This window comes from Falco punctatus (assembly GCF_963210335.1).
Source record: "Falco punctatus genome assembly, chromosome: 6".
In the NCBI taxonomy this organism is placed as follows: Eukaryota; Metazoa; Chordata; class Aves; order Falconiformes; family Falconidae; genus Falco; species Falco punctatus.
Genome location: NC_137585.1, coordinates 17,946,202 through 18,397,111, shown reverse-complemented (window position 1 = coordinate 18,397,111; position 450,910 = coordinate 17,946,202). Strand labels below are relative to the sequence as shown.

The 450,910-nt window shown below is 41.6% G+C and overlaps 5 protein-coding genes and 1 long non-coding RNA gene across 20 annotated transcripts; 4 read left to right on the top strand and 2 right to left on the bottom strand.

The window, feature by feature from the left end:
* The first annotated feature begins 18,308 nt into the window (after positions 1-18,308).
* On the top strand, positions 18,309-160,482 carry ST8SIA1 (ST8 alpha-N-acetyl-neuraminide alpha-2,8-sialyltransferase 1). Of its 2 annotated transcripts, none has more exons than XM_080392203.1 (5): positions 18,309-19,450; positions 54,201-54,345; positions 87,738-87,847; positions 93,922-94,014; positions 142,605-160,482. In XM_080392203.1, the coding sequence occupies exons 1-5, from the start codon at positions 19,212-19,214 to the stop codon at positions 143,089-143,091; spliced, it is 1,074 nt and encodes a 357-aa protein (XP_080248329.1). In that variant the 5' UTR covers positions 18,309-19,211; the 3' UTR covers positions 143,092-160,482. The 2 variants fall into 2 exon arrangements, with proteins under 2 accessions (XP_080248329.1, XP_080248330.1); XM_080392204.1 differs by lacking the exon at positions 18,309-19,450 and adding an exon at positions 46,085-53,798.
* LOC308065783 lies at positions 105,239-142,598 on the bottom strand. The gene is made up of 2 exons (XR_013928920.1): positions 136,909-142,598; positions 105,239-129,551 (listed from the first exon to the last, which is right to left on the bottom strand). It is a non-coding gene; the product is annotated as an uncharacterized lncRNA (long non-coding RNA).
* Positions 160,483-160,604: 122 nt separating the features above from the next.
* On the top strand, positions 160,605-278,191 carry LOC308065781 (sulfotransferase 6B1-like). 2 transcript variants are annotated; one of them, XM_080392206.1, is made up of 7 exons: positions 160,605-177,372; positions 262,130-262,295; positions 263,090-263,274; positions 264,246-264,372; positions 266,846-266,940; positions 267,958-268,144; positions 270,042-278,191. In XM_080392206.1, the coding sequence occupies exons 2-7, from the start codon at positions 262,151-262,153 to the stop codon at positions 270,158-270,160; spliced, it is 858 nt and encodes a 285-aa protein (XP_080248332.1). In that variant the 5' UTR covers positions 160,605-177,372; positions 262,130-262,150; the 3' UTR covers positions 270,161-278,191. The 2 variants fall into 2 exon arrangements, with proteins under 2 accessions (XP_080248332.1, XP_080248331.1); XM_080392205.1 differs by having other exon boundaries at positions 267,958-270,129.
* Positions 277,736-291,856, bottom strand: CMAS (cytidine monophosphate N-acetylneuraminic acid synthetase). Its single transcript, XM_080392196.1, has 8 exons — positions 291,658-291,856; positions 288,738-288,880; positions 288,340-288,495; positions 285,586-285,719; positions 284,195-284,289; positions 283,275-283,446; positions 281,339-281,489; positions 277,736-280,628 (listed from the first exon to the last, which is right to left on the bottom strand). The coding sequence occupies exons 1-8, from the start codon at positions 291,816-291,818 to the stop codon at positions 280,354-280,356; spliced, it is 1,287 nt and encodes a 428-aa protein (XP_080248322.1). The 5' UTR covers positions 291,819-291,856; the 3' UTR covers positions 277,736-280,353.
* A 17,928-nt stretch (positions 291,857-309,784) lies between these two features.
* Positions 309,785-385,007, top strand: ABCC9 (ATP binding cassette subfamily C member 9). 12 transcript variants are annotated; one of them, XM_080392153.1, is made up of 43 exons: positions 309,785-311,106; positions 312,444-312,524; positions 317,457-317,531; positions 319,078-319,243; positions 321,620-321,761; positions 322,130-322,251; positions 323,258-323,424; positions 324,120-324,362; positions 330,544-330,738; positions 333,489-333,653; positions 335,218-335,373; positions 338,134-338,268; positions 339,570-339,732; positions 340,372-340,412; positions 341,350-341,492; positions 344,062-344,170; positions 345,566-345,676; positions 346,477-346,549; positions 348,137-348,242; positions 349,781-349,819; positions 353,258-353,296; positions 354,830-354,931; positions 356,345-356,429; positions 356,931-357,011; positions 358,025-358,162; positions 358,663-358,788; positions 359,327-359,423; positions 361,495-361,742; positions 362,678-362,826; positions 363,612-363,681; positions 364,507-364,664; positions 367,504-367,596; positions 370,266-370,368; positions 372,754-372,855; positions 375,684-375,804; positions 376,796-376,926; positions 377,512-377,590; positions 380,549-380,657; positions 380,887-380,990; positions 381,700-381,833; positions 382,199-382,261; positions 383,446-383,625; positions 384,441-384,579. In XM_080392153.1, the coding sequence occupies exons 4-42, from the start codon at positions 319,099-319,101 to the stop codon at positions 383,581-383,583; spliced, it is 4,725 nt and encodes a 1,574-aa protein (XP_080248279.1). In that variant the 5' UTR covers positions 309,785-311,106; positions 312,444-312,524; positions 317,457-317,531; positions 319,078-319,098; the 3' UTR covers positions 383,584-383,625; positions 384,441-384,579. The 12 variants fall into 12 exon arrangements, with proteins under 12 accessions (XP_080248279.1, XP_080248275.1, XP_080248280.1 ...); XM_080392149.1 differs by lacking the exon at positions 383,446-383,625 and having other exon boundaries at positions 309,789-311,106; positions 319,081-319,243; positions 384,441-385,007; XM_080392154.1 differs by lacking the exon at positions 383,446-383,625 and having other exon boundaries at positions 309,789-311,106; positions 354,833-354,931; positions 384,441-385,007.
* Positions 385,008-397,231: 12,224 nt separating this feature from the next.
* On the top strand, positions 397,232-405,044 carry KCNJ8 (potassium inwardly rectifying channel subfamily J member 8). Of its 2 annotated transcripts, none has more exons than XM_080392198.1 (3): positions 397,232-397,369; positions 398,064-398,502; positions 402,185-405,044. In XM_080392198.1, the coding sequence occupies exons 2-3, from the start codon at positions 398,138-398,140 to the stop codon at positions 403,083-403,085; spliced, it is 1,266 nt and encodes a 421-aa protein (XP_080248324.1). In that variant the 5' UTR covers positions 397,232-397,369; positions 398,064-398,137; the 3' UTR covers positions 403,086-405,044. The 2 variants fall into 2 exon arrangements, with proteins under 2 accessions (XP_080248324.1, XP_080248323.1); XM_080392197.1 differs by lacking the exon at positions 397,232-397,369 and adding an exon at positions 397,499-397,808.
* Positions 405,045-450,910: the final 45,866 nt, after the last annotated feature.

The following is a 450,910-nucleotide window of genomic DNA, read 5'->3' as shown; positions in this document are numbered from 1 at the left end:
AGACTTTTTTTTTTTTTTTTAAACTGTTACTAATTGAGATTTAACTTTTCTTAATTGGTCCAGCTGGATACTTTTAACCTGTAAATGTTGTATACTTAATTGCTTTGATTGTTTTCTTTCCACTGTAAAAAGCATGTGCAGATCCCTTGTCATTTGGAACACTAGACCTCATATATTTCACAGATGCAAAAACTGGACCATATAAACATAAGATGAGCTTCAGTGAATTGTTGGAGTATGTAAGGAAAGGAAAACTGAAACATGAGTTAAAAATTTGAAGTCATTAGTGCACAAAACACCTTTGAGGAGCTGTGTGCTTACAACTTAAGATGATTTATATTCCTTGCTGAGTTCAGAATGGCTGAAAATCATACAAGGGTACTTAGTTAATGACTTTTAGCTGTTTAGTCATGACATAGTAACATACAGTTTTGATTGTGTGAGAATCGTCAAAGTTTCTGCTGAAATGGGCACAGTTAACGCTGGATACCCTGCTCATTACTCAAATGGGGGTTCCGAATATGGGGAGGCAGACGGTACCATCTGAGATACTTGTGGCTCAAACAAACATTGCTTTGTCAGGAATTTACTCTGAGAATAGCTGTTTGGGGCTAGGAGCTAACGCAATCTGCTTGTACTGGTTTCAGCTGGGATTGAGCTAATTTTCTTCACAGCAGCCGGTATGGTGCTGTGTTTTGGATTTGTGACCGTGCTGTGGTGGTTAACACTGGGAGGTTTTTGGCTAATACTGAGCGGTGCTTGTTCAGCGTCAAGGCTTTCTGTTGATTATGCTGCCCCCGCCCCAGTGAGTGCACTGAGGATGGACGAGAGGGTGGAAAAAGCAGCCAGGACAGCTGGCCTGGTCACCACAGGGGACACCATGCCATACAACACCGTGCTCAGCAGTAAACCCAGGGAATGGTTTGCTAGGGCTGCTGGGGGACTGACTGGCACTGGTCGGCTGGTGGTGAGCAATTGCTTTTTGCATCACTTGTTTAAGTTTTGCTTTGTCTGTCTTCTCTTACTGAGCTGTCTTACCTCAACCCCCTGAGCTTTCTCCCACCCTTCTGGTTCTCCTCCCCACCCTGCTGGGAGGGAAGGAACAAGCCAGCAGCGCGGTGGTGGGTGACTGCCTACCGGGGTTAACCCGCAGCATTGCTGTGTAGGGAAGCGGCAGTAGCCCTGCTCCTGCCGGCCGCCCTCAGAGGGGCCACTAAAGCTCGGGTTGAAAACCTTCACATCAATATTGTGAACAAACCAGGTTGGTACCGCCCTTCGTTAGAAAGGAGTGACAGCATGTGATGTAAAAGAGCACTTCTCCGGGCGCTGCTTTGCTTGTGGCAGTGAAGATAGGTCTGTGTCAGGCCTTCAGGTAACGGGGGCAGGGTTCAGAGCCCGGACGCTGCCCCTTCCTCTGGAGAACAGCTGCAGGCTAAGGAAGAGCATCTGCAGGGGAGCCGATTCTCTCCACAGCTTCTGTCACCATTGCTATTTTAAGAGATCCGTAGCGTTTGCAAAGCCAGCTCGGGCTTGAAGGTGGCCAAGAATTGAGAGAGGGATGTTGGCTTCATGTTAGAGTCCCATCCAGCTCAGTGTTCTAGGAATGGATCTTCTGGAATAACATCCCACTCTTACTCTTTTTTTTTTCTTTCTTTTATTCAACTTGGAGCATGTTTTCAGAGCTGGTTGAAAAGTCCTTAGCTTGCATTCTTTTTTCCTTGTTAACCTTCTAGTTTTGTGACCTCGCGTAGGCACATGTGAAAGGTGCTAAGTGAGAGTAGATACCCTCTAGTGAACGGTGTGAGGTTAACTGTGGCTTCCCTCTCCCCCACGTGGAACAAAATGTGTTTTTCTTGGTGTTTAGTTGAAATTAGAATTTCCTTGTGAATGACACCTGGGGTTCAGGTTGACTCTTGTCGGACGGAAAGGCAGCCCTGCACCTGTCTCACTAGAGCCTTCCTGAGAGGCAGGTGTGTGAAAATGGAAGCAAGGCAGTTGCAGGGAATTCCAGACAGTTGCAAAGAGCGAGATGTCAGTGAGTACGAAGTTTTTGGAGAACTCGCAGTTCCCTTTTAGTGGTCAGATGATGGACAGAAGCTTTGATGACTGATCTGAGTGAGTAACAGAGTTTTCTTGGCAAGCGTGTCACAAACGACTGTGCTGCCACAGCATCTGCGGGTTTTCTGTCGAGCCTCGGGCTGCGTGGCGAGAAAAGTTTTCTTGCTATGCACAATATATTTGTAGTTTTGGTAGGTAGGAGAAGGCTCAGCTTTCACTCTACAAAGCAGAAATGAAGCAAAACAGGGTGAAGTGACTCGCCCTGTCAGCAGAAGAGTACCAGGCCCTAGGAGCACCGACAGGTCTTAGAGTGCCGCCCCGGCCGGGGCTGTCCCAGGCGCCGAGGCCACTGCAGCAGGGCTGGTCTCCAGGTGCCCTCAGCCCTGCCCTGCCCGGCCGTGGGTGCCACTGAGCTGGGGCTGCCCCAGTGCCCCCAGCCGCCGGCTCCCTGCCCACCACCTCGGGGGCCACCAGCGCTCCGGGGGGCCTGGGCAGCAGCGTGACGTAGGGCCAAGAACGAACTGGGCTTCAAGATGTAGCCTGACACGGCAGCTTAATTATTGAAACAATATTAATTTTTAAACTTGCGTAACTTATTAGTTGTGACAAATCTGACACGCTGAAGGTTTCCAGTGGCGGGAAAGATTCCATGTTTCTAGGGCTCTTCCTTCCACATGCAGATGGCTTTCTTCCCTGGCTTTCAGCAACCTGGCTGTGTAAACCCCACCTGGAACGAGAGCAAGCCAGGCTGCTGCAGGTAGCACTCTTCGCTGATATTCCTGAGTGTTTCACCGAACCGGTCGGTGCCATTTCTCCAGTTCACGGCTGGGGTGACAAGGAGGTGTGAAGCAACGTGCCGAGGCTGTGCTGGGCGCTGGCGGCAGCAGCAGGCAGGTCTCGCTCCAGGCATCAAACCACCACGCTTGTGAGTGTGGTGTGACAAATGACAACTGGCCAAATGAGAAATACATTATGAGAAGCTTTGAGTGATTAATGGCTTCGGTGGGTTAACTGTAGATTTGTTTGACATCAAACAGCCACTCTGTGAAAAATACTAACAGTGTGCCATTAATTTGTCTGCAGCTCATTCTACTAAAAACTTGCATGGCCAACTGTCCTCAAATACCTGCTGTAGAGTGAGTCTAATGCAGAACGTGTGGGGTTTTTTTTAAGTGGTAACAATTAGTTGCTATCATGATCAGTTTGCTTCCTTTGAAGTCCTCAGGTGAGATTTTTTTTTGACAGCATTTAACAGCAAAGTTCAAGCCCAGTCAATGCAACATGAGTATAAAAGCTATAGCACAATATAGACCTTTTAAGGAAATATGGGAGACCTTCCTATGGTGGTGGAACAGAAGGACATAAGGTTTGTGCAAAATGGTTGTTGCAACTGAGCAAGCACAAAAGAAGCTGTACATACTATTTCTAGCATAGCCATGCAGAAGGAAGTGCCAGGTTCCTGCTTTCCTTGGTTCCAGTAGAAGGCTTCATGTTTTGCTGTAGCATTTCCTTAGCCCTGTGCCAGGTGGTGGGGCTTTGCTGCAGGTGTCTCTGCAGTGAAGAGTGGGGTACATGGGTTTGCCAGCTCGCTTTGCTTAGAAGTTTGTTCAAAATCAAAAGTGTCACATTTTTCTGTAGGAGCTTCAAGGAAATCAGAGTAAATAATTCATGAGAAATAACATATCAGGGAAGTTAAAAGATGGTATTTAAAATAGAGAACAGTTTGAGTGTTGTTCTTCCTTTGTGGAGTAATTGTCCATAGAATGTAATCACACAGGAGCAATTTTTGTACTGTCTTGTGATGCTGCTTGAGGAGGAAAAAAATACGTACACTCCAATGACAACCAAAGATATTTTTGGCTGGCTAGACACAGATTTAATTCATGTGATTTGCTTGAATGGTATAATTATGATATTAATTTTCATCATGTTGCCTAAATACAAATGCAAGTGCCAGAAACAGAAGACTGAATTGGCAACCAATGAAATACAAACATATTGTTGCTGTGGGAATTCTTACCTAAAGATGCAAACACATTCATCTGACTTTACGTGTTTTTAATTGTTAAGAAAATCTAACTAACATTTGAAGACTACACAGCAGTTGTGTCAAGGGGCACAAGTGGATGGCTTGCAGAGCCACCGAGACAAAGTATGAAAGCCAGATTACAAAATTTAAGGAAGACGTTGCAAATTAAACACCAGTCTGATATAGAGATAACACAGAAACCAATAAAATAGTGAGTCACTGATATCATGGTATTTACTTTATTTTTGAAATGTTTAAACTTATGCTTGGGTTAATTCCTATCATATTAGAAAATTAAATGAATAGGTTATTATACTTTTTTACTGTGCCTGAGTGCTCCTAAGTTAGCAGGCAGGAGAAATAAAACCTTAACAGACACATTGAAAATCAATTTAAACTCTATAAACTCCTAAATCCACACACCCCGCACGCGCGCGCACACACACACACACACTGCCCCCTAAGATAAGTTTCATTTCCTTACAAAATTAGGTAATGCAGAATTTAGTCTACAAGTTCCTTGTTTCATGAGAGGAGCTGATGGGTGGTCAGTTCAGAAATGTTTTGCTGAGTTTTCCTGGTTTAGTGTACTCTTTCTGTGGTTTTATGATGATATTTCAGAGCTAGTATGAATCATTTGAGTTGTGAGTAATTAATCCCTCTGGAAAACTGACTCCTAAGGATGTCTCGTGTTGAATAATCATAAAATGAATTACTGAAATTAGATGCATTGGGAATATTTTGAATCGATCATCCAAAAATGTGGAATCACTGTTTGAGCAGATAATGACTCAAAACCCAAGTGTATCTGCTCTTGTGATCTCTGTCATGGAGGAAAATAGACAATATTTGAATTAATCTAGATGGCACCTAAGGCAGGACAGCAAAGACTAGAGTTAAATCAGAGGACCAAAATTTTGCTCTTATCTGCGCTCCCAGCTTAGGAATCATAAAGCCTCTAACCCCAATGGATAGATGTGGTTGGTGGTGCACTCCTACTCCTTCTCTGGGCTGTTTTACGACCCCCGGAGCTGCTGACTAGCCCTCCACACCTTGAGTAATGGGTTGGGCTGCTAAGAACTCCTTGATCGTACCAGTAACTCTTACTCAGCTAAGGCAGAGAATGGCACTGTCTGTACTGGAACTCCCATTGACTGGCTGAAGCCAGGAACAAGAATGGAGACAATTCCGTGATAACTCTGGAACACTTCTGCCTGGATTGTAGCCTGAGTGGTAATCCGAGTAGAACAATGCCATTTATTTTTTTAAAATTTTTGGAAAATTGCCAACTCAGGTTGCAGCCAGGATGGAAATTTACTGATGACTAAAGCCAATCATCTCACAGCCTTATAAACAGCAGTCCTAAAGTGATACCCTCTTGAGCTCTCCTGGACCACAGCGGGCTGCAACCAGCATCTCCCTCTGAGCAGGATGTTGCTCAGAGCTTGTAAACCACCAAGTCTGCAATACTAGGGGGAGCACTGCAGAAAGCCTATGATGGGGCCTGGGCTGACACCTCTGCTCCTCCAGGCTCAACTCTGTGCTCACTGAGGAATGCAAAAGGCATGAGGCATGAGTATTTCATTGAACTTGAGGGGAACTGGCAAAAGGTATACCTTTGTTATAATATATATTGCAAGCTTGAAGTAGTTAGGTTATCTTTGTGATTTAAACAAATTTTATTGATTTGCTTTGCTGCTGGAATCCTATGGATAATCTTGAATTGTGAACAAATTCTCTGTCCTTCCCCTTTAGATACCAGCCATTCTCCAAGTCTGAGGCTAAGAGTGATCCTAACTGCACCTAAACTCTATGAAAGTTTAGAAGGCAAGGGGATCTCTCTTCTGAACCTCGTGACTTAACGGTAGAATTCCCCTCACTATTGTATTTCTCTGGATCTAATCCATTGTCCACGTCTAGACTACGACTAGATCCAGCTGCACCTAAGCTCTGTGTGAGTTTATAAAGCAAGGGTGTTGTCCTGGTTTTGGCTGGGATAGAGTTAATTTTCTTACTAGGAGCTGGCACAGTGCTGTGTTTTGGTTTTGGTGTGAGAACAATGTTGATATCACAGGATGTTTTTAGTTGTTGCTGGGGAATGTTTTTATTGAGTCAAGGACTTGTTAGTTTCTCATGCCTTGATGGCTGAAGGGCTGGAGGGGCACGAGAAACTGGGAGGGGACACAGCCAGGAGAGCTGACCCAAGTAGCCAAAGAGGTGTTCTCTACTATGGGATGTCATGCCCATGTATAAACTGGGGGGGGGGAGGTTGGATGGGGCTGCCAGTCACTGGTCTGGAACTGGCTGGGCATCGGTCGGTGAGTGCTGAGAAGTTGTGTTGTGCATCACTTGGTTTCTCTTCTCCCTTCCCTTTGGATTTCACTCCTCTTTCCCCTCCCTCCTTTTAATTATAACTGTTGTTATTGTTGTTATTATTATTATTTTATTATCATTATTATTGATCTTTCACTTTTATTTTATTTCAATTATTAAATTGTTCTTATCTCAATCCTTGAGTTTTACATTCCTTTCCAATTCTCCTCCCTATCCCTCTGGGTGAGGGAGGAGTGAGCAAACAGCTGTGTGGCACTTAATTACTGGCTGGGGTTAAACCATGACAGGGGTTTATTCCAAGCCTTGTGACTCAGTGGAATGGTCTCCCTTGTTCTTTACCCTACTTTCTACATCTGTCCCATTAGACATAAACTGTTGACCAAATCAGAGACTAAGATTGGATCTAGCCATACCCAAACTTGGTGAGTTTAGAAAGCAAGAGGGTCCACTCCAAGCCTCGTGAGCCAAGAGATCTCCTTTACCCTCTTACACCTTTGATCTTTATAAACTATTTCTGTCTTGATGCTGACTTGACTTCAGCTTTCATTTACTTGTGTGCATTTACTTCATGTAATAATTAATAGAGTGAACCTTGCTGTTGAATCTTGCGCAGTTGCATTTCCACAAATTCATATTAAACCTATTTCACTCAAACTGGTCATAATTCTTTAAGCAACTTGAACTAAACCACTCTTTCTGTGACACAGAGCATGCTTTGTTACATCAGTTCCCTGCTGATGAAAAGTGTTACCTTGCAGGTGTCCTTAGCTGTTATGCACTCATTTCCTCTGCAGCCTCCAACAACTAACTTATCTTTGTAAAACTACAAACAAAACTCCCAGCTTTCCCTCTGAGGAATTACCTGCTTATTCAGCGTTTATGGATTTTGAAAATCTGCAGAAGAAAAAAAATGCAAACTTTGCAAGATGTTTGACATTTATAATTATTGTAACTGCAAAACACAGCACATTATTTGTTCCAATAATAGGTCTCAGCAGCAATAAAGTGTATGCCTCTCCTCCACGTTTCAGTTGTGGGAAGTATTTTGACAGTTGGATCCACAGTGTGTAACTACATGTGGGCAGAGTTGTGTTTTCTTTTTGCTGCTGAAGAGAGGCTTTCAAGTTTCCCACAAATCTCGGGTGTATGAGCACATTTTTGTACTAGAAATCCTTTCTTACACTCTGTTGTGTTAAAGGGGATGGAGTAATGTAGCAGGAGATACACATACCTGCCCCCCCTCCCCCCCCCTCCAACTCTCCTCACCGAGGTGGGACATTAGGTGCAGCTAGGGTTAAATTCTAGGTGATGTCCAATATGTATATTAAGCTACCACGGGTCTGGATACACTGATAGCAGTCTGCGCTGCCAGTCCAGTCGTGCTCATGAACTAGCACAGCCCCACTCTAGGATATGGTCGCGGTCAATGAGAAACTGTGACAACCACTAGCTATTAATAAAATTGCAGTTTTATTAGCAACAGATATACAGGTTCTTGGATTGCCGGTGATAGTGACTGTCTGCAAAAAGGCACATGCAAATAAAATGTTATCAAGTATAGAAAGCGCAGAAGAGTTACAAACAATACAGCCTGGCTACAAATATTAAAAAGGAACTCTCTAGACAGATTTCTAAGTCTCTGGAAGCAGCACCTAGTTTCAGTCTCACCCAAGGCGTCCCAAGGTGGGGAGAAGCAAGGCTTAGCCTGTTGGCCAGTCCCAGGAGTCTGTCTCGTTGGCATCTTCCCTTCACTTGTTCTCGATGGTGTCTTCCCCACTTGTCCCCTCACTCATTCACTTTTTATACTTCTCTTTACTCTCAGGTGGAGCTTGAGTGACTCTAGCCATACATTCCATAATTATGATTGGTGCAAAGTTCTCTTGCTTTCATTTAAAGATACAGGTCATTGTAAATTTACTGCGCATGCTCCCAGAGCGGGGGATTCACTCTCTTCGAGGGGGGCATTTGAGTACAAGATCATGATCTCCCACTACCACAATTATTTTACCCTAGCATCCTTGAGTTTTATCTCTTCAGCAGTTTGTTTTCTTTTAGCAGTTAGCATGCCCCTGTTAGAAAGCTTATCTCTTCTTTCAAGTGCTGAGGGGGCCTAGTTCCCGACCTTCTCTCGCAGATAACAAGCCTCTTGCTTGGTCTTCACCATAGTTGTTGGCCCAGCAACAGACATTTTCTCATGTATTTGACAGCCGCTATGAGGCTTACCGGCTGTCTGGTACCACCACGCTCCCAGCCCTGCAGGGAGCACAGCACAGCCTGGCCACCGTGTCTCCACTCCGCTCCACCCTCCACTGCTCCTCTGGGATAGCAGGTGTGTGGCTTAGGGAACTGTGGTGGTATAGATTCTGTGTATGCCACCGTCCTGAAGGCAATAGCTGTATTTTACCCTAAAAAGCTTTCTGTAACACTATGCTTCTATTAGGACCCAATTTTTCTCTAATCCCCCCCCTCAGGGTGATTTTCCCACGCACTCTCCTTCCCTTCGGAGGGAAGGAGGTTGTTGATATCCAGATTTGTACTTAGTAATATCGTCCTCTGGAAATGCTTCCTCTGCTCTTAGTGGGACACTGCAATGTCAAATACAGCTTACTGTCACAAAGCTGCAGCAGCTGGGACTGTAAGATAAAATTCCCTTCTAAGCCTCAAGCCAGCATGCAGCTTGCATACCCCTTGAATCGCTCAGGCCCCTTTGGAGGCTCGCAGCTCAGCCACTGAGCTTGTCTCAGGCATTACCAAGGACAGGTTTCATCCATTTCTGGCATTAGCTGCTATAAATCATGACCACTGGAACAAGGAGAGCAACCTATCAACTGATAACGTTGCAATAAAACCTCTCTGACATACCTTCTTCTCTTTGGGAACAGAGAGTAGGTCATGATCTGCACTGACATCCAGCACAGGCACCATCAAAACCAACTCCAAACCACCATCGCAGGAGCTGTGACAGCTCCTGTTGGTGCTCATGACCTAGAAACAGAAGTCAAACCTAAACCCAGTTCAGACCTAGAAGAAGCTGAAGGCAAGTATCCAAAGAATTCAGCAGCAGCTTAGAGAAATCCACCCTCAAGAAATCTTGCAAACCGCAAAAGTTTCTTTGTTTTGACTCTCTGTTTACTTGGAATCACAGGGTCCTTCACTTTTATGCTCCTCAGAGTACAGGCAGCTACTGTTCAAGGATTCATAGATAATGTTATAATTTCCATTCCCTTCTCTGAAAAGGGGCGATTCTAGAAAAAGAGATCCACCTTCCCCCCCACCCCAGTTTGTGGTTAGAGTAACTATAAATAATAGCTTTCACTGCAGTTTAGAGATCCTCGTGTCCTAACATCAAGTAGCTTGGTGGTTTCATGTGGTTTGGTTAAGTGGCCTACATTTCAAAGCTTTTCCAAACACTGCTGTGTTGGGAAGATCATGAGCTTAGACTTCCCCATAGTGGTTGAGCAATTGTTTTCCCTGCTGCAACTGAAAAAGGAGGAGAAGAGGGAAAATGGAATTTCAGTTAACTTTGTTAGTCAACTTCATCTTTTTGTTTATTTTTCTAAGCTACTTACGGTAGTTATTAATATGCAGACCTTATGGGTACTCACTTCTGAGTACTCATATACTAACTCACAGACTGAATATAGCAGTCAAGGGAAAGAGTCACTCTTCATTTGTGGAATGAATTTTATGTGCCACTTCACAATATATATTTTTCCAAAATTTTTCAGGGATATCAGGTCTGTTTTAATCTTAATGTCTGCAAAAGACATCATATTATGCAGGTAAGGACTTCATTTATTTTAATAATTGATTTTTGAATGACACTCGGTAATGTGTTACCTGAATTGCTTGGTATTCAGGCTGTATTTTTTACATGCCAGCCTATGTTTTGGCCCTTCCAGTTCAGCAGAGATCATGTCAATGATGGTATAACTGCGCTTGTCAACTTGGTGTAAGGGAACACATTAACACATGGCTGCTTAATTGCATGGTAAAGATTTTGTTCTGTTCTTCATTTCTGGTATAGAAGCAATTTATTGTTATTCTTTCTGAGCCAAAATAAATATTCTTTTTGCAACAATGTTAAAATATAAGTTAAACTGTTTGATGTTGTATTTCCCACAAAGCAAACAGGTAGGTTGAAAAGTCTGTTGTGTCTGAAAAAGAAAAAAAAATATCTTTGTTGATATTTATGTTCCCAGCCAGCTTATGTTATCTATTAGACTCTACACCACCATCTGGTTGCATTAATGACTTGTGAAACGTGCCTTCTAGATGACAGACATCACAGTGTGACATTTTGTAAGACAAAGTTATCCATCTCCTGTGTTTCTTCTCGAGAAAGAAAACTGTTACTTCCTCGCCTTTCAAATGTTTCACAAAACTAACCTCGAACCAGAGTGAAAGTGTGGTCCCTCAACTGTTCTTAAAGGGAATCACATTTGAACAAGTAACTTGTGAAAAATAAGCACAACAAAGCTCCAGGACTAAAGAGACTTCTGTGTCCAGAGTCCATGTGACCTGGGTTAGCACTGGGGGGGTCATATTATTAAGTGGCAACTGTGAAAGAGCTGCTGTGGTCTGGGATGCAAAGCACAGCTGAAGTTCAGCAGAGGAGTGTGCAGGCTGCACTAGCCGCGGTTCCCAAGCCCTTGATGGCTCGCGCTTTTAACCATGTTGTTGACATCCTCTTTGGTTAATACTGCAGGCCTCCTTGTGATGCCACCTTCCCTCAGAAACCTTAAGTCACAGGATACTTGCTTCACTGGTGCTTTGTATTGTCGCCCGGCACACACAAAAAACCAACCCACTGTAGTTTTTTTCAAGTTTCATCTCTGTCCTTCAGCAGACAATCTCTGTGCCCAGCCTTGCTCTTATTTTCATCATACTTGTGAAGAAATAGAAGAAATTTTTGTTATTGTTTTCCCATTAACCAAAGTTTAAATTGCCTGCCTGGGTCCCGATGAAGTGACGCTGCACAACTTCAGAGGCCTTAAAGAAAAAAAAATCCATAATAAACTTGAAGCACTTTGCTCATATTAGCTGTCAGTGCATCAGTGCATCCAAGAATTTGAATTACAGCTGAATTTCTCTTTAATGTGTGTCCTACAGCACTGCACTAGGATTGAAGAAGCCTCTGTTACAAATCTAGCTCAGTCATCAGCCACATCTTTCCAGATTTCTGTTTCCCCTGCTAAATAGGGACAAAGGTAATGATAACTCTCAGAAAAAAACCAAACTTCTGGGACCTACTTAAAAACACCAGAGGGGTACTGGTTCTGGTTCCTGTGTATGTTACTATATGCATATTGCTACTGTATGCAAGTATGTTTTAATTAATATATTTGGAAAAACTCTTCTGAAGCCAGCATGAAAATATTGCCCTAAATAAATGGGCTAATGGAAGACCTGTAATGGAAACCTGACACACGACCTGAACTCTGTGCAGAACCCAGCAATTTCTGCACTGGTTCTGCACCTGAAAGCTCATCTAGCCAGGCTGTCTGATTTCCCATCACCGAAGCCTTGCCTTTTGCTCTGTTTTAAGTCAGGTTTCCATTTCTGCTGAGACCACTGCACCCTTCAGAGCAACGGGTCATCCTCAGGGTGCAAGTGCTTGCCAGCAGCAGCCAAGGAGAGCAAGAGTGTTTGTGAGGCTTCCCCGTAGGTTCTTACCTGTCAAGGCTTCAATAGTGGCAGCCGTCCTTGCTGAAACTTCCCTTTAAATACATGTCTGTTTTTGCTTCACCCATTTCTCCACCACTTTTTTCAGGGTGGACAACTGAATAAATCACATCATCTAGATCTACTATTAATTCTCATCTAGTCTCAGAAGCAGAATGGGACTTTTGATGCCTCATACAGATTCATGCTTCTCCCTAATAAGAGCTAAGGATCGCTTGTCGTGGGAAGAAAAGATGCATCATCATCAATTTTTTTCCCTCTCCTCTGCTTTCCTTCCATACACTTCATGCTAGTCTAGAGGGATTACTTCCTGCGGGACCAAATTTATTATATCCCCCTCTGTATCAGACATGACCTTCTCGTGACCAGGCATTCTTAAACAATGCTAAATTATGAACGACGGCTTCCTGACAGCAACAGCTCAGATCGAAATTTCAGCAAATGTCAGACATGAGGTCAGAATCTGTTTGAATCCCCAAGGAAAAGGAACTCACCTAACAAGGGAAGCGCCTGCTTGCTTAAGAGACGTTCTTGGAGTCTGTGTGTATGTACATGTTCCACTGTTAATTTAATACGCATTTTATTTCCTTTTAAAATGGTGCATAATAAAATAGGACCCCTCCAGCCACAATATTTTTGTCATGACAGTTCTAATACATAATTGATACTAATCCAGCAAGTCCCTTACTCTACTGGGAAGCCTTTCTCTTTCTGAGTAAACCCCTTAACTCCAGCACAGCTTGCTCCCATGAGGAAGGAAAACTCACAGAGCTGCACAGGGGTTTGGGTTCACTGCATCTTGTTCACAGGTGGTTTTCCCTATGGAAGCCTTCAGAGAGGCTGCTGAACCCATCTATCTCCATTAATGTATGTTCATATGTGCATTGTAAATTTTTTCTCTACAGCTTTACAGCTATTCTTCATAATTGATTTCTCAGTTTGGAAGAAGAATGCTTTATATTCAGAGCTTCTTTCTAGGCTCTGATGTTTTTCAGTAGTAACTGATGTAGTGGTCTGGGCTAGAAATGTTTTTTTTTTACCTTTGTTACAACAGGACCCAATTGTGCTGAACATCAAACCCTTTAAGAACTGTAATAAACTTACTGTGATTTATGGATACATCTACTTCTATTGGATAAAACTATGCCAATTGTCTGAGTATCTGTATCATGGACATGAGAGGAAGACTTGGATGCACACTGTGATAGATAGATGCTGATTTTGAAAGGGAGCTTCTTGTAGTGCACATGGCAGCAATGTCACCTGGAATTTCACTGTACTTCCTTTCTTCACCTTAGTGGTGCTCGTACACATCCATGCCTTGCACAGGCACTTTTACATATATTAAAACATGCTAAAGATGTATCCTGAAGCCAGTGCTGTAGAACAGAACTCTGGTCTTTATGGCTTTCCTAAAGATACTATAATGATGTACAGTAGTGATGGCAAAGTTGTCAAAAACTGCCTGTGCTCCTCCATTTTATGAGAAAAAACATTTTGGTTTTCTGTGCAAAACCAAAAAGCAAAGTGCCTATGGCTAATGCCTTGATACGTCTGTGTTACTCCTGCATGTTTTCGCTTATTCTTGTTCCACCTTGTTACCAGCTAATATCACGGGTTGCATAAAAAGACATTTTGAAAGTCCTTTCAACACTGCTCATAAAAGAGATTCTCTGTTTTAGAGAATGAAATCTGTCTTTCATCAGTAAGATCCTTTTTTCCTCTTTTATGCTTCTTCCTTGTGCACTCTGACTCCTCTCTGCAGCTGGAAGGATGACTGTAGATGCTGTCACAGTAATGATATTATTAGAGCATGACAGCTGAGGGGAAAAAAATGTGGCAAAATTTGTCATTTTTTTTCCGAAGGCTAACTGGTACAGCCAGGTGAAAACAGATTAGCTTTTGGACACCATGCCTTTACAGAAATGTTAATTTGATGTTGTAGTTATAATTCTCCCCCTCCAATAGGATTATATAAAACTGCCTGTCATATCAGGGGCTTAAAATGCTTTATCAGTGAGAATACACATTTGTTGGTTTTAGTGAAGCTGCAGAGTACATCCTGATAGGGAGAAGCATTATAGGAATTTGCCAACAGGTCTTTGTATGGGCAAGAGCGTGTCCGTTCACAGAGGTGTTCATGCTGTTTACGTTACTCTTACAGAGTGAGGTTCAGATGCTAGTTTTTCAAACTGTGTCAATAGGAGGAATGCAGAGAAATCAGCCTGTTCAAAGCTAACCACACAAAAGCTGGCCTACAATAATATCTCAGACAGGTGACGATTTCTGAATATTTTGCTGTTGTACATTTGGTCAAAACACATACCAAAGAAACACTGACTGTTCATAGCAGTGGCCAATAAGGACTGCCGTTCGACACGTAACAACAATTGGTTTGTTTTTTGATGCTTTTTCTTCAGTTCCCTTCCGCGTTAGAAAAAAATCCAACCTTCACGTAGACTCTACTAACGGAGCACAAAATAGTTGCAGAACTGAGGGCACAGCGTAAAACAAAGTATTTTAGTCAAGTGGTAACTGAGTGCATTTGGAAAGTAACAGATCTACCTTGTAGGTATATGGTGCAATAGTATTTTCATCAGCTGAAAGGACGCCATAGCCTGAAAGCTGATCCCAGTGCCACTCCTCTGCCACTTCTGCAGAGCGGCAAGCGAGTAGGATGCCGAAGTGGAGGGGAAAGCCCTGTTATTTTGGAAGTGAGAGGGCTGGAAAGGTAGCAAAGGCAAGGTATACAGGGGTGCGTGCAGGAGTATAAGATTCTCCAGATGAAAGCAGGCAAAACCTGGATTTTTTGAAGGATGCAGCTCTGATCTTTGTGCGTGTTTTGGGCTAGGGGTAAAGGAGAGAGGAAGTCCTGCTTTACCACGCTTGGAAAAGGCCTTTGCCCTGGGCTTTCTCAGGCACAGCAGCGGTGCAGGGCAGCCAGGCAGGGTCTTGGCTTCTCCCACATGGGAAACACGAGGCTGGCGGAGCAGGTGGGCAGCTGGCACACAGATGCACCCACTGTAAGGAAAACTCTTGGTGTGGCTGTGGTGAATAAACAGGCAATAGAAAGTCAAAAAAGAGTTCTGCCAGTGCACTTTAGAGTGAAACCGGGGAAACCACAATGCTGTTTTCTTTCTGATGGGTGGACAGTCACGCTATTTCTTCTCAGTGTTTAAAGTGTGTGTTTTTCTGTGTTCTCCCTCATGGCTGTTCTCTGTGCTGCTTTTTAAAGGCACCTCTCAATAACATTTTTTGGGTTTTTTGGTTTTTTTTTTTTTCCCTGTAGTAGGGCTGCATATGAACCATGCCCTGAATAAGTGGCCTTTCTAGCTGATGATCTTATGTGGGACTACAGTAACGGAGGTGAGGTTAAATCTCATCACTCAGAAGAATTGTGCCTGAATTTCAGTTTTCTGCTTTGATTTAAAGACATGGATTGTTGATCACTACATCTCTATATCTTCTCAATGATTGCAAATTGCCACTGAAGTACTTAACTGTTTGCTTGTAAGCAAGATTCATGTTTGGCTGTTTATTCTTGCCTTCCTGAAGCTGTTATCCTCAGCAGAAAGCATCGATGCCCTTCTCTTCAGGGCTCACTGACAGAGGTAAAGGGCAGAGGCTGATAAAGCTGCCCAGAAACAGATTTGACTGTAGAGTGAAAGACCAAGGGTTTAAGCTGTACCTGGTGTACCTGTAATTTCCACCTGTACAAGAGCAGAGCAAGCCAGGCATTTTCAATTCACCGAAACAAGTCAGCAGCAACATAACAAGCTCTGCCTCATCTCTGTCTTGATCCACCTGGCTCCTTGTGGATGGCAGGCAGGACACAGGGATGGATTTACCACCACGACACTAGACAGACCATGGGCTGTTACAAAGTCATTGAACATTGAACAGCCTTGGGGGCTTCATGCTGAAATATATTCAGGGGGAAAAAAAAAAAAAAAAAAAAAAAAAAAAGGAAAGGCTTCTGAACATCTCACAGGTTCACAAAAAAAAGATATCCCAAAAGTTTGTGTCTCATTGTACAAGAGCAAAGTCCCTTTATTGAAGGGATATTCCCTCTCTATTTTACTTTGGGAGGGATTACATTACTGATGAGATTAACAAATAATTGTATCTGGTTTATTTCAATTAACTGCAAGCAATTTAGACAGTGAAAGAATAACAGTCTCCTACTTTCTCTTGCTCTTCTCCACTTTCTGGTTTCCTCTCACAGCACTCTCCAAACTAGCCAGCTGCAATAAGGTCTTTTACCATCTCATACCAACACACTTTTCATGCCAGTCCTTCTGCTGCCTTCTTCTAGTCTCTCCTCATCCAGCACACACTTCTTCCTCCCCTCTCTTCCTCAGCTGCTCCCTCTTCATTGGCTGCCCAACCTCTTCATAGAACCAGCCACAGCTGCACCTTATCCACATCAGCCAACCCACCGCCCCTGAAGCCAGCCCACAGCTGTATGTTATCAATGCTAATTAACCCACCTTCATTACTCTATAGTTTCCCAAGCAGTACTGGACCTCTGGTTTGTCTCTTCTCAGCTAAAAGTGAGCAAAACGGCAGAAATTAACTTGGGATACAGTTTTGCCCATTTCAATAGGGTTTTTTTTGGTTTTGGTTTATTTTATTTTTTTTTTACTTTTTATGAGTCTAGCTCCTTATGTTTTGAATTAGTCTCAAGAGATTGAATGGTTCTGTTTGTTTTTAATAGCAGTGACTGAATAGATTTTGGTTTATTTTTGCTGTTTGTAAATAGCTTCCTCACCAAAGTGAAAATATTTATCCAGCTCAAAATACTTTTTTTTTTGGCCAGAGGTTGGCTAAAATGCCTTGCTCAGTTATATTCCCATTTTATTAGCAGAGAAGAGCTCTAATGCTCTACACTGCTTTAGTATATCAGATAAGAAATAAACCGTTTCTTAAGCAATTACAAGTTTCTGACAATTTATGTTCATTAGGCATCATCACGTTGATATTCCATTTGTCTGTACATTTCCACACAGCAACACATAATGAAAGAGAGAATGTTTTTCCTCCTCTAAAGTAGCGGAATTATGTGGAGATTTCCAAGTTTGTTCCTCACTGAGAACTAAGTAGTATCTGTTTGGGACCTCTAGCTGAAAATGCCGTATAAACAGCCAACTAGTATTCATGATTATTTTACTGCTACCTTATGGTCAGGACATATGAAACCAACCATGTCAAACTTTCTTCTTGCTTTTCTTCCTTCACTCAAAATTTTTTCAATGCTTCCTTTAATCATTAGTCCAGGGGAATTTCTGGACATTTCCCGAAAGTGCTGTGGAATCTGGGGTTGTCTGTTTTCAAACTCAGAAGTTGTTTGACTGAAAATCGAGCTGCTATGGTGAGGATCTGAACCCACAGATATTTTTCTGCTGCCCTTTGCTAGGTGACCAAGGGCAGCCTTCCATCACTGCGCTTCGGACAACTTCAGCAGATGAGCTCGGCGGTTCTTCCTTCCCCACCACCCGCCATGGTCAACCCCTCTCTCCAGGATGTGCTGTGCTGGCCCGCCTGGAGCCGGGCAGATGCTGTCCTGCACGGCTCTCAGCATCTCCTTGACACCTGGAGTCTCCCAAGCATTCAAAGCCCTCCCTTGGTTACCACACAACCCAGAGGGCCCCTGAGGTAGCCAAGTCTCTGTGTGCTCCTGAGAGTCTGGAAAGCAGATGGCTACTAACTCCTCTTAGGGCTGCCCGGGAGTCCGCAGCGTTCTGCCGTGGGTCTGGGAATGCTGGACACGAAGTGGTGGTGCCAGCCCAGGCTGAATTTGCCTTTTCTGCCACAGCCGGGGACCAGAGACCGGGCTCTGAGCGTGGGGACCCCCCCTGAGGTCCTCACCGGGAGATGAACAAGTCTTCCAGGTTTCAGCCCACCTGATTACGGCAGAGAGGAGTGAGTTTCTGCTGCGGGAGCCACTCTGCTGCCGCGACGGGGTCCCCTCTCTCCGCGGGTTCAGGCGGACTGAGGGCCGTCATGGCGCCCCCCCCGCGGGGGGCTCCCGCTGGGCAGCCCCACCAGGTGTGCACGGCTCACGCTGCTGCTCCGTGCCCTGGGGGCGGCGTCTCTGCCCCTTCCCCACGCACTGGGCACCGCGACCACAGCCCCAACCGGGCTGGGCCGCCCCCGCTCTGGCCGCCCCCCCCTCCCCCCGAGGTGCAGCCCCCGCGCATCTTCCTCCCGGACCCGGAGCCGCTGCTCGGCGGGCAGTGCTGCCGGCCGGGGCGCGCTCCTCTTCTGGGGTGTCCGTGCCCCGCCGCTGGCTGAATGATCCCAGACCTGCCTTTGCGGGGCGGCGGGCGCAGCGGCCCCGGCCCCCGGGCTCCTGGCTGGGCCGCGGGGCTGCCGCGGGGGGACCCGCCAGGCGCGGGGCGGCGGTTGGGGACGGTGCGGAGAGGGAGGGGGCCGGGCGGGGGCCGATGGCCGCCAGGGGGCGCTGGCGAGCGGCGCGGCCGCCGGCGGGGCTGGCGGCAGAAAGCGGGGCGCCGGCGGTGCTGCCCGCAGCGGCGAGCGCGGAGCAGGACCGACCGCCCCCGCTCCGTTCCGGCACGGCCGGTGCCCGCGGGTCGAGCGGGAGAGGCGGGGGGCGCGGGGCCGCAGCGGAGCCCCGCAGCAGCTTGCTGCTCCGGCCGCCCATCTCTCCCTCCCTGCCCCCCTCCTTCCCTCCCGCGGCGGCCGGGGGGTGGGCGGGCGGCCGGGGCACCCCGCATCAGGGGCGGGGTGGAAATTTACCGGGGCCGCCCGCAGCGCGGCGGCGAGCGGGGGAGAGCGCGCGGGCTCGGCGGGAGGCGGAGGGAGGGCGGGGAGCGGCGGAGCATCGTCTGGCGGGGAAAGCGAGGGACCAAATGACCGTGAGGAAGGGCGGCAGCCGCCACCGCCGAGAGAGGAGCCAGCCGCGGCGCAGCCCCAGCCCCGGCAGGAGACCCGACGCCCGCGGGGCCCGGCCCCCCCCCGGCCGGCGGGGCGGCGATGGCGGCGGGCGGCGGGCGGCGGGCGGGCCGCCGGGCTTAGGGCGCGGGCGGCGGCGGGGCTGAGGCGGGGCCCCCCCCGCCCGCGGGCGCCGCATGGCGCGGGCCTGATGCCGGAGAGCGGCCCGGCGCGGCGGCGGCGCTGCGGGAGGAGGATGGCGGGGCTGGCGTGGAAGTGGCCGCGCACCCGCCTGCCCGTGGGGGCCAGCGCCCTGGGCGTCTTCGTCCTCTGCTGGCTCTACGTCTTCCCCGTCTACCGGCTGCCCGACGAGAAGGAGATCGTGCAGGGGGTGCTGCTGCAGCAGGGCAAGGCATGGAGGAGGAACCAGACTGCGGTCGCCCTGTTCAGGTAGCGCCGTGCGCGGCTCAAGGGCAGCCGGGGGCGGGCGGCCGGGGGTGGCCAGCGGGCTCCGGGCGGCAGGAGCCCCGCCGGGCGCCCCCCACCCCGCCAAGCCCCAACTTCGTTTTCCCCGGCGCGACCCTTTGTGCTTTCGCAGCGAGCGAGGGGCAGGCAGGGCCCCTCTTGCCCAGCAAAACTTTTTTGGGTGGCTGTGCTGCGGGGGGGAGAAGGGCTGGCGCCGGGCATGGAGGCTGGTTTCTCCTCGCAGGGCTGCGAGCCCGTCTGGGACGCCTTGCCGGGGAGGCTGAGGTCCCCGAGGCTGGCAGCAGCCTGCACAATGGGATGCTTCTCGCTTGCCGGGTAGCGGCTGCAGCGGCGGCCCCTCCGGTCGCTAACAAAGCGAGGGGCTCGGTGCTCGGGGCCCGGTGGCCGGCATCGCCCGGTGCCGGTGGCAGCCTGCGTGCCAGCCACAGCCGAGCTGGCGGATCTCCCTGGGGTGCGTAGGGGAAGGTTTGCCTGGATGTTAATTCGTGTCAGCATCCCCGCTCTCAGGAGCACTTTGGGAGCTGCGTGCTGGTTCCCGACTCTCTGCAGTTTATCAGAGAAACCACGTGAAAAGGCACCTTTTTCTCTGCGTTTCTTTTGACGTGGCTGGGAAATGGCGATAATCCTTGGAGCCCTTGTCACCTTCCACAGCTGCACAGGAGGGGAGGGGTGTTGCAGTCAGGGTGCCACATCTGCTGCTGGTGGAGAGCCAGGTCCCTGCAGGGGCGGGGGGTGGTGGTGGTGTGAGGATTTTCTGAATGACCCCGGCTTAAAAGCCTGTGCAGGGGGGACTTGCATCCCCTCGAAAATTTCTCACGTGTCTGGGTAAAATACAGACAATGGGAAGAGAGGCCCGTTTCCCTTCCTTTCCTGGAGGGAAGTTGGGTTTTCTCTCTATCCTTTAAGTAGCAAACGAAAGATCAGAGTGAGTGGCAATCAAAGTGCCTACAAAGGGGCCCTCTTTCTTTAGCAAATGCTAGAATGAATTGGATCCAAATTCAAAGGGACTTCTTTTGCTTTTCTTTCTTTTTTTTTTTTTTCTTTTTAAAGCTTTATTTGATGTTATTCAATGTTTTTTGAATGCAGCTCAACTTGTGTTTGTCATGAACTGGAGCTGGCTTGTGTTGTTTAATATCTTGTCTGCTGGGATAACAGGAACTTTACAGTTCTTCAAAAGCGCGTTCTTCCCTTAGCCCCTGGAGCCTGCAGGAAATAGGAGCAGTGAGAGGTGATAAGCGGCGTGTGTTAATGTCATCTCATCGGGTAGGCCTGGAAGAAGTTCTCCCTTAAATACAGAGCTAGCGATAAGGTACAGGTGCAGGATCCTTTTCGAAAAACACTAACAAATACTAGAAACTAGGTTGATCTTCTCAGTTTCTAATTAATCTTAATCCTGTTATGCCACAGATCCTCATTTTTGGGGGTAGATGAATCCAGATTTTTAAAAAAAATTACCCTGATATGTGATGTCGGAAAGAGTTTGATGTATTATTGTTCATGTTTGTAAGCCAAATTTTGTTTGAAGATATTGCTGCTGCAGCTTTGGTTTAAAAAACAGTTTTTAGACCGTTTCCACCACATGGTTTAGTAACAAAAACTCTGCTGGCTCATTAACTATTCCACTTGCCCATATGTTTTTCCACTTCCTAAGCATAGCGATTATCTCAGAGATGCTATTGAAGAGAGTCTCTTGCAATGAAAGGAGCTATTATTTCTTGTCTGTGTCTCTCGATGAGTTGGTGCAGTGCTAAATACAATAAGCTTTAAATCAGTTTGCTTTAAAAAATAAAGTTTTGAAGAGGAAATGGACACTTGAGATACGTACTGAGTATACCATCATATTCAAATAATTGTGAAGCGGAACTCTATTTTTGTTGCTGCATAAATTTGCTTCTCTTAATACTGGTAGAAGGTTATGAAATTGAAGTCCATGTCAGGTAAGCTACTGTATGTTGTGAGGTGATTAACAGAAACAATGTCTTGCTCTTTGCTACAGTCCTGCTGTCTCTGTGCAAGAGCACTGTAAAAGCTCCGAGTTTCGGTTTCTACTGGAAGCTGCCTGTGAATGCGAGTCTCTGTTTTAATTGGGAAGGAGGTATAGAGCTTCACAGAAATCCTGCGTGCGGACTTGGAAGTAATATGGCTTTCCATAATAGCCTAATATTAAGTGGGTTTTAATATATTATTAAGAATGACATTAATTGCCGTTCCCTCTAGCCCCCCTGCCACATTCTGGTTACCAAACAATTTTGGTTTTACTCAGTTTTGGTGAATAAATTTGAATTTATGTATGCTAAAAATCTATATGAGAAAGTGCAAACTTTCATATTACTGCTTTGTATATACTGCAGTGGCATTTGTGGTACTGTACGGGTGTTTGAATAGCCAGGTTCTTGCCACACAGAGGAAACATCTGATGGTTTTGTATCTTTCTCCTCCTATAAACTTACTGGACTGCTATCATTGAAGTAAGATTATTGTCCCTGAGTAATTAACTTGATCAAAACATACTTTTAAGCCTCAGAAGTGCTATTCCCCCTTTGCCTTCTGTACCTGGATCAAAGACAACTTCACTAAGTAATTTGGCAAGGTCAACGAAAATGTCTGGGGTAATTTGGGTTGAACCCTGGCAGCCGAGTGCCACTAACTCCTTGATCTCCACTGCTCTTTCCTCCTCCTCTCTGTACAGCCAGAAACTTCATGTAGAGACCTGGCCGATGTAAACTCTTGCTTATTCAAGAACCAAGGCTGTCCTGGTATTTGTGGGATGGTTTACATGAGGGTTTTGTGTTTGAATATGGAGGTGTGGAATTTGTTTTCAAACTGTAAATAGCCACGGATTGCTGCTTTTGAGGTGTGTGTTGCCTTGCTGCAGCTGTAAGGATAGTTTATGGGAGTAACAAAATGAGCAGGATTAAGCCTTTGACTCCAGTGCAAGTCTGTGTTTAAAGCGTGCTCTCAGCCTTGACTCTGCGTACGTTGCTTCCGTGAGTAATTCAGGCATGATGAGCATTGAGTCCCGTGGCCAGCAGTGCAGTGGGTGTCTGTGCAAGAGCTGCCAGGGTTCTTAGGTGGAAGGACAGATCCTGAAATGCCTGAAGATACAACTGATGTGGTTAAAAGAGCTCTTGGTCCAAATCCTTTCCTCAGTTGAAACGTAGCTTCCTTTAAAGTCCTTGAATTCTGAGCACTGGGAGTTGAGCGTAGCCTACTAGCAGGCTATGGCTATTAGCATCCTTTACATTTCAGGACACTGGTGGCTGTGGGTAGTCAAACTCTCTGCTGTGGAAACATCTCCTCACTGATAAATACTGAATAATGGTCTGTCAGTCACATGGTAAACTGCTTGATCCTGAGCTACAAAGTGGTCAGAATAGGAACGAGATGGTCAGTAGTGTTACTAATGGCTAGTATGTCTAATTTACCTACGATGTAACGGCTTGTCATCCTCTGAGATGGTTAATGTTATTGTGCCCTAATTGTTTTTACCGATTACATAGTGGGTTTTTTTTTAAGGGCCTAGTGCTGCTTAAATTATTTTGCAAAAATGTTGTTAACTGTTGTTATTAGTGAAGTAAATGACATACAATAATACCTTTAGGGTGATTTTACTTAAAAAGATTGCAGTTGATTGAAGGCAGAGCTGGACCTTTTCGCCTGTTTTACAAGCTCCATACAATCGCAAATCCCAAGCAACTGTATGTTTATCTGACACTTGTCCTTCATTTGTTGCCCTGGGTGGACCTCCTCTGGGGAGTGAGTATGCTTGTGGGGGGCAGTGGGCTTTTGGCTCTCAGGACTCCCACCAAAAGGGTTTGATGGCAATTAGTGACTTAGGTTAGAGGTTCTTTGGGAAGAGATAGGACAGTCTCATCTGCAAGGCAACAAAAACACTGCCCTTGAGGTTCAGATTGTGTTTTTGCTTCTGCTGCAGCCCTTTTGTGTGATGGTGAAAAGTCACCCAGGGTTTATTCTGCGGATGGGTTGTTTGAGCTGGTGGCAGATGTCTCCTGTGAACTCACTGTTTGTGACCTGCCTCTAGTCCAAAGCATCTGCTACAACTTGGCTCTGCTCCCCGGTACTGTCCTCTCTGTCCCTAGAGCCAAACCCACCATGCCTATCTTGGCAGGTGGCTTCTCCACTCCTTTGTCGTCAGGTTTGACCTCTTGTCCATTTTCCAGGGACAGAGGGGAGAAGATACTGGCCTGAAGTCACATGACAGGGTCAGTGACTGAACTGGACGGAGTATCCAGATGTGGTGGACTCTGGTGCTTGCAGTGTGGGTGTGGACTGACTGTGTGCCTCTTCTACTGTGAGCCTTTACATGCCTTGCAAAAACAGTGCTGGAGGGGGTCTGCCCACTGTAACCTTCTCTGTCAGCTGTTAGTGCCTGTACCTAGAGTACAATCACAACATGCGCTGAAGAACATCCTCTTCTGCAAACAATTTTTAATTCTAGTTTGTATTAACAGAGAACTAGAATTTTAGGTCACTTCCCTGTCTGGGTAAGACAAATGCTGTTGCCAAGTTAGGGAGAGTCTTTAGTTCAGATGGCTTTTTCTCCTCTTTTGATGTGAGCATTGCAAATTATATGAGTGTTGCAATCCTTACTGCAATATTTCAAGGCAAATCTGAGAAGAAACTTCATATTGCTCTGGCTGACTAGATAAAAGTTTTGCCCTGCTTAAACAGCTTTATCAGATACTGAATTATTCCTGATTCTTTCACTGAGGTGTGAAAAGTGGAGTTAGAATTAGAGCTGGGAGATGCTGGGTTGGCTTAATTCTGTCTGTGTGGCCCATGAATCCCTGTCCTGAAGCCATCAGATATGCTCAAATGTTGTGCACTGGCAGCGGCCAAATCCAGCTCATTTTGCTCTCCTGAGCAGGTGTCACTGCTGCCTGACTGTGTTTGTAACTCAGTTGTTAACATTTTCAATGGCATTTTTCAGTTGTATTTGCTGCACTGGTGATAACTGCATATTTTTAATTTGTAGTACATTATCAGTGTCTCCAAGAGCAGGTTAAAGGTGAGAGGAAAGAAATGTTCTTACTCCATTTTATTATTTGGAGGCTGTAGCAAAGAAAGCAAGCTGTAGAGAGATCTGGCTCCATATCTTCAAGGTCTTTTGGTGTCTTTGGATACCTAAATTACATGAAACAATGAGAATTAGTTATCTGAGTTAATTCATGGCAACTTTGCAGATGAGGGCTGTGGTGGCACAATAGAAATTGACTTAAATTCCTGAGTTCCAGCTCATGGTATTCTCCTTCCTTGCCTCTATGTAAGATTTTCGTACAGACTTGGATTCCACCTTCCTCACGAAACAGACAGTCGAGATCCCTATTTCTAGTATCTGCTCTTGCAAAGTTTTGCATTGCTGCTTTACTTTGAATTTTTAAAATCTCTGGTGCAGCCAGCATTTATGGGAGGGTGTAGCCAACTCCCTGAGGCTCTTTTCCTGTTAGCTGGGAGCATCCAAAGGCCCAGAGCCAGGCAGTGGGGAACAGGAGGAACAGAGACTTTACTGGAATTTAGGTTACATGACTAGGGCCCTGAAATCTGGTATGTACATACAGAGACACTGCTGGATGTATGTATTTTCACATCTGTGCTTTCCCTTTTACTGCCTTATAGTGGATGGAATGGGCACTGAATCATGCAAACAATACAGTAACCCATGATTTATTCCTCTACTTGTAATTTTCATCCTCAGAGCAGCCAAGAATGTTGCTTCCATTTGATGTGTGGTCAGTGACATATATAAAAAGACCTGTTTTTGAGGCTAGTTGCTACTAGATATATGCATGGAAAATGAATTGTCGTTCTCCTTTTAGTATTTATCTTCCCACGGTGAGGAGGAACCTCACTGAACTAAGGCGGCTGTTTGGACTGCAGTCTTCTGCTGTTCGAGTTTTTTCAAGCACCAAAAAATACTTAGTTTTAAATCTTTGTATATATATATTAATCTTTTTCTATGTGCTGCATGTGGTTCCCAAAATGCAAGAAAATATCTCCTAATGTTAAATCATTTTAATATAGCTGCATGGAGTTAAATTCATACCGAAGCATGTTAATCTGTATTATGTAGCATTTGCAAACCTCAGTGGAGATTCAGGTTTTGTAGTGTCAAAATTTTTACATATAGAAGACCAGAGACAATTAGTCTCCTAAGTCTTGGAATCTAAACTGATTACATAAACAGAGGGTGGGGTGGGACATGTCACTGATAAGTCACTTAACCCTAGCAAAGTCTTTGTAAAGTAATTATTGTGGAAGCTCTGGGCTTCGTGAAGAAGCTGCGCGTGCTGCCTTGACCTTAGCGGTATTTTAAAATTTTAACAAGGTGAATTACGCTGTGGAGAACAATATCCTGGCTTTAACTAGGATTCTGGAGGTCAATTTCCCACTGCTCCCTTCAAGAAAAAGGTGAAGGCTGTGAAATTAGATTGTTATAAAACATTTATAAACATTATAAAACATTAGATGTTATAAAACGTTTTCTGGCCAGTAGAGTGGTGGTTGCTTTTTTTGTTTGTTTGTTTTATTAAATCAACGGATTGAATTATTTTAACTTCCCATATTCCTTCTGCATGCAAAATGCCTTCCTGAATTTCTTGGTTTAGAGATTCCTTTTCAAGTGGAGATGTGGCTACAATGAGGCTTTTAAAGCTTCTGGGAACAGCTGAAAAGAAATGGTTAACTTCTTTGTCGTGCATGTTTGCTGTGAGCTTAATTTAATTTCCTGAAAAAACATTTTGTTTATCTTTTTTTTTTTTTTTCCCCTTTTTTTTTCTCCCCTCCACTTCTTCTTCAGGCTCTTCCCATTCTTAAGCTGCTTGACATCCTTCTCAGCTTTCAAGGGAGCCCCAGACTCTTTGGACGGCTCCTTCTGTGGTTCTGTAACGAGCATTCATAGCAGTGATGTAAAGAACTTGTGTGAAATTATTTACTCCTTTATCTCCCTCCCCTACTGAGTTGCCAGTCACCTTCTTCAGAGTCATGCAGCTCCCGCTGAACCTCAGGGCATCTGTCATTTTCCCTCCTCGACATGCCAATTGTTGGCTATCAGCCTTTCCAGGTAAACTGCAGACTTTGCCTTAATGTAGCAGTGAGATAAAGTCTCTACTTATCAGGTTGCCTTTGCTCTGAGGATGCACAACCAACTTTAATTTAAAAGCTGCTGTATAGCTTGCCTATATTTTAAGGAGCGCTAGGAAAACAGATCAGTTACTTTGCTTGGTTTCTTGTGGGAAAAATTTGCTCTGCCTGTTCCTGGAATGACTGGACTGGCCATGGCTGTAATAGATGATTAATGGCTTTGTATTTCCTGTCAAAGATGAAAGACAAACAAACAGAACACTATTTATTTTTTTTTCCACTGTGAAAAGATTTTAATGTTTTCCTATGTGCTCTGTCTTGGCCAAATGTCAGCTCTGGTCATGCAATTTCATCTGCCTCCATGTCTGGAGTTTCTATCATGTATGATGTTCTACTTGTGCTGTTGGTCCATCAGTGCGGTATGTCTCAGCGCAGAGTGACAAAGTATCTGCTGCTGTAGGCACTACTCAGAAGTGCCACAAGACTTGAGAGAACCAGTCCATAAGGCATTCAAATGTGCAATGGGGGGGTGATGCTGAATCCAGAACTCTCTCAGTGGAAGTTGGTAAGGCTTAGGCTTAAGGGCAAATGGGATGAAGGCTCCCAAGTTACTCGGCTCTGTCTGAATCTTTCTACTTTTGACTGTCAGGGGAGAGGATTCTGGTTCCCCAGATACTTTTGTACATTGCAGGAAATGGCGTTATAAAGGGAGTTAAAGAAACTGTGTCTCCATGACATGGTTATCTCTTGTAACTGATCTTCAGGTCTAAGTCACTGCTGAAGTCAGTGGGGAATTCCGTGAATAATTACCACTCTGTACATAAATTATCATTTATATGGTGTCATAAGCTTGCAGAGAGATGTTTCATGCTCTGAAGGTTTTTCAGTCCACACATGTGTGTAGTGAGATTTATCCCAGCTGCGTAGATTAGGAATTTTGATTAATGGAGTGGGTTTTCCCTCTGTTAGTACAATTTTTAATGTGAAGAAATAACCAGGCTTTTTGCTAGTGACAGGCTGCCTGAATGTTCTGTGGAAGAATGATCCAAATACTTCTGCTGAGGGTTTGGTGGGTGCCGGTCCTTGCTACTGGTACCTGGAGGTACCAGCTTACTACTTGTAAAGTGTAAAATTTGTGTAAATTTTTGTCTTCTTTCCGTGGCTTCCACTGAAGCATTAATCTATTCAAAAGGGAGTGGAATAGCTCTTTATTCCACATGTAGTATTCACTTCAGAAATTAATCCCTGTTCCTGGATAGTAACTTACAGCTTTACTTTGTTTTCCCTAATGAGTTTCACTGTTAGCAATGCTTGTAGAGTCTTTTTTATTTCTAAATGATGATAAACTTTTAATTATTGATGGGTAAATATTTTCATTACATTTCACTCGCTTACATTTGTCACAAATTCTCCCCGGTATTTATATGATGGTATGTTACCATTTGTAATAGGTTGTATGCTCTGTCTGGCACAGTATTTAAAAGCATGTGTGTGGGATCAGGCACGTGCCTTTGTAAGGTACAACACAGGAAAGGATTCCAAGAAGGGCAATGGGATCCCCAGGTGCATTAGGAGGATCACGGCCAGCAGGTCGAGGGAGGAGATCCTCCCCCTCCACTCTGCCCTGGTGAGGCCACACCTGGAGAGCTGTGTCCAGTTCTGGGCTCCCCAGTTCAAGAGAGATGGGGAACAACTGGGCAGGGCCCAGCGGAGGGCTACCAGGATGATGAGGGGACTGGAGCAGCTCCCTGCTGAGGAACGGCTGAGAGAGCTGGGCCTGTGTAGCCAGGAGAAGGGAAGGCTGAGAGGGGACCTTACCCGTGCCTACAGATATCTCGAGGGCGAGTGTCCAGAGGATGGGGCCAGGCTCTTCTCAGGGGTGCCCAGGTGTGACAGGACAAGGGGCAATGGGCACAAACTGCCACATGGGAAGTTCTGTCTCAATATCGGGAAAAACTTCTTTACTCTGAGAGTGACAGAGCGCTGGGACAGGCTGCCCAGAGAGGCTGTGGAGGCTCCTTCTCTGGAGAAACTCAAAACCCACCAGGATGTGACTCTGTGCAGCCTGCTCTAGGAGAACCTGCTTTAGCAGGGGTGTCAAACTAGATGATCTCCAGAGGTCCCTTCCAACTCTGACCATTCTGTGATTAATCATAATCTAAGGTTAATAAAGAAGCCAAAGAATTAATCTTCAGAGACTGGTGAAATTCAGATTCTCTACTTTTGACCACACTTTTTATGCCTCAGGTTAAGCAACTGTTTCCTTAACCATTGTCCTTCTCCTTTAGCTGCTCTTCTTTGTTCCCTATTCTTTGCATTTGTCTTATCTTCTACCTAAGTCCTGTCTGGGGACACAAAGGATGGCTATCACACAGCCTGTGTGCTGTTTGCTGCCATCACCCTGCTCAGCTGCCTGGTACGTGCATTTTCCTCCCCCCTCCTCCCCCAGCCAGGTCTGTCGTGAGTGTTCATTCTCTGTCATTGAGTCTCAGCACCTACTGAACAATGCTGCCGGCCAGCAGTGTGCCCCTCAGCGTCGTGCCACCACAGCGCATTCGCTGGCAGCCCCCAAGCAGCAGCGTTCCCTAATGCTTCATGTGATTCCTCACGTGGCGTTGTGCGTTGGGCCCTACAGCATTGCCCTGTGTCTCAGACCCATGTGCCCCACAGCACAGGGATCTTCTGGTCCCCTACACACTGGCCCCATGGCAGCACCTCCAGGTCATCCTCAGGTGGTCCTCAAGACTTTTGCTGCAGTCATGGGAGCCAGGGGGTAAAAGGGTATTTGGTGAGTAGCCACTCAGAGCACAGTGAGAGCCGCTTGCGTGGAATGGGAGGAAATTAGGAGCTAAGGATTTGTTACTCTTTCTTCCTGAAGCATCTTTTCAGCTGGTCTTTATGTTCTCTCATGGTGAGCCTGACCCATGGGAGTCATTGACTTGGTGTGTTCAGTCTCTGGATCATGTGAAAGCTTGGTGGGAGCAAGACAGCTGGGAGCCCTAAGAAAGGTGGGAGCTGCAAGACCTGTCACACAAGGGCTCTGTCACTAGACTGCAGCAGTGAGTGCTGCAGTAGACATCCCTAGGTAATTAGAAGTGTGGTGTTTAGGCTGCAGTCTTTAGATTACCCGTGCTTGTTCATGGATGATTTACTGCCATCCACTCAGGCAACATGAGCTTATTTGTCTGAGCAAGGTTCACACTCCTTGCAGTCTCCCACATTGTGCCATTTACTACCTAATGACAATGTAAAAGGCATGAGAATAAACCCATATAGGGTATGGCCATAATATGGGATATAAAGAAAATGCAATATTCATGAGGCAATAGCGGAGGAGTGCTGTTGGATGAGATGAGAATGGGAATGATGGGGAGAAGTTGCTTGCTACAGCTTACTTGAAGTTCCATTGTAACCATGCACACACAACCACATGCAGGGCTCCATGCCTCTCCTGGCCTCTCTCAGATGGCAGCTCTGGGGGGGGCAAATAGTGACAGAGCAACTTGTGTAATTATTAACGCTGAAAACGAGCGAACGGGAAGCAGACACAAAGGGCTGTGAAGCGGGGAAGGTGTTAGCTTGTTTCTTCTCCCAGCCTTTACGCACAGGAATGGGCAAGAGCAGTGCTGTGAGGGCAGTGAGGTGGTGCCGTTCTGAAGCACAGAGGATGCTTCTGTGTTACGTTACGTAGGATTCTTTGTGATGAATGTGACAGCCTGACATGGGTTAAAACTTTGCAGTTTTTTTTCCCCAAACGTTTGCTGCAACTGGGGAGTCTAGGTTAGTGTGTGTGTGTGTGTGTGTGTGTGTGTGTTTTTGATGGGTATGATGAGGATAGCCATGTCTGGAGTATGTGAGTGAACTATCAAGATGCCTGTATTTCACGCTAATGCTTGAATAAGCCTGAGTGAGAAATACAGACTTGCATCAGTGGAGAGCTGTACGCTTCTGTGTGATCCAGATGTTTCTGTAGGGCAACAAGATTTCCAGAAAAGTCAGAAGAAAGAAAGTTTTTAAAAGTGAGGTGAGCTAATAGGGAGAATCTTCTATGAATTTCAGTTGTGTCTTGGGCAGGAAAAAGAGGAGAAAAATGTTTTTCTAGCAAGAAGGGGGAAAAATCCTCAAAAAAAAAAAAAAAGCTTCTGTGTGATGCATAGAAAGACCATGGGCCGTGCTGGATCAGTTGATTGCAACCCAGGCTGAGTGAAAAGTAACTTTGAAAGAAATACATGCTGGATTTAATTTTTGTTTGGTTTTTACTAGACCTGCGTAATTTTTGTGATATTAATCAAGAAATACCGGTGGGATGAGAAATTTCAGTCTGTCTGTATACATCTGTCCTGCATTTCTGAAGAGTTATCTGTAAACCAGATAGCTCACCTGTAAGTCATGACAAAGTTTATACTTCACCCACAGCTACTCCTTGGTTACGTGGAACTTAAAATTTATCACTGTGAGGGTCTAAATGGAGGAGTGTTAGGAGATCTTTGCCAAGAGCCATGATCCCAGGTGTTTTCAGGCTTTGGAGCTCTGAGGCTCAACAGTCCAAGGGTTGTCCACCTGTGAAATTTCACCTGGCTTGGTGGCGGTTACTCCTCTCCCAGAGCAAAGCAGGAACAAATGCTGAACTATGTATGTTTGAGGTTTGAACGATGTAGGGGCAGTTAGTATGACTTGGGGAATGCTACAAAGTCTGATATTGCCCATCCTTGTAATAGCTGTGCCAGCTCCTGCATTTAAGTGAATGTGTGACTGTCCTGATTTCATAGAATAAAAATGCAAAAGGAATTTTTTAGTCCTCATAGCTGAAGTGAAGGGCTTGAAAAGATGACTGGTGGCTTGTGCCCCAAAAGGCAAATAAAAATCCATTGTGGGTTGTTTTCCAGATGCCTAATTTCTGTGCCTTAATCATAATTTTGGGGGCCTGACTCATGATTTTTAAATGCTAGGCATTGCTATAATGAGAATTACGTGTCAGCCTATAATTAGATGGATTTTTTTAACTAAGGAAACTGCAACAGTGAGGGGAATAGGAGAAACAAAACCAATCTGGGCATTTCTTTATAGGTCATATTATTAATTGAACATTTTGTCTTGGCACCCAGCAAGCATCTAGTACAAACACACTTGCGGAGCCTTATGGACAAATGCTGAACATCTCCAGGGTTTAGCATGCCCAGTTGGATGAAGCAGTAAAAATGCACATGAGATATTTATTCTTTCTGTCCCACTCCAGTCATTGCCTTTAAACGCTTAAGCCTATCCAGAAGGGAATGGCAGTGTGTGGAACTTGAGCTGGCTGATCCGAAAATGGTAACAACAACAAAAAAGTAAACCTATCATTAGAGAAATCATGTGTTTTGATAGTTCTGTTTAGACAACAGAAGAAGTGAAAACACTTATCTAGTGTAGCTCAGTAAATACTAATGGGTCCAGCATGTGATAACATGTTTATTTTTGCCTTGGGTCTTTGATGAGTGAACATAGTGCTTCCTGTCATTTTGTTTTGTGCTTCACTTGTCAAACAGGCCATTGCTAGTGAAAGTCTTGTACTAAGAGGGTTGCGTTTGTTGTTCTTCCACACCTAATCTGTGGAAAAATGTGTTTGCTGGCCTTGGTAATTATACTGGCAGTCGGTTTTATAAGTTTAGTACAAATTCTGTTTTCTCTTCTGCTGTGGAACAGCACATCTACATCATAGAGAAGAGCAAAGTTACCTCTGCTGGCGTGGTGGCAGATGAGTTGGTAGGGGTTTCCAGTGGAGTGCATGCTTCCTTTGGAGCATAACCAGGAGCATGTGGGTAGTGTGCTTTCACTTGAAATCATGGGTCAGCTGAGATGAATATGAGCATGCTTAGGTGTGGCACTTAAGTTCTTTCCCAAATTTGACTTAATCATTTGGTTTCAGGTGGTGTCTTGGTGTCGTGTGTGGCTGTGCAGCCTGTCTTGTGTGACTCTTACTCCTTTTCATTTAAAATAGATGACTTATTTTGCCTTAGTGAAAAAGAAATTTTAAAAGTACTGAGAAGTTGTTTCCACTCCTGAAATGCCCCCAGTCTACACGTATTTTTTATACAGTTTGGTAACTGCTAAGAACAGATTAGCTTTCAACAAGTTTAATGATTAAATAGCTAGGCTTTGTCATTTCATTATCATCTTTTTGGGTCTAAACTAAATGGGTTGCATGTATCGATGTATCGGGGTGGGGGGAGAGTCTCCCAAAACACACTGGCTCTGGGCTAGGCATCCTAGCCACATGAATCCTAGAATCATTTAGGTTGGAAAAGACCTTTGAGATCCTCAAGTCTAACCATTAACCCGAGACTTCCAAGTCCATCACTAAACCATATCCCTAAGCACCACATCTATGCACTTTTTAAACACCTCCATGGATGGTGACTCCACCACCTCCCTAGGCAGCCTGTTCTAATGCTTGACCACCCTTTTAGTGAAGAAGTTTTTTCTAATATCCAATCTAAACCTCCCCTGGCACAACTTGAGGATGTTTCCTCTTGTCTTGTCACTAGCTGTCTGGGAGAAGAGACTGACCCCCACCTGCCTACAATGTCCTCTCAGGTAGTTGTAGAGAGCTATAAGGTCCCCCCTGAGCTTCCTCCTCTCCAGGTTAAACAATTCCAGTTCTCTCAGCCGCTCCTCATCAGACTTCTGCTCCAGACTCAAGTCTTGAGTCAGATGAGACACCAGCCTCATCACCTGTCTCTGGACACACTCCAGCACCTCTGCATCCCTCTTGTAGTGAGGGGCCCAAAATTGAACACAGTATTTGAGGTGCAGCCTCACCAGTGCCAAGTACAGGGGGACAATCACTCCCCTAGTCCTGCTGGCCACATGACTTCAGATAGAAGCCAGGATGCTGGTGGCCTTCTTGGCCACCTGGGCACACTGCTGGCTCATGTTCAGCTGGCTGTTGATCAACATCCCCAGGTCCTTTTCCAGCAGGAAGCTTCCCAGCCACTCTTCCCCAAGCCTGTAGCATTGTGTGGGGCTGTTGTGACCCAAGTGCAGGACCTGGCACTTCTCCTTGTTGAACCTCATACAATTGTCCTTGGCCCATCGGTCCAGCCTGTCCATATCCCTCTGCAGAGCCTTCCTACCCTCTCAGATCAACACTCCCCTCCAACTTGGTGTCATCTGCAAATGAAAAGTATTTTTAAACCAACTTTCAGGCAGTGTTCCTATCTTAAGATGCCTTGTTGAAGGACTAAGTAGGTTGAATGATTTATTTAATGAATTTTTACTTTTATCCTCATACTTAGCACATTCCTTGCATTAATTGGTTGGAGGTTTGTTAAGGATTTTTGCTTGCTCTTTTTAGCAGCATCTTTTAAATATTGATGCTGTAAAAGACCGTAAAACTTAAGAAAGTTGATTCACAATTAAATGTACTTTGGGTAGTCTGGGCTTGTCCTTCCCCTGAGGAAGCTGGTATGCCTCCTCTCAAAAGAGTACTAACATTTCTTTCCTTGTTTGTCAAAGTTTGTATGACGTTGAGTGTCTCAATAGCAGACCTGCACTGGTCCACTCATTCATTTATTTTAAACTGAAGCAGTTAATGAAGACTACTCAAAAGTTATTCTCTACAACCAGCATTGCTGTGATGCCCTTTCTACTTGCCAGAGCCTCCTCTGAATGCTGGTGTCTGCTGATGTTTTAGCAGGTCTTTGGTGGAGAGATCCAGCACTGTCTTATGCCATATCTGCACCCTCCCAGTATTAGAAAGGGAAAGAACTGTTGCAGGTGTGCTGGTGGGGAGGTGCCCTTAGGGTTCCTTACTTCCTTTCCCTTGTCATGCCCTCGTGTCCCTCCCTGCCTGGAGGCCAGGTAGGTACTGTGGGTACTGTCCCTTGAGAGCTTACTCGCAGGTGATATTGCAGGCGCGCCAGCTCAAGAGTAACTTGTGCCCTCGTGGTTTGGAAGCGGATTACCTTAATGCTTTGGATCAACTCCAAAACTATCTCAGCTGTCAGCAGCACCTCTTTCCACTTTAAAGAGTAAGTTCTCCTATAAATAGCAGTACTAATTAGGCTCTGTTTGTGTCCCACTTCCCTTGAGTCCTGTTGTCCCCTGTGCCATGACTGGGGCGAGAGGCAGCGGGTGCTGACTGAGCAGCTGGCTGTGCTTGGGCAGGGTGCACAGCTCTGCTGACGTGGGGCTCATAAAATTGGGTCTCCCTTCTACCCAAGTTTTCATACTTACAGGATCTTAATCGTATATGATATTTTCCCTCTTCCCTGTTCAAATGTTGGTGAAGTTAACCAACAAGTTCAGAAGTCCATGAGGTGGGCAGGATGGCTATGTCAGCCTGTGCCTTCACTTAAGTTTTGTTTGTTGTGCCTATTTAAAATACACCCTTTTCTCCCCAATGCCTTCAGAACTTGCTGGCTCTCAGGCTTCGTCAGCCTTTCTGGGCTGGGCCAGCTCAGCCCCTGCTCAGCAGGGAGCAGCATATCGTTTGTGACTAGGGGCAGGCAGCTTCCTGCAGCTGCCAGACCTCTGTCCTCCTCCCAGCTCCCTGCTGGGAGCCCAACTTGGACCAAACCATAAACCATTGTGAGCTGTCAAGTCAGGAGCAGACAAATTCATGTATTTTCAAGGACAAGAGTGTGCTCTTTCCTGTGCGTGACAAACTGCATACAATATTCCTTCTGCCCTCCCTGTGTTAGCCTTGTTCTGGTTGCTGGCTGTTTAAAGGGATGATGGGATGTCTTCATATATTCTTATTCTTTCTTAAAAAAGGAGTTTTCTATTCGGAATTGTGTCAGAACGCTCTTGTCAGATAAGAGAAAGGGGTTGTGGAGTGGGGTACTCTAGAAGGAAAGAAAATATATGTGCTTGGAGGGCAGGGTGGGAGGGAGTGATGGTAAGGTGGTGAGATAGTGGGGCCTTGAGGGCTGGAAGGGAGGTGGAAGACTGGTAGGGTTTAACACAATAGAGGCAAGTAGTTTGTAATAGCAGGAGTGCTGAAGGAGAAGAAACTCAATGTTTCTTCACTGTTCTGTTATGTGAAGCAGTATAGCAGAGAAGGAAAGACTGTAGTTAGGAAATCTGAGAACAAATACGTGGATAAATCAGAAGGGCAATCAATTAAGAACGTTCGATGAAGTGGACAATTTAAGAACAGCTCAGTTAAGCAAGATAACCCAAGGAGGTAACAATTAATTAAAACAACTTGGGTTAAATGATAATCTCAGTTTAAGAAGATCAGGTATCAGATGGAAGCAGATCACTTGAATAAATGAGGGTTCAGTTTCAATGGCCTATGTGAGGTATAAGAGAAGCTATGAAATTGTAATAGTAGACGACATTTTCATGCCATAAGATAGGAGGAATGGGAATCATTTTGCTCTAGAGATGACTGTTTAAGTGGTGAGATTTGGAAGTAGAGTGATGAAATGTGTGGAGTACAGCCCACTCACTGCAGCTATCTCTGGTACCTGTCCTACTTAAGAGCTGTGGTAGGGAAAATGTCCATATGGTTAGCAATAAGACAGGAAAACAACATTTGTTGCTCTGTTTCTTTTTCATTCTGTGATTGCATGTTGCCAACTAGACAATCCACAGACTTGGCATCTAGTGAACTTTGTTTGCTGCGGTTTTGACTGTCCCAGTGGCACATGCTTGGGAGTGATGAATTACAATGGGCAATTCTTTGACCTCCCATATCTAAAACTGGAGTCAGTTACTACAGTTTTGGGGTGACACTTTAAAACAAAGGCACTCTTTATTCTGACTGGATGCCACCCAAAGCATTTTGCTGAGATGACTTCTCACTTGGTGTTCTAGTAGGGTCAGACACGTGATGGTCATTAAATTAATGCATAGATAACATATATTTAGAAACAGGGACTCAAAACTGCACCGTGCTGAGGATATTCAGCTACTCCAGAATTCCTTGGCCACCCGCACTTGACTAGCTTTGATTCCAAACTGTGAAACAGCTCTGGGAAGGTGAGGGATTTGTGGGGGCAGGCATGGAGCTTCTATGCTTCTGGGTGGCAAATGCCAGCACCTTCTCCAGACTGATCTCACCAAGCAGGAGGCAGAGTGGAAAGCAGTGAAATTATGTGTCTCAGGTGTTCTCTCTCTCTCTGTTAGTTTTGCTACATTTTCATCATCCAGATTCTGCCTCAAATATATCTGCCTTCCAGTGGATGTGAAAATGCACCCTTTGGGGATCTGCAGGGCAGATTTGTGATAAGCGTGCAGCATAAATCGATTGATAACAGACTTTTATTACAGTGCATAAGAACACAGAAATATCTTTAGTGGGACAGACTGCTAGATCAGGTCCATTTAGTTCAGTATCCTATCTCTGTCAAGGGTTGGCACCAAACGTTGCAGGGGAAGTCATGCAATAGATAGGGATATGTAGTATAATCTCCCAAATAAATCAGTGTCTCAGATTCTTTGAGTTATGAGGCTTACCCTTCATTACCTTAGTTTTAATACCTCATGCAAAATTACTGTTGTTAATTATAACAACTTTCATATTCTTGGTGCATACATAAACAATCAATCCCTTCTTAACCTTCATTATGCTTAATTTAGGAAATGCAGGTGTTCTCAGAATAGGTAGTTCTTAAATATATATGTCTCAGTCTTAGATTGGTGGTTAATCACTTTAAAGAATGTATTTCCTCTTTGGCTGGTATATTCTTTTTGTACTATTTTGCTTTTTTATCTGATTTATTTTTAGATTGTAACATTGTACCAGAAAACAAAATGTTATCACACTGTTGAAAACTAAGTATCTCATCTTCAGCCCTATAGTAAACAGTTTAGTTACTGTGGAAACTGTATTACTGCTCTTTAAAATTGTTCAGTTACTGCTTCTGAAATACAATTCTTCATTCTAAATAATTAACTGCTTGAATTTCTTGAGATGAGTAGCATAGACCAATTGAAGGACATTTCCATGATTAAATATAGCTCTATAACTTGTCACACATTCTTGAGCTGCAAGGTGAATTTTCAAGATGAGTTTGAGACCTAGAAAGCTGGCAATTGGACTGCCCGGTTGCTGGATGCTCTCAAATGCCGTGTGACTTTTCACCAGCTAGTTTCAGGCCTGGGAGCCCTGAATGTAATGAAAGGCTCAGTCAAAAGCTTTCCTATAAGCAGATGTTGGGTTAACTTCTGTGCAGCGCGTTTCCTGTGGGTATGGATGTGAAAGTGTTCTCATGCTGGGCACAGAGGCTAACATTTATCTGCCTGACAGGACACGTTTCTCATGTTCACTCAGTAGCCGGAAGAAAAACCGCAAACCCAGCAACTGTGTTGGAATCTGTTGTTGGTTCGTCGTGACATCAGTCCTGTGCTACCCTGGCAAGCTGGAGAGGAAGGGGTCAGAAAGGGAGAGCATCCTGGGTGACTGTCTCTTTGGGCCAGGGGCTGCCTCTGCTCCATGTCTCTGCTGTGGCACCCTTGGGTTTGACACGTAGTTTCCACAATACTCATAAATGATTATGAGTTACTTCTAGTCCGACCTGATGCATTCAAGATCAATTGATAAATTATAGAATCTGCCGTTCCTCTTCCTCATTCCCCTCAGGATCTTCAGTGCCACTGTTTCATGGTCCGAGGTTTCCGTTGATTATCACATTCCCCACTAGTGATTCCATGTTAGTGAATAGTAGATCCAGCTGTAAGTTGACCCATCAATACCTGTATCAAAAATTATCCCTGACACACTTCAGAAATCTCCCAGGTTGCTTGCATCACTTTGTGTTGCCCTTCCTGTAGATGTTAGGGAGATGTAAGTCTCCTAGTGGACCAAGAGTCTGTGATCCAGAGACTTCCTTGAGTTGTTTAAAGGAGGTTTCAGTTACCAGCACTGTGCCTCACTCTTCTGGAACTGACAATGTGGATGCCTCTGTAGAAGTAAACTCAGGTTACTGATCTGGAGAGATGGGGAGTTGCTTAAGACCACCTGCAGCTGGAGTTGAAACAATAGAGTATGAGAGGCAGAAGGTGGATGGGAAATAAGAAGATGGTTCCTCCCTTGGGCAGAAGAGTGCTGCTGGCCAGTGGTTAAAGAGTGCCTCTGCTGTCTTGCAATAGTTTGTTCCCCATGGTGATGACCTGGTGTGAGATGAAGGTAGAAGGTCCGAGCAGATGCACTATACTTCAGCTTGCTGCCTGTTCACTATGGGAAGGGCCCTGGTTGTTGGAGCTCCAGCTGTGGAGAGTTTGCATAATTCTTTAGTAGTGGCACAGCTCCTCTTCCCCTTTCTTGTTCAGTGGGATCGCTTGGACATGCTACCCTGAGAGACTTTGCATGGCTGTGAGTTTTGTGTCTTGTTCGTGACTGCTGGCTTATAAATTCCCCTCTCAGCAATTTTCAGAACCTAGTTCCAGTATGTTTTATTATTTAGATTTCTTTGGGTTATGAGTAGTCTGTGAAAACTAGAGTGTGGCAGCTAATTAAATGCAGGATTTCAGCAGTCCTTCAAGCAACAATAGTTTCCTGTGATATGCGTGGCTGTATGTGTCAAGCGCTTCAGGTTTCGCTTTTATTTAGAATTTCATAATGCTGCACTATATACAATTCTTGCAGGCATTACAAGGTAGCGTGTTTTGCATTGCCATAGTATGCCAGGCAGCCATCTAAACAGCAACATTACTACCTGAACTTTAATGAATCATGTAGCTGGGGTTTTGGGAATAAAGAAATCTAAGAAAGATGGAAAACTCTCAACCAGTGGAGCAGAAAGAGGAGGAAAAGCAAAACCCCAGACTTGAATTCTGACAGGAGCGTTTCCCATAGCTGTAGGGAAGCTGTTTTGCAGCACTGGAACACTTGGGTTTCCCAAACCCGCCTGCTCAGCATGTGTGCCTGTGCAGAGGAGGTGCGATTGTGTGGCTGGAAGCAGGTGCTGCAGATGGCAGGAGAGGTAGATGGAAAATAAACATCTTGGCAGAGTTACGTAGGAGTCATAGCATGTAGTAATCTCTGTAGTTTTGCATTTGACAGACTTTTAGGAATTCTTCTCTCGCATTTAGTGTTCACTTGTTAAAGGCCACCAGCTTAGACAGAGGGGTAAAGTTGGATGTGTTGCTTTTTTTCCCCAGGACTTCAAACCTAAAAGAGCTCAGTACATGAATCACGTTTATCCCCAGGGAAGCTGTTTGTTTGCTCCAGGTAATGGGGTTTGTGCATTCCCAACTTATTCCCAGCAGCACAGAGCATAGCACAGCAAACTAGTTAGGATAGACTCAAACGCGGTTCCTGTCTCCTCGCCTCTTCTTTTCCCACTGCCAAGCAACTGCCTGGTTTCTGCTTCTGCTACTTCTTCTATGCCTGTTGAGGCGACCTCCCCACCCGCAAGCCCCCAAACCCAAACCATTAAATGTTGTGGTGTGTTGTGAAACTCTGTGTTTGCAGTGTGTGCTGCCAAGTATCTGTTATTTAATGGTAATGATAAAATAGCGTGCAATGAGTTAGAAGCTGGAGTTGTAAATATGTGGTGACCTTGATGGCTGAAGCTGTTTGGATTATTCTAAGGACTGTTTCAGAGCCCTGCCAAGATGTAGTGATGTGCCTGTGAAATTCTGGGAGCTTTGGAAATACGAGTTTTGGAAGCTCTTCTTGCAGTGCCGTGTGAATATTTGTCCTGAAAGGCCAGGTTTATGTTCCCTGATTACACTAGCAAATTCTTTCTAGCTGGTTGGAGGAAGTGTTCAGGGGAATCCTGCCAGCCTTTCTGACAGTTTGGAGTAGTTCAGATGATAAGCCTCTGTGTGTCCTTTGAAGGCAGCAGCTGATAGAGATGCAGAGTACATGTTTAGAGGAAACACGGAGTGCTTAGGTCCTGACTGCTTAGGTCTAACCCAGGAAATTTGCTGTGTTTTGTACACCCTGGGGTCAAAGTGTACAGTTCTGGTGGTGAACAGTGCATTGGTGCTGTGACTCTAGCCAAAGGGACTTGGCTCAGGGTAGGTTGCCACTGGAGGAGTGGTGTGACTCAGAAATTAGAAGATGGGAGTGGAAGGTGAGAAACTGTCAATTGGACTCTTCCTTACCTCCTGTTATGTACTAGTCAGGTTGCTTTGCCGTAGTGAGCATTGGTGAGAGTGGAGGTCTGAGCACATTTTAAGTAATCACGAGACATGTTACATAGAATTGTCAGTGAGTTGGCAGCATTGTTGAGAGCAAATGGCAGAACTTCTGCATCAGCACTTTATCCTTTCTAGTGAGGTGCTAGAGAGAGTAATGTATATGGCAGTTTTTGTTACTGAGATATGTTCAGAAAAAAACCCCCAACATTTTCTTGTGATTGTGTTCCTATTGTCTAGGCCAGGGGATAAGCAACAGATTTTAATGATGTATAGTCACCTATGGATATAGCAGGTAGAGGTTCATCACACTTATTTCAACTACCTAAAAGTTAGGTTTCTCTGTTAGTACTCCTACCGTAGTTTCCTCCTGCTATAAATAATGAACAGGCAGAGGTCCCTGTGGATACTGACAGCTCTCTTCTGCCTTGGATACATGTTGTAGGGTAGGGTAAGTGTTCTGTTTGTGGAAAATCTAGATGACCAACACAAAATAGATGCCTCACTGTGTTGTGGCTGGGCTTTGGTAGTATGAGCATTTTAAGAACTGAGACTTGAAGCACACCAGTAGACTGTTACAAGACTGTGAAATGGGGCTTCAACCACTAAGTGCTCCTGCATCATGAATCAATTAATACAACACACAACTGTCACTCAGCCACCAAGAATAGAAGTAGGAGAATTGCAAAAAGAAAAAAAGGCTTAGCGCTTGCTTCTGCTTTTACTTGACCAATGTCAAGTAAATGAACAGCATCCCAGTTCTGCAGTGTACCCTGATGATCATCAATAAACTTGATTTCTTTATTTTCTTTTTTTCCCCTGGGCCTACAGCAGAGCAAGCTGTGAAGACAGAGAGGGTACATTGCCTCTTGTTCCTAGGACAGGTGTTTGGAGATGACTAGTGAAAGCATCTCAGCTGACCTTCCCTGCAAGAACAGACTCATTCCAACTCAGGGCCCGTGAGATCTTTTCTGATTTCAGTAAGTCTGTAGAACAGGCAATATCCAGAATTCAGATATGATGGAGTTAAATGGCATTATCTTGCACTCATCTTTAACTTTTTTCTGCTGGTTCACCAGAGGAAAAGAGACTTAAAAAGATTTGGAATTAGAGCTTCTAATGAAAAGATGTTCCAAATTGGATGTGCCTTTCCTTTATTTTAATCCACTTACCGCATTTAGCAAAGTATTTGCATCAATGAACCTGATTTTACAGCACCTGGTACTCGGGCAAGATTTAAAACACATTAGCAAAACTGCTTCAGAGATGAAGCTTGTAACCGCAAACAGTGGAAATGCAAGTTCAGGTTATGTTTCAAGTTTTAATCTGTGATAATTTTACCGTTTGTTTTCATCTGTTAGAAGCCATCTGTCGGTACACAGAAGAATCACTGAACTCAGTTCAGAAATATCTCTGGATACTTGGCTAACTGAACATCAGCTGTTTTCAAAAGCGATGTTGATGGCTGCAGCAACTCGGGCTGTTAAGTGAAGTCCAGTGTCGGTGCTTGACAGTGCATTAAATCATGGCTTTCTTCCAAAATTGGACTATTACAGTTTAACTGGTATATAATTCTGGGTATACAGGGGCAACAAAGAACACAGTTTTGTCAATGTCCTTCTCTAGAAAGCTAAAGCATGGCATTATTTGGCGTTTAGTGGATTCCACTCCACCCACCCAGCCAGTAGGAAATGTGACCTCTGTGACTGCAATCCTAATCTTAATTCCCCCCGCTTTTGTCTCACTGGGTGATTTCATCTAAACTAGAGAAATAGAAGTCTTCAAGGTAGTGAGTTCCTACAGGTTTCATGAAAAACAGCAGCTGTGTAGAAGAGAGGGATCAAAACTGAGGTTTCCTCTTTTGTTTGTCCTCCTGTTTGGCTGATCAGCTTGCCCTGCTAGCTGGCAGGGCGTCAGATGGATGCTTCCCAACCGGGCAAAACTCACTCTGTCTTCTAAACAACCGATAGTTCTGAGATGTGGGAAGCAGTTTCTGAAAAGTGGAAGAAACAAGTTTCTCTTCAGAATAGGGCTTCCTTCAGTTGCAGATCTATTCATATGTTTTTGATGGGTTAAAGCTTCCCCCCAAATGTGCAGCTTTTATGCCTTTGAAAATATATTCCTCTTTCATGCCTGTTCATGCGATACTTTTTGCATATTCTTGTCTCCATTGCACATGTAGGCAATGGCTTCCTGGTCACCTACAGGTTTTTTTGCATCAAAAATTACTCTACTGACCAGTGGAGGATTATTCCTCCCCTCTTTATTTCTGTGGTCTCAGATCTTAGGCATTTCAAAATGTTTAAATCTGTGTAATGGGGGATTTTTTTTTTTTTTCTTTCTGGCCAGTTCACCTTCTGTGAAGGGGCATGACTTTAACTGATCAAATTAGTAAAAAGCTCCCTATGGACTTTCTTGGATTGGAGCGTGGGGGCACTGTTGTGAGGAGCGTTATATAATACTTTCTGGGCTTTTATCTGGGTTGCAGAAGCAGGTGGAGAAGTCACTGTAGTGTGATAATTGACTGCTTAGATCTAGGTGGTATCTATCATTGCTCTAGATATTACAAGCGCAAATGTAAGATTAGAGCTGCTCGATTTATTTTTAGTAAATCTCCTTCTCCTGGAAGAATACAGCTATCCTGTGCCCTTGTTGAAGCCAAATGTTTCTTTGTGCTTGTAGCAGTGCAAAGCAAGGAGCAATTTTGCTGAAAGGAGTAAGGGAAGTGGTAAGAACAACTCGTTTCCTCCCCACCCTGCAGCTGCAGTGTCGTGTACTGTAACTTTCTGTCTGGGTTGATAGTTCTGCTATTTTGCAAGGCAGCGATTCATTAATTTAACCTCATCTCTGTGAAAGCTGCTCTCCTTCTGCCAGGTTTATAAGATTAAAAAAAGAATAGTGCATAAAGCAATTAATCTGTTCCACCTGCCCCACTCCGCTTTGGCTCTGAGTACTCTCTGACAAAACTTCCAGTTCATGCAGTTCTGCCGTCTCGCCTTTCTGACAGCCCACTCTGAGGGCTCTATGAACAGAGCTGGAAGACCATCAGATGAGGCTGCTGGCAAATAGCATCCTTCTGTGACATGCTGTAGACAGACAGAAGACCTACAGTCCCTCCCTCCCAGCTCACGTTAGCTGGAGAAGCCTTGCTAGGCTTTCTAGGGTCTGGAGCAGCAGGTCTGGCTTCGTGGACTGGAGTTAAGCTACCAAACATAGATGTTGCCATCTGAGGTAGTTGGTCTCTTTATGACCTCTTTATGGAGAGGAAGTAGGTGTCTGTTTAGTTTGAGATGAACCACACCCTAAAAGAAGCTGTCTCTCATAAAGAAGCCTCGGAGTGACTTGGATAGAGGTGTTTACATTTCAAATACTGTAAATGAAGTGCGATGTACCCTGTGTCTTCCCCAAGATGGGCCCTCAAACACAGCTGTCATATTAAGGGGCTGGTGGTGGTGTCGTTAGCTAAGCGAAGGAGCAGTCTGGTGCAGTACCAGGGAATTCCAGCATTGTGTGAGATCATTTCTCTTGAGCCGCTGGCCAGAAAACATCAGCTCGTGCTCAGGTTCATCACTTCTCAAAGGAACGTGGCTGTTTGTTGCAGTTCCTAGGTGAGGTGACGAGTCACCGTTGTCTCTCCTGGATGTGGTTGGAGTTTCATTGGGAACAACACAGACAACCCAGAGGCATCCCGCTTTCCAGTAGATTTTAGTGCGAGTAACAGAGCAGCGCTATGGTGCTGGTTTTGCTATTACAGGTTACAACTTGTGGTTTCCTTTATATATAGCTCTTTATACATCTGATATGAGTCTCAGAACTTAGTCTGAACGCGTACTAAAACTCATACATTATAATTCATACATTATAATTTGTGTTTCAAAGCTTATAAGCAGGCTTTGTGCGTAGCAGTTTGAAGCAAGTTTGCATGAATCGAAATGTATTCTCTCTGAGAAGAGGCTGACAATTCTGTGTTTCAATAGGTTTCCAGATCAAATCTGCTCGGTTTGTAGGTAAAAGAATTGGCAGGAGGAAAGGTGAACTTAAGGCTTGTCAGATGTGCAGGCAGACTTCCATTCACTGAGAAATATGCTGATTTCTTCTAATTCATGAACATTGTTCAGTAACAAAGACAGTCCCTGGCAAATTTTGGGCTCATCCGTACTTCTACAATTTAAATGTTGCACGGTTCAGTCCTCCTTTGTACTTGCACTGCTAATGAAGATATGGAATAAATTGATGCGATGCTAGTAAAAGAATCATGTCTGTTTTCAGTGGTAGAAAAGTATATCCTTTCAATTACTTTTCTTAAAATGCAGGGTTTTGATCAAAGAGAGAAAGCATAATCGACTAAAGTAATTGTGTATCTTTATTACACTATCTGAGATTTGCTTTAAATTCAAAGGAGAAGCTGATAGAGATTAAATAATCTGAAATCATCTGAAGATTCAGAGGCTGATCTGAGCCACAGTTCAGTTTTGAGGGAACAGAATTTAGGTAAGTTTGGGGAATTCCACGGTGAATCATATAATACTGTTGCTACTGCTGTCTTCTGAAAATGGATAAAAGATTTAAGAACCTTGAAATTTTAAGTTTCACTATGTCTGTCTTTGTTTGGAAGGAGGGTAGAGGGGGGAAAAAACCCCATTTTCTGTGATACTATGAATGTTTCTGGAAAAAAGATATCACTTGTACGTTTCCCCCAAAAAACTCTCAAAACCAAAGGGGGGTGAGGAGGGGAAGAGTTGGACAAAATCAGTCACAGATTAGGGTGATATGCTGCCGTGGCTGACAGCTCAGATTTTACCTGCTGCAAGGCAGCAGGGTTTGTTTGTACCAGGCCAGGGTAGCAAGGAAAGGGAAGCCCAACACACAGGAGATAAAAACTGTTATATATTTCTTTTGCAGCCTGGAAAACTTAACTGCTAATTATACTGTGTAGACGGCACGAAATGTTTTGTTCGGTGATTTTTAAAATGAATAATGAAAACCAACAGGTACAATATTTTCAGGTTAAATGAAATACTTTGTTTCCCTTTTGGGTGCCTAAAAAAGACCTGAAAGAAAGTGCTGAAGGAAAAAATACTGATGATGCAGAAAAGATGGAAGTGCTTGATTTGTAATTCCCCTCCCACCCCCACCTATTAATTTGGCAATTTGTAGCAAATTATCCAACAGTTTATAGTTAAAATTTCTTACTCACTTTAAAAAGTCACATACAGCTCTACTGCTAAGCTCATGAAGGTGGCTTCCATGAATTATCTTTATTCCAAGAAGTGTCTATGGTCTCTGCAACCTTTTTCCTTTCATGCAGGTTGCAGCACCAGGCAGTTCAGTACATGATTTGCTTCTGCCTGTGACCTTTTTATTGTCCTGATATCTTTCCTCTCTTGAGGAAGATGGGGATATATTACATGATCCTTGTAAAATCCAGACACCAAAATTGCTGCAGGAGGCATTGAAATCGGCTGAAAGTTTATAACAAGAAACAATATAATAATAAATGTGAAGAGAAAAACTGTCATGACTTTAGTTTTAATAAAAATCATATTGCAGAAAGCTTGGCAGCAATCAGATAATCAGTAATCAGATAATCTCGCTGTTCTGCTCTGCCATGTCCACTCTGTTTATTTTTCACTGCATTTAAACTAATTCTTCAGGTTCAGGTAATTGGGGGATTTTCACAAATGAACTTGTGCAGAACAACGTATTCTTGATTTAGATGTTTTTGGCAAAGGTTTTAATTTTACTTAGATCTTAAACTAGTACTGCTTTCCCCAAAAAAGAGTTTGGTATGATTTTGTGAATATCAAGAGGATTTGCATTGGTGGTTCTCTTATTCTTCTGGTACTTGTCCATGATGTTCTTAGGAGGGCAATTTTAAGATCATATTCCCGAACAGTTGTGCTAAAGGTAGTTTTAAATTTCATCTCAGGTGCGGTGGAGTCTGCTGTAGAGAGGAGTGGTGCCAAAATACTTGACAAGGCTGAAGCCAGTTTTTTATTTTGATGTGCAGGAATAAGACCACGTGGCTTTGTGTTTTGTGACCAGGAGTTCATTCAGTGTGTCCCTTAGCTTCTGATGGTTGCAGAAAGGTGACAGCCTCTCCCCTCCATCTCCCAAGTAAATTCATAGCAGTTGCTCGTGTTCTACCCACAGCTTTGGTACAGGGGCAATTAAGTGTTTGAAGCAAGAGTTTGATGTGTGCGATATCTGCCCTGGTAAGAGAAGAACATTATATTCCACTTTTGGTTTCCATATTGCTGTCTTCTGCCCTGCTTAAGGTGTAGGCTATCATGCCTTGAACCACTTGAATACTAAGGTACTTTAAACACCATGAAAACCTCAAAGCCTCAGTGACTTCTTCAAGCTAACCCCCAGTTACAAGTAGTATATTGAGCTCTTTGGGAACGAGAAATTGTGACTGTGACCAAGCCCAACTAACCATGTTTTAACAGACTGTCGGAAGCCAAATGCCAACTGCAGCTACAAGCTCATGTGACCATGCTGACTTTAATTGAATCAGTGATTTTACTGTTACTGAACGGGTTCTGTAGCCTTCTGTAGAGCCATAAAATTCTCAGGCTGCCAGCTTGGAGAAAAAAATGGCCACAAGTATAGTGATTATGTGGCTATATGAGAGGGCTGCCTTACAGCTGCTAGCATTAGCTACTGCCTACTGTTGGAGATGGGATTAGCTTTTTTTACTGTTCTTGGATGGTGATGGTCATTGGATGGATGAATTCAGGATGTGTCCAGGTGTGAACTTGCTGATTAATTACTGATCCTCTGCGTTTCTTTTATCAGTGATTTGCAAGACGACATTACAATATTGTTGGTAAATTTTCCAGATGAGAAAAGGAACAGGGTGGCAACTGATGCAGGCGACAGGCCCAGGAGAGAGAGCAGCCTGGGTTTCCTGCTGCACTTCCTGATTCTCAATAGAGCCATATGTGAAATCTCACATTTAGCAAACCAGAGTGTAGGCTGCAGTTACAGATAGATGTCCCTATCCTGGGAAGCACTGGCAGTGAGAAGAGTGCTAAATATTTAATCAGTTAGATGTGCTTTGGCCTTGGATGTGGGATGCATGGGTAATACCAGAGAGGTCGTTTTGTCCCTGTAGCTGGCAGGGGTTGACTACTGTAGAAATGTTATTTCCAGGCTTGGAATATTTAGAGGGGAATTTTGAAAAAAAGACAATAGCCACAGGAATGATGGAAAGGGTAAATAACTTTGTTCAAAAGTGAGAAATTCGGGAAACTCCAGCTCTTCCACTCATCAGAGGGGAGGCTGAAATCTGAGAAGCCAGGGATCTCTGAACTGGGTGGGGGGTGGTGGGGTGGTGGTGAAGAGGGGAACAGATAATTTAAAAAAAATCAGTCAGAACCTGAAGGGACAAAAATTCAAGCTCTAAACTGAGTGCTGATCTTTTAAAGGCACAATTTTAACCATTAAGCAACAGTTGTGGTTTCTCCCCTGCCACCAAAACTTATTGCGAGAACATGTGGAAGTATTATTCTTGGGGAAACATTACACTTTGAAGACTAAATTTAGAGATTTTTCAGGAATAGATTTTAGACTCCTCATGATGGAAGTGGTCAGACCAGTTGCGTTTCAGAGCCACTGTTGATGTTAATCACTAAAGTATTTCTGACAGGCATGTTAGCCCGGGGTCTCTGAAGCGTGCATGTGCTGGGAAATCAACACCTATATAGTTGAGGAGTCCCAGAGGCTCTTGATGGGTCCCCCTGCCTCTGCTCAGGGATATGTAGATGGAAGCAATTAAGCAATTGCACCGACATGGAGCTGTGCAAATCTTCCTTAATGAACCCAAGCAACCACCCATCCTCTGGATTTCAGCAGTGCCACAAATCCCTGGTTGTGGGTGATGGCCTGATGATTTTGGCCTGACACCAGCTGAAACTCCAAGGACAGGTTCATTTTTTTCTCTGCGTGTTCAGATTCATGTGATCCCAAGGCAAAACATGGGCAGCTGAGGTGAACATGGACTGCAATGTAGAGAAAAGGAGGTTTGTGTTAGACCAAATGCCGAGTGTTGTGCTGTCAGCTCCTGGCTCTGATTCGTAGTCACCGGACAGAAGCTAGCATGATGACCAGCTAAATCCAGGCAGCTGAGCAGAGTCTGACGAAAACAATTAGTTTGACCGATTATTTTTATCTCAAACTGGAACCTGAACCTCAAGTCATAATTTTAATGCTGCCATTAAAGCCAAACTGTAATGGAACAGTAATAGTAAGTTTAGTGTTACGTTGAGCAGTGGTTGAATCAGTGCCTTTGTTCCATGTGGGGACTGCTGGTACTTACTGGGACCTGCAGAGCAGCATCAAGCTGTAGCCCCTCCTGTCTTCTCCCCCTCCTGTGTGTGCAGCATCATCCTTCACAGGGCACTGCCGTGCAGACCTCGATGGGGTCCTGCACAGTGCAAGGTTCATCAAGTGTGTGTGATGTGCTATAAAACTGCTGCCTCCTTGGGGCAGAAGAAGGGGTGTTGGTAGTGTTACCAGTGTCAGGGCACCAGTAGGTCTTAATAGCCCTGACCAGCCTCACCTTGGACCCTTACCCCTGTACTCCATATGCTGTGCCATGCCACACGCTCTCTGCCCGTCGGTCCATTTATGATCAGGCTTAAGCCTTCAGTCCTCCTTCATGAAGTTGCCCTCCTGTTGCTGCTGCCTGACAAGTGGTTCCACTTCAACCTGATCTTTTCCTTATCCCCCTGGTATGGGTTTAAAAGGAAAAATCTGAGAGGAAGGACTTTGCTCCCCCTCGCTTTCACAGTGCTGGCAGCACTGATGTGCTCCATGTTGACCAGCATCACAAGACGGGTGTGGCACAGAGAGCTGGAGAAGTGGTGGTGTGCTGGGGAGGCAGGACCTGTTCCACCTATGAAGAAGAGATATCTAAAGGGCTATAAACTCCTGACTGACAACCCATGCTGTGGAATTGCCCATTTCTGCTTTTAGATGTTATATTTGCCCATCTTAAGCCATATGGGATGTTTGAACTAGCTATTGAGTCATTATTGGCTGGGACTCAAGTCAAACCAGAGTGAGATTAAGTATTAACTGGCTGCAAACAGAAAAAAGTTCATTAAGGTGGAGAATAAGCAGTTTGGGATTTTTATGCAAGCTCTTTCACTGACTTTATGTATGAGTTTAGGTTTAGACTTCTCAAGGAGGTCTGGTTTCCTCTCTGCTTTTAGGTGGAGGAGGGTGCACCTATATGAGCTCTTTGATCAGAAGTGGGCTTTCGAGGCAAGTCTCCTGATTGTCACAAGTTACTGCACTTCAGTAATGCACTTTTTGCTACAGCCACTCACAGGCTTTTTGTGGAATCAGACCAGAGTTAGTCTGCAGTAAATACCGGGAAAAGAAGGTAATGTGGGTATAGGAACCTTGGCACCAACTATTCCACTCTGCTTCTTTCAATGTGCAATGTCTGTGGTATAACCTGAACGAAGTGTACTGTGGGGATACAGCTCATGCCCCCAGACTGCTGCTCAGCTCCCGCCTGGCGCTTGAGCTGATGAGCAGAGCCGCTTCAGTGCTAATGCTGCCCTGTGGTTAGTCACCTGCTTGGTGCCCAGTTCTGGCTGAATCTTAAAGGCCTGAAGTGAGAGTCTCAAAGTAACTTTTCTTCTGCTTCTGTCACAACTGGGGATTTGTCCCTTAAGTGCTATCAGGTCTGAGGGCCCCCAGTGCCTTTTCAATACCAATATTAAAGTTATTTAATTCCTCTCATACATAGGTCTCCCCTGAATTGGAGATAACTTCGAGTCAAAGGTATATTTTTTTACGGCCTGTGAGTGCAGGAATGCTTACAGTGAACTGAAATCCTTGGCTAAGAGCTGCTGCAGTTTTGCAAATTCATAACATTTTAGCTGTATGTTTTAATCTAGCTACTCCCTGATCCTGCAAAGTACCCTGCTTTAGATTCACCTTTGAATCCATTCTGATTTGTAATGCATGTTTTCATATGGAGCTTTTCTCACTTTGGAACTTTGGGATTTGGATCAGAAAGAGAGACTGAATGATGTGAGACTTTTAAAAATTATTCTTTTCTGACAGAAAGCACATGTGAGTGCATAAGGTTTTTGTGCTAATATACACAGATGCATACTTGAACTAGTGATCTGCTTATCTGTGGACATTCCAGGAGGTACTTGCTGCTTTTCATAATATGTTTATCAACAAAGGATTTAGTGGGAACTGGAAAAATGCATTTTTGGGGAGGGAAAAGAGTAGGTATATATATCTAGCCTGATAGATGGCAGGGAGGGTGGGAGGAATCATACAAAGAGATACAAAGAGCTGTTCCCTAGCTCTTCAGTTTACCATGGCTAAAGAAAGGGTCATTAATATGAAACATTCCCTAGATACTTTTCCACTGAGATGTCTGTTATTTTTTTGCTTTTTCCTCTGACCAAACTTCCAGAGAAGGTATGAGTTGCAAGATTTCACTTGGAAATTTTAGTTTTGTTATACAGTTGTATAAGAAACAACTATATGTAGAGTTGAGCTCCGGCTGGTCTTGGATTACATTATGTTTTCTTGAAAAAGTTGCCATGGGGATAGAAAATACAAAGAAAAGGAGAGGAAAGATAGGCAAAAATTATTTTCTTTCCACTTGACAGAGCGAGTGAAATAATTTTCCAAAGGCTGCATACTGGAGTTTGTGGACAGCCAGAAAAATCTCCACTCTCAAATCTTTCATTTGGAATAATATTTCATGACTGTCTGAAACTGCTTTGCAAAGGTTATTTGGTAAGAGGTTTCAAATTTTCTCTAGTCTGATTTTCACGGTTCTGTGATGAAGGCTTTATTTGGGCATCCGCGGGAGGATGATGTGAAGCCTTTCTGTGGTGGATATAGGTAGAGCCATTGGTGTTTCTAGGAATGGAAATTGCCACTCTGGCTGACACATTGCTCTGTTCTGCTCAAAGAGTGACAAACGAGCTCTACAACAGGCAGTCTAAAGGAAAACACAGTTCCAGAATCACAGAAACAGAAGTGTGAAGGTGCCTAGAATGATCACCTGGTCCAGCCTTTTGTGGGAAATGAAGTCTAGCACCTTGTCCAACTTCATCTTGAAAACCTCCAGCGATGGGGACTCCACCACATCCCTGGGGAAGTTGTTCCAAGGGAAGATTGTTCTCACTGTAAAAAATTTCTTTCTTATATCAGGATGAAATGTCTCCCAGTGCAGCTTGTACTCATTGCTCCTTGTCTTCTCTGTGTGGCTCCTTGTGAAGAGAGAGCCTCCATCCTCTTTATAACTGCCCTTCAAGTACTGGAAAACTGATGAAGTCCCCCTAAGTCTTATCTTCTCCAGGGAGAAAAGACTTAACTTTTTAAGTCTTTCCCCACAGGGCAGGTTTTCCAGCCCTTTGATTGTTGTTGTGGCCCTTCTGTGGACCCCCTCCAGTCTGTTTTTGAGTCGTGGGGTCTAGAACTGAACACAGTTTTGTCCTACACTTCATTAGTTTGGGATTGACTTGCACACCAAAGCATGGCGATTTACATCTTTTCTGAAATACTTCTCTATACGGACGGAGGAGCGCAGGTGTGTATGGAGAAAACACATGAGAACAAGTTATTGCTCGTAGCGCTTCAGCCTGAGCAGCAGCACGCTCTGCCCTTGTGAGCCCCTGTACCCTCACACTGGGGGGTCTGGGTATGTGGTGGAGCCTCATGCTCCGCAGTGCGGCACCATTGTCAAATGGACAAAATGCTGAAATTTTGAGCCATGTAGCACCCTGTCATAAGCTTCTGATTTGAGTCTTCATAAAAATCCGTCACCTCCTTGGCTGCCTGTGGGGACAGAGGGGCTGCTCAGCCTGTTACAAGGGGAGAGCTTATCTTGCGGCTCGTTGTAGAAGCTGACTCTTGATTTAGAACAAAATGTGATACCCAGTTTCCTTGTGTAATTTGCTTCTTTTTAACAATTTAATCTCCCTGTGTGTCACGGGCAAAGGATACACTCAGGATACACCTGCTTTAGGAGAACAGTGCACCTCCTGCCATCAATCCTTGCATCCTTGCTGTCCTTTGAGAGCCTTCCTCCACGTGAGGAATTGTCCCAGCAGCCTGGGGTGGTGGTGGTGGCAGCGCTGCCCTGGAGCTGAGCCAGAGCAAATAATTGAATTTCCCCAGTGGGGAAAGCTCACAAATAGCACTGGCACCGCCAGGTTTCCTCTTCTGCTAAGATTACAACAAGTCAGCTCTAGCGTTTTCATCAAGTTTTCAGTTGAAATACATATGGAAAATAGTGGCACAGTTGCAGAAAACTATGAACTGATGGCAAAATCAATTTTTGATAGGGGAAAACAATGATTTCTTTTTAAAAAAATCAATTTTTAGAGAAGAAAACTAGCTGTAAAGCTTTAAAAAATGCTAAAAAATTTTAAAATTTTCTGTGAATGACTTAATAGTTTTGCATAAAATCTCCTCTTTCATACAGGAGAACATTTTAGTAGCCACTAATAACTGATGTTTTTCTGCCTGCCGCTTGCAACTCTTATGCAGCCACTTGAAATGGCATCAGTCTCTTTAGGATTCCCTTTAAAATAAATGAGAAATTTATGTAATAATGTATCAATGTACTGTAATGGCATAACTCTACAATGTATTTTTATATACGTCTATTTCTTATAAAAACTAATATGAGCGTAACCCTTCGTATAGAGAGCTACTCCCTTGCAGCTTCAGAATGACAGGATATTCCTGCCCTGCAGATGCCTAGAGTTTTTCATCATTCTGTATTTTAGGGAATTAATTGCTGAGTTTGCTGTGATACAGAATTTTTGCTCAGTATAACCTTCAACCACCTCACCAGCTCTCAAATTTCTACTCGGGCTGAGTAATAAATGTTTTGGGGAAGTGAGCGTGTAAGAGGATATGCAGTTTCAATGAGGAAACAAGAAGCATAACATCCACACTATCTGTCTGTCTGTCTCATACTGAGATGACTCAAATTGAACTTCAATTAGAAGTCAAACTCTAATACTGCTGTGAATATAGCACAAGGGTGTTTAGTATCTGGAGAGAGATGCCGTATTTTTTCCGTACTAAGTTATGTAACTGGGGGGGGTTAGGAGGCCTGCCCTTCATGAATAAGGTGTGGGATTGAATTTTCATATACCTTGGATTTAATTTTCAAAGGAGCTTCTCTGATTTCTTTACGTGTTGAAGGCCAGTTTTTTGTTCATTTGAATGGGTTGTAAAGGATGGAGGGTTTTTTTCTGAATCTTGGTTCTACCTCTATGCCACTCAAAAGTGAATGGAGGTTTGACATTTTTACTGTCTGTTTCTAAGGTTTTCTGAAACAAAATCAGGTTTTCTGGCCTTTCTGTAAGTAAAAAAGGGTCACCCTATGTTCATCCACTGGCTGGGAAGATGAAGGGCTTGCTTTGGAGCATCTGAGAGTGGCAGATCTCAGGTGTGAAGGGTGGTTGTTGGAGAAGGCATGCCAAGGCTCCGATTAATTAGTGGCTCTTTATCTTTTGGTTGTCTTCACCAGGAAACTGCTGGAAGAATGCTGTGACCCCGGGCAGCTCTTTGCGATGACAAAGCTGAACTCCCCAATGGGAAAGAACCTCTGGTTTGATGGGGAATTTTTATATTCTGTCACTATTGACAATGCAACTTACTCTCTCTTCCCACAGGTTAGTAACCTTTTTCTTCTTTTCACTTTAAGTATTAGTATACCATATGGTAACGTGGTACAAATGAATATGAATAGGCTGAATGCTCATCAAGAAATTGTATCTTCATTTCTCAATACAAACCAGTCTCCTCTTTTTTTACTTCTGTGTCCTGAAGATTATAAAATGTTTGTATGCATGTTATTTCTGTGGCCGCTTTTCAGGTGTGTACATAAGGGATGAGACTGGGTGTTTCAAGTTCTGGCTGTTTTAAGAAGGCAATTTCTGCATTTCAGTCAGTGATCACACTCACTGGGAGCTTGAGCCCTCATCTGGGATTGCTTCGGTTCAGATCTACTTAGCTAAGATGTGACAATACTTTGTGTGAAGGTGTCCAAGTTACTTCCAAGTTAATTAAGTTTATTGATGGCAGGCAATGTGAGCGCAATAACAGAAGCAGACAACTTGACCTTGCCGATTCTTGCTGTGTTTTGAATATCAGAAGTGGTTTGTTGCTGTTCAGCAAAGGTGTTTTGTGTTAAGTGCAGGGTTTTTGAGTGCTGAGAATTTGTAATGCTGATCTAGGGTTCTTGTATTTTTAACTAATGTTTGAACTGATGTTAAATAATCAATTGATTATATTGAATGTTGTATGTGGAAGGAGAGTTGTTTTATGTGGCTATGCATTTAAAGAAAGCTAGACATCTGGATGTATTGATTTTTCTCAAATTAAAGGCATAGGTATTTATTAAGCCTCCCAGTCAGTGTTGAGTCATTCGCATGAGGCTTTTCATTTGTTGCTGTTCCCCTTAAACGTGTAGCAGAGTTCTTAGCTGTTGAACTCATCCTGCAAATAAAACATGAAAAAGGTTATTAGTAGTTTCCAGATCTCAACAACAGACTTATGGCTTTTAATGAGTTTCAGTGGAGAAAGAGTGAGGGGAAGCTGCAGCACAGGGCAGAGGAGATGGGAACAGCTGCTTCCTGTGTTAAGACATCATCTGGAGGAGCTGTGTTACAGCTGCGCCTGGCTTAGGCTGCCAGCCTGCTGCCGTGTCACTCGGCTGTGCCTGCTGCAATGAAGTGGTTAATGGACCTCTGCTTCCCTCAAGCTGCTCCCCAGCTGCTGTGTCCCTGCAAGTGAGTAGATGCTGAAAGGTGCGTGGGGAGTCTTTTCCTGCAGTACAGCTGGAACAGGGCTGCCCAGCTGGAGTGAATTTCTCTTCCTGCCTTTGAGACTGGTAGGAAGTTTATGATGTGTTGCAGAGCAGCAGCTGTAAATCTTTTTTATGATTATTAGTGTGATTCGTTGCTACAATATTGCACTGTTTATTGGAGAAAACTGAAATTCTTGGCAGAGCTGTGGACTTCAGACCACACAAAGATATTGGCAGCAACTGCTCAAAATATGTGTGTGCATCCTGTCCAGTGTTTCAGGAAAGCCCCACCTGAGCTGGCACAGGGAGGCCACTTATTTTGTGATGAACTTGGGATTTCAGATTTGATTATTTTGGGATTAAAAACTAGCACTCTGCTGGCCACAGTGGTGTCCTACCTCCTCTCACAGAAAAGAGACTCTGGGCACCTTCAGAGAGGTACATGCTGGGTAGAGAGGAATCACAGTGTTAGGAACTGCAGTGATTCCCAGGCTCCCAAGCCCTATCTTCAAAGTTTATCAGCTGGCCAGATTGAGAGTGAGGATCTAGGAAGCCCTGGAGAGATGAACTGCTGAGGGACAACATAAACTAAGGAGTTGGGACTTTTCAGGGTCCCTTATGCTTGCCGAGCAGGCTGTGAAGAGGATGGCTGGATGCTGTTGTAGGGGTGGTGGTGGAAGGGGTTAATTTTTATGATGATCCAACCCTAGAACAATGCTACAAAGCAGCTCTAGGACGGGTGCCGGAAATGCTGTTCCATTAATCAATTGATGGGCAGTTCATTTCTGACAAGTGCTACTCACTTCTGCTCCCTCTTTTCTTGCAAGTACCATTGCCTCTGACTTGATGTGTTACTCCTATGTATTTTGCCCAGAGGAATTTTGTAGACCTTTATCACATGAAATCCTGTTAGGCTTAAAAGCTTAGGAAGACTTATTTGCAGTAAATTCTTAAACAAAGTATTTTTCTACCTCTCTCTGTTTCAAAAAAAATACTCACCTAAATTTTTCAGGCTTCTACTTTGAAGAATGGTGTCTATTAGCATGCTAGCAACCAGCAAGCAATTTTTGTGAAGATGAATATTCCTTTCAAAAGTATCCAGAAGCTTAAAACCACTCCTAAAATATGGGTTATACTCCGAAATTCTCAGGGGTTGTAACAGGAATGTAAAGGGCCACAGCTATGTTGATATAATTGAAAAAATATTTCCTCCAGAATAAATAAAAAAGGCTCTATCCCCATCAATCTGCTGGGCTTAAGCCATTTTGTGTTTGCAGAACATTTCTCAGTCCTGAACCAGTTATTGACCTAAAGGATAATGTAAGTCAAAAGTAAATAGGAAACTTGCTGTATTTTATGGCATAGAATAAGCTGGCTATGCATCAATGGAAACATACAGAAACATTGTATGTCAGAACTTAATATGTAAAATGTCAGTTATTTTTGAATGTGAACAATACAAAATACAATATTTTTTCTTTTGAATAATCTGTAGATAAAGTTCTTAAAAGCTGGTTCAACATTTTCTGATGAGGTGCTTTTTAAAAATGCTATTTCATCAAAATATAAATTTAGTATCTGTTCATTGATTTTTCAATTTTTCTTTGAAGTTAAAAGGTTAAAAGGTTTTGGTGGTGTTATAAAATTTCATTTTACCATTTTTTGAATGTAATATTTCAGCTGTTTTTTTTAATCAGCTCCATTGCCAGTTTTTTTTTTTTCCTCAGACTTTGCTTGATTATATCCTCCTCCAAGTTTTTGATTGGTTGAGGAAGAAACCTACAAAAAAAAAAAAAAAAAAGCTTTTATGTGGCAATAGTAATTTAGTGTTTTGCTTCAGTCTATAAGAACAAAATTTGAAGTTGCAGTGTTTTGCATGAACCAGCAATTCCAGCTGCTAGAAGTTACTCCTCTTACTCTTCCCCTCCCATTTGCCCCCTGATTTCTAGAATTAAAATTTTTTGAAACAGAAATGAAATATTACACAGACTGCACCATCTTTCTCCTCCTGTAGAGAAACTGCTCGTGGCTCATTGTCAGTTTTTGCTAGTGGCTAATGGTCAGGAGAAGATGCAGGGCAGGATGTGGCTCATTACAGAAAGTGGCCTAACATGCAGTGAGGGTGGGCATCCCACCTGCATCTCATTTCCGAGCACGTACTATGGTGGCATTGCCTGGAGTTGTTGACTGATGAAGTGTCATTTCAATTAAAATCAGATGTTTCTTGACAGCAGCTTTATTCTGTAACTTGCTGTGATCTACAGCATTATTTCCCACTCTTGGGAGGCAAAACGTGTAGACTCTGCATGTAACTGTAGGTGTAGCTTAATACTAACAAGAGGTTATTCCTATGGCTTTTGTAAAGGTTTTTGTGTAGACTTTAAGTTCCAGTGTTAGCCCATAATTTTGATATGTGTCTGGTGGCCGTGAGAGTCCAGAGATGCCGGTGACCCTACTACAGCCGAGATCAGTGGCATGGTTGGGTAAAACTGCATAGCCGGGCTGCCATGTCTCAGGTTAACTTGTAAATAAATTTCCTCTCCGTTGTGGTCCAACTGTTACACAGAATGTGGAACTGTGTATTGGTGAGCATTCAGGAGTCCTGTCCCTGACAGGACAGACCTACACTCACCTTGCTCTTCAGTCTGGAAGTTTAGCCATGCACCTCTGGTCCTGCTGTGGTGGTGTACTGAGGCACAACAGAATGGCTAGCATTTTCCACCCCTTCCTGTCTGACTAGGATGGAAGAAAACAGGCTTCCATGTATCCCCGCAGTAATTTTAGATGCTGTGAGTAAATGTGATGTAACCACAGGAACAGCTGGGGTGTAAGTCAGAACCATGTTGTGAGAGAAATGTGAAATAACATTCATCTGCTTTTGAGTTAGAGAATAAAACAAGGCAGTTTTAAACTGTTTCTGAAGTAATTATTCACTCATTCCTGTCTTTTTCATCCTCAGAGTTTCAAAAGCAAATTTCAGACTATCTTTACCATTAGAGGACCACCAGTATTTAGCTATTTACGCATATAATTGATTTGTGTTGGGTTTTTTTTAGTAAAAGCTTATAGCAAGGAAGAACTGAGGTGAATTTCTGTGATGTCTTTTCCCCTTACCCCAGAAGGTTGAAGAAATAGTTAAATCAAATGAAACTTTTCACTTGGACATGTAAAATATAATTTTGGAGGATAGAGGAGTGTATACATTTAATAAGAAATTTCAAATGTTAAGCTTCAACTTTTTAATTTGACAAAATAGAAGAACTCATTGAAGAATTTTCTGATTTTGTTGTATTTCACCTGAAGCAGTTAGACACATTTGGTACAAGTAAATTATTTCAAATTACTAAAATACGATTCCCCAGCTGCTCAAATCCCTTCTAAAGTTTCACCTGCAAAGTGCTGTCAGCTAGAAGAATGGCCACTTGTAAGGAGCTGCTCATGAATAGTCATCACAAATGGTGTCTGAGAAATCCAAAGGAAACAGCTTTGAGCCACAAATAAATCTGGGAAAGCTGGCAGCTGTTTCTGGATACCTCATGATCAGAAGAAAGGCATTATTTTCAAAATTATTAATTAGCATTTAAATTCTTGTCCTTAATATTAAGGCAGGAAAAAAGTTAATGGCTCTACTTGTAGGTGTGAGGTGGAGATATTCTCTGACATGTTCTGTGTTGTTGCGGTGGGTGTTGTATTGGGTAGCAGTGAATGATTTTATGATCGTGCTGTGTGATTTGTGGTTTTTATTCAGGGTACCTGTTAGATTCTGGGAGTTTGTTTAATTTTTCTTGGTTGCTCACAACATTACTCAGTTGGACAGAGATTTTATTGTGTCCTCTGATGCTGGTACTCTTGCTGTGTCAAAGCAAATTCCCTGGTTTTACAGTTTCAGCCTGCAGCTAGTAGAATAATTTGTAATTATTTCAGGGAAATAATTCAGATTTGGAAAGGGAGCTTGGTGTAGAGTCTCCAGGCTTTTCTCCTTTTTGCGTGACAAAGATTATAGGAAAAACATACTCATTCTGAGGCAGAAAATGGCAGTTTGATTCAGGCAGGAGGCACTGGGAAGGGTTGGGTGGGAGTGCGGCTGCTGTGCCGATGCAGGCTGGAATGTGAAGGTACAGCTGTATGAGGAATGTGGACCCTGTTAAGAGGACAATATTAACTTGCTTAGAGCAAACGCTGTGTGTTGTTTGGACTGATTTTAGACCCTCATGGTCCAAAAAGTCTGTAAGAAATGGGAAGTGACCTGAAGTGAAGAGAGGCAGGGTTTGATGGACTGCAGTGTTGCCAGGAGGTATGAGTTATTGCCTTTGGTGTTGACTTTGGAAGCACACTGTTAATTTTTGCTTCCAATCTAACTTACTGAAGTAGTTTGTTCTCAGTAAAGCTATGTAATTAATAGCTGCTTGGAGAAATACATTGAAATATTTGCTGTCATACATGTCATGATTTTTTTTTTCTTGATGTCTTGGGTAGGAGCATGAAGTGCCTCCAGACCTAACATTTATTGAGCAACTCTTATATTTATTTCCACTAATTCTACTGTCTAAATAGTATCTCCCTGACTTCTTTTGAGTTGCATTTAATTAGGATTTGGGGAACTTTCTTGGTGCTATCCCTTTTCTTCATTTTTTTCTCTTCTCTTTTTTTTTTTTTTTTTTTTCTCTTCCTTCCCAAGCATACTGTAATGCAAACTATGTTCTTGATTGGGGCTACATATGTTTCTTCAAAATGAAAATGTAATAAACGTTAATTATTGCAAACATGGAAAACATTGTATACTAAAAGGTGAAGAGGTAGTTACATCTTGTGAAGTGACATCTGCATGTTAGGAATGCAATTTATAAGAGATCTTCTGAATTATTCAAGCAATGGTATCATATAGTGCCTTTCATAAACTGAGATATGAAATACTGTCTGTAGTGACCTGATAAATTGTGCTCTTTTGGAGCTTCCCTTCAGTCCTGGATAATATCTCAAGCCATTGGCATCAGGTGATTGAGATAACTAAATATTAAGCCAGATTTTTTTAAGTGAAACCCTACCCTCACTTTGATTCCATAATGAGTAAGAGCTGTGTAATTGGACCATTTTGTGCAGCCTGTTAGCAAAGCTGGAATAGGCATCATCTGTTCTATCTGGTCAGTTAAGCAAAAGCTATAGTCAGTCTGAAACTACTCCCTATAGACAAGATGCAAACATACCTGATGGTGAAAATCAAATTTATGCTAAAAAGACTGACACGCAATGTGTATAGTTTGAAGTAATTAGCTAGCAGATGGGAAACATGCTCTTGTTGAAGTGAGTTAAAACAGACCAAGGAGGGGGTTTCTGTCCCTATTGAACGTCAGATGTGTGCTTTGGTCTCTGGGCTTGCTGAAATGTCTTCAGCCAAGCTGCTCAGCCAGGCTGGCTTTGGTGAACCTGGTTTTCTCTAGTTTCTGTGATAACGCAAATGCCAAAGTGGCTTTATTGCAGTCAGTGCAAATACATAAATAGATGCTGACCTTTCCAAATGTAACAGAGAGGAAGGGAAGGACTAGATCTGGCTGCAAAGTGTCAGTTTGGCCCACAGGCAGAAAGAAAGTAATGGCTGCCCTAACTCAACCTTTCTATTTCAAATCTAAAGTGACTGAGTGTCAATCACTCTCTTTCCTAGGTAACACAAGAGCTGATCCAAGCACAAACCCGTGCCTTTGCTAGACAGACCCTTATGCCCCTGGGCATTCAAAAAAAACCCCACAGGTCAATGCCAACTCTGGGGTTTTGGGGCTAGGAGGATGCAGAAGAGCAAATGTGATCCAGGTTCTGCATTGTTATGGATACTGAGCAGTACTAAAAGAAGTATAAACCCCCGTGGGATTGTTGTGGAGCCACCTAAGACAGAAGGAGCATAGGGCATTTGCAAGAGAATAATTCAGCCGTGAGGCTATTGCAACTTGGAGTGATTTTATGTTTGGAAAACGCTTCAGAGAGCATATTTTATTCATTTCTATTGGTACCCAGAGCTGTACAGTTACTGACGGGTAACACGTAAGCCTGTGCATAGAGCAGCTGCTGTGTGAAGAGGCCACAGTGGGGCTAGAAAGACTGGCAAGGCTGAGCGATGTGGTGGTGGTGCTGTCCCAGGGAGGGAGGGGACCCTGTGGAAGAGCATCTGCTAGCAGAGGCAGGGAGGATCTGGTGGCACTGCTCGCTTGTGCATGTTTCTACTCATTAGCTGCACAACCAAAATTTTCTACCTCAAGCAATGTTTTTGAGAGTACCTAGAAGTCACAACTACAGATGTTGTGCTGTGGGACTGTAAACTACAGGGCACAATGGCTGGAGCAAAAGAGGAACTGGGCAACACAGGCAAAGCCTGCCAGAGAGGCTGGTCTACAGCCCTGGGAATTTTATGGGCTTTTTAGCCAGTCTTCAGCTCCTTTATGGGGACATGAACTTGCTGCTTTAGAAGCAAGAAATGTAAGCAGAAGAATAATTAAAGGAAGTGGTCACAGATGAGAAGCTGTAGGAACAGCAAACGCCTGATGACTACAAGTAACTACAGAGCACATGAGCTACTTGGCTGATGGTGTACAAATAGAAATCAGGGTGGGTTCTAATCTGCCCAAAGGCAATAGTTAGATTTGTTTTGCTGGTTTTATTGTAGCTTTATATAACTGATAAGATGCTAAAAGGAGGTTCTCTCTCCACGCAGGGTTTTACCTTCAGATGCAAGGAGACCTTTGCTTTGGAAGTCAGTGTCTAAATCTTGAGTAAACTTTATCCTTTATATCCTGGCCACCTGTTAACATTTCTTATTATTTATGAATATTGTTATTAAAAGTCATCTTGTTCAGTTTATGGACTTGTTACTGTATATGTGACTATATATTTAAGTTATTCAGTGATCAGATTGCATTACATAAATTTGCTGTATTTGGTTGTTAGCTTTTTTGTGAGTTACTTCTAAAACAGGTTTAATACCACTGCTGGCTTATTTGAGGCTTAGGTTTGGTTCTGTTTCATGCTTGGCAGTTACCACCTGGCAGAAGAATGAGTGGGAATTGATGAAATATTACATCTATTTTGCGTACAGTTTGGTTTCTTGATATGGGTCATGTAAATTTTACTGGAATGTGGCAGGATATCAGGTTAAGTTCAGAAAATACTTCATCTGGAGCAAAGATGTGGCCCTTTTCTCCCAGGTGGAAGTGGGAAGTGTGGCTTAGCAGAACCTCTGGGCTTGAAGAAAGTTGGGGAAGGTTACTACAGAAGCTATTAAGAAGGGGTAGCATGGTTACAAATCTTGTAGGACGATTATATAGTGACTTTCAAGAGATCCTTTATGTCTTTTTAGTTAGAGGGGAGTGTAAGCCCAGCTTCACGTTTAATGAGAAATCTGCTGCATTACAGTTCAGGAAAGGACTTATGGAGCCAGGCATGGTTGATTTAAAGTCCTTATAACCTGGTATGGTGTGGAGGGGAAGGACTGTGATTCTCTTCTGGAACAACTTTTATCATCTGAATGGCTCCCATGAAGCAGGCATTGGCTTCCAGATGACTTTTGGACATTGGGAAAATAACACAGTAGTGTTTTTCTTACATCAGGATGTACCGGATAAATCCTCTGATGCTGGACGTGCAGGTGAAGTACTGTTTAACTCGCTGTTGCTCAGATCAAGGATCCAGGCTGTTTTTTTTCCTTCTTGATCAACAGAGCTTATGCTTTTTCAGAGTCTTTAATGAGAAATTTGACAATTAGATCTGTGCTGCAGATTGTCTGCTGGCCAATAACTACCAATCTGAGGTGACTGTTTTGTGTGTGGTGGCTAGAGGGGTAGTCTGTAGCAGCAGGCAGGAGCAAGATAACTGAAAGCACTGGTGTTTTTCCAGCTGAAATGAGTCAGGACATGACATTTAACAGCCTTGTTAATTTGAACTTTTGTAGTATAACTGTGAATCCCAAATGCAGAAAGAAATAGTTCTTTCCAGTGTGGAGATGGTGTTTTTGTCATCTTTTTTAATACATTTTTTAAAGGCCGTCTTGGACACTTCCATGAACCATGAGTATTTGGGGCTGGTGACAGCTGGCAGTGCTAGTCTAGGTATGTTGCAGATATTAGCAGCTTACATATAAGCATACCTGGCTTTGCAGGTGCTTTGAAGAAGGAATACTTAATGGCTTAGGCTCACTGGCTTTAGTCCAGTCCATCAATCCCAGGAAAATTGCTACAGGTGTTTGCAGGATATTTTCATCTAGGGTTTATTATTGCCAGCACAATTCTGCATATTTTCCTAGGTGAGCCCATCATCTATAAGCTGAAAGTCAGTTGTAAAACCCTATGAGCAGGGTTAGGGTGGAGGTTTGAGGTTCCTGCATGCCAGCATGGTGGTTGCAGCAGAGCTACCCTAATATTACCTCCTGGAAGCTCAGTCTGTATTTTTCTCAGTGTGAAATATACTGGACTAATGGTCTCAATTTCAGAAAGTTCAGATGAAAGACACTGGGCTTCAGATGATCACTTGATCAGGAGGGATTTACCTGAATTATATCCCAAATATTGCCTCTGAGAGACCTGAAATATTAGGAACTCCCAAGTCATGCAGATGCATTTGGGTACCTTTATTCTCTGGCATGGGCATTGCTTGATAGGCGAAGAACAAAAATTACACATGATGGAGGGGGCCTGGCTTCTCCTTTTTCCCAGAGAATATGCCTTTATTGGAAAGGGGACAGAGAAGTTTTCTTTATGAGTAAATTGTCTGTCTTAGTGTGAAGGAGCGAAGACTGTGATCTGAATAGCCTGACGTGAAAGAGCTCTTGGAGGTCAACAGTCTTAGTAATAGTGTAGCACCCTTGTCCACCTACTGTTGCTACTAGTCTTCCTAGCACGAGAGCTGTATGGTCAAGTGCGAACGAATGAGGGGCATAATTCCTCACATCTTGTGCTTTTAAAAGTGTGAGCTTAGGGTTTTGTTTTAAGACAAGGTCTAGATTCATAGAACAATTTGAGCACAGGTATATTACACTGAAAAGCAAGTGCATTGCTGTCTCATGCTGATGGGGCTATATAGTGAGCCGTTCAGTCAGATAGGGATAAATGTACTCTGTAATGTCAATAGACCAATTTCTCATGTGTATAACATCTTCTTACTTATGGTTTTATGGCGTGTGACCAAAGTTTTGCAACCTATTCAAGTCCCATGGTAATGAAGCTTTCCTACATTGACCAAAGGAAAGAAGTCAGTGCGGTGAAGGTGATAGTGGTGATACTAATATTACTGCAGCCTTCGGTGGCATGCATGGGCAGGTGGCTCCCTCAGAGATCCCTCCTCGCTCACCTTTACTGTATCATCTCACTGATTATTTTTTTTATATCTAGTTAAGGACATATCATAGGTCCCCACATATGTCTGCCAGGAATGCCTAGCAGCCACACGTGGTGGTTGGGAGTATGCTTGTAGCACCGTCCTCCACCTGCTGTACGTGGGCCAGAAGCACCAGCTAGAAGAGAACAAGGGCTTCAGTTGCAGTCGCTCAATTGAATGACACAAAACCACAATCAACACCTGTTTTCACACAGTTCCCTTCACACTCAGAAGGCAGCACAAAGAAATGCATTCAATCACACCACATTATCTAAAGGGACAACACTATTTATGATTTCATTTTTACAAAGCTAGGCTTTAGGGCCTTGCACCTTCATGTGGCGAGTCACTAGACAGTGCTACACCAAAATACAGGGGCACCATCAGTTCTTTCTGATGGTTCATAGTGAAGCCTGTGCAAAGCCATGGTCTGGATGGGATGTTTAGAGGTCACTGCCCTGCTTTCCTCTGCCCCATGGCACACAGCTCTGTCTGGGCTGTACCTGACTATTTATCTAATAACCTTTTACAGCTTACAATAATGGAAATTCCATAGCCCACTAGGCAGTCCATTCTAGTACTTTGCTGTCCTTATGTGTAGGATGTATTTCCTGATGTTTAACTTAAAATTCCCCCTTGGCTATAATTTAATAATTTTTTTTTCTTATCTTTTCCACATATGACTGCTATCAAGTCTCCCCACAGTCTTTTTCTCTAGGCTAAACAACTGCAAATCTTTTCATCTGATCATTTTTTTCTAAACATTTGAACGTTTTTGTTTTTCTGGTGGTCTGTAAGGAAGATACATGACAATTAACCATGTGGTGCTCTCAGAAACGTATCCTCAGACTTTTGCTTTGGGGATGGTTCAAAATAACAACGCCATATCCTCTGAAAGGCTGAGCTCAATGGCACCTTTCTGCTTGAACAAGCTTGTATTTAGTGTTGCTGATTATTCCTGTAGCCAGGAGATCACTGGATGTTGCTACTAATGAGGCAAAGCTAGTGTCCCAACACACATGCTCATCTTTTCTCCCTGGTAATGTGCACTGAGGGCTGAACAGGGAATGGGGCTCTTCTCCTTTCCAGAGTAAGATCCCTGTGCTGTGATCACAGCTTTGACAGTCTGCTTCAGCTAATCTCACCCATCTCTCCACCTCAGTAAACTGAAAGTACTTTATGTAGCTGGAGACAGATAGATGGACAGTTGCCAGTGGTGAGCCCCCTCTCCAGGGAGCACGGTGAAGATTGCATGGGATTACTATTGTATGTCTTTATTTCTCAGTGTATAGAGCCAAGCTAAATTAGACCTGCCTCTAGGGCATGAAATAATACCAAACAACACTGTCTCTCCATTGGTTATATTTTAATGAGGTTGTGAATACGTCAGGAATGTAGAATGAGAATGTGTAGCATATTCTGGTTTTTAGGCTGGCTAGCCTATTTGTAGGCTAATTCATTAATAGACATTCCTCCATCCAGATGATCTCCAGCCTTTTCCTCAATCTAAAACCCACTGCTTGCCTCACTTCCCTTCCCTTGCAGCAGTGCTTGGCGTATGCACAGCGTAGCTTGTTACTCAGGAGCAATGCTGCAAATTTAAGTGATGGGACTAGGCTCAACAGGAGACAGTTTAGGTGAAAGGAGGCAATAAATGCAAAGGCTACACAGATCTATTCTGCGATCCGCTATTGTGCCAGAAGAAGAAATGAGAAAGCCAAAGATAAATAATCCTTGGTATGAGTATGCTGCTCTTTATAACAATTCCCTCAAGCACTTTACAGTCATTCAAATCCAATGTGTGGTGTTACTGCACAGCTAAATCTATGCCTAGACTGGAGACAATTAAAATGAGGGTTTCTGCGCACGGAATATGTGGGGAAGAAATACTGCAAACCCCTTTGCCTGTACGTTAAACAGATAGAGATGCTGAACCGCTATTCCTTTTGCTTCACAGACTAAACACTGAAAGAGACTTAGAGACCTTCTGTGATATTCTGGGCAGTATATGAGCACAGCAGACAGGAGCTCTTCTCCACCCAATGGCATTAAGCAAGGCCTTTGAAAAGTGAGACTAGCTCATTTAAGCTCACCAGCACTGCTTTCCTGACTCTGGTCTTGGCAGACTTTTTGCAGTTCCAGTTCCCCAGTTCAGGGTCTTTCCTTGAAGTGGTACCCAGTGCTGGCAACTCCTCATCCTAGCATGGCTGTGGCTGTGGCCAGCATGGTGGTTGCATTTGTCTTTTCAAGGCGGTCACTAATCAGGGAAATGCAGGTGCTGGATTATTAAGCACCAAAAGAACCATGATGGCGAAATGAGTAACAAGCATGCTGCAAAATAGGTCAAGTGAAGCCGCATTACACCAAAGTCAATAGCAATGTTCCAGTTGACTTCAGCATGGCCAGGATTTAGCCAACAGTACCTGCTTTCTGAGTACAGGTCTGCTAGCGACTCATGAATTTGTTTTTGTGGCTTCTTCCTGGGTAACAAGGAATGACTTTCTTTGTTTCTTTCATTTTTCAGCCTTTATTAACCTTTGTTTTCATGTAGTGAATGAGTTATTTATCTTTTTCATCTAGTCTGACTGCAGAATACTTGTTTATAACCTTTAAGAAACCCTGAGTGAAAAGGCAAGGCAAATTTGAAACAGCCACTCAGATGAGATAAAATGGAGTTTTTGTCACTGCTCTTTGTTGTCCTCATCCCAGCTGACAGCATCCTTTCTGTTGCTCATGGCAATAAGCAGGGAATCATCTCTCACTTGATGCTTCTTGGAGTCCTTGCAAGCAGGCTGTGTGTACGTCTTGCAGAATCCTTGCATGCTTTTCTACTTCTCTGTCTTCTTCAATGAACTGATCTTACTCTAAGACTGTTATTTTTGCAGGCAAAGTTAGACTTTTTTGTATGCTGGTCCAAGTATGTATGAGGATGGCATGCCACAATGGTCAACATCACCGTATTAAAGTGAGGTCATCCACAATTCCATTGATTTTTATTTTTCATTTAGTTTTTAAATGGTACAGAGATCCTTGGCGTGTGACCCAATGAAAGAAGTGAAATCCCTGGTGCCCTGGCTTCCTGATGCGGTAGTGAGAATGTTATTTTCTGCAGCTTTTTCTTGAGAGAGGATCAGATACTATCTTTTTCAGGTATGAATTTACCCCAGATTGCCATCAGGATGCCTGGATAGTCCCTGTGTTTTGGGATTTTCAAATTGGAAAAAAAACCCCAAACAACGTTATAGAGAAAACCGATGCAGTGGTAACTAGCAATGGTGGTTTCTCTTTAAAGTTTGATATCTGGTCCCTCTGTGCACTTACACATCCGAATACTTCTCTGAAGCCTGCTGCCACGTAAAGCCTACAAAATAACTTTTCCAATGAAGATCAGAAACTTGCTTTTTGTGATTTAAAGGGTCTTCTTTCCTCAGAGAAGAAAAACAAAGAGGCAAAGTTAGAAAGTGTTCAGGGTTCTATTCCAATGTAAAGTAGATACTTCCTACTAGCTTCGTTGATAGCATTTTTATCCTGCAAGGAGCATAACTGTAGAACTCCTCATTCTCAGTAACTATGTATGCATGAGATAATACCTGGTTTTATTCTTTTAAGTATAAGCTTGCAGCCCTTCTTTCCATTTTTCCAAGCACTCCGATTTTGATAATATAGAAAATGGACTAGTATGTACACTATACTATAGATGTGTTTGTGGTTAAACCTGTTACAGTAAGAGGGTGGGAGTAAATCAGTATTTTTCAAAACTCACTCGTTCCGGTGTACTTCTGTGTTGGCTCTTGCCAAAGAGAATCAGCATCCTTTTGGATCAATGTCCACTTCTCCGATAGAAAAGACCTTTGTTGTCTTTCCTGCTACACGGCACAAAGTTACTCCCAGACATGAGAAGGTGAGCCTTAGGTTTGACTCTGTTCAGAGGGAGCCTATTTGATAACTCCTTAATGTCTGAATAATTCAGCCTGTGTTTCTCCTGGGTTCCAGCCCAAGCACCCTGTGCTGAACCATTACTGAGAGCTCCCTGGTCTGCTGCAGGTTCTTTATCCTGCTTTCCTCACCATGTTTTCAGCTTTGGCTCTCAGTTCTCCCCTAGATAATCTCCAGCCCTCCCCACCTGCTGCTGCTATTCTTCAATCTTTAGTAGTGTCACTTTCTAGTTGGCCTTTTAATCACAGTTAGGGGGTCAGCTGACTCCCCTGTTAATGCTTTCTGGGCTGCTGTGTGGAGTTTCTGCAGCTTGTTGTAGACCTTTAGAGACAGAGTCATTGCAGCGATAAAGATGAGGAGCATGAATGTCATTGTGCACCTGTTTTGCAGCACTGTAATTCTTCTGGCTGCTCTACTTTATCCTGCTGTGGGGATTTGAATCCTGCATAAAGACGAGACAACTCTTTTCCATGTAAGTGCTACTCCAATAGTCCGATACTACGGTAATTTGCACACCTGGAGTGAAATTCAAAGTGTTCTAGAAATGAATTACAGGTTTTCATGGTCATTTTTTCAACTGTAAAATGATTGCTCGTGATTGGTGTCGGGTAGAAGTTGCAGTTGCTTTGCTGTTGCCTATTTCTTTGTTGTCTATATATCTTTCCCCCCCCCATAGTAATACTGTGTAATAATGTTCTCTTATTTTGATAGGTTTGTTACGGGTTTGAAGGTGTAAGAACACTGATACACAAACTCCTTAAGGAGGACTAGTATTTTTTCATTAAAGCAGGATAAGCTTAGTTTTTGTAGGGCACTCTTCCTCTGCAGTTCCCACAATACAGGTTTTGCTGTCGTTCTGTTTTAAGGATGGGGATACAAGCAGTTACCTGAGGTGATTAACAGAACCTAGAGCAGAACTCCAGTTTCATGAACATATGTGATATAGATTATTTGTTTGGTTGCAATGTCTGAAGGAAACGGTGCACAATTCTTAGAGGTTTTAAGTGCTTGCATGAGGTTTTGGTTCATTCTTTATTTGTCTGATCTGAGCCACAGAGCTTTCAGTCTTGTTCAGTGAAGCTCAGTGGTGAAAGAGGACTTCAGAAGGCTCCCTGGCCTGAAAAGGTCTTTTTGTTTCAGATTGGTGGGCTTTAAGTTCATATCCTATACTTGATGCACTAACTTCTGAAATTTAACTGTCTAGTTGCTAAATTTCATAAAGCAACGTGAAGTCAAAACAGGCAGGGTGCTTACTGATCACAGGCAATATAAGGTGAAACAACGTTTCTCACCTGCGGTCAGGAGTTTGGATTAGTTGGGGTTTACCTCACTGCAGCTGAGTGATGCTTTTCTTTTCTTTAATCCTCCATAGTTAGAATCCTGTTGCTCATACTTACTTTCTGAATTTTCCTGCAGCGGGAAGTTCTCCATTTCAGCATTACACTATTTTTGTCATGATGTTTTTCTTGCATGTCTTGCGTGTCTGAACATGCAGTATCCCCTCTGGTAAGCCCTCTCCCCAAACCATTAATTAAGAGTATAGGCACATTAGGAATTTATTTCTTTTGCTCTCTCCATTTGTTTCTATGTGTTTTTTTGATCCCTTTAGATCACAAAACCACACTGGTTCCATTCTCAATTAACATGTTATGACATTTGTCTATGACATTTTAAAGTGAGTTTGATGTTATTTTAATGCTCTACAGATCAGATATTTAGAAACCATATAAAATGATTTTGTTAAACATCTCACCAGTGGGCCAAGCATGGCTCATTTTTGAAATCCCCTTAAAACTGGAGTAAATACAGAAAATATGAAGACGTGCAGCATTCCTAACTTAACAGCAATCCAAATCAGTCACTTAACAGCCCTTTTACCTGGAAAAGCAGTTTCTTCCATCTTCTGGCAAAGAGGTCAACGTCCCATTTCCAGTTGTGCTTTCAAGGAAGCTAAATACAGTATAACTTGCAAAAATGTGGCATGTGTATGTGTGGATTTGAGTAGCCTTTCTGCCAGAATTCATGGAAGTTCTCTTTCAAAAAGCATTTTCTCTGAAATTATGCTTTCAGGGTCTTTTTCATTTCAATAACGTATACCTAACTACCGTTTACTGGCAGTGCACTCCAAGTTTCTGTCGGAAGGAATAAATTAAAAATGCAATTTTGCACTTTGTACAAAATTTGTCTTTTGGTTGCCTTATCTTTATGTTTTGCCTTCAACAGTTGTTTAGCTACTTATTCGAGGGAGAAAAAAAATTGTCTGCAAAAATTATTACCTAAGTAAAAATGATTTTTTTACTTTGGTGGTGTGTTAAGAGCAATTTACATTGTGCATTGATATTCTTCTCACTCCTTTGGGACTTGACGGGAGTCATTTGTGATAGTTTCATTTGAATGGGAAAGAGGGAAGGAACAGAAAATAAATCAGTTATGGTAGAGGCTGTATTGCCGCCTGTAGGTTGTCTGGGATTTGGAATCCCCATTACCTGTGCTTGGAGTGCCATGGAAGGGCTGCTTGCAGATCAGATCCCAAGCATATGTACGATCTGATGATTCTTATTCTATCGGCCACACTTACTTAACATCTTTCTTCATGTATTTTGACACTGCAGGTACAAAGTGCTGCGTGCTATTTTCTCCAGTGCGGTAGGCTTAAAGGCAGCAGGAACCCTTATGACCTGGCCTGACCTCCTAACTCAAACTGTAGGGTGGCATCTAGTGATTTCTCAGTCTAGTGCAGTAGCGGTGCTTCAGCTGCAGCATGTTAGTGCTACAAGGCTGCAGTTACCAGGCTGCAGTGCAGTTACTGCTTCTGGATACAAAGGACTCCTTATGGTGGAGAATTTACCATACCCCAGTAATGAGTTCCAGTAACTCATTGTTGCATCCAAAGTATATCTTGTTTCTACCATTCCCAGAAGTATAAATTTGTGTATAGAACTGCTGACTTTGCCCATCAAACTGTGTGCAATACCAAAATACATCACTACTTAAAAAGTCGATTTTCAGAAAATTTGCTGCCTAGGTCTACAATGCAGACAAGACATAAAAAGTATTACCCTACCAAATAATTGCAATGCATGAACAATCCAAACAGAAATTAAATACAACACACTTCCTGATTGCAGAAATGCTAGCTCTTTTCCTAAATTTAAAATTAACTGTAGAAATACAGATTTTTATGGAGAAAATATTTTAATTTCTGTCCCTATGGCTGCTTGGGCTGTTAATGATTGCGCTGTACTTCTGTGCTTTTGGTTCTTTAAAGCATCACTCCGGCTGTGGAAATGGATGTGAATTACATCAGTGTTTAGAGACAATGAAAGTCAGGATCTCTTGGGTGTCCAAACAGCTGTGTAGGGTATTACCTCATCTGCTGGGTCAACAATGAGAACTTGCTCTTCTCTAATGTTTATTGCAATATTTTTTTTCATTCATTTATGGAGCTTGTTTTAACTTGATTGTCATTTTCCCTATTTAATGCTTATTCCCAGCTGTTACAGTTTATTACAGCATTTTTGATGTTAAACTCTCACTTTATAGGTATATGTGTGTGTATATGAATATAAAATTACATCATTCAGCACGTTGGAAGTAACTGACAAGCTACAACTGAGTATCTACCAATGAAATCTCTGTTGAAAACCCTCCATGTTACAGCTTGATATTTCTCTGTAGGTACACATGCTTCTGGTTAGGCATTAGATATTTTTTTTTTATCTGACTGAAGTATGAGCTTTTGCATTAGAGGTCTGTCCTTAATATTAACCAGATCTACAGGGCTCAGACAAAATCCTTCTTTCTGTCTGCCTGTGTGTCTTCATTTTGGAATACTTTCTTGTGCATGGCAGCAGAGAGAAAGGGAGAAATGCTGAGTGCTGGCTGCCTGAAACCTTGTGTCTTGCTGTGTGGTGCTCCTGGAAAAGGTATCTCTTCACCTTTTACTGACCCAATATATGAATCTCCATGGAGCTATCCCCTGGGCCACCCAGTGGGAAGGTACAGAGAGGTGCTTGTGGGGAAGTTAGCTTACCATGAGATAGTGGATGTGACTGCATGCAATATTTGTGACAGGTTTCTGGGAGGCGAGGCTGCAGCCCTGGGTGGAATGGCATTTCATCGGTTTTCTCTGGGCATGAGACTGTAGTGGGAGTCACACTGTAGCTTCTTTCTCTCTCCAACAACCTGTGTGCTTATCAGGCAAGTGCACTTGGGACAAGAAGTCCTAAAGCAGTAGAGAATGACCAGCTTGTATATCGATGGTGCTGTAGTGGGGGAAGGTGATGCTGGGGATGAGTCTCATTCATAATATCTGAGGCTTGAGAGGTCTGAGGAAATGTTTCACCTCAGCCCCTCAATGACCTGGGAGAGTACGGCTCCTACCCTGGAGCAGGTGGCTTTTGTTCTTGTTCTGTTGTGGAATGAGATCTCTGGATGTGCAGCAAGCTTGTAGCTCTGTGTAGAGTCCTGTTACCCCTCAGTTACTGCAAGTTCAATGGAGCTGTATAATTTCTGTGATGTAGTGAATTTGGATGTCTGAATTTTAACTAAGAGTGGGAGAAGTGTTTTAAACAAAATACTGTAGCCTGTGACCCACTGCTTTGCCAAACTCAATGTGAAAGACTCGCCCATTTTGAATTCTAATGTAGAATCACTGCTAATTTATCTTTAGCGTGGTGGTGTAAAACAACCTCCTCTTCACTTCACTGCAATATTTGGAGTGCGGTATCTGTCAGTCAGTTGTATCTGCAAGTAGCCTCTTAACGCTTAATGAAATCTTGGTGAAAATTTTCACTGCTCAAATGGAAGTTTTGCAACTGGACTTTGTTGCGAACAAAAAATGTAGGCTGTTAATTCAATAATATCCATAAAATTTTCAGCTGAATCTTGATATAATTTATGAAAGATTATGAATTTCACAGGCTTCTGAGATTGCCATACAAAACCTCAATGAAGCTCAGTAGTTCTGATAAGTTTTCACTTTGGTATTTAACTCTGAAGTGAACCTGTGTGATCTTGAATGGAAATAAAAGAAGATAGTACATGTGTGAACTTCTGTACAGTAAGAGTGTTCCCTATTATCAGACTCTTCAGGCAGTTTCGTGTAGTGCTGTTACTCTGTTAGACATCCAAGGAGCTGAGGGAGTACCAGTGTCGTGCTGGACCCTTATCTTTATTTCTAGGTTGGGTTTTCTGTCATCAAAGCTTGCAGGTCTTTCACTCCAGCTCAAGAAGGACCGTCACCTTTCCTAGCTTTTTACCATCCTCCCCACAAGAGGCCTCTGATTTAATAAACTTTTTATGGGCATCCAGAATACCTCTAAGGTAGCCTTTAACAAAGATGACAGCCAAATTAGTCTTATTTCACACCAAACAAGTGGTGTTAATCTGGGGGACAAGCACAGTGGATAAAGGAGGTAAAAGTGTGGTGGTATCAGCAATGTTTTTGACAGGACATAGCGCAAGAGCCCTTCTTGTCACCTCCTCCTTTGCTTGCTCTTAGCCTCTTGCCCTCAAAACAAGTGCAATCTGTCTTTGGTAAAGCTGCTTCTCGGAAAGTACTTGTCTCACTGTGACAGCATGAGGTGGGTCAGAAATGTGACTTCCACCTCTGGTTTATGGTTATTCCATATGCGGTCGCAGGGTGCTAGTGCCATGGTGCATGCCATAGCCTCTAATGCCCAGGTGCTCTTCTGCGTTGGTCTGTTATGTTCTGGCATTTAGCTTCCTTACGCAGGTGAGCACGTAAAGGACTTGTGGTACAGTTAATCCAGCCATAGATTTCAACTGTACACCTAGCTGATGTACCAGACATGAAAAACCAGCTTTATTACAGTTGTTTTCCATATACTAGGCCAACTTGTCTGTGTTGGTGGTAGAAACAAGGAAGGTAAATACCCGAATGGGCCATGCCTTGCTAAAGCAAAGGAGAAGCTGAGTAAAAAAGATGAGAAAAAGAAGGCTATGGCAATCCAAGACACTTTTTTTTTTTTTTTTTCCTGGCAGAAAGAGCACGGATTGATGTTGAGTGGCATGAGAATGTAATTAGGAGTAGAAAAGGGATGCTATTAAAAAGAATCTATTTAATCTACTTGTTCTCTGCATATTCTGAAGTCATTACTTTCTTATTTACTGGAGAAAAGCACAGTATTGTTGTTAACTTGCTTGTTACACTGGAATGGTCTAATAGTCTTTTGTTTCCAGGTATCATGAACGGCAGTGTCAGGAGACCAGCACAAAATTGGAAGTTCTAAGTGGTCCACTTGTGCAGAATCTTTACTAGTGATGGTAAAAATAAAAAAAGGGAAAAGAATCTAATCTAACTCTCTAATCACAGATCATATTTTGAGAGATTATGTACCTAGGGGAAAAAGCATCATTTGAAAGTATGACATTTTTTAGCTAGATACAATTGAGAAGGAATATATTGTACAACATTCACGATGTCATTTTACAATTATTTTTTTCTAAGTCTGCCCTTTAAAGGCTATCCAGACATGAGTGGAGAGCAACACCACTTGAATATCTCTCTCTAATTGTCTGAAAGAGCACTAAAAATAAACTGTGGGAAGATGAAACTAGAGGACACAGTTACATGTACTGACAAAAGCCAACAACCAGCCTGTGCTGTCTTTTTCAATGAGATTCCTCATGTGAGTAGAGGAAGCTAAAGGAAAAAGTAGAAGATTATGTTTGGGAAGTATCAAAATCAGATGAGTGAGTTTTCAGAGTGGAAGATCCTGGCAGTTCTTGCATGACTTCTGTCTTTGTAAAAGGATGAAAACTAGAACAGTACAATGAGCGTAAGAAGCAGAGTGGGGTTGTTTTCTTAGCCAGAGAAACAAGTCTGGCAAGGATATGTGTTTAAAGATGCTATGTACAAGCTGTAGTCATCTGTCATGTTTGAATGTTGGTGTTACATGCTAGCAAGTACAGAAATTGGGTTCAGCACGGGTCTAAGTATTGACCTGCCATCCTACTGGGATCCCAGATGTTCTCCACTGACAAACTCAGAGTCATTTGCTCTTTTACTGCTGTCCTCTTCCAAGTCACAAGGCTCAAATGTTTACTGTTAAACTTCTCTTTCCAGCCTAGGGTTTGAAAAGGGCTGAAGCAGGCCCCAGAAACTTCTAGACCTCAGGTAGCTTGCTGGTCTGTAGTGTTTAGCATTCAGGGAGGACTCAATCCAGTGCATCCTTGTTAATAGCTTCCTGCTGAGTGAGTCATCTTGATGTTCATCAGTTTGCCCTGGATTAGCTTTTGGTTTGGAAATAGCTTTTAGTGAAAAATAAGGTTAGGTTTAGTTTAATAGCTGAAAATCTATGTCAGGCCTGGCTATATCTTAGAAAAGAAACAAAAAAACCCAAAAAGATGTCTTAGTGGCTTCTCTGATTTCCGTGATCTTTTCTTTGGCTCGCAAGAGCGTTGCAGTTTATTAAAAACTTTTGGCATTTATCCTCTCCAAATTGCAACCTCTAACAGAGGACAACACATCATTTTTTTTTTTTTAGCCTCTTGGCTCAGTGAATGTAATTATACCTCTAAGAGATTTTGTTATGGTTTTTGTTTCTGACCAAACAGAATGGAAAGTAGATCATCAATGCCATGAACAAGTTGTGCTGAAAAAGGGGCATCAGGAATACAGGGGTTGTGTTTGCTTAGACTAACAGGGTAATCGGGTATGAAAAAGTATTGTGTGCTGTCTCACGGAGGCGCACAGTTCGTTCTATAATTTTTCCAGTGAACACGGGACCCGAGGGCTGGCGCTTGCCGCGATGCGCAGGGGACGCGCTCGGGCAGTGAGGGCGGGGGCGGCGGGTTGCGGCGGGCGGGGGCGCTGACCGGGGCGCTGACCAGGGTGCTGACCGCGGCTGCGCGCCGGTGCGCTCCGGCACAGCTGCTGACCGGGGGGCCGCGCTGCGGGGCTTCGCCCTTAGGCCGGGTTTGGTCCTCGGGGCCTGGCGTCCCCCCTTTGCTGTGCTCTCAGCAGAGGAGCTAGCCCCACACCAGCTTTTGTGTGGGCTTGCACAAATAACACTTTCTGGTGGCTTTTGGGGGAACCTATATCCTATGCAATGACACTTTTCCACATTTTAATGTTACGTTACTGTTTTATAATTGATATAGAAACGATCATGGTTTGTTCAAATCAGTTTATGATGCGTTACTGAAATAAGTTTGTGAATTACTCTCGTGCCTCTATGTCAAGATTTTAAGGAGTTTTGTGTTCGTTACCGGAAAAAATAAATAGCTTACGGAAACTTCGTTGATTCTGTAATCATAACAGCTTTTCCCCTCTGCCTTCCTGGAATTCTAAACTTATAATTTCATAACCTTTAGATGTGTCATTACGTGGCATGACATTTTCCTCTTAATGGCTTCCTTGTTCTGTAAACATTCCTTTTAAAAAATTTGGTAGTCACTCGTTATGCTTACAGCCTATTATGCTGCTGACTACTTTTTGTATGTTTCAGCAAGGTCTTTTAAATGTGTCTCTACATTTCTGCAGAAATATGCCCTAAAGATAGTACTCTAAATGAAGACCTATACCCTTGCTTTACATGCAGTCCTTAAAATTCTTTGTGTTGCTTTCTTTGCATACTATGACTTACTTTTCAACCCTTATGGGTCAACTTTTCTTGTGTTCTTAGTTAGAGGAGCCAACCTGCACGCCATCTAGGTTTGCGGATGAAGGACAGGGCAAAGATGTAAGATACAGATTGATGCAGGATCCTGACCTGGCCCAGATATAATGGCTCTTTGAAGCTGGGTACATTTAATGATTCCTCAAATTGTTTCTTATTTCTTAGTGTATTTTATGTATTTGGTTTTAATGTGTGGTATGGGAGGGGGAAAAAATGTGATTGCTCACTTCTCTGGATTCATACCGTTGTTTCATCTAATTCAGTAATGCATTGAAATGAACCCACTCTATCTGCAAGATGACATTATATGTTGGATTTTTTTTTCAATGGTTCCGGGCAGCCCAATATCATAAGGTGTTTTCATCCAATCACTGCCCATAAATTATATTAAAAACCTTGAAACACCAGAGCCCATAAACGTTTCCAGGCTAACCTTTCTCTGTGGTGGTTCCCTTTGCTGTTTACTTACATTTACATAATTGGAATCAGAGAAAATGGTTTGATTTTTACCAAGAAAGATTGGCAAATAGATTTGCATCTATATTGTAAAATTTGTAATTTTCAAACTCTAAAATTTGTCATAAAATAAGTAGATATTTCCTCCTTATCTATAAGTGACGCTTTCTTAAGAGGCTTAATTTTTCTCATTAACAGAGAAGAAAAAAAATAATCTGTAAGTATTAAAGAAAGTAAACAGAGCTTCCATGCTGCCAGAAACCAATCTCAGTATTTAAATTCCACTCAAACTCTAATTGCAAGTTTCCCACAGACACCAGTCCTTGCTAGGTGCCTTTGATGTCTTTCTAACTAGTGAATCTCAATAGATGTCATTGGTTCATTTCAACTATTTAGGGGTAAAGCAAAGACAAACATTTTTTGCTTAGTGGATCTATTCTTTGTAGAAGCTCATTTTTTTTAAATACTAGCTAAATGGAAGTTTGTTGCTTTTAAGACAGACTAAAAAATAAAAGCCAAAGCTTTAAACTTCAGTATCTTTCACATGATAACTAAATTCATATTTTGGTGCCTGTATAAGCTGATTGATTTCCTTTGCTGCTGCTCCTTATTCATATCAGTGGGATCAGAGGGCCCTCAGGAATTCAGAGAGCCATTCCTTTTGTTTAATTGTTATTGCCCTTTATACAAGTAGAACTGCAAGCCCTTTATATTTTTATGAGCTGAAACAAACTTATTTATTGCTTATACTGTGTGCTACTAATAAGATTTTTGAGAACTTTGTGTTTGTATGGCTAAATAAGCTTTCTAGTAAATCAACCACATACACTCAGATGGGTCCCCTGACACCTTCAGAGTCCTCCTTCGTGCTGTCTTTCCTACCCCCACCCATGTTTGATGCCGACTGTTGTTGCTTTTCACATTTATTTGTATTCTGATCATGTGATTGCAAAAACGTTCATCCTGCATCAGTTCTGCAGGATTAAGATTTCTCTGAAAATGCTTAGGAGCTGCATGTTTGTGGACTGGTCCTGGCAATAACCTTGCACGTATGTGAAATTGCGTGGAGAAATCCTTTGTAAAGCTGGGAAAATAAGTTAGTAGTAGTCCTTACCAAACAATAGTTGGTCTTGCAAAATTTCCAAATATTTTCCTAGCTTTGCTGACTGTGTGTTGTCCAACGATCTCACAAGAGAGTAATTCAGCTTGAGAGTACGTTGTCTGCTTATTCCTACAGCAGGCATAAGTAAGTGGATACCTTGCAATTTTCGCTATTCTGTTTTGGTTTCAGTTTGGTACTGTTCTTCCATTCTGAAATTGCTGAGGGAGAAAGTACAGTCAGAGCTGGAGGACTTTTTCACTGGGCAATCATATTATTTATTTTCTACCTACATTTGTCTAACTGGAATATAAAAGTCATTTACTTTAACAAAAACTTGTGCATAAAAATTAAAATGTGTGCCTATATACAGTAACTTGCTCAGCTAGGAAATTGCACGCTGCAGTGTAGGTGATGAAGTAAAAAGTTCATACTGCATTTTCCCAGGCCTGAGAATAACCCATTAAACTTTCATAAAATAGTAACTGTTCTTGTTTAATAGACGCGGATGACTTTAGTTTTCCCCTCTGAAGTGATGATTTGTGCTTACCCTTGTTTCCATGAAGCATCCAGTCAAAACTCAAAAATGTTTCAATGTGCTTTTTTTGACTTAAGCTTAGAGCATTTTATCAATGCAGCCCTGTATATGGTTTCATATATTTAGCTTTTTCTTTCTGCTCAGACTTGAAGCAGATTAAGAAGGTAACGGTGAAGAAGTGGAGGATGGGCAAACCATTCAAAAGCAGCATCTGAAAGTTAGATCTCTAAGCCAAAAAGAGAAGGGGCTGCTGCTAAGCATTCAGCACAGTATTAAATAACCACTGTGATACTTGGTACATCTGCATGTCTCTCTGCCATTGCGTACCAGTTCACTGGGAGGTGAATTGCAAACTGGTGTGAAAATGCTGTACAATGCCAGGATTTAAGTCTGAGTTAGTTGAAATCTATGTGGGAGGGTGTTTTGTTCCTGCCTCCAAAGGTGCTGGCAAAGCAGAGCAGGGCTAAGAATCCCACGAAATGGAAGATGTTTTCTTTTAAGCTCATGGTGACAACTGGTGATATCAGGTAAAAGGACGGATTTGCTGAATGTTTCTGTGGTTGTTGGCAGAGTTCAGTGATTTGACCTATGAATCAGTTTATCCTTATTGGACAGGATTAAAAAAGAAAAAATGAAGTGAGTTATTCAAGTGTATGAGAAGGTGATTAGGGAAACCAGCAGAGGCAGTTATTTGCAAATTCTGATCAAGCTGTTTCTCAAGAGATTTGTACAATATTTTTCCATTTTGTACAGTTTACATGGGGCTGGGTTGCTCCATGAACATCTAAATGCAGCTATTTCGAAGGCAGCTCATGCCCTTCTTAAGGCCTCCAAATTGTGGAAATGTTGGAAGCTATAACACCTTCCAGAATAAGAGACACCCTCCCCACCCCCAGTATGCTCATTTCCTTTTTTTAATTAATGATGAAACAATATTTCCTTTTTATAATTTTTAATCCAAAGTTTGGGGTCCTAGTGCATTGCAGGCCATAAAGTTCGGATCCAGTAATCTTACAGAACTTTGGGATTTCCCACCCATTAGTCTCTCCCTTTCTTATAGGGGACAATTCCCTTCACATTCTCACAGTGTTTGTTGTTTAAAATAGTGTTATGATATACCATCAGTAATCTGTTTTCTAAAATAAATGGTTAAAACCTCCAAAGGTGATCTCCTGCTTCCTCCTGCACCACCCCCCGCCCACCGCCTAATCCCCACACTGTGCTATCGCTGTCCTGGCTGGATAAAGGCTGATTCCATTGAATGAAATGCCACAGGAGCAATCTGAAATGTTCTTTTCATTCACGGCAAGTACTCGCTTGCAGTGACTTCGTGCTGGGTGGAAACCTATTAGAAAGCACACCATTTTGAAGTTCCTGCTTAAAGTACAGCTTGAAATAAAAGTGACTGCCAGCTAGTTACTGGTACTCCGTGTTTTTTGTGAATATGCAGGTATGTTGCAGTGTTCTCTCTTTTGTGTGTGATTGCTCTGCAGTTAATATTCCATGTATCCTTTTGGATACAAGAGGGTTTCCTGCAGCATCAGGGCAATGTGTTTGCTCTCCTAAGTGGTCTTTTGCAGTTCTGTGTCCCTGTATAAATATTCCATGAGACATTAATCTCATGAAAAACAATAGTGTATGAATTACGTACTTGTGAAGAGCACAAAGCTGATGTGAGCTTGAATGTTTAATTCTACTTCAGTCCTTGATAAAGGCACTGCTGTTGTGGGTGAGACATGCTTGCATGGTGTTACAGAGAAGCTTGCCCCACCTAGACCGCTTCTCTTTCGTACGAGCAATGAGCTTCAGGTTTCAGAATGTGTTATTTGGCAATGCCTCTATGGAGCAAGGAAACTAGTAAAAACCCTAAACTAAAGAATGTAGCTGGATGTCCACTGTAGGATGTCTTTCTTGTTTCCTAGAGGGATTTCATGGTCACTATCACAGTTTCTCATTGCACTAATTGGTTTGTAATTGAATATCTGAGTGTGGTAGTATCTGAGTCCAGAATTGGAAAAAGCGTGCTAAGCTTATTTATTAACATTCGTAATTATAATACACAAAAAGGGCAGTGTGCTGCATACCTGGGATTAGTCTGGCAGGGGCTCCATTCTGATCCACAAAATGACTCTTAAGTATGCTTGTACCTGTCCCTCTGTTTCGTGACAGCATTGCCACAGAGGCCAGGTTTTTGGCTTGCTTCTTGCTTAATACATTATTTCACATATTAGTGAAATATAGAAAATTTTGTACGAGTTACACATTTAGCAAGTCTCAATGGAACATACGTTGTGATTCTGACTGATTTTGCATAGGTGAAATACAGCTTTCAACGGTTTCACTAATGAGCTTCTGTAATACAGCTTTGCATGAACACAAAACAATTTAGGAGTTATATGGCATTCAGTAGCTCTGTCAGTGAAGTATCAGTATGGTTTCTTGATACGTTAAAATGCATGCATCTTCCAGCCCACAACATTCTCTTAAGATCTGTGATATAGAAATGATTTTCTCCCTTTCCAGCTCTCAGACACTTCCATGCTAATCCATGTCTCCTCTGTTTCTCTATACAAAAGTGAAGTTCTAAATTATTGTTAAGATTTTAGATGCATTTCAGACTTTGTAGGGTTATTTCAATCAGAAACTTCAAACAGAAAGGCCAGGCTGAAAACAGGTTTAGGTTGTAAAATGTCTGAAATTATGAATTATTACATGCAGGACCTTTGAAATAACAGTGTGCTCGATTTTAAAGGAAGTTTTCCTCAAAAAGAAGTCTATCTTTTATTTTCCAAAATTTTCAGTTTTCACTTTAAAAACCCTCAAACACTAACCCTAAGAATTTTCTTGGTGAAATGTGGTATGTAGGAAATATAGTTAGTGTAGGAAGTCGGCTGAAAAGTCCTCTCTTTCTCGGGAGCAGCAGCTCCTGCTGCCCTCTGGGATGTTCGTTACATTGCTGTTACTCCCTGTAGTTACTCCCTGGGCCCCTGTACCCAGGTCAGGGCAGGACGGGAGCAGCTGCCCAGAGAGGTGAGTGAAAGGCAAGGAACCACAGCCACCCTCGGCATTCCTGTACAGAGAATACGCAGTCCCTGACATCAGTGTTTTTTGGAGCTGGTTGCCATCAAGCTGTCATGTCTTGACAGCTCTGTAGGAGGAACAAAAGGCCCATCAGACCAAAGATGATTTGTAAACAATGAAGAAGGAGCGTTTGCCACCCCGCCATGTCTGACAGTGTAAAAAAACCAAGGCTGTGTTACCTGTGGCTGGCACACAGAGAGCTATCCTTTAAAGTGTCAGCTGCATCCTTACACAAAGGTGCAAGAAAATGTTTTATTAAGAGCTGAATTTGCCTTCTCATTGACTCTCGGGGTTTTGCTGGCTCCTTAGGAAAATCAGTAGAACACCACCCCTCTCATCAGGGTGCTGCTTTCTCAAAAGGGACAGTAAAATCACAGCATGTCTTGCAAATTCAAAATTCTTTTTTTTTTTTTTTTAATTATCCTAACTTAATTTCTCAGTATTTTCAATGTTTTTGACATCTTCAGCTCTAAATCAGAGGCTGAATACTGTAATTTTTCCGGTTTTCCCAGTAAGAACGTGGTTGCTGATTAAAGTCTTTGGCAGGGAGTGGGCAGAAATTAGTGCATTAACAACCTAACAATGAAATCAAAGTGAATTAGAGCAGCATTAGCTAAAATAAATTATATTTTGTTAGTACTGTGTAATGTTCTTTTAACTGATGACAATGATTTATTTCTACTTAGATGAATGATGAAACTAATCAGTGAATTGCTGGGTAGATGCTTTGTTAAATTAGTCCTATATTCAACGGGGAGTCTTTAGTCTGTTGCTTTGTGTGCTTATTTGTCATTGAATTTGAGGGGGATGTGCAAGTTCTTCTTTCGTTTGCATGAATATCAACTAGAACTTCTTCATTGATTATTATTAGAGTGTCATTGTTTTAAACCAGGGAAAATGAGACAACAGGGTCTTTCTGTCTTTGGTTTTGTTTGGAGATGCCTTTTAAAAACCACCTCATGCAATCCTTTTTAAAATTATTTGAAATGTAACTTCTAAAGGGAATTCATCTTGCCTATTTCCAGCATGCAGAGTGGTTTTAGTTAACAGTATTTGCAAATTCTGTGGTAATGATTCCTTAAAAATGGGGATGAGTTGGTCACTTTTTCATTTTCTCTCGTACACTAGATGAACTGACACTGTGCTATTTTTTTCTAGTCCACCCACAAGACTCCAGCTGTTCGTTAAAATTTTATGAATGAAGAAAGCAAAAAATATGTTGACAATGAGAATAACAGAGTTTCAGCAAGCTAATATTAATGTAAATGCTTTTGTTACAACTTTAAAGTCCAAAGCCAGCATTTGTTAGGCCAGCTTACAATTTTAAAGAGAAAAACAACTGAGCTTTTTGTGAGCATTTAGTATAAATGACAGCTGGGTCCCCACCATGTGAGAACTTACATGTTGTTAACCATGAATCGAGAATTTGCCTAGCAAAGAATCATGCTGTGGGTGGTAAAGAAGAAAAGCATGAGAAGGTTTTTCTAAGTCCTATGAAACATATTTTGCTGGTAATAGAAATCTAGAAGCAAACTTGGCAATACTGTATAGTATTATCTCCAAATAGCACCATCACCTTAAAAATATAACACTCTTGATTGAAAATTGCCTCTTACTTGAAATTGCAAGTAATGTCTAAGGCTATTTTACAAAAAAGTAAAGCCAGTTTAATTCTGGGGCAAGCTGTAGCATTCTTCCAACCCTTCAACCCCAACAACATTCAAAAAATCTGAAGGCACATTACCCACACCATGAAAATACAACAAAATCACATGGCATGGAGAAACAAAACATTACTGGAGTCCCTTTTCAATGTTTTTTTACCCTTAGAGGAAAAGAACGTCAGGTTTTGATAACTAATTAAATATTAAATTCAACCTTAAATCCATGGTGCATACCCTGACAATCCATCAGTAGGAATAGCTAGAGGATGCAGGGAAACATCTTGAAGGTCCAGTAACGATTTGGAAAGCTAGTAACAAGCTGAGTAATTCTACTGCTGTTAGGGCTGCAACTACCTTTTGGTTAATTGTGTTGCAATTTTGCTTAAGCTGTTTGCACCTCTTGTTTTGGGCAGCCCAAAGGAAGCAATGAGCGGAGTGCTTACGGGTAGCCACAGACTGAAGCCCTCGGCATTTTAGCTTTGGAGAGCCTCTGAGCACCTGTATCTGTGCTGTCCTGTGAGCACCCTTTGGGTGTGGGAGGGAGGCAAGTGTGCCATCGCACTAGTGTCCTGCACTGGGTCGGGTATGCTGCTGCCAACTTACAGGGTGGTGATTTCCTAACAATTTCATAGCCCAGCAGCCTTTTCCTTTGAAAGAGGAAAAGGATAAATGCCTTTTGTAGAGAGAAAAAGGAGCCGTGCGTCATAGCTGCTTATGAGCAATGCTTGCGTTTAAGACTTGTGTGATTTGTGTATGGCTGGGCAGTTTGTTTGGACAAAGAGGCTCAAGGCAGAGTTCCTGAAATGCCGCTGTGGTCTCAGAAGTAATACAGATCTGTGATTTAAATGCCTGAAGTACATGTGTGAGATAACAAATGCAGGTTTCTCTCAGGTCTTTCTAAGCAATTGCTCTTCATTAAGCTCAAAGCAGCTGAAAACCTACCAAGCAGCAGGAACAATTAAACCGCAGGCCTTTATAACATCCCCCCCCCCTACACACACACACACACACACACACCCTGTTAGGGTACTGGAACCAGGTCTTTTGCATAATGTTTGTAGAGAGTTTGTAAGTATGATCCTCTGTGAAATGCATCTGTCGAACATTTTAAGCTGCGCTGTGGTGTGTAGACTGTCCATCGACTGTGCCACATGAATTTTCAGTACTTTGCTGGGTGAGGCAAGAGCTTCTGTGGGCTTTTGAGGGCATGGTGGCTTTTCACAGAGAACTCAGCTTGTTTTTCCTCTTACGTCCATAGAGTGAGTAGATTTCTTCGCAGGTTAGGCAAGGGGACAAACACCGTGGTGATCTTATCCGCCCCTTCTGCTTTTCTTTGGCTCCCTCAAATCACCCTGGCAACCCTGATCTTGTTTGTTTGTTTCTTGGACTCTCTGAAGGACAAGAGTTTCAAAGATTCCTGTGCTTTTGGAAACAAAAGTATACATGCAAGTGACAACTAATTTTATCATCTTTGAGCATAACAGGATATAAGCCTCCCTTGAAGGGCTGCAAGTGCTCTCCAGCAATAGGCTTGAAGGTCTCAAAAAAAAGGCTGTCTGTAACTCACAGAATTTCAAAGCATTTAGGAACTCCTAAATGTTTATTTTGGGGGTCTAAAGCAACTCGACATGCACTAAAGCCACAGAATTTATGTGACTGTCCACAGCTCTTAAACACTACAGTTAATGTTAATGGCTGCTGCCTTTGTCCATGATTTGTCACAACCTTGCCTTTATGTAACTAGCTGTCTTGGAAGGAGCTTTGATATATCTTGAATAAAAAAGGTACTCTTTATTTATAAAACACATCTCTCCTATGTTTCCTCTGATTTCTATCCCCCTCCCCGGGCTTTTAGTGGATATGTGAGCTCTCATTTGGTCAGGGTCACCTCAGAGATGAGATGTCCTTTAAATTTCAAGATATACTCCTAGTTTAATAACTGTGTAAATTAAAAAATGTTCTTGAGAAGGAAGACGCAGGACAAGAATGCAGCTGCATGCTTAGCTCTTCTGTGCTATCACTGAGTTCCTAATGGTGGCTGGGCCTCAGGAAGCTAAAATTTATTTTTCTGCATTAGCATATCTTAATCCAGAGTTAGGATAATCAAAATGCTGTAATGTTTTTCATTAGAAAGCAGGTTGTGGGTTCATACTAGCTGAATGGAATCTAGTTTGCTGAGAAAAGAAGATAAAGGAAATAAATCTAAGAAAGAAAAGAAATACAGGGTTTGTGCTGTAATGTTGGGTCTGTTTTCTGGACCGTGAACACACAATGCAATGTTAGACTTTGCTTTGTACATGTAAGTGAGGGTGAGTGCTGCTGCCATTCTACCTTGTCCTCCCGGAGAGGAGAACTGTTATGCAATGCTGCATCCTGTCGCCCTGGCATCTGTGTTCTCGGAGGCCTGTGCAGTAACTTCTGTCTCTACTGCAAAGTCAGGTTTTGACAAGTTTGATAAATGAAGAATCCCCACACATGTTTGTTTTTTTTTTTTTGCATAAGGAGAATATTAAGTCTTGTAATGTAGACAAATTCCATTTTGTAACTAAATCACACTGCTTTAAATTCACATGTCTTTTCACCACTTTTTTTTTTTTTTTTTTTTTTTTACTGTGCTGGGCTGCACTGATGCATTGTGTCCTGTTTAAATAATTGTCCCAGCCTCACTAAAGGTGAATGACTTGGGGATGACAGGAAGATGTCCCACCCATAGTTTTGAGATCCTCTTGCATGAAGATGACTATACAGATCTGATTTGTTACAGTGCTTGATGCATAGGATAGCATAACAATTTGACCTTGCACTTCTATAACCTGCTAAGCACTACAAGAGCTCCTTAGTTAAAATGGTTCCTTTCTAATTTTAATTTACGCTGTGTTTGGGCAGCTGAGTGTTTAAGCAGCTGCTGTCAAGCTCTACATACCTTTGCCTCAGGCGTCAGAGTGACCTGTCCCAGCAACAAAACCATGGAGGGAGCCAGGGTGACTCCTGATTCCCAGTGCCCTTCTGTCATCGCCTAGTTCATGTTCCTTCCTTCTGGTCTTCCCCAGAGCTGTCTTTTGTATATCAGTTAAGGAAGGTCAATTTCATGTTAGGTTTTTGGTTGGTTGTTTTTTGTTTTTTTTCTTTCTTTCCCCCCCTGGTTGTCTGTCTTCCCCTGTGTCCTTCCAGCTTGGCTAGAAGGTCACTGACTGCCTGGCTTGGTCAGTATCTGCATCAGGACTCGGTGATTTTGGTTTTGCAGAAATATCACTATCTTCTTTATCACATTTGTTGCATCCTGTTTTGGGGTGTAGAGATAAGACCTATCCCACATCTATTTACCAGCTAATTTCTGTACTTTTTTTTTTCCCCCTAGCTCCTAGTTCTCCCTTTTCTTTCATCACTTTGAGCCCTGCCAGCTCCCTGGGTTCTCAAGGATCGGCTGCTACAAAGATGTGTGTGTTCTCCTCTGTAAAACCGGTCCTTGTTTTGTGTTGCTAGGCTACTCCCTTCCAGCTGCCACTGAAGAAATGCTCCGTGGTGGGAAACGGTGGGATCCTGAAAAGGAGCGGCTGCGGCAAACAAATAGATCAAGCAGATTTTGTCATGCGGTAAGACAGAAACCTCAATGACACATTGTCTCCCCTTCCCCCTGCTAAGTTGTGGACTTTTCAAAGCTATTCAGTTGTGATTAATCAACTATAATTTGTTGTTCCCCTCCTGCCCTTTGCAGGGTGCTTTACACAAGCAATTTGGGTAAAAGTGTGAGGAGAGGCAAAAAAGAGAGTTCTGACTGGCTTCTGCAAATGGGTGTAGTGTGGGGACAACCTGCAGGTGGATGGGTTAAGGTTGTGACAGATTGTGCCGTGTCACAGAGAGGTACTGAAGAGCTGCTTTTCTCTTTAGTTATGCAGTGTTAGGCAGGGTCTCATCCTGCACTGGGTTCTGTCCTCTGGAACACTAAATGCTGTCATATGGAACCCACTGAATTCAAGACGAGTAGGTACTGATTTATGAGGCAAGGCTTAAGAAATAGGTTGGAACAAGCTAAAACGTTCCTGTGTTTGTCTTCCCTGAAGGTTGATTTCTGGTTGACTGTCTGAGGAAAGGCTGAACCTCTTTCCTTGATTTGGGGTTCCTCGCATTTCCTTTCCCTCCAGTCTTTCTGAAGTTATAAGAACCTGTCAAGAGGGATGTTGAACCAGCTACTGCTTTCGTGATTGAATTTGACACTTTCTAGGTCTGCATTCTTTAAGGAAGAAAGGCAGAAATTAGTTCCTCCCTGTTAAGCATGAAGAAGAAAAACATTCTGGGGGAGAAACTGAGGGAATGCTCCCAAGAGATGAGAAATTGAGTTTCTTTGGGTTTTGAGATGGATGCATAATGAACACCCACTTTAGCAAGAAGACTTTAGCAAGTCTCCTTATTAGATCCTGATGGCTTATTATGAAGCCATGCAAATTGCTGCAAACCAAACAATATTACTGTAATTTCTGGTTTGCACCTCGAAGACCAAAAATGCCTTCAACATTAAAGCAAAGAAATACAACGAACTAAAGGCAGAGGGAAACATATGCTCAGAGCATTCACAAAAGAGATGATGTAAGGCACAGGGGGAGAGAGGCAGCGTGCTGATTGCCATTACTGCAAAACTCTTTAGGTGTTCCACAGACTAAATATAAGAAACTGCCGGGTATATACCATGGTAATATTATCTAGATGCAATGGGAAATTGAAATGCTGCAGGAGCAATCAGTTACAAAAACAATACAAACTTTTTTTTAAAAAAAAGATGCAGCAGTTGTAGCTTGATCAGAAAAATCCTTTTCTCTCCAGGGAGGGTAACGCAACCATTATCTGTACAAACTTATTTTGAATTGGAAATAAGTGATAGGGAGAATCCTGTAAAAATCCCAGCAGCTGCCTGCAGGCTGCATTGTATTAGTGATGTGCAGTCATATTCATGGAAAATGTTTCAGTTCTTTTGGGTTAGAAACTAATACACCACTGGGAGAAAATATTTTTATAGCAGGCAGAAGACAGGATTTAGTTGATCTTTTCTAAATCTGATTTCTATAATCTGAGAGCTGAGAAAGAAAGAACACAATAGTGACTTGCATAACATCTTTCATTTTTTTAAAGTAATTTCTGTAATATCTTTCAAGTGTATCCACAGTGTGAAACTTCATCCCAGGTTTTGCCCTTGTTCTTTTCTTCCATTGACATTTTTTTAATTTAATTTACATGTATTTCCATGAGCTCTATCATATGATTGCAGTCATCTTCTCTGATATCTTGTAATCACTAAGGTTAATTAATGAGTTTAAACTCCTCTCATTGCTGAGCATCTTCTACAAACACAGTTATACCAACACAGAGATTAAAAGAGCAGCAGTTCTCAGCCCCTAAGGCAACTGCAATGAAAAAGGTGCGTGGCATATGGTCTACATATTTAGGTACTGCGGTTATAACGGGCTCTTCTGATACCTGGCTGGTTTTCAAAGTTGTAATCCTTATTTCTAAGAAAAAAAAAAAATTCCCCCCTCCCTTCCTGCTAACATTTATTTCAAGAGACAAGTGTTGGGCATTAAACCCTAAGCAATATTTTTGTCTGGATTTGACAGAAGAGACACATTTTCTTGGCATTAGTTTTTGAAGACATATTTCTACATCTCATGATTCTCCCATTCCTCCAACCGCTTTCCATGGCTTTGCTGTGGTTTGTGTGTCTCCCAGAGAGAGGGTTTCTCTCTGCAAAATAGCAGGGGATTGTGGGGACTTCTTTCAGCAGTTTGCTGGTGAATTTATTCCAAAACTAGAAGCAACTTGTCACTATTTCAAGTTGACTAGTAGCTGTCCTGGTTTAGGGAGGCCAAGTTGTTTTCCTTTAATCACACTGCTGTGCCATCTAGCCATACCAGCCCAGGTGGAGTTGAGGAGGTTAAATATGGTGGCACTTTGAGGTTTGTAGACAAGTCCAGAGAAACGTGGCTTTCAGCTGCATTATGCAATTACTGTCTTGACGTTGGCCAAGGTGCCACAAAGGAACAAAAATGAATGTTTGCATTTGCATGTTCAATTCGTATTACTCCCTAGGGTTTAGTATATGTGCTTATATAACATTCTAAAATAGGTAGATAGTCGTATAGCATCTACCAAGTGCATGTGTGTCAGGCAAGTTGCCTGGATTCTCTCCACCTGTGGGCCATGGACTGCTGTCTGAGCCAAACCCAGAAGAGCCATTTCTGCCCAGTGAGGCTTGAGGGATCCCTCTTGTTTTACCCTTGCAGCTCTTTCTACCTATTGAGTTGTAAGGTCCCAGATGTCGTAAAGGCGCACACAGACCACTGAGCTTGTTGATAATTTTTTTTTCCCCTAACTACAGGCTGGGTCTAAGTCATATTGATGTTCTATATATGAAGACTTTTCCAGTTAGGCTCATGTAAAGAATACTGGCCTGAAACACTGTCCTGGTACTTCCTTCTTTCCTGCACACTCGCATACTTACTCCTTAGTACCCGGAGCAAGAGTAAGATAACTAAAAAGATGTTTCTTAGGATGAGTCTTTTGCTTCTTGGTGTGTTCCTCACCTGCACAACACTCGCCACTCTGCTGACCTGTTCAAGAAAATGATCTGAAAGGCCAAGAAGTTTTTGTTGACCAACTGATTTCTTGCAGAGTTTCTTCTGGATGCTCAGACCATTTTTTTGTATTTCATGCAGAACAAGGTAGGAATGAGACTTACTGACGAAAAGAATTAGATGTGTTTAAACACTACATCTGGGACATGTGAAAGAAATTTCATTGTTGAGATGTAAGATGATAAAAACTAGGGAGACACCTTCGTCTTTCATAGTGCTTTTAAATAAACTTCATCCCACAATGGCATCTTAAAAACTTGCCCTGTGAGTTTGTGTTTATTCAAATCTGAGAGCATTTAACTGTAGTCTGCCAGGGGTCACCTAGGCCTGAGGCAAATCACCTATATGTCTTGCTTCACAAATATTTGTTTGACCTGCCATTGAAAACTGCTACTGAAAGCATTTCTACAACCTCTCCAAATAGTATTAGTCTCATTAATTTGCATTCTACCAAGTGCAGGTTCAGGAAGCAACCTATTGCTGTGTTTATTCATTTATCTGTCTATTTACTTATTTAATTTTGTTTCATGTAAACCTTTCTCAATTTTTTTTTAAGCGTTATCATTCTTCATGTCTGGGAATTAAACTTCCTCTATGCTTCCAGTTTTTGGCTTTGTTTTTCTTCTCAATGATTTGTGTTTTCTGAAACCTCTTATTTTGATTCCTCTTTTCTGGCTTCTTTTTAAGTTGTTTAGCTTCTCTTAAATTGTGGTAGACCAAGCTAAAAGCTGTTTCCTAACTGACATCTCAATACATTGTGTGCATCTTAACAAGTAGAGTCATGAAAGGGAGAAAATGTCCCTAGAAATTTTATTTTTCTCAGTGAATGTAATTGAATTCATCTGTGTTCCCTACAGGTGGGACTTCACTGTCTTTCTCCTTAGCATTTCCTGATGGCATGAGTTTAAGAAAATGGTTTTGAGAGCTGGTATTTGCATGCAAATGCATGCAGATATAACATTACTGTGTTTTTTTCCTAGGGAATGTGGGATGTTTTGCATTAAGAAAAATTGCAGAGAGTATACCATGTGCACACAAGTGCCCTCACTGGGCACTAACATTGCACAAAACTGTAACACATGGAGGTGCAGCCGGAAATTTGCACATCCTTGCTTGCTGCACTGCACTGACACAAGTGCCTGGATCCCTTCTCCAAACACTGCAGAGGTCAATGAAAATGCCAACAGAGGCAGTGACTGCTGTGGAATAAAGGACATCCCTTGTGACAAGGCTGGTTTTCCCAGCACGGCGGAAGCATATGGCAATGTGTAATGCAACAACAGCCTGACAGTTTCTGCAGTAGCCCCTGGAAACTGCAATAAAAACGGAACCATAGCTCGCTTCCCCAGCTCCTGCCTCTAACCAGTGCAGGAAATGGGCCTCTGAATTATTAAGATAAAAAAAGTCAGATAAGCAACTCGTTGTTGGCCTCAAGTGTTTCATGACTGATGTCAGCTGCCTGGAGGATGCCTGCAGAAGTGGAGTGCTACAGAGAGTTTAATACAGAAGACGGTGAGAAAAATGACATAGCCCTTCACAGGTGTGACGCACAGCAAAGGAAGCCATGTCTCCCTGGTAATGAGACGAGAAGTCATGAACATAAAAAACTCTCTGTGCCTCTGCCTGCCCTCTTCCAGTGCTGGGGCCTCGTCCTCTCTGGAGGTGGTTGTCTGCAGAGCTTAAAGCAACCAGGGGCTGCTGGACCCCTTCTTTAGGGTTGGTGTTTGCTCAGCACATGCTCTAGGTGGGAGCAGGAAGAGCAGGAGCTGTCACTCCAGCGTGCCCCTCGTCTTTCCTTACCTTGTGTGCTCTGTCTCCATGCCGTGCTTTTCCAGCGCGCTGCAGAAAACCACTGAAACCAGCATGTGCAAATGGGGATGTCTTCATTCCATGGTTGGATGGAATTGGAGGGCAATTAGGTTATGGTAGAGCCCAAACTTTTTTTTTTAACTTTCTTAGTTTTTAAAAAAAAAGCCCAACAAAACCCGCAAACCCCAAAACATAAAAAAAATAAAAGCCTTTTTCTGAAAAAAATCCAAATTCTACTTCTCTCTGAGAATCGTGGTATCATTTTTGCCTTTTAAGCATTAAAAATATTGTTCAAATCTTTGATTTTAAATGTTGGACAAATTTGAAATGAAAAATGTTTTGAAACCAGTTTTTGATGTAATCTCTATATATTTAGTAGATTTCTCCTGACTGCAATTTTTGGAGCAGTGCATAGGCTTGGATACTATTTGAATGTATTTAAATCTTTATCTACAGCACTTTCCTCCTTCTCCTAGGTGTTGACTATGGAGCGTTTAGGGCTGTTAGTTGTCTGGAAGTTTCTCTCTACTTCCATTTTCTGGAGTTTTGGCTTTCCAAAGTAAATTTTCTCAGTCACTTTCTCTTTATTACGTTATCACCTGGCCCACCAGAACAAGTCTGTGAGCAGAACTGAGATGCACATATTTAAATAGTCACTTAAAATTTTTCTCTGTGTTTTCTTGGTATGTTCTGTGTGCTGAAGATACCCTGCAATGTATTATTAAAAAAACCAGTTGCCCATTGTTTGCAAGATGTGGAATGCTTGTAATAGCAGAGTGGTAACGCTCTGGAGCCTGATGCTGGTAAACAAGACAGAACAGAGTGAAAAACAGAACTTCAAAAGAGTTTGGAAAAAGAAGTATTTGCTATAGATAAAAACAGCCTCTTCCACAGCCTCGCAGCCTGTTGGAATAGCTAGTCCTCTGTCTGTTTTTGCTTAGGAGTTAAAGTTATCCCTGCAAAAGGTTTTATTTCTACATTTCCCCACAATGTGGAACAAAAATGTCCTATTGCAATTATAGGTGCAGTACAGGGGAACTTCTGTAGCTTGGTCTAGTATTTATACAGCACTTTTACATTTTTGGACAGCTTGCTTTTTTTTTTTTTTTTTTTTTAAATCCAAACAACCAACCAAACAACAGCCCACCTGAAAACTTGCAAATTAGAAAAGACTGAGGTTGAAGCCTGTCAGTCCTGAATGTCATTTAAAATCTTGACTGTCTTCCTGTGCACAGGTGCAACCTTCCTCCTCTGTCCAGTGAATACAGCAAGGACGTTGGATTGAAAACCCAGCTGGTGACTGCCAATCCCAGTATCATTCAGAAAAGGTAGAGAGCACATTGTTCCTTCTCTGGTTGGGGGAAACAAAAAGAAAAATACTACTTCTGTGTTGTAAATGTTGGTGCATTGGTGTTACGTTCTTAACAGCTCTCTGATCCTGGAAAAGGATCTGGAAAAGATGATACAGGCAATGTTTTGGTGTTGGGTGAAATGATTCAAGACTAAACCCCTGGTGCTTTCACTGTAAGCAGGGAAACTAAGGGAGGCTGGCTATTATAGAGTTATTTTGTCTACCAGACTCTCCTCAGTGCTTCCAGCTCCCTCCCTTGACTGTGCGCTGGGCACAGGCCAGAGGTGCTTTGGCTGCTCCCAAGCCAGGCACGTACCGATGGGTGGCCCTGCTACTCTGCTGGTCAGGCCAGCTGGCTGCTGCATCCCACAGTTAATGAAGATGCTAATTTGAGTTTCTCTTTGCTTCACTACTGATAACCTCTGGGTCCTTACTGTCGTTGTATTAGTTGTTTGATATTGACTTACGGGTACGAATGTGGTCAGGATGGAACTGATTGGCAGGTTGTGGTCATACAAGCCTCGCTTTCTGAGGAAACTGGGACAACTTTTGGTTGTTTATTAGAGTTGGTTGAAATTTTACAAATGTCAGTAGCTGATGAGAGAGGGGAAGAGGGAGAAAAAAAAGAAAAGTCAAAGCCATCTCTCTGATTTTTGCCTTGCTGAATTTTAAGTGTTGTGTTATTTGTTTATCGCCTGGAATGAGGTAGGCTGTTCTCGGGCAGAACAAGGTCTGGTAGAAACCTGCCATGTTCACTGGAAAACACAGGAGAAAAGGCATAAACCAAGATGATGAACAGGAAATGATTAGGCATAAAGAAATGTATAATGTGGGTACTGGGAGGTGAAGGACTGCGAAAGGAAGCAAAACAAGGAAATAAAATGAATAATAGAAAGCCAGGTGTTTTAGGAAGAAGAAAGGCACAGACTTGGAAATGGGTGTTTGATGGTATTTAAATGTAATATTTTTCCTCTCTATCAGTAATTGAAGGGTTCTCTAGTTTTGTGTGTGGAAAAGATGACAGTCTTTGACAAAGTAGAAAAGAGAGGGCGAGCAAGAGGGAAATGGAGTAGTAATCAGCTTCAAGAGCTGATTCCAGGCAGAGTGTCTGAATAGTAGAAGGCACAGAAATGCTTGTGGGATCAGATCAAAGCAAACCAAGCAGAACTGGCAGAGGATGGCACCAGGTGCCTGGTGAGAAGAGGGGACTGCTCAGGGCAGCGGACCTGAATATGGGGATTCTGAAAATCTTGTGGGATGTAGATAGCTGATGAGATTGATCTAAGAAGTGGGATGAAATGGCCAGAGCATCCCATCAAGGAAAGATCAGTTTGGCCATGGCATTTTGGAAACAGGAAGCTTACAAAGGATTTTACAGTTATCAAGGGAGAGGATTATTAAACTGATGGATATTTATTTTGCACCCTGCCCTCCATTAAGGCCTAGAGTGGAAAGCTCACTGCACTTAGTGGTTTTGAACAGAAAAGGAAAAGGAAAAAGAGTTTTAGTGATGCTATAGGGAGACTGTGGAGCTACACTAGAGAGGCTGCGGAGTTATCCAGCAAGAGGGAAGGGAAGGAGCGAGCAGATGGTTGAAGAAGCAGATGGAGAGAGTGAGATGCTACTTTGTGAGAGCGGGATATCACAAGGAGGAGTGAAGGGAGAGGGATATGAAAAAAGAGAAAGGGAAGAAGGAATAGATGGGGAACAGGAAACAGGGTTGTGTTCAATGTCAGTTTTCAAAGTGAGTGGATAAAAAACTCGGATGCAAGACCTTTGATGAGAAAGTACTGTGGGATACATATGCATGTGTATTGATTAGGTGGAGATATACAACCAGTAACTGAGAATGACACAGAGAACAAATTCATGGCACTGAAAATTGGCAGAAACCTCTGAGGCTTGGAGGTTTTGAGAGGTCTGATGCATTGCTTCCTTTGCCTGGTCAGGAAGAGACTTTTTAAATTTTTTTCAAATAACATTTTACTGGTGTTTCCTGTATGCTGTCCAAACTCATAATTTTACCTCCTGTGTGTTGTTAGAGTTGGAAAAAAGGTTAAATCTTGAAAGTTAGAGTAGCAGTCTTTTTTTCTATTTTGTCAACATAGATATTGATTATATGGAAATAAGATTTTTAAGCAATTAAGGCTGCTTGTAAGTCCAGACTTTCATGAAATTCAAGGACATTCAGATTGGTGACTGATATGTATCTGTTTCTAAGATATAAGTTAACCAGCTTCACATAATGGTATTATTCATTATCATTCTTCTCCTGACCTCTTGTCCTTACTTTAAGTAGGTTGATATTGATGAGGCTTGACATCTCAATTATCTCTCAAGTATTTTATGGCAGATCTAGTGAATTGGTCCTGCAACACCATTCATGGCTTCTAAAAGATTTATCCTTATCAGATAATTTATGATAGGGCAAAGTTTTCATACCAGGGACATTGGAGGCAATTTTCTGTGTTATTGTAAAACCAGAATTATTGCTTTTAGAAAACTAAATTGTTGGCACTAATTATTGCAGAGTAATATCTGAGCTACCACTGACAAGCTGAGGGAGTTGGGGTTGTTCAGCCTGGAGACAAGAAGGCTCTGGGGAGACCTTATAGTGGCCTTCCAGTACCTAAAGGGGGCCTACAAGAAAGCTGGAGAAGGACTTTTTATGAAGACATGTCATGATAGGACATGGGGGAAGGGCTTTAAACTGAAAGAAGGTGGATTTAGATTAGGTATTGGGAAAAAAGTCTTTACTGTGGCGGTGGTGAGGCAATGGAACAGGTAGCCCAGAGAAGTTGTAGATGCTTCGTCCCTGGAAGTGTTCAAGGCCAGGTTGGATGGAGCTTTTGAGCAACCTGGTCTAGTGAAAGGTGTCCTGGCCATGGCAGAGGGGGGGTTGGAACTAGGTGATCTTTAAGGTCACTTCCAGCCCAAACCATTCTATGACTTACAGCCTTAGGATGGGAGAGTCCAGATTTTAATCTGGGAGTACGCTGACTTTAGAGATACCTTCTAAATGTTGCCTTTTGCAAAACTTATTGATCAAGTTCCTGCTCTGTTCTCAGCAGGAGATGTGACTGTGCAGGCAGCACAGTTTACACTTGTAAAATGTCATGCTCAGTTCTCATTTGGATTTGAAAAATGATGAGAAATTTCCTACCCGAACTTTGCTTCATATGGAACAGTAGTACTGACAATAGAAGTATTATGATAGACATTGCCCTGGCTGACTGAGGGGACACATGATGACCACCCCAGTTTTTTTTTTTTTGTGTGTGTGTGTCTGAAATACTTCATGGGCCTCCCCGTTCACTTAATATTGGAACTCATAGTCCTTTGAGTCTGTGTAAAACTCCTATTTCCACTTTGTATTCAAAACATACTTCTCTGTCAAACCCTGGTTTGAGGTTGCAATTGGGATTGAAATGTTGCTACTCCTGGGGCCACTGCGACCTCTCCCACCCTCTGCCCCCCAGTACTGTTGAGGATCTGCAAAAAGGTTGGTATCTTTGATATTTCCAGTTCATTCCCCTACCACCCTAGACAGCTTGGCCTTATCTATAGGGAACCACTTTGTAGGCAGAAGATTATTCTATATTTGTCCTGACTTTTACTTTCTTTCCATGAGTAGCTGCTGCAAGTCCCCGCTAGAAAAGCGGCAGTGCAGTAGTGAGACCTGCGATGTGCCCACAGCCATTATTAGACTGGGAAAAATCAAGGTTACGTAATTTACGCTGATTGTTTCTATATTCTGAACGCTTGTCTACAGCTGTGGAGAGGGACTAGCCGGTGGATCATGTGTGAACATAAAAATGCTTAAATAGGTAGTGATGACTTTCCAACAGTGGTGTAAGATTTTTGATGAAGAAAGGCAAAGAGTTACTAATTGGGATGTGGTTATCGTGTTTCTGAAGTCACTGGCTCTGGGCTGTTTAAGAGAAGCAAATTCTAGCAATTTCTTACCATCTTCAACAAATATTGCAAATGTTATATAATACTACTCTCTGCCTAAACTTTTAATTAATTCTGCATACAAATGCTGTTTACAGCAATCCTCCTTTCTAGGCGTCGTGTCTGCTTACTCTGTCTAACCCATGCACATATATATCACCATTAATGTGGATATAATAGTCGAAATAGGTGGTTTCCAGGGATTCAGTAAGTTTCAGATTGACTGATGTTTCTTGGCGAGTATATTATCCACAAGCTGTGTGAGTGTTTCTGACTTGTGTAGAAATCATCTCAGAATATGGCACGACAACTATGGTAGCATTCTTTATACGCCATAATTCAGCATTAGTATAACTGACAGAAGCTGTGGAGGTATACAACTTTCCAACACTGTCTTTGAGATGTAAGCCAATAACTGGTTGAATTGTGTGAAGCTTTCCCCCCTCCTCCTCGCAGGGTGCTCTATTTTCCCAGCACTGACGGTGCTGGAAGGAAGGCGTGATGCTCTCTGGGGAGAGCAGGCAGCTCTGCGGCTGCTCTCGGCTTGAGGAGCAGATAGCAAAGGGGGACTTGGGGTCACAACCCCTGCTGTATGATGAGTAATTAGATCTGCTCCTTGCCTTGGAGAAACCCCTCCCTGCCTCTGCCTCGCCTCTGAAGGGAGAGCTCAGACTCCTCTTCTACCTGAGCCCTCCATGCTGCAAAGCATGTCAGCCGGGGCAGAGCGGGGACTGATGCTGCTGGTCTAGCAGGAGAGGAGAGCCCTTCTGCTGAAGCAAAGAGCCAAGGTGCCCTTCCCCACCTCCGACTCTCTCCTCTGTGCCTGCTGCAGCACCATGCAAGTCCCTGAGCATGGGAGCTCTGTGCGTGCAGAGGCTGCCGAGCTGGCCTCCAGGGCAGAGCTGGGCTGCCCTGCTTGGTATCTTTCCCCCTCTCCACCGAAGTCCGCTTGGATGAGGACCGGGTCATTCCTGTATGTGTTTAGGGCTTTGGAGGTTACCATAATTTGATTTATTGTGAAATATCTGTGCTGTCAGAGGCAGGGTTAGAGGGTAGGTGATGTGTGTCCCTGCTACTGCAGGAACTACTCGAGCATGACGCGTTGCTTTGAACACAGCAGTAGGTGAAGGGTTAGTTGAGGTGGTATCAATCTTCATTCTTGGGAGTGTGGATTTTTAAAGCCTTTATAGTGGAGCGTCTCAACAGTTGTATAATAATGCCAATGGAAACAGTCTGACTGAAACTTGGATAACCCGATTTAGGATCAGCCATTGCACTTTGTGGCTCAGAATGAACTTCCATCACTGAATGTGAACAGGTTTTTTTTCAGTAAATTAATTCACTTACTTGATCTCTGTGATGTTTGACAAGATTTTGCTGCATCCAGTTTCCTGCACTTAAGCAAAATGAAGGAATGAGACTAAAGGCTAACAAACGCAATGATTCTGCCTCTGAGCTTTGAAATGTCAGTTAAATATCGCTGTTGTTTATTAGGTTCCCACAAAATTTGAGTGGGATTACATTTGCTTTCCAGTTCTCCCTGCATCTTAGAGCCAGCTAATAATCTTTCCTGGATTCAGTCCTGAAAACATCTTTGAATCCAATTGACTTAAGCCGTTAAGAATAAAAGCATGGAACTGAGGCAATTATTTAATTTGATAAAAGCTTCCTTGATCTTTGATTAAACAAATGTACAATATAAAGCCTGTTGCTGACACTCATGAAAATGGTACATGAGAATTCCTCTTGACGCTGTCTCCATGTAAAAACTGTATATTCTGTATTCTCTTCCTAGGTAGTTACATTTTAATTTGGTAATTGTAAAAGATCAGGGGAAAAAAAAAACCCCACCCAAAAACTCCTACACATAAAATAAGTTATTGAAGGAAAATCCCTCTTGTTGATCTTGTCCTTTCTTTAGGAGTCAGGTGATGGGAAGATCTTTCCCTGTAAAGTCTTTTAATCACTAGATTTTAAATATTTCACATTGAGGTTTTTCTGTCATTCCTGGTCTTGGAATATGTCTTAGATTATTAAATTGAGAAGTACTCCAAAGTTATAAGACTCATTGTTTTCATTCACACTGCAAAACTGCCCTTTTGTGTTCTTCTGCAAGAGTCTGTGAACATCTATGCGAACAGCAACGGGATAAATTTTCTGGGAAACGCTTCTTTAGAGGCAAGACTACAGTAAACATTTCTGTATATGGAGGTTGCTTGGGTGTCCCATTTGTTAATAATTTTTTTTCTCTCCTCTAAAACAAAGTTCCTTTAAAAGCTTTAAATTTGTTAACAACTGAAGCCTTAGTTTCTCTCTGTGAGGAACACCTATTTTTGCCCTCATTTGAACAGAAAAGGAAGCGAAAGTGCAGTGATGGAGAGGACTTCCCAGTGTTACCACCAGGCCAAAGACAGAGCCAGGAAAACAAATCCAGAATTTCTGATTGGCTTTTGTGATTTATTAGCTGATGAGCAGAAATATGTAGAGTTGTAACGAAGCCATGCTGTGATTAGGACAGCTTGATGGTATTATAGCCATGCTTTGACCCCTTTTAAATCAATGGTTTTTACTCTCCTACCTGCCTCCTCTCTCCTTAATTTCCAGTGTAGACAGGATAATAATCTATTTTAAAGTCAGAAAAGTATATAAAATATTAAACCATATTTAATATATTTTGTATTTTCCTTTCCTTTTTACAGATGAGATTTAGATTATTTTTCCCTTGAAAAGTTGCAGAGTCTGGCTGCAAAGACATACTTCTCAGTGATCTAGAATTCCTAACCTATGTAGGGAGACTTATGTGGAAGAGTCTTCTGCAGTCAAATCGAACGTTCCCAAATAATTTAATTCATTTCAATTAAATACCATATGTACAGCTCCAATTTTAAAGTCAGCTTTCGAAATCATAGCAGTAGATCAGTCACACTAAAAAGCATCTATCTTCCCACTACAGATGGAGAGCCAATACCAGCTAGAGTGGCACTGCAAGCACATTAGTGCTAGAATTCAAAGGTATGACGAAAATTTTAACTAAATGGAATGCTACCCAGAAAGAGCAAATGTAAAGTCCTCCATGTGGGGAGGAATATGAAAAAGAATGGGGGAGTTTATTGGCTCTTTGGTGGCATTTTTGCTGAAAAGAAGCATGTGGTGTTAGGTCAGTGACTGAGCACAAATAGGCAATGTCCTACTATTAAGATAACAGCAGATGCTGTGTTGGGTTATCTAAATAAGTGTAATGCATGAAGAGATATATTTAAGCTCGGCTATGGCCTCAGCTGGGGTATTCTACTCGGTTTTGCCACCATGTATTCAAAAAAGTCCCAAATTCCAAAAATGGAATGTTAACTGCAAAGTGCAGCAAAAAGCAGGAAGAAAGACATCTGTGAAGCTTAAGCCCCAAGGAAAGGACTGCTGGATCTAGAGGTGTCTCAAAATGTACCAGTGGCTTCAAAGAGAAATGTCAGTTGCTGCTGATGAGATGAGAAACAGTGGGCTGAAATTTCGGGTTAGGAAGATGAGAACTGAGAGAAGGGAGAAGGAAACACCAAGGAGAGCTGTAACAGTTTCCGGGGGGTACAGTTAACTATGGTGTGGAGTGAGTAAGATACCTCCTCAGCAGAAGTAATTGCTAGATATTAGGAAGGACTTTCCAGAGAACTTCTATAAAAGTCACCATGTTACAGCAATTTAAGAGGATGAAATGGGAACTTATAATTGAAATGCTGTGAAATCATAGTTTGATGCTTTCTCTTAAATAAAAATACATGTTTTATTAGTGTTTATCATAAAGCAGAGATAGAAGATACCAGGATTAAAATGATACATTTGGATTTCTGATTGATGTGTCCTCAAATTTCAATTCTAATTGTGTTTACTGTTGAATTGGAGAGGAAAAGGTTTCATTATCTTACATGCGCGTTCTTACATATCCTACCTTAAACGGGGATTTTGATGATAGTTGTAGTTATTTCTATTGTGAATGGCATTTTAATTGCAAATCTTTGCCTTACCAAAATCACCGGTGCTTGCCCATATGTGCTGATATTCATTAACACATTGTCTCACACATTTTCATTTTCTTGGCAAGCCACTGCAGAAAGATTGTTTGCTTTTTGGGTTCTTCCCCCCCGGTGTCTTCTTAAGAACACTGTATTGAAGAGTCTGCCAGCAGTACCAAGCAAAGACAACCAGCTGTCTGACTTTCCATTATTAGGTTTTTGAAATGGGAGAGCTATATATGTCCTTGAGGAAATAATGCTTTTAATTAGGGTGACTGTTTTTCATCCTTATAGTGATGCAGTAGGACTTGATATGAGAGCTTCTAAATCGTACTGCCAGTATATGGAATAGCATACCCACGTGCCTCATATGTTTAAGTATGTGAGCAGTATCTTCAAAGTCAATGGAATAACTTACACATGTTTTGCTAGATCAGGCAATTTAGTGTCTTGTATGGGTAACCCAAGTTTTTTCAAGGTAACATCCACAAAGTTTTTCAAATGCGTAATCCATGTTCAGGTAACTAACTGTTCTTTGCAGTCGTTGGTTTTAACCCAGATTTTTCTACCACTATCCCATCTCTTGGATTTTTTCAGATATTGATTGGAAAGTAAATATACATTTTATATATTTAATCTGAAAGGCTGCAAAAAATGAGAACACAGAAAATTCTCTGCAGTCTCTCAGATTGTGACATTCCCACTTTTTCTTTTGTTCCTGTCTCTTAAAAAATAACTTCCACTGTTAGCAGCATCTGCAGCCATGTGATTCCATAAACTTCAAAGGAAGCCTCCAAATTCAGGACATGGTCATAGGAGTGTGTAAGAATTATCCTTATGGGCTTAGCCACAGGCCAAAAGCTTCAGGTTAAGCATAGATGTCAAAAAGGCAGAGAGGTTAATTAGTATCTATTTTCTCATTAAACAGTGGAGGAGATTGCTGGGAATGAGATAATCTATCTGAGAAGACTGGTGGGTTTTATTCCTCTGCTAACCTCTGCTGATTTGTGTAGACTTGTGAGACCCCAATGCTGCCCATCTTGGGTGGTAGGTTATTCAACAATCTTCAGTCAGGTCAGGAAGGTAAGTTAGGAAACCAGTTGCTAGGTTGGTCAGCAAGAGCTTGTGCCTTTGAAGCCCCCTCCCTGTTTCTATTTTTGCACTCTCAACTGGGGAAGACAAGATCTGGCCAGTCACTCTCACACAGAATTTGTCATAATGAATGCTAAAGTATTTGGGATGTTTTTCTGCTGACATGGTTTTCATAGACATTATTTCCATTCATATGATGTCTGGAAGGATTTGCTTGTTGTTACCAAAAGCAATGTTTTTTCTCAATAAAAATTTTAGAACGTTTATTTCAATGTGAATTTCAGTGAAAAGACGAAATCAGTAGGACTTAGAATAGACATTGAAGGAAAGGTTGAATGGAGAGAGAATCACCAATGTGGAGTCCTATAGGAGAGCAGATTCTCTCCTAGTGTAAATCACTGAAGCTCTCACTGCAGCACTTTACATCCACCACAAACCTGACTTGTATTTCTTTTTATCATTGGGGAGTGTTGGCTCTTGTGCTCACATAGCCTTTGGCTGGGTTTGCTTTCCAAGACAAATCCCAGAGCGTGTGGATGAGACAACGTTGTCTTCCCAGTCTGCTCTGGAGTCCGGGCAGCCTTCTCTGCCAGCCCTCAGTGCTGGAAGTGTAGCTTGTAGGCAGGTTGATTTGTTGGAAAGCACCAATACTAAGAGGCTGCTCATAGAAGCAAGGCCAGATGCTGATGCTTCATAGCTAAGCCATTTGGTGTAGTTTTTAACTGGGGGTTTTCATCTCTAGGTAGGTACCAGTGCTAGTTCTGTTCTAGCCGGCTAGCTCCCTAGATGGTAGCCAGTGTCGAAATTAGAACACTTTTTTGACCCCAAATGGGTATTTCTCATAACTGGCGTAGTGCCAGCATGTGTAGGTATCTTGGCACCATCATCTTACTGACATGTGGTGGGTAAACTTAGCAAGTGGCCAAAGTGCACTTCACCAATCATGAAGGTAGTCTCACAGAAACCCCTACACTACTCCTAAACAGTCACACCTAAGGAAAATCCTGTTACTTCCCTGGGAAATATAAAGATTTTTGACATGTGCTGTTTTTCAAACTATTATGCTCCCGCTAAAGGTGGATGTGCAGTTTAAAAATCTAGGAGTGTAAGGTTGTGACTCATGAAATATTTTTTATAAGCAAAACCTAAGCTGATTAAAGGGACAGTTGGCTTGAGTTAGAACAACACCTGCAAGGCCATACTCTGATATCATTGAGCATACTAACGTCTGAGAGACTAATACGCTGAAAGAAAGAGGAGGATGTAGGCTAGAGCAAGCATTTATGTTAAGAAAGCGTTCAGAACAAGTGAGAATGGAGAATAAAGAAGTTAGGGACTTTTAGGCAAACCAGATGTTAGAAGGATCTGGAGAAATTTTTTTCAAGCATTTGTAAGTATATAGCCAGAGCAGTATCAGAACCACTACGGAAGGATGTTTGAGACTAATTTTCCACATGTGCTCAGCGAATGGTAAAAAAGGAAGAGTAGTACTTGTATTAAAAGAGTGGGGAAAAAATGAAGGACAGAAGGAATTAGTTATTCTGACATTTAGTACATGGAGAATGGAAATAGTTAAACACTGAAGGAAGTAATCTAGATGTTCAGAAGGCGTTTCAGAGGAGGTAGCAAAGAAGTTAAATGTCATCGTAACTGAGGAAAAAGTATCATCGGGAATTAAAACCTATTTTCAAAGTCAAGGTATGGAAGTCTTATTTTTCAAGTCTGCCTCAGAAAGTTATGAGCTGCTTCTGATACTAATTGATTTATGTTCTATAAGAAGTCTTGAAAGCTGTAAATAGCTTAATTCTGACAACTCTGGAATGTGTTTCTAAACTTGGAGACAGGGGGAGAGCGTGAAGAAAGCATCCAGCAGCTCTACCCACAGACTCATTACTGTTCATTAAGAGGTCTTTGGAAGAAATGTTCTGATTTTATTCTAGAGATGTCTGTGTTTCATTTGTATGCAGGCTGAAAGAATGAACAATTGGATAACTATGTATATGGAAAACGGGTAGAATATTTATGGAAGCCAGCATTTTAAAATGACATAGCAGGGATAAAAAGACAGATTTTTTATTTTTTTTTTTACCAGAATGGCCCTGCCTTTGTATTTCTCTTATGAGTTAGTTAAATTTGTGAATAAACATAAACTTAAAACCGACGGATTTAGATAATGTATGACCAAGCCATGGTCTATTCTGGGAAAGCCCTTTGGACACCTTCCAGGAGGAGCAATATGGACAACAAGGGTTATACAGCAGGTAGCTACCTCTTTATTCATCACGCCTAGAAAGAGTTTTACTTGCTTTGTTGGTCCAGGAGCATGTCCAGTATCTTCTAAAAAGCAACAGTAGTTTGTAGCTATATTAGTTTAGGGATACAAAATGTAAGGTCTGTAGGGAGAGAGAATATCTGATAACAATATAGCCAAGCATTTAAGCACGCAGAAGCCTTTCCACAAAGCATAAACAAGAAAAAGTACCAAATTGAACACCAACCATTCTGAGAATTATTTTTGGTTTTTTACAGTTAATCAGCTGATCTAAGACACTGTCTCTCCCATATAATCTTGCCTTGTTTATCTGCTGGGGAGGTAAAGGCATAGGGCTTCTTTCATTTCTGTGCTCCATCCGTACCCAGGCAGTGTAGCACCAGTGATCCTCTCAAGTGTTGACCCCAGAGCCAGCGCAGCCAATGAAGCCATGCCCACATTGCAGTGAAAGAGCTGCTTCCAAAGCAGATGGAAGTCGGGGTGTTGGCTCTGTTCTTCTGGTGGCCTAGGGCTTTTCCTTCATAAGTGCTTTTAGTAGTGCAAGCTTGATTTGGTCCAGAGGACACATTTCAGTGGCACCTGAAGTTGGACTCACAGATTTATACCACAGAAGAAAGGCAAGCCTAGTTTTGAAGATGGTCCTGGAGTAGCCAACAGGAGACAGTGACTCATGGTTGCAGAGTTCCTTGAAGGGTTTCCCTGGGCCTTGGGGGGGAGAGATTCTGTGGTGCAGAGGGACTCAAAGAAAGTATAATGTGTGGTCTACAGTGGCATCAGTTCATCTGCGTCTTCCACCAGAGAGCTTAGCAGCAGCAGCAAGTCCTCTGCAAGAGGGCAGAATACTTTGTAAACCTAGAAAACTGTTTTATCCATTTATGGATTCGTTTTTTGACTAAGCTAGAAATACCTTGCAAGGATAACATGTCTACTGCTTCTCTGCTTGGCCACAAGGTGAATGAGAGTTGCATTTATTCTGGACTGTTAGGAAAGATGGGGCTAGAGGAGAGCAAGAAGGTGATTAGGACCAAAGGCTGCAGTGTAAACTGAGAAATGCTCTGAACGTGGCACCAGCCATCTGACTGGGCAGGGATTCCCCTAAGGTACTTCATTTGCCTTCTTGTCCTTTCCCCATGTGGAAACTAGGGAATGTACCTGTGTGCTTGAACTAAACCACAAAGACTTCCTCTGATTTCCATCAGCTCGTAGGACACACCAAGGGATAGTGTGACAATTTGAGCTCTATCTCCTATCAGTTTTGCCATCCCTGTAAGACTGAAAGTTTTCAGTGCATTTACTTGCATGATTTGGAGATCCCTGCCCCACAGTGCTAAATGTTGTCTGAATAAAAGACAAAATATGGAGCAGGACAGCTCCAAAGAACTTGTGGTGGAAGTGAAGGACAAAGCATAACAATGCAGAGATACGGACACGTTCAACAAAGCCATATGGTTTGGCATGACTAGTAGCAGCCTCTGCATTGCCTGAATGCTCTTTTTTTCATTAAAGCCACGTGGCCATTGCATAAGCTGGATTCAGTTTCTTACCTTTCACTATGCTATTCTTACGAACAAAACCTGCTCCTCTTCGGACATAAGGCAAGAAATAAGAGGGGCCTCTTTGAATTTGATGCCATTTCTGAAGCAAAAACCCTTACATTAATGGAAGCCTTATCTTGAGTGCTTCAGAGCAACTTCCACCAAAGTCCATAGATACCATGGTTTCTTGCAGTCTGGCTGGTCTGAACACAACATTCACTTTTTCTTGTTTGAGATTGCATTTAAATAGTGATTTCGCTGTTACTCATGTACACTGAGAGATCTAAAGTCAAGTCTATGACATCATAGTAAAAAATAGGGCTTGAATACCTGGCAAATAATTATAAAGTAAGCTCAGGCCTGCATGAGCTTAAATTTGATCATTTAGAATAGAAAGCTAGATCAGAGTGTGTAGACAGCTTGTAATGTTGAACTGTACTGTTAACAGCTAATAAAAGATGGAGCTGTAAACTGCGGGTATAAAAGAACTCCAGTAGAGTAATTTTAACACTCTCCCTTGAGTATGTGAATATACAATTGTAAGATCTGGCATTGCTGATTTTGGCATGCTGTTTATGCGTTTGAATAACTTGTGTACTTCTCACTGAAGCAGGCAGGCTCCTAAAACCAGACCATTAAGGTTCTGACTCTGAGTCAAATTGCACACTAAAGTAAAGTGAAGTTTCACGTGAGTTTTGAAACAATACACAAGAGATTTCTCAAGTTCTTAGAATAAGAAATTTTAACCACTTTATGAACTTTTTCTACAAGAAATATTGTAATTCTTTTCAAATTCATTTGTCCCAGCCCTTCTAATTGGCTTATCTATAGCGGTGTGGATTCTTTGTGCTTGAAAAGGGAAAGGAAATGAATTTTTCAGGATAGAATGTTCCACTGTGACTTTCCTACTTTTTTTGCTTTATCTAGAAGGACAGCAAACAATATGCAAAGTACATTTATTATTGAATTTTGAATACATTTATTTCATTACATGCTGGGAGAATGTTGATTCTTGTATCATAATTATTACTTCTGCTATTGTTGGCGGGGTTTACCTGCAAATAAGACTGTTTCTGCCTGGGTTTATGCCTAGAGCAATGTTTCAAATCAATAGCAATAATGAATATAGACTGTTCTCAGAAATACTCTTGGCTTAATTTTTCAGTGTCATGCTTGTTTTATGCAGCAGATTGGCATTAGTGAGTAATGCTGGTATGAAGCACAATGTAGAAGAGAGAGCCGAGTCCATCACTGGTTTCTATGGCAAAAGTTTCTGCAGCCTAAAACATTTGTGACTTAAATCAAAATTCCCTTCCTGATTCTGGTCAAACTCTTATCAGTTTCAGTCTTTGCTGTCTTGCGCTGTCTCATAATGAAGTACTGTAGTACTGTAACACAGTAATGTAGACTTACACCAGATGGTTTTATTTACTATCCAGCTAAAAGAGACACCAATCTAATATTACCTTTTCCAACTCCATTTCAGGCAGAGATTTGGCTAAGTCCTGTGGGTAGTTTTTTTACATACTCACGTCTAAGCATGTAATTTGTAAAATTCTACTTACTCTCTAGAGAGACTGAATGGATGCAGGTTTTCGTAGCTAAGGTTACGTGCCCCAGTCTTTGCAATGCTGCAAATTTACAATCAAAAAACCCACCATCTTGGCAGAGTTGAGTTTAAATCTTTTTTTCATAGCTAAGCTTGATCAGGATTCACAGAATCACAGAATGATTGAGGTTGCAAGGGACCCTGGAGGTCAGACAGACAGTGTCCAGTTGGGTTTTGATTATCTCCAGGAATGGAGATACCACCACCTCTCCAGGCCACCTGTTCCAGTGTTTGACCACCCTGACAGAAAAAAAAGCTTTTCCCTGTGTTTAAACAGAATTTCCTGGTTTTGCATGCCAGATGCCTGTGTCACTTGAGTTGTCTGGATTGATAGGTCTGCTTAGATGTACATAGCTGAGAATGCTATCAGTAGTTGCTAGAGCCTGAGCTGAAGCTCTGTGGTATACCCACATCTTCTGTATAATGCCATTTTAATCTTTTTTCTCCTTTCTCTCTATTCCTAGCTAGTAGCTTGTTCTTTGTACTTGCTCTTCCACTTTGCATGCTAACATATATTAAGGTGGCATTTTCCTTGTCACTGATACCTTAGGTCATGTACTCTTTTAGAGATTCTTTTAAAAACTGAAATTAGTTTAATGCATGTAGAAATACTCATAGCGCTTCTTCCACTCACTCCCAATGTCAATATTAAAGACTGAGCTGAGCTAGCTGGCTTGTGAAGCAGCGAGTTGAGTGGCACTTCTCTGCTGTGTCCTAACTGGAGGTAAATCAAAACCAACTAGAAAGGAAAACGGCCAAAAGGAGTGAAAGAGAAAGCCTAATAAGCAGGATAAAAGGGTGAAACGTGTCTTAGTTATTTTTTTCTTTTTATAATGGTCAGTTCAGTAACTGGAGGATCTGCTTACACTATACAAGGTAAAAGGGGGTGTTTCTTAGATTCATTAGACTGATTAAACTATTTGACTTGATCTTGTTGTGGTTGCTTTCTAGATATTTCTATGAAAGGTTGCTTTTCAGATATTTCTGACCAATTTATGTCCTACTGTCCATTGTGTTTATCCCAGACTAATCTCTGGGGAAAACAATGCTCCAAGAAGTAGCCAGATTTGTGTCCTGGCAGCAGACTGCTTGAGCAGTAGTCAGGGCAAGAAAATGGTAAGAGTTAAGCCTCATTTTTTAGGAAAGTAAATGAGTTATAAAACAAAAGAAGAAACAGCACAATCAAACATACTGTTGGTTAATAGCAGCTGCAGTGTTCAGTTTTGTGAGACCTGGGCCTTAAAACAGAAGGTGCAGATTTAGTCAGGTGTAGATCAGAGGTTGCCAGTTACAATACAGTGAAGACCTTGCATCAGCACCAGGTTTGTGGTAGACTCCTGTTATTTGTGGAAGACAGGAAGGATGAATGGCCAGGGGAAAAGCCTTGTAAATCTGAATCAGGTTAGGGGCTAAGGCGGAGTAACACTGAGCTTGTTTACTGATCAGAAAATGATCATGCTGCATGGCCTTTTCATGGATATAAAGCAAAGCTGTGGGAGCCAAGAAAGCTCGTTACACTAAATGATTCATTACAGGAGATGGGCAGCTCATCATCTGCTCATGCTCTTCCCATCAGCCTTAAAAGGGTCAAGTAAGTTCATTTTACTCTGAGGTGACCCGGCTGGGGCTTCAGCAGGGATGTGCTGCATGGATGGGCATCCCAGGAGTCCTAGTCATGCTCTGTCCCCAGGTCACGCCCCATGCTCTGTCCAGCTGTATGTCATTTGCTCGTGCTGATTTTCACTGTGCTCTCATCTAGACCAGTAGAAGTTAATGTAAGTGCCGAACCGGTTTGGATCACTAAATGCAAGCTGCTTGGCATGAAGGTGTCTGGAATACCGCTAACAAGTAAAACGGGAGGCAGTTCAGAGCTGCAGTTCCTTCACGGGTTCTCTGTTGGCTGAAGTCCACTCGTGCCTTGTCCCAGTCTCCCAGTGAATGACGGCTGAAGCTGTTCTCATCCTTCTGTGTCGGGCAGGAAGGAACCTTCAGAAAAGCTGCTGGGTGTGGGTGGTACTAGAGCATGTGTGACAGCCAGCTGCAAGGTTTACAGTTGGCCTTCAGGAAGGGTTTCTGGCTGTTGATCGTGAACTGTAATGGAGAGAGAGAACCAAAAGGCTTCTCTGTGGGGTGTGATATGAAAGATTTGATCTCCATCCAACTTCAGAAGGTGGCTTTTTTGTAAACGGAATAAGTTTAAGTCAAGCTGCTGTTTACAGGCTGTTGTGAAGATGAAGCATTTTGCAAAGCAGAAGAAAAGTTGTTGTCCCTCATTTTTGGATAGGGTAACAGAAACACGAGGGAGCCATCACAGGCCACCACTGAATTGGCATGAGGTCCGGAGCAGCGTGCTCCTGGCTCTTTGCCAAGCCTCCAGTCCTAGGTATTTGCTGAGGTACCTGGGGTGAAAAGCAGACGTACGTTCTTGGCTGCTCACACCATCTCTTCCATGAGCATTAAATTTGCATAAAGAGATTAATGGGACCTGCCAGAGGACCTGTCTCTGCCTACAGAGTTCACACACTGTCAGAATATTGCGGGGTTTGGTTCTCATCTCTGATGCTTCTTCCTCGGGTACAGAGGTGTTCATCAAGTGGCAAACACTGTCAAAGGAATTCTCCTCTGACATGGACTGGCAGGACCCTGAGCATCCTACTTTCCTACAGAGCAGATGTTGTCCCGCCGTTGTTCAGGGATGTGTCCCTTTCCATTAGTTTTCCACAACCACTGAGCAGCTGCAGCACAGGAAAAGCCTTCAACACCCTCCTGTTATTTCTCTTAGTGCTCCTGGATGTTGCTGGGTCAGCTCTGTCCTGGAGTACTATTTATTATTCCTCTCATTTTGCCCTTTGCAACCTTTCCTGAAAATGTGTCTCCGTGAAATGAAGCCTTAAATAACCACCATTAACAACAGTCCTGGAAAACCAAGGAAAAAATACTAAATTCATCAGTGATGGTGGTGAATATTTTTTTTTTCCTTTGTGTGCTTACTAGTTGCAAAGGATAATTCTGTCCTATAGAGTGAACTGTCTTGTAAGGGACTGATTCCACCTTCACATGGAGAAAGGCATGCATGTGTGACAACCTTCAAATACCGTTTTGTTGTCTTCAGGTGTCTCTACTAAGGATCTGCTAGCTGTGTTAAGCCAATGGAGGCATGGCAGCTGAAGCCCTGACCCAGAGTTTTCGGTACGAATGTTGCTTGTTTTGCATTGTTCCGAAATGGTTCCCGTTCCCTGAAGGTGACCTACTGTTCGCAGTTGCAGGGACATGGTAGCAGTGAGGGCGGGAGAAGGGAAGCACCATTTCTGTTGTGTGCTAGCTTTCTAATGTCAGGAAAGATAACTTTAGCTTCATACTCATATATGAAAAATAGGCTATAATGATACTCTCTGGTGAAGAAAGGGTTGATTTTTAGAGTGGATGTTTGTGGAGATCCTGGTGACCTTGGTTACAACTCAGCATCCTCTGCTTAAAACTGGGGTGATGCTGCTTTTGCCTTTGTAGCAGGATGAAGTTCTTAAGTGAGTTGAACTGTGATATTAGGTAATTTCATTCCCATTTTCTATTTTGTACTTTATACTACTCTTTAATCTGGCTTTATATTTAAAGCAGTGTTGTCTAGCTGGGGGTATGCGTGGGGGTTGAATCTAGCCTTTGGAAAGCTTCTGTCCAGTCTATGTCCCTTTCTGTAGAGGCGTTGGGGAATGGCTGGTCAAGTAGAGAACAGTTCTTCAGGGCCTCCTCCCAGCCTGACGAAGTGAAAATCACTGCTGCCGCTGAAGCCAGGGAGGCATGGAGGGACTGACAGCTACTGCATGGTACAGACAAGGTGGAGGAAGAGAGTGCTGTGCGGGTGGTAGGTAGATACAGAGGTTTGAATCCTAGATCTGTTCCTCATCTTTCTTGTCTTAATGTTTTCTCCTTTCCTCGCTGAAGACGTAGCACAGTAAATGTGTAACGCCAGCTCTGTGTGGTTGGAAGCAAAGCTGTGGCAGTGTTGGCAATGCTAATCTATCTGATGGATGTAAGGGCAATGTGTGCCCCTAACAAGGAATGTGTTCCCTCTGTATTGCATCCTCACTAGTCATGGACTAGTCCTTCAGCCTGGCAAGGACTCCTCTGTGAATTGCTCAGAAGGTTCTTTGCGACTTCCTTTTGCACAGTTTGCCAGAAGTTTTGAGTTGTGCAAAGTGACTGAGCGGTTGCGTGCATAGACTGCAATCATGAAGTGCAAGCTGTTCAGGCAGCTCTGACAGCAGCCTGAAGAAAGAGGATGTCCTAGTACGTGATGAACTGTCTGCTTTCAGGATGGTGGCTCACTAATAGAGCTGGGCATATGTTGTCACCATTTTTCTGTGCATATCTTTTAACTTGCAGAGATTTTTTTTTCCCCGACCTAGGTTTTTCTTCCCTTTTTACATTTGCTCACATCAGATAAGTACATTTCTTCATAAAATGTTTGCCGAATCTGTAAATTTGCCCTGAATTCTGTGGGATATCAAGGGGAGAAAGAAAAAGGGTGGTTAAATAAAGAAATCTAAGAGCAAACTTTATAAGGTAGGAAACCTTTGGCTATGTCCCATCTTGCAGCAGCTTTGGACTTTATGCTGAGTGAGAACAACTTGAATGTGATGTGTTCAAGGCTCATAACAAACTGTTAGTGAATTGCACAACACAAGTCATTTCAACAAATAAATAATTTTCAGTAGCTTTATTGTGCGTGCACGGACCACTCTGGACTGTTTAGTAGCCCTCTCAGAAACTGTGGTGTTGGTTTATTTGCTCTGCCACATTCACTTAGCTCCGAGTCATCCTGAGTCGAGGCAGAGATTATCTACGAGTCTCTTCTTTGTATTTAAATTATATTAAGCAGTCTGCTTCATGCCATATAAGTCTCGACTCACAGATCTGGCTGGTTTAACAATGCAGGCACAGCTGGAGTTACAGATAATGGCTAACATCCTCAGCTGGGGTATTATATCCATATAATTCTAGCGAAGCCAACAGAGCTACACTAATTCTCACCATCTGAACAGTTACAGTTTTTGCAATTGCTCGCTCTTTCAGCTGCCAAAGCTTATGTTGGGCCTTTGTGCTTCTCCAACAGAACTTAATGATATCCCTTGTGTGTGAATAGGGCAGAGCACCCTATAAACAACAGGTTTTCTTGCAAATGACTGAGTGTTAATGCTGGGACGTGCTTTTGCCTTTCTTCAAAATTGAGGTGTATGCAACACTTCTGGACGGCCAGATCTAGGTTATTTGTGAGGTACTTGTGATTTTTACTATGCTTTGCATTTGTAATGAAGGTAGCACTGAACTGAGGCTCGTTATTTAAATTAGCAATTCATGTGACCATTTCATACTGTAAGCCTTAATCAGAGGCAGATTCCTCAGTTCCTTTACCATTTAAATTATTTACACTTTTGTATTTGCTTTCCAGAAGTTCACAATGAAACACGAACAAATAAAATTTACAGAATTCTGTAACAAACAAATCTATAGTTCTTAAAGACACAGGCCAATAATTTCTGAATATTTTTCAAATGGTGTTTTACCCTAGCCCTTGGGAAAATTTTCAGTACAGAAAATAACACTCCAGAATTATTTGTGGGTTTGACCAAATGTATTAAAAGGAGTAGGACTGGAGTAATGTGGACAAATGAAACACTGGTTTGGATGAAACTTAATAACTTTGCATTTCCATGTGACAAAATACAGAGCTTACTATTGTAAGTGCAGTTGTTACTTGAGACAGCTGTACAGCTTCAGATCCCACTGTGCTGCAAATCATCTCACCTAACTGTGGGTATCACAAAATCCAGGGTTTCCTCAGGCTCCTGCAGTTAACGGAGAGGGAGAGGAGGGCCTTGTGAAGATGAACTGCCCTCTGAAGGTGCTTACTGCTCTGAGCTGGCCATGGGGGTAGTTAAAAGGTCCTGCTTAGGTTGAAATGTGTCTTAGCCCTCCTTCAAAACCAATCCTCTCCAGTCTGTGGAGGAGAAGCTGCCTTACCTGGTGAGCAACGTTTGCAGCTGCTGGATTGCACTTTAAAACATCTCTGATAACTAGCAGCAGCTTTCAGTTTAGAAAGTTATTCCATATAACAAATTTTGATTTGTTACTGTTGTGCAGTAGACTTGATGTGGGTCTTATCTGTTTGCTAATGAACGTTACTGCAAAGCGACTGAAACAAGCTGCACGTACCATTTGAGGAAATGGTAAAATATACCCAACTGTCTTTCCCTCTCTTATATATGTACATAGACATGTGTGTATAAATATATATATACCCATATATATAAAAATCAAGAATTACTTCTGATAGTCTAATTTTAGAGCTGTGGAAATAGTTCATTATTTTGTTAGCTGGAAGGTTCAAAGAAAGTGAAATAATTATTTTGAGTTGTACAAAAAATTTTTGAGGGATCAGACTTCAGTATTTGATTTTGGTTTGAAGCACTAAAAGTATTTGAGAAAAATGAAATCTGAAATATAATTTGAAGGAAGACCTGACTATTTTGTTTAGAACATACGGAAATGTTTTGGTACTTTTCCCCTCCAGCTCTTATTGTGAGATGATTTGCATCTAAGCATTCTGGATAGAAAGCTCCATCAAAAACATTGCCTAATTCCCATCAGTTAAAGTCAGCAAGCAGAATAACTCTGAATCAGACTGTTAGTAGCCTTTTATTCTCATAGTAGCATTTTATGTCTCAAATCAGTTACTCTGAATATGCAATTACGTAATTAAAAGCAGAATTTGCATTTGTTTTGTAGGAAACTGAAAGTTATTAAGAACCAGAAGCTACTGATCATTAGCTGAAATTGTAATTTCACATTGGTTTTATTCAATGATGAACTACAAAATGACTGGAAGCACCCTTCTAGCCATGATTAATGTTAATAGCAGTCCTAGTGTTTTCAAAAGGCTATCACTCCCAATTCCTGTATATTTTCTGGTGCCTATGCCTTTAAATTCTTGTGATTCCTTTAGAAAGTGTAATTGGATATTTTTATTGTGTATAGCAAGGAAGGCTGTCTAATATTTTGAAACACGACATTTTGATGGCAACCCATAAAAGAGCAGTCTGCTTTTGGCCACCGAAACACTAACATTCATTTTTCTAGGAATCAGCCAGCCCATAATGCATATGGCAGAAGTAGTCTATTGTATACAAAAAATGGCTATATTATCCCATTTTTAATGTACTGTAATGCACGTGCAGACTCCCACAAAAGTTTTAAGCTGCAGTATACATTCTTCTAATAGCTTAATGCTGTGACTAAGGAGATAGACTCTAGGAAAGCAGTCTTTGTTTTTAGGTAGGACTTTGCAGTCTTGCAGAAGGAGGAGTGCCTCCTATTTTGGGCTAATATTTTTGATTGTTGTACATGTAGCAGTTACAGCATTGGACCCATAAAACCGAGAAGCAGCCCTGTGACTCTAGCGACAATATAAATGGTGTTGCCCGTTGCAGTTTCTGAATTTCTCCTGCAACTGAAGTTAATTGCTAATATATTTTTCACCTTCAGAGGCAGTCTCTGGTATAGATACAGGTATTGTCTATTCTGCACCTTGCTGCAGCTCAGCCCCGTGACCAGTTTCTCTGCATTTTTGCACAATGCTGCTGCTTGATTTCACTTTTGCCAGGGGACACTTTGAGCAGCTTGAACATGAGGCAAAGCTCTTTAACCTTACCTGTATTTAAATGGCCATGGTGGGTGCAGTTTCATAGCTGCAGTTTCGCAGCTTCAGTGGCAGTGAGAACAGTTTAACTGATTTTAAAGTGAGAGAAAAGATACAAATCTTTTAACCCAGCACTGAGAACTGAAAATGGCACCTGGCAGTTGTAGGCTCAGACTGAGCACACGTGTGAAGCCTGAGAGCTGGTGGCTGAGGTGACAGACAGCTCACATGTGGCAACAGTGTCTGCTACTTCACCCTGTTTTAGCAGAAGTGAAGCCTGAATTTATATCCTCCTTGTAGGAGATAAGGAGATCCTAATCTCCACCAGCTGGTTATTGAGTTCTGCCGTGAACTAAGAAAATCAGTTTTTCCCTGTTTACTTACCATTCTAATGAATTAAAATTAAGCTAATAATATTTGATGTTTCAAAAAAATGCTGATTAAGAGATAATCAACTAATTTATGAATGATGAATTATTCCCTCACATAAAAGGGTCTTTACATCACTTGGTGAAATCCCTCAGAGTGGATATTCTTCAGGTAAACTTTAAATTTCTGGCTCCTTTGCATAGACTCACAGGCTTAGACACAAGGGCTGCCTTATGCCTTAGGCGTGTATTTACATAGGCAATACCGGAGGTGGATTTGTTAAGATTTACCTGTGCCCCATCCCTAGCTGCTTGCTACTGGGTTTTGATTTGAGATGGAATTTGTGGAATTTGGTGCGTGTTTCCTGGCTGTAGCTCAATGCACCTCTGAGTGTGGTGTTAGCAAAGTTACTGAGCTTGGCATTGAAGCAGCCCTCACAAGTTTAATTTTACTGACTCTCCTTGGAGGTACTAACCCCTAGCAGGAGGCAGGAACAAACAGTTGGGAGAACAGGTCATTACATTTTAAATCATCACAATGAATGTGAGTCAAAGCCTGGAGCAATTCTGCAAATCCATCCAACTTGTTCTGTTTGGCTTTCTACTGTGTATTGTAACATGCCTTTTAAATAGGCATCCTTTTTTCTTGTCCTTGCTGTAAGACATCGGACCTAGGAGTGTTGCTCTTGTGTGGCTGACAGTCATTCACATCTGCCAGCATCAGTGTCTCTTAATGTCGTAACTAAGTTACCCACATAATTCAGAAAAAAAGTCACCCCTGAAGTGCATTAAAAAGTAAAAAATAAGAAGTGATTTGAGATGGGTATACACTCCTTAGAAAAAAACCAACACAGAGGTATGGGGGATTTATGGTTGTTCAGCATATGATAGGACAGTTGGAGTAAGCCATGCTGTGGTATCTGGAGGGAATATTATAGTCCACAATTTTGAATGCTCCACAGAGAGCATCTCTGTTTTTTGGTAAGTGGCATCAGCCTGTTTGTCTCAGCAGTGCAAAAGCTTAGATGCTCTTGCTCCCAGTTCTCTGATGTAGAATGTGGGGGAGAGCTTACAATAAAGCTTTTTTTAAACCAGCAAAAGTGGGAACTTGATCCCTGAATTACACAACAGCCGTGCTAGCTAAAAATGGATAGGAAGCAGCTGTTTTCAATATCAAGGGTTTTCTCCCCAGATAACCAAAAATGTTCTTTTCACAGAACTGAAAATATATTTATTTTTTTTTATTGTTGCAATGACAAGCTGAGACAAACACATGATTCACAGTGCTTCAGGACTGAAAGAGGACTAGAGGTCCTTGATAATTTCTTTCTCTGTTACAAACAGCCATTTCTTCCCCCAGCCCTAGGCCAGTGTAATAATGTCTGGCACATTTAGCAGAGTCACAGCCAAGGGGACGGTGTGTCTGACTTCCTTCTGACGGTAGATCTGCTCCCCGGAAAAGAAGTATTTTGAGCAGTGGTTCAATGATGAAAGTGAAAGGGGTAAAACTGCTTGGCCCTTTACGTGTTCTTCTGCACTCACTTTTCCTTTATCACAGTACAAATTAAATGAAAGAAGCTCTATAAATGCATGCTCAAGAGATCTGAGAGTGAAGGCTGTTGTTTGAAATCTCAAAGATGATCCTCACTGATCTTTGACTCAGTTACCACATTAGACTTTGGTTCCTGTTGGATATTGCCTCCTGGAAAGCAAAGGCAAAAATACCCTTGGGTCCACAGCTAATAAGGCAGGTTCCTTCTTGTTCTTGGAGGCCTGGTTTCAAGGCAGTCAGTGCAAGCAGTTGATGTGTACACTATGTTGTTGCTGTATGTTATTTTTCTAGGAAGAGCCACCTGTGTATTACTGTACTGCGGTGGATGTCAAAAGATAAATGAAGAAGGGGAAGAGGAGGCACTGGGAAACAGGCTCGTGGTGACGTCTGAGAGGTCACGAGATGGTGTTGGGAGGCAAAGAAGAAAGGCAGATATAGGAGAGAAAGAGGGAGAGAGGCAGCAAGAAATATTGTGCAGTGTAGGAACTTGCTACAAAATAATTCATCAGGAAACATGAGATTTTACTTTTTACTATAATTCAATTGGCAAGGGTCCTCTGGAGAGGTTTGTGGGCTAGGGAGCATGTTACTGAACTGTCTCAGTTTAATTATTATTTTACTAGTGCTCCCATAAGCAAAATAAATGCTTTTGTTGTCACAATTGCAACTCCCATTTCCAACTGAATAAGATGTGAGAAATAAGATAAGACTATTTATTTATGTGTTTATAAATCCAAGTCCTGCAGAATTAGGCATTTGAGGTAATCATTAGGTTTGCTTTTTCTTCCCCAGAGCTCTCCTCTGCAGCAGCCAAATGGTTATTCCAGAATCTTAAACCTCCAGGAGCCCATCACTTGTTTGAAAGTGGATGCAGCCGTGAGTTGCAGCACTACCTGTGGTATGAGCCCCCTCGTTAACCTGAAATGCTGAATGAAGTTGTTCGTACATTTGAAATGGGAAATGGGAGCAGCCCTAGCAGGTTCACTGCCGTTTGTTCATCAGGTCCTGAAACCTTTAACAAAACACCAAAAATCAGCCTGTCCTCGTCAGCCTAGCTACAAAATAATTTGCAAAGATGTATCCTTATCAGCCTAATGGTAGGGGACATCCTCAGCCTGCCTGACCTTTGATGAGGAAAACCCCTCACAATCAGTCATGAGGAAGGTATTGAAAGGTTTTTGTGATGTAGAGGAATAGTGGTTAGAGCAAAGAGGGGAATTAATTGTTACTTTGCAGTTAAAACTGTTCAGAAAAGCTCCATAGTGCTGATGAGGAGGCGAATTCTCTCTCTCTCTGGTCTTTGGTTTGCTTGGTTTCCGTCTGGCGTGAGAGGCAGGGCAGGCAGACCACTCCTGCACTTGCAGCTGTGGCTTCTCTCACAGACGTGGTGAAGGGACTTCCAGGATCGTCAGGAGCAGCTCCAATGGATTTTTTTTTCTCTTTTTTTTTTTTTTTTTTAATTTCTTGCTAAACTCTGCTGTTATCAGGAACCACCTGCTTCCACTGAACAGCAGCTCTCCTTGGGTGACAAAATGAATTAAAAATCGCAGGTGGGTCCTATTTGTTTCATATCAGAAGCAATTGGATGCAGTCAGATATTTTTTCTTTTCTTCCTTGTTCCTGCCCTTTAAATCAGTATTTAAAAACAATGCAATGAGCCCATCAGCAGCTCTGCTTCTCCTTTGGTTTGTCATTCCACTTGCCTTGTCCTTGGTGATGACCTGTCAATCACCTGTTACCTCCTTCTATTTTTAAGTAGCTTGCCAGAGGAGTTTGCCTGGTTATGCTTTTTCTTTTCCTTATATTGTGTTTAAAACACACCAACTACCCTTCCCTGAGAGGGTTTATTCCCTCTATGCATTTCTCTTGGCTTCTCTTCCTTGTGGCTGTATGGGCCCCTCCTCTGAGGAGCTGAGCACATCCTTTAACATGCCAGGTGCTTCCTTCCTCCTCATCTGTCTTTTCTCTTTCTCACCCCACCGAAAATTTCAAAGAGATTAATGGCAGTAGAGAATGTGTGACTACACAGTCTGGGCCAGGTCTTCACTTGTAATTCTTAAGCCACATTATCCTGGCACATATACAAACACATCCACACACAAAAGGCAGAGCTACAGTTGGGGTAAAATGGTCATGCTACACACTTGGGTTGCTGAAGAAGCTCTGATACGAAAAGCTCTTTGCAAAGTCTCCTAAAAGTCGTTGTTTTCACATGTCTCTCTAGTTGCAGTATTTTGGAGGGTTTAATTCCTTTGTGTAGTCACTGCTTTGGCTTTTGTTTTTGCTGGGTCAGTGAAAGAGTATAGAAATACCTGACGTGCCTCATATTCTGTGAGGCTTTAGTTATAGCTGTATGAGTGGTGTTTCTTCTGTATTATCTGGTATCTGGTCTATAAGATTGCTTTGTTTGCCTTCCTAAACTGTAACCTTTTCGTTGCAGAGGCATATTTTTTTTATTGCAGAGTTGGGGGCATACTATATGAACCATTTCGGGCACTGCTTATTGAGTGTGATGATAGTGATAAAACTAGGAAAAAAGGAGGGAAAAATTTGTAGTTAATCATGAACAGTGTTTATAGAATCATAGGCACCAGCACATCCTTTTCTTAATTAAGCTGTCAGCTGACTGACCCTGTAGTTCTGCTTAATGAAATAGGTGCCTGGATGATGGAGCTGGCTGTTCAGTGTTGGGTCAGCACGTGGTTTGTAGGGACAGTGGTGGCCTCCAGGGTCTAATGTTCATCGCTGCTAGGAGAGAGAGAGAGAGAGAGAGAGAGAAAAGATTTTGCTAACAGATGCTGGCAAAGCATAAAAAGGTTCAGAGAAACCCTGCCATGTTTGGTGCCTTTGGGCGCGAACCATTGCTTGGGAAAGGCAATGGCGAGATTTTTGAAAGGTGTTTATACTTACATGTAAACTGGAGTCATTTTAGGTCATCTTTGTCCTTCTCACCCTCTCATAAACAGAACTCAACCTGTGATTGTCTTGTGGTTTGCACATTGTTAGTTTTAAAAATTCAGTTCCACATCATCGCTTTTTGGTGTTTTATTGGGAATTCCCTCACTCTGCTTTTATGCTGCATGTCACAAAGCATCTTTTCTGTGGCTCTGACTCAGTCTGTTGCTAGGTGGTCTGTGTAACCTTTGCATCCTTTTTGTCTCTGCCTTTTGCTTGTCTCGTTTTATTACAGCTCCAGCTTTGCACCAAAGGCATGGTTAACCATTTAAATAGCCTGCATCTGCTAGCTGATGTCAGTCCATGCAGCTACCTCATTTCATAATATGCTCCAAGTGCTTCAAGGTAGAGAAGATTTTGCACAGTGCAATTTTTTTGCAGATTGAGGACAGTGTGTTAAACAGATTAAGTGATGTGTTAACAATGAAAAAGCAAGAGGATGGGCTGTCTGCTGGGCAACACATTGCCCTGGGGAGTTAAAAACTGGCATGATGCTATTATACCTGATCTTTGACCACCTGTGCTTGTGCTGTACAAGCAGCCTTTCAGGCTGTGCTGATGGGGCTTTGTTTTTATTCATGATCACAGCTGCAGTGTTTTCACTCCGCTGATGGTGAAATTGTTTGTTTTCATCATTCCTGTTGCTTTCTGCATGATAGACATCTCCGCATATGTCCTTTCAATATTTATTTATGTGTCAAAGTAGTTAAAGGCAAAGGAGGTTTTTTGAGTGGTCATCCTTCAGGGGTTCTGGCTCATTTCTTGCACAGGATCTAGTGAGACTGATGACCATTGTTGACTCCAACAGGCTTGGAGAAGTTCCCAGAGATTCCTCTTCTCTTCCTTTACTCCTTCCCCTGGCAAGCGTGCATGTTTCGAAATGCTGCTGCTGGACTAATTATGCCGTAATTGAGAAAAATCCTGGAGCAACTCCCCCGAAGTCAGACATGACATCAGCAGTGTTTCTGGGGCAGTGAGCGTTTGATCCATTGTTCCTGTCCCACAGCACACTCCCCTAGTGCCGAATCGGCACGGTGTACCTACATCAAACGCGTGACATTTTTCAATAGGAGGTGCAGCCTCAGCACTTCAGGCACAGCACAGGGATTTGGATGTGGTCAGTGTTTGCACTGGCCGATGTTTTGTCATTTTCAATAATTCTCTTGTCTAACCAGTGTGTTCAGTGTAAGATCGCAGAATTAGATAAGGCATTATTCTTTGCTGGCAAGCAGATTACTTGTTATAACATGTTCAGGGTACGCTGCTGGTGCATAATATATCAATCCATCACCCCCTAAATTTACAATGAGAAATGCAATCTCTCAAGCTAAGCTTGAGAGTATATATAAGCTAAGTATATTATCTCAAAAGTACATTCACCTGGGATATATATCAAGGTGATATTGAATTAATCTGTTAGGTTTAGATAACTTCATCCCAGTACATTTTTTGGTGTGACAATGATGCAGCTGGATAATGTCCACTTCTGTCAAGTGATGACAGCCTCACTTTCCAGACAATTCTCACCACACTTGATTTGTGCCATGTGTTCCTGTATGCTGAAGGCAATAGGAATTTCTTTTTGGGCTCTGGGAGTGGGATCAGACCCTTTAGTTTGAAAGAACTTGTCTCTCTTCCTCAATGGCATCTGTTTCTAGAGTGTGTTGGGGTTTTCTGTGTTTCACCATCTCTGAGCTGTTTGTTTCTACATGCATTTTAATGTCTGTTTCTGGCTGTTTTCCCTTGGTCTTGTTTTAGCTTTCTCTGTCTCCCATTGAGCTGATGAGGCATGGGTTTTATGTGTGCTTTTTCTCTCGGTCACATTGAAGATACAACATATTTTGGAGGGCTGCTTCTCACCATAGAGCCAGAATGGGTGAACTTGCACCTGGGATCAGCGGTTCGGGTTACAAGGACTGCTTGCTCATTAACATTCGATGTTTATACCCTGTTTATCACAATTGTACATATGATTTACACCAGCAACAATCTTAATGCAAAATCTGCTTTTGAAGGTGTTTCAAGTCTGCACGCAGTTTCTGCTTCTTGTTCACAGAAATTACAAGAGCCTGTGAGGAAGCCTGTTAGCTCTCGACTATCTCAGCATGTTTTGCTGGCCTTCCTCCTCATTACCCTTCTTCATCAACACCCACAGTGTGCATGCTGAGAGGCTTGACCTGGCTATCACAGCATCTGTTACTTAGGGCAGCAGTGTTTTGTTTCAGAGCATGCTTTCCTCCTGGTGTGTCTGTACATGGAGTAGGGCAGCTGTGTCCAGATCACTGGCCAGTCTTGGCTCCTTCTTGCTCTGATTTTCTTAGTCCAGCACTCTTCTGGGGCTGCCCATGCCCAGTATCCCTGGAGGTTAAGCCACATATGGTTTTTCTTAATGTTTTCTTTGAATATGTTTGTGGTTTGGAGAGGGTGGGTGGGCAAGGGCAAAAGATGGTTTGATTTTTGATCTGAGCTCTAAAGCTGTGTTCATTGTTGGTCAGGGAATCCGTGTCTTTCTGGTGCTTGTGGTTATAAAGCATTAATCATAATCATCATGACCAATATCCAAATGTAGGTATCTTGAAAAGATTTCCAGAACCTGGATTATTATTGCCCTTCACAGTATAGGAAGTAGCATTGCAATCCATACCTTTGTTTTTATTATTATTATAAACAGCTCCCATGCCTTGATGGTGGGGCTGCATTGTCTGGATAGCTCTGGGGTACGTTTTCCAGAGGAATAATATATTCATTGAAAAATACAATTTACTAAATTTTGGACATTCCAAAGCTGTTTACAGGTTTTTCTGAAGACAATAGTAGTTTATTCAATAAAAAAAAATAGTTCATTTTGACATTTTCCAAATGGTCTGCAATGAAGATAACCAAAAGTCCAGAAGCAGTCATAAAAAAAGAAAAAGTCCAAGCATAAACACAAAAAAGGGTGGCAGCCAGGAGATCTCAGGTCAGGAAATGATTCTGTATTGTGGAACACAAGATCCCTCTCTGGCATGTATTGGTGATGCACCTGTAGACAAGCATGACATGCAGGGTAACAAATGCAGACGAAGCCTGCATTATATTGGCTTAAGTAAAAAGAAGAGAATAAAATGAAACATTTCCTCCTTTTCTTTCCAAGGCAAGAAAAGTATTCTTCCTGTGTTAGGAGCGACCACCTCCCCCCACAGCTGTGGCCGGGACCCTCCTGCCATGGCTGTTGGGGCCCAGGGTCTCTGCCTGGGCTGCAGGGACGTGGCTGCTGCTGTCCTGTGTGCAGGCTCTCACGCTCCCTCGTACCCTCATCGGTTAGCTGACTGACCAGGTTTGGTTTTCCTTGCTGCCTCCTGCATTATCTGTTGGTCAAGTTTGTGTTCCTCTATGGTCTTGTGTATCAATTTATCCTTTTTTTACTATCCCTTTTTTTAGAATATTATTTTTTTTATTTATAAGAGATCCTTGGCCAGATACCCTTAAATAAGCAGATAGTCTCCTTCTACATACCCTTACATTTCCTATTTTTCTCCTAATTTGTCTAGGAACTAAAAAGCAATTTTAAAAATAAATAAAACCCTTTAGGGTATTTTCTTTATAGAAACTTTAAAGAAGAAAAAGCTTTTATAAAATTGGTTGTTGAAGTATTTAGTGAAGGAGTATAGAAGAACCAGATGGATGTATATTAAGGGAGAGAGGAGCACAGGCAAGGTAGAAAGATTTATGCAATTGTTCCAGCAACACCAGAAAAAAAGAGGTAGCAGCTGAACACATGAACACAACAGATTGGAGTAGAAAGAGGAAATAATATTTTATGCTGACTAAGATAATCAAAGGTCCTGGAAGAAACATCCTAAAGACTGACATGAGTGGAAAGAATGTTGGAGGAAGTATGTGCTGGAAATCAGTGCTATCTGCCAAGAAACATTTCTACTCACCTCAGAGGAACCTTTTTGTACCTCTAAACACAAAGCTCATGATGAATTGTTTCTTTTGTATTTGCTACTTAAGCTAGCCTCCAGGATACTCAGTTTGTTCTCTGCCTTGGTGAACTCATCCAGATTTAGTATCAAGTGCAGGTGGCATTCATGTGTGCCTAATCCTGTCTTTCAGATCATGTCTCCTGTCTTTGCCCATTAGATTCTTTCACTGCTTCATCACAGTAGGAAATTGAAAAATCCTTTGATGAAAGCATCCTGCTATCTCCAGCACATGGAGAGTGATTCAAAACTGTTGGCAATCTGGGTTTTATCCTCTTCTGGTATTCTGCAAAGAAGTATAATAGATTTCAGCTGAGCTCAGATGCATTGCCCAGAAACAGCCAAATGGGAGGTGGGTGCAGTCCTTACTAAGAAATCAAGCTGATGATGTGTAAGAAAAAGTCATAAGAAAAGTCAGCTTACTCCCTCTCTGTCTTGGCTTCTAAAAACTAACAGGAATAAAAAGCAGTAAAAAGTTACTTTTCCTTAACGAGAGTAGTTATATTTACAAAAATAATAAATTACAATTTCTGTACATGCTTTTGGGTAAAACTTTTATTTTTAAGCCAACAAATAGTCTCTGGATTTTTGTCTTTACATTTTATACCAGAAAACACACTTGTCTGTAAAAGGGAAGGAATAGTATAGCTTCCCACATGAATCTCTTCAGCTAAGTTAGACAAATGCACACTTAAAGATTGAGTTTCTATATCATGTGTGGCTTTGGGGAAAAAGTTGAACAACTGAAATTAGTTCTGACTGTTTTATTTGGATAACATAAATGCCACAGGCTGCTTTCATACTAAGTTCAGTCGCTCTCTTTTTGAGGAAGTTTGTTTTAATCAGCTTTTCATGGCAGTTTTCTGCCATTTCGTTTGGCATGTATTACAGGCAAGAACTTCTACAGAGTAAGTTAAGTGAGAGATGTGCCTCTCTCGTACCTAATTTGTACTCCTTGCCTCCTCTTGTTTTGTTTTCTCTAGCAGTCATGCTTTTTTAATTTGTGATTTGAAAGAGTAAATAGTGAAAGCACAGTGATTTTCAAGGTACAAGGGGTGCTTTGGTAGGTTAAAGCTGATACGCTGGTATTTTTCATCTCTGTTTCATTGCTTTTCCACAATAGCTGGTTTGTTGGAAAAGGAAACGGAAACCTGCCAAAAGCTGTCATTGTGCTGAGAGGGAACCAAGTGGTACTTCTGAAATATAAAGCAAGATGGAGAAAATCAAGCTGTCGGTACCTATAGTGCACTTCAACAGGGAAGAAAATAACTTGGTTCTCATGGAGGAAAACTTGCCCCAGAATGAATTCAAATCTACGTGTTTTATTTTAGTAGCAGTTAAAAAATAATACCAGTTTCAAGTGACTGAGAATAGAGGGAGGTGGAACAATAGATTGAACATTTTTTTATTTATCTCTATAGCAGATTCCTGGCGTGTGGGTTGCAGGGAGAATTTTCCTAGGATACTAGCTGAAAAACCCTTAGCAAAATTCTCTCTTCAGCTTTAATTGATTTCTTAGCTAATGTGAACTTCACTAACGCCAATCACTAATCTTCCATCAAACACACAAATACCAGTGCAGATGCCTAAAAGTTTTATGCCACTGAAATATGAGGATTTGTGGAAGGAAAATGAGAAAGTAACTTCTTCCGTTATGGATGTAATAAGCTATTCTTAGGTACTAGATTTCTTGGTGAGTTATGGTTTAGCTGTGAATGCGCAAGGCTGATGTTAGAGAAATATAAATATGTAGCCTTCTATTACAAATAAAAAAAAAAATAAGTTATTTGGTGGGAACTTTATTTAAAATGTTGTATTTTTAGAAGTATAAAACTGATAATGTAACTTTTTAAACAGTGAGTTTCTGAGTTTGAGTATTGTGATCCTAGAATTATATTCTTTATTGTCATTGGTTTTCAAACATGACATATTTTATTCTTTTTTAAATGACGTTTTTATGTGGACAGTATGGGCTGCTAATCTATCATTTATATCAGAAAATACATCATGCTGTGAAGTTTCAGAATGTTGCAGAAGAAGGCTGGGTTTTCTTCATGATTCAGGACAGCAAATCAGAAGGTAGCTATTTGAATCTTGCAGGAACTTTCCCAAAGGAAATGAAATTTGGGATGATGACAAGCAGGGGATTATAAGTGGGAGATTGTACGCATATGGAATTTGAAAGCATGTGAAAGCCTATAACACCATACTCAGCATAAACATAAAAATAAAGTAAAAAACTGTTGACAGAGCACAGATTGTGCTGTAAAGGGTATTATACAATGCTTTGTCCTCTCCCTTGAGAGTGGGGAATACATTGCCATGATCCTTCAAAGAGAGGCACTTACCTACTGTCCTTCCTCCCTGAGATAACAGCTTGGTACACACAGGCCAAGCGAGGCCAGTGCTTTGCCCCTGCCGCAGCCTTTGGTGGCCTTGCCATGGTTTTTGTCCTGCTGGTAGTATCTGGAGCATGAAGTTTACTCCCAGTTTTGGATGTGAACCTGGCAGGAAAGCAAAGCACTGCCCTTGGCGGGCTCAGCTCAGTAAGCCCACGTCTGTGCTGTAACTGTGCGTGATCATGAACCTTTTACCAGCGTGGGGATTCACAGCAGAAAAGTGTTCTGGGCTTTGCTTTTAATTCCCTCTAAGATCCCTGACTGGCTTGTATAGGCACTGCTCAGACCCCCATTGATTGCTCCTGGCTAGTGAAGCTGTGCAGCCTAAAGACAGGTCTGCTGGCTGCCTCCCTGTGCTGCTCTAGGCTCTCAGCTGTAGTCCCAGAGGTGGCCTGTGGCAGTGGCAACATGTGGCTTGTTCCACATCTCTCTTCATCACTGGTGCACGTCCCTTATCTGATGTATAGTGGAGACATAGCTACACCTGTAAATAGAGAGGCTAGGGACCAAGCCAGAGATTGGCTTATGAGGACATTGATTGAATCCCTGTAGCGTGTTTGTCTTAGAGAGAACTAGCTGGAGCACCAGGAATGGAGTCAAAGGGTGTGCTGTGGGCAATCAGGAACCTAGCACTTCTGCTGGCTTTGAGGTCCTTTTTAATTTAACAGGGACAATAAATTTCTCAGCACTATTACAGCACTGTGTCCCCAGCAGTTACAAGGTATGGTTGTACAAAATTGTCATCCTGAAAATGGATGCTTGCGCAAGTTCTTGCTGTTCTCTCTGGTAGGAGAATTTTTAGAACAAGGCTTAGAGGGTGTGGCTCTACTTAGTGGCCTGTACAATTGACTTTGTATGTCTCAATTTGTGCAGATCTGAACCATTCAGTGTTACAAACTGAGACCACTGAGTCTGGAACCATGCTGGGTGGGTTTTGAGAGCTGGAGACTGGGTGTGCTGAGCTGGAAAGGAGAAATAGTTTAAAGAAAGTGTTGGGAGAAAACTGATCTCTGCATCTGGGCTGAGCAAGAAGGTTTTTCTCCATGTCATTAGTGTGAACTGTGGGTCCGCTTACAGATTTTGCAGTGTGAGTCACAGATGGCTTTTTAAGATCATCTGTGAGCTTTTTTTTATAGCAAATATCATCATAGTTTAGAGGCAGGAGGACACTGGTGATGTCCCTGGTTTCTTCTGTCTCCCCCCACCCCCCACCGAGGTCTGACTGTTGTAGCATTTGATTCTTTATCACAGGTTTTATGTTAGTTACATGACATTATGAAATATTTCAGTGCTGCTGGAAGCTCCTAAAGAGCCTTCTGCAGTCAGCATCTCTTACACTGCTGACACTGCAGGATTTCCAGCAAGCTCTTTACTCTGTGTCTTCTCCATTCCTCCTTGGGTTTCCTTCTGGCATCACACCTCTGCCAGAACATCTGCAGCATCTGCAGAACATCTGACTCAGCCACAGCAGGAACTGTAAACCCAGGTGATCTCTCCGGCCCTTTGTTCCCCTGTCTGTCAGGGAAATTTGTACATGTTGCTACATGCAATTGAAGTTAGATTGTGCTGAAAAAATACTGCTGTGAGGCTGTCCCAGGAGGCCTGGTGGTTGGTATACTGTAGCTGAACTAGGTCATGCATCTGCCCTCTGTGTACCTCGTACTCCAGCACTTGGGACTGCAGAGAACGGTGTTAAGATAAGTAAACCAGAGAATGAGCTGGCATGTATTGGCTGAACTATTTTTGCCAACTGGCTTTCTTGAAAGGAAATTCATTAGGTACACTAGTATGCCCTCATGCAAATTGTTTATGCTTTTGACATGCTCCTAGGTCCATTAAGCTGGAAATGGAACTGGGAACAGCTGCTGAAATAGAATGCGCAGGACTTTTCTGCCAGAGCATCGGTGCAGTGTACTTGGGTGTTTTTTCTCACTTCATGCTCCAGCACAGTTGCTGCCATCCCTCATTTCTCCTGGTATATTAAATATCCAAAGTTCAGGAATGCAAATGCGTATGCTGAATGAACCACCTCCGTAGCCCTGTGCATCCGGATTATATAATTGTCTTCAGCTGTATGTTCACAGTGTGCTTCTTGAATAATGCGGTGTAGTGGTGGTTTCTGAAAAATTAAATACCTGGCATATAATACCATAAAGACTGACCTATACGCTCATTTGATCAAACATAAATCCATTGATATCAGGGGAAATGTGTCAATTTAAAGCATCAAGACAAGACCTTAATGATCATATTTCTACTCTATTTTAAGGTATATTCAGAATAAAGGAATCTTTTAAAATACAACATTTCTTAGGCTGCCGGTTTTAACATTAAAAATGTGGGGGGAGGTAGAAGAAATGGTCTAACTTTTATAACAAGTAGGACCAGTCTGAAAAAGACTTGGTATTACAAGCAAAGTGCTAGAATTGCTGGAGCACGTAAGGTTCCTAACTAGCTTGGTAAAGCAAAGCACCACTGTGGCTTACTAGAGCAGCAGATTAGGGAAGGGAAATTTTGGCCTTGAGACAAATTCAGACAAAAATGTGTTGCTTGTTTAAAGTGCATTTGTTTTCCAAATCATTATTTGGATAAAGCCTCTAGATAAAAACCTCAGCCGTAGCTCCCAAAGGTTGCACAAAACCATACAAGCTATTCTGGCCTCTGTCTGTAAAACAAGAGGTTGAATTTCACCACTTGTACTGTTTGACTAGCTGCTTTGGGAATATGTGTACTGAGCTCCTAGGGGTGTAAAGGTATACCAGCCAAAGCAAGTGATTAGTAAATGATCCTCCTGGCATTTCAAAACTTTCTGGGAGTGTAACTGCTTCCCCAGGGGGAAGTTTATGGCTGTGATTGTTGTTTGACCCATGTGATTCATAGCCAACTTCAGGTTCTTCAGAACTGCTGACAGCCTTGACATTTACAGCTACTTTCAAACCTATAATTTTGCCTTATCTGAAAAATACATTGGCCGTCCCAAATGGATGCCCTTTAGGTATTCTGCTTTCCTGTTTCTGAGCTGTGCTGTAGACCCCAGACCATACCTTCTGCCTCACTCCAAAATACCCTTTAGCCTGGTTGTTAGGTCACAGTCTAAAGTTTTTTTTCAAGTAATGTGTTACTGTTGCTTCAGGGAGACAAGCCACTGATGGTAGCTTTTCTCCTGTTTGATTATTCAGTAATACTACAAAATAATGGCTTAATCTGTGTGCACATCTTTGGTGTTTATTGTAATCGCATAAAGCATGTGGGAGTTATTTAGTGTTAATGTGATTGTCAGAAGTCCTTTGATAGAATTTCTACTGTAATTCAGTATTAATTACTCTGAGCATTAAAGAAAAAGAGCTTATTTTTTGTGCTGCCTGAACCTGAAAGAAACCTTGATTCTGTAGGCGATGGCAGCTTGCTGTCCTTAATCATTTGAATGTGACCATCTGTAAAGGCTGGTGTTCTTTGGGTTTTGGAGAGAAAAAGTAGCTCAAAGGAGTACAAACCCAGGAGTTTATAGTTTGCTCATAGTTTCACATACAGCACTTGTGCTAAGATGCTTACCTCTACCCCGCAACCCATGTGATATAAGCGAGTTACCTTAGTCTAAGTCCTATTGCAGTAGTGTTTTGCCATCGTCATGGAGGGAATTGGTGCAAAGACTTGAGTCAAACAAGAAGAAATGAAGCTAGGGCTGGATGCTTTTTTTTTTTTTTTTTTTTTTTTTTTCCTTTCTTCTTTTCCTGACTAAAACTTCCAGATAATATAGTATCAATTGTACCCAAGCAATTTACAAAACAGGCTGAGCAGTTTCCACTGAACAGCATAGAGCTCTGTTCAGAAAACTGGCCAAGATAGATACCATATTTTGAGAAGCAAGTAGTCACCTCTGTCAGTGAAGCTGTGGTAGGCCCAAGTTCAGTTACCTTTTCTGTGTGAGGGGACTTAAACTTCACTTTCATCTAGTAGGAGGCAGTCCTAACTACCAGCAAAGCGGCATGCTGGGCTGATACAGCCACTGTCACCTACGGTATTATTCCAGTTTGTGTGACTGAAGAGGGAAGGCCTGAAGGCTGGGTGACTGCACCATCAATTTAGATGGTAACCCTCTTCTTGTCTTCCTTTCTGATCTAATGAGTATTGTATGCCCAGTAAAATTAGGTTTAATAAGAGGGATTGACACTCTTTGCTGGTATCTGAGATTACATTGCCCAGGTGAGCATCTTGCCAATGTTGTCTTCTGGAATCAAGCTCCATCCAGTTCTGACAATTTATCATTATTGACTGTTCCCTAAGATAGGGAGCAAAAGAAAAAGGTTTTCTTGCCTGGTATTTCAGAATGTGAGAAGGTGGGACCACATCTGAGTTACAGTGTATTATATAAAACAAGTGGCATAGCACCTCTAGATGTGTGACATGGGAAGAAAACCAACTACAGTTACAAAGCTGCTCCTATATAACACAGTATCAATGCCACTGACCCTTCTCTGGCATTTGGAAACAAAGGAAAATAGGGAATTGAATGTTTTGCTCCACTTTCCTCAGCCAGTGTATAGAGGGCTGTGCTCAGTGACGTGCAATGCCTTTCAGAAGTATTACTTTGTCCTAGCAAACAGCATTTATTTCCTGCTACCTTAAAAGAAAGGTTTGGGTTTTACATTTTTTACACTGTCTCCATTGAATGAAATTAATGGGGGGGAAAAAAGGTGAAGGAACTTAAGCACTTTCACAGGTATCAAAACAGTTGAAGAGATTAGCAAAAGCTCCAGCATGTTTAGCTATCTGTACTTTATTATTGTTATTATTTTTGGTTGAGAGTGTTCTAGCTATAGTAATTTAAATTGAGTACAGGCTGTACTAACAGTTGAGGAGAAAGCTTGGCACTTTAATCATGTTGAAAAGAAGTTTAAGTGGCATTCTCATCCTTAAACACCATACATCTTGGAAAAGGTATCTGAATAATCTCAAAATAGTGGACTCTTCTAAGGGTACCGTACTGGAAGCACAGTGCTAGGAGCATCAATTAACCCTTAAGAAAATGCAAAAGGAAGTTGACAGCACTGAAGGGCAAAGAAAAGGGAGGTAAATGGAAACAGAAACATCCCACCAAAAGCTGAAGTTGTTTCCAAAGGGAATATTTTATCTATGCAGTGGGCAGAAAAAGTTTCCAAAAAGAACTAACTAGAGCAGTGGAAAGCTAATGTTCCTTTCAGCAACAGCACAAGCCAAAATAGAGCAAGAAACATCCCCCCTCCCCTATCACTTGCCACGTATGTATGGCCAGTTGATGACCAGGTATAAAAGAAGTGCTCAGAGAAGACACAGGGAGGCTGAATGAATTATTTGCGTCTGTGTTCCCTGTGGAAGAAACTGAGAACATTCCCTGTGCCCATGAGGAGACTCAGCAGACTGAAACTGAGGTAATTATTTGAGATTTTTTGGTATACGTACAGGATGGATGTGAATGTATTGGTAGGACTGGACTCACCCATGAGTGCTGAAGAACAGTAGTGTGTATTTCCTCACCTAAAACTGTTTTGGTACTTGAAGACTGGAAGGTACTAAAAATGGGATCAGTGTTTAAAAATAGCTCAAATTAAAACTAGTTTAAGTAGATCTGTGAGCTTGACACCTCTACCAGTTGAATTGGTAGAGACTACGTTATAAGCTAATATTGGTAAACATCTGGATAAACTTGGGTGCTCATGTGAAAAGTCAGCACTGTTGAGTCCAAGGGAAATTTTACCTTGTGAAGCTTCTGGAGTTCTTTGAAGAGATGCATGTGGATGAGAGTAATCTATATCCAGTAGATAAACCTGTTTGAATTTTTTAAAGGCTTTTGACAAAGGGATGAAGGTAATCATGACCTAAGAGGCAAGGTAAAATAATTGGTTAGAAGGATGCAGGGAATGAGATTAAGCAAATTAAGATTCACTGGGGTTACTGCATTGACAAACTACACCAGTAGTTAGTTAGCTTCTGCTAATCCAACTGCTCCAGAGCAATTTATCACCTCTTCTGCTTATTCTCAGGTGGCCACTAGTTCACTGCACAACTGCAGTGCTCATTGCCCTAGGGATGTAAACAGGTGAGGTTGCCCAGAGGGAGCAGCTAATAGAGCAAATACAGAGATCTTCTGCATATTTTAGAGTTGTGTGAAGTGATTTTATGCCATTTAAAATTGGTAGATTCACCACGTATCCCTATGGGCTCTGAACAAGTGGTTTTGTTATCAGGCTTTTGGTTGACAGCGTTGTTTAACAGGGATCTGAGCTCCAGCTGCAGGCCATGTGGCATGATCTAGGATGTCACCACTATACTATACTATCACATGTTCTATAGTTTAAGAAAGGTGCTCATATACGTAAATAAGAGCATATTCTAGTTACAGTTGTTGCCATAATGCCTGTTGAAGCATCTGCTGTTTTAAATAATCTCTTTTCAGTCTGCACTTTTTGTAGCACAGAGCATCTTTAAAAAGGAAACACATTCAATTCAAACATTGCTGTTTTCTCTCTTTGTCCAGTTCTCTTTGGAAAGAGAAAACTCAAAAGGCTTAGCAAAAGTATTCTCAGTTATGAATAGGTCCTTCATGGGTGTAATCATTTGGTATATTATATTTGAGTTACAAAGCACGTAAGGCCAGCATGAACAGACATGAAGGCATAATGTTATTAGCTTTGTGTTTGCTGCAGCTCTATCACAGGCAGTGATCTACGGAGACCTGTGTCTGGACAGTAGTTGGTTAAAAGACCTAGACGTGCAGGAGATACTGCATGGTTCGGTTCCTGTTTGGTTGCTGTGCCAAAGACACAAGAGACTGGCTTAGGGAACTTGTGTTAATCAAAAGTAAATCTCCAGAAGACTATATCTGGTCTTTGTTGCAGTTCTTCTTCCCGTTAAAATCTGAGAAGATGTGTGATCTGGTTATGTTTTTACTCACAGGCTCGCTCTGGCATGTAGCCTGGTGAAATTAAATGCTAAAGATATCAGACTTAGTTCTGTGTTTTTTGGGGGATTTTTTCCTAGCTGATTTCTTTGGTTCTCTATTTTCTCATCCTCCAGACTTACAGCTGTAAGAGCTGTGAAGTATTCAGAAGATTTAGAAATACTAGGCAGCAATTTCATTTTGACAATACAAGTAGTTTACAGCCATGCTGTTCTGCCTATCCTTTTATATTATTTCCACTTGTGTGTGACTTCAGCAGCCACAATCTTCAAAGAGTCAAACTAAGATGAACAGCTCATCTGAAAGCTAAGATTCAAGCTGTCAGATAACAGAGAGGATTGATGTTTAGCTCTGCTGGTTTTGGAAAGAGTAGCTATTAAAAGCACATTCTAATTTGAGTTGGCAGAATAAGGATCACACACAGTCCCAAAATACCAGTGAACACTGATTTTAATATTTCATTGCTTTGGTGTATAGGATATCTCTGTGTTACATTGAAAAACAGAGAGTCAGCTTTCCCCTGGCACTATATATAGTATTCCTAGGGTGACAGCATAAGAGCAGTAATGAGTGGCAGTTTAACCCCCACCTCCCCCTAATTAATTCTGAATTAAGTCATAAAAGGAACCTACCTCTTCATGGGGATCAGAGCCCACCTCTGCCATATCTAACTGAACTATCTGAGTGCATCACGTTATTCTGAAGGTCATGTGCTAAGGACAGTGTGCCACTAAGAAACAGGCAGAGAAAGATGTAGTCTGCAGTCACTGTGAAAGGAGCGTGTTTCCTTGCTTTTTGGCCTTTGGAGCTGATGGTGGGAGTAACCAGAATCCCTGACCTCGAAAATGCCATTGAAAAGGTGTACAAAAAGGACAATGTGGCCGATTTGTCTTTAATCTTTGGGACCAGAGATGAGAGGAAAGCACAGGCTCTTTGAGGTTGGAAGCCCCCATCCATACGAAGGAGGCGGCAGGGTGGGTCGCTGCAGGCTGCGCGTAAGGGATGAGCTGAAGTGAGTTTGGGAGTCAGCTGTACCCTGAGAGGAGCGAGTGTCTCTGCTGAGTCTGAACAAAAGATTTGCTGTCTTTGGGTCCATCAAGAGCAGTCAGGTGGGAAGAGAGGAGAGCAAAGGGAAAGGAAAAGATGGGAATAGCATCACCCCACCTGTGCCACAAGCTCTCAGCTGGGTGATCATGGTGCCTGTAGAGGGACTGTGGAGAACAGGGGAGAATCCCTCATGCTGAAGCTGGTTGAAATGAGATTAGACAGAGCCTTGGGGTTCTACCACAGGAATAAAAGCCTCCTGCATTGATGGAGAATGTTTGGCATCTGTAATTTTATTGGATTAATGCTCAGTCTTTATGATTGATCATGTTACTTCATACCTTTCCTAATCACTCTGAAGTTTATTGTTGGTCTGAATTTTTTTGCCTAAGGTTCTGAGCATGCTTACAGTGAGATCAGAGTTGGTTTTGCCATTGACTTCAGTGGGACTATAATTGAATCTTAAGTCAGGTAGCTATCCTTAGGCTAAGTAAACAGTGTCTTGTGTAGTTGGGGAAGCTGGCGTAGAACAGGAAAGGGGGTCAATTTATAGTACTTCAGGTGCTTGTTTCTGGCTGCCTGTGTTGACAAGTAGAATAGTCTGCCTTGCCCCTAATGCATGATAAAAGTGCCTATTTGGAGAGCAAGCACATGGAAACTAGTGTGCTGTTAATTGAGAAACAGTCTGTGTTTTAGTAAGCCCCAAAGGGGCAGACGTTCCAGAAGTGCGTGATATGAATGAGAGCATAGGGCATTAAGGAGGGCATTGAGGAGGGCACCACTATCTGAAAGCATAAAAGCACTCTGAGAAATGAGTGCAGTAAAACTCCTCTGTCACAGCAGTGGAGGTTCAGATGGGTGGTTGCAAGCTGACTTGTTGTGACCCCAGCTGTAAGCATATTCCAACAGCTGCAGCAAGCTGCTAAATCATTCTTGGCTAATGATGACATCACATTATCTAAATAATTTTTGTAAGGTTATCCTTTGCCATAGGGATAATGCATAAATCTCCTCCTCTATTCCTTTGAGCTCTATTTGTCTTTATTTTAAAATAGTACAGTTTTATATAATTTATATAAAATAATACATATATTTATATAAATTTTAATATATAAATATGTATTTTATATATATTTACATAAAATTGTACAAATAGTTCTTTGGCATCTGAGCTGTTCCCCTCATTGCTCGATTCCCCACCTCCCCCCATAAGTCAACTTGTAATTAATCCAGAATACTGAACTTGTGACTTTGCAGATGCCAACACAGTGACTGGGATATCTTCACAGGCATGAGATAGTCACTCGCTGGAGACTCAAGAAAATGCTGCCATTATTATCTGCAAGTGGGTTAGTTCAATGTCACTGCAGCAAATTCTTTGTGGTTACTCAAGTCATCTCTTGGTACCTTAGCAGATATTCAGGGACTGGACTTCTCTTAAGAACATCAATAAGAACATTAAAAACAGATTAAAAACAAACCCCAGGACACTTACTGTTCTTAAGTCTTTGGTTGTACTGTCATGACAGTGTACTGTCGCAGTTTTCTCTCAAATGCATTTTTTTTCTTTGGAAAAGTAGAGCAGAGCATTTGAGGCAACTCCACAGCTGGTATCAGGGAAATGATTTCTCTGATATCTGTGCAGCTGTACCTACACGTGCCTGCTGAAACTTGTGCTTTTTAAGTTGATCCATCATATGGACCTGACAGCAAAAATGTGTTGCTGATGATTTTATTTGCTCGCTGTCCATTAATGAGTGTAGTGGAAGTAAGGTGCCGGGGCTGAACGTGCTATGTATGATCTGCTTTCATCAACGTTCAAAGTCATTGGTGCCTCTCTGGGCTGCCGTCAAGCTGCCAGGACGCATTACTGCAAATTACTGAGCAACTTGTGTAGTCTTCAGGTGCTGCTCAGGGCTCGGGAGATTCCACATCCATTTTTATCTAAATGCTGGCAACCTGCCATGTGTTTGTGTGAGCTTGACTGCAGAAGGTCAGAGGATGACCCTGAAAGCCGTTCAGCTGTTTCTTGCTCAGAGCTGAGCTGGGGCGATAATGTTGCCTGAGATACCCTCTTGCACGAGGGGCTGGATCATTTGATGTGTTTATTCTGAAGCTCAGTGAGCGGGCAGTTGCTGCACAGCTTCTAGGCAGTGCCACTGAGAGTACTGAATGTTCAAAGCACGTCAGGTAGAGGTGAGTACTAACTAGGAACCAGCAGCTTTCACTCAAAGGAGGCTGGGTGAGGACCAGCATGAGGGAAGGCATTTGTGGCCATCTAGATGCGAGGACTGCACCAGGCTGGTGGCATCCATGCCAAGCAGGAAAAATCCACATCATCGTGCATGTGTGAGCACTACAGAGCTGGTCAGCTGCAGAGGAAAAGCCCTCCTGGTCTTTCTGTCAGACATGGAGTAGCCTCCTCTCTGTCTGCTGGGACAGATGTGGTGTGCTACCCTCAAAGCCAGTGCTGGAATTGGATTGACCACAGGAATCTCTGTCTGCATTGGGAATTAAAGGAAAATACGCTTGAGCTTCCAGTACCATTTCTAGAAACTTCCTGACCAACAGCACTTATCCCCAGATTTCTCAACCTCTAGCCAGCCTGTGGAATGTCAGAAAGCTGGACAGGGCTCCTATTTTTACAAACGAGGAACAGAAAATTTCATTTGCTTCTCATATCTCCTGTCACAAGGAGCGCAAGATGGGCAGCAGCTTTTTGGCTTCTATTCCATCAGACCAGCTGTAATTAGCATGTTTTATGTTTCTATATGGGCTCGTGGCCACCTGTATAAAGCCCAGTTGTTGAACTGGGCGTGATGTGATCCAGATCATTTGAATGAGGCACGGGTTTCCAGGAGGTGATCATGTTCCTGAAGGACAGTTTGCAATAGCATGACAAATTCTGCCTCTGCTGCGTGAAGTCCATTATCCATGACTGGTTTTCCAGGTGAGCAGTGATGAAGTACAAATGACAAGAAATCTGAGGGCAATCAAGAGAGACCTCAGGGCCGTGGCGTGACTGGTTGAGGGAAGCACAAGCAGTGTTTTCTATCCTGCCAGCTTCAGGGAATGACAGTGCGTGTAGTCAGAAGATCACACAGATCTATATGTGGCTCTGGGCCTGGTGTCACCAGCTAAATTTTTGGGGTTTTGATCATGGTTCAGTTTACACAGCACCAGGCCTGCTGGCCACAGATGGGATTCACCTGTCTCAAAGTGGGAAAAGGATCCTAGGTCAGGAGTTAGTAGGGCTTTTTGAGAGAGCTTTAATTACATTTGAAGGGAGAAGGTAATAAAGCCAGCCTCACTATAGAGATGACCCTGGGGCTGGCATGCAACGGTTGGAGGCGAGATTGACAGCACAGCTGAAGTGTGTCTGCGCCAGTGCCTGAAGCATGGGCAGCAAACAGGAGGAGCTTGGAAGCCACTGTGCAGCAGGAGGCTGCGATGTAGCTGCTGTCACGGAAACATGGTGGGGTAACTCACATGACTGGAGTGCTGCAAGGGGTGGCTACAAACTCTTCAGAAGGGATGGGCAAGGCAGGAGACGCGGTGGGGTAGCCCTGTGTGCTGGCAAGTGTTTGGACTGCCTAGAGCTTAACGATGGTAACAACACGGTCAAATATTTCTGGGTAAGATAAGGCAGATATCCTGATGGGAGTCTATTATAGACACCCAACCAGGATGAAGAAACAGATGAAACATTCTGCAAGCAACTGAGAGAGATCTCAAGATCACTAGCCCTTGTTCTCATGGGAGACTTCCTAGATGTCCACTGGAAATACAACACAGCGCAGAGGAAACAGTCTGGGATATTGTAGGCAGGTGGGGATAAATCTCTTCCCCCAGACAGCTAGTGACAGGACAAGAGGAAACATCCTCAAGTTGTGCCAGGGGAGGTTTAGATTGGATATTAGGAAAGATTTCTACACTGAAAGGGTGGTCAAGCACTGGAACAGGCTGCCTAGGGAGGTGGTGGAAACCATCGCTGGAGGTGTTTAAAAAGTGCGTAGATGTGGTGCTTAGGGACGTGGTTTAGTGATGGACTTGGCAGTGCTGGGTTAACAGTTGGACTTGATGATTTTAAAGGTCTTTTCCTACCTAAATGACTGTGTGATTCTATGCCCTTCCCATGCACTGCTGTCATGGCAGTGACGTTCGCTTCTCATTACTTCAAGGCATTTGGGGAGATTCACCTAGAAGAATTGTAAACACGTTGTGACATGATAACAAATGAATATTCAGAGACAGTCCCTGGCCCTCTGTGACTGTGTCTGAGTGATTTTCCTGTATTCATGTTAGAGCTGCACAGTGCTTTTCTGTGAATGGTAAATTTGCTGAAAAATGCAGTTTTAGAATAACCACATCTATTTGCCATCTGAAGTGAAATTCGCTAACTAGCTGTAAGTGGGGAAGGACGTGGTGCAACTGGCTGCCACAAGTGCCAGGGGACCTGTCTCTGCCTTCCCCTCAGCCAGGGTGCTAGGACCCTATCACGTCAGGCTGTGGGCTCCAGTTTGCTTTACTGTGAAAGGAAGATTGAACCTGCATCACCCACCTCCCAGTGGATATCCCAAATTACGGGGAGGGCGGGTGTCTGAAAGCCTGCTTCTGATCTTGTTCTGCTTTATTAGGGTTAATAGAACAGGATTTGGATACTGAGGCTCTGAGTGTCTAGGTGAATACTGAAAGTACTAAGCTAGGGTTTTTTTTATTTTTTTACCCTCAGTGACTGTTCCCTGATGAAAATGGAACAAGTTTGACAGGATGGACCCAGCTCCTGTACTTGATAATCTGACGGGTTTTTCTGCTACTCCTTTGGAAGAGAGGGTGTAAAGCCTGTTGTGGGGAACACTTACTTAAAGGTCTGATAGCAATGGGAGTGAGAGGACCCACATGAGAAGGCATAGCCAGACAATTTCTGCCAGGGCACCTTGGTCTTGGCTAGCCTGTATTCAGCTGTGTCTTGGCTATTTCTACAGAAAAGAATACCAAATGCAAAAAGTTAGGAAATAGTTTACATTGTTTTATTTTGTATGTTCATGTTGAATTGCTTGCTTGCTTGCTTGGAAGGCAGTGGCTTTGTCTACATTAGCAAATCACACCATACAGTAGAAGCAGATCTGCAGAGCAAAACAGTAATGAAGACCCGGGCAGATTCCAGGGGTGTTGTTCAGAATAAAGCTTTATTCTAATCCCACACAAAGGAAATTTTGAAAGAAACGTGTAGCAAATCAGGAGACCAAATATTGCGTGTTGAAATGTCAATAAAACCTTTTAATTTATTAGGAATATTTCAGGTTTTCTTAGAAAACAGAATTTTAACAACCTGGCATGTATTCATGAGACATTTTGAGGCTGTTGAAGCTGTATTTTTCTATTGGCAATTGTTTCAGCTGAAATTTTATTTGGTGCTTCTTGAGGTCATCTGTCATCCTACTTAAACCTGTGTATGTTGCTCTGTGTGTGCGATTCTTGTTACTGTTTCAGAGAGGTCTGTACATAAAATTGTCTTCATAACCATTTAAAAAAGGTATTCTTGTACCTATCTCTCTGCCTGCACCAGAGAAAGGAAAAAAGATCCAGTACTGTCTTAACTTTCTTGTTCTGACTCCTCTGCTGCGTCACTATGAACTCAGTCATGACACATTTACCTTAGCTGCAGAAAATTGAGAGAGAGGAGGCAGTAACAAGGGCAAGACAGACACTTGGGAGCCGAGAAGAACATTAGGGATCACATGTGGGAGAGCAGTCCAGCCGCAGTGAAAGGAGTGCATGTGAGGCTTGTGCAGAAGTGGCTTTTAATGCAGTAAACTTCACCTGCATGTGGAAGGTTATAGATATACTGTCATGTGGCAAAGGTGGGGAGGGCCTACTGGTGCTCTGAAGGTTGAGTGAACTCTGGAAAGAAAGTATATTATCAAGAGTAAATCAAAGTGACTTTCTCATGCAAAGGTACCCTCCCATGCACTCAGCACCCCAGGACAACAAGCACGCCCGTTACTTAACAACTTTGTGGTTTAGGTATTGTATTTTACCATGACTCTGGCTGGCCTCCATATCAGCTTATCCGGGATACTTAAATATTTTACTGAAACGTGATTTGTTTAGTGTCAGACATCAAGACAGGTCAAACACCAGTGCAGGTTATGGTGTCTGTGAGTGGCCTAGGATTTCCTGCCAGATGTCTCATTCATCTCGGCATATCCAGAAGCATATGGCAAGGAAAAGTTATAGTCTTGACAGGATACTGGATTTGGAGTAGTACATAAGCCTTAACATCAGGGATAAAACAGACATCAGCAAATAGCTATTGGCATTTTACCAAATTGTAACCCAATGTTTTCATATCAAGGGGTAAGAAAACTATCATATTAGGGAAATAATCTGTACATATGTGTTGCCCTCCTTGTAGTTACCAACTAGCCTCTCCTTTAACTTGCATGCTACAAGTACCAGCTGCCTTTAAACCTACTCAGTGTGTCAATCATGCCATCTTAAACACCAATTCTGAATATTGTTTGGTGCCTGTTGCTACGTTTTTGTGGTGCCACTTATCCTAAACAATCCATTGATTTGTTTTATTGTTTGTGACAAAGTACGTTCTTTGACATTTCTCTCAGTTCCAAAATGAGAATTAACTGCTATTGTAGAGCAACTTAAATCACTGTACAGGTGTAACAAAACCAACTCTTACAAGTTTTAGAAGTCCAAAGTTTCTATTTAAGTATTTTTTGGTTTTGCTTGGTCAACGTGTAACTTGGATTCTTTTTTAGTATGCTTTTAAGAAACAAGAATAACACGGATATTAAAATTTCTTTTAGAGATTTCTGTGCCTGAAAACATGAGTTGGTTTTTGGACAAATGAAAAATGTCACCACTAAAAAGGCTTTATTTTCAGGAGTACTGTCACTGTTCATTCAAGGTTTTTTTGTTAGATTAAATCAGAAATGTTTTGGGTTTTGGAGCTAGCAGGATACTAGATAGTTTTCAATGGTCTATTCAGGTTTATGTTTTCAGAAGAGGGGCAGTGTCAGACAGTCAGAAGTTTGTCTGAACTTTCTCTGAGCTCAGGAAAGGTGTCCAGTTAACTGTGAATATGGGTATGAAGAGCAGTTTTTAGCTATATTTTGAAGTAACTGGGAAAACCTAAGTGTGAGCAACTTGTTTTTCTCCATTGTTTTGCAGGTTTCAGAATCTGCTGTGGTCTCGAAAAGCATTTGTGGACAGTGTGAAGGTGTATAACCACAGCTACATCTACATGCCAGCCTTCTCCATGAAGACTGGGACAGGACCCTCCCTGCGTGTCTATTACACCTTGGAGGACTTCAGTGCCAAGCAAACAGTCCTTTTTGCCAACCCCAATTTCCTGCGTGACATTGGCAAATTCTGGAAAACCAAAGGTATCCATGCCAAACGGCTTTCCACAGGACTTTTCCTAGTCAGTGCCGCCCTTGGTCTGTGTGAAGAAGTAACGATTTATGGCTTCTGGCCGTTCTCAGTGGACCTGCACGGGAAGTTTATTAGCCATCATTACTATGACAATGTGTTGCCCGATTCTGGATTCCACGCCATGCCAGAGGAATTTCTACAGCTCTGGTTTCTTCATAAAAGTGGTGTACTGAGAATGCAGCTAGAACCATGTGAGGACCCTTTAATCCAGTCTTCTGCCTGAGGATCGTAGTAGTTGGTTTGGGAAATCCAACAGTTTTTAATTTCCATGCTCTCCAACAGAGAGTTCTGTTTTTCTGTTGATTCTTTTTAAAGGGAAAATAATCGTGGATCTGCATGGACCATAAAAATGCTACTTGAAGGCCAAATGGAATACGTCCTTAATGTATAGTGCTTTGTGGAACTGGGGTTGGGGGAAGCAAATCTCTACATCAAGTCCATTCAGCAGATTTGTGAAAATAATGTCAGAAGCAGCACAGCTGAACTTTCCAGGGAACGTTTTTAAATGACCGATGTAAAAAGGGCATTAAGGCTCAGAGAGACACAGGGCCACCCACAAGCTTTTGCTGACAGTGCCAAATATGACTGTCTGTTCAAAAATCCATTTCATTCCAGTTTGGCAGAGCTTTCCTTTTCCTTTTTTTTTTCTTTTTTTTTTCCCCCCCTCTGTTTGAGGGGGGATTTGTGTGTAGGCAAGCATGTGTGTGTTGTTGACTTTCTTTGTTTCTTTCCTTTTTCTTTCCCCACCCCCACTCCCCTTTTTTTTTTTTTTTTTCTTTTCCTTTTTTCCCAATGGAAGGAAAAGGAAAGACTTAAAAGCCCCAGGAGCTGAGTACCATCAGCTCTTCTGAAGACTCTTGGGAGAGTGAAGGGTGCTAAGAATCTGGTTAGAAGAATGTCCTAGGAATGCCCTCCTATTGAGTATGGATGGACTTACCTGTTGTAGGTTCTATCAGGATAGTTTAGGTCATTGCACTGATAGCTATGCTAATGCTGTACTGTGGGCAAGAGCTGGTTAAGGCAAATTGGTCTGAAAATAAAACGTGTGTTACAAAACCAGTAGGGAAGTGCAGCCTGGTTTCAGCTGACCTGCTGCAAAATTTCCACAGTGGCTTTTGTAGTAGGGATGGTTCCTGACCTGTTTTGCTGTCCAGCCTTAGGGATTAATTCTGTATTCATTTGGACTCCAGATGTTCATTGACTGTCAAGGGGATTTGAGGTGTTCAGTGGAATGCAGAATGAGGTTCTTCATTTGCTTATAGCAGATAAACTGCAGAAATGAATGTAAGTGCCGTTTTAAATGAGTTGAAGCTTAAAAAATCCTTTCTCTTTGTGTGACTAGCTCTTCTGCTTGGATTGTAACGTTAGCCTTAAAGACTTGTACTTTTCTCACAAGATTGTCACTGGTTAAAGATAGTCTGAAAAATAAAACAGCCTTTGGGAGCACTGAAAAGCTGCTTAGCCAGCAAGAAAAAAAAAAAAAAAGAAAAAAAGAAAGCGGCAGGCCCTTACGTAAGGCAGCCTCTCTCCTCACAGTGGGCGAATTATGTCAGTGTGTGCGTTGCACGCACGCTGCTCCGGCCAGCGCAGCGCCTGAAGGACTGTTTTATTTTGGGTTATTACTTGGGCAGCAGATGGTCCTATCACCATGTAAATGAGAAATCTTTTTGTTTGTTTGCTTTGGTTTAGCATTGTAGGACAAGAAGAGAATACCAGCTCAGTGCACAGTGCAATTTCAGCTGTAAGATGTTTTCACCATTAACTTTAAAAACGCATATCAGTGTTCTCTTTTGTATCCTTCCATCATTAGTAGCTGAAATTCTAGTCAAAGTGTTGAAAAAACAAAACTGTCATCAGTTTTCCACAACAACTTCCTGTGCTAACTGTTTTAGCTCCAAAGTGCTAGTATTTTAGGGGATGTGTCCTATCGTATGTTGACATCTCTCTTTGTGGACTACCAGCTGCAAGTTATATAGATATAATTAAAAAGGAAAAAAAAAAAAAAGCAAAATCCATGGCTTTTCTTTAAATATGAATAATTCAACTATTTGTGGAGGACATTGGCAAAAAAAGTTTGGCTTTTAAACCTATGTTTCATAATAAAATCTTCTACCTAAATATGGATATTCCAAGCATAAAGTGGGCACTGTTCCACAGGATTACAGGACAGTGCTGAACTGTAACATGGAGATTTGGATTAAATAACATTCTAGAGATTGTTCTGAAAAAAAACTGAATGTGCTTCTATAACCCATTGTACCTCTGTCCATGTTTTTGTTAAAAGTACAGTCAACACACTGATGGAACGTCACTTGATAATTCGTTCCCTTTCATTATATTTGTTTTATCTATGATGTGGGTACTCAATGAGGAAGGATCTGAACGTAAAATATTTTCTTTACTGCTTGTTATGGCAGAATTCTACTGAGCTGCCTTTCTTGGAGAAGAAGAGATGCCTGTACCATTTTTATTGTACACATCAAGCTTTGCACTTTTTAGTGCTTTAAAGATAATACTATCTGTGAGAACAGTAGCCGAAATATGATGTGCTAAAATTGGCACTTCAGCAATTCCTTGGGGGTGGAAGGGAATGAGGAGAGCAGGGGGGAATTGCCTCTTTGCTGGTCATTTTTTTTGTATTTTTACCAATACTTGGGAATTTAGTTCTGAACCTCTCTGACAGCTATCCAGCCCTTTGGTAATCCTTTTTTCCATGTCTTGGGAAAATAAATGGATTAGAAGAACAAGAGAAAAGCATGTATTTTTGTGGGAAAACTTTTTGCAATGTTTCACAATGTCTGGCTTTTTGATGTTCAACCAGTGCTCTGGGTATCTGAAGATGATGTATTTGATATGTTCCTCACCTCTGTAAGCCTGAGGCAGACCAAACTTGTAGCCTGTGGTCTTTGTGAGTCCCTTCTGATGTCTGCAGTCCTGATGTTTGCAAGGAGATAGCTTCCAAAAAATAATGGTGGTAGAAGAGACACAGGCTGTGTGTGATGTGTGCTTGAAGTTGGAGAAATTGGTAATTCTGGGTCTATTCACATTTATGTACAGTGAATATAACTTCATCTTACAAAGACACCCACATTTGATAGGGAAGTAAAGGCTTCAAGGATAAGTAATTTTCTATAACTTCCAGAAAACTGGCAGCTGAGGAAAGAAGAGAAATTAAAAGTAATGTCCCTTTTAAGAGCAAAATCTGTTTCAACTGGCTGACTTGTCAGTCCATGCAGACACTGACCAGCAATCAGCCTTTTTTTCCAGCAAGTAAAAAGAGACACAGGCAAGTACTGCAAGTGTTTAATGGAAAGAGCAGTCACACACACACAATAATAAGAAAAGCAGCTGGGAACGTGAGAGTGGCAGCTGCCTGACAGAAATGGAGTAAATATGCTCCATCCATGCTGCTGCTCAGCATAAGGTTTGCCTTGTCTAAATCTAGGAGGGGTGTCTGTCCATGTATAGGATCATTGATGTGAAATATGGCATTGCAAGCAAGGGAATGAAGTTGTATCCTCCTTTGGGTGAGAGGTCACACCATGGGATAGGACCATACTCCTGCTAAAAGGAAGGCACAGGGAAATCCAGGAGGTTAACTGTAAGCATTAACCGTGAGAAATCAGTGTCTTGCAGTGATGGCAAACTTTGTTTGATTATATCCATCCAGCATTTACCTGTTGATTAATTCCAGTCCATTGATGGCAGTGCCCTTAATCAGATCTCATTGCTTCCGTTCTTATATTAAAGTTAATTGAAATCTTAATGATGCTTATTTTGTTAGTGAGATTTCCTACTCTAGCTTCTCTATTTCTACTGCCAGACCCTGAATTTCTCTGTTAGAGTAGCTAAAGCTGCACAAGTCTTTGCCAGGTTGAAAGCTACTGCAATTCATCTTCAATAAAAACTAGTTCAGACTGGTTGAATGATTTGTTAATGTTCCTAGGTATTAATTTTATCATAGAGGTGACAAGGTACAGAAGTGCGGGAATCGCTGGTCTGCACAGGAAGTATTGCCCCGTGTTTGTAATGAGAATAAATTCCTTTACACGAGCTGTGCATGGAAGATATTCAGTACTAAAATCACTCTAAATGTGATCCTTTTGGGACTATATTTTTGAGTAAATCAAGACCAATTTTTGAACTTGTGCCAAAACTATGTAAAATTTCTCTTTCCTGTTGATTATGAAGCTTTTGGAGCTCCTTCTAAAACAGACAAGCTAAACAGAAGCCAGGAAACTAAAATCATAGGGAAGGTGTGCATGTGCTCATGAGAATAAAAACATTTATGATTTTGGCACAGACCTTGCTGTAATGCTGTAAGGACTCTTATTCATGAATGTTGTTTTTTTTATATTTTTGCTGAAATGAAGATTCCAAATTAGGGGAGAACCAGCCACAGAAGTCAGAGGTCCAAGCCTCTGTTACAGCTTAACTTTTGTAGAATATAGAAATATTGACCGTTTTTCAACTTTCACATTTTTGTTAGCTTCATCAAAATGGTGTCATAACATACACTGCTGAATTTGCACCTCTGTGGGACCTGAAGCTAAGCAAAGCATCTGATTTTTTTAAATTGAACATCTGAACTATGGTAGTTATGTAAAACCCTTCCTCTAGACATCTTCATGGAAACTGGTTTAGTGTCTGGCTCACCCTTGCCTGTAATTAACAAGAGCAGAAGTGTGAAAACTTTCAGCTAGAATTGAGGATAATGAAGGAGGTAAATGCTATCTCATAATTTGCTGCCTGCTTTGGTTCTTTTATTCAGCTCAATAGATTAGTAATTGTTGGAAGGAGTCCAGGTTATGTGAAGGACAGGCAGTTCTTGAAGGGTTGGGTGATCTGGAAAAAAGGAAGATCGAATCAGTGGTGTAACAAATTGGAGTGTAGCAATTCTTTGTAAAGATTCCCAGTTCAAAGTAAGTGCAGGACATTTTAATCTGGTAGTGACTGTGAAAAATGAACTACCTGTGACCTACTGATGGTTATCTGCAGGATGGCAGCAAAGCAAAATTTTATGTGGAGGAGAAACTGATTAAACAAAGGGAAGTACAATGGAACAAAGAATGATGATGAATCTGTCTGTCCCTTCTGTCCTGCCACTCCCCCCAAAACACATATATAAAATGGACTAACTAGCTATTATCCCAAGTCACTGTCTCCATCATGAAATGGTATGGTGGGATTTCAATTAGTTAACACGTCCTAGTAAATAACATTCATCAGACTTTGTCCAGAAATGCCTATTCCCTGGCTCAATGCCTGGGGAGTGCTCCGGGGGCTGTGACTGTCTTGGTGTGCTATGACCTCCCTAATGGGACCTGCTCCCAATGTCATGTGGTTCCGTCATATCTCCGTCTGGGATCCCTCTAGGATCATCATCTATCTGTGCCCCACAAAGTCATCCCAAAGGATCTCTCTGCTCTGTCCTTCCTGATGACCGTCTTCATTAGGTTAGAAGTGTGATTTAGAAAATCAGCCATATTGTAGCTAATATACTTTGTGATTTTGAACCTCTTTTCTTCTGAAATGTTGATAAAACTAACAAGAGTTAGCTGCAAATCAAAAATACGACTTCAGTTAGGTGTTGGTAATTCCATCACTGAGGAAGAGAGGATGGAATGAGGCTGCATTTTTCAAAGCAATTCTTGTAAAATAACTTCTGGTTCTTTGAATTCCCAGATTTTGTCACTTGGAATCTATCAGATATTTGACTTTTTGGTAGTTTTTGAACAGAACAATTAGTAAAAGGCTTATTGGCCTTTTTGTTAGATACTAGCAAACTCATTTTCCTAAGCGTAACACAAATACCCAACAAGAGGCTTAACCTATCCTTCCTAGCTGGTATTTCTTTGGCAGCAATGGGAACTGAAACAGCTATTTATTCCTCCCTGATTATTCATTTTCTTCAGGTTTTATTACAGTAGGTTGAGCCCTAGTGTATTCAGCCTCTTCAGCTTGATGTGTATCCTTAAAAATGACTCTCACTCTGTCTCTTCAGCTGTTAAAAAAAAAAAAAAAAAAAAAAAAAAAAAGCGGGCAGGGGGAAAGTGTTGTTAATTGAAAATGGTTGCATAGGTTCTCTACAATCAGGAGAGACAGACACCTCTGGATGGTGATCCATACTTTTCCTGAACTTGGGCTGCATTCAGAGGTCTCCACAGGGCTGTGAAAACACTCCAGCAGTCTGTAAGGCTGAGCTCTGCAGGACAGAGCAGAAACTTAAGCTTTTTCCTTAGTGGTACAGTTTATTTGTTAGCATGCTGCTGTGTTTTTTTCAGGCACACACCGATGCTGCCCTAACCAGTGCTCAGGCATGTATGGGGCAGGGGATGCAGCTCAGTGATGTGCTCCTGGGTTGCAGACCAGCTCCTAGGTGATTACCCATGGTAGAGTTATCCCTCTCCTGCTTCACAGTCAAAAGTGCTGGGCTTACTGGAAATGATGGCAGCTCATCTCTTTGGAGACCAGCCTGCTTCTTGTCCTGAAACACTTTTGATCCCTGGCAAGTCTCAGAAGGGCCCATTAAAACTGCATCTTAAAATAATGCACATGTACGTCTTGCTGCTATTGAATCGGTCAGCTTTCTGTTGAGCTGAGTATTTACCCTCTCGGGGTCTCTCTAAAGCAAGGGAACTTTAGCACTCAGACCACCTGGAATTTATTGTGTTACTTGTCTTCTCCTTCCAAGTTAAACTCTTTTTTTCTTTCAGAGTGGATTTAGTTATTGTGAGTGAATCCGAAGTGAGTGTAAGAAAGCAATGCCACAAGTAATTGTTGGCTGGGTTTATGAACAAGCTAGTGTTCAATAAAACACTTAAGTACCTTTTGAATAGTTTATGTTGATTTCTAATGGTATATTCAATGAATTGTTTTGCTCAGATGGGGCCCATAGCAAAGATGAGTTACATGATTTTCTGTTTATTGGAAGGGAGCAATTACAGATGCATAATATATTTTAAGCTAAATTATTACCAAGAAGCTAGGGAATCTACATATTCTGCAAGAAGCTTTGTTATTATGTGATTACCTTGGTAGTAAAGGAAACATTTTCACTGAAAATATATGCACAGAGAAAAAGAGATTTTGATTACAACAGCATAATCTGAGCACTGAGACCCAGATTTGAGTCCCTGCTTGGATGTCTTTGACCAGGATCTCAGTGTGCTGTGAAGTGCTATAATCACAACTTCTTTTTCTTCTCTGCATGTATTAATTTTTGTAGAAAATGCTTGAACACTTTTTTTATAATCCCTACGTGCACTGAAAATAAACACTTCTTTTTCCAAGACCACAAGTTTTCTTTTTGGATACCCGTAGCTTCTAGCATGCAAAGCAAAACTGACAGAAGATGTCCAGTTTTCAGGAGAATGCTGTTTTGGAGTAATCTGGCAGGTCTCCTACAAACACGCGAGTTGATTGCTGCCTCTTGAGCTGTAGAGTTTCAGCAGATGATACAGGCTGTGCTGCACTGAAAATAAAAAAGGTATTTTAGCTGCAGCTCTGCCTGCTTGATGTCTCCCATATGCTGAGTGTTATTCTTAGTTCTGCGAGGGCTCTTCAAGCATGGACTTTGATCCTGAAGGTCATAATGTTGACTAATTTTAAAGGACTGGACTTTGAATGTAGTGAAAACTGAAATGAGCATTGAAGCGACTGGAAATAAGTCCTTTAGTGTATCATTTTGTCACCCTGCATGGTTTGGCCTGTTACAAAACATATCTGAAAGCCATACTGAATATGAGACTTGTATATATGAGGAGGTCACCGGAAGGTGAATGCCTGATGCTGCATAGGGCAAGGACTTCAAAAAAACACTGTGTTTTTTATTTATATCAATAATGAAATCCCCATTGAGCCAATATTGGCTTAGGTCAGCATTCAGTGCTCTTGAAACTCCTACCTCATAAGCATTTCAAAGAATTGTTCCACGCACAGACAGAAACAGTGGCTTTTTCTTTTGTTCATGCTCTTCACCTTGCATTGAAAATGGAATGAAATATCAATCAGAACTCTTATTTACCCTTTTTAGAAGTCTCTGTAGGTTACCTAAATAATATATAGGCACACAATTATATAAATGTAAACAAAATATTTGATAGCCTGAAATTTATAGTCAAACATTGATTGGTATCTTGAAGAATTACTTTGCAATTATTTGGTGGGGAAGAAAAAAAAAAGGCACAAATTTTACATGTGAAAAAAGATCCCGTTTTTTCACCTCCTGAAATACATCAACAACTGAACAAGCCCTATGTGAGAGATATGTGAGGGTTTTGCCTGTATTTCAAGTTACTCTGCACTTTTACCTTTGTATTCAAGTCCATAGTTCTGCAAAGCTTCCCATTTTAGACTATTCCGTGTGGTGTCCTTAGATAAAAAATTAAGTATTATCCTCCAAATGTAGTCAAAAAAAGAAAGAAAAACAAATTCAGGACAGAGGTTTAGATCTTCTGAGGTTTCTTACTGTACATATGCTACCATTTAGTAGTTGTGTCTAAAGAACTAGACAAAGATCAGAAAGGAGATAAATCTGCAGAATGGCACAGTCTTGTAAAGATAAAGGGATGCAGCATGTGTTTGCATGCTTGGCTGAATTGGGACCTGAAGTTATTAGCAGATGTTAGGTCTCTATTCTTCCACTCTTTTGGTTCTTGTCGTACTGGGGTGAAACGTGCTGTGTTGTTTATAATTTCTGCACTTCAGTGAACTTTCCTCTGGTCTCTAAACCGAAAACCATAACAGAGACACCACTTCAGGTTTATTAATACTGAGTGCAAGCAAGCTTGGTTGCAGTATTTCACATCTTCCTACTACTAATTACTGTATTAACTCAGAATTAAAATGAAGGCTACCTTATTTCCAGTATGTCTTACCCCAGAATGTTGGAAATCTTTCATCCTGCAGTGATTTCTCTGTCAGGTGAATGGAGTTTATATTTAGCTTAGATGTTTTGAGAGTTGGTTAAGTCATGCCTGGGAAGTAAAGTGAAAAAAAACAGAAATTTTACAAAATACAAAGGTTTATATGTTTTGAACAGTGAAAACAAGAAAACGAACAAACATTTATCTGACTGAATTTATGCTGTTAAAATCCAGCCTCATTGTTAGTAAGTACAATAAGGACTTCAGATAATGCATAGATTGCAGGAAAGTGAAAAGCCATGAATTTTAATGGGAAAAGAAGGTTTTCTTCTGTCTGCCTGCCCTTAAATTTATAAGCCAAATTCTCTGCTGTCTTTTACTGTTCTGATTCTCATCAAATTAGTAGAATTGCCTAGATTTTTAACCAGCTGTCTGCTCTCAATCCTGAGGGAATTCATCCTATGAAAATTGTAGATTAAGGTATTTTCAAGCAAAGACAGATTATTCTACCTAGTTAAAGGTTCCTATTCTGTAAGCTACTGATCTTTTTCCGTAAGTATAGATCATGAGTAGTTTGTGCTATGCATTGGTTGTTTTTGTAAGGCAGATAACTGCATTTCAAACATCTGCTGTAGTAAGGCAACAGTCTGAAATCAAATCATAATCTAAGTCATGTCCTTGTTTCAGCAAGTTGCATAGAAGTGATCTATCTGTCAAGTACATTGTGTCAGCCAATTGAAAATGAAAAAAGGATTTTTCTACAGTGTGAAGCCTCACCACTGACTGACTGTATCTAGGAGTTAGATAACCTCAAGTAATTTACTGTCCATGATGGATCTGATGCCTGCTAATATTTCCACTCATTGTCAAATAATTTTGTTAGAATTTATTGATGTAATGATATGATCTTCCCCCCCTGCTATTTGACTGCAATTTTTCTTTTCTGATAGGTTTTGCAGGGAAGAAATCTTTCTTTGTTCTCTCTTTTTTTTTTTTTTTTTTTTTAATGACACTTTATATCTAAGGTTCAGTTCTAGTCTCAGATGCTGGCTGTCTTAAAAATGTTGGTCTTATGGTTCTTTGCTGTTTTGTGCACAGTTTCATAACACTACTTATGATGATCAACAATGAAGTCTTGACAAATTAAGGTCCTCTTAACAATTAAAAGTTTTGAGAACTGAAAATTCTTCTGGCTTTCATAAAACCCAGCCTGGCTGTGTCTTTGGGTTTTAACCTAAATAGCATGCAGTCAAGTTTTGGATCTTTGCAGTATCTTAGTGCACTCATAGTCAATCAGTCAATAAAATATAAATTAATTTCGCATGACCTGTAACTACCATGGTGATAAAAATATTTTTTATTTTCATTTTATGTCTCATGGAAGTTACAAGCTCAGACAAGAATAGAAACAACTTGAATCAGTATCTGTCACTGTCTTGTTTTTGGTACATGTATTCTTTCCATTGACCTCATTATTTTTCATTTTTTCTTTTGTTTGCATCTTGGTGGATATCTCTCAGGTTTTTTTCCAATGCATAAGTTATTGCTACATGCAACATGCAGAAATTGCATTTAGTAAAGTTTCTGTTCCTCTGGAGAATTTACTGGTAGCCTGCATTTTAAATGAAGGGGGATTTATGCTCTTCTTGAGGGAGAACTGTTTGGGTGAGAAAGCAAGGCATGAAAAACCACTGCCTGGGTTTGGACTGGCTTGCGCTGAGTACCTGTGCTGGGGGTGGAGGGCAACCCCTGGCTCCTGAACCTCTTGAGGCTTTGGGAGATTCTCAGGGCTGCTGCCAGGATGAAGCACGCAGTGTGGTCCCAGCCCTTGCTTGGTGGGGGCTGAGCAGGAGCCACTGCCATCTGCTGCATCCTCCCTCCCCAGGAGGTGGCATGGAGCCCCTGGTGCTCTGACATGGCCAGCCTTGCTGACCCTGCTGGGAAGGATAGTTTTGAATCTGAGAAGTAGTCTCTTAGCTGGAAACTCATGGAGCCATGGTTATGTCATCCTCTGCCCTGCCTTTCCCCCTCCTGAGCAGCTAGCTCATCGCTAGAGCTGGGTGCTGGAAGCTCCCCTTGGCCGAGTGGCTCCACGCTGCAGCCTCCCAGCACCACAGCAGAGCTGAGACATCTGCTGAGGCATGAGCCAGCAAGTGTCTGGGCCCCCGTGGAAGCAGAAGAAACTTCAAGTGCAACAGCTATAGCAGTCCAATAGCAACAAGGCTCTTTTTCTTTTGTTGTGGAAGGGAAGACAGTGCAAAGCATTTTCATGCCATGCTTTAGCCACTTACAGGTCAAGATCAAGCAGTCTCAATGTGCAAACAGTTTGCTGTAAATTCTGATTTTTCACTCTGAGCATATGGCAGAAATGTCTCCTATGTTTATTTAGAAACTTAGATATTTTTTAAAGGTGTATTTAAGAACAATTATGAGTATCTTAAGTTGGCAACTGAAATCTTGTAGAGTCATTTTCATCTCCAGCTCTGGCAGTTCAAGGTGACACAGCAATCCTGCCTTCCTGGTGGAAGTCCTTTAAGGATTCTAAACCTTTCTGTTTCTTATGCATATCAGACACCTTGCTTTAACCTGTGTCAGTGCTGGTTCCATCTGGCTATTTCTGAAAGCTCAAGAGAAAAGCAAACAAAGAAAGATATGAAGGAAATTAAAGGTGTGTTGCTGTGATATTTTTGTGGAGTGGTACGTTGTTTTGACAATGAACTGTGAAACAGCATGCAGATGACGATGAATGTAAAAGAGTGCATGTAAAAGAGTGCATGTGTTTTTATTTGAATATCATGTCCATGAGCTGGATTATTAGTATGAGCTCTGTAGTGTAAAAATACTGAAAAGAGACGTGAAATGGAAAGAAAGTGTTTCTGGCAGTTTTTGCAGTGACCCACATCCTCTTGTCTATCTCCCTTTTCACGACCAGACTCAGATTCTGGTAACATAAGCTTTACCATTAAGATGGTGATAAACAAACTGCTCTCTTCCTGAAGTTAAATATGCTTCCTTCCAGCATGGTAAGGGGAAATCTATTTGCATTTCCAGCAGATCAGACTTCCCAGGCATGGGCTTATAGGCCTGCACTGGCTGGGAGATCAGTTGGGCTTACTGGTGATGTCATACCATGTTTCCTGCCCATGGAATTCAATAGTCTGTTCCTGTGCCAGGAAATAAGCAACTGTGGTTTGGTGTGGTGCTGCTTGCTTATGGCTGGAAGCTGAAGTGCAAGCTAAAATGCTAGGAGGTCCCTTCCATTTCTTGTAGGCACAGACATGCACACAACTCAAGGAAGGAGTTTTGAGCTTGACTAGAACAGAAATGGACCAAGCAAAGTTTTTTCAAAATTAATAATTTTGCATTTACCTGACTGAGGTATTCATGAGAAATCAGTGATGTCAGGAAGGAGTGACACTTTTTCCCTTATCCCCAAGTTGCAGCAATCCTGAAATACCTGCCCAGCCACAGGGGACCAGGGAACCCACAGCTGGCTCATCACTGGAGTAATACCAACTGCCTGGTGTTTTGCTTTTGGAACAAAACAGGTGATTTGAAGGCAAGTAGCCCAGTAAGTATTGCTTGAAGGATCACGATTGGCTTCTGCTTGTCTCCACCTGTAGCTGCAAGGTCCCTGCTCTCTCACTTTCCCTGTTGTACCATCTGCCCATATCAGACCTCCTGCTTTGACCTGACCCTATCTGCAAGGCTGGCTATGAGAGAGGGCAAGACTTGCTCTTGGTGGAGTGCTCAAGCAAGTGATGCTTGCATCAGTGGTAAAACATACCATACCGTAAATGTATGTTTGGAAGGAGCTCAGTGTTTGGTTAAAACAAGCTGACTTGGGATCCGTCTGTAGTTTATAGTAATGCTGGTGTACAATTGTCCAGGCAGGATAGACGCAAGGTGTCTCCTATCTCTTTAGGGACTGGGCATAACTGCCTTTTTTGCTCTTTCACACAATATTTACAAAGGAGCAATGTGATGTGGGATGTCAGTGTTAGCTGGTGAATTTTGCCCTCGCGTAATTCTGGTACTTTTATTTGCGTTCCTTCTTATCTTGCCCAGTTTATTGAAAAATGTGATGGTATTGTGGTAGTTCAATGTCTTGAGATGGTTTTAAAGTAGATAAGCAAACCATTATGCCTCTGAGGTTCATAATTCCATGGATTTGTCTTACCTCCAGTGACTGGCATGTAATATTTATTGTATCATTTATGATGTATGTAAGCTTTACAGGCTGGATGTTGTGTCAAAATGATGTGAGCACTTGGGTAAACATCTCCTTGAATCGCCATCATTTTGGCACACTCAGGGGCGAAGGTGCTTTTGTGGACTGTGTTAAACATCACAAAGCGTGTTGTTGTTTAGAGTCTTGTGATTAGGGCTTCGATCTAAATCTCTCCAATGTAGCAAATGTTTGCTGTTGGCTAACACTGTTACAAGGACTAAGGATTTGTCTTTCTTTGCTGGGCAATAATGTATTTTCTAATATGTCAGTAGAATTTGTTCATTTTCAAGTAGTGTGCAGTGCTCCTTTGAAGAATGTCTCTTCTTCAGATGGTTTCATGGTGACTGTACCCCAAAATGTCTAAATGTTTCTCAATAGCAAAAATTGCTTTGTTATTGAATGTATTATTTATTAACAGTATCTTGTTGTCTTTTTCTAGTTGCATTTTACAAAATATGCCACAAGCATCTCATGTGATTTTTATAAGGAAAGTCTTATTTATAATATTCATGCAAGTGGACGGAAACAAATCTGAATTTTATAGTAGTCCATGCCTTTTTTCATAGCTGCAGAGTCTTAATGAGCATGATCAGAAGGGACAGGCTCATTGTTTTGATTAATTTTGATGGAATTTTTCAAAGGTAACTATTATGTTATTTATAATTTGGATTTAATTATCTTAACAAATAAATATCTCCATTTTAAGAAATGAAAATAGTATCTGTGGGGCTTCTTTTTCTTCTCTTTTCCCCATTCTCTAACAGTATCTCCAAACAATCAAGGTCATTTCCTCTTCCTCTTTATGTTGTCCTGTATGGTCTATTGTCATGTCAAGATTTACATCCATTGTCCTCATCTGGTATTTCTGGTTATTCTGCTTACTCATTTCCTTTTCTTTGTAGTTTAGTCAGTGAGACAAATTTATTTACAGTGTTAGTCTGAGAATTAACCTGGGGCTGAACCTGTACATTTTTGCCCTCCCAGAACAACCCAGAAACACAAGTTTGGGTGCACATAGGAATCCCAAGGAGACACCAGCATTTTGTCAGAGGTTCCCATGCTGCACTTGAATCAGCATAACTGAGTCCTGTTTGCTTGGAATGGATGTTCCAGCGCTCAGTCTAATACCCACATTAGAGGCCTTGAGTACATTTTCTAAAACAAATGATGACTCTAGTGTCTGAAGATCTGATTGACCTAGCTTATATGTCTTCAGATTTTCAAGTCAGACTTTCCAAGCGCAGATTTTTTTGTGTACAAGCCTCTTCAAGATAGCTGGAGTTTGACACTGAGTTCTTTTTGAGATTAAGAAAATGTCCTCTCTCCCTTAAGCTTCCCCATGCCACTTCCCTTTAAAAACAATGGAAGATATAGGATTAAATGGACCTGGCCATTCCAGGGACAGGAGGAGCAGGGTTCCCTGGCCTGGCAGATACAAAACAGCAAGCATCTCTTTCTGTCTTCATTGGAAGACTTATCCATAGCAAATATAGTTCTTTGCCAAGGGAAGAGGGGAAGACTGAAGCTCCCTTTCCTTTAGCCACGATTGTTGTTTTTCAGAAAACTGCTTATTGAAGATGAGTGAGATATCACTTAACTTCCAGTTTATTCATGTGTGGGCAGATGTGAATTGCTGAAGCCAGATGAGGACAAAGTCCTAGTGATTATGTTTATACTATAAATCCTCAGGTGATGCTTTAACTTTCCTTGGCTCTCTAACACTTTTATTTCCTTTCGCTAAATGCATTTTCCTACCCAGTAAGTAGATGAGAGTTCCTTGTTCTTCTCATTTAATGTTTCTTAATTTTCAGAATATACCATTTCCATCTAGGTCACTCACTAGATTTCTTCCTGTTGCAATGAGGAACAAATGTCAATGGAGGCTCACAAAATGAGAACTCCCTGCCTCCAAGGACTTCTGCCAAGTGAGTGGTCCATGGGTGGAAGCTTCTGCACAGGGCCTGTCTGTTGTGGTCTTGCTTGTATAGTGCACATTGGCAATGCTGCCTTGGATAGTGGGAAACCTAGGTCAAATCTCTGAGTCCTTGAAGCTAAACTTCACTTTTAGCTCATTAACTGCTACTTGAAAGCTATGTCTTGCAGATACTCTTAGATTTTTTTCCCACTGGAAAGGAATCGTACCTTGGCTATATCACTGACTCCCGGTTTGGGTGGGTTTTTTTTAGCCCTATGCCTCTTCTTCCTAGTCCTTTAACCTTGATAAGCTTTTATTGATTCCTTGTATGAAAATGTTCTGTGGAAAGGCAAAATGTCAGCAGTATCAGTGCCTCAGACTCCCTCCATCTGGCTTTGACAGGAGATGCTTGGCTGTCATAGGGAAGGTTGTTGCTGGGGAAGAGAAACCTACCCAATGCAGGAAATTCTCTTGGTATCTCACTTTAAATCCTCCTCTACCCAGATTTCCAGTCTTCTGCTACATACACAGCTTGGACAGCTTGGTGAGGGTGTTACTTAAGCACCTTGGCTTCTGCGTATCTGTTTCCTTTACACGCTTTCCCAGTTCTTATCTTCATGGCATTTTAGCAGAAGTGTTACACATCTTCTATTGCTTGATCTGGATGTCTGGCAGAAGATACACTCCTAAATGATAAAACAGCTATCAGTGAGAACTGCAGTGTAAGTATTGTGGCATTAATGAGTATAGTTTTAAGAGAGATGATCCTGTCTGGTACAATTGTGCCTAAATGTTCAGATTTATGAAGTTGTTGCATCAGGCTTTTGCACAGGGATCTACCAGTTGGCTGTGGCATATTTGCTTAAGCCTGTTCAGCAACAAAGAGATTTTAGCCTCCATCAGGTTGCAGGTGATGTACAGCATGTACTGTCTTCCTAATGTGACCACAAAAGTGGTTTATGTGTAACATGAGTAACAACTTCAAGTAGAGGTTTTCAGGAGAAGACACATAGGACTTAGGAGAAAAGGTTTACTTGAGATTTCTGCTACAGACTGCCTGCTTAACCCCCTCAAACTGATTAACCACTTTATGTCAAATTGCTGCTGTCTGTCAATAAGGACTAATTCTTCCCAGTCTCATAGGTGGTAAGGTAAATTTTTTTAATGCATTTTTAAAAATGCTAGCAGAGAGAATTGGAGTCTTGAAAGAAATGAGATACCCTGCCTACAGGTCATCCAGTTGAATGCTAGTTACAGGTCACCATGACATTTTGCTTTGCCATAACAGGTTAGAGAATACTTTAAGTGTACCACAACCATGAGAAGTTGCAGTATCTCCATCTTGATTAAACTGATACATCATAAAGCATCTTCCTGTATCACCTATTCAGTGTAGTAATTAACTTCCCATCAGTAGTGCAGCAATTTATCTATCTATCAAGCCAAAGGCCTTGAATCTTCTCTCCTCCAGACTAAGACTCCCTAGACTATTTAGTTGTTGTTTTTAATGAAAGCCATCCAGTAACTCATTATCCCTGTTGCTCTTCCCTGCAGTCTTCCTGGTCCTACTTCTTTCACGAGGTTTCTTCTCACTGTTTTCAGTGGTTGTCAAATCAGACGCTACTCATCTCCAGCTTTTAGCCTTTTCCCTGATAACCTCAAGATCTGCAAGTCTGGTGGGGTTAGCAACTGAAACTGAAATTTAGAATGAGAACATTTTTGCCCTTGTGTTTTCTTTAATGTAAATGTTCAATTTAATTTCTGTATGCATCCTGGATTTTGATGGCAAGGCTTAAGATACCTAAAATAGACTTTTGACTAAAGAGAGATTTAAAAGGAAACCCTATCCGTCTGGCTATTTTTTAGAAAGAATATTAAGACACAATTACTTTCTGTGAAAAGATCTGCATGGGCTTCTTTTCTAAAGAGGAAAAAGAATGAGTTTCGTTACCCTGAAAGATATTGTAAGATGGAATGAATCATTGGCTCTGGCCCACTCTGCTACAGACTCCTTTCATTTTGTAGGCATTTAACAGGAATAAGACTATGATGTGTTTTAGTCCCTCTTGACCCAATTTGATCCAGCTTTCAAAAAGACCACTGTAGTATTTTCAGTATCTTGATCTGTCAGTTCATCCAATTTGTAATTTTTCATTAATATGCACCCATAAATGAGCGAAAAACTAGGGTTTTCTTAATCAGTGCCAGCAATGTAGATAACCTGCAAAATGGTTAAAGAATATCAAGCACATGTATATACTGCCAAAGAAAATTTCAGTACTGCAAAAAAGATTCCAGATAATTTTCAGGCAAGATAAATGCATAGATTTCTTGGAACTTTGTATTCACTATTTAGAATTAAAACTGTGATACTTACAGATGTACCTGTTGAAATTAATCTATACCCATGGTTATTACACAAAAATATTTCATAAGACATAGAGTACTTTCTCAAAAAAGGGAACATTCTTTTGCTGTGTTATGCAGGCTTACTAGAAGAAAAACATTATAGATGATGAGGAATAACTATTCAGAATCCCTGTTTTAGAAATTATCTGTCATGATACTAAAAATAAAATACAGCTGTGTATGCCAAATCATCATCAGACTCTGTGTGTGGTGTTTAAATTTAAAAAATATTTTAAAATAAAACAAAGTACTTGAAGATCAAGTGAGTGTAACATTTTCTAATAAGGAGATGAGACTGAAAATATCCATGGGAGGGACAGCACAAAGTTCAAAATAGTTCTATCACAGAATGGTCATGGTTGGAAGGGACTTCTGGAGATCTGATAGACCAACCCCCTGCTAAAGCAGGTTCACCTACAGCAGGCTGCACAGAATCACATCCAGGCAGGTTGTGAATGTCTCCAGAGAAGGAGCCTCCACAGCCTCTCTGGGCAGCCTGTCCCAGCGCTCTGTCACCCTCAAAGTAAAGAAGTTTTTCCTCATATTCAGAGGGAACCTCCCATGTGGCAGTTTGTGCCCATTGCCCCTTGTCCTGTCACACCTGGGCACCTCTGAGAAGAGCCTGGCCCCATCCTCTGGACACTCGCCCTCGAGATATCTGTAGGCACGGGTAAGGTCCCCTCTCAGCCTTCCCTTCTCCTGGCTACACAGGCCCGGCTCTCTCAGCCGTTCCTCAGCAGGGAGCTGCTCCAGTCCCCTCATCATCCTGGTAGCCCTCCGCTGGGCCCTGCCCAGTCGTTCCCCGTCTCTCTTGAACTGGGAAGCCCAGAACTGGACACAGCACTCCAGATGTGGCCTCACCAGGGTAGAGTGGAGGGTGAGGATCTCCTCCCATGACCTGCTGGCCACGCTTCTCCTAATGCACCCCGGGATCCCACTGGCATTCGTGGCCACACGGGCACACAGCTGGCTCGAGGGGAACTTGCTGCCCACCGCAGCTGCCAGGGCCTTCTCTGCAGAGCTGCCTCCCAGCAGGGCAGCCCCCAGCATGTACGGGGGCCAGGGGCTGTTCCTCCCCAGGTGCAGGACCCTACACTTGCCATCACTGAACTTAATGAATTTCCTCTCTGCCAGACTCTCCAGCCTGTCCGGGTCTTGCTGAACAGCAGCACAGCCTTCTGGTGATTCAGCCACTCCTCCCAGTTTTGTATCATGAGCAATCACATTATCTTTTACAATCCTATGCCATAACTGAACATTTTTATCTGGAGTGAATGTGATTTTCAGACTCCCTTTTAGAATCTACAAATTAGAATCTCAAAAATTGTTTTATTCAAGTTATTGAAAACAAGATTTAATTTGAAAGCTTCAGCAGTTTGACCATGTATTGTTAGCAAAAGCAATTTAAAAAATCTGATAAGCCATCTGCAGTAGATCAGGCGCTTTGCCATTCAGTGTTAACCACCTCCTTTCCTTATATTCCCCATCTCCAAATCCACCATTCATTGCCACTGCAAACACTTACTGGCTACTGATAAATTCTTGATGAGAGAAACCACCTTTGGTGACATACCAGACATGTCCAGGGACAGGGAAAGAGTGATAAAAATATGACAACAGAAGGAAATAATGAGTGGCAGTGATATGGCCTTAGGTTCATTGAGTGACATGGCACTTTTGGCTTAGATTGCATGTGGCCTGTCACATGTGGTTTAACTTTTGGAATTATGAACTGTCTGGATGAATAATTGTTAAAGATATTAGCCAGCAGCAATGTTCATGGCTGATAGAAAAAGACAAATGCAAACTTTTTCATGTGGGACAGACTCCAGCAGGCCAGGGTGCAGTCTTTGTAGCAAGAGGGCCTGGGCTCCAGTGGACAGCAAGTTGAGCATTAAGTCAACAGCATGCACTTGCGATGATAACCACCAATGATATAGCGTAGCCAGGAGGTTGAGGTAGGGGATTTTTCCCATGTGAGATGATTGTGAGTCTGCATCTGGAAGTGCTACAGCTGATGCTGGCTACCCTGGTATGACAGAGATGCTGAAAAATTGGGGTGATTCCAGAGAAAGGTGGTATGGCCATGGGGAGGGAGCACAGGGCACCCAAAGAGAGCTGGGGCAGCTGCCTCTCTGTTCAGCTTGAACAGAAGTCCGCAGAGGCAGCTTATGGTGCTCTTCAGCTTCCTGCTGGGAGAGCGAGAGGCAGCAGATCTGTGCTCCTCTCAAAGGTAAACAGTGAAAGGATGAGAGGTAACAGCCACAGGTTGCAGAAAGAGAACATCCTCTTAAGTATAAGGGAAAAAAATTGCTGTGATGATTGTTGGAAACTAGACCAGGCACCCCGGCAGGCTGTGGGGTCTCTACCCTTGGACAAGGCCCAAGCAACCTGACCAAGCCCTCTGGATATCCCTTCCAAGATGAACTATGCTGTAGGTAGTAAGGATGTCAATAATACTGCTGTGTGACAATGTGGGTCCCAGAGGGCCAATTCTAAAACTTGTCTGGATGTAGGATGCTACTACAAGATGTGAAGCTCTGTTCCTTTACCCCTGTGACATGGGACTGCCAAGAGATGGGCTTGCATTTTTTTTTCCATGAACTGCAGGAGACTAGGGCAATTACATCATACAAGTATCATTAAAAGAGAGGGCAGGATGTCTTCCTGAATCTCTTTTCCATTCCAGATCTTATGTAAGAGCATTCTTGATACTGCTGGCCCTTCTACTTGGAAACAAATTAGCTGATGAGACTGCTGCTATTTCTTCAGTGGGGCGGTTCAACAGCTTGAGAGACATCAATGTTTCCTTTTGCAAGTCCAAATTTTCTTTTGCTCAAGCCTGACATGGAGGACAACCAGGTGGCATACAGGTGTGTATCTCCTCTGTGGGCAGCAGACAGTACAGGCTGGTGGGACAGTGCCAGGGTGGCTGGGACTGAGTGGGGGCAGAGCATCTCCCCTCAGGTTTCTATGGGGTCGGGGCGCTGGTGGGTGAGGGCTGGTTTTCCCTTTGCCTTCCAGATCCTTTCCCACTCCCATCTGCTCTGGCCAACCCTTCTCTGTCTGACCTTTCATCTTCCCCAATTTTTTGAGCACACCACATTGTGATGCCTTTTCCTGCATTTAATCTCCTGCCTCTTGCTCCCTCCCACTTCTTTCTGGTCTCCAACCTTCGATCTCCCTTCTGGGCCCTGCCATTTTTCTGCTCCCTGCCCGCTCCCCACACTGGTCACTGGCTTCACGTCCTCTCAGCTCCCCACTTGTTTCTACTTGGATCCCTACAGGCATTGCTAAAACTGCTGCTCTGCATTAAAGATATCTGACAGACCAAAGCAGATGCTGTAAGGAAAAATGCCACAAAAGTAGCCTGGAGGAAGCAAATACTTCTTCATCAGTGCATATTTTGATGGTATGAACTCTAGAAAGCTCAAGGCAACTGCACTGAATAAAAAAGAAGTATAAAGATCTATTTATTCAGTGTACAAAGAAGAGATTCCTGTTCAGAAAAAAAAAAAAAAAAAAGTTTGTAACAGTGCAGGTGCACAAGGGAAGTGGAAGAAGCTTGAAGCTGAATGTTGCACAGTCAAAATAATTGTATTTTCTAATTCTGAAGTGCTTGACCTCATAATTGGCTGCGCTTTGGAGGAAGTTCTTTCAGATATAATTTCATGTATAGTTCCTCAGACATTCATGTTAGCAATTTTGAATACTTGTTGGTGAGGGAGGAAGAATAACTAAAAAGCTGGAGTAAATGCATAACTTTAGCTTGATGTAATCCACTGACTGTATCTAGACAAACTTTCACAAGTACTTTTATTTCTTCATCTGTAAGAAAGTCCTGAATCTAGTCTGAGTGTTAGTATCAAAGCATTTTGCTCTGCTCTGACAGTTTGTCTTCAGATGGAAATAGAAAAGAGAGAGAGAGTCAGACAGAGCAAACTGGAGCAGGCAGCCACAAGCATATGAGGGTGCTAAGGAAGTGAGGGCAAATAAGACTAATTTTGGTCCTCACGCTGCACTATTGAGTTTGTCCAGATTTGGAGAAGCCTTTTCCGCTCAGTGGATCCTGCTGTGGCCCTTGAGATTGCCCAGCTGGAATCAGTGAGCAAAACTGAGCATCTCTTGGGTGCAGTGCATGTCTTAAGCTAGATCAGATGAGCTACACCCTTGAAATGCTTATTCCTTTCTTTATTACCAGGGCAAGTCTTTGGGCTTCAGAAGGTCTGTGTTAAATTCTTATCTCCAGAAGATCCATGTTGAATTCTTACCTCTGGTACTGAAAAGGTCACTTTGTGCCTCTGTTTCCTACCTGTAAAATTCTTCCCTTTTTTTAGATTTAGCCCGGTAGTCTTATATTTTCATCCAGAATCTTTAGGTAAAACCACAATACAAATAATATTGTGTGATAAAACAACATAATTGTAGTATAGCATAACATAATGGGGAATCTTGTCCCTTTGATTTTCTTCCTTTCATGCTTTTCCTGCTTCTGAAAGCAGTTTATCTGTTTAAGGTACAGAACTAATTTTCAAGATTGTAGAGTACAGTGCGTCAAAATCAACACTTAGAGTGCTCCCATTGCACACACACTAGTGCCTTATCTTCTAATACTTGATTCATATTCATACGATTGAAAATGAGCGCTTATCCAGTGAAAAACAGCAATGGAATCGCCAGAAATTGCAGAAATTGAATATGACATCTTGGGATGCAATCTGCTCCTTTCTTCTTCCAAATATTATAAAAACTAGCCACCCAAAGAAACCCAACCCACACGTTCTATGTTTCAGAATATATTGCTTTCAGTTCTATCCTATAATAATGGTTGGCACTATGTAGCCTGAGCTTAGAAACACCACTTAGTTCAACTTCTTCACAGGCACTTGACAGTTTAGTAACTGGGACCAAGAGCACTCCAGCTGATTTTTGCAGTCCTGCTGTCTCTCTCCCAGTCAATTGCTATCAGTAGAAATGAAGTATATTGAAGTATTAGTGGTCATGGTGTCACTGCTAGCTGCTGTGATGCCATCCCCAACGTAAAGTTAGCAAATAGCCAACACTGGGTTGAACTAACTTTAACTCAACACGTTCTGTTATTGATCACAGTCGTTATAGTAGACTACTTTGAAGCTATCAAGCTGTTGGATGGAAAGTTGCATGAGGGTGCTCTCTCCATTTGTCTTGTCAGCGTGCTGTACTTCCCAGAGGGTCTGGAGATTTCTGATGGAGCCCCCCAAAAGTCCATGGCTGTGGCTGGGAGAGCACAGGAGAGCATATGCATGTGGGCTCCTCTGGCAGATGCCCCTCATCATTTGTATTAAGGTCCATTTGGTTGAGGGTCACAGCTCAGATTCATCTTCTTGATTTGGATGTTGGTGTCTTTCTAAGATAGTATCTTTCCTAACATTGTTCGGCCGGTATTCTAGGGACTCCTCCACTGTTAATAACAAATTCTATTGCTTTTTCCAATACAAGTCATATATCACACTGTGAAATATTTTGGAGTAGGGAAGCTCCCCGATGACATGTTAGGATCTTTGTGGTAGAAGACAAATGGATGTCTAAACCCATCCTTTTTGCTCTTTGTCTATTCTTTTTATTAGTGATGCTTTTCTGGACACCCAAGGCCTAGCATATTGAGAACTATTGCTCCGAGCTTTTGATGGATGTGCTGGAAAGGCTTTTGTCCTTGTCTTTTGGAAACAGCCCTGTGACACTGGGTGTGTTTAGGGTGACACTGGGTCCTGTCATGTCAAAGGACTTGACAAGTCTATACTCTCCTGCCCCACAACAGCCAGTCCACACTTCATCTTTCCTGAGATAGGGCTTCCTTAGGAGTTGTCTCTCCATTTTCCTGCAAGCAGTAAACACAAAGAGGACAAAATCATGACAAAATGGACACACTGGTTTCTTAGTGTCATCTTCCTTATTTTAAAAGGATGCACCTGAATTTCTGCCTCTTTGAACACCGTGGAAACAGCCTCAGCTGACAGTTTCCTCCTCAGAAAGCTCCCCATGTGTGTTCCCCACGTCTTTGTATTTAAGCTGCTCTTTTCCTTCAATCCTTTCAACAGTGTGAGGATGGGGAGGGAAAGAAGCTGCTGCTGCTGCTGGAGATCTCGTGTTCTCAAACCCTGATGTCTGATTTCCATTCCTTGCCTTCTACACAAAGATTCAGGTGTCTTCTGTCTCATGCATGGGCAAACCAGACATTCAGACACAGAAGTACTGCTCCTCAATGGCTTTGTAGAGCTTTACTGCATTTGTGTGCTTCATTGCAAAATCTCCAAAATAATTCCAAATTAAGGTCTTCATATAAGGCATGCAAGAAACGGCCATAAAAGAGAAAAGCAATACAGTTTCTGATTTAACACTGCCATATGTCTATGCTACACCGTGCATTGCTCCACTTTATCCTAACCCTCTGTAACTCTGAATAACATCATCCCTGAACAAGTCAGGGATATAAGTCATGTACACCAGTGTACCATGCTACCATGCAGTGGGGAGAGAAAGGGAAGTACAGAAAATCAACACTATTAAAAGGATGCTTTTGCAGATGATGCCAGTGTCATACTTCTGGCAAATACTGGTATTCATCCATAATCCAGATGGGTATTATCTACTGCATAAGCCTGTTATGAAACTTAATATTTATAAAAGCGTGTGCAATTCTGAGTTCATAGATCCCCTGGGCTTAATTCTGCAATCCCTGCTGGCACCAGGCAGAGCTCAGAACAGATGTATTTAGAAAGTGGAAACAAATATTACGCAACATTTTCCACAAATGCCTGGCACAGGCTGGCCATCTCCAGTATTTACTCACAGCAACACAAACCCATTGAACAGGATGGGTTAGATGATCTAAAATACTCTGTGCAAAGTGGCAGAAGGAAGCTTTGTAAATAAAAAATGTTATTATTTGGTGTCACAAATTATGTCTGTGAACTGGTGTGCGTCCTCTGCTAGGACATCCCTAAAGCAGAGTATTTGATAGAGATGTCACAGGCACCCTCACTGGCACAGCTCCACTGCTCCCCAATGCCCAGCTGCCCTCGGAACCATGTCAACACCCAGGGGGTGGTTTACAGGTCCCATTGGTGTGCTCCTCTGTGCTACAAGGCACAGCAGTAATCTAATACAGAAAGGGTATTAAAATTCCCTCTCATGAGTAGAGAGTTTTTCTTCTCTGGGCATAACCAGGAAGAGAGAAGAGTGCCATAAACTGTACAGAGAAAAGTGAGGATCTATCCCAGCCCTGAGCTTTGCTCACCGTGCAGCTGTGCAAAGGTTTTGCCACAGCCCCAGGGAGGGATGGAAGGTGGAGCACATGGTGGGACCAGTGGGGTTATGCAGAGTGCGGTTGGACCAGGCTGTGCATAGTACAACATGGCACAAGGTTTGCAGTATGAAGCCTGGAAGTATCAATGCAGAACACTTTAATAGGAGGTGGTATGCACAGAAATTACAGTGCTGCCTTCACCAAGCCAGAGATCTTTCTTGGCTGTTTTCCCCATTTCAAGGCCAGTGCTCTTAGCACTTCAGGTAAATGCTATATACACAAGGATAGTTTGGGAAGCAACCTTGAGACCAAGCAGTCTCAATGTGTGGTTTTGAGTCTGCCCCTGTTGAACCAGTTATATTTTTATAACACTATTTGCCTTCAAAAGATTGATCCTGCTTTTGCATCTGCTATTGGAGGTTGTTTAGACTCACTGGCATTACTGCTACCACTCCAACAAAGAGACTGCAGGTCTGTAAGGTCTGGAAAGGGTCAAGAAAAAGGGGAAATCCATTGGGAGATGGGATTCCCTGTCCCATGGGAGATGGGATTCCCTGGCCACAGGACTGTCCTGTGTGCACACATAGGAATCATATGTGTCATAATACACTTGGAGAACTTCAGTGGGCAGGGATACAGGCTGGACACCTGAAAAGAAGTAAAGCAGATCTCTTCCTTTTCTCTTAAGTACCTCAAGAAAAGCCTCAAAATTCTGAGCAACATGCCGCTAAGTAAGCTGTGAAGCCCTCAGGTAAAAGGGCATTGTTCAATCATACTTTAGACTCCAAGAGGCAGAAGTCTCTGTAGCCAGCAGGGCAATGCCTGCAGGCTAGTGAAGATGAAATTCATGTAGGGTGTTAAAGAAACAGTCATATCCAGCATAAAATTGGTAGTGGAATAGATTTGATTAGCAGGCAATGTTTGGGAAGGTAGCTGCACTACAGAGTTGAGCCAGAGGGGATATAAATAAAAAGTTCTGCAAGTCCAGTAGCCACAGCTGGTTGACTTTTGTATCCATTTTTTTGCCTCAACTAGCTGATTTTCTAGCCTAAAATACTCTTTGCTTGATCCAAGTTCAAGCCAGATACTAAATTCTCTTTCAACTGTTGAAATGTTGAGAAACCAGCAACTGATGGCAATTGCTTGGGCAGTTTCCTGCTGCTGGCCCACTCCGTACAAGCAAGAGCCTCACGTTGACGCTGCACCAGCAATGCTCTGGCAGTATGGAAACAATTCAGGCAAGACCTTTAGATCTGTGTTTCTTCTCTTCTTTTTGTTTATCTTTTAATTTTATTTTAGTATTATTTAATTGCCCTGCTATTTATGTGTGGATGTGCACATTCATTTAGCAGAACCAACTACATTCTGCCTCAGCCTCACTTGAAAGGACTGGATTTTCAAAGCTCTCACCGGCCTCCTGTCCCCAGGCTGCCTTTTGTGTACATTCCCAGATGTGTCTCTGCCTTTAAAATGCTGAATTTGAGTCCATTTAAAGCCAAATGTTTCAGCAAACAAAGCTTCTGGAGGAAGAGGTGGACATGTTCCTCACATAAAGGAATAAGTGGACCTCTTTTTGCAGCTTGCTTATGTTGCCTAAACTCCCAAATTACCAATCTGACTTGGTGTTTAGCTGTATGTTAAACAAGTCTGTGCACAAAGCTTATGCCAAGCTGACTCTCTAAAGTTGTTAAAAGTAACGAATGACGGGACTTCTAATCAAGGAAGCCAGCCTTGGGAAGGACGGGAAACAAAGAATGGATGGTGAAAAGAACACCGTTATCCTAAATTACACAGAAAAGAAGCCTCCGAGTGAGGAAGTTCTGGCTGTTAAGAGGACACAAGTTGATGAAGTGTTGCAATTCCCATAAACTTGGTTGAAAGTAGAACAAAGGTAATTGTGGCAGTGGGAGATCGTGACTTCTGACTCAAATAGCCTCCCCAAAAGAGGGCAAACCCCCACTCGGGGAGCATGTGTAATGAGTAAAAAACCTCAGTAGTGCTATTTGAGGATGCATACTAGTCTGCGTTAGAAGTGGGAAACATAACCAATCCTATACATGGATGAAAATGAGTATATAATACACTATGAATGTGCAAGTACTCTGCTGTATGTGATGTGTACCCTCGAGTAACTTGGTGTGTACATTGGGTAGAGCGATCCTCTCTGCATCCAGCACTGTAAATAAAGAGAATACCTGCTTCTTAATGTTGCCTTGGTGTTAAAAGGATTACTCCCGATTTCGGTGACAGTTTTGGTGATGCAGATGGGACCCTGCTTTTGAATCTTGATTGATCTGTGGCATCGCAGGACCTCCAGCCAGCATTGAGGGATTCCTGGGGAGAACCTCTGATCCCTGAACTGAAGAGCTCTGAGCAAGAGTCCTGGGAAAGCAAAGGTATTCTTTTATTTAAAAGGGTGGCTACCTGCCTGTAAGGTGCAGTAAAAGCCTCACAGGGCTGGGTATTAAGGTACTTAAGGAAAGGATTTGATCCTATCTGGAAAAAGTCTGTAAGACATTTGGGTTCGGAATAAAGGGAAACCTTTGGCCAAAAGGGTGGGTTAGAGTCCCACTGAAGGTAATATAGGGGTTCGAGTTGCCTTTTGGGTAAAGTGTCTGACTGTTTTGTGTGAAGTTCTTGCTCCTGTGTTTTGTGTTTCTGTTGCAACTTTGGTTATTTTTCTTTGTGAAGTAATTGTTTTTGTGTTTTGTGTTGTTGCTGTACCTTTTATAATATAATGGGTAATAAACCCTCGGTGGAAGGGGGGATTCTGAAAAGATCTCCCCCAGGATGTATATTGAAACATTGAGGAAAACTGGGGGGGGACCTCCTCACCTGAAAACAGCTTATAGAGTATTGTAACAACTGGTGGCCAATGTATGCTAAGATCAGGAAAAATGGCCAAAGAATGGAACTCAAAGATATAATGTTATATTACAATTGATGTTATTTTGTAGACAGGAGGGTAAATGGGATGAAGTATCACTTAGAGAGCAGGACATTTACTATCTTGTAACTTGCCTGAGCAATGTATTCTCTCTGCTTCTTATTAAGAAACATGATTGTTGAAGCCTGTCTCAAGAGATAATGCAATTAGTAAGAATGTGTTCATATTTTAATCCATTTCCGATAGTTCACAAGCTTTTTGCCATCCAATTAATGAAACAGAATATGAACCAGAATTTCTGATTTCAGATTGATTGTGAACCATATAAATCTGATGTCTAAAGGGAACATTCTCTTCTGCGTTAAAGAAACTTGTGGACAGATGTTTGGATTTAAAGAGAAGCGTAGCAGGATTTCTGGAAAATTTACACAGGATTAATAAAAATGTAAACTGAGTTCAAGCTCAGTTCACCAAAAATCTGAAGACAAAAGAATTGGAAACTTTACTTCATTTTGATCTGAAAAGAGCAGAAATGAAACTGCCCAGAAATATATATTAAGAAATCTTGATAGTAATTTACATTTCTGTTAAAAGTGTTGGGAAGTATCAGCATCCCTGTAAGCCTTTAATATTGCTGTCAGGCTCAGAGTATTGTTTGTAAAAGGTCAGTATACATTTACCCATTCAAAGACAGATGTCCAGACTGTACTCAAGTGCTACCTGAGCAGCATTTGAGAAGCACGTATGAAATAAAAATCATTAGCAGAATTAGAGTTGAAAGTTATTGATACTCTCTTCACATGCTCTTTTTCAGATGTGAGAATCTGAATACTAAATACCTAATCTTAACTTTTTGTTACGTCAACAAAAGATTAAGGTCTGAATTTTCAAAAGGATGGTTTAGCTAAATTCTGGGCTGTTTCCAAATTCAGCCTGAGGCGTTTCTTGGACCTGGTGTCCAGCAGCTGCCTGCTTTACTCTTTCTAAGAACTGTGCTGCTCTGGGACAGGCTCTTCCACTTAAACTTGCAAAAATTGATCCTTCAAAAATCACTAAAAATACAACTGGCTGTGGGAGTGATTTTTTTATTTTGTTTTCCTGAAAGAAATAAATATCCCTTACAGAGCTTTCTTATCATTCTGCAAGAGCTAGGTATATTAGCAAACACAAGGGTCTAGGAAAGCAAATCCCATGGAACTGATTAATGTAACCATTATCCACAGCTATTGACACTGGCTGACATCTCAATACTGGGGCGGGGTTTGTATAACACTTAGAGGGCCATGCAAAAAGCTTTTTGTATAAACACATGTGAGGCTATTTGGTGGCTGAATAACGACGTGAATGTAGCAGTAAATGCCAGAGTAAGAACATTTATTTCAGCAGGGGGAGATGGATCTGAATGTAGTATAACAGAGTGGCTCCTGGTGTTTTGGGTTGTCCTCTGTGGACTCCCATGCTAGAGAAATGAAGATGAGTTATGATCTGCTGTTTGTCATTGCTGGAGACTTTATGGCTGCATCTCTGCTAGTAAACTCTGTGGTGCCTGGGCTGGCTCCCAGGCACAGGAACACATTTATACTAGTCAGCTGTCAGCACGATCCCATGCCTTTGCCAGCTGGGGGTCTCCCAAATGCTTGCCAGACACAGTTTAGGCATTAGGACAACCCAGGGACCATTCCCAAAAGCACGTTGTATGCCAGTCTCTTGTTTTAGACAGAGTTTATTAATTAAAGATGTGGGCAAGACTGGCACAGGGCCCAAGGAAATCACTGGGCATAATTTATTGGTATAGGTGTAGTGTCTAAGTCCATTTGTTGAAAGAACGTTTTGGAAATGGATAATGCCTTTAGTTGCTGTTTTGAAAATGTGAAGAAAATTGTTGCCAGTAGCTACTGTAGACAAAAGCAAGCCAAAAGCATCTGCGAAGTGCTCATATTCTTCTGGATCTGGATTTGGGAACTGGGTCATCTATAAAATGAGGTGAAGTAGTTTGGGGTCTGTGTAGGAGGAAAGAGTGGTAGATTGGTTGGGGTTTTCTTATGTTTAGCTTCCAAGCTGACTTTTGACATCCCCATGATATGATGTGGAGCACCTCAATATCAATCCCGAGGGCTGACTCAGTACCTGCACAGGCCTGAAGCCCAGGCTCCAAAGCATGGGCTTCCCACAGCTCGTGGGCTCTCTATTTGTGGACCTAAGACACAGTAAGGTAGTGCTGGGAGTCTGGGAGCAGATTGGGCTGTGCAGCCATACATACTGTGTCTGACTAGATGATAATACCTCAAATTCCTGCTACCTCAAATTAAAACCCAATTGCTACTATGGTCTATGGTATATATTGGCAGGTATCTCAACAGCGGTATCAGAGCTAACAAAATGCAGAAAGTGCCTTCTTAAGCCCTGGGTGCACTGCAGCAAGCATGGCCCTTTCGCCTGCCCATGCATGTCAGCCTGGTGGTAGCACTAGGGGGGTTAGAGACAAGGTGGTGAGACCCACCAGCATGGGGTAGAAGCGCTTCCTGCGCTTCTCCCTCTAACAGATGTGGGGACAACATGATGGGGCATGAAGCACCCTGTTTGTCTAGTTTGAACTGGGTCAGTGCAGAGCTTATTCATGTCCCCCTGCCTTACCTCTGTCAGTGAACAAGAGATTTTAGCAGCTTTTAAACGGCCTGCCAAGGGGGTTCCAGGGCAGAGCATAGGGCATAAAGCTATTTGCAAAACGCACATTAGTCACTGACTCCAATGTGTAAACAAGTGATTAAAAAAAGAACTGTCACAAGAGAGAAGCTCTTTCTGCAGCAATTAAGATGACCTCCTCAGAGCCATTAGATATCCAAGGAATGCATAGGCATTCATCTAACGTGTCCTGATAGATGAAGGTAATTTCTTGCAGTGTGTAGTTGTTACTAAAGCTGATAGTCTATTTTGGTGTAGTTGGGATATCGTGGGTTTCCTAGAGCAGTGGTGCTGTTCACACTCACAGCAGCAGCCAAGAAGCAGCTCCTACAGTCCATGTATTTGCAGACATGGAAATTACAGTTAGAGATGCTCTGAGAAGGGACATGGGTAAAAGTCTGAAAGAAAAGACACCACCCGTAAATCCTGTTCTATGTGGGGTAATGTGTACTAGACTAAGGGGAGGAAGAGCATTAGTGAAATTCATGGAGTAATTAATGGACACGTGTGCTATCTTGATTTGGAGTAAGGCATGTTTTGGCTAATTAGTGACATTATTTTTTTCTTGAAAAACAGATTGGAAATCTCAGGAGGGTAAGCCTTTGGGTAAAAGTTCAAAGGTATCTTAGCTGGAGCAAAGCAATAGTGTAAGGACCCATCCTTCGTGTTTTCTGACTTCCCCCTCTGTGGCTGGCTGGGATCTGAGATCAGACTGTGTTTCGGTCAGTATCTAAAGCTTGGGGCAAGCTCAAAGGGAGGGAGCCGATTGTGACGGAGATTGTTTCCTAGTGACTGGCTTGGAAATGTCAAACTGTTGAAAACAACACATAAATTTCAGTGCCTCAGAAATATTTTTTGCAAAACAAGGTAAAATGTGTAGCAGGATGTTTTTATTCTCATGAGGACCTCAGAGGAAAATTAGTGGAAGTGATTTTTTTTACTTGATTTTAACAAACTTTGGAGGTAGTGAAAGAGGAGCTGAAAACTCCTTGTACTCATTTGCTTTTTTAAAGTCATGCTGCTGTGGAACCAAGGTGGTCTATCTTGATCTATCTCTGATTTAGTCTAATTCTTTACAGTTTATTTTTTATGTAGATAGTGTCTCTTTAATTTTTGGTTTGCTATTTTCTTCCTTTTTTAAAAAAAAATAATTTTTTTAATCCACGTCAGGTGAGGCTTATATTTCAATAATTTTTTTCCCTCTTTTCTGTAAAAATGCCAGAACAGCAGCCATGGAGCACTGGTCTGAAGGCAGCAGAAAATCCTAGGCTGTACGCTGCTCTGACAACCTGATTGTCTTGGCAGGACCACAGCCAGTCCTTGCCTTTGCTGCCGAGAGCGCAAACTTGTGCTGTTGGCAGCTTCTCCCATGACATTTAACAGGGTGGACAGTTGCTTGCTGGAAACTGCTGGTGCCTCCAGTCCAGTTCAGAGCAGCTCTCTGGAAACCCCATCTGGTAGCAATTGCTTTTGGTCAGAACTGTCTCCCAGGCTGCTGCTGCAGTCAGGCTTGATGACTATGTGCAGCTGGCGCTGTGAAGGTCCACAGGTGCACAGTTGCACAGGAGGCCACCGATGCATCAGCACAATCTAGTTTTGCACTAGAAACAGTAGATTCTATGGTTTCTGACACTAATAGGTTGCCTTCTGCAGTATTTCCACCACACCTGGTTTGCAGATTCATGAGTATTTCTGATACTATACCTGTCCAAATGCATCTAGTGCAGTTGCTGCTCTCAGTCCACTTTTAGAATGCTTTCTTTTAACTATTGATGATTTTTGTTTCATTTTCCCATATTTAAGACTTTTCAATGTGATTTACTTTTCCAGTTTTATTCCACTTGCCTATGGATTTTTTGGGGGTCACTCATATTTATGTTTTACGTATCCCAATCCACATTAAGCCTATTCTGTTCATAACATCTATTTGCAACATGTCATGACTGTGGGTAGTACTAGAATGATTTATTTTGTGACCAGACTGCAATTTGCCTTCTTCCAGTTTCTAAATTAGCTGCCACCTTTAATAAAGTTAAATGTTTCTTAGCATAAAAATAAAATATCTCCATGTCTACTCACCTCTGGGTTATCTGCAGTTTCATTTCCCCACAGCCTCTCTCTTCACCACGATGCTCCCAAGGAAACACTGCCCTCCGACGTCGCAGATGGGATGAATTTTGCTGGTCTGAATCCAAACTCAGCAGTTGTGCTCAGCCAGGTCATTTTTTTTTCAGCTGTTTAGAGCACAGACGTTGACTTGGTGAAAACTGCCTGGACATTGTTCAAAGCTGGTGAGCCCTGTTGTGGCTCTTGTCATGTGCCAGCCGCTGGTACTCTCTCCAGAACCTGTTCCCATGCAAAGTGGCGGTAATCTTGCCAGCGAGAACATGGCTTTCTGGGGAGCATTTGCCAACACCAGCATCTTCTGCCAGCAACAAGCACCTTACGGGGGACTGTGGCAGGAGCAGAAAAAGGTGAATCAGAGCAACCTGCCTCTGCTCCAAAAGAGTCCTTAAATGCAGACATGTGAGTGAAAGGGTTTTGTGCTTTAAAAGGGCAATTAAGCCTTTGTGTTTTCTTCCTTTGTTATGCTGGGTTGGCAAAAGTGGAGAAAAAAATAGCAGAAGATTTATTTTGGTTTAACCTCAGTACAGCTTAGTGAAATCAAAGCTACCCCCATGTCCAAATTGCTTTTGGTTACTGTAGGCAAGGGTATTCTGCTGAGGCTGAAACCTTTTCTCTCTCATAGGAGCAGTGCAACAGAATCTACACAGCAATGACCTTACGCAGCATTTATTCTGCTCTCCCCTCTAAAAGGTGGTTCTGAATTCGTGAAAGCTGCTATAGAGCGGCCTCATGAAGAAAGTGGCAATTAGGGATCCCGGGGCTGTTCCGCTGGCTTTCTGTAAACATGAAGATGTTCAGTGCCATCCTCATGTTCCACATGTGTGGTAAGCATAACATCAGGCAAAGAGGAAATGTCCTTACTGAGGGTGGAGGCATAGGAGTGGTCAGGATCCTACACAAAACCCAGCACAGTTGTCCCTGTCCCCCCAACCTTCATCCCAATGCTGAGCCCTGGGGTATTCGTTTCAGTCAAGGCAAGGCGATGGTGCCAACCACCACATTGGCCATGACTTGCAGCAAGTTGGGCTGAATTAGGAAAAACTGAGCATCCACCCAGCTGTTGAGGGCAGCCTGAAACCACCACCAAACCTGCTGCTGCTTGCTTTCTGTCAGTGAAGGCATCTATCTGCCCCAAAACAAAGTGCTCCCCAAGCTCTTCTCTTGCAGGCACCCCCTGCTCAGAAAAACCATGCCTTTATACACAGTAGCACCTCTGTGGGAGAAGTGCTGCTTCCAGAAAGGCTGGTGGCCCCATGGGACCCCATCTGTGCTGTATTTTGGGAGCTGCAAAGTACTTTGAGGCTCTAGAAACAATTTAGAAAGGAAAGTCGTTATTGTTTTCATGGCATTGCTGGCAAGATGACAGAAGCGCCTAGTTCTTAGTTTCTAACAAACAGTGATATATATTGCAGGCTAGATGCTGTACCTTTACATGCTCTATTCTGTAGCCGAGAGACAACTTTCAACAGAATAAATTTCTACAGCTCCCTGGAGTCTTGCCTTACATGCTTTTTCTCCCTCCCCCTCCACCCCCATACCCCCCCCACCCGCCACCCCCCATTCCTCTCTCCTTTCTTAATGTCTCAAGACCTACCTAAGATGGAGAGGAGCTTTTATGGTTTCCTTTCCAGAATGATCTGACACATACATTTAATCTTGTATACCAAGACAATCTCCAACATAGGTGCTTGAATCTCTTCTGGTTCATTGTGCATTGTTTGGAAAGAGATCTGAGGTAAAATAAAATAGTCCCCTGACTCTCATCCTGAAATATGGGTGTCTGCATAGGGATTTTTGCCTGTAGACCTAGACCACATCTACTGGCAGTGTTTTGCTGGGATATATGGAGTCTGGATTCCCTTTTTGCTCCTTACAGCGATTCACAATGAAAGAGTTACCATAGCCATGCCAAGTGACATTTTCAAGCCTCAGAATTTGTTCTGCAGGGAGGTGAGATCTCCCCTTCTCCCACCACCAGTACCAAACCCCTTTGCTCTCAGTCTGCACTCTCCTGTGTGACTACACCAGCAGATCCCTTTGTGGGCAAGGAGGGCCAGCCCACCCCCGTCTTCCTGCCTGCTTCTGTAGTCCCTACACAGAGGTAATTTTTGATTTGGCAAAGTATTAAATTTTTCTGACTCAGAAATCTGCAGAGAAATTGGACTGTCAGCAGGTAATTTTATAGCTCTTGGGTTTCTTTGCTGTAGCTGTAAATAACAGAAGTAGATTTCTGTCCTCTCTGAGGATTTCTGAAAGCTCAAATGATAGAAGTTGAGGTTGTAAATCCTGCTTGTATGTATTATCATGTAATACTGAAAAATAGATTAAACTAATATATTACAATTAAATCAGAAATCTAATAAGCAGACCCTGTGTACAAAATATGGGGCTGTAGATTAACTGGGGAAGCTTGCAAAAATGCTTACTCTTTATAACTGTCATGGCAGGATGACTTGGGGATGGTGTTTACTTAAAAAGAAAATAAATCTTCTAGATGCTTGGTCTCCAGAACTATGAATCAACCAGCATATCAATCTAACCCATTTTTGAGAATCAACTGACAAGTTAAGAACTTGGGCACCTTAATCCCCCTATAACAAAGTAATATATATTTTAAGAAGTCTTGAAAAGGGCTGACTTATTTTAACGTGTTGAGCCAATTGCTTTTAAAGGCTGTGTCCTTCACATGTGAAAGCAATGGGACTCTGGCTCTGTGTTCATTCGGCACATCATCTGTATCTTTTTCCTTTTGTGCCTGCTAACAGAAAAGTTCCACAAGTGCTGACCTGAGACCTGACAATATCTGACATGATCAAAGAGCAAGAGCACAGCAGGTTGCACAGCCCTTTGGGGGAGGGGAGGCAGCTGCTGGAGGAAAAACGCATCAGGAGGCTCACAAGAACACCTCATGTACAAGGGGAATGTGGTGGCCACAGCAGTCTTTGGCATGATTCTCCTTGACCACTCACCTACGTTAGGAAGTCAAGAAAGTCATGATCCTTCCCTCTCCCACCCATGCACCCTAACCCACAGTCCCACCTGGGTATGGACGGTGTGTGCAGGCAGCCTGCAAAGGAAAGGCTGTGCTCAACTTCTGCTTGTCTTCATCCTCTGCACGCCATACCCTGGGCAAGGATGAGTGATCTCCTGGTGTCATACAGGTGATGGAAAAGGACCTTCATACAGGTGTTTGTATCTCCAGTCACAGCTGTTTCTTAATTAGGAAGCGTGCTCTTCTCTCCTGGGCAGCTCTAAACACAGCATGGGGAACTACACCACCACGTTAGCCATGCTACCTCACTCAGAGTTTTCCCAAAGAGAAGACTGAATTCTTTTGACTAAATCCCACAAACCTTATTAGGATGACTCTTACTAATGTGTTGCTGAAGAGACAATTACATACAGGGGGGAAAATTATGTGCTCAGTTTGACTGAGCCATTGTAAGAACCAAAGTCAATGCTGAGATAAAAATTCAGCATCAATTTACATGCACCTTCATCATTGTGAAACAGCCTGTGAAACCTCAGCAGCTGAAAGCAAGCTAATCACCTGGTTATGGAGTGTGCTATTCTGCTTTCCTGTGCAATTGCTACGCTCTAAAGTAGATGCAGGGAAGCCTCAGTGAGTAATTTCACTAAGTAATTACTCCAGGGTCACAGAAATGGTCTTCACACCTCATCTCGGGAAACTGTGATTATAAGAGGACAAATGTTTGTAGTGGTGTTACTAGGTGTACTAGTATAGACAAACATCATAGGTTGGAAAGCAGCATGTAAGCAATTTTATATTTTTTTAGTATGGGTGGGACATTCTGTTCAAGAATTTATATATTCACACACACAGTCATGGTATATTCATACAGAGTCAGCGATGAAGCAAAGCGAAATGACACATTCTGATTTGGCTTGTTTAAGTGTCCCCATGGTGGGCATTTGGCTACTACTTTTGGCTACCCAAGCTCTCTTGAATGCTCTCTCTTTTCCATGCAGTGTGAATCTTCATGTAAAACACATAATTTAGGGAGCAATTAGTCAGCTGTGCAAGACTGACTACTGGGATATTCAAAAATAGGAAACTTTTGCAACTGTCAAACAGTTGACAGCAATTGTCTAAATGGGTAAATTACAATTCTTTTGGCAATTTGTATTAGTTTGGCCTAGAGCAATGCAGATGTTTTGCTACTGTGAAAAGCAGACGCTTGGAGATGGGAACAACGAGCACAAATTAATTGTCATTTCCAGTGCAAAACATGCTTGGGAAAGATATCAAACATTCAACTAACACTACCCAACAAAGCATGAAATCCCTCATGCCCATGTTACTCCAGCTGTATGTGCCCTAGGTCTAATATAGTATTGTTACTATAGATTTTCTTCATCCTGTTGTTACCTTTCTGCCTTCTCCCATATAATAGCTTTTTCATTGTTTTATGTTCTGATTAGCTGGTCATTGGACAGACCTGCAGGAGAAGGCAAGCTAATCAGATGGTGAAACCCCCAGCTTCTTCCCTGAGCCGTGATAATGTGCTCAGATCTCCCCCAGAAGACAGCAGGCAGTAGGATGAGAAGGCTTCCAACTTCCTTTCCTTGTTAATCGCTGTGGAAGCATGGGATCTAATCTTTGCAGCAGTAATTCTAGTTGAAGTAGGAAAATTTCCAAATTAGAAACTTTTTTACGAAAGCTCTCCTTCAGTGAGAATATAACAACAATTCCATGACTTTACATGTCAGGGGAACGCATACAGCGCTGAAGAAAAACTGAGTTGTTGGTTCAGGTGATTATCGCTGTGTGGCAATTCTGGTGATTCAGGAGACAACGTCCAGCCAATCTGTCTTTCTTTTCATGAACAAGCTTGCATAAGGCTGTGAGGAATTAACCACTAGTGATTTCACAATTAAAAACAAAAACAAAAAAAGTCTGGTAGTCGGTGGGAAATTACAGCCGGCTCTCAGAAGTCTTCCTCAAATCTCTGGTAGCTGAATTTTTTGGGAGAATAAAATGTACATATGCTATAGTGCAGCAGGACAGGGGTATGCCAGAGTGGGCTGGCATGAATCGTAAGGATGCTTCCAGTGGCCATTGAAAGGGACCTGAGCCAGGGGACAGAAATATAGTCTGGTGACATTGTTCTCAGATTAAAAACACTTAGAAAAAAAAATCTACTTCTGACTAAATAACTCATTTTCCTGTAGTTTTAAAAGAGAATTACAGAAGGCGTGCTGCTTTCCACCACCTAGACATGTCCTGAAACTCAGTAGAAAACCTTAACCTGAAATGATCTGGACTGAGCACTGCTTATTTAACTTATTAATGATTTTTCAGGTATATTCTTTGAAGATGGCTGTGATAAGAAAGAGAAAAAGAAATATTCCTAGATCAGTAGAAAAATAGCATTTGAAAGGGATGATGTAGAGTCAAAGTATCATGATAGAGTGATTGTGCTGGGTTTTTTTCCTAAGTATTTTCTGATACCACTTCCCAATTTTTTTCTCTTTCTCTGCATGGTGAGATCTTGCACCATCTCCTTAGTGCTTTCCTATGGAAAAACCTTCTGAGAAGTTCCCTCCCACCTCCCACACCCCTTGATGTGCTTTGGTAGCACTTTTTCTTATTTTTTTGTGCTCCTAAAATACAATTATAGCACAATAGTACTACTCGCTATTAATGTTATTCAACAGGTGCCGAGATAATTTCTTCTTTCTGTTAGAAACTGGAAGGAATTTACTGTGATAGAAATATAAGAGATAAGAGTGCTAAGTTTGTTTTCCTGTCATTCTTCTATTCTTATTTGTATGGACTTCATTTAAAGTCTTCTTCACCAGCCTTTCTAGTGGAACTGCTCCATATTGCCACCATATTGTCACATTGCTTTCTTTTGGCAATGCCATTATGTACTTGTCCACAGCTGAAACTGAGATGTGGTACGACCCATGTGACAAATTCTTTTTTAACAGGAAAGCTTGTGCATTTTCAGTATTGCTTGGGCATCTTGCTTGCTCATGGTGCCCAAGGTGCAAAAGAGAGGCAATGGGCAAGATGAAGCATGATGAAGTCCTGATGAAATAACAGTAGGTGGGATATATGTGTTGCTGATGCATCCTTGGTGTAAAGCCAGAGCTGCACTGTGATGTTCAAATAGTGAGTAAAAATAAAACCTAGATACTGCACTGCCCTCGTGATTAGTGCGCCTCTTTGCAAGAACCAGCTTTTTCTAAAATAAAAGTAATGATATAATTATTCTAACACCAATATATGAGTTGCCTTCTAATCCAAATTAAAGCAAGGGAAGAGAGAGGTATCTAATTATTGCGCATACAAATCTTGCTTTCAACACTTCAGATTTGGAAGATCAATTTAAGTGCAAATGGCTGCAAGCTGTAGGTCTAATTTAGTGATAGTACAAACTACTTAAAAGGAAAAAATAGAGACCAGATGAATCATTGTCCTCAGTGTACGAAAGTACATTTAATGTTTCAGTGAAATTATTGCTTTATCATAACTTTAAATTATTTTGCTTTAACTAAAAAAATGTCTTCCATGCTGTTTTATACAAGTTATTAGGCAACAGTTATTGGAAACCACAGAAGGGCGAGAAATTTATTGTTAGTTTTAAAAACTTTCCTAAGACTTGTAACAGAGGTAATATTATGACTATGCCAGGTTATTTTAAAGTTTGATCATATTGTAAGAGATTTCATAGCTCAAAAGGTGAAAAGATTGTTTCCATAGGTCTCAAACATCTGAACCATTAGAGATGTGTGTGGTACATATGAAATTTGTTACGGGAGTAAGTTTTGTATGGATGTAACGGGGCATGAAGTCTTTCATATCTCTGGAGGACCAAAACGTTGCCTTTACTTTGTAATCAAAAGTACTTGATGTGTGATTCAAAAACATTGTGTTGCACAGAAGCAGAATATTTCAATTGTGATACAGACAGGAGGCTCTGATGTAGGAAAAGAAACTTCAGTCAGTGCAAATTAGCAGCCTTCACAATTTTAAAGATATGATAATAGAATGATTGTACCAATGCATGGCAAACACTAACCCTAAAACTCTGTTTCTGAAAGGGGAACAAAGAAGTCAACATATGTTTCAAGTGTGGGTTGCTGATATTTAGACAGGTGGGTCTCTTCTGTGCCTACACAGGTCCAAGATATTCATTGGTTAAAGCACATCCCATTGCTGTTTTAATTTATCAGTAGTTTATTATGCATGGCTACTTATATAACTCAATTTTCAAAGTTAAGACAATGAGAATGAAAGGAAAATAAGGAAATTCAGACCAAAATTCAGAAAATGTAATTTCAGTTTTCCCCTGCAGTAATCTTCACCCATTGATCCCCACTCCCACCCCCCAAACTAAGTGATTTTGATAAAAAACTTCACTTTTTCCAAAGAAGAAAAAAACCAAACCCACCAAACCCCAAACACATTTAAAAACAAGTTTCCCCTAGTTTAGAATTGTGTGCAGAAAAGGAAAGCGTTCAGTATTACCTTGTCTCTTACAGTGTAACAGCTCAGAGGACTAACCCTGTGGTACGAATTTTTGGTCCCATTAAATGAATGGTGAAATCAATAGTAAAATTGTATCCATTAAGAGTGATTAACAGAACACGAGCAGAGTGTATCAACGAGGATGTTCCTCTTCATGTCAAAATGTAGAAGGTTGAGAATCTTAATGCCCAGAGACAAGTAGTATAGAGTCCTTTCTAAACACATGGGAGAAGATCATCTTTCAGCTGTATAGCAAAGTGACCTGTAATTCTTACTGGTTCAACTATAGGAAGCTTTGGCTAATCTTATTACTTCTTGTTCATAAACTATTCATCTGAAATCTGTAGAGAATCATATTAAAATAGAAGTGCAGTTCCTATGAACACTGGCATTTCCTGGACAGCATGTTATATGGCATTTGAAGACCTCAGGAAAGAGAACATAATTGAATATCCAAGGGTCATGTTTTTTGACATGCTGCTGCTGGAACTGTCTCAACAGATGACAATTGTAACAATAAACAGAAGATGAATTTCATCTAGACATGACAGATATTGTCAGAACCAGAGCAAATCAAAGCTGGAGAAAGAATAAAGTCACAGGAATAAGCAGTAACAGCAAGTGCATGTGTAGGTATTTAAGAAGCAAGTTTCTTTTCAAACAAAGGGACAGATAACATAAACAGGAATTATATATGCCTGACATACCCACATCCCACCACACACTCCAATGCAGCCCCAAGATCGAGCTGCTGAATTTTCTTATTTCTTAAATAAAAACAAACAAACAAAAAAACCCCCACAAACCAAAAAAAACACCAACTCTTATGACCTGGAAATAGTAATAATAATATATTCTGGCTTTACAATGTTTTTCAACTAATCTGATGTCCTGAGTAACATGGGGCAAAATTTTGTCTAGTAGAGGTCTGACTCAAGCTAAATAACATGTTTAGCTAACTTTCACCATCCAGAGAGGCATTCAGGACTGTCAGGAAATTATTTATTTTAATGATTTTGCTGCTATCTCCAGTGTTTTCTTTCTAGTTGGTAGTTACCTTTATTGAAAATGTTTGTGAAGTTTTGTCCTCTTTCTAATTTGAAGTTTTCTGGTTTTTATTTCTAGCTATTGGTTCTTATTCTGCCTTTTCTAAACAGAATTACTGAGGCTAAAAATATGGTGATGTAAGATGAAAGCAGTATCTGGAAAACTCTCTCCTTTTCCAATGTTCAGTTCTAAACAAATCCACTGATTGCTTCGAGGTTCAATTCTGTTAAATATGGATGTAATACCAAAAATTAAAATCCTGTCAGTTTTATACTACTAAACAGCCTCTTACCAGAAATAAGATGCATAAAATATGTAGACAGTTCTGAAACTATATCTCAAGTTCTTTAATAAAAAAAAAAAAAAAAAAAAAGAAAGAAAAAAAGATAGAAATGTTGGGGAATTAGGAGTTTATCAATTAACTGACCTCTGAAAGAACAATGATTTTGCAGAAAAGGAGAGATGGAAGAATATGGTCCCCATTTCACACTATAAAATGGGTTTTATATGTATAAAACTGATGGAGAATCACAAATCAAAAGAAAATGAATGACGTGTTGGGGAAAAAAATCCTGTTTCTTCTATCTATACTATCCCTCTGATAAAAGTTCTGTTAACAGCTGAATGACAAATGAATCCTTTGAGATGAAGAAAATTGATTTGTCCTATACATATTTTGGGCTAGATCCAAAAAGAGATTTAATCACTGCACTGAACTTGTGCTGGCCCCATTTACCCTCAGACAATATACCTAGTGCTACTCACACATGCATATTAATCAGCTCTGAAGCACTTGGGTACCTTAGTTCACATTACTAAGCAGTAAAAGCATCTCTGTTTTTACTGTCATCGCAGACATGCATCACACAGCATTCTGCCTCTTTCCAAATCCCCAGGGAGCTCCAATATGCTCCTAGCCAAGGCAGAGCACTTCCCCAAGAGCGGGAACAGCCCCAGGGAAAGCACTACTACACACACTTGCAACAGAGATCTTGGCTCTGCTAAGTGCAGGCGAGAATAACTATCCCCAAGGACCATACCAGCAATAACTCTCTGCTTGGTGTTGCTTTCAAGGGTTACCTGCCCCCATTTCCACCATTTTTCCAGAAGGCAGTAGGATCCACAGATGCATCATCAATTAAAAAGGCAAAACTTCAAAACACCTTCCTCAGACTGCCTGCAGACCCACCTTGCTGACTTCCTATGTTCTACCTAGTAAAGTTTAGACCTAAATCCTAATAATGGGCTTTTACCCTGCTGGTATTTTAGTGTGCTTCCCTAATGCTGATTTACAAGGGTGTGTATGGAGCCTGCTGAGGGTCACAAGCAGTAACAGCTGGATGAGGGAAGGTGGCAATGCTAACAGCGGCAAGGAGGCAGAAGGACATGAGACAAAGGTCGTGATGACTAGGGACTGACAAAGCTAGGCAGGCATTGCCTCCGCCTCCCCTTGAAAAGTTGCAATAACTCTGTTATCACCTTGAAGAAGGTCTTATAACCTTGCTGGAGTAGCAGTCTCCGGGTAAGAGTGATGTGGCTAACAGGCTAGTCATTTAGCTAGAGTGGCACAGCTGTTTGGCATCTCTTTGCAGCATGCATCAAAGTAATGTGTTTTAATGACCCACCATCAGGAACTTCCCTAATGAAGACAAGCAAGGAAGGAGTGCAAGGTAGGAAACAAATCATCACAGATGCACTAATGTGGCTAAGAATGACAGTGGCATAAGTTCACTTATTATTGTTAGTTGCCTTGCCAATATGTGCTTGTCTGAACCTAGCACAAGAAGAACAGCTTGTGCAGGTGCGTCTTAATCCACAAGATAACCCGGGGAGCACTGATCAGTGTAAGCAGTAGGTTTCCTCCAAACATGCTACTGGCCAAGCTGGATTGCTGTGTTTGTGTGTGTTGCTGATACAGTGCCTTGTTTTGTTCATGGGTTGGTTTTTTGTTTGCTGGTTTCTTTGTGAGCGTGATGATGGATACAAAAGGGTCATAAATCATAAGCTTTGTGCTTGATAGCAAGAATTGCAGTCCAAAATCTTTTTTTTTTTAAAAAAAAAACAGAAGTGGGTAGTTTTAGGGAAGGAACCTGAAGAGCCTATCTAGTATTTTCTGCTATGCCAAGGTCTGATTAAGTCTGATCTGAACTATACTTAGGTACTTTTAGGTAACTTTAGAAAATCTGCTGAAGGAGGCAGTCTCCACAGTCACCTATGCTAATCTATTCTGGCGATTTACTATTTTCATGATTAGAAAGTTATTTTTAATAATGACTACCCCAAATCTCCCTTGTTGTAATGTAAACTCATTGCTTCTAAACCTTTATGAGCTCTGGACTTGGAGAACCAATCATCCTCTCATTTGCTGCAGTTGTATTTTGTGTATTTGAACATTGCCATTTCTCCCTTCTGTTGTTTCTTCTTTGACCAAAAAGCCCCAATTTCTGGCTGAAACGATGCTGCATTTTAAGGTATATTTGCTGGCAGGGATCAAAGCACAGGAGACTGTCATGACTGAGATGCACCTTCATTATTCTCAGTGATTTTCAATTATCAACTGTCCAGCTAGAAAAGGGCAAAAGTTATGCAAATGGTGGGCACATTTTTTTGTAGCATATAACTGTGTTCAACAAAAATTAGCCTAAAATCCTACAGAGCTGGAAAGAGAATTATCTCTTCGATCCCTGTTATGTTTCACCACCTGCAGAATTCTCTAGGAGAGGTTAAATCTTTCTGCATATGATAAGTCAAATTCTGTATTGACTCTCAGTGAGACTAAAGCTCTTGCTGTTAGCTAGGGTTTTGGAAATGTCATCCTTTGTCTTTATGTTTCTGATTCTTAGTTATGAAAGGTGCTAATGGTATTTCTGTTTCCTGGGGTTGTAGAGCAGTCAGACCGGACAGGCTACCAGGTGTTGCAGTGGGGAGGGATGCTAAAGACCTGGATCCCACATCACTAGCCTTGTCAAAAACAGAACGCCAGCAACATCATGTTCAAATTGTTTTGGACCTTGGCAACGCTGGGTTTAGTGTTCTCTCTTTTTACCAAATGACCCACTGTCTGCAAAGTCAAAACTATAAAAAAGGAATAAAGAAGTCAAGAATGGAGGGAAGAACTGTGAAAAATGGAACCAGATGCAATGGCATTCCCACAGGTACAAATGGTTCCTTTTTACATTATATTATTTTTGATGATTAACAAATACGCAAAGGTCTGTGGCCCTGAATTGTTAACCTCACTGGTTTGCAAAATTAAATGTGAAATCTTGTATGTCCTCTTAGATTTGGGATTTACCTATTTCTATATGTGTTGGAAGAGACTAGATGCTGTAGGAAAAGCCCCTTACGATCTTCAGGTTTAGGTGTAACTACCTCCAGCAACACTCCAAACTATAAAATGATGATACATGTGAAAGGCAGCAGGACCTCCTGCTCTCTGTGTTTTGGTGACAGGTCCCCTCACTCCTTGTTTCAAAGATGCATTCTCCTTTTCATGTGTGTGTTTGCACTCACTAACTCTTTCCAACCAGTTCCTGGTCAGCAGCAGCGGCAGGATGGGCACTGCTGACACCAGGCTGCAGGCTCTGCCCACCCTGGGAGGACAAGGGTGCTGGAGGCATCTGCAGGCAAACTAGATTTCTGGATCCTGAAATGGGTGTCCCTAGGAGGCCCCTCTCTCCAGGAGGTGCAACATGAAGCCAATGCCAGTAAAACCTCTGCTACTTCTGTGAAAACAGTCACAGGAATAACCACTATAACTAGAGTGCATGGATAGATATACTTTTTTATGTAAGAAGACTTCAGCTCATTTACAAATGAGGTCCAAGCTTAATTTGCCAGTGTATTGAGGGGCAGTAAAATCTGAGCAGAGTGGCAGTAAATTCTCCCAAATAGATGTGTATTTATTTAGCTTTAAGTACCTTCATGGTTCCTGGTTTCATAACCTCCCTTAGCTACTTATTCTAATGGCTATAAATTTTTTTATCTTGTTTAACCTAAATTTTCACAAGTGCAGTTTCAGCTCGTTACTGCTTGCTCTATCTTCAGTGCTAATGAGGGAATTTTTTATCCTGGTCGTCTTTAAAGCATCTTTTTGTCCATTAGTAAAATGTTAACGTCCCCTCTCAGTTTTCTTCTCCTCTGCTGAAAATCATCAATCCTTCACATTGCTGGGCCTTTTCCAGGTACTTTGTTTCTCTACTTGAAGTCTTTAATCTGTCTGTCTTCAAGCAAAGCACCTGGATTGTGAGTGCAGTGCTCCCTATGGAGAGCCAGTCAGTACCACAGAGAAGCATCTCCTCCCTTGGTTCGCAAGCACTGCTCCTCCAGGCAGCAGAGCAGGGCTCTTGTGTCTCATGTGACAGCGTTAACCTGCCTGTAGGTATCCACTGGGATAACAGGATCCTGCTGTGGGACAGTTTGCCATCTGCTGATCCAAAAGTGCTTAATAGATGACTGGTTTTGATCACAAGTATAGGTTGTTTTCTTGGGTCAAGTTAAGAAAGGGTGTTTCCTCAAATCCTTTATATTTGATCAGCCTGTCAGTTTCCCAAGAAAGATGAGACCCTTGTGTCCTACAAGCCTGTCTGCTACTTGCGTTTTGACAGCCCCCTGTATCAGAGGGTGGTTCGACTGATCTATTCAGGGACCCCCGCTGACAGCATCACTGAGTCAGATCCCTTAGAACAACTACTCAGATCTCTGGAGATTATACAAAATGAATTTCAGCTGAAGATTTATTATACGAACTGCAAGTTTGTGACAGAATAAAGTTTGAAGATTGTTGATCATAATACACTGACTGCAAAGCAAGCATGAAACAATACACTTAACAGCTAGCAGGAGTGAGTTATAAAGTTCTTACCCAACAGGCATCCCTATGGGGGAGCAGACAGGTTAAGCCTGTCGAATGATCCCAGAAGTTATGATGGAGTCTTCCCTCCCCTCGTTTGTTCACTTTTTATACTTCATAGTACATTGCATATTCGTTTATCATACACAAGATTGGTTTCAAATTTCTCCCTCCTAACATAAATTAGTACACACAGTCAGACAGCACTACTGAAGTTCTCTGCTAACTACACATGCTCCTCAAATGGGGGTTTGCCCTCTTTCAGGGGGGCTATTTGAGTCGGAGGTCACGATCTCCCACTACCATGGTTATCTTTGTCCTATTTTCAACTAATTTTTCTGTTGATGTCGGTGGACTGCAATACCTTATCAGCCTGTCTCCTCTTACAGCCAGAACTCTCCTCACTTGAAGGCTTCTTTCTGCATAACTTAGGTAATGGTGTTCTTTGCATTGTCTGTTCTTTATTTCACACCCTTCCCAAGGCTGACTCCCTTGATCAGAAGCTCTTCCATTCATAATGACTTTTAGAGAATGGGTCAGCTTAACCAAGCTTTATGCACAGATTTGTATATAGTTAAACACTGAATCAGAGTGTGGTAACTTGGGAATTTAGACAACAGTTCCTCCCCTTTTGGACTTACTTCAGTCTGGAACTAGTCCATTTTCTTTACACGTAGGTGGAGCTTGAGTGACTCTAGTGATACATACTGTTGTTACTGATCAGTATCACATGCCCAGTCAGGCGCAGCAGTACCCTGGAGGTGGGTAGCTTTGGGATGGAGGTGTGCATCGGTATTACAGTGAGATTATTTCATCTGAGGAAGGTAATTTCACCACAATAGTTGGCTCAGCAGCAGACATCTTCTCATACATTCTTCATGTGACAACTGCTATCCAGCTTACCAGCCATGTGGTACCATCAAGTTCCCATTCCTGCAAGGAGTACAACAGAGCCTGGCTGCCGGGTCTCCACTCCACTCTCCATTATGGCTATCGGCATGTGCTGAGCTGGCAGAGTGTGTTGCTTAGGGAGCCGTGGTAGATTCTGTGCATGCCAGCCATCCTGAAAGTGACAGCTGTATTTTACCCTAAAAGCTTTCCGTAATACTAAGTTTCTATTATGTTCCAGTTTTCTCTAATTCCCCCCGCCCCTCCCCGCCAAGTAATTTTCCCACATCTCATTTCACTGGTGTAAATTTCTGAGGTTGAAAGAATAGAGATTTTGCCGAGAGCTCAAAGATGTAAATCAGGCTATCTTTAATTCCTTGAATAAGGGTGAACTGGGCTCCAGAGTGGTGACATCCCTGGGGTTGAATACCTGACCTCTACGCTCCTGCATGGCACACAAAGGACATCATGGTGACCCACAGACTGGCCACAGGAGTTTCCTGGGGACATGGTGCAGGGCTCTTTGGGGAGCAGGCAGGAGGTGAACATCTAGGGCAGAGCCAAAAGGCAACTGAAGGAGCATAGCTGTGGCAGGTGGTACATTGCATATCATCAAAATGGATTGAAAAGCACCATTACCACACCTTTTAAGATTGGCAGAATGACATGAGAGACCATTATTAGAGCGGCCTGCAGCTGGGAGACCTTTGCTTTGAAGAGGAGTAAAGGTGGGATGAGAATACAGTGGCTTTGCAAATCCACACTGTGGGCCACATTTCCAGCTGGTACCACTCAGCTTTTATCTTCAGATATGTACATGAGCTGAAGATTTTGGACAATATATAAATCTGTTTGTGCATGTACATATATTCGGTTCATATTATATGCCTTAATCATGCTGCTTAAGATCTCTCTTTTATAATATCTTCATTTCACCAGAATTTTTCATCTCATCAGATTGCTGTCTTTACAGCAGTTGCTACTAAAAAGCAGCATTATGCTAAACTGTTAAAAGCTTCCACGGTGCTGTACCCTCTTTATAACCTGGTCCAGCCCTGGACTCTTGGCATATTATCTCTGCGTATAATTTTCAGCTCATCGTGCTTTGTCCTTTGGGAAAGGACTGCTATTAGAACCAGAAAAGTAGCAGTGCAAGTTATTTATTTTCCATTCCTGGTAATGACTCACTGTTAGTTAATGAATTGGAAAAAGTACGTGAAATTAATGGAGTAAAGTGTTGTCTAACTGTAAAGCAGGGGATGCTGTTCCCAGCTCTGTGACTCCTCCCCAGGTAAAGGTCAGGGACTTGCTGACTTTGGGCATGTTTTTCTTTGTACTCTGTTTCCTAGCTGAAAAATAGCACCCTTAATCCCATTGCTTGTGGGATCAGAAGAGATTTGCAAACGCAAAGAGAGCAATCAGGCATTTAGCATCTATTGCAAACTAACAGGTGCCTAATTCACACTTGTCCTTTAAAGAAACCCTCTCTTAATTACTATCACAGTGCTTGGTAATCCTGGGATAAAGCTTCTGTTTATTAAAGGATAAACCAGAATTATGAATCCTAGCTCTGTGAGCTGCTGGGCACCCAATTGTGTACAGTTTTTGACTAGGACACTTCAGATCTGCTTCTATTTGCAGCTCTGCTAATAACCTACTACAGGGCACTGAGCAAGCCACATTCCCTTCCTACTGCCATCTGGTAATGGGCTTCTGATGAAGTAACAGCTGATATCAATATTGTGATATTGACCTCTCCGGGTTCTATAGATAACAAATGCTATTTCAAATTTAGCAGGCATTATGATTATTTGTTTTCCTCAGCACAGTGGCATTACACTGTGTTTGCAGTTTATCAGCTTTTGGCTTTCTTAAAGCTTACTGTGTCCATTCAGATCTAAAAAATGAGATGCCTATGTATTACTTATTTTGACAACAGCTAAGTAGAGGTAGAAAAATTAATTACTTTACTAAGTATTAGCCCTTTTTACACAATTGCACCTACATGTTCTACTTAGAATATACGATTTTTTGGGGAATATTGTTGCAGCTGTGACATGTAGAGGTAAGTGAACTAAGGTTCATTGGGAAAGAGATTGCCTCTTGGCACGGACTGTACCATATGAATCTGGGAAGCAACGCTGCCAGCAGAATGGCTGACTGAGCAAGGAGCAGTGTGCTGAAGTCCAGGTTCCCTCATGTGACTAGTAATGTGCTGCTTCCCTAGCTGTATGGGTCTTCTCATAGATATTAGTGGGCAAGGATCAGTTTAATGAAAAAGTGAAAAAGAAAAGATGAAACTGTTCTGGAAGGCTTAGCTGAGAAATAAGATTCTTAGCAGACGTAGAGTGTCTTCTCCTGGAAACAATCCTGCAAAGCTGGTTTGAAGTACATAAACAAGGTTGCCTGTGGAAACTAATGGTATATCTGAAATCAGATAATAAAATGTGGTGGGTTGATTTTTTTTTTCTTCCCCACATTTTTTCCCTTATCGTTGCTGGATGAGCAGGAACAACAAAGGAGACCTTCTGAAGTGGTTGGGAAATATGGCTGTGTCCAGAACTTGGATACAAGTTGCAACAAAACCCCTTCCAGATTGCAAAAAGAAGGGATGGAGACCCAGCTAAAAATGTGAAGTCAGGAAATGTCTTTACTAGAACCTACTACCAGGTTTTGAAGCATCCTTTTGACCAGTAATACTGGCTTCATTTGTGTGCTCTACGTTACAGCCTCTCAAAAGGCCTTGGGGTCGTGCCCTGAAAGCAGAACTGCTCTGCCTTCTGTGCATGTTCTGATTTTTATTTATTTTTTAAAATTAAGTTTCCAGTTTTTATTCAATAAAGTTTGGCTTGAATTTCAAAGCCTTTTGACCTTTCTTGGACGGCTCATTCCAGTTAAGTTCAACCCACAGCTGATTCAGAGCATGTCACAGTCCCAAAGGGCACCTTCCCCCAGTCTGTCCTCATCTCCTTAAATTGTCATTGTCCTCCTGGATTTTGTCTAGGACACATGGCAGTGTCCTAGTCTGTGTTACCGTTTGTGGTATGCTGCTCTAACATGCCAGAAAACAGGGTTAGCAGAAACTGGAAACCCAGCTTCCCAAAGGAAGTTTCATTTAGACAGAATTATGAGAAAGAAAAGAGAAGAGAAAAATCTGTAATATCAGGCTACACACACACACATTCATCTTGTGCACATGCTGCCTCGCTGTTCCAAGTGACTATTTTCTAAGACATTTCAAAGCATCAGGCTAAAAGAACAGGATACATTTGATGTTGGATCATTTTGTACTAATGATGACATTACCTGATGAGAGAAAACACTGCTGAAACTCTATTCATTGACATTTAGCAATGTCTAATAAACAGGAGTTAAAAAGAAGGTGTGAAACACTACTTGTATTCAGCATGATAATTGCAAGTGGGAGTGTGATCTTTCTTCCCTTAAGTCAATAAGAAAGCTATGATTAACTTAGCTTATACCCAATACTATTTTTATTTACTTAATTGGCTTCTTCTAGATAGCTTTTCATGAAGCATGCCTGGGAAGTGCATTTAGAAAGCACTCCAGCTCTGCAGAAACTGCTTTTCTGTTCCCCAGTGGCACCAATTTTGACAGAAGACAGAAATAGATGTGGGAGCTGGCACTCAGAAGTTGTGGGAAAAGCTGAATAACATCCACCCAAGGGTGATAGATTTTGAGAAATTTTGCTTGAGGACACAGCTTATCTAGACCTAAAGGGTATCGGAATTTGAGGTCTGGACCAACTCCCGAGAATAACCACATTCTGTTCTCTGCACCGGAAAAAGCTTAGTCTGTGTTTATCAGCAAAATGGTTTTTGTATGTCAAGATTATTGTAGTGCATGAAAGAAAAGTGATCATGTCATATCTGCAGTCCCACCTGCCCTTTCCAAAGTACCTTATGGAAGTGTCGGGGTGGCAGACAACATCTCAACTCCATTGTATTTTCTGGGGTCATATGTCTTCTTAACAGACTAGCAAGGTATTTTATCACTGACTCTGCAATACTTTTGTTCAGACCTCACATGTGAAAAAGAAAGCATCCAGAGCATCCAGTGGTATCTGGAAATAAGTAAGCACTGACTGAAAATGGGAAAACCCAGCAATGGAAATCAATATTAATTGTCAGATTGATTAAATTATTAGGAAGGTATCGGACATGTTAGCAGTAAATGTCTACAGATGTGTGTTTCAGAGGATCAGTAATACAAAATATTTTGAAGTCTAGGTGGAAAATGCATCCCTTGTGAGTGTAGCAGAACTGTGATTTTCAAAACCATGTTAGTATTCACCTTCTAAGTTTAAAGCTGTGGAGTGACTTGAGGGCCATTTCAGGCAATGTTAGGATGATAGAGAAGCTTGCAACAAAAATGAGTATGAGGTGGGCAGTGATAGGTGTCTGCTGTATATTAGGATTACTGTAAGTCAGTATAGCAGTCAGCAGGATTTTCCAGTAGGATCTCATTATGTTTTGAAGAAGTACGCAATGCCCTTCCTTTCCACACACTTCCTTCCCACAGGTTTCTGGGTGGTTTTTTACCTACCAGAATTTAAAATATATGACACTTGCTGTTTCCATTTTTCTCTGACTCAGTTGACATTGACAACTGTGTCAACGAAATATTTCAGGAAGGAATGGGCCCCTTGATTTAAAAAGGTTCACAATGGTATAACCTGAGAGGGAAAAAATGGGATAAAAATTATGTATCAACAAAAGTAGGTCTGGAAGTATGGTTCAAAAATTATGGTGATTATGCAAGAAGAAAAGCCTGTTAAAGGGGTAAGAGATGTAAGCTATCAGAGCCCTAACAGCCAGTTGTGGGTCATCTTTTGTACATTGAGCTTCACTTGAAGGTTGAGGTTGGGAGTATTCAGATAGGAGAGGAAAGTGCAGGGGATTTCTTCTGATGAGCTGCAGCACATTTCTCGCTGGGAGAAGGTTGCAAAGGTCTCTGTCGTGTTTCTGGTGGGGAAGAGTGAGGTGGTGACCCCCATTTGAGGGTCCATAGCAGTTGGCCCTGGATCTGCTCCCCCCAAGACAGGCTCAGCCCAGCTCCTTCCCTCCTTTGCCATGTGGCAATATTATCTCTCGTGCAGGGCCCTGAGGGGCTGGGGAGGAGGGCTGGCACGTAGCCTCGGGTCTCACCACAGCATTGGGATGGCACCTGTGCAGCTCACAGGAGACCTGGGGCCTGGGAAGCCTGGGCAGAGATCCACACCCAGATGTGGAGCTGCAGTCTGGGCTTGAGAAGGTGGCTAGAAAAGGGGGCAGGAAGGCAACCACAAGCCTAAACTGTACCTTTGCCCTGGCTGAACGGAGTGTAGCAACTTGCTGGCTTTGTCTTTCCAGATTTGCTTTCAAAAAGCCCCAAACTGGGTCTACTGAATCATGCGTAGAACATCTGGTTTTTTAATATGTAACTTTCGGGAAGACTGTGTGCTACTCCTAGGTTTTTGTATTGTTTTGTTTTGTTTTGTGAAAATACCAAGATACTGGAAACAAAAAGTGGCTTGTTTGTCTACTACTGAGCTTTCTTAATTATTTAAGGTATGAAACACTCATTATCTAGATTCCAGCTAACTGGTTTTTTCCATCACACTGCACCACTGAAATGGTTACATAATATTAATAGATGCTTTACATAACATTTCTGAAATACTAAAAAATGAGCATATTTTATAGTTACCATCAGAGGTTTCGGTAGTTCTAATAAATAATGATAATGGTGACCTGGAAAAATTTACTCTTCACTGAAGTTTCGAATTCCTGGCTGGTTTAACAAACTGCAGTAGCATAGATTGTGTGATATAAACTTTGAGTAAATTATCACATGTAAAAAGCTGTCCATCACCTGTATTTCTAATGCTACCTATAGATTTTATTGCTTTCTGAGATGAATCATTTAAGTACTGACTTTATATTCAAAGATCGCTAACTGGAGTGTGTAATGAAGCCCAAGAATGTCTTTTTAGATGACAAATATACTGATATTTGTAACTGATGATGTGTGAATGTAAGCTTGTGAGTTGACACCAAGCTCATATCACTTGCAGTTAGTCTTTCCATTGTAGTCATTTACTCAGCCCAAGTGAAAAAGGTACTGCAAACATCAGTGAAAGCAGACTAAATAGAAAAATACGTGGATTGTTGGATGTGTAAAGTTGGAAATGTCAGATTCTTGATTATCATTTTGTCATCAGCTGTATATGAGAAGGATTTTCAAACCACCTGTTTCTGTAGATTTTCTTCACGATCTGAGTCACCAGTCAGCTACTCCTGCTTAGGATAAACTGGTGTCATTCTCATTTGTCTCCTTCTCTGGAGATGTTCAACCCCCACCCCCAGGATGTGATTCTGTGCAACCTGCTCTAGGTGAACCTGCTTTAGCAGGTGGTTGGACTAGATGATCTCCAGAGGTCCCTTCCAACCCTGACTATTCTGTAGTACTGTAATTATTTTGCTATATATTTATTTTCAGTAATTTGTGATTTGCATTTTTTCCTGATTTAGCTATTCACTTTGAGACCAATCAATATTCCTTAATAATTGTATAGACTCTTGTTGCAGCTCCTGCTGTTCAGGATACCTCGATCTTCCTACATAAGCAATGCAAACCATCTTGTTGATCACACCAGTATAGATCAATAGTTGCCAGAACTCTTTTCTCGGTGATACATTTATTACTATGAAATTCTATTGGCCACATAGCAGCTATTTGTACATATTGCCATTTTAGACATATAAGTAAACCAGCTTTATAAAAGCTGAAGGGCCCCCATTATATCAAGACTGAGATAATTTTCTATATTTTGGTCACAGTCTTGTACTTCTGAATGGATGGACTCTCCAGTGAGCTCTGGGCTCTGTGTCAGTGCAGAGATTTGCATGGGCAAGTTACACGTGTCTCTGCTGCTGGTGGACAGCTTGGCAGCAGCTAGCAGGCGTTTGTAGAATGTTGCACTATGTTTTCTTCTATTCCATTGGAAATGAATAATTTTCAGTGTTAGTAAACATGGCTACCTCAGCAGGGAACTTTCAATTTGTAATAATTTTCTCATAATACAACCAATATTATATAGCCTGTGAGAACAAGTTTGGATTTTCATTATCCATCCAGTCTGAGAATCCACGTGTCAGTTTCTATAGGCCAAAACCCCATGAAAGACACTCATACATTTAGGATGTATATTTACATGATACACATTTAAACATCAATAGAGCTTGAATACTCTTAGCTACTCTAGAATTGAAACTCCAATGAATTCTGATGATGAACTTAAGTGTGTCATCAATATGTTTTGCCAAAAAAGGATTTTCTTGAGATCTCAATGCTAGCCATTTTTGCATTGTAATGAAGAATTTTTGAAGAAGAAAGAAAGATTAATAAAAAAAAAAGAAAGATAAAAGGAAAAGAACGTAGGATATCATCACACTACAGGCTACAGGATAAGGGACTCCTAAAAAATTATTTAATCTGTGTTTCAGATTACTCAGACCGGAGGCTTGAACTTCAGACTCCCTTATTGCAGCAGTGATGTGCAGAAAGGGATAATCAGCTAGTGTCAGGATCCTGCATGCATGGGAGAGGAAAATAACTCTCTTGATACTCTAGACACTGGTTTTGTACCCTGTGTGAGCTGTCCTGGGCAGGGTAGCCTGGCTCTGCTCTTCACTAACCAGTCCCACCTCAACTTTTCTTCTACCTGACCCTTCTGTGGATCTGGGCCACTACTTTCTCTGCAGTTGCTCTACAAAGAGAGGATGCGCAAAGGTTGGGGGATCAGTCTTGCCACCTCTCCTCTTACTTTCTGCATGGGTGCTCTTCCTCCTCCAAGCAGGAGGAGAGCAGGGCTGCTATGTGGGGCCAAGGGGCTCAGACAGTGCTATGCTGGTGGAGGGGCACCAAGGCCCACCTGGACATGGAATGGGGTCTGCAGGGTGACTCCGTTCCAGAGAGGTCATATCTGGCAGGCATGAGGATAGCAGGGCAATGGGGATAAAAACATGCTACCCATTGCCGCTGTCCCCTGGAATGGCAATAGGCGGTTGTCTAGAGGTTTAATAGCACTATACCTAGCAATGTGATGTTTCTTGGTATTAGTCTCTTGAAAAAATACACCTATCATGACAATCCCTTGAAAATGGCCTAGTGCTGATACTACTGGTGCTAGCAAAGTGGCTGAGGACCTGAATGTTTGCCCATCTTTCATATTTTTATGAGAAATTTTATTCTGTTCTTATTTTGTTGGCAAGCTTCTGACTAATTTTGTTCAGCACATAACCAATGTTCAGGCTGTGGATCCACACATAAGAGAGAAGATTGGCATCTTGTTTTTTTCCATCCATTCAGAAAACACTTGTTTTTATATAAAGGTCTTAGGCTTCTTTTTTCCCTGGTTTGGAAAATGCTGAGTCCCTTGATCTTTGGGTCTGGTTGCTGTGGGCTTTAGTGCCAGCAGCAGTTTGCTGGATTAGGTTTTTCTTGTCTGCCTGGAAACCAGAATCCACTGTGGGGATATTGCAAGCTGCTCTTTCACATGTTAAATACTCCATCCCAGACAGCAGAACCGGTGCTTGCTAGATACTGCTAATAACTTAGTTTGGCAATTAGCTGGATGGCGTCAACATAGTTTGGTCAAGGAGCATCAGTGGAAAGGTGCAGTGCACCTTTTCACCTGTGCATGGAAAGCATCCATTTCTCTCGTGGAAAGGCAGCTGGTTTTCATTCCTTCTGTGCAGGAGGCACCTCCTCTCAGGCACAATGCTGCTTCGATGTCTGATTTGACAAGAAGATATTTTCTCAGGGCAAGGTAGTAGGGCATCAGGTCCCGGTAAGTTTGATATAAAACAGGGTGTGAGAGGGTAATAGTTGCAAGTCAGACAACAAAATGTTCAAGAGTTGAACAGTGAAGGTAGGGGCAGTCGTATGATCACAGGATTTCCGTATCTTTACATCCCTACCCACTGCCAGCATGACAGCTTCTCTCAATGAATTCCCTTGTAGCACAGTAAACTGTCTGTTTATTTTGCTGCAATTCTGTATTTTCTTAAACAAGCTGATGCCAAATTGTGCATCTACTTGATAAATGCATGTTGTGACGACTGTTATTTAACATTTGCTGTTCCTCTGTGTATTTGAGTGGGCTATGTGATTTACTAGCAAGGTATTTTTAATTTACTTTATAACCACTTCCTTGTCAGGTTTTGTCTGAACCAGCTGCTAAATTCTTATTTTATATCTATGTTGACTTAATCTTTTCTTCAGGGAAGAAATTACTGTACATAATGATAGACAATTACTGTGACATGCCCCTTTGCATGAATATCTCAACTGCTTTCTGTTTCTTTGTATCACATATTTAATCTAGGCTTTTTATTCTGAATTTCCTCATCTTGTGTCTGTTCCCTGTTTTGTATTACTTGGTTGTCCAAGTGTTCTGATTTGACTTCTTTGTCTTCCCTGTTTGCAGATGAATACGTTCCCTTAATTCATGTGCTCTCTTGTGTCTTGCTTCTGAGGAGTTGTCTGCTGCCTTTATTGCTCTAACTCATCTTTGAATTTTTATTTCCCTAACTCAACCATTAACTGCCTTATCTTGGGGGATGTTTGAGTGAAGTAAGGTTGAAGCTAATATTCTTGTGAACACCATTACAGACTTGACGTAAGTTAATTACTATTATCTACTTTGTTCACATTCTTGCATTTTCAAAAGCATTTGGCTATTTATACACCTATTGCTTATTCAGAAAAAATAGGGGGTTTTACAGTTTTTTAAGACAAATTTTAAACCAGTGTACATTGAAAACTATGACTTTGCTGACATCTAATTTTTCCTGCATGGAGACTTGCTGACCTGAATGACTCATCAGCCTGCTGGCTTTATTCATATCTAAAGTCTTTGGGTAAAATTTTCAAGCTGAGTTAGAAGCCCAGTTCCTGTTCATTTTCATTTGGGGCAGGGAGGGGGGAATGTTGGAGGCTTGTGAGAAGCAGCCATTTCTCAAGCCCTGAATTCCTTGCTGGCTGGTACAAAGTAATTTTTCAACATCTGTTGGGGTTTATGAATGGAAGACTTTGAAAAACAAAGTTGTTGCTGCCACACAGGTTTGTGTACTATCGCACTTGGGAGAAGCTGGGGTTGAGGACTTCTCTGTCTCCTTCTGCACTTCCCTTCTTTTTTGTTTCTTATTTACCAAATGTTTGGCCAGTTTCCTGGACAACGAAAGTACAATCCTTTGCAATTGATTTTTCTGAGTCACATGGATGAAGGCTTCTATGTTACCTCTAGTCTGCCTACGTTACCCCTACTCAGTCTTCTAAACCTGATTTCCAATACTCTTCAGCCTTAATAACAATGCTCTAGGACCAATATTAGTAATTTATTTAATATAGCATTTCTTGGGAACATTCATAACTCATTCATCCTGGATGTCATTGAGAAAGGCAGCATATAGACTACCAGACAAGGCAATGAGCTGGCACTGGGGACCTTTGCTCTCCTCTATCACTGGCCTGTAGTTCAACCTCCCCATCTTTATCTTTGTTTCTTCTCTCTCCCTCTGTCTGGTTTGTTTGTTTAGACAATAAACTTCTTTTTTTTTATGTCTCAGGTTCTTTCATGCTTCAGTTTTACAGTGCCTACAACAATTACAATCACAGATGGAGCCCCCAGGTGCAGTTGTAATACAAATCTTTAAGAAGAATAATCTGGTTACAGCTGATTTTAATATCTATTGCTTCTGAAGGAAAGGATAATCCCCAGAAATAAATAAGCAAGCACTGCACACAATGCCTCCAATTCTGTGAGTTTTTTATTCTATTTTTTTTCTTCTCTCCCATTTGTCCCCCTAAGAATAAGAGAACCTCTTCGGGGCCCTTATGAGGCAACATTTTCTGTTCATCCCTTCCATTTCATAGTTTATTCAACTTCATATTCCAGCCAGATGAAGCCTGAGGAGGATACTTCTAAAAGCTCACCTCCTAAATTCCTGTTATAGTCAACAACAGATCAGAGCTGGGCTTTAATTGCTTTGAATTGCCCCCAGAGAAGATCTTGTTATGATGGAGGAAGCCAGGAGAGTTTGCTTCCCTAAGCTAGAGGTAGCTCTGGGAAATAACTTCTTAAGATTAAAGAACTGTATTTTCTGCAAAGTCTGTAAAGATTTTTTTGTTGTCACTTTTATTAATGGGCAATTCCCTAACCTGAAAACATGATCAAAGAAGTTAAAGTTTAAATTAGAACTCACTCTCTTTCAGCCGCCGATTTAGGACTTACAAGTCAGTTTTTCCTTTTTATATTACCTTGCTGTGCACATTAGATCAGGGTGATAGCCTTTGCTTGCACTGACTTTACTGCAATATAGGTGAAGTTTTTAACTGCCTTGTTCACCTGTGTTCATCTAAATCCTCTGGAGAGACTGATTCAGCACTCTGAAGATAATAGAAAACCTCCCGATTCCTTCACAGGGCTTTTGCCAAGGCTCTCTTTAAATGAGATCAACAGTGAGGGATTTAATAAATCTACAACACACCTTGCTTCAGTGTCAACGGTGTAATACCCTGCCCAGTGTTGTGCAGTTCTCTGCAAGCCTTTTTGTTTCCACATTTACGCTTTCTGGCCTTTAGGAAACATTTATCACCTGCAGCACAAGTTGAATAAGGACATCAGTGCTGCACACAGAAAATCCCTTGCTAATGACATGGAATTCGAGGCAGAGGAGTTCGGGGCTTGCAGCAGCAGTTTTCCTTGGCAGAGCTTATCCTGGGCTGACAGTCCTGCTCTGATGAAAGGGGTAGTTGTGCCACCACATCTTTATGTTCTCATGTATGATACCCATGGGTGGGTGGTGTGCCTCCCCAGAGGAGGCTGCAAGAAGGCAGGTGGTGGCAGCAGCGGCAGCAGCAGCAGCAATGTTTTTCAACATGTGTCATCCCCAACTTATCATTAAGCTCAGTTTCTTTTTCCTTCTTATTAACTGGATCTATCTAATGCTTGGTGAACCTTGGCCTCAAATGAATCAGTAGTGCAGCCACAGCCCTAAGCAAGGACCGTTATATAAGTAAATATTGTTAAAATCTATCTTTGAAAATAAATATAAATTGGACGCAGCATCCTGAATGAGTTTTTCAAATAACATGGCTATTTTCAGGCCCTTTCTAACTGTACTGGCTCCTTCTGTACCAGTGTTTCACAGCTGTTTTAATTATTTTTTGCCCTTCTACTATGTGTTTCCATTTGAGATTATAAAATGGGAAGATAGTCCTGCCTATGAATTTTAGAATTATGACTGATGCTAAAACTCAGTTCTGTTTTACAAGAGACCAGATCTGAGGGCTCTGTTAACATGTTCTGCACAGAAGTGCAGGACACTAGAATTTTCTACCCTAAAAATGCTAATGCATGGAGAGTAAGAAAGCACAAAGAAGTGAGTTTTTGCTTTGTCTATGGAGCCTAAATAAGGCTCCCCTCCCTGCCCTCGCTCTACCCAAGCCTCTTCCTGTAGTTGGCACTATATTATTTTCTTCATAAAAGAAAACCAATAATTTTAAAGATATTTGGTTTAGTAGACAATATATTTTTGTTCTATTTCTTGGTATTTTGTTGAATAATCATTACTGAGCTCTTCCAACTACTAAATTTAGGCAAACTGTGGGGCGAAAAAATAAAATAAAAAATTAAAATCCTTTGTCAAGAAGTCTGAAAATGGAAACACTGACTTTCTCACTCCTTTTTCTCTTCCATCATGCCCATTCCTTCAAATAGAAGTCCTTCTTAGCTAAAGTGTTGAGTTTGTCTGTAGCTGCAGTTGAAGCAATTCTGATGAACGTCATGTAGCCTTTCCCCCAGGATTTTGGAGCAACACAAATGTTCCATGCCTTATCAGTAAGGAAAGAATAAAAAAGGCAATTTTTATACCTGATGAGTTTTTCTTCCCTCTCTGTCACATGGTCTTACTGTTTTGACACCACTCTCTCCTAAAGTACCGAACACACAGCCACAGGAGACCAAAGGTCTCCGCGATGTGTTAAAAATGCTTCCGCTTACTTTGAGGCAGGAATATGTCTGGGAAGGCGGCTGCCCTGCTTGGGGTCTTGGGTCTTGATTTGAGTCCTAGCTGTGCTGATGTGCACACTGACTTGTTCTCTGGCTTCTTTATAGAGTCACTTATTTGTCCATGTGGGGTGGCACTGACGGCAACGGATTCACATTTTCACATGCTGCCTGTATCTTAAAACTGCAGAAGTTTTATCAGACCCATGTGCCCTGTTCCCAAAGCTTCATTTGCAGCTCAGTCCGCTTACTCCCTCTGCCTTTCTCCGTGCTGTTTCACCTTCCCACAAAGCCTGCCCGTTCTTCCTAGAACAGACTTTTGGAAAGAGGTATCTGGCTTATAAACAGTGGCACGTGCCCATTGAATGCTTCTGTTTGCCAGACCTGCCTGTTTCCTGTGTGGGAGCCCCTGCTCTGTATACATGTTCACCTATACAAAAGCAAAGATGAACCTTCCTACAGATTTTGTATGTTCCTGTTTTCCTCTTCCGTGGGAGATGCAACTGCTAAAGCTTCCAGAAATCTGCTGTGGGAGTTGTTTCTGGCATGCAGGCCATCACTAGTATGACCCCTGCTTTCAAAGTCACATTAAAAGTCTTAGGGAAAGGTCACTTCATATCACTTCCTAGAAGGGGAGGCGGGCCACCAGCATCACAAAAAGCATTTTAAACATGGTAGTACTTTGCTTTGGAAGAGCTTTGCACTCCTTTGATTGCATTATTGCCAGAAGATTGCATGAGTGTCCTTTGAAGTGTGGTTAAAAACCCTTTTAATTTTGCAGCACTGTTGATGTGAATAAACATTAACCTGTAGCTCTTCAGTGGGAGCATTTTCCCCTGAATGTTGGCAAGCTGACCATTTCAGCGGAGTCTAAACGTAGCTTCCTTTCTTTTTTCTAATGTTCCCTGGTAGCTTTTTTGAGTTCTTGTCTGGTAGTTAGTTTGTGATGCAGGGCTTGCAGTGCTTTGTCTTGTAGTCTTTTGCAGGCTTGTTTGAAATACCCTGGTACATTTGGTACATGTAATTTAGGAGATGGTCAGCCTTTTTAATAAAAGAAGAAATGCCTTTCTTCCAATACATTTAAAAGAATGTGCTACATGCTTTTGTTTCTGCAGAGTTTACTGACACCAAGATTAGATGAAGTCTGGTGGCTTCCCCAGGGTGTTGTGCAAATACGTTTTATTTCAACTCACAGGATTTTTCTCAATTGAAGCCAGACATTTTGTGTTGTGTTTTCTCTGGGAAGAAAGCAGAAAGTAATTCTAGGAGATACCACTTAATCACACCAGCAAAACATCCCTTGCAAGGTCTCTCGAAATGCTTAAGAGCCATAAGAAAGAATTAATCAGCTGGTTGCTAACTGGATCCTGCAGACAGATGTCATGCTCATGGGTCTTGGGTAGGAGATAAGGAGAAAGTGAGATCTCAAACACACAGTGCTCACATCTGGAATGTGGATCTGGGACCATATTCTTCCATAACAGGCCAAACTAGCACCTTTGGTGGATGTACAAAACAGGGACTTTGAGAAGGATTGGAGGCTTCGATAGAATAAAGGTCAAATTTATTGGACTACCCTAAAAGCCTTCGTTCTTCTCTGTGATACAGGCCATTTCATGTGTTCCCTGTCAGGGCAGGGACAGTGAGGCAAATTCAGGTCCTGGTGGTGCTAGGCTGGCAGAGAGATGAACTGCTCCAAATTCACACCACTGCTACTATTGTGAGAATCTTAGTCTCCATTTTGAATTGAAGAATTCGGAAAATAGCACATAAGTTCGTTAGAAAGGACTCTTTCTGTGGTTTAGCTGTCAGTAATATTTACTTCTTTTCCTAAGCAAAGATCTGTGTAAAAAAGGTCTATGTTTAGTCTATCTCTACATCCATAGTCAAAGGCTAGACCTGGACAGCTTGTGATCTTGTGGTCCATTGAGTAAATATGCACTCATGAAATGCTTAAATGCACATTTACAGAAGCTTAGACAGATCTGACTCCAGGAGAGCATAGCTGCTGTGGACGAAATGTTAGGCTGTCAGGCTTCTGGCAGCCCAGTGACACGTTAGGCACCTGCTCTGCACCATTGCTTTCTACCAAGCATGTTCTCAAGACAACAGCAAAATGCTGTTTTTGAAGTGGCAACTAGCAGGCAAGTGGAAAGAATGTGATGTCCAGAAGCGTTACCCTTTCATCTGCTTGTAGAGATGCCCAAAACTTTTCATTTTGAAACCCTGAGGAGAGTCACCAGGTTTAGGACCTCGGTCAAGCACAGTCTGGGTTAGCTGAGTGAATTATAGTTGCACAAACACGGCTTTCTCCACTTTCTACATGAAACTAGATACAACAAAATGGCCTGAAATAGACCTGAGTCTTGGCTGCACCTCCACGGGAACCTCAATATGCATGCCTGTACCTATCAGAGTCAAACAACAAACACTCCTTATGTCACAGGGGTAACAGTATTTGCACTTCTCCATTTCATCTTGTGCTGAAACATCCTTGGAGGCTTTGGGATAAATTCTTGCACCCCTAGCTTGCTAATAAGGGGCAGTAATCAAGGGGGATGACCTTGGTTTCAAGTAGAGCTACTATTTAGAGTTGTATCACTGGGTGCTACTGTGGCATCATGTTTACCCTCTGTGTTTATAGTGGACTTCAGTTAACTGGAAGGAAAAATATCCATGATTTATCAGTGGAACAAATCAAGATTGCTTTCTTGACTTCGGTAAATAACCTAATATTCATCAGCTGATTTTCTAGTTTAACTGCTTTGTGTGACTGTACCTGTACTGATAGGGATTGACTTATTGACAGAGCTATCTCACACACTTTCTTTAAAGAGCTTTAATAATTCATTTCAACAGACTTCCTTAGCATGTTGATCTGTGCTGTACAGCACATGTCACAATCCTTTATCTCAAGAGCTGGTAAATAGGAAGATAGACCTTTTAAATACGAACTAAAATCAGGTCAGAGAGGACAAAGAGGTGTGAAGCTTTCTAGTCTGATTGTCACTGACAGTGCAATGTCATTCCCTGAGAAAATGGATGCATTCCCTGTATGCATGGATGAGGGTGTATATATATATATGTATATACACACATACACACACATTTGATTATGAAATATATATATTTCCTCTTTCTATGGAGAATATTTTGTCCTACTTTTTTTTAAATGAACACTAACAAGAGATGGTCCACAAAAGACAATCCACTGTTATTTATGTTGCTAATGCCTGCAATGTTCGTGGTAAAATAGAGTGAATACATTAAAATTTAATTATTCAGCAGCATCTGCTGGTGTCCTTAGAAATACTGCAGCACATTTCTGGTAAATGTTTCTTCACTACCCTGAATTTTTTGCTACCTAACCCATCAGTCAGGAGATTACAATATAAGGAAAGGAAAAAACATATTTTCTTTTAATAGCCATCAATTTATTTTTTTCATTAGGCTTACATTCCTCTCTAATGGATCTCTGCCTCTCCAGGGAGCAGCAAACCAACCACAGAGGATCTTGGTCCCATCTGTGCAGTAACAATTAGAAGCATTTTAACTCAGTGTGCAAAGGGATGAAATTACATTATTCATGAAATGATCCCTTGCAGCTGTCTGGCGTTACCTCAGTTTGCCTCATGGATTTGTCACTCACTCATTTTCAATAAGTGGCAGCTATTAGCAGCTCCATGGCCACCTCCACTTGCCTTAGCTCATGCCCTAGAGTCAAGGAAGCACCACCAGTTTTAACAACAACTTGGAGTTTTAAAAATCACTTGTGATATGCAAGTTGGTAGTTTCATTCTGTCACAGTCAAAATCTCCACTGACACCACTGAGGACAAGTAAGGCTGCTCTTCCATTAGCTGTTTTCATGCATTATTAGAGAGCTCCTAATAAGGCCAGCTTGCTGTGCTAGTTTAAATTCTGGTTTGGATGTTGCATGGCTGTGAAATGAAACATCTCAGCACGTCATCAAAGAAGTGAGATAGGCGTAAAGGATGTGGTTTGGCTTACACACCAATGCAAAGACATGAGTTAAAGCAAGTACTTCTCTTAGAGCTTTCTGTGGGTTACCAAAACGCAGGGTCAGGCTGATGTCATCAGCTGATGACAGTAATGACATGGAGCTTTGGCTCCGTGTACCTACTAAGTGAATAGAAGAGCCAAGCTGTCATGGCAACAGACCTCTTGTTTTGCTCACTTAATATCACTCCTTCCTTCCTCTTCTGTGGAGAAAGCAGAGCAATGGAGGGACCCTATTTCCAGGTCATATTTACGGTACAAGTTGCCCCTTGCCACAGCTGGTGTGCAGGGTACCCAGGAATGGAAAGAGTTGCAATTTGTTAGACAAATTGTGATTTGCAAACTGCTCACTCGGGTCCCCTCCACCTCTAGATCAGTTAATCTCTGAAAAGGGCTACCCTATCAGCATAATATTCACATCGATTTGTACGGCAGCAAGCCAGGATTATCCTCAGCAGGAGGACATGTGTGTGATACTATATATTATGTTGTCTCCCTGTCCTACAGATACAGAAATGAGTAACTGCTTCTGCCAGTGTAACAGTTCTTTGTTGCTGGTGGCTAGAAAGGAAAGAATAAGCCTGTATTGTGTTGTACCTTTCAGAAAAGTAATAGGATGAGTGTTAGCTCTAGCTTTCAGCCACACTTGCACTAATCGCATGTTGACAAATATTTTATCTATCTTTGAACTTGAAAAAGCTGGAGGTCATAAAACAAGAAAAGAAAGCATTCAGTTAGAGATAATAGGAAAAAAAATCTGTGGTGCAGAGTCCATTTTATGGCCTTGGTGACTTCTCAAAACAGAAAAACCTGTACTTATCTGAGTTGTTTTCTTAAAGAATTCTGGATAGCAAGCATGAAACAAGAAAGATGCTAGTTAAGATCCTCTCTGAAATCATTTAAATGTACCCTAAATTGTTTTTCCCATTGAAACTCAGCCAGACAATGAGACTAGACTGATTTCTTCCCATGCAGGCATCTGAGTTGTTATGGAGCAATGTTTCCTGAGAAATGACTGAATGCAGGGGCCGCTAATTAGCCTTTCAGCCTGCTACAAAGCTCAGCTGTCTCTCTCTGCACCCTCTTGTTTCAGGTTGTCATTACGAATGAATTGTGCTGACAAGGGCATCCTCATTATGACGAGGCAAAGTTTCTTCGCAAGGAAATGCCATTCATTCCATGGAGTTGGAAAGCCAATCTTGTCCAATGACTAAATGACTGATCTGGAACAATTAAAAAGGAGGGAAGTGATCGTATAGGTAATAGGGTTTCTAAAGAAATTAAGCAAGGAAACCCCCATATTGTTGATGCATAATGAAATAAATTAATCAGAAGAGTAAATACCACTAAAGACTCAAGTATATATACTGCAGTGAGCCACTTCTGAGTGTTTTCCCTTCATGTCTTTTCTGTACGTGCCAAGCCTCTGTAGGATGAGATCTTAAGCACTCAATGAGTTTCAGCTAATTTGGGTAGGAAGTCCAGAGCACTCATATCTCTCAGTTGCACAATAAATGAAGTATGTAAAGCAAAAAAAAAAAAAAAGAATCTTGTTAGTCCAATTCTGCTAGTCCTTTAGACTTTGCTCAAAAATGAGCTGCTTCAAACGTACTGCAGCTTTTCCCTTTTTCCTTTCGGCTCTCCAGTGCAGTTTGTGAGTCTCCAGGTCAGGCATCAGGACCGAAGCATTAGGGGGAGTTTGAGAAGACAGAAGTGATTTAAGTACCAACAGAATGGACCAACTTTCCCCTCCGGCCACCACACCACCTCTACTCTTTTGTCATACAGAGGGCAAACCTTCCCCTGAGATTTATCATCCTGCTAATTAAGCACCAGCTGCAACCTTCCATGTAATTTCATCTGCTAGTGGCATGTGCGCTGTTTGGAGAGCTGCAGATTCCCTAGTCATCATGTTTACCAGGATTTGACCTTGCTCCCTCTTATGCTAAGAGCAATATATATATAAAACACACCCATCGAAGCCAGACACTTTTACCTTAATATTCTGGTGAACCTTAATTGTGTATGTGATTCGTTATGCTTAAGGCAAATAAGTAATTATTGTACAGCGCTGAAATATCAGCTGCTCCATAAACATAGATCATGTAGTTGCAAAGAATTTTATTGACATCGATAGATTCCCAGGTTTAGTTATTTGGAAGTTTTGCTACATAAAATGTATTCCAGATAATATGACTACAGGTAATTGTACTATAGCTAGTAAGGTGCTTTCCCTAGCTGGATATTTAAGGAACACTCCAAATTGAAATATATCCATATAAGGTTTATTAAATGTCTGGTATTTTGTTTCCCTAGTGTAATTTTCCCTTTTTTTTCATTGTTTAATATGTTAAGCTAAATTAATTGCTGTCCTGCTTCTTGCTGATAGACATCCAAATCAGGATGACATTTTTCTAAATCCAACTGCACGCATGTCTAAGCTGTGCAATGCAAGGCAATGCAGAGATAACAAAGTCACTTGTGAATTAATATGGTCACACCAGTACAACAATTTTCCTAAGCTGTCTAATTAGCCTGGGCACAGCACCACAGCAAGGTGCCTATATGTCCCTCCAGGGCCATTGCTAGTGCCTCTGTACCCAAATATACAACACAGCTGGGATCAGGCTTGCAAAGCGCCATCACATATAGCTGTGTATCATCCCTCAACACACTGAAAAAACAGAGGGCAGTTCATAAAACAATAACAGACTGACTTCAAGGCTTGAAAATCTGCATTATACTGGCAGATTTAGAAAGTGCTTTAATTTAGCTTAACAGAGAGAGCATGAGGACGTAAGTTGGATGTGGTCTGAAACAGAAGTATTTTGCTTTAGAGAAAATTATGGAAAAATTAAGATCCAGGTGAAGGTAAGGGGGCATTCACCTTTCCAGATGTAGATTTCTAAAGTACAGAAATATACTTGGGGCTATATATCTTGGAGTTCAGGTACAGAGACAATATATCTCTAGTACATATACCTGAACTAGAACTCCTTTTAGCCAATGGGAGAAAAATAAGTGACTTGTCTAGGCCACTCTTCAGCTGATCTGTAAGAGGTCAGCTGAACTGTGCTTTGGCAATGCCTATTTTTTCCATTGTCTATAAAAAGTGTCTAGGTCAGGCGTAGGTGTCTAGAACTGAGAAAGAACAGTTTTGCTCACAACATACATTTTAAAACAATATGGGTCACTACGAATTGGAACAACGTGCAGTGGGAAAGGGACAGGTTTTTACACAGTTTGCCATCTTTAAATCAAGATCAGGTACTCTTTTTAAAGATACGGTCTTACCTAACTTGAGCTTGGCATAGGAATTACTAGGTAGGATGTCTTAGATGCTGACATACAGCTGTGACCTTACAGTCCTGTCTCTCCAAAAATAATCAGCAGCCATAAAGGATCATGTAAATGCAGAGTGATGAAGAATCCTGACAAGTCCTTGTACTTTAGCACTGGGTTTCTTCTATGTCAAAACTTCACCCTGAAAGGGTTTAATGCCATTGACTTTGCTATTAAGAGGTGATGTAAATAATCAGAAGGTTTTGGCACGTTGCAGATCATGTCTGCATATGACACAAAATTGCTTCAGCCATCTGAAAGCTGATTGAAAGATGGGGAGCCAAAACCCCATTTTAAGTGTCTAGCAGAGTTGAATTGAAGCTAGTAGTGATACAATGCACCACGAGGAAGAGGTCCGCCAAAGCTCTGCCACTTGAAGTTAAGTTGTTTTTTAGAGTATCACAGCTAATTTTCTTACTGACTGGTGAGTCCAGTCAATTAAACCTGGGGTTTCTTTTGCTGCCCACTCTGCTGGAGAATAGTACACAACAAAACACTCCCATTGCCCCCAAAAGGAAGGTTCAAGTCTAGTGTTGGAGGAAATATTGTTCTTTATTCACCTAAAGACTGTGAGAATCCACGTTTCTATAAAAGGGTGAGCTGTTGGGGAAAAAGTTGTTAAAGTAACTTAAAATAATTTAATTGCCAATAACTTTAAATAATTTCACTGATGATTATAAAATTATGGAAGGTTTTATGGATGCCTGGATTTGCATGTGCAATACACTAATTGTGCCAGCTTTTCAGTATACCAAATTGAAACTAGTCATCTTTACTTTACTGTCCTCATATAAATGTAGAAGTCAGTGTAATCAGAAGTAAATTGTTTTCCAGGATTTTCTGCTTTTAAAACCTAAATGATGCTAGCAAAGCAAGAAAAAAGACTGTAAATTTTAAATATTGTTTTATCTTCACTAAGCACAAAGTACTCCCTGCATGCAGTTTAATCAAACAACATGAAAATAAATTCTAAGTCAGTAGAGACATGCCAATAAAAATGTCTCAGCTGCTAAATCCTAACCAACTGATGAATTTAGTGTCTTGCTAGAAAAGATATAAAAAATACAGCTTATATTTTTGGTTAAGCTTCTTTTTACAGTTTGCAGTCAATTTATATGTCCACATGTAATATCCTGGAATACAGAGGTAAAATCATACTGCCAGAATGTTCATTTAACTTTGGAAAAGCTGATAATGCTTCCTGATCAATAGCAATTCACCGATTCAACTAAGTGTAAATGTCACTCCTGAAAATAGGCTGGTAGTCCCTGTGAGGAGTTTAGGTCAGTAAGTTGCTACCTCTCACAAATGCACTTTTCTTGAAAGATGCAGGAAAAAAAACCCATGAATGTGACTGTACAACCACAAGCTAAGTGGTGTAGGAGATGAGTTAAATGGCAACAGATCTAAACTCTTACTTTGCTGTAAAATTATTTCTCAAGCGAAGGCCGTTTGTCAAAGAGAAGGTTCTTCTCAGCCCTGCTTTTACACATCTCAGCCCTGCCCCATGCCACACACTCAGCCTGAGCTGGCAATTGCTGTGGGGGGTGGCAAGTGGAAATGATTAGGTCTGGCAACTGGAATATTTTGGTAAAAGTAGGAGTCGTCTCAGGTTCTTTTAGATTGACAGGCATGATACTGCAGTTTCAGGTATAATTACATCCATCATTAAAGAAGAGAAGGCAGTTGCTGCTTCATAACATACATGAGCTTCAGTAACTACTGCAGCATCCTAGATGGCTCTTCAGTCTCTCAGCCAGAGGTCACTGGAACTAACAATCCAGTCCCAAAATATTAGTGGGAGTCATCTGGTGGCTGAACACGTACTTTGTCAGCACAGTTGTGTGTGAGCATTTGGTGCTGGTGTTACTCTCCTACACAGGCTGAGGGTTTACAGTTCAGTAAGCAAAGCGATTGATTGTTCTGACTTGGACAGTGATCCTCATCTGACACAACTGCCCAGGGTGCGTGGATGAGGACTTGGGATTCCCTCAGCCACACTCAGAGGAACTCCCTTGGGATAGTGCATGTATGCTTAAAGCCAGGCACTGCTGCCAGCCAAGTGAAGGTGGGAGTAAAAGGAAAGAGGGTCTGGTAATAAAACAGGATTTTTTACTCCCCCCCCCCCCCCCCCCTCCCTTAAAGATCTCATTTCTTGCGAACATTAGTGACTTGCATATTTGGAAGAAGGAACTTTTACAAAACTAAAAGGATATATCGTTGGGGTAAAGCACAAGGAGTCAGACTTTTAACACTGCCTCCTTTTCCAGGCCTGCCAGTGTTGGGAAGTCCTACCTGCCACAAACCACAGGAAGGTGTAGCCCTTGGTACACTTTCAGAAATGGTGCCTTATGCTATTGCCACCATGAGGCTGCAGCAGAGAAGAGCATCCATGAGTAGCTTAGAAGCAATGTGTATATCAGAGCTGGGGCTTAAAAAGGAGCTCGCCTGAACTCCATACCCTAGGATTTTCTACATGACACGTGGCATGGGGGAGAAACACAGGACTGGTACAAAGGGTATTCTACGTGTCACAATTATGTACAGAATGCAGCTGGGTTTTTTTATTATGTGAAAAAACAAAACTGAAACGTCAACATGTATACGTGCAGACCAGTTTCCTCTTAGCCGGCACCAGTTTCCTCTCTGGTCCTTTCATGTGTAGCAAGAGGAAGGCAGAATTAGTAAAAATGTTTAGCAGATCCTTCTTGATGTTGCTTTGTAATAGTAAGGCATATGTTGTAGTATCACAAGATATTTATTGGATGTTAGTGAGCCACTGTGCCTCAGACTATGGACTCTTAGGTTTGAGTTATTAAAGGGTTATACTGGGCAATGTTATTTTACCTTCTGGCCATCCATCCTCCAGCATTGCTCAGAATCTTGTTTAAATGCCATACAAAATAAATGCCCTCTGCTTAAAACCTTTGGTTAAAATGACAAGCAAAAGTATTAATCATAATGATAAAAAAACTAGGTTTCTGTAAAAAACATTTGGGATAATTGTCAGAGGGAAAAGCTTTTAACTAACACTTTTTCTCAACAGCTTGTCTTCCGCCATTGTGTAAACGCATTTGATAGTCTCAGTTTCACTCAATATGTCCAAGCACATGGGTTTTCTTGTGGTATCATAAATACGGACAGTCTCTGGGAGAGATTTAAAAGCTAATAGGTTCCACACATCCAAAGTGCAGCCTGGCTTCTGCATGCCCAGGAATAGCTTCATGCCCAGACCGCTCAAATGGTGTGGTGACAACACAGAGAGGTAGGTGGATTGGGACTGAGGATTACAATGCAGATCACAACAATCTGTTGATCGCCTTTTCCTTTAGAGTCTGAGAAAATGCACAACTGCAAACTGGGTTGCCAAATAGGCCCATGGGTTGCAAGTACCATGGCTTCATTTAAAAAGTTTTGGGTCTGGCATCCTGACTCCATGTTGGGGTGCATGAGAGGATTTTCTAGCTAGGAATGCTGGAGCAGCTTGGAGAAGCCTGGGGATTTCTTTCCCCTCTAGCTCATCTACGCAAAATTTCATAGGTCCTTTTTCAATGGGCACTTGTCACGACTGTCCACTAATTCATGTCATGTTTTTAAAAAGCATCCGAGCTCAGACGCATCATTTAGACGATGCAGATTCCCCCTATGGATAAATCTAAAAGTTAAAAGAGGATGTCTAATTTACGTGAAGAAAGTAATTTTTTAATGGCTTTCCAAGCTATAAATCTAATGGGGTGAAAGCTTTGTTTCAGTCACTTTTGAAAGATTCTCAGACTTTATGACCTGTGTGCCTTCCTATCGGAAATTGTTTTGGAGCTGTGGCTGCTCTCTTGAATTTGTGAGGAGAACAAGAAGGTTGGAGGTTTTGCCAAATCTCAACTACACAGATCAATAGTATATATTTGGTGCCGTTCTGTAGGATTATTTTTTCTAGCTTGTAGACTGCTTTGTTAGTGTGATGGATGCAGTATGAGACTTGCGGATGAGGGAACCTAAGATAGCTGCCAGCTCTCACTTCTGAAGCATTTATGCAATTTGGAGGCTGCTGTGATGACTGATATATATGCCATGCAGTGGAACAATATCTTCCTTGCTATTGACTAGCAAGACCATTGACATTTGTTGGTTTCTAGAGTGGTTGCTGTTTAATGTCCTTATTTTCTAAAGTTGCCAAAATTTACCATACATAGCATCTGACTTGTATCAAGCTTTATCTAAGGGTTATTTTGTGTGGAAAGAACATGCTAGCAAGCTTTTGTCCATTTTGTGAAAGCGTAGGGTCCACTGTGTGCTTAAGGTGGGGTTTTGAGAGGTTATAAAAGCAATGGGATTTGAAATTCAGTAGGACTTGGATGTCATATTCTAGTAGGTTCATTTGAAATTCCAACTCCAGGAACTTGGCAAGATGTAATGAGCTTCTGTTTACTGCAATAGTGAGTCTTAGTGGTAGTTGTATGGCTGGGAAGGCCCCAGTTCAGGACAGAAGCAAGCATACGCTTGACTGCACATGTGTAGCCATTTTCACTTCATTAACTAAACATGCGTGCAAGAGCTTTCCCAATAGAAATGCTTTCTCTAGTGGGGTTTTGTTTTAGGACTTCTTGGCAAGTCTGAAAAATATGAATATTGCTTAACATATGGAGGTGTCATAAGGCTTATTTAATGAAGAACAAAGACCTGCTGTGTTGGAAAAAACTGCAAAGGAATTCTAGTTTTAGAGTTTGTTTTCTGTATGTTCAAAGTATACTGTATGAATTGCAGGTTTTCTCTAGATCCCATTATTTTTATTAACTTTGCTTTTTTTTAATCATATCTTTAGAAATAGTTCTACACAAAACACCATTTCTCGGTGAATTTTTTCATATTTTCCCAAAATCGTTAGAATCAAGAGCAGTCTGAATGTACTAGTTTGTTTTTTTTTAAAAAAAAAAAAGCACCCCGCTCAAAATGCAATGGCAGAGAACAACTGTCCATTTTACCTTGTTATACAAGAAACAAGAGTTCACCCAATGAACTTATGCCAGTTTAAAACAAATCAAGTATATTTTTCACAGAGCTTGCAGTCAAACTACCAACTTCAGTTTCAGGATATTGGGAGGCCAAAAATCTAACAAAGTTCAAAAAAAAGCCAGAAAGAGTATAGGAGAAAGCTCTGAAAGTGGTTAATAAACACAGTCATAGCACAATCCTAAACGACTGACTGCCAGAATTTTGGAATATATAGCAGTGACAGGACCCTTCTTTACATGCCTTCCTTGTTAAAGAGGGGATGCTGGGCTATGCGGGCACTTTACTGGACCTAGCACAGGAGATCAGGTATTCCCAGGAATTTCATATGCTGGAATAAAGCAGAAACTGAAGCAGAATGGGTAAATAATTGAGAAGGACCTGGGAGCTGCAGTGGGCAGCAAGTTGCCGATGACCCAGCAGTGTGCCTGTGTGGCCAAGAAGGCCCATGGATCCCCGGGTGCATTAGGAGGATCACGGCCAGCAGGTCGAGGGAGGAGATCCTCCCCCTCTACTCTGCCCTGGTGAGGCCACACCTGGAGAGCTGTGTTCCATTCTGGGCTCCCCAGTTCAAGAGAGACAGGGAACGACTGGGCAGAGCCCAGCGGAGGGCTACCAGGATGATGAGGGGACTGGAGCAGCTCCCTGCTGAGGAAGGGGAAGGCTGAGAGGGGACCTTACCCGTGCCTACAGATATCTCGAGGGCGAGTGTCCAGAGGATGGGGCCAGGCTCTTCTCAGAGGTGCCCAGGTGTGACAGGACAAGGGGCAACGGGCACAAACTGCCACATGGGAAGTTCTGTCTCAATATAGGGAAAAACTTCTTTACTCTGAGAGTGACAGAGCGCTGGGACAGGCTGCCCAGAGAGGCTGTGGAGGCTCCTTCTCTGGAGAAACTCAAAACCTGCCTGGATGCAACTCTGTGCAGCCTGCTCTAGGTGAACCTGCTTTAGCAGGGGTTTGGTCTAGATGATCTCCAGAGGTCCCTTCCAACCCTGACCGTTCTGTGATTCTGTATGGGCATCTGAAACTCGGGACAACCAGAGCTAGTCCTCTGTCCTCCCTTACTCCCTCACCTTCCAGGTTCACTGGTACACCTTCTGCTTGAATTTAGGCACAGATGCTCTAAAAGACTTGGTATTTACCAAACTGCTAGTGCCCAAACTCCTTTGATGCTGTGGGTGACAAATGTAATTTTATACTATGTCTCTATCTGTAAAGTGAGGACTTTCTTACTTTCCCAGTCTTGGGGGGTAAATATGTTTTTAACATTTCAGAAGCACTGGGACATTACTGTAATAGCAGAGAGATAAATACTTTATAAGAGGTAGCTGTGTAATAGACTGCTCTATTAAAAATCTGTGAAGTGAATCGTCAGATGTTGTTAGCCGCCCACCTCCACTGAAGTTGAACTGATGATCTGGGTCCTTTAAATTCATGTTTTAAATTACTATCTAAGCATCGAGTTGTCATGTCTCACTGCATCCTGCACATTGCACCACTGTCAAAGAGATGTCCCCCCTTGTGTTCTGTGCAAGAAGAAAAAAGGCAAACCCATATATTTTCTATATAATTCTTTGTCTAGGTTCACATATGCTGAACATGTCACTGCATATTAGAAAGGCGAAAGCCCAAACAGAACTCAGGCTGGACACTGCCATAAAGGGTAAACAAAAAACGTTTTTACAAATACATTAAAAACAAAAGGAAGGCCAAGGATGATCTGCATCCTTTATTGGATGTGGGGGGAACATTGCCACAAAGGGTGAGGGAAAGGCTGAGGCATTTAATGCCGTCTTTGCCTCAGTCTTTAACAGTAAGACCAGCTTCCCTCTGGGTACTCAGCCCCCTGAGCTGGAAGACAGGGATGAGGAGGAGCAGAATGAAATCCCCACAGTCCAGGAGGAAACAGTTACTGACCTGCTGCTCCACTTAGACACACACAAGCCTATGGGGTCAGATGGGATCCACCCGAGGGTAGTGAGGGGGCTGGTGGAGGAGCTGCCAAGCCACTCTCCATCATTTATCAACAGTCCTGGCTAACTGGGGAGGTCCCAGAGGACTGGACATTAACCAATGTAGTGCCCATCTACAGGAACAGCCAGAAGGAGGATCTGGGAAACTACAGGCCTGTCAGCCTGACCTCGGAGCCGGGGAAGGTTACGGAGCAGATCACCCTGAGTGCCATCATGTATCACATGCAGGACTACCAGGGGATCAGGCCCAGCCAGCTCGGGTTTATGAAGGGCAGGTCCTGCATTACGAACCTGATCTCCTTCTATGACAAGATGACCTGCCTAGCGGATGAGGGAAAGGCTGTGGGTGTTGTCTACCTGGACCTTAATAAAGCCTTTGACACTGTCTCCCACAGCATCGTCCTGGAGAAACTGGCTGCTCACAGCTTGGGCAGGTGTGCTCCTTGCTGGGTAAAAAGCTGTCTGGGTGGCTGGGCCCAAGAGTGGTAGTAAGTGGAGTTACATCTGGCTGGCGGCTGGTCAGGGGCTCAGTACTGGGGCCAGTTCTGTTTAATATCTTTACCAATGATCTGGAAGAGGGGATCGAGTGCACCCTCAGTAAGTTTGCAGATGACTCCAAGTTGGAGGGGAGTGTTGATCTGCTTGAGGGTAGGAAGGCTCTGCAGAGGGATATGGACAGGCTGGACCGATGGGCCAAGGACAATTGTATGAGGTTCAACAAGGAGAAGTGCCAGGTCCTGCACTTGGGTCACAACAGCCCCACACAATGCTACAGGCTTGGGGAAGAGCGGCTGGAAAGCTGCCTGTTGGAAAAGGACCTGGGGATATTGGTCAACAGCCAGCTGAACATGAGCCAGCAGTGTGCCCAGGTGGCCAAGAAGGCCACCAGCATCCTGGCTTCTATCTGAAGTCATGTGGCCAGCAGGACTAGGGGAGTGATTGTCCCCCTGTACTCAGCACTGGTGAGGCTGTATCTCAAATACTGTGTTCAGTTTTGGGCCCCTCGCTTCAAGACGGACGCAGAGGTGCTGGAGAGTGTCCAGAGAAGGGCAGTGAAGCTGGTGAAGGGTCTGGAGCACAAGTCTGATGAGGAGCGGCTGAGAGAACTGGGATTGTTTAACCTGGAGAGGAGGAAGCTCAGGGGAGACCTTATTGATCTCTACACCTGAGAGGACGTTGTAGGCAGGTGGGGGTCAGTCTCTTCCCCCAGACAGCTAGTGACAAGACAAGAGGAAACATCCTCAAGTTGTGCCAGGGGAGGTTTAGATTGGATATTAGGAAAAATTTCTTCGCTGAAAGTGTGGTCTAACATTGGAACAGGCTGCCTAGGGAGGTGGTGGAATCACCATCCCTGGAGGTGTTTAAAAAACACTTAGATGCCGTGCTTAGGGACATGATTTAGTGATGGACTTGGCAGTGCTGGGTTAATGGTTGGACTTGATGATCTTAAAGGTCTTTTCCAATCTAAATGATTCTATGATTACATGATTCTGTATTACTAGGAGGCAGGATGACTGAATGGGATGAGTAAGAATTACAGTCAGCTAGTTAGAGAGCAGGAAAGTCAATATACAGCATTCATATGCCTCAGTACCAGCTGGATTGTTGAGGGGAAGCCAGAATTTGACCCACCTCCTCCTGTTTTAAACAATATGTGTGGGTTACACACTTGTCTGTGTTATATATCCAGATACAACAATATCAAACCAGATCAGCATGGATTTAAGCCAAAAATCTGGTTCCTTATTCTTCTGGCACAGAAGTGGCTATTCAGTTACAAGATCTTAAATTCACACATTTGCATACCTAATAGTCTTACTCATAAGAAAGGCAAGAATTAATACAAGCCTAATTTGCCTCTCCTTCAGAGCAGATGCTCTTTCAGATTTATGTACTGAATTATTCATATCACAGTGAGTTGAGCTCTATCATTCTTTGTGTTAGAAAATTTCCATAGTGGACAACATACTGCATGTATAAAACTACATCACTTCGTAACAGCTGAATATCTGGTCTGAAGTCTCTGGGGATTTCTGCAACTGCTCTATCTTCATAGCAAGACTACAAATTATTTTTTTCTCACTCAGTTTGAAATTCAATGTTACATGCATATTGCTTATAAGCCCTCTTCAGATGTTAAGGGATCTGTACATTTTTTTAGGAGCTTTCTGTTCTGTATTTGAGATCCAATATTAAATTAATGGTGGTTCTAAACCTTCAGATGTGAAGTACTCTGACTTATAACTTAGGATTTCCTCACTGATGCATCAAAAAAAATTTCTCGGAGACATCCAGGGCACTGTATAGGCAGGTAAACATGTATGATAAAGATGCACTTCCATAAATCCAAACACTGGGAACTATAACCTCACACTAATCCATTTTCAGGGTTTTTTTTTAATTGTTTCATCTATAGTTGGAGTGTTCTGTGATGTACAGTTATCATACGTTTTACTTATGTAGCTTATGAAATCATTATTCACCATTTGTATAGTACCATAAATTTGCCATCACAAAGCAAAGCACATTTACTGTGCGGGTGTACTCCTGCATTTTTTAATGTAGCATTCTGGGTCAGCTGGATAATTCTGAATATGTCAACATACAAATGTACAGTCACCAAAGACCTGGAAGACATTCAAATGGCTAAAATGCTGCGCTGTCCTCTGTGTAGTCAGGTGTCAAGAACTTTGGTATTCTTAATGTGCCCTGTCTTAAACACAAGATGCTGAAGGAAGCACAGATTTGTCTCTGCAATGGTTTTAGATGAGGTAGTATTTACCAGTTTTACAAATTATTCTTTGTGTGTTTATCATAATTGGTATTAATCTTAAGACACAATGAATAAGTAGAGTTCAGGGTCTCTCAGCCACCCGCATTTGGTCTGTGTGAGGCTGTTCTACCTGCATAACTGAGCTGGACGCTGAGGTAAGGCAACCCCGGTGAATGTGGGCATGTGTGCTAGAAATCCTACATGCTTTATAGGGAAATTATTTTTAGTATGTTTGAAAATTACGGCAAGTGGGCTTGAAATCAGTATTTTCCTACCTGAACGCTCCAGTAGTTTGAAATTATACCTGCTAAAGGTCCTGCAGTGGCCAAATTGTTATATAATTTCCATATATAAAATTGTCACACATTTATAGGCAGTTGTAACAGGGGTGTCCTAGGATTAGATGAAAGTGCTTAAATGTGTCATATAGATATTGAACTACTTACTGCAATGGTAAGTTGATAAAAATCAGTAATTACAGTTCTGTGGACAAGAATTCTCTGCTCCAACAGCACTGGAAAGCTTCCATTTCAATTTTGCTATTTCACTTGAGCCCACAGTATTGCAAAACTGAGTTTACTTGTCCTGAAAACATTTCTGTCTTCTTTCTGTCTGCTTGTCTGTCTTTCTGATTTCTGTCTCTCTCTCAGCAGCATGGGTGAATAATTCCAAAGTGTAAGACCTATTTTGGAGATGTGAGGAGCTGATTTTTCAAACCTTAGCTGTTAGGAAGCTTTAAAGGCTCAAACGTACCCTGCAAAGGATAAATGGCCAGAATTGGGAATGGGGAGGCAGGGTCAGCCCTGTACCTGTGCTATAGGGCACAGTAGCATTTCTGTTGCTAGTACTGTCAAGACACTGTCCTTCAGCTTAATTCACTGCTTTAAAATCATTGTGATTATTTTGCTTAATATAATTTTTTCCTTTGTGAGTAATATTATTTCCTATTCAACAGTCCCTTGCGAAGGCACCAGTGTCTTAATGTGCTTCTATTAGGCACGCAGCTTCTGCAGCTTTCCAGTGGGAGCAGCACTTTATAATTTATGGATGTGCTTTCTGAAATAATAACTCAAAATTACATTATGTTTTATTTAATCTTTTTTAATTGGCATCTCAGAGGCTTTGCTGGAGTCTGGGTGCAGATTTCCACTTGCCATTGGATTATAATTTATTTTTTTTTTTACTATTAACTACTGCATGCAGAGAAAAGCACACTCTTTGACAACAGTCCTTGCATGAAGATTCTTAATTAAATTGTTCTCAGCATGTTGTAAAAATTGCAAGGTTTTGGAGAAATGAAGTGCATGGATAATGTGGCATTTTACATGACAGCTTTGCATTTCAGCAGGATTTCACAGCACTTTCTTTGCCTCCAACATAAAATATTGCTAAAGGAAATTACCTAAAAATTGCATATAGTTTTTCTTCTGTTAAGTTTTAATTGCTTCTCTTTCTTACAGATTTTTAAATAGGCTTCTTACCATTGATGTTAGGGTATATACAACATTTATTCATGCATACAAAATAGATCTAGGATATAGATAAATTCCAAGCTCATACATACAAATACCCATTGATCCATGATTCCAGCTGCTTAATTAAAATAGGAAACAACCACAACTTTTCAACTGGAAAAGGAAAGAAATAAATGGAAAATAAGTCACATTTATCAGACACACTTTGGATTTTTGATGAGTTCTATCCACGATGCATTTTACCCACAAGTACCTCTGTTCCTTTTATGTGTGTGTGTATACATGTCACAGAAAAAAACCCTGCTGACAAAAGAGAAAGAAGATTTTAGGATTATTCCTCACCCCAGAATATAACACCTCCAGGCTCCTCCCATTTCAGCTGACTTCACCACTTGCATTTTTGTGTGAAAAGATTGAATCTCCATAACCCAACAGGCACCTTTTCCTCCTAGCTTCTTCCTGTCATCGTTGGTTTTGTGGCAGATGCACCAGGTGACGGTGAGAGCCGGGGCATTTGCAGGGTTGCTGGGGACCGGCTGATGCCAAACACATGCAGGTGCTGTTTGGTGTGCACAGGAGGCTTGGTACACCCAGGTCTGCCTGGGGGTGCTCTGATTTTATGGTCAGCCTGCTGAGGTTCTGCAGTCATTTGGGCAGAGGATACATCATTTGGATGTAATTTTCTCCATTAATTAAGTGCTCACAGCTCCCTTCCTGCTGGTTTCCTGACCCTGGACCACTCTGGGATGCAAAGCGTAGGGTTCCCCTTTGCAAATGAAGATCAGTTTGGGCTATTATGAGGCTTTTGCAACACCTTTTCCTCCTTTGGCCAAGCTTGTTTGTTCTCCATTTCAGATGACTCCAGCACAGAAGGGTGCTTCTCTACCACACTGCTTTGAAACAAAAGAGAAACCACAGCTTGCTAAGTGCAGTGCAGCTTGCTTTAAGGACTAATGCCAAAGAAAAAAAGACATTAAGGAAATAAGGGGAAAGGGAGAGCAATGGGAAATAATGTGTGAGGGCAGACACCACCACTCTGATTAATGCTGATGGTTTTGAAACCAAAAGAATCAGTTTTATTCAAACGACTCCCAGTGTTATCTGGATGAAAGTGCAGACTGTAGCCTGCAGGGTATCTCCTCTTCTGTCCCCTTCTGCAAAGAAATGCCTCCTGTCTTTTGTGCACTAAGAGTAGCTCTCCGGAGCATGCAGCAAAGAAATAGGTCACTTGCACCAAGATGACCGGTTTCCTTCCTGGCCAGAAGAAGTCCATATCTGCCTGCTGGGCTGGCCGTGGGCACAGCCTGGACATGAAATGCACATGAATAGGAAAGAATTTCCCAAAATAGGTCCTTCTCCTTTCTTTCTCCATCAGGAAGGTCTGTGTGCTGAAATGCTGCACACCTTTTTTTCTTGCAGAGATCAGTTAGAGCACAGATTCCCAGTGGTGACCAAGCTGCCAGAAGAGGTCTGTCCCCCACCACTGCCCACCCACACTCTTCCCTTACCCAGGTGCTATCCTGATCCCAGCCTCTCACTCCCCATGTGGTCCCTTCACCTCTTCCAAGGCAGCTTTTCCCGGGGTACATGGCAAGGCTAGCTCAGAAATGATCATGGTGAAAGCATCACTTGCTTCTCTCCAGGAAGCTTATTTTCTGAACTTAGATCCCTCACCTCTGCGTTCACAGCACTGCGCTACAACTAGAGGCAAAAAGTGTGCCGTGTGGGGCAGGAGCAAGGTGCCAGCCACTCTTCGGGTGGCTTATACACTAAATAAAACGTCATATACTCCCTATTGTGGGAAAGTGTTAGAGGGATATTTACTGGCCTGCAGAGGAGAGCAGTTTGCAAGGAATGGGTAAGTGTCTTTTCATCAGCACTTCCCTTCCTTGTCCCCAGCCTTCCCATGTGAGCCCCTGTGGGGGAAACCACAAGTCACAGTTTCGAAAGCTTTTTCCACACTCTGGTGCCCATACCATCCAGGGGGACTGTGGGAGGGAAAATTAACAGTGACTCCTTTAGGGGTTCCTGGGACATGCTGTGCTGGTGGAGGAGAGTGTTAGCTGTCCCTCCTCTCATCTAAGTGATGTTGCTGTAAGCCTTGCATGGGCTCTGGCACCTCCTTCAGGGACTCTGGTGGGTGTGTATTCAGGTGAGCCTTCCCACTCACTCTGTACTGAGAGGAAGGTTGACTTCTGCTCTTGCATGGGCTGCAAAGAGAGTAGCAACACAATCCAACTTAATGACACACAATTCTTGGCAGAGCACAGCCCATAACCAACTCTTGTTTTTCAGGAACTGCCTGTGAATTTAGCGCTTGCAAGGAAGCCCTGACTGCAGTCCTTGCAAAGTAAGGGCTCTACTTATCCCTCGCACATTTACTGTGTGTGTAGCATCCCTGTATGCAAATGTCTCCCCTGCAGTGTGACTGGTGCGGCAGACTGCCAGGAGGTGTCCAAGGGAGGTTGTGACATACAGCCACAGTGAAAAGAAGATCTATATTAGCAACAACTTACAAGAAAGTTGTGTTCATAGTCAGGCCATGGTGTCTTACTATGTGTCATAGCATGTGCAGCCCCAGGTGGGTTTCCTAAACAGAATTGGAAAGCAGGGCACAAGAAGCTCACCCCAGCTTTGAGTTAAGATGTTTGCTTGCATCTGGCCTGCCAATCCACCTAGCCCTGTACTTCTTGTAGTCACTCCGTGAGAGTGAAATAAGACAGTAACAGATGCATGTTTTTACAGGTATGAGCCATTATGACATGACATATATGTTCCTACAGGACTAAACAAATGCTACATGAAGGTCAAAGCCTCTGAGAAACACAGATAATTGTAAACTAGAAAAATCTCTTACTTCTTGTTGCATACTCTGGTGATTGACAAGCATTCATTCCTCTGTCTGTCCTGCATACTAGGTATAACAGAAATAACCATTATTTACCTCTATGGAGAAGATTTTGTGCCAGTATAGCACATCTGGATGCAACTTGAAGTGCTCACATAGTCTCAAGGGAACATGAAACAAATCCCAGCCAGCTACTATTTGCAATAAGCTCAGTATAAATCAGAAACAAATTATCTCTGTTTTATTTTGCACAGAAGGGGGTACGTTCCCCAGCCTTCGATATTGAGGTCTCTGGTCAGCTGCTAAAACATTGTGACATAGGTATTTGATAGAGAAAAATGAATCTGTAACAACTTACAGAAGCATTCTGTAGGCTGCACACCTCTCTCCTGTTTCTCTATTGAGAAAGCCTTATCCCTACAAGTAAAAAACACTTCCCCCACCCCCCACCCCCCGTTGTAATTGCTTACTTTCAGATGAAAGCTCTCCATTAAAAAACATGAAGATCCAGATATGCCCTGTTACTGCTTCCCTGTGGTAAGCTCTTCAAAAAAAGCCATTAGGACCTTTATAAATTTAAGTGATCTGTAAGAACAGCTCTCTACATTATTCCTGCAACAAAGTTTTCTCTTCAGTGTGTAAGAGTATGTGGGAGTTGGTTCCTGCAGGGAGGTAAAGAAAACTCCTGCAATCTCAGGAACTTGCTGGAAAATTCCAACCAAAGATTTCAGAACAAGATTTAATTGGTTGTTTTCAATTATTGCAAAGAATAGGTCAGAAATACAATCATTGTAACCCAAAAGAGGAGCAAAATAGCGGATTTGCTAGCTCCCAAGCTTCTTTATATGAATGTCTTGCTCCTTAAACTCTCTGTCTTGATTTGTAGTAGCTATGTATTGGTATAACTTTGCTCATCTTGAACAGTTTCCAAGCAGAGCCCTTGAAACCCAAGGAGCTGGCCTGGATCCTTTACTTGCATAAATCTGTGTTACCCCACGTATGTGTCAACAGGGAAAAGCCTGGATCCAGCCCTGTTTTGGTTCTTTTTTTGTCTATGGCAATCAGTGTGTGAAAGAAGCATGGGAGTGCTTCAGTTTTCAAGCCAACATTACCTTGATAAAGTAGGTATCCATACTCACAGTGTGCATTTGGTCCTGTTCGGGATAATGGCCTTCTGACTCACTGTTGTCCTCGTGTATTAACAAGTTAATTTTTCTGACTAGAGTGGGGTCACGCTGGATGCTGTGCACAGAAAGGCTAATTCACCCCATGTCGGCACCTGACTCAGGGAACTGGTTTGAACAAATGGAGGGAGAGTTACCTTTCCATCAGTCAAAGGAAGGGAAGTTTCCACTGAGCAAGAACATTAAAGAACCACCAATCTCACTTGAGGCTTAACCTGACAACTGATGTTCATTCAAGCACCCATCCACATACACTTCAATTTAGATTTCAGATTAATTTTAGAGCCACTTGTTCATTAATATACTAGATAATTAACTTTGCTGTTAGCTATTTTCATTTCTCAGCAGAATAATCAGATATCTCTTCCCTACTAAATCAAACCTGCCTGCAATATATCAGAATGAATAAGACCATCTATTTAATTTTCCAGGCATTAAATAATTAAAGCTTCCTTGAAGGAAGGGGAGGACAGTGTGTTACTACCACTGGTGAACAGATATGGCAGAGATATACTTTCTTTAGGGAAACACACAGAAGGTGAAATATCTCCTATCCATGTATGCCACAGTTTATCTCTATGCTTTGCATTTATTACTAATGAACACTACTAATTAACTATGCTAAAATACCTCTCAGGGGAGTGCTACATATCTGAAGTGTGATATTGTCAAGTGGATCATTTCAGGGTACTTGGAGCCGCTGCCTGTCCACAGGAAAGCACTCTGCTTTCAGAAACGTTCAGCCTCTGCCTGGCAGAATTACGACTCAGGGTAGCTAAGCGTGTGTATGTGTACAAGTACATTTCTTTCAGATTCAGTAACTAGTGTAGGGATAAAAACCTGTTTCATATTATGAAACCTTGTGAATAAGCCATCCTACCTTCTGTTACAGGTGTAACTGCAATTGCACAGCTCCTAGGAATCCTCTTCATTATGACTTTGTGGTAGCCTACAGATTGCATGGTAGAGTATGCTTTCCATTTAAGCTGAGTGGTGTACATGTGATTTATAAAAAGTAATAGATGATAACACTGTTTGTCTTGGGTAAAAATACCAAAGAGCAAGGACAATATGATGCTGTTGATACCTGCTCTCCAGCAAGCCTGATACATCAGAGGCTGGACAGGAGAAGATGTTCTTAGAATCTGCTATGTAGAATATTATGTTCCAAAGGTAAAAAAGCTGGGGAAAATTGGCTTCTCTGGCTGTCATGGTGTTTAGGAATTTTATCGGTCTCTGTTGTAGAGAGATCTAGATACAGGAGTATTATGAAGATACATCAAAGCTTTTCCACTTGAGTTGTTGCAGTTTCAGAAATTCCCCGGTTTGGTAATTCACACCTGATTAATTGGGTTCTAAATCTCTTTAAACAATATCCAGAGAATTTTGCCAGCACATCCAACAGCCTTTTATTCCTGTTAGTGGCAAGAAGCAGATACTGTTCCCAGCCTTTCCACACACACAGGTGCAGCCACAGCTGCAGGGCAGCTGTGCAACACCTGTGTGGCGAGTCCCAGTCCCAGTATGTTGCTGGGGGTTTCGGTCTCCACCACTTCGAAAGGGCAGCCTCCAGAAGTGCTTCCTGAGCTGCCTCCCTCCACAGATGAGGTGACACATTTTACTATGTCTAGTGGCAAGATTGGGCACGGAGGGTCCTTAGCACTCAAAAAGGCAACTTCCAGCAGTGCCCCGTGCCTATACATCATGGCTTGCTGTCTGAGAATAAGTCAAATCTGGTATTAAAGGTAGTTTTTGAGCACACCCCATAATAAAATTTGAACATATCTGTTATGAATTCAGGCCGTCATGCTATCATAGCCTTGGTCATGCATGAGTGAGGGCTGATCTCTATATTTGTACCAGTGCATTATCCTCTTTGTCATCATGGTTATTAATCTTACATGTAATTCCTTGATATCCTTACAGACATTTTGTTTTAATCTAGGTGAACAGTCTGTAGCATCACCATTTTAATCCACAGCATATATTTTAATACATTAGCTGATGACCCCGATAGCAGGGTGGAAGAAAATAGGATTGGATCACCACAATTAGTGGGGAAAACATCTCAGTGACATTCATATGAATTATTCAGTTTACTTCATAATTCACAAAGTTACAATCCTTTTATTATATGACATAGCCAATGCATTAGAGACTATGGAAAAGATAAGTTATAGCTGAAACATGAAGCTTTATTAATACCATTGCTTTCCATCAACATTCTTTGAAATCCATCCTGACTTTTTAAGAGATCATAATACTTAATCTTTTCCCGTCCTTCCCTCAGGAGAGTTACTTCAGTAGTAGATCTTTATACACTGTAAAATAAGTTTGCCAAATACAGGAAAAGCATTAGCTTTCCAGGTCAAGCTTCATCTTCCCTTGCACACATATTTTTCATTCGTGTCTAAGGATAGACAGGCTTATGTATCATTGCACTGCAGGGGAAGAGTTATTTATTCTATGGTTCATGGATTTGCCAGTATCAGAATGACCCAACACTGCATTTACATCTCTATCATGGTGATAACATTGTGTGATACAGTGGATGTGGAGTACAATTTGTCACTGGTTTTGTGTGCTTATAGAGCATATTAATAGCAAAATCTCTTGCTAAGTGATTTCCTTTTGATACATAAAAGATTAATTTGGGGACAACTGTATATAAAAAGCACTGGGTTAAACTATAGCACTGTTGTATACAATACTCAACTGCAGGATCTGCATAGGCTTTTATTCATTATATTTCTTATTAGCAGGAAAAGAAATGAAAATTTAGTACATAGTTGAACATTTATTTTTAAGGATCATGTAGCTCAGCAAGTGTCCATCAACCATCTGAGCTCCCACAACTGGTGATGTATATACTTTCAGTCTAATCAAAAAAAGTAAATGCATTGGTTCAAGCTATGTTTTTAATCTTGTGTGCATATACTGACTGTCACTAACCATTTAGTTATTCTGGTTTTTATGAAGGCATATTTTTTTGCCACCTATGATACCTTAGAAATCCTGCTTCTGTTTTCAGGTAAAGAGGAGAATTTCAGTTTCTAATACATGTTAATGTCTAACATAAGTCCTTACTTACTGCATTTAAAAGGAGAATACCAAAGGAAAGTTGTCCTTTCCCAACACAGGAGAAGCTCCATTGCTGGTAGGAGGTTCGTTATGTCCCTTCTCTATCAGGTGACATTCAGTCACTGTGCATGTGTTGTTGCAACTACACCACAGGAGCAGATTGCTTTGCCAGTCTGTATTGTTCTCACATTGAAACACTCAATAAAAAAGATGATGGTAGGTGTTCATAGATGTATAGATCTAAGCATTTAAAGCATCACCATATTGCCAACTTAACTACTTTTTAGCCTAATTTAAAAATAAAAGTTCTTCTTGGTTTAAGATTTCATAACATCTTTATTTTTTTGTTGCTGTCTTCCTTATCTTTCTACCTTGTACTTTTCTCTGTTTTTCCATTTCTTCCCCTCCACTGTCCATACCACTTATAAGGAAAGAGACTGCGCAAAGCCCAGGCTGAGGTGGGAGTAGTCAGTGAGGAGCATGACTCCAGAAGCGCAGACGCCCTCAGCCCTATCATTCCATTCACAGCCTTGAATCCACTCACTTCTGCAAATAAACAGTCTGAGTGAACAAAAATCAAGGAAGCAGCTATGGTGGCTGAGAGACTTCAGGTTGCAGAAGTCAAATATTTGAAGAATTTGCTGTTACAACTAAAACCATTGAGAAAAGAAAACCGCTCAATGACTCATAGTTCCTGGGCCCACCAGAACACACCTGTTAAATGATTCTCTGTACAACAAATCCTGTCCAGTGGAGACACCATGGTACATTTTCGTTTAATTTATAGTGGTTGAACACTTTTTCCTAAAGCTCTGTACCCTGTGGTTTCCTCACAGAAAAATGCGCTTCCTGCAGTCCATCAAGCAGCTAAAATGGTTTGTAACAGCCCTCATTGATGGCAGCTATTAAGGCATTACTCATTTCTTTTCCCCTTCAGTACTTCATACAGTAAATGGCACATCTATTTACTTCATGCAGACAGCATTTTAGGGAAATGGAGATGCTTTGACATGTTTTCCTTGTGGTGTTTTTTTTTCCTGACCATAGATTAGTCTCAGGCTGCTGAAGTACAGTATCCTGATACAAAGGCTCTGCACTTCAGATTGCAAAATAAGCATTCTCAATGCAAGTAAATGACTAGATGACATACCACAAGTATGTGTCTCCGTGAATTTCAGTTTCAATTTGTATAAGTGTTTGACTCCTGAGCTTAAAGTGTATTCTTGCAGCTACACTCCCTGTAAACAGTTTTGTCAACACCATTCTAAACTTCGTACCTGAGCTGGCCAGGAATTGAAAGAGCCCAGTAAAAAGCAGGTGGTAGGAAGACTGAGGCACTTGGCAGCTGATGCAGACAGAAGAAAAAGAGAGGGTCAGGGCATGTTAGGAATATCCTTAGACTTACAGGAAATCAAGATCAGATGGGTTCCAGGAGGATAAATGGCCAGAGGTTCAGGTTCCTCATAGGGTACTTCAGTTTTAGGGCTATAACTGCCTGGATCCAATATATAGTCTTGAAGAAAGCAAGGAAGGATCTACCTTTATGCTTTTGAAATACAAGCTTGTCAATGTTTTCTTGGCAATAGGCTCTTGGCTTATCCAGTTTATTTCCAGTTTTCATAGTAATTGCAGCTGCTGAGGATTATTGCAGATGCTGTAACAAATTGATAAACACTGTGAAGCTCCCCAGTGGGAAAGTTCAGGATGCTTGGCTTATTTATTGAAGATATATCTGTTGGCTATAGCAGCTGCATCCTTGCACAGTAATTGCATTCCAATTTTAACTGTACTGAGTCTCCTTAATTGTTAGTCAGATGGGGTAATCCTAAATGCAAAAATATGGTGGATCACATGGATATGCAGAACATGTCTCCAATTTCTTAGAGTCATGGACCTTATGCAGAAAAAAAATGAGGCTCAGTAATTTAAAGGCCATTTCAAAATGTCTGAGCTTTGCTTCTGAGCATTCATTGACTGAAGAAATAAAAGAACATGCCAGATTTTGATCATTCAGTAGGCACTGGTTTTGAATAAAAAGTCCATTTGTTCTGATTTTGGCTTCTTGAACAAGTAGCCATGCACAGAAGCTCAGTTTTGAAGCTGAAGATGGTACAATGCTCTTTTCCTGACATTTCTCCCTTGCAGAAAATTATAGCTTTCAAACAGGTAGGTCAAGCTGCACCTCAGACTATAAACAGGTCTTTAACTCCAAACAAGTCAGTCCCCCTCCTGCCAGCTTCTTAATTTCCTGCGGTAGCAAATGCCTTCCCACACAGTGTTCTTCCTGGCTGGTTTTCAATTAGTCTTCTCTGGCTACCCAACTGTTAGTGCAATGGAGAGAAAGAGTCCTTCAGTCATTAATGAGGAAAACCACTCCATAAATAAAAAAGCCAGGGCTTAGTTTTCTGGAAAAAAAGCAGAAAAGGCAGCCGTGAATCATAGTCAGACATGGAAAGTATTTTGCATGTTGAAAAAAGTCAAAGCACTGTAATCATCTCACCCAACAAGAGGACAGAGCAGAATATCTAATTAACAAACTCCAGTGTTACATGAAAATTTACTACAGGAAGGCAAGAAGAAGAGGGGAAATGGACTGAACTGAAACCACAGGGGAAATGCTGATTTCCTGTATGTTATTAGCAAAATGGGAATTAAGCCTTCCTTGTAACCTTAAATCTTGGGGTTTTTTTTTTTCTGAAGAAAATATGCTGATTTTAGAATTCTAATCTATGCCTGTTATTTATTGTTGGGTTTCCATACTATCCTGAAGCACAAAATTTCTTTGCAGGGATAACTTTCTTTTCTTCAGAAGAAATAAAAGCAACTATTTAACTTCCTGTCATCTGTCATGCTACGACTATTTCTTATCCTCCTTACAGATACCCACATATTCAGCTCCCTTTCCTACAAAACACAGGGGAAAACAGCCATGGCTGGGTTGACACAAGAGGAAAAATGTACTGCACATACCCAAGCTCACGTAACAGGCTTCAGTGGTGTCACTTGACTTTTCTATTGCAATTTAGACTTATTCATACCTGAAGAAGGGCCACATACTTAGTGAAACGAAGAAGTAAAGTTACAGAGAAGCAACTATGGCAGTCCCACAGGGATGCATTAGATTAACTTTTGCCATTAGTCTGGAAAATTATGATGATGTTGCTTTTCCTAGGAGCACAGAAAGAAACTCCAACTTGAAAACAGCAGTTAACTGGGTACATCAACTAGATTTTATGATTGAGTTGTATGTGTCAAATGGCAGCAGGTAAGAGTGGAGTTTATTTCTCTGATGATGCAAAATGATACGATTGTTTTCATATCTATACAGCACCCACCGCTCCGCACAGCCCTCCTTAATTTGTGATCACTTGTTCTGTCCCTCATTAAACTAGATGCCTCTGCAGTTCACCCTTATGTAGGACACAGTCTTTTGACTTCACTCTATTTATACATCACGTACAACACAGAAAGTAAAGGGCCTTCTGAACGAGAGGGATTGATTGGAAATATGTTATCTTTCCTGAGTTCTGATGTGGCTGGTTCAAGGTCCCACTTGCTGGTAGAAGTAAGCCAAGCTTGCTTCTTCAGGGAAACTGTTCACAGGGATTTCTAAACACAGAGGAAAATTAGCAGCTTTCCAGTCAAGGGTGGCTATGCTCCAGCTTGTCTGGAACTGTTCAGCATCTAAAACCAGATACCAGAGTTTCCTGTAATTTCTTATGGATGTAGATTTCTCCTCTGTCCCTTTCTCACAGCTCTGGGAATTTCTCTCTCCCACCTCTGCAGGAGAAGAGTAGGAGGTAGAGGGCTGGCATCCTATATGGGGTCATATAATTTGGCACTACATGTATCTCTCATTACATGACCTGACACAGGGAGCGTTGGGGTTTTTAAGCAAATATTAGGTTGCTCTATGCTAGCTGTCCCTCCTTTATAGCATAAACTGCAGCCTTTCCCTCTGTATTTCCACCAATATATGGAAATAAACTTACCTCCTAGGCAAGAGAACCCTGTTGCACTTCAACTAATATCAGTTAAATTCAAATGTATCTTTCAGAAAGCCATCACATGAAAATTTAAGGATTAAGTGAGGATGAGTATTTCCTTTCAGCTGGTGTCTGTACTAGCTTGCTTTACTAAAGAGTTGCTACTTCTCATTTGTAGTTTGGCTTCTGGCTCCTGTATAATTTTACAACCTGTGATCACCTAAAGAGCTTTTAAGATTAGCTGTTCCCTGTACAAGTTCATACAGACGTTGATTGAGGATGCTTGTTCCAAAGGACTAGGACCCCTCCATCTATTAGCTGGTGAGATGGTAGGTGGATGTGTAGGAGGATGGAGAGGCAGAGCTAGAGTTGGGCCAGTACTAGCACGCTCGTGGGCCCCGCGCTCCTCCAGGAGCCTCCGCAGCCTCCCGCTGACTGCCCTCAGAGAACCAAGTCACGGACACAGACCTCCAGAAGTTAGAAGTAACGTGAATGCTTTTCAATACACTTTTTGGCCTTCAGTGCAAGATGTTCTTGTATTTAGCAAAGAAGAAGCTGTCACAAGCCCTCTAAGTTTTGTGAATTTAAAGCAAGGGGAATTTAAAAACCAGGAAAGACCCACCATGTGTTCCAGACTTCAGCCTGTGGCTCTGTTCAGGGAAAGTTTGATAGATGCACTATTGAAGACAGACCAGAACCTCAGAAAACTTTAATCCAGAAGTACAACGTTCATTAAAATCAGCTTTGATTTGGCTGGGAGTTCTCTGTTTTAATGCTGATCCATTTTACCTGTTTTCTGAGCGTGAAAAATTGCAGCAAGATTTTCTTGCCAACAGCTCTGAACCTAATAGTTAAGACTGGTTGAACCACTGAATAATTTACTTGATGGATTTCATACTATTTTTGAAAGATTTATCTCTGAAAGTTGTTTTTCACTTTCCATATAGCTCTGTGAACTAAGTGCTAGAGGAGTTCCTGACAAATTTGTTGGAAGTAAAGGCAATAACTGTTAGCAAACAGCCTTCAAAGAAACATATGTTCATCCATTTTAGTCCTGCCTGTGTTATAGTTCTAAAATCAAAATGTATTTTCACTGGAGAAGAACCCACACTGTTAAATCAGTCAGTGGACTGTAACAGGATAGTGCCATCCAAGAAGATGTATTTTGTAAAAAGTGGACACCTTTGGCTCCTCTGAGGATAATTGGCTTGGCTCTTTCAAACAAGTCATATGGCTCTTCTGGGAAGAAACGTATTAAGTGAAAGGCCAGTTTGAATAGTTTAAGGATGATTCCTCCTTCCATGGAATCATAATTTTCCATCTTACATTAATAGTTTTACAACCTACCTTAATGAAGCAGGTAGCTCAGAGAATTATTGTATGTTTCCCTCCAACTGCATGAAATGTAATGCATCGGTGGAGAGAAACTTGGTGTCTCCACCACCGCAAAATAAGGTCAGCGTTTCCATCCTCCTAGAAAGACAGATGGTTTCCACAGCAGAGGATTATTTTTATGTGGTGGTGAAGAATAGAGGTGTAAACATCTAAAGTTTTCAACACTGAGAAGATTCTCCACCCAGGGAGAGTAGTGTGGGAAAGGAGAACAGTCTAGTTCCAATCAATGTTGTATCTCCCACATGTCCTGATGCTTCATTTATTCGAGTTCCAGAATAAAAACAAGTAGTGGGGTTTCCAAGGCAATTATTATTGTTTTTTATCCTCATATCCATCTTGTAGTGTGTAGAAATGATAGTTTCTCTGTTTCATTTATGTCTCTTCTGATTACTGCTCTCATACATCGGTATTGCTCTCCTTCTCCTCTGCCAACACACAATTACTTATCTACTTACTCAGAGACTGCATGACTGACTCAACAGATAGTGCCATCCCTTCTGGGAACATGTACAGAACACATGCAACAACTCAGATGTCCCCAAAATTACAAATGTGCATATATAAACACATTGTCAGGTGGGGAATCAGAGACTATGGAGTACAGAACTCATCTGTCTAGAATGAGATATGTGCCTTCCTCTATTAAACATGCAGCAGATGGAGTGAGGAATGCAAAAGCCTACTGAAGGGATGGTTGGGCATGTCCAGAGGCAGACATTTACATGCCTGGGAAAAACTGATGACGGAAACTTCTGTGCAAAAAACTGGAGCCACATCAGTGCCTGAAATGGGACTTCTTCCCCTAAATCTACATAGACATCCCATTCTAGAGTCTTACCCCAAATCCTGTAGCAATGTCATGGTAAATAGTGGAACAGAATTCAGATTTTCTGGGATCCAGGCCAGGTAATTTGACCATATTATTTATGTATATTGTTTCCTTCCTATCCACTTTAAGTTTGGTTTTGTTCACACAGTGATAGGGCTCCTTTGTTTCATGCTTTCATTTCAAGATTAAAGCCATTCATTTATGTCCACAAATTAAATCCAGAACTGATATTTAATCTGCAGATATAATGCAGGATTTCCTCATATCCTAAAGAGTTCTTCACTTCTGGAATGGAATATTGTTCCTTTTAAGAATCTGTAGTAATTAATACAGGCAGACAGTGTTCCTGGTTGCTTCAGAAGCCAACAACAACATGGTGATATCGTGTTTTGTCAAGAAACAGTAGAGCAATTCCTGAGAAAACATTTTTTGCCAATTCATTTAGATCCTTTTTTCCCCCCTGTTTCTCCTCTCATTTCTTTTAGTAGAATAGCTAATACCAAGCTTGTTACAAGACTCTTCATCTTCTCAGAAGTACTGAAAGGATGTGGACACAGGCCATGTTTGTTTTTACCTAGAGAAAGTGATGTCCTCAGCATTTTCCCCATAATAAGTGGATTGCTTTCCTAGTTGGGGTCTTTAACTCTCCCTCCTAATGACTCAGTTATAAATGTACCACCTTTCATGAGGCTACCCAGGATAGACAAACATAGCTAATTGTAGGATTTGGGAACTTAATGCTGTTCCCATACACCTGGCTTCCATGGCAGCTGGTCCTGCTTTTGAGAAATCATTGCCTTTGGATTATCTTTAATCTCTTTGAGACAGCAGCTAACTTTGAAGGAATATGGCTCTATTTGTGTAAGGAATATGCCATTAGTTTTCAACTTTTACACCGTACTGTGCTGTGGTAGAATCACATTTCTGTACCTCTTGTATCTGGATCACCAAACAATGCAAGCTATGAACTGGTGCTTAGCCAGTGCTCCAAACAGAGGTACTGGAATATCTTATTTTGACCTGGAAAAGTGGTAGACTAGGACACAGTTCTGGATAACAAGTTTTCCCCAGACTTTTCAAGCCAATGTATTTGCAGCAAGCTAATTAAAAGTTTCAATGAGCAATCATGTAAGAAATCTCCTGAAAGCTGAAGTTATGTTCCTTTAGCCCTGGAGCACAAATAATATAATGTGACTCTGTGACTGATCACAACCCTGAAGTACATCCTGGATGTCTCATTTTTAAATACATTTATAATAGGTGTAAAATTTAATTTCATACACATCCACAAATATAATTCAAATATGAAATCAAATGTGCAGATATTGTACTAAAAGAACACAAAATTAACTGGTATAACTATCCTTTACTGTTCACTCTTTTCTTACATGCTGCAGACTCTGAAGCAAATTAGGACCTGAAACCCAAGCTCCTGTTACCATGCCTTAAGCACAAGATTACCCTCTTTTTTCATGTATTGTAAAAATCATGTCATTAGCTACTTATTCCCACCTACAGAAAAGCAAGGAAAATTCTTCAGGGGTTTTAAGCTAGTCAAGAAGAAGATATAAGAACCATTTCTTGATGTAAGGGATTAATTTATAATAATGTGGCTAAGACAAAGTCTCTTCATAGAATCATATAATGATTGGGTTGGAAGGGACCTTAAAGATCATCTAGTTCTGAGCCCTCTGCCACGGCCAGGACACCTGCCACTAGACCAGGTTGCTCAGAGCCCCATCCAGCCTGGCCATGAACACTTCCAGGGATGGGGCAATCACAGCTGCTCTGGGAAACCTGTTCCAGTGCCTCACCACCCTCACAGTAAAGAAATTCTTCCCAATATCTAATATAAATTTACCCTGTTTCAGTTCAAAGCCCTTCCCCTTGTCCTGTCACTATGTGATCTTGTAAAAAGTCCCTCTCTGGCTTTCTTGTAGGCTCCCTTCAGGAAGGCCACTACAAAGTCTCCCCAGAACCTTTTCTTCAGGCTAAACAACCCCATCTCTCTCAGCCTGTCTTCACCGGCCCTCTGATCATCTTCGTGGCCCTCTTCTGGACTTGCTCCAAGAGGTCTGTGTTCTTTGTATGTTGGGGGCCCCAGAGCACTCCAGGTGGGGTCTCACCAGAGTGGAGCAGAGGGGGATAACCACTTCCCTCGACCTGTTGGTCACGCTTCTTTTGATGCAGCCCAAGATCAGGTTGAATTTCTGGGTTGCAAGTGCACATTTCCAGGTCACGTTGGGCTTTTTGTCCACCAACACTCCCAAGTCTTTCTTCTCAGGGCTGCTCTCAATCCATTCTTCACCCAGCCTGTATTTGTGCTTGGGATTGCCCCTGTCCACATGCAGGATCTTGCACCTGGCCTTGTTGAACTTGATGAGGTTCACACAGTCCCACCTCTCAAGCCTGTCAAGGTCCCTTTGGATGTCATCCCCTCCCTCCAGTGTGTCTATTGCACCACACAGCTTGGTGTTTTCAGCAAACTTGCTGAGGGTGCACTCAAATCCAATGCCCATGGCGGCGAGAAAGATGTTAAACAGTCCTAGTCCCAATGCTGACCCCTGAGGAGTGCCACTTGAAACTGGTCTCCACTTGGACATTAAGGCGTTGCAATAACCAAGGACAGCAGCTGCTGTAGACAAAGTCATACTCCTTTCAACAGCTTCACAGACAGGAGAAGGCAGATTTTGTTTATCAAACAGTTTTATCAAAGGTGATGGGATGAGCATTGTTTGTGCACTTCTCTGTCAAATTGGCCACTTAAAAAAAAAAAAAAAAAAAGGAACACATTTGTCAGTTATAAATGCTCACTAGCAGTCAGCCGGAACAGCATATGCTTAATGAGTTAATGACCTGCCATCGTGAAATACCTCTTTGGTCCAGGACCTTGCACCAGTGTCTGTTTACAGAGCAGTCTGTTGTTTGCAGGATTTATAACTAGGAGTACTCTTGTGGCATAGGGCATCATTCAGCATGACACAAGAAGTTCTTGTCATAATATTTGTCAAAGACATGACTGAGGACTTCTTTTTGCCCTTAGTGTGTGGTTACTTTTGTGTCTTCCTGCAGTAATGTCCCATTTATAAATAACTGCCTGTATGAGGAACAGCTGTATCTTCTTCTCAGAAGTGAATTAACTGCAAAGGGTAAAGTATAAAGAGGCTTCACTGTGTTGTTCAAATGTGTTCTGGCACAATGGGAAGGCCTCACTGTAATTATCTGACCCAACAGAGTTTTCTGTGACAGAAATGTCCTTATCTGGACTGATCCCCAATTTTCTATTCTGGCCAGTAAAGAGAAATTATCATTTCTGGGGCACAATTTATCTCAGCCTGTTGTTGACTTCTAAATTAAGTGAACTGCTTCCTTAAATGTCTGTGTCTTTCCATGGACAAAGTCAGATGAAAGCAACTACGTCAGACCTCCTCTGTACATACCTTGCAGACTAGCTCCCTGTTATCACAGATGGATATTAGCAAGCGAGCTCATAGGGCCCCTCGGGGGGACACTAAAGTTGGGTAAGATGAACCCCAGCGCACCTGGCTGTTTGTTCCTGTGTTTTCAGAAGCATTTGCAAACTGTCTTGTCTGCTTTTCATCTATACTTTGGCTTCTTCTTACCTTGGCCTGACTTTAGCTAAAGATGATATTCATGTAACTGATTTATGTCAAATAAATGCATCCTTTGCCAGACATTGAAAAAAACTGCAAGAGAATGAATGACAGGATTATCCCTTGGCTCACTGACAACCGAACTCTGTAAAGCATTAGAAATATAACAAGCACTTATAAGCAGCTTCAGGCTCCTTTTTTTCCTTTCTCTCCTCTCCACTCGATTATTTTGTTAGGGTTCTATCCTGTGTCTTACCAGATCAATAGTACATCTAGCTAAATTACACATAGAGCTCTATAAGGAGTCGGAAAAAGAGAAGGGAGCTACGACTGCAAAACTCTCACCTTGTTATCAAAACAACTTCCACCTCCCAAATTAACTTCTCAAATTCAACTTTATCTGTCTGTGAAAACATATAACACGTTGCTGTTAACAACTGCTTTGAAAAGAACAGTACCTGATCCTTCTGTAATGGCTTTTGACTCGAGATTGCACAGGAGGTCTGTGCCGACATCCCTGCCCCACTTCTGCTGTGCAGAGGGAAGGCCATGGTCACCCAGCCACTGCTGGATCAAGAACTGAACTCAGGAGTCCTGAACATTAGTTCAGTACACACCCCACAGCCTGCAAAATGCCAAAACTGTCTATGTGAAATTTGCTATTATTTTGCTTAGGGATTACACAGAAGATATTTTGAAAGAAAATTTTAAGTGCTCAGTGGAATTTCTGCTTAAACCTTGGTTTCTCCAAGCAGCACTCCTTTCTTTGCAGGAGTCATATAGACATGAAAAAGAAATTTCCTCAACTTTTCTGACACTTGCTCGATGCCTCACAGCACAAACAATGAGGTTCACTGTCGATGCAGAAATCTGCTCTGTGGGCAGCCTGGGAAGATCTCTAAGGGGTAAAACAGCTGTCTCAGAAAATCATTAAGCTTTCGTGTAGGGAGCAGCCATGGCAAGACAATGTGTTTGCAAAAGCCCAGCCTTCACAGTTTCTGCCTGTGGGCTCAAGTGGGAGGAAACTGATTGTCATTCACATCTGATCTCAGCTGAGCTGCTTTCTGAGAGGAACTTCTCAATGACAGGTAGCTTGGGAAACAAGGATGCCATGCAAAGTGTTGGGATATCAGCAACATATTCTATGCATGCTTATGCCTTTGGATGCCCGATGGAATAATTCAACTGGCCTGATAGTTTTCTGGCTCATTTATTAATGGAGTCAATCAATAGCATTTTCCAGTGCAGCTTAGTTGAGAAGGAATCTTTGCACAAGTACTGGGCTGAAATTATGCATTCAGGTAGAAATAATACAGTATAATAGATACATTTTCATCTGATGAAAATGTGTGCTAAGACTCATGTTATGTCACTAATGTATTAGACAGCTGCCTTTCACAGTTACTCTAGCGCATGGCTGGTCACCTCTTGGTCCCCGTGCTGCCATGCTGTGATCCAGGTGATAAATCTGAAAGCACATATATATATGGTGGGGGAAGCTGTGCTGTGATTTAAGTGCAGCATTGAGGCGCATAAGAAACTGGCTCATCTTGCAGACAAGGAGCTGGCACACCGCTCTGTGCTGAGATGGTTCCTGGGGGTGAGCAGTGAGTGCACACACCATGAACTGCGGTCAATGGAAAGGGAATTTATCCTCTTTCTGGAGGGGAGAGAGAGGCCTGTCCTGGGTGGAGGAAGGCCACTCTTCAGTAATAAAAGCTTTGGGGAACTGGATGCACTCTTCTCAGGTCAGAGCAGATCGCCTACGCATGTTAGCAGTATCGAGGACAATAAGAAGATTTTGACAAAATAATGAAATGTCTGTTAGAATTATGTTTAGCCAAGCAGCAAAATGTTTTTTACAGAGAGAAATTGAATATCCATGCCCCCAAAACTGAAGCAGTCTCCAGCATAGTAACCTCATTTTGCCAGAACCCCTTTTCCTCTTTCAAATAGCAGATGGAAAAGAAACCAGGGTATGTTTGTACTACTGCTCAAATTTGTGAATCAAAAAATAGCCGGAAACAAAGAATTTAAATTCCTTTATTCAAAACGAGCAATGGGAGTTGTCCTATGGAGCTGAAATATGCTTTTCCCCTCCACAATTCACTTTGAAAACTTTAATGCTGCCTCAAATTAAAATATTGAGTTCTGCTCTGCTTTGGGAAGAATGTAGTGTTTATGCCTCTGGGGGTCCTGAAGAAAAATTGCTTGGTATTGTGGTTTAACCCATGCAGCAAGCTGCTTGCTCACTCCCCCACCTCCCCTGGTGAGACAGGAAAGAGAATTAAAAAAAGAAAAAAAAGAGAAAAAAAAAAGTAAACCCCATAGATTGAGATAAGAACAGTTTAATAACTGAAATAAAGTAAAATATACTACTACTAATAATAATAATAATGGTAATGGAAAGGGAGATAACAAAAAGAGAAAGATAAATAAAACTCAAGGAAAAAAAAACCCAGCAAGGCAACAAAACACGCAATGCACAACACAATTGCTCACCACCTACTGACTGATGCCCAGCCAGTCCCCAAGCAGCAATTGGGCCCCCCTGGCCAACTCCCCCCAGTTTATATACTGACCATGACATTCTATGGTATGGAATATCCCTTTGACCAGGCCAGGCCAGCTCTCCTAGCCGTGTCCCCTCCCAGCTCCCGTGCCCCTCCAGCCCTCTCACTAGCAGGGCCTGACAAGTCCTTGACTTAGTATAAACACTACTCGGCAACAACTAAAAACATCAGTGTGTTGTCAACATTACTTTTATACTAAATCCATAACACAGCACTGTACCAGCTACTAGGAAGAAAATTAACCCTGTCCTAGCCAAAACTAGGACGCTTGGGTAGGCTTTACATTATTTTGCAGTAACTGGGGCTGATGTGAATATGTCAATATAACAGAAGTCTAAGAAATATAACCCACCACAATTATATTGACTTTGGAGTAACTTCTCCCAACATTTAATACGGGGTTTTTTTTCCAATTTTCTACCTATTAAGCTAGAAAGTTTCACTTTAAACACCTCTAAGCCTTTGAGCACAGCTTCAAAGTCCACCCTGGAAGCTAGCTCAGGATAAGCTGAGCTTGTAAGTAAATTCACAGCCCAGCTGAGTCAACATTAGCTTATCCAAATAGGCAAGCCCGCAGGCAGAGCTCCATTGTAGACACAGGAAGTGATGGGCTTCATTTCAAGTCTCCATCAGGCCACCAAACCCAGGCTTCTAATTGCCGCAGCCCAGCCCAGCTGGCTGGGTGGCAGAAGTTCAGGGAGTGCTGGATCCTCAGATCCTTACCAGAAACATGAATGTCCCCAAGGAATCCACTTGTCACCTCTACCTGTAAAACCTGCTCTTCATTCAGTTTGTTACTAGTTCATGCTGCAACACCCACATTGCAGCCAAACCTTTGGTTACTAAAGCAAACACAAGCATTGGAGATATGATTCCCTTCAGCAGTAGCAAGATAATACTTTTTGTCCTGCAGGGTGCCTGAGCGATCGTTTCGGCATGCCTGATTCTGCAGCATTGATGCTTGCACAACTAGTTCTTTCAGTTGCGGTCTTTATACACTTCAAGATGTCTTCATTAAAAATAATCAGTTATGGGCATATGTAGTATAGTTTTACACATTTTAGTTATAGGATGCATATACAATTATTCACCACAAGCTTCCTGTTCTCCTTCCACAGCCTTTGAGATGCAACATCCTCATAGCATAACTAATGCTTTCATTAGTTTACAATTAGATTACAATCTAGCCACACATCTCTCTTTGTTACAGGGTTATTTATTTTGTTAGGCTCTGAAAATCTTCCCTCTCATAGTTGTATTCCTTTAGTGATAAATAATCAGTCACTCAAAATGTCTATTTATATCCCTGGGGCTGCTGACTTCATCCTGTGCCTATATTTCAAAACCTCCCCTATCCTCTTGTGAGACTTGAGTCCATACATTATTATTTTAGGATCATTGATAGTTCAGCCTACATGGCAATGATCACTTAAAAAAATTAATCTTTTGGTGTTTGTTATTAATACCTGCAGCAGTACCACTAGCACATTATTAAAATTGCTTTACAACAATACATAATGTGCAGTCACTCTTCTGAAGTGGCTGATAAAGCTAGAAAATTCTTACCAGCCTGTCACCTGCTGTTCTGCAGCTGCTAGCCAGTTTTCATGTTGCAATGCTTCTTCTGTGTCCGTCCACCCACTCACTTCTGACAAGTGAGATCGCAGAACCGCTGGGTCTGGCTTCGAGTTTCTGCACTCCTCTCCTTTCATGTCAGTCATTTTGGATGTTCTCCTTTTGCTTATGCATTTTTGTACATGTTATCCCACTTCCCATTTTCCGCATCACACCTTTCCCCTCATCCCACACCCCGCAATTTTCTTTCCCTTTTGAGCAACTATCTTGATTACTAAAACAGTAATTTGGTTTGAAGACTGTGGTGTCCTTGCTGCTGACTGTGTAACCGGGTTATTTGTTTCTCAAGACTGGCATGTTCAGTGCTCTCTCACATAGGTTTATAGATTCGTTTCTGCACAAGGTAAAATAAAGGTTGCAATAAGCTGTTGAAGATGTAGCAGTGGGATGTGGGCAAGCTGCCAATATTTACTGCTCAGGAATCAATATTTTTTTGATTCCATTTAGTTCACTTTGTAATCAGTCTGAATAGACAAATAAATATTTTTCCTCTGGGCCCATAGTCAGCAAGATGAGAATCATTAAAATACTACCTCCATGCAATACTTCTGCAGAGAGAATGTTGCTGGAGGGTGACATTTTCCGTACTTCCAAAGGCTGTATGAAAATTGTAAGCTGAAGGTATTGTCCTGGTGAATATTAAACCCCTCACCTGAATATAAATTTCCATTTTCTTCTGACCAAACCTCAGTTGTAATTTTATCTTCTCTTGCAAATGGCCTGATCACTACCAAACAGTTCCTCATTTGAGGAAATCCTCCAGAGCTTTGCTCCATATGACCATAACCTTGTTCAGCAATTCATAACTGGTATTATAGACTGATGGCATCCTGAAAGCGGTCCCTGTCTCACTGTCAGCCCAGGGCAGCTGGTTTCAGTCAGTGTCCACAACGTGGGGATGAGGTTTGCAAGTTGTATTGCAGATGGGAGGGAGTTGTGATGCCCCTTTAGCTGCTCTGAGGGCACCAGAAGGCATTGCTCTCCCAAAAACCTCTCCAAGGTGAGAGCTGGGGAGGGAAGAGTCTTTTCTGGCCATCACGGTACCACCAAGATGTTCTGTCCCTCAGAAATTGGTTTACTGTAGGAGGAGTACATCTCGGATCACTTTCAATTCCCTTCACAAAGCTGAGCAATGCACACTGTCATTGCAGGTACTTCTCTTGCAATGTTCCTTGAAAAAAAACCATGCCCATATGGAAGGCAGGTATGTACAGTAGCTCGAAAGGGAAAAAGAGGTATTCATCTTTTCATAACGTTTTATCTTGAGGTGACTACTAAACCTACCAGTTTTCCAGCTGTATGTAGGGGCTGACCTGGGGGTTAATTGACTCAAATGCAAATTAGTCAAATATTTCCTGTAGTTTTTGCTTGGGCAGTGAATAGATAAAGGTGAGGAGAAAGAGGATTTCATTTTCTCTTCATTTGAAAATAGCCCTTTTCACAATAACAGATTAAAAAAAATAATATCCTTTTCCTCAAAACTACTACTGTGATGTAATTTTCCCGACAATTGAAAACCCCTGACCTAGTTAAATTTTTGTCAGAAAAATAAATGCTCATATCTTCATAAAGTATGTTTTATTTACAGTAGTTGGTTTGACAACTGCAAAAGGAAATGGTCCCCTCTATAATTTTGACTTTACTATTATTTTTTTTTCTAAATGGAGGAAAATCCCACTGTACTTTAGTTTATGAGACTAATATGACTGTGGCCATAGATACAGTTAAATCGCCTGTATTTTTCCTTTCATTCCTCACTGTAATGTCACTACTACCCTCACTTATGAAATTTTACATAATGCACAGCTACCTGAAACAGCTGTATAAATAGGTATTTTAACTGCTGCAGGGCTAATGCCACCCGGCTGTAATTCCTTTGCTTACAATAACTTACCTCCAGCAGTGGTTTTGCACGAATAACACATCTGACATTTGTGCCCACAAGTGCTCTATCTACCTACAGAGATGATGTTTCAATTAGAAATTTCTAGCAGGTCAACCAAACAGAAGTATATGAAAACAGAGTAAAGTATCCACATTGTTAGATCCAGCTGTTGGAGTTCTCAGTGGGGGGCTTAGCTGCACATATCTGCTATTTGGTAATGTTACGGGGAATCACACATCTGTCTTCCCTCGTATCACTGACATTGCACTCCCCTATGGCTAGAGCGGAGCAGATCTCAGAAATTTTATTTTCATGGCATTTTGCAAGCCTTCTGAGCATGTTGCCTGCTGCAAGCATTCCTCTCGCCCACCTCCATCTGCTCTCCCTTTTCCTTATACATCTCCTAAACCCTCTGCCACTTTTATACCCTCTGCCATTTGTATATCACAGCTGCACATAGCAGCTCCAATTGCAATTGGAATTGTCTGGTGTTACACACTGCACATAGAATAAAGATACTATTTTCAAAAAGTACTATATAAATAGACAAAACATTTCCATGAAAGGCAGAGATTGATGGCAAATCCAGATTTGCTGCTCTTTAATGCAATCTACCTATCTGATTAGGTTAGTTCTTCCTCATAGCTATAGTCTCCCCCAGGTCATTCTCCTTTCCCAGGTATTTCTGTTTCATGTCTGTTTTCACGTTCTTTCTTCTATCTGCACACATCATCTACCAGTAACATTTTTATCCAGTTGTTATTCTAATACCTTTTTTCTTTATTTTCCATATCTTTCCCTAATGCATCCATTACCATTATGACGCTTTCTTCATTTCTACCACTCAACATATCCTCCCCCAGTCTTCATTATGGCTCAGTCCTAAGAAAAAATAGATAAGCATATATATGTAAAAACCTTATCCAATGGGGTTAGGAAAATCTGTTGGCCTTCCCTTGATGGAACCCAGCAGCAGCACTTTTTGGGAACTGGAGCTTTGGTCAATTTTCTTCTGTTTGGGAGAAACATTTTCTCTTTCAGTAGGTTTCTCTTCTCTTTAGCCTGAACACAAAAGCTGCAGTGATGGCAACAGGGGGCAACAAACTAAAACCAAGAAGCAGGTTTTTAATTGGGATTTAACAATTATGCTGTGTTTTAAGGAGTAATGGGCCAGTTCCAAAGCCCTTGGTTAGTCAAATAAATAATGAAGTCAAAAGAAAATAACAGACTAAGACATGAGATGCTTGCAGTAAGAGCCACAAAAACTGGCCAACGTACATTAGCCTTTTCCTCTTGTGTGAAGGTGGGTCTTGGCAAAGTGTCTGTGAAATAATTGTTTTAAAACACTGCTGCCAATGCATTCTGGTTGCTGCAGTGGTTGTTCTGTATTTGTCACGTTAGCTTTGCCTTGGGTATACTAGAGAAGGGAGTGGGAATGTTATGATGGGCAGAGGGTGAAGACTGAAATAGATGGAAGTAAGGTGGGCACTGGGGTCTGTCTTACCCCCATCCTCAGGCTAAATTTCATTTATGGTCTGGACTGAGTATTTTTATAAAGTGCATAAAACCTCCATTAATGCACTTCCTGGCACCTTTAATAGGTAACTACCTGGATAATGGAAACTGATGCATCTGATTTTTTATAGTTTTGTGTTTTGGGTTTTTTTTTGCATTTTCTTGGAACACAATCCTTACTAAAATACCTGCCTGTTTAAAGATTACATTTCTCTTTCTTTTCTCAGTGGAAATTCTTTGTTAAACAGACTTTTGAAGGTCAAGAAAGATTTGATCTATAAATGTTGGAAAAGCCAAAGTATAGATGCCAAATTCTTAAGCAACAAATCTGACTAGAAAACAAAACAAAAACACACCCAAAATGACTGAACAGCTTAATGTGTTAGTAATGGATTTGTACATTCCAATCAGTGGCTGAAACCCAGTGCAGGTTAATAACAAGGGAAGTTCTACCCTTCTGTCCGTGCTCTCTAGGGTTGCTGTTACAAGACTTCACTTAGTGAAGACACCTGGGCACTAATCCCTTTAAGACTCCATGCATTTTTAATGTTTCATCATGAAATCCACTGTGTATGTCCCACCTGTGACTTTTTCTGCTGTTACCTCACTACACCTTAGTTCATCTAATTTAAGCAAGCTCAACTACCCTGTGACAGCATCCTGCACCTCTGAGCTGTGTGAAATAGCACTGGTGGGATTGCACAGCCATGGAGAGAATTACAGACACCCACAGACTTCTCTGGGACCAGGCAAGCTCTAAAATGACAAAATGAGCAACAACATCACCAACAGAGAAAAAAACCACACATACTTTCCAACAAGGTTGTGCACAGATTGATTAGATAATGGCCCAAATTCCAAATACCCTCATTTCTCACCAAGTTCAGTGTTTACAAAGCACTGCGAGTACCATTTGTGCTAAGTACTGCGAGTACATACCTGTCACAGCTGGGGATGGTGTTAAGTGAAGTGATCAGACAGAACTGCTGGAGATGTTAACGGAACTGACCAGATAATTGAAGACATTTTTTTTTTCTGCTAGAAAATACCACCTCATCAAAACCCAAGCAGTCTACAGAAACATGTACTTTCTGGTATAAATGCCCTCAGAATGTAAGAGTGGCTGATCTACTCAATGTAAAGATCTGGACCATTTTTTATGGAACTGAAAAAGAGATTTTGCTTTATTCAATGTTACTTTGAATATCATGCCTGGCCCAGCCATTGGTAAGTGACTGACTGGGGTTTGCATTTTTTTGCAGAGAAAAATTTGTAATGGTTCATTTTTTGGAAAGGATATTGAAAAAACACCAGGGTAAGAATTATGTCTTTTTTTCACTAAATAAATAGTTTGTTTTCTGTGCAGACCTTATTATTGCCTAGAACTCAATTGCTAGATTCTTTCCTGAAAGAAAGGTTAGAAGCTTTGAAAAATTTCTACTGGAAATCAGACCCCCTTCAGTTAACACTTGGTAAGCCAAAGTGATCCTTCATCACTCATGCATTTCAACAGTAATTCTTACAAGGGAGAGAACTGCAGAAAGGAGGTGTAATGAAGACATTTCATGCTGGCTCAGTTGCATGTCCTTGGCTGTTTTGTACTCTTTCTAATGATTTTCAACATGGTATATGTTATTCTGTGGGAGGAAACTATGCCCATTTGGACTGAGCACCCAAGGGACTGGACTGCCTGAGCCAGCTAATGATATGAGATGGTCTCCAAATAAAGGAAGGACAAATCTATATTTACATTGAACCAGATGAATACACGAGGGTCTTTTTATTTCAACAGGCTTTGGAAGATGCTTCTGCTTTGGAAATATGTCTAATACAGTTGATCAGTCCGCTTTTTAAAAAGATTTTATTGTACTTCAGAGAAGCAAGAAAACAAAAAGAGCCCCCTGGAACACAAGCAAGCAAACAAACACAAATTCATAGCAGAATAACTTTCCAGAGCAAGGTATCTGGATTTCTGAGTCTGATCTCACTGTGGTGCCTTTTGCTCTATTATGCCAGAAGTAGTAACTCAGATTAAAAAAAAAGTAATTTTACTTTCTGAGATTTAATTTGTGGGTTTTTTTTCCCAAATGTACCCACTTACCCAAATATGAAACATCTTTCTCTTAGCTCCCTGTAAATGTCAACCAGGGCAATTATCCTAAGCTTGCATTGATGGTGATGTTTCACGCGTAAGGAGACTAATCTAAGCCTGCCAGACTCTGCATCTAGGAGCATTTACAGCTGTCAGATCTAATGAAAGTCAAGTGATTGATCTTCTAGATAGCAGCTGCAGCATCCTCCATAAACTAATTTAATATGAGACCATGGCAAATCCATAGAAATAATGTTTTGTTGATGCTCATTTTACCTCCAGTTTTCACTTTGGTTTGTTTAAACACAATGGGCCAAGGGAAGATAATAAGGTTTTAGAAGCAGATGTGAGAGGAGAATTTGTCCCAACAGGTGCAACCCTATTCAGAAGGAGCTGGAGTAGATTGGACATTCAGAGAATCTCATCTATTTTGAGGATTTTGTGTTCCCCCCATCCCCAAGTTGCAAATATTATCCTGAGAGTGTTTTGGCAGTTTTTGTCATGCATAATAGATGCTGCAAATAATTGTATTGTTAGTAGATTGTGGATTCAATGCTCCTGTAACTCCTGAAAATATCCCTAGTAAAAATATCTTGCTATTTGTCTTGTCATGAAGCTGCTCTCAGTATTGGTTTATTAATATATCCATTATAGCAAATCATCTGTCAGGCTGCAGATGCATTTAAGACTTTCCTGTGATGTGGTCTGAACTGCCTCCTGCGCATGCCAGAGTGTAGGTGATAAACTATAAATAATCAGCCCAGACAACAGGGCTTAGGTTCTGTATGAGACACAGGTCCTAAAAGTATCTTGTTCTTTTCAAGCACAAAACCATCCTGCCTGTGACCCTTTATCACTGTGGAGCATCATTCATATTATTAATGTGTGACAAGAAGGCAATTTAAAGATCAATTCTAAGCATTTTAAATCCTTCATTCACTTGAAATTTACTTGCAAATTAATGGCTTGTAGACTAAAGCTAATGAGCCAAAAATGGGGTCATTTAAATCAGGAGTTTCTCCAATACAATCCTTCTGTTTGAAAAATGAGATAAAGTATTTGTTACTGTCCTGTGTTATTGTCCTGTGTTTTTATAGCTGTCCCCAAATCTAAGACATCCATAATTTTCTTCCTTGCTCCATTGTTAACACAACACATCTGGGGAATGCCAATATCATGACATTCAAAATGAGTGAAGCTGTCTAGATATGTCTGTGCAAATTGCTCACATACCACTATGCTCTCCTGCATATGTGCGGGAAGTATTTTAAGATGGTTCTGAGAAGGCTGTTTTCCGTGTGATTTGAATAGTCCAAAGGGCTACATTGTGTTATCAAATCTAAACTGCACTTTAAAAAAGTGTGATAAAAAAAAAATGAAGGCATAAGCTGCCCTGTCAGTATTGTCTGAGAGGTTAAGAAATGCTGTCAGGTGCAGATGCCTTCAATTATGTAAAACTTGAAGTACATTTTAAAGAATAAAAATTGCACCAGTGAACTTTTATTGGCCAAGGGTTCAGGAGAAGAGTAGCTGGAGATTATGAGAACTGCAGCTAACCAGAAGCAGAGGGTGGAAGAGAAGAGGTATGGTGAGCTTGCTGTGGGCATGGGAGTGACAGGAAAGATACTGGTGGATCTGAAAGGGGGTTCCTGCATGAGCTGGTGGGGAAGGTCTCAGGCGTGAGAAAGTGACAGGAAGCATCTCTCCAAGGGACACACACACACACATGGATAAACCATTCTTCTCCTTTCCTCTGCTGATCAGGGAACTGGAGGTCTCCTGGCTAGAAAGTGGACAGCCTGATCCATTTTCATTGCCCCCAGCACACGTGCTGGTGTCTAGAGAAGCCCACAGCCTGCATGTGGGAAATCGGACTGCAGATGGGGGGAGACGTTTACCTACTCTGAACCTGCTCATACATAAATAGGCTGGGGGACTTAGTCCTGGGGTCTTGGACACCTCATCAAGACCTCCAGACAAGTCATAATTGTCTTGTATGTCTTTGTGTCTTGCATCTTTCATGACCTCCCTCACAGAGGGAAGAGTACAAAGTCCTTTATCTTTCAGAGGTGTTGAGTGGAGAGTGATAGTCAGCTGAAGGAGAGATGCAGCAGCTAGTAAGGGTCTGGTTTGATGTCCTTTAATAAGCTGCTGGCTGTGATGTACCTACACAGCAGCAAGGAGTGTCAGTCAGCAAAGATCAGCTTTTGTTTTTTATATCTACTACTAGTACTGATAGCTCAATAGCACATAACAGCAAGGGAGCGGTGGAAGCAGTGCTGTAAGGGCGAGGAAGGGGAGAAGTGCATGATGAGGGAAAATTCCTGTAGAAGAGAGAAGTGCCATTGTCCCCCAGTTAGGTACCAGGCTACCTGCTGATACGCCTGTCAAGATCTGGGAATATTGACCAAGGCTGTATCTATATGGGTACGTGCAGCTAGACCTGCGCTCAGCCTGCCATGGCTGTAACCCGCACCAGCACAGAGCAGACCTGGTTCAGCAGCGCAGGCACGGCAGAGCTCAGGTCCCTTTGCACAGACCCATCCTCCTCTTTCCCTGAGAGCAGACAAGGCTTGAGGGAAGAGGCCCTGTGATTCCCCCCCAGTGTGTGCCAGTTGGCTTGAGGCAAGCCGGTTTGCTGCTCCTTGTGCTGCTCCCTGTGGCGACGCAGGTCTAGGCGGACTGAAAAACACTGTCTTCGTGGCTGGGTTCGGACAAAATGGCCTTTATTGTTTATACAAATTACTTATATATCTTAGACAGTCCATGTGTCAGACCCTGATAGGTTTTTGTGTTCTTCCTCTTGCTTACTATTTGCTGTTGCTGTAGGTGCGGTTCTAAGTTCCAGTTCTTCACATCCTGTTTACATACCTGACAGTTTGTGGTTGTCTTTAAGGTGCATGACTAAGTCTTTGAAGTCAACTAACTTGTCTGCAGACCGGCTGCAAACCCCAACAGCTCCTCACCTGAGGCTGAGACTGAAATGCAAAGCTCATGTCTACCAACATACTATAAGACAGCTACCAGCAGCAGGTAGTCGTAATAAACCTTGTCAACCAGATAAAAGGGCACCTTCGAACTACAGGGAGAGCTTTATATGCTCAACTTCAGAAGACAAACGTCTGTTTATGAATCTTAGACTGACTAGATCTGGTATTTATATTATTTGGTATTTATATTATTATCTAAAACGATGATCTTCACATACCAGAGCTCAACATGGAGAGATTAGGAACTGCATTGAAGCCCCAATGTTTACCACACCTTAATTTATATATCTATGAAAGAAGGAGTATCTATTGCACTGTTTGCTGCTGGTCAGTAGAAATATGCCTTAATGGTAGAACTGGCCTTTGTTCGCTAAGTGTATAAATAAATACCATAAATCTAAATTAGTGTTTATTTAGAAATTAATTCAGATCAATCAAAATGTTATCTACCCATTTAAAACCAAACAGTGGCACAATGCCCAGCACAAAAAGTACACCTCAAAAATTAATAAGCATTAATTCTGCATTAAGGTGCATGATGCTGACTGGTTGCATTATTTTTCTGCTGCACTTCTCTTTCACATTTCATCAAAAGAGCTACAAAGGTAATTGAAAAGTAGCTTGAAGATTTTAATATAGCTTCATCAAATGAGAGTGATGTAGTCATTGCTTATTGTGCTGCCTGATAATGAGGGCGGACCTCTGATGCTAAATCTTTCTCTGTCAGCAGGATAAATCACTTTACAAGCTTAAAGAAAAGAAACAGACCTAATAACTGTGTAAGATGTTTGCACAGAACATAAATATTCATTTGAAGAGCTCTGATTTTATGAATAAAAGAAAACCCAGATTACATTTACATATATTCATATATTAATTTCTGCATTCTAAAGTCATATCTTTCATATATGTGTGTGACACCTGCATATACATTTAAAGAAGTCATGCACATAACTATTTCATTTTATATATAGCAATTAATAACTGTTGCAAAGTAACATTCTTGCCATTGGTAACATTTATTATTTTAATTTATCTCCTCAAAAAAAATATTTTCCCATCAGTCAGACCTAGTAATAAAAAATCCAGATTCTGCCATCCATGCATAAACATCCTGCTCCCACTAATCTCCCTATTTTCTGAATACGAATGAGCCTAGAGTTACCGTCACACAAGAAAGGAAGAAACATTTCTTAATTAAGTATATGGATTTGACACAAACGCTGGATACGTTTGAAACCTTGAAGAAATATGAGCCTGTATTTTGATATTTGTATTTCCTATCTGTATTTTACTTTGATTGTTTTAGGAGTTTGACTGCGAATCCAATGTGCAGAAATAAACAGTACATTCTCTCCCTTTCATTAACTTTCCTTTTTATCCCTCAGCCAGATACTTTTTCTTCTTTTTTTATAATAATAACAGGAAGTTACAAGTATAAGAAATAATTATCTGAAAATGCATGAAATTGAGGGCAATTTTGTGAAAAGCAGCTGGAATTCTAGATCTTTAATGCTGGCAGTAATTCGCTCGATTCTGCATTTAACCTGTTGGTCTTCAGCAGCATTTGCTTTTCTTCAGAGAAAAATAAAATAGCTCATGAAGCTATTACTAAGCTGACAGCATGAGAGAATTCTGAAAAAAATGCTGATTAACATGCATCTGAAGAAATTATGCACTCAGTCAATTAATAAAGGTGCTGTTGTTGTGAGTGGCAGTTACTGAAGCTGGCTAGCCCCGATGCAACGTGGAACCTAATGAGTCAACAAGTAGAATAAAAAACCCACAAAAAACTAATAGATCATCCTGCATTACATCTAAATCACAGACTTTACTATATCTTATGGCAAGATAACACTGAAACCAGGGAGACAGCCGACATGAAATGTTAAGCCTAGGGACTTGGATGACATCTAGGAGGTCTTAATGTAGATCCACGAATTTGAAAATTGATGTGGATATTGGCCCAGCAGTCTTTACAGGTTTTCAGCCTCGTTAATCTGGATTGGATTCTAATTTTTTAATCACGTAAGACAAGGATAACTATTTCAGCTAAGTTACATCATAGTTTTGGTGATGTGGTTACATATAATATATGATTCTTCAATAACATTCTAAAAGTTACAAAGACCTTGGAGGCCTTACCCAACATTTTCAGGGCTGAAAATGATCATATATTAGTGGTGATGGGGAAGAATCTCCCCTCTGCATCAGTTAACTTTTGGGATTTTCTGGTAGTCTCATAAATTGCAGGGAAGGGTAGTTGCTAGTGAAAACAAAAACTGGCCTAAGTAGAATAGTATTTGGATTTGGGGTGCCTGTTCTTTTATTGCATATTGAGGTGGAAATTTTACATGGAAGATCCAACACAGAAAGATACGGTCTTTCACCAGGAGTTATCCCATCAATATCTTAACTCCATTTATTTTACTGAAGTTTTACATTTACATTATGTTGCTACCCACAGAACACTATATATATAAAGACAACATTCACCAAATGAAAATACCTACTTTGGATTTACACAAAAGAGGATTGTGTTTCAACAGTGGTCCTACCACTCCATTCTGAAATACAGAACCACAGAGCAATCCAGGTAGGAAGGAAACTGGGGAGAGCATCTATTTCCATCCCTGCTCAGAGCAACCAAAGTGCCAAGTCAGATTGGTTTGCTCAGGATCTTGTCCGCTCTAGTGTTGAATCATTTTGAGGATGGAGAAATCACAGCTGCTCTGGGAAACCTATTCCAATGTTGACTACTCCCACGGTGAAAAATTTTTCCTAATATCTAACTGGAATCTCCCTTGTCGCAGCTTGTGTTTGTTGCCACACATCCTGTTGCTGGGCACATCTTCAGAAGAGTTTCGCTCCTCCTTCTCTACAAGCACCCACGAAGTAGTAGCATTAAGGACTCGACCTCCAGACTACAGTGACCCAGCTCTCCCAGCTTCTCCTTGTATGTTGTGTGCTTCAGCCCCAGCCAGCTTGGTAGTCCTCCGCTGGACTTACCCTAGTTTCCAATACCTCTCTTGTACTAGGCAATCCAAAACTGGACTCCAGACATATCCTCAGAAGTGCTCCAGAGAGGGAAATAATCACTACATTTAGGTTGCTGGCTACACCTTCTCTTATACAGCCCAACATGCAGTTCACCACCGCAAGGGAGCACTTGTGACTCATTTTCATATCTGAATAAAGACCATATCCAGGCTTGTCTTCAGCATTACATTCAAGTGTAGTTTATTGTCTGTGTTTTGCACAGAACAATGTTCACCCCACCAACATAACAAGTTAGCTGAATAGAAAACAGGTCTCTTTGCAAGCCCTGGATCTTCAGCAATGTGACTGTGCCAGCCTCAGCACGATGCCTTTGAGAACTTGTTTGAATTGTCTTGGTGACACATAGACCCTTTAAGATAGAGCTGTGCACAGAGTTCCAACAAAGTGAAGAGACTCCATACCCTGTAAGCAGATAAGAAGCACAAATAAAAATTATTTTTCTTCTCTTTTGAGAGAAAAAGTTGTAGTAACTTGTACGCACACAATAACGACTGCAAATGGTGTCTACATGTATATATCCTGTAAATATAGAATAATAAATGGAAATAGAATCTAATAACTAAAGTTGTTAATTGATTTGATTCGACCAATGTCCTTACACAATTTTGAACATTTTTTAGACATGAGCTGTTAAACCTGCAGGTTACAACCATGACCATGTCAGCTCAGAGAGGAGCTAAACCGGTCTTTAAACTTGCTTTCCAGTTTTGTGAATCCAGCAGGAACCTGATCACACCTGGGATATCTGAGTGTGACAGAGATTTAGCCCCTGGCCCTGGGCAATCAGCAGATCACTCTCCACACCATTCTGCTGCCTACATCCTCCTCCTTTGTATTTGCTTTGCGCAAGTGTTATGATGGAAATAAATCCCAAAGAGACTGGAACTCATTCAGTCTCCTGCACTGTATGTTGTAAGTCTTGGTTGTAATACTTTCTCTTAGGATGATGGTTTGTATGGAAAATCCATGTAAGACAAAGGGGTTTAAGCCATTTATATTTCAGCACCTCCCAGAAAGGTGATAGAAAAATCGACGTAGAGTGATTTGTGGTTATTCACCTTTGGAAAAATTCCTTTTCTAAGTTAGCAGTAAGACACAGGTATGACAGTGACAGTAACTATCTACAGGGATAGAAATGGCTGAAGTGACTTCTCTGTTGTTTTGAATGAAGACTTCAAGTAAGTCTAGATGGAAAATACACCTGTGTGCAACAGGCTGTTGAGATCTGACCAGATACAGCTGGATGAAACTGTATCATGTGTCAGGCTTGTGGTTTGACTACAGGATCTCTGGAGATATTTGTACCTTCAAGTCTGTAAAACAAAATAATACCTCATGTGTTGGGAGGAAAGAGTTAGAAGTTGTGCTCCATCTCAGGAAAAGGTCTGGGCAGCTGTAAAACCTGTTTTGAAATTTCCTTTAGAACCACAGAAAAAGTTGGGGGTTTTTCCTCCATCCAATATTACGACTAAAACACTTTGTGGTAGACAATGACTGATTTGTTCTTCCCTTGTTCTGAGCCACATCCTGACTCTGCCAGAGAGGACGAGTGTGCAGTAGGAACTCTTTGCTTACAGAAAAAAGTAAAAAAATTTTCCTGTATAAAATGTCTATGCTTAAATAGTTCATATAACACATGAACATACAAAAAAACTCTCATAACAACAGAGAAGAAATATAAAAATTTGCAGAATATTACACGGCCACTGCAGAATACAAAATCAGAGAATCAGCATTAAACACATTTCATTTATCCAGTCTGGATCTGGCCTGTGTTTCAACTCCTATTCCTATTACAATGACAGAAAGTTGTTATAAATCACACCCAAGTGACTTCTTCTTGGACTCTGGAATCAATTTGTCTGTCCAGGAGTGACTAACAGTTCTGGAGATGCTTGGGCTGTACTGCCTCTGGCTGGGAAGGAGTTAGCTTTCTTCATGGTGCTGTTTCCTCTCTACCACCTTCTGATTTTCCTGCACCATTTTATAGTTCATGTCTAGTCATTTGTGACTGAATAAAAGACCTTAAAGGACCTTAAAATAAGGGACCTTAAGTTAAGCTAGGGCCTTAAAATGAGCCAGGACCAAGGCAGTGCAGTTCCACTGCATAGGAAGGCAGAAGTGGAGGGGGTCATCCCAAAAGGGGGGCTGTGGGGCTCAGCTCTCTGCTATGGGAAGGAGTCTGCAGGTGTGGGTGGGACAGAAGAATGTGTTTGTAACTTGGGGTGGTGGGGGCTGCCACCCAAACCTCTCCTGGGCATGAGGAAACAACCCCACCCCTCCACCATGTCACAGAATCATTGAATCATACAACGTCAAAAGATAACAAGCCCTTGGTAACCTGACACGCCACGTTTGTGTTTATCACAGACTCCTCTCAGCTGCTGTGGAGGTGACCCTTCTTAACAACAAGATGTTTCCTCTGACCTTTCCCCTGCAGATAGGAGCCATGCTGCAATGTGAGGTCTGTACTGCTGATATGGGTCCTGCAGCCCAGCCACTATCAGGTCTCCATGTCAATGTCCTGAAGGGTGCTGCCAGCTGACAGGGTGCAGACCCAGAGCCCACGGGTCAGCCTCCTTAGGTCAGGGAGAGGTAACGCTGAGGCTGGCATGGGTTAATCGCTGCTTTACTTTCTCCTGGGAGAAAAAAGGTGCTCACAGAGTTGTCACAGGGGGCTGGCTGGAGAGATAGCAAAACCAGAGGTGTGTGCTCCTGGCCACCAGACTTCTTGCTGCACCTTAGCTGGCCATTGGCTGTCGTGAGAACTGGGCAAATGAGACAAGGTGCAATGGGGCTACCAGCTGTCCTGTGTGAGACTCTCTGTGAGCTCTGTGTGCAGTTCGGGGACCTGGTGGCCTCCATTCCCTGGTAGCCAAGGTTGGCTCCCCTCTGGCATTTGCATGAAGCCAAGGTTTCCAGTCAGTTCCCTCAAATGCAAACTGCATCGTCTTTTACCTCAAGATCACCCTACTCATTTGGGCTGGGCCCACCAGAGAGCTGGCACAGAGCACAGCAGGCTGCCTGCTGGACACTGCCTCGCTGGGCGTATGGACGCAAGTGCTCCTCTTCCCCTTGGCACACTCCCGATGGCTGTGGCCCACCAGCCTTCCCAGGGGTGGTTGTGGTGAGCTGGACTGCTGGTTCCCCCAGCTGCTGGATTTAAAGGCAGTGTGCAAACCGACAGGATAGCATTTCCCATCAGACACTGCCCTGATTTTTCTGTGTGCAGTGATGCTCCACAGGGTATAGATCTCTGAAGGACATATAGCTGAAAAGGCTTTTTTTGCTGGAATTATGTGGCTCCCTATAGAATACTTTGGTGTATTATTGCATGTGTGCTTCAAAAAATCAGACAAATTCTATGCAGTTATGACAAGTCAAAGCAGGGTGTTACCATTTCAAGCCACTAGTGAAGTTACTAGCTTCATTTGAAGTGCTAGTGCACTAGCAATAACAGGGTAACTTAGTTTCTGTCATTTAATTCTATCCCAGTAAGCCTGTATTTTAGACATGACAATAAAGATAAGCAGAAAAGAAACCAGGCCTGCAAGACCTCTCTTCTCACCCTGGGGACCTGGGAATGTTCACGGGCAACCCCACCTGGACAGCCAAGCACTTGCTGGCTGAGCCCTCTGCACGTACACAGCTTCATCTTTTTTACCCCAATGAAGGTTTAAATCCTTGTTTGCTTTTCCCTTTTTGCCACTCGCCCCCCACCCCTTCACGTCTCCATTACGTAAGTTTCGTGCCTTGAAGGTACCATCATGTGCAGCTGCAGGGCAGGAGCTGGGGCCATGGCATTTGCCTGCCAGCTCTCCAAAGGGCACGGCTCTGCTGGCAGCACTGGGACTGTTGTGACTAGCTGTATCAGTTGTGGATCTGGCACAAAATATCCTCGGGCAATGGTTTGTCGTGAGAGGAATAAAAGGTGGTCAAGGAACTTCATAATCTGACATGCCGTAAAAGCAACATGACTGCACATAGGGTTGACTTCCTTCACAGTATACCTAAAGGCAGATGTAGCTGCTGCAGATAGGCATGCCTATGAAATCAGAGACTTCTGAAATGAGAGTTGTTAAATCACAGTACTCCGTTAGTATTGAACTATGGGACAATGAGGGGAGGCTTCTCTGCAAGAGCTTAGGCGCTGCAAGAAAGCCTGCCAGGTGGAGGGCTGCTGCTGGAAGTGTAAAGCAATGCAATGCCCATCCCGGTGAAGCGGCTGTGACTGTTGCACTACCTGATAGCTGGGACCAGCTCAGGGCGCACCGATAGGCAGTTACTGCAGCTCAGCTGAGTCTCGATCTATCATGGGCAGCCCCACATCTACCCTGCAACTGAGGGGCTTTTAGAACCACATAGAAGGCCAGGGTTAGGTTCCTAAACGGTTGACACCTGGGCACTGAGGTGCCCTGCCTTCCCGATCAGTCTGAGCCCTCAGGCTGTATTTAACATTTTGCAGGCTGTCTTTATTATATAGTCATTGCCTACAAACTTGGAAGAGACACTTCAGTTGTAACACTAAAATAAATAGGGAAGTAATTCTGCACTGAGAGGAAAGGTTGGACAGAGTGATCCCTACAGAAAAGTCTGTGGGGTTCAGATCATTGTGGAGGCACGGAAAAGAAGGTGGAGCTATGGAAGGGGTGACAGGCTCACCAGTAACAGTGGATTTCATGGCTGAACTTCCTTACTGGAGATCAGTCTTGCACACTTTGTAACAACAACTGTTTGATATTCTGCACTGAAATAGTCTTGAAAGATGTCACTCCTTCATCACTGTTGCAGAGCCTGTGTACAGATTTTACATAGATGCACAAGGATGATCTTTATGGACATAACTTCTACTAATTTCAGGTGGCTGGTGTATCTGGTAGAGAATTAGAGCAACAAAATCTTATGACCAGCTGTGTCAGTTTTACCTCTCCATTCATTAGCCAATATGACAAGTCTGAATATTTCACAGCTTTAGGGCATTTCAAAAGATGAGAAACCTGGTGCTTGACAGTGCTAACTAAAAACATTCAGAACCCTGTGGACGTACATCCAACTTCTGACGTGTGTAACCAACATATAGGACTTCATCTGCATGTTTTCCACAATGTCACTATTTCTTTTAGTACGTGCTGCCTGAGATGCATTTGGAGGGGAATGGTATTGCGATTGGCCTCAGTTAGGAAATCTTCAATTGAAGGAGATGCACCTGGTTCTGTCTTTTATCAAGCAGAGAAGAGAATGGTGAGCCTGAAGTGGAGGTGGCAGGGTAGAGGCAGGAACAGAACAGTCAAATTTTTTGAGTCTTCTACAGCAAGAAAGACGTTACTCACCCAGACAAGGATATAGACGGGAGAAGGTAAGTCAGACATAGAGGCAAAAAGAGCTGGACTGAAGAAGCCCAGGAGTGCAGTGTCTAGCTACCAAGTTGTATTTTCCTCAAACCCCAAGTTTAATATTGCTCTCTTGCTAGTAATCGTCTGTGAAACCTGCTGGTAAAATGTGCGCTCCATCTGTACCGGTAGTAGAGCCAGAGAGCAGGACAAGGACAACCTGATGCTGGGAGAAGCTCCTCAGAGCCTGTGGCAGAGATTGAGGCAATAGATATAGGTATCCTTTGGTATTAGCTTGCCATGCCTGTGTTCATCCAGGTCAAAATGCATCAATTGTAGTCTACATTCAGTGTTGTAATACTGATAAATGAGAAAATTAAAGCTAGATGGAGGATTTGGCAGGGCATCCTTTAAACTCACGTTCTCTTTGTATAATGTAGCTATAATGATATACTTTAGATGCTAATGTAGTGTAGTTTTTATGATAACTTTTTCCTGCAAAGTGCTGAATACTCTTTTTCCTTAAGTCACTGCATTTCAGGATACTGTAGCCTTGCAGGGGTGGGCCCTGTTTTCCAAGTATAGACATCATTTTAGAAGCAATTTCAGTTTGATTCCTCTGGATTAACATGCTGAAAAGAGAAGCTAGTATAAAAAGCAATTGACATGAGTTAAGAGAATTGGAATTTTCTTTGCTACTGTATTGCTTCTGTTTTACACCTTGGTTATTTCCTTTGTGAATGATTAATTAAGGTCCAAGTGATGAGATTAGGCAAATGTGCTGACTCAAAACGTAATAGGGTTGCAGGAAGAAATGAAAGGGAAAAGACATAGTAAATATTCAATGCATTTGCAATAAGATTATTTTTGCTAGGTCAAGGTAATACAGTTTCATTAGCTTGTGCTAAATGCACGTCTGGAATGATGACTTCAAAATAAACCTTAGAAACCTCTGTATTCAGACTAATGCAGATGTTCAGAACAACACAGAGACAGGTGTCTTTATGACTCCAAACATACTTGGTACACCTGAAGTAACTGAAGTGAAATCTGCTGACAGAGGATAGATTTTTAGATTTATACCTTACGATATGAAGCGATAGCTTAGGTCTTCAGACTGGGAGCAGGAGAAAAATATTGAGCTCCTCACCACTAAGAGATCCCTCAACTCCTAGCTGGGCATCAGTATCCAGGTGTTTCTTGTACCCTCACTGACTCACTTTACGTACTGGAAAGATTCCCTCACCTTATGTCATGCCTAATGATAGGAAACATGTCTCCAGAGCATATTTTCCACGATCATCATCCCCACCTGGTCCTGGAATTCAGAGTTTACTGATAGCACAGGGCACATTTTGCAGGTGATAACTGTTTAAGGGCAACTTTATAGGCAACACAGGTGAGATCTAGACTTGCTGACTTCTCCTTGACTGATAGGCTGGCACTACTGGGAAAAAAAAAAAAAAAAAAAAATAAAAGGGCGGGGGGGGGGGGAAGGGAAATCAATGCTATATTGCCAGCTTTCCTGGAGGCTGAATTAGAAAGAAGTAAGTACAGAAGCAGGTAACTGTCCTTACTCCTTGTGAATAATCTTGACTGCTCAGATGTTTCTTGGAAGGGCATCTCTAATCATTAACTTCTTACCAGGGGTCATGGGAGGTCATTTGGCAGTCAGCTCCCATGACCAAAACCTAGGTTATTATTTATGATAAAAAAAAGTACTGGGCATTTGGTAAACTTGGGAAATTCCTGAAAGACTGCTTTATTTTAAAACAAGATTTGCACACAGGCTTTCAAGTGGAGTTGAAAATACTGAAGGGCCTCAGCTTAATATATTGTAGGAGGTTTTCAATAGGAATAGTGAGGCCACTGGATATTTGAGGAAAAGAATGTAAAAAGGAATACGTTAATTTATGGCCATTGAAAGGAAAATTGAAAATATTAAGCGTTCAAAAATGTTTTGATTCAGAACAGAACTATTTTACTGTCATGCGTTCACATTGTTTAAGGTCACTTTAAATGAGAGTTTTCAGTTTGAAAAACACTAACGATTTGCATAGAATGACATTTTTTCAAAACATCCATTTCAAAACAGGTAATTAAATGAGAACTACCTCTTTCCTGCAAGCAACTTTTATTTTGATGAATCCACATATTCTGTGGACAGATTTAAAAATCTGCAACCACTTCTAGTCATGAAACATGCAGGATTCAAACCAATGTTAAATATCTATTTTAAATTTGCAATTTCTATTGTTTGTACTCCTCTTAGACAGCTTGAAAAATGATTGTACCACTAAGTGCCTCTGTTTTTAAGATGCCTCAGGCTGAAATTCCAAGGTGTTAAAAAACCTAGAACCTTAACATCACAAAACTCAAGCATTTGCAATCGATTTGCACTTTTGAAAATTAGGCTATTGTGTATTTGGTAAAATGAAATCAATAATATTTCATTCGCATAAAACAAAACATTGGGTTTGTATTCATAAAAAGTATTTTAAGATGTAGCTTTTTCCTTGGAAGCTAAAAGAGCTTCCAACAAAATATATTATAGAATAATCATATTAAGTATATTTTAAGACAACATATAATGTTCATTCTTGTAATTTTCCACATTTTGACTATCACCTCAGTACTTTATCTGGAGAGCTAATAAATGACAAATGACATGCATTTTCCATTACTCTGCATTTCAGTTATTTATCAAGTTACTGCTAATAATTGAGTTGCCTTTATAAACTACCTTGAAAAATCTGATAGGACTCCATGGCGTGTAGCAAAGTATATAAGCATGAGGTTTCTATTGCTGGGTCTCAATTTGTCAGTTCAAATCATCTGACTTAGAAGTAACTCTTAAATCCTCATCATTTCACTGTTATCTGATTTGCAGGAATCCAAGACTTAAGCAACCATGTCCAGCCCCAGTGAGGCAGAACTCATTCACATGTTTAAGGGGATTGCCTTTACTACCAGGTCTTCTCCAGAACTTTTAAACTCCTTGGATACTTTTGATGCTAGAGAAGATGACATCCTTTTGGTTTCCTATCCTAAATCTGGTAAGTTCTACAGTTATGTGTTAATTGCAAGAATCTCAATTGTTTATTTCATGTTCTCTGCTTAAACTAGTTGGTAAATGTTTGTGTACAAGACATTGTACGCAGAAAGGATGAGAATCTATTATTCTGTCAGTAAGTGTTCAAATTACAAAAAAATATGGGTCATTTATCTAAATTTTGATTCTTTAATTGAAAATAATCTCAGGTGTCATATCAGAAAACAAATAAATATTTCTTTCTTTTAAGCAAAATCTGTACTTGAAGGATTTTCCTGAGGAGTTCCTACATTCAATTATGAGCAAGTTGAGAGTTACATTAAGTTATTTGTATGCCTCTTGGCTGTAGATTTATTTATTCCTTATTCCTTCTCCCCCTGCCTCACTTGCACACAGAAGCACACACCAAAGAGGAAGCTCAGCCTGGACTTTCCTAATACGCAGACTTAAGTTACTATGAGGAAACCCCTCCCGGTTATTATGAAATAAATAATAATAATACCACTTCTCAGCTGACGAGTAGTTTGTCTAATGAGATTGTTTTGATATCAATTATTAGCACTTCTCACAAAGTTACTTTGTACTTCAGCTACAGGCCTAATTTTTCCAGTATTTATACATTTGAAGCCAATGGGATTATTCAGTTATGTAAAGTTTCTTGAATCTGGGGGATTAGAAGTATTGCTTGTGTACTAGCAAGCTGTTCCCACATGCGAAATGCATATTGCACATATTTTCTCAGTAACAAATCTTCCTTTTTTTTTTCTTTTTTGTTTCCCTAAAATTACTTTTTTGCAGGCACTCATTGGCTTGCAGGAGTTATAACAAAGCTTTATAATACTCAAATAACACTAACCTCTCCCATTGAATTTGGTGACATTTCCACACTGGAGGAGCTGAATAAACTCTCATCAAAGAGAATCATCCCAACGCACTTGGACTACAACATGTTACCTCCAAATTTTAAGACTAAAAAATGCAAGGTAAGGCAAAAAGATATAAAAGCAGTGAGATATGTTAAGTATCTATTAGAATCTGTTTTGTCTTGTTGAGCCTTAATAGTTTTCAAGTGCTTTACAGCTTCCAGAAGTGGTTTGCTGTGGGTTTTGGAGACACAGCTGACCAGCAGTCGAAGGCAGTGTGAGCAGGGACTGGGTTCTGCTCCTGCCCCACCGCTCCCACAGGGTGATCTGTATATGGGACATCACACAAAATAGGACACGAACATCTTATAATCAGAAATATATTATTAAGGATAGGGGGTGTTCTCATGGCCATATTTCCTACTGGCTTGAGCACTGGCTTAGAAAATAGTTACCTTGGGTACTTGTATGCCGTTCTGAGCGTGAGGGTATTCTACTCCTCCTGTTGAAGCTTTCTAAAGACCTATAAAAAGATACTGGGCAAACACAGGAGAACTGAAATGTGGGGGGCAGACTCAGATCACAGTTTGGAGTTCCTCCCATTCTAATGTGGGAGATGTTTAAAAAATAAGCTCTGGGTCTCAGATTTTATATTAAAAGTTAAAAATTTCAGAATTACTTGGATACAGACTTTTAGACCAAAGCTAATCTGAATGAAAGCCAAAATTTTTTTGCAACTGTTCCATGAATGTTAATTAGTAAATTATTTCATATGTTAGATATCTGAGATTGTATGCCAGCTCATGAGTTAAAATGAACGCAGATTTTTTTCATAAAACTTAAAGATTACACAGCTCTAGCAAACACACCTCTGTCCACAGAGAATTGGTTACTAACCACTACTGACTCCTGCCTAAGAAGAGACAGGTATGTTTCTATTTTAATGGCATGGTCACCAAAAGAGGAATCCTAAAGGAAAGGGTTTTGATGGTGCAAACTGTCTCTGGAAACACTACGTTTATTTACATGCAGAGCTCCTGTAAAATAAACAAAGGGCATGATAGTTAAAATCATATCATCTTCATTTACAGATGATCTACATCAGCAGAAATCCAAAGGATACTGCAGTTTCCATGTATTATTACTACAGAGATAACCCAGTCCTTCCCACTATAGACACCTGGACTGCTTTCTTTGACTTGTTCTTAAAAGGAGATGGTAAGAATAAATGTTATGTTTTCTCCTTGCAGTTTGCATTAACTTATTTTGCACAGGAGGAGTTAAGAAATGTGAACTGTGTGAAAACTCCTTACTGAACTCCTTATTCATATGGTTTTGGTTGGGTTATTTTTTTTCAGGATAAATTCTAATGCCAAACCAAACAACAGCAAATAATAGGATGCTATCTCCAGCCCTGCAAGGAGACATGTTGATAAACAGCAGCATTCTTTCAGCACAACTGCTCTTTGCAAGGTTTTTTTTCTGTTTTTTGACATATCTGCTAAAAAACACATTCCCACGGACAAGTTGCTGATTTCATTTCTTCCCACAAACACTCTGAAACCCCTGACAACTTGTTGGTTCTGATGCGGATTGGTCTGTGTTAAAACTTTTCCAGCCTTGTCTTGTGAACCGCACTAATAGACTGCTTCCCACCAGGAATCCATGTTTGAACTGTGATAGAGGAGGTATGTGCGTGCAGCTCCTCCCGCGCTGACGCGGGGCAGGGGGGCTCAGCGCAGCCAGCTCCTGCCCTGGGCCAGCAGGCTGGTGGGGCACACGCTCGGTTTGAAGGTGCTTAGCCAGCCCCACGTGGCTCGCTGCCGTGCCAAAGCGCGGACAACGGGGGCACACGGGGGGAATGGCCCCAGGCTGCGCTGAGAGCTGTGCTTGCAGGTGTAGTGCCCCCTCCACTCCTGAAAACGGCTTTGAGCGACCCTTCAAAAGGAGTCCAGATGCTTTCATAAAGCCCTCCCGTACGCACCCTGCCTTGTGTGCTGTCTTAGTAGAGGGGTCCAAAGAGCAAGGACAAGAGTGAGATTTTTATGAGTGGCCGTGGTGGCATGGAAGCTGACAACAGGACCATGTTCCAGCTATCCACTCCCATTTTTAGTGTTTTATTACTCCTTTGAGGACATGTGTTCCTGCTAATACAACCACAGTGATGATAACAGCAACAATGACAGATTGGCTTGAAAACTTTGTCAGAAATGTGCCATTGCAGTCATCGTGGGTTTACATCACAGCTCCAGAAGTCAATTTGTCTATTGGCTTGTGGGGGCTCTGGTTCGGATCTTGTGTTTCTACTTCAGAGCAGCCCTAAGGCACATACTCCTGCGATTTGCAGGCACTTGGCTTGTTTAGTATCAACTCTGAACATAAGGAGGGGGGTGTGGAAGAAAAGATGATTATATTAAATTTTAAAAGCATCTCCTATTTTTCTGTAAATTAGTAGCCACCTTCTATTTTCTGTGTGCTTATACACGGCATAAAACAATAACTACATTGGTTACAGTAGAAATTTATGTAAGAGTGATGGAGAGAGAGGTTGTTATTTTTGCTGCTCGTAGAAACATATGAAGGTGGTGCTGCTTGATTCAGCTCCTGTAGTACTGTTGCAGAGTTAATCTCCATTCAGAACAAGGGTGAGGACACAGAGATAACTGCGATGCTGTCCTTGGAGTCTCTGAGGCTGTGTGCTGTACCCCTGGAGCCAAGAGATCTATTCCATGCTATCGTTGGCTACATCCCCAGTGTGGGTGACCAGCAGAGCAGGATTTAATTGCACACTGTGGTGCACACGTGCCTTGCATGTGTGATGTTAAGATGGCGCCTTACATATAGGGGACAACTACAGACTGCAGCTTTCAGCAAAATACTTAATGACAACTCAAACTTTGCAACCAAAATGATACCCATTACAATATTATACTTTTCTAGTGGCTGTTACAAAGCAAAGTCACAGTTCTGGAGAATGCTGGCTGTGACTGCTCTGTCCGGGCTTCTTCTCGTAGCCCTACAAGAGGCTTTCAACTCAGCTTTCAACAGAGTCCATCCTTTTCAACCAGAAGGGTCACAATTTTGTTTTTTTAAAGGAAAGCTGCAATTTAGCTGTCTTCCCATGGTTCAGCGAAAGGAGCATTCAGACAAAACAAGTACTACGAGTCAACTAAAAAACCACTAAGTTATCTATGTCATTGCCTGAATGATGTATTTGCATAACTTCCTTACATAATTCTTTGACGTTTAAAAATAATACTGGTTCCACTCTGTTTGGACACAACAGCTAACAACAGTGTGTTCCATTTAACAGACTCCTTATTTCATTTCCTAGTGAAGTGATCATACATCTGACTCCGACCGTAGGCATGTAGACGTTTGCCAGGATGGTCACATCTTGTTAGGCCAACACGCTTTCCTTCACTTACGGCTTTTCCTTAATTTGGAGCCTGTTTCCACTACAGAATCATATCTCACAATAGGATCTGCATCTCCCATATGAAAATGAAGTCCAATAAGAATGGTAACCTCTTTGGATTGTAAGTTTGAGTCTCTTCACAATAAGAATTTAATGTTTTAGAGGAACACAGGGTGTATATTATGAAGGGATCGTTCCCTTAAATGTGTGAAGTACCATCAGAGTTATTCATAAATAACTTTTTTATGAATCTTACATGGGTTTTCTTTTCAGTTGTGTGTGGATCCTGGTTTGATCATTTCCTAAGTTGGGAAGAACATGAAAATGAAAAAAACATCCTGTTTTTGTTCTATGAAGACATGAAGAAGGTAAATACACTCTCTGCTCTTATTTCAGAATGCACTACTTGTCATTTAATATTGTTAAAATATCAAAGAGAAAATTTTAAGGAAAATGTGAACGTATGTCTTTGGGCGTATTTTATATTTGCATAGAACTTCATATTAGTGAACTAATTCTGCACAAGTTTTATAAATACCAAATCCTGTGGGAGTTGCATTTCATAGATGCAGGAGTGGGACACGTATTACATGATTTTCCCCAGGCAACAGGAAGAATTTTAAGTTCCTCACTCTTGATCCTATGGAAAGACCAACCACAGACATCTGCTGAGGGCCACACATTCACCTGCTATACCCAACATTTCAGGTGAAATTTTCAAAGTGATGTAAGACAACAGAACTACTCATGGTCAGAGGGCTTGTGCTCCCAATAAACAAGTAAATTAAAGGCTGGAGGGGTAGGGAAAAAAGTTTTGATGAAAAGAAACTGTTATTTAAAAACTGCTTTGCTATTCTTAAAGTCAAATACCAACATACCTGTCAGAGAATTAATTTTTGGGTGAATAGAAAGTACTTTCTAGTGTTTTCATTAAAATATTTTTGTCCATTTTTGAGGGAGAAAAAAAAATCCACCATGAGTGGCACATGAACAAACTATTTTGGATTGAGAGTCACTTGTTGCGTCTCTAAATATAGCATCTCCAATGAAATAAGCTACTTACACAGAAGCTGAGCTTTGAGTATTTCTCTATTCCCAGTGAAATAGTTCTGGGAGATTGCACACTTTACCTGAACTGGGAGAAAAACCATCAATGTAACTGTATTTGGTAACACATATCCACTCATTTCTGTGAGGATGAGTAAGAGGGGAATCAGGTTTACTGTACCTATAATCTACACAGTCCTATTACATGTTTAGCTTTGCTTGAAAGCAAATAAAACCATTACAAACTTGGTGTGTAATAAAAAGGATCACTTTTGGATCGGCTAGATGTCTGGTGATCAGCTCAGAAATATTAAAGCTTTGGTTTTCTTGTACCTCAGGATCTCCCTAAGATTGTAAAGGAAATCAGTTTATTCCTGGGTTTAAACATCAGTGACAATGACATCCAAGACATCTGCAAGAAGTCCTCGTTCTCAGAGATGAAAAGTGACACGGAGAAGGAGAACAGCGATCCCAGTCACACCGTTTGTGCGCTGACATCCGATAGGAAGCTCATTTTCCGAAAAGGTAAGTTCCCTGGCCTGGGCTTAACACAGCAGCAGGCGTGGGAACCCAGCAGTCCAGGGCTTTCACAGGCTGTAGTGACGCTTCAGGTCAGCCCAGCAAGCAATGACGGGATCCTTCAATTTGAAGCCATTGTAAAAATCACTGAGTTCTCTGGTAGCAAATGCTGATTTAACTAGAGAAGCACAGAGGTGTCTGAACAACAGCTTGACTAATATTGCTCTGTGGGAGCTTTTGAGCTAAAAGGAAAGGTTCACAACACATTATTCCTAATCTGTCTTTTTTTATCTAAAAGTTGACCACTCCAGTCTTTTACAACGTGTCCCCTCTGATATTACCTGCAAAGGTCACTTAGTTTACTGGAATGAGAAAGAGCGAGACCCGTTTCTTCCAAAGAAGACTGCTTGTAGCCTTTATCCTCTGTACCACCTCTTATCTTATGGAAACGTTCCTGAAAAAGGAATATGCTGACAATGACAACAAAAGAATGGATGACTTGGTCACCCGATGGCCTCATAGGTAGCCTTCAGACCTTGGCTAAGCTGAAATCTGTGGTAAAATCTTCAACAGTGCTTAGCTCAGATTTGACTTTAAAATACCTGCAGGAGCTGTTTTCTTGCTCCTAGCATTTGAGAAGCTTTCCCAGATTTGGATAATACGTAAACCAAAACCATCATGTTTAGATGGATTTTGATTATTTTTAACTGATTTTTGAACCATAATTGATAGTTTAAAACGAAGAGTTGTTTCCACTTTTATTAATCAAAAGATTTACAAATAAATGTACCATAGGGGAACCATATATTTTGCTAATTCAGAATGTTTTTAACCATGAGCTGAAGCAAATCCCAAAATAGTAGTCAGTAAAAAAACCCAAAAAAACAACTCAAACAAAAAACCCCAAACCCACAGAACCTCAGATACGCTTTTCTAAGCCAGTGAACTTTGACAAAGATGTGTTGAAAAATCTGAAAAATCCCAACTGTTTCATTTCAAAGTAGTTTGTTTGCAAATCCTGGGGTTTTAGCTAATTTCAGCCAATTTGCAGCTGATTTCAGATGGTTTACAGAAGATTGATATGTATATATTCTTCTTCAGGCTCTCTTTTCTTGTCCTTGCTGTCTGGAATACTATTTTAGCCAGCATTTTTGGGATGCAGGGTCTTTAGAGGATGCACATGAGGGGAAACTGTGAGCATTGTCTCATTGAAATATGTCAGTTTGAAAAAAAAAAAATAATATACTGGGTAACAGCTGAAACACTTTACTGAACACAAGTGTGTGTGGTCACTCAGAAGTAGTTAACTGCCCACTTAAGCAGTGGGAGGGACATTTCATCTGCAGAAAGCCCTGGAGATTAGGAGTGGGTGGGATTCATCTATTGGGTCATTCTGGGCTCCCTTCTTAGGAGTCATCTTTAGTCAGCAGAGACATGTGGCTGCTTTTGGAGCACCACTAATGAATTGATGGGGTTTAGATGTTGACTAGGATGAGACGGGTTTCAGCCAGCAAGTAACCATTTCCTCTACTGCCTGTGAAAGAGCCCAGGTGGAGACCTTTAACTAAGGTGCATCTGAGGTGCAGCAAGGTTGCCTCTCTGCTGAGGTAACTGGGCTCTTGGAACCCTGCTGCTCTTCATGTACCACTTAGTGTTGGTGGCACTAACCAAGTCTGAGGCTGAGGGTTTAGCAGCCTTTATGGATGATGATCCAGCTGCTTCCATCAGTCTCACCAGAGCAATAAACCAGTAACTTACGATCATGACCTACCGCAGAGACTATAGTTAATGTATTAATAATTTATGCAAACTGCAATGTTAACAAAACTGGGCTGCCTTTAAATAATTTTCTGCGCTATATGTTGCTAGTCTCACTGTTCTTTTTCTGCTCCTGCTCTCCTAGGTGCTGTTGGAGACTGGAAGAACCATTTCACTCCAAAACAGAATCAAAGGTTTGAGGAGATATTCAACGAGAAAATGAAACACAGCAAAATGGCAAAAAGTCTCACCTATGAGTTTTGACTCCATGTGAAGAACAATAGCCAGTTATCAACAAACGGTGGTAAATTCTGCATGGGGGCTCCCATTCAGTTTATAATCCTCCCAATAGGAAGGATATTGGGGATAGTAAAATTCTTACACAATGCCAGAGCTGAGTGCAGTTTTCAGCAGGCAGATGAATATGGTTTTACAGAGTCAGGTGTCAGACCCATTTTTCTACAAGCAAATCTACTTTATAATTTATTTATTTTTTTGCTCTAGAGGGATAGGAATGTACGACTTAAATTTGATTTAGGAATTTTACTCAAGACATTAAGGAAAAAACAAACCTGTAAGAATCTGAATACATACAAAGTCTAGAAACACATCATAAGAAAACAACCAAAGGTTTGACCCCAGAATCGCTCCCTCCCAGATCTACCATGATTTGGAAAGTGCTTAGCTTATCGGACTTCGTTATTGATACTTAAGTTGAAAACTGCAGCTGTACATTTGAAGATCTGGTTTGTTTATGAAATGTTTTTGTTTTGTTTTGTTTTCCCCCCAATATGTAGTTCTTTGCTGTAACTTATTTCTGGGTTAGGTACTGTATTGTGTTTGTGTTTTAAGTGCAACTGATACAAATCCATATAAATTTCTGCACCATATGCTGGAGAACTATAAATGCTTTGGGTTTTTTTTCCATTTGACTTTCTTCCTGTAAAATGCTTGTTTCCACTGTTTGGATGAGAACCATTTCACTTCACAGTCCTTGTGCGATAGTTCCACATCAACAGTTCCACTGTGGTAAACAAATTATAACTCCGAGACAGTTTAATCTGAACACACCTTATTTATTTACCCTGTCCCGGTAAGACAGATTTTCCAAGCATCAGTTGTCTGTGTTCACATCTGAGGGAGTGTTCTATGAACCCAGCAAAGATTTTTCTTCTGATTTATTCCATGATGTGTCTTCTGTCCACACCTTCAATTTGCTTAGTAGGCTGGCTTTAAGGACTTCTCCCCAAACTAGTTCTCCCCCAATTCCAAGGCATCAGCAGGCAGAAAAGACAGCAAAAACTGATAGAAAAGAAACTCACGCAGAAAAGCACGATTACTCTGCTTTGACTCCTCTGTGCTCTGAAGGTACACACCTGTAAGGCAAGCTCATCCTCTGGCTGTGCTGTTTCTGAAAAGATGAGGTATGGCTTCATGCACAGTCAACACAAACGCTCTCTCTGGCCACACATTTCACACTTGCCACACAGCTCTTTCATGTCATACCTTGCTTGTGCAAGCTGACATCAACACCTGCCAATTTTGCATCTGCACAAATGATACAGAACTGATGTGCTGAAGAGATCAGTGAGAGAAAAGCCTGTTCCGATGGCAGTCCCTTGCCATTTACCAATTCAACACAAAGGAGATGCTGCCCTGAGCACTTTTATGCAAATGACCCATTTGAAAACCAGAAGTCTGTCTGTATTGCTTTAGCCTTCTGACACTAAAATCACTCACTCTCCCTCTAAAATACCACAACCCCCTGTTGCCTTCCTTTCAGGTGTCATTCTCCCACTATTAGTAAAAGGCAAGAGATCAGCCAATGAAGATGTATTTTGCTTAAAGACTTTTTTTTTTTTTCCTAGCCCTTTAAGTATGCAAAAAAACCCAAAGGGTCCTTGGGCAAACAAAGTTTGCAAGCAAGTTTATTAACTGCATTAAGAAGTCTTTAGACAAGCTTCACACAGTGCAGCCACACCTGAGGTAAGAGTGCAGGAGCTGGCTGGCTGTAATACCCTAAGAAAACAAGCAGCTCCTGCTAGGAAAACTAAAGGGAGCAGGTCCACCCCAGGCACCGACAGCCCAGTGCACCTGCAGGCAGCACAGCAAAACTCACCAACGCCAGAGGTCCAGAAAGCTAGGCTGGGCACTGCCGATAAAGGATGGCAGCATGTGATGCTAGCTACTAGCAACCAGTGTCTTCCAGCAGTTACTACACTTACAGTTTCTTTCATTGTCTTTTCTCTTGCTGTCCCCACTGTGCTGCTACTCCCCCTCCCTTCCTGTGACTAGCAGAGAGATTACAACTGAATTTTGCAAAGAACTGTCAATCTGGCTCCACAAGTCATTTTGGCAGGTCATGGAGATGTTAAAACATTTCCAAAACTCCCATAGTAAGTTGTAAAAATGTCCCTTCCCCTCTCTGTTTTCTTTCTTTGTTCTCTGGCAGTTAAAACTTTTGGAGAGAAATTTCAGGCCTACAAAATATAAAAATACTAGTCCAAAATGTACCTAGACCACAGCATTCTAGGCTTGGAAGAAACAACGCCCTGTGCAATCTATTACCTATAAATGATTACAATACTGCTTTCCTATTCAGGTAAAACATTCCACCTTCCTGAGTAAGGGCACTTCTCAAGATTGATTTAATTAGAGAGGACAGCATTAAACATTTACGCCATCACAGCTGAGACAGGAGGCTTCTATTCGCTCTGGTTGAAGTTAGCCTGCTTTGCTTGCTACCAGACGCATCTGGCCTTTGGGTCAGATGAAAAAGAGAACAAGAGCATGTGGAGTGCCAGAACTTCTGTGAGAGTAACACATGAATTCCAGTCTCACTTCAGGGACCTCTCCCCTGAAAACATCACAACTATCTTCTAAAGCAGCGACCAGGGAAGAAAAAAAGGTGCTCAGGTAAGCATCCTAGCAACCTGACTTCAAGCCGCATTAGTTCTGATACAATGAGTTTGATGCCTAAAGCAGTTTCTTGAAGGAAAACGATGACTAGTGAAAAAAATCTCTCCGAATAGCTTCGGGAATGCCTTCTAGAAGGTGCAAATGAGTCTGGAAAAGTGAGGGGGGAAGAGCAGGCAGGGGAAGGAATCTGAGCCAGGTCTGGTACTCTTTGAAGCCAGGAGTCGTACAGGAAAATAGAGAAGACATAGGGGCAGAGGATCAATTGGTTGATTTCTGCACTGGGTCTAAGTAGAGCAGAGATGCTCTGGGGATCAAGACAAGACTTTACTTGTAACTACCTGTCAGCTGGAAAAGTAAACATGGAAGACCGAGGGAATTTCCATGGGGCTCAGCTTCATCATCAGCTGATGAAAGGAAAGACGGTCACTGACCAAAGCGCCAAGGGCACGCCTGCTACAAAGAGGCAGTGGGGATGGGACAGGAGGAATCACGCCTGACAGAAAGGGCCGAGTGCAGGGGGTGAAGGCGATTGCTGAAAGACCACGTTCAGAAAGGGGGAAAAGGACTGAGTGGCCATATCACTGTCACCAGTTCCAGCCTCACAAGTGACCACAATCCACCTTCTTTGAAAGGACCAGCAACCACGAGAGACAATTCTGCAGCAATTTCTCTATCGGACAGTCCTCCCCTTTTCCTCAATCTGCTTACCTGTCCTGCATACCACAGAGGATGAACTGGAGAAAAGGACAGTGAAAGATGGTGGGGGGGTATGGTGAGCCAATGCCCTTTCCGCGCTCCCACAGAAGAGATGTCCTTGGCCAAGCAGAGAGGAGCAGCAGCATCTTGCAGCCCCAGCAGGGAGCCAGCGGGAGCACCCAACAGCTGCTTGCGTGAAAAATCCAGCAACAGAAGAGCATAAAGTCACAAATTACGTTACTGTGCCTCCTTTTGGCCTCTTTCCAAAATGGTCCTGCAGGCCAAGGCTAAGCGGAGAAACAGCTGTCTCTGAAATGACTGGCAACCCCACAGCACCAGAGACAGGCCTGCTCTGGTGCAGGCTCTGCAGCCATCCAGGCTTTCTGCCAGCAGAAAGGGAACCAGCTCTGCCTCCGAAAGGAACAGAAATGTTTGTTCTTCACTGACATCTACTGACTGCAGTGCTTTAACTGCAAAGCAATGCACAAGAATTAGGCATTCATTTTTGCAGGATGCCGCAGGGCTCAAAAGTAGAAGCAGGCTCGGAAGGGAGTATCAGTCACGGGTCCGAGGGGAGCAGGTCTGTCTCTGGGTACCACAGGACTGCTTATGAAGTCCTCCATTTTTGACTGCCAGTGTCTGCAAGGATGTTCCTGGGAATGATCAATGTGCACCACTGAGAATCCACTAGCAGCTACAGTAGAGACAATGATAAGACAGGTGATGGCATTCATGGGTAAGCAAATATTGACACCTGGCAGTAATAAAAGTAGGTTTTCCTCTTCTGGCTGCAAGGCTTTTCTCTAAAACCAAGGATAACTGTGGTTTGTTGTTCTTGTGCCATTTGTGACTTTGGTAAAGCACTTAGACCTAATCCAACAGCCACACAGGTATCACTGTGCTGCTCAAACTGCAGTTAGTTGCCTAACTAAGAGGTACGAGGAATCAATCAGCCTACATTGCCTACTGGCTAAATTAAGGATTTACCTACAATAATAATAAAGAAAAGGTACAGCTGGACTTCAGTGGCAGGTGACTGAAGTGCAATAGAAAGATAGTTCATGTTTCTCTGTGCTATCCAAGCTCAGACACCAGTGACAGCAGCTTAATTGAAGCAGCCCAGGCTTGAGCTCCCCTACTTCTCAGCAGGGACATCAGTGCAGACGCAGTGCAAGGCAGATCCAGTTAGCTCACTCTTCTCTACATTGCCATGCACTGCCTGTAATTTTACCTTGAAAACCCCTACAATCTCTTGGCTTTCATTATAAATCAAATATGTGCTTCCCTTAAAATTTGAACAACAAACTTGGGGAGCCTTGCTCTTATGAGCTGCAAGGTGCTCAATGACACAATAGTAAAAATCTGGCAGTGTATGAAGTACACAAGAGCAAGAAGTAAAAAGCAGCATGGCTTGCAGACAGCCCACAGGTTGTTTTTTTTACAGTGAGAGGACTAGGGCTTGTCTGCGAGTCATCAGAACTACTGCTCAAAAAACCCGTTCATACTCCAGTCTGGTGCAAGTGTAGCTTCAGCTCCCTTAAGAGAACATGTGGCAGCCTTCATAGAATTGACTGAATCCAAAGACAGATCATGATAAACATTCTGAAGAAATATTTAAGTCCATTATGTCAAATGAATAGGGGTTTGTTTATATTTGTCTAGATCAGATTACTTCATCCCATTCTCCAGCTTTTTAGACCAGGCTTCACCTAATCAGTTACAACACTTCAGTTGGGCATCAGTGATCAAAACGATCAGTGACTGGTGACACAGCCCCTTCCAACTCGAGACCGTGCTGCTGTGGACAAGACATGACCTGGAAAAAAAGGTGGCAGAATAAAGATAGTCAAACTCTTACATGGACTGTACAGGCAACAAAAAGTTTTGCAACTACAGCCTTAGTTAAAAGTTACATCCCTGGAGAGACCATCTTCACATTTCATTTTAATACTAGTGGCCATACTACCTCAGATATATGTCACTTTAGTCCAGAAACTTGTCTGCAAGAGTATGTGAACAGGCCAAGCACAGGATATTCTCTCCACTATTCTCCCAACCTCCAAATACAGTTTGTCCAAGAATTTTCTAAGCAATTTACTGTTAGTACCTAGTATCTATCTTATTATCACTTGGGTGTTTCCCACACAAGAAGCAGGAGGAAGAAACCAAGGTTCAGAACCAGAGGAACCATATTGGGCGTCAGACTCATGGAACACATGGCCAAAGGCTCTTTTAAGTGTGCTGAAGTTTGTTAAATGTCCATAAGCCTCACCCAGCTTTGGAAATCCATGAGCTGCAAATGTTTTGAGGCCACAGGAAAACTGGAAAGCACTGCCAAATACAACATATATTCCTCTGGCATCTGCTTTTGGTTACTGCTAGTTTCTTCAGTGGTCTTTCCCTAGCTCCTGTCCCTCTTAGTTTTACAGGTATCTTAACACAACTCCCTTCAGTCATCCTTCTTCTAAAGTGCAGAATTCTTACTTGGCTATTGCTCACACTGAGCCAGATTCCTTCCTTTCATCATCCATGTTACTTTCCCACAAACATTTTGAGTGCTACCACCTTCTTAACATGTAAGAAACACACACAGCATTTCAGATACGTGCAAATGACCGATTTATACAGTGGAATAATTACTTTTATCCTTTTTTGTTCTATGCGCTTTTCCTAATAATCCCTAAAATTAAGTTTGCTCTTTTAACTGCTAGCACACAGTATTTTTCTGGATTGTAACCGCTCAATAGAAATGGATATTCTTTATATATGACATTAGGATTGTTTTCCTGTTAAGCTCATTTATTTTATATACATCTCTACTCAGTTTCATCAGCCCTGCTCCTTACTAACCTGAATGAATTGGTAGCATTGCCTCCACATTGCTCACTGCTCGTTCCCTTTAACACCTTTTCATAAACAATTAAAAAATCCTTCTATCTGTGAAAGGAAAACAATGCAACCCTTTCAGGGGAAGTGGTCTGTAAAGCTACAGAGGTGTGGGAGCCAGCATAACAGGACTGCTCCTAAATGTTTCTCCTTCCTCCAGTATCTAGCTCTACTAAACCAAAGCCACATACATACAAATGTATCTAGGATCAGAAACGGGGACAGATAAAACTGACTGAGAGCAAGAGAGAGACAAACCTATCGTCCAAGGATTTTTCAAACAAGTACCTTAGTGACAAGTTTTTCTAACTCATTTATGCATCTGGTTAATGCATAACAGTGTTTTTCTTTCACTGGATGTACCTTATTATTGCTCTTACAATGCTGGCATTAAGGATAATTAGTCCTGCTGGGTGTAACTAGACTCATTTGGAGTTACTTCTGGAAACAGGAAATAGTGTTTTAAGAGAATACTAATAGAAAATATAATTAAAACAAAACATTCCCACATGGACTCTTGAAAAACCTAGTCAACTAATGTGTGCTTAAGGTTTAAAAGTATTAAGAATCTGAAATCATTAATTATTATAAAATATCTCTGACCTCAAAAGGCTGAGTTCTGTACAATTCCTGTTGATTTGAAATGAACTAAGGTCAGAACACATTGGATCACCCTACAGGAAATAGCACAGAACTGGAGAGAAATATATATCGAATAAGAAAAAGATCAGCTGAAAATTAATGGAGCCAGAAGTAGGTAAGGGGCTAACCCCTACCCCTTGGGCCAAAGCTGGAAAATGTAAAGACAGTATGTTACTGTCTGTCCTTCTCCCCTCCCCTCAACTCCTCTGGCAAGAGCCACCAAACAGCCAAAACCAGCAGAGATCTCAAGGCCCAACCAAAATGGGAATTCTCTCTGAGAATATCCTGTCAAATAATTCTCAGTATGTTCTGCTCAATTTACAAGATTATTCTTCTACAGAAATACTGGGCTTGCTTTGACAGCTCAGAAGACAGAGATACGAATCATACCTTTTCACAAACACAGGCACAAAGCACGCAGCACTGTGAAACCAGCTATTTGAAAACATGGAACACAGGCAAGTGTAGAAGTTTATTTAAGAGAGTATAAACACACACAAAAAACCACTCAAGATTTGCCTCCAAGACCAGATTAAGATGAAGATTTTGAGTAACTGACTGTGTGTGCATGTGATTAACTTCAACATTAAATTTGATCACCTTCGTCAGGTATAATCCATTCGTGTGGCACATGAACTTGGAAGTATATGATTTACAGTATACAAATTCATCAGAAATCACCCCATAACCATCCTCTCCTCAAAAGACTAAAGAAAACTGTTTATTTCGAATTTCAGGTAATCAGCTATTTTTTCATAATAGCTTATTACAAATTATTACATAGTATAATTTTGCCAGTTTCAAAAAATTATGATAAGACAGCCCACATTATTGAATACTTTTTTTGGAATATACTAGGCAATTTAAAGTTAAAAAAAGAAAAAAGTGCTCAAATGGCCGGAAGAGATTATTCCAAGATTAGCCCACTGTAACAAAAATGACCACTGAAATCTAGTCTGAGCGAACCACACACCTCTAATGAAAACCAATCATGGTGCCAGGATATGTACAGAAATAACAGGCATTAGCAAAAGATACTACCCTTTTGAAGCTTGCCCAGGACCTGGGATTTCTCCTTTAAGGTGACTATCAGAATTACCCTCACTGTCTCTGCCTCCGTGACCCCTAAATCCTTCGTATGATTAAAAATCTTCTATAAAATCAAGAGGAGTAATTAAGACATCCCTCATGCTACTCTAATTGATAGTTAGGCTTTCCCTTGCAGTGCAGGCAATACAAATCTGAACATTTCAGGCAGCAGAGTGTGCATCCCCCATATCCTCAAACAGGCTTTATTTTGTAAATGGTCTCTAGAGCTCTTTTATTCTTCATATGCTTCCTATATGCTGAATGTAAGATTATACCACATTTTTCTAAACAAGAATTTGTCAAAGTGAAAACAATTATGTATCAGCTACCATTTCTTTCCGCTCATTACCAACATTTATACAAAAGTGTTTCTGCATTTACTTTTGATACATATAGAAATTTTGGGTAGAGACCCAATGTATATGCAGCACATTCGGCAAGCAGCTGAAACATAAGAAGAGTTCTTGATTCAAACAGTATGTTACAAACAGTACTGCCAACTCATATTTCTATAATTGCACATATTTGCATTTTTGCCTTCCCCAAGATAAAAGGACTGGCTATCAAGTTCATCACGGTCACACTGTTTAAAGCTATCTGTTCACACGAAACTGTTCTTGAAATTGAAGTCAGCAAGTTATGTGATGATGACAAGGCAAAGTAACACAGAACTTGGCCAATTCTAAGTGACGTTATCAAACCTGAATTGTTCATCCAGTCTGGACTTCTGAAGCTTTACCACACAGTTTATACAGCTGAAGTAATACACCTACCTATATCAAAGTCCACAGTTCTGTCCAAAATGTGGCTTTCCTATTACCAAAGTCCATGGTATTTATTCAGCGCAGAAGTCTAAAACCTCACTGAAAAGAAATACTTAAATAATAACTTAAAGCAATTAGTACAGTAAACTATTCACCTGTTAACCTTGCTACTGTGGACAGGTGGTGAAAGAATTTCAGTTTAAAATTTTATGTTGCAAAAGGAAGTAAACACAAAGTTAATCACAGGGCAATGTATCAGGTGATATTATATTGGGAGTGTCTATTTGGCAGAGAAACAATATAAAATGACAAGTTATTATTATTCACCTTAGTAGTAACTGCCTGTGTACCATGGGTATTTTTTATTTTTTACCATAACCCAAGACAGAACTCGACTTGCTGATAAATACTGGGACTGAAAACTGAGGCATATTTTTAGTCTCAGTTCTAAAAAATTTTACAGATACCAAGTTCTTTAAACAAGACATTGTAAAAATTGTATTTGCCATAAATACAAACATACATATACACCACCTTTAAATTAACATGCTACAAATAGCCTGAACATTTGTTTTATATAAACCCACAATCATCAACACTTTGGGTTGTTGGTTTTTTTTAAACAGCAGTTACTTTTCCATACAATAAAGATTTTTTTTTCTCTCTCATTAACAGTTGTAATAAAGCCTTCACAGAAAGAAACAGAGTTTCTGCAAAGGAAAGATCTCAAAGTTCATGCAAAATTTAACTTCAAATTTGGCAAAGCATTTGGGTTAATTTAATCACTTCAATATAACCCAATACAAACAGATTCAAAGAGGCACAATTCCAACTATCTTTTAATTATTTATGAGCTAAAAATCGAACACATGCTTAAGTGCTTTTCTTAACTAATAGTAGTATTAATTGATTTTACAGTAACTGACCTATCTTTTTAAAATATAGGAAGAAGTTTGATAGTTATTTTACACCTGACCTCTCCAGCATATGCTAAAACTCTTCTATACTAGGAAGAAGTCCTGTACAAAGCAAGCACACAACTACATCATCATGTTGACATATGATAGAGGAAACGTAAACAAAATGAGCAAAACTGACAATTTTTTTTTTGAAAATTACAAATCTGCATGTGATGCAAAATCATTGATCCCTGAAAATATTCAGATTGTGAAATAAAGGCACACCATTCCTGTAAGACAGCTGTAATGATTAGAAGTAGATTTACAGGACACCACCTTTTGCAGCATTCCTTCCATTGCACTTAAATGGCTTTTTAAATAATCATTAATACGGTTGTGATTATCAGCACACAATCATGAGTATCAAAGTGGGACCTTAAATTAGAGCAAAACATCTTTTTAGTTCTAATGCAATGTAAAAATTGAAAGATAAGCCATCTTTTGGGGTACAGACTTACTGAGGAGACAAAGGGAGGAAGAAAAGCAGGACTGACCAACTGTGCTACTTTTTTTTCATTAGTTCCTTATTTCCTCTCCTGCTGTTCTCATTTCCCCCTGTTTCCTTTCCTGCTGAACTCATTTCTTCCATTTGCTTTCTTGCAGAGTTCACTTTTTCTAACAACAGGAATATGTGTTCTGCAAACTCCCGGACAGCTCCACAGCCACCATTGCTTTTACAGATATAACCAGCAGCTTTCTGAGCAACTGCACAAGCATCAGCAGGCACACCACTCATGCCAGCTTTCTTCAGGCATTCCACATCAGAGTCTTCATTTCCTATCAAGAAAGATGACAGACAAGGCAAAACATCACAGAGGGGAAAAAGCGAGCAAGCTCAGTATTTTCCTTTGTACATATTGATGTACTTTTTAAAATTTGTATTCTTGCCATAATTTTCATCTCAGCAGCTCAACAGCACCTTGCACATGTGAGTCAGTTCTCAGAAAATGTTAGTGATACCTGTAAATGGTGATCACACTTCACACAATCTTCAGGCAAGAGAATGGTTCTTTTAAGAGTAGTAACATTATTTGAGCAACTGAATAAACATTTACAGGACTATACACTTAATCTGTCACTGAAAGTTTTCTACAGAATCATAGGGCTTTCAGTTTTAATTCTATCCATTTCTTGTTTCCATTTCAGAATATAATCTATACAATTTCAATCTGAAAAGAACTAGAATAAGTTCAAAATTGTGAGCTGTAACTGTATGCTTGTGTAATATCAAAAGCTTTCCTAAATCTCATTATAAAAGCAGCTAAGACTTCCCTTATCAAAGCAGACACTGATTCATCAATGCCTTTAATATTCAGATTGTACCCTAACAAGCCTTAAAATATGTACCTGCTTTTGGTAATTCTGTGCTGTGATTTGCATGTAAATGCCATTAAATTTAGTGTATTAACAAATGTAGCACTATGAAATTTATATTTGTGTACATTATACGAAATTTTATTACAAAAAAAAAAAAAAAAAGAATTTACCTAAGTAAGCAACTTCTTTCCAGCTCAAACCCATGTCTTTTTGCCAGTCCTCCAGGACTTGTAATTTATTTGTTGCACTAACTTTTGCTATACATCCCAGCTGCATGGCTGACAGCGTTTTTGAACAATCTCTTTCAGAGATGAGTCGAACCTATTAAAATAAAGTTAGACTAAGTTCTACGTACAATGAAATAAGACATGCAAGTTAATCTGTTTAACAAAACAGTGTAAGTTTTGCTCATAGAAGCTGTCTCAGATATTGGAAAAACATTGAATAACTGATTTCTTCAATCAAAACTCAGAGCAGAAGTGCTCAGCATCCAAAACCACATTACAGTCTTGATTTCCAAAGTTTCACTTTGGGAAAGTGAAGCATCATTCCATAGGCTTCCCTGAGGTTCAAAAAAAGAAATTTACATTAGTCTTTTTAAATGCAACATGTACCAAATAAAATACTGGATATTACAGTACAGCTGCATGCTGACTATCTAGTGCAATATAATCTAATTAAGACACAGTAGGGAATAAGAGAATTTCCAAGGAAGATTTCTGTAATATTTGCGGAAGTAGGATATTATGAAGTATTTTCCTTGACTCTACCTAACAACATCATTTTATTTAGAGTAGATTTCAGAGCATCAACAGAACACTAGAGATCGAAGTAGCACAGCACATTAATCTCTGAAGTTCATTCAGAACTTGAAAATTCAGAAACAACGCAAAACTAAGCTAACACCAGATTACTGCAGCAGTATTTTTTAAAATCTCAGACACAACACCTCCACATTTTCTGTCCAAGCTGTGGACAAGTTTACCTTCCCTAATTGCTTTTCAACACTAAAAAATACTTGGCACCAATATTAAGTACAGAACAGGAGGTGCACAAAGCAAGAGTATATCAGCATCATATAGCAGAAATACATGAAGTGCAGCACAAAGATCAGGAGATTTTTAATGAAATATTCTAAGTCACAGCAAGTATGAAAATGAGCTCCCACTGGCAGCAAAACAATGATTACAAGCTTGCTGCCCCAAGGCAGCAACAGCTGCATTGAAGTATGTCATGAATGTTTTGTGTAACCTGTTTTACATATATATATATGAAAAAATTAATCCTACAATAGAGACTCCAAAAACATATCCAGAGAAGTCTACTTGGGGTATAGCTGCCTTTGTCTTATCCATGCCTATCTCTGTCAACAACAGAACTGAGTTAAGGTTGTTGAAGGCAGCCTAAATCTGTACTTAGTACTTATCCCCCAAAACACTCTTCTAGCTATATCAAAGGTAGCAGCATAGACAGAAAATAGCCAGGAGGCTAATTTTACATAAATGCAAGCAAAGGTTCAGATCACCTGAATTTAATAGCAATAATAATAATAATAACGATAATGCAAGTAGCCAATCTGTGTTGTTTCAGTTTTTCATTTACACTGAATTCTTACAACTTCAAAGCATGGAAGTTATGCTTAGAACAACTATGCAGACAAAAGTGTTTGGGATTTGATTTCCCCTCTTTGCAACAATCATGGGTGATCTAGGATGGACCAACTAATTTGCCTGGGTATTTCTTCCTCTTCTATAGCTAAGAGGTAACAACATATCCCTGCTTGGTAAAGCTGATTTCTAATTAAGGAGTGTCTAGACTATACAGAACAATATAACCGGTGCTAGCAAAATAGCTACAGAATTTCTTCCCACATTTTTCCAAGACAAAAAGAGAAAGATGCCACAGCTACTGTAAACACTCAAAACAATTTTATTTTCCTCTAAGGGATCAGAGAACAACATTTGTCCCTACCCTGAACCAATGTATTACGCTGCTTGATCATTAGTACTCTTAAGCAACTTCAACTTACATGCTGCAGGGTTTTAGAATCTTTGAATGTTCAGGCTACATCAAACATAAAGCTTCACACTTCATAACAACACTTACCTGGATTCCTCTTTTCTTTAATAGATCAATACCAACAATATCTCTATAATCGTAGGAGACCATTTCCTTTCGATCTTCTGTCACATAAATGCGACCATTTGTCAGGCATCCATCGATACTGCAAACCAACAGCTTCACCTCTTTTAATGGCTCTTTGCCAAAATATCCAAAGCTAGATAAAGAAGTTATCTTTTTAGGTTCAAAGTCTTCACACACTCCAAAACCAAGTATTTTAACTATAACTGTGATCTTCAGACAGAAGAATCAGCTTTGAAATATTTTTTCTAATGTCTTTTCTCATCATCATCACCCTCCAACTATATTCTCCCTCTTCAAAGAAAAAAAAAACAAAAAACAGATCAACCTGAAAGACAGCTATGTTGTCCATTTAAAAATTAGGATGAGATTTGCTTCCTAAGAGGTTATGCTCTGTAGCATTTACCTGGGGCAAAACCAAAACAGAGTGAAAGACAAAAAAGGCACAGAAAACATACTACATTCCCATCCATTATTTCCTTAGAGAGGGGCAGATTAGCTGCAAAGAAAAGGCAGCTGGCAAGATGTAATCAGCTCATGCCTTCTACGTGAACACTCTTAGTGAAGTACATCAGTAAATATGGTCCAGACCTGGAAGCTTAGGACAAGTCAGCTGGAAAAGCCAGAGATGATGCTAACACACTGCTAGGGTATGGTGGGGCTTAGACTTTTCCCCAAGCTGAACTATAAAAAAAAAAAAAAAAAACCCAAACACTACATACACACCCCCAAAATAAACCATATAGCACATTCAGATGATTTCAGATAGGAAAAAATGAATTACCTTTTATCTTGATTACTTACATGACATACATTATGAATTCACATTCACTCTGAAACAATGAGCAACACCAAAGAAATAAAATAATGAAAAGTGCTTTTACCTCAACACTCTCTGCTCTGCGATAGGCCAATCAATGTCTATATCAATATCCACACTGTGCTCTGCACGCATTTCATAGTAGGCCATTTTACCACCCTAAGTAAAATAGAACTCATTAAAATTTTCTGCTTGCGTTAATACATATACAAAACTGTACAATTTAGGACCAAGTAGTGAAAGCTGAGTGTCTGGTTACACAGTGGTCACAATAGCTTATATAGAAGTGCGAACCATCAATAATGATGATTTTGCCAGTGACACAGAACCAAGCATTTAAAGGAACTTTTTATAAGTAGCGGTTAATAAGTATTTTCATTATACAACTAGATCAAGTGTGCAAGAAAGATTTTACACATTATAGTCATTACATTACACTAGGTCTCAATACAGTTCAATAGTAATACTGAAAAGTATTACTTAAGTATTTCCTTAGTATTGAGTATGATTAATTTTTTTTGTTTACTATCTACACAAAGACTTAACTGCAATTGGAGAAATATCCACCACAACCCCATGTAATTTTATAAAAATTAAAAGCCCTGATCCTCAGAGAGCTATTAGCCCAACCTTCATAGAATGTAGAATTCCACACAACCGTACTATCCAGATCCATTCTTGCAAGTCCACACAGAACCTGTTGGCACTGCATGGGTCTGTGCAAACTACAGAGACCTAAAACTAGTATCTCAGCATTAGTGAGATATTTGGAAAAGAGAAAAGAACCTGGTATTCTTAATGTACCTAGTAAGGTATTCCTATTAGAAATATGGAAATATCTACATTGGGCTTTTTTTCAGTTCTGCTAACAAATACTGGAAACAACATGTAAGATGGAGAACGTGTTTTGCATGAGAAAACTAAGAGACTATGCTTGTAGACAAAATGAAAGCTCAAGTAAATACATTTGTTCTGCATTATTACATTGGGATATAAACATCAGGAAGGGAAAAAGACGTTTAAGTTACAGTATAAAAATTGGCATGAGACTAAATTGGCCAAGAACACAAGTTTATACATTATATGAGAAGCCTATGACACTGCATGAAGGTCAGTTTCACACCCTTAGTAACACTAAAATGAATTCACTTACATCCTGCTGAACTGATGTGAAACTCAGTATTGTATTGTTTTAGGCTTAAACCTACATATTGCTCAAAATTATTTGCATAAATTAATTGCAAATTCACTGTGGAGGATGCTATTACCAGAACTGCCCTAGCTACAACTAGCCCTGTTAGGTTACAAATAATAAGCAAACTGTCCTGAGGTCAAAGTGCTGTTACTTCATACTAACTACATCCGAAATAGAACTACATTACTGAATTCAGAACCCTCTATAACAAAAGTAAAAGACATATTATTCTAAAGAGCATGAAGAACATAAGTACTAACCTGCAAGTAGCCTTTCTCAATCAAATGTCTCTTGGCAAAATAAAACGAGCCATTTTCATACAGCTCCCCAGGCCAATCTTGCCTCCGGTACCGTTTTGCCGGATTCAGGTTTTGAGGCTCTGTCATTTTGTTTTCTGTTAACAGAGAAAAATTACAAAATAAGTTTTCCAGAATCCCTGTTTGAGTGACTTAACTTTCTTTAAACAGCTGTCTGTTGAAAAATTACGGACACAATGCAAGTCAACTTCTTTTGTTATTGTCTCTCATTGCTTAGCTTTACAAAGAATCACTGAATTGCTTCTCATTCTTAAAACTGTGGATAACAAACTGGAGAACTGCCCTGCATTTCTAGCAGAGGAAAAGGAAATTTTTCATTCCAACTTTAAAAAAAAAAAACAACCACACACAACCCCCCCAAAAAACAGAGGTCATCTGCTCCAAAACTGGCTACTAAAAGGAGTAGGGGGGACACTCTCCTAAATTGTCCTTGCCAATGCAAAAGAAACACTACACACTTCCCATACTCCATCTCCTAGTATACAATAGGAAGAGGTTTAACTCCCAGCGAGGGCGAACGCAAAAACCGCATTCAGCTACCTATGTCTAAAACCAGGAATGCCCCAAATGAACTCAAGAGAGCTAAGAGGACCAATCTGAAATCTGGAAGGTGAAAAAAAACAGCATATAAGAGGAAATTTTGCCTGTGAAAACATCTTGGCACTTTCCCAAAATACTTCCTATTTAAGGATACACATTCAACTACTTACAAAAAGTTAACATAATCAGTGTTCACAAATAAACAAACAAGTGTCTTTGAATAAATATGATCCCAGAAGATCCCATATTGCTATCAATGCCAGTAGCAAATGCAGCAGAAACTGATCCAGGGACCAGAGACTTCTGTCCTTACGCCACCTAAATTCACATGCACAAAGCAGCTAAAATTCACCAAGTCTCACAATCTAGTAACCATGAAAAAGTTAGAGGGCATTCTTAAACAACCAAAACATCCTGATGCTTTACTATATACACACATCTTGTATTTCATAAATACACTAGAGCTTTCTGCTCAATGAAGTAAACATTTCCAGTCAGAGAGACACCTTTCGCTTTCAGAGTGCACCAATATTAAACCTTAACACAGAAGGAAAAACAGAAATATACATGAAAAGATACAAAATTCTTTTAATGTAGCCAGCACTTTAAAGCCATCTGGGGGGGGGGGGGGGGGGGGGAAGGGGAGAAAAAGAAAAAGGAGTACAATATTAAACTGTATAATGCTCCTGCAAATCACTGTCACCTGAAACACAGCACTCCTGAAAGGCCATTTCCTTATTTCCTTTTACCCTTAAGCTACTAATGTTTGCACAATGTGATCCTTGTTCTTCTCACATATACTCCTTGCAACTGAACGATTCTTTATCTCTTCCACATTAAAATATTATAGATGTCATTTTATACTAAAGAATTATCTGCTCTTTTAGGTGGGCCTTGAGGCTTTTTTTATTTTAATAACCACCCTATAGAGACTAGGTGGTACACAATCACTTCAGAAAGCCATATGGTACATCAAAATGAGATCTAGTTTTTCACAGATGTCCATTCTAGCATCTCAAGATGCAAAGTGGACCTTCACTTGGTTACCTAAAGCGCAACCCACAGAATCCTAAACTGCCATCCACGATTTTGACACTTCCCTTGTACTTTACGAACAAACTGTCATGTTATTTTTCCTCTTATGAGAAGCAATGAGAACGTGGAAGTTAGCAGCTTATTCTAAACAATGGCCAAACTTTTATTGCAACTTATCTCTAAAAAATCTACAAAGTTTCATTTATTTTGCATGCTCCTTTACAGCATGATGCTTTGTAAACTCCTGAAAAATTTTTCACCAGAAACAATTCATATCTCAACAGAATAATTTTAATGTCTGAGTAGCACACACATTTTTAAAAAATAAAAATAGCAATGTGACAGTATCTGAGCTAACCATTTTTAGAAAAAGCAGCAAACATTTCTGCTTTTATCACAAAGATATCAACAAAGATAACTGCATAAAAGTTCTTTGTACAAGGGCAAAAGGTACTTCTATAGCTACAACAAGGTACAATCTTTATTTGTAAGTAGAGTTCAGTCTTCAGTCATCTTGGCAACTGTAGCCAAGAGGCATATTTTCTCTGGGAAAAAAAATAGTCATGTTCTTCTGTATGAGCTAATTAACATGAGTTCAGTCCTCATGACTCAAAGGCAGTTTGCAATTTGACATAAGTCAGCAGCCAAATTAACAGGTTTGAAACAAACCCTAAGTCTCCAGGCTAACAGGTTGCCATCCAACCTTCATTAAGACTTTACCTCACACTATTTGTCATTCGTTAGGTACTGCATAGTAAGAACAAACACTTTTCTAGTTAAAACAGGACCTCAGTGTCATGTGTATATACCCATGAACACCCATCAAGCAGAAGTTAACACGTAAATTTTTGGGAGTCATATTTGGAGCCTACACAACTTAATAACATTTTAATTTTCAATACCCTATCACTTCTACAAAACAATTACAGAAAGACTGAGAAATGATCAGTAATGCCAAAACAGCACTACTTGAAAGGAATTTCTAAGCCTTCTCAGATCTCTCCAAGAACTCAGTCCCTGCCTCTGATATCACTTCCTAATGTAACTACCGTGTGTATGAAAATAAACCACTGGAAAAAAACTTGTTAAGTATAACTGTAACCAGAAACACATAAATATTACCTCCTTTTTTTACCTCGCTCCATCTAAATTGATGCCGTCTCACAACAGAGAAGACAGAATCAAACCCCTCCTTCTGGATCAGCTCTGCCACTTTTATGAGATCACTGGGATGTAAACAGGGAGACGTTGCTTGAATATTTCCTACAATATCAACCTCTAAAGAAAAACAAAGAGTTATGAAACAATGAGTATTTTTAATACACACAACTGCAAAGTGTGGTGTGAATGCAGGCCACAAAAAAAAGGGAGGGGATCGGGATCTTTCCAGCTTTTATTTACAAAAGGCTTTGCTTCTTTTTCTAGATAATAGGTGGCTTTACTTATTCTTCTAAATAGTATGTGCATTATCCCTCTGGGGCTACAACATAAAAGCTCAGCATATTTCATTACTGATTTACCATGATGATGGCTAAGAAACTCGGTGATAGCTTCTAGAGAAGTTGAGGAGTCCTGAGAAACTTCAGGGCTTCTGCGATGAACTTGAGCACCAAACTGCTTTGCAACCTTCTCAATTTCATCATGATCTGTAGAAACCCATACACTGTTGGCAGACAGCGACAAAAATTAATATAAAGAATAAATCCCAGCATTGTTGACTTGCCTGCCATAACCTAACCTGAACAACACCATGGCTTATGTAGGTACTACACCTTGATAGGAACTAGCTCTTATATTTGCATTAGTAAAACTATCCCTGTCAGTCCAACAAGCAGCCTTTAACATTAGGGATAAAACACACACATTCACTAGGCTGTAAAATCTCAAGCTTGGGTTGTATTTCAGTTTAATACTGTGGGGTGCTTGATCTACCTTCCATGTAGGAAGCTTAAGCAACATAAAATTCAGAAGTGTTACCAGAAAAATCCAGTGTCAGCACACCACAATTTGTTAGGCATGGGCTAACAGATCAATGAATTATGAATGGGTTGAATGAGGCATTCATCACTTAAGAGTTCAGAAACAAGGCTGACAACAGGTAGCACTGCCACACAGAAGATTAGCTTATTCTGCAAGTGTTTTAAAATGTATTAGGCTCCAAACAATTCCAGACAAAGAGCTGTTCGAGTTACAATCACATATGTTTTGGCACAGAAAAACCTTCAATACTGGTAAAGCAAGATTGCTCAGGGATAATAAACATTTACAAAAGGAAGAGCCGAGTCTGAATACTCATGTGAGGATAAACACTGGCTGAGCACTGTGAGGCCACTTCCTACATCATTGTGACAAAAAAGCATGAGATATAAAAACAAGAACTATGAAAAACAACCCTTCTCTCAGCCACGCTGGCATTCTCAGTGTGCTACACATAGCAAATGGTGCTTTAGTTAAGTTTTTTCACCCAAGACATCATGGGATCATCAAAATAAAAACATGTATGACAGTGACAGCAACATCAAGTCACACCCATGTGAACAAATGCAAAAGAGGTATTTTCCATAAACTGCTTCAGGCTGGTTACCTTAGATGTACACTCCCCACTCAACTAACAGAGCTTTCTTATGTAACATGAACCCTGTTGGCACAGCCGTTTCAAAGGTGACAAGAAAAACCTAGCGCACTTCCATCTAATGCACCTGTTATGCCTCAAAGTTAGGCTGCATAACCCTAACTGGCTTCCTGTTGGGTAAATTCAGATGCCAAATAGAAAATGAGGAGGTTGCTCAAACCACCATATCCACCACAGGTCATTAAGCAATGTGGATTCACATGCATTAAGTAATTATCAGTAATCTAGGTCAGAAATGGTTTTGACTGGTTCTTTATTAAAAATAAAACCAAGTGCTTCCTCTATTTTTCAGAAACAGTAAAAAAGGTTTTCCAGACAGATAATGGTACAGCAGCTATGAGATACAGAAGGCTCACGCTTACTTCCAGCCCTGAATGTAGTTAGGCGACATTTCCACTTGACTATATCAAGCCCCTGCTCAGAACATAATGGAGTAGGTTAGCACTGGGAACCTGCACCTCAGTATGCTACATACTAAGGGCACAGTAACCACACACTGGTTGTAATTAAGTTAATCAATACATGCGTAGAAAATTCTCCGTTCTGCTCTGGCAGAAAAAAGAAATTTGTAACATACATATTCTCAACACTAACAACATACTTGTTTTTATCTAGCTCTAATTATTGCTACCAAAGCTTTGTGCACTTTCCCACAAACTGAGCTTCTGTTGTGTGTTGCATGGGCACACAGTTATTTCCTTCCGTTCTTGTGAGATTGCCTCTGACACGCTGTGTTCAGCTGTGGCCTCCCTGATACAAGAAAGAAAAACTGGAGAAAGCCCATCAGAGAACCAGCATGCTGACTGGGGCCTGGGAGCACATGCACGCCAGGAAACACTGGAAGAGCCATCTCGATTCAGTCTTATGAAGAGAAGGCGATGGAGTGACTTCGTTGCTGTTTTCAAGTACCTGGTGGGCAGGTAGAAAAATGAAAAATTTTTCCTGGGCGAGTCCAGTAACAGGACAGAGACACATGCCGCAAGAACAGAAGTACCAATTAGATAAAAACCAATTTTTCAACCATGAAGGGTATCAATCACTGGAACAAGTGCCCAGAAAGGCCGTGGGGTCTCCATCCCTGGTCTCCTGCATGCGGTCCCAAGCAACCCTAGCCAGCCCAGCTTTGCACAGCAGCTGGGACCCGATGACCACCAACCCAAGTCATCCCGTGGTTCTGTGATTCCCAGGCCCAGCACTTTCATTTAACACAGCTATCTTAATAAAGTAAAAATGGCAATGCTTACTGGCAAACATTGCAACTAGTGGCTCCGCACCACGAATCTGCATGACTTTAGTGTCAAATGACTCTGTTGTAAGACTTTGATTCCTTCAGGCCTTCGCAGCCCTCCCTCACCAGGAGGGCCCGGCAGGACTGGTGGCAGGGTGCGGTTTGCTCGGCCAGCCCCGCCGGGCCCTTCGCCTGGTGCCGCGCTGCCGGCACCCCTCGCCTTCGGTGAGGGCCTCCCGCCACACACCGCCTCCCCCAGCAACCCAGCGGGGCCGTTCCAGCGAGGCCAACGCGGCCCTGCGGGGGCCCAGCCGCTCCCAGCGAGGGCCTACCGCTCCCAGCTCGGCCGCGGCTCCGGCCCCAAGCCTCGCAGCCTGCCAGGGAGAAGCCAGCTGGGAGGGCAGGGCTGCCCCGGCAGCCTGCGGCGGGCAGAGGCCGCTCCCCACAGCCCTCCCAGCTCCGCGGCCCCTCGGCACGCCCGCGCCGGGGCTGGGGACCAGGTCCCCCGCTCTGCCCGTCCCGGCGCGCAGCCCCCGCTCCCGGGGCGGGAGGGGAGAGGGGGCAGGCGGCGCATGCGCACCTGTGGAAGACGCCGGCGTCGATGGCGGCGCGCAGCACCCAGCCGATGAGCGGCACCCCCGCCAGCAGCTTGATGTTCTTCAGCGGGATGCCCTTGCTGCCGCCGCGCGCCAGCACCAGCGCGGCCAGGTGGGCGCGCGAGCCCCCCGCGCCCGCCTCCATGCCGCTCCCCTACCGCCCCCCCGCCGCCGCCAGCCGCGCGCCCGCCCCCGCGCCGAACGTGCATGCTGGGAAGCGTAGTCCTCCTGCTCCTCCTGCTGCCCCTCCTCCCCCTCCTCCCCCCGGGCGGGCCGCCGGCTCTGCCGCTCCTACCTACGGGAAGGGCTGGGGCGGGAGTGTCGCGGGTGGAGGTCGCTGGTGGAGGGCGGGGGTCTGGCACCCGGGGGGCACCTCAGTTCTGGGGAGGTGGGGGTGAGGCGCCCTGCCTCCCGCCTCTGACGAGCGGGCGCCTTTTTGGCACGGGTACCCGCTAAGCCCTGTCCTGGGCGGGCGCGCCCTGTCTTCTGAGGTGACGCTCTCAAGGCGGCGTGCAGGGTCCCTGACGCCCTGCGCCGGGAATGTGGCCGGGTATCTCCTTCATACTTTATGCACGTAAAAACAGGCTCGTCAGAGGTGCTGCTGCGTTTCCTGCCGGCACATACGGCGTGGCTTTAAGTTGGTCAGCACTGGTACGAGGCTCTGAGCAGGCACTGCAGCCTGTATCGGGAGAGCTGCACAAGCGCCAGGCGACGGCATTCGGTAGTATTTTTAGTCGACCACCAGCATAAATCCTCAGAACTTCAGGGGAGTCTCCTGCCTCCCGCCGTTCCCGCCTGAGGAATCCCGCCAGAGGGCAGAGCAGCCCCACCGCAGCAGCTCTGCCGGGGAGGGAAGCCTTCCCTCAGCTCCCCGGCTGTTGTGCGCCTCCTGTAAACTGTATTAAAGCATAAAAACACTTCATGTTCAGTTACAGGGATTTACTTGGAGAAACCGGATGGACAAAATAAAGTAATGCAGTGTAAGGCTGCACAGGAATTTGGGCTTTAATGTAATGTGGAAATGGAAAGTAGAGGCCGCTGAACGGCATCCCAGTCAGTCCTGGAGACTCGGCGTTTCAGTCCGTAATGTAAATGTATCACATGCCGTTCACTGGAGTCATCCTCAAGTTATTTAGGATGTGTTGGGGAGCAGAGGACCTTATCCACCACTGCCAAAGGAAACGCTCCCAGTTATGTTCAGCTGTAGGCAGGCATTTAAGAGGAATAATCACAGGGGTGTGTGTCTGTGTTTTTGAAGTGGACCTCTATTCAAAGAAACCCAGCAGAGATAGACAGCTTGCTCTTCTACTGTGCAGATCAAGGCAGCACTTTTCAGGCCTCTTTTTTTCAGATGACATTAAAACCAGTAGCCATAAGCTGCTAAGCACCATATCTCTTGTAGGCCACTTCCCATGCACTTAATTTGAAATTTTTTTAACTCTAGAGCTTCAAGCCTTTGTCCCATCTAAGTTCTTACCTGTTTAGCACTATGCTTCTGTCAGAGGTTGCTGTGCCTACAGCACACTGGGTTCAACAAAACATGTGCCTGACTGTGAAGTCTGGTGGTCTTGCTGAGAGCTGCCAACTCTGCTGTATGGGCAGGAATCTCCAGGAGGGTCTAAAGAAAAGTGTTGTCAGGGCTAACTTCGTAACCTGGCACAACTTAGTTCCTAACTGTCAATCCTTTTAGATATAGGTATGACAAAAAGGAATATCAAATGCCTGCCAAACTTCTGAAAAAGCACAACAGCTACATGGTGCACTTCTGCTGCAAACAAAGGTCCTTTTTGTTGAGAAGATTACAAGTCCTTTTGAGGTCAGTTTTATGGACTGACTTTAATCACACGATCTTCTGCAGTTCTCTGAGAAATTCCTTTAACCAGAGATGGCATCTGTATAGCATATTACATTACAAAGGAGATATATAAGGCTTTAACAACTGAACAATGAGAAATCATATACTGTATTAAATCTCTTTCAGAGTTTCTTAGGCAATTGTTAAAGTATTCAACATACCTACCTTTTAAATAGCAGTGGATTAAAAACATCTGTATTTTGATTCAGCACATTGTGAAAATTGGATGATTTATCAATAATAGTATTTCAGCTATATAATTCAGTTCAGTATTTTCTCATAGTCCAGAAATATCCTAAGCAGGGAGCTGAGTTTAGATTCAACTTTCATTTACAGAGAAAAGAAATTATATTAGAAGATCTGGCATACATCATAGATCTAGATGGGGTTCATCCAGTAAGAATATTTTTACAAGTCTATGCATAATTAAAACCTGCTTAATTTTTTTTTCCTCTTCACATCAAAAGCAAATCTTTCACTCATAGGGCTGAAATGGTCCTGGGACAAGTACCTTAAATATCTTTGTTCTTCTTCATAGATATGTTTCTAACCCAGTCCTAAAGACTATCAGTAATGTTGACTGCATAACCTGTCCAGGCAATCTAGAGATTCATATGATAGCAAAACTCCCCCTAATCTTTACTGAATCTTCTTTTCAGTAGTATAAGTCCATTAATTCCTGTATTATCCAAAACAAACCTAGAGAATAGGTTATTTCCTGTTGTTCTTCAGCAAGCATATGTGTATTTGAAAACAGGCACCATCTCAACTTAGACTTTTCCTTTAGAGGACCATACCCATTCATTCAGTCTTTCTCCTAGTTCAAATCTTCCAGACCTCCAATCATCATCATTATTCTCGTCTGGACTGCATATAATGTGGTACTCAAAATTAAACAAGAATATTGAAAGCGAACAAAGCAGAGGGATTACTACTTCACATAACTTGAAGGTTATGCTCTCATTTATACCTCTGTCTATAATTTACCTATTCTTGCACAATATTGACATAATTCAGGCAGTGGTTCACATGACATGAGGTTTGTTTCTGCATGAGCTGGTATATACGCAGGTAATTCCAGCCTCTGTCATTGCATCTGGCTATATCTACCCAAATGCAGTATCTTGTATTTATTCCTGTGGCAACCAGATCTGTCCCCACCTTAAAATATTTTCATGTAAAGCACATTCCTCTACTTTATCTGTGTGGATGCTATGTGAGAACTTCTCAAGAGTTTTACTAAGCTTATGATACACAGTATTGACTCCTTCTTCCTTCACCCACTGGCATGGTTTTTTAAATCGAAATTATACTGATTTGCCTTGTTCTAGGTATATTATTATTGACTGCTATTAATTGCTTTGATTTCTGTTATGTGCTTACCAAAACTTGTTGATTATTTATTCCAGAATTTTTTTCCCAGTATCAAGTGTTTGACTAGTAGTTCAAATACATCTGTATCAAAATTTTAGTTCAGATCAAGAGTGCGCTTCTAAACTGAGTCTCAAAGCGTGCAGACTGTTAGTTTCCCACTACTTGCTAAAGCAGATGTAGCACATAGTTCCCAGGCTCTTCCTTTCCCTCCACAGGGGGCATTTTATGCTTTCTAGTCTAGGTAACTCCACCTGGTTCTGAGATTTCATCAGCCAGCTGCTTCAGTATCCAAGGATGAAACTTGGCTCTGAGCTAGTTTGAGTACATATTACTCATCTAAATACATTCTGACTCGTTTCTTCCATATTTGTACTGATGTCTTGCTCCTGTGTGGGTAACAGCATGCAGCGAGAGTGAGATAAGAACATTTACTGTTCTAATGATAGAGCAGTGGAGAACGAAACAAAGAATGTAATGCTTTCCACTTCTTTGGAACATGTACCCTGTTTTATGCAATCATGAAGTGGCCCACAGGCACAGGTTTCCCAGCATGGAGGGAAGGGTTTCAGCTCTCTCATCACCGCTAGCTAGTGCAGCACATATTCCCACATCACATAATGTGGTCAAGGTCTTGTGACTGTAAGCCTGCCTGCCCCTAGTCCTACCATGCCTGACTGACATTGAACAAGTAGGGCCAAACTGGCTCATTTCAAGGAAATACTGGTATACTAGTAAAATTAGTGGGAATAAGTCTATTTTAAAGACATGTTCCATACCATATGATTCCATTGGGGATAATAAAATCTGTGAATTTCCTTTCTGGCCACCATTCAGTTGCTATAAAGTATCATGCTGCAGTTTCTCTCAAGAAAGAAGTCCATTCATTCAAGTCTGTGTGTAAGAGCAAATGAACAACACTGGAGGCATTCAGTAGGTCTGTGCTGAGATGTTACTGTGATCACTGCTCAAAGGTTATAATCTACTAACAAGGAGCAATTGTGGAATTTAGGTTATTAATTAGGAAAAAGTTTTGTTGTGCAGTGTGTAATTTATTAATATCTGGCATGGCTGAACATGAAACCTCACTAGTAATGATGGCTGGGGTCTGCTTTACACCCTCTGAACTGCCAGCCTTGAGATCTGCTCTGTCCTTTCTGACACACACTGGTCACAACACTCTTTGTAGGCTTTAAGACAGGAAAGGTATGTGATTCTCTGAAGCTCTCACCAAAGATTCATGAGAAGAGCTTTGTGGTGTGCTGGTCAAAGCCAAATGCCTTACAAAACAATGGTAAAACTGCTGTTGACTTCACTGGGACCAGGATTTAATTTTGTATGCATTGAGCCTAATTCGGTTTATGTTGGTAAGGCTCCATTAGTAACGATGCAGGTGGATCCAGTTGCAGGGTCTTGTCTTTTTCCAGGACATACCTGACTTAATGAATACTACAGAAACAGATAGAAAGACTCAATGGAAGCATGTAGTGGAAACCTCAGGGATGTGTTACATCTGGGTAAACTGGGAGTTACTCTTTCTAGGCCATTCTGGAGCAACAGGAAAGTTCAGAGATCCAGATCTCCTTTCCTGGCTGTGAACCATGGATAACAGCTCCAGTGAGATCTGTGGAGTTATGCTGGAGTCAAACCAGTGTAAAGGAAATAAGGAATAGGCCTGGGAAAGTCTAGCAAATTACTTGTTCCTGTTATTGGAAGCTTCATGCAAGTCTTGGGCTAATATAGTCTGTCCATACGTGAGAGTTAGATGAATAAAGGTTAATATATGTTTATAAAAAAGGCCAAGGAAGAGTTCAAGGGTCTGAGATATCTTAAAAGCAGACAGGAAGGAATATGATTACTTAGAGCTTACAATTCACCTGCTGTACTTTCTGCAGAAATTAAATGCAGCAAACTGCTGCAGTGTATTGAAATGCACAGTGTTTAGTTCAATGCTTGCTGGATGGATTGTGTTCCCTTTGGCAATCTCATGTACACAGAAGAAATCAGAGAGAACTGAAATATGTATATTTAAGAGTAATTTCAAACTGCTAAGTGAAGTCTTTATTATTATTACCAAGACTATTACATTATTTGACAAATGGTGTTGACATTACCTGTCTGGCTATAAAATAATTATTAATTCTTGTAATAACAACACTGATTTATATTTAATTTTTATCATAAAAGAATCCAAACAACTGTGTAAATCAAGTCAACATTGCAGACATTTACACTTATACATCATTTTTGATACCATGACTTGGAGTCATCCTACCTAAATCCAAGCATAGAAATGAGGCAATAAACTGGAAGCCTGAATACCTCAGGTTCTTTGTATAGCCAAAGTATTTAGTTCAAGTATCCTTCGGAACGTACCTTTAGAGAACAGTTGAACAGCTGAAGGCATCTAACCTTTGGATTGCCCTCAGAGAGGGTACATCAGCAGCTTTCCCCAGCTGGAAAACGCATTTTAACAGTGCTAGTTATCTCACGATACTCAGCTTTTTCAGATGCCAGGTTAGTGTGTCCTGATTACACAGACAAGGTTAAGCTTTTAGCCAGATGTGCAAGCAGAAATAAACCTTCACCTAATTCAGACTTGCAAAGACCTTTGTGACCTTGATTGTTTTTGTTTTAAAGTTTCTTCTGTAGTATGGTTTAGTTGTGATCCTCCCTAAAACCTTCTTTAAAAGTTCCCTCCTACTTAAGGGTCTTAGGACACGAATGATATTTTCATACTGTAGTTGGTGGCTTTTCACTCTTTTTTTATTCCAGTTTGTACATCTTGTTACAGTGTCAGGAAATTTTTTGGTTCAGCATTTTGCCATATTTTTTTTCACTAACCCTCTATCACACCAGGTGATTTTTTCTAGCCAATTGTTCTTACATCTTCCCTCTATCAGCTAGCCTATGGGAGGCTAGCTGAACCCTGAAAACATGAGATACTTGCCAACTGGTAAAGCAAAGGACCAAAATTCCTGCCTGGCTTTCCTTCTTAGGCTGAAACTGTGAAGAAATACTGAGGAAAATGGAGCTCTAATCAAAAGGAGAAACTGAGAGGGGACATGAAAAGTGGTGGTCACACAAAAGATTTTTGCAAGAAAAAAGAAAAAAAAATGTTATCTCAGTGTGCTTAGAACAAAAAGTTACAAGTTTGAGTTACATCACAGGATATTTAGGCCAGCTATTAGAAATTGGAAGGGTGATTACCCCTGCATTGCTTAGGGAGAAAGTGACATCTTCTTCATTGGCAGATGACACTGACACAGTGTTAGGATTTGTTCTAGGTACCATTGGGTGATCTAAATGATCTCTTTAAGTCCCTTCCATCTCTCTTTCTTTTTATTTTATTAAAACCATGATTTGCAAGGAAGACAATCTTAATGAAGAAAACAGAAAAGATCCCCACCCCACTATCATACACAAGTTTCAGAGACGATTACAATAGAGAGGAATTAAAAGTGGTGAAGGAGTCAAGGGACATGGTAGTCTAAGTTTAAAATTCATCATAACAAAACCTAGTGCTAGATCTTAGAAAGAGAAAGCTGTTTATCTATTTACAAAATCTCTGTGTAAGCTGATGCTATGCACTAGCATACACTAAAATATTTTGCTCACTCACAGTCGCGTATCACAGTTACAAGCACCTGCCTGTGTCTTCCTGGCAAGGATCACTTGTGAGCAACATAGATGAAAGGACACTGTCTGTCACGTGTTCTTTATTTCTCTGGAGTTTTTCTTGATTGACAACAGTGAACTTGTTTTTTGACAGATCTTTGATACCCTTTAGGAATCAGTGTTTGTTATAAGGGAGTCCTTTATTTGGGGCTCTTGCTTACTTCAGTGTCCCTAAATCTCAGGGGAAGTTGCTGAGTTTGCCCATTTTTTCTTGTTTGTTTGAAATGTGTGTCTGTTTTTCAACAGACCAATGGAAAAAAAAATGCTGTATGTCATATGCTGCAGCCTTGTTACTGTCCCCTATTGTGAGGATGCAGCATCTTCTGCTGACAAGTTATCTTGTCCTGTGGTCTTTGTGGGCTTTTGTCTTGTCTTGTAGGCTCGAGTGCAGGTCTTTAGGGCTTGACCTAAACATCACATTACTCAGTTTTACTGCTGAGAACAATGTTTTGGGAACAGCGTCAAGGGAACAGTGTTCTTCGTTACCAGTACAAGCTATTCTTTTACCCCTTGTTCTGCTGTCTCATCTGGTGCTTTCACACACATATGTTTCCGTTCATATTGTATTCGTAACACTCAATATTTTTTGTTTACAAATATCTACAACTTTAGCAGCCAGCTCACTCATTTTATCTGTGCACTAGGTCATTAAACAGTCTGTCTGCCTGAGTCCATAAACATCTTCAATCTGCTGCCACTGTTTGCCCACAATACATGTCAAAACTATTTATGAAATTTATGCTTATTTTACACGTTAACAAATTCTTCCACTTGAAGCACAGGAATGTGTATATAGTGCCTCCTTTTTGCCTGACACTGAACATCCCTGACTCCTGCTAATGGCTTTGGTCTGCCAGATGCAAGGGTTTGCATATTGCTTCTCAAGAAAAGAGAAAACCACAGTTTGAAATTGTGGCTTAATCAGAACAGAGCTTGCTTTATTTGTACCTAGTCTAAAGCAATTTATACCTTCTTCTATCTAAAGCAGCAGATTTAATTATAAAGTCATACAGCTCATGTAGAGGAATGAAGGTGGGTTAATTAGCATTGATAGTATACAGCTGTGGGCTGGCTTCAGGGGTTGTGCGTTGGCCGATGTAGATAAGGTGCAGCTGTGGCTGGTTCTGTTAAGTGGTTGGGCAGCCAAGGAAGGGAGGGCAGCTGAGGGAGAGAGAATGTGTGCCCTGGATGAGGAGAGACCAGGGTAAGGCAGTAGAGGGATTGGCACGAAGAGTGTGTTGGTATGAGATGGTAAAAGGCCTTGTTGCAGCCAGCTAGTTTGGAGAGTGCTGCAACAAGCTCGTAGTCTGCTATGTCTTCTGAAACTGCTCCTGAAATAGCCCAGTACAACCCCACATCGCTCAGGATTAGCAACACAAAGTAGTGTTTGCATGCTGTTTTGGCAGCTGGTGGGAACAGTACCGTCTAGTGCCATTATTATGGCAGTGCATTATTATTGTACCATGTGGTAAAGAAGTAGGTAATAATGGACTGAGAAAATCATCATCAGAAGTGCAATAAGAACCCTGCTTAAATTATTCTTCTTAATCTAACAATGATGTTGAAATGCATCCATGGAGAACTCGGTAAAATCACCAGCTGTTTATACTGTAGGCAGGTTTCCAGACAGTTATCTATGATTAATGCACATGAAATAGCTTCTGCAGATTCAATTACGCTATTACTGCTTGCAGTTTCTAATTACTGTATTTATATTTTTTTTTTTTTTTTTCTTCTTTTACAGTTATGTTGAATTGGAATTCCTATTCCTAACAGAGCAAGACTTCCAGGTATAGAGCAGAAGGTAGTTTCCCTTTAAGTGAAAGGAGTCTCTTGTGTATTCATGTTACTCCTCATCCTTTCAATGAAAACGCCCTCCTTCTGTCTAGGCCTCAAGCTGGATGGGAAACCAGTACAGTAAAGTTTTGTTGTTTGGACTGGTTCCTATTTCCAATTTCATTGCTGGCTGATGACCCACAGAGCAACCCCTAGATAGAAAGCACATGTGCAGCCTGAACAAAATTTTGCAGAGTCAGATAAATAGTCCTCATAATAATTTCTATAGGAGCATGTGAATCACAGAAGACTGTACAAAAGATCAGGCAGAGATCAGGGTCTCCTGATACTACCTTTGTAATTTACACTGCTAGTAAATCTACTCCCCTCTTCCCATTGCTTGCGTAATGGCCAATAGAATCAGTAAGTTCTTGTTGCTCTCGTGCCCCCGTGTTTAGCTAACTGACTGTCTTCTCAGACCCAGAGATATTTTGTGTCACATTTCTGTAGGGTCACTTGCCTCAGTGCAGCTGCTGAGAGTATTACAGAGCTCAGGTCGGCACGTACAATCTTCCTGTTTCCCTACAATGGAAATTTTTGGAAGATTGTTCTCACACTCCTAACTAATCAGTTAGCAAATGGTCATTTTGGACTACCTATACAAGGGCATGAGCCACATTTCACTCATAATTGCTGCTTGGAAGGCAAGTCATTGAATATGTACGTAGTCATACAGCCATAGAACATCTGCGATAAATTCTGATTTTTCATTAACCCTACCTGAAAGTAGTACTATGCTGATTGGGGAGTAAAGAATTACTTTAATTTGTTGATGGAGACACAGAACATCAGAAATACCTGTAATAGAAAACTATTTTATAGATTTTAAAAAAAGAAAAGCAAACAGCTTCAGTCATGCAATTTTGATTGATTTAACCCTAATTTGTAGTGATCAGCTTTAATCGTGCAATTTTGATTGAAGTGCCTCCTGAGGGGAAACAGGTAGCTGAGGTAACCATTATAGCCAAGAGGTGACTAAAGGGACATTAGGTGACTCAAGCACTCTGGACTTTTTCCTTGCTATATCTTGGAAAAATGTTGGACACAGAAACCTCTATTTTATAGAGACAGGTGTTATCTAGTCATTGTCTTGCATCTTATGATACTCTTACCCTTGCCTTTGTAAGCTTTTTTGTCATTTTTCAATAGTCTCTGAAAACAGCTCAGGAGGTTTGGGTAATGTGGGACCAAAACCTCAATCTGTCCTACCATATAACCTCAAATCCTATCCCAATTCACAGTCCAAGGATTGGTTCAGAGCTGGTGTTTTAAATGTTCTACCCTTCTGTACTACGCAGTGGTCTGCTTTCAACTATTTGGGCTACAGCTTGCATGTGTTATATACCATGTCTTAAAATGATTTAGGAGATTCACAATTGTTTGTTCTAAGTGATCTGAAACAAAGATCTTAATTCAAGTGCAGGAACGAGGTTTCTTGGGAAGTCTAAGGCAAATCAGACATCACTCCGGTGCCTTGTTTCTAAGGGAAGGACTTCTGAAAAACAGGAGTATCTACTGACAATACAACATTTGCAAGGACCTCTCCAGTGAATGGTGCCAATTAGATCTCTTACCTGTTACAGTATTTGAAATGCATTATGTCTCCTTTAGCTGTCACTGTGAAAACTACCTAAAAATATATCTTTGACATAGAAATAAGTACTTTTCTTAGGCTGGACTTATTGTACTCCAGCAGCATGTGCAGAGATAGCTGCAAGGGGATACTGCTCTGGAGCCAGAGCTCCTGCTGGTGCTGACCACAGCCACACTGACCACAAGCATCCAACTGTTCTGTCAACCATTTTTGTCATCAGGCTAAATTGCTCACGTAAATATCACTGCAGGCAAATTTTGCTCCTGCCTGTCTTCCCATTTTCCATAATCAAGTACTCTATTAGCTCAAGACAAGAACTTTTTTGTCTTCATTGATGTGTTTCTTGGAGCTCAGAGGGAAGGACACCTATTGGTCTGGCAGCAGGCACTGTTGAAAGGGAGAAGGACCTTTCCCCTGTAATCACTCTCCTTTCTTCCACAGTTCCATACATAGATGGAGGATGCTTGAATACTGAAGTTCTGCCCTAGAATGTGCCCATGCAGCAAAGCACCTTTGCAGCTAGTTCACATTCCACCGAGCCATTTACTCCCTCCATGCTCATCTGACAACATCTCTTCTTCCCTAATCAGGATTTAAGATGTGGGAGGCTTTGGGCAGCCCCTCATTGCAGGGAGGTGGGCACAGAACTGATTTACAGGTGAGCTCAGAGAGCCAGTTTAGTGCTAGTTGCTTCCTCACTACGTTTTTAAGGCATAATCACTCTGCAGCCTGGCACCCAGACAATAAACAAAGCCTTTTCTTCATCTCCACATCCAAGGCTCAGGAGCAAGCAGGAAAAACCTGCACAGATTTCAGAAAGAGCCCTTACACTAAGGACTCTCAAAATGCTGGAGAAAAGGTTTTCCAACTTCTTCCTCTGTGTTTTGCTGACAAAAAGAGGGAGGAAATAAAAGGGGGGGGGGGGAAAGATATGAATAAGAAAAAAAAGGCTGTATTCTTTATAAGTAAATGGTAAAGACATTAAAAAAAGTATTTAGATTTTTTTTTTTTATTAGCCAGACAAAGGCCTCTCAAAGTAAAATTTCAACCAACTCTACAAGTCATGGGTTTCCTATCAGCTGGTATTGAACCAGCTTAATTAAACTCTAGTTACCTGGGCTGAGTGGTAAGGATTAGGCAGCATACAGGAACATACAAATCTGAGAAACTTCAAACACAGCTGGCTCCACAATGGACCGGCTCATCTTCATTGTTCCTAAAAGTGACCAGATTCCTCTCTCTTATTTTTCCTTGGATGTCACCTTTTGAGTTACTTTGGCTAAATACCAGCTCAAATGGATCCACTTTGTCTTACAAGAGGGTCTGCTTAATGAAGGTAAGAAGGATGTGCAGCTGTATTTTTCCTCAGACATAATTGTTCCTGGAAACATCCTCTAAAGCGTCTCTCCTTTCTCTTCCCCTCACTTTTTCTCACAGTTTTTTTCTCTGTTCTGTGGCACAACACGAATCAGAATATCATTAGCTACTTTTTCCAACAACATCATATTGCCATAGCAACAGATAAAGTGAGTTTGGGGGTGTTTTTTTAGTCTAAATAAAAGAGTGCACATACACATCAGCTGCTCAGGACACAATGCAATGAATAAAATGCTTATTGGGCGTATTGCATTCTGGTTTCATGAACTTAAATTTCCATCTAGGATTTTCTGAATAGGGAAATGGGAGTCTGACCTCCTGAAAATATCATTTAATCTGTTCAGACATAACATGTCATACATATATGATTCTCATCACTAGTGGCTGTCGCCTTGTGTTTCAAATCTAAAATCAATCACATTCATCTGCTCTCAGACATCCCTTAGCCACATCTAGCCGTTACTTGCAGCTAGTTGGCTGACAGAATCTGACTCACTGTAGATAAAAAACCCCACTCTTTAGATGAAACATCTGCTGGATGGTGATACATCTACAGACAAGATTTGGATCTGAGTTGTACAGATGGGGTTCATTTTATTTGCAGCTGGAGTGATAAGTAATACAATACTTAACAGAATAGCTAAATGCAGGATCATGTGCAGTCAATTTACATACAAGTTCACATACTGAAAATTTGGCTACAGTGTTTCTGGTCGTATTTTTTCAATGATCTCCAGATTGCCTCAGCATGTCATCATTTCACATGCAAAGTTGCAAAAGCATCTGTTGGTCCACTTGAAATGAGATAGTGCTCCCTATCAGACCGTGACTGCTACAGGGACAAGATGTAAAGCAGAGAGTGAACACTGATGAAAGTCTGTTTAATTCCCTTTTACATTTTTCAGACCATTTGCTTTATTACAGCAAATATGATGTAAATCACCCTGAAGTCATATTAATAAATCTGCTATTTTCTGCCAAGAGTCTGCCTTGAAGCATTGTATAAGTCAGGGTGGTGTTTTACTACTACTGTTCTACAGAAACTGCTATTTTCACTCCAAAGACTGTTATGTTTGCTTTTACATATTATTATACATACAATTCCAGTATTGTACCATATGGTATTATCTTGTTGCTGTCTTGGAACTGGACCAAATTGTGTTGTAACAATTTATCCCACTTTTTCTGTAATTACATGAACCCTTTGACCATGCTATCAGACTGCTGTCTCAGGCTCATGATGAAGTATTACAGAAGTACCTTAGATATATCCTACTGAGGAGCTTCAGAAAGTGTTTTAGGAGAGTCTGGGGGGCACCATTCCACACCATTCTGCAGTGTGCTGATTGCTGGACAATTTAGTAAGTTTTTATTTGTTTTCATTAGTGGGCTTTTGTGTTGTCTGCTAAGACATGCCTGCCATTGGCATGTCCTACTGTAAAGAAGTAAAATTGATTTAAATTAATATTAATCCTTTTGACTAACTTTTATTCCAGATCTCAATCCATGTAAACATGGGATTTTATAAAGTTCTGTGTGCTGTAAGATGGACTTTAGGCTTACCTTACCATTTCCTGATTTCCAGCAAGGGTCACAGATGATATCAGCAAGAAGAGAATAAGAAAAGATCTGCGATCCAGGACATTGGTATTTAGTACCCACTAAATACAGGGGTAGCTAGTAACACAAAGAACAGGGCAGTGCATATTAAAGCCTCAATTACCACACTTACACTGCAGCAGTTAAATTACCCAGATGATGTCTATTACTAACTGAAATACAACATAAAGTGTGATCACAATGATTTTAAATATATTTGGGGTTTGCCTTTTGTATGAAAGTGAATTTTAATAGAAGCAGGGGTTTGTTCCTGGAAAACTGAATACAGACTGTTAAAACACTTTCAGCTCTGAGAGATGCAACTTCAGAGACTGGAGTATGAGAATTTAGATAATAGGCAGATGTGGGACCTTTTTACGGTTCAATGTTTTTTTAAAAAGCAAGGCAACTGCACTACATCTCTTGCCTGAAAAAGAAGATACGGATCTTAAGGATTGAATGTATCCTCTTATGGTAGTGGCTTTTTGAAGAATGTATTATATATGGTGCAAATAAATAAAGAAAAAAAGCAGCTGTATTTTGTATGCAGCAGATGTCAGATTTCAGGGTTAGTATAGGCAAATGCATTTCATCTTTTCCTAGAAAAGAGATTTCTTACAGTTTTAATGATTCATCTTTCTTTACACTATACATTAATCCCAGCATAGAACATAGCAGTGCTCAACTTTTGGAATTACAATCAGAGACAGTAAGGGATGTGGGAGAATGACTGTGTGGGTTCTACCAGGTCTAGTAAAAATGGTGGGGATGACTTCTACAAGATACTTGTCGTGATTATTACCCTTTTAACATATTCTCTTGCTTTACACAACATAAAGTAGATATATGGAAAAATATCTCAGGCTGAAAAATTATTTCCATTCCTTGCAGGAGAAGAAAAGCAGAAGAAGATACAGGGTAAAATTTTCAGAAATGCTCCGGTTATTTAGGTTCCTTTCCAAATGTAGCATAGCACGTGTAGCAGTAGGAGTCCACTTCCCTAATTCTACGTGTGAGAATTACATAAACTTGTAACCATCGTATAAACTTTCCATGGAGTGAGATAGTCATATCCAGAGGGGAATGAGTTCCCGCTGTCTTATATACCTGGCTTAGGATGAAGATAATTATCATCTGAAAATGTGTATTTCTCTCCAAATGCGATATAGGGAGTCTAGGTAATGGGCAGAGACATAAGCAATCAAATATTTGCTATCTAATCCTGGGTGATGTGAGTTCTGTGTTTAGTATCTAACTCCCCTTTCAGTCATTCACACTGAAATTAGAGACCTAAACATCTTTTGTTTCTAACTACTATGTAACTAAAAGCCAGAATTTGTAAATGGGACTAAACAATGTAGGTGTTTTGTTGGGTTCAATGGGAGAAAATGAACTAGTTTAGTCCTGTCTTGCTTGCAGAGAGGATAAAATCTGACCGGTAGGCTTGCTGGCTTAGAAATAAGTGAAGATTTTCTAGGCAACACACAAGAATAGTCTGAATTGTCCAATGTCAGCCTAGAGGACACAAGTTCAATACAGCACAGATAAAACCAAAAAGACAACCCTTTCTTCCAGCTGCATACATGCACGCACACACACACAAAATCCACAGTATCATTGTAATTTATAATACAAGTGGGTCTGTGGGTTTGGTAGAATTTAGATTGTAGAGCAAAAAGTCTACTTTATGATACTTAGGATGAAACTCCTCTACACTTAGAGGTTGTGGAAATCTTACATTGTTCTTGACAGCCTCCAAAAGCCCTCCAATGTTAAAAGGATAGCTCTCAGGTTTTGTGAGTTTTTTGAAGCAAAAAAAAGAGTGTAACCCAAACCATATGTGTTTGGTTGCCAATGTGCCTGATATTTTTTTTTTATTTTAAAAAAACCCAACCTTTATCAAACAGAACAAGTAAAACTGGAGATCAGTATTTTGCATCTGAACTACAAATTTGCATGCCGATTCAGCCAAGATTAAGAGCTACCAAGACAAATCATAGCATTGCATTTGGTGCCTCTGAGTCCATTGTTGTGCCACTTATGTGCAGTTGCCCATCAAGGATCAGAAGGTTTGAAAATCCCTTTTCAAGTCCTGTGGCTTTGTACACCTTTTATAGCGATGTACAGTGAGGTCTGGGATTTTCTTGAAGTTGTCCATATACAGTTCTTCGCTGCTTAGGTTGCTCTGTTGACATTTTGCTGTATATATTTTCCACAACATTTTTCCCCATAGAAACTAGGAATAATAACTTTCAAAAAAGCTCTGGAAAATATTTTAAATAATACTAAGCTTCTACTGCTTCCCCACTCTGAGCTTAATCACAATAAATATTTAAAAGGGACAGAGAAGTTATTCAAAGGCCAGACTGCATTTTCCATTACATTAAAAAAAAATAGAAAAGTGAATCTTCGCTACTTCATTAACATTTTCTTGGTAGATCCATTATTTTTTTGTTTAGGTAAAATGAGCAATGTGTATTTAAAACAAATACAGCAAACCTTTCTTTTTTTAAATAGCATTGTAAGCATAACTAAAATTAATCTTGAAGCTGTGTCAATCTGGTCTTTTTATATGATGGCACGAGTTCTGACACAGCACTATGGGGATTCTGTCACTGTGACAAATTTAGAAGTAAAATAAAGACTTGATAGACCATAAATAGACCATAACTCATGTAATTTACTCTGAACATTTGTTTATATTGCTGTATTAGCATAAAGCCCTAGTGTAGATGATATACATAGGTTTAAAATAAAACAAGGAATTTATCCCCACTTGTTCAGTACAATATCCTTGAGAGGTTTTCTCCAAAGCAGCTACTTTAGTGCCAACGGTTCAAACAAAATAATCTGTACGCATGGGTGAAATGATGTTGATTCCAGCTCTTTGCCTGAGAAATGGGAAACAGTAGGAGCCTGCATGCAGCTGAGTTTGGCTAATGAGTGGCAGCTCGTTATGGTCCAGTGGCTTGATTGCTAGTGTCAGTGTGCCATGAAGTGCACGTAGAGGGAGACCTATGGACCGGTCTGCAATATGGGTCCTAGGTTAAGGGTTGGACTTGATGATCTTGAAGGTCTTCTGCAACCTAAATGATTCTACAATTCTCTGATTCTGGAAAATGGCAGAGCAAGTTGTCAGCGGAAACCCACATAGCGCGTTAATTGAACTGCCCAGCGCACAGACACCCTTCCTTCCCAGTTTAGCCAGTTAAACAAACCATGACATTTCCCATGGAGCTCTCGGCTGGGAGCTGTGGCAAAACCATCCGTACCCGCAGCGGTTGTCGGGCCGCTTTCCTCACCGCGGTGAACCCTAATTGATTAAGACCTTTCCGCACTCCCGCCATTGCTCCACCATTTGGGTTCCTCTGGGTTTAGCCGCTCAAGCTGATGGAAGCCCACCACAGCAGCGGGGCAGTCGGTGCTGGCTGGGCCGTGGATTTTTCACGCCCCGGAGCGAGGAGCCAAACCTCAGCCATTCCGTTAAGATCCGTTTAGAATGTGTCGCACACACGCCACCCCCCACCCCCGAAGCCATCAGGTGAAGCGGCTTCAGCCTCTCGGCTGCCCGTCCGCCACGCGGGGGGAGCCCGGCGCCCCCGTCCCCGTCCCCGGGCAGGCGGAGGGCGGACCGGCCCTGCGGGGTGCCTCAGCCGCCCGCCCCCAGGGCCGCGGGGCCGCCCGCCCGAGGAGGGACCCCCGCCCGAGGAGGGACCCCCGCCCGAGGAGGGACCCCCCGCCAGAGGAGGGACCCCCGCGGCCGGCGCCGCGCGGTGAGTGCCCCGCGGGGGAGCGGCGGGGGCCGGGGACGGTCCCGGGGCGCTCAGCGGGCGGCGGAGGGTGGGGGGTGCCGCATCCCTCCTCCCCGCGGCCGGGGGCCGTGTCGCCGCGCCAGCCGCCGAGCATCGCCCCCGAGCAGCTGCCAGCTGCCCGGGGCCGCCCCCCGTTGCTGGCTGTGCCGGTACCGGGCTGGGCTCGGCACCGCGGGTTCCCGGAGACGCTCCGGCGTCGGGAGGTGTCGGTAGCGGAGCGCTTGTCGCCTGAAGGATAACGTGGGAAAGCTGGTGACACGGTGTGCAAGGGGACACCTGAGAGTCGTTCTGGGGGCTTGGCCGTTCACTTGCAGGTCCAAACATACCCTGAAACATTTTGAATTACCATTACTTATTCATTTATTTTGTTCCTCCCCCACCCCCACCCACACCCACCCCCCCGGGAAATTGAAGAACAAATTGATACAAAAAATCGTTTCAGATCAGAGCAGAATGAGTTCTGGCATTTAAGAGCTTTGGGGTTTTCTTAATCCTTTTAAAAATGCATTTCCAAACATTTTAGCTTGTCATGTAGAGGGATGAAAGCACTTCATTTAGAAACAGCAAAATGAAACATTCTGGTTGCTTCCATGTTCATTTTATTGTCTTTTTTTCCTTCCTGTTTAAACAATTTGGTAGCAATGACAGAGCTGAATGAAAATGAACCAAAATTTCTTGTTTTGGTAACGAAAATTGTGACCATAAATACTAGTCACTTCTGTCTGAAATGACTTGTATTTTCAGAAAATCGCATGACAATCCTATTCTGGATGATGATTAGACGGGTTAAAGATTTTATTTTTCATCTTCCTTAATGAAACATAGATATATAGCAGAACTCAGAAGCTTTCCACCAACAATCTTTTTTCTAAAGCACTGAACATGAAAGGGGGGGGGGGGGGGGGGGGAGTAAAGACAAGTAAAAGATTTCAAGTGCCATGGAGGACTGTTCAGTGTAATGCTTCTTGGTGTTTCAAGTCAATGGGCAATAACAAGAGGCGCTCATTTTCTCTAGATCTGGGGTTTCTGCTTTCTTATCCCTACAATCATAAGGCAAGAAACGTCAGAGGACAAGGAACATGCTGGGCTTGTCAGGATTTTGATGACTTCCACTGGTGTTTGGCCTCAGCCATCCAACTACATTCTCAGCTCAGAGCTCACTGTAATCCCTTTCACGGCATGAAAACATGCTTGACCTCAATCCATTGGAAATCATTTGCTCTCTAGTCATCCAGACACAACTCCTGGCTTTTGTAAGATCTAAGCAAATTCTGTCCCAAGGGCCTCCAGGTCTGGTACCTAGTGAAAGAACAGCTGTGCTCAAAGCCACCCTGTGCTACCATGTGTCCTGTGATTCACCACCAAGTCCTGCATCTTCGCTATCTGTGGCCACGGGCTGTAGGGCTCGAATGAAACTATCAGGATGGAAAAGCTGAACCTTGGTATATCTTGGTTCAATGGCACCAACAGGAAACGAGCAAACAAAGCAGCTGACTGCATGTAGGTACTGTCTGGATTTCCTTCGCTCTAATTAAACATATACAATGTATTTTGCAGCCAAAACACATTGTCCCTTATAAATTCAGTGCCATTGTATCAAGAACGATATTCCTAGTATGAGCATCAAATTTGTTTTGTAATTTGTTTCAAGTTTTAGAAAATCTGTCTCAAAAGAAACAGATCTGTGTGATCAAAAAGTGGGATTTGGGCTGTATTTTAAGCAAAAGTGTCTGGAGGGATCTAGGGTAAAGTAAAATATCTGAGTAGACTTCTCTTTTCTCTTCTGCTCAAGATGATGGAAGACGTGCAAAATTATGTTGTCAAATTCAAATTGTCCACAATTATTTGAAAAGAAATGAAAAGCTGAATCTCCACAAGCCTGCCAAGATTTAGACTACCTTGTCTGAATCAATTACTGCAGAATAACTGCCTGCTAATGGTCCATGTGCTGCAATGCAGCCTCTTGGAATCTTACTATTCCAGTGGGGGGAAAATGAAAATAAAAGCAAGCAGAAGAAATCCCAGGGGACTGTAGCTTCAGGAGGCGAAAAATTGGTGCTTTTTGCTTGCCTGTCTCTTCCCAGTTTCCTGCCCCCTTCAGTGTATGAGAAAGGCAAGAAGAGTTTGTGCACTTTGGAAACTCGATAGGAGGCAGCAGCTGATCTTCCCATCACCAGCCTAAAAATAATCCACTCCAGGGCTTGGAGCAGCTTCACTAAGTGGAGGAAAATCCTACCATCGGGATGATATTGATCACATAGCACAACCGAGTGACAATTTGGGTTGGTATTTTGTTTTTGTGTTTACAAAGGTAAGCTACAGAGTTTGATCTAACATTCAGCAACCAAACGGGGCATGCGATGACCCTCCCCCATTATCTCCCACTAACCACCTCCTCCTCCTTCCCTTTATATCTGTGGGACAGGGCTGCTCCTCGTTCTTTCCTGGGGTTATAACTCCAATCTCTTTTTTCCTTTTCCTTTGCCATCCGCAGGCATTCTCAGCCTTTACCGTCTCCTCCTGCTGATGTTTTCTTTGCTGCTGTTCACAGGGTTACGTTTCTTTTTTTAAACTGTCCTGTCTTGGCATGTGAAGTCGAAGGTTTTACAGCAGGCAGTGTAGCACGCTGATGTTGGAAATCGCATTGTGTTAAGAAGCTTACCAAAAAAGAAAAAAAGCAATGTATTAGATGTGTTGAGACCACTGCAGATGTTTGTGTGAAATGTTTTTCAGTGCCAATAGCCTGTTTAGTGCCACTGCTGTTGTGATTTTTTTTGTGTTTGGAGCCTGATCCAAAAACCTACCAAAGTCAATGAGATTCTTTGCACTGACTTCAATAACATTCAGGTCAGGCTGCTGGTATATGGCAGTTAGCGATGCAAATGCTGACATTTATTAGAGGTAATTCATCACCTTAAGGCCCAAGGTAACTGAGACAGTGCTTAGCAAGGAAGTGCAGTCTATATAGAAGAGGTGGTCACAGCTTAAATAGAAATAAAAAGGGAAATGTTATTTTGTACAGGATGTTTTTTTAAAAAATAGATTTTAAAGGGGCAGCACATTTTGCCATTACCTTAGCAGAACTCTTTGCAAACAATGCATAGGCTATAGATCACATTGATTGCGATAGGTCCAGTGCTTTTAAGTAGACAAGAAGAACAAACTAGTGGGTTTATGCCTAGAAAGGAAAAAGATGCAGACAACTAACCTAAAATCTGTAGCAAAACTCAGTTAGGCCGTCCATTGTGCTTATCCAAACCTATAATTTATAGTTTGTTCTTAATTAAAATTTCATCTGTGAAATTCAAAAGAAAGAAAAATTCTTACGTTTGTAATGACTTAATTATTCAGAAGATAAGAACTGACTACTTTTGTAAAACTCTTGAGTACTTTCTCCATCCTGCATCTGTATGCATACACATATCTATATGTATATATATACACATATATACGCATATATGGGCATATAATGCATATTACATGTAAGACAAAAAAATAGAACTGAGACCTGATTATGCTCTGTTAGCTGATATTTTAATTAGGAAGTGCAGCTATTAATTTATATTTTTACATATATATATATATATATAGGCAAAAGAACTACTGAAATAAATATTTTTCAAAATATTCTTATTTCCTTAAAACAAGGTCCACCTGAGGAGTGTATTTATACTCTTCTTTATAGTCATAAGTGTCTTGCAGAGCATGCCGAATGGACTGATAATCCAGGTAAGGTGAAACTCTTGAATATGAAGACTTTTAAGTCCACTTTAAAAGACCCTGAGGTAATTAAAATGTCTTTAACTAGAATTCTTACAGTTCTGCACTCGGTGAGGATGTTCTTACAATTTTTATGGAAACTTAAATTATTTACCATTTTCCCATTTTCTTCTTCACAATTGCTTATGGAAAAATATATCTCAGGAACTGGCTTAGTGCCCTGAGAATCCCCATTTATGCTTGTTAAAATGAGGTTTGTAAGTGTTTAGGTTCAATGGCACATCATAGTCATGTTGACAACTTTATCCTGTTTTTTTCTTCTTCACAGTGAATATTTATTCCTGAATCTCTTTTGTATTGTTTTTTGCTTATTGTGTTATGACTATGTCTGCACACCTTAGCCCAGAACCAGAAAGTCTCAACTTGCCGGTGATAGGGATTTTATCATGAAAATTTAAATCCTTAAAGAACACAAGTTTTTTTAGCTATTTCATTGCAGGGTGAACTGCTGTTCAGATAGTTCACATCCTCATAAAAGTAAACCAAGAGGGAATCAGATTACCAAATGATGTAAAGGAGAGCTGAAACTTGCCTTCCACTGGCACCATCATGGGCTCGTCCTCCTGATTATTCTTTCCATTCCCCTCCTCTATGAAGTTTTGCTTGTGGCTTCAGCTTGTAGCTGACAGCTCCACAAAGGCCATTTTCCAAAGCAGAAAGAAAAACCACCTCTGAAAATTTCTGACCAGTTTTAGAGTTTGTAAAGACTGAAGTTAAAGTGAGCAATTTGTGAATAAATTGGAAAGACAAAGGCCTTCCAGCTTACAAGCATTCAAAGAAAGCAGTTTTACCTGGTACTTGGCATCCCTATTGAGGTGCCGGTACCCTCAGCGCATGCTTGTTATCAGATGATGTTTACCACATCACTGCATTTCCCTTGCAATGGGGGAAATTTAACCTGAAATGATAGGTTAAATCTAGTATTCTTCATAACATTATTATAAAGTATAACATTCCTGCTATAATTCATAGTGAAGCAAAAATATTGTGATGTAGTCACTTTGGTATAATCACCCTAGCATAATCTGGTGGCCTATTATATTCAACAGAAAGGGAAATTATGTCGTGACATCCACTGTTTGTAACGACTATGAATAACACTGTCTTCTTAAATGAGTATATGAGGATCTCAGAGTTATTTTGAAAGGCTGGTACTACCTGATAAAAAATAGTGGTCGATAACTTCAGATGACCAACAAATTTCAAAACCAGTTGGTACCCTTTCATCTGTTCTCTCATGAATATTCATGTTTGGGTTATGCATTTTATTGTTTTAATGTGGCAGTCGGACTGCTCCCATTTATTGCAGACATTGCTGTTAGCTAGACAAAGCCATCTGCCTGTAATGAAGCCTTCAGCTCCAAAGTCTCCAACCTGAACATGAACTTAGAGAAGAGGCATTGGCAATCCATCTGAGAAGAAGAGACCCTTGCTTCCCAGTGACTGTCCCTTCCTTTGAGACCCATAGATACGAATTTGCTAAGAAACTAGTGGACATTTCTCTGCTGTTAGGCCCTATGGCTCACGGGTCCTTAGGATAGTCCTGCAGGAGCTAACTTCAAAATTGAAGTATGGCAACTGCAACAACTCAGCACCAGTGTCAAGCTTGGTGTGAGCAGGGCTTCTTATCTTCTAGTTGTATTATCTTAATACAATTTTCAGTTAGCTCTGTATTCTGACTTGCTTAGGGCTAATTCACAGATCTTCAGCATGGCTATTCATTGCGGGGTTAGACTGTTTGGAGTGGTCAGCATTCTGTATTTGGCAATGATCAACAACTGGTGCTTGGGAAAAATACAAAAAGTCTTTGGTGTATTTAGTTACGTACTTGCACAGTGCTCAGCGCTGAGCGAAACAAACAGCACTTCCTCACTTAGGCAAGATACCTCTGTTCACCTCTGCACATATCTAGTTCTGACTGAAGCCCAGGAATGGCTTCCTAGAAGAGCTAAAGCCAAAGGAAGAATAGCTTAATCATTATTAAGGGAAGCAAATCTGGTCAGTGATCAGCCATCAAAGTGCTCCATCTTCCTCTCCAGCTGCAGTTTTTGACAAGTTACAACAGCAAGCACAACTGCAATTCTTCATGGTTTTTTTTCTAAATGTATTGTTCTTCCATTTCACATTTTCATTTCGTAAAATGAAATCTGACGGTTTTACAGAAGAGGAAGGAATAGTGCCTTTTCACTCTGCCTTTCATTGCTTATTGGCAGTCAAGATCTTCCAAACTGTCTTTATCTACAGGCTCATCTTTTTGAGTAAAAGTTTTCAAAAGTGGGATTCAGTAGAAGTCAGTATAGTGGAGGCCTTTTAAAAATCTTCAATTCTTTTAGAATTCTTAGAGATCTCTTTAGCCTTAACTCCCAATACTGAAATACTGTTTGAAAATGCAATTTAGACTCTCAAATTAGTCTGAAGTTTTTGAACATGCTACTGGCACTGTTTGCAGCCTTAAGAATGTGTCGATCTGTATCTAGATCAACACATCTGTTAAGAATGTTAATTTGTTAAGATTCTTAAGAATCTGTTGATCTGAACTTTGCAAGCGTGGGCATGAGGAAACTTGCCTTTATATTAATCAAATTTTCCTCTGAAGAAGACTGAAGGTTACACTGTCCCTTGGATGAACCATTGCATTTGGAAACCTGTCATGGTCCAACTCCTGTTAACTTTGGTGGAGCTGTGCAAGCTTTGTTGTAAAACACCGCATACTGTCCAGAGAAATCAGGGATTTGTTCTTCTGCCTTAGGGGCTTTTCTTTCTGACCTTCTCTGGAAATGAGCACAGCTTGTTAAACCTTGAAGCCAATGAAAATGGGCTTCTGGAGGCACACCCTGATGCAGCAGAAAGTAATGACTAATTTCAGCTTCGTATGAAATGGGAGTCTCACTTGCATTGATGGTAAATGCAAAGCATCCTCCCTTACATGTCAGTAAAATTTCATCCAATATATTTCCCCTATCCGTGAAACTTGAGCAAAGAAGTAGAAACTACATGCCATGCTTTATGCCTGGGGTGATGGACCTGTGCATCAGTGCATTTCCAGAGCCTCCTATGTAAATTTTCCGAAAAACCAAGGTCCAGTGGTTTGAGTCACACAGGCAAAACTGGAGGGTATACCGGATCTGCCTTCTCCGCCAGGAATGGATAGGAAGGGAATGATGGAGTGGTTTCTCACTCCCTGTGAGGCACACGGGAGATAAAATAATTTCTTAGAGCTCTAATGTACTGCAGTGTATTTTGATATGCCACGCTGATACAAAGAGCTACTAGCAGCCTGTCTGTGTAAACACCAGAAATCATCTGTGGAAGTTGGCAACATCAACAGGTGCAGAACATGAGTCCTCCGCTTGCACTCAGTTTGTTTCCAGCACAGTGGTGATGGACAAGTGGATGGAAGAAAGGAAGGGAGGGAAGAAGGAAGGATCACTGTACTGTACTGTACGGTACTGTACTGTACTAGATGTGTGTCCTGAAGTGGGTGCTGCCAAAAAGAGAAGTTGTACCTGGTGAGCATTTTATGAAGCCAAATCATAAGCTGCATTGGGTCAGCACAGCATCGTGACACTGAGAAGAATGTTTTGGTAGATTTTAAGCCTGTGAAGGTTTAATGAAGATGGTCATTGGGTGTGCTGATTAATGATGAAGTGTTTTCTGACTTAAAAACATGGGAATTTATTGTCAGTTACGCTATCTCATTTAATTGGAAATGCAATCTTTTTGATTTTCTGGTAGTTTTTTTTTTTTACAAACTAACCAAATTAGGCTCTTTGATTTTCTCTCTCATGTTAAGAGAAGACAATTAAATTCTACTTCTTTTTTTAAATGAACCTGTAACAAAAGTCTTGTGAATACACTACCTGTACCTAGTCTTGAAAATTATCATCAGTACGATGGGTACTGTCTTTATTTCATTTTTTTTATTTTATTTTTTATTATTAATTTATTTTACATAATGATTTTTTTTAAATTATTTATTTAATTAATGGGTAATTAATGATAGGACTTTCTTTTTGGGGGGGGGGATAGGACTAGATTTTTTCCTCAGTCCTGCCAACATGCAAAGCACAGTTCGTTTTAAGAGTGTTATTGGACATACTCCATCACAGAACTAGGCACAGCACAGATTCTTGTGAACATTCAGGTGTGATTCTTGAAAGATGCAGCTTCCCTGAGAGCTTTTAGGGAATATTGTTTGAGGTGTAATAAGAAACCTTTACAAACTGATGGTAGGTCCTAGCTAACAGGTAACAGCCTCCATGCATTTAATAATCCTTTCTTCCACAGGAACATCTGCTGCCTATGTTCCATTTCCCTTCCAGAAAAGTGGAAGAAAAACAACAGTTCCCTTAGCTTCTTTTGGACATGGTTTTAATCCTTTCTCCCAGATTTATTTTTGAGCAGAAGCCAAAAGCTACACTGGAAGTCAATGATTCAGAGCTCATTTGAACCCAGGACCCTCCTGCCTTTCAGTACCAATCCAACCACTAGACCACAATAGCATCTTTATGTTGTCTCAGAAAAGAGTTCTCTTTGTGGGAAAGGGAGGAAAATTCCCAAAGAACTCCCTTGGACTTTTGACCTTCGATAAAAATGAGGAAACAACACTTCTGATTTTCAAGAGATTATCATTACCATTATGTTTCTCTTAAAGGAGACATGTCAAGCTTTTACGAGTTCAAACCAGACAATTGCCATGTAGTTTTTTGAAAAGTTTTGAAAATGTATTTGTTTTGCTAATAACTCCTCAGTCTATTCAGACAGAACTCACATTAACACAATGTTTCTTTTGTGTTGCTAGTCATATGCATTTATGACTATATTTTTGTATAAAAATAAAATGATAGAATGGTAGTGGTCATATCACTCTATTCATTATAGAGAATGGGCCGAACTCTCCATCGGGTTGTGTTCTACTGAAGATTGAGTGGGTTGCCCGTCAGCTTTTGCACCACAGTAAGTACATGCATGCATTTTTGCAGGATGTGGTCCATCGTATGACTGAGTTATGCTTAACTTCTGGCAAATCTCAGACTGTAAATTACTGATATGTTTGGAAAAGGGACTGCATTTATCATATTCTTTACAATGAAACTCCTTTACAAATTTCACTGATGTATTTCAGTATGGATTATACTTTTCAGATCCAGCAAAAAGTTAGTTAAAAGCAAAAAGAGGATTTAACAAGAGGTTCAAAGTACCTCTTTGAACTCTGTATTCTTTTGAAGATCAGTATGTTTATGCTTTCTCTAAGGCTGTACTTGTGTAGTTTATGCTTACCTTGTTGAAACAACTAGGCTCACAGAACTAATCTGAACTATTTGAGGACAGAAGGAAAACCTTTTCCTCCCCATTCAATTAACTTTGTTGAAAAAAACTGTGTGTGTGCATTTTTTTGCACATCTCTGTTTTTCTGATTTGGCAAAACTCATTAATACCAATGTTGTTGCAGAAAGACACATTCACCAAAGTATACATACACTTTGCTGAATTAGAGGTATTCTTTCCATTTTACTATGTAAAATTTGGAAAAAAAAAGATGTGAGAAAATGAGTTTACACAACCTATTCTACAGCAGTATGTTACTGCTTATAAGTCTCAGGCAAAAAAATCAGCAAGGAAACATTTTGGTTGCAATCTTGTTTCATGTTCTTATAAAGAAAAATTAAAAAATAAATGATGTAGAAGTTGATAAAAGCCAGAAGCTGGCCATTACTCTGTATCATACTATGGCCTACACTCTGCAAGCACGAATGCATGAGCTTATCTTGGTACAAAGATAATCTCATAAGAAATCATGGAAATAAGAGAACTGCTTAGATGAGGCTAAGCTCATGCGTAAGGATTTGCAGAATCAAGCATAAATGCTGAATTACTGCCTATGCCATCTTCAATACAACCTACTTTGATTAAGAGTTTGGCAATTATATGTAATGACTAGTGTGTGTGACCATTGTTCTATGGGACAATGAAGAAATACAAAATACCAGCAAATGCAAAGCTGCCAAATCACAGATAGCAAAGGTTCAGAGCTTGCACTGAGAACATGGTGCAACAAATCGTATGAACAGAGATGTTGCACAAAGAATGTTGGCTCATCAAAGAAGCAGTAACACACAGGAGTCAGCTTATGTGCATTTGAATTTTCTAATGAGAAATGAAAATGATTATTTTTCAACACTTGTTCTTCATACAGACACAAATACAGAGCATTTGCAGCATAATATTAAAGTATATAATGAACACTACAAGACATAGCATAGTGTAATTAATAACTGGTACTTACAAATAGTACATATAAATAAATATAAATAATATTATTTTAATATAAACACAGCCTTCATTCTAATGTGCTTATATTTGATGAAGCCCAGAAGAATTTTCAAAGGACAACTGAATTATTCTCTATGGGTTGTTCAGTGTGCTCCTTCTGTATCTGTTTATTTATTTTATGTTTAGCTAAAGGGAATGCTAGCAGTCAACTATTTTTTCTTTCTTGTAGTAGTCAGACCTTCTGGAAGCAATGAGGCTCGCATTTTGTGGTAATGACAATGCTTCAGCCTATAACATCAGTGCTGGTGTCCTCAGAAATGTCTGCTTTGTGGATGCCCTCAACCTGGTTCCCCATGTCTTCTTGTTATTTATCACCTTCCCAATTTTGTTCATCGGTAAGTTATTAAATGGAGCTGTACAATCCTACAAACATTTGAGCATGTATTTATACTCAGCCATGTTTATATGTGCTTGGAGGCCTGTGGTGCAAACCATTGGAGCCTTTGCATTTATTAATTTTTAAAAAGAGAAGGCAGAATGGCTTGACCCAGAGATTGTGAGCCAACCTGCTTGAAATATTGGGTATTTTAGATACGAATCTGAACTAAGCAGCATGAAAGGATGGATAATAACCAGAGAAATCGGATCCAAATGCTTTGAAATGTCTCTCTGGAGAGGTTTTCTTCAGATTTGAAACCGGCAACTTGCATCCTTTGCTATTATTAGATACTAGAAGTCTTAGGGCAGTGGGTCTGAATTCCCTTCAAGTTATGTGAATTTCAGAGAATATCCAAAATGTGCAATTGGATCTAAGGCTAGGAGAAGCATACGAAACTTTAAAAACTTTTACTTTTAAAAGAAGTAAATACTTCTTTTGCCAACATATGTACACAGAAGTAGAACAGAACAAATAATTTTTTTCCACAGAAATGAAAATAAGAAACGATAAATCTCTCTTGAAGAACTTAGGACAGTGGAGTGGCTCTGACTTCTATATTCTTGTAAAGAGCCCCATCTAAACTAGTACTCTAATGACACTTTTTCTCTATAGTTGTCTCTTTATCCCAGTTATTTGCAGTGATGAAACAAATACAATTTAATACTTTTTCAGAGCTGTCAAACAGTGGCTTTCTAACTCATCGTAGGAGGTAGAGAGACTTGAATAACCATCAAAAGACAATAAGTATAATAAAAATGAATATTCTCCTTACAACTTAATGAAAAATGGCATGTCAGTTCTTCCATGTTACCATCTTGGTGCTGCACATACACGCAGTAATACATTTCTTCCATGGTGAAAATTTGAATTTGGGACTATATTCAAACTAGAGATTTGATGACTTCCCTTAAGCAAAAAGACTCTGAAATGATGGAATAATAGGCTACAGGAACCTGTAGGCTAAGACACTGAGTACATGGCAATCAAAGGTATAACAAGATTCAGTTGCTGAAAACTAACTAAATGAAAACCAGCTTGGGAGAGACAAAGATTGGAGCAAGGTCAAAGAAAGCTGAATTAGATTAGGAAAATCTTGGGAAACTATGGAAAATGGTTGAGATGGATATGGAGAAGAGAGAATATTTTGTTCCTGCAGTACTTTGCATATTAAACATGGATGAAATGGTGAAATCCTGACAGTTTCCAGGAACGAATAAACCTGGGCTCTGGCTTATGTGTTTCTGAGTCACCTGATGAGCCTCTAGGCACGATGAGATGCTACATCCTTGCATATGAAAAGCATATCTTGGAATTTAAACTCAGTTGGTTTTGATTTCTTTTGTTTTGTTTCTTTACTTCCCTGAAACGTACTGTTCTTGGGATTCTCTATGGGCTTCTGGAAGCCTGTCAGGGAATTCCAGGAGCTGCCTTACAGTAAGAAGGACATGTACAGCCATTTGGGCTGAGTGACTCAGGGCAGCCCTGGACCAGGGTGGGAAGGGACAGAGGACAAAGCAACACGCAGGACAAGACTCGCCATCATGAGAAGTTAATCCCTGGTCAGTCCCCAGCTCCCCCCAGCACTGTCCCATCACTCAGATCCCTGGTGTCCCGCTTCGTTCTGGGTTGCTGGCCTCAGACAGGATTTTGTCTGAAAAGAACAGGTGCTATCTGAGGTGATGACATGAAAATAGGCTTCAAGATTAATTTGGTGATTAAATCAGCTGAGTCCAGCTGTGAACTTTAATGTGCCAGGAATGCACTAGGCAAGGAGGCAGGGCTGTGCCTGAGAAGCAGAGACTGGGAAATCACTGTCCAGCATCCCCTGAGACAGCGCTCCCAGCCAGGCCTGAAACAGAGACAATAAATGTTATTTGTTTGAAGTAAATGTGTCTCTTTGAGGCCTCCTTGGAGAATGCAACTTTTATATCAGCTAGAAACTTTATCCAGTCTTGCCTGTGACTGGGAAAGACACGACGACGCCATCACTTCACATCTGTCAGTCTGTTGTGTGAGGGTGAGACTGACATATTTCTTCTGGTTTTTTTTCATCTTTGCTCTTAGCCAGGGACCTCTTCTCCTCAGTTGTGCAATTGGAGGAGGCCTGTTGTCCCATTGTCTACGGGGTTAGATCAAAATTATGGGGTGCTGCATGGCAACCCAGACACTCCTGGGTCATCATATTAGTAACAACAGCCCCCATAGTCTTGTGGGAGTTTGTATTGATTGTATACTGTTAAGTGTGACTTATGGATTAGGATGAGGAATTGATAACCAGATCAATCACTGGCTGGCTATGCGATAACCTTCCTCTTTCACTATTATTTCCCAGGCTGGGGAAGCCAAAGCTCCAAAGTCCAGATTCACCACAATACCTGGCTGCACTTCCCTGGACACAACCTGCGGTGGATCTTGACATTCACCCTCCTGTTTGTACATGTGTGTGAAATAGCAGAGGGCATAGTTTCTGACACGTAAGTGATGGTGTTTGGTGGGTAGCCAAGCTAATTGCCTTCATTAATATATAGTGTTAATGTGTGATGGGCTGGCTAGTAGGGCGTAAGGAGTTTTTTTTCCCCAAAAAAGCTGGGGCATCATTTCATGAACTGTCCGGATTTTAATGGGATGAAGATGAAACAATTGTTCTTAGCACTTCGCTGTTTTCCCCTCAAGCTATAATGCAAGTAAACATTGGCAACAGTTCAAGCATTTGTATGAAAAAAACTTTTTGTCTCTAGGAATGTCGGTTTGTCCGCTCAAATAGATTAGCAGAACACCTAGGAATGTAACAGTGGTGAAAAAAGACACCAAATACACTAATTTATACCTTATTTCTTTTCAGGCAAATGAAATCTCGCCATCTGCATCTCTTTCTACCAGCTATAATGGGATTTGTGGCTGCCACTGTATCCATAGTTTATTACCACAATATTGAAACATCCAACTTTCCAAAGTTACTGTTGGGTAAGTCTAAGTCTGATATTTATGCACTCTTACAAAACCGAGAAGCTTAGCCGAAGTCAGCTTGCATAGATTGAAGAAGATGGTGAAATGTGTGAAAAGGTTAAGAAAGAGAGAAGTAATTCTCTGCTTTTTGAACTAGTAGTATTGTAGGAGTTATTGCACTTTTTACAAGGTACCTACTGAAAACTGCTTTCAAAAATTATGACAAAAGGAAAAGCATTGTATACCTATTGTATTTCTAGCATGAGCTTTTGGGTATTTTTTAATGCTGCTCATTCTTTTGAGGCAAAAACTTGTCTTCAGTCAAAAAGACTATTTTAAAAGCCACTTTTAATAGCAATCTGATCACAAACCATCCTGTGCAGATGGCTGTTGTTTCTCAGCATCCTTTGCAATTGATTCTGAGATTACCCAGTCTACTGTCTCTGTCAGGGGATGGCTAGAAGAATTTGACTAGAAATTGCAGGATAATGTTTCATACAAGTATACTGTCCAAATCACCTGTAACTCAACAACCTGGATGAGACATTGACAGATACAAGGCAGGATGCAGGAAAATATTAAACTATACCAACTTTTTTTTCAAAATGATTGTATTTCCATATGCTCACCTGGGATGCACCCTGCTTTTTCAAAGAGACAATATGATATTTGTCAAGTTAAGTTAATTTCTGTTCATTTTAATAACAAAGTTACCCTTCAGATTACCTTCTAGTGGACTCTTGTAATTGTGTGAAGACCCACCATTGTGGATCTCTTTAAAGGCAAGTGGCCCAGGAAGAAAAAGAGTGGGGAAAGGAGGTGCAAAGCAAATTCTGTGAACCTGAGTCCCTAACTTTGGCTGACATCACACATCGCCAGCCTGCAGGCTGGTGCTATAGAGGATCACTGTGCCTGCATTGCACTAAACCATGGAGTATTTCTGTCTGAGAGCTAAAACTTCTGCAGCACTGGTATTATATTTTAATTTATTTTTTTTAATTATGCATGTGCACCTGTTTTACAGCTCTCTTTCTTTACTGGATAATGGCCTTTGTCACCAAAACGATTAAGCTTGTAAGATACTGCCAGGATGGTGTACCTTTTTCTCAGTTGCGTTTCTGCATCACTGGAATTATGGTCATTCTGTATGGGCTGCTGATGGCTGTGGAGATCAACGTCATTCGAGTTAGGGTATGTGGTTTATTTATCAGAATCTGAAAAAATATCAGTAGTGCCTTGGGGGAATGGAAATGGATATTTAGTCCCAGTAACTCTGGCTTGTGCCAAGTTCAGTCCCAAGGTTAGCTTAGCCATATATGTCTGGTTAATTCTATAGAAATCAGTGGGACCTGGCATCTCTTTAAAATGTATGTCCTTGATGTGTACCCTGGACTTGGTATGTATGTGTGCCAGTGTATATGTATACACACAGAGAGTGCATACATATTTGTATAGATAGATATACATATTTGTGCAGGTAAGGGTGTATGTGCGTGTCTGTGTAATCTATACAGTATCTGCTATGTTAATGCAGATAAACTACATATGTAGGGAAAGTATAAGTTAACATATGTTCTTACCCATGATAATTTAACATGTAAGTATGTCCCAAGAATTATTTTTTGTTGTTCAGATAGAGATAAGTGGTACTGGTAGGTTACAGAGCTGTGTCCACGTCCCGTATTGCTCAGTTTCCTGACAGTTGCTTTGTCAAAATAGAAATGCTCCTATTTACATGCAAAAATATATTTAAATGCAATGTATAATTACCTTTAAATGTAAATTGTATTATTGTTGTATTATATTGTATTATACATAATTTTTACTAAAAATTACCATTAATAATAAAATTCCTGAGCACATGCTGTCTATTTTCCTCTCTCCAGAGGTATGTTTTTTTCATGAACCCTCAGAAAGTAAAGCCACCAGAGGATCTACAGGATCTGGGGGTGAGGTTTCTGCAGCCCTTTGTCAATTTGCTGTCAAAGGCAACTTACTGGTGGATGAATACTCTTATTATATCTGCTCACAAGAAACCTGTGGATCTGAAGGCGATTGGAAAACTTCCAATTGCAATGAGAGCACTGACAAATTACGTTTGTCTCAAAGAAGCATATGAGGAACAAAAGGTAACTACAGATGTTCACGTCACTGTTTGGCCTTAGAAACTATAGTGTCGCTTTGAATTTTTTCTGCTTCTACAAAAGCCTAGTTTTAGGAATGTTTAACTTAGCACTGTCTGTTCCAAGGTGAAACTTGGCTTAGGAAGTTGCAATCTAATGGTTACTGGTTTTAAGTGAGAGAAGGGAGAGTTGCCAGCTTGAGAGCAACTGGAAACTAAACCCATAACACTGATCACTTGCTCGATCTCATTTTACAAGTGAAAGCTTTGTTTGAAACTTTGTTACTTATGACAGCATGTTAAATTAGAAGACATTCTGTCCATAGTTCCAGCTGGAATAACTCATCTTCACTTTTTTCTCCAGAAAGAGAAATAGCCAAAACCATACATCCAGAATAGCCAAAAAATCGGTGTCTTAACAGTGTTCTAGTCACCAGTCCATAAGGGCAGCTATGAAGGAAATTAACTCCATCCCAGCCAGACACAGTACAGAAAACATAGTTGGGCAAACTCATTACATAGGGCAGGAGTTTCCAGAGAAACTTCTGGATGTATCTAGGCAAAACTGTGGTGTTTTATTTGTGCTTAAAGCTGGTGGTTTCTGCCAAAAAAAAGAAAGATTTTGTTTTGCAGAAAGGAGGAAGGATTCAAGTGCCTGCCTGTCTGATTTGTATGTACATGCCGATTCTCAAGCATAAACAGAGGCATTCATACAGGCATTCAGAGGCCACTTTGGAAAATGTAGCATGTAGGAAAAAAGCATATAAATCCTATTCCTGCACACACCAGATAAACATGTTTCCACGCATTGTATGGTTTAGAACTGCAGTTCAAGGGGAATCTGTGAGAAGCAGCTCTCTGCTCCCAGCAGAGATGGAGCTAGAGACTCCTTTCTGTGCTCTCTGAAATGAAACCATAATCAATACAATCTGTTTTAATAGATTTAGGTTGATTCTCCTTCCTTTTGTAGTTGATGCTCACAAAGTCTAGAGACTAGAGACCAAGACTCTGCTGCTTTAAGCAGAAAACTACTGAGTCATAGGAACCAAGCTTTTCACACCAAAGGAGAAGTGCATCCCTTAGGCCAGCTCCTTAAAGAAGCATTTGGTGCCTAAATCCTACTTAAAGAGACAAGAGTCTTAGGCACCTACATGCGCCAAGGATTTGAGTCCCTGTGCCATTCCTCATGACAGTCACCATGACTGGGAGCAAGCATTCTTCTGTAGCTCATTTACATCTGCAGATACCATGTGTGTCTGCACAAATACGCGGTTCAGATGCCAAAAGGCAAGCTAAGTGTGCTATTGCTCATGTGCATGAATGCAAACTTTCAGTGTATAGCTTCCCTCAGCGTGCATCATGCACCTATGAAGACTTGCAGAAACGTACCCATGCAGCAATGTTTATAAAGCTGGCTTACAGCAGATATTTTGGTTTCTGTAGTTGTTTAAAGTCTTGAGATTACCACAGCCTCTAATAATCGAAAACAGGCTGTAACCCTAAAGTAAACTGATATTTCATAGATAAAGTTAAACCAGAAGGCTAAAGACAATCCAAAGAGACAGGCAGTGGAACTTGCTGCAGGTCACTCCCACGGAGAAATGTGTTGGCCTGTGCACGGTTGGGTCAGAAAACAGCTATAGAATTAAGAAAATTCTTCAGGTTGAAGCATGGTCTGCAATCGGGAAGAGATGATATGTCACTGTCTCTGCTGCCAGACTGTATTTTACACTAATGTTCTGCAGCTGGTGAAGGGAGCCCCCTGGATTAAGTGGGGTTACCCTGCCTGTGCCTGGAGATAGCTGATCTCAGCTGTGCTCCATGGCCCTGCAGAAAGAGAGCTTCTGCCCCTTTCCAAAGCTGCCTTATCACGCCTTGATGAAAGACGCTGAACATGACCATGAATAATCTGTATTGTAAAATGCCTTTGAGATAGCTAATGTGACATTGTCTTGCTATCCTTTCTGCATGCTAAGAGAACTGAAACCAGCTAAGATTCTCTACCAAATAAAAGCATGAGGGAAATGAGTCAGGTTAAATTTTGCTGACCGTTTGCTCAAAATCACTGTTTACTAAACCTGTGTCCCAAGCATACAGAAGCATAAACTAGAAGCTCTGAGATTAACTTTTTATGGCTGCTATATTCTGCTAAAATAGAGTATTGCCACTTGCATAACCTGTGAACATAGTCTGTGAACATTGGGTTCAACCTTTTTTTTCCTTTAATGTCAGTGGACAGCTCCTGAAATACATATTCATCTATTTAGACAGAATTGTTCCAGCTCCTGCCGTAGGAAGGCTTGCCCACTGACATGAGACCTAAGCTAACACTTCTCAGTTGACAAATCTGAATTTGCTGTTCTGTTCTGGGGTTTTTTTACATTTTCAAATTTTCACTGATCAGTTCTTAGCATTATGAATACATTCACCACTCAAAATTATTTAGTTAAAAGTAATTTTTTTCAAAACATCAATTTAATTTTAATACTACTTTCTTGTATATAGAATTTTAAAACCAGTTATCAGTATTTTTATTATAATATTAAGTATGAGACAATACAAGGCTAAATAACTGGTGATCAACATTCTAATTAGTTATTAGTCTGGTAATCACTTCATTTATTGGGGTCATTTATTATTTATATTATTTAAAGAGATATATGTTATTTATGGGTCATTTATTACTGGTTTTGTAGATAGTTTGTGTTTGGCAACACAGCATAACACAGCATATCATAAGAAAACAACATGGCATATGTTCTTTCAAATTAGAAGATACTATAAAACTACAGTTAAAATAAGCTCCTTTGATAATTAATCTTACTTAAATATGCTGTTTGAGTTTTTTCCTTAACAAAGTTTTGCCAAAAAAACACATTGCAAGTGGCTTTCCATAACCCGTTATTTCCTGACATCAGTAAATATTCTAAAAGATGGACTTGCTGTATGTTTTTGCTTTTCTGGAAAGTCTCGTATAGAAACAGAAATACCTCATCCTATAGTATTTTTGTCATACCTGTCTAAGAATCCTGGAGAAATTCTAATTGTAGATAGGAAGGTTGCTTCTGCAGAATAAGTAGTGATGCACATAGGGTTAGACTCGACCTTAAATTCATATGTTCTCTTTAATACACGGTCAAAGTTCCTACTACATTAATTGATATTTTTGCTGAAGAGAAAGAATTCTTTAATAAGATTAAGAAGCTAAAGTAGTCCTTAATGATATGCAATGAAACTCTCACAGCCAAATTTTGGCTCCAATGTACTGTATGTGGGTAGTCCTTGTCACATAACATCTACCCCTCAAAATTTGATCCTGCTTCTGATGTTGCTTGACTTTTGTTTTGGTTTCTGTACAAGCGATGTAGATGTTTCAAACCACATACTAATGCATCATACATCACATATCCCCAAACAGATTTAGTGCATTGATATTACATTTGCTTTACCCCATCAACCTAAATCCCAAGTAATTTGCCCTAAGGGTCAATAGAAAGCTTTTCTTTTGGGATGGGATAGCAAAAGCAACTTTTGAAGTCCGGGACCATTAGTTTCCTATACCTGCTGTTCACATGCCACTGTGGATCTAACCTGTTACGGCAAAGAGAGGAGGAAAGAAAGTGTGTTAGCTAGAAACCAGAGGGAAGAGCATTGCCCCTCAGCAGCAGGCTGGCATGTCAGCTCCAGCACTAATGGAACAGTCAGATTTCCATATTTACTGAAGCATACCTTACAGGTGGCTTGATTTACCAGCGAGTGCTGTCTCACTTGCCCTTATTTCAACTGTTGAGTGCCCATGGTAGAGAAAATTACAGTGATTTCAAAGGCAGGTGACAAAGGCAAAGAAAACCTAAGCAAGTGCCATAGGTGAGAACAGCAGTCCAGCCTGGCTGATTAACACAACAAATGCTACTGACCATTCTAGCAAAAATAATCCTTGCAAATTTAAACGAACACTGAGATGCACAGTTGTGTAAACTGATTAAGCTCATACTTGTATTGATGCAACTGTCACCTGTCTTCAGTACAGCTCCTCTCCTTTTCTTTAACTGGGTAATTTTTAACATTATGTTTTAAGATGTTTCTTCTCACCTTCTAGAAGGAAAGTATATCCTTCCAACCCCCCATGCCCAGGAGGAGAAGCTCATGGCTTCAGGTGGCTTCCCAAACCACAGAGGCTTAAAGGGACTGGGAAAATGCAGGAAGTAATCATTTTGTAATAACATTTTTCTGATGCAGAAAGCCCAGACAGAGCTTTTTATTTAATTCTTATGACACTGGCCAAACTTTCAGTTGTGGATTTTCTGAAACATCAGTAGTCATCAGAGAGCTATAATGAGTGGTGATTGACAGATCATCCTTCAGCACCTAAATAGAGGATAGGGTTGGCACATACAACGTGCCATACTGCAAGCCCATAACACTGGGCCTCAAGAACTATTCTGGAAAAAAGCTTAAGACTGGAAGAAAAATCTATTCTTCTTTCTCCCCCCTCCTCATTAGATACTTTAGCTAATTTAAAGTCCTGATCAAAAAAGAAGAAAAAATGGCATTTAGCAATAGACATTATTAGGTAATTTAATTTAATTTAATATTTTTGCCAATGAAAAGTAAATAGATTTCATGTAGTGATGACAATTCTGTCAATTGTAGTCGTAGTGAAAATGGCTATTAAAATAGTAAAATCTTTTTAAAGAAATAAGGATTTGTCATTGCCATTTACCAAATTCACACTTAACTGAATGCCCAGAATAGTATGTGCAACTTTTTCCAGAAGATGGTTGATGTGTTTTCCTAATAAGTTAGCCAAGCTCCCATCAAACCGTTAAATGCGGGTTGTTGGTTTGAGGAGGACAGCAGTGGCTCGTGCAGTGCATTCTGGCTCAAAACCCAGTAGACAATGAATTCAGAGCCTTCTGCCTGGGAAGGTCACTTGAGGCCCTCCTGCTCTTCCTCTCCTCAGAAGAAGCAGTTTCATTCTCAACACTTTCGGAAATGTTAGCTCTAAATTGTCCCCATGCTTCTTATTTCTCTGTACCAAGCTTCTTGGCATTGGGTATGACCAGCCTGGCCTGAGCTCTAGAAGCCAGCACACAGCTCTCTGGCCCTCCTGTACACTTGTACATTTTTGGCACCATGCAGATATTCTGTCCCACAGTTGAAGTGGCATAAAAGGAAAAGGCGAGAAAAGAAGAAAAAAGACCTGAGGCAGCCAGGCAGAGCACAGCACACTTGCTTTTCTCTGGTTAATTTGCTGGGGCAGGGCGTTGTTTTTACTGGGCTATACTTAAAATGTCTGTGAACACTCAAGAGGGCTTGGCTTGGGTTACAATTTACAGGCATCTGTGCTACTTGAAAATTGACAGATGCTTTTTTAAAGTGTCAAAAGCTGCTGCCTGAAGTGCAAGGAAGCACTCTGCAGACCGTGGATCTGTTCACTAAAACCCTTTCTTCTTTAGATTGAAAGGACCTCAGAAATACCAGAACTCCTCTGACTAGATAAAGAGATAGCTGCTGGCTGGTGGTTTAGGGCGAGAGTTGTGATACTGCATACATTCACAGAACTGAAGGCTAGAAAGGACCCTTATTTGATTTAATCTTACCTCCCAACATAGCCTGTTACTTTCATCTTTTTGAGCACAGCAATTAGAGATCAGCTGAAGTGTGTCTTCCTGGGAGGCTTCCAAGAGATAGAAAAAAAAAATCCAGATAAGTTAAATTAAATGATGTTGTTGTAGGTGTCTGTCCATGTTTATTCCTTCAAGCCCTTTCTCACATCAGAAGCCTTTACTGGATCAAGTGGTTTCACAGCTACTGTGAAAGCCGAGATTACCCCTTTGAGCAAGGGGTTGAAAGGCCAGACCTTTTCCTGAGTGCACATGTGACAAGGAGCTATGGCTACGTGCCAGTGCGATTAATCTGTGTTTGCATTCCTGCATTCACAGGTTCAGGAAAGTGGTAGGATTTAGAGGTGAGAAACCACAGCTACCAAGTGGAGGCAGGATTTGAATTTGCTGTGAAGAATGGCTGAAAACTGTTGATATCTACAACATGTTTGCTACCTCACCTAGTCCAAAACACCCTTCAGGAACCATTTGGGCATCCAGACAGAAATGAAATGGAAGTTGCTATGTAAAGCCAGGGAGGCTGCTTCTTGTTGCGTTGATACCTGTTTCTCTGTTTTCCAGAAAAAGGTAGCAGACCAGCCCAATCGGAGTCCCTCCATATGGTTAGCCATGTACAGTGCTTTTGGCCGACCAATTCTTCTCAGCAGCACGTTCCGTTACTTGGCTGATTTGCTGGGTTTTGCTGGGCCATTATGCATTTCTGGCATTGTCCAGGGCTTCCAGAATACAACCAACAATACAAATACGACAGAAAAGGTAACCTGACAACATGGATTGAAAGACTTTGTTTGGTAGTAGTTCTAGATTCCTACCAGGTATTGAATTTGTCTGGCTGCATGCTTTTATACATCTATGACCATCTTTGTATTATTTCTTTGTTTCTTTCAAGCAAATTATTTTTTTTTTGTGAATGACAGTCAAGTTATAAACCTAAGTAGTGGAAGTCTTTGGTATGAATGTGACACAGGTAGCGGAGGCTTCCCACAGTTGCCCAGCTGTCTGCCTCTTGGTGGAGTCATCCCAGCAGTTCTGGGGGGAAGGAATAGCTTTTCTGCTCCTGTGCAGCTATGCCTCTTCAGTTCAGGCAGGACACCCGCTGGTGGTGCCTCAATGATGCATGCAGCAAGGGTGAGTCTAGGAATTTTGCTTAATTTCTGTCCATCTGTCCATTTGTAGTCCACTGACAGGCTTGAGCTTTCTGAAATCTGTTTTCCACTGGGAAACCAAGAGTAGTCACTCCCTACTTGTGACTGATTATACTACTTGTTGCTGTGATGAAATGCATTGGCTCATGTGAGAAGTTGAGAAGCATCCACTTTATTCAATGGCATTCTTGATACTAGAGATGCACAAAAGATACTAGTTCACAGATCATTTCAAGTTTCACCAAGACTGAACTTTTGGAGATCACCTCTAAGCACTGAGCAAGCCTCTGATACAGAACATTTTCTATCATAAGTGAAAGTATTTATTAGTAACTAGTGAAAACGTACAAATTATTTTACTAGCTGACAGCAAAGAAAATATGATGAAGGAATTTTCCTGCTTCTGTCTTCTACAGAAACATCTCCATACACTTTATGCAGTAAATGTTTTGTACTTGAATGAGCAGATAGGTATGTAATGGAATAACGTATTCCCCTCCAGATAAAGCATTTGACTGTCATCACTATCCAAATATCATCTTCTTGGCTGCTCACTCCTGACATTCATTTTCTTGACTGAATTTGGCTTTAGACTCTCACTCAGCCATTGTACTGAAGGAGAGTTTAATTGTGCAGCTTATCAAATAAAACTCTTTATCATCCTTGAACCTCCATGTGTTGGATTTGAACCACGGAGTTAAAAGGCAAAGTGCATATTTTGCCTTCAAAAATGGGTGTTTTTTTCCATTTTGAGCAAACAAGGTATTTAAGCTTGAAAATGTTCATTTCTGGATCTCGCATTTAGGAATATGTACCATGTCTACTTCCTTTATTTTTTTGTACAATTCAGTGTAGTGGTTTTAGTTCTGTTTTTTTTTAATTTTAATCAACACTGGCTAAAGGGAAGATTAAAATAATTGGAGAACTTGAAACCACTCCAAGGGCCTGGCTTGCTGACAGCCACTGTTTCTCTTGGATACATTTCAGAATGCATTTCTTATGGATTTTGATAAACTTTCTCTTGGTTGTTCTTGGTATTATGCATTTCTCCTTTAGATTCTCTGTAGTTTAAATTAATGTGAATTAATATAAATGTATCCTTATTCCCCCATAATTTCTGAGAACTCTAGATACATTGATAAAGGTACCTACAAATATTATTTTATTATTGATATCCCCAGTATGTAAACATGGGGAAGTTAGACGTGGCAGAACATTAAGAGAAGAGTTTTCAAATATAGTTATCTAACCACTCATGCACTTAAGCAATCCTCGTTTCAAGGAGTCTTGGGCTGGTTGAGCCACTTAGTCCTATTATTTCAGTGGTATTTAGGTGTCTTACAGACATTGGGGCTTTTCAAAACACTGTTGGGTGCTTACACACACATTTTGGGTGTCAGCTGCCTGTGGCAGAGGGGGTGTGTGTAGTGGAGAGGCTGGGATCACTACAGTGAGGTGAGCCTGGAGGTTGGAGCACCTCTCTCCTGCCTGCAGTCTCACGGTGGGTGACAGAAATCCAGAGTGATGAAGGAATCTTCAAGAGGATAGGCACATGGTTTACTTTCCAGTATTTCCCAAACCTTTCATCTCAGAAGCAGGCTGGGTATTTCAGTAGAACAGGCTTTTTCCTTTTTTTTTTCCTTGTAAGAATTCCAGTACATCCTGCTTCCAGCTGGATCGGAAATACCGAAGGAACATCCTTCCTTGGGGTATTTTGGTACATTTGTTCCCTTTTCTGCCTGAAACAGAGCAGAACAGTGAACATAAAAACTAGAAAGTGAAAACAAATAAGTGATTTAAATAAGATTTTTTTCCCCATTGAGGCATTTAAACCTCATTTTGTGGGGAACACTGGCATATATACTCATATTTTATTCAGAATTCACAGGTATCATAGACTATATTTCTGGAGGGAATTTTTTCCGTAACATGCAAATGCAACATAAGTAACTAATCCTATAGAATAAAGGATATTTTCTTGCAGTTTCTTTGTGGCGCAGGTTGAATGAGCTTTATTTTCTACTGAGTAGCAATTATTTCCTACAAATCACCAGAATTCAATGGAGAAACTAAAGATAAGGACTCACGTTGATCTCATTGTCCCTGTTCTGCTAAAACCAATCCGTTTTAGAACTGCTAAAAGTTAAGATCCTTAGTCTTTGGAACATGAATGGAGTATTCAATTTGTATCCAAATGATTTTGGTAACATAAGGCAGTGAGAAATCTAATTTCTATTACTTTCCCATAATACCATCAATAATTTTTATTCTAATTCAATGACTGGATTTTCTTGTTTCCAGTGTCTCAAGAACGTACAATCACTCCTATGGCACTTTCATAATTCTTTCCTTTCTTTTCAGGTGAAGGATCCATCAAATTCATATCTTTCCTCAGAGGAATTCCTCAGGAATGTTTATGTTCTGGCAGTTCTTCTCTTCCTGGCCCTTATCTTGCAGAGGACATTCCTGCAGGCATCCTACTATGTGACTACAGAAACAGGCATCAACCTGCGAGGTGCTTTACTGGTGAGCAAAGATGTTCCCATGGTTTGCCAAGAAATTCACCAATAATAACTTGAGCTTTGTACTTTCATTTGTCTTGTTCTTTATCTGAAGACTCAGTTAACAATTGTTCGAGAGAAGATATGCACTGTATTTTTATACAGAAAACTGGAAAAAGTAGTTATCACTGACATAGCCAAACTAATGGCAGCAATTCCTTTTGCTAAAAACTAAACCCATCATACTAACATGTAGAAGTTTAACACTCACTCTGTGCATATAAGAACATACCTTTGCAGATGATGTTTAATATATGAAGATAAGCAGTGTCGTTTTGGCTCTGCATCTGCTTTGTTCATTTGCTTCTGCTGGTTACTTCTGCTGACTGTGAACAGAGTCATCTGCAGCGTATCTTTGGCCGAGCTATGTTTTACGGGAACGTTGCCAACGTATTGTGAGTGGTGATTCTGGATATTTATGCCCTTTTGCACAGAGTGCCGTGGGATGGGACAGGAGTCATTCGTCTGCAAAACTGTTGCTAAACCCAGCATCCATTAACCCTCTGTGAAAGTCATGTTTATGAACTGGAGCCAGCAGCTCCAGCTCAGAATGTGGGTGGGTTGTAGCAGGGATCTCCACAGACCAGACTCCACAGACAGCAGCAGCACTGTGTGCAAAATGGAAGCTGGAACGGATGCTTTGCCAGGCGTAACTAACCATAGGAGTACCATCTTGGTGTGGAAACTTCTTTTTTTTGTGCACACTGTGATTGATGTAGCTCTTTCAAACATTTTCTGCCTTCTCCCAGGATAGATGGTACACACTATCTGTGAAGAAAGAATACCTGATTATTTCCTTGTGCTTTTGTGACTCCCACTTGCCAAAATGGGAACTCTTAGGACCATATGGAGCTGATGTAATTCGCCATGGTCTGTAGGCATTTCTGATTAATTCTACAGGATCTACCCTACACATGGACAAAACAGAGAAAAGAGCACAGAATTATTTTAAAAACTTCCTTGAAGCTGCAGTGTTTGATATTTGGTTATAACTGTGACTGGGCTCACAATATTTGTCTTTAAAATTGTGGTAGATACAAGCCCTGACTAATTTTAAACACTGTTAAGTTCCTACAGATTTTATGGAAATAGGTGGCCAGGTAAAGGAGAGAAACCCAAAGGAATACATACCACCCTGATCAAAACTTCATAGCATGAGTTTAACTACTTTATCAGAAACAAGGATCTCTTTGACAGGCAGTGTCACAAAAAAGCAGGCCCACCAAATGTCTGTTAAAAAAAGATCTTTGCCCAGTCTCCTGAATTTTGACGTTTTGTTGTCATTTTGTTCTGTTTTAGGTCTGCATTAAGCAACAAACCTTTTAAGAGGAATTGGAGTTTTTTAAAGTCAGTTCTCTCTTTTGTGCTTTCTCTCACTCTGTCTCCATCTCTCTCTCTATGTCAGGTGAGAGACTGGGAGAAGGGCTATCTTAAGTAAAGACTGATACCACAGTTTGAAACGTCCTGCTGCTGCTGTTGTTTTGTAATTATATCATTTTCATATTTTCCATTTTATTCCTTTCCTACAGGCAATGATATATAATAAGATCCTGAGGCTTTCTACATCCAACTTGTCCATGGGAGAGATGACGCTGGGACAAATCAATAACTTGGTTGCCATAGAAACAAATCAATTAATGTGGTTCTTGTTCCTGTGCCCCAATCTGTGGGCAATGCCTGTTCAGGTAGAGCATCAAAGTAAGGGCCTGATTTCAGTGATCCTCCAAGCTGGTTGAAAAGAGTATATGTCTGTGAGACTACTACCAAATCCAGAGGGGAACTTGGACTTCACACTCATTTTCCAGAAGACTAACAAGCAGAAACGTGGCCCATCATCTCCTCTGAAGGCGGGGAGGTTGTGTCTCCGAGGGCCGGTAAAGAGAGAGGATTTTTTTGAGCAGAATTTCCATGTCATGGATGTGTCCTGTGACTTTAAGAATGATGACCTGTCATCCTCTCCCTGCTCATATTTCTTCCACTACTGGCACAAGTCATTACTTTTATTTCTGCCACATGGCAGCAGCACAGGCATCTGACCAGTGCTAAGTATTGCATTTGCAGTGTGCACTCCTAACTGTGTTTTGCGGCAGGAGCAAAAGGCAATTGAATCCTGCTCCGTGACTGACAGCAGCACCGACAGTGCGCTGCACGAAATGCTCAGAGAGGCTCTCATCTAAACAAGCTTAGTTACTGTAAACATCTGGTTCTTAGCAAGGCTGGGAAAGTTCTGTAAGAACGAAAGGTAAAAATTATTAGCCTGAAGGAAACCTTCAAAAATGCTGTATGACTTAATGACCTAAGCCATGCTGATTTTCCAGGACACTTGGACTCCTGTAGCACCTTCAGAATTTTAGCTTGGAGTGGGATTGGCCTGGTCCTTTCCTATGGGTAATCTCACTGACATTAAACAACTTTAAAAAGGCACAAAACCTACTCTTCTAGCAGATTTGTTTTGCTGAAATTCCTAGAACTGTATCAGTAATCTTTGATAATAATTAACAATATTACTACTACTAATGGATCAGGTAGCATTTAGAGAGTCATAAAATAATTTATGGAGAAAAAGACAAAAAAGTTTACTTGGTAACAGAAATTAGAAATAATACAGACAGTTTCATTTTAAGTCATTGTTTCACATCCAGGTTAATTTGAAAGTGTTGCTGTTAATACTTCAAATGTTATTAAATGAACAGCTAATCTGATTGCTGTGGCTGGTGGATAATTATATGTAGCCTAAATTCACCATCATTTGTCTCTAATAAAGTCTTTGTCCCACCCACTGTAGAAATGTAATGGCCTTCCTCACCACTACTGTAAAAGGCTGGTTTGAGGAAGCTTCTGATTTTGCTGATCCCTGTAGTTCACCTTCAGACAATCAGGAGACAGGGAACACGAGTAGCTTGACCATAGCTTTGACTGGGAACGAGCATAGCATCACCCATGAATTTGTATCTGATGAGTGCACTTGGTGAGTAAGCATCTGTTGCCAAGGATGTAACAGGGCTCCTTCTGCTCTTAAGCTCTTAATCATAGCAATTACCTTACACTTTTGCTCCAACAGTAAAATTGAAAGGCAAATACTATTTACTTCTCAAAATATTATGCAGCTGGTATCAATGACACTGGTTTTGTGGTAATATGTCTTTCTGTGGTAATAAGCTCAATTGGCTGGTTTTTGGAAAAGAGAGGGAAGAAACTAACCTTTGGTACCTATGAGTTGGATTATAACTATACCACTGTGGGAAAGGTGATAGTACTGTCCTGTCTTGCCTTATACAAAGGAGTTGAGCTTCAAGGGATGTTCCAAGAAACAGTAATTGTCAAGGCTGCCCCCTCCTCGAGCAGAACAGCTAGTAGCAAATACCAAACTTATATCCATCCAGTATGATCATTTATAGCCATATCCTCTGAAGATCGGGGTGAATCTTAGAAAATATATTGTGTATCCACCAATTATGGCCTGCTATCAGGGCAAAAATTCATTGCAGGTTCAGGCACACAGTAAGGACTTCAGTTTATGCAAGTATAAATTGCTACCTGTAACCTTGTATTAGTCTGCTAAGGAAATGGCATCTAGGTATGCTAACTTACATTACAGAAGCCTGACAAGCTAAATAATCCTGTCAAAATGTTGAACTCCACTTATTCTTATTTCTGATATTGTATAATAAGAAGGCAGATTTAAAGACAGAACTGACTTGTTTAAAAGATAACAAAAATATAAAGTAGGGAACCTGTTCTGTGTGCCCTATTATCCCTGAGGACATCTCTGTACCATAAAGTGGAGCTTTTAAACAAAAATACTTATGTAGTAGAGCTTGTACTAACTCAGGACCCAGAATCATGGTAGTTGCATCAGAGCCATTCCCAGGTAAACCTCTGTGGGAAGTGTTCCCAAAGTCTTTGTAGGGCTAAGGTAGCATCTTGGTATTTTCCTACAGAGCTACATGATACTGATGCACAAGCTCAGGTTGTGTCACTCCCAGCGCATCTGCTTCATACTTTAGTGCCTTTAGACAGGCCTCTCCCTGCAGTTGCAAGAGGACCACTACAACAGAATGCAATTGAGTCACAACAGTCCTAAGACCCTTGAATACTTCCAGAGTGATGTAAGGAGCTCCAGTGTAAATAATACTTGAGGCCAGTGATTCTGTAAAAAGCTCTGGGGCAGGCACCATCATTTTAGTGCTCCGTTAGTTCTGTGGAAACCTCATTTGGACTTATGACTGCCACGCAGTAACACAAACTATGTAGTTAATGTCAAAAAAAAAGGCTTCTGGGTTCATTTCCCACACTTGACTAAACATGACCTTCTGAAGTCCAGGCTCAGCTGATTCTATGAACCATTTAACTGTTTATTGAAAGAACAAGTTTGTTTTTTTTCTTGCTATCATTCTGGCATATTCAAATCTCCTTTTTTCCCAATGTCACTTTTTTCTTTATAGATAATAATGGGTGTGATCCTACTCTATAATTTGCTCGGAGTGAGTGCCTTGGTCGGTGCGGCTGTCATTGTACTGTTAGCTCCAATACAGTACTTCATAGCTACCAAGTTGGCTGAGGCTCAGAAGAGCACTCTTGTAAGTAAATTATTTCAGTGACATTTGTGATTCAGAAATGAGAACAGGGAACCAGGTGTTCCGGATTCTGTTCCTATTGTTAGTGAATATTCATTGCGGAGGTTTGGGTGAGCCATCCCTTAATTCCGTCATCCCTCCCTTTCTGTTTTCCTGTGGGTCAGTATCTCTTCCTTCCTGACATTTGTCAGACAAGAATCTGAAAAAAGTATGTGCACTGTGACCTGTCTTCTCTGCAGAGAGTATTTTTCACCCAACTAGCACAGTTTCATCTGAATTCAATTCCATGAAAGCATGTTATTCCTACATTCAGATGTTGTATTTCATGGGATGAAAGCAAACAGTACAAATGGCTGATAAATTATAGGAGGACAGTATTAAAAGAATGTGTACAACCCCCTCTGAAATGACTGGAGACTTTATGCTCTCACCCCAAGCTTTGGTATGCTCTAAACATCACCTGACATTACTGGATTAATATCTGTTGTTCATTCCTCAGAGCTCTAAATTTATTTTGCTGGCTAATTTAGTTCGCCAATTAGAAATGGATTCTGAAACTTTGTCTAATTTTTAACTTTATTCTTGTGATCCTTGAACTTTTAGAATCAACCTTTGATGTTTGAATTGTCAAATATTTAAAGATCCTTTTAATCTTAATATTTAGTAAGCAAATTATACATGGATGGACCTAATCTTCAGCACACATCAACCCTGTTGAGTTGTGCCAATTTATACCAATGGAGGATTTATCTTGGCATAATTTCCGAAACGGTCTGAATCTTTCTTTTTGCTCTTTTCTGAGTTCCTCTGACTTCTTTTGGATTACGATTTTACCAAAACTTTTAATTACTGTTCTCTGGTGAGGGGCAATTAGCTAAATATATCAATAAACATCTCACTTATTTTCATGACCAGTCTGTATGAATTCCAGAATGAATCTTGTAGCAGCAATTACACACATGTAGTTGTATGTCTATTGTTATGGATACCACAGACCTACTAATCCACCTCCCCGAGTTTCACCCTCCACCTGCAGGTGGATGCAGGTGATGTTTTGGTTTGTTTTTCTTTTCAGAACAGGGTCACTTAATTTCCCCTCATGTTTGTAAGCATTTTAATATCTCCAAAGAACAAGTAATTTTATATTGCTTTACTCAGTATAGCAACTGAAACCCTGTACAAAATCACAAACAAAATTATAAATCTTTACTGAATTTTACAATAGAAGTGAAAGGAAAAGATCATTCCCGTTAAAACTACAAACCATTATCAATTTCTTATACTTGCTTTCTTTTGAAATGAAGGACTATTCTACTGAAAGATTAAAGAAAACCAATGAGATACTAAAAGGCATTAAGTTATTAAAGCTGTATGCCTGGGAGCACATATTTTGTACTAGTGTGGAAGAAACAAGAATGAAGGAGCTCACCAGTCTCAAAACCTTTGCACTTCATACATCTCTTTCCAGTAAGTAAATATGTTTTAGGCTCTCTGAAGCAGATCCTGTTCTTCACGTCAGCATTCCTCCTGACTTCAACTAAAGCAAGATACAGCTGTGCCTATCACATTTTTTTTGTGTGTGTATGGAATGTGATTAAAATTAAAAGGCACGACAAATATATAACACAGAAACTTGAAAATACTGAGTATATCTTGCTGATTTTTTTTTTGCAGTAAGTTTTCTGTCATGTTCATTATGACATTACAGCTATGAATTGCTTTATAGTAAGGAGGCTCCAGATAATATTAGCAACTTTGATTATAGCAAAGATAAATTAGTCTGAAAGAAATTGTGTTTTCTGTGATGTAGAAGAGCTGAGAGGGTAATGGTTTAGTTGTGTTGCATAATAATTGTGCACATAAAACTTTTTTATCCCAGTTCACTAAAGAGATACAAATGAGATAATTCCTTGGCTTATTTGTGTGTTTAAGACCTCTCTCTGTCATGGAAGGAAATGTCTCCCGGCAGAGCAATTTTCCTTTGGGAATTTTAATTAACTGAATTGGAAATAACTGCCCTCTTCTAATGCCATACAACTGATTGTAAAACTGTGGTGTTTTTTTTATTTCATACAATCTGATGCCTATTTTATTTCTCTTTCACAGTTTTTATGAATGCAGCCATACCAATAGCAGCAGTTCTTGCAGTAAGATATGGGGTTTTTTACTTTTCCTTATAAAAAGGGAGAGGAAAAGAGTGGGGGAGAAAAAAAGAAGGGATACCATTGTTATTGTAGGACATATTCCTCATAAAACCAGCAGATGAGACAATATGGCTCTGCCAACTGTACAATAGAATGACACTGAAAACGACCATTCTCAGAGCCAGTACTTCACTAGCTGTGGTTTGCATTGGTAAACACAAAAAGAAATAGAAATTTTTGCTATAAGAAAGAAAAAAAGGAGTTATTGCAAGTTGAAAGAAGACCCATTTTGAGAAGTTCTCATTTTGAAGGGGGTTCGGGTGGCTTTGTTTTTCTATTGTCTAGCAGTGAAAATCATTTCTGTTTCAAAGTGCAGTATAAGCCTCCATTTCAGTTTGCAAGAAAGGGTACTCTGCAGTTTAAGGAGAAACAAAATTTACTTGTCTTCTGGCCAGGTTTAAATCTCAGCCTAATACACTAGAGGGACTATGGCATGCCAGTGAGTAAGGAGTCTTCATAGACCAAATTCTAAGTGCATTACTCAGAGTACGCTGACAGTGTGTAACAAAATTGGATGAAATAGGACCATAGTTCTGCATCTGTGAAAAAAAAAACAACTAAGATTTATTAGGTTCTTACTGATATTTCTGGGTTGTCTGTTTCCTCTAAACCCTGAGGTCAATTCTTTACAAAACTATATGCTTTGATTTTACTAAGAATTATTTTTTTTTCATTCTGAAATGTGTAAATCTTTGAAATCACTGGCAAGCTTTAAAAATCTTTTTCACTTCAATAGAAGACACCTTTCAGTTTACTGGGATTCCCAGTAAATTAAGGTATATAGTTAGTGGCCTTAGTTGAGCAAAATATTTTGCTTGCTGTCCTTGTCCATCTTTTTCAAGAGTCCTTATCCTGACATGCTCTTTTCCTGATGTGACAGACCTTTGTGACTTACGCATATACCAGTGAGAAGCCGCTGCAGCCCGCCCAGGCCTTTGCATCACTGTCGTTATTTCACATCCTGGTGACACCACTGTTCCTGCTCTCCACTGTGGTTCGTTTTGCTGTCAAGGCTATCATAAGGTAAGTGGCCCTTCTAATTTCTCCAAGTCTTCAACACCTACGTTCAGTAACACAACTGGGAAGGTGCTGGAGAAAAAGGTTATTTCTACATGCTCACACGGCAGAGGATTAAGAGGTGGGACTCAAATGTTCAAGAATGTGAGACAAATCAGAGTAACCATTTCTTTTCACTGCAAGATACAGAAACAAGGAAATGTTCAATTTTTTAATAATTTCATCAGGTTTGGCAATTCAGAGTCAGAGCTGGACTGACCTTCCTTGGGATATGCTCCTCTTCTCATAGTGTGACCACCCACCATTGCTTTTACCTTATACTTTTCTGGGTTTTTGTCAACACAGGGATGAGAGAAGTGTGAAGTGTGAAGCTATCTAGCAAGACTGGTCCTGCTGATGCAAGGAAGAGCAACTGGCTTAACTCTGCCTCCACACAGGGTGCATTGGGCTTTCAGTGAGAATCTGGTATTGTCCTGCCTCTCATTGTCTAGCACTTGCATGGACTCTCTCTAGGAAAGAGAGTGGATGGAGGGACATTGGACACTGAAGGACCAGTTACTCAAGGAAAACTGAGCCCTACAGGACTTCTCGTATAGAGGAAATGCCATTCCCTTGAATAGCAGTAAAGAGATGCAGGAGAGGGAGCATGACAAGGCAGACATTTGGGAGTTTCATCTGTGAGGGTTAGGGATCTGCATGGCAGGACGGCAAGGAAGTTGGCACGAAGTGGAACGGATTTAAAAAAAAAGGGAAAGAAACTCATAAAATGTGTTGCTTCATCAGAAACTTGTATGTTCAGGCATTTGTTCCTGCAAACAGCCCAACAAAACAACTTCCTTCATGCTGGGCTATAGAGCACTTTGTCTCAAGGGAGCTTTTGGCTGTTGCGTCAGTGGTCTATATGGAAAGAGTCATGGTCATGGGGCAGTTATGTAGACATGCACACTGCCAAAATGTCCCAAGAGGCACAAACTGACACTTGACTGGTAGCAACGTGTCAGATGCCAAGCACTAGCAGGATGTAAAGACCAAACTAACTTTTCCAGCCAGAAAATGTACTTCCTCCTTGTCAAGACAGAGGCATGTTGATTGCATTGCTGCTGCCACTGCTTCTTTTTGGTGGCTAACAGTAGTAATGAATAGTAGTCAAGGGGACTTCAGGCTCTACAGCTGTCATTTGCCAGCACCACACTCACTTAAAAAAAAAAAAAATTAAATAGGGTTTATTTTTATCAAAGCAGCAGCAGGGCCACATGAGACATTTTCCCTAGGCTGAAAATTATTTCTGACTAGTGGAAAATCTCAAGGCTCCCTTATAAATCATCCCAGCCTCTACATCTCTGCACTATGTTTAGCATAGCCCTAATATCAAAATGGTGCGTACATTTCCCTTAACACTGCTGGCCACCCCTCAGGACATTATTTAAAGACTGTATTTGCCAAAACAAACTTTACCCTTTGGCAGACTTACTTCCTAACATCTTTCTGCCATGAACATCATGTCCTCCAAGTGAAGAATGAAGTATGCATGCTTGACCACTCCGTGACTCTATCATCAATCAAATACATGTATATGAGTATGTGCTCATTTACGTTATGATTAAGTGCTTATATTTCACTCAGAATCTCCATTTTATGTTAAAAAGCAGTTCTAGCACCATGAAAGCTTTTGAGGGTACCTGTCCTCATTCAAACGCAAAGTAATAGTTGATATCTTCTTAGGGAGATAATCAGAATGAGGTCTCTTACCTTCTACAAGACTGAAATTCTGATGTGGGAGTTAGACACATAAATTTTCCTTTCAAAAGAGGAGATAGGAACAGCAGAAGGAAACAATGGCAACGGAATGGCAGTGCTTTCGTGCTAACGAGTCAGTATCTCTGTGGCTTGAACATGTATTGATGATTTCACACAAAATGCTCAGAAAGGCCTGGAAACAGGACTACTTTCCCATTTGCAGATTAATGTTCAAATCACTGATCTGAAGTGATATGACCTTCTGCTTTCTCAGGCTCTGGCTCAATGCACCTTGATTATAGTTTTTGCAAAGTAACATAGCTTCACCATGACCATGACCATGGTGCTTTTGTTCATCCCTTCCCCAGAATGATAAAGAGCCAGGTGCTGTGCAGTACTCAGTCCTGTTTGCATGCGGAGTATGCAAAAGCTGTGTTCAGGATGCACCTAGTGCGATGGCATTTTCAGAGGATGTAGGTGGATGAATGACTCATTTGTGCATCCCAGCTGTGCGTAAGCATGAGAAAGGCACAGAAGAGAGAAGCCTGGCAGGATAGAAACCATTTCCACAGAGCTCTTGTGGCACTCACATGACTAGCTCTCCTCTTCATTCCCAGCTACCAGTATGATATTTAATTATTTTCCTCTGCACTTCTTCCACATAAATAATTTTTCATTTGCCATCAGGGTGGCAGATAGTCCAAGAGGACACCAGAAGTGTCCCTTGAACTCCTTTTGGAACATTCCTGATACATCCTGCTGGCTGGACTGCACAAAAATGGAAATGTGCTCCTGGAAACCTGGGTTTATTTAACTCACTGTCCTGTTTTTTTCCAAGTGTACAGAAGCTGAATGAGTTTCTCCTGAGTGATGAGATTGGAGATGACAGCTGGAGAGGTGGGGACAGCTCTGTAGCTTATGAATCCTGTAAGAAGCACACAGGACTTGTAAGTTCTGTTTTATGACACTGAATTTCAGAGTAGAGAGGCCATATAGACCCATACAAGGCCCGTGGCCTAGCTGATAGGGCTTGGAGTTTAGGTTTCTAACCTGACTTTAATATTGTCCGGTTTTGCCTCTTCTGTGTTGGGATCTCTGTGTTTCTATGACGTGAAGGTTCCCCAAACATATTCAAGCATTGCTGAAGTGCCAGTAGTAATAAAGACCCCATAAACACCAACACATTTACACATGGTTTGAATTCATGCTTCTCAGATTTTATAAAAGGCCCAGGTGCATTTGCTGTAATTGTGGGGTTTGTACTGTATATTGCTAGTGCAACCCATCATATGTTGGGCATCTTTAGGTAGGACCAACTGCTGCTCTGGGAAATTCAGAACTGGAGGTGGGAAAACCAGCACCAGACTTTGTGAAATAGAAAATAATTCTAAGATGCTGTTTCTGGAGTGCTAAACACATAACGAATTTGAGGAAAATTCGAGGGCAAAAATCCTCAAGGGAGATGATTTGGGGAAAGATAAATTTTTCATTTTCATGTTTTTCTAAAGGTAGATATTTCAGCTGTTTAAAACTGATTATAGAATGTGAAGTGTGACTGAAACTTGAAGACAGCAACAGAAAGAAAGGATTAGCACAAAATAAGTTTTATTTTGAGCTGAATTAAATTAGCTTGCCAACCCAAAACAACATTTTTCTTGTTTATCTGGGTTAACTATTTTAATAAAGGAAACAAAAATGAAATTGTTTCAGCATTTGTTTTGTTTCTTTTGTCCACCTTTTGCCTAGCCCTACAGAGACAGAGTCTAGATGATGGGGAGAGGGAAAAATAAAGGTAACCCAGCCATAAGGAATCACTAAGATTACACCGATTCAGCCAGATACAGTGGCGCTTACAAATACCACAGGTAGCTCTGAAAGAGCTGGCTCCACAATCACTATTACACATTAGCGAGGTACTCTGCACAAGCTAATTTGATATGCTTCTTGCTCCTGCAGCTGTTCTACTTCCAGGAACCAAACTGGTAACTTTGCACGCCATTACACTTTTACTGACACAGCTTTGTCTGGAGCTACCTCAGGTAGGGCAGACTTACCTAGTGGTTTGAGGAGGCTGACAGAGCTGAAATTTGGGATGGTTATGTGTGGGAAACCAAAAATCAGGTATTTCCTGTGCTTCAGTTAAGGGTGGTTAAGGCATTACACTATGTGCATCACAGTACAGTAGTGTGTTTTTATTATCACATATATTGAAAAGCACTGGTTTCTTCTTGTGACCTAGAATGGTGGTAAGAAAGGGAACAGATTGTTTGTTTTATAGGGAATGAAATGCTGTCCTCTTTTGAGAATTCCAGCTTTTCTCCTTTCTTCATTTCACTTTTTAGCACACCAAGGCCATCAACAGGAGGCAGCCCTTGAGGTATCAGCTTGAAAGCTATGAACAGCCAACAAGGAAGCAAACACGTCCTGTGGAGATAGATGATGTTGCAATCAAGGTGGTTTGAAAACATTGTCTCATTCTTTACACAGAGCAGGTCCTCCTGCAACGGTACTGGATAGTGCCCAGTTGCTGCTGTTCTTCCAAAGGCAAATAGTCCATTGCAAGAACAAGCCCTTAAATATATTAGCACTTTAGCTAAAAATAAAGTGAGAACTCCTCATTTTAGACCAGCTGTTTATAGTGATTCCCTGTCTTCTCAGGAAACAAAGAGGCGTAGTGAATCTAAAGGAATAAAACTCAGATAATCTGATATGTAGACATTAGTTAAGATTTTTTTAGACTTTCCCTTCATGCACTTCTCTTTCACTCTTAGAACCAAGATCAAGGCTTTTGAGTAATTTTTTTACATTTATTATGACGTTATTTTAAGTCACATAGGCCAGCTTTTCCTCCACACACATGTTCCAAGCAAAAAATGTCCATGTCCACTCCCAGTTGTCATGTCCACTCCCAGTTGTCAACTGGGAGTATTTGGTAAAATAGCTGACAACTACCAGTACTTGGTAGAGTTCAACTCAAGATCATCCCATCATCCCTTTATTACATTTCATACAGTGTGTGTCTATATATGTGTGTGTGTGTGTATAACTTTCCTTATTCACAAACTTTTCTGAGTTTGGCAATCTTTACTAACCTAACTTGCTTTTTTTTATGTGTGTGTGTGTATGAGCCTACCTCACCATGTCTATTAATCACAGATTTATTTTAGTAACATATTTTAAATCCAAACTAGGCATTCTAGTTTTTTTTTTCCCCTCAAGTGTTTATATATCTGACGTGGTAATTGTTTTGTAGGTGACCAATGGATACTTTTCATGGGGAAGTGGTTTAGCTACGTTGTCCAACATAAACATTCGAATCCCAACAGGTAGGATAAATGCACACCTTAAACATGAAATATGTAACATCAGATTGTTACTAATTACATTTCTTGGTTTTCTGGAAAGCACAAAATCACACATTTAGGTTTTTATAAGAAAAAATGAAGATTAAAGATGTATACAATTTCATGAACTATATTGGTCATATAGCTGTATCATTAGCCTAAAGTACTATAAATAAAAAGTTAGATGGTTTTTATACACCTATATAGTTTATGTAGTTTTTACAATAACAGGAACAAAGTCAAGAGTAAGAATAAATATGACAAAGATGGTTGCAAAAATATTCATTATAATTTTCAACAGACAAATTAAAAAAACCAAGAGGGAGAACTTAAGACTCGTTCAAACCATGGGTCCATCTAATTCAGTATTTTGTTTCTAACAGTGTCTACCAGTGGGGGCACAGGGCAGCACTCATACATTGTACTTCTTCTGCCATGCGTCAACATTACAGTCTCCCAGCTCACAACTATTTTCATCTCAGAAAATTCCTTGAGCCTCATGCAGTTTGCCTGTCAAGAAATCCTCAATGATTTTCTCTTTCAGTGAATTTCTCTTTGTCCAGCTGAGGTTCTGTAATTTCTTGCAACCTCAATGTCTTTTGGCTAGGAGTTCCACAGGGTTACAAAACATTGATTTGTTTTGTAAGACTTCCATAACAAGTGTGAAAAGTAGCAACTATGATTTTCTGTCATTATTATTGCTGTTGTTAATGATGTAGAATTCCTAACACTGCTGGCATTTCATGTTATTAGTCTTATATTTTAGTTTTGTACCCTATCGAGTGCTTAGTTTTAAAATAGGTTATTACTTTAGGCTGGCACATTTTAGATATCACAGTTATTAAGTAATCCCAAAGTCTGTATCATTTGTTTCACTGTAGCATTGTTGGCCTATACATGGATGCATACTTTGTGCTGTCCCAGTGCCTCATACACCAGCAGAAGGTCTTTGCTCCAAGGTGTTTACAATCTAAGGCCATGGGTTCATGAGCTGAGTGAGCCAGCGTAATAGTTTACCTCAGTAAGACCTTAACTCCCCAACTGGTGAGAAGCTTGCCTGGTATATGCACTAGTGAGCACAGTGAGTTCAATTAGTCTGTGGGAAGAGCTGAGAAGCACCATTGCCACTACAGAGTAGGACTGCGGGTAGGCAAGTGGTGGTGGGGTAAGGAGGAGTACAGCAAAGCAGAAAAGAGTAACGGATCATCTTTCAGTTGCAGTCACTTATTAGATTGGTCTAAATTTTTATGGAACCCCAGACTGAATAATCACTCCCCACTTTATATCATTTGACCCTAAATAACTTCCATAAAGTAACACAGTCCCTTACAGTGTATGATAATATATGTCAAAGCAATAGTCTCATTCCATTGGAGATTAGCGTATACCCATACTGCCCATTAATGTGTATTTCTATAGATTAATATGCCATTTACATAGTGGATGCTAACAAATATAACCAACTAGTTCAAGGATTCTAGAACTGGATCGAATTGAGCCTTGTGGATCTGAATAGAATTGTGAGATTTTTCTTTATTGAAAGTGTGTTTGTTATTATTATTATTATAGGTCAGATGACAATGATTGTGGGTCAAGTTGGCTGTGGCAAGTCATCACTTCTCCTTGCTATACTGGGAGAGATGCAGACACTGGAAGGAAAAGTTCACTGGAGCAAGTATGTTTTATATAGCTATTGATTGCTGCATTTGTTTAAGAAGGAGGTAGCTGGGATTTGCTGTGAGAAATGTAAAACTCGTGTCTCAGAACTGAATGTTAGATAATTATCGTCACCCAGATCCTTTCTGGAAGGCATCACCTACAAACTTATGAAGGATTTCCATTGCTGTTTTGTCATGGTTCAGAGCAGGCAGAGCAGAGTGCTTCAGGAAGGGAAAGAGGCTAGTCTGGTGATTAATATATTAGCCCCAGCAAGTGACCTGAATAGAAAGTGTATATTGTTCCTGTTATCAAATAGGCTTCAGTGCTCACTATAATTGAAGTCAGAATTGTTATGCTGCTGCTGTGCACACCAGTGAAAGCATGACAGGCTAGAGCTTCTTCAGTCGAGTGGTACGTGTAGGGTACTAGTATACAGGAAAGGCTGTATTTCCCACTCAGTGATGTTGCTGCTAGATATAATAACACATTAGCAGTGCTTTTTCCCATCCCTGGTGTCTGCTCAAGCCTTGCCTATGGAAGACAGTGTTACTCTTCACAGTAATATGTTCAGAAAGCAGCCTGAGGACACCGAATACCTAAAGAGTAAAGGCTCTGATGAAGCTGTTGCTGAAAAGGGAACCGCCAGTGAGGTCAGGCCTTGGGATTCACATGGACTCAGACCAAGTGAATGAAAACTTCCTACAGAAACTAAGTGGGACAGCAACCACTCTTCCAGCCTAGGCAGAGAAGATGCTGCAGAAGGGATGTGTTGTAACCCCAAGACTTGTTCTTTGATTTTAAAGATCAGCCCTGTCTCCTTTAAAACTAGCTTTTTGAGTTGAAAGGGTGAGTTTTGTTACAAAGATCAATATTTTGTTGCCCCATCCCTTGACTAGTAACCTCCTTTGTCATCTTCTTCTCACAGCAGCGTTGCAAGCTGGATATTTTTGCTTTTCCTGTGCTAGTATGCGTGGCATTTTTTGTTCTCTAGCTATATTTCATTGTCTGCTATTCTAAATGTATGATCTCACTGGAGTAGCAGGTACAGTGGGAGCCAAGGCAAGACTAACTTTAGTTTAATTATATATGAGTTCAAGCTTTGAGGGAAGAATAGTATGTGATTTACCACAGTTAATTTCTTTGAGACATATAATGAAAATTTTGACATCACAGTCTGGCATTTTTTCTCTGAGTTGTTTAAGAAAATACAAGGAGTGAGTAGAGTTAACCTTGAAATTATTCTCACAATTGTTTTCAAAGATGTATTTGAGAAAGACTCCAGTTTGTTTTAGAACAATGGAATCTTAAGAGGACTAGAGAAAATGAGAAATCTCAGAAAGGCACTAGAGAAGGTTCATGAAATACTTTTTAAGTTTCACATTGTTCAAGAGGGATTAATATCGTCAGTTGATTAGCAGTGCGTACATAACCAGGCAACTCAGGCTCTAACAAGCATCTCAGACTTTACTGAGTGACTTTTTTTGATTGAAAACTATAATTTGGTGCTGTGATATAGCTGATGCAAACATGGCTATGTTTTGCTGATAATTTCAGACTGCCTGACAGACAGATGAATACAGAAGGACACTTCAGGTATTTAACTAAGTGGATCCTATATTTTACAAAACCGTAAAAAAGGTCCTATTTACTCTCTTAAATCCATTTCCGTGTGATTTTACATGCATGACTAACGCAGCTCCTCATCCAGGGATGAAATGCAGGCTAGTTGAATTCCCCAACAATTTCAGGTATAACCACACAGTAACAGTACTGATGGGTAACATTTCAGCCCCAGTTATATAGGTGTAAACCTGAAATGCATCGTTGTGAAAGCCCATCATGGGGCTTGAATACCCTGTGGTGGTTGTGGTTGACTGCAGTGAGAGCTGTATGACCTGCTGCCAGGGTTGTCACTGGTTTGGGATCTTAGGGAAAGAAAGCATGTTAGTGTATCTTTCGGTAAGAGATCTTGGCCAGGGCAGATCTGATGGGCCACATCTCAATTCTTCCCCCTTACAGGAGACATGCCTCAGATACATTACAAACCTTAGACAACAAGCTGGCTTTTTGTTTTCCCATTGAGCAATCAGCTGGAGAGATTCCCCTAAACATTGAAGCATGAGGTTATCTGGATAAGGCTAAGCCTGTTTCAGATCTGAGTTATTAAGTCTATACGGGGGCAGATGTGGGGAATATGCAGAGACATGTATTCCCTTCATCCACACCAAGACAAAGAGTCAGAACCATCTTCTCAGATCACCAAGAAAAGAAGAGTGGCTAAGGGGAAGCCCTTCACTTGGTATACATTTTCTGTACATTGAACGGGTTTCCATGCAAGCAGTTGTTGTGTAATAAGTGAAAAGCATGGGAAACACAAGAATTATGAAATAGATCCACCCAGATGGCCTGTTCCACCCTCAAACTATGGAAGGCTTCAAGAAAAATTAGGACAAGTCAGTGCTCCCCTCAGAACGGTTGCCAAGTACAACTGCTTACCAAAAGGTTGCAACCACAGACGCTCATAGAAAACACTGAAGGGATAAATGATTGGCCAGATAAACTTCAGTAGCCAAAGTTAGCATATCTGTTAGTGCTTCTGTGCTGCTATGGCTGGTTGCAGGGTTGGGAAGAAATTCCTCCAAACTGCTGGGTAGAATTTATGTAGATGCTCGGTCCTTGTCTTGCCTCAAATTTCTTGCCTTATTAGAAGAAATGGTTCGTTCTGCCATTACAGTGGTATCCCAGAGACTTTGTATCCCTTTATTCTCCTCCCTTTCTGTTTTGTAGGCTGAAGGAATCTGGGCCTGGTTAGAAATGCATTAGTCTATTTTAAAATGTCCAGAGTTAGAATAAAAGTTGTCCAAATTTCAACAAGATCTCCTTTTTACTTTTCCTTAAAACCTTGATTTTAATTAGTTTCTGTATTATTTCATCTTATATATCCAAAATATTACAAAAATTACTAATCAATCTAATCAGTTTGGCCTTTCCTACCATTTCAGACATGAACTTACCATGGCCCATTTTGAGGAGTATGTATATTTTATAGTACAGATTAAAAATCAGTATAAATAGACACATTTCAATAAATAAAGAAATTAAGAGTGAAGATTGCTAATCCCAGTGGGCAAACAAAATATTCTTTATAGAAACCTCAGGAGCTTCAGTTTCAGCCCACTCCCATGCCCTGCAATAGCGCCGCTATTTCAGATTCAGTAGGGTAATAAAGTGCAAGACCAAATACTTAATCCCCTTATTTATGAAGGCCCCAGCTCAATAAAGGTCTTATATGTATTTATTCATAGGAGTATTAATGAACATGGATTCTCACAGAAACCTCACTCATAATTTGGGAGAATTAAAGTGTATTTGTCAAACTAAGCATTGAGTGAAATTTTTATCCTAGGATGAGTTTAAGAAGCTGAGATCCTAAAATTAACACTTGCTCATTCACATACTATGTTTGATTATAATGACAAGCATATTAAATCTGGTATGAAATTGCAAGGGGTCTTGCAAGGCTTGTGCCCAGTTTTTATTAAATTTTATTTCAGAGGGCTCTCCCAAACATATACATGAAAGCATTATCCCTTTCTACAATTACAATTACAATTGCAATACTCTGCTGATAAAAAAATCAAGGTTTTTTAATAGAGGAAAACTGGCTTTTCTTCTTTGTTTGGTTTGACCTAATTTCTGACCTCTTTTTAATGTCTCATTAGACTCCATCTTTTGCTTTCTTGTAACTTTTTTCCATTGTAGAGAAGACTGGAAGCTTCTGCTGAATGAAGGACCAATTCTGGTGAAGCAATGCCTGGTTTGAGCCTCAGTTTATGGTGCTCTGACCCTTCTGAGATAACCAATAGGGCTTATTCACCTCTGATGTAATATCTTCTCTGGTCATCGGTGCACGAAGGAAATACACTGATTGTGCACTTTAGGAGGCATGAATTACCAAAGTTCTTAGACAGCTGATGTGCAGCACAGAAATCAATGTCTCGGTTCTGGCATTTTGGGGAGATGCGTAATACATGAGTATTACAAGGGCTCTGCTATTAGAATTTTTATGCCCTTTGCTAGACTTGGATCCTGTGCTTATGAGTACAGCTGCAGTTACTGGTATCCCAGCAGGCAAGCAGACATTTCTGTCTCAGCAGTAAAATATTTCATCTGGAGGATTCATGGGCTTTAGAGGGGAGGATTTGTTTGCTTGGCTTTTTTTAAGTCAGGCAAATAATACATCAGTATCAGTTTCTAGTCCCTCCTAATGCTTGTTTCCATTTACCAGGCATAAACTTACTCTTTTATGTTTTGCACTTTGCAGTGATGTGTCACCATGCCTGGTCATAAGCACCATCGCTGGTCCAGAACTGCTTTGACTACCACACCATGCCCTCAACGCTGTTAATAAGTCAATTAAAAAACAGAGGGAGCTGCAAAATCATTCATATTATTACTGCCATTGCACGTTCTTCATAATGTACTTCAGGCATATGATCCTTAAGAAGTGGAGGTTGACAAGGAAAGCCTAGGTGTTGTAGTGGCATGCATGGCTTGATGCAGTTTTGGTGCTATAAACAGGCTCAAAACCTGTTCTGATTCAAAAGTGTGTCTGCAAAGCTTGTCTTTGCTCCAGGGGAAATTTGACATTAGTTACCAACTTTTGCAGGTCATTGGCAGAACTGTGTGGAGAAACTAACTTATTGCTTGTCAACCTTTTATATACCCAGGCAATATTAATAATTTCATTTTTAATAGGTTTTACAATAGACCTTTCATTTTTAATACATTTTCTAGCAACATAACTTGCCCATTTAACCACTATGCCCTATAGATTTGAAACTGTTGTATTTAGAAGTTATATGCTTTTACTTAGACCTTGTTTATTTTCCCTTTAAGAACAAAAAACCCAAAGTGATGAAGAGTTCTTAAAATACGTACCTAACTCCGGTTTCCCTGTATGTAAAAATAGCATAAAATGTTATTCTCTATATTTCCTGCTTACTAAATGACATTTACCATAACTTACAGTGTAAATGAAACTGAACCTTCTTTTGAAGCATCCAGAAGGTATTATTTCTGTTTTTAGTGTATCATAATACACTCATTCATTTCTTCAGAATTTCCTCAAACCTTCATCTTTGTACCCTTCAGCCATCTCCATTTTCTTACCATGTCAATAATCACTTACCGTAGGATTAACTGACAGATTGTGCTAGTGGATCCCAATCTTCTCCAGCCATTGTACCACTACCTCAGTCTTGTCTGAAAGACATTCAGAGCTCCCAGCTCCCATTTGACACCACTGGGAGTTTAGTGTGCTCCATATCTTGCAAGACAGGGTCTCTAGATATAAGACATCGTTACATGTACCCTCCCATGTGTTTGCACATTTTCTGATCAGCAGTGGGTTTTGTGTTGCTCGTACCCCAGCTTGGTGGCTGCGTGGTGAAGCAGGGCACACAGTCTGCAGAGGGAGCTGGCTGCCCTCCAGCTGAAGTCAAGCAGTGACTCCATGCTTGGCTTCAGGGAAAGGGCCTGCAGGTTGCAAAGAAGGACAAGCTAAACTAAAATCGTGTCATACATGATAGAGAAGTAGTGGCACACATAGCTGTGGTTGGGAGCCACACCATGATTTGCTACCTGAAAATCCTGAGGACATAGTTCATACTAGTACGTACTGAACTGCTAAAACTCCTAAAATTTTGGGGATAGTACTGACTGCTTCTAACCAGCTATTTCTCATACGCTAGCACCCTCTCTCTCAATAGGAAATCCTAGTTGTTTACGTACAAAACTATATTAAATGTTTAGCTGGAAGCAATACCATCAAAGAGACTGAGAAGGAAGATAAGTGTTCAGATCCACAAGCTGGTACCAGTTCACACCTCCTGCCTCACATGTCTCGGGCATCTCAGAAGAATGTCTTAAATTACATGACCTTTTTTGCTGCTGTACACAGGGAAAACAGCCAGAAGTAAAGAACATTCTTACCCCTATTGTACACATGCCATTAGCTATTTAGATGCATTTAAAGTATGTCTAAAAAATGCTTGGGAAACTGTAATGATTCCTTCCCAATCTGTATTAACTGCCCTCTTTCTCAATATCATGTTAGTCCACTGAGGGTCTAACAGACTTAAAGGAAAAAAAATTTTCACGTGTATGGCCATGTAAAATAATCTAAAACTTCAGAAAGCAGCAAGTCAAGTGTATGATGCCATTTTCTCTACCTGTTTTGACATTAGAGAAAAAAATAATTAACTATTCTTGTGAGAATGCAATAACTTTGATTATTTATAATTTGCCTTTGGATTGAAATTGCAGTTGCTAGATTGAGATAGGTACCAGCCACTCATAGTAGAATAGAATATAACCTAGAGTATAGATTTTGCCATCAGGGGAGAGAGTGGGTGTTGTTCTAACAAAAACATCTGATCTAAAATTCTTCCCTTCACTTTTGTAACAGTTGCTTTGCCTATATGTTTCCCCTGTATTTTTACGAATGCATATTCATGTACTTAATTTTAAAAAACCTGATTCTCAGACATCTCATAATGTGGGTGCTTTGTTTTTTTACTAATGCTCTTTATCTGTCTACAGTAGAAACAGATACTCGGTGGCTTATGCAGCGCAGAAGCCGTGGCTGCTGAATGCAACCGTGGAGGAGAACATTATCTTTGGAAGCCCGTTTAATAAACAGAGGTAAATATCACTACTCTTGCAAAAACACCTAGCAGCTTCTTTTAAGGATGTTTTTGTCTTCTCCTTCTGGAGAAATTTTGTAAATTCTGAAAAATACCAATGCATGTTAACCCTGGGGTGGATTTAGCTAACCTGTCTTCAGCCATTTCAAAGGAAGATTTCTGTCTTAAATTAGTCTTTCAAGGCTCCCCCTCTAACCAGGGTGCATGTCTAAGATATTTGTGAGAAATCACACAGCAGCAGGGGCTCTCCATGGAATACAGCGGAAGCCATATGTGTATTTTTCAAGCAGCTAAAGTTAGGTGAGATGAATCCCATCTTTGGAGACTACTGGTGTATTTTTGTTTTGTTTAATGGAGCCTGAGGCTGCCAGATGACTCTGGAAATAGGGATTCTAGGCATGTTTCCACTGAGTTTATGTGCTAATCCTGCTGTGATCAAGTTACTGGAGCAGCCACTTTACAAAAACACTGCACGTATGAAGATGAGGTGCCTCACAGAGATAACCTTAATTCTTCCTTTAGAAATAAGGAGAAGGGAGTGTGAAAGCTGAGGTGCACGGCTTCTTGTTGTGCCTATCCAGCACTTGCTTCTTGTGCCCTTCTAAAAGGTCAGCTGACAAATACTGTGGAAAAAGTGATGACTTGAGGAAAACTGCTTGTGTTTTCAAAGGCAATACTCTCTTTGGTTTAAGTTATTAAAAATACATCCCATTCCCCTCACGTATGTATGTATAAGATGTATGACTCCATTCCCACTTAATAAAACTTAGCAATAACCAAATATCTCAAAATCCAGATAAGCATCTAAAATTTAAGGGACCAGATTCTTCCGCTACTGCATCCATCAGCCTAACTTCACTTATATCAAAGGAGCAAGGCTGAATTCCACCATTCAAATCATCTGATCCCAGCTGCTTATCAGCAGATCATCTGCAATACCCCACAGACCCAGAAATCTCACAGCAAACTGCAAAGTTTTGCAAGCAGTTTCCTGGTTCTGGCAAGATCAGAAGCACTGTAAGGATCCTTTGTCCTGTAATATCACACTGAAGTAACTGAAGAGGCACCTAAAGGGGGAAGAATAATAACTCAGGAAATGGCTTCAAATACTCCAGAGTTCAGCAAAACAGCTCCATGATAGGGAGGAATATACTTAATAATTTATGTAATTGAATCTTTCAAAAGTAGGCTTGCCAATGAAGATCTCTAATAAATACGTGATTTTTCACAATGCTTAGTTTACAACGCTCCATGATTAGTTGCTGAATAATCATATTGCCCTAATTATTTTTTCAATTATCCAACTGTCACAGAGCCATAATAACTTAGCGGTAAATTTGAGCTGGACGTTTTTGTGTTAGCAAAGTAAGTGACTGGTTAAATAATTGTGATGACCATATTGTTTTTACAGGTACAAAGCTGTTACAGATGCGTGCTCTCTGCAGCCTGACATTGACTTACTACCATTTGGTGATCAGACAGAAATTGGAGAAAGGGTAAATAATATGAATGCTTTTATGTCTGCTTAGCCTATGTATTAAGAAAGCCCTGTCTGGAGACACTCAGGCAAATCTAGTCTGTATTGGCTGCCAGCCTGCTAAATAGTCACAATTCACATGGGCTTACTGAAAAAAAAAAAAAAAAAATTGAACACTTTTTTCCTTCTTCAGCTGTTTCTCAAATAAGATTTTTTGATCAAAGTCTGTATTTGGCTTGCAGAATTTGATGTTAGCATTGGTTGCATTTGTCAGTCTAAACAGCCTGCTGTGCTTTACAGAAACTCTTCATGATTTACACTTACGCATGATTAGTTGCTGAACAATTTTTTTCCTTCTGACATTATATGAGGATTATGCTTGTTTATCAACAGGATTAGCATTTTAACAAAGCTTTTTATTTTTATTGGAATGCTGTATAATTGTAAAAAATCACATTTTCAAAGTTCTATCATAATGTTTATTCAAAGATGCATATTTCTCATCCATTATACTCATTAGGGGATTAATTTAAGTGGCGGCCAACGACAGAGAATCTGTGTAGCTCGAGCACTCTATCAGAACACCAACATTGTCTTCTTGGTAAGATTTTTCTTTTTCACATGGAGCATGGAAAGTTAGTAATAAAACTGCCATTCCTTATATTTAGCTTTAGAAAGATCTATGTTAGATTTAGAAAACTACAGGGACTTGTATTCAACTCCAAATCCAAATTATAGAGCTAGGAAATAAACATCCACCAGAGGCAGCATCAAAACATACTGGGAGACTGATCAAGGTGGAATTTCCTGCAAAGACCAACACTGGAAGAGTAGAACAGATTGTCTGCCTTGTGCTCATTCTCAGTGATGACCTACTTTTGACATAGTCCCACTGAAATCAGCAGTACTTCTGATAAGGAAAAGCACCATAATGCAACTACTTGTGAGCGATGAACAGACTGAGGGCTCAGCACTCTCCTGCAGAGTGCTGCAGATTTGGACAGGCTTTCCCTTCTCTGTTACTAATTTCAAAGCATGCCAGGAATTTCAGGAGGCTACTGCTCATCAAGGGGCTATTTAAGCCTCTTCAAAATTAATCAGGGGCTTCTGTTCTTAAAGAAAATGTGTTTGTATATTAATATCCTTATCTGAATGTTGTCTTGTTGCTAGCCACACTCACTCAAAGTGAAGACCAAGCACATTTGCATTTTACTTTGGGGTAAATTAGAACAGCCCCTAATTCTGCTTTAAATTTCCTGTGCCAGTTTCCCATCAAATTAAGCCCATGGGAAATTTCAGTTCCAGTGTTCCTGATCAGGATTAGTCCACCCTGTCAGTGTGGCACCAGCACTGCACACATCTAGGTACAAAAAATTAACTGAGTCCATTGCTATGAACAGAGGAGCCATGGATTCTAGCTCACTGTTTCATAGTGCAGCCCTCTGACTAGGTCTTGGTCATTAGAGAGAGACAAAATGTTAGTAATAGCAGATGCTTTCTATTATTATTAAAAAAAAAAAAACAAAAACAAAACCAAAACCAAACAACTCTAGAAAGAAATAAAACTAATTATGGTATCCTGACCTAATATTTTTAAATTTGATCTGATTACAGGATGACCCATTCTCTGCGCTGGACATTCACTTAAGTGATCATTTAATGCAGGAAGGGATTTTGAAGTTTCTGCAAGAAGACAAGAGGACTCTTGTTCTGGTGACACATAAGTTACAATATCTACCACATGCTGACTGGGTAAGAGAAGAGATGCCATGATGCAGGTTTGTTGATAATGAACATACACGTGAAGTTAGCACCACAACATTTAATGAGATCACTGCTTTTCTCTGTAACAAGAGTCCCTCCTTCTTAATGCCCTATGTCATGTGGCTAACTGCCACTTTACATAATACCAATTTTATAGTAGAAGGAACAATTTTATCTTTATATTATTTGTGTAGGGTTTTTTGATTGAAAGCCACCAGAGAATTATTATTTAATTGCAGATATGACTATTACTAATTATGTCTCATCGATGCTTTTTACAAGTACAGGTAAGCATGGCCTATAGAAGTTTCAGTTTATGAGCTGTGTCAACAAATGTAAGAAGTTATTAATAAAATATTGAATAAAATTAACACTGAAATTTGCAGAATGGTAATCTCACCGATACTGAGACATGTCTTGCACGAATCAAGTCAGTGATTATGGCATCTATGTTCCTAAGCAGACCTATTGGATGCTTTCTTCCCTAGATCATAGCAATGAAGGATGGAATGGTACTTAGAGAAGGGACACTAAAGGATATCCAAAACAATGATATTGAGCTATATGAACACTGGAAAACTTTGATGAATCGCCAAGATCAAGAATTGGAAAAGGTAAGTAGGAGCATGTGGGCAAGGATGACCTTTCTGAAAAGAAAAATTTTTCAGTTAATTTCTAAAAAACCCAAGCCATGTCAGAAACCAAGTATTAAACTAGATATTAGGGAGAAAAACACAGGACTAAAATAGATTTAGGAAGTATGTAGTATATCCATCATGGGTCATTTGTTAGAACACGTCAAGCAAACATACTCTTGAAATGTGGTACACAACTGATCCTTTGCTGGGGCAAGGGATGGACTAAGAGACATCCTAAAGTATCTCTTAGCCTTTTATTATGTTATTTCCATGAGCATTTAGGATTCTCTAAAGGCTATTTTTTAAGTCTTTATCATTCCGGAAGAGAGAATGAAAGAATGGATGAAAGAGAAGGAAGGACATGGACAAAGGAGGATTTTCTGAAGGATACTCTATGCTTTTGCATCCTGTGAACTAAAGGATCCGAATACAGACTCTTTGAGGTTACTGTTGGTGCTACTACAGTGGCAGACAGTTAAACTCTCAAATTAAGAAATAAGTTCTTTTATGACAGGATATGGAAGCTGACCAGACTACTCTTGAGAGAAAAACCCTTAGAAGGGCCATGTATCCCAGAGAATCCAAATCACAACTGGAAGACGAAGATGAAGGTATGTTTTAGCATTTCACTTTATTTACTCTATTACCATGCTTCATTGCCTTTCCACTTGAATATCTGGCAGTTCTTAGCAACAAAGTATGAAGTTGTTGATGACACTTGGTAATAACAGTGGAAAGAACAACACTTCAACCTGTTTATAATGTGACTTGTTTAAGGGATTCTCCAAATATTTCTCTATACATTGTACAGGGATAAGGGTGTACCAAAACAAGGTTTTTTCTAACTCATACTGGCTGGAGGTATTGAGGGGTGAGGTAGCAGTAAAACAACAGTAAGAATTGTAATTAAAGAAAATTGTGGTAGATCTGCCTAGTTGTTGTCACAATAATATTAGAACAGCTATAGCCCTATCCCTCATGAGATACCTGGGAATGTTCTGTGCTGGACTTTTGAAATATCATGTGATCAGACTTGTAGTTATTTTCAATTCCTTTTTGGATATGGAGTTAACCTGCTATTTTTCTAGCTGAGACTGTTTATGGGAGAAGCTTTAGGCTTTGTTCTCAAGCTTAGCTTCTGGTTCCCCCCAGGTCTTGATGCTTTTAGTGGTGCAGATTCAGATTCCCGATACTTTTAAAGTGGGGTGGGGGGAAGAATGGTTGGATATTGGCAGCTGGCAATAAGACCCATCAAGAACATCCCTGGGATGCTAGACGAGGCCTAAAGGGAGTAGTCAGCCTTGGCAAGCAGTAAGGTTGAGCCAGGGAAGAGAAGTGAACTGCAGGCTTTACCTTAACTCAACAGGAGCACTAATTGCAATTGTCATGGTGATGTTGACTGGAGTGATTGCAGAATGCACACTGGCTATTGACAGGCTCTTTGTTGCTACCTTGTGTTTCATCTGACAATGCTCATGATGGATTGTCATCTTAAGTCATAGGTCTGTAGGTCCTGGATTGCTCCATTTTGAAGAGACTCCCAATCACTGTACAATAGGCAGATCTCGGCCCCAAAGCCCTTCAGATGGAAATACTGTGTTGGCTTCATACTTCTTCGGCAGAGCTGGGCAGAACACCTCTTATTAGTTGCAGTCATCAGTACACTTTATCAGTTAAATTCTTGGATGAATTTGAATTGAGGTCATTCCTGAGCCCTTCCTTTTGGCCTGTGCAAGAAAACCTTGCGAAAACCCTGGATCTTCTTTGTAGGGTATAGAAAACACGGGGGGGGGGGGGAAGACATGCCCATATAGTCCACAGAATGCCTGCAAAAAGCAGACATCATTCAGATAAAAAACCACATATCAGTAACTTCAGGACAGAAATATAACCTAACATTGCATTCTAGGTCATCCGTACTTATTATGTGGTCTAGGGAATGTACAACAAATCTCTGTGTCCCAAAAAGTGTAGAATTTCAACTTTCAAGAAATCACTAATGCATTTTAATGTTCAAAATCAGTAATGAGTGGAAATGCTGTTAGTTCAGGGCTGTCAAGAGCAGGTCAACATTTCTCTTCCATAAGTGTGGCCTGTGAGATGCATATTCTTCCTGCCTAGGGAAAAAACATTTAAATGTCATGTTTGTGCACCTATGAAATACATATTTCCCATAGCAGAAGTCTTCCACCAATTATATTTCAGTATAATGTGAACAATTATTACTTTATCATAGAAAAAAACTTTAGTATTCTGGAATTAAGGGGAAATTTAACTCTTTCATGCAACAGATGATGGATCCTCTGGATGCAAAGATTTGGAGAACTTTCTAGAATCTCCCATGTGACCCAAGGTGCTCTGCTGACTATACAATAAAAGCAGCTGAACAGCTTGGGAAAGGCCTAGTCTTTACTATAAATAGGCGGTACTGAAGACCTGATTTACAAAAATATATTATTAACAGAACTGTAACAAGTCAAAGACTGACAGTTTATAGAGTTGCTCGAAGAGCACAGGGGAAGTCTTACAAAAATATGTCTGAAGTGTTTGCTGTTTTGAAATGAAAAATTGAATTTTGATGTTAAAATTAAACTTCAAAAAAAAGTAAACCAAATCCAGTAAACCCAGGTATAATTCTTAGCACTGAATCCAAGCTAACTTGATCAAATGTCTGAGTCACAGAGGAAGAAGAGGAAGAAGATGAAGATGATAATATGTCAACTGTCTTGAGGCTCAGGACAAAGATGCCTTGGAAAACCTGCTGGAGATATCTAACCTCTGGAGGATTTTTCTTGCTCTTTCTGATGATTTTCTCAAAGTTGTTGAAACACTCAGTTATAGTGGCCATAGATTACTGGCTTGCTACGTGGACATCCATGGACAATGTAAATGAAGTCAAGAACGCTGATGATGTTAACAGCACAAATAAGGTGGGCCATATCTTGGAGCTTGACAGGGAAAAAAAGAAACAAATTTCTAAAGCAATTATTTGCTGTTCATCTAGAAGCCAGCTAGATTAGAAAGACAGATATAGTAGGATTTATTATTATATAGGATGGATGAATTGTTCATGCTAAAACAAAAGACAACTCAGATTTTATCAAAATTTTCAAACATGCAAAACTGAAACAGAAACATGTTTGAGGTCAGAAAAATGATTGACCTTTTAAAGGAAGGAATCTCATACTAAACTTTTCCATCTGGATTTTTTAACACCTAAGTCAATGACCCCATTTTCCTAACTACTGACTGTCCAGTAATGTCCTGCCAGGGAAAAAAAAAAAAAAAGAAGAAAAAAAAAAGTTTTCAAATGTACTACTCAAATACAATCTGCTTATAGCTGTAAATTTGACTCATATAGAAATATCTCACTGGAATTCGCTTAGTAAACTTTCAGAAGACTTCAATGTTTTATAGCCCTGGCAGATTAGTTTAGGATTTGCTCTGGGAATTTTAGTGGTGCTTGGACTTAATAAAATGGAACTTTCCAACATCTCTCAAATGCTTTAATTTTTGAGAGGTTCTGCTTTGGTTGTCTGAGTTTCTTGGCTAACAGTTTGCATACTTTTGTATTTGTCCAGATAGTTTGTCTTCCCAGTTCTATGTACTATCACTTCAGGGTCTTGAAGGGTACTCACCAGTAGGCTGAGGAATCTTAGAACTGCCAGATCTTCTAATTATGTGAACTTAATTAATTACAGTTCCATCATAGTTCTTTTATTTCCCAAAGATTACACTTATATAATTCTGTACTATAAGTGACGTGACATACTAGCTGATTGGTACCAGGTACCTTGGGAACTTCCCAGCAGAAAAGAGAAATAGGTGTTTATTTCTAGGACTGATGTATTTGTCATTTTATTAGACTTATCATGTAGCTGTCTTCAGCATCCTCTCTGGAGCTGGGATTGTCCTTTGTCTTATCACATCTCTGACTGTGGAGTGGATGGGCCTCACAGCAGCCAAGAACCTACACCATAATCTCCTCAACAAGATCATCCTTGGACCAATCAGGTACAGAAGAATAATGTTCCTCCTGAAAAGGCACATGGCCAAAACCTGGCCTCTTTGTAACTGGGAAGATACTCATCTGGAAAAGCTTTTATTTGCCCTGTTTCCTTCAAGACATCAAAAAGTGAAAATAAGTAGTGAGGCAATCAGGAGAAAAAAGTTTCATCTTGGAACATGTGAAATTCTGCCCCATTTTTTATCTGTCTGAAACGTGTCAGACAGCTGGCACCCCCTACAAGGCTGGGGTGTCAAGGACAGCTCTAGTTGCAGTCCCAGCTCCAAGACACCCAGCTCCACCTCCAAGCAACAGGCATAGTGTCAAACTATGTGGACACCAGGCTTCTATAGATGGCCAGGAACAAGTTCTGTGCACGATAACCACAGTCTTTCACAGGCAGCAGGACAGCCCCAAAGGATGCTTGCATAACAAATAGTTATCGTGGTGCTCTCATGAAACAACTGAGTCCTGGTGGCCAGTACTATGTAGGAGGTTGAGTAGCAGCCAGGGACAGGCTATGTTCTTTGGAAGGGATCTTAAATCTTCAGGGAGTGTGGATGAAAGAGCAAGAGGCTAGACGGTAAGCCGGGGGTGGGTGGGGGGTGGGGGAATGCCAAGAGAAGCATTTAGATAGTCAGGATACAGACATTATGATCTGTTATGTTATTCACATTTACTGCTTGGTTTTGAAAAATGGCTGGACACAGCTCAGAGTTCTGTCTGACTATGCTTTTTATCCAAAAATGGAATTACTTTTCAGGTAACTTTTTGTTTTTAATTTGTTCAACAGGTTCTTTGATATGACTCCATTGGGGCTAATTCTAAATCGCTTCTCAGCTGATACAAATATAATTGATCAGGTAGACGTATAATATATTCTGGTTTATTACAACCTGGCTTTGTAAATTTTCACTTAGCTACTGAATAAGATGATATATTAAAATATTCATAGAGAAAGGCATAGTGAAAACAGGCTCTGGGAATGATAATAGACAAACTCAAAACAGAAAGTACACACATTTGTTAATGAGGGCAGGTAACCAATAGAATAAACATGATGGGAGATGGTGGCTCTTATTTTCTTCATATGCAGGTTGGTTGCTTCTGTTGGAAGATCTGGATTAGCAAAACACCAGATCTTGGGCTCAGAACAGGAAACAGGGTAGAATATAGTAACTTGTAACTATATGTAAGTACACATGACAAATAGATGTTCCATCCCGGCTATAGCACATGTGAATTTAGAGCATTCAGGGAGAGGAAGGGATGTTTTCACTATGGCTGTGAATTAAAATGTTTGAATAAGCAATAATCCTGAATGCAAGGGTGATGGGAACATGAAAGGAAAATTAAGAAAGAGCATTCCGTTTCTCTAAATATTTGGGATATGAAGAACAATTTTCCTTTTCTTATCTGTTATATAACTGAGGTGAAAATGGCTTCTATTTCCCCATGAGCGTTGAAACAGTGACCTTAGGGGAAAAAAAAACCTACCCATTTTTTCACCTCTGCGCATTTAAGTAGTAGACTCTCAGAAACATAAAGCCTCCTGATATAAGGAGAATATAAAAGTGAGCACAGTGGTTTCATTCCACTTTCCCTATGCTCCTCTATAGGAAAGGGCATATATAGTGGTACCACCAGTGAGTGATTTTTGCCATGTGCGTGTTTTTGTTTTGCTCTAGCACATTCCTCCTACACTGGAGTCTCTTACTCGCTCCACCTTACTCTGCCTGTCAGCCATCGGAATGATCTCCTATGCTACTCCATGGTTCCTTGTTGCCCTTGTGCCTCTCGGGATAGCATTTTATTTCATCCAGAAATACTTCAGAGTTGCCTCCAAGTGCGTATTAAAAAAACTGTCCTGAAAAATTATTCTAAAAATATTTTATGTGAGAATTGTGGTGGAATGTGAGGTTACAGGAGCTAATATAAGGGGGAAATGGCCATGGTGTCCTGCTTTTGATCCTGAGGTATGAGTTTGAGACATACATTGAAAGATTTTCAAGCTGACCTGACTACAAACGGGGAGTTTGGGGAATTAATACTAGTTGTTTCACTTTTGTACACTGTTGGCTGTAGAGTCAGATGAGCATGAAGTTTGTTAATTATCTGGGCCAGCTTGCATCTGGTCAAAGCCCCTCTTTGACCTTTTGAGGGTTAGTCGAGAATGGAAAATAACTTCCTGGATTAACATCAGTCATGGCTTTTTCTTGATATTAGGAAAAAAACTCCACAGAAAATAATTTCCAATATTTCATATTCAGAATGGTTTGCCTGGTTAGAGAGAGCAATTTTTCAACAAAAAGTATCATGCTTTCTTAGAGTCATGTTTCTAGTGCTAAATTCATTATATAATTTAATAAAATGTCTTAAGCAAGCCACTCAAAGTTTTTCTTAAATTCAATCAGTCATGCTTCTTTTTTTTTTTTTTATCAGTTAGATTTCTGGCTGGATTTACTCCACTTTCTGATATTTAAAAATACCCATCAAGGTGCCTGTTGACTTGCAGGGAGACCAAAACAACCTCTCATTGTTAGCAGCTGTCACTTCTCACTCTGTCTTTGCAGTAGGCACATGGTAAAGCATTAACTGCTCTTTTGTAGCATCCAGTGAAGGGGCATGGTGATTTTCAACTGAGCGTACAGTTAACTTCATGGCTAATACTTTTATCTAGGTAGTCTGAGAAAGAATTGTGTCCATTATTCCCTTTAAATCAATGGAGCAGGAGGGGCACAGAGTGACATATCAATAATTTAGCTTCACTTTACCCTACTTTTCATCAGCTTTCCTCAGAATTTCCAAGGAGGTTTATTCATAAGAAAACTCTATAATCAGAATTAACAAAACAAAAATGTTCAATTCTTCAATAATTTGCTTAAATTCTCTGAGATTTTTCAGAAACCTTGTTCTTTCCCCACCAGGTTTCCAAATAAAAGCTGTACGTGGCAGTACACAAGGTCTCAAGGTGGCTGAGGAATCAGGAGACCTGGTTTTCATTCTTAAATCCCCTGTGGTCTTCTGAGCATCACCCCATCTTGCTACACATAGCAGCGCACACTGTTTAAACTTCTTACTTAAAATACACAAGAGTAGGCAAAATCTGATGTATTAGATACGAGGGAAATACTACAGTTTCCCTCTGTATTTTATATGAGAAAGTGATGTCTCCATCCATCTCCAAACCTGGTTTTCCCACATGCTGTACCGATAGCCATACCGCGCAAGCTAGCAAGAGGTTGATAATCCCTGTAAGTCAGCACACACACACGCACCCATTGGCTCTGCAAGTCCATAACTACCTCATCCATTTTATTCTTTTACAGTTTTCTGGAAAAATCTGTACCAGCAAGTGGGTGGGGTTTTTTATATCTATTTAAATTAAACTTTTTTAAAACACTTGTGGGGCATTTAGGGTTGACTTGTGTTCTTTCAGTCCACAATAGAAATTCATAAATACAATTAATTTCTAGAAAAAACAGTCCTGGGAAACATAGGATGAAGGAATAGCTTCAGCCAGTATTTATAACTTACTTGCATGCAGTACTTCCCAGGCATATAAGCTTCACTAATTTTTAGAAATGCAAATATTTACAGTATTTCTTGCAGCGCTTTGACTCTTTGTTGTATTTTCCATTACATCTCTCAAAAACTAGTGTGTATTTTCCATCATAAATTTGAATGATAGCATATTTATCATCAAAACATAAGCAGCAAATTTGGTTCTGTATACTGTAACATTCAGCATCATGGAGTAGTTATTTCTTCTGACCTATCTAATACAGTGTGCAAGCACAGTAGGATTTTGATAAAGAGTTTAATTATCTAATGATATGGTCTTTCTTCTGTTTATACAACTGGCTGCTGTGCAGAGCATTACAGAAAGATGTATTTGTCTCTATGGTTTGGAAAACATTCCTGTTTCAGGAGACTGGAACTTTTTAGACTTTTATCATTGCTCCATGCAGGTCTTGAAAATACCATTGCTGAATAATTGAGGAAATTTATCATTCATATTCTTTCTCTGTCAGTGCTGTCTCTATTTCAACCCATGTGGTAGCGTTAGCACTACAAATAGAAGGTCTGGAGTAGTCTCTCATATTTTACAGTCAGCACGTTGTGGTACTTACAGATACTGTAAATGAGGCAAGGTTTGTGTGGAAAGGCCCCCTTTGCAGCTGATACAGTTGCAATAAAACAGATAAACTTGCAGATAGGCAAACTCTGGTTTATACCTGATGTAAAAGCCACAAATAACATGCTATGAAGTTTAAAATCAACTGTTCTGCACTTAAGTTAATTATATTAATTATATTAATTATATTAATAAACTTGAATGTTTGAGAATAAAAGGTAATTAGGATCTGGCTAAAACGGACAGCAGATTTTTATGCAGAACAGACATTATCGTGTCATTATCACTGTGGGACAAAGAGCAGCTTAGTTGTGACCAAACGCTAGAACACGGAGGTGGCTGGGAGATGATTCAGAGGCTCCTATGGCCAGAGAGAAATATCCTCATGCTGCAGTTTTTTCTATACTATAAAAATACTGTTTTGCATGATCCTGAAAAGAATATGTGCAATATGTAAAATGCCTATTCTTGTCTGTTATGCGGTATAATTTCTACAGACAGAGGTGTTCACATTGTAATGGCTGGCTGTTGTTTTTTGTATTGCCAGGGATCTCCAGGAACTTGATGACAGCACCCAGCTGCCTTTACTCTGTCACTTCTCTGAGACAGCTGAGGGTCTCACCACCATTAGAGCATTCAGGTCAGTAAAACAAATGATGAGAGGGAGGCCTGGGTTTTGGTCTGGCCTATGCAGCTTGCTAGGAGCATGTCTGAGGGCAAATTGTTGGATTTGGTGGATTTTAATTAAGCCATCTCAAAAAAGGGAAGAGATTTTGTTTTCCTGTTCCTTTGCCCTCCCTCTAAACACTTGTGCATATTTTCAGCGACATACTAATTTATCTGCATTGGTTCTTTGCTGAATTAAAGATGATGACTTTTTTAGGATATGATATTTCAACATTCATGGTGTCTAGTTTAACCATGCCTTACCTGGCACGCACAGGTACCACTCCTCCAGCCCCCCTGCTATATCCTACAGGCTGTGCTATCCAGGTGCCCCTGAAACATTTCTGTATTTATCCCACTCCGCAGGCAGGGAACATCATTGTAGCACTCTCCAGCTGAAAGTGGGTGTGCAACTAGAGAGACTTTGTGAGAAAACTACAGCAGAACGGAACTTGATCTTAATATTGTAAAAATTAGCTTTGTCAATCAAAACTGAAAAATACATTCCAGAAGATTCAGAGAATTTTTCCAACTTTGCATGCTTTCCATTGTTTTCTCTACTTACGAACGAAATATAGACCAAATTCTCCTCGTATATTCGCTACATTATATCTAGCATGACTATCAAAGTGCCAGCTTGATGTTGCTCCCCAATAAGCACAACTTGCACTCATTCTGCACAATGTAGGATTTCAAACCAGCGCAGATCTCACTGCAATGCTATTTACACACCTACTTGATCAGCTTGAAACTGTTTCATCACTTCAAGCTAGCTTTCAAACCTAAGCTGTTAGTACAGAGTGCTTCAGTCAGGACTGTGGCAGGACAAGCGAAGACATTGCTGTGTGGAAGGGATATGAGCCAGTGGTCAACAACCAATGTTTTAACAAGCTTTATCAACCAGAATGACATATTGAAACAGTAAGTCATCATTAAGTGCTGATGCTGATGTGTGCTGCGTGCTTCTTGAGAGGTTCAGAGTAGCCTTTCATCATGTTATCTCCTGAGAAAGGTGAAGGATCTTAGCATTTCTTGGGAGTTGATCGACTCTTCTTTACCTTACAGAAAGTCAGTGTGGGCTTGGATGGCAGAAAGCAGAAGGCAGCCCTAAGGAAGGACTATGCATTGTTGCCATCACTTGAGTTTTCTAGGATCTCTGGTGCTAATTAAAGCCATTTCATTTCTCTGTGCTTCACTGTCAACCAAACCTGAAGTCTCCAGCAGTTTTTGTCAGCAAGCTCTTACTTGCTAATAGTCCTGTTATTCTCTGCAGCTTGAGTTCAGCGTGTTCCAGCTCCTCACATAACTTACCACAAAGCAGTACAGTTGAATTAGGAAGCAATTTCGGTGACCTTTACTGTTTGTCATCTGACAGGATAAAAGTCTAAAACTGTCCAGAAGATGAGCTGGAAGTAGATGAAAAGATACAGATTGAGCATGTCAGATTTTCCATTAGGAAAACAGGAGTTTTGCTGCCAGAAAGGGAGATGAGCAGAATAGTCAGTGCATCTTTGCTCCTCCCCGTGTCATTACTGTTACCAGTTGCTGTTTTGGGGAGGTTATTGCCATGTTTACAAGCTGTGCAGAGGGAAATGAAGTATCAGTGGGAAAAGGCAAAACAAACCAAAAAAAGAAAGACGTTTCTGGCAGAGCAGGGGTTACAGGTGCTTCACAGCAGGACCCTGAGACTTTGAAATGGAAGAGCTTGCCATGATAAAACAGATGCTAAGCTGCTGAATAAAGTTCAGCTAGTTTACTCAAGTGAGGGTATTTAACAGACAGTAGAACATGAAACAGCCTCTGACCACAGCCCATACCCAAAGTAGGCAAGGTGCATGAATGTAATACACTTACACCAGCAGGGATTTCCCCCTCCCCTCCCAAAGTGTACCTCGGCTCTTAGGCATGCCGATGTCCTTGCACTGGTTTGTAAACGTTATGGGCATTACATGGGGGAGAGAGAAACAAGTGACAGTGGAGGTAGCACTGCTCATTTTTCTAATGCAGAAATGATCTATAGCTCTCCCTCACTGTAGTTTTTCGAGTTGCTTAGGTAATGTGTGACTGGCTGAGAAAACAACTAGACTGAGTATGTGACAGGTATTGATCTGCTGATCGATCTACAGTCTGCATTAGTTGAAACTTGTTGAAGACTCCTGCAGCTGGCCGGGTACCTTCTGAACTCAGATTTTAAGCTGACAGGTGAGCCCTCTGCTCTTGCCAGTGGTTTATGAGGAAGAAACAGGGGGCCATGGCAGCACTCACCTGTGAGAGGAGTGAAGAGCAGCAGCAGCCACTGTCCACAGCTGTAAAAGCAGATGTGCTCTGGGAAGTAAAACCTGTCCCTAGCACCCTGGCATTTCAGTCTCTTTGAGGGGACAGGCTCTGATCCAAAATCTAATCCAATATAACTGTTTGTCCAACAAATGCCTCGCCATAGTATGTGTAGCTCTGCCTGGTTAAGAAAAGCGCTGGCAGCCGGTACAGGTCCATAGGGAAGAGTTTTTAACCCAAAGTTTGGCAAAAGCAGAAGGGCAAAAAGTTTTGGTTTGGGAGCAGAGGAGGGAGAGAGGAGTTTAATGCTTCATCCTTTTGTGTATGAGTGTGTAATGTGTTGTAATGTAACAACTTTGCTCTTGGCAGGCATGAAGCCAGATTTAAACAACGTATGCTGGAACTAACAGACACGAACAACATTGCCTACTTATTTCTGTCAGCTGCCAACAGATGGCTAGAGGTCAGGACGGTACGTTCAGTTTCATCCCAGCCATGGTTTTGAAACCTTGGAAGCAAACAGAGACTTGCCTGATGCAGAGAAGAGAGTAACAAGAATTAATCTTGGGATGAGATTATACACACTGTTCCTTAAAATAGATCGGGATTGTTTATGTTAAACCCATAGGGTTTTTTCAGCTTTTTTGGCCAGGAGTGAGAAAATACTAGTCTCCCTCATCTTTTGCTGTTGTGATGTCTAGCATCTGAAGAGAGTGCAAGAGCAAACATTTACATAACTTGAAATAAGGCTTGCTCTACTACTGTGCAGCCTCTGCCGACCTGCAGCAGCAGGAACTGCTCTCAGAGCAGAGCATGGCTTTTTAGTAGCTTGGTGAACTGTGCCGTCATTCTGCCAGGGCTGTTTTAGGCACCGCTGAGCTTCCAGGCCCTGAGGTATCTCCCCAGCAACAGGTTTAATCCTACAGCTCTAATTTAAACCCCTCCTTCACAGTGCCCTTACTGCAGCTGTAAGGCCGTAGTGTTTATGATTTTACTGCTCAGTATCATGAAAGATCGCAGAACTAGACTCCAGCTGAAAAACATTTGACAGTAGGGCACAATGCAGCTGCTGCTAGTGAGACTGGCTTTGGGGGAGACTCGCCAGGGACAGCACATGAGGAACTGTCCTGGTCTGCAAGGCAAGAAGAGGCAAGTAAAGTCACTGTGATTTCCTCATTCATCTGACACTGAAAGAGCAGTGAATAAACAGAGCAGTGACCTGATTCTGCTAGACACAAATAGTAACAGGCATGATTAATCCTCACATCAAAGCCTGTATCCTCACCTTCATTTCCTGGTACGCCGGCTGAGCAACGAAGTTGTGCTGTCTTTCTTGTGATGGCAAAGCTTTCCCATGTGCGTGAAGCTTTCAGCTTCCTACAGCACCCAAGATCCAGATGAACTTGCTTTCAAATCAAAGACAGATAAATAACAGAGCAACAGCCAGTCCTGGAATAAGCTCTGGCAGTGCCTGTTAATGTCTCACAGTCTTAGACTTGTTTACACGCGGAATTAATTTGATCCAAGAATATGCGTCGCTTCATCATAGCATTAGAAATGATGTGGTCTTGCCAAGGGATGGTTCATTTAGCTCTGCCTAATGGCACAGTGGTACTAAGATCACTCAAAAGTTTGTAGGATTTAATAGCAACTTTGAAATCCTGTCCCAGCTGCCGATGGAGACTCAAGACCATTGTGCATCTACTTCCCTGTAGATGTTAAGTTTGAGTCTGTCATCTGCTCATCAACACTTTTTGCAGACAGATGAACCAGGCAGCCCTCATTTCAAATCTCGGGACAGATTCCAGGCAGGATATTATCAGACAGAAGGAAAAAAATGCATGGAAAATGCTAACTCTGTAATCCAAAATAAATATAATGCAGGGAGCAGTGGGAGAGTGGGAATACCAGCAGTCTCATGAATCAGACACCTTGACAACTACATGAGATCACATGTGGCATTCACTACAAAACTGAGGTACCACTCAAGAGGATGGGTTCAAGCTCCTGCAAAGCTTGTGAGAAGTCAGATCTTTCTAATACAGCCTACACTGCAGTTTCTGTAAAGCACGTCATCACCATGCAACAGAGCTGAGATCCTTCAGGTACCTACCACGGAACCACTCTGAAACTCGAAGTGCTGTGGCAGGAGCAAGACTTAGTAGCCCATTTGCAGCACCACAACTACACAGCTGTGCTGCTTTCAGAGTCCACACTGCCAACACCCGCATGGTGTTTCACTGCAGGCTGTGAGTGTATAGCAGGCATAGGGATGCCTTCACCACGCACAGTGTCCCATTGCATGATGTAGACACAGTATGTCAGTCTGCCCACTTGTGCCAGAAAAACATGTGCATGAATTCTATATAAATTCTACCAAAATTCTTCAAGGACTTTGTGAAGTCACTGATACTCCTCTTTTTTAGGGAGGCAAACCCATGCTTGACAAGACTTGAAGGAGAATGGAGAGAGTGAAATTGATTTGTTTTAGTGTTAGGAATTAGAGGTGTCATTGTTATGCCATTCTTATTATTTGAATTTTTGTTTGTGTGCTCATTAGATTTTTTGATACCTGCTCTTTTTTGGGGTGGCCACTGCCAGATACCCTAGCCCAAATGGATTTGTAGAAAATACTGGCCTGTTACACTTGTATTGAGCAAATTCCTTTAGAGTGTTTCAGGTTGGGCACCATAACCCCTGACCTTTTCCAGGAAAAACAAACCAGAATTAAGGACTAGGTGTAGTTGTTAGAAATAATCCTCAGTCAAGTGAACCTCCTCTACAATTAAGTCGATTTTCTTGTTACTGCATTTCAGTGTTACCTAGAATCTTTCTTTTCCCCTCTTTCTCGTTACAGGATTACCTCGGTGCTTGTATTGTTCTGACTGCGGCTGTCACTTCCATCACTGAAGGGCCTCACTCAGGGTTTGTGGGGCTGGGTCTCCTGTATGCTCTGACGGTATGTACAGAGGCAATGCATAAGAACTTTCAGACCAATGTATTAGTTTTATAATATTCTAAAAAATACATATACATGGTTATCTTCCAGCTTTCTTAATCTTGAAAAAAACAATCTTGCAAATAATGGATTCAAGCCAAAGCTGAGAAAGTTCAGGACAACTTGGACTTGCTTCAGGTTTTATGAGCCAATTAGAAAAACACAACCATTCCCAGGCCCTGCGTGCTCCCAAGCAGAGCAGGAAAATTAAAAGTGCGTAAGAGGACCTGCTGTGCACTCTGTTTTGCACAACTTAGTGTTGGTTCTGCCTGTGTATGGCAAAACCTGTCAGAAAATACTATTCCACAGACTGTCATAACCTGGGTAATCTTTAACCAAAGGCCAAATAAAATAATTGCTGAAGGACCAGAAATACCAGTTCTGCCTTTGGAGGAAGCTACTCAGATGCCCGATATTGTCCATGCAATTCTGAATGGATTTGGGAATTGGGACCTTTGGGGCTGGTAGGCATGGTTCATCACGACAGGTAGCAGTAGGAAAGCAGAGGAGATGGGATTAGGAATGACAAGGTTTTGGTGGCATGCTAGCTGGATCATTTTGACGCTATCATTAGCACTGAGCTATTTGATCTGAGTCATGGAGAAGGAACAGTGGTTTAGCCTACTAGGCAATAAGAGAGGTTGAGAGTGCATCATGAGCACAGAGTACGATCACCATAGAGAGTAGAAAGATCTGAATTAACCACAAGAGTGGGGTCAAAAGCAGGGTGAGGATAGTGGCAGGAAGAATTTTTGAAATCATGGCTTGCACGGCAAAATTCTAGCTGCTTTATGGTGCTGGTACGAGGGAGGGGTATGGGTATGAGTCTAACACTGAGATTTGGCTTTGCATGTAAACACTGGTGAGCCCATGGTTACAACAGAAAGTTCTCAGCAGCTGCCTTAGCGTGGCCTTATATCCCCTTTGTGCTGCTGTTGCAGCAGTGTGAGAATCTGCCAGCAGCTGAGAATCAGTCCCAGTGCTTCAGCTTCACTCTGAAAACGTTCCTGGTAATTCTGCTTCATTAGCAGAGATCTGGAAGCATCAGGGTGTCTGCATCGTCTTTGGCTTCTTTATATTTAGTCTATATTTGCAAACAGATCACTCATGTAAATTAGCCATGGGTTGAAGTCTGGCATAGCAGAGGGAAAATTGCAGTATTCACAAGTGATTACCTGCCTGTCTCCTGCCCCACAATAATACTGATTAAATTTTGAAGGCAGTTGGACCACTGCCTGTGTCCCCTGACATAGGTTTTTGTGTCATTTCTCTTTGAAGCTGAAAGAGGGCTGATATTTGGACCTGGATGAGAGCAAACTTTGTACCAACATTGTGTTTACAGTAGACATCCATAAGCTTATTCTCTCCCCTTGTATAAACACTGCCAACTCCCTTGCACAACCGTGATTAAGGTTGAAATAATGGCTAGAGCCTTTTGGATGCCAGGCTGTGTCATCAAATCTGCAAGATCTACGATTGCAGTCTGCTGCTCCGCAAGCAGCAGTTCTGCAGTGTTTTGCTTATCTGCTAACATACCCATTCCCATTTCCATAACCTCCTGACTCAAAGGCTGGACAACGAACGAGCGGTTTTCTGAGCAACAGAGGAAATAATAGCCCCTCAAGTAATTCTATGTTAAGGATAACGCAAGCAACTAAATGCTCTAAACTGACAGGAAATGTTATTGCTGAATCTCAGTGAAAATTATTTACTGCACACCTACTGCATCAGTATTAGGTTAGTGGAAAAAAAGTGGGGCTGGGTTATTTATTTGTAATAAAAATATTATCTAGCAGATTCAGCAACCTCCCACAAAGAAATGGCAACACCTTTCTCTGAACATGTTTGTGTATAGGATGTTGTCACTGTGTTAAGTTTCTCAGCCTTTATTCAGGTATGTAAAGCACCTCAATTTTTAAAGGTGCTTGGCAATCAACTGTTCTTAATAAGATCAATTTTTCTTTTTTATATGACCACCTACATACAGACTGGTACTTTTATGAAATGTTTAGGAAATTGCTTTAGAATTTTCAGCCTCAAATAGTCAGTCCTGACTAGAGATCAGTTTGTCTAAGATACTGGCTATTGTTAGACAACTAATTATCAATTATTACCTGCTACAAGTAATAACTTTATTATTGATCAAGTCCTTTTCATTACAAATTGGAATAAAAACCAAGAAGGAAATACCACTGAGCTGATTATACGTTTTTTTTCTCATATATTTCTACCCTAACAAACCCTCACATTTTCCACGGAGAGAAATTAATTATCTAAATGTTCACAGACAGAAACAAAAATTAAATGCCCATCAGATCTTTTAAATATATTTGAAAATAGTGAACTTTTTTAATCCTTGGTTGCAGTTTTTGAAAGATTAGAAAATGTACTATTTCCAAACACCGCTTCCAATTTTTTTTCTGTGTTTGTATGCTTAAAGAAGATGGCTTTCAGTACTGATTACTCAATGCTAAGAATGAGAGAGTCCTTTTATCAGTCGCATCTTCAGACTGTAGGTACAACCTTTCCGTAGTTCTACTTCAAAAAACAAGGATGAGACTACGAAGCACAAAATTACTATGTCAGGGTTGTTTGTGTTGGAGTACAGCTGGCTTATTACATATCTGATGCTGTTGCACCGAGTCCTGAACTGTTGTAACATCAATAAGAGACCCACTTTATTGAGTCAGGCCAAAGGCTTTTACAGATTTATCCAACCTTTATTCACAAACAGGTAGGTGAACCGAGAGAAGGCTGAACCCTATCCTTGTTTTCATTTTGTGATGCAGATAACCAACTATTTGAACTGGGTCGTGAGGAATCTGGCTGATCTGGAAGTGCAGATGGGTGCAGTAAAAAAAGTACACAGCTTCCTGAACATGGAGTCGGAGAACTATGATGGCTACTTGGGTATTGCACTCTAATCTTTTGGGGGTTTAATGTGGTAATGTGAAAGCACAGTAGGCTTGATCATGCAAAATATGTAAGCCTCTCTGGCCAAAATCTGTTCTCATTGGCATGTAGGAACTCCCAGTGATCTGAGTGGCAAGGATAGCCAAAAGCAGCTGGGATGTGTAGCCCATGCTAGTTAACATAGGAAAAAAACCCTACCAAATGCCAGGGAGACAGAGCATGGCCCTGTGGTACACTCAGAGAAGAGCAGAGCACAGTTATAAATGGGATGAACAAAACATACATGTAGCTATTTAGAAAAAAAAAAAAAAGTGATAAAAATTAGAAATGCGCCATCAGTCACGTGCTTCAAAATCTCTGATGTTTACAGCAAATGGGGACTACAGGACAGGGTCTCCTTGGCAGTCAGACATCAGCAACTCTTCCCTGAACAGCACGTTGTGTTTGTACTCCACATATTTCAAATTGACTTTGGTTGATATTTCAGAAGTGCTTGAAGTGCAAGACCAAAAAGGCTCGCAGGTCAGCAAGCTTTCCTGGAAAGCCAAACCCCTTAGTCTGGAGGCAAAACCTGGCTGCGCGTTTGCAAATCAGGATGAAATACGAGCTGTGATAATGTCAACAGCTCATGTTGTATGGCAGTAACAACATCCTTCCTTGCACTGCCCTTCCTGTGCCGGTTACTGACTGAGGAACATGTTAACACTACGCTGACACTACATTTTTCTCTGCTCATTTGGCTTCTCCCTGTTTCATTGCCAAGAGCCACTTTAGCTTCTGCCCTCTTCTTATGTGTTGAGATCTGGAAGCTAAGTGCTAATGTGCCTGCCAGGCAGTTCCCAGCCTCCCTTGGCAGGGAACTGGGACTCCATTTCTCAAGTGGCTTCAAGGGAGGGTGTCCAAGCAGGAGAGATGGGGAAAGGGGAATGTCAGAAAGGGTGGCTCTCTGATAGCATTGATTTGTGGGGGTTTTCTCTGACTCTTTCAGATCCCTCTCAAGTCCCCAAAGACTGGCCTCAGGAGGGGGAAATCAAGATTGAAAATTTGTGTGTTCGATATGAAAACAACCTGAAGCCTGTTCTTAAGCATGTTAAGGCATACATCAAACCAGGACAAAAGGTATCGTGTCAAGCAATTGCCTATCATCCCCATACTGGAGCAGATCCTTCCATAGTGTGTTTTCCTTTCTAAGGTGGCAGAAGAGCAAGAATAACAATAACTTGCAGTGAAAGCTGTATACACTGGTGGTCTTCTCTGAGCTCCCTGAGCAAGGGTCAAGAAACTTACACTGATGACACCTTATTCTTGGATGGGATCAGTTTTCCTTCTGAGAGTACCACTTCTTTCCAAGCCCATCTCTCTTGCATAGAGTGAGCCTAGGTGGCCAGATGAGAGTAGATGAACACCAGACTGGAAACGAGTAAAAATGCAATATCTCACACTTCAGTATACAGTGTCATTGGAGTCCAGGTTAAAATGGTGAAGCTTCAAAAATGTTCCTGGGACAAGTCCTTATGATGCTAAGAAGCAGAAAAGAGGAGTGTGCTTGCTGTGCTATTTTTTTTTTTCACTGGTGTCTGCCACTGGCCATTTGGAAGAGACTTTCTATTCACCAGCAGGGCCATCCAGTCCAGCTTTCCCAAAAGGACTTCAAGTCTGATTTACAGCTTCCCTCTGTAAGTAACATCTTGCATTCTCTTGCAGGTTGGGATCTGTGGTCGTACTGGCAGCGGCAAGTCATCCCTGTCTTTGGCATTCTTCAGAATGGTGGACATATTTGATGGTTAGTTTTCACTGGAGTGTGTTGTCACTCCTGACCTGCTACCCCCTTATTTCTTCAGAAAAAGTGAGGAGACTTTTTGATAGTTTCTATCCTGGCTCTCTGGCTCAGAAGATACTTGATTAGAATCAGGCTTGTTATGCCTGATCCTTCAAAGTACAAAGTGTCCTATTGTGAGTAGCGTTTCGTTCTTCCAGGAAATGTTACACACACATTATACTTCAAATTTTTTTTTTCATTTTTTTGCGTATGCTCTGACAAAACAATATGCCATTTTCGAGATAGGAAGAAAAAACATGCAACTCTCTGGAGCCTCTAAATTTCTCCCTGAAGAGTAACTGCATTAACTTATGATAGCTGTCAAAATATTAGCAGAATAGAAACTAGAACTCAGCAAGTCCGTTCCCTTGATATTTATTTTTTATTTTATTTTATTTTATTATGGTTTCCCACAGCTACAGCAGAAACTTACTAAAGGTTTTGGAAACATTTTGCAGCAGCAAAACTCCTGCAGCATTTCACTCTCCCAGCTAACTGGCATGAACTGCTATGCAGCAATATGCACCCTGACATTTATAATACATATATGTTTATTCACTCTTGTGTGAATACAGAAACCTACTGGAAAGCTATCTTTTTGTTTCAAAGATTTCCACTTTTCTAATTTAGCCATTGCACATGAAATGTTTGCTAGGGAAACCCCAGCAGAATGTGGGAGGATAAGTAAATCTGATGCAGCTAATACTTGCTTTTGTTGTGGTTCTGTGCCTATATGTAGCTATGGTAATATGTTTCTGATTCATGGCCAGGGTTCCTGGATATATAATAAATAGTGCAAACAAATAAAAATTATGTTTGTGGCCAACTTGAAGTTTCCTTCTACTTTAATCTTCTTTCTGTATCTTTTCTTTGTCTCTTCCTTCTGTATCCCTGATTTTTTCCCAATGGAAATGCCCAAGTCTTTTCTAATCAAGCTCTGTTTATCCTTCGTGCACATCCATCTCTGTCTCAGACCTGTATTTGGCCTCTATGCTGGTCCACTTCTGGGAGTCCTGGCTCTAATAAAAGCTATGTAACAAGATTTCATGTAACTTCATCAGAGCCAAGATTTCATTCATGTTGTCCATCTTGGTTCCTTATTCCACTTTTATTTCTTTAATTTTGTGTGTTCCATTTTATTCCCCTACTCTTGCCTCTTTCTGTGTTCTCTACTGTTTCCCTTGGCTTGCCCTCTGTTCAAATTACATCTCATTTCTCTTCTGTCTTGCTTGGGCACCCCTCATTATTTTCCTGGTTTCCCAACTTCTCTGCTAATTTACTTTTTCCCCTAGGTCTCCTCATCTGCTCCTTTCTTTTCCTGGAGCACCCTGGCTTCTAATAAAAATGCATTCCCCTATTCCCAAGGCATGCCATATTAATTTTTCTCTCCTTAGTCCACCTCACCTTCTGCTGTCTCTCATGTCCTCATTTGTGAATAAACGGACCTGCTTAAGTTTATGCAACCACCGATGTCTCATGCTGAAGTCTTATGACCCGATTCAGACTTTCTGAAAGTCTGAGAACAATTGGTCTTTGTGCCCTGCAGATGAAATCTTGGTTCCTCTGGCCACTTAATAAAAACACAAGACTACTGGTAGTCCAGCTAGGTGGGGATTAAGTCTTTCTTTGGAATAGGGCCACACAGAGTAACCTACAAAATGCAGTATCATGACGATAGGGAGAGACAGAAGAGGCATATAGGCACAGCTATTACTCCATGTAGCTGCCAGTTCACGATGAGGTTCTCACTGTTGGGAGACAGAACTGATGAAGTTAGATACTTCACAGGGTGGAGTGCAGCTGCCCAGTGAAGTAATCCACAGGGAAAGAGCAGAAGTGAGCCTGATGAAAATACCCCTTACCATATCCTCATTCCATTTACCCTGGCCCATCCCTTCCCCATAACACAGAGGAAGTTTCTGTGTCCAGGGAAAGTCAATGGGGTCAGTAGTTCCTGGCTTTTGTTTGAGGATTCAAGGGAAGAGATTCCTTCTGCCTTTCTCACCATCTTCTACTTACAGAGCAGCCAACCAGTTTCTCTTGTGTTTCCCCCATCTCCCTCGCCTGAATATCAGCAGTTACCACACCCAGCACATCATAAATCAGATTTTCAGATGAGATCCATATGCTCATTGACCTGAAGTAGTGACTAGAAAAGGAAAAATCCTATAACTTTACTAAGTATCCCAGCTGTTGCAGCAACTTCTTGTTGGGGAATGAACTACTGGGTTAAGGAGTGATTAATGTGACTGCTTCCAGTAATCTTATGCTAGCAGAACAGTATGTGGCTAATTCACAACCAAATACGTAAATGAAGCTGTAGGAAGCAGCATGAATGGTATTAAAATGCCTTGGAGTAGGACACCCTTTTTGTTTTTCTGATCTGCGTCTTGATAAAAAGTTAATGCTACCCCATTCCTTCTAGAGTTCGAAGGATAGTTTTGGATCCTCATGTATGTATTGCAGATACATACATATATTATGCAAAGGAAGTTGTGCACAATCTCAAAGTGTAGATCTTCTGACACTGTTAAAGTCAAGGGGAACAGAGAAAGGCGCAGGAAATGGCTCATTACATCAGTTGCTCTTGTTCTCCCTCTCACTGTAAAGTTCAGGTTGCCCCATAATAAATCATCTTTCTGGTGCTATCATTAATCACATAGCATGGAAGCCATGTATTTCCTTTGGGGGCTGGGGGAGAAAGAGAGCAAGGCAATAGCGTCACTAATAAGCTGGCTTCCCTCTGGCTTGTGTTACTACACACCTTCACCTTGCCCAAGTTTATATGATAGTGCTGAGATCACAGAGGCACATCATCTGGAGCCCAGCCCAAACCAGCTGGTTTATCTTTCTGTCCACTACCTGCAGATCACGTGCTTTGTGCAATTCCTTCACATGTCTTCTGCATGTTGTTTTAAACAGGGAGGATAGTGATTGATGGAATAGACATCAGCAAATTGCCTCTTCATACTCTCCGTTCCCGACTCTCCATTATTCTCCAGGATCCAATATTGTTCAGTGGCTCCATCCGGTAGGTGTATACCAGCAGTGGGTGACAAGCAGCATTGCGTGGCGTGTTTGTGATGGGCACTGGATGGGATGGAAAAGGGAAGGAACCTTTCTAGCTCTGTCCGATCTTTCTCCACGGTCTGTCCAAGGGATGTCAAGTGGCATACGCAATGCTAAAATGTTCCTTTGCAGAAGGCCTGGATGAACTGTCATTGCAGTAACAAGACTCCTGTTATGGGTTTTTTTTGCAGCTTTAATTTGGATCCAGAATGCAAGTGCACTGATGATAGGCTCTGGGAAGCTTTGGAGATTGCTCAGTTGAAGAACATGGTCAAGTCATTGCCAGGAGGCCTTGGTATGTCTGAACCAAGTCTCTGGGAACATAGGCCAATAATGAAATTGTGAATGCATGAGCATGCACACATGTAAATAGATACATGGGATCTTACACACTGAACTATCATGTAGCAGTTAACAGGCACCTAATGAATGTTCTGTCTCTATGCTAGAGAGAATATTCCTACTAAAAAGCTGAAGAGTAGTCTGGTTTTCCACTCATTGCAGAAAAATCCTGCAGCACCTCAGCATCGTAGTGGGGTGACTAATCAGCAAAGAGTTAAAAAGGAGCCATTTTACCTTCACACCTTCAGCAGAGTCTGGCTCTGCCAGCAGAGCTGTAGCTTTTGTCTAGAACACTGACAGAGCATTTTCCTTAAAATTTCAGATCTGGTTCATGAAGGAAACTCACATAGTTCCTTCTATATTAAGTGTATTTCATTTTACGAAAATATTATCCTGCAGCCTACCAGATTTGCTAGCTATTTGTACCAACCATTTGCTTGATGATACAGTGTTTCTTTCCCAAGAAGCTGTGCTTACTTTTCTTGCTATCATTCCATTCCAGTGTTCAGTCAACTTAATGGCTTTTACAGGGATTTTGCTTGACCTTGGAATAGGGCACAAGCAGGACTTTCATAGTGTCCACTCAAAGTCACTGGGTCCTGACTGCATGAACGTACAGCGTTTAAGTGGCACAACATTCAGAATAACTAATTTTATTACAGATGCAATGGTCACAGAAGGAGGAGAGAACTTCAGTGTAGGGCAAAGGCAGCTCTTCTGCCTGGCCCGAGCCTTTGTCCGCAAGAGTAGCATTCTCATCATGGATGAAGCCACAGCATCTATTGACATGGCCACAGTAAGTATAGCAAGTAGCACCATCAATGCATGGATCTACTAGGATAAGAGGCATCTTCCCTAAAAGTCAACCATGAGATCTCTTTAGCAGGAAAAAATGACAGCTTTCTTGCTTTTCTCTTGTGTTTGGTTTCAGCTGTTGATGTTGATGTATTTTGGGGACTGATGCCTATGGTGAGGGGAAAAAAGACATAATGAAATGTTTTAGAAAATCCCTGCTTTCATAGGTGTGGCATTTCGTTACTGAGAATCTGGTGTGCAGATCAGAGATAGTATGGAATATGATCCCCTCTCCTATGTGCCTGAAGACATATGAATTCAAATGTAAAAAAATGAAGTAACTAAGTAAGCCTTTTCCTTTGATAGGAAAACATTTTGCAGAAGGTTGTGATGACTGCCTTTGCAGACCGCACAGTTGTAACAATAGCAGTAAGTATTGATGCCAGCAAATGCTCTCTTTCCCTGTTCCTCACGCAGTTAATCTTGCCTTTCACCAGTTAAACACCACTCTATAAACCTAAAAAAATTAACAAAATAAAATTAAAACACAAGGTCAGAATATTCTCAGACACTACAAAAGGTCAAGACCCATACTATCAACCTGAAATTTTGCAGTAAATGCTATCTTGCTATCAAGTGGGACAAACTAAAACACTTAGATCTGAAGAAGGATTTCACAGGGAACTTCAGCATCGACACTGTCTCCAAGAAAATTTGAAGTCATTCTCACAAAAAAAATGAAGCCAAACCCATGGGTTAAACCATTATTGAAACTTGTGTCAAAACCTAGATTTTAATTTTGCCTCTATAGTGTCTACAATCATGCCATGAATTTATACAAGGAAATGAGATTTCAAAACCTTTTTGGGTGGTTTCTCAAGTTGGATTATCTTTGCTCTCTTTCAGAATAAAAAGTTGGGTTTATGATTTTTATCATAAATTAACTGGAATCAATGGGAATTGCTCAAATATTAATATCTGTTCAACTATGCGTTTATGATATTTTTTCCCGTTTTCCTGCAATTTCTAGTGCCCAAAATTTCCATATATCTGTGCATATATATACGTGCATACACATGCACATACATATGGTGGATACCATTAAGAATAGTTCCACCTTGTGACAGCAGGTTTACTCAACAAACAGATGTTTTATCCACAAGATAAGCATGCGTTTCAACAGCTGCTTCATTTGCATTGTCTGGAATCCAGTCCTGCGGTTAGAGATTAGTTATGCCTCCTGGACTCTGGTTTCAAGTCTGTCAGTGACGAGTTTGTGTCAGGCAAACCACTTAACCCAGCTCATTTGCAATAGGCTCTAAGATTCTTGGATGTGTAAATGCTGAAGATGCTAGTGGTAAGCATGTTCTCCTTCAGTTACATGTTGTTCAAATTTTCAGTATTGTCCTTCTGACGGGAATCTCACTTTTCTACTGCTTTGCCTTTCCAAAGTCAGTGTTTCAAACAAAATAGCACACATTATTATTTTTATATATATATATATAAATAAAATATTATTTAGCTTTCCTCACAGAGCTGGCTTCATTTTCTTCCTGTCTTCATTCATGGCTGATCCTTCCTTCACCCACCTGTTTTTCTTTTCTTTTTTCCAGCATCGCGTATCTCACATCTTGGATGCCAATATTGTCCTCGTCCTTTCTGAGGGCTTTCTAGTTGAATGTGACACTGCCTCAAACTTACTCCTCAAAGAGGACGGCCTGTTCACCACTTTGGTGAAGACTAACAAGTAGACTCTCTCAGTCCACACTGTTCACGAGACCTCTGGCTCTTTGGTATTCTTACCTCTTTAGTTTCCTTTCACTCTGCTTCCTTTCTACTGTACAGCTTCTGAGATGACAGTGCAAGAAGGTGTTTATTGTGTGGTTCCTGGGTTTGTTTTAACTTCACGACTATGCTAATTATATTTAACTAACGCTTAGACATGCAGCTAACATTGAATCTAGCATGTCAAAGGCATCCACCTCATAAAGTAATCCCTCACTTTCAGCCAGCATAGACACTTTTGGGGTGCGTCTTGTCTATACCTGACTGGCTGTATTCATGTGGCATTGAAATCGAACTCAGCCTGGTTGCATCCCTGTTGCCTGTGGGGCTAAACTATTGCCTGTAGCACACTCAGATTTAATCTCAGAGGGAACCAATTCATTGACAGAAGGAGACAGCCCAGGAGCGCCCTAAGACAGATGCAGAGTAGGCAGTCGGGGTACGGAGACCAAGGAGCGGCACGGGATGCTAAGCCACCTGACAACGCAGGCATACCCAGGATGTTTCTTACCTGTATCTCCTAAAGGGGAAGATGTATTTCAGTGATGCTGTAGGATTTATTCTGACAGCTGTGCTACCCGTAAGGGCAACCGGCAGACTCAAAGTGACGTGCAGGCTTAAGTATTTTGGGGCTTGGCAGCAGAGGCTGTGAAGTAATTGGAGATCTCTTCAGATGAAAGATCTAGTACAAGCACCCACCCCAAACGCCGCTGTAAACAAGGATAGTCTTTCACCAACTCGGAATGCCCTGCATTAGGCCCATTAATGAACTGCAGGGAGGATTATCATAATGGAAACTTTTGTATGCTTTTCTTTATGGCAGCATCGAGTTCACACCATCCTAACTGCAGACCTGGTCATCGTCATGAAGAGAGGAAACATTCTAGAATATGATACGCCTGAGAACCTACTCTCTCAAGAAGACGGCATATTTGCATCATTTGTCCGGGCTGACATGTGAAGAATTGCATGATGCATTTTAATAGCTTATTTTTAAACAAATGAAATGCAAATATTTTCTATTCAATGTAACATCACTTTTATCATTTTTTTTTTAGAGCTTCTTCACACTTCCATCTTCCAAAATAATAAAACCTATTGCAATACATGTATGCCTCAAAGCAATACAAATGTCACTTCATTCAAAATATATTAAACTTCACACACACTCACATACGCACACACAAAGGAAGAGGTTTTTATTTCCTGGAAATTTGGCATTTCCCTTAAACTTTTTAGTGACTTTATTTTCTTTTATAGAGAGCCAAACAATGCACCGTTCTTATAAACTGCATATCTTATGCTGGAACCAGCAATCAAATTGTGCCGTTTGTTAAGGAAACGAGAGATGCCCAGAAGCATTCTGTCCCCAGAGGGAAAAAAAAACAAACCAACAAATCCAAACCTATAACACTTGGGGCAATCTGCTGCATTCCAAAGGCATAAATGTTGCTCTCCAAGTCATAGTGGAGGAGCAGTAAAAGAGGGAAAGGAATGTCATCAGAAATAAGGAAATTCTTCCTGTCCTCCACTTTCGTTAGCACACTGCAGTTGTCACAATACTATTTTTCAGTGCAGCGGTGGCTTATCCCTACAGTCAGTTCCTGAATCCGTATTTGTCCTGAAGAATTTCTTCAGTCAAAGATGCCAATCATCCTATAATTATGCATGCTTTGATACACTTGTAGAATAATTTTGTACAGTATCTTAAGTCTTTGCATTAAAAGTAATCTGAATTTATAAACTTGATATTAGCCAATCTTTTAAATGTCCACTAAAATATTCTACTTAAAATGGCATGTAATTGGCCAGCCACTAAGTTTTTTGTCTGTCTTTAGTCCTTCACATTATATTTTATCCTGGGACAACCTTTCTTTTCCTTTACGTATTTTTGGTATCTCTCTAAATCAGATCTAGTTCGAGAAGGTATGATTTTCAAATTATTACTAGATCTTCAAGAATTTAGGTGAATTTAGAATCATATTTACATCATACAGGTTTGAAAAGATTGCCTGCACTTGATAAACACATATGGCTAGATTCTGAACCATGACAACTGCACAATGCACAGCAAACTTCCAGGAGTTTCACAGACATGCTTCCAAAGGCACAGATCGAGGCATCTGCTTCACTAGTAGTATTCAATGGGATTCTATTCATCTACTATTGGAAGATTTAGGAACAACACGAGCTGCACGTAAGGCTATTTCCAGTGGTATTGAAAAAGGCACAGTATTTGGCAAAAAAAAAAAAATGCTGTGAATTTTGGAGAAGTTGTAGGATTTATAATTGGGATTACATTTAGTCTGGTAGTGTAAAAATGATACAGTGCTTTATCTTTTTTGTTGTTGTTGTTGTTTTCCATCCTGATTATTGGAAATAAAAGCTCTGTGACACAACTTCCCCCAAAAAAACCCGTCTTGAACATTTTATGAGGGGAAGTACTACTGCAATTTCCGTGTCTACTGCTATGAAATGTTTTTGCTCATTTCTGGATTAACTCCCTGTGTTGACCTTTGTCATACAAAGAAAAAAAAAAATCAAGCAGATGTTTACAGCAGAAGCACATGTTGTTACACAGATTTCAGAGCCAAAAGGCCAAAATCATTCTTGATTTAATTTCATTGTCTTCAGTGAAAAGCTAATTGAATTCATTACTGTCAGTCAGTATGAAGTACAAATAACTGTATATCTGTGTATCTTTGATGGTGATGCAATCCTGATTTATTTTAAGTGAGGCCAGTGAGATCCCGGTTCCCACTACATCAAATGGCTACTGTGGGCCTGGTATCTTGTAGTACTTACAAGGGACCAATAATTAGTACCTCTTTCTCCTTACATTTGTCCCAGAGATATTACAGGTGTAAGAAGCACCTTCTTTGCTCATCCATCCCTCTGGAGCTATAGAACTTAACACCGCTGTTTAAATATGTAGAAAAGAAAATATATTATGGGATGAGAAAAACTTACCAGCATGTTCCATTAATTTTAATGGAGGTGTGCAGGAATATTGGCCCTAGTATTATATTAACCATGGTCTAAGTATTTGATGATTGTTGTAGCATTTCCCACAGCTGCCTAGCAGGTTTAAAAGCACAATTCAGTTCCTGAAGCAATTAATCCTACTCGACATACACAGATCCCAAGAGAGACAGCAAACATAAACCAACTGCTGTAGACACAGCAGATGATCTCGTGTTATAGCCACTGTACATACGATGTTATATACTCACCAAGGGCTTGGGCTGAACTTTGTTTTTTTGTGTTTTTCTCTCATGGAGGAGGGTGTTCCCAACAGTCATACAGCTGTTTTGTTACTAAGAAGAGTGCAGAAGGGACAAAGTATTTTAAACAAATTTATTTTAATTTTGCGTAGAGGTCTTAAACGTGTCCCCTTTAGGAGCGGTTTCCTTAGGCTGTGGTGCATGCATGGTAAAGGAAACATCAGCCCGGACATTTTGCTTCTTTGACTCTTGTCACACTATCTCTTCTGCCCGCAAACCTTTATTCTCTTGCCACAGCCTCCTTGTTTGGTTTTTTTCTTCACCTTATATCATACCCTCTTCGAGGCTCTTGCTTGTATCCCTGAATGGTCCTTATTCTGCCTTGTGGCCTCCCACTCCTTCCAGATTTAGCTCCATACCCTTTGCTCCATTTCCTCTCTGACACAGCTCTGCACTCACTCTCCTTTCCCCCGACTTTCTCTAGCTTTCTGTCATAACACCCCTCCTCTTCAGAGGGCTACCTACTCTCGTGTCATCATGTTTTGGGGTTGGGGTATTTTTTCCAAGTATTAAACTAAGCAAGCTTTCATTATTGCGATATTATGCTCTAGAAGTATTAAGTTATTCCTTTTCCAAAGGAACTTTGCATGCAAACACTGGCCACATGTACATTTATTTTAACTATGGATGGAGGAAAATCATCTCTGATCCTGAATTATGTTTCTCATCTCATCTGCATTTACTTTTGTGTTAAGTGTTTCTGTGATAGAAGCAGCAGGTAGGAGTAAGATCCCTTGTTGCCAGTCATAGAATCATAGAATGGCTTGGGTTGGAAGGGACCTTAAAGATCGTCTAGTTCCAACCCCCTGCCATGGGCAGGGACACCTTCCACTAGACCAGGTCACTCAGAGCCCCATCCAGCCTGGCCTTGAACACTTCCAGGGATGGGGCAGCCACAGCTTCTCTAGGCAACCTGTTCTAGTGCCTCACCACCCCCACAAGAAAGAATTTTTTCCCAATATCTAATCTAAATCTACCCTTTTCAGTTTAAAACCACTTCCCCTTGTCCTACCACTCCACTCCCTGACTGACTCCCTCCCCGTCTTTCCCACAGGCCCCCTTCAAGTACTGAAACTGCTTGTGGAGCCACAAGAGTGTTTCTCAACCTTTGGCTCACAACCAGTGGGTTATCTTTCCCACTCCTTGAGCCAGGTCTGAGGTGGCTGGCACGGATGAGACTGCTCCCTTCCTGTATGTGGCCCTTCATCAAGCTCATAACAGCTAGCTGCTCATTACTGCTGCTCCTAAACTAGAAATATCCTATACGGTCCTTGTGTTTATTACTGAGCCAAAACATAAACGTGCTGGGAAACGCACTGTAGGGATTTTAAGTAGTTCTTGAAGCAGGTCCACCAGCCTCTGCCATAAAGCAACACTGTGAACTTTTCCCTCCTTTAGATCCAGTGTTTAAAACAGACCTCTCCATCTATTCACTCTGCTGGGGAATCTACATCAGCACAGCGGATGCTGGGATTCATCTGAGGTGAATTATTTTGATGATGATTTCCAGGTAATTGCAGCTTGAAAGCTGATGAGAATTTCCTTAAGAACAGCTTTGCCTGAACCACTTGTTTTCTGCTAATTGTTATTTATGCTTCAGGGACTGGGGGAGATGTAGAGGAATGAAACTGGGTTAATTAGCATTGATAATATACAACTGTGGGCTGGCTTCAGGGGCGGCACGTTGGCCGATGTAGATAAGCCAATTGTCACAGCACTCTCCAAACTAGCTGGCTGCAACAAGGTCTTTTACCATCTCATACCAACACACTCTTTGTGCCAGTCCCTCTGCTGCCTTCTCCTCATCTCACCTCATCCAGGGCCCACTCTCTCTTCTCTTGCTTCTTCCTCTCTCTGCTTCATCCTCGGCTGCTCCCTCTTCACTGGCTCTCAACCTCTTCACAGAACCAGCCACAGCTGCCCCTTGTCTATACCAGCCAACCCACCGCCCCTGAAGCCAGCCCACAGCTGTATATTATCAATGCTAATTAACCCAGCTTCATTACTCTACAGGGAGCATGACAATTATGTGGACTTGACATTTCAAACAACACAATTACCAAATAGGAAAGTTGCTTTTTTAATTTTTTTTTTTTAGAGGAAATAAATCAGTGGCTGTGAGGATTCCTAATTCTGAGCAGAGTTTGTTGCTGATCTTTTGTAACTTCAAACTTGTTTTAGATTAATATTATATGTTATTTCAAAGAGTCCCTTATAACTAACTGTTCATACTCCCTCTGCTTTGTTATGGAGATCTCTTAAAAACACCTGGGTAAGTTTTCTATTTGATATACAGTAAGTTGGCTGTACGTGTGTGTGCTTATACACAAAAAAACGTGATCTTTTCTTCTAAAGAAGCAGATCATACAAGCAACTCAAGGTTCATTTCCCTTCTGTTCAGAAGAAAGGTTTCTAAGAACAAAAGTATGCTTTTTTCAATGACAGGCAAAGATCCAGGCCACATCAGTCAATGGGATGATTCGCCCATGGGACACGTCTGCAGGAGTCCAGGCAATGAGCTTGAATAAGATGTCTGCCTGTTTGATTATTAACTTTGTAGCCTCAGGGAGCCTCGGAGAGGTAGAGGTAGACAGTCAATGGGATTTTTATCCATGTATAAACTGACGAGGACAGCACTGATCCACTGGCATTTCCCGCAAGGCAGGAAAGATCCCTGTAGAAGTCTGGGGTAGCTCTGACAAGCCAGGGGCATAAGTGAGGTAAAGTCTTCAGGGAGATATCATTGCTTTGTTAGGGAAATTGATATGCAAAAGAGATATCTCAAGTGCTTATATGTTCCACTTTCATTGAAGACCTGAAAAAGCTCTTTATTTGCAAGAATGTGCCTGCTTTTCCCAGCTTTTTTTTTCAGCTGAAAGAATATGTTAACAAAGGCTTCTCAAGACCTTGGATGAACCCCTTTTAGGTTACTGTAAACTAGCAGAACACCTCTGCTATAAATTAATACAACACCACTGAATTCAATTAGCACCAACATGAATATGGCCCAAAGGATCTGGCATCTCATTATATGTAAAACCTCTGTCAGCAAAACCTAATTGTATTGAATTATGTTGTCTTAAAATACAGATGACATTAATTCTGGATGTGGTCAAGTAGGTCTTTTCAAACTTGTTATAGAATAAATTGTTTGATTTTATTAATCATGTTCTTTTTGCTTCCTAAAGCAATGGGCTCTCATGGTTTGTTGTGGAAAGCTGTGGACACATTCACATACCATTCTGCTAACATGTCATGAGGAGCTGAAGGAAACACATAACATTTTACTGAAGCTATGTACACATTTTATCACAAATGGAGATATAATGTGTTTGAGGCAAACAGTCACCTTTATAAAAAGGTTATGAACAAGGGCTATGTTTTCTTTACTATGTTTCCATTATCTACAGGAAAATGTTGGAGTATGTTTCCCTTGCAAGCACTATGGCCCAGCATCCCCAGTGTGATACTGCCAATATAAATCAGTTCTAAAATATCTAGTGAAACCACAGTGCTACTTATTACAATCTCTCCAGAGCAATGATTCTCCCATAAAATTTGTTTAAAAACAAAAGTTAATTCAGCACATTTACTAGTTTATATCCTTGAGCAGTATCTTTTGAAAGCCTAATTTAAAATCAAAATATGTTATGTAAGTTCTCTGATATAAATTCCATGATGGCATGTGAAGAGCTCTTTAGTTTCTTTGGAAATAAATCCTTTCAAAGGCAAAACTAAGACAGTACTAAAAAAAATTCTGAAAACAAAACTGTAAATCAAATTCTTCATTGCCGTGCAAACATCCCAGTCGTTTCCACATTGGTTTTTTACTGCTCTGTTTTTTCTCCACCAGAACTGACCTCTGTGTGGAATTGTGGGGAAAGATTATCAGGTTTTCAAATTATCAAAAAATTGTGAGGCAGAAGTTCTCTGACTCTTACAAATTAGCAATGTGCTGTTGCTGTTTTGGCAGGACAGCTTAGAGTACTGGCTTGTACGAAGCCATGGAGTTCAGAGAGGCTTCCAAATGTAATCCTTCAAGAGAAGAGAGATTTTTAGAAAAGTCTTAATCCATTTACTATATAGTTATTATTAATTATTCACTATTTATAGCATCTGTCTGCTGCTAGACACTACCCATGCAAACATTACAGGCATTCCCAGCAGGAGCTGTTTATTTCTCTAATATAATAAGCCACATTCTGAAAAGACTGTAAATGAAAAACTATAAACAAGCAGTCAGTTAATATATATATATATATATATATATATATTTAGTAGTTTTTATTTGGTGTAATTTACATTCATCACATGCAAGATGCCTTCTTTTGTCTTCATTGAAAATAGATATTTTCATCCCATGAATTACTACATAACAATGCAGCACTCAGCTCACATGTTACCATGTTGCATATTTCACTGCCCAGTGCATCCCTTCCCATGTATGTATGTTCGTCTGTCTATATATGTGGTTATACATCCTTTGGATAAAAGGTATAATGAAGTAATGAGCAGTGACAGCTAGCACTACCTCCAAGAGTGTCTCATAGCTAGTCCCATGACATTTCTTAACTCTCCATTTAATTTACTTCAGGGTTTTCTGGCTGTACCAGCTCACATCCATAAATATCACTTAAATGTCCAGTAAAATATTTAACCGTGTAACTAAGGAACTAATGCAGCTTAGTGTAAATGACATGGTCCAGAACCACCACCCTTCCATATCACAGTTACAGATGCCCCAAAGCAGCGTATTCCTTGAAAAGCAGAAAGTTAGCGGTTCGTATTTAATGGTTATATGCAGTTTTATTGTGCTAGCTGGATAAGGCCCTTAGTCTCTCAGCAGTCAGCTATGACCATTAGACTTATCCATTAGAGGCAGGAACATGAGGTTCTAAGAGGCTCTGAGTACTACAGAATTTCATGGTCGAATCGTTTAGGTTTGGGCCATCTACTCCAGGTGTCACCACATTATCTGGGATCAGAGGGCTCGGATTTGCCAGTTATTCTGCGATATGATCTTAAGCTGAGAGGCAACATCTATCTTCCATCAATGGCATAATCTTAATTTAACCCTCACTCTGCAGCCAGCAGAGATATCAATCAATTGTAGGCAAGGGAACCCAGAACCACAAAGACAGAGATATAACAGAATTCCGTTTCACAGATCAGAAGAAAAAGCTCCTTCAGCTAGCACTATGGACCTCTGAGCCAGCTCCAGCTTTCTCAGAAGACAAGACAAAACTCTGTTGTACTACTCCAAGGCTGAAGCCAGCCGGAGGCCTTCTGGGTCCTGCTATACAAGAGGAATAAGGACAGTTTGGGCAAGGAGATGGAATGAAGAGCCCTTGATACCCTCAATACCTGGCTTTGCTGCTCCAGATTCCACCAGAAGAAAAGGAGAAGAGAAATGGCAGCTATCGTTTGTTCCAGCAATAGGACTACGTACCCTCTCTTAATTGCGGGGTGTTTGCTGCCTCCAGCGCTTTGCCACCAGAGGCAGCTTTACCTGTTTCTACAGCCAACACTACACCCACTGCTAAATAAAATGCATTACACTGCACTAAATAAAATGGGACACCCACTACACTAAATAAAATGGGACACCCACCACACTAAATAAAATGGGAAAAGTGTCACAGCCCACCTATGAGAACATCCATGTGTCTAGACCACACCTATCCCAAAATAAGGTTGCCTTGGCCATCCTGTGCTTTTAGAACAGTCTCTAGACCATGCTTGGGGCATCCTACCTCCAAGCTGTGCCTGGTTAGTGGGTGGGAGGGTGCCACCTGACACAAGGCAAAGTCCCGCCATGGAAGAATTGGAGAAACAGCATTGCAGTGGAAGGCATTTTTGAAAAAATCAGGTATTAGATATTTCAAGATATCATTTAGGGAGGAAATCCCTACTCCACAAGACTTAAAATCCAAATGTTGTATGGAAATCTGCGAAGAGACTGAGCAGAGGGAAGATGGCACTGACACCAAGGAAAGTGCAGAGCCGGGACTGCTCACTGAGGAGCAGGTTAGCAGACCTTGCTCTGAGACTCTTGAGTTTGGGAACATTTGGGACATTGAGACAGTTCTGCTGTTTTGAATGTAGTCTTCTTGCTATGGGTAGACCTATGGGGAAAAAGAGGAAGAATGCAAGAAGATGCTAAGGAGTCCAAACCCTCATTTACCTTTTTCCCCAATGCCTGGTGATAACGAAGCACAGCACTGAAGCTTCCCATCAGCTCTTCCACCCCAGCTGCAGGGAGCCACCTTGGTGCTGTGCAGCAGGTTAGGAGCTTGTTGGAAGTCCTCCTACAACGCTTTCATCCATCAGTGAACTCAGATGCCTCCACCTGATGACTGATCATAAGAGTTTGGCAAGGAGTAGGAAGAAGAGCATCCGCATCACCACCAGCTACAGGACACAGAGTTCATGCCTCTGCTCAGCCTGTTCAGAAGCTGGTCTGGCCCGTAAGCTCAGAAGTGAGAATCACCATAGAGAGATGAATCAGCAGCCAGTTTTTCCACAGCAAAAAAAAAATCATTAGGGAAATAGCCAGTGAGATAGAGGGGAAAAATGCCCAAGAGAACGGACACTCCAGTTAATTAGCAACACAGCTAGAGACCTAATGCAACCATATTCAACCTACCTAACTGATTTACAGCCTTCCCATAAATTATGGCATGGGAAGGCAAAGAAACAATCCCAAAGTGGTCTCTTCCCAGAGCCTTAGAAGAAACTCTTGCTCCAGGAACGGGCATATAACGAACAAACTTCACTATACAATTTACTAATACTGGATGAGGGGCACTAGTTACATGTATTTTAATGATGAAGGCTATTTTTGTCCTGCTGCTTTTGCATGAAACAGGAAAAAAAAAGCTGGTTCAGGGTAACAGATACCCTTAGTTTGCAGTTTCTTCTCTTTCATGTTTGATGGATCTACTGCCGGTTCAGCTGGGGAAGAGTTCATCCATGCTATCCGAATATGGCTTATCAGCTTTGTGCCTTTGTGGAAGCCTTGTGCTGAGTGCATGACATCTCTGGACGCCTGCAAAGTCATCCTATCTTTAAGCTAAGATTAGATTTTCAAACAAAACTTATTACGAAGCAGGATTTTCTGAAAGAGCTGGACACAGCTATAATGTGGAAATTTCAGATTCATGTCTAAGCACATTATTTAATCTTTTTTTAGATAGGCATAATTGTAAAGTGATATTTGCCACTGTAAAGTGATATCAGTAACTTTCGAGGGCAGAGGGGAAACAAAACAGCAAGAAGGGAAACGCTTGATGGGATGTAATAAAACTGGACCCAAACCTGCCATCAGTTCATTTTTTGCCTGAAAAGGCTGTGTTCACAGCGCTCAGACACTATGTTCCTTAAAAAATGGGTTAGGAGACGTTTTGGGAGATTTTCCCAGCTATTACTTAAATCTCAGACTTAAATGTGCATGTGGCAACCAAGCAAGTATTTAAAAGGGCAAAGGGGAACATTTTTAGTAGCTGTCACTCTCCAGAGCATATTCATACACTGTAACTTAGGGCAGCGGATGCTGTGCTCAAAATCATGTCTCATAATATTTAATCAGGAAAAGGGAGTAGTTCTGGTGCTTCTGATCTTCACACCCTGGTGGTCAATGCCCAGCAGGCTTCCTTGAACATAATCTCAAGTGTAAGAGAGGAGGAAAGCATCCCCTCCTGTGAGGGGGAAGCTCTTTCGGTATCAAACAGGCGGAGATGGAAAGAATGGATTTCATGAGCACTTTGCTTCGAATGTACGACTATGGGTAAAACGGTCAATAACTTTTGTTTACTCACACAGGTTGTGCCAAGACTATTTGTGTGTGTTTGACGGGACCCCTTCCTATCTCAGCTACAAAACATCCAGCCTCTGCCTGGTACCCAGTTAAGGCAGAGGAAACCTCCAGCAGGTTAGTGGGGAACAACAAGTGAGGCTGAGTGGTCACAGGGGTCTCTGACAGTACCAGCACCGGCAGCAGTTTCTATTCCACCTGACCAGCTGGATGAAGGCCCCTCTTGGCTCCCACCTGCCCTCAAAGATGATTGTGATCCATTTTGCCAAACGAGCTGCTAATCCACACACTAACTTCGTGTCACGCCGCCCCAGTCACTGCCAGCAGAGATGGAGCGAGGAGCACAGGCAGCTGAGGGGCCTTGGCAGGGTGAGCTGGGGCTGAGTGAAGGCAGCCGCAGGGGTGGGTTGTGCTCTAAGGTGGCAAGTAAATGACAGTGGCATTTCTTGCTGTTGCTGTGTCCCCGTTTATAAAGCTGTGGATTTCAATAGCTTCAGAGGACAACATGCAACTGGGCATGTGACATGAGTAGATCTGTGTCAGAAGGAAAATAATACCATTCAAGGATTTTATGAAAAACCAGGGGGGGTTCCATGCAGTCCCCAGATGGTTCTTTCTTTTTTGAGATGCAGCTAGCAGCCATACTGGGGAACATCAACCTTGTTTCTAGCCCTAGCACAGAACAAATACTTCATAGGAACTAAAAGGGAGAAAGGAGGCCGAAAAGGATGAGGAAAAGGATAAGGAAAAGGAAAAAAGGAAAAGAGAACAGAGTTTTTGTGCATGTGTGTTAAATCGGTTATTTCCAATAGTTACACCCAAGTGAGATGCCCTTTTGGAGTCTGCCATCAAACAAGTGAGCCAGCCCCCCAAGATCAGTCTCTGCTACCCCGTTTGCAGCAGGGTAATGTCCCAAGTTCTCCAAGCCCATCCCATGAAGCGCCACAGCTGGCACCAACAACACTGATGCTGCAGATACACACCCAAGTGACTTTATGTGTGTGTGCTCAGAGCCTAGTTAGAATCTAAAGGTAATTAGCTTAGGTCCTGATTTTTCAGGCTGGAGCTGGTCATCTGCCTAAAGTTAATCACAGACACAAATATTTAGCTAATTGCCTAATACGACTGGGGCTCTGAGTCTGTCTCTTTCCCGACTACTGGATATCTGGTATTAGAAAAGGATAGTGCTAGAAAAGTTTCCAGGAATCACTCATCTATTTAAAGTTGAGCATGTGCATGTGTTCAACAGGGCGGATATCTTCAAGCTAAGGATTACACTGCCTGTCAAATGCACCTTCTCAATTTTTCCAAGCCTGAATACACTTAAAACCTTCCTGGTTACAGCAGGCCTGTCAGGGGTTTCTTTTTTTCTCTAGTTTACAGAGAGAAGCAAGGTATTTTATTCTGTATAAATTTCATACCATATCGGTCATTCACTTGAGTGATACACAGAAAAGCTTAGAAACCTCCCTAAGGTACAAATACACTGCCTTGGACATGGGAGAGCTGATGTGACACAACGAAATCTCTGCACTTTGCTTCATTAAAATCTAAATTTAGATATTTTCATGCAGTTGATGCACTGTTTATTCTTCCTACTACAAACCCTAAGACTTCGGAAAAAAAAGCTGCAATTTCCAAGAATGCAAGTTTCCATTAAGCAGAAGAGCCAAAACCGTAAACCTCGACCTGTGGGAAAAAGAAGGAGCTTCTGCGATTTCACTGTGTGTTTTTTGCTGCTGTGTGTGCATGGTCTCCCCTATACCCATTCCATAGGCAGGCACCCATCCGCCAATGCCCGTTACACCAGCTGAGCACTGCAACGGGCCTGACCCCGTGCCCCACAAGCGCCGTGGGCCATACAGAGGAAGGGTTTTTTCTTCTCTTGCAGAACCAGGTAATTAAGCTTGTGAAAAGCAGCAGAGGCCGTGAGATTCTGGCAGCGGTCCTGCAAACACTAAGGCACATGCTTCGCTTTCTGCCTGCACGCCGTCTCGCCGAGACGGGAATTAAGACAAAAAGGCACAGGGCTCGGCTTGCTTGAGAAAGCAAGGCAGCGCCCGGCCGCAGCCGGGGCACCGCGGGCAGAGCCCGCCGCCCGCAGCCGGGGCACCGCGGGCAGAACCCGCCGCCCGCAGCCGGGACACCGCGGGCAGAACCCGCCGCCCGCAGCCGGGACACCGCGGGCAGAACCCGCCGCCCGCAGCCGGGACACCGCGGGCAGAACCCGCTGCCCGCAGCCGGGACACCGCGGGCAGAACCCGCTGCCCGCAGCCGCAGCCGCCTCAGCACCTCGCCGCCCCCTCGGCTCGCTGGCCCCAGCCTGCAGCCCCGCCGGCCGCCCTGCCGCGCCCCGCCAGGCAGCGTGCGTGTGCCGGTGTCTGTGCCCGCACCGCCCCGGCCCCGTCGGGCTGCCCTGCCCGCCGCCCCCGCCGCCCAGCCCCGCAGCGGCCCCCGCCGAGCCCCGGCCCGCCCCGGCCCGCCCCGCGCTGCGGTAAGCGGCGGCGGACTGGGGGCGGGGGGCGGCGGGGCGCGGGCCGGCTCAGCCCCGGGCCGGGGCGGGGGGTCCCTGGGAGCGGCGGGGGCTCAGGCGGCCCCGGCCCTCCCCCGGTGGGACGGGCCAGCCGGCGGGGAGCTGCGGGAAGCGGGCTTTCCGTAGGTTTGTTCTGTCACCCGTTTGGGGACAAAGTTTGGGAATAAAGGGTTTCCCCGCCTAACCCCGGGAAGGAGGCAGGAGGGAAGGCGGGAGGGAGGGGAGGGGAGGGGAGGGGAGGGAAGGGAGGGAAGGAAGGGAGGGGAGCCGCCACGGGGGAGCGCGGCCGCCTGCGCCGCGGAGCCCCGGCCCCCGCCCGGCTCCTCCGTGCGATGCTGCGCGGCACTGCACGGGGCTCGCTGCGGGGCGCCCGCCCGCACCGCGGGGCCGCAGCCCTGAGCAATGAGCCCCCCCGGCCTCTCCACGGACTAGCCCGGGTCCCAGCCAGAGAAGTCTGATGCTGCAGGTCCTGAAGGATGCGAATAACTTAGCGCTCCGCTTTGCGGTACCCGCCTGGGCACTGCTGCCTCCTGGAGAAACAGCCTGAGGAACTGACCTGTTGTACGTCACGTTACTTTACACCAAGTTTGCAAGAGGGTTCTGCAGCCTCCCTTCCTGCAAGGAGCGTTGAAATAGCACCTGCTGTTTCTGTCACAAGCTGATACCAGTTGCTCGTATAAAAATGATGGTCTGAAAGAGGGAGGGCACTGCAGAATAAGTAGTCATACAGCGACATTGAATGCCATGGTTATTGGTGGGGGGTGCCTATCTCTAGCGCGTAGGTGACAAATCTGACCAGGTTCTCTCTTTTTGCAGGATAGAGTGAGTCCTGTGGAGACAGGAGCACCCCACATTTCACCTCTTGCTGAGTGGACTATGGTGGCAGGAAGATGTTGGCTCGAAAGAGTATCATCCCTGAAGAGTATGTGTTGGCACGAATCGCTGCCGAGAACCTGCGCAAGCCACGCATCCGAGACCGGCCACGCAAAGCCCGCTTCATCGCCAAGAATGGGGCATGCAACCTGGCACACAAGAACATCCGCGAGCAGGGGCGATTCCTGCAAGACATTTTCACCACCTTGGTGGACCTGAAGTGGCGTCACACGCTGGTCATCTTTACTATGTCCTTCCTGTGCAGCTGGCTGCTCTTTGCCATGATGTGGTGGCTGGTGGCTTTTGCCCACGGTGACATGGACCCAAGCACAGAAAGCACTACCAACAGCACAAAGTGGACACCATGTGTGACATGTGTCAGGTAAAGTACGGTCGGTGGGATGATGGAAGGGTGGGGAACAGAGCTGCCTGTTTTGCTGCTGATGCCTAAAATGCAGCTTTTGATTTACGTGAACCTTTGTGTTTGGTTGAGACAGTTGAAAAGTGCAGTGTTTTCCTCTAGATTACATAAATTCAGCAGGCCTTCTGGGCTTGGAAAATACTGTACTGTAGATTTCTTTGATTCCTTACAGGATCTGAAAGAGGGAGACCTGCTGCTTTTCATGTGTCTCCACACTCTGTGGGTAACATACCTTGCCTGTCGAGATAAGAGCCTGCTACAAGCGTGGGTATGTGTTATATGTATTGTAACTGTCTACGGCAGTGGGAGCATCCTCAGCGTGGTGCGAGCCACTCGCCACACCACTGAAAGGTGGCCGCCCCAGGAGCGGTGCCTAGGAGGCAGGGCATCGGCCATGGGCGTCAGGCAGGGCTACCAAGAAGAGTGCTGCTTAGGGCAAAACTAGATGTCTTTCAAGATGACTCTCGTGAGACAGCTAAATGCGGGGTGCTTCAAAACACCTTGATGAAGCCATACGCCAGCAGACTGACAGAAGAACAGTTTTCACAGTGTGCATGATGTGTCAGACAGTGAAAGCTTAAGGGATTACTAGATTAAAGTCACCTGTTAAAATATTTCACTCTCCATCCCCAAAGCCACGACAATTTTTAAGGCACTGATAAACTGACACATACATACATGGAACAGAACAGTTTGTTAACTGAGAGTGGGGTAAGCAGTAAGATTGCTTTGCCATCTCATCAGTAAAATACCTTTTTATAGTGCTAGGTTTTTAAGCAGAAAAATCCTGATTTGGTACCACCAGACCACCCCAGATCAACTGCCTTTACCTACTGCAGCGCTGTGAGGGACTGGGGCAGGGGGCGAGGGGTCACAGAGTGGAGCTGCAGGGTCCGCTGAGACATCAGAGTATCCATTTCCCTTTCCTCCTTTCTCCTGCACATAGCTTTGAGACATCTCACCAGGTTTGATGGAACATTGTGTCTGGCTCATGAGGGAGCAGAGTCTTCATTCTCCCTTTGTTTTGACACGTTTTTGCTAAATGGGGATTGTCTGGGCTAAAGTAAATGGGGATTTTTCCAAGCTAACCTTCATTAGGCTGGGGGGGCTGGGGCAGAAGGTTGCTGTTATTTTGTTTCCAATAACTGGCCACAAGCGATCGCCTCTGAAATGAGACATCATGACCCAGCTTGCACCCACTGGGGTGTCACCTCCAGCATTTCTGGGATTTGTGGGGTTTGTCCAACCCGAATTAGTGGAGCTACACCCTGCCAACATTTCAGGGGCAGCCAGGGCAGCATCCCTTTGTTTGACTGGTGGCCCCCTTGGCTTGGCCCACCCCAGGGGGCTCCCCATGGGGTTTCTGGGCTACCCCGCAGAGCCTGAGCTGGTCACTGAGGGCTTCGTGCCACTGGGACAAGGCAGAACCACAGCCACGGCTCTGCCCTTCGCTCCCTCCCCATAGCCCCAGCTGTGGCAGCCCCACGCCGGCAGCTCTTCCAGGATGGCTCCTCACCTCTGCTGCGAGGACAGCCTGAAGGAGTGTGGAAGAGCACAGAGCAAATGAATCAAAGCAACTTTCTGGTTTAGCTCATGACAAAGAACACACATCGCTCCCTCGTGCAAGTACCTGAGATGCTTCAGCCAACAGCTGCTCAAGTGTCCATGTCCAAGCCATGGAAAATCTTTTCCCCTAATAGTGAAATACTTCATCCCATTAAATCTTGCTACCACGTTGGACAAAGTCATGAAATAGTAATATGATTGCTGACATTTTTAAGAATGGTGAGTTGTTGGATGTAAAATATATTTAATATTGCAATTCCCCAAATAGTGATAAAGAATTTTTAACCTTCTTTCCTGGAATTTAGGCTCACAGATATTTCAGGAGAGCTTTCTTGGGTAGGTGTTATTACAGTATTACAGGAAACCAGGTTTTGGAAATTTTAACCAGTGCCTAGAGCTTGCACAGCACTTTAATTTTTCAAAGTACTACAGAAATTCCTAAGTCTCACAGCTCTTTGCTGCAGAAAGCAAACATTATCCAGAGAGGGAAACTCTTACGCAGCTCTAAGGGGAAGGACCTGGGAATAGTGTGATTTGGAGTTCCTAGCTCCCTCTTCACATGATCAAAATGCTGTACAAACTTGCTGCTTCAGTTACTTCCACTGTAAGAAGGTGAATTCTCGTTTTTGTTTTTTTTTAAGGAGTACTGTTAAGGGAAATCAGAATATTTATTCCATAGAGCTTTAAGCTGAATTAAGCTTCATTCTGCATGTAACTAAATATTCACAAACATAAGAAATCTTTCCATGGATTCTATTAATTAACTTCTTTGTCCCTGATTTCTTCAGAGTGAAATGCAAAAATAAAGCACTTAATACAAGGGAATCTGCCAAAGATTAAAAAAATAGAAAAGGCAAAAGAAAAACAAAGTTCTTTCAAAGAGATCTCTGAAGAGACTGGCTGATTTTCTGAAAGATTAATTTTCTCATTCTAGTAAAAAATTATTGTTGATATTGCCTATGCTATTTTAATGTCTCCTCATGACCCCAGTTTCACTGAAAATATGGTTAGGGGAAAAAAGAAAAAAATATTTAAAAGGAGATTAATTGAAAAGCAAACTAAACCAAATGAATGTTTTAGAACCATCTTTATGGGCAGAAAATATTTTCCATAAGTAAAGCCACGTTGAGTATCGCGATGCTTCAAATGTTGGTGGATTTCACTGTGTTAAAAGAGTGACTGTGATATTAGTTCATATGACACCCAATGTGCTGCAAATCTACCAGACAAACCCCAAGGTACTGGCTTTAGATGTAAGAGACTTTGGTGAAGAATGTATCAAAGGAAATTAAAGACCCTGGTATATGCAAGGGGTATGGCACTGTGGACTGCTATAAATAGCGTATTTTGGAGAGTTTGTGCACAGCATCCTCTGATGTCCAGCACTATAGCATTTCAGGGATGTTTAACTTAACCCACACTTCTACAACCCACTTCTGCGTTGAAATTTTCCAGTTAGCTCACGCATCAGTAAGCTAAACCCAAACCCTGGGTCACAGCGTTGTCCTCCAGCTAGGATGTGCACAGGGGACATGGGGGTTTAGGAAGTGTCACGAATCTGGGAGTGTTCCCTTTCCACTAAAGGAGGTCATGACTCAGGCAGTATGAGTAAAATGCTGCAATTTTCCCTGTTTCCTTTCCCTGCACAGGCTGGTGGAAGAATCTCAAGTGTGCCAGCTGGTTGCTCACTATAGCCAAAACCACCACTCTCCACCAAGAGCTTCATGGGATGAAGAAGGTGGAAAGCCCAGGTGTTACAGCACTATTGACTAACAGAGTGGGCAGCATGTGTTCCTGAACAGAGGATCTAGTGAGCTTCTCAGGGTCACCTAGTGTTACAGATGGTCTTTTAGGAGCTCAGGCTCTGAGGTATTCCCTGTCACCATCAGATATTGCAACAACTGTACAAAACCAGGGTCACCAAACATGCAATGCTTTTGCTGGTGTTAACACAAGGCTTAAGTGTACCAGGACTGTACAGATAAGTCCTTAAGTTTGTTTCTAGAAAGTATATGTTAATAGCTTCACATTGTGTTCGATGTCCTTAGAGTTAACTTTGTGCAATCTTCTTCTCCAGGTCTTTCACCTCCGCTTTCCTCTTCTCCATTGAAGTTCAGGTGACCATTGGTTTTGGGGGCAGGATGATGACAGAAGAGTGTCCCTTGGCCATTACCGTCTTGATCCTGCAGAACATTGTGGGTCTGATCATCAATGCTGTCATGCTGGGCTGCATATTCATGAAAACTGCACAAGCTCACCGGCGGGCTGAGACCTTGATTTTCAGCCGGCAGGCGGTCATTGCAGTTCGAAATGGCAAACTTTGCTTCATGTTTCGAGTGGGAGACCTGAGGAAGAGCATGATCATTAGTGCCTCGGTGAGAATCCAGGTTGTGAGGAAGACTACAACCCCCGAAGGAGAAGTCATACCCATTCACCAAGTAGATATCCCTGTAGATAACCCCATTGAAAGCAACAATATTTTCCTTGTGGCTCCCTTAATCATTTGTCATGTCATAGACAAGCGGAGTCCTCTTTACGATATCTCCGCTACCGACCTGGCGCTCCAGGACCTGGAGCTCATCGTGATACTTGAAGGAGTCGTAGAAACCACTGGCATCACGACACAGGCAAGAACCTCCTACATAGCAGAGGAGATCCTGTGGGGTCACCGCTTTGTGCCCATTGTCACGGAAGAGGAAGGCGTGTACGCAGTCGACTACTCCAAATTTGGCAACACTGTCAAAGTGGCAGCACCGCGTTGCAGCGCTCGAGAGCTAGATGAGAAGCCATCTATTCTCATCCAGACCCTGCAGAAGAGCGAGCTGTCCCACCAAAACTCCCTGAGGAAACGCAACTCCATGAGGAGAAACAACTCCATTCGGAGGAGCAACTCCATGCGAAGAACCAATCCCTCCCTCATCGTGCCCAAAGTGCAGTTCATCACGCCTGAGGGGAGCCAGAGTGCCTCAGAAACATGATACACGGCTTTGTGCAAGGTTGGTGGGCTTCAGAAGGAGGAGGCACCCGTGGTGTTTTGTTTAAGTTTTCTCTTACTTAAGAACATGAGAAGATGACACAGGAAAGAACCGTGCAAGAACTATTTATTCTACTGCTTACTGAAAGCACCACCTAATGGCATTAGGAAACACTTTAGCACTTAGTGTATGAATTAATAAGAAATGTCACGTACACTAAAGAAAACACCGTTCACTCATGTAATATAATGTGTATTTATACTTGTTTTAATGGCATGCTGATTTTTTTTAATTGTATTGTTCCTATCAAGGCTCTCTTTCTTATCTTCTGCTGGCTGTCACAAAATTCAGGGGTTACCCACCTGCAGGCAGAAGTGAGTGCATTTTCAAAACTGCTGCATACAGCAGATCCCACAGATTTTGCACGGGATATTTGGATATCAATCTTTTTGGGATGAATTCCTTGTTCTCTTGAAGGGAGTAGCTAAATTCCTCAACAATTTCACTGCAGAAGAGCTAGTATTTTACCTTCACTTTTCCAGACCTTTTCTTTCCATTGGTTTAAGGCAAAGGCATTTTGAGAGCAGATTCAGGTCAGCCGAAGTGGCCTGACCATCCTGTAGGAAAACTAGTGCTGCTCTGAGCACCAGCAGCAGAAAAGCCAGTGGAACAGCACGGCCTCTTGCAGAGCACTGCTCTTCTCAGGGCGAGATACTCTGCGGCAGGACAGCACGCATCTGCCATGCAGCTGTAGCCCAAGCCGAGAAGCTCAAGCCCTCCTGGCTGCCGCCTGGGCATCCATTTCACTGAAATTATTCAAGGTAGAAAAAGCACACACCTCTTTGCTATCCTCTTCCTATCGGTGGAAGACCAAATCCCGTGGTTTTTTTGTCTTACAGGTTCATACACTGAAGGCAACAAGTGCGCTTCCCTCACTTATGGTACTTTTCATAGGACTAAGGCCATTGGCTTCAGCAGAAGGTTATTTTTTGCCAGTGGGAATTCATGAATGAGAATGAGAGGGAACCATGCCAATAATACTAAAGATAGTATTTTCAAAACTATCTGAATAATTTTCAGGGGGACTTGGGTCCTGCTGCTGAATTACTATTTTTCAGCAGTGCCTCACCTTTGTTTTTATATAGTATGGCATTGAGAATTGGTGGTAAGAAGCTTTTCTCTTCAAGTTAAAATGGGCATTTGTTACCTACAGCCTTCCCAAAAATGTCATCACAAGCTTTTCTACAAGAATAAATTAATGACAACTAATTTGGTGGTCACATTTGGTAATGCTAAATTGATGCATGCTTTTTCCCTCTGTGAATAAGAAGTCTAATAATGGAGAAACTTCTGTTCAAATTTCTTGCAGAAGTTGTCTTAGTATGTCTGTGGCTCAAGAGAAGTACTGTCCTTGTACTGACTCTCTGAGCCACTCAACCACTTAAATACTTCTGCGATTTTAAAAATTCGTTTATTGCTATCAGGTAAAATAGTCAAAAGCAATGCTGGATCCTCGTTCTCCTTGGAAGTCAGGCCATCAGCACTTACATGGATGGTTTGCAGCCTTTGTGCAGTGCTGGGTGGTGGCATGGAGGGGCATTGCTCTGTAGCGTAGGCTCTCTACCTTTGGAGCAGGTGCTCTCCAGAACATAAACACTGACAAAATACTTCATCTGAAGCAGTAACAGAAACAGTTTCTACTAAAAGCACTCATTCCCTGGCCTGACCATTACTGTTCTGGAAGGATGGATGGTGAACATCTGGAGATATTAATCTGTCTATTGTGTGTCCAAACAATGAACATCTGTAGCTTCCAAGAAGAGTCAGAGAGAAGCATATACAGTTTGTCTCTGGCCTCTGTTTCCAGGGCTGTGAATTTCTCTGAGGCTGTCTGTTTGATATATGGATAAGTCAGATGCTGTACAAAAGTATTTTCTACAAAATAAAAATTGACAATAATGATTTTGTCTCTGATTTTTCCCTGTTTCTTTCCCTTTTTCCTTTTGTATTCTCCATTCATTCCTCTATACTCTTAGTCCTTCTTGTATGCCAGTCCTCTTGAGTAATAATTTTGTATTCTGTCAATACTCTCTCAGTATTTCAGCTGAGATTCTTTTTACCCACAACCATTTTCTCATTTTCTCCTTAAGTACATTCTTCCTTCCAGTTTATATTTTGCCTTCATCCCTCTCTCTGCTTTACAGCCCAGGTACTCTCTTTCCTGTAAGACCATTTAGAGGGATATTGGTATTTTGAGATAACACTAAGACATCTTGGTTATATGCAAGGATGCTGAATGGATACACAAGGCAGACCCTTGGTGTCATGAATGTCATGTTCATATGTGCTGTGCTCCTGCTCCTTGCAGAAAACCCCTTAGTGCAAAGCCCCTTTCTTGAGCAGGTTTCGCAGTCCTGGAAGAGGCTGGTGGCAGAAGCAGCCCGGGTAAAGCCACCCAGCTAGCCTTGGTGAGTGGCAGAGAGCTTTTGGGGCTGGGAACCGCGCTCCTCATCGAAGGACGGGTTTCAGACCCAGCTTTGCAGCATCATGCCTGCTGAGAGGGGCTAAGGTGTCAGCACCATAGTTCAGTATGTTTAATTATTTATTCTCCCTGGCAACTTTATCAGATGAAAGGGGCTTTTTTTAAATTTGAAGTTTTCTGTGTTTAAAGTACCTGCCACATTAAGAATGACAGCTGAGTTTTCTACCAAATATTGCTGACAGTTCATGCTGGCATTTAACCGTCCATCTCTCACATTGGTAATAGGTTAAAATATTAGAAGCAATAATGTGTAAGCACCATCTGACTGCTGTCTCTTCACACTTATTTGTACCCCTACTATTCCTGTCCCCCTGTAACATGGTGTAACTGGAACTACATTATCCGACATAACTTATTCTGTGCATTTAATATGCTTTGGCTCTTTGAACAGCCTACCGGGCAGAGGTCGCTGAGGAGCAAAATTATTTCCTAAAAATAGGAAGGTGGTTATAAAATCTTTTCAGGGGATCAATAATATCTGGGACTACACTGCATTTTCTCTTTCTGAGAATTTTAAATAAATTCTTCTATTTTAAATAAAAAAATGGCAGTGAGACCCTTTGTCCTCTCTTTGGACACCCAGAAGACTCAGTTACGGTGGTGGGGACATAGAGAGCAAACCAACGCAGACAGTGCATACATACAAGGGATATAAAGCTTAATGCTCCAGCACCAAAGCCAAGCTCTGAGTAATAGGATTTGGAGGAAACGTCCCCAGTTGGCAGGTTATTCTGTAGCTGTCACCTTCAAGATTTCTTGTGCTCTCTTTTGAAACATCTAATGTGAGCCAGGGACAGAGGCAGGACCCGGGCACAGGCGCACCCTGAGCAGGACGGGTAGATCAGGTCTCTGCAAGAGGCCTGGCAGACCACAAACACGAGGGCTTTTTTTTCTCTGCTGCCCAAGGCAATGCCCTCAAACCCCACAGCAAAGCCAGCCACTGGAGATCCCCAGCTGCAGCCAAGCCTTGCCGGGATGTGCAACCTGCGGTCATGGAGTGCTGACCAGAGCCCAAAAACTCTGGCTCCATGGAGAAGCCCTTGATGCTCATGGTGTGGAGAACAGCACTGCCGAACCAGACAGGGCTCGATGGGGGGCTTAGGGCAGCCTGCTGGAGGGGGTGACCTAGCTGAGCAGGGCTGCTGAGGTGGTCTGCGCCTCTGGCAAGACAGCAAGGTGGCCTTTCAAGCCTAGGCTGGTCCAGGGCTGCTAAAGATACAAGCAGGATCGGCATCTAAGCATTAAAAGCTAATGGAAGCGGGATCATGACTCAACAAGCAATAACTGAGCGTATTTTGGGTGCCCTGGGCACCCTGTCTGGTCCCCACAGCTGCTCAGATGACCACTGGTCTCCTGGCAGGGCCATGACACTCCTGTCTGCTCAAAGCTCTCCTCTTGGGCACCCTCCAGTGCACACAGCTGCACCCTGCTCTGAGTACCAAACCCCCCTAGAGCCTGCTGCAAGCCATGCTTTGAACATCTCCCTAACACTTGACATCACTGTGGCCTCGTAAAACAGTTCCCCTCCTAGAGTATTGCTTCATGGGCACAGGTTGCCCATGCGAATACAACCACTTGGTTCCATCCACAGAAGGGTTAACCCAAATGTTCTGGTTTACTCAAGAAATACCAAAAAAAAGTACAGCAAGAGGGCCAGAAGTATATTCAGATTTAGTTAATATCTCATGTACACAATAAGCCTTTGCCCTAACATCATGCCTTGGATCATTTCAGAGGCACAGGACTTACCTCACCACCGTTTTGAACATATTTCACAAAAGCATGCGCCTTTATCTATATTGCATAAAGTTTAGGCAATGAGCTATGCTTTTGCTTTTCCATCTGTAAAGCGGAATGCACACACAATTCTTGCTGACTGAAAAACCATGGCTAATTCTGCATATCTTTTTTTCCTTTGCAAACTAGAGATTGAGAACATTTTGTGAAAACAGTTTCCAAGCTCTCCAGTCATTATTAATAGCAAATGCTTGTTGCTGCAAGCTGAAAAAGTAGTTAGTCCGAGACCAGAAAGGGACTTTGACTGGAGGAAAAACATTAGATATTATGTAATGAAAGGAACAAAGCTTTCATTATTTTTGACAAATTGTATTCTTTGTGAAGCCTGCTATTTTCAAAACACTGATAGAGGTTTGGAAGGCACCATCAAGCAATAAATCATGTCCTGCTAGACTTTTGCACTGTGCTGCTATTAGCAACAGGGGGTTTTAGCCCCAGCATGGCATCCTACAAATGTGCATCAACCTGGTCTCTGGATGCTTGCAGTCACCAAACATGATGCTGGAGATCCACAGTGGGGTGGGTGGTGGCTGACTCCAGGCGCTGTGGTGACCAGACTTTATGGGGAGTGATGCTGGGACTCATGGATGCAGGTCTGGAAGCAGCAAGGACCATGGTGTCAGTGCCCTGGGTTGGTGACTTGTCCCCAGGAGCAGACTGGGAAGTGGTGTGGCTCTCCAGGTGCTTTGGATGGTGTCCTTCACAGGAAGGTATCATTCTTCATGTCAGGCTGATAGGAGACACTCTTGCTGTGTGTGATGGATAGCAGTGAAATACAACATGATGGAGTAAATTCCAACTTCTCTAAACCTGATTTTCTAGTCTGGGTTGCTTGCATAGCCAGGTGAGAGTTAACTTTTTATGCTAAAATATATTTCTATATATGTATGTTTACATTACATCCAGACTAATCTAAGCTGATAGGCAAGAATTTCTGATACCCTTTAGCATATTGATAATGCTTCTCAGCCCTGTCTATCTGAATTATGTTTCCTACTTCCCCTTAAGAATTCTTTCAACTTGGAAAAAAGAAAAGATTTCTCATGTGATAACTGGACAGTAAAAATAAAATATGTTCCCACATTCCTTATTGGATGGTGTAGAGAGATTTAGCCTGCAGAGAGGAGATCAGTGCTGTCCAAGAGAAACAGCCACTGAGACTGAGGCACTCATAGACAGGACATATCACCAAGGGGCTTGGTTTAAAAGAAATACTTAAAAATACTGTGTTCGGTAGGTTTCTGGCTGAGGACTCTCCTTTCAGACCACTGATAAGTTATTGGTTAGCAGTGAAGGGAATATGCTAGGACCATTAAGACATACTACAATGTGAAAAAGATAAAACCCATGCATTCAAGGAAAACATTGCCCATACTTTTGTTATGGCTACCAATAATTTTAACTTTTAGGTTAACAATTTTGAGAGGCAAACAAAAAAGTGATGGATTTTCCCTTCACCTTTAACAGATGTTTAACACTTCTTTCTTCTACTCTAAAAAAGAGTTGATCTAACTGAAGACATTAGTTCTGCCCACGGCCATGCTTTCTGGAGGATGTGTCTCAACACACTTTTCTGGGCTCAGTGCAGGAGTAGCTGTGCATGATGTCATGGCCTGTGCTGCTCAGGAGGTCAGACAGGATGATCTAATGGTCCCTTCTGCACTCCAAATTGATGAACAGGGAGGGTTAATTAATTTTAGTCAAGAGAAAGGCTTCCTCTGATTCAAAAGTTTTAAATTAAGCTCCCACTGAGGAAACAAACAAACATGGGGGGAAAAAAACCCTACAGGCTTAGGCATCCCCAAATCGTTGATTTATTTTGACAAATGCATTTCAGTGCTAATTACAGATCCTTCAAACAGTACTGACAAATGTCCCTAGGGATAATTTGTGAAAATTAGTGTACCTTATCATTACAGGAGTTTACTTCCTCCAGTTGTTAAATTTTGGCTTAGTAGCAAGGATGAGAATGCCAGCTTCTGTGTGGGCCAAAGGGAAATTATAGGTTTTGAGTTTATAGTCTGAGGTCTACTGCAAAGCTCATTAAATTGAGGAATAGCACTGGAGTGATTGCAAAGGGCTGTCGCGGTCTGGGGCTCAGTGTCTTCCTCACCCAGGGAACATCACTGCTCTCCTCAAGCGTGTTTTTTGTAACCACAATAGCCACGGAAATTAATTGCATCCTTCCCTGGCCCAGCTTTTTATCCTTCAGGGTATATTTTTTGATGTTAGATCTTTGATTCTGGGTGATCTGGGTTGGTCTGTCAAAAAGGGGTGGCTTCTGCTGGCTGTCACATTTTTCAGATTCAGTCAAGGGCAGGACATCAGCAAAATGAGGGGTTGCAACACCCAGTAAAAGAAACTCTGCTGAGTCTGAAGAAGAGCAAGTGACAATTGCTAGCCCCCTGGGTGGCCAGCTTTGCATCTCACAGCACTTCAAAAATACATCAAAAACTAACGGATGTTCTATCCTCAGCCTTAGCTAGTGTTTTAAATCATGTTATAAACAGATACTATTCCTGGCCAACCAGATTAAATTGTTTGTAATGTGCTATTTTTTCCACATGCAAAATCTCACCATATTGTCTAAATCTTTTGTGTTAAATTAAGAGAGTAGTAAGATTTCTGAACCGAAGCTCTCCTTATAATCAGCCCCTTTGTACTGTCTATACATCAACATGAAAAATGGAATACAAGTCTGAATGTGCTTCTTGAAATATTTAATTTAACCTAATTTTAAAAGCATGAGTAACCTTCAGTTTATGTTGCTATCAAGTATGTCATTATCAATCATGGGGTTTTTTCCTTCAGAGACAATAATCTGTTCAAGTATCAATTCAGATATTCTGGTTAAAGATTAAAAGTAACAGGCAATGAGCAAAGAGTAAGTTTACGTTTTGATCAACTGCTCGAATACAACAAAATTGCTTATGATATTGCATCATGTTTCTGTGATGGTTGTAGTAAACTATGTGACTGAGGCCAAGTTTTTCAGTATGTCCTTTGTCAGGAATTAAAAAAAAGCAAGCCTTCCACAATCCAATTTATTATGGTTCGTCTTGAGGAATGATTCCAAGAAAACATATAGCTGGGCATGACTACATTTACTGCTGAGGTCCAGCTCAGCTCTACAATTCAACTTGTGCTCGATTTTGAAGGACAGCTGTCCCATCACTGAGCACATAAGGCTATGTCCAATACTAAAACTGTGTTTATTTTTTTGCTTGAGTAACAAAGTTTCACCGGTTTCACTGAGGCCAGACAATCCCTGCAAAAGCATTAATGTGGAGTGAGAGGTTTGCCATCCTTCCCTTTGGGGAACGGGCACGGTAACATTGACCAAACTGCGTGTTGTGTATCTACACCCTTGCTGTCTGTTGGCCAGGTGTAACTTGCACAGGACTTCACGTTAACGCTCAAGTACTTTGTTTAGTCACAGCCTTAGTTATGAACGCTAGGATGACAGAGAAAGCCTAGGTATGTCACCCATAAAACATTCACAGAATTAAAGCAGGAGTAGTAAAATGACCACATAAGGCCACAAAGCAGCTGCCACCAGTGGAGCCACACGACCCTTATTTGCGCTCCTTCTGTCAAGGAAAGCTCCAGGCAAAACGGACCATCTTCTGGGTGGTTTTTTTCCTTGCTTCAGTCCTAACAAATGTTTCACCACTGTTTAATTAAACTTGGAAACAGTGCAACCAAAATCATACACAAACCCCTGAAACATTTCATCACAATAGCTTAAAACCTTTCATGTTTATAAGTAATGGAAAATCCTATATTTAAAATGCAAAGGGCTGTGCTATACATTGCTTTTGGGGGAGTTGGAGAAGGTCCAGGGTTAATGTACTTCAGTCGTATAAATTGCTAGAGGTAAAGGCATAAAACCAGAGAAATGAGAAATTAAGATGACTAAAATACAGATTTCCTGACCATACACTGAATGGTCAATGGAACAGTCATCAAAGCAGAGGTGGAATGATGGAGATGTTAAAGTGAGACCATACAGAGACACGTACAAGCATAATATTTCGGCATGGAAACATGTAGACTAAGTCAACCACATCTTTCTCTTTCAAACGTCAATATCTGAACACTCACTCACTGAGAGGCTGCTAATGGTGTCCACAAAACAGAAAGATCATCTGAAGTAGGTAGCCACACCTTGCACTGTGCTTGCAATTCACTACAAATCACACAGCTGGCAACCAGCGGTAACTCCTTATGTGTTTCCAACATGCTACATATGTGGATACCAATATATTCTTTCCTATTCCACTTCAAGCACAGGACTATTAATTCATCAGTTAATTCCTTAAACTTAAGTTCTCCTTGTGTACACTGTCAAATCAAAGGAGAAAAGCTTGTTTAAACTCGATATTCACATAAATACGTGTGTGTGTGGATATAAATTTATATAAAGAGGTAAGTGTTTGCACTGCCAGATTTGACAGTAGCAATGCTCCAGATTATTGTTACTTTAGTTTTCCATCCAGATGATTCTATTTAAAGCTTAGTCTCTGGTCACGCACACACAAATTATACATATGTGTCAAACCCTCATGTCTCGGAGACACGCGCGCACACACACACACACACACACACGTGCATGTGCTTTAGAGTGGAAAAGACCATCACTTTGATGGACTTCTCTCCAGAGCCTCGACTAATGCATTGACCTTTGAGCAAAGCTACCAGCTCCATCTGTTCTGGCAGACATTAAGGAAGGTCCGGCAGAGCAGAAGATGCATTTTTTGTTTGGAAGAACAGGCTGTGAAGGGGGAATTTTCATCCTTATTAGGGCAACCTAGCAGTGATTAATGTGACATGATGTCACAGGAGAAGCACTGCTTTTGAGACTGATTTTTGTTTGTAACTCTTTGCAATGTGTTGGTTTAGATTTCTGTCAAGTGTCTCAAGAGAGTTTCACGTGACCACTTCCCTCTCTAAAGTTTTCAGCTTGACTTACATATGCATGCAGCAGTGGAGGAAGGCTGCTACATGCCAGTGTGCCATCTGGACAGAAAATGGGGCAGAACAGTTGTAAGTGAAACTTCTTCTTCTTGCCCTATTAGGATTTCCAAGCATTTCATATGAGTACTTCAGGAATGTCATTTGGAGAATTGCACAGAGGAACTAAAATGTAATGGAAAATGTGTGCATGTACAAGTGTGTGTGCAAATACACATACAAAGCTTTTTTGTTCCTGAAGGTTTTTTTGTGAAAAAGGAAGGGTTGTTTTAGTAAAAAGAGATTTCAGACCTCCCTTTGATAAACTTGCCCTGGCACATGAAATCATCAGGAGGCTGTGGTGGTTTAACTCAGTAAAATTGCCATAAATATGGACATCAGTCATGGAACGCACACAAAAGAGGGTACAAATGTACCTTCCAAGGGGGGAAACATTTATTAGCAAAGACAGGGCAGGCTTAACAAATGGTTTCATTCAGAGATCTGTGTTTTGAAAGGCTAACACTTAACCTCTGTACCCACTCACAGCCCCAGGGAGCTCCACGAGCACCCACAGCCGCCAATGATACCATATGGGGAGCTGCACACACCATGTGTAGGACATACACTTTCAGTCACAAAAAGGGGTAGTGACCACACAGCTACGTGCCTTCCCGGCCACATCAGGCAGGGAGTCACTTCCAGCTGCATTGCACGCCGCGGCCATGCGAACTTCACAGCAACAACAAGGATCAGCCCTGGATCTTCTTGCTCTCAAAGCACATGTGGCTAATGCCCCCCCCCGGGGAAGGCTTGTCTGGAGCTGCCAGAGCACAGTTCAAAGAACTATGAAAGGCAAACCAGATTCCTGATTCCTTTCCATGGCTTTTGCTTTTCCTCTTGCTCAACAATTGATTATTGCATGTAAGGGTCTTGCACGCACTGTAAACCAGAATAGTCCCTTGTGCCTTCTGATTGAGCAGGAACAACCTGGATTCTTTGTGATAAACAGTGAATAGTGAGTGCTGAAACAGTTCCTACAGTGCCAGCTGTGCCACTATGGTGAATCAGCTCAACAAAGGGCTGTGCGGCAAAAGAAAGACAAAACCCAAGAATGGTAGGACAAGCCATCTTCAGCACACATGGATTATTGCAAAGATGATGACAGGGCAAGGAGTCTAGCGATACCGAAGACAAAACTGCCACAGCAGATTTGAAGGAACACATCATCCAAGGGAGGAGAAGACAGCTCCTCCAGGGAACCAAGCTAATGTGGGAATGCACTGAAGAAGTCAAGGGATGGATGGCTTTTAAGGAAAGCAGAAGCGCATGTCAGCTGTTCACAGTTTTGAAAACACTTCTTCCTAAATGTACTACTCTTTTTAGTAAAAAAATGTGATTTTGGTTTATTTCAGATCAAAGATTTCTGAAAGGAAGATCTACAAGTACCAGATTACAGTTGCTGTGCTGGGTAGGACATGATAAGACATAGGTACCTAATAAAGTGTGAACTACAGAGTGTTGTCTGTTAATATGAATACATGTGAACATAATTAAAACACTGAGGATGCTTTTACCCACTGAGATAGAAATCCCTAAGCACCTCTGAAATCCTAAACAGTTCAGCAATCTCTGTACACTTGCTTTAAGTCCACTCCAAATTAGGAGGACTCTCGAGGAAGCCTCTGAACTTAAACATATGCTTAATAGTCCACAGTTCAGGCAGGAAGAGCACTCAAAGTGAAAAGTGGCAGGATCTCCAAAGCATAAATCTGTCTAGCAAGGGAGTTTTCCCAATCCTGAAGCAGCCCTTCCCAGGCAGCGTGGGTGTGTGCCTTCCAGCCCCAGGGAGTTAACGCTAAACTTGCATATGAACACAAGCATCTTTGTTTAGACATTTCAATGCAACCTCTGCTGGAAAAGAAAATGGCAGTAAGGTTCTAGCTGCCCCTCCCGTATGGCAGCAGCGTGCTGTTGTTTTGTAAGTTTCTGGTAAAAAAGGAAGATTATGTAGTGACAGGACCTCAATTAATAATGAAAAAAAATACATCTGTAAGCAAGTAAGCGAACAAGATTTGGTTTTCCCTATTTTATATCTCACAGTTCAGTACTGGTTTTGAAAGAGTTGTCTCCTTTTTGGTAAAGACAGAATTCCAGGCACTGCAGGGTAGACTGGTGCTGTTTGAAATGACAGATGTGAAAACTGTACAATGAAAAAAAATTAGGTGCACTGTTTACATCACCTGTGTGCATTTATTAGATCTGTCCTTCCTGTGAGTCTGCTAAATGCCTCCCAAATACTGTGACTGCAAGCAACTCATATCAGAAAACTGTATCAAGTAGAAAGTAAAGGTTCAGTTTAGCTAAAATTTGTGATTAGTTCTGACATAATCTGAATGTAATCTGAATCTTTCTAATCCTACCTCCTGATTGGCATAATGTGGTCTTCTGAGGAGGACTTCAAGTTTTCCAGACGCAATTCCAATGTATTTTACAAGTATTATTCACACTTAACTATGCTATATTTCCCAAAGATAGAGCAAATCTGTTTGCCTTTTATAAACAAAGCAGTTTGTTCCTGGTTCAATGACATAGTGAGTACACCGTAGTTACAGAAGGCATAAACTGACCCCTTATGCCACGGGTGCTGCCCTGGTTTGCATTCAAGTCTGTTGGCTCTGGCCCCCAAGTTCCCTGTGGGAGAATGTGTGAAAGCAGGGATGGACAATGGTCCAGTACTGAGCTGGCATCTCCTGAGCTCACCGTGCTACTGCTACCATCACGCAGCTGAAGTAGCCCAGCCCAGCTCCATCTTCCTCAGAAAAGCACTGGGAGGACAAACCCCTGCACATCCACTGTCACGAGCCAGTTTTGCCATAAGCATAAAGGAAAGAGCCTTACAATTACATAATTACATGTACTAGTCGTAGTCAGGGAAAGAAAAATTACTTCTCTCATCTGAGCAAAGGCCCAGTAATCACTTGGGAAACAAAATGTCAAGCAAGAAGCATCTCCAGGGTACTGAGCCTTCCCAGAGGAAGCGAGGGACACATTTCTTCTCAGATTTTCCCACTGGCAGAAAGCAAGGCCATCACATGCTTTACATAACAAAACATTGAACAGAAACCAGTAGTAATAGATCAATTGCACTTTTTGGGGGTGTACTTGTTTTGGTTTGTTTTTTATTTAGTTCATAAACCTGAAATTAAATATCTACAAACACTGTTTCCTATTCTCTTACTGCTGATAGGGCTTTTTCTTTGCTATTTAGAACAGAAGATCCAGGATTGCAATCCAAAAGCTCATCAGTATCAAAACCAAGTTGCAGTGCACACATCGCCTTCTAACACCTACTATTACATGAAAGGAATTGGAAAACATTATAAGGTTCTAATAACTCAATTCACAGGAACTGGTTTACTGCTGAATTCTCCCCTAGAACACATTCCGGAGTACAGGAAAGGGAGGCTCTGTCTAGTCCTTCATGCATAGCCAAAACTGGATTTTGGATCACAAAAGTGGAGAAACACCTAGACACCCAAAATAGATGCCCTATTTTGATATAACCTTTCTTTACTGAGTGCTAAACCTCAGCATAGTAAGGAGAAGGATATTTCTTTGTTTTCTCTTTATAATAAAATAAAGTCCTGGAAAATTACTTTTCTTTCCTCAGTCTAGTGCTAAGTTTTGGTTAACCCCACATACACATGCACACCCCCTCTTTTCCTTTGATTATTGTCAGCCCTGTCCTCTCCCACTTATTGTCCCCATGTGGGCAACTCAGTGTCAGGCAGGAGCTCCTGGTCTGGAGCGCAGCCTGGCTTAGCTCACCCTTCCTCTGGAGGCCACACACCACAGTGACCCAGCGCTGGCAGTCTTCTCTGGTGATCAGCCTGGCAAAAAAAGAAAAAATCAGAGATGCAACTGAATTCCAAGAAATATTAGAAATCAAATACAATTGAAAAGCCAAAGGCTGTGAGAAGAGAGGGGAGGTAAGGTTTAAATTTCATATCTTATCTCTTTCACTCTTCAGGTTTCCAGGGTCAGGGGGCTTGGGGTTTATTTCTCACTGGGATACAAATGTTTGATCACTCCCAAAATGCTATTCATTCTTAAATATTTGTGGCCTGAAATTTGACTGAAGACGGTACTTTTAAAAAAAAAAAAAAAAAAAAGACTTAACCCAGATTTTAACGTCATGGCGAGACACTACTGTGGGACTTCTCATACTTTTGTTTCTACCTGAAATCAAGGAATCACAGGAGTTGAGACAGAGATGCTTTACACTTGTCTTTCTCTCAGTGGCATCTTTTGCTGGATTCATGCCAAATCTTGCTGGAAATGTTTATCACACCAACTGAAACGGCCAAACTATTTCTAACAGACTATGAGATAGGATGAAATTATAGCCATAGGAATCAATTCTCATTAGTGCTCAAGCCTGGAGGCTGTTTATCAGAATGGCTTTGTGTTGTGGTTTAACCACCCGGACAGTTTACAAGAAAGCAAATCACAGAAATCTACAAACATTCATTCCTTTCCACACACTAAAAGCTTTGTGAGAGTGGAAAATTAGAATTAACGTTCTTTACTCTGTGTGTATGTATCTGCATAAACACATGCATATGTGTAGCTAAAGGAACAATGTAAGCAGTGAAGATTAACAGATATGCTACAGTAGTCCTATATGTCAGTCACCTAAACACTGCAATGGATTTCTTCTGAAAGCCTTTAAAAGAGGGATCCTGATCTCTGCTGCACCACTGCCTGGATGGAAAAGGACACAGAGCAGACTCAGGTAAGAAATACAACATATTCTCTCTGATAAAACAGTATTATGAAATAAGCCACTGAGACAGCATGTCATCCTTGAGTGAAAAGGAACTATTAGATCATGCTTCATGCAGAAGAGAAGGCATATGGCAGCATATTTCTTGTTGCACTCATCAGCAAGAAGGTCCAATCATTCACCAGACATTTTTGCAATCCGTTCTCTGAATTTCCCAGCAAATACATTTTTCCATAACTTAGCAGTGTCCTACATCACCAGGCATTCCTCTTACTGAAGGGTACCATTCAAATGAAACTCACTTGCCTTCCTCAGGCTCTTGTCCCTGGTTTGGCTGAGGCAGACAGAGCTGGTCAGGGACAAATAGAGATATTCAATAAACATCCATCATTTTGTTTGATGAAGAGAAAAACGGTGGATGGATGAACAAATTTCCCTGACTACTAAGGGTAGCTGGGAGCATTGCATTCTTCAGCATCGCTGTCCTGTCACCTTGGGGAGTTCATTTCCACATAAATCAAACGCTAACCAGAGAGGGTAAAACTGTTCTCACTGTTACAAAGGAGGCAGCTGGCCAGCTCAAAAGGACTAAATCTCTATTCCTCTGGGACACACGGAAACGGTCATTACAAGGCAATATTTATTTATAAACACACTTGGCCCTGTCAATTGGGCTTGAATATATAGAGAAATGGAGCTTATTAGGAAGATAAAGCTTTCCCATGACCTATAGAGGACACTGCATAGGGACCACAGATGTTCTGTATTAGAAAAGCTGGAAAATTTATGTCAATGGCCATGAAAAGCTCAGTTTGAAAATAAGTAAATAAATAAATAAGGAGGTCACCAGCAAAGACAAGGTTAAGGACACTGGAAAATGGATCTTCCAGGATATTTAACCTTCATTTATTTAATTAAGTGTAACAGATCCTGGCCTCAACTGCATGTGTGTCTCCTGAGCAACTCTGCAGAAGTTACCAGAATTATTCTGGATTTGCACGGGAGATCTTCAGATTGTGCAAGTTGGCCTGCCTAAGCCCATGGATCATCTTTGCTTAACCAGTTCTGAATCTGGCCCTGACCAAATGCAAACCGTATTACGTCCTGGCTGGCCTGAAGCCTTGGATCAAAGGGTTTGTGTACGTATGCAGTCTGTGCTCATGAAAGTCAGTGAACACAGGCTGATGTTTGCACAGCTGCAAGCTCACGGTAGACCTGTGGTCTGGCTTGCAGCCTCATTCTGCATGTCAGCTTCTTTTTTCTCCAGCGTGACATGAGGCAACCAGACTAGCGTCTCCTCACCTATCTGTACAGCAAGAGACTTTCCTGTCACACACTAGCTCCTGGAGCAGTCTTGGTCCCCACGTCGGCCAGAGGGTGCTGGCTAGTAGCTCTGCCTTCCAATACAGCCTTCTGAGAGACATTCAGCATGGACTACTGTTTTTCCCAACCACAAAATGGCCTTCTCGTGTTCAGGTGTGCCAGACCACTCACTGATGCAGCAGAAACTAGAAAACAGGACTCAGAGAAGCCCCATTAATCCACGGGAATGGGAGCAAAGCCACAGAACACTTGGGGTGGCGAGACATCTTCCTTACCACAGTTTTGCAATTAAAGTGCTACAGCTGTCTCATGGCTGAGAGCACCACAGATGTGCGAGTAACCGACTGACCACCATCAGGCAACTGAAGTCTTAGTTCTCCTAAACCCTTATGGTGCTGCAGGAGGTTTCCAGCTGTTCCTGACTTCAAAAGGCCAAGCAAGCATTCACACAAGTACAAAAGCATGAGTGCACCTCTACTCTCAGTTTGCCTCGCTCTCTATTTTTCCCTAAGCACCTGATCTCACAGGTATCCTCACCTTTCTGCTCACCGTAGTCCAGAGCTACGCAGCTTTCTCCCAGGTACGGAGAAGGCAGTATGTCCTCAGCCAGCTGCCGACAGAGGCATGTGCCCAGGCTGACATGCTCCCATTCTCTGGGACTCCATGGTGTGGAGCTTCCCGGCAGCACAAAGCTACCTGGTTTGCATGATGGTGGATTCCCTGCCAGGCAGGAGCCAGAAGGTGCTGAGATGGGGACAGTCACCCTGCCCCTCCCAGGGCAGCGGCTGGTGAGGTGATGGAGGAACAGAGGACTACAACCTCCCCAGAACTGGAGCAGGTGGACACCTCCTAAATATCTGATATTGTTGTGCTTAAAAAACCCAAATAAACAACATTAAAATGCAACTATTTTTATGTATTGTTTCCCATGGTACAATAGATATAAAATATCCATCTGATTACTGCAGCTCAGGCTGGGTTTACTGCAAGGGCAATTACTGAAGAATTCTTTTCTTTTCCTGTGAACTTGGTATAGTTTACACTGGAACAAAAAATCCCACAGTGCTGTTTCTCAGAGTGATTTTCCTTATATTTGCTCTGTTTCAACTTCTCTAGGAATTTTTTTGGAGTAGTTAAGAAGAAACAAAATGCCTGAAGTACGTATAACCCTCTGGTTTATGAGAATTCAGGCAATGCCCACTACTTTTCAATGCTGAGGGGAAAAATTTCAACTGGAGTCTATTAGTATCTGCAATATGGACTTTGTTGGGTGTGGTATGTTTGGTTCAGCCTTTGATCTGCTGAATCTTCATGGAGGCTTTTGCAATTGAAAGTAAAACAGGATCCATGATCATTTATTATTTCTGGTCAAAATATAAGAAAGAAATCAAATTATCAGCATTTTTATAACACATCAGCCCCAAGGATTACCAAATGTATCCCAAAAAGGAAACAAACGTTTCTGTAGACAGGCAATACTTTCATCAGTTCTTTGACTCTCCTTTGCCATCCTTCTTCCCTTGAAACTTATTTGGAATTTTTTACTGGTTGATGAAAACCAGAACAGTTGCAATGTATCATGGCCCTCTCCAAATCCTACAATATAAGACAATACACAGAATCACTGAAGGGCTGAGGTTGGAAGTCTCCTCTGGAAATCACCTAGTCTAAACCCTTTGTTTAAAGTAGGGTAAGCTACAACAGGTTGCCCAGGAATGTGTCCAGTTGGGTTTTGAATATCTCCAAGGATGCAGGCTCCACAACCTCTCTTGCACAACCTGTTTCAGTGTTTGGCCACCATCACAGTAAAAGTTTTTTCTTATGCTTAAGTGGAAGTTCTTGTATTTTGATTTGTGCCCATTGCCTCTCGTACTGTCACAGGTTATCACTGAAAAGAGTCTGGCTCCCTCTTCTTCATCCCCTCCCATCAAATATTTATACACATGGGTAAAATCCCCCAAGCCTTCTCTTGTCCATGCTGAACAGTCTCAGCTCTCTCAGCCTTTCCCCATATGAAAGATGCTTCAGTCTGTTAACTCTATTCATGGTCCTTCACTGGACTTGCTCCAGTATGCCCACATCTCTCTTGTACTGGAAAGCGCAGACTTGGACGCAGCACTCAAGAAGTATCTCACCAGGGCCGAGTAAAGGGGAATGGTCATCTCCCTCATCCTGCTGTCCATGGTCTGCCTGATGCAGCCCAGGATGCTGTGGGCCACCTTTGCCACAAGGGTATATTGCTGGCTCCTAGTCAGCTTGCCCACCACTACCCTCAGCTCCTTTTCTACAGAGCTACTCTTCAGCCAGTCAGCCCCCAGTGTGTACTGGTGCATGGACTTATTCCTTCCCAGGGGCAGGACTTTACATCTCCCTTTGTTGAACTTCATGAGATTCCTCTCAGCGCAATTCTCCATCCCGTTGAGGTCCCTCTGAATGGCAGCACAACTATCTGGTCTATTAACCACTCCTACCGGTTCTGCATTGCCTGCAAACTTGCTGAGGGTGATACCACTGTGCCCTATTATCCAGATCATCAACAGATTTTTTTAAACAGTATTGACCCCAGTATCAATTCCTGTGGTATACCACTAGTGACTGGCCTCCACTGGACTTCATGTCACTGACCACAACTGTATGATCCTGGCAGGTCAGCCAGTTTTCAGTTCACCTCACTGTCCATCCATCAAAACCATACTTTATCAGTTTGTCTATGAGGATGTTATCGGAGCATCAAGTTCTTTGCTGAAGTCAAGATAAACAGTATCCACTGATCTTCCCTCATCTACCAAGCTGGTCATCACATCACAAAAAGTTATAAGGTTGGTCAGGCATGATTTGCCTCTGTAAATTTGTGCTGACTATTTCTAACCACCTTCTAGTCCTTAATAAGTTTGGAAATTATTTCCAGGATTAGTTGCTCCATCACCTTCCCAGGGATCAACATGAGGCTGGCTGGCCTGTAGTTCCCCACATGGTCCTTCTTGCCCTTCCTGAATATAAAGCTAACATTTGCTTTCATCCAGTCCTCAGGAACCTCTGTTGATTGCCACAACTTTTCAAAGATAATTGAGATAAGTGTCACAATGACATTGGCCAGCTCTTGTGGGAGCAACCCATCAGGCCCTATGGACTTGTGTGTGTCCAGTTTATTTAAATATAAGTATTTCTCCTTAGGGAAAGAAAATACTGACATTTACTTATTCATTTTCACATTGACTCATTTATCTGTTTTACTTTTAGAAACAGTGGTGCTGAAGTTGTCATCTCACACTGTGAATTTTTAAGTTCACCCCTCATCCCATTAACGGAGCCAGAAGTTGGAGACTTCATTTCTTCCACAGTGCAGTGTTCAGTTTCTGCTTCATCCCTCAGGGTATTCTAGTTTCTAAAACATGAAGAACAGGACATTAAACCATTTTAGTGTTGTCCACTGTGCTTTGGCTGGTAATGAGAGCTCAGAGCCTGTCTTTCGTGTGCATTATTTATTTTCGCTCCCCTTGAAACAACCAGCAGTGTTTCTAACACCAGTGCTCCCTGGTTTGACACTAACCTCTCCGGTTCTCACAGAGGCTATTCTATGTGGAATTAGAAACACTGATTCATCCCAATTAGTCTGTGCTCAGAGCTGTTCCTCATCTTCCCATGAGAGATTCTGAGTAACCCACAAAAGGAAAAATACTATCACAATGCAACCTTTCTTTCCAAATCCTCTGCTGTCCCTGGATACCACGGGAGCCCATTTCAGCCGCAGCAGGGACAAAGATATTTATTTTGATTTATGCTTTCCTATCTGCTCCCCCTTAGCCACAAGAAACTGATCTCCAAGCAGACACATCATCTCTGCGTATCTCTGCTCCCCAACCAGTGACCTATTCCAGAAGTCAAACTGAGATCAAATGTTACTCTTTGGTTCATGGGTAAAAAAACTTTGAATCACAAGAGGAACTAGAGGAAAAAGATGTCCATCCTGCACACTGTTGTGTTCACAGTGAGTACGGTTGGTTCCTTTCCCACACATCTTTGCTGTTTATTTGTTTTTTGATTAAGCTAACATGCATTTCAACAGCTGGATCCTTGAGAGTTTTAAAACATATCAAGGACTGGGAGAAAGAAAAAATGTGACCTGGCAGATGTTAAAGCTTGTTTTTCTCCTAGTGTCTCCAGGTACTCAAGGAAGCGGTGAGGTAAATGTGTGAGGGGAGATTTCACAAAGCACACAAATGACAACACAATGTGTGCTGATTCTGGTTAAAAATCTGTTACATCTAGAAGGAAAAGGGGAAGGAGAAAGAAGGAGAAGGAGAAGAAGAAGAAAAAAGAGAAGAAAAAAGAGAAGAAAAAAGAAGGAAAAAGAGAAGAAAGAGAAGAAAAAAAGAGAAGAAAAAAGAGAGAAAGGATTTTTTGTTTCAGCAAATTAAAGCTGGAGCAATTGACCATGAACAAGCTAGTTATAAAGTTGGATCTGAGTCCCAGAGTTCATGTTCATTAACTGGTAGCTCATGGTCAGACTAAGGCTCTTAAATCAAGGTACAGAAATAATGCAGCAATAGATCCTCCTTATATTTAAGGGTATTTAGACTTGAACTCTATAACCTTGGTTTCTTGCCACATCTCCCTTTCCCATTCCATTCCACCACTAAGGTGTCACATTTTTTATGGGTTTTGCTGTGTACAATGTCGATGAACAAAAATGATTCTCTGCACTCCAAAGCCAGTGGCTGAAGTGATCAAGCCATAATAAATTTGTCTTTGTTCAATGTGTCTTCAAAACATCAGTTAAATAAACTTTCTGTTTCTTTTTATGTTCCTTATAGAAATAATGCAGAACTTTGCCTTAACAAAGACAGATTAAATGCAACACATCTACAGTTTCTTGTTTGGATTACTTGTCTTCCTAAACCAGGTCTGCCAGTTGTCTTAGATGGAAAGCAATGAGTCTTTAAAGAATGGGTGAAAAAAGGAAGGATCTGGCTGAGAATTAAGCAACTTCCTAGTACCCGCCCTAAGCCTGATCAACCCAAATCTGTGTTATTTTTTATGGCTACTCATATTCCTGGTACTGGAGGTATGAAGTCACTTGGTAATAGCAGCTCAATCTGATTCCAAGAGAAATAAAAGGAGTGATTTCTCACGTGTTGCCCTAGAAATAGCCAACACCATGTGAAAGGCGCTTTATTATGAAACCCTGCACTAGCAGAATCATTTGGCCACAGTTTGTTTAAAGAGCAGTGGAGCCAGGGAGAACATAAAAGAAAACAGTTTTATATCTACTCAGGATGGAGGCACAGTTATTTCCAAACAACAAAATGATAACGTTGCTAAGTGCAGTTTCAAAGTTGACTTGCCTGTTAAACACATCCAGATTTATTAAAAAAAAGAAAAAAGAAAAAAAAGAAGAAAAAAAAAAAAAGAAAGCACGCTTACAAATTTTAAAAGCAATGGTAATCACAAGCTAATGTTCCAAAACCAATCTGTGTGCCAACATTAACTAATTCATAATACACACACATATATTTTCTTCCAGGATGTGCCATGCTAGAGTGTCTCTGAAAATGAGCTCTGCAGTATGTGTGACAGATGGAGCTGAGGGAGGGGGCTCTCTGGAGCTGTCCTGGCCAGTCCTGAGGGACCAGCTCTTATATGTCCTATAACTCCAGGAAAACAGAGATTGGAGGGTGTAAACCACTAGGTCAAAACCAGTGACAATTCTTGGACAGAAATTGGTGAGCAGTCTGCAGTGCAGCAGCCCAGAGGGAGGTGCAAATTTTTAAAAACTATCAACCTGATACAGAGAATTTTTGTGGAATGTTTCGACTGCCCCTATCAGATCTTATAAAAAAGGGCGAAGACTTGTCCAATTCTTTGATCTTGTAAGTGCAGATTTCCTTTGTTAAGAAAAAGATGCTCAATTAAGCCTAAACTCTGCGTGGGCTCAGTAGCTGACCTCGTAAATGCCAGGTCCCAAGCTGATTCAACTGGCAAACTATACATGCTGGTAGGAGGCTGCTCCCCTTGTCTCCTGCACCAAATAAAACTCAGTGCAAGTGGTTCTTGGGCTTTGAGGATACCTTTGCATTGCTTGAGTCCTTTGCCACAAAGAAAGGGGAACAGAAAGTATTCTTCTGGTTGGGAGGAAAAAACATTGCAGAAGTTCTAGTCAACAAATCTGCTTGAAAAGGCATGGAGTTTAGGATAAAGTATTTAAAAACACACTTAATCAGAAATTCATGCTCTCTACCATTTTACAGAAGAGCTATTTTTATATACACATCAAATATAAATGAGTACATAGAAAAAAACTTCTCGATGTGATCAGAGATCGTAACAATAATCTAGATTATTGCCATTTTTGAGACAGGATTTCAAAGAGAAACCAGCAATTCCCTGAGCAGCCAAACCAACGACACCTCCTTTCGTAAGGATGTTATGGTTTTAGTTGTCCAAGGATGTAAGATTTCCAGGTGATATTGGGTATAGTTGGGCATTTATTTATAAAGGCACTCTCTTATGCATGTTCTTTACTGCCTAAAAAGCTGTAGGCTTACACTACAACTCTTTCCTTACTAAAAATACTAATAAAGTCTCTCTCTTGTACTTGGATACTTATTTTCACAAAACTTGCAGAGTCTTAATTATCCTCGAAACCTCTACCCTTTGTGGTTGATGGTAGCCAAAGAATTCAAAGATCACTAAGGGAGAGATGAGGAAGAGAAGAACATACATACATAGATGCAATAGTTGCATTCACCTTGTTTTCATCTGCAAAAACTCTGTGATATGGTTTCAAGGACGTGAAAAACAATAATATTTGTACTTTCTGTTGGTTTATTGTTGTTTGTTTGGGTTTTTTTTAATCTGGGGAGAACAGTGGTAGAAAGGGTAAAACTTAGCTTCGTCTTTGGAAGACCCAGTGACTTGGACTAAGGTAACACAAACAAAAATATGAGTCACAAGTAAAGGAAACAATATACCTGGGAAGAAGTGAATGGTCAGACCACAGATATCTCTAGCTTTCTTTCTCAGGCCTACGAGGAAGGAGTACAGGCAGGGTCTCTTGCAGTGGCAAAGTGGAGGAATGCTTGGGCTAAATCTCCCCGCTGGGACCTCCAGCCCACAGGTGTGAGTACCACAGCTGTTCAGGGAGTTTGATTCTGTGGCTAATCACTATCCTCATCAGGCATCCTGGTTCTATTTCTCACTTGAATGCATGATTCTTTAATGCTATCTACCAGCTCTTGTTCTGACTTTGTCAGATTAAGGAGCACTTCAATGTAATCTTTCACTATTTTTCTCTCGGAAACTGCTTGTATGCCTGTTAAAGTACAACCTCAATAAACTGAACAGATTTAAGTTTTCCTTGGGCTGTCTGTTTTCCTTAATACAGTGTCAGTTTTTGTGACAAAACACCCCAGAATTTCAGCTTGCTTTTTAAAGAGCAGGCACTACAAATCTCTCTTTTATCCCCATGCTGGGCTCATGGCTGTCACATAACAACACAACTGTAGCTCCTTGCTGCTACTTACTGCACCCCTATTTCTATGTCTGGATCAATGTCCTTTTACTGTGGTGTGAGATGGCATTTAAGTTTTGTCCCCACTCACCTCAGCGTTTGGTAAGGGCTTACGGTGCCCCCTCTCTCTGCTTTTCTGTTTATCCTTTCCTGCTGCAAGTTTGGGCATAGTTTGGGAAGCAGGAATTTTAAGTAACAAAACATAAGGACGCTGCATAAGAACAAAAGGGCATATGTGCTCAATCAGACCAAATGTTCCTCTGACGTGGTAGGTTAGAGGCGGTTAGTTATGCCAATGTGGTATCACTTCCTAATGGCTTAATACGACAGATGCTTGCTGTGAAGACTTGCCACTAAAAGGTTTTGTTGAGCAGGGAGATGGATCCACACTCTACCTATTTATTACCTACCGGGTAATATTATACTGGCCCTTTTCCACAGGAAAATTTCCCAAAGTTGCCAATAAAGGATGTGCACGGATGGTACGCTCCCTCAGGAAGCTCTACCAACAACTACACTTTGCTGTCCAAAGGCCTTTTGAGGCAGAAGTGTGGTCTTACAACCCTAGCCTTTGATGGATTTTTGTTCTCTGTATTTGTCAAATCACATTTTGAATATATGTACATCAATAGCATCCACCAGATGCTGCAGCAAAGAATGACAACTTACTTTTGGGAGGGGGTTGTTGTTTTTTTTGTGAAGGATCACATAATCACAGAATGGTTGAGGTTGGAAGTAATCTCTGGAAGTCATCTTGTCCAACCCCACTGCTCAAACCCCACTTAAACCCAGTTGCCCAGGCTCAGGTCCAGATGGCTTTTGAATGTCTCCAAAGATGGAGACTCACTGGGCACCACTGAAGAGTCGGGTGCCATCCTCTTAGCACCCTCCCTTCAGGTATTTATATACATGGATAAGCTCCGTGCCCCCCCACCCCCCACCCCACCAAGAGGGGTTCTCTTCTCTAGGCTGAACAGTACCAGCTCTCAGCCTTTCTCACATCTGTTATGAACCTCCTCTGACAGTTTGAGGTGATGCCCATTATCTCACAAGCTTGCACTGAAGAGACAGTGAGAAGCAGTTTCTTACCCAAGCAACAGGTATCTTCTAAACATCTGCCACATGCTCTTTTAGGCACTGCTTTTCCAGGCTCAGTGGTCCTACCTCATTTAGTCCTTCCACTTTACTGATCATCCTTGTTGTGTTTCTGACCCTTTTGGTTCTACCATGTCTTTTCTGAACTGAGAGGACCACAATGGGACACAATGTTCAAGGTATACCATGGACCCATACTGGGACATCAGGATGCTCTGTGTTTTCTTTAGTTTTTCTTTCCTAATGATTCTGAACAACCAGGTGCCAGAGAGCACCTGAAGCACAGGTTTCCAGGAAGGATGCTGCAATCTGTGTTCCTGAAATGCCAGAAACAAGGGGCGAGGATTTTGCAAGTAATAATTATTCTTTTCCATCAACAGTTTGAGTGGCAGCTGTGTAAGCTCATTAACAGCAAATTCAAACTCTCTCTCATTTATCTTTGAAAACCTGAGTTCGGGTTCAGATTCCCTTGTAAAGCAGTGAGACAGATTTGGGATTTTCAAACCCGCATTACTTACCTACCAACATCATTGCCAACGTAAATGTTTCTGTGAATCTGTGATTCTATGATCATTAGGTGATCAAAGAGTTTAAACTGCTGTTTTGAATAAAATCTACAAGAAACAAGGCAAACCCATGCTTTCTACTTCCCATGCTAGTCAGAGTCAGGGCAAAGTGACACACGGTGGTTTGAGCTGAATTAATCGCTTTCTACAGCAGCTCATCCAACAGCACGGTGGGCTCAAAAGAGAAAGGGGGTTTTCCCTAAGAGAGCAGGAGAGCAGGGGGCTTTTCTGCCCAGTTTATGAGCCTGAGCAGCTCCAGGGTGGGCACAACAGAGCAGGATCAGCACAAGCAAGCAGGCACTGGCCTGGCTGTGCTGCCCAGCTTCACCCCCAAAGGGGTGTAGAGACCCTGCTAAGGGGTCCTGTGCTGCCTGCCTATACCCAAGTGCTGTGCCTTTGCAACCTCTTGTCTCCTATGGACTTGCAGCATGGGGATGGCCCTCCGTGGCTGTTGAACCTGCAAACTCTCCGTCAGCCTGCAGAGTTGCTGTCGTTAGGCGAAATGGTAATTTACCTGGCAAATACAATGACAAATTATAAAGCTTCAGTGTACTCTGGCTTATTTGTCACTAGCCGTAGTGTAAAAGTTCCAGGAAACAAACATTTAGTACCACCATCAACTAATAAAATGTTTTCTTCCGTGGTATTTACACAAAGGGCTCATTTCCTTTGAGTAAGTTTGCGTTGACGTTATTGGGAGATGTTTTGTGGCAGATATTTACACTCGGCTGAATTCCTGTGGCATCCTCCAAGCACATTTGACACAGGCTTGGGGCCCAGGCTGCCAGAAGATGAAAGAGCACTTTGCACAGCACCTTATCAATTTGTTGTGCTGACTGAGCGGCATGATTACTTTTCCATGGCCGGGAAGGCTGACTAACCCTCCCCAAGCCATTAATCTCAGGACAGTTTGAACTAAGAGAGATTTCTGTAAAAATAGACGACAAAGAATGCATCAGAAAGGGGAGGCTTTGCGTCTTTTACAGCTTCTTGACCTCTTGTGGGTGAATTTTTTTACTAATGGGAAGGATTAAATGGAATATCCTGGTGCCTCAGCGCAACACAGTGACCGATTTGCACAGCTGTTCTCAGTCATGGCTGCAAACAGCATGGCTGCTCGGGCTTTGCTATAAGCACGCAAAATAAGGGCCTGACTCATTGCTGCTTCAACTCCGTTTCTGACCAGTAGCTCAGATTTTTTGGGTCTCAAATTCAGCCCTGACTTACGCTCCTTTGTGTGAAGCTTGGTTTCACTGGAACCAGGCTGGAGAAAAAACAGAGGAGAAGGTGAAAAAGGGAACACCTGAGGAGACTGCTATTTTCCTAGCATATAATTTTTGTCTAGCTGGGGATTAGTTGTGGCGGCAGGCCACCTGGTTCCAATAAATCACAACATGGACTAATCATTGCACACACAGTAATGCAAGATTAACGATAATAAAACAATTGAATGCTAATGCAACATATCTTATGATTACAAAAATATGAAATGCAAGGGGCATAGAATAATTTGCCCCAAACAGGAAAAAAACCCTCCTACATTTTACAACTGTATTTGTTATATGAGGTCATTTCTTTTGCAAGATATTTTATCTGATACCATAAAATAGAACATAGCTTTTTATATGGAGGGAGAAATGCACTCATCTTACCAAGAAGGCTTCATAAGTTTAAGAACTGGAGTAGTAAAGATTGAAAAATACAGAAGTGGATCCTTAACCAAGATTCGTTTTGTAAGTGTAATAATCAAGTAAGTCATCAACACAGATTACAAATAAGCATATATCAGTGTAACTCATTTTATTTTCACATACTGTTAGCTACAATGTCAAATCCACTGTTAAGTGGAACGAACACGTAAGTAGTCACACCAGGTGAAATGCTTACACCAGCAGACGCATATGCTAATTTGGACACAGGGGATTCAGGTTTTACATCCCAGCATCCCAGTATGGTTTTTGCTGTATGTAAGCCTTGGCTGCACTAAGGCTGTTAGTGGGCTGTCTGTGCAAGGACTTGGCTGCAAAGGTGAAGAAAAGACTCGTACAGTACAATGTTTGGATGTTGGTCTCATGAATATATTTATAGATATATTTTCTTGATTTGGTGAATTTTCTCTTTGAAAAACTTTAACAGTCGAGGAATGCAAGAACAGGGGATTGGTCATTCGAAGATACATTTGTACATTCATTAGCTTCAATTTTTTTCCACTGGAACTGAACCAATGCCTAGCAGCAGTCTTATGGCCCCAAGCTGCAGACAAAGAAATACTCGAGCAAACAGTAAAAAATATCTTTATCCTCTATAATATTTTTTAATTTCATTTCATTTAAAAGAAAAGGAAAAAAAGGAATTTCATTGGGCTTTCAGGTTTTAAACCTTACACCAGTAGAAGATGCTGCAGCATCAATCTTGCAACACCTGGGTGCTAATGCGAAAGTGGGTACTAGTGCAAAAATGGGTATTTAACATGAATCTAAATCTTCCATCCTTTAAATACAGGAGGCATTTAAATTTAACTCTGCAGTGAGCAAGGAAAACAACCCCTTCCCTTTACAGTCAGCTGCTCTGTAATTAGCACTATTTAACTCCAGCTTCTGTAACCGAACTGTTTGTGGCTCTTTCTGGGGGAGCCACATTCTTTCCCACTGCTGGACTATAAGCCTGTGGTTTCCGTTTCACATCTGAAGCCTAATGGGTGTTTCATCATCATCTAACAAATTTTTCACGCTGTGTCATGAACGTAAAATTGTCCAGCCTTTCCTCAAAGCAAACCGAACCGAGAAATCGCGTTGTTACCACCACCTACTGGTGGCCCTGGGAGGCTCGCAGCGACCATTTCTAGTGCATAAAAACCACCTCAGAAAAAAGGCAATGTGCACATGATTTATACGACCTTTTTTTAGATTCGTGGCTCTTTGGTGTGGATATAAAAGTCTCGCTCATTTTCCCAATTATTCTGCTTTTAACTTGTTCTTAATTTTATTCAGGATGCTGACAAGTTCTCAGTAAATTACTTTAAAGCATCTTTTGAACAATTTAAAGTTAAAGCTGTTAAGAAGCCAACTAATGATGCATAAACTTCCACGATCATCACCACATGCTTTAATGTCTGTCCCTTCATGGTGGTTTTCAGTAGCCAGCACATCCTTGATGAAAATGAATGGTGTCTCAAAGACAGAGGCAACTCATTTGTAAACCCCAGCAAACAGAAATAATTTTCTCCATATGGAGGAAGCTAGACACAGTCTTGACTCTCCTAGAAACTGTCCTGACCTCACTTACTATCAACATCCTTCCAGCACTCCCAGTAATTTCTAGGAGATCAAGTACAGCATAGCCTATCCACCAGGCTGGGATGCAGCGGGACTCCAGAAAAAGAGTTAGACTCCTAGAATCATAGAATGGTTTGAGCTGGAAGGGAACTTAAAGATCATCTAGTTTCAACCCCCTGCCATGGCCAGGGACACCTTCCACTAGACCAGGTTGCTCAAAGCCCCATCCAGCCTGGCCATGAACACTTCCAAGGATGGGGCAATCACAACTGCTCTGGGAAACCCGTTCCAGTGCCTTACAACCCTGACAGTGAAGAATTTCTTAGGATTAAAGAGCATGCAGTATGTAGCCAAAGAACAGGTTTGTAGGAAATGTTTTTTTTTCAGTTTCCCAGCAGACTCATCAGATCCCCTCCAAGTAAGTGTTAAGCCTACACTTTGTTTGGAGGAAAAGCTTGCACAGCTTCAAACACAGGGCAACAAATATGGGCAGGTAAAGCCTCAAAACAGCTTCACTAAGGATCACTGGGATTTTTGAGAAAAAGATGTAACAATAAAGTCCACTAAATAAGCACAGTCAGTGATCACAGTACCATGGTCAACTTTCAGCAGCACAGAAACTGCCAGACTTCTTTGGGTCCAGGACTTTAAGAACTGGAAGAACAGCGCTGACACCTCACCAGTGCGACTGAAGCAAACAAGAACAAGCTCCTGGAAGAACCATCAGAGCCATTTTAACCCAGTCAATTTTGCACAGATTTGTGGAAAAGTAGGTTCTGATCATTGACTGAAGCAGACCTGGACCTAGCAGGAGTGCTGCTGCACAAGCTCCTACACCTGTAGCCAGAAAGGCAGGGGCTATATGTCCTGTGCAGTGGAGGGATCTGGTGTCGAGGGCTCCAAAGGATGGCGTTTGATACCGTGTATGACTCTTGTCACACCCTGGTAAAATCTAGTAACACTTATTACACAGACCAGAGTTAGGCTAGGCAGCCCATCAAGTCTCTCTGGTTTAGACAGTCCATTTACCTTGACCTCTCCCTACGCATTCATCTTCTCCAGAGGCCAGGGAAAGTGGGCAGGGGATGTTGTGCTGTTCCCTGTGATAACCCATCCCCAGTGCTGGACTGCTCGGACTGTGCCTCCAGCAGCCCCTGACCAGCCACGCCTGCTACAGCAGCTCGTGGAGCAAGGGGAGCTGAGGGGTGTGCTGCCCCTGCACAGCCCGCAGCAGAGGAGCCTGCTCCTCCGGCTCGAAACTTGGTACCAGGAAATCCCAGGGGAAGCACTCTTGTCTCTCCTGTTCCATGAACCTGCTCGTGCCCCTATTTCTTTATAATATTAAAGATTATATTGATAATGTTAGAATAAATGAAAAATGTAATTACGTAATTAAAATCTAACTTGTATATACATATATACAAGTAATAAAAATTCAGAGGTAGAGAACTGAAGCCAGGTTCACGCTGAGCAGGACCAGGACTGTTGGGAGAGGGGTCTGCCGGAGTCAAGAAATTACTCAATATGAGTTATGCATTTTGCTCATCTTTATTGGCTTCTAACACTTCTTATATAGCCTTAATACACAGGCATGTTCCCAAAGCAAACATATAATTGGTTATTAGCGCTGCTCTCACACCACTAATTATCATGATTAGAAAAAGCATTCTATCCATGCAGCTATTTGCGTTAGCTATGTTTTAGCCTTGCGGTTTGCTACTCCCTTTATTCCCATTCCGCTCCCTATCTCCCTTGGCCTTGCACCTGTCTCCCCCAACAGCTGCAGCTTGTTACAGCCACGGCCTGTTAGTACAACAAAGTTACTTGGTCTCAGGATTCAAGAATAGATCAAGGCCACTTTCTTGTTAACTTCAGCACAACAACTTCGGCACAATTCTAATTCCAGGCCTATTCTAATTCCAGGCCTGGATTGTGCAGATCTTTAGGGATTCTATGGCCACGCTTCTGCAGCCATTCTTCTACACAGGACCCTGCAGCCAGCAGGACAGGGGATGCGCACCGGCACAGAGCATGAGACAAATGTGTCGACAGGGTACGGACATTTGCTTCCTTGAAACCTGGTTCATTCACGTGCTGTTGTGCTGTGTCAAGTCAGAGACTGGCAGGGCCACAGCGGAGAGCAGTCCCTCTGTGAAAGACATTAGGCTGCGTCTTTATTCCTTTCATCTCAAAATGTCTCACCGTCAAGCTGTTGGCAAGAAAAGTCAATGAATCAGCGGTCACTTCCGACGATGATGAGGACATTGACCAAGAGCTCTTGTAACTCAGGATCTCGAATAACTACATCCACCATTGTATTTTATTGTAGGTGACATCATTTTATAATCCATCACAAGCAAAATAAAGGTTTGGTAGGGGAATTACTACATATAGAACTGCTTGTTGTATTTTTCTTCATAGTGGCTGGCCAGCCTTCCACAAACAAATTATCAGGTGCACTTTTTACGGATTGTTTGGAGCAGAAATTGCTGCCCAGGCCTCTGCTCCCTGTCCTGCTGGTTTGCCATCACCTCCGTGTAAGAGAAAAGCTTAGGTTTCTAATCTGTAGTGAAGTACACGTAGGTTTATGTGGAGGGTTTTGCCACCAGAGGTCAGCGGACACCTCATTAAGTAGCAGCTAATCCTGGCTACTAAATCTCAATTAAAGGGGAAGGTCCTGGGCATCCCCAGACCCCAACCAGCCACCCTTCAAGGCTGCAAATTAGTTATGGTGAGCACAGATGGGGCTGACATCCTTTTAAATGGGAGGAGATTTTCTGTGCAACTCAGATCAGCCAGGGGTTCAGATTACCCATCGCTGTGTAAGAATCTCTCCCTTTCCTACCAGTAGAACGACATGGAAGATGCAAACTTTATTGCACAAATTAAATGAGAAACACGGGTCTGGAGTTTGAGGTTGCTCTGTGATATCCACAGAAGTATGGCACCACTGATGTGGTCTTCTGACAAAAAGGTTTCTCATCTCTGCCTGGAGCCACTTTCCCAGGCATGGTGCACCCCTGCCTCCTTTCTGGAAGCCATGTTCAAAATGTTCAGTCCTTTCTTCCTCTTCCCCAAGAAAACCCCAAGCCCAACCTCAAAGCACTGTGCAAATACAGTCATAAAATGCAAATTAAATTGTATTACTTATACAGATTAAGTCTAGAAATGGCTTTGAAAATACAACGTCTCATAATGGCATAAACCTTATCCTCATCTTTCCAGATGTTTTGGTCTGGTGATCTTATCTCTAAATATTAAAAGGAGCCAAAGGCAAAGTAGAATGAGAGTTACTTGGTTTTTTGCTGGGGTAGTCTGACCATGTCGCATGAAATATTTCTTCTTTGACCTAAATTTGTTCATTTCAAAAGAGGTATATAGTCTCTTTATAGGTATATAGAGGTATATAGACGTATATAGTCTCTATATAGGTATATAGTCTCTTTATTCTACATTGGGAAATGTCTCCCTTACCCAATTCCAGGAAGCTCGGGGCCCAAGGTCTTTTTTCGTGCACACTCCTTTCAGGCTGACTGATGCCATGCTTCTGCCTCAAGCACAGCACAAGCTGCAGAGCAGCCCTGCACCTCTGCAGCAGCAAAAACCCACAGCAAGCGAGACTTGGCTCTTCTGCACCGTGTGCCTGGGGATGGGTCTCCATCGCCTGCAGTCTCTGTGCTTTGGCTGAGCCTGGCAGAAGCCTATCTGCCCCACTGGTTTTAACAAGGGCTAGAATTTATTTACTTATATATTTTGGGCTCCAGGACTTGCCGTGAAGGAAATAGAAGTAATAAAAGAGTAACAGGTGTTACGAATAGAGTGAGGTCTGCAGAGTCTTGACAGCAAGAGGAATCAGAGGATTCGAGCTGTTTGAAATAATAGGTGATATGGCAAAGGTGGGTTGGCTGCTTGTTTTTCTTGTTTCTTACAATGCAATGAAGTGGCATGAGTAGTCTTTAAATGCTCCTACATGTGTACATACCTTGTTTAATTATCTGCCGAGCAGATAATTAAACAAGGTATTAGACACTTGTAGAAACTTTTCCACAATTTCCAGAGAGGCTTTAAAAGAAAAACCTTAATGGAATGGGAGAGACTCGTTAACAGATAGGCATGTTACAGGCCCACTGCTTTACTACATGTTTTCTTAGCTCTTCTTCTGAAATGCTTGGTACACTCTTCAGTCAGAGAAGGTTTAATAGGCTTTGATGACCAATGTTGTGATATTATTTACTTTCCTAGGTTTTTAATCAGGGAACCTGGGGGAGAGTTTTGGTACCTGCATGTCCAATTTCCTCCACAACCTGTTTATTTACCAACACACAAGGATGAGATGTGCTGTCTGGTTAAAACTGGAACAGATACTTAGCCTGTTGCTGTCAGCTCATGCAAGTTTTGCCAGTGAAGCCTTGGGACTGAATTTCCTGCCAGGTCACACCTGGTCCCACACAGCTCTGTAGGGACACAGCCCGGCTGTCCATCCTGTCCCTGGCATGAACTTGCACCCCTGCAATGAGCACAGCTCACCTACAGGGACCTGTAGCCTCAAAGGTCTGGAAAATCAAGTACAGATGTGCTGCGATGGACGCGGTGAACTAGGCTGAAACACCTGGGTGATGCTGGCGGTGAAGTTTCTGCTTGGCTTTCTTGGGAGAAATGCCCTAACACCACACTGTGGGTGTGGATTCAGGGTCATTGGACAAGAGCAAGCTCCAAATTTTGCTATCAATTGTTGCTTTTTTAACATCAAAATACACAGCTGAACACAGTTCTCATCTGATGAAGCTGTGTTTTTTAACTTGGTCAGTAGATGTCAATGATACACAGGGACAAATTTTGAAATCAGAAGCCTTCACAAAAAAAAAAAAACCAAAAACAAAAACAAAACCAGCACCCTTTTTTTCCTCCCTGGCGTCAAGATGCAGTGGGTGGAAAAGGGGAGAAATGAATATATTTCAGAGGAAAAATGTTCCCGAGAAACACCTGAGAATCCTGTGTCCTAACTATGAGTGTGATGAAACAGCAAAACCGGGTAGTGACAATTTCAGGACTGATATATATAATTTCAGTCTGAATTCTGGAAAGCTTTCATTCATTGTCTGTGAAAACATGCATCTTCACCTTCCCTTTTAGACTAGTGCGCCTCGCACAGCTATACAGTTAAAAAGTGCGTCATGTTTAAGTTGTTAGGTTAATCTTCAACCTTTACCTTACTGGTAAGTGTTTAAGGACTGACTCATTACATTTCAGCCCAGTTTATAGCATAGTTTATTAATAGTATGGGGTTTTTGCTAGCATAGTAAATCAGGCAGGCAAAAACAAACACCTCATTCAAGGATAAATGCATCATGGCTTTTTAAGCCTCCAGAACTTTCACAGCTTGCTACACAGTGCTGCAAAACTTTCCAAAAATCAGCAGGCCAGCCCAGAAAGTCCTAGATGCATCATCTGACGTCCCCTTTTGTGCAAAGCGAAGCACCAGATACCAGTGAATGTGCCAAATGCTGAAGTGTGACACATGGACAGATCGCTGAGCGCCCTTACCTCCCCGATGGCCGCAGCGGCGAGTCCAGCAGCTCTGAAGCTCTCCCCTGCTCCCAAACACTCTCCTCTCCCGTGCTTGCAAGAAACAGAGGTAGAAGCATTTTGAGCCACTGCTGGGAGAGACCCAGGCGCAAGATTGGGCAAAGGTTTCCAGCAAATGAAGATAATAAGGGGGAAATTATGCATTACAGATAAAAGTGCAATGCATATAGATCAAAAACGGAATTATTAGAGGGTGTTGGGGGTTTTTTTAATGTGATCAATGCAAAGGAAGTTTGTGAGATAATCACTATTTAAACTATCTTTGACCTAAAACTCAATTGTAGGCCGCACCCCGAGTTTAGATGGGGACATGAATGCTACACCTCTAACCACAACTTCCTCAGGCAATACACATAGCAGAGGCACAAATTAAAATCAGTTTTGATCCTGTGAATGCCCTGGTGTGACCATACAGGTTTAGCAGGGCTGTCAGGACACAGCCAGCTGACTACAGCACCTGTAACACCTCAGATGAGGGCACTTGAAACATTTGCAGGGAGGTTAATCCTCTCCTGACTGCAAAGCTTTATATACCTGCTCTGAATGATCCAGACCTGTAGCCAGGTTTGCCCTCCTCCTGTTTGACATAAACGGATTGACACACCATCGGCCAACCGGCTAGAGACCAGTGAAGGGACACCCAAAGGGCTGGGGGGGCTGGAGCCCACTGTGTATGAGGAGAGGCTGAGGGAGCTGGGTTTGTTCAGCCTGCAGACACCTCCGGGGAGACCTGCCTGTATCCTCCACTACTTCACGGGTGAGAAGGCAGAATCAGGCTCTTGGAGGTGCACAGGGAGGGTGTGAAATCTCCATCCTTGGAGCTGTTCAGAATTTGACTGGATGTGGCCATGACCTTCCTGCTTTAACTGTGAAAGTCACCCTGTGCTGGGCAGGAGGGTAGACTAGAGGAGGTCTGGAAGTCCCTTCCAACACCAATTACACTTTGATTCTGTTTTTCACAAAAACATTTGGGGAGCGGTTATTCTTTCTAAAAGCACTAACATTCACGCACAACTATAGCTGTATAAAGCAGGGGAACTTAATATCACTTGGTTATTATTTCTCACTTGCTTTTGTTATTCACACGCCCTTGGGCAAATAGAGGAAGTCAGAGAGTGGAAACGCTCCTGGTAACACCAGCGACTGCTCATCTGCCATGAATACCAAGCAGTGGAAGTGAATATTTTATTATGATCCACTGTAAACTGATATTTGCTTTTAGGAATTTTTTCACATCTTTTCTATACAACTACTTTGGCTGCCTGTGTTTCAGGTAACTACGTCTGTTAATTATATAAAGCACACAAACCCCAAAGACAAAGTTGCTGACATGTCGTTAAGCCAGCAGTTGCTGTTGAAGCCCTGATGCCTGGAAACTTTTCTTGGTTTCCCCAGCTAATTTAAGAAAAGATAATAGCACTCACTGCAAGCCTAGTATGCAAAGTGGTGCTCCACAAAGTACTTCTGGTGTCACCATTAAAATATACAAGTTGCCTCCCATGGTATGCAGGGGATTATTATCAATTCATTTGCACTACTTTTGTGTTGAATGCTTCCAAGCTATGAATACGTTGATCAAGAGGAAAGAAAAAGTTGATGTAAACTTACTATGTGAGTGCAATACTCATTTTTTGTTTCATCTTTGTCTCTTCCTGAAGTTCCTCAGCAGTCTGAGTACCCCTCACGGGAAGCGTGTGTGCTTATGGATTGGCACCATGGGAGAAATCGGTATCAGAGGAAAACATGATTATGAATTGGCACGATGCAGAACGCAGATGCCTGGTCAGGAATAAAAGGAACTTTAACACCCTTGAGCTCAGCACTGAACATCTGACAGGCAGAATACGAAACCATTACGCTGCCAGCTGTCTGTGTGCATCTCCATTAGCTCTTCCTGCTCTGGCTTTACTCCTAGGGGACCTTTCCACAAATGATGTCTTTCCAGGTTTGTTTTTTTTCTAAAATCCTGGCCCACCTGGGAACACTAAAGGAAGATCAGATTGGCTTAGAGCCCTTGCGACTTCCAGACTTTTCCAATATGCAAACCAGTAAACAGAGTCGGTGAAAGTACTGACTCCTCTGTGAATAAGCCAACAAAACAGCTCTCCCGTGCTTGCTTTTTTTAGTTGTTGCTACACCCACATACATATGTGCACACCCAGACACAGAGCCACAGATCCCAGTTTGAAAAGCAATTTTCCTGAAGGCTCTCTCTGAGGGCAGTCATTGCCAAACATTTCAGAAGTATAAAAAAAGGTGACTCTGAAGACACGTGTCAACCGAGGAAGCTTCTTACTAATCTGAGGCAGTTAGAAAATGACTCATGAATAAGCACATATATTTCTCATAGCCCTTTATCTGGTAGAGTGTAAAGGTGGATATCAGTCAAGTATGCCAAGTCCTTTTTGACCTCCTCTTGCATCCTGACCTTGTTTAAACATTGTAGTATCCAAACGCAGCACCCCACAGGCTGACCACGTGCAGACCCAACAGTAGTCCTTTCTGTGAGTTCTCGTTTGCCTGCTTCTCCATTTGTGCACCTAACGTGGAGACACTTTCTTTAGAAGAAGGGAAATAAATATATTTAACTGTGAAATGAATATACAGAGATGGCAGTGCACTTTGCAATGCTTGTGCTGCCAGCTCTCTTCAGAGCTGTGCTGTCAGGCAATGTTCAAGCCTACTCTCCTGCCTATTTTTAAGAGCTAGCCTCTCTAAAAGCTCCTATCTTGCTTTCTGGCTATAGCACAGACCAATAAGGTGAAGCCCGTAATAAGTCAAACTTTTATACCCTTGCCTTTTTTTCTAACCCCTTGTTTTCTGGCAATTTTTCCTTCCTAAAGGGATTTCTTCTCATGGCACCTGAATTCAAGCAACAGCCTTGCAGAACTGCAGGCAGCTGAGCCATCCCAGGGGCCACACAGTGTTGATATAAAAGGAGGGTTTGTTTTTAATGAAAATAAGGATGGGGAGTGTTTTCAGGAGGGTTATGGAACACTGCTCATACATGAGCAGGGGAGGTGCTGTAAATTGGGGTGTAACAACCCAGTGGGACTTTTGATTTTTAATCTTCTTGGTAGTGTCATCAGCTGCTGGTGTTTGAAGTCATTAAGCAGTTTGCTGTTCTTGAAAGAGTGCGATTTTGTTAAGGCTGTTTTCTGTTGTCTCCCTTGGTGGGACTTTTGATAAGATTTACCTGGGCATTTGCTAGCTTTGTTTCCTTTCCTTTGCAGACGGAGGGAGTGACTCTGAGGCTAGAAATCACCTGTTCAAAATGAAAGCTGGAGCCATCTTGAGTATTTGGAAAATTCAAAATAAAGAAAAAACAGGGGGTTCTACCAATATCCTTATCCACTTGTGTGGATTAGCAATAGCTTTGTCGTAAGTGGATTCTCCTTAAGAATCTTTGGATTGTAACTCCAGGACTGTTGCACATTCTTGTTTGGGCCACACAGGCACTGGGGGGGGGGGGGGGGGGGGGGGGGGGCACAAGGCAAGGGGGTTGCTTGGTGTTGGTTGTTTAAATTACAGGGTCGAGTTACTCTTCCCCCTCAGTATATTACACGGTCACTTGAAGTGTTTAGGGAGTATTTTCTTGTTATTGTTTCTGAGTAACTCTTATGCAACTGAGGGTGCAGAAAAGAGGACAAAACCGGAAAGCAAACAAAAATAGAACTAGAAACCTTTTCTGAAAACTACTTACTCCACTGCTATGTGTTTTCTGCCTCTCTTGAGTATTTTTTGCAGAAATTCCGTATCAATTGTATACTGCTAAACAGAAGATCCATAAGGGATCGGGATATTTGCTGCTAGTAAAACAGACCCATTAAATTGAAAGGCGAGGATTTCCCCACGCCCACCCCCAACTACTTGACTCTTGCAGTGCTTTGCCTTTATGATTAACATTGCATTTGCCTGATGCAGCTAATCGCAGCAGCAATGAATCCAAAGCTTTTTTCTTTGACTCTATTCATAAACTAACTCTGTAAGAATGTCTGTGCTGATAGTACCATATCAATGGTATACATACTTCAGCTTTTTTTTTGTACAACGTTTGCCCTTTGCTATTTATGCTGTGCAATCAGCCATTGGGTAATGAATTTTATTTTCTTTCTGCACATGGGTGACTGGATTGTTACAAAGCACGTGCATTCCTCAGGCCCGAGCAGCTGAATTTGCTGTGTATGCTCCAGTCTGTTTGTGAGTACAGTATTCAGACTAAGCAGAGCCATGCCCCACGTTCACAGAAACTGTTACCTGGTTGTGTGAAGGACTGAGGTATTGAACAAAGGCCAATCCAAAGCAGTTAAGAAATACTATGTTATCTTCCGTGGTGTTTTGTTGGGAGTTTTCCCCCCTCCAAAAAAAAAAAAAAATAATGCAGAATGAGCAGATAGAGAAAAAAAATCTGCAGCTTATCTCTTTTTTTAGTAGGTAAATATCTTGCCGTCTGGGAGATGGATAGATTGTGACAGTCAGAAGAACAGTGCTTTGCCAAATCCTCATCTGAATATTGTATTGCGAAGCCTGATGCCGTCTTCCATAATTACCAGGTTTGAAGTCAGAGTTGGTAGCAGTCTATTTCAGCTGACGGCTGCCTCTGGGCTAGGTGTTTCTGGTCTTTGCTACAAAGGAGATAGGGCTGCAAACAGTTGGACTTGTGCTTATCCAATACCTCTCCATGCTCCAGGATACAGCGGGACATCTCCAGACACTGCAGTGGTAAGCTGTAAGCCTCTGGGGTGCTGTGCGAGGCAAAACCATCCAAACGTTTCTGGGGAGAGCACGTTGCTTAATCAGATGTTCGCTGAACCCTTGTGGCAATGTGTGCACAGGTGTAGGAGGAGGGGGAGATGACCCACTACGGTATGCAATGCTGAAAGGGCAGGAGCATCTGGCATTGTTATTCCAAATGTGAGTTTCTTAATATTCATCACTGGCTGTGCAAGAGCTGATCCACGCACAGAGCTGAGATACTTGTTCATTGCATGTCTGCGCAGAGATGGGTGCTAGATGATAAATCCACAAAGCTAGCACCCTCTCAACACATGGTAAAACATTTTATACACTTTGAACAATTGCTGATAATTAAATTTAGTCACACTTAATTGTAAAATTGTAACAGATGTCTCAGCACCCACATAGAACTACAAGAACATCACATGCAGGCACAGTCCAGAAGCTCACTGAAGGTTGGGAGATGAGCAAGGACTTTGGGCTCTTTTTACAGCAGGTCGTTGACTTTAAGTAGAATGAGGCAAGCCCCCTAGCTCTTGCAGAAACAGCCACTCACTTGTGATGCCTCTGTCTGGGGATACCATAGATGTGGTGAGCAGCCCCAACACAAACAAATTCAGCACAGCAGTGAAAAACGAGTCTGTTACTATTCCGAGTTGGGCAGCTAATAGCACCAGCTATTTTTTTTTCCTGTTTGTGTCATTGCTTATTTGGCCATAGGTAATATGAAGTGCCTCGGGAGGTGCTGTGAGGCACAAGTAATCTCTGTTTGTAAAGCACTCCAAGGCACTTAACTGAAAGCCGGTAGGAAAGCATCACCCCTGGCTACCGGCAGATCTACACAGCAGCTTGGCTCTGGAAGCAGTAATTTCTGTATAATGACATGCCAATAGTCAATAGTCACTTCTTACGTCTCAGAGCAGCTTGTTCTATAAAGCATATGCCTTCTTTGGAGTGGCAATCTGACACGTGCTTGCGTGCAGAGGCTTTATCAGCTGTAATGGGCTGTACATAGCAGCAGGTGCCCAAGTAAGACAGTAACCTTCCACTCTGAAAATGTCAGAGGTGGCCACTCTGATGGCTCACCTGGCCCAAAATGGATCTTAAATATCCCACTATCACTTCCACATATGCCCAGAGCACCTATAAACCCCCACGCAGTTGAGGACCCCATTGCATCAGAAACCGTCTGCAGGCAGAACAAAGGTGGTGGTGGCCCAGGCAGCTTGTTATCTTGGACAGGAGGCAACAGATGGATGCAGGTTGAATAGAAAATAAAAGGAAACAAGGAGACAGCATCAAACAATACAAGTTATGTCACCCTGTGGTCTTAACCATTTTCCAAGCTTTTGCTGGCACCCCTGCCGGAAAGTACTGATAAGGTCAGATATGACAGGACAGTGGGAAGAGGGGATGCTACATTTCTCTGCATGCTCCTCAGTAAGTTGGGAATCTTGCTTTGAAGCTGGGGGCCATAACGCATGGCTGCTGTTAAGGGTGAATGAAACTACAAGCAGATAGACAGTCTTTCACCAGCAGAGGGGAAACAATAGAAAAGCCATAGGAGACAGGAAAAATGCTAGGTGGACACTTGCTGGATGACCCTGTGAGACTTTTAAACTGAGGTTCAAAACAATGACGAGGAAAAATGGTATCTTTCCCCAGTTTCTCCCATGCCCAGGCAAACAGCCCTTTGCTATATGGTCTCTATAAACAAACTGAACTGTATCATATAAACATGTGACTGTCATCTGTTTTTCCCTCAAAAGGAGACAATTTGCAGTGGCTGAATACTGGCTGCCTGCTTGAGCCGCGGAACAGCTTATGCTTGGGCAGAGGCAGGGTGCACAGGGGATGCTCTTCAACATGAGTGTGGAAGAGCTGGTATCATTAACCTTTCTTTAGATGTTTGACACCTTCTGGGAGGATTAAAAAAAAACCACACACAAATAATTTTTCTGCTTTCACACTCTTTATCTGAGCTAGGACATTTCTGGAAGCCGATGCAAAATTAAGTTTGCTTAGGTTTAGAATGAAAACGTGTCTGTCCTGTTGAGCGCTCCCCTGAGGACAACAGCATCCCTTTAAAAAGTACCACACCTTGCATCAGAATGACTCATCAGAAAGAGCTCTTCCGTTTATCCCAGCACTTAGCACTTAGCGTCTCCTTCTGTTTTATTCTCCTCCACAAATGAGATCATAAAGTAAGCACAAAGCCCACTCAAATCCACATGAAGACTCTTTGAGCAAGCAAACCCATTGCCGCTGGCCTTGTTGTGACTGCCTGGCCAGCTGGCTCCTGCCTGCCTGCCCAGTGTCAGACTGGTGACAGGACTCAGGGATGTCTCTCAAAGGTCCCCAGTGCAAGGCTGCCTCAGCCAGCAGTGCCTCCGTCAGGCAGGACATCCTTCAAATATTGAAATGTCATTCTAATAACGACATGAGGCTGCAGAAGGTTAATTTGTTATTTAATTTAGCATACCTTTGTTGTAAATAGTTGGCACAAGAAGATCAGAATTAACCTTCTTTGTATAATAAAATGGTGATAAAATTTACTAGGACTGAGATGAGTTTCTGCATTGGACTAAACCACAACAGATACGAGTCAATGTGCCACGTGTTTGTGCATACGCTGTTCTCTGTGCTCTTTAAATTTGTTGTATGTGTATAATAAACAATCTTAACACTTCATTTTAATACTTTAAAGTGAAACTATATATATGTGTGCACACACACATATATGGTGGATGGGGAAGTAAACTCTTAAGATTTCACAAAATACTCTTTTTGGGTAATTATGCAAAGCCATTCACTGTTTGGTAGGTTGGTTTTGTAACAGACTAGTTTGACTGTAGTGGGTTAGAACATACCAATTAAGAAGACAAAGAAACAAAATTCCGTTTCATAAATTGGCTAATTACCATGAAAACTTTGCAACTTGGCAAGTCAGAACTGTTCTACTACAGTTCTGACAGTACGTAAGAAAGGCAATGTTCTGATTTAAATTGAAGCTTCCCATGCCCCCAGCAGGAAAATGTCTATATTAACTGCAGCTCTGCTTTAAGTTTTTACAAACACCAGCTATATATTTACCAAAATTTTTGAAGTAGTGAGCACATGAATTGTGTTCTGAGTTTGAATGAAATTTGAGTCATGCTGTGTCTCTGGTATTTGAGATAGAGAAAGGAGAGAAGAAGAAAGACCAGTCCCCTGGACTGCTGGATATAGGAAGGAAGAGAAAAGATTAGATTGCATGCACCAAAACACGTGCTAGTATTTTATCTTAGAAGTTCACTGAAGAAAATCTTTGGCATATTCATATTCCACAATGTAAAGGGACTTGAACCCCTTCACAAAGACCAAAATTTCCAATCAGGCTGAGAGCTCTGGATGAAAGCAGGGGTCCCCTGAGCAAGCACAGACAGCCCTGAGGAGCAGGGGGATTTGGCATACCCCAGGGTTGCTCCTATCCATTTCCCATCCCGACTGCTGCAACTCACAGATCCATTTAACTCTTCCTGCACGTCTTACAGGCAGTCCCAGAGATGAGCTTAAGGCTATTGACTCTGCTACCAGATCAGGTCCAAAATCCACAGGTGCTGTCACACTGAGCCTGCTACCAGTCAGATGACAAGCTTCCAAAAATGTCACTCTCTTGCCTTCATCCACAGGCCTGTCCTTGCTATCTGGCTGGTCACACTGCCCCTGCAGCCTGCTTCTCTGGTCCTGCACTATCACCCTCCCCTGAACTCCCACCTTACCTATGAATCCAAGTGGAGCTGAATTCACCTCACAAACTGAAGGTACCTAAAGTGCCTGGAAGCACTGCTGGAAATCCCTTCCCATGTACATAAGAGTTCCTTGAGGACCAAGAATAAACTTCCAAAGCATTTCTTTTTTCTTAAATCTGGTCTGCACATGAGAAGAATGCAGCTGCCAGCTTGACAAGAGGGAAGGAACAAGGTGCAAGGTGCCTCTGCCAGACTGGGGGCACCTGGGACAATAGCAATAGCTCCAACAGGACAGAAATGTTTTCATTCTAAACTGTCAGAAACAGCAGATATTTCCACCACTGTGACCCAGGATGAAAGTCCAGGTGGGTTGCTCCATTCTCACTCTGAAAAAAATAAATCTTTGTCTCTTCATTTTAAATGTGGAACCACTATTTGCCTACCCACTCAGCTTCTTTAGAGTACAGTGGGATCATACGCTTTCCTCAAACTTTGTTAGATTATTTTCTCATACAGTAACACAATCCCAGATTCCACAGATTTTAAGAAAAATTATATGTTTGCATTTATATTTATATTTATACTCCAAAACTTGTGTTAAATCACATGAGTTGGCATCATTGGCTCTTGGAGTACCTCGACTCTTCCATGTGAGGACAAAGCTTTATGCACCTCATCTTTGATTTCACTCCAAACACACTTACTTTTTTGTTGGTCATGAAAGCGAATATTCATAGCTTCATAGACTTCAGCATGTCCTTTATTTTCATTGAATGGAGTTGAGTCAGTTTACAAATGAGATCTTGGCTACTAAAATCAGTTCACCAAAAGCTTAAATGTGATCTGTGCCATGGGGAAAATACTAGAAAAGATTGGAGACTTCTGCTCTGGTTTTGTCTGGATACCTGCTGTCAGATCTCATCATCCTCAGGACAGCAGTATAACAGGAAGGCTAAGCCTTCATTTTCCATTACAAATGCCGTTAGGAACATCAGAATAGAGCCTTTGATAACAGACTAAATGGCAATAGACCATATGAGTCACAAAGCAGCCAAAAAGCAAAGACTACTAGAGAAAGTTATTCAGTAAAGCACTTAATTAAGGAGAGCTTAAAGTGGCCACTGCTGCCTTAGGAGAATCAAAGATTACCTTGTTGGGGGCGTATTGTCAATGTACATCAAAGATTAGAAGGCAGGTAGTTATTGAGGGCAAAAAGGCACAGACCTGTGCCCCCACAAATGAGATGCTCAATTAGGAGCACTTGGAGAGAGCGAAGCTCCTCCACGGAACAAATCATAGCTCAGATGGGACAGGCTGGGGCCAACATCCTAGTAAGGGATGGATACATTCCTAGCGTCTGCACCTCCAGCTCAGTGTGTGAACTTCATGTAAAGCCCTAGTTCATCTGTTTTACTTAGAGATGCCACTCAGCTAAAGTCATTGCAGTCACACCTGTAAAGAGGTGCTCACCATGGTATGCTTCAGTCTTCTTTGCATCTTATAAACTCCACTAATACAAGATAGTCTTATACTACAACATCTGCTCTCCCAGTTTGAGTAGCACCTACAGAATTATGTGTATCTAGATGGACATCAGGCCAGAGCAATGTATGATGTATTAGATGGTGATATAAGGAGACAAAAGCAATGTAAACTGGCTGGTTAAAATAAAAGTGATCCTTTTTTCAATTTTTTAAATTCTTACCGCTTGCCCCATTTTACTTTTACTAGCATGAGTAATGCTGAGATGACTGTCTGTGCAAATCTTTCCTGGAGCTAATTTCATAGCTTGTGCCTGGAGCTAAAGCAGTTTATGGAGGGAAAAATGCTTTCCTGAGTGCTTTTATAGCTCCTGCAGAACTGAGGATGGTCACTTCCAAAATGGTTCTTCCTGAGCCAGAAAGGCCAAGCTTGCACCTGCCCCGCTCCAGTGGCTCTTGGGACGAGATGAAGGCATCCTCACAGCAACCAGCAGCACACCCACGGTTGGCACATCTCCTGCATCTGCTTGCAAAGCACTGATAAGGAACGGCAGAGCTCTGTGGCAGAAAGCCTGGGCTGGGTTGGCTGTGACAGGCCACTGGAATTACTTCCTCGTGATTTACACCATCAAGATCAACACGTCATAGAGGAGGAAATGAAAAGACAAACTTCCAAGGACAAGGTCACCGCACTTGCCAGTAGCAAAGGCAGAAATAGGAACAACACTCGTCTCTGTCCCAACAGCGTAATTATTCTGATTTACTATATTATGAGTGTCATTAGGACACTGGTGGGCAAAAATGATGACAATTGAAAGATAACAACTACTGGAATATAAAGTAGAGAAGTCATGGAACAAAGTTTTCAGCAAATGACAAGTGTAACTGTGGGTGTAAGAGGCGCCTGGGCAGAAACTGATCATACTTCTCAGACCAGCACCAGTATGAAAGAGAAATCTTCAAGAAAGGAAATTCTGGGTGAATGACTCATTTGGTACACGCTGCAGGCAGGGGAAATGACAGCCTGCAGTGAGAACTGGTCAGTCACTTCGGTTCCACAGCAGCCTGATATATGAATGCCATGACTGCAGCTCACCAGGAAAGCCCAGGCCTCTGGAGAGATGGTTGTCCTGAGGCTCTGGAGGTGTAGCTCCTGCACTTGAGGGGCTCCAAATGAAGGATTTCCTGCTACTGCCCCATCCACGACAGAGCCCAGGACACTCAGCAGAGCCCAGAACACTCGTCTCGTCATAACCTACGGTGTCTGTCTGAGTATTGTGAAGAGAAAGTCGAGTGATTAGTATGCGCAGCCATGGATGCACAGCTGAAATAAGCCAACCAGTGGCAGTAAATCTGCAGTAAACAAAAGAAGACGAGCCAACAGCCAGGTAAAGGGGTACCCCTCTCTTCCCCTTCCCCCAGCAGGAGGCCAAAGGATGGTACAAGTCTCTTTGAGGTTATGAGGAACAGTTGTATGTTGTTAGTGAGCCCCTCTGACTCCTTTATTTCTAACTCAGCTCTTGATAACAGTAACAGTACAATTTCATGGAGAACAGAAGGCATATAAGGTAACCAAAGGAGGACTTGTCAGGACTTTTTTTTTTTTTAGGTGATCCAGGATGCTTCAAAGACTGTTCATTTGAATACAGAAAGTAGCAGAAAGGCAACCACTCATGGAGAACATGAATGCTAATGGCAGCAGAAAATACTGTTTTAATGAATACACAGTGTCCATGTGACTGGAAACCCCTTAAATGTAAAGCATTAGTAATCATCAACAAATAAGTAGCAAGAAGAAAAATCTTTTCTGTGGTCTGGAGTCTTGTCGTCTTCTTTCAGCCATCCTTCATGTATTGAAAAGTAAATGGACTGATTGCTATTTTTCCTGTTCAGAAGTTGGGAGTAAGGGAAGAGGAAGGGTATGGCATAACCCTTCAAGTCAGGGGAAAATGAACCTGGTCAGGCAAGAGACAATTGTTCTTCATGCTATGCCATGTTGCTAACCCTGGGATTTGAAGTCTTACAGCATATGCTGTCAAATATACTACACTTCTGCAAGAAAAGGCCCCTAAATCCATCAGGTCTCCCCTCTCCTGGCATGTACCCATCAGCTTGCCCACCTAGGAGCAGCTCCAGGTGACAACCCTTAAACCTTCCCTTGGTTTCTTCCCTTGATGTTAGCCAAAGGGATGGTGGGGTGAAATTTTCACCAGGATTTTGTTTGGCTGCCTGGGGAGAGAGGGAAGATTCAAGGGAGCCAAGAGTTTGGACCAAGGATTGCTGGTCTAGACACTCTTTCCTATCTGTAGTTTAGCTAATATTCAACCATTGAATTAACAAAACCATGTGCTTGGTACAGATTTTTATTTGATGAGGGAATCATTAGCAAGTGTGTGTCCATCCAAAGCCTCTCTTACCTGCAAAGCCACTTTGGGATTGTGAGAAGCATGCATTTGTGTATCTTGCTTAATAAAAGCACACACTGCTTGTCTCCCACACCACCTGAGCAGTCAAAGGTACTACTAATCAGTCCCCAGGTTAGTGGTGCTTTAATTATCTGCTTCTGAAGGGCAAAACAATCTATGACTGGCACATACAAGAGGTTTTGATAAACAGTTGTTTCCCTTTCTTCTAAGCTTTGCAGGAGGACATACAGAAAGTTGCTAGGTTTCTGTTTGGTGCATTGATAGGAAAAAACAGCCTGCTTTTGTAAAGGCTTCATTTGCTGATGTGCTCCCCACTGCTTTGCTAATACACTTTTTAGTTCAATAAGTGGGAAGGGAGCTTCACCATCAGCATTTTATGGGGTTTAATACAAGTCATGACCAACTATCGAATTGCTTTGTGTGGCATCAGACAGTTTATATGACATAGAACTCTTTATTTTCTTTAAAATCCACAGTTTCACACATGCACAAAGTATGATTTAAATTCCGGTTTAAAATCAAGATATGAAACTCATCCTAAACCAGAAACAAAACATACAACTAATGGAGAGCATTGTCCAGCTGAGTAAAGGACTCCTGAGCTTCTTCACCCTTGCAGTTCTTATATTGCTGCTTCTCCCTCCAAGCTGAGTCAATATTTCCATGTTGTGTGGTTTTATGTCCATCGCCATTGCCTCTGCCTGCCTCCACTGGGGTGTGCAGCTTGCAGGAAAGGAAAGGGTTAAGGCTGCTGACCCAGAAAGCAGCACTGCCACCACTCACTCCCCATCAAGAGAGGGGATTGATGTGGCAAGAGATAAGGCAGATTCCTGCCTGAGAGCACTTCTGGGCAGGGCTATCCCACCCTGCCACTGAATTCAGCTCGCGTATGCCCTAGGCTTGGAAAGCCTCTAAATCTGTCTTTATGCCTGCAGCATCCCTGCTTCTGACCTGACTCGCCCCTTTCCTTTCCCGCTGGAGCCTGGCTTACCTCCTGGTGCTCTCCAACAGCCTGCTCTCCTACTCCAGAACATGAATTTTTTTACCGGCTCCTTAAACTGAAATTTCCTTTCTCCAGTTTTCTTGTCTTTGTCCGTGGAAGCCAGCACCTAAACATGCTTTGTCCTAACTCAGGGACAAAAGTTCCCAGTAACAGGTTATTTTGCAACTTGCAAAGGTCTTCCAGGAATACTAAGTTAAACAGGGCGACGTGTGTACCACTCTCTAACATCATATAAACTGTTTAAAATGGCATAATGCTTTATAAAAGTCAGCTAATATACTGGGGGGGGGGGGGGGGGGAAGGAATGGGAGGACATTTTAATTTTGAATCAGGAAAGTCCCATGGATTTTCTGCCAAGACGAAGAGTTTCTCTTAGTTCCATCCAACAAATGTCAGCTATTAAACCCCTCAGAGCAATATCTTAGTCTACATTTCATTGTCTGCACTTTGAGCAAAGGTTCTGTGTAGTCTATAATCAAAGTAACCTCGATCCTCTATCAAATAATTACAGTTATGAGCAGAATTTTCAGGAAGATTTTCTAAGAGATATTCTAAGGCAAGTAAAACATATGGCCACTGTATGGGTAAACTATTGATTTATGATGGCACAGATAGAAAGCTGCAGCACAGGGATCAAAGTAACACACTACAAACACTAATGATCTCTAAGAAATCTCAGCAAGAGGGAGTTTAGGCATACTTGTGCTGTAGGCAAGGGCTGCCTTTACTGTTTACTTCCCACTCTGGTTCTCAAACTATCACATCACATCTTCCCATTTAGCAAATGGGAATACGATGCTACTCTGTTCCTCTGCTAAGAACCTATTTCTGCACTGTCTGCCTAGTATGCAGATATTCCAGGAACTTCATCCAAAATCTGCTGAAATCAAAACACATGACTTAAGCAGTAGTTTATTAAGGACTTGGTGTAAGGTACAACATGATGTGAATAAGGGTGACAGTTAAATCCTAAATGAAGGCTGCAGAAATGCAAGACTTCATTAAGGTTAAAGA

Excerpts from the sequence above, each read along its gene's own strand:
- LOC308065781 (XM_080392205.1), top strand. The coding sequence starts at position 262,151 with ATGTCCAGCCCCAGTGAGGCAGAACTCATTCACATGTTTAAGGGGATT. Across the intron at positions 263,275-264,245 it reads TTAAGACTAAAAAATGCAAG|ATGATCTACATCAGCAGAAA; the intron begins GTAAGGCAAAAA and ends CTTCATTTACAG. Across the intron at positions 264,373-266,845 it reads CTTGTTCTTAAAAGGAGATG|TTGTGTGTGGATCCTGGTTT; the intron begins GTAAGAATAAAT and ends TTTTCTTTTCAG.
- ST8SIA1 (XM_080392203.1), top strand. The coding sequence starts at position 19,212 with ATGCCGGAGAGCGGCCCGGCGCGGCGGCGGCGCTGCGGGAGGAGGATG. Across the intron at positions 54,346-87,737 it reads CTTACTCTCTCTTCCCACAG|GCTACTCCCTTCCAGCTGCC; the intron begins GTTAGTAACCTT and ends TTGTGTTGCTAG. Across the intron at positions 87,848-93,921 it reads CAAGCAGATTTTGTCATGCG|GTGCAACCTTCCTCCTCTGT; the intron begins GTAAGACAGAAA and ends TCCTGTGCACAG.
- KCNJ8 (XM_080392198.1), top strand. The coding sequence starts at position 398,138 with ATGTTGGCTCGAAAGAGTATCATCCCTGAAGAGTATGTGTTGGCACGA. Across the intron at positions 398,503-402,184 it reads CCATGTGTGACATGTGTCAG|GTCTTTCACCTCCGCTTTCC; the intron begins GTAAAGTACGGT and ends CTTCTTCTCCAG.
- CMAS (XM_080392196.1), bottom strand. The coding sequence starts at position 291,818 with ATGGAGGCGGGCGCGGGGGGCTCGCGCGCCCACCTGGCCGCGCTGGTG. Across the intron at positions 288,881-291,657 it reads GACGCCGGCGTCTTCCACAG|TGTATGGGTTTCTACAGATC; the intron begins GTGCGCATGCGC and ends GTCTGCCAACAG. Across the intron at positions 288,496-288,737 it reads GTTTCTTAGCCATCATCATG|AGGTTGATATTGTAGGAAAT; the intron begins GTAAATCAGTAA and ends GTTTTTCTTTAG.
- ABCC9 (XM_080392152.1), top strand. The coding sequence starts at position 319,099 with ATGAGGCTCGCATTTTGTGGTAATGACAATGCTTCAGCCTATAACATC. Across the intron at positions 322,252-323,257 it reads CTTTCCAAAGTTACTGTTGG|CTCTCTTTCTTTACTGGATA; the intron begins GTAAGTCTAAGT and ends CCTGTTTTACAG. Across the intron at positions 375,805-376,795 it reads GAACTATGATGGCTACTTGG|ATCCCTCTCAAGTCCCCAAA; the intron begins GTATTGCACTCT and ends TGACTCTTTCAG.